This window comes from Eumetopias jubatus, unplaced genomic scaffold, assembly GCF_037043125.1.
Source record: "Eumetopias jubatus isolate StellerSeaLion01/CBP00866 unplaced genomic scaffold, mEumJub1_p1.0 scaffold_15, whole genome shotgun sequence".
Classification (NCBI taxonomy): Eukaryota; Metazoa; Chordata; class Mammalia; order Carnivora; family Otariidae; genus Eumetopias; species Eumetopias jubatus.
Genome location: NW_028274821.1, coordinates 60,132,911 through 60,679,277, shown reverse-complemented (window position 1 = coordinate 60,679,277; position 546,367 = coordinate 60,132,911). Strand labels below are relative to the sequence as shown.

The 546,367-nt window shown below is 41.6% G+C and overlaps 6 protein-coding genes and 3 pseudogenes across 9 annotated transcripts; 5 read left to right on the top strand and 4 right to left on the bottom strand.

The window, feature by feature from the left end:
* Positions 1-24,263: 24,263 nt before the first annotated feature.
* LOC148162436 (uncharacterized) lies at positions 24,264-29,671 on the bottom strand (annotated as a pseudogene).
* Positions 29,672-78,353: 48,682 nt separating this feature from the next.
* On the top strand, positions 78,354-82,595 carry TOMM5 (translocase of outer mitochondrial membrane 5). Its single transcript, XM_028108758.2, has 2 exons — positions 78,354-78,541; positions 82,238-82,595. The coding sequence occupies exons 1-2, from the start codon at positions 78,421-78,423 to the stop codon at positions 82,270-82,272; spliced, it is 156 nt and encodes a 51-aa protein (XP_027964559.2). The 5' UTR covers positions 78,354-78,420; the 3' UTR covers positions 82,273-82,595.
* A 12,110-nt stretch (positions 82,596-94,705) lies between these two features.
* On the top strand, positions 94,706-154,631 carry FBXO10 (F-box protein 10). Of its 3 annotated transcripts, XM_028108753.2 has the most exons (13): positions 94,709-94,783; positions 97,608-97,726; positions 128,127-128,717; positions 131,714-132,550; positions 137,125-137,274; positions 139,507-139,643; positions 144,156-144,226; positions 145,959-146,111; positions 147,094-147,363; positions 149,290-149,603; positions 150,715-150,896; positions 152,995-153,165; positions 153,246-154,631. In XM_028108753.2, the coding sequence occupies exons 2-13, from the start codon at positions 97,652-97,654 to the stop codon at positions 153,250-153,252; spliced, it is 2,958 nt and encodes a 985-aa protein (XP_027964554.1). In that variant the 5' UTR covers positions 94,709-94,783; positions 97,608-97,651; the 3' UTR covers positions 153,253-154,631. The 3 variants fall into 3 exon arrangements, with proteins under 3 accessions (XP_027964556.1, XP_027964554.1, XP_027964555.1); XM_028108755.2 differs by lacking the exon at positions 97,608-97,726 and having other exon boundaries at positions 94,706-94,783; XM_028108754.2 differs by having other exon boundaries at positions 152,995-154,631.
* Positions 114,320-114,657, top strand: LOC114213517 (small ubiquitin-related modifier 2 pseudogene; annotated as a pseudogene).
* A 15,435-nt stretch (positions 154,632-170,066) lies between the features above and the next one.
* Positions 170,067-186,269, bottom strand: POLR1E (RNA polymerase I subunit E). The gene is made up of 12 exons (XM_028108838.2): positions 186,113-186,269; positions 185,463-185,566; positions 184,168-184,244; positions 182,609-182,694; positions 180,030-180,088; positions 179,102-179,246; positions 176,622-176,729; positions 175,917-176,013; positions 173,651-173,784; positions 172,640-172,721; positions 171,747-171,878; positions 170,067-170,551 (listed from the first exon to the last, which is right to left on the bottom strand). The coding sequence occupies exons 1-12, from the start codon at positions 186,186-186,188 to the stop codon at positions 170,392-170,394; spliced, it is 1,260 nt and encodes a 419-aa protein (XP_027964639.1). The 5' UTR covers positions 186,189-186,269; the 3' UTR covers positions 170,067-170,391.
* Positions 186,270-200,860: 14,591 nt separating this feature from the next.
* On the top strand, positions 200,861-214,288 carry ZBTB5 (zinc finger and BTB domain containing 5). The gene is made up of 2 exons (XM_028108819.2): positions 200,861-201,046; positions 209,804-214,288. Exon 2 carries the CDS (start codon positions 209,808-209,810, stop codon positions 211,839-211,841), a length of 2,034 nt encoding a protein of 677 aa, XP_027964620.1. The 5' UTR covers positions 200,861-201,046; positions 209,804-209,807; the 3' UTR covers positions 211,842-214,288.
* An 879-nt stretch (positions 214,289-215,167) lies between these two features.
* Positions 215,168-225,122, bottom strand: GRHPR (glyoxylate and hydroxypyruvate reductase). The gene is made up of 9 exons (XM_028108816.2): positions 224,977-225,122; positions 223,240-223,370; positions 222,200-222,272; positions 221,526-221,642; positions 220,126-220,214; positions 218,905-219,009; positions 218,056-218,191; positions 216,571-216,701; positions 215,168-215,508 (listed from the first exon to the last, which is right to left on the bottom strand). The coding sequence occupies exons 1-9, from the start codon at positions 225,057-225,059 to the stop codon at positions 215,387-215,389; spliced, it is 987 nt and encodes a 328-aa protein (XP_027964617.1). The 5' UTR covers positions 225,060-225,122; the 3' UTR covers positions 215,168-215,386.
* Positions 225,123-287,108: 61,986 nt separating this feature from the next.
* On the bottom strand, positions 287,109-529,489 carry ZCCHC7 (zinc finger CCHC-type containing 7). 2 transcript variants are annotated; one of them, XM_028108674.2, is made up of 9 exons: positions 529,373-529,489; positions 524,041-524,671; positions 341,178-341,221; positions 339,822-339,947; positions 338,491-338,661; positions 316,953-316,988; positions 295,299-295,394; positions 290,294-290,411; positions 287,109-288,438 (listed from the first exon to the last, which is right to left on the bottom strand). In XM_028108674.2, the coding sequence occupies exons 2-9, from the start codon at positions 524,648-524,650 to the stop codon at positions 287,999-288,001; spliced, it is 1,641 nt and encodes a 546-aa protein (XP_027964475.1). In that variant the 5' UTR covers positions 524,651-524,671; positions 529,373-529,489; the 3' UTR covers positions 287,109-287,998. The 2 variants fall into 2 exon arrangements, with proteins under 2 accessions (XP_027964475.1, XP_027964474.1); XM_028108673.2 differs by having other exon boundaries at positions 529,377-529,489.
* LOC148162435 (U2 spliceosomal RNA) lies at positions 356,618-356,789 on the top strand (annotated as a pseudogene).
* Positions 529,490-546,367: the final 16,878 nt, after the last annotated feature.

Genomic DNA, 546,367 nt, shown 5'->3' with positions numbered 1-546,367 from the left:
TCTGAGGGAGGGTGTACGTAGCCTCTTCTTTAGCTCAATACAGACGGCCTCCACATGGCCCTCTGGGAGCTACAGAACAGCCAACACGAATAGGGACCCAGGCTGTGCTTTTCTCTTACAGTGATCAGAGGGCATGGACTCCCAGGCCACTCCACGCAGAAGACCGCAAGCTGGTCACACAAGTTATCCACTTTATCGGATGGAAGTGAGCCCTGGAAAGGATGTGGGAAAGGGTGCTACAGTCCGTACAGTAAGGCTACCTGCAAGGTGTCACCTCACCACGGCTATGCTTAGAGGGGCCCCATAAGCAGCCTCAAAGGTGGATGGCAAATATCATTGCTGGGGAGGCTGTGGCTGCCGAGCCCCTTGTCTCCACCCTAGACAGGAACAGAGCACTGGATAGGGACACAGAAGCCCTGCTACCAGCAGGACATGTGCCCAAGTCATGTCCCTTCCTTCTCTGAGTCCCGATTTTCCTACCCGTAAACTTAAGGACTTAAGTACAGATGAACCTTGAGAACACTGTGCTAAACTGAAAGGAGCCAGTCACCAGAAGCCACAGCTGTAGGATTCCAATCAAAAGAAATCCTTACTAGGCGAATCTACAGCAGCAGACAGTAATTAGTGTTTGCTTAGCCTGGGGGAAGTGGGGAACAGAGACATGTAACAAAATAGACGATACTGACACCCTCATGAAGCTCACATTCCAGCTGAAGCTTTCAGTAGGCAAGAAGCAATAAACCTAACAAAGGAAACTGAGTAAGAATGTTAGAGTGTAAGTGCACCGGAGAAAAAGAGAATCAGATTATCAGTGCCATGGGGCTACAAGTCTGGGGTCAGGCTGAAGTTCATTCACTTGGAGATCTCATTATGGGTTCTCCCACTCCTATCTCCAGAGAGCCACAGAGTTCCCCGCTTTCTTTCCAATTCTCTAGGCTGAATCTCTAGTCAAGCACTTGGCTGTGACACACCTGGACAAATATCTCCACAGCTCTGGCTTCCCTGTCTACCTCTGAGTCCACTCTCACATCCACACCTTCATTCAAGGAACGCTTACTGATCAGCAACATATGCCAGGCACAGGGGCTGAGGGGGACACGGAGGCCAGCAAGCACAGTTCTCGCCTGCATGGGATCTGCAACTCACCAAGGGAATCAGAGCTAGGAACACCCAGTTGTAATTCAGAGCAGAATGGAAGAAGCCATCTGTGAGAGACGAGAGCAAAGGCTGCAAGGCTTTTGCACCATCCTCTACAGTTTCCACAACACTCTCACGGACACGGATGATCTCATTTGGTGGTCACAACCTGATGCTCCTCCTTCCATGCTTTGACAGTGCTGCTGGGCTCAAGGCTCTTCCCCAGTGACCTCTCATGCCAAGAGCATGGGCCCTGAAATGACCTGGGTTCCGATTCCAACTCTCACCAGCCATGGGCTAACCACACATCCTTGGACAAATACCACACCCTCCCTGAACCTGGACTGACATCTGTGAAGTGGGCTGATGTCACCTACCTCCCAGCATATTAGATAATATACATGAAGTACTACCAGCACCATGGCCACAGAAAGTCCTTCATAATGACAGTGATAATAATGTTGTTAATTTCAGGTCATCCTCTTGACTATATTGTTACTTAAGTGTACCATCTGTGTCCTTTATATCTTAACATAAATCCTAGACTGCATTTCTCTCTGACTGCCTTTATTCCTAACTCCTAGGTAATGAATTATTAAATAAATGAATCAATCAGTGGAAATTGGATTATCAGAGAGAGAAAAGGCACAAATAACTCCAGTTTCTGGTTTGGATGCTGGAGATGATAGGCCCTTTCACCAAAGGGGGAAGCACCGAGAAAAGGGCAGTTTTGGGAGGAAAGAGGAGTTTGGTTGGGAGAGGCTGAATTTGAGGTACTCAGAAACATTCATAGATATGTCCAGTAGGTAGTTGAAAATGAAAATAAAAATTGGACAGTCATGGGCGCCTGGGTGGCTCAGTCGGTTAAACATCTGCCTTCAGGTCTGGTCATGATCCCAGGGTCCTGGAATCAAGTCCCGAGTCGGGCTCCCTGCTCAGCAGGGTGCCTCCTTCTCCATCTGTCTCCAGCTCCCCCTGCTTGTGCTCTGTCAAATAAATAAATAAAATCTTTTTAAAAAAATTGCACAGACATCATGTTGAAACCATGAGAATAAATGAATATCCTGAAAGGAGCTGCATATCAAAATCAGGTCCTTTTAATAACACCAATGCCCAGGCTCTACCTGCCCAAAGATGCTAATTTAACTGGTCTGGGAAGGGGCCTGGGCAGGGTTTGTTAAAGGAGCCCCTGGAATTGTAATGTGCAGCTAGAGTTGAGCACCACTAGGATAGAATGAGCAGAGTGGCGCCTGGGGGGCTCAGTCGTTAAGCATCTGTCTTCGGCTCAGGTCATGATCCCAGGGTCCTGGGATCGTGCCCCTCATCGGGTTCACTGCTCCGCGGGAAGCCTGCTTCTCCCTCTCCCACTCCCCCTGCTTCTGTTCCTGCTCTCGCTGTGTCTCTGTCAAATAAATAAATACAATCTTAAATTCAAAAAAAAAAAAAAAAAGAATGAGCAGAGCCAAGGAAGGAGTAAATGAGCCCTGCATGGAACTACCATTTGAGGGACTGAAGACACAATAGAGTCATGATGAAAATTGAGAAGAAATGGTCAAAGAGACCTGAGAGCAACCAGAGGAGCCTGGAGAGAAGGTTCAAAGTGGGGAAGGAGAAGAGTTTGGCAGTTCTTCAATAAGTTAAACATAGAATTGCCATTGGCCCAGCAATTCCACTCCTAGGTATATACACCGAAGAGTTGAAGGCAGATGTTCAAACAATAACTTCTACATAAATGTTCACACAAGAGCCAATAGATGGAAACAACTCAAAGGTTCATCAATGGATGAACAAACTGTGGTACATCCATACAATGGAGTATTGTGCAGTCATAAAAAGGAATGAAATATTGACAACTGCTACATGGATGCGCCTCAAACACTTATGCTAAGTGAAAGAAGCCCCACACAGAGGGCGACATGATGTGTGATTCCATTACATGAAATATCCAGGTAAGTCCACAAAGACAGAACACAGATGACTGGCTGCCAGGGACTCAGGGGAGGACGGAACAGGGTGTTTCTCTTTAATGGGTACAGTTTCCTTTTGGGGGGATGAAAAAGTTCAGTACCTAGATTGTGGAGATGGTGGCACAACATTGTGAATGTACTTCATGCCACTGAATGGTGCATTTTTAAATGGTTTTTCAAAGGTGAAGTTTATGTGTATATATTTAACCAAAAGAATATGTGAGCAACCCCATGCCAGACACAGCCAAAAGATCCACCCCGAAAGGGGCCACGGACTTGGGCACTGGGACTCTGGCGCTAACAAGTCCCCTGCTGTCGCCTGCTGCCCACAGCCACAGAGGATCCGGGGCAGCCTCGAAGCCAAGGAAGGCCTTTCCAGCTCGGACGCCACCAGATCCCACGGTCCTTGGCGTGCCCTTGACATTCAGTATGAAGTTCCTTCCTTCCCCGTAGACTTGTTGGTTTTTGCAAATTCCCTCCTCTGGTTAAGAAAATTCTCTTGACAACCATCTGGACATAATTCACAAAAAAGTGGAACCTAAACTCAAAGCCCAGACTTGTCTTTTACTCTCCACTGAGTCATCAAATGTCCTCACACGCCAACTAACTTTCAGGGGCTTCCGGGCATGTTTGCTAGCACAGGCCCCCAAAACGAAGCCCACAGCAAGTCAGTGAATGCCACCTGGGCTCAGAGGTAGGTCACTGCAACCACAGGACCCAGAAGCCAGAGATGCAGCAGTAAGGAAGCCTTCTGCCTTCTGTCCCTGACCTCACAGGAAAGTGCCTGGTTGGGGAAACCCCTCTCAAAGGACACAAACTGCCCTGGCTGAAATTCTGCCTAAAGGAAGGAGGAAAAGCCTTGGCTACAAGCGCTCAGTGAGGCACCATCTCGAAGGACGAGAAACTAGACAACTGACTACAGAGAATGGGTGAGTTATAGCTCATCCTCTGTGGTGAATCCTCAAAAAAAGCCAAGAAACTGTAGAACATTCCAGGAACAGCAGTTGATTTAATGTAAGGGGTAAACCATAGGCAATAAAGCTGTATCTACGCTCTGGACACAACACTAAAGTGACGCTGGGCAGAGACAGGCAGGAGACGCAAAACAACTTTGATCTGCTGGATGCTGGGTATGGGCAGTAAACTTGACTTTTTTTTTTTTTAAATCCGCATTATTACTGTTAGTGCACAATGACACCTGTCTTAGGATCAGAGCGATTGTCTCTGAGAATCAAAGCCCCGAAGACAGAACGCAGGCTCCCAGGCGAATGGCCCTGGGTGAGCCCCCCGCCGACCAGCAGCCCTGCCCCTTCCCCCTCCACTCCTGCCTGCAGACCTGGAAGGGGCGGGAGGTCTGCACCTCGGACTCCATGCTCCGTCCGGCAGAGAGCTCAAAGGTCTGGTCGGTTCTCCTGGGACAGCCACGAACCAGCCCACCTTGGGGCGCACCTGTGACACCGACATCAGGAGCACCACGAACACCCCACTCCCTGGGCCCGGAACTGGGGCATTGTTGGTCTGAGAGCCTTTGTACCCTCCCTCGGAACCCAACCGCTCTCCAGCCCCTGCTGCTGTGACCCCCACACATCTCCCGCGTTTCCACCTCTTCCACCTCCGCTGCCATCACATACGTCCAAGTTCCTACGTGGGGCTCTTACGTGGGTCACGCAGCACCTGCCCTCCCCACTTCAGTCTTTCTCTTCTGCCAAGCCATCTCCACACCACACCACAATCTCTTTTTCTTCTTTGTAAGATTTATTTATTTTAGAGAGAGAGCACGCACGAACGGGGGGAGTAGCAGAAGGGGGGGGAGAGGGGGAGAGGGAGGGAGGGAGGGAGAGGGAGAGGAAGAGGGAGAGAGAGGGAGGGAGAGAGAGAGAGAGAGAGAGAGAGAGAGAGAATGAATTCTCAGACAGACTCCTCACTGAGCAGGGAGCCAGATACGGGGCTCGATCCCAGGACCCTCAGCTCCCGACTTGAGCTGAAACCAAGAGCCGGCTGCTTAACCAACTGAGCCACCCAGGTGCCCCACAGCAATTTTTCTAAGATGCAAATCTGACCCTGCATCAAACCCTATGATGTCACCCCATAACTTTTAGGAGAATTGATTAGGGTCCGCAGTGCAAACTCTGGAGCCAGTCCTCCTGGGCTCATAAATGGTAGCTACTATTTTCACAGATGTATGCTTCTTATTGACCTTCAAGGCCCCTCCTGTTCAGACCCCACTCAGCTCTCCAGCCTCTTTGCTGTCCTCCATCTACCTGCGCTCCACCTCCCAGGGAGTTCCAGCCCCACGGATCCTCTTCCCTTTTGCTCATGCCACTGTCATTCCTGATACGCTCTTCCCTCTGTGGCTTGTCCGCTTGTCCATAGTTTCCCTCTCTCAAAACTATATTCGACTATTTGTGTATATCCCCTGCTGGAGTAGGAGATCCTTGCGAGCAGGGCCTCGGGGTTCTGAGTCACCATGATTCTTCAGGATTTAATAAATACAGGCTGAATGAAACCAACGGTGCTAGCCAGCCAAAGCCCACGCCCCAGAAATACAGCCCTTCTGAAAATAATCAACAGCAACAGTCTTCTCTATACGACAAATACTAGAAGTCCCGACACATCTGTAACTTCAGGACATTCCAGTTTGCTACAACAATTCCCACGGGAGCCACCCCTGCAAGAAGGCAGATCCTTGTGAAATGAGCGAGGTTCAGGTGCCTTAACAAAGTCAGCCCACCACTGAGAGGAAGAATGGCTTTGGAAGCAGAGGAGGAAGAAGCAAGAAAGAGCTACATTTCAGATGCTTGCTGTTCAGATTTTATGTGACCTGACATTACCAGGTCATTACTGGGTAAAATGAATACAAATTCCTTTTGTTTAAAAGAAAATGTTAGAAAAGAAAAATAAAGAAGGAAGGAAGAAGTTCTGGAAGTTTCCTATGAAGCCCTTCTGTTAAGCAATTTCTATTTTCTTGCAGTTTCCTCATTACGAAATTAGAACTGTGTTCCCCTGGACAATAATCCAGGCCCTGGAAGCTTATTTCAAAATCCAATGACCACCATAAGAAAAGCAATTACCTCATAATTAAACATTAGGATGATGGTTCAATGTATCAACATACTGCTGCAAAACAGTTACAAAATAAAAACAAATCCTCCTCACTTCTCCTTCACCCACTTCAGTCTACCTCATACTCTGATGGCAGATTAGTTTTACTAAAAGCACAGCTCTGCTCATGCCTTGCCCTCATTCAAAACCCTTCAATGGCTCCCCATTGCCTTCAGGATAAAGAACAAACCCCTAAGTGGGTGTTTGAAGATCCTTCTCCTTTTGACACTGACCTACTTGAATAGCCTCATTTCATTCTAATCACCTTCAAATAACCCCTGGTCCCAACAAAAGGCACTGAGAGCCCCTGCCATGCCTTTATCTTCTTCCCACCTCTGCCCAGAGTGTTCTTTACCCACCCCCAAGCTGCCCATGTCAAACCTCTGCCTCCTTGTGAGACTCACTCCAACGCTACCTCCTCCATGAAGTCTTCCATGATGCCCTCCTCCACAACACCCCAGGCTTCCACAACCTTTTACTAGAGATGATTCTCATGTATTTATCCCCAGCTGGCTTGCCTTACAGTTATTTCTGAACATATTCTCTACCTCCTGATAAACTATAAACCCAAATCTATTTTCCCCTCACACTGAACATACGTCATGCAAACAGAAGGTACTAAAAATTCTGAATGACTAAAGTAAAAAATGGCAGAAACAGCACAATATGGTCAGCAGCAGCCGAATTTATCACGGCGCTTAGAGAGGGAGCAAGTCTGGAAACGTACGAACTCTATCCATAGGCTGGGACGTTTGGTCTACAAACCCGTTTCTACTGAAATCCCCTATTTGCTATCATTATCTACCCATAGATCTTTCACTCCTGGGGGATGTGTGTGTGTGTGTGCACATGGGTTGTGCAGGAGGAAGGAAGCAGAGTGAAGGAGGGGGATGATCAGCAAAATCTGGCGGCGGCAGCAACACAGAAGCTCCTTCTTCAGTGAAGACCGCTCAAAATCCACAAGAGCCAAGCAGGTCACTGCTCTAGCGTCAAACACAGGGAGGGTGTGATTTAAGTCCTGCCGGGCAGTGGTTCTGACTTTACCGAGGAGCTGCGGAGCTTGGTACAACACAGGTGGGCCCTGTGCCCAGAGTTTCTCTGTCTGTAGGTTGGGGTGGGGCTCAGATTTTGCATTTCTAACAAGCTCCAGGTAACACTGATAGGGACCACACTTTAAGGATCCTCCTTGTAGACGGGCAAATGAATCAAGGGGTTCAAGGTAGGAGGATCAGCTATAGTCTACAACACAGGCATTCCTTTTTCTTTTTTTTTTTAAGATTTTATTTATTTGCGAGAGACCGCATGACCAGGGGTGGGGCTGGATCCCAGGACCCTGAGATCATGACCTGAGCCAAAGGCAGATGCTTAACCAACTGAGCCACCCAGGTGCCCCTCGACACAGGCATTTCTAAAGCTAGAAAACTCGTTTTTAATCAGATTAAAGCACATGGAAAAACAAAATCATACCGTGACTTTTCCTTCTCCCTTGTAATTCAGACACTAAATCCTATAGGGTAGACTGGAGAGTTACTGACAAAAGAGTCAGGAGACCTGGGTTCGAGTCCTGATTCTGTCACTGGTTCGCTGGGTCACCAAAGAGCCCTCGCTACCCTCTAAGGACATCACTGCCCCATCAGAGCCACAGAGATGCTCAGCCTGAATAATATCCAGGGTCAGGTCTTACATCCTATGATCTCACAAATTTGAAAGCCTGTTGGCAATTTAGTTCTAAAACTAAATATTATCCCACCTCTGTAGAAAATGCTTAAAGATACTGCAGTTGGGAAACTGAAAACATGAGAAAAATTAAGTTAATTTGGAGAAGAACTCATAATAAATAATTGCAATTATAAAGACTGAAAGAACCTTCACTTAAAGAGGTTTCACGAAGAATAAGTGCTCGAGAATATACCATGGAAATAGATTTTAAAATATACAGGAAAAATACAACAATTAGGAATATTACTCGGCAAGAAAATGAAATCTTGCCACTTGCAATGATGTGGTTGGAGCTACAGAGTATAATGCTAAGTGAAATAAATCAGTCAGAGAAAGACAAATACCATATAATTCTACTCACATTTAAGAATTTAAGAAATTAAATAATTTAAGAAACAAATGAGCAAAGGAAAAAAGAGAAACCAAGAAACAGACTCTTAATTACAGACAACAAAATGATGGTTACCAGAGGGTGGGGGATGGGGGAAACAGGTGACGGGCTTAAGGAGAGCACTTATCTTGATGAGCACAGGGCGCTGTAGAGAAGTGCTGAATCACTATATTGTACGCCTGAAACTAATACAACACTGTGCTAACTAACTGGAATCACAAACTTCATTTAAAAAATGCTACAATTTTGAAAACCCAGCTCCCTTTCTGCGAGCCATCTAGAGAAAGCAGGACACGTTCCAGAATGAGAACACAACTCACCAGTGGCGCCGAGCTGAGGGGAGTCGTCCAAGGAGAGCCATCGGCCCCTCTTCCCCACACTGCTCCTGGGCCTCCCAGCTCCCAGCTCTTTTTAAAGAGAAAAGGCCACCTTCCCAAGATCGTGGCCACGAGAAGGAGAGTATCAAATGACCTTCCCATAGCTCGTCAATGAGCCCAAGTAAAGCGGATCGCTGGGCCATGGGGGCCAAGTGGGACGGTCCCCCAGGGGCCTGGCGCCTGCTCTCGGGCGGATCCTGGGCAGCCTCAGCCATGCCCCCGACCCCAGGGGTCTGGCCTCTCTCCCCCTTCAGCAGCACAGGCCCAGAAGCCCTCCAGATGCCACTCTCCTCCCCCGACCTCAGCCACCGGAACCAGCCCCGAGAGGAGACCCTACAGGTTCTCGACGGCAACCCGGCTGCCGCTGGGCCACGGGCAACAGAGAACGTGCTGGCTGGCCTGCTGGGTCTGCCCAGCTGCCTCGGGTTAAAGCGAGCAGCTCGGCATTAAGTCGATAAGCCTCCCGGCCTCCTGGGGAGGTAGGTCACCCTCAAACACATTATCCCCCTCAACAGATGGGGCAACGACACCACGGGAAGATTAAATGACCTGCCCGGCCTCACACAACCGGCCATAGGTGGGGCACACGGCAGTCCGTCCTTGAGCTGGCTCAGGAAGGCAGGCTCTGGATAGAGCCCTCCCGGGAGGAGGAGGCCTTGCACAACAGAGGTCCACAAAGACAGAAGCAGAGAGGTCACCTCCTCAAGACCACTCCATGTCCCTCTTTTCCCCCGTCTCTCCAGAATGCTGGGAGAGAATGACTTTCAACCACAAGGATGGGATGGAACAGGGTGTGGGGGCTGAGAAGACAGAACAGGTCTATCAGTAGCCTGGGGCCTCAGTGATCCGCACCAGAGGGGCAGGCCCAGCGGGGTTCTATCGGTACCCCCTCCCCGCCCCCCCCCCCCCCCCCCGTCCTCTGCACGCCCCCAGGGCTCAGAACAAATGGGTGAATGCTGGCCTGGAATGATGCCAATTTCACTCCTTTATCCGATGAGTACTTGCATATCTAATGGGGGCAAGTCACTGAGACACACACAAAGATGAACCGGACCATCCCTGCAGTCACGAAATGTCAGTGAGCAGTGCACATAAATCACTAAAATACCAAGTAGAGATTAGTAAGGGCCCCAGCAGAGGGGCTGGGAATGTTTGGTGATGGGAGCTCATGTCCAGTTGTGGCTACAGTAGGGGGGTATCAGGGCAGGCTTTGTGGGGCAAGGGACCAGGCCAGGAAGGATAGGAGAGTGACACCTGAAGGGCCGGGTGGGGGGCACAGAAAGTGCACAGAAGGGGAGGCGGCACGAAGCTACCTTGAAGACCACAAAGACGGATGCAGGAGATCAAGAGTTGAGGGACTTAGGGTGGGACCGGCAGGTAGAAGCCCCATCACCAAAGGCCTAAAGCATAGGCCTAAGGAGATAAACTTCACCTCTAGCCACAGTGCTCAGCACTGCACCTTGCTCACATAGACCCTCATTAATGCTATGGAGCAAAATGCAGGAAGGCAAGTTCATGTGTGTGAAATGTACAACAATCGTAGAAGAATATGCCACAAATAATGCCTCAACTCTTTTTATCAGTTGGTATCTGGTCAGAACCACTCCTGAGTTTAGCTCCACTATCTGAAGCATTTGCTACCTTCTGCCCCAAATGGAGACCATAATACTTGCCATCGCTTCTCACCCAAGAACACTGTGAAAATTAGTGATGAGGTAATGTCTGAAATGCTCTGAGCTCTTTGGAGATGTGTGGCAAAAGGCATCACTATTATTAATATTTAAAGAGATTCTACCCAGCTCTGATCTCTTTTTCTGCAGACTAATGTTACGTCCACAGGATAAGGTGATGCCAGATTGGCCTCTACATAAACCTTTCCAACAGACAGCGCCCAGCGCTGTTGGAGACTTCAATCCTAACGATGCCGGGCTTGTTTCTGACTGGTTCTCCGAGGTTGCCAGAGCACAGGGGTGAAATGAACCAGGCAGAAGAGCAAAACAGATTTCAGAAGGTGGTCTTCCTTGGGACCCCATTTTTTAAGCACTAGAGAGAGTCCAGTGGAGACTTCAAGGGGAGTCATTTTAGCAAAACCCACATCCTATGCCAGTTAACATTTTTAGTTTTAATGCAGTGTCCAAGAAAAGAAGAAATAAGAATACCTCCATGGGTTCAATTACAAATGGAGTGGAAAGAATAATTTCAAAAGTTCAAGGGGAAAAAAAATCAATCTATTTCCTTCCCCCAAAGCTTTTACGTCTATAAATACACTCACACAAATGGACCCAAGACCACTCTTCCTTATGAAAACACTACCTGTCTGGCATTTGCAAGATAAACGATGTGCCTATCTTGCTTTCAACACACTGAAGCTCAAACAGTGTTCTCCAGTAGCTTCTCTCTTCTTAAATAACACTCATTCCCCCACCATTATAAAAGTAATACATGTGCCTGGTAGAAAATTTTGAAATTCTTCTTCTTTGGAAAGAAGAAAATAAAAACTATCTGCTACAACCTATAAGTTGCTAGTTACCCTTCCAGCCTCTTTGTGTGAAAATATACATTTTCAACACAATTGGGAACTTTCTGTATATGCTGGTTTATAGCCTGATTTTTTTTTCCTAGAACAATACCCCTTAAACATTTACCTATGTCTTTATGATTGTACATTAGTTTGTATATCCTATTCATAGGAGTGCCATATTTAAAGCTAACCCCCTATTGCTGGACACTTGGTCTGTTTCAGTGATGTCTGCATTACAATGTTGAGATACATCTTTGCATAATACACGGCTAATTACTCCCTTAGGATAAATTCCTAAGTGGCACTGCTGTGTGAAAAACTGCACAAGTTTTTACAGCTTTAGATCTAGCCAAATTGCCCTTCAGAAGGGCTATTGCAGACTCACTCCCTCAGTCAGTGGAAAAGCTACCTCCCCTAATTGCTCACTGACCCCTACCTTGGTAAGTTTATAACGGAGGTGTTGCCCTTATTTGAGTGTTGTCCTCTCTGATTACTCCAGAGGCAGAATTTTTCCCCAAATGCTCTGTCTACAGTGTTTTTTTTTCCCAGAGTTTTGTGGGGTTTTTTTTACTGTGTGCATTCTTTCTACTCATTAGAAAGCCAATATACTATTCCTTCTCCGAAGGGTGTTTTCCCCACCCCACCTCAGTGGTCTTCCGGCTCAGCACCCACCACCCACATTTTTACCTTGGTGCTCTCCACTCCTTTCTCAGCAAACATTTCACAGTTCCAGCAGCTAAGCCAGACACAAAACCTAATAATCAGTTATTCAGTCATCAGTTTATTCACCTGATATCTCTTGGGGTTCTGGAATGCTCCAGGAATCATACAAAGAGAGTATAAACAAAACACTCTGAGAAGCCAGGGGAGGAAGGGTCAATGAGGCCTCAAAGGGTACTTAAATTGAAAGATACCTCAGAGTTTTCCTAGTAGGTGAAGGGAAAGAGCAGGCTAGGCAAAGGCAATGGCATGAGCAAAGGTCCTGAGGTCGGCTGAAGCATCACAAATGAAAGGAATATTTTTATTCTTTTTTTTAAATTCCAGTATAGTTCACATACTAATATAACACATTGGTTTCAGGTATATGATATAGTGATTCAACACTGCTATACATTACCTAGTGCTTATCACAAGTGCACTCCTCAGTCCCCATCACCTATTTCACCCACCCCCCCACCCACCTCCCCTCTGATAACCATTAGTTTGTTCTCTAGTTTACAGTCTGTTTCTTGGTTTGTCTCTATTTTTTTCCTTTGCTCATTTGTTTTGTTTCTCTTTTTTAAGATTTTATTTATTTGCTTGAGAGAGAGAGAGCATGAGTGGGGTGGTGGAGGGGCAGAGGGAGAAGGAACCTCCCAGCTGAGCATGGAGTCCAACTCAGGGCTCAATCCCAGGACCCTGGGATCATGACCTGAACAGAAGGCAGATGCTTAACTAACTGAGCCACCCAGGTGCCCCTATTTTGTTTCTTAAATTCCACATATGAATGAAATTATATGGTATTTGTCTTTCTCCGACCGACCTATTTTGCTTAGCATTATACTCTCTAGCGCCAACCATGTCGTTGCAAATGGCAAGATTTCATTCTTTTTATGGCTGAATAATATTCTCTTGTATATATATACCACATCTTTTATCCATTCATCTACAGATGGACATTTGGGCTGCTTCCATATCTTGGCTATTGTAAATAATGCTACTATAAACATAGGGGTGCATGTGTCCCTTTGAATTAGTGTTTTTGCATTTTGGGGGTAAATATCCCAGGGTGTAATTGCCGGATCACAGGATAGTTCTATTTTTAACTTTTTGAGGGACCTCCATACTGTTTTCTTTTTTTTTAATTTTCTTTTTAGATTTTATTTATTTATTTGAGAGAGAGAGACAGAGATAGTGAGAGAGAGCAAAGTGGAGAGCAGAGGGAGAAGCAGGTTCCTCGCTGAGCAAGGAGCCTGATGCGGGACTCGATCCCAGGACCCTGGGATCATGACCTGAGCCGAAGGCAGACGCTTAACTGACTGAGCCAACCAGGCGCCCTCCATACTGTTTTCAACAGTGGCTGCACCAGTCTGCATTCCCACCAACAGTGCAAGAGGTTCCTCTTTCTCTACATCCTCATCAACATTTGTTGTTTCTTGTGTTTTTTATTTTAACCATGCTGACTGGTGTGAGGTGATATCTCATTGTAGTTTTGATTTGCATTTCCCCGATGATGAGTAATGTTCACATCTTTTCATGTGTCTGTTGGCCATCTGGATGTTATTTCCATTCTTAAGACATGAGAATGAGTTTGAGAATGAAAAGTTGGCTCTTGCTGCATTTACCTGCTAACCTGTTCTTTTCCCTGCACCTTGACTCTGCTTGCAATCCCTGGCCCATCTCCAATGCAGACTCCTCCAAAAACCTTCTTGAGAACCATCCTCACCATCCTTCTTTCCAGACCTCTCTGCCTGGAGTTGAAATCCTGGCACTCACACCAATGCACTCAGCAATCCCCAATGAATAGATGGCTCTGTTTGCTGATTCCCGGGCATAAGTCCTATCAGTCCAGCTAAGAAAGAAACTTCTGGATAGTGATATATCTGTCATACCCATAGCCTTTCAACACTGGGCTTAACTTATAATAGGCAATCAATAAAAGCTTATAGAATCTAACCAAATTAAATGGGGCAGAATAAATACAAGAGAAGGGATGAAGAGTGCCCAGGTTGTATGCTTCTAACTATCATCCAGACAGCTGGGAACATTGAAACTGTCTTTGAAAATCAGCTCCTGAACACAATCATGACAAAAAATAGATTAATTTTCTTTAGGCATGTAATTCTGCATCTGCTTAGACATTTCTCAGTTAGGCACACAAACGGTACTTGTTAAACGACGCTGCATATCCCAAGAGCTTCTGTGCATAAAGGTCAATATATTCTGGAGATTTGGATTTCTTTTCCTTTGCAGGAAAGCAAGAGGAAGAGAGGAAATAAGGCCCCTAATCCATGCCATCTCTACTGGGATTTTCCATCTGATAATTCCAATTCAAAGCGAAAATCCTAATGCCACCCGGGAGAAACCGGTCTCCATCATTAATGCTTTCATGCCAGCAGCAAACATCTAGATAATTCTTCCATGAGGGCAAACGGTCCATACATTCCTCAAGTGACTAGTCTCTCCCTGTTCTGGTCCGGAATCCCCCAGGTCTAGATTCATCCCCTACCATAACTTTTATCACTCAACTTTGTGTGTTTGTCCCCACACAGGGCTATGATGTCTACAAGACTCATGACTTTCTCCATCCTTATGTGCCTAGAACATCCCTGGGGCCTAGAACATTCACCCTTCACATAAGTGGAGGCTCAATCTGTGTTGTGGAATTAAATGCAGTGCTGGGGCTAGCAAGGACCTTAGAATAACCTATCCACAGATAAAAAAAACTGAGGCCCAGACACAGGAAGGACCTCTTCAAATATACACAGAGAGTTGATAATAATTAGCAGGTGGCAGAGAGGAAGAAATCACAAGTGTTAGCAATGCTTGAGGAATTAGGAGGCTGAAGGGCTTGATGGAATTTGGAAAGGATGGGGGAAAACGAAGTTCAGCTTTAGACAGCCTCTAACCCCCAGAAGTTGTCTCTCTTCTCCTTGATAGCCCTTCAGATAACATAAAAAGGAAATGAACCTTTATTGAAGATTTACCATGGATAAATAGAAGACAGTGGTTGTGTCTTCCTCATGTCTTCTGTAAGTGTAACACTCACAAATAATCAACGAAATAAGCAAGTAAATAATGTGCCTCCAGTCACGCAGCTAGCAAGCCCAGGACTGACTGAGTCAAAAGCTCCGGCCCTTTGCCTCTGCCCCACAACCTCTCCGACCCTAGTCCTGGGGCGACATGGTACCAAGGAGGAGCTAGGTAGACCGAGTGACCAAGTTTACAGGTGGCCTTGGCCATGTCCCAGGACCACAGACAGCACCTCCGGAGCCAGAATGTTAGGTCTGCAGCTTCCCTGCCCCCCTGAAAGTGCAGAGAACAGGCAGCACCCCTCGCTAGCACCTGGCTGACAGGCCAGACCCACCGCAGAAGCAGGTATGAGACAGAGAACCCCAGAGGCCTTGCCATAGCCAGGGTGCCACCGGTGACTGGAAAGAGCACCGAGGGCAGCTGGAGCCAGTTGCAAGGCAGGCAGTCATCATAACCTCGTCTCTCATTTAATCAGTCGGCACCATATACCAAGCTTGTGCCCAGGACCGGGCCCTTTTCGGGGCTCTGGACTGAACCAGGCTCAACCCCTGCCTGGTAGAGGCTACAGTCAAGTGGGGCAGGTTACAGGAAACCACCCCTCAGCACCTCAGGTGAGGTGCTCCACCAGTCTGGAAAAGACTTCCTAGACAAAGCAGGGCGTTCTGATGTCGAGATATTTCTAGGCGGCTACCCCAAGCCTTGTCAAATTGGGACATTACTGTTCTTTAAACCCAGCAAGCAAAATAAGAAGCCGAGTGCTCCGAACTCTTCCCCTACCCCTGCCCTGAGGACTCCAGGCAGTGAAGTTGGAATAGCTGCCTTCCTAGCTGATCCTGAAGATCCTTTTCAAACTTAAAATTCTTCCAGGTCAGATCTGGTTGGATGACCCAGGGGGGGCAATCCGGAGTCCTGGGCGGGGGAACATAACTGAGGGTACTTTCCGTATACTGCTCTATGCCAGTCCCTCCTGGAAGCCTTCCTGGATCTCACCCAAGGCATGGCCAGCCCTCGGCAGGGCTCCCATGGGTCCTGCAACACACAGCACCCTGCCCTCCACTGACTCAGTGCCCCCTGCACATAGGGCAGGGCTGTCTGGGTCATCTGTCTCCTCCCTCCTCCCCAACCCCTCCGGCCCCCATCCCTGCACAGGCCTTTCTTAGCAAAGCATACCGAACTGAGGGGAGCAGCAGCGAAGGAGGGTGCCCTGGGCAGGTGTGAGTCCGTAATCCCAGGGCAGCACTGAGGGCCACGAGCAGAGCCTGGAGCTGCTCGGGGCTAGACCCACTCACCGCTGTCCTCCGGCTGCTTCTCCTCAGCTCCACCACCAGCTTCTCCAGGCCCAACACCCCCGCTCGTCCGAGGCCTTTTTGGCACTCTGGCAGGTCGACTGCGAACAAAGTGATGGTCTTTGGAGAAAAGCCTCTTTTACTGACATTGCATTTGGAGAGCCCATCAGCCCACAGTGACTGAAGACTCCAGGTAAAGGGCCATGAACTTCTAAAACAGTCTATCTAAAGGGCAAGAAGATCACGCTCCGACACACTCTGAAAAGCTGCGAAGAAGCATTTCCTGGTTTTTCACAGAAAGAGAGATGTACTTGGGCACTGAGAATGTAAATAATTTGCCTCAAGTTCAATGAGCCAATCTCGGGCTGAGTTAGAGGGAAACTGTAAGGACATTCGCTCTTCCTCTCTGTGTCCCTTCTCTATCCAGAGCACGTTCACTACGGGATCTCCCCTAAGCCTACGACTGGTCATGAATATTTTAATAGCCACAGCTTCTCCTTCCCATTGATAAAAACACCACTGGCCAGCCAGGGCATGCCGGTGAGGACCGAAGGACCAGAAAGACCTGCCACGTCTGCAGGACAGGGCCCCTCAGAGCAGTGGCCGCTATGCTAAAGAAAGGAAGACCTGTGAAACCTGCAGAATGAAGACCTGAGGGGACCCTGGGCACCTGGGTTCAAATACAGGCCAGAGAAGACAGTCACATAAGTAGAGACAGTAGAAAGCCAAAGGCTGAATGGTGGCCCCCTAAGAACTATGTCCACACCCCAATCCCAGAATCCATAAACATTACCTTAATTGGCAAAAGGATCTTTGCAGATGTAATTAAGTGAAGGGTCTTCAGGTGAGGTGCTTAGCCTCGTTTATCCAGGTGGGCCCTAAATGCAATGACAAGTGTCCTTGTAAGAGTGAGGCATAGGGAGATTTAACAGACAGAAGGAGACCATGTGACTAGGGCGGCAGAGGTAGCCGCGACTAGCCCCAAGTCAAGGAAGGCCAGCGGCCAACAGAAGCTGGAAGAGGCAAAGAAAAAATTCTTCCTTAGAGCCTCCAGAGGGGGTGCAGCCCTGCTGACACCTTGATTACAGACTTCGGGGCTCCAGGACTGTGAGAGAATACACGTCTCTTGTTTTCAGCCAAGGCTGCCGTGATTTGTGACTGCAGTCACAGGAGACTGATACAGCACCTGAGAAGTTATCAGACTGATGAAGGACCTGGGTCCCAGAGAGGAGGCTGCCCCACCCAGAGCCACTCCACATCAGCCACTGATCCCACACACTCTCCTCTACAGCCCACCAGCGTGCATGGGGTTCCCCAGCAAACTCAAGGGGGCCCACGGGGAACCTAACCAGGTCTCAGGTTGTGCTCATTGCAAAAAACAGACTTTGAAGTGTCATGGTCTTGCTCCCCCCTCCACGCTGGTCAGACCTCACCTGCATGGCCACTGTGTCCAGTTCTTAGCTCTGTCTTTTTCAGGGGACTGGATAAACGGGGGCATCCTAACTTCTAACTAATTCTAACTAACTAAATCCCTGTCTTTGATTGTCCAAATGGCTTAAATGGCCATCACGGGGAAGAAAAAAATGGATTTTTGTGTGGGGCTTCAAAGGGCAGAATCGAGGCCAATGGAGCAGCCACAGCCTGGAGGGAGACACTAGTTCAGCATAATGAAGAACTTTCTAATAATCAGAGCCAACCGACAATGGAATAGAAAGGCCCCGGGGATTGGCAGGTCCAAGCAGAAAGAGGTTGGGTGCGCTAGGGGAATTCCTGCACCAGAAAAGGCTATAGTTGATCATTTCCGGAGTTGGCAACCCTGTTTGGAGGTCTATGACTGTCAGTTAAAATAGCCTATAAAATATTTTTCATGAGTCTGGGCTTTTGGCATATAGACAAGGAGTGCTCTAACTAAGGAACTTATTGCACAGCCTTTGTAGAAACAAAAAACTAAGTACTGCAACTATCCAGAAATGAGCTCAGGAAAAAAAAAATTCTTCCTGCTCCTGTATACAAATGTCTCTGACACCCAGGAAAGAAGAAAGAGGGAGAGCATATATGTCCAGATGGACATCACCCTTTAACCTGACCAGGAGCCAAAAGCTTATGCCCTGGTACCAAGGGAGCTTTGGGCTTGATGTCTTTCTCCAGGGAAAACAAGAGAGAACAGAGACTCCGTGTTTATTTTAATAACTGCTTTTCCTTTTGCATTCTTCTGAATTCTACATTTGGAACAAAGAAAACAACAAAGCAGTAACTCAGAGGTTTACCTATATTGACACTCAAAACTTAGTTTTGGAGAGGGTTTTTTGGCGGGGAGAAGTATTGTTATCGCTGGTTGTAACAAGTGCTAGCCTACACCCTGCATTCTGGATATTCAGAGAACAGGAAGCACAGTGTTTCTCATCTGCCTGCACATCTGTCTTCTCTTAAGTCAAAATCTCAGAGAACTGAGCACTGTTGCATCCGGGTAAATTCCTCTGAAGCTCTTTCTGTTCAGGATTTTGAAAATTTGCCATGTTACCCTTTTGCTGAAATGGCTGAGCTTCTCAGATCACTCAAGAGAGGTCAAAGGAATAGGCTTTCATATTTTTAGATTTTTTTTTCTAGCTTGTAATTAGTGTCTCCCCCCCCCCTTTTTCTAAAAGAACCAGTGTTAAGCACCTACATCATTTATCAGCCAGCTTGTGAAATGACTGGAAGCCCAAACCATTTTAACCACTGGCAAAAAGTCTCCAAACATCAGGAGGGCCCCTGAAAATACTGTGTCACTTCAATGAAATTAATGGTTACTGCCCTCACATCAGTTGGCCAAGCACCAAATAGGGCTTTCCATTGTCCTTCAGGCAGGTAGTTCATTATTCTTAAAACCCTCACATTTGCAGGGCTGCATAATGTAATCTGTAGTTACCCAAACAAATTTAAGAGAGCATTATTCTTCTATGAATGCATATTAAGTTTGGCACATATCTTAGGCTATAGAAGTATATGGCTACAAGAGCTGTGCATAAATCAAAACTTTATATACTGAATGGTGTTAAGTTCACAGGCATGTTTGGTATTTGAAAGCTTTCCATACCAGATTTTTGGTATGGTGAAAAATCCTTTTATAATGTAAATAATTATTGATAAGTTTATCTAGCTTGGAGGTTCATTTTTTTACATAGTATATCTCTTAAAAACAGGCCATATTGGAAGGTTAAATTCAAAATTCAGACTCCTGTTTGAGGTGACATCAACTCTTCATCAAATGAAAGACCTACATCTCAAGGCATCAGAGTGCCTCAAGTGAGTTCAGCTGGGGACCACAAGCCCTGGAGCACCAGCATCGTGTTTCTGGTGTGACTCAAACCAATTCAGATCTCAGGAAAATCACAGGCTTTTGTCAATCCATTACAGCAAACACATATCAAACCCGCACTAGGGCTAGGCTCTGTGAGAAGGGCTGTGGGGCAGACATCAGAGGGACACTGTGTCTGGCCTCTCAGGGACTTCTCAAGGCCATGGCCTTGGTGCACAAGTGACCGCACACAACATCCTCCACGGTTGATGGGTGACAGCCTCCCTAATGAGCGGTACTAAAGGCAGCGGGAGATCAGGGCAAGATGAGAACCCTGGGATGCGGGGTCCGGAAGACAGCTGCTAGGGCAAACAGGCTCTGAGCTGGGCCCTCAGGCGTGGGCATGACCACCAGGGCTGAGGTACGTGCAGGCAGAGGGGCCAGATGGAGAGGCCAAGGATGGAGGGATTAAGTGTGGAGGACACGGTGAGGGAAGAGGGGGACGGGGAGAATTGATGGAGACAGCCCGTCATATCCGCCGGCCTGAGGACTCTGGACTTCATTATCCATACACAAGGGACCCACTGCAGGTCTCTGGGCCATACATTAGACAAAACAGAAGGCTGATGTTCAGAGAGAGAATGGAAATGTGGGGACATGTTTGAGAGAGATTTTGCAAGTAAAAATGACAGGACTTGGTGAGTGAATGGATTTCAGTAAAGAGGGATCAAGGGAGAGAGTAAGGTCGTAGGTGACTATGTGGTGCCCAGCCCCCCACCCCGTGCCATGGAGTTTCCAGCGTGGGAGCGGGAGGATGCTGGCCAGGGGAGGTGTCGCAGAGGGAGTGGGCAAGGCTGGCTTTGGTGACCCTAAGCATGCTTCCCCTTTGCACATGTGAGCACTCCAGGGCACTACTCTTCAGGGCTTGCAGTGATGGGGGGAAGGGAGAAGGCGGCGAGGGAGGGAGGGACAGGGAGGAAAGGAGGAAGGGGCAGGAGAGGGAGGGTAAGAAAAGGAGAGATGAAGGGAGAGAGGGAAAGAGATCTTGAAGAAGTGGGCGTACAGTGGGGATGTTCCCAAAGTGGGCGGCAGCTCACCACACCACTCGGGAAGAGTGTTGTCACTGGGTGTTGCTCTTCTCAGGACTCCTAAAACAGAGTTTTGTATTGAAGGAGCAGAGAACCTGCTCTGGAGTCTCCCGATAACTCTGGGGGTAATATCCATGCACACAGACTGTCTGGTCCTAGAACACACAAAGCCTTTCGGTCCTCTGGGCCTTTGCATTTGCCCTATCCCTCTTCACTGCCACCCCACTCTCTTAATTTAATTTCCCTTTGGAACTTGCTACATACCTGGCACTTTTTCAAGTACATTACATATATCAATTCATTTAACTCCCAAACAACTCTATCAAGCAGGGTTATTATACACAGTTTACAGAGGAAGAAACTGAAGCCCAGGAGATTAAATAACCTGACAATGGAACATACTTAGTTGTCAGTGGGACCGGTATTCAAATCTAAGCGCTGTGGCCCAGAGTCTGCGTTCTCACACCAAAGCCCCATAGCCTCTTACTGAGCTGGACTGCACCCTGCCCCCACCCCCACCCCCAGCTCTAATCCCGACTGGCTTTTTTTTTTTTTTTTTTTTTTTAGGATTTTATTTATTTGACAGAGAGAGACACAGCGAGAGAGGGAACACAAGCAGGGGGAGTGGGAGAGGGAGAAGCAGGCTTTCCGCAGAGCAGGGAGCCCGATGAGGGGCTGGATCCCAGGACCCTGGGATCATGACCTGAACCGAAGGCAGTCGCTTAACAACTGAGCCACCCAGGCACCCCCTGACTGGTTCCTTCTCTCCTTTAGCTCCCACTGACTCAGGCAGGCCTTCCTCGACCACCCCCATTACTTTCTCTCACTTTACCCTGCTCATTTCCTTCTTGGCTCTTAGCCATCCTGTAATTATTTATGGGTTTACTTGTTTATGATGTTTCTCCAACTAGAATATAAACTCCAGGAAGGCAGGGATCTTCTCTTTGGTTCCAGTGTATTCCTGTGGCATCTAGAATCATGCCCTGGCACAGAGGAGGTGTTTTATGAGTAAGTGTTGCCTGAACAAATGAAGGACAGTATTACAGCTGCCACATGGTGTACGCAGGTTCATAAAGTATTGCAATATCCTTCTTCGCCCTCCTGCCCTATTTTCCCTCCTTGGCTACTACAAATCTCCAGCAACCCACACTAAGGCAGATGGTTCCCAGCATATATGGACAATGCTGACGTATTTATAACTGTGTCTGACTGTCAAATACCCCCACCTGGGTCCTTGAGCACATAGTGATAAGCTTGTGGGAAGCAGGGATTGTGTGTTCTGATTAACCTCCCTGTGGCCTCCCACCACCTAACAGTATTTACAGGGCATTGTCTGGTGTTGATGTCAGTATCGGATCTGAGCACCCCCAAAGAACAAAAAGCCCCTGCCCTTGAATCATGAGGTACCTCGAATGCAAATTACCTTGGCACAGGACCTCCAGTCTGATGGTGAGGTTCCAAGTCAATACCCACGCTAAAACAAAAGGCACTATTCATATACTTCAGTGGTGTCTAGCAACACTTATGGAGCTTGCCCATGAACACTCTAATAAAAGAAATTATCAAATATCTATCATATGCAAACACTGTTACATACTTTATACATGATCTCATTTAACCTTGTGCATTTGGAATTATTATTCCCCTTTTACAAATGCAAAAAGTGAGGTTCAGAGGTCCAATATCCCCAAGCCAGTGTGGATTCAAGCCCAGGTTGGGAGCCTCCTGGGCCTCTCCCCACTGTCCTCTACTCTGAAGTGTTCTGCCTTCTCCTCGCTCCCACCTGACCCTCTTGTTCTCCGTCTGGGCCCTGAGCTTTCCTGACCCTGTGCCTTCGCTCACACCAGTTCCTTGACCTAAAATGGCCTTTCCACTTTCTACCACCTGTTGAAATCCTCTTCTTCCTTCCACCTTCCATGGTGCAGTCTTCCTCATCACCCCCAGTTAGAATTCACCCTCCCCAGGGTCCCCAGGGGTCCCCAGTAATAACTCCCAGAATGGCCTGTAGTATGTTCCTCTTTCTTCCTCACTAGACCCTGAGCTCCTTGAGGGGAGGGCCTACTGGTATTTTTCCTATTTGTTTCTTCCTGAATGAGTGGTGACAAAGTGCTGGTCGAATCACTGAAGAAGGAAGAGGGAAAAGACTGGTGGCATTCTAATGCATCTGAACCATCAAAGGCTCGGGACAAATTAGCTTCAACTACAGAGTATGGCTGGGGAAAGGCAAACATATGTACCACAACTCTGCCGTGTTCCTGCCCCAATCACAAAGCACACCCCTACTAGTTCTCTGATTTCATAAAGCTTGAAACTTAAAACCAGGAAGTCGAGGAAGGAAATAAAATAATAAAATCACTTTCATAAGAACCCTTTCATGGTAATGGATTTCACCCACACACTGGGGAGACGCTAATTGCAGACCAAGGGGCACAGGAGATTGGGCAAAAGAACAAAGCTCACCTTCTAGGACATCAGTTAATTACCTTGTGCTTGTTCTGATGTGGCTGCATCGGAATGCAGTCCTGGAAGATATGGACTTGCCAAAGTGTAGGCCTCTCCAACTATGCCCATGTTGAACACCCACCAAAGAATGCCTGATTTAGAGTGATTTTCTACATCATCTCGATCGGAAAGCATCACTTTAGACTAGAAACAAGTAGATGTTGGCCTCTATGTCAGGACCCCTACAACAGTGACTTATTTTTTCCCCAAACAACCATTTTGAGGTTTTAACAAAAATAACCGACTCACAAACAAAAACACTTCCTGATCTATAAGCCACTCTGAAAACAAATCATTATGCTGTTGAATATTTTATGATGGTCCAAGGCACTGAAGGAGGGAAGGCCAGCATTCACCAATCCTTGCCACGTCTATTTCGGGACTCCCAAAGCACACTGCAAATGCCTCCTTTATTTTCTAAACTCCCGTCAGTAAGTGCTGGGTGAATGTTTAGTGAAAGAGTTCCTCTACCCAAACTAACCCTAAATAGAGAGACCTGGAAGATTCTACTTCTCCAGACTTTACGGCAGAAGGACCGCAACCATCATTTGGTGCACATTCCGCCCTCCCCACTTCGTGGGCGGCAAAACCAGTGCGTGGAGGAGGGACTTGCCCAAGGTCACACAGTCAGTGGATGGCAGAGGGGTCACCAGAAGCCAGGGCCCGGACTCCTAGCTCTGGGAGCATCCTTTATTTCCAGAGACTGGCTCAACAACCCTCCTACAGCTCAGCCAAAACAGCTGCTGGTTAGCGACATGACCCCCTCCCTGGCCCCCGCCCCAGATTGACTTCTGTGGGTTCCACCCCCCAAGGAGCCCTGGAGCTGACACACTCAGGGGTGCCCCTGACTCACAAAATGGCAACACAGGCATGCACTTCAGATGGCCATCCCCGATGAACCCCTCCTGGTCCAAGTGTGGCCGTCGAGAGGGGGCTGGGCTGGCTGGTCCGAGGTCACTGAGAAAGTTGGCGCTGGCCGTGGCCGCACCTGAACCCAGGTCTCCCGCCTCCCGGTTTGCCGCTCTTTGCACTCCACTATGCAGATCTCAAAAACTTAAGCAACACATTGATACTGTGGGAGATTTAACTGTTGCCGGCCCTGAGCGAGCCCGCGGACGCACCTCCCACAGGGATAAGAACACGAGGACTGGAGGCGGGCGCGGGTCACCCGGGGTCGCTGGTGCAAACGGAGCGCACGGCGGAGGAAGCCGAGGGACAGGCAGCCTGCAGCTCCCGGAGGCGCAGGCCCGGGGCGTAGGCACCATCAGTCCCCCAAAAACTTTGCGGCGCCCGGACCTCGCCCTTACCTGCAGAGGAGGCGCCGCCCGCGCGGACGCGGACCGAGAGAGCTGACGCTTTCGGCGAGGGGCGGCCCCGCCCGGCGGCGGGCACGGACGCGGGCAAGGCTCGGGCAGCGGCTCGGCTCGGGCTCGGCTCGGGCTCCGCCTCCCGCGCCGCGGCTGCAGCCGGAGGGGGAGGGGGGGCGCAGGGCCCGGCCGCGCCCGCGCCGTCTGGCCGCGGCAGGTGCTGAGGCTGCAGCTGCGAGGCCGCCAGCTGCCGGCGCCGCGGCCCTCGGCCCGGGGGAGGAGCCCCGCGCGCCGCCTCCGCGGGCCCCGGAGGTCCCGGCCCGCCGCAGTGGGCGGTCCCGCTCCCACCCGGGCCCTGCCTCCGCCGGCCTTCCGCGGCTTCCCACCTGGGCACGCAGCGTCCGCCGAGTACCCACGGGGGAGACTGAGGCCGGGAGAGGAAAGGGGCTCCCCAAGGTCACCCAGCCCGGTGGCGGTGGGGCCAGAGCTGGAACCCAGAGTAGTCCCAAGGAAAGACCTTCTCACCCCACCCTTCCCCTGGCTGTCATACTCCAAGGCCTCTCGAAGAACTCCAGCTATGTGGGACTCCGGTCCTACCACCTCTCTATCCGTCGGACCGAAATGCATGCCTCTGAGAACTCTTCCCCTTGCTGAAGAATCTTCTCCACACCTACTAGATCCCTACCCCGCGTTAGACACTGGAGATACAGCTTCCAATAAAGCACTCTCACTGCCCTCTCGAATGTACTGTCTAATGGGCTGTTAATTCAGCGCACTTCTTCTAACAATAGTGTGATCCCAGGGTGCCAACGGGGGGCACCTGCATTGGCTGAGCGAGGGAAGAAGGCCTCCTGGTGAGCATGCCTTCTATACAGAAACCGGGAAAGTCCAAGGAGGTTAGCCAGTGAAAGGTGGAGTGTGGAGAGAGCTTTCTGGGCAGAGGCTACGGGAACAAAGACCCAAAGATGAGAGGGATCCCAGTGAGGGAAGGATGGGAGCTGAGAGCTGAAGCAGGAGAGGTAGGAGTTTTGAGTAGGGAAGGGCACCATCAGGTTGGTATGTTAGGTTGTTCTGGTGATGGAATGGAGCACAAATATTTATTTATAAGGGTGTCCATCAAAAAACAAAACAAAAACAAAAATAGCGTTGCAGCAGTTGGAGCCTGCCTGGCCCAGGTGAAGAAAGGCACCCAGCCCCTACCTCCCTCTATCTTTCACTTCCAAATCCAGGCTTCTATTCAAAACCTCTCTCCTCAGAGTCTGTCTTTAAAAGGCCTCCTACCTACCCGCAAGATCTCTTTTCTCCCAGTGCCCCAAAGATCTCTCTTCTCTCAATGCCCCAGCCCCTCTGCCACCCAGCTCCATGGGCTGAGTTAGCCCTTCACTCCTTGGGGTCGGCTTCCTGTCTCCTGCTTCCTGTCTCCACTCCAGATACAGTGTCCCAAACTCTGCCTCAGGATCAGCACCATTCAGGGAAGTGGACAAAAAATGGAAAATTCTGAAGCCATGGTGGAAATTAAGCTTCTAAAAAATTAAGTGTTGTACCTGTCCACATTATTTCTTACAACTCCATGCAAATCTACAATTATCTCTAAATAGAGTTTAATTTTTTAAATTATGTGTTGTAGATAAAGATTAATAACCAAATTACTCTCCCTAATGCAGATTATTAAAGACTGAAGAGGGCACTTGTCAGAAAGGAAAACAAAAACTCACCCCTCTTGGCCAGTGAGTACAAATTTCTCCCACAGAATTTTGTCCTGTCCCTCTCAATTTCCTAGCTGCCCCTGCCAGAACTATCTGCCTCTTCAGGAGCCTTAATGTGTAAGCCGTTTCACCTTTGGGCTCCTGCCACTCTCTCTGCCCAGGTTCCCATTCTTTTTTTTTTTTTTTAAGATTTTATTTATTTATTTGATAGAGAGAGACACAGCAAGAGAGGGAACACAAGCAGGGGGAGTGGGAGAGGGAGAAGCAGGCTTCCCGTCGAGCAGGGAGCGGGATGCGGGGCTTTCATGACCTGAGCTGAAGGCAGCCGCTTAACGGCTGAGCCACCCAGGCACCCCCTAGGTTCCCATTCGGATTATTCTTCTCCCTCAGTCTTCCTTGTCTGCCGGCTGGTTAAATGCCAATGTTGCTCATGTCCCCTCTTGGTCTCTTTTGTCTCTCCTCTCTCACTGAGCAGTTCTATCAGATGCATGGCTTCAGCCTAGACCTTCTATGCTCCAAAGACCTAACTGCCAGCTGGACATCTCCTGAATCCTCTTCAGTTGCCCCAGTCTCGAAAGAGCCAAAACCACACTCACAACTTTCCCCTAAATTACCCCTTCTGCATTGCTTCCATAGCTCAAGTGGTAGTAGCACTGAAACCAAAACCAAGGGGGATATTCTAGACTCTTCCCTCTCCCAGGTCCTCATACCCTACTGGTCACTGAGTCCAGTCAACTCTCCATAACACCTCTTATCCATGTCTTCTCTTCATCTTGCTTGCTGCCCAGGCCTTACTTAGTTGGAGCCTTGCCATTTCTTGGTGAAGCCATAGTAAATGCCTCTAGTCTAGCCTATTTGCAATTCATCTTTCTTCATGCTGCCAGGGATCTTTTCAAACCATGAATCTGACAAGTCACTGCTCAAGATACCTCCATTGTTTCTTCTCGACCCTGTGATAAAATCCTAAGTGCTTAGCATGGCATGAAGCCCTCAGTAATCTGACCTGTTACGGCAAGAGCCCCAACGAGACATCACCCTATTACCTCATGCCAAATACCTCATGTTCCTAGGGCACATCATATTTCACAATAGTAAAAATAGCTACAATTTATTAACTTAATACTATGTGCCAGGCCAAACAGCCCTTCCTCAAATCCCAACACAGCCACTTGTTAACCTGTGTTGGTTTGGGCAAGTTCCACAACCCCTCTGTTCTCCGTTTCTTCCTCTGCAAAGGGAGCATAGTAAGAATACCTGAAACCTAGGGATCTTCTGAAAAGAGGGACTAGAGATAAAACAGTGGTCATTCCCTGCTAGCTGGCACTTAGTCATACCTATATACTCAGTGTACGCAGTGAGGACTCCCAGGCTCCTTTTTCACAGAGGGAAACTGAGGCTTCTGCCTGTGAAGCCATTCAGCTAAGACTCCACAGCCCTGCAGTAGCTGAGCGGGGCCTCACCCGGGATTCTAAATCCCCCCCAGCTAAGAGCTTTGCAGAAGCTAATGCCTATCACCCTGGGAGGCTTCCTCCTTTCCTGCTTTTCCTACAACTTGCCAGACAAATTCTTCCCCCTTTAAATCCTGCTCAAAAAATGAGGTCTTCCCTAGCCCCTCCTCTGTGGCTGTGCTGTGCTTGGGCTATTCTTCAAATAAAGCACCAAGCATACCGCATTACAATGATTTATTTACATGTCTGTCTTCTTGAAGCCTCCTTGAGAAAGACAATTATTTATTTTTGTCTTCCTAGGACTCTATAGATATTTGTTGAATGAATAAATAAATCGATGAATAACATATACAAAAGATTCTCAAAACAACTTTACCCTAACAGCTGTCATTTCAATCTAGATCACTTTTAATCTGTTTTTGTCACTCTGAAGCCATTTTTGGTGAGAGAATACCATCCAATGATCCAATATTAACACAGAGCAAGATACAGCAAGATTGCAATTTCTCATATGGCTATTTGATCACGCCTTGTCCCTCTCAGATGTCTCTCCTTTTTTTAGTGACACTGTAATAATCCATAATGAGAAGCTGTGTTGCATCCTAATGAGACTTCCTGACTAAAACATCTGAGGTTTGGATTTATTTCCCATAAGTACCATTTCAGCTAAAAGTTTTGCTTTCTCTACGGCATGAATGTGCCATTTGTTATCTGCTAAGTGCCCATACCTTCTCCTTATCTGAATTAATCTCCTTTGCATTCAAATACTTTTGAGAGCTGACTTAATAGTTAGCTTTTTCTATACAATTTCCTTCTTGGAATGCCTAACTCTTCCTGACTTGGTATCTATTGTTCCCAAAATAGAATCGTTTGCTGCTTCAAATTTCAGCTTTACTGTCTGTAGTGATTTAGGACAAGTTTCTGCTCTTCCTCAGAATGATCAAATTCCATATGGCTAAAAAAAAGAATTGTTTTATACATGTCCCTGTCATTTTGTGTGGAGTAGCGTTTTTAAAGTAGATGTTAGAAACTTTTATTTTGTATACCAGAACACAAGTACATTGGCCATTTTAATACCTTCATATCAAATTAATAAGCAGCAGTGCAGGTGAAAAAATGAACAGTGGTCTGGGAAACAGGAAAAAAAAAGGATTCTAGTACCATTGTGTTACTTGCCCAAGTCCCCTCACTCTTCAGGCTACAGAAGAGAGGAGACCAAATGACCTTCGAGGTTTCTCTTAGATCTCAAATGACACGATTCCTTAATGGGCCTCCACGAAGTCATTCATCCAACATTGTCGACTGCCTACTATGGACTCGTGTCTTTTGACATGTAGCAGTATAACACAAACCCAGACTGGATAGGGAATGGAATGGTTTGGTTATGAGAGTGTTATTATACCACAAAAACTAAGTACATATATTTAATATTCAAGACTTACTGAATCCTGAAATAAAACAAAGACAGTTTCTTTGAGAGTAGGGTGAGCCCAGACTCATGGACTGTTGGAGTACTGTAGGTAGACCATTAAGAATAGCCCTCTATGAGATCCAAGGCTGCACCTACTGTGAGCTGCTTGCAGAAAAGCAGTGCTCTCGAGTTTTAGAACCCAGTTCTGTCCCTACACTGCTGTGTGGATAGGGGTAAGTCACATCACCTCTCTGAGCTACCGTCTCCTTTGCTGGAAAGGGAGAGAATGATACCTTATAGACCGAGGTCTCCTAAGCTCCAAACCAAATGATTCTTCGAGATTAAGGAAGCTAAAGTGTGACCTAGTCAGAAAGAGCGGTTCGGCTGTTCTCTGCAAAAGAAACTGGGTGCTTATCATGAAGATTATATTACTTCTTAAGGACAAGTAAATTGTTGCTTTCCAGAGAGAAACGATGACATAAAAACAACATGTCCTTAATCCCAAGATTCTAGGACACAGAAGCGGACTTTCACTGCTCACTTCTTAAAAATGAACTGTCCAGCTCACTGTAAAATACAACAAACAGGGAGTTAGGGGAGAGAGTCCATTTTCTGTGTATTAGCAAAGAGAGCCCCATCTCCGTAATCTCCAAACTGTGTCTGATCACTTACCACAGTCATGCTCCTGAAGACGACCCATTTTTACTTTTTTTAGGAGGGGTGGGGGATGGGGATGTGGCAAGCATGTCTCCTTTCTGGACTGCTTCCTCAACTCTCCCAATCAGCCTTGTCTGCTTACATTTCTTTCCCTCTCCCTAATCACATTCTCTGCTTCTTGATAAAGTTGCTGTTCTAATCTATTGCTCATGGCAATGGACTTCATGACAGGGTTGGAAACAGAGGGAAAGGATGGGATAGAGCTGGGAATGATTATCACAATTTTTTGAAAATACTTGAGTTCTTTATGCCTCTGCAAGACAAGCTTTTAATCTAATTCCTCAGATGATAAATCTTTCAGTGTTCTGAGGGACAGCTTTGAAAATAAAGGAGTGGCTTCGGCAGCTTTTTCCTTTTTAATTCTTTTTAAAATTCTCTATTTCTCTGTTGGTTCAGCTTTTGGGAGATCAGTTCTGATGGCGTGCCCTTGAGGATGCAGCCAGGGTCTAGCATGGCCCTACTCTGGTCTTGCCACTACATCTGCTCCAATTACCACAGGCTCCATTCTGCTCTGAATCTGCCGCTTTGCTCCCCACAGCCCAAGGGGCAGATGCCACCATCCCTCCATCATCACTTTCTTCAGTTCCTTTACTTTTCATAGCATTTTACCGTTTATAAAACACCAGACAAAGCAATCTCTCAATATTCTCTCAATAGCTCCTTGATTTAGGCAACACAAACATTATTATCCCCATTTTACAGAAGAAGAAACTGAGACAAGCTCAGAGAAGTCAAATGATTTGTATGAGGTCACAGCTGGCAAAGGGGATTCAAATTCCAGTTTATCTGGGTAACAGAGCTCTACCCTTCTGGGGAGGAAGATGACTGCAACAGAATCGTAATATGGAGAAATGTCATAAATCATTTTAGGATGACTATCCCAGAGGAATCCTCTAAAGATGGGGCCCTGCCTCTCATAATTGACTCCCCCATCTCACCCAGCTCCCTACAGAGGTAAGTCATGCCGTGAGACGTACGGGGACTGGAGGGGGTAGAATGTGAGGGCCTGGAGCTGGAACATAACGGAGATGTCACACATACCCAGGGAGACTGAACCAGTGCAGGGCTGGTGAAGGGTGCCGTCTCTGTCACACTGTTTAAAACTGTGGGGAGGACCAATTCCCAGGAGCCTGGGAAGTGCCTGCCTCGCTAGTGAGCTGACAGTGAGGGCTTTGGATTCTGGAGCCACTTGAGAGGCCCAGCTGGCCCCAAAGGAGTGGGAGGGACCCTTTCACAGGTGAGTAGAAACTGCCCCTGCCCACTTCCTGCACAGAACCCTGAGGGAAGATGCCTGATTCTGCTGAGGTCTGTCTCCCTAGAGGGGAATGTCACAGTTGGGCCAAACTATCCCTCCCAGGGCCACTACTGGCCCATACAGTGGATTAGAAAAAAAGCATCCCCTCCTCAGACGCCTTTGTGAAAACAAGAAAATAATGTTCCCTTCCTTCAGGCAGATGTAGCTCCACACCATGGTACACAACTCAGCAAGTAGATTTGAGCTCCTGCTGATTCTCTCAACCAGGTACCCTTGTATAGTAGACAACCTACACAATGGTACACAGCAGCCCAACCCTTCCCTATTCATACGGGGTGTCTGAAGATCCTAGAAGCCTCTCCCACCTCACCTCACCATGGTGGGCCCAGCCGACCAGGCTTGTTCACCACTAGGCTACTGGAGAAGCATCAGCTTCCTTTGCTTTCGTGACTGCTGCACTGTTGCTACCCAAGAGGCCACAGGAGCCTGACAGGCCCAGGTGCCAACATGAGTAGCCAAAGCAGATCAGAGGTCATTTAAGGAGACTCCATAGCTTGAAGGAAGAAGACCAAGCTAAAGAGCTATTGAGATAGATTTAAAAGAAAAAGTAAGTTTTTAAAATAAGAATCTTAAGGAGATTCAAGTAGAGATTGGAAAGACAGAATCAGAATGAAGACACATCGTTTTGGGAAGTTAAAAAGACAATTTCTAAATGTAAACATTTTAACTGTGGAAGTGAAAAATAGAATGAACACTACTGAAAATTGATTTAATGACCTGGAAGATGAAAAAGGAGAACAATCCCACAGTACCAAACCAAAAATACAAAGAAATGGAAATTATGAGTGAAAAGGTTAAAAATGTGGGTGAAATGTACATATAATATATACATAATATTACGCATAATTACACAGATATACACATAATAGAGTAGCAAATGGAGCAAAAGTAAAACGGGGTGAAGCAATCACCAAAGAAGTGATGGGAGAAAATTTTAGGGACTTTAAGGAACTTGAATCTTCAAATAGAAAAGACTCATTGAATGCTCCCCAGCAGTAATTTAAAAACACATACCATGGCAGGGAGCCTGGCTGGCTCAGTCAATGGAGCGTGCAACTCTTGATCTCGGGGTCATGAGTTTAAGCCCCACGTTGGGTGTGGAGATTACTTGAAAAATTAATATAATATAAAATAAAACAAAATAAAATAAAATAATATCACATACCTAGGACTTCCAGTTCTGGACAAGATGGAGGAACCCATTTCTCCCTATTTTTCCTGCTAAATACAGCTAAAACCTCTAGACATAATGTGTAAAACGAACATAAGAAAATTCTGAATGATGGAGAGGAAAGACAGACCAGCTAGGCACCTCGGGACTCAAAGAACGACGTGGCAACAAATTCCCTAGGTTTTCTTTTTTCATCCTATATATCCCAGACCAGGCACTAGAGAAACCCATGACTAGGAAATGCCAACAGGCACAGATTAAAAAAAAAAAAAAAAAAAAAAAAGACCTCAAGAAAAGTCTGATTTCCATAGCCAAAGGAATGGCAAAGGGCAGCCTAATAAGACAGGAGCCTTTGTAACAACAGGTACCCCATTCCAGCCAAACACCAGAGTAAAAAATTACACACAACACTCCTATTCCCACTCTCCCAACCCTGGTCAGTGGAGGCTAAGTAGAGAACTTGGATGCCCACCCCTGCCCTGAGGCCACAAGATGCATCTCCCACTCTGCCCCAGGTGGTGTCAGTAGAGGCTGAGCGGGGACTTGGACTTCCATCCCCACCCAGGGGTCACGAGGCAGGGTTCTCTTTCCCTACTAGTACAGTGTCAGCTGAGGCCTAAACAGAATTAAAATAAGATCCAGAATCTCATAACATCATACCCAAATTGTCCAGGATACAATTTGAAAAAATCACTTATCATACCCAAGAACTAGAAAAATCTCACCTTGAATGAAAGACAATCAACAGACACCAAAATGAAGAAGCTGCAGATGTTGGAATTATCTGACAATGTTTTTAAAGTAGCCATCCTAAAAATGCTTCAACAAACAATCATGAGTTCTCAGATGAAAACATAGGAAATATTGGCAAAGAAATAGATGTTATAAAAAATAACCACATGGATATTACGTAATTGGAAAATACAACAAAAGAAGTTTAAAACTCGCTGGATAAACTCAACAGTAGAGTGGTGGTAGCAAAGGATAAAATCAGTGAATTTAAGGGCAGATTAATGAGAGAAAATAGACTGGGGAAAAAAAGAGAACAAAGTTCAGCTAACACTCGTATTATCAGAGTCCGAGAAGGACAGGGGAGAGAAAGTGGGACTGAAAAATCAGTTGAAGAAATAATTGCTGAAAATTCCCCAAATTTGGCAAAAGATAAAAGTCTAGATCGAAGAAGTTGTGCAAATTCCAGAAGGGAGAAACTCAAAGAAACAAAGAAATTCACATCAAGGCATCATAATTATACTCCTGAAAACTAATGACAAAAAATAAAAAATCTTGATAGCAGAGAGAAATGACAAGTGACTTACAGAGGAACATCAATTCCAATGAGAGCCAAATTCTTATTTGAAATGGGGGTCAGAGGAAGTGGTGCAACATTTTTCAAGTGCGGAGAGAAAATCACCATCAACTTAGAATTCTATATCCATTAAAAATATCCTTCAGAAATGAAAGCGAAAAACTAAGGTGAAGAAAGACTAAGGGAAATTGTGACCAATGAACCTCCCCTGAAAGGATGACTAGAGGGAATTCTTCAAACACAAAAGAATGATAAAAGAAGGAAACTTGGAATATCAGCAATAAAGAAAGAATAACAGAAAGGGTAAAAATATTGGTTAATATAGTAAAATGTCATTTTCCTCTTGAGTTTCCTAATTTATGTTTGGTATGGGAAACAAAAATTATATTATTGGATGTCCTCAGCATATATAATATTTAAGACAATTATATTAAAAAGGAGAGAGGGTAAAGGGACCTAAATGTGCATTTCACTTGAAGTGGTAAAATGTCAGCATCAGTAAACAGTGATAAGTTATGTCTGCATAACTTTATCTTTGACCAAAAAAACCTATAGAGATGCACTCAAAAACATTATAGACAATTCAAATTGGAATTCTAAAAATTGCTCAGTAATCCACAGGGAAACAAGTAAGACAGGAATGGGGAAAGGGGGGGACAAAATAAATAACAAAATGTCAGACTTAACTCCTCATATTCCAATAATTATAGTAGATGTAAGTAGTCTAAATATACCAATTAAAAGATAGAGATTGGGTGGCTCAGTCAGTTAAGCGTCTGCCTTTGGCTCAGGTCATGATCTCAGGGTCTTGGAATTGAGCCCCATGTTGGGCTCCCTGCTCAGCAGGGAACCTGCTTCCCCCTCTCCCTCTGCCACCTCCCACCCCCGGCATGTGCTCTCTCTCAAATAAATAAATAAAATATTTTTAAAAAGAGAGAGAGATTGACAGAACAGACTTTTAAAAGTATGCCCTGGTGAAATTCCTGAACTCCAAGAATAAAGCATAAAGATCCTAAGCTTCCAGGCAATGTGAATAGCTTACTTATGAAGGAAAGAGAGTCTTCCAGAATTATTTTGTGGACCCCACAAACTGCCCTTGTTAAAATTTATTGAGACCTGATATTTATTAGTCACTGTTCCAAGCAGTTCATGTCATCTTATTTTTATAATTCTATGGGTGTATGTTATTAGGACCCCCATTTTATAGATGAGGAGACTTTCCCAAGGTCACTTAATTAGTAAGAATCTAAGACCTTAGATTCAAACCCAGGGAAAGAAATGAAGGAAAGTAGAGTAAGTACAAGTTAGCTCCCTGAATAGGAGAGTGAGAAGAGAGCTCCCAGACAGAGAATGACATGCTGGAAGGTTCTGAGGATGGAAAGGAAAACCTATTACATGCTGGGTGTTTTAAATACACTATTAATTATCACAAAACCCCAACAAGCAGGCATTAGGGTGTCCCTTTTGCAGATGAAGAGACTCAGCAAAGTTAAGTAACTCGCTCAAAATAATCCAGTAGTAGGTGATACAGCCAGAATTAAATCTGGGTCAGCCACCATCCACTATTGGGTCAACAAGCCAGAAAGGCTCTTGGAACATATTTCCCGTGGTGGTTGTCTTTGTCATTCCATAGTTTCCCTGTAGTGTCCCAGCCATTAAAACCTTAGAGAGAAAAGGATCTGTCCTACCTTTCTCGGTGATTTTACTCAAGCCCACTGGGTCTGAGTATCATCTATAAAAGAAAGAGCTGAGCTACATCAATGTTTTTTTCTTTTTTTAATTTAATTTAATTTAATTTATTTTTAAGTAAACTCTAAGCCCAACGTGGGGCTTGAACTCACAACCCTGAGATCAAGAGTCTCGTGCCCCTATGGCACCTTGACTTATTAAATATCTGAAGCTGAAGGAATTTTTTTAAAGATTTTATTTTTAAGTAACCTCTACACCCAACCTGGGGCTCAAACCTACACCTCTAAGATCAAGAGTTGCACAATCTGCCAGCTGAGCCAGCCAGGTGCCCTAGTGTTTTTCTAACTTTGGTGAAGTTAGACCTTTGGAATCCTTTACTCAATTCAAATCCTATTAAATAGAAGCCCAGTATAAAAGACAGGGATAAGCAGAGCAAGCCTAATTGAAGGGAGATCTGGGGGTGGTGCTAGCCTAGACCCTCTTCAGTTAAAACACTCTTTTACAACCCTGAATTTTGGAAATAGTACGGGGAGAGGCTCTGGGCACAGGGGAGCATGTTGGAGGCATTCTCTCCCATCTAGGATAGGGAGAGAGATGGATGACCTAGATTTTGTTAAAAACAAGGCTTTATTCGTGTTTTGTTATGGTGGGCTACGTACGGAGACATTGTGTCGTAGTCTTTTCTTTGAATCAGGGATGTTCTGGGAGGGATCAGGGTGGTAGAGTCAGATGTGGCTTGAATACCAGCTCTTGCCCTGGTTAGCTTTGTGACCTTGGACAACTAATGTAACCTTTCAGTTTTCACACCATAATAAACAGATAATACTGACCTTGGGGAGTGTAGTGAGGATTAAATTAAATAAGGATAAAACACCTAGCAGAGAATCAGGGTATTGTAGACATTTGATAAAAAGCAGCTATTATTACACACTTTGAAACTCCCAGATTTTGGGGCGCCTGGGTGGCTCCATCAACAAAGCTTCTGACTCTTGATTTCGGCTCAGGTCATGATCTCAAGCCCCAAGCGGGCCCAGCACTGGGTGTGGAGCCTGCTTGGCATTCTCTCTCTCCCTCTGCCCCTCCCCCAATCCCACTCTCTCTCTCTCTCTCTCTCTCTCTCTCTGAAAAAAAAAGAAAGAAAAAAGAAACTTTCAGGTCTTAACACTCTAAATCTGCCTTTTCGTTCACAATTTGTGGAACTTGCATCTTCTCTTTTTTTTCTTTTTTCCCTTTTTTTAATTTTTTTTAAAGATTTTATTTATTTGACAGAGAGAGATAGCGAGAGCAGGAACACAAGCAGGGGGAGTGGGAGAGGGAGAAGCAGGCTTCCCGCGGAGCAGGGAGCCCCATGCGTGGCTCGATCCCAGGAACCTGGGATCATGACCTGAGCCTAAGGCAGACGCTTAACGACTGAGCCACCCAGGCGCCCTCTTTTTTCCCTTTTTAAAAAATGTAGATTGATTAATATAAAAAGAGATGATACTTTTTGTGAAGGAATGCTGAAAGTACCATAAATTTAAGGTGTGGCTTAGGAGAAACCACAATGACGCTGAAGAAATGATACATTCTTAAAATCTAGACCCTGATTAATGACTGTTACACATGCTGATTAGCCTGAAGCCAAACAGCAAGTGTTCACAAAATAATGCATTATTAAAACACACATTTTTTTCAAAAATAAAAGATGCTTTTCTGATTCTAGTATTGGCAAGACAAGGATAACCTGATCTTACAGAACTTCTGTCTTAAAATAAGTGATATTTTGTGCATCATCATATAGTTAGGGGCACAGCCTGACCTTCCAGAGCTTATGGTTTACTAGAGGCTAAAGTCATGGAAGATTTCCTATAATGGTCCATGAATTCCTGCCACTTCCCATGAAGCTTAATGGGAGAACATTTTAGAGCATACGGTACTTTGTCAACTGATACTAATGTGTCCATTAGTGTGACTCCAGAGGGAATTTCAGTCCATGCCTAGAGAATGGTTACTTGGGGAACAGAAATAGCTACTTACAGCCCCCACCTCCCAGCAACTCTGTCCTCTGTCCAGCCTCTTCTTTCAGTCCTACCAGTAAAAGATGTATATCTAGGCATGTGCCATTAATGGTATCTGCATTATCCACACTTGAGCCCTAATCCCTTGATGTCCTTCAAGACCTTACGCAGACAATATCTCATTTGACCTTCACAGTACTCCTCTGAGTTAGGTTTTGTTATCCCATTTCACAGATATAGAAAACAGTGCACAACACTTAAACTATTGCTTCGATGTCAGAGGTTAAGTGGCAGAGCTATGCTTAGCCCAATGCAATGGCCCAACACCATGCTGGATGTGTAGAGGCATCTACTTGGACTGACGGGGTTCTATGAATTGCCATACTTTGCTAGCCTGATGTGGCCCAAATTAAATACATCCACATTTATTCAGTCATTAAAATGACATTGACTGGGAAAGTATGCGTAAGACACTGTGCTATAATGGGAGTAGTGCCCGAGAAAGTTCAAGAGCTTTGGAGTCACTCAGTACGCAGATATATGGACATCCTAGTCCTAATAAGTTCTCACCAAGTGCTAGTTATTATTAGTAAGAGATGCTATGATGAGCCCAGGTGAGTCACACATAGTCCTGACCATCAAATGCTCTGAAATTTTTGTTTTTAAGATTTTATTTATTTATTTGAGAGAAAGCAAGAGAGATCACAGAGGGAGAGGAAGAAGGAGAAGCAGACTCCCTGCCGAGTGTGGAGCCTGCCACAGGGCTCGATCCCAGGACCCTGAGACCACTACCTGAGTCACAAGCAGACACCCAACTGACTGAGCCCCGCCCAGGCACCCCTGAAGTTTAAATAAATTATATGATGATCTGAAAAAATAAAACAGTTGAATCCCTATCTTACTTCTTATATCTTACTCTTCATTTTAAAATAAAATCCAAATGAATCCAATATTTTCATGGTGAAACCATAAAAGTACTAGAAGGAAATACAGGCTAATTTATCTTGGAGCAAGGAAGGTCAAAAACATTAAATAGAAGATGAATAGACATTATTACATAAAAATAAAAAATCCTGCATGGAGGAAACCCATATAAACATAGTCAAAAGATAAATGAAAAGTTAGGAAAAATATTTATGATAGGGATGATGAATAAGGGATAATATCATTGTGTATATATATCTATATAAAGTTTTTTTTAAGATTTTTTATTTATTTATTTGACAGAGAGAGACACAGTGAGAGAGGGAACACAAGCAAGGGGGAGTGGGAGAGGGAGGAGCAGGCTTCCCGCGGAGCAGGGAGCCTGATGCGGGGCTCGATCCCTCCATCCTGGGATCATGACCTGAGCCGAAGGCAGACACTTAACAACTGAGCCACCCAGGCGCCCCATAGCAAGACATTTTAAACAACTAAAATGCCCAATATAATTATGGCACATGCATTTAATAAATGCCATCTAACTTTAAAAAAAAAGAAAAAGAAAGCTTTTTGACTACTACTCATTAAGAACCATTTTCATGTTATGTTGTTAGATTTTTCAAAGCAAGGCACAAAATCATGAATACTGTGTGCTACCATTTGTACTTTTAAAAAGGGAAGGAAATCGTTATTCAAGAATATGCGTGAAACTCATAACACTGGTTGACTAAGGGGAAAAGAACCAGAAGGCTGAAGGACAGGAATGAAAGTAAGCCTTTCACATATACCCTTTGTATCTTCTGAATTTTGAACTGCATAATGGTATTAAATGTTTTTAATAAAATTTTAATATCAAAAAGATCTTTTAACCCAGCAATTTCAATTCTAGGAATTAAATCTACAAATGTATTGGCACATGTGTTCCATACCTACAAAGATACTGCAGTGTTTTCTATAATGGCTAGTGACTAGAAGCATCCTAAATGCTAAGAGGAGAGCTTAATAAATTATAATTTAGTCACACAAAGAGTTGCATACATTCATTAAAAAGAAGTTGATAGTACTCTATGGATTAATAGAGAATAATCTTAAACAGTTTTGTTTGTTTGTTTTAAAGATTTTATTTATTTATTTGACAGAGAGAGCGAGAGAGCACAAGCAGGGGGAACAGTAGAGGGAGAGAAAGAGAGAAGCAGGCTTCCTACCGAGCAGGGAGCCCAATGCGGGGCTTGATCCCAGGACCCTGGAATCAGGACCTGAGCCGAAGGCAGACACTTAGCCATCTGAGCCACCCAGGCGCCCCAACAGTTTTGAATAAAAAAAAGATATATATAGAATAGTCTGCATTGTGTGCTTATAGTATGCTTGTATATAGGCCATATAAGACCATAGACTATTTCTGGAAGAATATACAAGAAACTGCCAGTATTGTTGCCCGGTGGTGGGGAGGGTGGGTAGTTTGGCAGGGGGCAGGGGGTGTTGGGACTGACATGTGGCTGAGGAACAGACATGGGAAGACAACTTCCTTTTCACTGTATATCCCTTTGTGGCTTTTGAACGTTTTACCATGTGCAAGTATTACATAATCAACAAAAAAAATTTTAAGCATATTATCTTCAAATATAAGCGTCTGTTTGTATTGAGTCAAAAGTTGCCTCCCTGTGGGTTCTGCCTGTTGATTCAGCTTCTATCCTTAGGGTCACAAGTAAAGGAGGTTTCACCCCTCTTACTCTAGACGCTCTTGAGATATTTGAATACTCTGAGGCCTCACTTCTCCGGCCAAGCTCCCTCAGAGTCCCTAATTGTTCTAGGAAAGGTTCTTCCTCATCCTGGTCCCAGTCTTGGACCCTCCCTGATTCTCAGGATTTCTTGGAGAGAGCTCTACCAAAGCTGAGCACTGCTTTCCATGCAGTGTGGTGGGCTGATCCCCAGGATTTCTTGGAGAGAGCTCTACCAAAGCTGAGCACTGCCTTCCATGCAGTGTGGTGGGCTGATCCCCAGGATTTCTTGGAGAGAGCTCTACCAAAGCTGAGCACTGCTTTCCATGCAGTGTGGTGGGCTGATCCCCAGGATTTCTTGGAGAGAGCTCTACCAAAGCTGAGCACTGCTTTCCATGCAGTGTGGTGGGCTGATCCCCAGGATTTCTTGGAGAGAGCTCTACCAAAGCTGAGCACTGCCTTCCATGCAGTGTGGTGGGCTGATCCCCAGGATTTCTTGGAGAGAGCTCTACCAAAGCTGAGCACTGCTTTCCATGCAGTGTGGTGGGCTGATCCCCAGGATTTCTTGGAGAGAGCTCTACCAAAGCTGAGCACTGCTTTCCATGCAGTGTGGTGGGCTCCTGTCACTTCTCCATTGCTGCTATGACCTGCTCCCTACTGGGGTTGCTGCCTTGGACTGGGAGAGTCAGGCCAGTGGGGAATGGTAGGAACACATTATCCCTGGAGGTGCCCCTGCCTCCAGACCATGGACATGAGGCTAGCCTGATGCTTTTCCTTTCTTCTGGGAGGAGGCTCTGGTCTTCCTGCACCTTGTTACCTCTTTCCTTCACTAGAGTCTGGATTCAGAGGGGCTGAAGGAAGGGGCAGTTTAGAACACAGTGTTCCTGAAACATTCGTGAAACATTGAGGAATGAAAAATGCTAGGGTGGCTCGGTGGCGAGGGACTGCGTTCATGAAAGCAGCCCCAAGTGGTGTTGGGAAAGAGCAAGGTAAATCTGCAACTGGCTAAAGATGTGCTCCTGCGTACTGGACTTCCCATGTCCACTGGGGCTCTGCATCAAAATAAGGAAGTCTCTGAGCTGCTCTGGGAAGGGTAAGTTGGACCTCTATGGCCTCTGCAAGCACTTCTACCCTAGATACCATCATGAATTTACCTTAGCCCTTGGCCTTTCTTTTCTTTTATATAATGCTTGTTTTTCTGATTATAAAAATAATACACATCCATGGTATAGAATTTAGAAAATACAGAAAAGTTTAGAAAAGTTTAGAAAAGAACCAAAAGTTTAGAAAAGAACACCACAAAAGAATCTTACCACATACCATCATCTTTTTCTATTTCTGCTTAGTTTGTTTCTTACAAAATTGACCACCTGGCATACAATTTTGTATTCTACTCTTTTGACTGGATATGATAGCCTAACATTTTCCATGTTTGCTGTTTTCAAAACCATGATTGGTAATGCTTCAAAATGGTCTTTCATGAAGACATACTGCAATTTATTTAATCATTCACCTATTTTTAGATATTTTGTTCCAGTTTTCCCCTAAAGAACGCTATGATTGACACCTTTGTACATAAATCAACATCTGCTTCCTTGATTTTGTTTTGGAGTGAATTTCTAAAAGTAGAATTCTTGGGGCGCCTCGTTGGCGCAGCCAGTTCAGCAACTGACTCTTGATTTTGGCTCAGGTCATGAACTCAGGGTCATGATATCGAGCCCCACAACAAGCCCTGTGTCCGCCTCCCCGCTCCACAAGGAATCTGCTTCTCTTCCTCTGTCTCTGTCCCTTTCCCTGCTCATGTGCACATGCTTTCTCTCTCAAATAAATAAATAAATCTTTAAAAAAAAGATAGACAGACAGATAGATAAATGTAGAATTCTTGAGTCAAAGGGCTCTTCATACATACTGTTCAATTGCATTCCAGAAGGGATGTACGGATTCACTGTGCATATACACGCACCCATTTTGCCTCACTTTTGCCAAACTGAGCATCATGAAAAAAAAAACTTTTTTACTAATTTTAAAGGTAACAAAATGGTAACTCATTACTTTAAAAGTGTATTTGCATTTACTTGATTACAAGTGAAGCTAAAATATGCTTTCATGTGTTTATTGATATTTATTGATAATTGTATCGGTTTAAGTTTGTGGTCTTGGGTCCTCTTTGAATGTTGCTCAAATTTCAGGGGTGTCATATACAAAGCACCTGTCCAATGGCATTGCCATCAGTACTTAAGCTAAACAGGTAACATTTTCATTATTAATATTCAGTTTTTATATAAGCACTTTTACACTTGCCTCTCCCACGGAGCAGCATTGAGAAACAAACAAAAGGTGTCTAAACAACTGCATGTATATTTAAAAATACAGATTGCAACTGCCCTCCATTATCTTCCATGAGGCTAATTGAGCCTAAAAGGATCCTGATATGAAATATCAGCATTACAGAAAATGAATCCTCATGTTTAGTGGTAAGTGCTCTCTGTAGTAATCAGAATAATTGTATTACACAGTTCTGAAAAGACAAGGAAAGATTCTTTCATTGTGTGTGTGTCAGAGGGGAGATGAGGCTAGGAGGCAAGGGGTAAATGCTTGGCCCTGGGCTGGGATCTGGAACGCCTGGATCCTATCCCTAGCTCAAATCTCTGACTCTAGTCTCACTTGTCATGGAATTTGAAACAGGTCTTGGATATTTTGAGGACATACCCCTCATTTTATAGATGACGAAACAGAGTTCTGGGGGGCAGAAGTTTCTTAGCCAAGGTTATGGGTTTCTTTTCCATGGAAACGACTGTTTTGAAAAGGGGAGAGAATGGACTATTGGTCTGTATGACCAGTTAGAGCAGACGGTGTACTGAACAGTGGATATAACTATGCATCATTTGCTCATCCATAGAGGGGCCCACCCAGCTAATCCCTCAGGTTTCTTCCTAGCTCTGCTACTCTGTGAGTCATTGATGGGAAGGTTATCTTTGCATCCTGGACATAGACTGAGTCCTAGTCTGGATAAGATACTTCACAGGCTATAGTCTCTGGAGGAACTAGCCTCTGGAGGGCTGGACACAGCTGCTTGCCATTACCAGAAAAATCAAAGTTTCCACTTGTCTCATGGTGGGCCATCTTCATAGTATATGGTAAGCATTTTTAGTTTCCTCACAAACTGCCCTGCAACTTTAAAAATCTGGATCCAAATCAGCAAAGGCCGTCTGTCCAGCAAACCCGGAAAACTTTGGGGCCTCTCCATCCCTGGGCCTCCAGCCTCCGCGGGGCCGCTGCAACACCGGCACCCTCAGTTCCCGGGGATGTGCTCTAGGACACACGCGAGGCGGCCGTCTCCGGGCCCATGCTCCTAGCAGGTGTGTAACCGGACAGCTTCATAACAGTGGACACTGCAGATGCCCGGTCACTCTGAGGTGAACACCCGCAGATGCGCTCTGTTACAGAAAGGTGTTGTCGATAGTTACAAGTCCCCCATGGGGATTTGGAGTTCTTAGAAGGGGAAAAAATCAGAAATATGAAGAAAGATGATGGTTGTTTTTAATTCTCTGGAGGCCCATGTGGTACAAGACAAATTAGGTGTATTCTGTGGGCCTCACAGTGCAGAGCCACAACCAAGCAGCCTGCAGATGGCTGGGAAGAAGAGCTGGAGGCAACAGAAGGAAGGCTTCAGGAGTAAAGTCAGACGTCTGTGTTAGGCTAGGGTTCCTCCCCTCCTACACTGGCAAGGGTGGTAATGCCTGACTTTACAACCAACGAGAGCAAAACTAGGCCCTATGAAATGTGGTGCTGGTGAACATGACTCAGTATTATCCATAGAGGGGAGCAACTTGGTCTGTAGCCAGCTCTAGTCAAACCTGACTCTCCAAAAATCCCTAACTCCTCTATTTCCTTCCCTTACAAGGAAAATTGGTGACATGTGAGGTTCCTTTGGGCCCTACCGTTCTCGGTTTATAATTCTGCATACTTGCATCTACACCATCCAACATCCCCATCTACACACAGACCACTACTTTGCTCTCATTCAGCTGTGTTTCTGAAATGCTTGAACAACTACTCTAACAATCTTTGTCCAAAGTATTCAAAGAGTCTCTTGCCTCAAAAATGTTTGATGATGAAATAGAGATCATTGTAAGAGGTGGGGAGAGAGGGCATAGGACATTCTGTTTTCCTAAAGCCAGATGGAGAGCTTTGTTCAATTGTGCACTTCTCTATTAGATTTTGACGCCGAATTTTCTTCACAACATAAAAATGTGTTTTAGAAAGGTCAGAAAGTTAACACAGAATTTTCATTAAGGAAAAAAGTTTGCTGATTTGTCATTAAATTACTCAGAAGGCAAAGGTATAAACGTATATTTTTTAAAGATTTTATTTATTTATTTGACAGAGAGAGACACAGCGAGAGAGAGAACACAAGCAGGGGGAGCGGGAGATGGAGAAGCGGGCTTCCCGCGGAGCAGGGAGCCCGACGCGGGGCCAGATCCCAGCAGGATCATGACCTGAGCCGAAGGCAGACACCCAACGACTGAGCCGCCCAGGCGCCCCTATAAACGTATTTTTGACTATGCTTAGAATTCTTAAATTGCCTTAGCTGTTTTCCAGTCTAACTGCCTACTTTTTCAGATGAAGTCCAAAGAAAATAAGTGAGGTAGCAAGTGCACATTGCCTACCCAGTATCCATCCTGCACCTCCTTCTTAGTAACAGAGCCCTGGGTATTGTGCCCAACTGAAACTTCACATTTCATAGCCTGCACTTCAGATAAAGATGCCCATTAGGATTTAAGAAGTTATGGGAAGAGATTCCCAGAAAAGCTCTTTAATTAAGTGCCCTGCCCCCCTTTTGCCCTTTCCCATTTCTCCCTTCCAGCTGTCTGGGTTGTGAATATGATGGCTGGAGCTGGAGCAGCCACGGGGACCATCAAGTGACCTTGAAGATGGAGAACAAAAGGATAAAAGCAGCCCCTGCCGTACGCTCTAGGATAGCCGCGAAAATAATAATAAAAGAATGTATAACTAAGAAGTTCAGAGAGGGGGGAAAGGAATAATAAAAAACAGTTGATTAATCCAAAATAAGGTAAGGAAAACTAGGGAAAAGAATATAAAACAGGTGAGACAAATTGAAAACAAATAGTAAGATGGTGGCTATAAACGCAAACAAATCACAAGCCTAACTAGCTGCTGGAGCCCCAACTCTCATGTCCATACACTGGCCAAAGTGGGAACAATCTGAGCCTCAATAAAGATATAAGAGCACTGGATTAAAACTCACCTAATAGGGGCGCCTGGGTGGCTCAGTCAGTTAAAACTCACCTAATATATTTAGATCCATGAATTCCTAATGATATAAAAATCCTATTTGATCATCTTTGGGAAATGTTAGGGAACCAATTCATTATCTTGAAAGCTGGTAAATAAAGTGTGTTTAACCTGTCTTTCCTATATAAACTGTACCCAGTTGTGTGTTGGTGAGTGTTTAACAACTGACTCTCAGTGGTGGGGGGGGGGAGGGGAGGGCCCTGATTTGCATCATTTGCCAACTTCCATGGTGTAAATTCTCCTACCATGGCCAGTTTCAAGCTACTAATGTGACATCAAGGAACACAGGGTTGGGGAGAGATGTGCACCATTGACTCTCAAGAGCTCTGGGATACTGTTGACAGTATCTCTGAGTAAGAAAATAGTCGATGAAGGGAAACCTGTCTTAATTAAAAGTATTCCAACTTGTAAGTAAAAGAGAAATGATAGAACATCACCATTTTGCAACTGCAGTGAATAATGGATCCTGGCCTTGAGCACCACAGCCGCCAACACCACACCAGGAGATGTGACCGAACATCATGTGCCTCCTGATGAAGGAATGCCACAATGCTTAGGGTCTTGCCAATGGGATCACACCCCACTGTGTAGAGCCTGTGGATCCAGCAGCTTGTTTTGCAGGAAATACAAAGAACAGGGGACTACGTCATACTGTGCCATGATTGTGCACTAAGAATCCAGGCTGTGGGAAACTCCACAGGCCAAATGGTCCAGGTTCTTCAACACATAAATTGTGAGAAAAAGGAACAGAAGAGAGGCTGGTAGATTAAAAGAGATTTAAGTGACATAATCAACCTTAATGGGCAAGATATTTTATGGGCCAGATTAAAATATAGTGTCTAGGGATGCAGAGTTAGGTGATAGAACTATAAACAAACTCAAGGAAATGATCATTCTAAAGTCAGGAGAGTGATCACTTTTTACTGGAATGGAGTTGAGACCTGCAGCAGGCACCTGGAGGACCCTAGGTTGGCTTCAGGGTTCTGTTTCCTGATCTAAGTTATAAGAACTTACTAAACTACATATTTGTAGTTTTCTGTATCTATGTATGAGTTTACTTATCTATTTTTTAAAAAGATTTATTTATTTATTTGAGAGAGAGAGAGAGCTCACAAGCAAGGGGAGGGGTAAGGGAGAGGGAGAGAGAATCTCAAGCAGACTCTGTGCTGAGTGTGGAGCCCAATGCTGGGCTCCATCTCACGACCCATGAGATCATGACCTGGGCTGAAACCAAGAGTCGGATGTTTGACCAACTGAGTCACCCAGGCGCCCCCATGTATGATTTTACAATAAAAGAAGTTAAGACAGAAGTCAGACGAAAATAGTACATACTAATGATTTCATTTAACAAAGTTCAAAACCAGACAAAACTAAGCTGTGTGTATTAGAGGTTAAGATAGTAGTTACCCTTGGGTAGGGCTAGGGTCTGGAAGGAAGCACAAGAGGGCGTCTGAGTAAGTTCTGTTCTTTGGTTGCTGGTCACATGGGTGGGCTCACTTTGTGAAAATGCACGAGAGAAAATTAATCCTTGTTGTGCTAACGCCACTGTTAGTTTAGATTTCCTGTTACTTGCGGCTGACCTTAATCCAAAGTCCCATGATGAGTTAATTGCAGGGTGTCCTCTTTCCACGCTATCACTGTAATGCTGCCTGCCCTGTGGGTCCTTAATGACTGAGCACAGCACCAGTTGCTGGGGTTTGGGTCAGTCTCCTCTCAGGAAGCAGAGGGTCCTGAGCACTGAGCCTCCCACTGCCTCTGAGAGTCACTCAGTCATTCCACCAGACTTACTGAGCCCTGACTTCTAGAGTTACAGAGATGAGTCACACGGTTACCATCGCCATGGAGTCAAGAGTTAGTATGAAGAAATGTGGAATTATTATTTTAAACTGTGCTGTTCAAAGACCCCAATATGAAGGTGCACATTAGAAATTCCTTACAATTTAGCACTAGGGAAATAATTTGTCTCTTTTGACAAACTGACTTGCTTCCTTTTATCACTTAATGAAAGCTATCTAACTCACCACACATTTCTTTTTGTCTGGGCTGCCAAGGAATCAGAGTTACATTTATTGCTAAATGACAACAAATTTTTCTGGCTGATAGTGACAAATCCCACAGCCTCACAGTCTATCCTGCTGATTTCCAAATCTCTGTTTTCTACTCAACACCCTCTCTTAAATTTCTTCAACTCCTTAGTATGACAGAAGAAACCATGTGATCTGATGGCAACCAAACCCTCTTGCCTCATCCCTCACCACTCACAGCACCCTCTTTGCTCATCACTTCCCAAATGGACCTTGCGCTTGAGGCTCGAAGCACTTTCCTTTAAAAAGGTATTAAAAACAACTTCATTGAGGTATAATTTACATACCCCAAAATTCACGCATTTTAAGTGTATCCTGAGTACATTTAGGAATGCTGTTCTTGACTTCCTTTTCCACTTAGCGATCTCCTATTCTTTTTTAAGAGCCAGGCGCTATCACCTCCTCTGTGAAGTCACACCCAACAAACCCACACCGACTCAATTTTTCCCTCCTGTAGAAGTTTCTATTTGCCTCTCTTATGGCATTTAGCCTATTACATTATTATTCCTTGCTGATTTTTATGTTGTGCCCACTACAATGTGAGCTCCTTGATGACAGGTGTGCATCTAAGACGTTTTCCACCACTACACTATCTTGCAGAACATTAATCATTGCCCAAAAGGAGTCAAGCTGCCTAGGGGAAGCTGTTGATCCCCAGCACTGAATAACCTAAAAGACACCACAATGGTGGGAGCTCTACAAATAACCAAGTAATTCTCTTCTGCTGGAGTTTGTCAGAATGCCTAAACCATGGTGTACCCTAGAACTTTCATTCCAGATGCAAGGGTTATACAAGAGTTTTAGATTTCAGGAAAGGATATGGATGAGAGCCTGACATAGAATGGCTTCTGAGGAACATCAACAATGCCAACAATATACCATATTTCATTGGACCTAAGGCACCATCAAGTGTAAGATACATCCCAGTCTCAGAGGTAAAAAGAGGAGCTTCTTAAGGGTGTCTGGGTGGCTCAATCAGTTGAGCATCCAACTCTTGGTTTTGGTTTGGGTTGTGATCTCAGGGTCGTGAGATCAAGCCCCGCCACGAGCTCAGCTCAGAGTCTGTTTGGGATTCTCTTCCTCTCCCTCTGCCCCTCCCCCCTGCTCTCACACACTCTCTCTCTCTCTGTAAAATAAAAGAAATAAAGTCTTTTTTTTTTTTTAAAGAGGAGCTTCTTAAAGTCTATGAGGTATGGTGAATTACTTACTGCATGCCTTAGGGAAAAGCAAGGAGAAAGGCAGAGCCGGACGGAGAATGTTAATACCATAACCTTGCAAAGGTTATATAATGCCCATCATGTCCCCATCCCTGCCCTGAAAATTTCAAAATACATTTTTTTTTTTTTGACAGAGAGAGACACAGCAAGAGAGGGAATACAAGCAGGGGGAGTGGGAGAGGGAGAAGCAGGCTTCCTGCAGAGCAGGGAGCCCGATGTGGGGCTCGATCCCAGGACCCTGGGATCATGACCTGAGCCGAAGGCAGATGCTTAACTGACTGAGCCACCCAGGCACCCCTCAAAATACTTTTTAAAAGCACTAAGCTACAAACTAAATATAAAGAGGTCTAACAACATTCTGATGTTTCCTCTGAGGAATACTTAAATGTTTTTTGGAAAACGTCAAGTATCACATTTTTTCCAAACAAAAATACCATTGGTGGGTGGCCCTGCTTTGCTAGTGTCCTAGACAAGCACTTAGTGTGCCTGCCATGGGCCATCTGGCACTGGAGCAAGGGAAGGATGGGAGCTGTGACTCAGCTTACTCCATGCACAGCGGGTCCACTACTCTCTAGAGCCACGCCGCTGAGTATCGGTGGCCTAGAGCACAGACATCTGCCTCCGTTGCCTCTATCCACTCTGCATGGGCTTCCATGACTTCATTAAGAGAAACACAGAACGACTAGTCCAAAGAGTGTCAAACCTGAGCATGCACCAGAATCACCTGGAGGGATTTTCTGATGCCGTAGGAATTTTGCATTTCTGGCAAGTTCCTACATGATGCTGATGTTGCTGGTTCAGGGACCGTGCATTTAGAACCACTGACCTAGTCTAAACTACTCATTTTACAGAGAAGAAATAGAGCCCTGAGAAGGGAAGGAGCTTGCCAAAGATTACACACTGAGATTATGGTGAAGCTGAACCAGGAGACCTAAGTCCTGTCTCCTCATGATGCTACACCATGTGGCCTCCTCTCGGCTAGCAACAAGAGTTACCAACCCAGAGAGGGGTGATAAATGGCCCCAATGAGTACTTTGTACCTAAAAATTTAAGTTTTATATTTAAATTTTAATGATAGTGGCTAATGATCAAATGAGACTCCTTGGGTCATTAGGTTTCTTGGTGCCACAAACCCACCCAATCCACCTTTCTGTTTGCTTTTTTAAACTGGATTTCTCCTTCCTCACCCTTCCTTTTTCTCTGTCCTTTTTTCTCTCGGTCTACATTCTTCAGAGCAATCTGCAGTAAGATTTCCCCAAAGACTTATATGTTTACAAGTTCTTTTTTGTCTGGAGTCCAAGTGTCTCTTTCACATTTTCCAGGAAGACTCCATCCTGCCACTGCCCCATCCATTATCACAGAAGTAGAAGGAAGACAAGTAGGCCTGGATGTGTTGGTGCACAGAGCCCTACAACATAAAACACTACCAAAAAGAACTTTCTGTGGAAGCCCATATTCACAGCAATTAGGTGAAAAAATATATGTAATCAAAGGCCTGTTAGTCCAGAAATTATTGTCTTCATTTAACAAAGATGTTCTTAAGTATCAGCTATGTGCAAAGGAGCACGTCTCATTAGTAATTGGGGTCTGCCAGGATTGGGTTTTCTTTTTTGTCTGAGCCTCGTCTTGCCATTCTAAATCATGGTCCTATCCCTGAATACCTCATACACATCCTCCTCGGTGTAGAGCTGCTCAGTAAATGTTAGCTGAACTGAGCTGAACTGAAACCTGGTTGGATCCTGCTGATAACTCTTAGGAGCCTCCCATTCTTCCCATTACCTTACAGCCAGAGTAGGCTGGATATTCTCCCAGCCCAAATCTGGCAACTTCACCATAGTGCCTGAGTGTGTACCCTCCTGTACCCAGCATCCCAAAACCAAAGAGATGAGTAACCCACTTTAGAGGAAGGCGGGATGAAATAAAATTGAGTTGCTTAAAATGGAAACCCAACAAAGACCGGAGAGAAAAGGGGAGGACCCACAGAGGACAGTGATGTGGGAAGATGCCAGAGATATAAAGAGGAAGAAATAAAATTTTGTCAGGAGAGTTGTTATTTCAGAAATTAAAGAAAGTAGAGAACAAAACAGAAAAACTTAAAAGAGGGGGAGGAAAAAAAAGTGAAGAGTTCTCTTGGGATTTCACATGGCCCTTGATCCAGGAAAGAGAGAGACCAGGGAAGTTCTAGAACTTGGGGAACTGAGGTAAAGGGATTGGTCTGGAATTCAGAGGAATAGGAAGACTGCTGTTTCAAGCTGGAATTGAAAGAATGAAGAGGGATTCTTTGGGACCATCAGAGCTGACATAAACTACTCTGGGCAAATGTAAGAAAAATTGGATTAGCAAAGGTGGCCTGGAAAACGGAGGAACTGACAGTTGTTCTAGAAGCCCATTCCGTGTGAATCTCTGTTACACTAAGGGGAACGAAGACAAATTTACAGTCACCTCTCTGCATATGATTTTACTCTCAAGATCTGCACCCTCTACAGCAGGGCAATATCTGTACTGAAAACCAGTGCTTCTCAAACTTCAAATCCCCTAGGGGCCTTGCTGAAACCTAGATTTCAGGACCCTGGCCCCCAGAGGTTCTGATTCAGTAGGTCTGCAAGGAGGTGTATAATCTGCCTTTTAGCAGGCTCCCCGGTGTTGCTGACGCTGCTGATGGGCAGACCACACTTTGGGTAGCCCAGCTCACACAACCAACCTAGTAAGGGGGAGCACGCAGGGCACAGAGGGGCAAAGCCGTGGATACAAGGGGCTGTCTTCTTTGGAGGAGACTGCCCCCTCCCTCCCCGAGATGGCTTCAGAGTGAAAACCACACCACGCTCCCCACCCTAGTTATCTCCTCTCCATGCCTTACACCTGCAGTTCCTTCAGCCACTTACGTGTTATATCGACACAGATCTGTGGCCAGTAGATCCCCTAAAACACTGAAGAGCCAATCAAGGTTCAGGAGAGAGAGGCCCTTGGTGAGCCTCATTTGTCCATGCTGTCTGGGACCAAATGAGGAGCCCTCTTGACCATGCAGGAGTCTCCCTAGGCTTGCTGCAACAAGCAAGGCACAGGACTCCTTCAAATGACTTCCCAGCATGGAGCTCTCTGCCTTCATTTCCTCCAACATACTTCAGCAGAATCAGAGATCTGAATGCAAAACCATAAGTATTGGAGATGGAACCAGCCGAAGATCTCATTTAGGGCCGGTCCCTGAGGGCCAGACTAAGAAAACCAATTACAGCACAAGAACCCAGTCTCCTCACCCATGGGATTTCGAGATTTCGTACAGCTTCGAAGGGCTTTTCGTCTTTCAAACTGCCACCTCCTCCAAATCTGTGCATGTAGCAGTCTTTTTTTTTTTTTAAGATTTATTTATTTATTTTGAGAGAGTGAGAATGAGAGAGAGAGAGAGCGCACATGAGAGCGGGGAGGGTTAGAGGGAGAAGCAGGCCCCTCGCCGAGCAGGGAGCCCGATGCGGGACTCGATCCCGGGATTCCAGGATCATGACCTGAGCCGAAGGCAGTTGCTTAACCAACTGAGTCACCCAGGCGCCCCTGTGCATGTAGCAGTCTTAAGCTCTGGAAGGCAACTAGTAAATTCAGGGGACGAATCCCATGCTCAGACCTGGGGTACATGGTCAAAACTCCTAACGATGCCTCACCCTAAGAGCATGTGATGGAACTTTCCCTTGATGAAGTGTACTATTTCCCTGAAGGGTCTTGGTTTTTTCCCCGACAAGTTATATTGGGGCGGGGGGATACACTGAAGAGGTAAAAAAAAAAAACCCATAGGAACGAAGGTGAATGAAAGAGGTCATGCGTGAATCATGGGAGAAAGGGTATGTGGACAGAACTGAAGTTAATTCGATGCCACAGACAGTGACTGAGCAGCCCTCCGGGCCAGAAACTATGCTGGGGCCGTGGGGGGGGCGGGGGGGCAGGGAGCGCCACAAATAGAAAGGAATGATCCCAGACGACAGTAATGATCCTACACACCTTGCTGGTGATTTATGCCAAAAATTAATCTAAAAACACTTTTATAACCCTTATCTCACTTTCTTTTCATAAGTACCTTATACAGTGGGTACAGCAGGAATTAATAGCCTCGTTTTATAGACAAATTGAGATTCAGCAGGGAAATTATGTGCCCAAGCCTGGTCCTCACCTTTCATTATTTAGATTTTTATTACTCATTTTTATTATCAAGTGTGTGATAACTATAAGTTAGAATCAGATCTCATAATGAAACCCCTTGGTTTGAAATCCCTAGGATTTAAGAAGCTCCAAGACATTAAAGATACCTAACATAATGGCACCACTTAGCACTGTATGTTGGTTTTTCTCTATCTGTTCCCCCTTGCCCTCTGTCCTGTATATATTTCTGCCCATGTTTCCCTCTTCTCTGCGTCCTGAAAGGCCCACCCCGTAACTCGTCACCTTTTCAGTAGAGTTTGGCCAATGAGAGGAAGCAGCACCCCGAAGGGCTATGACAGAGAGAGGTAAGGGTATTTCTTTCCTGCTCTCTTGATTGTCCTTTCTAGACCACGGCACCTCCATGACTCCAATTCTCATTGGAAACTGGTGATGCTGTTTTCTCCCCTTGCCCTTCAGAGGTGCTAAGTTTTTTCCCCTCTTGGTAATGTCTGGCTGCCTCACCTCCATTGGTTGGTTTCCTTAATCCCACCCACACCTCTGGGGCAAATTAAAAAAAAAATCCCTTAAAATCTCTTGAACCACCTCAGGTAGATTGTTTCCCTGCTAAGACCCTGAATCATGCACACCTCTCTCCCACATAGCTCTAACCTGTAAAAATAAATCCAATACCCAGAGGAACACAGAGAGCCTAAAACATCCACAGTCACGAACTCACTGATTTTTCCCTTTTAATAATTAATGTATGTTTCTCCAGGGCTTATTTGCCACAATCTTACCTTGGGCCCTTGTTTATCCCTGGCCTGAACTTTTGTGATGGTCTCCTGAGTGGATTCCCATCTCTAACGCCTCCCCCCTCCAATCAATTCTATCCATGGCCTTCTACTGGATTAAATTTCCTGGTGCACAATTTTGATCCTGTCATTCCTGCTATGGCTCCCAAATGGCTACAGCATAAAGCTCATGCTCCTTAGCCAGCACACGGGGCTCTGACCTGCGTGTCCAGCCTTATCTACAACTCCCCTGTGTGCATCTGTGCTCTCTGTTCCCCAACCCCTCGCCAAAGTATAGGATCATAATTTTATTTACACCATTCCCTTAGCCTAGAAAGGCCTTAACTTTGAAACTGTCCACAGGCTTCCAGGTCTAGTCCAAACGTTGCCTCCTGCCTGAAGATTTTCTGTTTCCTTACAGGGAAAAAGAACCACTTTCTCCTAAATTCTCATGGGTCATTTTGCACCTCTTTCTTATGGCACTTAGCAAGTTCAGCTTCTCAGCATACTTAATCTGTGTCCATCCTATCCCACACCCCACTCTAAGCATCCTTCCCAACAGCAGCAGTTTGGTTCATGGTGGTACCCCAAATGATGAGCACAGGGCATAGCACGGAGTAGGTCTCAGCAAGTATCTTTTGGATGAATGGATTCAATATCCCCCTCAGCACCTGACATAGTGTCTACTGCAGTTAGACCTTAAAATCATTTGAATAAGCTGAACGAGCTGGATAATGTATGCTGAATGTCATCTACGAGATGCAGCATATAAACATACCTGCCTACTTGCCTATTTTGTATGACTGTCTTTTTTTTTTAAGATTTTATTTACTTATTTGACAGAGAGAGGCACAGCAAGAGAGGGAACACAAGCAGGGGGAGTGGGAGAGGGAGAAGCAGGCTTCCCGCCGAGCAGGGAGCCCGATGCGGGGCTCGATCCCAGGACCCTGGGATCACGACCTGAGCCGAAGGCAGACGCTTAACGACTGAGCCACCCAGGCAGCCCTGTATGACTGTCTCTTAATATGAATATATACTATTTCATTTTTTAAAAGATCTCTCTTAAAAAAATCTCTCTTTGGGGAAAGTGGTACCACGTACATAGCATCTTAAAAACACAACAACAACGAAAAACAAACTAGAGATGCCAAAGCTGAACAAGGTCCTAGAAGAGGTTTCTGAAGGGCAATTGGATGAGTGCAGCTTTGAAATATTCTACTTCTTTCTCATTTCCTATCAGTCAGCCCCAGCCTTTCCTTGCATCCAATTTTGTTTAATGAGGCTACTGCAATGTATTTATTTTGGGGTGATTGAATTTAGAAAGACATTCATCTAACACACAATTGCTGCCACCAGCTGAATGGCTGAATCATAACAGGGATGATGGCATTAATCCGAGGACAGCTGTTTCTTATCATTTCGAACACACAGAAAAAGCTCAGGCCAGGCGAGAGTTTTTGCTTCAGTTGCAAGATGGGACTGATAGGGTATGAGGCGGAGATGCTTCTGGGCAGGTGGAAGTAGACAAGGGGAAAGAAGAAATGCCCTGTGAGGGGCTAGACCTTTGATTTTTAGCACTTTGTCAGTCTGATGTGTGAGAGTTGCTCCTAGCCTTTTGGGATACTAAAAAAGATTCCAGGAGATTTAAAAAAAAAAAAAAAGGAGATAATTTGCTAAGGACCCAGAGGCCTCTGTGTGGGTAACTAACCTTTTAAGAAGCACTTACAAGTCTGTTGTCAGGAGTTAGAGCTATTAAGAGTAACAATACTGGCTCACATCTGCATGGTACATTATAGTTCACAACACGCTTTCACATTCACTCTCTCAGGCAAGGGAAGCTGGAGTATGGTATACACCTGGGTAGTTGCCCAGGTGCCCAGAGCTCAGGGGCACATCAAGTACGGTTGCCAAGGAGCCGGGATGCCCCTTCCCAAAGAAACCTCCATGGACACTGGTCTGCTGCAGATGCCCAAAATCCACCATAAAGGCATCCCTTCTTTGAGCTCAGGCACTTTTACTGTTAAAGCAAAATTGTCCCTGGAAATAAGCATGTAGCCAATTCTGTAACTCATTTACACCTGAGTCAGAATGCATTCTTAGCACCTTCTCAGCCGAACAGCTGGCCAAGGTATCGAGCAGGTCATGAGAGTACTAAAGGTAAAAGGTTAGGAGCCTAACGAATAGACATGGCTGACACTCTCCTTGCTCCAGCTTTTGAGGTAACAGGAAACAGGCAGAGAGGGATGCATTTTAACATAGGATCTTAATATAGCTAAGAGCTACAGAATAATCTGCCACTCACAGCTGCATATCTTCCAAAGGTAATAAAATGTTACAAGAATTCAAATTTTTAAAGGCCTAAATTTGAAATCACAGTGAAAACACTATTTTTCATCTCCTACTGCCTTTTAAACTTACCAGGAGTGGAATGGGGGAGAGAGATTCCTCTGCCATAGACAGGAACTCCAGCAGGCCCCTGGGCTTGGGCAGTCCCTCCTGAGTAGCCAAAAGTCCTTCCGTCACTTGAAGTCACAATTATAAACACAGTTTCAATTCAGTAAATTAAAATAACCACTCCACATAGTAACAGAGACTTCTAATCTCGTTCAAGGGGCTTTCGGCAGGGAAACTAGGGTATGAATCTTCTCTTCCCTTCTTTACACTCCCATCTTGCTAACTGGGGTGTTGATGCCCCTCCTGGAGAAAGAGAGGAGGAGAGGGAAGGTGGCAGAAAGCGCTTGTTTGATTGGGACCCTGGTACCGTGGTATCACACACTCTCCAGGGCTAGCAGTTGTCTAGGACAGACCTTGTAGGATATTACTGGGAGTCCCTCCAAGCGCTGCTTCCCACCCCAGGTGATCTCTCACTTGAGGATTGTTTCATTCAGCAAAAACAATCCATTCAGGCAGGAGCTCTTGCCCCAGGCCCTAGAAATCAGGCAGTCCTCATCTGGCTTCTCAGCTGGGCTTACCTATGGACTCGGTATTAAACAGGTCTCAGATGCTTCACACCCAGGCCCTCCCCTGCAGGGCCCATATCTGCTCCTGGGAGCATTCTTCGATCTAACAAATTCTGGGAGTGTCGGCCAATCAGGAAGCAGCAGCAACCTCCTTTGCTCTGCTGCCCAAGCAATAGCCAGGCCTTTTCTTTTTTTCTGTCCATTTCCAGGGTGGGATTCAGACCCAGTCCCCTGGGTCTCCAACCGCAGGACACAGCTCAAGCTCTGAGTGGTCCTGTGGAGGCCAGGTGACATAAGGTGGGCATCTACATCCCTTACTCCCTGGGGCCAGGAGTGGCACTTAGCCCATTCACTGCTCCCTCCAAACAAATGCTCTTCAAAAGCCTCAGCAATGGTATCTTTGATCCTTGATGGGAGTGAGAGCCCAGGAGGCATGCAACCATTTTTCTGCTAAATCCTTTGTGCAGGTCTTCTGGGTGGTCTGTCCTACAATTTGGCCACCTGATAGCTATTGTGTTTTGATTCTCTGTGGGAACTTGTAGTCTAACCCTCTGGTACAACTGATTCCAGTATTTGGCCAACAATTATTGAAGGTCTACGTTAGTATAGACTGTTCCTGTTACCTACCTCTTTTCTCTTCCTCATTTTTCCTACTCTTTACCTTCCTGCTATCAAATGTTTTGATGAAAAACCAACTGTTCTCTCTCTCCACAAATTTCCAGCTATCATTGTAGACACATGTGGAAAAAAGTTTTTACTTTTTTTTAAAGATTTTATTTATTTATTTGAGAGAGAGAGAGCATGAGTGGGTCGGGGAGCAGGCAGAGGGAGAAGAAGACTCCCCACTGAGCAGGGAGCCCAATGCGGGTGGGCTCAATCCTGGGAGGATCATGACCTGAGCCGAAGGCAGACACTTAACCAACTAAGCCACTCAGGAGCCCCAGGTTTTCACTTTCTGTACCAAATAGAGAACAAGCAAACTGAGAAAATATAAAATAAAAAGCTACAGTAAATAATGAAAATGTTGGATGTCGAATTATCTTACTAGCATAGTAACTTTTTTAACCCAAAGCATAAAATATTGTCTATTTGGCTTTGGGTTCCTCAAAGTTCAAGTCGCAAAGTTCTTGCAAAGCTACTGCAAACACAAGTCTTTAAGATGTTTTAGTACAGGGGTGCTTTAACATGTGTTCCCAATACACAGGGTCAGGGGTAGTAGGAAACAAGCTGAGGATAAACAGGAGCCACTAAGGAATTTAATTCTTGTTAAAAGAACATACTTCCTATAGCATATAAACACAGGCATATGGACAGGATAAAATAAAAACAGGAGTTGAAAGGAATACCAAGTACTCTAAAACTGCTTTATCAGACAACTGGAACATCTAACAGGATTTCTGAAATATCATATAACAGCTGTCTACTTCAGTAAGTCCTTGAATCCTTACCCTAAATAGTTTTTTTAAATAATCATGATGATCGATAGCTACCATTTACTTAGGTCTTTTTCCATGCTGGGCGCTGGACTAAGTTATTTACGGCATGTGATGTTCCCACAACAGTCCTGTGAAAAAGATGCTATTTATTCCCATTTCATAGATGAGGAAAATGAGCCTCAGTGATTAAGGCACTTATCTTGAGTTGTGCACCTTAAGTGGTGAAAATGTTAGTTATGCTTGGCTCTCAGTCATGCCAGAAGCTCTGCTCCTTCCCCTATGCTTGAAGCTCTGACCCAGAGGCAGACCCTAATCTTGCCTATCTGTGTAGAAGCAAGGGACAAGGAATTTCATCTTCATCTAGAAGCCTTTATTGTTTTTTTTTTAAAGAGCCACCTTAAGTGGCCTTTTGATGGGTCTCTGAGCTTGTGAAATCTCCAGCAATCACAATGGCCCTCTGTTAACAGAATAGGGATGGAGTGCCACTGCCAACTGCCTCCTAATTGTCTTCTATTGAGGGATGTATCAGCACTAATTCCAGGATGGGGGTTGGGGGTGAGGTGGGGGAAGGATCTGGGAATACAAGGGTTTTTCTTATTACTCAGTGTCAGTACCTACGGAAAGCAGTATGTAGCAAGTGAGCACCTTCACTGTATCAAGCTAATCTACCAAGACAATATGGCAGGGGGGCCCCTGGGTGGCTCAGTCGTTAAGCGTCTGCCTTCAGCTCAGGTCATGATCCCGGAGTCCTAGGATCAAGCCCCACATCGGGCTCCCCGCTCGGTGGGGAGCCTGCTTCTCCCTCTCCCACTCCCCCTGCTTGTGTTCCCTCTCTCGCCGTGTCTCTCTCTGTCAAATAAATAAAATCTTAAAAAAAAAAAAAAAACAATATGGCAGGATCCTCACATAGGACCGTACCTCCGGCTTCAGTTCCCTGTAGCCTTCATCCTGTCCCATCTCTACATGAATAAACCTTCCCTTCCCTCCCTTCCACCCTCTTTTTCCTCCCCCTGACAAATATTTGTTGAGCACCTACTAAGTGCCAAGCACTGGATTTGATACAAGGCTATAACAAAGATTAAGGTTTGGTCTCTGCCCTCAAGGATCTCGTAGTCTAGTAAATAAATCAGACAAATTATCATACAATTACAGTACTGGTTGTGAATACCACAGGGGGTGCAGAGCAAGAACAGGAGGGACGGCAGGCCACAGAGGAAGAGAAATCAGGGAAGGTTTACATGGAAAAACAAAACCTTTTCCGGTCTTTCCTGTTTGGATATATTTCATCCCCGTTCCAACCCTAATTCTGTCCCACCTTAGAGCTCTGTCAGAGAACCCTGTGGCATTTTGGCTTCCAGCAGTCACGTTGGGCTGGGTTTATTTCCTCCATTCCATTCAGTATAATTCACCCCACATGAGTACTGTCCTAGCTACACTGTGGGGGAGGAAAATGACAAAGCCAATCCCAAACCCACTTCCTTGGGGAACACGCAGGAGGAAAACTTTGTGACAGGAGAGAAGGTTAAACCAAGTACAATGGGGGGTACCATGGGGATCGATGACATCCCATTAGAGAAGGCCAACATTATGGAATGCTTCAGGAAAGACGTGGCATTGAGGTGAGCTTTGAAAAGTGAGCAAGATCTGTCTAGTCAGAGACAAAAAGGAAGGCACGCTCTGCTTTGGAACAGATTCAGGACTAGCAGGAAAATGGAGAAAGAATGAAGACAGGGTGCTTGAGGGAATTGTAGCAGGCCAGTAAGGCTGTAGGGATCCATGGTGGAGGAGAACTGCATACGTAGAGGAAAACCTCGGAAGACTAAATTGGACCAATCCGTGGGGGCTTTAAGTACTGGTGAGGTATTTGCACTTAGTGTGTAGGCAGTGGGAAGCCACTCTGAGTGGAGAGTACGTGACCAAAGTTGTTTTGTAAGATTGTGGTTGAAGAAAGATAAGAGATAGGGGGACCAGTGAGGGGGTAACTGCAATAGTCCAGGCGGTCGGGGGGCGGGGCATAGGTGCTGGTGAGAAGTGGCAGTGGAGATGGAGAACTGATACCCTCAAGTCAGGGACCGAGTGTCAGCCATTTGTGTCCCTGTAATATTCAGCACTCTTCTCTGCCCTAATTAGGTTTAGTAAATATTTCCTTTCTTTTTTAAAGTTACTTTAACATTTTTTTTAAGGATTTTATTTATTTATTTGAGAGAGAGAGAATGAGAGATAGCGAGCACGAGAGGGAAGAGGGTCAGAGGGAGAAGCAGACTCCCTGCTGAGCAGGGAGCCCGACATGGGACTCGATCCTGGGACTCCAGGATCATGACCTGAGCCGAAGGCAGTCGCTCAACCAACTGAGCCACCCAGGCGCCCAAGTTTTGTAAATATTTCTGAAATTGAACTGCATTAAAGAATATATGAATTTATGTCTTGCAGGGGTTTCGTTCTTTTTGTTTTAATGTTGTCACCTAAGTCACCCAATTCCAAGTCATAGAAGGCTCCTGCCCAAGGCTCTGCTTATCTGGCATTTGGGGGGCACCTTAGAGCAGTGATGCCTGGTTCACGGTCCTTAATTAGCTCATGCACCATTTTAATTGGTCTGCAGTTGTCCGGGTGGACAGACCTGGTTTCTTCTCTGGAGTCAGCTGGGGCTGCCCCACCCTTTCCTGCCAGCTCTGGCATCTGGAACATCACTGGCTAAGAAGATTCAGCAAGCCTGCTGAGCTCCAAAGCATGCAAAGAATGGGTTCTCATGGGGAATGCTTGGACCCACGCTAGGGTAATTCTCCAGTAAACCCACAGTCACGTTAGGCAGGCATTTCTAGGAAAGGGAGGAGGAGGGTACAGCAGTGGCAAACTCTAGGGACCACCCATGGTGTGACCCTTGAATTCTAGATGAGGTCTGATATTTACATCAGTAGGAATCTATAACAATGGCTAAGAGGAGCCACCTAGAAAGTAACACACCTCAAGAGATGGCTTAGAATTATGGAAATAATGAGACTGCAGGATCTCCCAAATTCAATGAAGGGGTCAGATTGGACTGAGACCAGGACCTCAATTTAATCAAAAGACAATGGCTAATTTTATTGAGCATTTACTATGTGCCAAACACTTTTCTAAGCACTATTGTTTTAATGCTCACAATGACTCTATAAAGTGAGTACTATTATTATCCTCATTTTACAAATGAGGAAACAGACATGGAGAGGGTAAGACTTGCCCCAAGTCGCACAGCCGGCAGGTGGTAGAGTCTGAATTTGAACCGAGGCAGTCCGGTGCTAGCACGTACTGAAGGCAACACTTTCTGCTTTTCTCTTGTCTCTTGTTCTCATTACTCTGACCAGCAGGAATGGAGGACGAAAGAGGCCTGAACTGTGACATCTCCTTCTGAGACATGAGTGTACTGAGGGTCAGCATGACACAATGAGAAAAGCTTGAGTTTTGCATCCAAACAGACCTACCTTAGAACCCCATTTCCATCATATGTTAGTGAATGACCCAGGGCAATTTACTTAACCTCTAAGGTTTACAGTTGCTTGGGTGTAGGGTAGAGGCAATAGAATCTTCAAGCTTGTTATGAGCAAAATAATGTACCTAGCCTCCAGCCTGGCACACTGTGGGTGCTGATTAACAGTCATTAGAGAGGTGGGCTCTGTGAAATCTGGGACAGCAGAATAAGAATGTATCCTTGTGGAAATATGGAAAGAATGTTTTGATTCTAGAAAGGCTGAGAGAGGCCATTTATCCTATCTTCCCTGCAGCTTGGTAGCAATATCCCTCAGGGATACCGGCCCTCTCTTTTCCAGCTCTGGACTCACTGATGGCCGTTCCAGTGTGTGATTTGGTCTTTGTTCCTGCTATTCCAACCAGTGCTGCCCACAGGGGTCTATCTAACCCCACTGTTCTGCTTCCTTGAGTTAGGGATGGGATTGGGCATGTCTACTGCTAATCAAGTCCTATTTCTGATACTAAAATCCTCAATCATGGTTTTCATGCTAAGCCCCAACACCTGACTTCTGTGCCTGACCAAGTGAAAAAAACTAAACAATAGTGTTGATTGTTCTTTTCAATGTAGGTGGAATTTAAAAGAAAACTCTCCTCTCTTTCTTGGTGAAGCAGCAGGATATACGCAAAAGTAATCTGGGGTCTGAGTTCTGTCTCTGCCTCTTATTAACTAGGTGACCATGAGCAACTCCAACCCCTGCCCTAGTTACCTTAAGAGTTCTTAGAATGATTGAATAAAATAACAGATGTGAACATGTGTTTTGATTGCAAAGAAACACATGAATGGAATGGCAGGGGCTATTATCACTGAGGTTATATCTAGTTGGTAAAATTCTGACAAAGTTAAATAAGATTTTCTAAGCCATCTGGGGCTTGGGGTGCCCTAGAATCTCAATGCTGGCAAGTGTTGTCGGTATTAAGGGCAACCCTGAGTGATGTTGAAAGAATTAGAAATGAGAGTTGTCCTCTGAGAGTTTAATGAGGACACCAACACATAATTGATTACAGCAGAGATTTGCTAAGTCACCTTAAAGAAACAGAATGGTTCTCAGACCAGGACAATTCAGTCCCTGGCCAACTATCCTGTCTTCAGATAATGCTAGGAACAAATTCACAGATCTTCTTCCTCAGACTCCCCTGTCTTCTAGAAGACAGAAATCAAGGGCTTACTATGCGCCATGCTCTGCATTAGCCTCTGGGTACTGAAATATGTCAAAAATGTGTCCTAATACAGCCCCTTACTCACAACTAGCCCAAAGTTATGCATCAGGTTTGATGCTATTTGAAATAAGAGAACTGTTAGCTGGAGGCTCAAACAGCTTTTTTGTTACACATAGATTTTATCATAGTGGGATTTACTCTGAATCCTCTTAGAACTGATACACTTGAGTCACAAAGAGCCCACTAAAATAAGTATATATATTTAATTTTGTCAATTTCATTGTATTGCAAACACACAAGACATTTTCAGTGACTCCTTTCATCAAACAAAGAATCTCTTCCAAATCATTTTATAATTTGAATAAATCCCTTCTTTAAATTGGATTTTGAAGAGTGAGGCTTCCTCCAAGCAGTGATTCTTAAGCTTTGGGGAGATTTTGAATCCTTCAGGAATCTGGTAACAAGCCACATGGGTTTCCTCCAGAAGAACACACCAATTCACAGATGAACAAAAGATTTCATAAAATTCAGAGTCTGTAAACTAGAGGTAAAGATCAGAAAAGAAGTTGGCCCCTGATGAGACTTGTAAGGTCTTTGATTTCCACTCTGAGTCAGATGGGAAGCTGCTGGAGGGTTTTGAACTTCCATTTTAACAAGAAATCTCTGGCTACAGTGAGGAGAATAGACTCGAAGTGGGCAAGGGCAGAAGGAGGTCACTGCAGTCATCCAGGTGCCAGGGGGCGGTAGTTTGAACCTGGGAAGTTGCAGTGGAGGCATAAAAGTGGCCAGATTCTGATATAGGGTGAAGCTGAAGCTACAGGATTCGCTGACCAGATTGGATGTGATGTGAGAGCAGAAGAGGTGAGTCAAAGCTGACTCCAAGGGTTTTGGCCTGTGCAACCTGAAGTCGGGAGTTGCCATTACCTGGAATGAGGAAGACTGAAAGGGTAGGAGGTTGTTGGAAGCAGGGCAATAGAGGTGGAAAATTAGGAGCCAAGTTTCAGATATTTTAAACTCAAGATGCCTATTAAACATCCAAAGAGAGATGCTGAGTAGACAGTTGGATATCTGGTCTGGAATTCTGGAGGTTGGGCTGTAATAGTATTCACATGTGAAACTGGAATAATAATACAATAATGCCTACATAATGGTACTTACTATAGGGAGGATGAAACAAGACAATGCATGTAAAGTTCTCAATATGTCCTAGATACATTTTAGCCATTCTTTTCATGGAAACTTAAACTCTCTCAGTATTTCTATCATTACTATAAAGTTATAAGTGTGGTTGTTTTTAAGATTGGTCACTGTCCCTGGTGTCATTTCTTGGGTGATTTACAGAAGAAGAGTCTTGAGCAATGGCAGTGCCATTGGAATTGGTCTCTAGCCCCCAGAGTTTAACATTTGGAAGGCTTTTGCATGCACTCAACAGTCTTCCTAGTTAGCTTAATGTCACATTTCTTAAATAATCAGTATGTTACTCCACTGACCCAGAGTTTATTTCAGGTTTCAGAGAGGGTCTGACGTGGAGAATGAAGCAGTTTATCAGGAGAAATTGAATACCGGCCAGGACCCTGCAGGGAAGACATTCCCAACCCATTCACGTGGCCCCTGTGACACAGGAGGTTTAAGTGGAAGGACACATAAGAAATGACCACCTATCGGGTCTTGACTTCAGCGGCTACAGGTGGAATCATTGGCCACAAGTTCATCTGGCTCCTTTTAAAATTGATTCACAAAGGCCACGACTCATGTCTTCCCGAAATAGCAAGCTTCTTAGAAGAAACTTCCTGGAGAAGCACACCCTTGCTATCTTGTGTTAATTTATTCAGTGATCTTTAGCTGTTTTATGTCGAGAAAGTGGAAACAGAGCTAGTGTGGTTTTATTACACACTTCCAGATCTTTGAAGCAATGCGCTCCTGGCATCAAAACCTAAGCAATGTCTGAGATTTCTCATTCCTTTTATATCTCTTTGAATTTTAACTATAAAACCCTTGACCCTGTAATTCTCTTCTACATTGATGACAGAGCTAGTGCTCCATAATTGTCTATTAATAATCTGCCTGATCTCCATCTGTATCCAAAGGAAAAGAGGTGATGAAGCAGTTCAAACAGTCCAAAAATGAGTCTGTAACAAATAGATGACTAAGGTCACATACAATCACAGATCTTATTTGATGGATTTAGCAACAGCAGTACACCACCACAGATGGGTAGATGCGCTGTTGGGGTGCGGGGGAAGGACACAAAAAAAGGCTCTTTCCCTGAATCCTTGTTTTCTTCCATCTGTAAACGAGGCCACATAAACTGAGTTGATTGCTGCTAATGAGCAGGGTAATGCTCAATTAAACTCCATGAAACACCAATTTCATTCCTTCTCCCTCATCCTTTTGCAAGTTTCTAATATTTGCTACATTCATTGTGACCAGGCTTCAAGTGGATCTCCGGGGGTGGCTCCACGTGAGAAAATAACTCTTCTCTCTCCTTTCCCCAGGAGTCAGGAGAGGACACCTCGGGGACTAATACCTCGGGGTCCCATAGCCCAGCAGGACACGGGCATTCCCTACAGGCACCCCACCCCAGCCTCTCTCTGACTGTGTGCCCCAGAACTCTAGGTGCAGGAGAGCTAAAAGATCCAAGAACTGGTGACTCTAACCTGAGCCAGTCAAGTTGATCTGTGGTAAGAACTTAATGAATTTAAGTGTCTGTTAAATTCTATTTTAACATGTGTCTGTTTTTCTATTTTAAAGGAAATATTGTTTGTTTCCTATTAATTTTTTAAATAAATTTGGGTTTTATATTTTTCCAGCCAAGCTGAGGAGGAAAAGGAAAGAGTTTTGTCCATATTTAGGCATGGTGGTGACAGAGGAAAAAGCTTTCTAGGAAGAGGTGTTTATGACCCAACATCTACTGGGCTTAAAATTCAGAACTCAGGCTCACTAAAACAATACAGGAAAAACAACCTTAGCCCCTATGTCCTTGATCCAGAAAGTTCATCCAGGAGACTGAAAATTATATAACCTGTCTCCTGAATTCAAATTGTGGATACTGGGCTGAATATATAAAAAAATCCTACAAAAAGAGACAGGATTTTTTTTTAAAGATTTTATTTACTTATTTGAGAGAGAGAGAATGAGAAATAGAGAGCACGAGAGGGAAGAGGGTCAGAGGGAGAAGCAGACTCCCTCCTGAGCAGGGAGCCCGATGCGGGACTCCATCCCGGGACTCCAGGATCATGACCTGAGCCGAAGGTCATGATCGCTTAACCAACTGAGCCACCCAGGCACCCGAGACAATAGGATTTAGAATTAATTGTGTCTGGCCCTACAAAACAAGACAGGGAGCCTAAGGCAATTTGGAGGGTCCTATCAGACAGAGGCAGCCCTTCTCAGTGTCAACGTGGGGCTCCTCCAGAGCACAGAATGTGCATGACCCAACTCTATATCCACAGTGGCCATTGCCCAGCACAGAGGCTTGTGTAGAGCGAGTTCTCAGACATGCTATGGAATGACCCAGCTGCTTCCTCACACCCCTTAGCCCCAGGCTGCTGAGTGCCCGTGGTTTTCTTCTCCCTTCCTGTGCAGTAAGGGGGAATCCTGCCCATAATCCCACAGCAGCTGTCTGGACTAGGCTTCTGCTGCCAGCCCCCAGGTACTGGCTAGCATTCGGCTTTTCTCAGTACTGTGTTGAGTCAAACAGGGCCTCCCCCAGACTCCAGGTGCCAGGTTTGGGCTCAGGCTGAGTCTCTTTGGTTCCATTCAGTTCAGGAACACTCAACAAAGCCCATTACCTTCTCAGCCTCAGGATGGATGCTGGAGACACAAAATGCGAGTTCCACACAACGTTGACAGGTTGTATATGTACCAGGACATGAGTGGTTAAAGGCAATGACTGCAGGGGAGCTGTCTGGGTTTGTGTTCTGGCTCTACGACTCACCACCTGATTATCCTTGGGTGAATACTTACTCTCTCTGGACCTGAGGTTTTCATTTAGAAAATGGAAATACAAGCCTTCCTCAAAGGGTTGGTGTGAGAATTATGACTACAATTCTGATTATGATCATTAAGATTTAGAATCATGCTTGGTACAGAGCAAATACTCAATAAATTTAACTCTTACTATTTGTGACTTTTGGCTCCTCTTCCCTGGGAGCCTAAAGTTTGGCCCATTTCCCGTTCATCAAATGGGTTTCCTCATCTCTCAGGAGGGGCTTTACTTTGCTCCTGGCCCATCCCAATGCTGAGGGCCAAGAATGACACATCTCCACCCTGACCTTTGGCTGGTGCCTTATCCACTAGGATTCAAATCCAAAGCCTTTTTTTTAAATTTTATTTTATTATGTTATGTTAATCACCATACATCATTAGTTTTTGATGTAGTGTTCCATGATTCATTGTTTGCATATAACACCCAGTGCTCCATTCATTACGTGCCCTCTTTAATACCCATCACCAGGCTAACCCGTCCCCCCACCCCCCTCCCCTCTAGAACTCTCAGTTTGTTTCTCAGAGTCCATAGTCTCTCATGGTTCGTCTCCCCCTCTGATTTCCCCCCCTTTATTTTCCCCTTCATACTATCTTCTTTTTTGGTTAAGTGATCATCTACCTTAAGAAGGAAAGGAAACTCTTGGTCAACACAGAGGAAGGACCAGATTTGAAAGGAGTCACCCGAGCCAGGAGCCTGAGCATACCTTGTGCCCACGTATTTCCAATTCTCTCAGAGCCAAAGGCTGGAGTTTCCACATGCCTCTCAGAAATTCGGATACCAGTGAATGGTTAGCAAAAAAGAATCTTCCCAGGAATTTTTCTGAATCATAATGTTATTTTCTTCTCTACTCATCCTAAGTTCTCCACTGAATACTAGATCTTCTTAACTAGTAACAGTGGGTTAGGATGTATTCGTTCAATTAGGCAAATACATATTATACTTTAACTTGCACTTCCCAAGGAATCTTTAATTATCAAAGCCACTACCACCCACTGAAGACAGATAAACTTCAAAATAAACCGGATTTTATTATTTTTTTACTTGGCTAAGGCAATTCTGAATTTCCATGACTTGATAGCCTCACACTCCAAATAATTTCAATTCACCCACCTAACGGTTCCACTCAAAAAGACGCGTTGCTGTCATGCCTGCCCCAGCCATGTTCCTGGTGGTACTCCTTGCATCACCTCTAACACTTACATTTTAGATAATTTTTTATTTTTTTAATGATTTTATTTACTTATTTGATGCAGAGAGAGGGAGAGAGCACAAGCAGGGGGAGCAGTAGAGGGAGAGGGAGAAGCAGACTCCTTGCTGAACAGGAAGCCCGATGTGGGACTTGATCCCAGGACCCTGGCATCATGACCAGAGCCAAAGGCAGATGCTTAACTGACCACCCAGGCGCCCCGACATTTTGGATAATTTCAGTGCAAAGGAAATAATCAAAACTATTGGCCAATAAACATAAAAACGTTCCCCAAATGTGGTCATTTTATTATTAAGCGAAAATCACCACTGCTCCGCCGCCCACCTTCACCCACTCTAATCTGTGGAATTGCTTCCTTCCCACAGACTTGAGTTAGATACTCAAGACACAATGGTGCACTGTCGTGCCCCCAGGGATCTCTACTTCCAGGATGGTTTAAACAAATCTCTGTCCTAGCTTGGTTTCCTTTTGCTGAAGACTGCTGCTGACCTGGAAGCAAAGGTTCAGTTGCCCTTAATCTCCTAGTACACACTTACCTGCTTCCTTCCACCCGTGTCCACGGCACATACTGATCACAGAATTCCAGAGCACCAATCCTGGAAGGGACTTTGGAGACCAGTTAATCCAAACCTTCATTTTACAAACACAGACACTGGAGCCTACAAAGAGGAAGACACTTGGCCAAGGTCACACAGCTCATTAACGAAAGAGCCGGGACTCGAATTGCCAGACTGGAGATTCATCTACCTGCGGTGTCATTCTTCTTCCAACTGGTTCTTGTGCTCTCTGCCCTAGTTGGCTTTCACGCATTCGCCACACAGTCCGTACCGTCCTGGGATGTGGCAGCAGCCTGGGAGGCTCACCCAGAGTGAACTAACCCAGCTCCGCTGGCCCCGGGCTCTTTACCTACAGAGGAATAAATGTCACGTGACTCTCTTGGAAACATCACACAGTGTGTAGGGACACATGTGATGTTCAGGTGTATCCAGCATGGCATGTCTGCCAAGGTCGTCATGCTGAGAAACAAGCAGAGCCTATGAGTCATTTATAATGCTTTTAAGTCCTTTTTTCTAGGCCTATAATTTCAGATTACCCTACAACAAAAGCTTGGTATTGTTCCCCCCAAAAAACAATTTCTTTAACAACAAAAATTTACTCAGGAGGTACTTTGTGAACATTTCCCATTTGCTAGGCATTATGCTATCAGGAATAAACAAACAGGAAAGCATAATTCCCATTCGTTTTCAGTGGAGGAGACAGAAACATGGACAGTGGCCAAGATATCGTGCTAAGTGCCTTGACTCGAGGGTAGCAGACACAAGTCTTAGAAAGGCAGAAACAGCAGCTAAGCGAGCACAGGGGGGGTAGTGGAGACTTTTTAAAACAGCATTTTTATTTTAGAATAGTTTTAAGATTTACAAAAAAGTTGCAAAGATAATACAGAGGGTTCCCATGTATCCTTCACCCCAGCTTCTCATCATGTAAACATCTTCTGTTACTGTGAAACATTTCTTACAACTGAGGAGCCAACATTGTGCATGACTTTAAACTAGTAGAATTTTTTTTTTTAAAGATTTTATTTATTTATTTGACAGAGAGACACAGAGAGAGAGGGAACACAGCGGGGGTGGGGGTGGGAGAGGGAGAAGCAGGCTTCCCGCTGAGCAGGGAGCCCGATGTGGGGCTCGATCCCAGGACCCTGGGATCATGACCTAAGCCGAAGGCAGACGGTTAACAACTGAGCCACCCAGGCGCCCCTAGTAGAGACTTTTTGAAGGAGGTGACATCTAAGGTGATTTCTGAATGACGCTAGTAGTTAGCCAGATGAAGAAGTAGGAAAGATCATTTTCATCAGAAAGAAAAGCATGTGCAAAGACCCAGAAGTAAGAGTTTGGTGAGTTCAGGGAACAGCCAGTTGGTGGAGGTTGGAAATTGGGAAGAAGAGGCACCAGGAACCAGAAGAGGAGTGGAAAGCGTTGAGGTTAGTGAAGATGGGAACGAGATCAATCAAAGGCCTTCTACACAGGGCCAAAGCATCTGTACTTTTTCCTGAATGCCATGAGGAATGATCACAGTATTTTATCGAGGAGACTGACAGAATAAACATTATATTTGAAAAGCTTAGTTAGACTGCAGGGCAGAAAACACAGTTGCAGGGAGAAGACAGAAGAAAGGAGACCCGTTGGCCAGTGGCCCAAGCAGAAGGAGTGGTTAGAAGGGATAAAAAGAATATAACGAATTTTAGGGGTAATAAGGAGACAGAACTGATAGAACTTGATGGTTAATTAGATATAGAGCCACGGGGAGAAGGAAGGCTCAAGATTGACTCCGAGATTTCTGGCTTTGGAAACTGGAGGGACTGAACGGTGGTATCAGTCATTAGGCAATAGAGCACAGGAGTTAAAGCTGATTAGGAGGAGAAGATGACTGGTTGCACTCTCAACAGTGATGTATGAAGTCCCCATGGGACATCCAAGGGAACGGTGAAGTCAGTAGGTTGGTTGAATATACGGGTCTGTGATTCTGGAGAGCACTATGAGTTAGAGACATAATGTGGTGAATCATTAGCTTAAGAATGGCAATTGAAGCCAGACTAGACTGCCCATGAGAAAGGACGAGAAGAGGGTCCAGAAAAGAACCTTAAAGAAAGTGGCCGGGGCGCCTGGGTGGCTCAGTCATTAAGCGTCTGCCTTCAGCTCAGGTCATGGTCCCAGAGTCCTGGGATCGAGTCCCACGTCATCGGGCTCCCTGTTCGGCGGGAAGCCTGCTTCTCCCTCTGCACCACTTGTACTCTCTCTCACTGTCTCTGTTGCTATCTCTGTCTCTCTCAAATAAGTAAATAAAAATCTTTCTAAAAAAAGAAAGAAAGAAAGGGGACGTTTAGGAGTTGACCTTAGGAAGAGCTGTGGAAGGAGGATGTGGAGCATCTAGAGGAAAACCAGAAGAATGTGGTATCCGTGAAGCTAGGAGGGGAGAGCTTTCCTGAAAGGGTCATGTGGCCAATAGTGTCAAATTCTGCAGGCGGGTAGAGGCCCACAAGGGTCCCCTGGATTTGACAATAAGGACTTCCCTTAAAGAAGGCAGTTTCAGAGAATTGGTGGGGCCAGAAGCCCAATCCGTCCTCGGGCTGCAAAATGAGTAGGAGTTAAGGACAAGAGAACTAGGGGTATGGGTCATAATTTTACAAAGATTTACTGTGAATCAGAGGCCGGAGAGAACTGACATGAAGCTGACAAATGATAGTAGGTACTGTGGCAGTAAAAAATTACTTGTTCCATTTAGAGTGCTGCTGAAGCCATAATTTTCGTCTAGAACTTACAATTAGTAGTAGCTACCATTTAAAGAATGCCCACCATGGACGAGGCACTTTAAGGACATTATTTTATTTAGCTTTTTAAAACAACACTTTGAAGTAGATGTTAGATATCTCTGTCACAGATGAAGAAACAAAAGCCCCAAAGGGTTCTGGCACGAAGTCTCAAAACAATTTTATGGAGAAGAGCTGGAAGTTAACCTTTGCTCCATAGTCCATATTTTTCCTACTGCAACCCCGATACCTCTCCTGAGCACTCCGTATAGCTGGCCTTCATTTTATAGTGCAAATGCCAGGAGCTAAAATGGATGGCCCAGGAATTCCATCCACTGCTGTGAGGGCCCTGAGGGAAGAGACAGATGACCCAGGCACACACTCCTTGTCCAAGGATAATCTCTGAGTAAGGAATAAAGAGCCTCTGGTTTTGAATCCCATAAGTCCTTGCCAGGGACTCAATATGTCCCCTTGGTTGGGGAAATGGGCAGGGAAGCAGTTCATGGGGAGGGTGTGAGGCCAGATAGCTCAGAGTAAATCAGTCCATCATGGCTAACTAGAAAAGTTAAGGTTGTCAATAAGGGAAAACTGGAAAATTCTAAGAATTCTGCAAAAATTATTTTTAGCCTGGAGAAAACAAGCATAAAGGAAGACCCAGGCTGCCTTGACAGAACCATAAGGAAGAATGATCAGACTTGCTGCGGACACTCTGGAAGACATGAGTAAAACCAGGGGGACTATGGCAGAGAGAGACAGATTTTGGCTCTAAGGAAAAGAGCTGCCTATCTGCAGGTGGATGGAACCACCCAGTAAAGTGTAAGCTCCCTGCCACTGCTTATGCTCAAGTAGAAGCAGGGATGTTGGACGTAGGGGCCACACATCAGAGAAGGACTTTGAGAGACCCTCTGGAGAAGATGGGTAGGGTAAGTTTTCACATAATAAGGTCTGGCCTTTATTCTCCCCAACTGAAGTCTAAATATTCCATGATGGGAAGATTGGCATGTTCCTTCATTCACAATTTGTACACTGCATAGCAATTCCACTTTAAGATGCAAGAACAAAATGTATTCCTACCTTTAGCAAGTTCTGTGCTTCTTTCTAAGATGAGAAAATACACTTGTGGGTATCCACTCATTGGCTTTGATCAGGCAGGTCTGTCATCCAGACAATGTCAGGGACAGGGTGTAGGGAATGGATACTGATAGCCTTACCTTGGTTTCCTGTGGAGGCTGGACACAAAGAGCTCACTTCTTGCTTTCTCAAAGGGCTCCTGACATGGGGTGAGAACTCACCTATCAGTGTAGGACTGGACCTGTAATCATTGAATCAATAAAAAATTATTTATTTCCCTTTCTTTCACTTTACAAATATTAATAGAGCACATATTATTAAGAAACAAGCACTTTTTATTGAAAGTCAAGAAACTATACCCAGCTGTATGAACACATTTCCATAGCATATATATGTGTTTTGTGTAATAGGGGTGGGGGGGGAGTAGTGACAAAATCAGCTCTCTAATCTCCACAGGGAGGTGTCTGGTAATTATTATATGTTTTAAATACTGTCAATGCAGGGGCGCGCCTGGGTGGCTCAGTTGTTAGGCATCTGCCTTTGGCTCAGGTCATGATCCCAGGGTCCTGGGATCGAGCTCCGCATCGGGCTCCTTGCTCAGCGGGAAGCCTGCTTCTCCCTCTCCCACTCCCCCTGCTTGTGTTCTCTCTCTCGCTGTGTCTCTCTCTGTCAAATAAATAAATAAAATTTAAAAAAAATTTCCACTGTTTCATTTTACTTTTTATCTTTTTAAAGATTTATTTATCTATTTATTTGACACACAGAGAGAGATAGAGAGAGAGCACAAACAAGGGGAGCAGCAGGCAGAGGGAGAGGGAGAAGCAGGCTCCCTGCTGAGCAGGGAGCCGGATGCGGGACTCCATCCCAGGACCCTGGGATCATGACCTGAGCCGAAGGCAGCCGCTTAACCGACTGAGCCACCCAGGCGCTCCTCATTTTACTTTTTAATGTGGCTACTAAAAAATCTTTAATTACAACTGTGGCTCATTATACTTCTGAGCCACATGTATATAGTTCAGTCTATATTAGTTCAGTAATCTGAAACATACAAGAGACCTGAAACACTTGTAGCAATGTGATCACAAACATTCACAAGAATTTTTTCCTTTGGTACAAATCAGGTTTTGTGATTGATTAAGAAATAACAGTAGCGGGGTGCCTGGGTGGCTCACATGGTTAAGCCTCTGCCTTCAGCTCGGGTCGTGATCCCAGGGTCCTGGGATCTGAGCCCTGCATCGGGCTCCCTGCTCCGCAGGAAGCCTGCTTCTCCCTCTCCCACTCCCCCTGCTTGTGTTCCCTCTCTCACTGTGTCTCTCTCTGTCAAATAAATAAATAAAATCTTTTAAAAAATAAATAAATAAAGTATTTTCTAAATTGTATAAACATGTACTTTTGTGACAAAAGAAGTTATTAAAAGTATAATATGGTTATATTATAATAGATATTATAATTTGCATTATGTTATATGTGTGGTTTCATGTAATAACATGGCTATAAATAAAGCAAGTAAATTTTAAAGTTCTTTACTTTTGCTTATGATACGTAAAAATTATTTAACATTTTAAAATCATTATTTAATGATTTTTATTTAGGCAAACAAAGACAAGTTGTACAAAAACAGGGAAAAATAAATCACTCCATAAAAATATTATGTAGGATTTGGGGGAAATTTCCTTGGAGGACAATTTCCTTTCAACGTGATATAAAAAGCTACCAATTCTTTAATTCTAAAGGTTAGCAGATATGAAGTTCATCCGTTCATCCACTCAGGGGGTACTTTCTGAGTTTTTACCGTTATATGTATAAATATCTATCCTGTTGCTTGGAGGATTAAAGTGTGTGTTTCTTTCTTTTTTTTTTTTTTAACGTGGGAAGTGTTGAGGACGACAGCGAGAGAGGGAACACAAGCAGGGGGAGTGGGAGAGGGAGAAGCAGGCTTCCCGCGGAGCAGGGAGCCCGATGCGGGGCTCCATCCCAGGAAAAGTGTGTGTTTCTTGTACTTGAGGTGCTTCCAGTCTACTATGAAAGATCAAACACTCATGAATCATCCAGACAACAAAGCCCTAAAAATTAGAACAGGGAATAGGGTATTATAGAAAGCAAATGCCAGTGAGGTGAAGGTTATCAAAATTCTACTCATCTTTTAAAGTCCAAAAGGACTTACTCTTGCTGGGCAGTAATTTCTAGAAGTAAGCTATCCCATCTGCTCAGTGAGGACTCTGGTTAACATCTATCACAGACGGCACCTGGGTGGCTCAGCTGGTTAAGCGACTGCCTTTGGCTCAGGTCATGATCCTGGAGTCCCTGGATCGAGTCCTGCATCTGGCTCCCTGCTCAGCAGGGAGTCTGCTTCGCCCTCTGACCCTCCCCCCCTCATGTGCTCTCTCTCTCTCTCTCAAATAAATAAAATCTTTAAAAAAAAAAAAAATCTATCACAGAGCAGTCCTTCCCTTAACCTAACCTTTGTTCCATTCATGGTGGGTCCTGAAGGGACTTCAAAACGAAGCTGATTTTGGGAACACCAGACCATGTTCATCTCCTGAAGAAATGAGGAAGAAGACACGTGGAGTTCTCTAATAACACCGTCCAGATTAACTACTGCTGATGGGGGTGGAAACATGGAAAGAAGGACTGCCGTCAGCGTCTTAATGAGTAGCAGCCACCCTCTATCCCTCCCAAGCTGAGGTCAAACAACACCCCATTCTTCCAATCCTACCTCTGAGGGGAGGATCATCAATGAGAATAATCACAAAGTATTGAAATCTGCAAGATCATGGGGGAAAAGTGCTGGACTAGGAGCCCAGAGACCCACCTTAGTCCCAACCAGCTATACCTCTAGATTCCCTCTGTTCTTCATCTGTCAAGTGAAGGGGTTGAACTGTTCAATACCCAAAGCCTATAGCTCCCAATACATTAGAAACCACAAGGTTCCTGTGATTATAGGTCAGAATTATTCCCCAATCATGAATCATCTGTCAATCTCTGACCCTGTAAGTACAAATTCCTCCCCAATGATGGGATTAAAACACTTAATTCTCTTATGAGTAAATTGTGCACACTGAACGTTTGTGTGCAATACTGTCCGGGAAGTCGAGGCAAAGGAAATAGCTCCTAAATTCCTCCTGGGATCAAAATGGAAAACAAGACAGGCTATGACATCAGCTACCATTTCCTCTATGATCAGACTACAAATATCAATATTAAATTATGTGTGCATACTTTTCATTTTTGCCTTTCATGGCACAACCATAGGGAATCCTTTGCGTTTAGCCTTTTAGCAAAGTGATGAAGGAAGAACAGGAGAGATGAACACATATTTTCAACATTTTTGAGCTGCAAGTGATTTTAAAGATTAGACCCAACCCCTTCATCAGTCCAATGAGGAAAAAAATAGAGAGTCCATGCTGTGGCACAGCTCACTCCAGTGCTAATTTTCTGAAGCGTGTGAGCTCCCTTTGCCTCGCCTAAAGGGAGGGTCAGGGGACAATACCACCAGCTACAGGCCATAAAAGGAGGTGCACCCCAAAAAGACAAAGAAAGAAGCCTAAGCTCTTTTAATGAGTTTCCTCCATTACAGGTGGAGGAGCCATGCAAGGGGAGGACAGAGTTGACCACAATGAGCATTTCTGAAAGAGAAACAGTTCACCCTCCCGGAACCAGTTCCTCACTACCTTCCTGTTTCTCTACAGGTAGGCTGGCAAGCACCACACCTTTCTAAGATAATTGTTATAAGAATAATGTTGCCCTTTAACAGGTCAGTCACTTGCCACCACATCACCTGTCCAGTCAACAGGTGCTGCTTTATACAGCACCGGATGAATAAAATTCAAAGGCTAAAAATTGGATCTTTCTACCAAGATACATGATTTTTTCCCTAATCTCTCCCCTCTTTGGTTCCCTGTGAATCCAGGCAAGTTACTCAAAGCATCTCAGTAAAGAAAATATGGTAGTTCTATATGAGAACTGTTTATCTAAACTCAGTCAGCCTCAGGGATCTTAGTTACTGGAATCACATAAGAACTCATTCCTTGCCAGCTCATTTTGCCTCACTATTCAGACGGATGAGATGTGCCTTATTGTTACATTCTTCCTACTGCTGGCTATACACTGGTTGTTTTGATGTCTGACCACATTTGATCATATTTTGACATCCATACACTCCAGACCAGAATGCCCTAAATGACATGATTAGAATTCAAAATGCTTGGACTGTTAGAATTGAACAGGACTCTCAGGAGCATTTAATCATATCTTCTCCCTTTACAACTAAGGAAATGGAGTTGCATGAAACAGATACATATCCCTGGTCACATGGCTCGATAGTGGCAGTGCTAAATCTGGAGGCCATGTCTCCAGGCTTCCTGTCCAGGTTCTTTCCACAGCCCCTGCTTCTTCCCAGTGTCAGTGCAAGCTTTCTAAACACTCTCAAAGTGTTGGATGGAGGATACTCCTTGGGAGCAGCCCCTTTCATTCCAGAGCTGCCTCTACTATTCCACTGCATGAATTATAGATAGAAGAGGTTACCAAAGCCTGAATACGCAGATGAGTTCTCTTTCTTGCCCCAATGTCCTACATTCTGTCAATCAAGAAGGTGGGCAGCAATGCTTTAGTTATCAGTTATTGCAGTGAATTACTGTTCTAACGTATCCAAAATCCACTGTTGCTAAGCAATGTGCAGTCAAGAAGGCACATTCTGGGTTTTGCTTCTTATTTTTTAGAGAGGGGGAGTGGGGGGAGGGGTAGAGGAGAAGGGAGAGAGAGAGAATCCCAAGCAGGCTCCATGCCCAGCGGGGAGTTCAAGGTGGAGCTCCATCTAACAACCTTGAAATCATGATCTGAGCCAAAATCAACAGTCGGACACTTAACTGACTGAGCCACCCAGATGCCCCAGGCACATTCTGGTTTTGAATATGTGAGCAATTCAGTCATCTGGTTTGTGTCTAAAAATTAAATATGGCTAGTTGGCATGCAAAATTTGGGGCTGCACTATTTTGATGATTTTGTGACAGGAAATCTGATTGCACTAAACCTCCACCTCCTGCCTCCAGTGATGCCCATCCAGGCAGGCACTAACCATTGAAGACTAACAGAGGAGCAGTGGGGTAGAGGGAAAAGAGAGTGCAACTTGGCATTATAATCTGCATTAGAACCCTGCCTCTGCCCATCACTAGCAGAATGACTGTAAGCAGTGCACTTGGTTTCTCAGACCCCCTCCTCACCTGTAAAATGTTGAAAGGAGCTGAACTTGTTTTTATATGCTGTATTACTGGGCCAATCTGTATGGATCAGTTAATAAGAAATGAGAATACTATAATAATATAGAGTTAAAAACTTTTGTCTGGGTCCCACAAATCTAAATACCAAACCCTACTGCAGAGGTACCTGGCTGGCTCAGTCAGTACAGCATGTGACTCTTGATCTCAGGGTCCTGAGTTCAAGCCCCAGGTACCGCATAGAGCTTATTTAAATATATGTATATATAATATACAAATATATTTTATATATAATAAAGGTATATTTTATATATAATAAAATACATTTTTATATTTAAAATAAAATGGGGAAGACAAAAACATTTTTAAAAAAACCTACTGGGAGCCTGGGTGGTTCAGTCGTTGAGCGGCTGCCTTCGGCTCGGGTCATGATCCCGGAGTGCTGGGATCGAGTCCGGCATCAGGCTCCCTGCTCCTCGGGAAGCCTGCTTCTCCCTCTCCCGCTCCCCCTGCTTGTGTTCCCTCTCTCGCTGTGTCTGTCTCTGTCAAATAAATAAATAAAATCTTTAAAAATAATAATAATAAAATAAATAAAATTTTAAAAACCTACTGCATTTCCTAGTTGTGTAATCACAAGCAAGTTTCATCATCTTCATCTTTTTGTTTTAACTTATGAAAATATTCAAACATGCTCAAAATAGAAAGACTAGAATAATTAAAATGATACATTAATCACCAGTTTAAGCAATTTTCAACATTTTGCTAATACCGTTTCATCTCCCTTCCTCAACACTTTTTCCCCCTAAGGTATTTTAAAGTATATTTGGGCAAGTTGTTTTAAAGCTCTCTGTGCTTCAGTTTTCTCATCTAGGAAATGAAGGTTTTAATATCTAATTCATGGCGTAGACCTGTAGCTATTGTTATTTATGGTGGTATCTACGTGCACTGTCCTCTCTGAGGCATAAAAGCATTTTGCAGCGTAGCGCGCCCGGCTCAAGACAGAGCTTCCTCAACAGCCAGGAGGAACCGGAGTCATGCGTGGCTGAGACTACGACGCCCTCTTCAGGCAGCCCCCTGCAGAACCTCTCGGGCCGGATGAGGATTGTCCCTCGCAGCCCCCGTCGCCGCGCGCGAGAACGAGGGGCGGGAACAGGAAATGGGATGGGGCCGAGTTCCGGGCGCCCGGCGGCCTGTGAAGAGAGCAGAGTGTGGCAGCTGGAAGCCGGGGAGGCAAAGCCATGTTCCGAATCGAGGGCCTTGCGCCGAAGCTGGACCCCGAGGAGATGAAACGGAAGATGCGCGAGGATGTAATCTCGTCCATACGGAACTTTCTCATCTATGTGGCCCTGCTGCGAGTCAGTGAGTGTCTTTCCAGGCTGCGGCCATGAGACCCGCGGGGAGCTCGCGGACACCCCCCACCCAACTCTGGTTCTCTGGGGGCCGCGAGCTGAGCTAGCTGAGTGGTCGCGGGGAGGGTGGGACATGTAGGTCGAGATCAGCGGGCGCAGGCGCGGCTTAGGGTCTGCGGGTCGGGGTCAGAAGTACACGCGGTGGCCGGGACTGCGAGGGTGATCATCCCGCCTCGCCCTGCCTTAAGAGCATATGAATGGAAAGAGCCTCGAGGGTTTATTTCCCCTCCCCTCCGCTCCCCTACCGAGCAGCTCCCTTGTTTTGCCGACAGAAACTTAGAGAATAGAGAAATGGCTGACTCAAGGTCACTCAGCGATTCAGTGAATGATTCTTGATCTAGAATCCAGAGCTCTTAATACCAAGTTTCCTTCCTTCGGTGCTGATCTCTAAAATACAAAAAGGTTTGCTTCTTTTGCTTATTTGTACAGAGAGTGAAGTAAAGAATTTTTTTTTTTTGAAGGAATGAGAAGAGAAGAGTAGGAGTCTATAGGATTAATAATAACACCTGAAGGTTTATTTGAATTTACGTTTGGCAGAAGCTTATTTGCGTTAGCTGTCTTGACAGTAGCGCTTTGAGGGAGGCCGGGCTTAACATTCTGTATATCCCTTTTGCAAATGAGAACTCACCTTTCAGAGGGGGTCTTAACACAAAATATCAGAGTTAAAGACACACTGAATGTTAGAGATGGGTGCAGCTTTGTAGATCACCTCTCTAGTTTTACTGATGTGAATCTCAGAAGTGATTTATTTGTACCTCACCCTCCAATTCTCAGTTCAGTACTCTTTTCATTGCACCTTGCTGTGTATTGCTGACAGGTCTGGATGGAGAGGCAGAGATGATTAAAATAAATGAAGGCCATACCAAGGTTATCCTATAGAAGGCTCAAATTGGGCCTAGGCCAGAGCTCACTGAAGCCGGGTACCCCATCACTGACTATGGTATTACCCTGCTTCCCCAGGAGAGGGAGCCCTTCTGAACAGAAACCCAAATCCTGCTCCTTCAACAGCTTTTTGCAACTCCCAACTTATTTTATCCTCTTACCTTTTTTGTTGACTTAGCTGCCAGTAAAATATTTGCTTCTTTTCAGTGTCCTTTGTATCTGATATGAATTGGTTTCCTTAAAAAAACACAGAATACTGTTCCACATTACCACTTTTAAAATGGAGATATAATTCACATAGTATACAGTTCACCCATTTAAAGTATACGGTTCAACCTAAGTGTCTGTTGATAAATGGACAAAGAAGATGTGTGTATATACAATGGAATATTACTTAGACGTAAAACTCTTGGCCATTTGCAACAAAATGGATGGACCTATAGGCTATTAGGCTAAGTGAAATAAGTCAGAGAGAAATTAATACCATACAATTCCACTTATATGTCGAATCTTTAAAAACAAAACAGAAACAGACTGATAAATACAGACAACAAACCGTTGATTGCCAGTGGGGAGTAGAGTAGGGGATAGATGAAATAGGGGAAGGGGCTTAAAAGGTACAGACTTCAGTTACAAAAGAAGTAAGTCATAAGGGTGCAATGTACAACATAGAGAATGTAGACAGTACTGTAATAACTTCATGTGGTAGCTAAACTTACTGTGGGGATCATTTCATGATATATAAAAATACTGAATCACTATGACCATACACCTGAAACTAGTAGGATACTGTATGTCAATTAAACTTTAAGAGTATAAATAATAATATTTATATTATTCCTTTTTATTGCCAAAATATTTTTTTATTGCCAAGTAACATTCCATTGTGTGGATATGCCACATTTTATCCATTCATTTGATGGATGTTACTTATCTTTTTTAAGCTGATAAGAATTAGAAATATCTGGACATACTGCTGACTTTGTCAGCTTTCAACAGATCTCAGTATTTTCAGTTTAATGTTAACAATATGTTCTATTACTTTAGTATGGGTATTGAGAAAGAAGATCCTTCTGGCAGCTTTTTTGCTCACAGCCCCTTTTATTTTCTAATTTTTTAAATTGTGATAAAATACATATAACAATTTATCTTAACTATTTTTTTTAAAGATTTTATTTATTTATTTGAGAGAGAGAGAGAGAGCACATGAGGGGGGGGAGGGTCAGAGGGAGAAGCAGACTCCCCGCTGAGCAGGGAGCCCGATGTGGGACTCGATCCCGGGACTCCAGGATCATGACTTGAGCCAAAGGCAGTCACTCAACCAACTGAGCCACCCAGGCACCCTATCTTAACTATTTTTAACTGTACAGTTTAGTGGTACTAAATACACTCATAATGTTGTACAACCATCACCACCATCCATCTCCAGAACTCTTTATCTTGTAAAACTGGAACTTTCTCTATGATTTTGACATCTCTTAAGGCTCTCATATAAGTGGAATCATACAGTATTTGTCTTTCTGTAACGGGCTTATTTCAGTTTGCATAGGGTCCTAAGGTTCATCCATGTCATAGCATATGTCAGAATCTCCTTCCTTTTTAAGGCTGAGTAATATTCCATTGTATACCACATTTTGCTTATCCATTCATCCATCTTTGGATCTGGATAGCTTCTACATTTTAGCTACTGTGAATAATGCTGCTATAACATGGATATGCAGGCATCTCTATTTTGTATTTTTTGAGGACCCACCATACTGTGATCCGTAGCAGGTGTACCATTTTACATTCCCACCAACAGTACACAAGGGTTCCAATTTTTCCACACCCTTCCCAACAGTTTGGTAGTAGCTATCCTAATGGATGTTAGGTGGTATCTCATTATAGTTTTAATTTGCATTGTCCTAGTGATTAGTGATGTTAAACATCTTCTCATGTGCTTATTTTGACCACAGCACTTTTACACAGGACAGTAGTAACACTTCGTTCGATCCCTGTGACGATATTTTTGTTTTCTAGCCATTTCTATTCGTACTCTCCTACCAGACCCTCATAAGAACTGAAATAGGACTACATTATATGTGATTTGGATTACATAAGTGATATATAGCTAATCAGTGGGAGAACCAAAATCTGCGTCTAGCTCTTCTGCTTCCCCAGTGCAGTGTTGTTTTCTCCCACCCTCTGCCTTTTTTCAAATGTTTTATTTTTTTATTATTTATTTGAGAGACAGCAGGGGGGTGGGGCGCAGAAGGAGAGGGAGAGAGAGAATCCCAAGCAGACTCTGCTGAGCAGGGAGCATAATGCAGGGCTTGATCTTATGACCCTGAGATCATGACCTGAGCTCAAGAGTTGGATGTTCTACCAACTGAGCCACCCAGGTGCCCCTCAAATATGTTTTAAAGGGTGAAAAATGCCAATTTGTTTCTCCTAGCATTTTGTTCCTTTGACAGTTAAATCACCCAAAGTAAAAAGATGGTCTTTTGAAGGAGGATTGAATTTACTCTTATGGTCCTAAGAGAACTACCTGGAGAAAAGATTTTATATGATGTAAGAATGAACCTTGGAATAGTCAGAGCTTCATGACACTGGAAAGACAGTCTCTTGCTAGGTTATGCAGGCAGGGGCTTGGCCATTATTTGGAGTCATTTAAAAAATGTAGTGAACTAAATCTGTAAGATTTTTTCCCCAGTCTTATAAATTCCGTAATGTAACTTGTGGGCTAACAGATCTGAAATTCTGGGTTTGTTTATTTTTCTTTCAGCACCTTTTATCCTAAAGAAATTGGACAGCATATGAAGATGGGCATCACATGTGAATGCATGATATGAGGAACCCAGTTACAATTTCTACTCCTATCTGCAAATGAATAGGCCCGGAAAGATGTAAGAGACTCTTTGATTGAATGGACATAAAAATCCTACTTGTTAAGAACAAGTTTGGCTCTGGTAACTGACCTTCATAGCTAAAATTTAAAACTACTTGGGAAGTAAAGACATCTTGGGTGATAATACACCTATATGCCTGTGATGTTCAGCCTCTGTGAATGTTGATATAATTGTAAGTAATGTCAAACTCCATTTTCTAGCAAGTATTAATTATAAGGGAATTATGTCTACAAAGCACTGTCTTGTTAGTCTTTTCTGTTTACCTTTCACTTCTGTCTGGAGTACATATGTTGAAGAGTTCCTTATGATTAGTTATGTTTTACAGAAGCCAGCACACAGCCACAACAACACTTAAGCACAGGATGTTCAGTCTGTATTTTTAAAGTAGCAACTAAGAAAAAAATTGGGATTTTATTTCTCTTAACCTACTTTTTGCTGCAGATCTCTGTAATATTGTAATTATTACAAACTACATTAAATTGAGTTCCTCTTGTTTTGGACTGAAGGATTTGCTGATGCTGATAAAGTGACATCATTTTATTGTTAAGTAGTCTTTGTGAAAGGCAACATTACTGTTTGATGCTGGGAATCTATAAGTGCTATTTGTTTTCTTTTCCTAGGCTTTGTTTTCTGTAAACTTAACCACTAAATCAGCTAGACTCTTTGCCATATATCTAAATTGATCACAATGTTCAGTTTTACTAGGCATGCAGTTTCATCTTCTAAATAAGTCTTTTCTGGAGCTTTCTGACCTGTCCCAGTCTGGACTGTGGTCTGCTGTGCCTGATACAGGGCTGTATTCTGGGATCTCCCTTCACTGCAATCCTGGGAATTCCTTTTCCTCTTCTCTCATGTTGGATCTCTTTTTTTTACCCCCTGTATCTTGTTTTCTTTATCTCATGACCAGTATGCATTTGAGTCTCTGTATTGAGTATAGTACCTCTGCCCATAACTGCCTAGCATCCCACAATCCAGAGAACCTCTATTTTACCCTTTTCAGAAAATAAACTTACAATTTGGGGAAGGAGCTGGGCAATAGAGGCTGCTTAGCTACGTAGGGTTGCAGAGAGCATTCTGAATACTTAAACCTTCAACCAGTCCTTATTTTAGTGTCTACCCCTTCACTCCTACTTCCAAAGGTAGAGGAAGGCACCAGCTCCTGAACCTTTTAGGGATTCTCTGATGTAAGTTGGGTTGTTTGTTTTGCTTTTCTACTGCTGACTCAGGATTCAGTTTTCTCAGGGCTACCATGTTATTTACTACTTGTCCATCAGCTTTCCAACTTCTAGCTTTTTGCTGCTGTTGTCTCCTCTCTTCTTTTCCCATTCTTTTAGATTTATACCTTAAAATGAAAATCTTTGCTGTCGTTTAGTGGAATTTCAGGAGGCAGTGGAAGTAGCTGCATGTGCTCCATCTACCATCTTTACCCAAAGAGCATGTATTTTTACCCTGTGATGATGTGTTTCATGTTGGTAATTTATATCCATTCCTGACCTACAGAGGTGTGGTATATAGCACCATGGTCATGATCACTGGCTCTGAAGACAAGCAGACTTGATTTTGTGTCCTGGTTCCAACACGTAGAAGATGAATGACTTTAGCAACTGAACCTCTGTATCTCATTTTTTCACCTGTAAAATTAGCGTAGTGGGAGCATCTGTCTACTTCAAAGTGTGTAAGGATAAAGTAAGAGAATGCAAGTGGAGCCACGAGCACAGTGCCTGACATTTTGGTAAATGCTGTTTATTGTTAATGGTTAGTGTTGGGTGTAAGGTGATTAGAAGTGATTTGTGCTAGCAGTCAGTGCATTAGTAGGTTTCATTCATATTTTCAGATATTGTGAGATAGCATGTTTATATTCTAATTGTATACAAACTTCAACATTAGCAAACATTTAAATTCACTGTCTAATAACTTAATTTTACAGATGAGTTTGAGTCTCTGGAAGATCCGGTAGCTAATAAATAGGAGCTGTCCAAGGTTTAGGGGCTTTTAATGTTTATTTACTGTATCCTATCCTTAAGTGCTTTTCTTGGGATGTATGGTTGTTACCCTGGATTCCAGCATATGTTCAGGCTAGAATAAGGGAAAATGTGATGGTGCAGTTTTTATTGCTGACTTCTTAAATTTCAGGCCATAAACTCCAATGCGGGGGGCATCTAATACTTGTAATAAACAGTTTGGGCACAGTACATCAGAAAACCTTTGGCCATGTGTATATATTTGGTTTCAATGTGTAATGTGAAATAGTAAAGAACCATAGCAGACTTGAGTTTTATAAACTTAAAGTGGAGGGGCGCCTGGGTGGCTCAGTCGTTAAGCATCTGCTTTCGGCTCAAGTCATGATCCCAGGGTCCTGGGATCGAGCCCCAATCGGGCTCCCTGCTCAGCAGGAAGCCTGCTTCTCCCTCTCCCTCTCCCACTCCCCCTGCTTGTGTTCCCTCTCTTTCTGTGTCTCTCTCTGTCAAATAAATAAATAAAATCTTAAAAAAAAAAAAAACTTAAAATGGAGCATAGAAAGAAATATGGATAATTGAGAAAATGTTAATCCACAAACAGGTTTTGTAGAGGGATACGATCTTAGAATTTTGCTCCTCAATTAGAGTAGTGTTCTTCCTGCTGCCACTGAGTTTCATTTTTAAACTGCTTAATCATTGCTCTTTAAAGTTCTTCTGAGGAGTAAGTTAGCATTTCAGTTACAGTGTGTTCAGTAGTTTACAGGTGGGTAAACTTGGGGCTAGATTTGGAAGGAAGAACGAGGGTAGGAATGTGAACTTTTAGGGACGCTTGGGTGGCTCAGTTGGTTGGGTGTCTGTCTTCAGCTTGGGTCATGATCCCAGGGTCCTGGGATCGAGCCCTGCATCAGGCTCCTTGGTTGGCAGGGAGCCTGCTTCTCCCTCTTCCTGCTCTGCCTGCCGCTCCCTCTGCTTGTGCTCTCTCTCCCTGACAAATAAATTTAAGAAATCTTAAAAAAAAAAAAAAAAAGGAATGTGAACTCCCCCCCCACTTTGCTTGATCAACTAAGCATATCTCTTTTACCTATAAGATCAGGCATCAGAGAGTGTTGGAGATAGGACAGAAAGGAAATCAGCTAGACCTTTTAACCTTCTGTTAAAGGTCAAAGGGTAAATATTTTAGACTTTGTGAGCTCTGTGTTCTGTCAGCTCTTCTTGCAGTGTGAAGGCAGCCCCAGGCAGTATGTAAACCAGTGCACCTTTGCACTGTTAGCAGCCAAAACTCTTAGCTGCTGGGAGAATGAGGACCTTGGTCCTAAAGTTGAGATCTGGGTCGTTCACCACAACATCCACCATAGTCCTCTTGAATCCTCACCCCTCCCCACTTAACCAAGGCATTTGTCTGCCGTCTTTCATAGTTAAATGCCTCAATAAAATGGTTTATTTTCATTTCCTTTCTCTGGTGATCTCTTGAACCCACTCCAGTTAGGTTCACATCCCCGGTGATCCTCTGAAACTGCTCTTGTCAAGGTTAACACTGACCTGTCCCACCCCATCTGCAGCACTCAACACAGTTTCATTATTGTAACCACCTTGCAGACCTTCCAGAACACTAATTTCCTAATTTTCCTTCTCTCTACCCTTTCTATTCCACTTATCCTCTCTTCTTGAGATTCTTTTGTAGGTCCTCTTTATTCTTTTGTAGGCCCAAGTTTACTTGCAGTCCCCTAGGCTTCAGTCCTCAGACCTCTTTTTTTTTTAGTTACTGGATCTCCTGCTTAAAATTCTCCAATGGCTTCCTGTCTCGCTCAGAGTAAAAGCCACAGTCCTTCTGGTTGCCCACAAGGTTCTATACAGTCTGGTCCTCATTACATCTCTGATCTCATCTTTTATGACTCTTCCCTCCTTCACTGCATTCCAGCTACACTGGCCTCCTTGCTTCCTCAAACAAACTAGACATGTTGCCTCAGGGCCTTTGCACTGTTTCCTCTGGAATGCTCTTCCCTTAGATTTTCAAGTGTCTCACTCCCTCTCCTTCAGGTCTCTGCTTAATGGCAGTTTTTTTAGTGAGACCTTTCCCAGCTCCTTTATAAATTATAGGATGTTCAACTTGTGAAAAGCCAGCAAGTTGTATACTTAAGATACGTGATTTTTTCCATAGTTACATTATATTTCTTTTTTTTTTTAAAGATTTGATTTATTTGAGAGAGAGAGAATGAGAGATAGAGAGCACGAGAGGGAAGAGGGTCAGAGGGAGAAGCAGACTCCCCGCCAAGCAGGGAGCCCGATGCGGGACTCGATCCCGGGACTCCAGGATCATGACCTGAGCCAAAGGCAGTCACTTAACCAACTGAGCCATCCAGGTGCCCCAGTTACATTATATTTCAAAAACATTTTTTAGGGGTGCCTGGGTGGCTCAGTCGTTAAGCGTCAGCCTTCGGCTCAGGTCATGATCCTGGAGTCCCGGGATCGAGTCCCGCATCGGGCTCCCTGCTCAGCGGGAAGCCTGCTTCTCCCTCTCCCACTCCCCCTGCTTGTGTTCCCTCTCTCTGTGTGTCTTTCTCTGTCAAATAAATAAATAAAATCTTAAAAAAAAAACAAAAAAACTTTTTTAAAATTACAACCTCTCCAGCACTCCATAGCCCCCCCCTTTTTTAATGGCACTTAATATATTTTTTCCTTTTTTGTTAATTATGTCTCCCTTCATTTAGTATATGCTTGGTGAGGATAGGGATTTCATCTATTATGTTCACTGTAGTATCTTAGTACCTAGAATACTGCCTGGCACCTCATAGGCACTCAGTGTTCATTATGTTCATTAAATAATAGAATCAGAGTGGAGAAGTTTTTAACTAGTATGGGAAGTGTAATAGCAAGCTAATGAGAAAAAGCTAAACTTGTCAGATGAGATTAGTACCCAATTAAGATAGGGGATCATTGGGGCGCCTGCGTGGCTCAGTAGGTTAAGCGGCTGCCTTCGGCTCAGGTCATGATCCCAGGGTCCTGGGATCGAGCCCCACGTTGGGCTGCCTGCTTCTCCCTCTCCCTCTGCCTGCCTCTGCCTACTTGTGCTCTCTCTCTGTCAAATAAATAAATAAATTCTTTAAAAAAAAGGTAGGGGATTATGAATTTGCAGTGCCTGGATGTGGGCTTTTTGTCTAGCATTGCTCTGCTGTCCACAGGCAAGCTCAGAGAAGGTGGAGAGGTGGGTTCATCCAGGGCTGGGGCTTACGACATGGCTGAGGTGAAATGACAGGGTCAGGGAGGGATTGAAATAATGCATGAGGCATCTAAGTTGGATCAGGAGGAAAAAGCAGGAAGGAGCTGATGGACAGAAGAACATAGAGGGGTCAGTGCTGCTGAGGTCATCTGCAAGAGTGGGAGCAGCAGAGCGGTAGCCCTGAAGACCTCTGTATGCCCCAAGTATCTTGCCTCCACTCTCCATGTAGATAAAAGGTCCTGTTCTACAAAATAGAATCCATTCATTTTGTTTGTTTTCTGAAGACAGAAGTTATCACCAATGTGTGGCCTTTCGGGCTGTTAGCACAAGAGATGTCCTATTAGAGTTTGTTGGTTTCACAGCTAAGTACATATAGCGTGGTCTGACAAGGACCACATCTGACCTACTACCACAACTTACTCTCCTCCAATTTATATGTTCATTTAGGAGGAAAGAAAATCGCTAAGTGCAGATATGTTCATGATACCAGGAGACTGAAGACTAATTTTTATGGGACAGTGCGGAAACATCATGGAGACTACTGCTGCATGTGATACACCAATGGGAGTTTATAAGATGCTTTTCTTCCCAAAATTCAAATTGCATTGCCTCTGATTATTTGAGCTGATGGGAGAGAAGCAATACATAGATAATTTAAAATAATAAAAATGTTGCAAAAAACAGTTTTAAGAAATGTGGTAGATAAGAATTAGAACAAGGAAATGTAGGAAATGATCAAATGAATTGTTCATCTTAATATTAGTAAAATTCAGCTTTAATATAACTTCAGTGTACTTCTGAGTAAAATTTAATAGGCTTATAGTTGCATCTTTACATCAACTAAAATTTTATACTCTTTTCATAATAACCATTGTTTTTCATTGGTCTCAAGCAAATGACAAAGAATCTTTACTGAATGTGAAGGTAAAAGTAGAAATAAGATCTTAAGCCTACAAAATCCAAAAAAATTATTAATAAAATATTGCCACTAGCTTAATGAAACAATGATTGCTATTAAAGTGTTGAGGGGAAAGGCATTGAGTTTAACATCTTATTTTTCCTCTTTAAGCTAACCTTCACTTATGTTGGCAAGCACTCTACTAAAGTTTGTGCTAGATAACACAGATCAAAATATCATTTATTTCCTTCTTCCTGATTCATGTCTAAAAAGATGGTAAAGTAGCATATTTTTAATACTTGTGTGTTGGGACTCTAAGATAAATGTGTCTTCATGTTTATGAGGAACCAATGTTCTGTTCACATACAATTTTAAGAGGAAATGGGTGCCGGATATCAGATACCTAGGAATCAGAGAATGCATACTATTAACGTTCGGAAGGATTTTCATACACAGGTAACTCTTGGTGGTGGGCTCCCTGCCACAGGAGAGGTTCAAGTATAACAGGGGAAAGAACACTGGTAATGAGTATGTTCTATAAGGCAGTGCCAGGCATCATGTACAGAGGTGCTTTCCAAACAAGCTCCATACCAAATCACATGGGAAGTTTTTAAAGAAAAAATCTACTGAATTAGAATTGTTGTGGATGGAGCCCAGGAATCTTATTTTTTAAAAGCATTCAGGTGATTTCATTGGTCCAGGATCTGCTTTGGGTAACCAGTAAATGAGTTTACCTTAAGGTCCCTTCCAGTTCCGAAATTCTGGACTGATTTAGGAATAAGAGTCAAAACTGAAAACGAAAGCAATTTTAGGTTGCATTTGTAAAATGACAACTTAAGGTCTCCAGATCTGACAGAAACTTCAAGAGTTGCCAACTTGGGGCACCTCGGTGGCTCAGTCGTTAAGCATCTGCCTTCGGCTTGGGTCATGATCCCAGGGTTCTGGGAACGAGCCCTGCATCGGGCTCCCTGCTCCGCGGGAAGCCTCCTTCTCCCTCTCCCACCCCCCCACCCCCACCCCCCGCTTGTGTTCCCTCTCTCGCTATGTCTCTTTCTGTCAAATAAAATCTTAAAAAAAAAAAAAGTTGCCAACTTGCCAGAGTTGAGTTGGTAGAGTACTGGAAGTGACTGGAAAGCCTGCTACGAGAGAAATGATTGAAAGAATTAAGAGGTATTTAGCCTTGAGAAGACCTCTAATAGTGGGAGTCCTGAGTGCTGTTCTTAAAAACTGAAAGTGTATTGTCAAAGAATTCTCCAGGCAGACAAATTAGGATAAAGGTTTGGAAGCTAAGAAAGATTCTTTCTTGAACTCACAGCTACTGTGACCAAGGTGGGCTGGGTCACAGACTGGACTCTTCATGGGAAACGAGTAAGAATCTGAACATGGGTACTCTATAGCAGGAATCGCCACTATGGGGAAACAAGATTTCTATCTTTTGTCATTGTCTTTTTCTCTCTTCCTGAAAGACTACTTGAATACAAGTGCTATCTTACACTTTTTTCTGTCCCACCTAGAGTCTTTACTAAAGAAGGGGCTGAATAAACGACTGCTGAATTGGAGGTGGAAAAATTCTTGACTTTCTGGACAATACCTGTTGTATAGGCCTCAGAAAAATAATTCCCATTCTGTGTGGTGGAGGTGTGCACAGTCACAGATATTCAGTGACTACAGAGGAGCAGGCACTGGTAGCTGAGTGATACAGAAGGGAATTCAGGCATGGTACCTATCCTTAAGAGGCTTAAAATCTAGTAGGGGAGGCATTACCTAATTTCATCAATAATTACATATATAAACTGCTGTGGGGTGACGTGCAGGAAGCTGTGAGAACTTGAAATAGGGGAGCCCTGACCTGTTGGGCTGGTCAGGAAGCAGGGAGGGCTCCCTGAGGAAGTGATACATCAAATAAAATTGGAATAGCAATTGGCCAGGTAAAAAGAATGGGGAGACTTCAAAAAAGTGTTAAAGCATATCTGTTTAAGGAAGAAAGAAGGCCAGTGTGACCCAAGTGTGTTGAGCACAGAAGAGCAAGAGAACCTTCAGTCCTTTTCATAAACTCCTCTGTTTATTTTATTCTCACACTTCAGTCTTAAGATCTATCACATCCTGACATTTGCTGGCTAATGTATATTCTGCAGTTGCAAATTACACAAGAACAACCATCATTAACCTATTTTCTTGAAGTCTACAGTAAGAAATTAAAGCACCAGGTCATTTCCCTGCCCTGCATTATGGACATCACATAGGAGACAGAACAGTTGTGACTTACAGGCTGCTTGTTTAAACTCAGTATTACCAATACACATAGGTAGTGCCACTTGCCTACTTCTGTACAAGTTTACAAACACATCGGAATCATGTATATAAAAGTTGAATAGACTTGTTACTGAGATGTAAAAACATTACAAAATCACTTTGTCTTTTAAACACAATATGATGAAATGTTTTATGAAACATTCTCAAACTTCACAAAACAGCTGGCTTTAATACAGTAAGCATTCTAAGGCTGAAGATGTGCTTTAAGCACATCTGATAGTTTTCATCTTTTTCTTAGCCACATTAGTAATAGTATCTTCATTTTCCACTGATGTCTATAAAGAACAAAAATGCAAAAAAACAGTATTACATAAGCAGGTGTACTGACAATGAGACCAAACTTGCACTGGCAGCTGCCTTGCCATGCAGTCGTTTGAAATATTCATTAATCAGCTGACATTAGAAGGATGAACTTGGTGAACAAAGAGCCATCAATATGTAACATAAAAAAAATGGGTTGTTGAAGGGTAAAGATTTATGTGTTAGGAAGGAGCAGTAGCATCAGTAGTTAAAAGTCCTAGGTTAGAGGTTCAGTTCTCTTAATTATGTGACTATATGAGTCATTTTTTTTTTTTACTTGAAACACCCAAATCCAGTTTGGGTAGATTTACAGAGAAAAATAACTCATTGAAAGGATTATAGATGATTTTGTATCCCAGGAGGCCTGGAGAATCAGGCTCAGAGACTATGCATCTGGAACATCACCCTTTGTTACTTGGTCACTCCATACAACCTGGTGCAGTGAAGGGGCGCCTGGGTGGCTCAATTGGTTAAGCGACTGCCTTCGGCTCAGGTCGTGATCCCGGAGTCCTGGGATTGAGCCCCACATCGGGCTCCTGGCTCAGCGGGGAGCCTGCTTCTCCCTCTGACCCTCTCCCCTCTAATGCTGTTTCTCTCTTGCTCGCTCTCTAATAAATAAATAAATAAAATCTTAAAAAAAAAAAAAAAAAACCTGGTGCAGTGAAGATACCATCTCTGCTGAGGATTAGATGCCACCACTTAACCAAAGCCACAGGCCCAGAACCCTGCACTCTGACGACAGCCAGTGTTGCTCTAAGAACTTCATCTTGCTGTGTTTGCCATGGTCACCAAAGAGAATTATGCCAGGTCTCCGCTTTGCTGTCTCTGGCTCCCAATTCATAGTCCAGAGAATATTCATTTTGTAGTGTCAGGGTCATGTGGAGAAGCAGAGAAAATATCTGGGTCTCAGCTTTTATAGTGAAGGGCATGCTCTGATTCCCACCCAACAAGCTCGAAGATGGGGAATTCCCAAATGTAGGAAGGGAGTTCAGATAACGGCCAAAAACAAGGGCATGTGTATTATGTCAACCCTGGACAAATCACAGCCTTACTTCTCTATAAAGTAAGGTAAATAAAGTTCACATGGCTGAGGAGATGGTGTGTTTACTTATTCATTTTACAATAAATACCAACTATACCAGGCTGCAAAAGTGAGCAAGTCCTCCTAGTCTAATGGAGGAGAGAAGTCAGTAGACCAGCAAGTGGTAGGAAAGAGGCATACATGAAAGAGGTACAGGTAGAAAGAAGGGAGAGCCCAACTGCAGTTTACAAATGATGGTCTTTTATTTAAGATCACATTTTTCATGGTACAAGTGAGGCTTGCACCATTAATGGGAAAGACAGCATGCTCTTGTAGAGAGCTGCTGTTGCACTCTTTTGAAGGACTTAGCTGTTCTATAGAAACACCAAAACAATGTTGGCTGGCACAAATCCAGAAAGTCAGGCTTTTGATTGCTTACTGACATATAACTAGACTGCTGGTTTCATACAATGTGACACTTTTCAACGGATTAAACATGCCATAGCTTTGCCAGTCATCAATAAGATCAATCATCCAGCTCATTGTAGTGTGAACCACCCCTATTCTGATCTGACCTAACTCAGAGTGGTCTTTCTACTATATCTGGCTACTGTGTGTACAGCTTTGTGCCTTTGCTTAAAAGAAATTGTTGGTGTTAGGCTTAGGGTGTTTTTTGTTTTGTTTCAATTTATAAAGGAAAGCAGCTGCATGGTAACTTGGACCTCATCCAGAATCTGTAATACCAAATTCATCATGTAATAACAGATGGAATACATTTTTATAGAATACGTTCTATAGAACCAAGACAGAGGTCAATGGAACCACAAGAGTCAGCCATTACAAACCTCGATCCAGTGTAAAAATTTTGTTTTCACAGCATTCTCAAGTTAGAGTTCTGTAGCTGATCTTCTCTTCTAAAATCCAGGAGTCTATGAGGCGCCTGGGTGGCTCAGTCCGTTAAGCGTTTGACTCAATACCCGCTCAGGTCTTGATCTCAGGGTCATCAGTTCAAGGCCTGCATTAAAAAATTAATCAGTTAAAATCCAGGGGTCTATATCCAACTGCCTTTCTGATCACTTCATTTGGGTGACCCAGGTATCTTAAAATTTAACAAGTCCAAAATTGATGATCTCCCACCTCCAAATATGTTCCCTTTACAATAGTTAACCATTTCAATAAATAGCACCTCCATGGGCCCCATCTAGGAATCCCCCTGATGACTCATATCAAACCAGTTTGCCTCTACCTCAAAAAAAGTATCATTTCTCTTTGTCTTCACTACCAATACCCCAGTCCATGTCTTAACCAATCTCCCTGCTTCCACTTTTTTTTTTTTAAAGACTTTATTTATCTGACAGAGACACAGCGAGAGGGGGAACACAAGCAGGGGGAGTGGGAGAGGGAGAGGCAGGCTTCCCGCTGAGCAAGGAGCCCAACACGGGGCTCGATCCCAGGACCCTGGGACCAGGACCTGAGCCGAAGGCAGACGCTTAACGACTGAGCCACCCAGGCGCCCCCACTTACTTTTTTGTCTATTATCCACACAGTAGCTGGCATAGTTTTTACAAAAGGTATCAAACCACCCTCCACCACTTCAATGACCTCCTTTTACATAAAATTTTAAAATCCTTATCATTGCCTACTAAGTGCTGCATGATCTGGCACCTACCTACCTCTCTAACCTCACTTACACTGTTCTCTCTTAACAGTAAGCTTCAGACAAACTGGACATCTTCAATTTACCCAAAGAGCAATCTTCTCTCCTCTGCCCTGCCTTGCCTCACCCACCCCACCCAAAAGCACTGACTCAGGCTTTCCCTGCCTCTCTTCTATCTGGCTCACTCCTTACCTTCCTCTGAGAAGTCTTCCCTGACCGCCCTCACCTTGCCCCGTAATTTAAAATCAGGGTTCCTTCGGTGAACTTACCATGATTTTAAATACATATTTATTTAAATGATATGTGATTAATGACTACCTTATCCACTCAAGAATTAACTTTAGGACAGGAACCATAGAAGTTTTGTTCATTCCTGTGCCTATAATAACACCGGCAGCAACAACTAACACCTCTGCAACACTTACTGTGTGCCAGGCATTGTGTTAAACACTATACATACAATAATTTAATATATACTCCCAATATATTGCCTGGCCCATAGCCAGTGGTCAGTTTGTTGAGTGTGTTCCCACGTGCACACCCGCAAGTTGGTCACCACCTCCTGGAGCATCCCATTACCCTGACAGATAACTCCGGTGATTGGAAGAATCTTCCTGGTATTGACCCCAGCATACCTCCCTGCAATTTCCGCCCACTGATTCTATTTCTGCCCTTCTGGGGCCACGCACTAGAAGCCGAATCGTCCTTCCACAGGCTCGACTTGGCAGCACCCGAAGCGTCTCCCTGGCGTCGCCCTCTCGCTCCCCTCCCCGACCCCTCCCAGCAAAGACTCCGGGTTCCTTTTCCTCTGCGGTGGTCTGGGAGCGTTACCCCGGCCGCCGGCCCGGCTCCCGGCATCCCCCGCCTTGCGCGTCACGTGACGGCGCCCGCCCGCAAGAGCCCGCAGCTGTCCGCCCCCGGGCGGGGCTCGCCGCGCCTCCGCCCGCCCGGTGGCCGCGCTGCAGTCCTCGCGCCTCGGCTCGGCTCGGCTGCGCCTCGGCTCAGGCTCCCGCGGCCCGGACTGCTGTGGGCGAGCGCCCCGGAAAGGCCCCGGAGAGGTAAGAGGCGGCCGGCTAGCGGAGGCTGAGGGCGAAGTTATTCCGCTCGCGGCCCCGGGATGCCCGGGGCCGCGAGCAGGGGGCGGCCCGGGCGCCTGGAGGCTGCCTCTCGGGGACCTGGGGCGCTTCCCGAGGTGACCCGCCGAGGAGGCGCCTCTCGGTCCTGGCGGAGGCTGAGCACCTGGCCCTGGCGGGACCGGGAGGGGGTGCCCTCAGGCCGCCCGCGGCCCGGCGCTCCCGCGCTCTGCTGATACCTGGAGGCTCTGCCGCGCGGGAGGAGAGCTGTGCCTCGTTTTCCCAGCCGGTAAAGCGACCCGGCGGGGAAAGTGGATCTCAGCGGTTGCCTTCAGCCTTGAGGTTTTACGAGTGTGTAATTGAAGTCGAAGAGGAAGAAGCAGATTCCTGGGGTGGGAAGAGCCCTCACCCGGGAAGCGAGGGGCGTCAGGGGCTGGGCACCTACTATTAAGTGTCCTGTGTATTCTGTGCAAAGCACAAGTCTCTCAGAGTCTGTTTCTCCCTCTTTAAAGTAAAGGTGGTAACACCTGCCCTGCCTCCCTCTTAGGACTACCGTGGAGAACAGGTGGGAAAGCCATTTGAAGAGCCGGAACTCTGGAGTCAGACCTGAGTTCAAGTCCTAGTTCTGCCACTTACCAGCTGTGTGCTCTTGAGCCAGACAAAGCCCTCAGCAGTTCAAAGTAGATAATAATAGTACTTAGCTCATGAGGTTGCTGTGAGGGCTTAGCTGTGCAAAGGGCTTAGCACAGTTTCTGGCACCGAAGTGTTCAATCGTTAATATAAATACTGTTCAATTAATTTAGTACACTAGAGAGTGCTTCACATGAGGGGTGTTTAGAATAATCACACTTCAGTTTGTATATATTTAGTCCTAAAAGAGTACTGTTTTGGTTCCCTAAGAAAGAGGCCAAGTGGGATCCTTTCCCCTTTTCTCTTTCTGGGCCCCCTTTGCCTTCCCATTTACAACTGGCATGTGAACCTGTTGTTCCTACCAAATGAGTCAGGCAGGATGGGAACATTCATGTACTGGAGCAGATGGGTATCACATTCCCTTTGAGGGGAAAAAAAAGTGCCAGGCATGTGCTGCCACCAAAAAAAGCACAGTACAGTGATTGACTGTTAGAGTAGGAAGATGCCTGGGAAACTGTCTTAATCCAGCTATCTCCTTTTGTACATGGAGAAACTGGACCCAGAACGAGGACAGGACTTTCATTCTCAGTACCCGACAGAATGTTGGCACTGGGTGGTAGAAAGAACACATACTGTTAACCAGACCCTGTGTTTTCCCCAAGTTCTAAGTCAATTCATTTACTCAACAAGTATTTGTGGAGACCTACTGTGTGCTTGTACACCTACTAGGAGCTAGAGGAGAAATCTATTTATCTCCCTCTGCTGGTTCTCAGTACATTTTATAATAACAATAAGTTCTGTCTCCCAGCGAGCTTTCCTCTTAGCAGCTGGCACCAAGGGACAGCACACAGAGAGGTCTGAATTATTTCATGGTAAGTCACGGCGGTCCCTGAGCCCTCGTTGAAGCCTCTAGAAACTGAAGAAAATGCTGCTTTGTCAGGGCTTTTAGGAAAGGATTTACTTCTGGCCTGGAGCACTTGGAGTTCTTTGTCTTTCTGGTTTCAGGCCTCTTATTGTTTTTAGATTTCTGAAAAGAGCCACCCTCGCCACAGTGCCTTCATTTTGGTTTCCATGGTTATCAGATGAATTGTTTTTATGATAGCACGAGTAGCTGTTAAGTAATACATGGTCAAGCAGTCCCCAGTTCACTGTGGGTTTCGGTTCCTGGTGGTGGTACTCTGGTTTTGTTTTTTTTGTTGTTGTTTTTTTTTTTTTTCAGTGCAGTGCATTCATACTATTCCTTCCTCCCTATTTCCTCCTTCATTCTTTCCTTTAACAAACATGTATTGGTGCCAGGGCCAAGAGGAGTGGGAATAAGTAAAAACAGAGATAAAAATAAAGATAGACCCTGGTTTGGGGAACTCGGAATCTTTGGGGGGGATAGTCTGAGGGTATGACCACATGCAAGGGCAGATCTGGGCCTCTAATAAGGGTGTAGATTAGGAGCCAGGGAGAGCTATCAGAGGTGGGAGGGAGGGTCCTGGGCAACCAAGAAGACCTCAAATAGTAGGGGTGCCTGGGTGGCTCAGTCAGTTAATGTCTGATTCTTGATTTCCCCTCAGGTCTTGATCTCAGGATCATAAGTTCAAACCCCACATTGGGCTCCATGCTGGGCATGGAGGATACTTTTAAAAAAGAGAGAGAGAAGGTATCACATATTAAGATGCTCTTCAAGGAAGATGTAAAAGAAACAAGTTCCTCTTACATGTCTCAGTCACATAATAGTAATAGATGGTACAAGAAACTTGTTCCTTCAGTTTGCCTTAATGAATGAACCTTAAGTTACCATCATGGGCTTTGTTTGAAATGCCTGCTAATTTCTCTCATTACGCTCATTCTGTTAGTTTAGTGATGTATTACCTTCCTACTCATACATATGGTATTGTGTGTATAACGGTAGTTAATAGAGACATTTGATTAAGATTTTGTCTATTTCAGATATTTAACCTGTGTGTCTCATTTCACCAGTTGGGTTCTAATGCAGTCAAAAATTTCTTTACTTTTCCAAGTAATCTCCCAAGTCCTTTAATGCCCTCATTGGTGAGAATTCTGATGTCTCCCACTTCCAAGCTCCCTAGGGGCTTAAACAATCCAAAGAAGTCAGTCTTATTTCCACTCTCCAGAGGAGAGAGAACTCCAGAGTCTGAGCAGTCCACCCACATTGTTATTTCTGACACAGCTATATGATATCACTATTGAAGAGCTGTCCTGCATGCTCCAAGGATGTGTGGTCACTGCTGCTCAACGCCCCTATTGGACCAGGTTCCTGCCGGCTTGATCCCATGCTTGGATTCCAAGGTTAGAGCTTTTTTAGTTTGTGCTCACATGCTTTGCCATTTTTCCCTAAAGCATTGCACTCTGGGCAGTGTGTTGAGCGTGTCATCAGGCTGGTTTCCCCCAGTCATCTAGTGAGTTCTCTTTGGGGGGATATGGGGCCCTTTTGTGCTAGCAGCCTTGGTCAGGGTCACCACAGACCACTCAGGAGATTACCCTATTTTCAAATCTTTTGTCAGGGTTTGGAGGCTCAGGGCCTTCCTAAGCTTATCCCAAGGTATTTTGGCAAATTGGTTCTACTTCCTCTCCAGGATTCTGCCTACCAAGAATTCTCAAATGGCATATAGCTACCCTACGACTTTGGGTGCCTACTCAACTTTTCATGTAGAAAAGGGGTCCTCTGGTCACTCTTGGCAAAGCACATATCTGTTCCCAGGAGACCGTTTCTCCACCTGTAATCCCAAGAAAAGTAGGCATTGTTGCAAATTTAAATGGCATGTACTCTGTTAAGGATTTAGGGGCAAGGTTTTAATTTAAAAATGCAGTTCCCTCAACTTTTCTAAGAATCAGACAATAATCGGTATGTTTATTTTGTTGTCTTTATTTATTTACTTGACTTTATTAGAGAGCGCGAAAGCTCAAGCATGCGCCCCCTCACAAGTGGGGAGAGGGGCAAAGGGAGAAGTATACTCCCCCCTGAGCAGGGAAGCCTGACACAGGGCTGATCCTAGGACCCCAGAATCATGACCTGAGCTGAAGGCAGACGCTAAACCAACTGAGCCACCCAGGCGCCCCTCATTGTCTTTATTTTAAACTTTAAAAATATGAGATATAAAAATGCATGCAAGGAAACCCCACAAATGTATGCATAGTTTAACAGTTTTAAGGGAATTATGGAACCACCACCCATGTCAAGAAGTGGAACATTGCCAATACTCAATAGCACCCCTTCCAAATCATAACCTCCTTCCCAGAAGCCACTACCTTGACTTATGTGATAATCATTTGTTTCTCTTTGTTTTATCATCTATATTTCCATCCCTAAGTAGTATAATTTTACTAGTTTTTTAACTTCATACATAGAATCATACTGTGTGCATTCTGTTTTGGCTTCTTTTGCTTTGTTTGTGTGCTGTGTCCATGAGGTTACCATGCTTATTTTCATTGCTAACAGTGTTTCATGATATATGTCACAATATATTTATTCGTCCTCTAGTTTACAGGTACTTGTGTTGCTCATAGCTTCTGACTACCAAGAACAGTGCAGCGGAGAACATCGTTAGACATTTTCTGTTGTGTTTGTGAAGCTTCTGTAGGTAATGTGTCAGAGTGGAATTGCTTTGCCAGATAATGCCAGGTTTTTTTTGTTTGTTTTGTTTTTTTTCCAAAGATTTTATTTATTTATTTGACAGAGAGAGAGAGCTCAAGTAGGCAGAGTGGCAGGCAGATGGAGAGGGAGAAGCAGGCTCTCCGCTGAGCAGGGAGCTGGAAGTGGGTCTCGATCCCAAGACCCCAGGATCATGACCTGAGCCGAAGGCAGCCACTTAACAGACTGAGCCACCCAGGTGCCCTGATAATGCCAGTTTTCTAAGTGATTGTACCCATTTACTTTCCTACCAGCAGTATGTCAGAGTTCAATTGCTTTACACCCTTGCAAATAGTATTGTCCATTTAAAATTTTTAGACTCTTCTCATGGGTCTATAATAATATCTTTTGTGGTTTTACTTTTCCTTGGTTACTACTATTGTTGAGCACTTTTTAATTAATTAATTGGATAGCCTCTTTCTGAATTGCCTCTTCAAGTTTTTTGCCTGTTTTTCAGTTTTTCTTATTGATTTGTTGGAGTTCTTTATATATTTTGGTTAGTCCCTTGTCGGTTGTATGTTTTAAGAATATCTTCTCCTACTCTGTGACTCTCTTTTCACCCTCCTAAATAGTGATATCTTAGATCCTATTCTGTAGAGGCAGGGCCTGAAATGGGGATTCTTATTCAAGTGGTATATTGGGAAACATGCTCAGGAAAAGGAGAATGAGGGAAGCAGGATGGGGGAGGAGGGGAAGACTGCTATAACCAGGTGAGGTGGCAGTTTTCCAGAGAAGGGACATTTGTGCGTTGTTATTAGCTGACACTCCTATCAGGAGGATGGGTGTACTGACTAGTAGAGACCCTGGTTAGTTTACTAATAGTATTCTCTACACTCCATTGAGATACATTCTTTTTTTTTTTTTTTTAAGATTTTATTTATTTATTTGACACAGAGAGACAGCAAGAGAGGGAACACAAGCAGGGGGAGTGGGAGAGGGAGAAGCAGGCTTCCCGCTGAGCAGGGAGCCCGATGCGGGGCTCGATCCCAGGACCCTGGGATCATGACCTGAGCTGAAGGCAGATGTCTAATGACTGAGCCACCCAGGCGCCCCGAGATACCTTCTTTTCTTTTGTTAAGTTCACTTCACCCAGATACAGCTCTAGGATTCTGGTTGGTTACAATTTCTGGGAACATTTACAAGAGGAAGATTAGTGGAGCATACTACAATCCCTGCTTCCACAGTCAGTGCAAAAATATAAGTAATGCCCGTTACATTCCTCATCTACCATCCATTCTAGTTTCCTCTCCTTTGTTCCTTGAATGCTTGGAGAATTCAGTGACGAAGCCATCTGGTTCTGGAAGTTTGTCTTTTGTTGTGTTATTTTTGACCACAGATTTGGTGTTTTTAATCTAACATTTAAAATTTTTCTTCTTAGTTTTATTAAGTGATATTTTTCCAGGAATTGGTCCCTTTAAAAGTTTCAAATTTATTTATATAAAATTGTTTATAATATTTCCTTGTTATTTTAATGTCTGCAACATCCGTAGAGATGTGCCCCCTTTTGTCCCGGTTTCGTTTTTACGTTTTCTCCCCTTTACTCTTCCTTAGTTTCAGTAGAGTTTCCTTTCAAAGAATCAACTTTTGTCTTCATTGATATTCACCCTAGTAAGTTGGTTTTCTGTTTCATTAAGTTCTGCTCTTTTATTTTTTTCATTCTACTTTCCTTGGAAATATTTTGGGGTGTTTTTTTTTCCCCAAACTTCTTGAGACTGATGCTTAGTTCATTCATTTGTATCCTTTTTTTTTTAGATTTTAATTTATTTACTTGAGAGAGGGTGAGCGAGAGGGAAAGCATGAGCGGGGGAGTGGCAGAGGCAGACAGAGAAGCAGCCCACCCCACCCCCCACTGAGCAGGGAGCCCATTTTGGGGCTCCATCCCAAGACCATGGGATCATGACCTGAGCTGACGGCAGACGCTTAACAGTCAGAACCACCCAGGTGCCCTTCATTTGTATCCTTTTGATTCTTTCCATTTAAGGCCACACATTTTCCTCTAAATATTGCTTAGTAGATACTTGGAAGTTTTGATATGTGGTATTTTAGCCATTTACTTATAAATAGTTTTAAATTTCCATTGTGATTTCCCCTTTGACTCATAGATATCTTAGAAATGTGTTTCTTGGGGCTCCTGGGTGGCTCAGTCGGTTAAGCGGCTGCCTTTGGCTCAGGTCATGATCCCAGAGTCCTGGGATCGAGCCCTGCATCAGGCTTCTTGCTCAGCAGAGAGCCTGCTTCTTCCTCTCCCTCTGTCTGCCTGCCGCTCCCCCTACTTGTGCTCTCTATCTCTCTGTGTCAAATAAATAAAATCTTTAAAAAAAATTTTTTTTTCTTAATTTTCAAACATATGAGTATTTTCTGGTTATCTTTTATTAATTGATTATGGTCCATGAGCTTGTTCTGTATAATTTTACTCCTTTGAAATTTGTTGAAATTTTTTTTGGCGTTCTGTTTATGATCTGTTTTTATAAATGTTACATGTGTGCTTGAAAGTAATGTGGCTTCTGCAGTTACTGGATTCAGTGTTGTGTATTTCATTAGGTCAGTTTTATTCAAATCTTTATCCCTTCTGGTTTGTTTTTGCCTATTCTAGCTATTAAAAAGAGAAATGTGTTAAAATATCCAATGTGATTATGAATTTGCTTATTTCACCTTTTAGGTTTTTGCTATCTTTGAGCTGTATTATCAAGTGTGTACAAATATAAACTATATCTTCCTGGTGAATTAACCTTTTATCATTATAAGGTTGCCCTTTTTATCTCTAGTTAAAGAATGGTGGTTTTTTTGTTTGTTTGGTTGACTTGGGGGTTGGGGGAAGACCTTAAACTCTATTTTATCTGATACCAGTGTAGCTACACCATGTTTTTGGTTAATCTATGCAAGGTATATCTTCTCCCATCCTTTTAGTTTCATTCTTTCTGTGCTGTGTGTTTGAGATATGTCTTTTATAAGTAGCATGTGGGTTTTGTTTTTTTATCACCTGTTTTTGTTTCTTAATTTGAAAATTTAGTCCATATTTAATATGACCACTGATGTCCTGAGGGTTAAGTTTGTCTTAATATTTTATGCATTTAATGTATTTGTGCTGCTAGTACTCCATTTTGTTTTAGCTCTTCCCTCCTCTTGGTATATTTTTAGTCATTTGCTCTTTTTCCTTCTAGTTTGGACATTATGCAGTTGCTCTTCTTTAATGGTTACCCTTGAAATTTTAATTTAACCAAAGTTGATAAATTTGGGGAGGTGATAAATATCCCTACTCTTCTTTTGGACAGTATAGGGACCTTAGACCACTTGATCTCTTATTTATCCCATCCTTCTTCGTGGTAGACTAGTTGTAACAGTGTGTCAGCTTTGATCAGAGTCATTTAAGGACCCACAGACAGAACAAATGTGATGAGGGAGGGAAAAGATGAGAGAGCAAAGAATTTGAGAAGACGATATGATTTTGTCAGGACTCTTTTGGTTGCAACTCTCTGAACTTTGAAAAGAAAATCTGTTCACTACTGCATGGCTGGATCCAGGAGTTCAAAAACCCTTTTTAGGACTATCTCCCTCTCCATCTCTCTCATTTAGCCTTGCGTGTCTTAATTCGGCTTCATTCCTCAAGTGAACTTTTCCAAGTTGTCCCCCTCGCTGGCAGGAGTGATGGGATCTTCTGATTCTATTTTGGGTCAAGTATGAGGTAGAGGGTTGAGGCACTATGAATGACAGCCCCACCTCTAAATGGACTAAATGGAGTGGGAGCAGCGTTCCTCTGAGGAACCAGAAGAGGGGAGGTATGCTGGGCAGACAAAAGTTATAGCTACCACAGTCCACCGTGCCGAGTAGTGACTTGGAAGAGTAACACACAGAAAGGAGAGGGTGTGATTGGAATTAATTCAGTTAATCTGTACAAGAAAAAGGGAGAAGACATCACCTCTTCATGAGCCCATTGACAGGGAAGGAGGAATCTGGTCAAACGGTTCCTTCACCCACCAACCAATGCCAATGGTGGTGTGGGTGGTCCACAGCAGCAGAGATGAGGGAGAGCGAGTATGGGGCTCTCTAGTATGTGGAGATGTATTCAACATGTCAGCTGTGGTGCTTGCTATTCCCATGGCCCTTTCTAAGAGAAATTTCTACATTCACAACTCCTGTTCATGTCAGGAATTCATGTTCAGAACCATGTTCTCTACCATAAAAACTTGCTCTATTCCTACTCCGTAGTCAGAACTTCCTGGGCCAGAGCTGAATGTCAGACCCAAGAACAGCCAATTCATAGACTCACCAAGGACCTGTGATACGACCTACTGGAAAAAAGATTTGTGTTCTTAGAAATTTGAACTGGGGATTATGGAAGATCCCTTAACTACAGAAATTGAAGCTAAAATGGCATGTAGAGAGAAGCCATGAGGTAGAGTCAGGCCTTTGAAGGGTCCTGGCTAGCTGGTATTATGGGGAAGCCAAACACTGAGATAGAGAAAAGTGTGTATGGACTCCAGGTGAAAGGAGAATGGAATCGACCTATGAGGAATGGCTGAGTCATGTGATGAGCCCCCACAGGCTAGCAGCTGAATTTCTGTTACTGCCAGTGACTGCTCTGAAAAGAAATCTCACTGTCCTTGTCACTGGATGGTCAGCAGTTACAAAACTTGTTGGCTCGGTGACAGTAAAGAATACACCCACTGCTTGGCCCTGGGTCCGTGTCTGCATTGTTGGCCAGGGAGCAGGGCATTGGGTTCGGCAGTGAGCTCCACTCGCTCTGTGCTCTCTTTGTTCCCTACCTCACAACAGAAAACCCTTAATTATTGCCTATAATTATTTTTTTTTAAATGTTGGAGGGTTGGTTCAAATGCATTACAATGAAAGAAAGGAATTTAGGGACAGAAAAAGGTCCTAGGGGAGAAGGAATTCATTACCATTTATCATGTGTTTACTATGTGTCAGGCACGATGTTAAGTGATTTCTATCCATTCTCTCATTTCAGCCTCACAACAACTCCCTAAGGTGTTATTATCCCCACTTTTATAGATAAGCTGAGACACAGGATGGTCTGACTCCATTGAATATGTAATTTTGGATGTAAAGTAACAATCACTTGGTGTGGAATTGCCTCAAGCTGAGAGCGATTAAGGAGAAATGTGGGAACCGTGTGGGGTCGCGTGGGAGGCAGGAGGTAGTGAGAAAGGCTCTGATCAGGTGTTCCCTCCATAGACCATGCCTGGGAGGAGACCCAGTACTCTCATGCTCTAATGCATAATAATTGCAGGATTAAATTCATCCTTACTTCATGATCTGTGAGTTTCGTGTCTGTATGGGGAGGTTAGAAGGTCCTCCTCCATCATTTCACAAGTTTAGGAACCCTAGGAGCTCAGGAAGGGAACTAGGAGGCAAGCTGTTGCAGCGGAAAGAGCAGAGGCTCCGGACTCAGTCCAAGTTAGGAACCACAGCTGTCCCACTTACTAACTAAATAAAAAGCAGAGTAACTATTCCTGGAATTGGGGATAAGACCACTGCCTCTCAAGTTGTTGTAATTGCTCATTGAGATGACATATAAAAGTCACTTGGCATTTAGTAAGCCCTCAGCACACCGTTCCTTGCCCCCTCAAGGTCACCCAGTTGATTAGAATCAGGACTAAAACCCAGGTTTTGGGATTCCCAACCCAGTGCACTCTGTAGGTAGACCGCCATGAATGGGCACGGCATTGAAGAAGGGAGAGAGGGCCCTCATTGCTCCTGACCGCACTCAGCGCCAAACGTGCATCAGAACACAGCCTTCTGGTCTATGCCATCAAATTTCAAAGCTAAAATAAGAAACAGCTGGTTATTTTTCAGGCTGAAGAGAGCTGAGGCTTGAGGAAATGGTGAAAAGCCGAGCTGAGATTTTTGTCATCTTCAGTTTTAAATTTTGTCTCATTTCCAATAGTCTGTGTGTAGGTATGTATACAGGGCTCTTTCTTGGTTTACAGTATTTTATTCTGTGTATTTTCAAACTAAAATCCGTAAAACTCTAGAGAAATTTACTTTGATTTAAAGAAAGATCTAAAATTAACCTGTTACAGTTGCTTCGTTAATTCAGTTTGTAGTTATTTACACTGGTGTTTAGTATGCCTCATAACATGGGGGGTTATATGTTTTTTCCCTTCATCGATTCTAGATAGAGTTCTGAACTGTCCTAGAATCTCCCCCACCCCTTTCTTTTATTAAAAACAAAATTCCTACCACTTTGATACTGATATGGCCTCCCCTAGGTAGGAAGTACGTGCATTTTCTTCAGTAAACATGGGAGAACATGGGAGCTCATTGTACAATGTACACAGCAGAGTTGGGAAGTCCCCTGCCCTCAAGATTACCCAGTGAGGGAGAGGCAGAACCCAAACTAAAAGCCTATTGAGTCCCTTTTATCTGAGTCCTCTCATTACGGGGTAGGGCCTTTTATGCTGGGACTTGAGGCAGTTCCTCACTGCCCACAAAATTAACGAGAGCTCTGTGAACTGATTCAGCTGGCCTTTCTTCCTGACCCTTTCAGATTCCTAGAGCTGCTGCCAGACTGAGTTTCTCACTGTGTCCTCAGCCTGGCTAGAGGTTTCTTACCCTGCGGCTTTGCTCACACTTTTCTCTGCCTGCAGTCCCCTTTTCTGGATTCTCTGGATGCCCCAGCCCTACCCATATCTCAGAGTGCGGCTCAGATGCCAGCTCTTCCATGAAGCTTAGCTTAATGGTTAAAAACTTAGTCTTTGGGATCAGACCTGGTTCACAGAGGGATTCTGCTGCTCTCTAGCAGAGTGATTTGGGGGAAGTCATTTGTTACATTAGTTGCTTCCAGACTTAGTTTCTTCATTTGTAAAATGAAGACAGTGATACTTTAGATCAGTGATCCCTGATCCCTGGTGATCTTGTTAAAATGCCAATTCTGATCTAGTAGGTATGGGGTGGTGCCCAAGAGTTGGCGTTTCTAACCAGCTCCTAGGTCCTAGGAACAGCATTCTGAGTTGCAAAGCTTTGGAGGGATTTTGAGAGAATAGAATGAAGTAATGCATGAAAAGTGCTCAATACGGTGTCTTTCAAATATTCCTGCTGGGTAAGTGGTAGCTGTGCTGGTCTTGTTGCCTTTTGTTATTACGGGCTAATTTCCCTACCCGGAGGTCACATTTATATTCTTTAAACAAAAGCTTTCCCTCTTAAGGCACTGAGAGCACTTTTTCACTTATACTGGTTTTGTGGTTTTGGGGGTTTTGGAGGGTAGAGATATCTTTGTCTCCCAGCAGACTTGAAGATAGGGTCTTTATCTTATTCCTGATTCCCTCACAGTGCTTTACCACACAGGCTTATACGTAGTTAAGTGTGGACTACATACTCAGGTTTCATTTACTTCTTTTTTTATTCCACAGGGATCTGTGTCACAGTAGGAATTCAGTGACTAATGGTTTAAATAGTCTCAGCTATTCTAATATACCAGATAATGATGGTGGTGATTTTTCATTCATTTGGTAAATGTTTATTGAGCATCTACCATGGACAAGGCAGAATTCTAGGCATAATACAAAGCAATGATAGGAAGTTTCTGCTTTATGAGACTTGCTCAGGGGAGGTAGACAATGGATAAAGAAAAGCATATTATGTATAAAAAGATAAGCTCCTTGAGGGCAGAGAACGTGTATAATTCATCACAGTGAATTTCCTCATAGTAGGTGTTCAGACACTCTATCATCTAGTCAGTCTACATCTGCATTCTCTGTCTCACTTTTCACATGGGTAGTCCCTCATGTCCCTCCCATCCGCCCAGCAAATCCACTCACACAAACCTAAGTGAACTATATAGATGTCACTAGAGGTTTTAGTCCTGACCCCACCTTGCCTGCCCATCATGATGCTTAGCAAACTGGCCAGCAGACCCATTCTCTCAAAAGCAGTGGGAGTCTGCTAGAGAGCAAAACAAAAGCAAAGCTTCACTTCCAGTGAAGCACCCTCACATTGACCAGGGTCCTGCACAGTTCTCTAAGGGTATTCACTCCCGATTTCTCCTTTGCAGAGTCCTTTTCCAGTTCATGCCCTTTAGATGTTAGCCTGGCGAGGACTTGGTCATCAGACTTCTCTCTCTTTCTCTCTAGTGATCTCATCCCATCCCATGACTTCAAATGTCATTCAGGTCTCTGTTCAAATGTCACTTCCTCAGAGACCTTCCTTGATGACCCTGTCTAAAATGGCACACACACATGCATACCCCTTAGCCTGCTTTATTTTCTCCTCATAGCATTTGTTACTGTTTTTTAAATTTATTGTCTGTCTCTAAAGGTAGGACTTTGTCTTGTTCACTGCCTGTCAGTACTTAGAACAATGCCTAGTGCGAAAGTAAGCAATATATGAATCTTTGTTGAATAAATGATTATTTTTCTTTGGAAATTCTCAAAATCCTCATGAAGTGAGGACAGCCATCATGAGCCTGTTTGTAGATGAGGAAATCTACAGATTAAAGATTAATCTTTAATCTTTAAGAGAGGTTAAAGGATTTGCTCAAGTCACAAGGCTGGGAAGCAGTAGAGCTTGCTTGTTGAGAGCCAACTCTTACGGGGTGCGCATCCCAAGGGGGTGGCCTATGCCACACCCACTGAGGCTGGGGACACCCAGTGGCCCAGAGGGTTAGGTGAGTGCCACACAGAAGCCCTGAGTTCTCACTCTTGGGAACACACGAAGGGAACAGCTTGAGGCCTACCTCAGGACCTGCTCCCTCCCATCCCAAACAAGTTCCCACTGTTGTTTCTCCAGCTCTTTACAGGCTCACACTCCAGGTGCACAAGCCCTAGGGGACATTCGTTACTTTTAATTCCATGGCTCAGAGGCCCCATTGGCAAAAAGGAAGGGCAAAACTTGAATACATTTTTTTTTTTTTTTTTTAGTGTTACCTGGTTATAGAAATCCCTGTTGCTGCATGGATCCCCATGGATTAGTGTAAAGATAAGTAAATAAAGCCAATGGAACAACAGGGAGTGTGACAGCTGAATAAAAGGAAATCCTCTTTAAGTTCAGAGAGGTCCTGAGGGTAGAATTGTCAGCCTCATTCTAGATTCAGCCCGTGGGGTGTTGCTAGAGTCAGGGACGTGGCCAAATTTGGAGGAAGGCAAGTGCTGAAGGGTGGAAAATCCTCTGCTGGCATATCTTCCTTCCCTTGACAGGCCTGCCAGAAGACCCTTAGCTTTCCACTGCGGGGTGGGCTTCTTGGAATCCTAAGAAAACTGAAGCTCCAGTAGTTTCTGTGCCAGGCACCTTTGCCACCAAATCCTCTGGAGGCCCTCACATGATCCTGAGGGAAAGAAACTGTCATTTAATATTTGCTAAGTTGTGAGTTTCTGCTCTCACTGTTCTACCTGACCTACCTCTCGAGGATGGATCTCCTTGAACTAGAGCTCTGATCAGGCCACTCCCCTCCTGAGGAACAGTAGATGGTAGACAGAGTATAAGCTCCCAGGTTTGGCATCCAAGGCCTACACCAACATGCAACATGTATAAGAGAGCAGAACTCCAGTGGCTCCAGGGGAACGGAACTGAGACCAACTGAAGAAGTAACTAAGAGCTAGATTTTGGCTCAGTTTTGGGAAGTACACTAAAGTTGGCTGCAGACAAACCATGGAATGGGCATCTCAGGGTGTCCAGGAGCTTCCTACTAGGGCCCTTTAGAGTTTCACATGCTCTATCAGTCAGGAAGGACTAGGTTATACTGTAGTTAACAGTTCCTAAATTCTTAGTGCCTTAACCCAAAACAAAGGATTATGTTTTATGTATGATATGCATCTGTTTCGGGTTAGCAGGGGCCTCTGCTTGTCCTCCCAGAGTAGCCATGGTCTCATATGTTGCCAGTTGCTATGCCAGAGAAAAACAGAGCTCTGGATGATCTTACATAGGCAGTTAGCTAGTCCAGAAGTAGCACATACCTCTTCTGCTGAAAACTCATTGATTAATACTAACCATTTGGCCTACCCAACCACCAGAGGGGCCAGTGCGATCCTATCAAGTACCCAGGAGGGGAAACTGGGAATAGTTGATAAAAAGCACTAATTCCCAACACACTGTACATTGGATATTTTCATGGTTGCAGAAATCCCCTGGGGTAGTATCAGGGTCTCCAATTTATATATGAGGAAACGAAAGCCCAGGGCGTTATGTGACTTGCTCAAGGTCTCCTACAACATGCTCCAGGTCTTCTAACTTTGAGATGATACAGGGAGGGCCATATCACCGAGAGGGTTGAAAGTTGAGGAGATCCATTTATTGAGGATGCTGCATCAAAGTGGGGAATGGGGGCCCTTTTCATGCAGTCACCAGGGAGCTTGGTGAGCATGTAGATAATTGGTTCCACTCCAGAGAAGTGCTCATTCTGGAGCTCTGAAGTGGAGCTAGGACCAGGCCCTGGGTGATTCTGAGGCAGAGGACCAAGAGCCATGTTTTAAGAACCACTGTTAGGGGAAGTCTCTCTAAGTCTGGTTTAAAAATGTCCTTTCCTCTTGAGGGGCGCCTGGGTGGCTCAGTCGTTAAGCGTCTGCCTTCAGCTCAGGTCATGATCCCAGGGTCCTGGGATCAAGCCCTGCGTCGGGCTCCCTGCTCAGCAGAGAGCCTGCTTCTCCCAGTCCCTCTGACTGCCGCTCTGCCTACTCGTGTTCTCTATCTCTCTGTCAAATAAATAAAAAAAAAAGACCTTTAAAAAATAAAAATAAATAAGAATGTTCTTTCCTCTTGAGCTCTGTAAGCTGCAATAGTGCTCAATTATTGTTATCCCAGGTTGTCCATTTCCTATCAATTTTTTCTCATCCCAGTATCCCCTACACTTCATAAGGGCTGTATTTGCAGAACAAATTAACTGAGGAATAAAAGGGATTTTTATTCTTTATGTTTTGTTCACAGTGGAACTTTAAGAATTTCTACATGGGAATTTCTGTATGGATGCAGGAAACTTGAATGGAGAAGGAAGGTCCTTGAAACTGGGTTTATATAGTAAATTTTTTTTTAAGATTTTATTTTTATTTGAGAGAGAGAACATGCGTGTGTGAGAGAGAAAGAGCATGGGGAGGGGCAGAGGGAGAGGAAGAAGCAGACTTCCCACTGAGCAGGGAGCCCAATGCGGGGCTCGATCACAAGACCCTGGGATCATGACCTGAGCCGAAGGCAGGCACTTAACCTACTGAACCACCCAGGCGCCCTATTATATAGTAAATTTACATAAGTTTGTGAAAATGAATTAACTAAAAAGTGGGGGGTGGTGGCATGATGGAAACTCATCTGTCTATTCATTTACTTAAAAACACTATTATTAAGCATGTACTTTGTGCGGGTATTAAATGGTGTGTCTGGTTCTTGCCATATTCTCTAATTCAGTTGTGGTGGCCCAGTGTATTCCTTATTGATGGACTGCTATGGTAACTGGGAAATTCATCTGGGACAGAAATTTGCAGTGCTGGGTGCTGTGGGATGTCACATGGGGCATACAATAGGTTGACTGGGTTGAACACTGTTACATAGTGAACAAGGTTCAAGTCAGCAGTGAGGCAAGATGCAGTTATCAGGGTTGGTAGTTGTAATTTGGGTAGTTGTGATTCGGGTCTCTTATATCCTCTTGAAAATTAGAATAGTGACCATTAGCAGTAGGTCCCAAAGAAGGCCCTACTGGGCAGACCTACAAAAGGCCACATGGAAGTCTCTCACCTGGAAGGCTGTACAGGTTAGGTCCCCTTAAGGTTACCTGATTCACTCTCAAACAGCTTTCAGAGTTGTCCCTTATAGAAAGAAAGAACGTCATAGATAAGGCATGTCAGAAAGTACACAGATATGGGGCTCCCAGGAAGAGCAGCATACAGTTATAGTCAGAGAAGCTAATAAATGGGAAAGTGGGAGGTAGAGACAAAGAGAACAAGGAGCCTAAGAAATAAGTCAAAGCTCTTAATAATCAAAAGATACTCCTTCCAGATAAAGCAGTTCGTCCTCCTTAAGAGCTTACCCTTTGGGAAGAAGTGCTTTGGTGGTTGATAATTTGTATACTTTCATATAGGAACTTGTTTTGTTTTTTGGGGGGTGGGGGTAGAGGGAGAGAATCTTAAGCAGGCTCCATGGCCAGCGAAGAGCCCCACACAGGGCTCAATCTCACAACCCCGAGATCATGACCTGAGCCAAAATCAAGAGCCAGATGCTTAACCGACTGAGCCACCTAGACACCTCTCATATAGGAACTTGTTAAAATGAGGATAATAATGTTCTTCTGGTGGTTTTAAATTGAAGTGCAAAATAGTAAGGAAAAAAGAAGTGAAGCAAAGACAGCTAGAAAAGTATTATAAATGAGCTCCTTTTAATAGGGAGATGAAAACTTTAGAAAGATACATGTACACCAAATGGGACACGGGATGATCAGCAGGGCCATCATTACATGGGGGGAGGAGGCTGTACCTGAGCTAGTTAGAAGAAAGGGACTGTGTGAAGGGTTGCAGCTAGCTAGAAAAAGCGTGATCTAAAGGGACGCCTGGGTGGCTCAGTCGGTTAAGCGTCTGCCTTTGGCTCAGGTCATGATCCCAGGGTCCTGGGATCGAGTCCCGCATGGGGCTCCCTGCTCTGTGGGGAGCCTGCTTCTCCCTTTGCCTCTACCCCTCTCTCTCTCTGTCTCTCATGAATAAATAAATAAAATCTTAAAAAAAAAAAAAGGCGCCTGGGTGGCTCAGTTGGTTAAGCGACTGCCTTCGGCTCAGGTCAAGATCCTGGAGTCCTAGGATTGAGTCCTGCATCGGGCTCCCTGCTCACCCCCTCTCATGTGCTCTCTCTCTCTCTCACTCTCTCTCTCAAATAAATAAATAAAGTCTTTAAAAAAAAAAAATGATCTATGAAGTCACTAAATTCAGAGAACCATGTACAGGTCACCAAGACCTTATGGAGAAACAGCAAAATAACATTTCTTTTATTATCTTTTAAGTGAGGTGAGCCAAAAAACATAGTTGGAGGAGACTGAACTGCATTTCACCCACTCAGAGTGGCCCCAGCATCAGCGCTCCTTCCTCATGCAAATGACGTCATAATGAGAAGAGCAACATTCACGTTAGGAAAAGAGTAATTAGAGGCAGAGCCACAAAAGGTCTGGGAAGAAGTTTGAGAGGGATGTGGAGTACAAGATAGGAAACTGTGAGAGAAAGAAGTTAGGTGAGAGTTAAATATAGAAGAGTTAATCTTACCAGAAGTACTGCTGACCTGTTTCTTTCCCAGTGACTCTGGTCAAGTTAGTTGTGGATAATAATAAATCATGGAGTTATCTCCCCTGGTTTACTTATTGGCATAATTTCCTGCCAAGCACCCAGAGCCTGGGAAAACCAGAGTCCCACTCTCATTGTATCTGGGAAGAGTGGACCTGGTATTAAGAGTAACCTAGGTGTCCTCTAGCTTAGAATGATTTCCTTGGCTTTTCCATTGCTCTGAATAGTTGGGAGTAGAGAAAGAGGGTCAGCACCAGATAATGAACTTTCCCAGATCAAAGTATCCAGTCCCTATCTCCAATAAACGCCACAATCTAATAGAGGACACAGAAATCCACTGAAAAGCCTTAGAAACAATGACCAAAACTAGTAGAAATAAACCTCGCTAATACACTGGTTGTGGTCTTGAAATATTACTTCCATTAAAAGAAACCAGGACAGGGTGCCTGGGTGGCTCAGTCGGTTAAGCGACTGCCTTCAGCTCAGGTCATGATCCTGGAGTCCCCGGATTGAGTCCCACATCGGGCTTCCTGCTCAGCGGGAGTCCGCTTCTCCCTCTGACCCTTCCCCTGTCTCATGTGCTCTCTCTCTCTCAAATAAATAAATAAATAAAATCTTTAAAAAATATAAATTTATATTAAAAAAACAGGACAAAAATAAGTTCAACTGATTTTTGACAAAAGTCCAAAAGCAATTCAATGGAGAAAGGATAGGCTTTTCTACAAATGGTGCTGGGACAACCATAGGCCCAAAAAAATGAACTTCAAACTAAGCCTTACACCTTAATCAAAAATTAACTCAAAATAGGTCACAGACCTGGATGTAAAATGTAAAATTATAGAACTTTAAGAAAAAACATAGGAGAAAATCTTCAGGATCCAGAACGAGGTAAGGAGTTCTTAGACTTGACACCAGAAGCACAATTCATAAAAGGAAAAGAAGTGTCAGAAATGTAGTGCTCGTGTGGTGCTAGCATAAAGATTAACAAATAGATCCATGAAACAGAATAAATCACCCAGAAATAGACCTACACTACTGTCATTTGATTTTTGACAAAGGCACCAAAGCAACCCAACTGGGGAAAAGAAATTCTTTTCAACAAATGGTTCTGGGATAACTGAATACTCACATAAAAAAATTAATTTCAACCACTGCTTTTTACCATAACAAAAATTAATTCATGATGGATCATAGATCAAAATATAAAAGTTAAAACCACAAAGCTTTTAGAAGAAAATATAGGAGAATATCTTCATGACATGGGAATTAGCAGAGCCTTCTCAGTTAAAAGGGATCAGTCATTTGAAAAAGGTGAGTTAGACTTCATCAAAATTTAAAACTTCTCATCAAAAGACGCCATCAAGAAAACGAAAGATAAAAAAATGAAAAGGTAAGCTACAGAGTAGGAGAAAATATTCACAACATATATCTGGCAAAGGATATATTTTAAAAGTCCTATAATTGAATAATAAAAAGAACCCAATAAAATAAAAAAATAGAAGATGTGAACACACTCCTGAAAGGAGATATATGAATGGCAGCAAGCACGTGAAAAAGTGTTCAACATCATTAGTCATGAGGGAAGTGAAAATTAAAACCCAAATGAGTTGCCATTGCATACCCACCAGAATGATGGAATTAGAAAGACCAACAACAATAAATGGTAACGAAGTTGTAGAGCAACAGTATTTCTTTTTTTTTTTTTTAAGGATTTTATTTATTAGAGAATGAAAGACAGCACGAGAGGGAAGAGGGTCAGAGGGAGAAGCCAACTCCCTGCTGAGCAGGGAGCCCGATGCGGGACTCGATCCTGGGACTCCAGGATCATGACCTAAGCCGAAGGCAGTTGCTTAACCAACTGAGCCACCCAGGCGCCTGAGCAACAGTATTTCTTATACATTTTTAGTGAGAATGTAAGATGGTACAACTTGTTTGGAAAAAAGACCCAGCAATTCCACTTGTACATATTTACTCAAGATTTGTATAAGAATTTTTTGTATAAGAATATCCACAGCAGCGGTGCTGCTTGTGTGCTCATTCGGTGCGGACCTGGTACCTCTTTTGTGAAGCGGCAGCTGAGGAGACTCCGGTGCTCGCTATGGCTGACGAAAAGCCCAAGGAAGGAGTCAAGACTGAGAACAACGATCATATTAATTCGAAGGTGGCGGGGCAGGATGGTTCTGTGCTGCAGTTTAAGATTAAGAGGCATACACCACTTAGTAAACTAATGAAAGCCTATTGTGAACGACAGGGTTTGTCAGTGAGGCAGATCAGATTCCGATTTGATGGGCAGCCAATCAATGAAACAGACACACCTGCACAGCTGGAAATGGGGGATGAAGATACAATTGATGTGTTCCAGCAGCAGACAGGAGGTGTCTACTAAAAAGGGAACCTGCTACTTTGCTCCAGAACTCTGTTCCTCCAGACCAAGAAGACATTCTCAATTAGAAAGCCACAATTCGGTTCCACCACATCCTGACTACTACAGTACAGTTTTCTCTATTCTTTCATTTTCCCCTTCCCCATTCCTTTATTGTACATAAAGTAACTGTGTATGTGCACAAGCATATTGCATTTTGATCGACTTCAAATGGAGATGGGATGGGGGAAAATACTGCTTCTGTGAAAATACACCCTCTCTCCATTAGTGTCATGCTCAGTCAGCTCTTATCTTTATATTCCAGTAAGTTATTTTGCTCTCACTGTTTTTTGGTTTTTTTTTTTAATTTTTTATTGTTATGTTAATCACCATACATTACATCATTAGTTTTTGATGTAGTGTTCCATGATTCATTGTTTGTGCATAACACCCAGTGCTCCACGCAGAACGTGCCCTCTTTAATACCCATCACCAGGCTAACCCATCCCCCCACCCCCCTCCCCTCTAGAAACCTCAGTTTGTTTTTCAGAGTCCATCGTCTCTCATGGTTCGTCTCCTCCTCCGACTTACTCCCCTTCATTCTTCCCCTCCTGCTATCTTCTTTTTTTTTTTCTTAACATATTGCATTATTTGTTTCAGAAGTACAGATCTGTGATTCAACAGTCTTGCACAATTCACAGCGCTCACCATAGCACATACCCTCCCCAATGTCTATCACCCAGCCACCCCATCCCTCCCACCCCCCACCACTCCAGCAACCCTCAGTTTGTTTCCTGAGGTTAAAAATTCCTCATATCAGCAAGGTCATATGATACATGTCTTTCTCTGATTGACTTATTTCATTCAGCATAACACCCTCCAGTTCCATCCATGTCGTTGCAAATGGCAAGATCTCATTCCTTTTTATGGCTGCATAATATTCCATTTTGTATATATACCACCTCTTCTTTATCCATTCATCTGTCGATGGACATCTTGGCTCTTTCCACAGTTTGCTATTGTGGACATTGCTGCTATAAACATTGGGGTGCACGTACCCCTTCGGATCCCTACATTTGTATCTTTGGGGTAAATACCCAGTAGTGCAATTCCTGCATCGTATGGTAGCTCTATTTTCAACTGTTTGAGGAACTTCCATACTGTTTTCCAGAGTGGTTGCACCAGCTTGCATTCCCACCAACAGTGTAGGAGGGTTCCCCTTTCTCCACATCCCCGCCAACATCTGTCGTTTCCTGACTTGTTAATCTTAGCCATTCTGACTGGTGTGAGGTGGTATCTCATTGAGGTTTTGATTTGGATTTCCCTGATGCCGAGTGATGTTGAGCACTTTTTCATGTGTCTGTTGGCCATTTGGATGTCTTCTTTGGAAAAATGTCTGTTCATGTCTTCTGCCCATTTCTTGATTGGATTATTTGTTCTTTGGGTGTTGAGTTTGATAAGTTCTTTATAGATTTTGGATACTAGCCCTTTATCTGATATGTCATTTGCAAATATTTTCTCCCATTCTGTCGGTTGTCTTTTGGTTTTGTGGACTGTTTCTTTTGCTGTGCAAAAGCTTTTTATCTTGATGAAATCCCAATAGTTCATTTTTGCCCTTGCTTCCCTTGCCTTTGGTGATGTTTCTAGGAAGAAGTTGCTGTGGCTGAGGTCAAAGAGGTTGCTACCTGTGTTCTCCTTTAGGATTTTGATGGACTCCTGTCTCACGTTTAGCTCTTTCAACCATTTGGAGTCTATTTTTGTGTGTGGTGTAAGGAAATGGTCCAGTTTCATTCTTCGGCATGTGGCTGTCCAATTTTCCCAACACCATTTGTGGAAGAGACTGTCTTTTTGCCATTGGACATTCTTTCCTGCTTTGTCAAAGATTAGTTGACCATAGAGTTGAGGGTCCATTTCTGGGCCCTCTATTCTGTTCCATTGATCTATGGTGTCTGTTTTTGTGCCAGTACCATACTGTCTTGATGATGACAGCTTTGTAATAGTTGGAAGTCCGGAATTGTGATGCCGCCAGCTTTGCTTTTCTTTTTCAATATTCCTCTGGCTATTCGGGGTCTCTTCTGGTTCCATACAAATTTTAGGATTATTTGTTCCATTTCTTTGAAAAAAGTGAATGGTATTTTGATGGGGATTGCATTGAATGTGTAGATTGCTCTAGGTCGCATTGACATCTTCACAATATTGGTTCTTCCAATCCGTGAGCATGGAACGTTTTTCCATTTCTTTGTGTCTTCTTCAATTTCTTTCATGAGTATTTTATAGTTTTCTGAGTACAGATCCTTTGCCTCTTTGGTTAAATTTATTCCTAGGTATCTTATGGTTTTGGGTGCAATTGTAAATGGGATCGACTCCTTGATTTGTCTCTCTTCTGTCTTGTTGTTGGTGTATAGGAATGCCACTGATTTCTGTGCATTGATTTTATATCCTGCTACTTTATTGAATTCCTGTATGAGTTCTAGCAGTTTTGGGGTGGAGTCTTTTGGGTTTTCCACATACAGTATCGTATCATCTGCAAAGAGTGAGAGTTTGACTTCTTCTTTGCCGATTTGGATGCCTTTGATTTCTTTTTGTTGTCTGATTGCTGTGGCTAGGACTTCTAATACTATGTTGAATAGCAGTGGTGATAGTGGACATCCCTGCCGCGTTCCTGACCTTAGGGGAGAAGCTCTCAGCTTTTCCCCATTGAGAATGATATTTGCTGTAGGTTTTTCATAGATGGCTTTTATGATATTGAGGTCTGTACCCTCTATGCCTATACTCTGAAGAGTTTTGATCAAGAAAGGATGCTGTACTTTGTCAAATGCTTTTTCTGCATCTATTGAGAGGACCATATAATTCTTGTTCTTTCTTTTGTTAATGTATTGTATCACGTTGATTGATTTGCGGATGTTGAACCAACCTTGAAGCCCAGGGATAAATCCCACTTGGTCATGGTGAATAATCCTTTTAATGTACTGTAGGATCCTATTGGCTAGTATTTTGGTGAGAATTTTTGCATCCATGTTCGTCAAGGGTATTGGTCTGTAATTCTCCTTTTTGATGGGGTCTTTGTCTGGTTTTGGGGTCAAGGTAATGGCCTCATAAAATGAGTTTGGAAGTTTTCCTTCCATTTCTATTTTTTGGAACAGTTTCAGGAGAATAGGTATTAATTCTTTAAATGTTTGATAGAATTCCCCTGGGAAGCCATCTGGCCCTGGGCTTTTGTTTGTTGGGAGATTTTTGATGACTGCTTCAATTTCCTTAGTGGTTATAGGTCTGTTCAGGTTTTCTATTTCTTCCTGGTTCAATTTTGGTAGTTGATACATCTCTAGGAATGCACCCATTTCTTCCAGGTTATCTAATTTGCTGGCATAGAGTTGCTCATAATATGTTCTTATAATTGTTTGTATTTCTTTGGTGTTGGTTGTGATCTCTCCTCTTTCATTCATGATTTTGTTGATTTGGGTCATTTCTCTTTTCTTTTTGATAAGTCTGGCCAGGGTTTATCAATCTTGTTAATTCTTTCAAAGAACCAGCTCCTGGTTTCGTTGATCTGTTCTACTGTTCTTTTGGTTTCTATTTCATTGATTTCTGCTCTGATCTTTATTATTTCTCTTCTCCTGCTGGGTTTAGGCTTTATTTGCTGTTCTTTCCCCAGCTCCTTTAGGTGTAGGGTTAGGTTGTGTATTTTGAGACCTTTCTTGTTTCTTGAGAAAGGCTTGTATTGCTATATACTTTCCTCTTAGGACTGCCTTTGCTGTATCCCAAAGATTTTGAACAGTTGTGTTTTCATTTTCATTGGTTTCCATGAATTTTTTTAGTTCTTCTTTAATTTCCTGGTTGACCCATTCATTCTTTAGTAGGATGCTCTTTAGCCTCCATGTATTTGAGTTCTTTCCGACTTTCCTCTTGTGATTGAGTTCTAGTTTCAAAGCATTGTGGTCTGAAAATATGCAGGGAATAATCCCAATCTTTTGGTATCGGTTGAGACCTGATTTGTGACCTAGGATGTGATCAATTCTGGAGAATGTTCCATGGGCACTAGAGAAGAATGTGTATTCCGTTGCTTTAGGATGGAATGTTCTGAATATGTCTGTGAAGTCCATTTGGTCCAGTGTTTCATTTAAAGTCTTTATTTCCTTGTTGATCTTTTGCTTAGATGATCTGTCCATTTCAGTCAGGGGGGTGGTAAAGTCCCCCACTATTACTGTATTGTTTTCAATGTGTTTCTTTGCTTTTGTTATTAATTGCCTTATATAATTGGCTGCTCCCATGTTAGGGGCATAGATATTTACAATTGTTAGATCTTCTTGTTGGATAGACCCTTTAAGTAAGATATAGTGTCCTTCTTCATCTCTTATTACAGTCTTTGTTTTAAAATCTAATTGTCTGATATTAGAATTGCCACCCCAGCTTTCTTTTGGTGTCCATTAGCATGGTAAATGGTTTTCCACCCCCTCACTTTCAAGCTGGGGGTGTCTTTGGGTCTAAAATGAGTCTCTTGCAGACAGCATATGGATGGGTCTTGTTTTTTAATCCAATCTGATAGCCTGTGTCTTTTGATTGGGGCATTTAGCCCATTTACATTCAGGGTAACTATTGAAAGATATGAATTTAGTGCCATTGTATTGCCTGTAAGGTGACTGTGACTGTATATTGTCTGTGCTTCTTTCTGATCTATGCTGCTTTTAGGCTCTCTCTTTGCTTAGAGGACCCCTTTCAATATTTCTTTTAGGGCTGGTTTTGTGTTTGCAAATTCCTTTAGTTTTTGTTTGTCCTGGAAGCTTTTTACCTCTCCTTCTATTTTCAATGACAGCCTAGCTGGATATAGTATTCTTGGCTGCATGTTTTTCTCGTTTAGTGCTCTGAAGATATCATGCCAGTCCTTTCTGGCCTGCCAGCTCTCTGTGGATAGGTGTGTTGCCAATCTAATGTTTCTACCATTGTAGGTTACATATCTCTTCTCCCGAGCTGCTTTCAGGATTTTCTCTTTGTCTCTGAGACTCGTAAGTTTTACTATTAGATGTCAGGGTGTTGACCTATTTTTATTGATTTTGAGAGGGGTTCTCTGTGCCTCCTGGATTTTGATGCCTGTTTCCTCCCCCACATTAGGGAAGTTCTCTGCTATAATTTGCTCCAATATACCTTCTGCCCCTCTCTCTCTTTCTTCTTCTTCTGGGATCCCAATTATTCTAATGTTGTTTCGTCTTATCGTATCGCTTATCTCTCGAATTCTGCCCTCGTGATCCTGTAGTTGTTTCTCTCTCTTTTTCTCAGCCTCTTTATTTTCCATCATTTGGTCTTCTAGATCGCTGATTCTCTCTTCTGCCTCATTTATCCTAGCAGTTAGTGCCCCCATTTTTTATTGCACCTCATTAATAGCCTTTTTGATTTCGACTTGGTTAGATTTTAGTTCTTTTATTTCTCCAGAAAGGGTTTCTCTAATAACTTCCACACTTTTTTCAAGCCCAGCTAGTATCTTTAAAGTCATGATTCTGAACTCTAGGTCCGACATCATACTAAGTCTGTATTGAGTAGGTCCCTGGCAGATGGTACTACCTCTTGTTCTTTTTGCTGAGGTGATTTTTTTCGTCTTGTCATTTTGTCCTTCCAGTAAGTGGTCGCTTCTCTGTTCAGAGAGTTGTTGCTACTCTCTTCTTCGATCTCCTGTTGAGTTCATAAGTGTTCAGAATGGTTTGATCCCTATTCAGCTGAATTCCTGAGACCAGACGAAATCCAGGTCTCCTACTCCTCCGCCATCTTGCTCCGCATTTTGCTCTCACTGTTTAACAAAAAAAGAACAACATAGAAATCGTTGCATACCTTGTTCGATTGGAGAATTTTAATGTTTTTCATTTATCATTGTAAAACCAAGGATAATTTTATAACTTTTTTGTATGTAGCTGTTACATGTAGGGCAATCTGTCTTTAAGTAGGGATAAATTACTCTAAAAGAAATGAATCCTAGATAGTTTTCCCTTCAAGTCAAGCGTCTTGTTGTTTAAATAAACTTCTTGTTTAAAATGAAAAAAAAAAGAATATTCACAGCAGCATTATTCATAATAGCCCCAAATTGGAAACAGTTCAGTTTTCTGTCTATAGGAGAATTGGTTTTTTAAAACTGTGATATATCAGTATATTATACAATGAAATAACTACTCAGCAGGGATGAACTATTCATACATGCAACAAAATGGATGAATCTCAAAAATGTTATACTAAGTGTAAGAAGCCTTAACACAAAAGAATACACACTGCATGTTTCCATTTATATGAAATTCTAGAACAGACAAAACTAATCTATGGTAGAAAAGTCACAACAGTGGTTGCCCCCTTGGAATTTGGGGTAGGAATTGACAGAAAAGTCATGAGGGAATATTCTGGGGTGATGGTAATATTCAATTTTTTATATGGGTTGGAATTACATGTGTGAATGCTTTTGTCAGGATTCTGCAGATGCACACTGTGGCACATCCATACCATGGAATGCTCCTCAGCATTATAAAGGAAAGAATTAGTGATGCACACAACTTGAATGAATCTCCAAGGAATTATGCTGAGTGAAAAAAAAGCCAATCCCAAGAGATTTTATACTATATGATTCCATTTATGTGACATCTTTGACGTGACACTGTTTTAGAAATGGAAGACAGATTAATGGTTGTCAGGGATTAAGAACAGAGAAGAAGCATCAGGATGGTAGGTGTGATTATATAAAAGAGTAACATGAGGGATCTTGTGGTGTCAGAACTTTTCAGTGTCTTTTTTTTTTAAGATTTTATTTATTTATTTGACAGAGACACAGCAAGAGAGGGAACACAAGCGGGAGGAGTGGGAGAGGGAGAAGCAGGCTTCCCGCAGAGCAGGGAGCCCGATGCGGGGCTCGATCCCAGGACCCTGGGATCATGACCTGAGCCGAAGGCAGACGCTTAACGACCGAGCCACCCAGGTGCCCCCTTTTCAGTGTCTTGACTGTGGTAGTGGATACCCGAACCTACACAGGTGATAAAATTGTATAGAATGTAATACAGACACAAAAATGAGTCCAAGTAAAACTGGAGAAATCCAAATAGGGTGGTAGATTGTATCAGTGTCACTATGTTGGTTGTGATTATAGTTTTGCAAATGTTACCACTGGGGGAAACTGAGAAAGTATACAAGAGATTTCTCTGTATCATTTCTTATAACTGCATATGAACAATTACCTCAATAAAAATTTCAATTAAAAATATTTCTTAGAGGGATGCCTCGGTGCCTCAGTCGGTTAAGCATCTGCCTTTGGCTCAGGTCATGATCCCAGGGTCCTGGGATTGAGTCCCACATTGGGCTCCTTGCTCAGTGGGGAGCCTGCTTTTTCCTCTGCCTGCCACTCCCCCTGCTTGTGTGTGTGCGCAGTTTCTCTCTCTCTCTCTCTCAAAAATAAATCTTTAAAAATTTTTCTTTCTTAGATGTCTAATACCATGTCTGGGCAGGAAATGTAAAAACTGAGCTAGGAACATCTTGACATACCACATGGCAAAGAAGCTATCAAAGATTACTGAGGTTGTGTCAAAATGACTGAGGAACCAAATTGAGGCCAAAGATGTCTCAATTTGAGCTTCAGTATGAATAGCAGTTTCAAAGACTTGAAACCTGTAAAATAGGTTTAAATCCCTGAATTCATCATAATAGTTTAAACACACTGGTTAATAGATTGGTTACCTTCAAAGAATAACAGAACCAATTCATTGTCTTGAAACCTGGGAAATGAAAGAGGGCTTTCCTAAGTGTGCAGTGAAGAGAAGCATCTCCTAATATAATTACTTCAACAAAGAAATCAACCAAATGACACAGTTAGAATTATCACCATTTTGTTACTTCCAGGGAATTAATGGATTTAGGCATTGAGCATTAGTGGACACTAACATCAAAGAAGAGACAGCCAGACTTGTGGACATTTGCTGATAAAAATATACAATACCACTTGTAGCCTTGCTAAAGGGATTGTACCTGAGTCTGATCAAGCCTCTGGATGCAGCTGCCAATGTGAAGAAAATACAACAGGACAACAAGTTGAACTCTCACATGAGAAAGCATGCAGTCAGCAAAATTCAGACTGGGAAACTGGTCAGATGGTTGAGATTCTTCAACAGGCAACTTGTAAAAAAAGAAAGGGATGGAAGGGGACCCTGTGGGTGGAATGAGAACCAAACACATATCAAGCTAAAAACCTGAGGACAAAAGTAAAATTCTAGAATCTAAGGATGCATACTTAAGTGATAAAACCACAAAGACCTAAGGAAGTGATTACTACAGAATCAGGAATATGTTCACCTTTGTGGGGAGGATTGGAATGGGGCACATGGGGAGGCTTCTAGAGTAGCTGGCAAAATTCTGTTTTCTGATTTCGGTAGTGGTTAGCAGGATGTTTCCTTTATAAAACAAATCACTACACATTTGCTCTTTAAAAAGGCTGTGATAGAACTATTCTCAGGTAGCTATGAGGGGCCAGAAGAGGCACTTGATGTCTGAGGAGAGAGGATGAAGAAAGGGCCTCTGAGTAAGGTGCTGTTGGGAGAGTGAGGGTAGGTGGGATGAACATCAGTGATGAAGCTAGAGAAATAGACCAGCTCATGAGCTGTCATCTGTACTAGGTTTTATTCTGGAAGCCATGGGGAGCCATTGAGGAATTCTAAGCTGACAAGGGGCATGCCCCATTTACGTTCTAGAAAGCTTCCCTTGATGGCTGTGTGTGAAGTGGATTGGATGGAGGACTGGTTCCAGGGAGACCAGTTGAGAATCTACTGTGGTAATCCAAACTAAAGATGGTGAGGCCAGAAACAACTCCGTGACAGAGATAGGAGAGAGGAAAGGACTAATTTGAGAGTGCTTAAGGAGGTGGAAACACATGACTTGAGAGAATATCTGGGAGAGAGTGAGAGAGAAATCAAGGTTTCCCTAGTTACTGACTGGGGTGGCAAGGTGGAAGATGTTGGTGCCATTAACTGGGACATGTAGAGCAGGCCTGGAGAGATGATAATCTATACTATTTTGTAAATTGAGATAAAGTTTACAATACAATAAAATGCACAGAACAGAAGCATGTAATTCAGTGAGTTTTTTCAGATGTGTGCACGCATGTGACTAACACAGCAGTGAAGATGTAAATGTTTCCTCCACTCCTGAAGTTTCCATGCAACCCCTTTAAGCGCTGTTCTGATTTTTATCACCATAGATTATTTTGTCTGTTTTTGAACTTCACCCATATGGAATCATACAATATGTGGTCTTTTGCGACTAGTTTCTTTTGCCTAACATATTTTTGTGGCTCACCTGTCTATTGTATATATTAGCAGTTCATCCCCTTTTATTGCTGAACAGTATTGCATTGCATGAATACATAATTTGTTTATCTACTCTTCTGGTGATGGACATTTGGGTTGTTTCCAGTTTTCTTGTTTTACTCTTAAGAATAAGGCTTCTGTAAACATTCTCATATAAATCTTTGTGTAGATGTACATTTTCATTTATCTTGGGTAAATGTCTAGGAGTGGAATTCCTGGGTCATAGCCTAGGTGTGTTTGTTTAATTACAGAAGAAACTACCAGACAGTTTTCTAAGGTGATTGTAGTATTTTATGCTCCTCCTACCAGCAATGTATGAGAGTTCTGGTTGCTTCATGTCTCAATGTTTTGATGCTTTTGTTGTTTTTCATTTCACCATTGTAGTGAGAGTGACACACACACATCTATCTCATTATGGTTTTAATACAAAGCAAGTAATGAATACTAATGATGTTGAACCTGTCTTGAACTTTTTGGCTGTTTTTCTTTTGTGAGGTGTCTATTCAAACCTTTGCCTATTTTTTGCTGGATTTTTAAAATTTTAGTTGGATTTTATTTTTTTTTATTATGGATGTCTTGATATATTCTGGATATAAGCCCTTTGTCCTGTATGTACATTGCAAATATTTACTCCCATTCTTTCACTTGTCTTTTAATTTTCTAAATGATGTCTTTTGATGAGCAGAAATTTTTAATTTTGAGAGACCAATTATTTTTGTCTTTTATGATTAGTACCTTTTGTGTTCTCAGAAATCTTTGCCTATCATGAGTTGCATATTTTCTTAGATTTTCTCTTTTTATTAAGATTTATTTATTTTAGAGCGAGAGAGAGAGTGTCTCCTCGGGGAGGGGAAGGGGCAGAGGGAAAGGGAGAATCTCAAGCAAACTTCCTGCTGAGCACAGAGCCTGATGTGGGACTTGATCCCACAACCCCCAGATCATGACCCAAGTGGAAACCAAGAGTTGGACGCTTAACCAACTGAGCCACCCAAGCTTTCTCCTAGAAGCTTTATAGATTTGGTTTTTGTATTGAGGTCTAAAATCAATCTTAAATTTTTGTACATGGTATATGTCAGAAGTTCATTTTTTTCCTATGAATGTTAAGTTTTTCCAGCACCATTTGGTGAAAAGGTTTTTGTTTATCCATTGAATTGCATTGATATTTTGTCAAATTGGTTTGTTTCGAGGCTCTATTTTCCTTATACCCATACCACACTGTCTTGGGGCCGGCATGTTGAGGGAATCTACATTATGTTGTCTTTTTTTTTTTTTTTAAGTGGTAAGTAGTATTCTAACAGACAGTTAATTTACTGGCAGAACCCTTTGATTCTATCAGGCTTGCTTTTATTCTTATAATTTGAATCTGTTCCTGTGGCATATCCTTCCTGAGTCTCAACGTGAACACTTCCTATTCTGGGCTGGACTACCATTATCTCCCAGCTCTGTGTGATCTCTAGTATCACCATTTACCCCATAACAGGCGGTCTCTGCTAAGTCCAATGAAGACATGCCCTGTGCATGTGCAGTCCAGCTTTGAGCCGAGAAAGTGCCCACCCATCCCACCCTGCCTCACAGATTCCAGCCACTTGAGCATCACAGAACTCAGATCTGCCTGCTCATTGTGACCACCACTCTGCTTGGGCGCCATCTCCCTACCCCACAAAGAGAAGGTACCCCCAGATGAAAGCTAGAGCAGTCACATCCTCCCCTGCTATATTTCCCTTCTCTCAAAGATTACCGTCCTATACAGTTCAATTCCTGAAAGCATATTTTCAGTCCACCTTTATAGTTTTCCATGGCAGGAGGGAGATTCTAGTTCCAGTTATTTTGTAACGGCTTGAAGTGGAAGTTGAGGTTCAGTTTTGGATATAATGCTGAGTTTTTAGTATCTGTGGAACATCCCAAGTAGAAGTGCTCAACAGGCAATTGGGTATCTGTACGGAAGGCCTGAGAGAGACTATTGGAGATTCAGATTTTACAGTTGAAGCCAAGGGAATGGATATAATCACCTAGCTATACTTACCTTCTTAGAATAGAGGAATAGAAGAACGGTTTTCTCTTTTTTTTTTTTTTAAAGATTTTATTTATTTATTTGACAGAGAGAGACATAGCAAGAGAGGGAACACAAGCAGGGGGAGTGGGAGAGGGAGAAGCAGGCCCCCCTGCGGAGCAGGGAGCCCGATGTGGGACTCGACCCCAGGACCCCGGGATCATGACCTGAGCCGAAGGCAGACGCTTAATGACTGAGCCACCCAGGCGCCCAGAACGGTTTTCTCTTAAAAAGCCTGAAAAGGTATCGCTAAAGAAGGAGGTGAAGAACAGGAGACATGGATATCACGGAGACCACTGTGAATAAAGCAGTGTTGGTGTGGTGGAGTCACAGCTCCCAGGAGCCCAACCTTTGTTCTGTGATGCTTGCCAGTCCAGAGCCTAACTTTTCTTCAGTGCTGCTAAGGACTTAGTAAAGTCTTACTAGGTGATTGTTATAGAAAAACCTATATACCCAGGTCCTAATACTAATCTGTAGAGTTAAAGCAAGACCTGTTACGATGAAGCTCAGAATTCTTGTAGTCATAGTCACACATTTGTGCTTCTATAGCCTTCCTGGGCCTATATAGCTGACAGGTATGATCATCATGTTCATGAAATGGAGAGGGAAACCAAGGCCTTGAAGAGGTTAACAACTTGATTACAGTGTGTTGTGAAGTCTGCCCTGTTTCCAATTTTAGTTTCTAGTTGTCTAGAGACTTTACAGGGTTTCAGACTTGGAAGTTGCTCTGGGTCGTGTAACACAGTCCCCTTGTGTTTTAGGTGGGGAAATGGACACATAAATGAGAGGGCTTTAGCTAGGTGTAAATAACAGAAATTCAGTGAAGCCAACTTGAGCAAGAAGAATGTATCACAAAAGTACAGAGCTAGCTGATGGAATTCAAAAGGCAAAGATAAAGCTGAGTTTTGAGCATAGGCTGGAGCCATGACCTGGAGTGCTATAGAGAAACTGGGATGCCCCTGGTTTCTGCCCTTTTCTCTGTTTCTGTCTCCTGATTCATTCTTCTCTCAATGTAGACTAACTTCTTCTGCCCCACCCCACCCCCACCCCCTTGCAGAGAAAATGGTCACTAGCAACTTTTTCTGAGTTTTTATCTTAGGAAAGAAGCCATTCATTCTCTTCCATTCAGGAAAGAATTCAACCGATTCTAGAATTGCAACTCCTATTCACCTGGAGATCTCAGTGGCCCAGTTGGAGCCATCCAGAGTCCAGCTGCCAAGGGTCTGGGGTAGTATCATTCTACAGACATGTCTACCAGGGAGCCCTGCATCTCTGAGTATGTGGGGTAAATTGTTGGGGGAGGCAGAGATCAAGGGGGCAGATGGCTGGGCAGCCAGTAGGGTAGGTGCTTAGTAGGACAGTAGGGTTGCATCAGTAACCAGTAGCAGAGCCAGGACCAAAACCCACAGCCTCTGATCCAGCCTCAGTGTTTCCTAAGGCTGCCTTACATGGGAAAACAGTGGTAATTATTTGGTCTGGTAACAGGAAAGGCAGACAGATGGACACACACTGCCTCAGTTCTTATTCCTCTTCGTGTGAAGAACTAGAGGTCCCTTCCCTGGGAGTCTAGGGAATCCAGAGCTCCAGGACTGTAACAGCCAAAGAGGGGTTCCACTGGTCCAAAATCTTAGTGATGAGTCATAGAAACCCAAGTCAAACCAGCTTAAGCAAAAAAGGGTATTTATTAGAAGGTCATTAGGTACCTCATAGAACTGAAGAAAGAACCAAAGATTCCAGGGCAGCTTTCAGGAATCTGGAATCAGTACCACCAGGACTCATACACATGTGATCACTTTTTTTCTTTATCTTTTTCACTTTTCATCTTTCATTTCCTCATTTCTGCTTGGCTCTGGTACCACAAGGTTTTCTCCACAAGTGGGGAACATGGCTGACAGCAGTTCGCAGGTCATATCTGCATAGTGTCTGACCAAGAGAAAAGAGAGTCTTCCCTGCTGACTCCAGGCAGAAAAATCCCAGAGAATTCCAGTTGAGGAGATGGAGTCCTATGATTGGCCAGGCCTTGTTCACTTGCACACCCTTGGGGTCAGGAGAAGGCAGGGAATATTTCAAGAAGGGGGAGCTGTAAGCAGGGTCGGCAAAAACTTCTTTTGTTTTGTGTCTGTCTCCCAGGTGACCATGGAGGCTGGCGGCCTCCCCTTGGAGCTGTGGCGCATGATCTTAGCCTACCTGCACCTGCCCGACCTGGGCCGCTGCAGCCTGGTTTGCAGGGCCTGGTATGAACTGATCCTCAGTCTCGATAGCACTCGCTGGCGACAGCTATGTCTGGGATGCACCGAATGCCGCCACCCCAACTGGCCCAACCAGCCTGATGTGGAGCCTGAGTCTTGGAGGGAGGCCTTCAAGCAGCATTACCTTGCCTCCAAGACGTGGACCAAGAATGCCCTGGACTTGGAGTCCTCTGTCTGCTTTTCTCTATTTCGCCGGAGGAGGGAACGCCGTACCCTGAGTGTTGGGCCAGGTCATGAGTTTGACAGCCTGGGCAGCGCGTTGGCCATGGCAAGCCTGTATGACCGAATTGTGCTATTTCCAGGTGTGTATGAAGAGCAGGGTGAAATCATCCTGAAGGTGCCTGTGGAGATCGTAGGCCATGGGAAGTTGGGTGAGGTGGCCTTACTCGCCAGCATCGATCAGCACTGCTCCACCACACGCCTGTGCAACCTTGTCTTCATGCCGGCCTGGTTCTCACCCTTCATGTTTAAGGTGGGTGCCCACATCCAGATGGGTGGCCTCTCCGGTCCCACGACTTGGGCCTCTTCTCAGTGGGTTTGCAACCCCTTTTTTGTTGGAATTGAGGGTTTTGTCATTGTTCCTATAACATACTCCTCTGAGTTCTGCAGCAGTTGAGAAATGGGTAAGGGATCAGTAACGATCAACATTCTGCTTTATTCCTGGCAAAACTGTATTAAAAAATAAGCCGGGGACTCAAGACCCAAACTGCTTTGTACTTCTTTCCTTCCACACTGGACGAGCTGGCACCATGAGTGGAATAACTAGGTGGAAAATCCAGGTCCAGGAGTATACCACACAGTGACAGGAAGCAGAGAACACTTCATGCCCAGAGACGGCCAAAGCCAGGGGAGGCTATGCAGGACCAATGACCTTTAGCATGTTAGCCCCACCCTGTGGAGGAGGGTCAGGGAAGGTCAGGCTTTTACCAAGAGTGACTGGGGAGAGGGCCAGGAAATACCAGCCCAACATTAACCTTCTAGGAGCACAGAGCACAGGCTGTATTCAAAGCAAAGAATGTATTGACATGTTGGTAGCTCCCAGCAGAAGAGTCTACAGCTTTACATTGCCTAGAAACATAATAATATCTGAACTTCAGACCTAGTCAGTAATAATTATATTGCCACTGTGACTACCAATCACAACACGTTGTCTCTCGGGTTTGTAATGATCATCACACGACCAGTCATTTATAGTACACTTACTATGTGGCTGGCGTATGCTTTCCAGCCATTAGTAAGAGGGGCCATGCCATCTGGTTTTATAGATGAGCAAACTGAGGCTCAGCAAGATTAAGTGACATACCCAGGTCTCAGACTTAGTAAGAAACAGAGCAAGGATCCAAAGCCTATATTCATAATCTAGGTGACTATCCATCTGTGACTTCATTTGATCCCCACAACAAATAGTTGTGGTAGACAGTAGACATGGTATCCCCATTTTGCCGATCAGGGGCACTAATGCTCAGTGATGCTAAGTAAATTTCTCAGGTGGTTAATTAGTGAGGTTAGAACTCAGATTCTAAGTACCTTTGAAATTACATTGTGCTGGATTCCTTGGAAACTTAAAAGCCTGCTTTTTAGGCCTAGAATGTTTCAGGAGGACTGATGAACAACTCCTAGGCTGGTCTGCAGACCCAGAAGAAGAGTTTGATTCAAGACCCTTCACATTTCATATGACATTTACTCTTAGAGTAATATGTTCATTTCGGCCTCTCCTTCTCCCTTGGAAGTGCAGCCTCAGATGCTCAGGGGTTGGGGCCTGGCATATATTAGTGCTCCCGTCCGTGATCGTCTTTTAACTGAAAACAGCACAAGGGGCTAGGATGACCTTGCCTGCAAAATGCAAAGACCAGGGTGATTTCACAGCGGTTTTCAGTGACTTCTGAGGAGAACCCCAGCAATGGCTCTGCATCTTCAGATAGCTGGTGTTCATCTACAGAGAGGACCCAGTAAGAGCAAATAGACTTAAATTGCTGCAAGAAAAAATTAAGTTAGCCATAAGGAAGAGCTTATAGGGGTTAAGGCGAGTAAGTTTTGGGCCAGGCTCTCCAGGGTGCTCACCACTAGAGGATGTAAAAACTGTTCAGGGCTGGATATGTCTGGAGTACTCAGTGGGATCATGAAATCCTCCCTCATTTTCTGGTTCAAATCCATCTGAAGGAATTTAGCATGAAATCTGGAAACAGTTCTTTTTCAGAAATATAGAGTAGCTGTGCTTCTCAGCCAGGCCTGGGAGCTAAGGGGCTCAGGTGAGTGGTGCGTGGGATTCAGCACTTCCCCACCCCAGAGGAGTCTCTGCTCTTTGTGTCCCTGGTGATGGTAGCTAATTTTCAGTGGGTGCCAACTTTGTACCTGGCTCTCTACCTTGTGCTTTGTTAGCTGGCAAGCCCCCTATTGCATACAAAGCCTCAGAGAGATGAAGTCCTATCTAAAATAACACACTTGAAAGAGGCAGAGCTGGGAGTTATTCCTATGCGGTCAGACTCCAGAGCCCATCTTAACTCCTGCTCAGTACTGCTGGGCCATGACAGCTTACCTCCTTGTCCTCCTCTTTAGGGACACAGCCTGCTGTCCTTTGCTGTGCCCCTCCCCCCACACACACACCTGTACCGGTTGCCACACAGGCTGGACTCTTTCCCAGAACTGTGGCTGGGCCTCTACAACTGCCTGCCCAGCCTAGCCCAGGCAGGGTTCAGCTCCTCCTGGCCTGTCTTCTGTCAGCTCTCAGGCTTCTGCCTGGCTCTGTCCTGAGTTCAGATGCCAAGCTGGTGTTCTGTGGGGTGCTGCAGGGCTGAGAGAGGATGGTGAAGGGAAGATGTGCTCGAGGAGTGAGACCTAGTGAGACACCTCACGATCTCACACTTTCTTCATGTAACCAAGACACCAAGCTGGGACTCCCTCGCCCTTCAGGGGTCACAGTAAAGTTGTGTTCAAATCCCAGCCAATTCTTGGTTTATGAAAATCCAAAGCTCTCCCTGTCATTCCTGATCATCCCTAGAGTGATGCTCGCCCTGCTGGTTCACCTCCTGTGTTACCATGTTGACTCCATCTCACCCAGCATCCCTCTGAGCTTCAGCTTCTTCCCTCTTCCCCATCTTCACCCCTCAGAGTTTATATTCTCACTAGACACTAATTGAGTACTGGGAGAATTTACTTGAGATTTGCAGTCTTTAGGAAGGGCCCTGTTGCAGAGTGTGAACTTTTCTGCCTTGATCCATTTCCAGTCCCTTTGGGATTGGAAGGAGGGAAAGGCAGCAACTCCAAATTATCCTTCCTCTGATGCAGAGCAGCTTCCTGTCCCTGTCCCCCTGTGTGGGGGCTGACACATGCCCTTGGGGGGGAGGAGAACAGGATCAGCAGGACAAATGGCCTCTCCAGGTTCCACCCTCCTTAAAGGGCAGTTAGAGTACTGACTAGCAAAACAATTCTTATCCCTGTTTTATCCATTTTCTCTTTTCTATTCCTCAGACAACATCGGGTCATGTTCAGTTTGACAACTGCAACTTTGAGAATGGGCACATCCAGGTCCATGGCCCAGGCACCTGCCAAGTGAAGTTTTGTACCTTCAAAAATACCCATGTTTTCCTGCACAATGTGCCCTTGTGTGTCCTGGAAAACTGTGAATTTGTGGGCAGTGAAAACAACTCTGTGACTGTTGAGGGCCACCCATCTGCAGACAAGAACTGGGCCTACAAGTATCTACTAGGGCTTATCAAGTCTTCACCCAGCATACTCCCCACAGAGGACTCTGACTCTTTAATGTCCCTAGACCTGGAGAGCAGGGACCAGGCTTGGAGCCCAAGGACCTGTGACATTGTCATTGAGGGCAGCCAAAGCCCTACCAGCCCATCTTCTACCTCCCCAAAGCCGGGCTCCAAGGCTGGCTCACAGGAGGCAGAGGTGGGCAGTGATGGGGAAAGGGTGGCCCAGACTCCAGACAGCAGTGACGGAGGCCTGAGTCCTAGTGGTGGTGAGGAGGAGGAGGAGGACCAGCTCACATACAGACTGTCCTACCAAGTGCAGGGCCCACGCCCTGTGTTGGGGGGCTCCTTTCTCGGCCCACCACTTCCAGGAGCATCCATTCAGCTGCCCAGTTGCCTAGTGCTGAACTCACTGCAGCAGGAGCTGCAGAAGGACAAGGAGGCCATGGCACTGGCCAGCTCTGTGCAGGGCTGCCTCATCCGCAAGTGCCTCTTCCGGGACGGGAAGGGAGGTGTCTTCGTTTGCTCCTATGGCCGAGCCAAGATGGAAGGAAACATCTTCCGGAACCTGACTTATGCAGTGCGGTGTATACATAATAGCAAGGTACTGTCGTAAGGTTTACTCTACAGACCCGTGAGGCCTTACTGGGTCACTAGGAACATGATTTTGATTAATGAGAGAAGGTTCCTGTGCCTATACACAGGAAGGCTTTGGTGAGGCTGTTTTGCATTTTTTTAAAATCATCTTTTTTTCAGCTTATAACATACCCTTGCCTTATGTCCGTCATCTGATTTGGACAGAGCAGAAACTGTTCTTCTCATTTTACAGAAGAGGAAACAGGCCCAGAGAGGAAATGTGACTCACTCAGGGTCACACAGCAAGTTAGTGGCAGAACGGGGACTAGAACCCAGGTCTTCCAACTCCTTTCACTATGTCATGCTGCTTCTCAAATATGTCCCCAAGTCCTAGTAGAAGGAACAAGGGCTCTTTAGCCTGGATGAGAAAAAATTGAGGGACACATGATCACTGGCTTTGATCCAAACTGGAGAAGGCTTCCCAGAAGAGGTGTCTAAAGCTGTGTAGGATGAGTAGAGGACAGCCAAGGAGACTGGTGTGCGTGTGGTTGAAAGGGTGCAGAGTGAGGGCGTTCCAGGCAGCTGGAACACTCTATGCTGGGACCTGGGTGTGAGGCTGATTGTAACAGGGTGCTGAGGATGGAGGAGTGGTTGAAAATGAGGCAGGGGAGGTGAGCAGACGCCACCTCACCCCGAGCCTGGAAAGCCCCTTTGAGAGACACTGGGACTTTGTGCTAAGAGCAGTGCGTCCTGCCACTGATGCCATCAGGACCCTGCAGCCTCTTTGGGCACCGCAGGACAGTCCACAGATCCTTCAAACCACCGAGCACACGAAAGGCTTCTGAAAGGAAAGACACAGCCTTTTGGAAGAAAGCATGGCCTAGCTCCTGGGTTTGAGTCTTACCTCTCCACTGACTCACCACGAGCGTTACTGTCCTCTTCTATAAAATGGAAATAAGCATCCCTGCCTTGCCTCTCTCACTGGGTTTTGTAAGGATCCAATGCCATAAAATTGGCAGAGCACCTAGTAAGCTGTAGGGCATTGTACACATGTCACGTGTGAGACTCACAGATCTCTTCAGGCTGCTAGAATGGTTAACAGCAATCACATTTGGATTGCATTTTGTCCAGCCCACTTCCAAAGAGGATTTTAAAGGGTGGTGTTACCCTGAAAGAACATCAGACTACTATATAGAGAATAAAAGATGATGGTCAGATCAAAAGGATGGGTAATAGTTTTGCTCTCAGGTACCACGATGAAAGGATCTGGTCTAAGCCCCCAGGAGGGTCTTCCCTCTTGCATAGTTATTACGAGTGTGGCTTCTGAGTTGAATTCTGCCTCTGCCCCCTAATAGCTATGTGTCCTTTGGACTAACAATACTATCTGCCTCCCAGGTATGGTAAAGATTAACTCAGGTTATATATGTAAAGTTCTTAGCAATATGTCTGGCACAGAACAAGTGCTCAACAGATTTTTTTGTTGTTTATTTTTTAGAAGTGCTATTACAGTCCAGTGTGGGAGGTGCTGTGACAGAGGTGCTGTGGGTGGCATAGGCATCCAGCCTCAGGGAGAGGGTCCCTGGAGGAGCAGTGCCTGGGCTGAGCTGTGTAGGAGCCGGCAACAGGAAGCTGTGAGACGCGGAGGTGTGCTTGAAGGCCAGATGTGAGAAAGGACGCCATACGTTTAGGGAGTCACCAATGACTCAAGCAGCCAGAGCATGAGCTGATGGCTGCGACAGGGGACCAGGGAGTCTGCAGGAGTCAGCTAGCTGAGGCACGGAGGGCTTGCCACAGAGATTGGAGTTTGCTGTGAAGGCAAGGGAAACTCACGGACAGATTTTAAGCAGAGGAGAACTGTGGTCAGATCTGTATTTGGAAAGCTTTCTGGGGAATGGAATGGAGGGGAGCAAGGCTGGAGGCAAGACCAATGAGGGGCAGTGGAAAACTGTGGTCCAGAGATGGAGGGGAAGGGACAGGGCATTCTGGAAAGGTAGAAGGGAGGGCTTTAGGAGGGAGCAGTCAAAGGCATGAGGCCGAGGCTTCTGGCCTGAGTGGCAGAGGCATCAGCAGGAACAGGGGAGTTAGAGTGTGGAGACAGATGCTGAGTTTGGGGCATTTCCGACATCTAGCAGAGATGCCGTCTGGTTACCTGGGTCTGGAGCTTTGGGGAGAAATATGCCCTGCCAGGCAGACTTGGAAGCAGGTGGTAGCTGGGAGTCATCGAAAAGGAGAAGTGAAAAGTTATACAACCTTCCTTGTAGCTCTTTTAAACAATTGCCTCCAGGGGCTTCTGGCAGGAATTGTGCAGTCTATAAATTACTAGTAAGTCTCTAGCAAGGAACCTAAGAAACTGATATTCAGGATTTTTGACTTAAAAAAAAAAAATCCATGAATCTCCTGAGTATCCAGCATCAGGTACAACTATATCCTGAGTGGCATTCATACAAGCAGGGAGATTTGGCCGAGGTGCTGGGCCTGCTGAGCCGGTCCCATGCCTGGGAGCAAAGCCTTGATCCGGTGGCCTGAGGGCAGCCACCCCTCCCTGTCCTCTAGAACATCCCCAGGGGAGTAAGGCTGACAGAAAGAGCCCAGTTGCTTCCGGCTCCACAAAGAAGACTGGTGTTTATCTTGCTGTTTTGTGTATCTTGTATAGAGACTGAGGTCAATTGCATTTATGTGTGGAGATGGGCATACCTCTTCTTTTGCCATACCTTTAGAGGACCAGGTTTTGGGTCAGTCTAGTGAGGACTGAGCTGGTTTGGGTTTTGTTATTATCCTCTGCCTACCATAGGCTTCATGTTCTTTACCTTCTGCTGGTTTGCCAGTAGGCTTTGCTCTGCTCCCTGCCCTCCCAGCAGTAGACCGCTTTCACTCGTGGCTCTGGCTGGTGGTAGGATTTCTCGGGTACGTTTGTTCTTAGTCTTAGGTAGGTGCTGTGTCTGTGGGCTTGGAAGTAGGTCCTGCCTCACCCCCAGCATGAGGGGGGGGACTCTAATGATCAGAGCCCGAGGTGGGGTTTTTTCTTTCCCTTCCTTGAGAGTGACGGGGCTTGCTGCCCTTCCCCCAGCTGCTTCAGGCTTGTTCAGCAGGAAAGTTGGGGAGAAAACTCCAAGAGGGGCTTAGTGCTTTTCCCACAGTGGCCACACTGTCTTTCCCCCATGCCTGTGCCATGAGGGAGGCTGTCCCCAGTCTCTTGTCCGGTCCCCAGTCTTTCCCCATGAACACCTAGCGAGGCGCATGGAAAAGTGAACAGACACACCTACTCCCAGAGTTTCCGCACCCTCAGGCTAGTTCACACTTGGCCTTCAACAGTTCGCTAAAACTTGTAGCTGGATTCTTACCGGTTCGTGGGGCCTGCATCTGCGCAGGCAAGCACGGGCTCACATCTCATCTCCTGGGAGGTGCCTGTTGTCCTTGGATTCCAGGCTCCTTGGTTGTCCTGCCACCTCAGTTCTCTGATGGGTTCAAGAAAGTGTGTGTTGTTGTATATTACCTGATCCTGTTCTTGTAGGTGTGGGAGCAATGGATGCTCTTACCAACTTCCTCCTAAACAGAAGGCTTCTCCTTGAAGCTGTACTTCTACTTTACCACTCCCAGACTTATTTTAGTGTAATATATCGTTTATCCTAATGTATTTTACTATTATACAATTGCTTAAAATAATACAAATATATTCTGAATTTTTAATATGCTTATTAAACAGGGAAAGAAAATGTGAGTGGCAATACATCCCCTTAAATAAGCTGTGTGCTGGGTTGTGGTACCTTGTTTAAAGGAGGCTTCCTGGGCGCCTGGGTGGCTCAGATGGTTGAGCGTCTGCCTTCGGCTCAGGTCATGATCCCAGGGTCCTGGGATCAAGCCCCGCATCGGGCTCCCTGCTCCTTGGGAGCCTGCTTCTCCCTCTGCCTCTCTCTCTCTCTCTCTCTCTCTCTGTCTCTCATGAATAAGTAAATAAAATCTTTAAAAAAAAATTAAAAAAATAAAGGAGGCTTCCTTGTACCAATACTTCTAATTGTCCCGTAGTTTGGAGTACCAGGGGTTTTTCCACCCCTGAGCCATACACCCAAGAAAGATTCAGAATGGACAAGAATAGGACTTTGTCTTACAAAGTAAAAGAGAAGGTAGGAGGTTATTCTCAGGTGCTTTCTCAGGCAGGTGAATTTTAGCAAAGGCACATGTGGGAACCTGATTCCATTCATTGTAGCTGTGCCCTTGGAACCTGGGGAGATCTTCATGTGACCCCAGTCCACATAGAATTTGAAGACCACCAAGTCCCATCTCCTCTGAGGGTCCCTTCCATCCCATCATCCAGTTATTCCACTCTCAAGTTGTGACTACGGGGCATGGGACCAAGCTTCAGTCCGGGTTTTACTAAAAAAAAAAACAAACCACGGTGGTTGGTAAGGAGCCTGTGGGGCAAAGCCAAGCAGGGCACAGAGCTTGCTCCGCTGCTGGGAGTACACAAGGTGGGAAGAGGCGGCCTTGCCTGTGGGCGGAATAGCGTGGAGGGAGCAGACGGTAAGGAGAGGACTCAAGTGTCCCCAAGCGGCTTTATAAAAAACCTGTGATAAGAGAACAAATGGCTTTCTCTTTTCTGCCTAGATTGTCATGCTCAGGAATGACATTCACCGCTGCAGAGCGTCGGGCATCTTTCTTCGCTTGGAGGGCGGAGGCTTGATCGCTGGCAACAACATTTACCACAATGCAGAGGCCGGCGTAGACATCCGGAAAAAGTCCAACCCCCTCATTCTGGTACTTCTGTCTTCATGCTCTTTTAGGTGGCTCTTGGTTCTCAAGCCTTTTCTGGGACTATTTAAGTAAATGCTGCCATCTTGAGTTTATTTATTTTTGAAAAAAAGACTATTTGAGAGCAAGCACAAGAGGGGGGAGGGTCAGAGAGAGACGCAGACTCCCCACTTAGCAGGGAACCGGATGCGGGGCTCGAGATGGGGACCCTGGGATCATGACCTGAGCCGAAGGCAGAGACTTAACTGACTGAGCCACCCAGGCGCCACGCTGTCTTGAATTTATATTGCTTCCTGCCTGCAAGTGGTTCCTTCACTTTTCTCTGTATGTCCTTATGACTCTGTGCCTCCCTCTTTCTTCATGTATTGGGAGTGGCTTTGAATAGATCACCTCCCTCCAGTCTCCTTTTCAGTAAGAAATAGGGCTGGATAGACAGGGAAATTTCACAGAGCACTTCCTCAGCCCTGATAGGCTCTGGTTGGTTTTGAGTTTGATAAAAATAAAGCTGTATCTGCCCTACAATAGACACCTGGATCAAAAATAAAGCACCAAGTTAGATCATTCTTCACAATAAAAAGGACATTTAAGATATTAATTCTGAAGATTGTTTCATGGATATTGTGAAGTCACATGAGTTTGATTTTACACCAATGAGAAAGCCACTTAAGTTGATAGAATATGGGACCAGTGATATGAGAGAACAGCCCCTTTTTCTACTCTGGGCTTCCCCAAGAGACACATTTCCTAGGAAGTAGGAGATGTGTCAGACTTCTTATGGACTTTAAAAAGTAATATCCACCCTTATACATAGTGCTTATTGTATGCCACATACTGTTCTGAGCACTTTGTATATATTTACTTATTTATGGTTTAATCTTTTCACAGCCCTGTGTGGCAGAATTATTGTTTCCCCATTTTACAGATGAGGATACTGAGGCACAAAGAGGCTAAGGATGTTGCCCCAAATCATACAACTCATGACAGAGCTGACAGGCAGTCTGACTCAGGGTTGTTGTTCTTGACCCATTATAGTAGACTGCCCTCACAAAATGCAGATGAAGGGGAGTCCCTAACTGTTTAAAAAGACATGCCTGGCCAGTGTCCTCTCTCACCCCCTCCCCTCACTGCATCTCTACCATGCAGCTGGCATCTGACGCACAGCCTTGGCTGAGGAAGTTATCGCCACTGTTGCCGGAGAGATGAGAGGAGTTTGCCTTCCCAGGGCAGAGGGGACAGGCCAGTTTGGCAGGGGGAGGGGGAGGGGGCGTCATGTTTCTGCCCTGGCTTCATGAAAGGGTGTGGGGGGATGGAAATGCCACTGCTTACGCTTCTCTCGCTGAGCTTTTCAACCTGTGAGTGATTTCTGTTAGGCAGTGGTTGCCCGGGTGAGTCTGCCAAATCCTTCAGGAGAAAATCTGGAAAGTGAGTAAGAATAGGAGAGCTTACAGTGTGGCACATTTTCAAGCAAGCTAGAACTTTGTTTTTGTGAATTCGTTTTGGAAGAGAAACCGCTAACTTCCTGGTTTAAGTACAGGAATGTATTTAGGCTGTAAATTAAACAGTGAAAGAATTTTATTATCACTTATTATGATCTAAAAATGTTGTCACTGTGCAAAAGCAGGTAACTGGGAAACTAAGCTTCAGATCTGGCTCTGCCCCACACTGTGTGACCCTGGGCCTGCTTCCCCATTCGTACAAAGAGATGCTCGAAATAAATCTAAGGGTCTTTGTAGTGCGTACACCTTCTGTGCTCTCGTGCCACATTGGAACAACCAGGCTCCCCAGAGCCGCACCTTTCCACAGGCCCTCCCTGCATGGGAAGTGAGGAATAGGAGCCAGATGGCTCTCCCCCTTCCTTGAAAGTGGCCCGCTTGGGACTACACGTGGCCAACATTGTCATATAGTGGGGGCTGCCCTTCCCGGAGAGGTGGGCTCCCTGGCCCCGGGGTGGTGTGGCCTGGCCAGATGAATGGGGGGTCGGGGGAGCTCGGAGGCTCAGCAGTTTTCAGTGGCCCACTTTGCAGGTGGAGAGCAAGAGGCTGGGTGGCGAAAGCTCCTCTCTCTGGATTCTCCCTTACAGCTCTGCGTGTGTGTGGTGGGGCAGCAGCGCGGTCCATTCATTTTGTCATACGCTAGCTGAAGGTCTTCAGTGGCCCTGCTGTGGGGTGGCAGCTGAGCACTCTGCTTCTTGCTGGCTGGTCTGATCTGTCTTCTGTGCTGTCTCATGTTCCCTTGCAGTGTAACCAGATCCACCATGGCCTTCGTTCTGGCATTGTTGTCCTTGGCAATGGGAAAGGCATCATCCGGAACAATCAAATCTTTTCAAATAAGGAGGCTGGCATTTATATCCTGTACCATGGAAATCCAGTCGTGAGGTACGTATGGTGTACTCGGACCGTCCTCACCCGTGGTCCCTTTGGACCTCTCTGGTCTCTTTCTTCCCTACTCCCTGGCTTTCCTCCATTTGAAAACATTTTTGTTTACTAACACAACTGTATAGCAAAACAAGCAAAGACCAGACTCCACCCTGATCCCACCATAGTAACACAAGCGCTTTGTTTGCAGTCCCTTCCAGTTCACGGTGTAGCCATTCTTCTCAGCAGACATTAGTGAGCACCTCTGATAATGGTGGTAAAGAGGGGCTCCCCCGCCCCGGAGCTTACTCTAGCATGGAGGACACGTGTGACCAGAAATAACTCTAAGATAGAGATGGCATAAAAGTTTCAACTCACCTGACAGATCTGTTCGGTTGAAAGTGGCTATCTAGGATGCTCTTTTAAGATCTGGCTTCAGGGGGCGCCTGGGTGGCTCAGTTGGTTAAGCGGCTGTCTTCAGCGTGGGTCATGATCCCAGGGTCCTGGGATCGAGCCCCACATCGGGCTCCTTGCTCAGTGGGAGGCCTGCTCCCTCTCCCTCTCTCACTCCCCCTGCTTGTGTTCCCTCTCTCGCTGTGTCTGTCTCTGTCAAATAAATAAATAAAATCTTTAAAAAAAAAAAAAAAAGATCTGGCCTCAGCGCAAAAGCATGCCGTGACCGATCAGTGGGGCAAGCTGTAGATTCGGGGGGTAGGAGCACTGTGGGCACCGGGAGCTGTCATCCCAGCTCTCATATGCGGTAGACTGACAGATGCTATCATGGGAATCATTCTATTAAGGGGATGTGGGAAGACCTCATTTCCAAGGGGGTATGAGAGTTGGACTCTGAAATATGGGTAGGAAGTGGGCCGTCAGAGATGGGAAATGGACATTCCTACTAAAGGAAACCACATGAGCAGAGGCAGCAGAGCACCTAATTCAGGGCTTAGCTAACTGTCCGCTGTGGCTTGAGAACACGTCTGACATGAGTTGTTAGGTCTTGCTTTAGGAAAAAAACTGGCAGGGATGTGCAGCAAATATATTCTGAAGTGTTTTTTCCCCTTGATTATTCCATATGCACTCTTCCATGTTTCATGGCCTTTATCAGTTTTGGAAAGCTTCAAAACATTCTGTTGTTTTGATATTCCATTATTTTTTGAACCAGTCCTATTACTGTTAGGCATCTGTTTTTCACTGTTGTTACAGGCAGCTTACTGAAAACAGTTAGTGGTCCCAGAGCTCTTTTTCCATCTTTTGCATTATTGAAGAGTATGTGTTTGTATGTGTGTTTTTCCTTTAACACACATTTGAGTGTTTACTTTCTATGTAAGGGGACAGTGATATAAAAAGTGTGTAAGAACAGTCTTTGCTCCATAGAATTTACAGTCTCATGCTGGAGACAGACACACAAATAACCCTGAGGGAAGACTCACCAAAACGAGTGCTTCTCAATAGGCCTTCGTGTAAGTGTCAAAGGAGCCAGCCACAATTCCAGCTGAGTGAGTCAGGGAAGGGCATCAGGGGAGCTGACATGGAGTTGTGCTTAAAGGGTAAGTAGGATTTTGTGGCCAGGGAGATGGTATTCTGAAATTCAGGGTGTGTCCTGGAAAGATGGTAACAAATGTGTGCCTGTCACGAGATGCCCAGAGGGTTGAGTAAATCGGCCTACAAAGCAGGTTGCGTGCAGTTGGAACACAGAACCTCAGATATCGAGTAGGATATGTAGAATAATGGCTCTCCAAATAGATCCATTTCCTAATCCTTGGAGCCTGTGAACATGTGCTCTTACATGGTAAAAGAGACATTGCAGATGTGTTCGTCAAGAACCTTGAAATGAGGGCGCCTGGGTGGCTCAGTTGGTTAAGCGACTGCCTTCAGCTCAGGTCATGATCCTGGAGTCCTGGGATCGAGTCCCACATCGGGCTCCCTGCTCAGCGGGGAGTCTGCTTCTCCCTCTGACCTGCCCCCCTCTCATGCGCGCTCTCTCTCTCTCTCATTCTCTCTCTCAAATAAATAAATAAAATCTAAAAAAAAAAAAAAAGAACCTTGAAATGGGGAGATTATTGTGGATTATCCAGGTGGGCCCAGTGTAATCCTAAGGATCCTTAGAGGGAAGCCAGAGAATGAGTTGGGGAGGAGGAAATGTGACAACAGAAGCAGAGAGCAGAGTGATGAGGCCAGAGGCCAGGAAATCTGGATGTCCTCTAGAAGCTGGGAAAGATAAGAAATGGATTCCCCTAGACCTTCCAGAAGGAACACACATCTGCTGACACCTTGATTTAGCCCTGTAGGACCCATTTTGGACTTCTGACCTCCTAAACAAGAAGGTAATAAATTTGTGTTGCTTTAAGGCAGTACGTTTGTGGTAATTTGTTATAGTAGCCATACGTCAATCTGGGAAGTTGGACTTGACCTTGTGGGTGCTGGTAATAGTTGAGGAGTTTTGAGCAAGGACTGTTACAGTCAGATTGGTGTCTTGGTTTTTAAAACAATCCTCTTTGAGGGGCGCCTGGCTGGCTCAGTTGGTGGAGTGTGTGACTCTTGATCTCAGGGGTGTGAGTTCCAGACCCACACTGGGTGTAGAGATTACTTAAAAATAAAAGCTTTTTAAAAAAACAGCAACAGAATCTCTTTGAGAGAATACATTGTGCTTTTTTCCTTTATGTTTCTTTGTGATGGAAGATAGGGATCTGGGGGAGGGTACAGAATCAATTTTGAGATCCCTGAAGTGGCTGGATAAGGCAAACCACCACAGTTTTCTTTGCCAGTGAGAGTTTTATAACCTTTTGTGTTTTTCTTTTTGCTTTGGCTGTAAGGAAGCACAGGGCTCAGAAGGGCTCATCCGAAGTATACATCCCACCCTTGGTTTTTGGAACAATCATCCGTCCCCTTTTCCTAAATGTTTTCTGATACCTCTTTTATCTTTATTTTGCCCTTCCTGTGTACAAACACATACATGTTTCTCCAAGTGGCCATGGGTTCTTTCTGGAGGTAAGTGAGGTTATTGAAAACACACCAGCTGTACATTTGCTACTATGGCACAGCTCGCAGAAATATGGACGAGGCGTGCCCTAGCCCAGGGACTGTCTCTGACCATGAATTCTAGAAACCCACAGTAACCATCTGCTGATTGAACTGTAACCAGATCAAAGCACACTCTTCAAATCTAAGGGCAAAAATAGGGATGTTTTTAACAAAGGATTTCACTTGTTCAACCCAAATGCATGGTGTAGGTGCAGTTGACATTTCATTTTCCCCAGCATCAACATAATTTGCTGGGGTTTTTCCTCCAAGGACATAAACCATTTGGACCCTGCCCTAAGAAATGGAAAATTTAGCCAAATCCTACTCAATGAAGTTCTATGGGGTGCCAGGCCCTGTGTTAGGCTCTAAAGAGCCAGATGAATATTTGGACCTAAATCCCTCAGCCACATGATGGGAATTAGGAGGGTGGCCTCCTAAGACAGGAGGCAGGTGCCCTTCCAGGAAGAAAGGAGGTCACAGCATTCCTGTTAGTAAAAATAAACAGCACATGTGTCCTCCAGGGATAACCCAATTGTGCTAATGTCCAGGTGTGACTGGCCTTGTTTTAACAGGCAGGAAACCAAGTTGCAGACTCTGGAAAGCAATGCATGTCCTTCAGCATGCTCAGGTTTTTCATTCGCAAGGCCTTTCCATGGCAGTGACAGCTGTGTGTGTTTCTCTGAGTAGGAGTGTGTTTTCCTGTATCTTCCTTATGTGGCTAACCCAGCCCGTGAGGTTTCATGTTGGTTGCACATTGATATTCTTTTTTTTTCCCCACGTTGTCCAGTATTCTTAACTCCCCCGCTTTTTTTTAAAGATTTCATTTATTTGAGAGAGAGAGAGAGAAACAGCATGAGAGGGGAGAAGGTCAGAGGGAGAAGCAGGCTCCCCGCTGAGCCGGGAGCCCGATGTGGGACTCAATCCCAGGACTCCGGGATCATGACCTGAGCCGAAGGCAGTCGCTCAACCAACTGAGCCACCCAGGCACCCATTAAAACCCCCTTTTTAAAAATCTGCTTTCCTTCTTTTAAGGCATGTCATTTTATGTTGTCATTCAGTGGATAGGTGATTAAGTTAACAGAAAAGGTAGAGTAGCTGTTGGATACAAACAGAAGATAGCAGCCTCATTATAGGCAGAGAATCTGATTCAGGCTTTGGACACAAATCATGCCCAAATAAGCTTACCACAGTCTCCTAGGAATTCTTGGCACTACCAAGACTTGTCACCTGTGCACCACGATGACCTCAAATGGTGTTTGTATGTGAGCGATAGGAGAGGTGACAGAAACATGAATATCATTGTGGTTGTATGGCATAGTTGTAGGTTTAGTTCTGGATCAAGTTGTCTCTGGGATAACTGACAATTTTTAAATGCCTGGCTTCTAGGACTTCAGAAAATGCTTTATGCCTCTGTGGACCTGAGTCATCTGGGGAAGATTACAAAAGAAAATAGCAGGCATTGGATTTGACACATCAGTCTGGTCTCACTCTCTTCTCCTTCCATTTTAGTGGGAACCACATTTTCAAGGGCCGTGCAGCTGGCATAGCAGTGAATGAGAATGGCAAAGGCCTCATCACAGGTAGGAGTGGGAGCCGCCTAGAGCCATGGCCAAGTGAGCAACCAGCTGCCAAGCCAACATCCCTGGCCTTGCCCCCAGCCAGTCCTTCACCTTGACAGACTGGCCTCCTCCTCTGAATAGTAGGCTAACACTCTGGGACTCCAGCCCTGTGCATTGGCCCTGCTTGTCACAAGGAGGGCCTGAGAAGGAGGGAGTGTCTGTCTGCTCTTTGTCAGGCCTACTGCTTACAGGAGCTCCCTGGACAGCTCACATAACACTGTCAGAAACATTTATGGCACATAGACTGAATCCCTCCTCTTCTGTATGGGCTTGCACCTGCTCTGGAAGTCTATCCCCATTTCCCCCCTGCCTGGCCAACTCCTACCCATCCTTCAGGCCTCAGCCTCAATGTTCCTTCCCCTCAGGGAAGCCTGCCCTGACCTCCCGTTGTGCACACAGACACTCAGTGTACCCAGCAGGCATGCTCTGTAGGACATCTTATTTTCTTAGTGATCTGTGTAAGGGCAGTCTCCTCTGCTGTAAGGCAGCAAATTCTCTAAGACCAGAATCAAGTCTACGTGGTACGTGAGTGTCGCCTCAGCACAGAGCATAGCCACGCCTGGGACATAAGAGATTGGCCTGGTGAATCCCTGTGACTGAACCAGGTGTCCTTCGTTCATCAGACATTTATCGAGCACACACTGTGCAGGAGCTGGGGGTACGGCAATGCAAAACAGATATGTGAAACAGCTGCCCTTGGGTTCTTGCTGTCGGGAACGGACATTTTAGGAAGAGAAAGATAAAAGCACACACACACAAAAGAAATGTATCTGGGTGATACGTGCTCTAGAGATTAAATAATTATATATTAACTTTACATAAATATCTATGTAATTGATATATATAAATATATAATATGTAAACTATACATAATTTAATTATATTAAAATAAGGTTATAGAGGGACTGTGTGGGTATTTAAGATTGTGTGGTCAGGGCAGGCCTTTCTGAGGTGACATGTAAGCCAGACCTGAGTGACAGGAGAAAGCCTCGGAAGAGAACCAGAATTCCCTGCAGGGCTGCGTGTGGAACACCGTTGGCATGCCTGGGGAGCAGGGAGATCGCTTGCGTGACTGGGTGTGGTGAAGGGGGGCAAGGGGTGGGATGTGGTCACAGGGGCAGGAAGGAACCAGTCACACAGAGTCCCCTGGGCCACTGCACTTCAGTCCCAAGAGCCTGAGAGTCTGCCTGGCCATGGTGCCGGGGGCGTCAAGGTCCCAGCACAACCCCCCCTGACTTAGGACGCTTCGTCCCATTCCCAGAGAGGGATGGGTGGGGAGAGGAAGGCTGTGGTCAGTCCAGAGCTGAGGCTGACGGACTGGCTCGTGCCTCCCCAGGCGGGTGGGGGAAGTGGCTGCATTCTGCCTCAGCCCTCCCAGAAACAGCCCCCAGGACAGGGGGCCAGGCACTCTAAAGCAGTTCATTCTTAGTTGTTGGTCCTGAAGGCCACTGGATACAATGGATCCTAGTGATAGAAGAGAACACAAGATAGATACAAACCTTGCCCTTGAGGAAAGCCAACAGCACTCAGGTCCCTGAAAAGTCAAAGACCAGGCAAGATTTGGGCCGCCGGCCGCCGGCCGGGTGCAGCCTGGGTGTTCTGGTCCAGAGGGTCCTTTCTCCCAGGTGCCCCCGTCCTCGTGGCCAGTCTGCGTGGCCATTGGGTCTCGACCCTCTCTTCTGCCTCTCCGTAGAAAACGTCATCCGTGAGAACCAGTGGGGAGGTGTAGACATCCGCCGTGGAGGCGTCCCGGTCCTCAGGAGCAACCTTATCTGCTTTGGCTACTCAGACGGTGTGGTCGTGGGGGATGAAGGCAAAGGACTAATAGAAGGAAACACCATCTATGGTGAGGCGCATGTTCCTGGGGGAAGGGGTCTGGGGTCTAGCGCCGCCGGGGAGGCAGGAAGCCCGGGTTCCATCTCTAGCTGGTGGGTCCCGAGAAAGTCACTGCCTGTCCCTGGGCCTCAAAGACGCCCTGAAGAACAGCATCAGTCTCAGGCCACAGACACATGGCCCCTCTCTGAATACAGAATCATCTCCTAAGTCCCCTTGTAACCCACGGGGTCAGCAAAGCAGAGAGCTTCATCCCCATTTAAAATAGCAGAAGGCGGGAGTTGTGTAAGGACAGGGCCATTCAGGCTCTGACACATGGGCACCTAACTCTTACCCTTTCTTCTGATCCAAAGAACTAGAAATCTAATGGGAGAACTAGGGTAGCCCTAGAAAGAAAACTGTTCTCACTCATGCTGTGACTTTGAGCAAAGCCTTACTCTCTGGACTGCGTCTCTAATAATAATAATAGCAGCTACCGTGTGTTCTTTGTAGGTGCTTTATATGCTTTATCACATCCTCATGACTGCCTTCTGAGGTAGATACGGTTATTGACCCCATTTTAAAGATGAGAAAACTGAGACACAGAGAAGTTCAGTAACCCACTCAAGGTCACACAGCTAGGAAGTGGTACGGCTGGGACTCAGACGGAGGCCACTTCCATCTCTGCAGGACGGGGTTGGGCTGGATGAACTCTGAGGACCCCTTAGCGCTGTCCCCCTGGGTTTGTGTGCTTCTGACCTGGAATTGTGACCTTCACAGTTTTCAGAGCACTTTTACACCCTATGGAATGATCCTGGTTGTGAGACTGACTTGACTGGTATCCCTCTTGTATGGAGGAGAAGCCTCCAGCCATAAAGTGACTTGTCCGAGGCCATTAGCATACCAGGGCCTCTGTTTCCCAGGCCAGTGCCATCTTTGCTTCCCCTCCCGGGGAGACACTGGGTGCTGCCTCACCTGCTGCTCAGTGTCCGTGACCGCTCCTTTCCCTGTCCCAGCTAATAAGGGCTGTGGTGTGTGGATGATGTCATCCAGCCTGCCCCACGTCACCAGCAACCACGTCAGCTACAATGGCCTGTACGGAGTGGCAGTGTTTAGCCAGAAGGACGGTTCTGGGGAGTTCCCTGGAGGTCATGGGGCCCAGGAGAACTTCAGCGAGGACGGAGATGCCATCCTTTGGGAGACCGAACTGGAAAAGGACGATGACCCACTGCGCCGGCCCGTCACCATAGCTCTTGTTGAGTCTAACAGTATTAATCACAATGGAGGTGAGTGTCTCCCTGCTCCAGAGCCTTCCGTGCTCACACTGCCTGCCTTGGGAGGCACCCTTCTCGCTTTTTTGGCCACTTCTTTTGGCCACACACCCGATACCCCAGACCTCTGGACATCATCTTCCCTGAACTTAAATCCATTCTGTCCTGCCCCCCCAGCCCCGCCTAGCTCATGCTATTTCTCTTGCCTGAAATTCCCTTTCCCCCATCCACACATCCCAAACAACTTGAAGTTCAGAGCCCACTGTGAATGTGCCCTCCGTCCTTACCTTCTCACCCCACTGGCACTTACAGGGCCTGGGACAGGATCTGTTTCTCTGGCTGTTTCATCAACTCTGATAGGCTATGAACATGAGGCAAGGAGCCAAACCCCACTCCTGTCAGCGCCCCTGCCCCACCAAATCCCACACCTGGCATACACATTTCTTTTTTTTTTTTTCGAAGACTGAGAGGTACAGAGAGAGAGCATGAACAGGGGGAGGTGCAGAGGCAGAGGGAAAAGCAAGCTCTCCGCTGAGGAGGGAGCTAGATGTGGGACTCGATCCCAGGACCCTGGGATCACAACCTCAACGGAAGGCAGAGGCTTAACCATCTGAGCCACCCAGGCGCCTCCTGGCATACACATTTCTAATCCATTCTGAGACACATTGTCCATATTTTAACATCTAAGGACATGCATTTGCAGTTGATGGCATATCATGGTTTAATTGGCAATTTTTCTTATACAGAGAATAAGTGTGTTTTAAATCCACAAGTTATCTTCAACTGGATAAAAACTGATAGACATTCCAGTGTTTATTGAAGGAAAAAAAGAAACGTACAGAGTTGATCTAACTGCAGGGCTCCCAAACCTGGCTGATCATCAGGACCACTGTGGTGGGCTGATGGAGGCAGTCTTGTTAAAAGGTGGTTTCTGGGCACTGGCAAGCTCTTGCCCTGGGAGAGGGAGGGAGAGGCAAAGGGCAGGGAGAGTGGGAGCTGACAGAAAATGAGTTCTGTCCCCTCCCAGTTCAGGGCTTTCTCCATGTGGCCCTGCTGTCTGTAGGACAGGCAAAGCCACATAAATTCACAGATGCTTGATTTATATTTGCTCTTCCCCAGCAGGCCAGGAGAAGCAGCAGGGAGGTGGCACCAAGAGGTTGGAACTTGCAGACTCATGGCTCCCATGTGACCCCATATTGTCCTCCACACCGCCTCCTCCCAGCGCTGCCGATGCCTCTTGCTCTTGGGGTGGGCACATGTCACCACTGGGGAGTCCTTTCTTCACCCCCAGGCCCCCCTGCCCCCCCATCTCTTCCTGACCAAGTCCTGCAGCTCTAAGCCTGCTAAGTTGTACGCTTTTTTTCTAAAAGCATGTAGTGTCTCTAAGCATATACAACCCCAAACACCATTTTCTTTCCAAAATTTCTAACACATTTTAGATATTTAGCTTATAAGTTTTTCTATTCAAAAATTACAGAATTTCCCTTGTGAAGAAAATATCCCAAAATAATAGAGAGGCAGATTCCAGTTCAGTACGGGAAGAGCAACGAAGCAGCTGTCCAGCTGGTAGCTCTGTGTGGAGGTGGAATGGGCGGCCGTAACAGGTGGTGAGCGCCCCGTCACAGGAGGAAGTGCACACAGCAGTGGGATGGCAACACGGGAGGCATGCAAGCACAGGAGGAGAGCCTGGGTCTCATGAGCCACTGGGCCCAAGGAGTCTTGCATCACCTTTCCCTGTTTACCGAGCACTTAAGTTAAGAAGGAACAGTTTCCTTGATGTTCCTGGTTTGTCATCCATTTTGAAAGATGTAACTCCCAGGGGCCAGTTCTGAGTGTGGCTGCCTCTTCCCCACCTCTCTCCCGGGGTGCACAATTCCATGGAGGTTTTTCCTGACTGGTGTTGTCAGGGCTGACGCTGCTCCTCAACCCCTCCACCTGTAGCCTCAGGCCTCTACGTCCAGAGCAATGAGGCGCTGCACGTCCTCACCAATGTGATCCACGCTAATGGGGACAGAGGGATCACCGTGGCCCAGAGCAACCAGCTCACCCGCGTGGCCAACAACAGCATCTCCTGCAACCGCCAGAGTGGGGTCAAGGTCGAGGCTCAGTGCAAGGTGGAGCTCCGGGGCAATGGTATCTATGACAACAGAGGCCATGGCATCATCACCAAGGGCGACAACACCGTCGTCATCGAAAATGACATCATTGGCAACCGGGGCAGCGGGCTGCAGCTCTTGCCCAGGTCCGACACGAAGGTGTGTATGTGTACGTGCATGTGACACGTGGTGCCAGCACCGGGCTCAGCCCTGGGACGGCCCTCGTACTCTCTCCACTGAGAAGCCTGAAGCACTCAGCACCACAAGGGACAGCATTCCTCCTGCCCAAACCCAGCTGGGGAGACACAGGTGGGGCTTCCCATGGGAGGGGGCACATGAACTGAGCCCTGAAGAGGGACAGGAATTACCAGCAGAGAGCCAGGGTGGAGGTGCCACTAGGGGTATCTTTCTGGTTTCCAGGTCAAGCTCAGGGCTCTTTCAGCCCTCCCACTAACAGAGCACTCTCCCACAGGACTTAGTATGCAGTAGGTGCTTAATGAGGGGGGCCTGTGTGCACACTATTCCCTGTATACCCAGCATACCCTTCTCCCCTTTCTGTACCTCTTCAGGAAGCCGCCCCCAACCCCCGAGGCTGTCTGAGGTACCCCTGTTCTGGACATCAGGGGTGCTTATGCCCACCCCTACCTCACAGAGCACTTCCCACAGTGCTTTGCATCTGCTCCTCTGCCTCTTTGTCTCCCCCAGAAGTGAGCTCTCAGCTCCCTTTTGCTGCAAAGCACTGCGCTTGGGTGCTAGGGTTTCAGCGTTGAGCGCAACCGACCCAGTCCCTGCACTTGTGAAATTACCATCCCAAAGCCTTTCTCTGGTTCTCCGGCTTCATGAGTAGTGTGACTTAGGCAAGCAATAAAGAATTCTTTAGCTCTACATCTGAATACTATGGAAGCAGAGGAAGGGGGGCGGGGGGGGGGGGACACGCTGTTGCCTCAGTCGAGTTGCCAATGGTCCTTGCCTCTGGTACAACCTCCCCTTGCTGCCAGGCCTTCGCATGTTGTTCCTTCTTCCTGGAACAGCCGTCCCCTGCTCTGCATCTGGAAAGCTCCTACAGCTTACCCATCATCCCCTTCGGGAAGCCTTCCCTGGTTCTCTCCGCCTGATCTCGAACACCCTTCCCTGAGCTCCCATGGTGCAATGCTGCCCTACCGAGCATGCTCTTACCCCTCCGTTTTATAACAGCTGTGTCCCTTACCTGCCCCCCCCCCACCAGTCTGGGAGTCCCCAAGGTATGACAAGCTCTGACGGTCTCTCCCAGGTAATAAAGAACCGGATCCATTCATTCCGGGCCTATGGCATTGCAGTGCGGGGCCGCGCCAAGGCCCTGGTGCAAGAGAACATCATCTTCCAGGGCAAGACCAGCAAGACCATTTTTCAGCAGATCTCCAACAACCGAGAATGCGTCCTACAAAACAATAAGTTCCTGGTGTTCAAGAAAAAGTAAGTGTCTGTGGTCTGCCTACACCAATCTTCCAGAACCACAGTGAGGTCACCGGAGAAGCCAGGCCCAGTGACTGTGGCTGCCCTTGTTCCCCACGGTCCCGCCAGGTCTCGGCCCTGGTCAGGCCATTCAGGCCAGTGTTGAGGCCCTGCGCCTGCCTCCCTGGGAGGGAACAGGCTTTAAGAGTCCGGGGTGTGTGATTGCAGATCTCAGCTCTGCCAGTCACTGGCTGTGGAACCTTGGGCAAGTTAGTCACCACCTGGAGTTACCGATGCCTGCATTGTAGCACCGATTTGGGATAAAATCAGGTCACGTGACCTAGCAGACTGGTATTCCCAAAATGTTAACTGCTGGTGCTGCGCCTGTCACTTGCTTTTAATACCTCTGCCTCTGTGTGCCACAGTGGCTTAACACACTTCTGCCCCAAACCTCCCTGTCCTTCCCTGTCCCCCATTTCAGTGACCTCACCATCCCTCCACTCTGTTCTGGCAGCAAAACCTCTGCGACCAGCTTCCCCCTAACATCACAGTTCAGTCAGTTACTAGGCCTTCTCGATTCCGACCCCTCCTCTTCCCAGCTGCCATCACCGCTGTTCACGTCTTGGCAGCCCTCACCCCGACCTGTGGCCCTGCTGCCAGGATGCTGGTGCACTTGCCTATGGATGGACTCTGTTCTGCTTGCTTGGTGCTCTGCTCTCTGGTTAGGGAGCTGATGATCATACCGTCATCGCTGTTGGCATCACTCACTCCTGCACCGCGAAGAGCCCTGTCCTGCGGTGGCAGCCTCCTATCTTGTGTCCCTGCCCCACCCCTGCAGGCTGTCCTATGCGTCCTGCCAGATTAATCTGTCTGAATCAGCTCTGGTCCTGTCACGTCTGTGGTCAGAAACCTCTGATGGAGCCCCTGTTTCTCTGTTCCTTTTTTAATTATACACACTCTCAGTAAAAATTTTTGAGAAAACCTCATATACGTATATTTTGTATATTCATAACTTAGAAAGTTTAAAAAGGTTTTTGAGAAAACCTCATATATGCCTGTTTTGTATATTCATAACTTATAAAGCCTAAAATAGAAATATAGAAATTATAATCTTTTCTGTCTACATCCCAGCAATCCTACTGTGGACTCCCTGGGGTCTGCTTCCTCCTGCTCCCCCTGGAGACCTCAGAATACAGGAAGCGCAGACCCATCAGCCTGGCATTATCCACCGTGCACTGTTGGGTCCTGATTTTCCTTTCCAGGCTCACTCTCTGCTGCCAAATTCAAATGCTGGCAGTTCTTTGAACATACCTCCAGGCTTCTCACTCACCTTACAGTAGCCAGCTTCTAACTATCCACACCTTTACAGTCCTACTCGTTGTAACATAATCATCCTAAAAAGGCACAGAAGACATTGTCACTGGCTTAAGCAATTTAGGATTTGGTGTTAAGAGGTGGTTCCTTGTAACTCAGATGACAGAAAGCCCTGAGCGAACCTTTCCCTGACCCTTCATAATCTCCATAAGAACTCAAGGGACTGGAAACTCACCAACTTCTGTCCCCTACAGATTTTGCAGTTTCCTGAATGTCATATAAAAAAAGAAATTATACAGTATGTAGTCTTTCCAGTCTGGCTTTTCTCACTTAGCCTAGTATACCTGAGATTTGCCCATGGGGTCACACGTCATTCATTCTTTTTGTTGCGGAGTGTTCCCTTATATGGATGTACCACACTGTTTATCCGTTCATCAGCTGAAGGGGTAAGTAGTTTCTAGTTTGGGGTGGTTATGAATAAAGCTTCTATACACATGCATGTCATACACCTGAGGGGGGGTGAAAGAGAAGAAAAAGTCACTGATGTTCTCCAGATCCTTATAGAGATTGGGAAATTGAAGCTTCTAGAGGGAACTGGTCCAAGGTTACATGCAAAATTGCAAGTGTAGCTGGAACTAGAATACAGGACTTTTGTCCCTTATGGGTCCCACCTCCTTGAGCTTCCATGGACTTGGAGGCAAAACCTACACCTGGATCCAGTGATCCTGCACCAAAGGAAATTATGCAGGGCATTCAGCAAAAGCTCCAGACTCTCAGTTCATGGACTGTCATTTTGCACCTCCAGATCTGATACGTGGCGCCTGGTGAACCCACCGGCACGGCCTCACCTTGAAAGCTCTCTCCGAGGCCCCTCTGCAGCCCACAGTGGGCAGAAGGTGACAGCCATGGCGACTAGGATCACAGCCCGTGTGGAAGGTGGTTACCACAGCAACCGTAGCGTCTTCTGCACCATTCTGTAAGGATGGGAGCCGCGGGGTGGGGCGGCTGGAGGGCTGTCTACACTCCGGGAGCAGCAACCCTATACCCTGCATTCAGGCTCTGATGGATGTTCGGCCGAGCGAGGAGGTAAAGGCAATGTCAGGATGGAAGCAGCGGCACCTGAGGTCCTCCTACTCACCGTACCCCAGAGAAAACAGGCTTCCAGGCTTCCTAGGGACTGAGAAAAAGAAACAGATTGGTGGGCTTCCTGTCACTCAAGCTCTTATAGAGGTTATGAAGAGTTGGGGAAAATTGATACTAAAGTTTCGGTCAGGTCTTTCTGTGTGAATGACAGGGAAGTGGTATTCTACACACACCAAACCTGGACTCTAGTCAGAGAAGAGCAGATTGACTCCTGAGGGAGGAGGTGATTCTAGTGAGGTAGAAAGAGACAGCCCCAGAATTTTCCCCTTTCCTGGGCCTCTCTCGATCCCTGCAGGGATGCGGCCACACCCTCCCAGCTGTCTGCAGAGGCTGGAGGAGTTGAGTTTGGTTCCCTTCAACTTGAACGTGGACTGTGAGGGGAACAGGGAGCCTCTCTGGACAGGCTGCCCCCTGGGATGACAAGGGACATGCTGAAAACAGAGGCCTCCTTTGAGCAGCCTGGTGCCAGGCTGGGCAAGGCAAGGATGCATGAGACTCCAGTCTGCCCTCAGGGAGTTCCCAAGCTCAGGAGGATGCTGGCTTGGGGCCTGCCGTGCAAGGGTTTGGGTCCTGCACACACCCCCAGCAGCTGCCCCTCCTGGGCACCAGACTGGTAGAGATGGAGGTGCCCAGGTCCCCTCGTCTGTATCCATGTTCTCTCATGGATAACTGCCTGCCCTTACTGACCCTACCATGGTTCCCCACTCTGTGCCTTGGCCCACGCTCTGTCCTCCTCTTGGCATGCTCTTCTCGCCATCTGCACATGTCACATCCCACCTAGTCTTCGAGGTTTAGCTGAGACACTGCCTTCTCCACAGAGCTCCCCTCCCTGCAGTGACCATGCTCTTCCCCCTCTGAGGCTCTGCTGCCCTTTCTCTTCCCCCTCTCAGGTACTGAGCACTTTCTGCCTTGCTTTGGAGTTTTCTAGGTCCATCCCTGTCCCACTCACCTGCCTGTGAGCTCCCGGATGGTAGGACCAGGTCTCCCAGTCTGTCCCCAGTTCCTAGTCCTGGGTTGGGATAGGGTCAGTAGCCTGGGTGAGGGGAAGAAGGCCTCCCAAAGGGCTTTACTGTACCGTACTGTGAATGTGTCAAGGTTCCAGAGCCAGGTGGGCACAGATCCCCCTGCTTGAGGACAGGGGCTGAATGCAGGACTGGCTCAGCCGGAACACTGCCCCTCCCACTCGGCTTTTCATGCGGGGCCTTCACCAGCCTGTTGGGGGCGCTGTTGTGCACCTTCCCAGGCTGGTTCTGCCAGGCCCTCGGTGCTGCTCTCCTGGGCTGGGTGGAGGGGGGTGGCTGGAGGGAGCCAGGAGCACTGGCTTCTCCCCAGGACTGTGGGCACACGAGCACCGGCCCCTCTCGCCCCCAGCACTGTCTTTTGCACTTCTCTGGTGGCCCCAATGTGAGTCGCTGTACAAAATGCTGCCTTTGTTATTTTGTAATGACTCTTCTGTGAACCAAATGCTTATGAAAATCTGTGCAACCAAAATAAAGTTCTATATTTTAAAAGAAGCCCCCTGGGAGGACTTTCTTGGTCTGGGTACATGCTAGAGTTCCTGGGCGGCCGGGTGCAGGCGCCTGCTCGGCCTTCCCGAGGCTGGAGGAGACAGAGGCCCAGACTGTCGTGTCCATTCGGCTCATTCCCACGCTTCTGGGTCCCAGGGTCTGGATGGCCTCGTGCAGCCCCCCCACCCCCTGTGGGCTCTCTGGGGGATGAGCAGTCACAGTACTTGGAGGAGAGGACTTCACGGTGTGCAAAACATTCTGAGATCGTGAACTCGTTTTTCCTGTATCTGCATGCCACCTGAGGAGAAAGCTAGTACTTAATACTTTTCATCAAATCCTCTTTTTAAATTATTTTTTAGAAGGGTGTTAGATTTACAGAACAAGTGAGCAGAGTCCCTGCGTTTCCCGGCTGTACCATCTTACAGTCTGCGTGTGGTGCGTCTGTCAGAATCAACCGATATGAACTCATTATTACCTGAAGTTAAGGTAACTGTTCCCCAATGTCCTTTTCCCATCCAGAATCCTAGCCAAGACATTTAATTTTGCAGAACTAAAAAATGTTTACGTCACTATTAAATACAAAGTGTTTTCTTTTTTTTTTTTTTTTAAGATTTATTTATTTATTTGAGAGAGCGAGAATGAGAGAGAGAGAGTACATGGCGGGGGAGGGTCAGAGGGAGAAGCAGGCTCCTCTCTGAGCAGGGAGCCCGATGCGGGACTCGATCCCGGCACTCCGGGATCAGGGCGCCTGGGTGGCTCAGTTGGTTAAGCGACTACAAAGTGTTTTCTAATACACATCTAAAACAAACTATTAAAATGAAAATATAATGCCACAAGCAAATAAACCTTTGTGGAAACCAGACATTTGGGGGAAAGATGTTAATGCAGTTTATCCTAACCGGCAAAACCTCGTGTATTTTGATACACTGAAATGGTCTTATGTTCCGTCAGCAGTATGCCAAATACTGACTTGGTGAAGTCATTGCCCCGTTTTTTTACAGAAGGAATTGAGGCTCTGAATGGTGATGCTTGTAAAGGCCCAGCAGATGAAAGTTCACTGTCGAATGTTCAGAGCCTGTAGGCAGGAGAGGGTTGGGTAGGGCTGTCAGCTAAAGCTTTGGCAGCAGAAAAAGGAACAGCAGAGAAACACACGGTGCCCATCTCCTGCCAAGTCACTTGGCGGTGGGACACCCATCCTTGCTCTTCGGGGGGTGGGGGGAGCCTGCCCTGCAGCAGCCTGCATGAGTGGGCAGGGCTAGCCGTCCCACACAGCAGACCAGACCTGCATGCCTGCCCGAGAGAACCTGTTCTGATTGTTGTTTTTCCCCCTCAAGTGAGCCAAAATCTATCTCCCTGGCTAAATCCTACCCATACTTCAGGATCTTCATTATCACTTCGTAGACCATCTTTCCTGGTCCCCTCAAATCTCAGTAGTCCCCCTCTGTGTTACCCCATGATAGCACTGAACCCTCTGTATTGCAAAAATGTGTTGATTTGTCTGATCCCCTACCCCATGCCCTGTGAAATCCGGCCCTACTGATCCTCTCTGCCCAACCAGACCAAGATCACTAAGTGGTGGATGCATGGTAGGTGGATGGATGGAGGGAGGGATGGATGAAGAAGTAAACCCACCCCTACTCCTAGCATCCCTGCCTTCTGGAGCCCCTGAAGGACACACTTTCCTGTGTGACAACCCTCCAAGATTTGCAGACAGCAGCCGTTTGCCTGTGGGGGCCGTCCGGCTCCTGGCCGCCTCTCGTACGTGCCACTTTGCAGACCATCTCGCCCCCCTGGTCATTGCTCGAGACCCACTCCGGTGGTTTGTGTCAGCGGGAGCCCGAAGGCGGAGTGGAGGAGTCCTGTCCTGTATCTTAGGAAGGATCTCCCAGCTCCCTGGGTAGCAATTATAGATCTTGGGTCACTGCTTTCGGACTGCGGTAGCTAAGGGTTCCCCCTCCACTGGGTTGTCACAAGGTGAAGGCTTAACCCTGGTACAGCGTGCAACAGGTCTCAGCGGCCCCCCACCCGAACAGCTTAAACTGTGGCCCCCCCTGGCCTTTCCTGCTGGCCAGTCAGGCCCCAAACATTGATGCCTACTGATGCAAGTGTAGAAGCACAACAAAGACCAACACAGCTTCATCCGGGTCCCCACATTCTGTTGCGGCCACTGCCCGGGGGTCCTGAGGAGGTCCTGAGTACAGGGAACGGTGGATATGGTATGGCCAGACACAAGCCAGCATTGTGTCTTAGGAACAGCATATGATCCTACCCCGTCCTCAGCAGCCTGGGGCCCATTCCTTCCAACAACACAAAGAAAGCCTCCTCTCCAAATGGTTCCTCATGGTAGGCTCCCATGGGGACCTGATGGGCTTGTTCCAGCCCTAAGCAGTTTCTCCCGACTTGAACATGCTCATCCCATTAGCTCTTTCTCCCTTGTCCAGAATTTTGCATGGTGCAGTTATGGCCATGGGGCTCCAGAACCAATCTACCATGATTAGCATCCTTTTTAAGTGAAGCCGAGCCTAGCGTGGACCTCCTGATGCAGTCTGAGCAACTCACAACACAGCTGTCAACATCTGCTTGGAACATTGTTCTTGCCTGAGCACTGCTAAAGATCCTGTCTAATCGTCAGGATGGTGTTTCACTTCCTGGTTTTGGCCCATCGTTCATGTCATCTGTTTGGGCTCCTTGGATAAAAGGCTGATTCTAGGGCTAGAGCAGGGAAAGTACAAGATGGCTGGAATATCTTGGGATAGAAAGGAAGCACCCTTAAAATGATGGGGATATAGGAGCTAGTTTGAAGGAACTAAGATTGGCCAAATGTGGTACAATCTGAACATCAAAATAAATAATAGTACCAATGTTCATAGAACAAAATGAGAATCTACAAGTCTATCCTATCACTAAATGAACGAAAACTATTTTTACGGGAGAGAAAAGAGGGCTTCCTCTGTATAAGAAACAACAGGGTTAGAAAATCATTTTGCAACCATCTTGGTAATTGCTTCACCAAGAATCCTCAATTGAGGTTAAAACTCATGGTGACTTCAAGAGGGAGAGAACACAACCTAACCAAGTAGTAAAAGTTAACATCACAAGTATAGGACAAACATCACATTCCTCTACCGTGATGCTCTTAGAACACAGCATCATGTCTGATTTTCCTGAATCTAAACACAAGGAAACCCCAGACAAACCCAACCTGAGGTACACCCCACACGATAACTGACCTTACTCTTCAAAACAACAAAGTCAAGAAAGCAAAGGCCAAGGAACTGTTTCGAGAGGTTAAACAAGACCAGAGAAGTGTGATGGGCAAGATTTGAAGACGAACTGCGGGCTAGACGCTTGTATGGTATCATTGTTCTGTCTCCCGCTATTGATGAAGGTGCCGTGGTCATGGAAGAGAAAGTCCTTGTTCTTAAGACACACACTGCAGTTCTGACAGGGAAAAGGGTAGGATGCTACTCTCAAATTTTCTCAAATGGCTCAAAAATAAATACATAAATGTATAAAGCAAATAATAAATGGGACAACATATCAACAATGGGAAAATCTGGGTAAAAGATAAACAGTTTTTTGTACCATTCTTGCAACTGTTTTCTAATTAGGACATTATGTAAAAATAAAAGTTTTTAAAAGGGGACACTTTGAAGAATTTTGTCTAATTAGCTTTTTCCAGGTCGGGGTCCCCTGTAAGCATATTAAATATAACTTCTCTGACCTCATCACTATTAACAGCGTCCAGTGGGTCAGGGCCACAGGCTGAGACTTCCCTCCAGGGAACAGACTCATTCTGCTAATCAACACCCAGAAGCTGAGACGATCCCACAAACTCCAAATCTTACTAAAGGTACAAGCATCCAGCCCACAGTCTCCCTTTCTTCAGAAAGGACATCAGGAGACATTACGGCAAAAAACGTTGTGGGATCAAGATATCCTCTGTGAATGTATTAGTAAATAAGTGGATTTTTTAGAGCTCGGAAAAAAGCTAGTATGATTCCACTGTTCCACAAGTGTTGACTGCCTGACATCCCGGCCATGGGAAGAAGGTGCAGTTCACGCACTAGGACTCATTCAACAGACACCAACTGTTTATATGGAAAGCACGGGGCTAGGTTCCCTCTCGTAAGACTTATTCAAGTGGATCCGCAAACCCCTTGATGTACAGAAATGTGCTTTTCAGTCACCCCCTGAGAACGCACCCCCTGCATTTGGCAAGGTACACCTGTGGTTGGCCCACACTAGGATTTATTTGCTGTCCTGGACATTTGCCCATCAGTCCCGCACCTCTGTGTGAGAGTCTGAAGACAGGCTGCCGCCCCACCAGCACAGAGGTGGTTCAGAGTCCTGCTCACATGCTGTGATGCGAACATCCCTGGAACTGAAGTCTCACGGTGTCACACCCATCAGAATCTAAAAGTATTCATGGAAACACATTCTATCTACCCTATGAGCCCACCAGCAGCTCTCTTCTCAGAGACAGATCAGGATATTCTCTTTTCCGATGCAGAGTCACATACTTGATTTTCACAGCAGCTTAAAGGAAAGCGAGGTATTTCAAGGTCCTGCTCACACCTCTGTTGGAGGGGGACAGAGGATGTATTGATGCCACTACCCAGGATCAGACACAAATGAGACACACCAGAGCACAGCCTGGAAAACATGCATGGTAGGCAGGACCTCAGCTCGGAAGCAGACTGCTAACTGCATCCCAGAGCGCAAAGAAATACGAGGACGACCTGTCCCAAATGAGTCATCCCAAGACTCATTTCCACCATGTCTTCCTTCGTGGTTGGCCCAGCTGCTGAGTGAACTTCCTCCCGTCACATTTTCAGAAAGAACTGAATTTTATCTTCCCTCCTGCCCTGGGCCTGCCTCCCCAGTGCTGAGGACCACAGACCTCAGCCACTCCCACTGCCTCCAAAGCACCCCAAGATCTTAACTCTGAGCGCTGGCCCCATACCTGTCTCTCCAGGTCTCGTTCCTGCTCTGCACAGCGCCCCTCCAGACACTGACTTCCCTGTTGCCCTGGTGGCAGGTAAGGTTGGGTGATGGTCAGCATCCACTCTCATCTCCTAGGGGGGCCTTCCTGGAACTAGAGGCTGGAGAACAGACACTGATTTCCAGCTTCCCTCGCTGCTAGGGTTCTAGGTGCAAATCAGGTTCCTACATATTGTACAATTGAGCCTTGAACAACCTGGGTTTGAGCTGCACGGGTCCATTCATACATGGTTTTTTCAATAAATACAGTGTGGTATTGTAAATGTACTTTAATATGATTTTCTTGATAACATTTTTTCTCTAGCTTACTTTATTGTAAGAATACACTATATAATACATAGAACATACAAGATATGTGTTAATCAGCTGTTTGGGCTTCAAGTCAACAGTAGGCTATGAGAAGTTTGGGAGGTGTCAGATTCTTGACCACACGGGGGGTGGGCACCCCTAACTCCCTCGTTGTTCAAGGGTCAGGTGTACAGTCACATGCAGAGATGAGCCTCAAACACTTATGCTAAGTGAAAGAAGCCCCACACAGAGGGTGACATGATGTGGGATTCCATTTACATGAAATATCCAGGTAAGTCCCTAGAGACAGAACACAGATGACTGGCTGCCAGGGACTCAGGGGAGGACGGAACAGGGTGTTTCTGTTTAATGCGTACACGTTTTCCTTTTGGGATGAAAAAGTTCAGTACCTAGATCATGGAGATGGTGGCACAACATTGTGCATGTACTTCATGCCACTGAATGGTGCATTTTTAAATGGTTTTTTAAAGGTAAAGATCCACCCTGAAAGGGGCCACGGACTTGGCCACTGGGACTCTGGTGATAACAAGCCCCTGCTGTCACCCGCTGCCCACAGCCACAGAGGATCCAGGGCAGCCTCGAAGCCAAGGAGGGCCTTTCCGACTCAGATGCCACCAGAACCCACGGTCCTTAGCGTGCTCTTGACATTCAGTATGAAGTTCTTTCCTTCCCCGTAGACTTGTTGGTTTTTGCAAATGCCCTCCTCTGGTTAAGAAAATTCTCTTGACAAACACCTGGACGTAATTCACAAAAAAGTGAAACCTAAACTCAAAGCCCAGACTTGTCTTTTATTATCCACTGAGTCATCAAATGTCCTCACACACCAACTAACTTTCAGGGGCTAGCACAGGCCCCCAAAACGAAGCCCACAGCAAGTGCCGTGCCTGGGAAATGCAGACCGAGGCTCCCGCAGCTGCTCCAGGGAAGGCGGGATCCCAAATCCATCAGCCGACACACAGTAACAACAAGTGCAGCCCAGAAACACAACGGCTTCCGGAGCTGGGCCCCACCTGCTCCACAGAGCTCCAGCCTCCGTGACCTGGGATATGAGGCTCTGTCCTGGCCAGACAGGTCTCAAGTCCTCTCTGAAAGTCCTCATCCTCCCATAGAGCCGGCACGGGCGGGCTGGGGGCCCCAGTCTCTGCAGGGTTCAAGTCTAGTCCCTGGGTCTTCAGACTCCAGTCTGAAGAGTCTGCACCATCTCCAGTCAAGGGATGGGGTCCCAAATCAATGCCTTTCCTTTGACTCATCCAGCACCTTTTTCGGCTGAGCCTCGTGCTGGCTGTGGTCAAGGAGACAGGTTCATCAGATAGTCCCCGGGGTGACAGAGCCCAGGGGACCCCTAGATAAGTAACTCCTGGCCAGGACAAGGCAGAGTGTGGGGCACATGAGACAGGGACGTCTAAAATGCTCCGGGGAGCCCATGGGCCAGCTCCTGCCAGCCAGGGGGATGGCATGTGTCCTGCCCGTCGCCACCTGGGGCTTGGGAACGGCTGATGGCTGTCAGACAGCCAAGAGCACCAGGTGCCACCTGCCAATCGGGACCCCATGTGAGGGTTCAAACCGACAGGCCACTCTGGCTGGCATCATTAAGCCCTGATTAAGCATTCTGCCCAGAACCCTATTCTCCCTCCTGTACAATTACCTACTTTGGAGCAAACCACTCAGGGACTTGCATCAGCTGCTGGGGGAAAGGCAGCTGTTGGCAGCGGGGCTGACGACGGTCAGTGATGACACTTGGGCTCAGACATAGGTCACTACAACCACAGGGCCCAGAAGCCAGAGATGCAGCCCTGAGGAAGCCTTCTAAGGGGTAAACCATAGGCGATAAAGCCGTACCTACGCTCTGGATTCAACACTAAAGTGACGCTGGGCAGAGACAGGCAGGAGATGCAAAACAAGTTTGATCTGCTGGATGCTGGGTATGGGCAGTAAACTTGACTTTTTTTTTTTTTTAAATCCGCATTATTACTGTTAGTGCACAATGACACCTGTCTTAGGATCAGAGCGATTGTCTCTGAGAATCAAAGCCCCGAGGACTGAACGCAGGCTCCCAGGCGAATGGCCCTGGGTGAGCCCCCCGCCGACCAGCAGCCCTGCCCCTTCCCCCTCCACTCCTGCCTGCAGACCTGGAAGGGGCGGGAGGTCTGCACCTCGGACTCCATGCTCCGTCCGGCAGAGAGCTCAAAGGTCTGGTCGGTTCTCCTGGGACAGCCACGAACCAGCCCACCTTGGGGCGCACCTGTGACACCGACATCAGGAGCACCACGAACACCCCACTCCCTGGGCCCGGAACTGGGGCATTGTTGGTCTGAGAGCCTTTGTACCCTCCCTCGGAACCCAACCGCTCTCCAGCCCCTGCTGCTGTGACCCCCACACATCTCCCGCGTTTCCACCTCTTCCACCTCCGCTGCCATCACACACGTCCAAGCTCCTACGTGGGGCTCTTACGTGGGTCACGCAGCACCTGCCCTCCCCACTTCAGTCTTTCTCTTCTGCCAAGCCATCTCCACACCACACCACAATTTTTCTTTTTTGTAAGATTTATTTATTTTAGAGAGACAGTGCACGAGCGGGGGGAGTTGCGGGGGGGGGGGGAAGGGGGGAGAGAGAGAGGGGGAGAGAGAGAGAGACAGAGAGAGAGAATCCTCAGACTCCTCACTGAGCAGGGAGCCAGATACGGGGCTCGATCCCAGGACCCTCAGCTCCCGACCTGAGCTGAAACCAAGAGCCGGCTGCTTAACCAACTGAGCCACCCAGGTGCCCCACAGCAATTTTTCTAAGATGCAAATCTGACCCTGCATCAAACCCTATGATGTCACCCCATAACTTTTAGAATTGATTAGGGTCCGCAGTGCAAACTCTGGAGCCAGTCCTCCTGGGCTCATAAATGGTAGCTACTATTTTCACAGATGTATGCTTCTTATTGACCTTCAAGGCCCCTCCTGTTCAGACCCCACTCAGCTCTCCAGCCTCTTTGCTGTCCTCCATCTACCTGCGCTCCACCTCCCAGGGAGTTCCAGCCCCATGGACCCTCTTCCCTTTTGCTCATGCCACTGTCATTCCTGATACGCTCTTCCCTCTGTGGCTTGTCCGCTTGTCCATAGTTTCCCTCTCTCAAAACTATATTCGACTATTTGTGTATATCCCCTGCTGGAGTAGGAGATCCTTGCGAGCAGGGCCTCGGGGTTCTGAGTCACCATGATTCTTCAGGATTTAATAAATACAGGCTGAATGAAACCAACGGTGCTAGCCAGCCAAAGCCCACGCCCCAGAAATACAGCCCTTCTGAAAATAATCAACAGCAACAGTCTTCTCTATACGACAAATACTAGAAGTCCCGACACATCTGTAACTTCAGGACATCCCAGTTTGCTACAATTCCCACGGGAGCCACCCCTGCAAGAAGGCAGATCCTTGTGAAATGAGCGAGGTTCAGGTGCCTTAACAAAGTCAGTCGGGCACTCTGAGGGAGAATGGCTTTGGAGGCAGAGGAGGAAGAAGCAAGAAAGAGCTACATTTCAGGTGCTTGCTGTTCAGATTTTATGTGACCTGACATTACCAGGTCATTACTGGGTAAAATGAATACAAATTCTTTTTGTTTAAAAGAAAACGTTAGAAAAGAAAAAGAAGGAAGGAAGAAGTTCTGGAAGTTTCCTATGAAGCCCTTCTATTAAGCAATTTCTATTTTCTTGCAGTTTCCTCATTACGAAATTAGAACTGTGTTCCTCTGGACAATAATCTAGGCCCTGGAAGCTTATTTCAAAATCCAATGACCACCATAAGAAAAGCAATTACCTCATAATTAAACATTAAGATGGTTCAATGTATCAACATACTGCTGCAAAACAGTTACAAAATAAAAACAGATCCTCCCCACTTCTCCTTCACCCACTTCAGTCTACCTCATACTGATGGCAGATTAGTTTTACTGGAAGCACAGCTCTGCTCATGACTTGCCCTCATTCAAAACCCTTCAATGGCTCCCCATTGCCTTCAGGATAAAGAACAAACCCCTAAGTGGGTGTTTGAAGATCCTTCTCCTTTTGGCACTGACCTACTTGAATAGCCTCACTTCATTCTAATCACCTTCAAATAACCCCTGGTCCCAACAAAAGGCACTGAGAGCCCCTGCCATGCCTTTATCTTCTTCCCACCTCTGCCCAGAGTGTTCTTTACCCACCCCCAAGCTGCCCCTGTCAAACCTCTGCCTCCTTGTGAGACTCACTCCAACGCTACCTCCTCCATGAAGTCTTCCATGATGCCCTCCTCCACAACACCTGCCCACCATCTCCAGGCTTCCACAACTTTTACTAGAGATGATTCTCTTTATTTATCCCCAGCTGGCTTGCCTTACAGTTTTTTTTTTTTAAGATTTTATTTATTTGACAGAGAGACACACAGCGAGAGAGAGAGCACAAGCAGGGGAGTGGGAGAGGGAGAAGCAGGCTTCCCACTGAGCAGGGAGCCCGATGCAGGGCTCGATCCCAAGACCCTGAAATCATGACCTGAGCTGAAGGCAGACACTTAACAACTGAGCCACCCAGGCGCCCCAAAGTTATTTCTGAACATATTCTCTACCTCCTGATAAACTATAAACCCAAATCTATTTTCCCCTCACACTGAGCATACGTCATGCAAACAGAAGGTACTAAAAATTCTGCATGACTAAAGTAACAAATGCCAGAAACAGCACAATATGGTCAGCAGCAGCCGAATTTATCACGGCGCTTAGAGAGGGAGCAAGTCTGGAAACGTACGAACTCTATCCATAGGCTGGGACATTTGGTCTACAAACCCGTTTCTACTGAAATCCCCTATTTGCTATCATTATCTACCCATAGATCTTTCACTCCTGGGGGATGTGTGTGTGTGTGTGCACATGGGTTGTGCAGAAGGAAGGAAGCAGAGTGAAGGAGGGGGATGATCAGCAAAATCTGGCGGTGGCAGCAACACAGAAGCTCCTTCTTCAGTGAAGACCGCTCAAAATCCACAAGAGCCAAGCAGGTCACTGCTCTAGCGTCAAACACAGGGAGGGTGTGATTTAAGTCCTGCCGGGCGGTGGTTCTGACTTTACCGAGGAGCTGCGGAGCTTGGTACAACACAGGTGGGCCCTGTGCCCAGAGTTTCTCTGTCTGTAGGTTGGGGTGGGGCTCAGATTTTGCATTTCTAACAAGCTCCAGGTAACACTGATAGGGACCACACTTTAAGGATCCTCCTTGTAGATGGGCAAATGAATCAAGGGGTTCAAGGTAGGAGGATCAGCTATAGTCTACAACACAGGCATTCCTTTTTCTTTTTTTTTAAGATTTTATTTATTTGCGAGAGACCGCATGACCGGGGGCGGGGCTGGATCCCAGGACCCTGAGATCATGACCTGAGCCAAAGGCAGATGCTTAACCAACTGAGCCACCCAGGTGCCCCTTGACACAGGCATTTCTAAAGCTAGAAAACTCGTTTTTAATCAGATTAAAGCACATGGAAAAACAAAATCATACCGTGACTTTTCCTTCTCCCCTGTAATTCAGACACTAAATCCTATAGGGTAGACTGGAGAGTTACTGACAAAGGAGTCAGGAGACCTGGGTTCGAATCCTGATTCTGTCACTGGTTCGCTGGGTCACCAAAAAGCCCTCGCTACCCTCTAAGGACATCACTGCCCCATCAGAGCCACAGAGATGCTCAGCCTGAATAATATCCAGGGTCAGGTCTTACATCCTATGATCTCACAAATTTGAAAGCCTGTTGGCAATTTAGTTCTAAAACTAAATAATATCCCACCTCTGTAGAAAATGCTTAAAGATACTGCAGTTGGGAAACTGAAAACATGAGAAAAATTAAGTTAATTTGGAGAACTCATAATAAATAATTGCAATTATGAAGACTGAAAAAAACCTTCACTCAAAGAGGTTTCACGAAGAATAAGTGCTCGAGAATATACCACGGAAATAGATTTTAAAATATACAGGAAAAATACTACAATTAGGAATATTACTCGGCCAGAAAAGAAAATGAAATCTTGCCACTTGCAATGATGTGGATGGAACTAGAGTATAATGCTAAGTGAAATAAATCAGTCAGAGAAAGACAAATACCATATAATTCTACTCACATTTAAGAATTTAAGAAATCAAATAATTTAAGAAACAAAACAAATGAGCAAAGGAAAAAAGAGAAACCAAGAAACAGACTCTTAATTACAGACAACAAAATGATGGTTACCAGAGGGTGGGGGATGGGGGAAACAGGTGACGGGCTTAAGGAGAGCACTTATCTTGATGAGCACAGGGCGCTGTAGAGAAGTGCTGAATCACTATATTGTACGCCTGAAACTAATACAACACTGTGCTAACTGGAATCACAAACTTCATTTAAAAAATGGTACAATTTTGAAAACCCAGCTCCCTTTCTGCGAGCCATCTAGAGAAAGCAGGACACGTTCCAGAATGAGAACACAACTCACCAGTGGCGCTGAGCTGAGGGGAGTCGTCCAAGGAGAGCCATCGGCCCCTCTTCCCCACACTGCTCCTGGGCCTCCCAGCTCCCAGCTCTTTTTAAAGAGAAAAGGCCACCTTCCCAAGATCGTGGCCACGAGAAGGAGAGTATCAAATGACCTTCCCATAGCTCGTCAATGAGCCCAAGTAAAGCGGATCGCTGGGCCATGGGGGCCAAGTGGGACGGTCCCCCAGGGGCCCGGCGCCTGCTCTCGGGCGGATCCTGGGCAGCCTCAGCCATGCCCCCGACCCCAGGGGTCTGGCCTCTCTCTCCCTTCAGCAGCACAGGCCCAGAAGCCCTCCAGATGCCACTCTCCTCCCCCGACCTCAGCCACCGGAACCAGCCCCGAGAGGAGACCCTACAGGTTCTCGACGGCAACCCGGCTGCCGCTGGGCCACGGGCAACAGAGAACGTGCTGGCTGGCCTGCTGGGTCTGCCCAGCTGCCTCGGGTTAAAGCGAGCAGCTCGGCATTAAGTCGATAAGCCTCCTGGCCTCCTGGGGAGGTAGGTCACCCTCAAACACATTATCCCCCTCAACAGATGGGGCAACGACGCCACGGGAAGATTAAATGACCTTCCCGGCCTCACACAACCGGCCGTAGGTGGGGGGACAGGATGGAACAGGGTGTGGGTGCTGAGAGGACAGAACAGGCATGTAGGCAGCCAGGGGCAGGCCCAGCGGGGTTCTATCGGTGCTCCAGGTCCCCTGCACGCCCCCAGGACTCTGCACAAACTGGTGAACGCCCGCGTGGAATGATGCGAGTTTCACTCCTTTATCCGATGAGTACTTGCATATCTAACGGGGGCAAGTCACTGAGAGACGCACAAAGATGAACCGGACCATCCCTGCAGTCACGAAATGTCAGTGAGCAGTGTACGTAAGTCACTAAAATACCAAGTAGTGGAGCACCTGGGTGGCTCAGTCATTAAGCGCCTGCCTTCAGCTCAGGTCATGATTTCAGGGTCCTGGGATCGAGCCCATCAGGTTGCCTGCTCAGCGGGGAGTCTGCTTCTCTCTCTCCAGCTCCCCCTGCTTGTGTTCCCTCTCTCATGGTCTCTGATATTAATAATAAATAAATAACCAAGTAGAGATTAGTAAGGGCCTCAGCAGAGGGGCTGGGAATGTTTGGTGATGGGAGCTCACGTCCGGCTGTGGCTACAGTAGGGGGGTATCAGGGCAGGCTTTGTGGGGCAAGGGGACCAGGCCAGGAAGGAAAGTGACACCTGCAGGGCTGCGGGGGGGAGGGCACAGAAAGTGCACAGAAGGGGAGATGGTAGGAGGCTAACTTAAAGACCAGGAATAAGGATGCAGGGACCAAGGCTATGTGAAATAGGTTTGAGGGACTTAGGGTAGGACGTGCATGTAGCCCCATCACCAAAGGCCTAAAGGATAGGCCCAAGGAGATAAACTTCACCTCTAGCCACAGTGCTCAGCACTGCACCTTGCTTACATAGACCCTCATTAATGCCGTGGAGCAAAATGCAGGAAGGCAAGTTCATGAGTGTGAAATATACGACAATCATAGAATATGCCACAAAAATATGCCCCGACTCTTATCAGTTGGTATCTGGTCAGAACCACTCCTGAGTTCAGCTCCACTATCTGAAGCATTTGCTGCCTTCTGCCCCAAATGGAGACCATAATACTTGCCATCGCTTCTCACCCAAGAACACTGTGAAAATTAGTGATGAGGTAATGTCTGAAATGCTCTGAGCTCTTTGGAGATGTGTGGCAAAAGGCATCACTATTATTAATATCTAAAGAGATTCTACCCAGCTCTGATCTTTTTCTGCAGACTAATGTTACGTCCACAGGGTAAGGTGATGCCAGATTGGCCTCTACATAAACCTTTCCAACAGAGAGCGCCCAGCGCAGGTGCCTCACCCTGAACCCCTTACCTGGGGCTGATGGAGCCTTCAATCCCAATGATGCCAGGCTTGTTTCTGACTGGTTCTCCGAGGTTGCCAGAGCACAGGGGTGAAATGAACCAGGCAGAAGAGCAAGAAGATTTCAGAAGGTGGTCTTCCTTGGGACCCCATTTTTTACGCACTTGAGAGTCCAGTGAAGACTTCAAGGGGAGTCATTTTAGCAAAACCCACATCCTATGCCAGTTAACATTTTTAGGTCTAACACAGTGCCCAAGAAAGGAAGAAATAAGAATACCTCCATGGGCTCAATTACAACTGCAATGGAAAGAATAATTTCAAAAGTTCAAGGGGAAAAAAAAAATCAGTCAATTTCCTTCCCCCAAAGCTTTCACATCTATAAATACACTCATGCAAATGGACCCAAGACCACTCTTCCTTATGAAAATACTACCTGTCTGGCATTTGCAAGATAAACCATAGTCAAGTCGCCATCTTGCTTTCAACCTCTGAAGCTCAAACAGTGCTCTCCAGTAGCTTCTCTCTTCTTAAACTAACATTCATTTACCCCTGCGGATTATAAAAGTAATACATGTGCCTGGTAGAAAAACATGTGCCTGGTAGAAAATTATGAAATTACAGTTGACTCTTGAACAACATGGGTTTGAACTGCGTGGGCCCACTGAACATGTGAATTTTTTTTCAATAAATAAAGTACTCTATTTTCCTAACATCTTTTTTTTCTATCTTACTCTATTGTAAGAACATAGTGTGTGATCTGTGTAACATACAAAGTATGTGTGAACTGACTGTTCACCAGCGAGGCTTACAGTTAAGAGCAGGCTATTAGTAAAGCTTGGGGGGAGTCAAAATGACACGGATTTTTGACCGTGTGAGGGGTTGGCGCCCCCCACCCTGGGTTGTTCAAGGGTCAAATGCTCAAAGAAGGAAGCAAGATAGAGGCCAGCATCTTGATCTTTTGGCTGTTTGTGCTGATTGGCAAAGGAGTGGAACTGTGGGTACTGCAAGCAGGGGTGGCCACACTCAGCACTGCGGTGCCGTCACCGGCTGCAGGGACCCAAGCAGCAGTGTCGGGCAGGAGGGGCATCTCCATGCCTGGCCTGAGGAGCAGCCTCCGCTGTGTGCTCTTGAACCTAGCAGTTCCAAGGGCCACCTCCAGATTCCCACACGCGCAGCCCTTTCACAGTTCTACAGCTTTCTGTCCACGTATGAAATCCCCTTTTAAAGAGATCTAGAACAATGTGTTTTCCGTCCTTCACTCTGCTTCCTCTCTCCCAAGAATGAGCTTTCGGAGCTGCCCCCTGCCCTGTGTGTGGCCCGAGCCAGGCAGAGCGACTGGCGGGGCTAAGCACTTCCTTGGATTTGGCTCCACTGTGACGGCAGCCTCAGACTCATGGGCCTCCTCTGGCAGCCCCACAGCACAGGCGACCCATAGCTAGCTACTGAGCAAGCCCGAGGCCTCCTCTTCCAGCCCAGCTGGGCTGTATCCTCACCATGGACTCTGATGGCCCTTCCAGGCTAAGCACGGCACTTCATGTTTCTCTTTATTAACAATTACCCATTAGATCTGCATGGGGTGCAGCCTGTAAGATCTGTAGACTCTGACTTCCCCAGGCCCCACCCTCCCATAGGAATCAGCTGCCACATAATCACAGCAACACCAAAGAGGAGAGGTCAAGTCCAACATGGCCATCACTTTACGTTTCCGCTGAAGACCAGCACAACTTTAGATGCTGCCTTCTGGCTTCATACCCACGCCAGAGCAAGGCTTCTTTTTCCTTCTCACTGTAAAAATAAAAATGGAAATGAAGTAGTGGCTGTGTGTGGCCAAAACGCTCTATGTGGAAAGCACGCTTCTAGGTGATTCTCCTCCGCTTCGACTGGTGTCCCGAGGTCTGGGCTGGAGGCAGCGGGATGGACAGAGTGCCCAGTTTGTGACTCTCTTCCCCACCAGCTGCTAGAGACACCCTTCTTTTAGAGATCTGCAGCCTCAGGGCTTTCGCCATCTCAATCATCCTAAGGAACAAACACAGAACAAATGGGGGAGAGTATTCTCAGTAGGCTTGACATGAGGGAGCAGTACATTCACGCTCCTGGCCACGAAGACAGAACCCCCAACGTGGCCACCAGAGAAAGCAGAGAAGGAAACAAAACTCAGGGCCATCAAAGGAAATTTCAATGTCTTGCCATCAGAAAATATCCATATAAGTAATGGAAAACCAGGCTATCTCGACACTATTAATAACTTTGTTTACTTCTGATAACCAGGACTGGGCACTTGCTAGCATTTTGGTATAGAACCTGTACAGGCTCCAAGTATCTTATCGCTCTTTTATTTTCAAACTCACTGCCTGTGAGAATACCTTCTGTGGACAGCTCTCAGGATAACCCCTCCACGGACTGCTAGAAGAATCCAGACAAGGGTATTCTCACAGGCTCTCTTGGAACACCACCGGGAGCCTTGGATACCAGAGGCCCCAAATCACCAACAAAGGCCAACATATCCCACAGTTCACGATCCTAGAAGTTCTGCTCCCTACTTAGTCTGAATCCCTCCTAGCAATCCTGGAAAGGGCCCAAGACCACAACTCTGCCATCTCTCCCAGGACCCTCCAAGTCTGTCCCTGCTGCTCAGCAGGGCTGCTGGGTCACAGAAGTCCCCATGTAATATCCCTGACAAATGGCAGCCCCACCTTGCTTCCAACACCTCACCTGGCAATCCCTTCCATCTGACTCAAAGAAAGTTCTTTTTGTTAAGCTGAGATTGGGGTCTCTTACAACTTCCAGCCCTGGGCTCCACCCCTCATGACCATACAGACCCCCTCTCCCCAGTGACAGCAATTCCGAGACTGCTTGGTTACAAAGGGACAGAATGCTATGGGAAGGCTCAGGCTTGAAGCCCAACTATTTCCCATCTTGGTTGTGTGAGCCTGGGAAAGTCACTGACTTCTCTGAACCGAGGGTTCTCCTGTTGTTTTGTAGGGAAATCACTGAGATCATCACAGGCTTAAAACTGTGCCTCGAACAGACAAGGCACTCCATGTCTGGCTGCTCATCCCTTTACTCACTCAGGCACTGACAACTGTCCCCCGGTCCCAAGTCTCATCCATACTACATGTCCCCAGTTTCCTTGATGGTGCGTCCTGCTTTCCAGCAGTACTAGAAATACATCAAGCACCCTGCACGGAGCTTGTTATTCTGTGGTGCTCACCTTCTCTCACTGAGCTTCAAGTCTCTCTGTAACACAGTCAGGTCAATCTGGAAGTCGCTTATGTGCAAGGCAAGTATGATTACATATGCAGTGATCTTTGCCTTCATAGAATCCGAAATTAAGTTCCGGAGGCTACAAAAGCAATGGCAGTAAAGGAGAGACAGCATTAAACTCTAAGATGATTATTCCGAAAGCAAAATAAAAACATCCAGGCCTGTTCTCATGCACACTCAATGTCTTCCCATCTTGGGGAGAAGAAAATAAAGTTGAGCACCATTCCTGGTCTTGTCAAGGTGCCCACGCCTTCACACACAGTGGAGCAGTGAGCCAACCTCAGTGTTCCCTCCAAGTGGGTCAGAGAAACCCACACGTATGCTTTCCCCAGGCACAGTTTGAGCCTCGCAAAGACAAGGACCCTCCGAGCCTGTCCCTGCTGCTCAGCAAAGCTGCTGGGAGAACAGTCATCCCAAACCCAGTTGCTGATGATGTTTCCAAGCACACTCAGAGCAGAAAACACAGTCCAAGCAAAGGGCAAGAAAGAGGCCAGATGTGCTGCTGGGGGTCCTCTCCCCAAACCCCTACAATGGCCTGCCCTTTCCTGCTACACTGTCTTCCCACGGAACACTGGCTCTGTAGGCTATGAGGAAGGGTTCCTGGAAAGAAGTCTCCAGGGCAGGACTTCCCAGAGCCTCTAATGGGAGCTTCTCCAAGGGGGACAGAGCATGTAATATATAGGGTTTTCTCAACTGACTTGACCCCAGGCCCCTGCAAAGGGCCGTTGAGTGCTCTCCTCAGTGGTGTCTGCGGACATGGAAGCCAATGCACGCTCTGGTCCCACCCTCCCCGCCCGCTTTCTCCTTTATAAGGCAGAAGCCCGGAGGTCAGTCCCAGACCTGCCGTTGTTGTAGGTCAAGCAGGTGAAGTGCTTCAGCAGTTTGGTGTTGATGATGTGGGGGACTCCAGGCCCCAGGGCACCTGCAACGCAAAGGTGAGTTTGCTCATTTTGTTTCCAAACCCTTGGACCACACATCCTCCGTGAGCTGGGACAAGAAGCCCAACAGCTGTGCCACCGCAAGGAACAGAACCATGTGGTAAGAGAAGCAGGGGCCCGTGAAACAGGAGAGCCACTTCCCGATGCAAACACGCTCGGGGGTGCTTCAGCCTGCAGGCCGCATGCCCCTGACAGACGTCTGTGATGGGGCAGCAGTGAGAAGGAAAAACAGACTCCAGTGAGGCCTAAAGCAGCAGAATTCGTAAGATGCGACAAGACTGTGGTGCAAGCCCAGGGAGACGGAAAGGAGGGGAGACTGGAATGTGAAAATTAGCAGCAAGCAAGTAATGACAACATACAGACTCTCGGGAGCTCAAGCGCCGTAACAAGATGGCACCACCTTGTGCCTAAAACCACAGGTGGGTTTCCAACTCCGCACAGATACGAGTGCAGGGCAACCCCCCTCCCCCCGTGGCCCTTGCTGTAGGTGACACGGGTTACCAGGGGAAATGGACTCTCTTCTTTCTCAGTGGGAAATGAGCTGACACAACATAGCCTTGCCACCAGACTTCCCGAGAGCAAGGCCGATTTTTCTCCACACAAGACTGATGTTTGTCCAACCATCCCTTAAAATTTTCATTTGATTTGACTGGACACTATACTTTGCCCAATGCAGAAGAGAAGTAGTGAATGTTAGCTCTGAACAATTGTACAACCCGGCCTGTCCCCACTTTCAGATGGGGAAAGGGCTGGGCCAATCCTCCCGGCATGTTGGCAGTGCCTATAGGAACCTCACTGTTACACAGAAATAAAGATCTAGACAAGTACATGCATTTTCTTCTCATCAGAGCTTGTCTAAGAGACAAATAACAGGCTGAAAATAACTAGAATAAAATGTCTACCATGGACTTACTTTTCCGCTTAATCACTTTCTGTGCTCGAAATTTCATGAGTGTGTCCAGAAACCATATGCATCGGGCCTGGTGGTCTCGGCTCTCCTCATCTGATGGCAAAGACTTCAACGCTTCTATGACAAAGGAGCAGTGGCTAAAACGGGGGGGGGGGGGGGGCGGGGCCAAGGGAGGAATGTGTAAGACCAAGTCTGTCAGGAGCACTTCACACTCTCACAATGAGAACAGTGGGCATCCCCCACAGCTGACACACGCTCAGCAGTCGAGGAAGGGCCATCCCACTAATGCTCCTCATAACACAGCGAGCACGCTTCAGAGCTCACGCACTAAAGGGCTAGTCAGGAAATATTTCGGGCTTTGTGGCCCATATGGTCTCTGCTGCAGGTACCCAAAGCGGCCAGCGTACTGCGAGAGCAGCATTATAATACACAAACAACCGGCCATGGCTGTGTTCCAATAGAGCTTCATTCACAGGCAGCAGACCGGACCTGGCCCACAGGCCACAGGCTGCCCCATCATGATGCAGTGGTCTGGACCACAGGCTCGTGGGTCAGACTGCCTGGGTCTGAACCCCCTCTCTGCCATTTAGTGGCTTGGACAAGTTTCTGTCTATCTTTATTTATTTTTTTTTTTTTAAAGATTTTATTTATTTATTTGAGAGAGAGAGAATGAGAGATAGAGAGCACGAGAGGGAAGAGGGTCAGAGGGAGAAGCAGACTCCCCGCCGAGCAGGGAGCCTGATGTGGGACTCGATCCCGGGACTCCAGGATCATGACCTGGGCCGAAAGCAGATGCTTAACCAACTGAGCCACCCAGGCTCCCTTCTGTCTATCTTTAAACATCTCTGTACATCATCTTCACTTAAAAATTTAGGTCAAAGATAGTAGCCTCCCCCTGGGGGGTTTTCTCTGTATTAAATGAGCCAATGCAAGGAAAGCGGGTAGAACAGTACTCGGCACATGTAAGAGCTCCATCAGTGTTAGCTGTTGTCCTTACGTACTGTTCCACCACCACGAGGATCCCAGACTCATAGAGATAAGAAGGCTCTTCAAGATCAGCTTACAGCGGCCTCATGTTGCAGATAAGAAAACTGAGGCTCAGAGAAGGGAACATCACACAGTACCTCAGGCCGAGCTCAGGGACTCAGTTCTCGACTCTCAGCCCAGAGCTCATTCCTGCACCTGCTGCAGAGCCACAATTACATTAAGACAACCAAGAACCAAGAATAAGCTTTTCTGGAAACGTATCCTTGAACAACAAAAAAAAGCACTTTCAAAAATCAGGGAACCAACCTAGGGTTGGCAATTTTTTATTTTCTCAAGATGAAATTATTAAAAGAAAAAATTCAAAAGCAAGAAAATTCCCCTATCATCATAAAAGAAAAGCTGCTTTAAGGGCCAAAGGAGATGGGACATAATCTGAGTTCTTTAAAATATACAGTACTTAAACGTGTAAATTTAACTTTTTTTAAAGATTTATTATTTTTTTTAAAGATTTTATTTATTTGACAGAGAGAGAGAGACAGCGAGAGAGGGAACACAAGCAGGGGGAGTGGGAGAGGGAGAAGCAGGTTTCCCGCAGAGCAGGGAGCCCAATGCAGGGCTTGATCCCAGGACCCTGGGATCATGACCCAAGCCGTAGGCAGATGCCCAACTACTGAGCCACTCAGGCGCCCCACATTTATTTATTTGAGAGAGAAAGCACGTGCACGAGCAGAGGGAGGGGCAGAGCGAAGGAAGCAGACTCCTGCTGAGTGTGGAGCCCGAAGCGGGGCTCAACCTCGGGACCCTGAGATCATGACCTGAGCGGAAATCAAGAGTCAGACCCTTAACCAACTGAGACCCCCAGGCGCCCCCATAAATTTAACTTTGTGTATGAAAGCTCACTCAGCGCACCATCACTTCCACTGGCACCTACTCGCAGGCGACCACCTGGGCCCCACCAGGGACAATCACTACCAGCATAACACTGGGGACACGGGCCAGCCCCGGTTCCAAGCTCCAGACCACAAGGCCTCAGTCACAGGCTCCACACAGAGGCCACCTCTCTCTCCCTTGAATGCCACCCACAGCCTGGGGACAAGAGGCCTGAAAGCCCAAAGATTTTCAAGAAAACACTGGCTTGTTCATGTTCAAATGTTGAAAAGACATGTCCTCACCGACGGACACCCCTAAAGGTCCACTTCATGTCTGACTACTGTCATGTTCTGACATCACTGCCCCAGACACTCCATCTACCCAAGGGGTGGGGCCGGTGGGGGGGGTGTACCTGTTCTCTTCAATCATCTTCAGTATTTCCTCCGATGAGACATTCCTGAAAGCTTCCGATGGGCTCTGAAGAGCTTCATACTCTGCGGTGGAGAGAACTAGTGACAGGTCAAGAACATAATCTGGCCAAAATGGAAACATCCAACTAGCTCGCTCGTCTCCGAGTAGCCCCACGGTAGAGATGGGAGAACTGAGGCCCAGATGGGGGAAGATCACACAGAATGCACACACCGGGGCTGAGTGCAGGGACTCGCTTCTCCAGACTCCCAACCCAGAGCCCCTTCCCTGCCAAAGCTTTTCTGCCTGCTCAGCTTATCACAAAGCTACTACAGGCATTTTCCTTCCGACTAGACCCACAAGTAGGGCAATTCTCTGCTCTACTTATTACAAATCAGTCAGCCGAGACTTAGGGCTGACTTAAACGTCTTATTTGACTACTCATAGTGACCCCCCACAGGGCTGCGCCTGAGGGCATGTGGCACTTTGCCGAGGAATGGGCTTGAAGCTCAGGAGCTGAGGGCCACTCCCTCAGTGAGGAAGCCTAGCTGACCTCCCAGCAACAGCGCCGGGGCAAGTGCAAAGGTCTAGATGTAGCTTCTGTGAGCATCATGGGACCAGCAACATCCTCAGAGAGCCTGTCTGCCCACTCGTGTATGCATCTCCCAACTTTTGAACTAAAGCAGTATTTCTACTGCAACAAGGATACGGTCTTCAAATTTATACACGTCTTCAGGCTTGGCTGCATCAGCGTGGCAGGGAGGAAGGTAGAGGGAGTCATCTTGCAGGTCATCATGGATGGCATCATTGACCAGAGCTTTTCAATAAAGGAAGAGACAGTGTCGGTATAATCCTGTTGGGGTTCAGGTTCCCCAATACTCTGCAACTTATGCACTCAAGATTAATTCGTCCAAAAACTCCCAATCTGAATGCTTCAGCCAATGCAGCCTGACCAGGCTGATGGGTCCAGGCCGATGTCCACTCATGACACATACTTAACCAGGCACTCGAGAAGGTGCACACAGCATGGTCCCCTCAAGTAACCCGACAGCAGTTGGGCAGGAGAGTTGTGCTAATAAATATTTACAATACAAGAGAAGCTAAAGTGAGGAAGAGAGCCTTTCATGGCTTAACTTCCAGAAAACTTCTCCACAAATTGTGAGTAAAAACAAAAAACTTGGGGCGCTTGGGTGGCTCAGTCGTTAAGCGTCTGCCTTCGGCTCAGGTCATGGTCCCAGGGTCCTGGGATCGAGCCCCGCGTTGGGCCCCCCGCTCAGCAGGAAGCCTGCTTCTCCCTCTCCCACTCCCCCTGCTTGTGTTCCCTCTCTCACTGTCTGTCAAATAAATAAAACCTTAAAAAAAAAAATCATAATATAAAACTGTGAACAGCCCAACAAGAAAAACAACATAAGAATTAAGAAAGCGTATAGATGAGGACAGAGAGGAGCACAGAACATTCTAACAGTTCATCTGGTAAAATGATGGGAAATGAGGGAATTCTTTTTCTTTTAAGGTTTTTTTTTTTAAGTTTTATTTTATTTATTTGAGAGAGAGAGAGTGAGCGAGCATGGGTGGGGGGAAGGGCAGAGGGCAGAGGGAGTAGCAGACTCCCCGCTGAGCAGGGAGCCCGATGTGGGGCTCGATCCCAGGACCCTGAGATCATAATCTGAGCCTAAATCACGAGTCCGACACTCGACCAACTGAGCCACGCAGGCGCCCCTCTTTCTTTTCTTTTTAAATGTCCTTTGACAGCTGAGAGTAAACTGACCAAAAAAATTCAAAAATTTACTTATGCTTTCAAATAAATGGAGACACATTATTTCTCCGTTCCTGGATAAAAAAACAGTATTGTAAAGATGTTGATTCTCTCCATTTTATTCTCAATGGGATTTTGAGGGAATTTCACAAAATAATTCTTAGGATCACCTGGGAAAAAAAAGGCATGCTACTCTAACCAATGTTTGTGAAAAATAAGGAGGGAAGGAGGAATTTGCCCCAACAGAAAACAAGCTGGAAGATGAGGCTACTGAAATCCAAAGAGCCTGGTGCTGCCACAGGAACAGAAGGGACAACTGAACAGAACACAGAGGAGGGAGGAGGAGGACTTTTTAAATCATCTTCTACAAAAAAAAGGATGGAGCTGGGGACAGCTGGCTAATCCTCTGGAAAATAATTAGTCTGTACCATATGCCAAAAAAATTTTTTTCATTAAGATTTTAATATAAAAAGTAAAATTGTGAAAATACTGAAAGAAAACATAGGAAAATATTAATATAGAGTTTGAAAAGATTTTCTAAAAATTACTAAAATCTCTTTTTTTTAAATTTACTTATTTTTAGGGAGGCTCCACCCCCAGCATGGAGCCTCATGGGCGGTTTGGACTCAGGACCCTGAGATGAAGACCTGAGCTGAGCTGAGATCAAGAGTCGTCCACTTAACCAACTGAGCCACCTAGGCGTCCCTAAAATCCCATTTTAATAGAAAAACTGCTCTTATGTAAACTTTCTCTTATGTTCTTATAATGCATTTTAGCAGTATACACGTTTTTATTTTTTTAAAGATTTTATTTATTTATTTGAGAGAGAGAGAATGAGAGATAGAGAGCACGAGAGGGAAGAGGGTCAGAGGGAGAAGCAGACTCCCTGCTGAGCAGGTAGCCCGATGTGGGACTCGATCCCGGGACTCCAGGATCATGACCTGAGCTGAAGGCAGTCGCTTAACCAACTGAGCCACCCAGGCGCCCAATAAACATGTTTTTAAATAATACAATTAAATGCTCAAGCTACTGCTGAGTTTAAGAACAGAAAAAGGTCCACTGATCCCAAAGTGAAGCACTGTCTCTAGAGGTTCATCATCATCATATCAGGTTTCTTGCCCCAAACCTCCCTGTGACCCCCAGGGACCGAGGGCTTCCCCTCTGCGCCCCACCAGCTGCAACCCTGGCGGCCAGGACCTGGCACACACACACACCTGTCCCCACGCCGGTCTCCTCTACTTGACTGGGGGCTTCCTGAGGGCAGACGTGTCTTACTATTTCCAGACTCTGTTCCCCAAGGAGGCACTCAGTGAGTCAGTTAGGAATCCAGCCCTGATGCCCTTTATTTCCATCTGTGGGGCAGGTAAAAGATCTCAAGAGAAGAGGACGCTGTCTCTATAAGCAGACTCTTATCCCAAGTCCCAGCTGCTTACCAGTTACACCCTTTGCATCAATAATATTCTCTGCAGCTTTAGCTACGGCACAATTCAGAGATTCACTGCCAACTCTGTTCATTCTTCTGGAGTTCAAAGCCCGCTTCTGTTTGGTGGTTCCAAAGGCTTCGATGCAAGAATCCATCTGTGCATAGACAAATTTGGTTTGTCTAGGGACAGGCTGGGTGCTACTCCTAGCTGTGGGACTGTGGGGAAACTCGCAGCCTTTCTGAGCCAGGATTACCTCACCTGTAAACTGGGCTGAATCATACTTCTCTATCTCACAGGCTTGCTGTAGTAACGGATCTGAAGGACTCGCTTTGTAAACTGTCACAGGCTGTTTACAAATCAACCGTGTCCCCGTTTGCACAGTGAAAAGCCTACACTAGAAAGAGGACTGGTAAATCCGGCACACAGCCTACCATTTTCCAGCCCTACACCCGCAGCAGACATCGCTAATCCCTCACTCTCTCCCACTGAGCCTGAAGACAGCCTCTCGCTGTCTCAATACAGTGCCCCAGCCAGTGCTGAAGACTCAATCAATTTGCCATCTGGGGTGAGATGAGCTTTGTAGGAACCGCCTACACTGAAAATCCTGAAGTTTACTTTGTTTTAATGTGAGAGCTTCCAGGCTACAACCAGTATTTTCTGAAACTTGCATTAAATCCAAAACCAACTGTTACACTACACCTATGTCAGCCCAGACAACCGGTTCCAAACACCGGCACAGAGCTGCGTCTAGCTGTCCCAGATGGGAGGAGAGCGCTCTGTGAGGCTGAGAAGCCCCTTGCAGGTAGACTGTCTGGGGAACCACAGACCAAATGAGCTGGGAACAGCCCTGTGTTCAGCCAGCTCATTTTACTGACAGAGAAACACAAAGTCTAAGAAACCTGCTTCAGGTCCCATGTCTCAGTTTGGTCACACTTACCTTTTCTCTAAAAGTTTTGGTCTCACTCTCTTGTGTCGATTCACTCTCAATTGATTCATCTATCAAAACACAAAACAAGCAAAAACAGAGAGGGGGGAACAAAGCAAGCTGTGAGGCCCACAGGTTTTAAGAGTGATTAATATTTATTTCAGGGTTAATCGAAGAAAAACAGATTTCTTTACTGCAGGACTTCCCAGAGTTTAACATCATGGATCCTGTGAACATATAGTCTGTGGCTTTATTATACAGTTAGAGGATACGGAGAATAAATTAAGGAGTCAAATGAAGGGGTCATCTGCCCCAACCTCTTCACTTTACAAATAAGGAAAAAGCCTCCCAAAGAAATGATGTGCCCCAGGTCAGTTCACCAGGCAGTGGCCGAGATACAACTATAAGCCAAGTCCTCAGCTCTTTCCAATAAATAGTTTTGCCTTCCTTATAAAAGACCTAAAGGCAGGCATAAATGTGAGGTATGTGTTACTTACATGAAGCTCTCTAATCTCCCATAAAGTATTCACACAGGGGCAGTACAATCTAGTGGACAGGAATATAAGCTCTAGAGTGACCTGGTCTGAGTTTCACTCCCAGCTCCTATACATATATACGAGACGAGATGAGATATATATAACATAACATAATATAATAATAACTCAGCATAACTTAATGTAAGTTATGTTATTATTACTTATGTAATTATAAATATATTAGTATGTAATTATATATTAATACAAATATCACTTATAATTATGTATTAATATAATTGTATGTTATATATTTTATTATATTATAATATACATACATAACAGCAGCATGTCCCCATCAAAGTCTGTGCCAGTTTTGTCACTGATAAAACCACCAGAGGGTTGTTACATGAAGTAAATGATGTTGTGCATTAAAAGAGCTTAGAACAGTGCCTAGCAGAGTAAGGAATTAATAAATGTTGCATGTGTGTGCATGTATAAATATATATGCTGGCTAGAATAAACCATTACTTACAAATTTTTTACATGTAAAAACAAAAATTTGTTTAATCAACAGATTAATGAACAATTTCATTTGCCTCCTTAGAAGTCAGAAAAGCATTTGGAGGATAATTTTTTTTTTTTAAGATTTTATTTATTTATTTGAGAGAGAAAGCACAAGCAGGGGGAGGGGCAGGGAGAGAAGCAGGCTCCCCGGTGAGCAGGGAGCCCGACATGGGACTCCATCCCAGGACCCTGGATCATGACCTGAGCCGAAGGTAGACACTTAACGACTGAGCCACCCAGGCGCCCCCAAATACAACTACATTTAAGTTATCTTCCAAATGCTGGGCGCCTGGGTGGCTCAGTCAGTTAAGCGTCGGCCTTCAGCTCAGGTCATGATCCCAGGGTCCTGGGATCGAGCCCCGCATGGGCTCTCTGCTAGGCGGGAAGCCTGCTTCTCCCTCTCCAACTCCCCCCTACTTGTGTTCCCTCTTGCTGTCTCTCTCTCTGTCAAATAAATAAATAAAATCTTTAAATGTAGTTGTATTTGTTCGCAAAGCAAGGAATTCTTAACCTATAGACTCTGGACCCCTAGGAAAGTCAAAGATAGGTTTCAGGACTCAAGAGCCCTTTACAATCATATGCAAAATCTCATATATATTCTTGTATATTACGTACATTTCTGGGAAGTAGGTCCAGGTCCTTCAGATTCTTAAAAGGACTGGCACCACTGCTCTGAGGGAATCAAGCTGGACTACTGCCTCGGAAGGTATGAGGCAGATCTACCAAGATCCTAACAATCCTTCCTCATCTGTACCCTCCCCCACGGTGGTTCTCAGTATTTAAGATTTAGGGAACAGGAGCCCCTTAAGTCTGACCCTCTCACCTGTCATTCTGGAAGATCCCACTCTAGCCCTGAGCATTCTAAGATGCCAACACAGAGAAGCAGTACAAGCTCTCCCACTGGATTAGGGAAAAAAATGGATCCCCTCCTAAATTAGAAAAGTGTAGAGACTCCTCCTCAACATGAAAATTACTGTCCAACTCATCAGTAACTCCCATCACCTACTAGAGACCCTAAAACCTCTACTCCAACTAGAACAACGAAGAGTTAAGAAAGGCCTCTGAATGAAAAAAATATCAGACATGCCCTTCAATACTCTGCTCTGATCACTGCTCAAGTGGCTTTAACTAAGACTATTTTTTTTTTTATTCATTAAAATATTTATTGAGCAGCTAGGGAGATACAAAAGTGATTAAAACATCGTCAAAGAGGTGAGGCAAATGCACACATCATAGAAAGCCAAGTGTAAGGGATCACTGAATCACAGCAGTCAAAAGAAAAGTGCTTTAGGAGATCAAGAATGAGAATGCTTCCAGAAGACTATTTTCTGATCTCAAATCTGTAAACACTGTAGGGACAGGACCTATGTCTGGTTTGCTGTACTCCAACCCCTAACTTGTGCCTGGAGCATAGCAGGTCATCAATAAATATTTGCAGGAAGACACCCTTTTAAAAATAACTACAAGATGTGCTTTACAAATCAAAAACTAACTCATCCAACAAGCCTAAAACATTCAGTGTTTTTGTGAGCCTTTATGACAGGGCCCTACCTGAAAACAGGGGCTGCATGTTGAACAACTCAGCATCATACACCTCCATCTGGCCAGAGGTCTTGTTCAGAATTCCCACAAAATGCCTGAATAAAGGAAGAATAATACCAATGACAATAGATTATTCAAAACGTATTGTTTATCCAACTTCCTTTCTCCTGCTTAAAAGTTCTCACTGGTCCTTCTGCCCCAATACACTTGAGGAACACAACATTTGCTGCTGAGTAACAGTAATCCCCGACAGCAGCAATTCTTAACATAAGAGGGAAAGGAGGGAAGGAGGGAGGGAGTTCATGACGTAGTTCTGGAAGGGGAAAAAAAAAAAGCTACCAGGTGATTCTGGTAGCCAATTACATTTGGGCTCACTGCCCTAGTAGTGGGAAACCCTTTGGGGATATAAGAATCTAGAATTACACTAGCATTTATTGCACACACAAATTTTATGGAGGCAAAGACAAGTAAAACTGGGAATTATGGGGAGAAGACCAGTCTGAACTAGAGAACTAGAGAATCTTCGTAAAGGCATGCCACGGTGTTAACAGTTTTAAGCATATAAAATTAATCTGAGGTCCATCAGGGTGGTTCCATGGGGGCTTTGAAAGGGCCTTTTTTGTGGTTCACTGTTGGATACTATCAGAGGGACACTGTCTGCATTCCGCCAGCGCCTGACAGTTACAGGCTGTTCGGGTGGACAATCTTCATTGCACCGAGGGGGAGTCTGGGGGTTAGTGAAGGGCAGAGTTGCCCAAAGCCAGCTGATCAATGGTAGAGCTGTATGGAAACCCCGGAGCTTTTGACACTACCAAATCCTTTCTTGTTAGTTCCAGCAGAAACTTCTGGCAAGCTTTGGCCTATTGATCACACGCTCCAAGTAAGTGGAGAAGGCCACCTTTTGGGAACAAGACAGTTGTTATAAAGAATATTGCAAAGTAACGAAGGTGACCAAAGGTACTTTCAGTTACAAAATAAGCCCTGGGGATGTAATGTGCAGGATGGTGACTGTAGTTAACAATATTGTGTATTTGAAAGTTGCTAAGAGAGTAAATCTTAAAAGTTCTCACCACAAGAAAAAAATTGTAACTCTGTGTGGTAATGGGTGACTGCTTATTGTGGTGACCGTTTTGCAACATATACAAATATCTAATGGTTATGTTGTACACCTGAAACTAATGTCAGGTTATATTATATCTCAACTAAAAATTTTATTATTTCTTTAAGATTTTTTTAAGCAATCTCTATTCCCAACGTGGGGCTCAAACTCACAGCCCCAAGATCAAGAGTCGCATGCTCCACTAACTGAGCCAGCCAGGTGCCCCTAAAAAATTATCTTAAAGAAAATTACAAATGCATGAGGTTTTAGGAAATCCAACAAATGTAACTCATTTTTTCTTTTCAGGCATGTCTGCATGCTGGTGTGAGGGTCCCTGGATCTGGGAACACAGGGACATGGTAAACCTCTCCAGATTCCCCCTACTGCCCCTAAAATAAAGACCAAAAACAGCAGTGCCAGGCTCACCATCACTATCCTCCCCTTCTCGCATCCCTTCCCCGGTCCCTACCTGCACAGAGTGTTGCATTTGAGAGCTCCAGTCCCAAAATTGTTTCCCACGTAGGAAAGTCTGTCTGTTTCAGCTGCCTAAAATGTAAAGGGAAAAAGCACCACTACAACCAATGTTGAAACGTATTAAGCATCTTGACCCCCTTTCCCACATTTGCAAAAGCTTTAGAATCCAACCCGCAGTGGATTAGAACTAGAGAGCCTCTGGGAGATGATCCAGCCCCACTATCCAAGTGAATCCTCGGTGTCCCTGGGAGAAAGACAAGAGGACTTTTGAAAGGGAAGCCCCAGATAGTGCCAGCTTCTAGCTGGTCTGAAAAGTTCTTGTGGGAGCTGCACCGCAGGCCTTGGGAGACAGGTCCTGGGCTCCCAGCACTTAGAGGCATGCAATAAAATGGTTCTGCCAGCAACCTCCTGGGCCCAAAGTTCAAGTCCTTCCTGAACTTCTTCACCCATCTCTCCCATGACTACTCCTTATATGCTGGCAGGACTACGGAAAGGGCTTATTCATTCCTCAATCACAGCCAAGCTTTTCCTGCTTCCCTATGTTTGCCCTTGCTATCCTCTTCACTTGGAATATGAAACCTCAGCTGTCAAACTGTCCTCCATCCTTCAGAGCTCAGCTTGGCCAGCCAGACCCTCCCCCAGGAAGGCCTTCTGGCAAGAAGAGACTTCTCTGACTGAGCTCGCTCTCCCTCCCCCAGGCTCTGAGCTTGTCTGCTTGTATGAGTTACTGAACTCAAAAAACCAGTTCTCACCTCTATAAAGCAGTGGTTCTCAACCTGGCAAATCCCCTTGGGGGACATGTGGGAGTGTCTGACATTCTGGGTGTCACAAAGAGGAGGTGCTACTGATATCTAGTGGTTAGAGACCGGGGAAGCTGCTGAACATCCTACGATGCACCGGTCTGGCCCACAACAAAGAATTGTCTGGGTCAGAATGTCAATAGTGCCGAGGCTGAGAAACCCTGCTCTAGAGTAGGAGCTCCCTCGGCGTGGGGCCAGGTCCGATTTAGCTGTTTCCCTTGCAGCTTACAGCACCGGGCCACAGTGGGTGCTCAGTAAACTCTTGCTGAATGAACAAATCAAGGAAAGGCCGTCACGTCACCAAAAGTACATAACTGAATGGAACCTGTCCCCATACCCCAACCTGCTGGGACTCACAGGAGTTCTTCAAAGGCTCATTTGCTATCTCCCTTTTCTCCTCTCACTCCCTCCCACATCCACCCACACCCAAGGGCCTCTAAGGCCTCCAGAGACCTGCAGAGTGGAGGCAACTGGCCACTGTGGCACTTACTAGGATCCGCTGACTCTTCTTCCTGGGGTTTGTGGAGTCATTACTCTTGTACAAAGTAAAACGCATGTTGCCTGGATTCTGCAGCTTCCCATTGGAGAACTGGACTGTAAGATTGCAGCCCAAGAATGAGATGAAAGTAGAAGGACCCACAGTGTATGGTAGGGAGGGTTGGGAGGGAGTGATTGAAGGAATGGGAATGGTAGGGAAGCCCAGGTCCTGACCTGAAGGAGGTCCTGGTCCAGTTAGGAAGAGGAGATGAGGAAGTTAGGGCAGTGCTGGGGAAGGCTGCGACAGAAGGAAATAACTAAGGGAATAGAGCTGAGGCTTAGCCCAGACCGAGAGAGACAGGGGACTGTCTCTCACTGCCCGGTGGAGAGAAGCGGGGCAGGTGTGAGTGGGTGAGGGGATGACGGTACAGCCCTGGGGGGAAGGGTGCCTGGGACGTCTTCATCCAGCTGGAAAGTGGTGACAGCAAGATGGTGGGATGACAAAGGCACCCTGGCCAAGCCCCAAGTAGTGGAGGAGACTGGTGGGGGTCTGGGCCCAGCTGGGAAAGGGGCCCGAGAGGGGCAGGAGGACCGTAGAGGCATACCAACGGAATGAAGGGGAGGGAGCTATGGAGAACTCTGCTCCGGCTCCGCAGTCTTTACCCAGTACTGCTCTCTGGCTCTCGTCGGGCTCCCCACAGTACAGCCACCTCGCACGCGGCAACACCTCCGCCGCCATCTCGCCAGTCCGGACACCAAGGTTAAGAGTTTGGAGAAACCAGGGCCCAACCGCGAGAGCCGTCCACACGCGGTGGCTGAGCTGCGCGGCGGAAGAGGCGTGGCCTAACCGGCACCGCCTCGCGCGTGCGGAGACGGCGTCGCTCCGCCCCACCTGACACCGCCCCCCTATTCGATCTTCCCCTGAGGGAGGAGGAGCGCCATCCCCGCCCACTCTTCGCCCCGCCCCTCCTCATGGAGAGGCGGGGCTTCCGCCCCCTCGGGACCACAGTCCTCTCCTCCGAGGCGCGACACTCCGCCTGCGCCTGAAGGGTTGTGTGGGACCAGGGCAGATACCACAGCAGAAGGGCCAAAGCAGGACCTTTGGAACCTGGACTCAAAGGAGGGTATTTTTGAAGGACAAGAACTCAAGTCGTCTCATCTCTGTTATCCACATTGCCTTCTTTCAAGACTCAACTAATGACGTCACCAATTGTCCCAATAAAGTTTTTATAGCAGAAAGAACCTGTTCCAAAACACAGGTTGCGTTTAGTTTTCATCACTCTTCAGTTTCCTTCAACCCAGAACAGTTCCTCTATTAGTTTAAAATTTTAAAGATTATAGGCCAGTTGTTTTGTAGAATGTCCCTCGGTCTGGATTTGTCGAACGTTTCCAAGTGATTAGTTTCAGGTTATGGGTCTTTGGCAGGAATATCACAGATATGATGCTCATTGTATCCTAGTAGGTGTACTGGTTATAGTAACTTTGACCACTTACACGCCTTATAGTTTTCTCAGCTGTAAAGTTACTCTTTTCCCTTTGTACCTGCCCCTTATTTTGTGGGCAGGTTTACTTAGAAACTAAGTAAACATTCTGTTCATCACACTAACAATTTATTCATTTATTTATATCAGTCTAGGCTTTTGGTTCCTATTTTATTCAATAGATTAGAATCTGCTACTATCATTTATTTTCAAGTTCAAGTTTTATCAGATTGAGCCAATGGGAACCCCATTAAACTGGTTTCTGGGTTCTTTTAACATGTCCACATTTTTTTGAACATGTCCTTACTTTCAGGCACAAGATATTTCAGCTTGTCTTGGAGTTTCTCTGCCCCAACCCTCGAATCACCCATTTCTCCAAGAAGTTCTAGTTTCTCTTGGTAGAGAATGGTATTTTAAAAAACCAAGATCTGTGTAGTAGGTAGAGACTGCTTTGGGGATGCCATGGATCCCAGGCCTGAATGAACTGAGTTAAGGAATACATGTAAGTAAACACACTTTTACAACTAACAGTGATTTATTTCTAAATCTAGGATTTCTAAATCCATTTATTTCTAAAATTTAGTATTTCTAAATCCACATTGAAATCCATGAGATCATACTGACCTCTAATTCCAATTGAGCACCACAGGGTTTATTCTGATTTTCTTTCCTCCAATATTTGTAACTTCCTTTGCTGACAGTGAGAAACCTGGTTTCCATTAGCCTTAATATACTTATTTGATCAGTCCTCCTGTAAGTAACACATCTCCCATCACTACCACCACCACCACCATCGCCTGACATTCTGTGAGGAACAGAATGTTTACTTAGTTTCTAAGTAAACCTGCCCACAAAATAAAGGGCAGGTACAAAGGGAAATTCAGGCTCTAACACCTTAAACCAAGCCCTGGCCTTTACGTGGATGCTGTATTAGTTTAGAGTTCTCCAGAGAAGCAGAACCAGTAGGAGATCGATTGATTGATCGATCGATCTATCATCTATCTATGATCTATCTATCTATCTTTCTATCATCTATCATCTATCTATATTTAGAGAGAGAGAGATCTGTTATGAGTAATTGGCTCACACAATTATGAAGGCTGAGAAGTTCCACAATTTGCCATGTGTACACTGGCAGGAAAGCTGGTGGTATAAATCCGAAGGCCTGAGAACTAGGGAAGCCAATGGTGTAACTTCAAGCCCAATGACCAGAAGAGATGAGATGTCCCAACTCACAGATGGGGCAGGAAAAAAAATGGGAAAACTCCTTCTTCCTCCACCTTTTGTTCTATTCAGGACCTCAAGGGATTGGCTGATGCTCATCCACATTGGTGAGGGCAGTCTACTTTACTGAGTCCACTAATTAAATTAAAAGCTAATTAAAATGCTAATCTCATCCAGAAATACCCTCATAAACACACACAGAAATAATGTTTAATCTGGCACCTAGAAGCCAGTCAAGTTGACACATGAAATTAACCATCACAGATGCCCTCCTTACTCTGCTCAGACTCTGACAACCCTCACCAGGGTGTCCCCCTACCCAGATGTCCTTCTCACTTTGTTTGGGCTCAGACAGTCTGTACCAGGCCACACTTTTCCACATGGATAACCTGCTCATCCTGCTTGGGCTCCAGCACCTGCTCTTGACCACTGCAGGCTCCCCTATTCCTCCGAGTGGAAAGCTACTTTGCTTGACCCCACTGAATGGCTTTGGGGTTGAGTTGTTCAGGGAGAAAAAAAGGAAAAAAGGGGAGGGGGGGAAAGGAGCTTAATTGCCTAATTATTTACCTGTCTCCCCTATTGGAGACAGACTTACTTAGGTTAACAATAAACAAGGTGGGAGTTAAGCAATAAACAGATTTATGTGGGTTTTTTTAAAAAGATTTATTGATTTATTTGAGAGAAAAAGAGAGAGCATACAAGCAGGAGGGGCAGGAAGAGGGAGCGAGAATCTCAAGTAAATTCTGTTCTGAGCACAGAGCCGGACATGGGGCTTGATCCCACGACCCTGAGATCATGACACTGAGATCATGACCTGAGCCGAAACCAAGAGTCAGATGCCCAACCAACTGTGCCACCCAGGCACTCCAATTTATGGTTTTCTTTACTGCTGTATCTCCAGTTCCTGGAGCACTGCCTGGCACATAAGTAGATCCTCAATAAATGTTGAATGAATGAGTGACAGGGCAAGGAATGAATCTGAATCATCACTAATCCTAGGAACCTCAGGACTGGAGCTCAAAGATGCTTACTAATGGTGCTTAAAATTAACTGGTATTGGGTTTACACAGAGTAGATTCTCTATAAATGTTGATTGGTTGAATGAAAACATCAGCAGTTAAGTCAAAGTTAACGGGTGACAAAGAAGACAGCATGGCTGAAAGAAGTGGATTGTAGTTCTTGAGAGGTGTCCTGGCCCCTCCTGATATAGGGACATGTGTATGTATAGCCTTTCTACTCCAAGTGTGGCTCTCGGGCCAGCAGCATCAATGTTATCTGGGAACTCATTAGCGGTGCAGAATCTCCAGCCCTATCAGATCCTCTGAATCAGTATCTGCACTTGATCAGGTCCCTGGGTGATTAGTGTGCACTTCAAGGTTGGGAAGCACAGTCGTAAAAGATTGTTTCCCTTTTAGGCACATCTTTACCAGTCAGACAGAGTCTGTGAAAGTCCTGAGAATTGGCTGCTTTGGGGCGGGGTGGAAGAATGAAGAAAGCACATATGGACTGAGAGCAAAGACTCCCAGAATTACAGCAGTTAAGAATTCAAAGTGACAGTGCTTCTATTTGAAGAGGCCAAGTGTTAATGGCAGGGTGACTGGGAAGAGGACTGTAGTATGCCCCTATGTTGTTTAATTATTTAACGATGATTCAAAACACATGTACACCATATATGTATAAATGCACGTGTACATAACTGGGATGAGGCAAGACGGAGGGAGCCATCTTCCAGCAGTGACCAAAATGCAAACACCTACAAAGGCCTCTTCTAAATTAGAATCAGGGGTAATCACAGGCTGCATTTATCATAAAATGTTTGTTTATAAGCTTAGTTTGGAAATTCGGAGACTTCTGGAGTTCTCTCAGCTTCATTTTTCAGGAGAGGGAACCAATGTTTAGAGACTAAGAAAGAAGAAGGCTGGGGCGGGGTGTGCTGGCGGCGGGAGGCAGTCCTTTTTTCCTTGGGTGATATCTCCACCTGCTGGCCGTTCAGGATATGGCTAAGGAAGACCTGAAGCGCTTGCAGAGCGTGTACTCTCTCTCCCAAGCCTTTCTTCTGCCTCACCGTTTTTCCTTTTCTTCCACCTCTGCCTCTTTTTCCTTCCTTTCTTTTTCTGTTTGCCTCACTCTCCTGTTCTCCCTTCTGTCTTTCCTTCTCTTCCTTCATATCCCTGATGCAGGCTCCGCTTGTATTCTGTAGACGTGGACAGCTCATTTCTTACGAGGCCGCCTTCAACGTGGACGGGTTTTTCCTTACACGAAGCTGAATCTACCTTCTTTTTTTAAAGATTTTATTTATTTATTTGACAGAGGAGACATAGCGAGAGAAGGAACACAAGCAGAGGGACTGGTAAAGGGAGAAGCAGGCTTCCTACGTAGCAGGGAGCCGGATGTGGGGCTCGATCTTAGGACGCTGGGATTACGACCTGAGCCGAAGGCAGCCGCTTAACGACTGAGCCACCCAGGTGCCCCTGAATCTACCTTCTGTAGCTTCCCCCTGCAATTCCAGTCCTGCTCTCCAGAGCCACACAGAACACGACTTATTTCCTCTGCCCTGAGCCCTCCAAAATCTTGAATACTCTGATCACACTTTGCATTTATCTGCTCCTCTCCTTCTCAGCTGCACCCTCCAGCCCCTCAGCTATGTCACACACCAAAGTTTCTAGGTCTCTCCTCATCCAGGTCACCATGGCTGGACACACGCCAATATATTGGAATCCCTCTACCACTGTGGGACCCTACATGGATCAATACTCCAGTTCCAGGCTGGGTAGCACAGAAAGGATCTATCACTTCCTTTATGGTATCTCCTAGCTGCCTTTCCTAATGAAACCAATAGGTGCGTTTATTCTAAGCATCTTATAATGTTCAGTTAACTTATTTGGAGTTAACAATAAACAAAAATTCTTGATCTTGCTTCTGCTAAATCACAACATACTGAAATTTTTTTAAAAGCAGATTCAGAGTGGGGTGCCTGGGTGGCTCAGTTGGTTAAGTGTCTGCCTTCAGCTCAGGTCTTGATCCCAGGATCCTGGGATCAAGCCCCATATCGGGGTCCTTGCTCAGCAGGGAGCCTGCTTCTCCCTCTCCCTGTCTGCCACTCCCCCTGCTTGTGCTTGCTCTCTGTTAAATAAATAAAAATCTTTAAATTAAAAAAATAAAACCGATTCAGAGCTTTATATGAAGGCTTGTTAAGTGTAATCATGTCAGATTTAGCCTGTTCAGTTATTTAAATTTTTCCCAACACTTTAGATTTTTAAAAATTTATCGAACCAAGACATATTTAATGTACAGTATTTGGGGGGGAGGTGGATACAAAGAATGCAATTATAGTAACTCATGATCCCTTCCCCACCTAAACGCAAACATCGTTAACATTCTACTTTATTTCTTTCTAGATTCTTCTCTGTGCATGTGTATGCTTATATAATTGATATTGTATTCATTTTTTTGATATTGTATTTTTTTGTATCCTCCTTTAAAAATTTTTGAAACATTATCTTGTAAGCATTTTCTCAAATCTCACATGATAATCCACTGAATGTTGCCACAGAGTTTATACATCTAATCCTCTAGTTGAACATTTAAGTTATTCCCAATTTTTTCAGTTACATACATTTCAGTGAACTTCTATTTTTTTTTTTACAATGATGAAGTTTTATTATGGGTTTGCACATAATGAACAAAGAATAAACATTTTCAATTCCCATGGGGTTTAATATTTTCATTTTTAAATTTCTTAAATTGAAGTATAGTTTACATACAATGTTACATTTGCTTCAGGTGCTGAACTTTTTAAGCATAAAATTGTCTCTTTTTTTTTGGATGTCTTTGTATGGAATCCTAGGATTTGAATTAATAGATACAAGAGCATGAATGTTAAAAAAAAAAAAAAAAAGAGATCCTTAATACGCACTGTCAGATTTTGCTCCAAACATTTTTCAGATCTTTTAAAATCTTCATCTGTCTTCAATACTATCCAAGGCACTTTGGGAGATAATAATGAAAATACACGATTCTTGCCCTTAGGATTTAACTACCTAGGAGGAACACAAAAATGGAAAGAAAAGCATACTCAAGGGTGGATACTGTTAAAAGTCTTTGGAACTTTTTTTAGTTCTGTCAGTTTTATTCCCTTTGTTATGAAGGTTTGTTACTAGCATCATACTCATTCAGTCTTGTTCTCTCTTCTTGATGAATTAACCCTTTTATCATTCGAATTGTCCTTCTTTATCTCTTTTATCTTGTCTTAGAGTCCACTTTAGCTGCCATTAATATAGTCATTCCAGCTTTCTTATGAGAGGTGTTTGCAGAATTTCTTTTTTTCTATCCTTTTTACTCTTACCTATTTGCGTCTTTATATTTAAAACAGATTTTTTTTATAGACATGTTCCATGTTTTCTTTTTTTCGTTTTTTTTTTTTTAAGATTTTATTTTTTTTAAAGTAATCTCTACACCCACTGTGGGGCTCGAACCTACAACCCTGAGATCAAGAGATGCATCCTCCACCAACTGAGCCAGCCAGGTGCCCCTAGAGTTTAGTTTTTAAAATATACATTTTTTAAGATTTTATTTATTTGACAGAGAAAGAGAGAGAGACAGTAAAAAAGGGAACACAAACAGGGCAAGTGGGAGAGGGAGAAGCAGGCTTCCTGCTGGCTTCCCGCTGAGCAGGGAAGCCTGATGAGGGGCTCGATCCCAGGACCCTGGGATCATGACCTGGGCCGAAGGCAGATGCTTAATGACTGAGCCACCCAGGCGCCCCTAGTTTTGTTTTGTTTTGTTTTTTAAGATTTTATTTATTTGACAGAGAGACATAGCGAGAGAGGGAACACAAGCAGGGGGAGTGGGAGAGGGAGAAGCAGGCTTCCCGCAGAGAAGGGAGCCCGACGCGGGGCTCGATCCCAGGACCCTGGGATCATGACCCGAGCCGAAGGCTGACGCTTAACGACTGAGCCACCCAGGCGCCCCTAGTTTTTAAAATATTTTAATATTTGATTCATTTGACAATAAATTTGTTGTAAGAAGTCAAATAAATATCCAACGTATTTTTCTAAGACTTTCAGTTTCAGTTTCTTTTAAAAATTCATCTATGTTTCTTCCACTGCTTTGAAATGTCAACTTATTCATACATCAAATTCTTTTCATATTTATGTCTATTCTGGACCTTCTGTTTTGATGCATTGATTTGTCTGTTTATTCATATGCCAGGACCAAATTAGATTTTGTGTGGCAAAATACAACATAAAATTTACCATCATAATCATTTTTTAAAAGATTTTATTTATTTTGAGAGAGAGAGAGCCTGCTTGCGAGAGCAAGTGAGCATGAGTGAGAGGGAGGGGCAAAGGCAGAGGCAGAGGCGGAGGGAGAAACAAGCTCCCAGCTCAGGGGCCCCAATCCCAGGATGCTGGGATCACGACCTGAGCCGAAGGCAGAAGCTCAATGACTGAGCCACCCAGGCGCACCAATCATAATCTTTTTTAAAAGATTTTATTTCTTTATTTGAGAGAGAGAGGGAGCATGAGCTGGGGGAAGGGCAGAGAGAGAGGGAGAAACAGACTCCCCACTGAGCGTGGAGACCGCTATGCGGCTCCATCCCAGGATCCCGAGATCATGACCTGAGCCTAAGTCAGACACTTAACTGACTGAGCCACCCAGGCACCCCCATCACAATCATTTTTAAGTGCACAGTTCAGTGATATTAAACACTCATAACGCTGTGCAACCATCACCACCATCCATCTCCATAGCTTTTTCATCTTGTAAAACTGAAACTCTATATCCATTAAACAGTAATTCTCCAATTGCCCCTCCTCTCACACCCTGGCAAACACCATTCTACTTTTCATCTCTATGATTTTGACCATTCTAATTACCCCATATAAGTAGAATCATACAGTATTTGTCTTCTTGTAACTGTCTTATTTTGTTTAGCATAACGTTCTCCAGGCTTATCCATGTTGTAGCACGTGTCAGAATCTCCTTCCTTTTTAAGGTCGAATAATATTCTATTGCATGTATATACCACATTTTGCTTATCTATTCATCCACTGGGTTGCTCCCATGTTTTAGTGATTATGAATAGTGCTGCTATGAATATGGGTGTACAAATGTCTCTGTAAGACTCTTTTCAATTCTTTGGTGTATATGCCCAGAAGCAGAATTGCTGGATCATATGGTAATTCTATTTTTGATTTTTCAAGAACTGCCATACTGTTTTCCATTTTGGCTGCAACAGTTTACATTGCTACCAATAGGGTACAAGGGTTCCAGTTTCTCCATATCCTTACTTATTATTTTTTATTTTTTGGACAGTAGCCATCAGTTTTATTCCCTTTGTTATGAAGCTTTGTTTGGGTATGAAAGAGTATCTCATTGCAGCTTTGCTTTGCATTTCTCTAACAAGCAGAGATGCTGATCATCTTTTCATGTGTTTATTGCCATTTGTATATTTTCTTTGGAGAAACATCTATTCAAGTCTTTTGCCCACTTTCAAATTATATTTTTGGTTTTATTTTGTTTTGGGGTTGTTGAGTTTTACTTCTCTATATTCTGGACATTAGTCCTTTATCAGATATATGATTTGCAAGTATTTTCTCCCATTCTGTGGGTTGCCTGTTTACTCTGTTGATATTGTATTTGATGCACAACATTTTAAAAATTTTCATCGAGTTCAATTTGTCTATTTTTTCTTTTGTTGTCTGGACCCTTAGTGTTATATCCAAAATTTTGTTGCCAAAATCCAATGTCATGAAGCTTTTGTCCTATTCCTATGTTTTCTACTGGCAGTTTCATAGTTTTAGGTCTTACATTTAGGTCTTAGATCAATTTTGAGTTAGTTTTTTTTTTAAGATTTTATTTATTTATTTATTTGACAGAGAGCGAGCGAGCGAGCAAGCATGAGCGGGGGGGGGGGAGCGGGGGGAGTGACAGGCAGAGGCAGAGGGAGAAGCAGCCTCCCGCCGAGCAGGGAGCCCGATGCGGGACTTGATCCCAGGACCCCGGGATCATGACCTGAGCCGAAGGCAGTCGCTTAACCGACTGAGCCACCCAGGCGCCCTCCTAGTTATAGGTCTACTCAGACTTTTCTATTTCTTTGTGATTTAGTCTTGGTAGGTTTTGCATTTCTAGGAGTTTGTCTGTTTCATCTAGTTTAATCTAATTTGATGGCAAAGAATTGTTCATAGTACTCTCTTATAATCCGTTTCATTTCTGCAGAATTTGTAGTAATGTCCTCATTTTCATTTCTGATTTTAGTAATTTTAGTCTCTTCTTTTTTCTTAGTTCATTTAGCTGAAAGTTTGTCAGTTTTGTTGATCCTTTCAAATAACCAATTTTTGGTTTCATTAATTTTCTCTATTGTTTTTCTATTCTTTATTTCATTTACCTTTATTAGTTTTTTCCTTCTGTAGTTCCAGTTTAGTTTATTCTTTTTTTTTTTTAACTAGGTCTTAAGTTGTAAAGCCTGTTAATTTGAAATCTTTCTTGGTTTTTTATTTTTTATTTTTAGAGAGAGGAGAGGGGCAAAGAGAGAGGGAGAGAATGTTAAGCAGGCTCCACACACAGTGCAGAACCTGACAGAGCTCAATCTCACAACACTGAGATCACGACCTGAGCCAAAATCAAGACTTGGACACTTAACCAACTGAGCCACCCAGGTGCCTCTTAAATCTCTCATTTTTTAATGTAAGCATTTTTAGCTATAAATTTCCCTCTTTAGGACTGTTTCTGCTGTGTCCCAAAGCTTTCGGTCCGTTATGTTTTTATTTTCATTCATCTCTAAGTATTTTTTTAAGATTTTATTTATTTGAGAGCGAGAGAGCACGAGTAGGGGGAGGGGCAGAGGGAGAGAGAGAAGCAGACTCCCCACTCAGCAGGGAGCCTGATGAGGGGTTCAATCCCAGGACCTTGGGATCATGACTTGAGCTGAGGGCAGACACTTAATTAACTGAGCCACCCACGTGCCCCTATTTTTTGTTTTATTTATTTATGAGAGACAGGGTGCATGAGCAGGGGGAAGGGCAGAGGGAGAGGGAGAGAATCCCAAGGAGACTCTCTGCTGAGCCCGATGCAGGACTTGATCCCACAACTCCAAGATCATGACCTGAGCCAAAACCAAGAGTCAAACACTTAACTAACTGAGCCACCCAGGCACCCCATCTCTAAGTATTTTCTAATTTCCACTGGAATTTCTAATTTGATCCATCGGTTATTTAAGAGTATGTTGTTTAATTTCACAAATATTTTACATTGTCCAGTTTTCTTTCTTTTTTTTTTTTTAAAGATTTTATTCATTCATAAGAAACACACAGAGAGAGAGAGAGGCAGAGGGAGAAGCAGGCTCCCCGCCAAGCAGGGAGCCCAACGTGGGACTCGATCCCAGGACCCTGGGATCATGACCTGAGCCGAAGGCAGACGCCCAACCATCTGAGCCACCCAGGCGCCCCCTGTCCAGTTTTATTTCTGTTATTGATTTCTAACATTATCCCCTTATGGTCAGAGGAGTTACTTTGTATAAAATTTATCTTTTAAAATCTACTGAGACTTTATGGGGTGCCTGGGTGGCTCAGTCCATTCAGTGTCTGTCTTTAGCTCAGGTCATGATCTCAGGGTCCTGGGATCAAGCCCCATGTCAGGCTCCCTGCTCAGTGGAGAACATGCTCCTCCCTCTACCTCTGACCACCCCCACCCCCGCTTATGCTCTCTCTCTCTGTCGCTCTTGCTCTATCTTAGATAAATAAAGTCTTAAAAAAAAAAAAAGAAGGAAATCTACTGAGACTTAACTGGTAGCCTAACATATGTTCTATCCTGGAAAATGTCTCAGGTGCACTTGAGAAGAATGTGTGTGCTGTTTTTGTTGGGTAGTGTTCTGGACATGGCTATTAGATGTGGTTGGTTAATTGTGTTCTTTTTTTTTAAAGATTTTATTTATTTGACAGAGAGAGAGACAGTGAGAGAGGGGACACAAGTAGGGGGAGTGGGAGAGGGAGAAGCAGGCTTCCCGCCGAGCAGGGAGCCCGATGCGGGGCTTGATCCCAGGACCCTGGCTGGGATCATGACCTGAGCCGAAGGCAGACGCTTAACGACTGAGCCACCCAGGTGCCCCATGTGTTAATTCTTCTATTTCCTCAACTTCTGTCTGGTCATCCTACCCATTATTGAGAATGGGATACTGTAATCTCCAACTATTACTGTAGAACTGTTTCTCCCTCCAATTCTGTCAATTTTTGCTTCAAATCCCCTGGAAATTGCTCTAGCTAGAGGGGATAAGGCTTGCAACAATGGGGGAGGAGGGTTATGGTGCAACAACAGGCGCCTGTCTCTTCATTTGCACCTCTGTATCAAAAGCAGCAATCAGCAATCCCAAATATTTGGAGGACAGAGTCCTTTTTTGCCCATCTTGGCTCCCACAAGCTGATGCAAAGGGGCTCCAGGAACCAGTGCACAGCTGCCTGCCATGTGGCTGAGGGGTGAAGGATGGGTAGCTTCTACTGTGCTAACAGCTAAAACTGACCAAAATTTACTGCGATTTATCATCCAAGCCTTCCCCTAGAGGTTGCCTTCAATAGACTCCAGAGTTCCAAAATAGTTACATCAGACAGATTCTGCCAGTGCAATTATTATGTGGGTGAGGAGACAGATTCTTGATGCTTCTTTCTCTGCCATCTTCCCGGAATCCTCTCTCCAAGTTTTTTTTTTTTCTTACACAATAAAGCATTATGAAATACATTGGTAACTATTAGGGCTATAGCTGCCTTGTAAATTTTTTCCAGAATTTTCGTGACTAATCTTGCAATATTATCTTCCCTTACGAGTCTTAGAATCAAGTGTCTAGTTTCAAAAAGAATCGGGTATTTTCATGGAAAAATTTATATCTAAATTTAGGAAGAATATTGTCAATGATTTAAAAACCAGAACAACCTAAAATTCCTGGTTTTCATAAATACTATTAAAATAATAAAGATTATTATAAAAATTAAATACAGGGGCGCCTGGTTGGCTCAGTTAAGCATCTGACTCTTGATTTCAGCTCAGGTCTTTATTTCAGGGCTGTGAGTTCAAATCCAGCATGGACCCTACCTAAAAAAAAAAATTAAGGGGCACCTGGGTGGCTCAGTCATTAAGTGTCTGCCTTCGGCTCAGGTCATGATCCCAGGGTCCTGGGATCAAGCCCCACATGGAGCCCCATATTGGGCTCCCTGCTCAGCAGGAAGCCTGCTTCTCCCTCTCCCCCTGCTTGTGTTCCCTCTCTCACTGTGTCTGTCAAATAAATAAATAAAAATCTAAAAAAGAAAAACAATTAAATCAGGGCGCCTGGGTGGCTCAGTCAGTTAAGCGTCTGCCTTTGGCTCAGGTCATCATCCCAGGTCCTGGGATGGAGTCCTGCTCCCTGCTCAGCAGGGAGCCTGCTTCTCCCTCTCCCTCTGCTGCTCCCCTCCTTATGCTTTCTCATTCTCTCTGTGTCAAAATAAATAACTAAATCTTTTTTTAAGATTTTATTTATTTTGACAGAGAGAGAGGGAGACACAGCAAGAGAGGGAACACAGCAGGGGGAGTGGGAGAGGGAGGAGCAGGCTTCCCGCTGAACAGGGAGCCTGACAAAAATTAAATTAATACAGAAGTATATAAGGACTAAAAATTACACTCTTAAACATTTCCTTATCACCTCCCCCTTCACTGAGGTAACTACTGTGAAGAGTTTGATTGTATCCTTTGATACTTAGCCATATCTTTACAAACTTTTATGTGTACCTCCACATGCAGGTTTTTGTTAATTTTGTTTTATATGTATTGGGATCATTAGAGATGAAGGAGCAATAATATGTACATATCAATTTTTTGTAATCCTCTGTAGATGCACATTCAGATTGTTTCCTTTTTTCTCCTAACATCTGTGATCAAAAGCCTCTTGTATATATTTCCACATTTGTGTATTTCAGAATACATTTCTAGAAGGAATTGCTAGTTAAAAGGGAATGAACGCATATTTTAAATTTTGAGAGATACGACCAAGTTATCTTCAAAGAAAGCATAATGATACTCCCACCAACAACATAGCAGGGGCCTTTTCACACTTTCCTAAGTAATAAATATACAGATCTTTTTAACTTTTTCCAGTTTGTAAGGATCATGTATATGAAAGGACCTCTCACATTGCCTAGGTTATTGTCAGAATTTTTATAATTTTACTGCCCAATCTGCTGTAAAACGTGTAAGGGCTCTAAAATGTTAGGCAATCTTTTTTTTTTTTTTTTAAGGTTTTTATTTATTTATTTGTCAGAGAGAGAGAGAGCACAAGCAGGGGGAGCAGTAGAGAGAGAGGGAGAAGCAGGCTCCTCACTGAGCAAGGAGCCCCATGTGGGACTCGATCCCAGCACCCTGGAATCATGACCTGAGCCGAAGGCAGACGCTTAACGACTGAGCCACCCATGCGCCCTAAAATGTTAGGCAATCTTAATGAACAGAATTTACCATCAGACTTCGTTGAGGCCTTAAAGAAATAAATCCAAAGGGCAACTTTTCCAACCTGTAACGTCTGAATGAATGGATCGGCTATAATGATATAAGTTCTGAAGAAGTGGGGTGTTCCGTTTTTAAAAGTCTCCCCCTACCCCCGACCCACCCCACCCCGAAAAGAACCCGCGGCGATCGCCAGCCTGCCTTTGTCTCCCGAGCCACGCACAGCTCTCGGATAGCTCCCGCCGTAAGGCCCCTCACGGGCTTGCTTCTCTCCTCTTCACCGGAGGAAGGAGGGCTTCCTCCCCGCCCAGAGCCCAGCGTCCCCGGGGGGCTGCTCGGGCTCTGCATCCCAGCGTGCACCTGGGAGCTCGGGAGCCGCCCCGGAGCCTGCTCTATTCTGACAGCGTCCGCGAGCCTTCCACGTAGGTTCTGGAGCCGGCAGGCGGATCCGACCCGCAGCACGGAATGCGGAGAGAAAGGCGGGTCGGGGCCGGGACAGCCGCGGGACTCTTTGAGTACCCGCGCTGGGAAACGCCGCCGCCGGGACTGGACGTGCGGCGGTATCGCACCCAAGTGCTATGGGACAGACGGTATTTTTGGTTCAGCGATTTTAGCCTGGATTTTGGCCCAATTCAACTACACAGCGTCTCGGAATTTTCAACCTCCAGCCCGCCGCGGCTGTGGGCTCCGCAAAAGGCACCGCTTCAGAGAGCGAGCGGGCGGTCACGGAACGGCCGGACGCCGCAAGGGTGGGGAAATCCTTCAGGTCCAGCCAATGGTGGGACACACTCCCCGGCGGATTGGCCTGGCCAGGCAGCCGCGACTGCGATTGGCACAATTAGGCGGAAAGGCCGCGTACCTCAACCATAACGGCTATTGATTGGCTGCAGCACACAGTCTCTTTTCTACAGTCCAAACCTAGAGCCGCTTAGCGATAAATCCCGCCTTAAAAGGCGTTTGATAACAGTTTTACGTGTTGTAAGGCAAATGGTGATTGGTCACAGCGCTCACGGATTCGGTCGGTAGTAAACACAGCGAGCTCCTGGGGCCGTCGATTGGTCGGCGTTCCGGGGGGCAGAGTAAATTCCTCCGGATTCCGCGCGCCGGCTGGCTGCCCTTCTGCCCCGGCCCCGCCCCCTCCCCTTCTCATTGGTTGCAGCTCGGCCGGAGGGAGGAGGAATGGAGCGGAGTAGGCTCTCTCGCGGGCGTCACTTCCGTTTACTGTCGGCCGCCGCCGCGGTGTTCTCAGAGTGCGGCGGCGAACGGGCCGAAGAAGCTGGGGGACAAGAGGCGGGGTGGGCGGAAGGGGGAGGAAATCCCATCGCGGAGACGCCGGCCTGGACGTTCCCGCCTTCTCCGACACTGTCAGGCCGGATCGGAGAAGGGTCACCGCCTCCTTCAGCGAGCAGGGGGGCGGAGCCCGGTTCAGGTGAGGCGACCCTGTCAGCACCGGCGGTGGTGGAGCGCGCGGGCGCGCTCACGTGGAGACCGTTGAGCTCCGGGAGAGCTGGGCGGGCGGCGCGAGCCGACTCGCGCCTAAGCGTCGGGGCGCGCGCAGACGCGTACCGGTGACCCCCGCCTACACTGCCGGTCTTTCTGAAGGGGTATTGTTACCCTTCGGAGCCAAGGGGCCAGGCGGGTGGGAGGCGCGTTCTTCTGCGCAGGCGTCCCCCAGGTCCCGACGCCAGAATGTCTGCTGGGTGGGGCGGGGGCTCTTGCCCCCACGGGTCCGCGGGCGGGCGACGTTGGTTCCTGGGATGGCGTGGGAAAGGCCCAGGACCTACAGGCTGGCGGGTTAACAGAGGATCTGCCGCCCTACGGGCTGGGGTCGGGTGGCTTCGTTGCCCTCTTCCTGGCTCTGTGAGCGGGGTTTCCTTTCACCCGAGCAAGGCCGAGGCGGTCTGGAATCGGGGACCGGCGGTTGACCCTGGAGGGGTGGAGCCAGTCTTTTGGAATGCCCCAGCTTGTTATGTGAGGACTAAACTGTTTCTGGGCATTTATTGAATGTCCACTTTTTCCAGGCTTCGTGCTAGGAGCTGTGGGGGTTGCAGTGGTAAGAACAGCCGTTCCCCCTCTTCCCCTTGTTTGGAGGACAGATTTGTACATAAATGTTAACATCAGGCAGTGAATTAAGGGGGGGTGGAAGGTCAGTTTTTAACCTTACCAAAAAAAACAAGAAAAGGTTGTTGTAAAGTCAGTCTGCATTCTGTCCTGGTGGAGGGTGCTGTAAGAAGCTAAGTTCTTTATAGGAGACAAATCCTAAATGTTTATTCGCAGGAAAATTTTTACGGAAAAGAACCGTAAAGTCTTGATTACTAAGTAATACGCTCCGGTTCTGGTAATTTGAATGAATAGAAGTAACCCTTCACCTTCAAGATTTGAAACAGAACTTTTCCCAAAATACATTCATATACTTTTCAGTTGTAGTTAAGTAGAAGATACTGGGATTTTTAGAAGTTGAAGAGAATGTTGTGCCTTAGTCATTGATGATTTGCTATCCTTGTACGGACACTTGTGCCTTAGATAATTAAAAAGGTGTGCTGGCCACCTAGTTATCTTCTGGAGAACTTGCTTTCCATTTGCTAAAGTCTTGGCGATTTCTGAGATGAGGGTGGTTGGCAGCAAGCTAAAAGAGCAGAGGTGGAGAGAAGAAAGAGTTTTAGAGAAGGGCCCCTAAACGAAGGGAAGGCCTGCTGCTAGCTATTGCTTTAACCCCCGCTGGAAATTCCAGCAAACTTGGGAGGATTGGCCTGGCCACCACAGCGAGCTTGGTGACCTGCCAGGTTAAGACTAACTGGTTGGGGACCTGTTCTGGGCCCTTGTGTTTTGCTGAGTAAGTGAACCATTTAGAGTTCTGAAGTCAACTTGTTTTTTGTTCTAAAAATTGTGTCAAAACGTAGTTAGCTGGGGATCCTGGCACGCTGTATTCTGGTTAACTGAGGTATCTCTAGCAAAATTCTAAATGCGGTAAGATTTGGAAGAAAAGCACCTTAGGGTAGGATGTTTTCCTAAATTTAGAGGTCAGTGCTCTCGAAAGAGACTTTGTTGAAAGACTGTCACAAGAAGTTGAAGTCATTTTAAAAAATCGCTTTGATTCAAAATGCATGCAGATGTTTTAATATTTAAAGTACTTAGCATTGGAGCACCTGGGTGGCTCAGTTAAGTGTCCAGCTCTTGATTTCGGCTCAGGTCGTGATCCCAGGGTGGTGAGATTGAGCCCTGGGTGGGGCTGTGTGCTGGGCGTGGAGTCTGCTTAAGATTCTCTCTCTCCCTCTCCCTCTCCCTCACCCCTTCCCTTCCCTAAAAAATAAAATTAAAAATATTTAGAAAAATAAAGTACTTAACATGAATTATATTGAATTGGAATTCTTCGGTAGGAGTAAGACTTAAAAATACCTTATGCGCAGTGAGACAAAGCTTGCTGTAGTGGCAACGCAGAACCTTGAATCTGCCTCAGTTTCTCCTTGGAAAGGGAAAAGAAAAGGTTAAGATATTGCGTCTGTGTTAGCTTTCAACTTACATTTTTTAAATGTAAATTTTTAATGAACAAATACTTTCCCCCTGTGTCAGTTTTAAGCATATATTTCTCTTTTACTGTACTTAACACTTCTCAAATATGGACATTGAATAGTCGGAGCCAAATTTTGTTAGTGTAGCCGGTGGGCTGGAATGTAACACTACACTGCACCTTTTGTCTGAGTATGAAGTGAACTTATCATATGCTAAAGACCAGCTGTTTCTGAGTGAACTGCTGCTCTTATGGTTGTTTTCATCATTTTCATCACTGAATAGTGGCTTTTCATCTCAAGGTTCAGTTTTGGGGGGTGCTTTTCATTTGATTAGTTATACATATATTTGCTAAAAGCTTTGATTTAGCTTTCTGACAGCTCCAACAGATTAGAAATTGTGTTGGAGTACTGATTTTTTGTAATATAACAGGCATATTGTACTGTACCCTGGAAGGAAGTCACTATGCACAGCTCACATCAAGGAGTGGGGAGAGTTATGTTCCATCTCTTTGAGGGTAGAGTATCTACATAATTTACTTGGAATTTTTCTGCACAGAAGATTTGACTCTTCTCTCCATCTATGTGTGTAAGCAATCTATATCAGTACGGATCTGTGGATATTTATTTTATATACTTGGGGTATAATCCAATAGTATTTTTTAAAGAGATTTTATTTATTTATTTGACAGAGACACAGCGAGAGAGGGAACACAAGCAGGGTGAGTGGGAGAGGGAGAAGCAGGCTTCCTGTGGAGCAGGGAGCCCAATGCGGAGCTGGATCCCAGAACCCTGGGATCATGACCTGAGCTGAAGGCAGATGCTTAATGTCTGAGCCACCCAGGCGCCCCCCAATAGTATTTTATTTATCTTTTTGCTCAGATTTTTCCAATTTTGGCCTTTGGGAGCTCCTTCTCCTGTTGGGTCCCATGTCCCTTTCACATATTCCCATTTTCATGTTCGTTTGAAGCATTTCCTTACTTCCTGACACTGTAAGATACTGCAGGCTTATCTTGTATATTTTCAGCCCCAGTCCTAGAATCAGCCATTTCTCCAAAGAGCACTAGTTCCTTTTGTTAGAAAATGGTATTTGAAACCAAGATCTGGGCACCAGGATACTCAGAGTGGTACTGATTTACATTTCTTTGAAAATCTCTTCAATGTCTAGTTTAATAGAAGACAGGTGGATTCTCATACCTGCTTTTGTATTCAATTTGTTGTGCTATAACCTTGACTAAAGTATACCAAGAAAAATCCACCATCATACAAATATGTACTTGGGAAAGGGAAGAGTATTTTAGTAGCTTTTTCAAATAACTTTGGATATTCTTTTCTGATACTGTTAACAGAGCTCAGCAAATGGTATTTTCTTTTTTTTTTTAAGATTTATTTATTTATTTTGAGAGAGAGAGAGAGAGAGAGTACATGAGAGCAGGGAGGGTTAGAGGGAGAAGCAGACTCCCTGCTGAGCAGGGAGCCAGATGCGGGACTCGATCCCGGGACTCCAGGATCATGACCTGAGCTGAAGGCAGTCGCTTAACCAACTGACCCACACAGGCGCCCGCAAATGGTATTTTCTTAAGTGGTTGGTTGCAATGTGTAATCTGAAACCATGTCAACAAACTTTTCATATTCCGTTACATTGAAATACATTGGTATGTATCTTGCACTTTGAATGAATTTTTTAATCCATAACTTATTTTTTAACATCACACTTTATAACATTGGTCATTTGGAACATACTGATTCCCTGGGTTATGCAGATCTTCCAAATGTTAATGCATTTATAATAAAAAAAAATAACATTCCATTAATATCACCAGTCATCTCATTGGGTTTGAGCACGAACTCACAGTGACATGTACAAATTTCCCAAAATTCCAATTTTTACCTGAAAGCTCAAATTTTATCATAGGCAACAAATACTGTAAGTTGTTTTCCTTGAAATGACAAGCTCATTTCATTCATCTTCAAGAGATGTCTGGCAAATACGCAAGTCTGAATAACCATAGTTTGTCATTGTTCTTCCAAGTTATAATGGTGTTCCATGAAAAAGGCAATTAGTTCAGCCTACAACTCAAAAATTGCACAAGAATTTTTCCTTGCATTGCATTTTAGTATGCAGCACAATTACTTCAAGTGTACTTTCCATTTCATCTCACATAATATTAAAAAAGACATGTATTCAAGAATTGAAACTAACAATAATGAAGGGAACAGCATTCTTGTAGAAGTGGCTGTGTCCAGCACACAGACAGCAAGCATTCTGGCCAGATTGTCAAGCTCAGGTGTCCAGTCTTCCCATCAGTTCTTTCAGCAGCTTCTGTGCTTAGGTTAACTAGAAACAGTTTCTGTTGCTGCAACCGAGAACCCTGACTGATACTGTGCTCAAGCTTTAAAAAATGGAATTAGGGGCACCTGGGGGGCCTCAGTTGGTTAGCGTCTGCCTTTGGCTCAGGTCATGATCCCAGAGTCCTGGGATCGAGTCCCGCATTGGGCTCCTTGCTCCACGGGGAGCCTGCTTCTCCCTCTGCCTGCTCTGCCTGCCACTCCCCCTGCTTGTGCGTGCGCTCTCTGACAAAAAGTGGAATTAAAATATTTTTTTACAAAAGTTATGTGAAAAGTGATGATAGTCTTTAGATGAAAATTATATGCCTCTTTGTTAATTTTTCTCACGATGCGTGGTGATCATTATCAGTTAAGAGCATTTGCTCTCCAATACCTGCCTTTCTAGCCTTACCTGCTCTCCAGCCAGAAGAGATACACTGCCTCCCGCACCTCAGACCTCTCCCCACTTTTACCTCTGCGTGGAATGTATTTTACGTCTCATTTTATCCAAGTGCAAACTTGTACCCAGCTCTGTCGTCAGGGCCACCAAGAAGCTGGAAATAACGTTTGCCTTCTCTGACCCTTTGAGCACACTTCATCTCTTAGGTGGCACTTAATGCTCTCCACTTGGTCATTATTTGTATATGTCGTGTTTCCGCTAAGCACCCGTGACAGTTAGGACCATGCCATCATGCCATATCAATCTCTGTTCCATAGCACTTAACCTTGAAAGAAGCAAGCACTTCCAAACATTGGATGAATGAATTTGTGTACCAAATACACAAGCGCCTTCATGGGATGTTGCAGCCTCTGGGTTGTATGGCCCTCCAGTACCTGGCTCCCACGTTGCTGGGCCTCTTTTCTCCCTTAGTGGATCAGCTGTCTTTATTTATTTATTTATTTATTTATTTATTTATGCAGCTGTCACTGTGCAGCCACCTCTTGCCCTCATTCTAGAATTGGTGTTGCTCATCTTCAGTCAGGAAACTAGAAAAACTTGAATTTTGTTTGTTTAAAACAAAAGATTATGTGAGCGCTTGAGGACTTTCCTGTGAGGAAATCTTTCAGATGTAGGCTTTGATCTTTATTTTGGATATTCTGAGACTTTCTGGGTTTTGGCTGATTTTAGAGATAGTTGGGACTCTCAGGAAAATGACTGTTGGGTAATATGCTGTTGTAGTTCATCTGTACACAGTCAGTGCTCATTCAACAAATAATTTACTGAGCTGTATATCAGGCACTTAGGGAGGGAGAAAGAAAATGCCCTGCCCTCAAAAACTGTTTTAGTAGAAACAGCATTTTGAGTTTGCACTAGGAATATAACTAGGGCACTAATACCTTTTCTTATTCAAATGGAATCATGAAGTTCTAGGTCAGCCAATCCGTAGGAATTTTGAGCTGGAAAACAAGGTGGCAGAGCAGGGAGAGTTGGAGGGTAGGGGGAGATGGTAAGGGATCTGGCTCTAGCTTGAGTTCCCCAGTCATGCTCACTTTTTAGTCATTGATAGAGTCCCTTTCTACTAGACCTGATCTGTCCAGTTTCTGAGCCAGCCCTGACAGAGCAGAAACAGGAAGGTTATAAAATAGTAAACACTGACGGATCGAGTTCTGGGGTTGACGCTGGGCACCTCTGTGCCCACCTAGTCTTAGCCGTTCCCTACTTCCACTTAGTCAAATCAGAGCAATGGGCGAATGGTCTTAGCCGTTCCCTACTTCCACTTAGTCAAATCAGAGCAATGGGCGAACGTTCTAGGACTTCAGGACTTGGAGTCCTTCAGAATCCTAGACTGCTTCTCTGGGACCTTGCCTAGTTTTGTTCGCTTACACTTATTTTTGTCTGTATCATCTCTAAAAATGGAGAAAAAATTCTGTTTGGTTATTTTTTCTGCTAGGATCTTAACTAGATTAAGGATAGTGAATGTTAAGAATTCCTTAGACTGTTAAGACACTTCCTGCAGGTGGCAACTTTGCAGGTCCTGTCTGGCACACAGGCAGCAAATCATTCCATACGGTGTTAGATGGTATTTGAATATGGGTGTGCTTTTCCTTATGAAGTCAGTTATTGAAAAGCATGTGGGTAGGTCAATATATAAGTCAAATAGTTTAAAATGTGCTATTAATTGGTTTGTTCTCCTAGAACACAAATGAACTTTTTTATTAGTCTAAGTAAAGCATTATTAGGAAAGTAAATCTATTGAGAAAACAGCTCTTGATTATTCATGTTAATATAATGAGCAGTGGTATAAATGTATTTTCTTAATTATATTTAGTTTGGAAATTACTAAAAATCTGTTCCTGCAGATAAAAATACTGTAGTACACACTTGCTGTGAGTCAGAGAGTTACAAATTGGTAGATTACTTGCTGTATCTCCTCCCAACTATTTAGATTCATATTGTCACATTTTGAAATCTTTTAAAGAAACCTGAAGTTTTTTTCCTTGGTTTGAAGGCTTTAGACGTAAGCTTTTGGTAAAACACTTACCTCTTTGGCATGAGCTCTTTCTATCGCTTTTACATTGGACTTCCAAGTTTGCCGCAGTTGCTTGGGAGTTTTGAATAACCATGATCTTGATTCATGATTCTCTTCCATCAGAGCTGAGAGTAGCAAATTTTATATCTCCTAAACTAACTGGTTTTTTTTTAAATACCCCTTCTAGATCCACAAAGGTTTTAGGATAGCCATGTTATTTGGGTTTTTCTGAAATTATGTTTTAAACTTTATGTTTGACTGTGTGACAGATCCAACATAAACCAGTTTAAGATAAAAGAGGAATTCATTGGCTCATGAAGTAGGAAATCCTAGGGTGATGCCACCTGTAGTCATGACTGGATCCCAGGGTCTTGCTGTCATCAGCACATTTTGGGGGGGGGGGTACTGCTTTCTTTTGTGTTGGCTTCCTTCTCAGACAGGCAGAAATGGCCAGCATCACTGATAGACTTAATCTACCTTATAACTTGCAAGCTAGGTGAAGAGAATCCCAGGACAGACTCTTAATTGGCATGGTGTGGGTCACATACCCATCTCTGAAACAATCACTGGAGTCATGGGGCCAGATCTCCCTGGATTATTTGTCCACTCCTGGAACTCAGAGGTTTAGGGCAGTCTGATCTGCAGCACAAGCACTAAGAATGGGTGAAAAGTGATTTCCCCCAAAGACTTAGTAGGCAGAGACCCCCCCCAAAAAAAGTGTCCCTTGGAGATAATATTTGAATGTTGATTTGTGAGGAAATGTTAACAAGTTTCACATTGTTCCAATTATTTGTTGCTATGTAACATCACTTGCAAACTTAATGGCTTGAAACAACAAAAATCATTTTATTATTACCTCTAATAGTTCTAGGGGTTGACTGGGCTCAGCTAGATGATTCTCTCTCAGGGTCTGTCATGGGGCTGAAGTCACCTTGAAGTCATACTCATGCCTGGGAGTGAGTGCTGACTGTCAGCTAGACTTCAGCTAGGCTTCCTCATGGCATGGTGGCTGGGTTCCAAGAGCAAGCCAGAAAAAGCAGGCAAAAGCTCTGTTGCTTTTTATGACCCAGCTCCCAGATCAGTGGGAGTGGAAGAAAAACTGTAATTTCTGCCATAGTCATAGATTTGCCTGGCTTCAAGGGGAATGAACATGGACCCCACCTCTTGATGAGAGGGGGTGTCAGTGTCACATTGTAAGAAAGTGTGCAGGATGGGCGATCTTAATGATGCCAGCCATCTTGGAAAATATAATCTGCTTTATACATTGCCTTATTTCAAGTGACTAGTTTTTATAAAGAACATGAAATATAAATTAGATGTGGGTTGTCCTTATATTGACCAGATCACTTTGTTGCCTAGTGTATCACGTGGTATCACTGGCTCTCTGGCTGTCTTTCTCCTTTTCTAATAGCGCTCTGATTTCCTGTTTGTGAATTATCTTAACCCACTTTCTGTACTGATCTGCCCCCTCTCACTCTTAAGGTTGCTAAAAGACTGGAATTCCATGGGGCTTCTTCACTGTCCTTAGGGAATGCAGAATTCTAATTCACTCCTACGGGATAGCTATTCCACCACTTACATGTTGGTCTTTTCTAACATGGGTCCCTAAGTGTTAAAAGTGAGTCCTATGAAGAGTGAAGGGGAGCCCGTAAAGAGCCAGTAGCTGATGCCACATGTGTACATGCTTCCAGGATTGTTAGCTGAATTCGCATTTGTTTCTTATTTGACAGGTTTTTAGTCTTGTGTGCCCATCATGAGAAATATCAACAGCTTTGAAAGGGCCAAGCTTGGCTGTCCACATCTCTTTTCATCGCACCCTCTGTGCTCTGACTTTGACTTCAGCTTTTCTAAGTCTTAACACTTTCTTTGTTTTTTCTATAGGATCATGGATTTTCCTGGACACTTTGAACAGATCTTCCAGCAGCTGAACTACCAGAGACTTCACGGGCAGCTCTGTGATTGTGTCATTGTCGTGGGGAACAGACATTTTAAAGCCCACCGCTCGGTACTGGCAGCATGCAGCACGCATTTCCGAGCCCTGTTCTCAGTGGCAGAGGGAGATCAGACCATGAACATGATCCAGCTGGATAGCGAGGTAGTGACAGCGGAGGCCTTTGCCGCACTGATTGACATGATGTACACCTCCACTCTCATGCTGGGGGAGAGCAATGTTATGGATGTCTTATTGGCAGCCTCTCACCTGCATCTGAACTCTGTTGTTAAGGCGTGTAAACATTACTTAACGACAAGGACGCTGCCCATGTCTCCCCCCAGTGAGCGCGTCCAGGAGCAGAGCGCCCGCATGCAGCGCTCCTTTATGCTGCAGCAGCTGGGGCTGAGCATCGTGAGCTCAGCCCTCAATTCCAGCCAGAGTGGCGAGGAGCAGCCAGCGCCCATGAGCTCCGCGATGCGCAGTAACCTGGACCAGCGGACACCCTTCCCCATGAGACGCCTTCATAAGCGCAAGCAGTCTGCAGAGGAGCGGGCCAGACAGCGCCTCCGGCCCGCCATGGACGAGTCTGCCATTGCTGATGTTACACCGGAGAACGGGCCATCAGGGGTTCATTCTCGGGAGGAGTTCTTCTCACCTGATTCCCTGAAAATCGTGGATAACCCTAAGGCTGACGGGATGGCCGACAACCAGGAAGACAGTGCCATCATGTTTGACCAGTCTTTTGGTGCTCAAGAAGACGCCCAGGTGCCCAGCCAGTCAGACAATACTGCCGGCAGCATGGCCCAGTTGTCTATGGCCTCCCGTGCAACTCAAGTTGAGACGAGTTTTGAGCAGGAAGCTACAGCCGAGAAAAGTGGTTTTCAGTGTGAAAATCCCGAGGTTGGCCTTGGAGAGAAGGAACACATGAGAGTGGTGGTTAAGTCTGAGCCCCTGAGCTCTCCTGAGCCTCAGGATGAAGTGAGCGATGTGACTTCCCAAGCAGAAGGCAGTGAATCCGTGGAAGTGGAAGGGGTTGTGGTCAGTGCCGAGAAGATAGACCTCAGCCCTGAAAGCAGTGATCGGAGTTTTTCAGATCCCCAGTCTAGCACTGATAGGGTAGGTGACATCCATATTTTGGAAGTCACAAATAACCTAGAACATAAATCCACTTTCAGCATTTCAAATTTTCTTAACAAGGGCAGAGGGAGTAACTTTAGTGCAAATCAGAACAATGATGATAATATCCCAAACACTACTAGTGACTGTAGGCTGGAGGGGGAGGCCCCTTATTTGTTGAGTCCAGAGGCTGGGCCTGCGGGCGGGCCCTCCTCGGCCCCTGGCTCTCATGCGGAGAACCCGTTCAGTGAGCCTGCAGACTCCCATTTCGTCAGGCCTATGCAAGAGGTGATGGGCCTGCCATGCGTGCAGACCTCAGGCTACCAAGGAGGAGAACAGTTTGGGATGGACTTCTCCAGGTCTGGTTTGGGCCTCCACTCCTCCTTCTCCAGGGTCATGATGGGTTCCCCGAGAGGAGGAGCCAGTAACTTTCCATACTACCGACGCATAGCTCCCAAAATGCCAGTTGTAACTTCTGTCAGGAGCTCACAGATCCCAGAAAACTCTGCCAGTTCCCAGCTAATGATGAATGCAGCCACGTCCTCATTTGAAAACGGCCATCCTTCGCAGCCCGGTCCTCCGCAGTTGACCAGGGCATCTGCTGATGTGCTGTCCAAGTGCAAGAAGGCGTTATCAGAGCACAACGTCTTGGTTGTAGAGGGGGCTCGCAAGTATGCCTGCAAAATCTGCTGCAAGACTTTTCTGACCTTGACAGATTGCAAGAAGCACATCCGAGTTCACACAGGTGAAAAACCGTACGCCTGCCTCAAGTGCGGCAAGAGGTTCAGTCAGTCCAGCCACCTGTATAAACATTCAAAGACTACCTGCCTGCGCTGGCAGGGCAGCAATCTTCCCAGCACTTTGCTCTAACCCTCACCGCTTGGCAGCAGGCCGACGCCAGTCTTCGGACTGAAGCGGACGGCTCTTCCGGTTGGTGGTAGAGGCCACTGGGCTGGAGGCCTCAGGCCCCCCTGATGGCTGGTGCAAATGCCGGTGACTAGCAGGTGGAGAGTACACGGGCGGGGCCCTTGGGCTGCTGCCGCATCTGAGTGAGATGCACACTTCCGGAGGGGGACGCGATCCCTGAAACCAAGTTCTTCCTTAGGGTTGAGTAATGCGGTCAGAAAGTAGTTTGTAATTGATGGCGTTAAAAGTGGCACATTTAAAAATTAAAAATTGAAGTGCAAAAAAATTTTTTTAGCAATTTTTGTAAAACTCTGTGAAGCATTTAAGTAAATTTCCTCTATCCTCTGAAGGGAATGTTACATACCTGTACAGCGCTGCGCACTGTACTTACGTGTAGCCAGTGGCGATCTTGTGCCTGTCTGAGAGGAAGGCCCTTGGGGACGTGCCTGTCTGCCACAAATGCTTTAAAGTGTATCGTGAGCTAGTCCGAGGCCTCAGCAAGTACTGTATTTTTAATTTTTGTCTCAACTGCAGTCACAGACACTGCACTTTGATGGTGCTGACACTGGGTCCAGAGCGAGCATTCTCCGGACTGTTAGGTGAAAATACTTTTGAAAACATCACTGCTGGATAGATGTTTTAACAATTTTTCCTGGTTTTAAAAACACAGTTGTAAATGGAGTATGTACCGTAGGGAGTGGCAAGTAAGGTGTTGTTTCTGTACGTGCTGTTTTAGCAGTATTTTACCCAACCTGTATTACATATGTTACAGTTCCATGTTTGGAAGTCAGAAAAGAGCTAGTGTTTGTCTTTGTTAAATGATGTGGAGTCCTGTTTTGTGGGATCTTTCATGATGCATCACCCTTTGCTCCATCCAGGCTTTGGGGGCCTGTCCAGTGTGACACATCTCACCAGTGACAGGTCCGCTCTCTGCTTTGCTTCTCCGCACTCTCCTGCCCCGCGTAGCATCTTGTCCAGGCCTGCATTACTGTTTTTGTTGCAGACTAACCAAAAATGATGCTAACCCGTCTCCACCGTGGGTTGATCACTTTTATATACTCTAGTTTTAAAGTCTAGACCCTGAGCTTTTAGTGTTGTTGCCCCAACCCAAGACTGAATGTCTCAAATTTTTTAAAATCCAAACATAGTAGCGGTGTTCCGCTACTATGATAAGTATTTTCCAGACTTTGTAAGAGTTGGGCAGCCCGGAGCACAGAAGTCACCGAGTAGCACCGGAGACTGCTGGAGGACACAGTTGGGCCACTGCCCGGGGCCTCCGTGGGCCCCCCTGCCTCGCGTCGCCAACCCCACCTGCGCCGTCTGGGCTGTCGGCGGCACCTGTTCAAGGCCGAGCCCGGGCTCGTGTGCATCCAGGGCGACAGGTCTCTGGAGAGCTCATGAAGTCAGTTTAATTCATGCATGAACATGAGTTCATTTTTTATACAGCTCTTTCAGAGACACCAAACCATTGTGCGTAATCTAAAGAAATCCTTCGGTTCTTATTTAGAACTGTTTAGAAAGCTAAGTACATGTAGCCTAAAACAATCAGCATGTGTTTTCTCCCCTTACTCTAGTGTGTGCAGTTACACATCTGTCTGTGGATAAACTCACATTGTTCATAGTCAGGCTTAGCATCTCCTATGAACTGATTCCCAGGGAGGAAAGCCAAAAAGGAAACTTCTGTGATTCCTCTCCTTTCCAGCAGACGTGGGAGAGACCGTTGGAGGATATGGGATCACGTGTGAAATGCAGTTGTGCGTGCGGCTGTTGCTGGAGTCGTGTTGTGACTGGATGTGAGGGGGCTCTTCATCTACCCCTCTACTTGATGTGGGGACCAGTGTCTTGTGGGGAGATTAACCTTGGGAGGCAGGTGGGTCAAGGCGGAGCACAAGAGAGGCCCTGCCTGGGCCGGGGGAGAGGAGCCAGCAGCAAGGGGAAGAGCAGGGGTAGCTCTCTTCCCTTCCATCTTGAGGGGGAGGGGCCGGGAGGCTGTGCCTCACTTCAGCTCAGCCTTAAGCGGACTTCGCTTTAGGGCCTGTCTCTGATACAGAGCCTGGAGCCTTGCCTCTCCACTGCTAGATGGAATCTGGAATCTCTCATCTACCTCTTAGTTTCTACATGTGAGAAGCAAGCTTTTGGGCCAGTGTCCTCATACGTGCTATAGAACTTAAAAATAATTCAGAGGTTCCCTGCAAAACCAGTCTCAGGGTTCCTGTGATCCGTAGTTTCTACCTGAATTAGAACTGGTGTTGGGTACCTGAATTTTGATTGGTTAGCCTTAATTATAGCCTGGCATAATCATTTCTGGTGATCAAATCATAAAGTTCTATCAGGGCACCTACGTCAGTGGTGCTATGCTGGTCAAAATTTGAGATTTTGAAATAAAAAATTTGTCACATTCATGCCTCTAATTAAGTATGTGTTCTTTTTTCTTCGCTTAGGTTATTAAGGTTGAAAGAAAAAAGGGAAGTAGTATGGCTTTCTCTTCTAACCCTGCTTTGACCAGTACTTTTTTAAAAAACCCAAATCTCCTCCAAAATACTCTTAATGCTGTCAATCACAGTTATTGTCATTGCCCTCAATTCAGTTCCTCCACTCTCCCTGCATTCTTTCTGTCTTTGAGGTGAAGACGTGTGTGAGGTTCTGTTCTCAGCACACCCAGGCCTCTGACAGCCCGCTTCAGCCTGCGCTTTCGGCTGCTCCCTCACCTGCGTGCCCAGGTGAAAGCTCCATCTGCCGGCTGAGCTTGGCTGTGGGGAAGAGCCGGAACCGGATTCCCTCGGCAGGAGCGGGGCTTTGGCAATGCGGGAGGCCTGGCCTCGGGAGGAGTAAGCGAGGTGGTGATCAGAGCAAGGGCATCCACCTGGGGGGTGCGGGTGGCGGAGGGGGTGGACAAAGGAGCAAAGCGGGAGGGTGCTGAAACGGATTTTAAAATAAAGATTAAGAAACTCACCTACCTCCAATTATTCTTGACCAAAACAATAAGCGTATTGTGACCTTACCTGGTTCTCTTTGCCATGTATATTTAATTAGATGGTCTAGGTAGCAGATTTAAGTGCCATGGTCACCCCTGGGCCATGGTCGTCCCATCCCCAGTGAGGGACAAGTGAAGGAGTTGAGGAGGAGATGAGGGGTAAGGTGGTTTGGACAGGTTCTAATAGTTCACATGCTGGGGGTGGGGTGGGGGAGGGCTGGCAGAGAGCAGAACCCACAGGTCACCCCATGCCCTGATTTTAGAAAGGTAAGCAGATGCCCTTGTTAGCTTCTCCCAGTTACAGGCCCACACAGTCTCTCAGAGAATTATTTAATAAGATCACATACTTTTGGCTCAGATGTTTCTAACCACAAAAGCGGCAAGCCCGTGTATCAACACCAGTCCTCCTCCTGCAGGATCAGAACAGATGAGACTTTTCCTTGGCTCCCGTCCTGTGGGTCCAAGTCCAGCCTGCGCTCACTGACAGACTCCAGGGGCACAGTGGGCCTCCTGACCCTCAGCACCTCCTGTCTGGCTACAGCTTGAGTTCACTGGGCATCGGCTCCCCTCGCAGGCCAGCCAGCAAGTTGTCAGCTGCCAACAAGGACATGGTGTTTCGGGTTCCATAGGTGGCGCTGCCAATGTGGGGCAGGATCACTGGAAAGGGGAGGAGGAGAGGGAGGTAAGGGTGTTTCAAGAGCCTTAAAGTGGGTCCTGTTTTCCTGACTAGGGATTGCAGTGAGAAGAATAAAGAGAACCTGCCTTAGTATTCTTTGATTCACCTTCCTATCATTCGTCTTTGATCTGCCTACTGTCCTTACGCGCTCCACTCCTGTGGGGCTGAGGGTTAGGGGAACGGTATAGGGACTCGGGGCTACTGCAGCCTAGATGCAAGGGTGGCAAGAGATACGATCCTAAATACAAGGATGTCGAGCCCAGAAGGGGTCTTGGAGCCTGTCTAGACACAGCCCTTCAGATATCAGACGGTGAAACCAGGTGCCAGTTCAGCTTAGAAGTTTCAGCACTGGTCGTCCACACCACACCCATGCCCCTGAAAGTGGTGCCACAGGGCTTCTGATCTACACAAATAACTACAAGATGAAAAGGCGGACAGACCAGCTCCCTCTGGCCCCACTGCAGAGCAAGTAAGGTCTCCAGTCCCCAAAGAATGCCTTTTGAAAGCAGTATCCAGGGCACTGAGCTGAACTGCCAGGCCTGTGGGGATGGGACCGTTCTCCCAGCTGCTGGCAACAGCCCAGGCGGGACAGCCAACGTTCCTCCGTTCAGCCTGGTGCGGACGGTGAGGACAGTGGGGGCCTTCCCTGTGGGGTTCCATCCCAGAACGTACATAAAGGACAGGGACTGGCTCAGCCCCCACAGTTATGTAAGAGTCTGGAGACAGAAAGCACACCAGCTACCTGGACAGACAGAACTTAATATAAAAAGCTGTTAACCAGGCACAAAGTAACTGGGGAGGCTAAGAAGCAACCACTGAGGCAGCACTTCTCCAAGTGCGGCCCTCGGCCCCGCAGCATCGGTGCTCAGGACGCCCCTCCCCTGCGGCGCAGTGTGCCAGGTCACCAACAGCCTCAACAAGCACAGACCCAGGTGTGTCCCACTGTGCTCGGTACTGCTCAGGGTAGCTCGCACCCAGCACCTCCAGACCACCTCTAACTCCCGCGGGCCCAGGTGACTCTGCATCGGAAAGTCAGTTCTCACCACAGTTCTTCAGGGTCAGGAGAGGGTGGTCTGTAGGCAGCGGTTCCGGGGTCGTCACATCCAGTCCAGCAGCTGCAATCTGCCCGCTAGTCAAGGCCTGGTACAGGTCGTCCTGGTTCACCACGTCTCCCCTGGGAAGGACAGTGGTGCCGCAGATGCCCCCACGCTCCCTCCACCCAGGCCTCCTCTACAGCAGAACAACCCACGGAATGGACTTCCCCGCGCACCAGGCACACTTGGCACTGACTTTTAAAGCAGTAAGGCTGATAAGCTACTTCTTTACAGTAGTCTGTGCAGTAACACCGGGAACCCCAGCCCCACCACTCCATAGCTGTGTGACCTTGGGCAGGTGTGTCACCTTCCTCTGCAAGACGGGGAGAATACACCCCACTCCCAGGCGTGCTTACCGACCCACTAGTGCAGGAGCAGGGCCCACGATCTGCATCTGTGTGGGGCCCCATCCAGGTGTGTCTGCCCGAGAACGTGCTGAGAACCACGGCGTCATGCTGTGGGGCGCGGGCCCAACACAAGGATACGCCTAACCACATCCACCCGAGTGAGCAGCCCTCCCTCCTGTGACTGAGCCACTGAAGGAAAGAAAGGACTGGCTCGAGACTTCATCCTGCACCCGAAGTAATACTCGTTGCGGCAGGTACCAATGCGCAGCACCCGGCCCAGTCCTGGGTCCGTGCGGGGGGCTCTGTACACCAAGGCGGAGCCACCGTCGCCCGTCAGCGCCAGCCCTGTGCTCCCGCCCGATTCACTTCCCCTCCAGGGCACCTCCTTTGTGGCTAAACATTAATAATTACAGGGGCCTCTGGAGTGGAGAGACCTGAGGCAGATCCCATGGAATCCCTTCCTTTGCCTTTACTTGCCTCCAAACTGGTTTAAGCAGGTTCAAAGGGCACCATCCAGGCAGGGATTAGAGTGGCAGAGAGGGAGGGTCTGCCCCCATAATATGCCCAGTGGCCTGAAGGCACCCTGGGGACACTGTGATAAACCGAGATAAGTTGGGTTGGGACCTATCTTTCCAGAGGCATCACGGTTCAAGCTGTCACTAACTCAGACAGATAGACCCAGGCTCAGTGTTATGGAAGGTCAGCCTCTGAAGGGCTGTTAAGATCGTTACACCCAACTCTTTGCAGCAGAGAAGAACATGGGCTGCCCAAGGTTACCTGGTAACTTGCTGCTATCATGCCTCCACTCCCCAAGCCAACTCTGCCACGTGCCCAGCCCTGAGCATGGCTCAGGAAACTGCTGGGAACCAGAAAGGCCAGGCCTGCTCTGACAGCTCCTCCTCCCAGCCTGAGGCACTCTCTTGTGGCCTTTACTGTACTTCGGAGCTGGGGCTGCCTGGTGGTTGGTTAAGGGAGCGGTAGGCTCTGCCCAAGGCCTCAGGGACAAGCCTTGGGGATCCCGGCAGCAGGGACAGCCCCTCTCTGGACGTTCTCAGTGCCCCAGGGAGCTTGGGCGGCCCCAGTGTACCTGCTGATGTTGACAAACACAGCCGTGTTTTTCATCTGCTGGAAGAAGTCCTTGTTGCAGAGCCCCTTGGTTGCAGGGGTTAAGGAGCAGGCCACGATGATGAAATCAGACTCAGCAGCCAGCTTGGGGGTGGACACTGGGGGAGGGCAGGATTCCATGAGATGCTGAGTCCCAGGCTGGAGACAGCAAAGGGATGGGAGACCAAACCCTTGCCTCCTCCTGCCAAACTGGAAACTCCCAAGATGCTTCCTGAAGGCCGCGTGTCCACCCAAACACCTCTGATAACTGACAGCTACTGGTGGGGTCCTGGTGTACTACATCGTTTATCCAGCCCCCTGGTCTCACAGATGGGGAAACTAAGGCCAGAGAGGGACAGGAGCTTGGTTCAAGGTCACCACCTTCAGGGCCCAATGTGCCAAGGGCGTGAGGAATGGCTAAGATCCAGGTGCCCTGTGCTCACGACACTGCACACCCTGCCAGGGGGCTGGATCCACTGGACACAAGGCTGGGGGACAGTGCTCACCAGTTTATTAGGGAAACTGGGTGTCCAAGTTCCCAGCAATTCCTTACGTCTGTCACCATCCCTGCTGCTCTGCCCAGGCACAGAGGGCGGTGACAAGGAACTCTGAGAGACAGGAAGCCTGGAGAGTTCTCGGGCACGAAGGGAACCCACTGTGCGGCCTGGGTACGTCCCTGTGCTCTCCGACTGGGCCCCGGTGGGTTAGCTAGTACCTGAGGGACGCCACAGGCCCCAGACGCACCTGTCTGAAATGCTGCCACTACAGAAATACAGAGGACCCTCTAACCAGGTACAGATGGGGCTCCTATGGAAATCAAGGTTTTACTTACCAAACTCTGCCTGGAATTCTGCAGCTTCCTGAGGCCTAGGCTGGCGCCCTGTGTACAGAAATCTCTGGACGCCGAATGGCTTCAGACGCTGAGCAATGGCCTGGCCTGGAGGCAAAGAGAGTCCTGGCTTGTCTCCAACACCTCAGAGGGCAGAAGCAGCACCCAGCGGCTCCAGGGACAGGGAGCCCCGGGGGGTGGGGGTGGGAAGCATACCTCTGACTTTAACTGGTCCTGCCCCAGTAGAACCAGCCCCCCACAGGCCCACACCGCCCTTAGGGGGCCATGTGACAGCCCTTCAGAGACCCAGAGGCAGCACCACCGCTCCTCGGCAGTGGTGACTGGCTTCTGCTGTCCTCACACATCCTGGGCACCTTGAGGGCCACGTGCTAACCATCCCTGAGAACTGCGTCTGGCATACCAGGACCAAGCAGTACCCTCCCTCCTTCTGGACCCTCTGCTTTTATTGACGCAGCCCAAGACCTCTTAGGACTTTTCAGTGGCGTGGCCAAACTGCCAACTCGCCCCAAATCTTTCAAGACATTTTCCATGTGCTGCTCAGGAGACAGGCTTGGGTCGCTGGATTTCCAGAATCAGAATGTGCCCCAAAGCTGGTGGGTTCCTCCAAGCAACTCTCCGGTGTGAGGCACTGCTGGCCGGCCACACTGTCCATACTCTCCCGCCTCCCCTCACCTCTGGACCGGGCCGATGCCGGAGAGCCACGGACAGCTGTGTGGCCAGACTTCTCCAAGCCGGGGCCCCTGGGAGAAAACTAGCTCTGCCCGGTCGGCAGAATCACAGGTAAGCTCTGCTCCCTGGACCCGCTGGTTCCTGAGTTAAAGCTTTACATTCTGGCAGGCCGGGGGGAGCACGGGCTGTCCCACAGGAAGCCCCTCCTCAAGGCCCCAACCCAGCCATCGCCACTTTCATCTGTTCTGTATGGAGCTCTAACCACAAAGAATCCCGACTCATCAACTTGCTTCTGTCACCTAGCAAGTTCTTAAGGAACTCCTATTTTCATTTCTTTTATTTTTTGTTTCTGCCAGTGTTTTATGAAGCTGGGTCTGTCCATTAGATGTCCCTACTGCATGCAAAGTGCACTGGGAACTTGGCCAGTGGTGACCACTCTTTCCAAAGGATGGCCAACACCCAGACACCGGGCACCAGAGATTCAGATGAAGCCAAGGTTGCTGGGGCAGGCCAGAGGGAAGGTGGGGGCCTCACCTATGCGCCCCAGCCCGATGATACCCACGGTGCTCCGTGTGAGTCCATAGCCACACATCCACAGGGGTTTCCACGAGGTCCAGCCACCGCTGTGGAGAGGGGTGGGGTGGGTAAGAGCCCCAGCCTCGGGCAAAGATGAGGGCTCTCAGTGAACACACAGACCCAGGACCCGCAGGCAGGGGCTGTGGTCTAAGGGGTAGAAGACCCTGCTCTCCAGCTCACAGGACAGCCTGTAGCATGAGTTACACCATAGCCACTGAGCGCTATGGATGAGCAGCTAGAATGACTCTTCCTTTAAAGCCACTGGACGACACAGACTCCGAGGGCTGGGAGGGGCCTTAGAAGTTCTCATCCCATTTTGCAGATGGGGAAACTGAGACCAGAAAGGGTGCCCTGCCTGAGGTCACATCCAGCCAGGGCAGAGGTGGGAGCAGCAGGTTGCAAACTCGGGATTTGGAATTCCAAAACCAGTATTCCCAGTGCCCCAGGGAAGCAACACAAAGTAAAGCCACAGGCCCACCCATTGCCCTGGGTGGACAGGGGGATGGAGGCTGCCTTGAGCCACCTCCGAGAAGGGTGCCGACTCCCTGGGCAGGAGGGTGAGCGGGACATGCGGCACTGTGTCTCCTCAGCCCAGTGCTGCTCTCGGTGTCTGCCTCGGCCCCAGGCCCACCCCGGGGCCCCAGCTCCTTGTCCACAAACCCCGAGGGCCTGCACAGGCCTGTCTGCCGGCCTCCCTGCAGCTGCAGTGCCTTCCCGAACCCTCTATAACACACAGACCCAAATCCCTGATCCGAAACCCTTGGGCCAGGGTTTTCAATTTTCAGATTTTAGAAAGGTTGGTGCATATTCTCTAGTCTATATAACACCCTCAGCAGTGTCTAGGGTGGTACCTGTTGTCAAACACACCAGTTATCTGCAGCAAAACATGAATATTCAGAGTGAGAAAAATAAAGATCATAAATAGCCTCCTGTCATTTCTAGTCAGGTTTTGCCACCAAAAGATTTATGAAACCACCTTCAGTTTTCTGAGCTTCTGGGATTTCTGCATCATGAGCAAGGATGGAGGACCTATCTCCTCTATGCGCTCAAGAGGATGCCCACCTGCTACTTCTCGTGGGAAGCCTCTGATCCATACTCCTGCCCCTACTTCCTCGCCAACCGGGCAGGACTGATCTGTCCCTCCCTATCCTCCTCTCTCACGATTTCCCCTCAAAGCCACGATTCCCCCACACTTCTCTTCAGCTCTGCCCTGTCCCTCAGTAGTCTGGCTGAGTCTGTCCCTGCTCGCTAGATGAGGCACCCCCGGTGACAGGGATCACATCCGGGCCAGGGGGACGCTGGGGGCTCAGGAACCAGCTGCCGAGCACAGCCAACTTTCCTGTCAGGGGTTCACTCACTTCTTCACCTCCTCGATGGCTTCTGGCAAGCGGCGACAGGTGGTGAGCAACAGGGACATGGCGAGTTCTGCCGTGGCGTCTGTCAGGACATCCGGGGTGTAGCCCACACGGATGCCGCTACGAAGCAAAGATGTGGTAGTCACCCAGGCCTCAGGCACCTTCACCAATTTCTAGCTCTGGGACATCTCCAAGCTGCTGCTCTGCTCCCTCTTTGCACTGCCCACTGGGAAGCTCTGAGTTGTAAAGGAGCAACTCAGGGACGGTCAGCCTCCTTCCTGGTTCGCTTCTCTCCCGCGTGGCGAAGGACGCGAAGATGAAAGATCACGGCCCCAAGTCTGGGGCAAATAACTACTCGACCTTTCTGAATCTCCTCATCTAACGAGGGAAGTAATACTACTACCAGCCCCTCCTACTTCAAGGGGTTGTGGTGAGGGTCAACAACCAGGCTGAACAGGAAAGGGCGCCACCGGGCAGATGTAGTTACCCACAGCTCCTGACGGTTCGGGGCCTGTCGCACCCGCCCTGTGCTCATGCGGATGGCCTGCACGCTCAGCCCCCTCACAGTCTCACTGAAGGGCGGAGGGGGGTATGAGCAAATAAAGACCCAGCTCTCTTTCCCGCTCTGGGGGCCAGCCCTCACCCCAGGCCCCTTCCAGAGTGCAAGCTGCTTTTACCGCTTCTTGATTTCCTCCAAAGCCAAGTGGTCAACGCCCACAGACATGGTGCTGATGACTTTGAGATTGGCTCCTGTTGTGCAGAAAAAGCACTGTTTGTATTTTTCCTTGTGGGGTTGCAACCCACACCACTGGGGATACCATGGGGCCATCTGCTTGTTATTTTCTGAGAGTAAGAGGAAAGGCCGACATCTCTGTTTCTCGCTAGAATCCTGAACAACCCTACCTGACAGACTCGACCATCCGACTTGACTCCTCCATGTGCAGACGCTGTGGCTCAGGGAGGTGAAGTGGCCGGCCCCAGTCACAAGCTGCTGAGTGGCAGAGCTAGGCTTTGCCCTGGGGCCTCTGACACCAAGGCCTACACTCCTACCCATGGGAATGTTCCCTCAACAAAGCCTCCAGTCTCCTTTGACTGCACCTGGGGCCCTGCTGTGGACACACTGAGGTGTCCACTGGGAAGTGGCCAGGGTGCGACCGCCTCACACCCTCTCTACGGGGCAGGGCACCAGAAAGCTCCAGGGCCAAGGCTGAAGCATGGATTGGCTCATGAGGGTTCTCCCCATCCGGCAGCCTCTAAGTCTGAATCTTTCCTCAAAACAACTTTCTAGGGTGACATTTACCCTGGCCCAGGGCTGGGCCCCGTGGCTGGGGCTGACACACCCCGGGTACCTACTGGTGCTGGCACTGAGATGGGCCCTCCTACGGGAGACAAATGAGCCCAGAAGGGACAGGGCCTTTCTCGAGGTCATAAAGCAAGGCTGTGGCAGGGCTGGATAAGGGCCCAGGGACTCGGGTGCTCCCTCCACGCCACCTTTTGCCCTGCTAGCTCCCTGCAGGGATTCGCAGCCAGGAGAGGAGCAATGCCCGTGACAGGGAGCTGCACACAATTGCTCCCTCTGGCCCTAGTATAGCAGTGAATGCCTTCAGAACTCGGAGAGGTCACTGCGGCCCGTGGGGAGCCAGCCACAGCAGACTGATGTGCCCTACGGGGCCAAGACACCCTTGGAATCCTCCCCAGCCCTGCCCAGTGCACACACCTGCAGCATCCAGGAGCCTCTTGTCTACTCGGTCAGAGAGGAGGCAAAGTAGGCCGTGGGCCCCCACCACACCTCGCTCCAGCTCCTTGGCAGGGATTGGCTCATCTGAATCCCAGTGCTCCACCTCACAGCTAAAGACCAAAGAAAAACCACTCAGAAGCAGGGGAGCGCCACAGATGCCCCCCAGGATCCCAAAGGTCCCTGGGACTGCACCTCCCTCTCAAAGTGAGAAACACTGCCTTCTGCTTGCTCCAGCCTCAGGCTGCCTGGGGCTGGCTGAGGAGTCAGGGTCAGGTATGGGCGGCCTCAGAACTGTCCTGAGAGGGTGGCTGAGGGTAAAGGGTTGTCACAGAGTGGAGGTCACCAAGGCCTGACAAGAGCCTAGTCTAAAAGGAGAAAGTCATGGGGACAGCTCTCAGCTCAAAGCAAGGAAGAACTTTATCACCCTCACAGGAGGCCTCAAGGCCAGTGGGGGGCGGTGGCTTGAGGTGGGCAGTCCCCGGACCAGTTGAGGCTTGACTGTACTGTCCTGGGAATCCATGCCACGGGAAAGTCTCCTACTTGCACTCTGATAAGTTCAAAGCAATGCACCGTGGAGGAGTCCGAGGGCACACCTCCACAACAGCTCGTGAGCAGTGGAGGCGTTCCCAGGGGTGCTGCCCAGCCTCCCAGTCCTTGCCATTTAATTCAGTGCCCCCATCACATATAGCAAGACACAGGGCGGCGGCCGGCACCTCCCAGGACACCCTGTTGCAGCACCTGGCCGACCAAGTGTCTGGCACAGGCCACCCTGCACCCTCCTTTCCACAGGCACGGCACTCAGAGCTAGAGCTGCTCGAGCCCCGGCCACGACTGCCCCCACCCCGCCCCCAGTGCTTGCAACCTGGCAGGTCCTTGGCAAAGGTTTTGTTGCACTGAACAAAACAAACAAATCTCATTTTTGCATGGCCCTGGTTTCTGAGCCTGGGTTCCACCTTCTCCCTGCCAGACATTGGCTCCCCAGACCTGGATAACAGTGTTCCCGCTGCAGTCAGACACGCTGAGGTCAAATCCCAGCTCTGCCACACTGCAGCTGTGACTTTGGGCAAGGCACTTAACCTCTCCCAGTTTGCTCATCTGTAAAATGGGAATTAGAATACCAACTTCAGAGTGTTGCAAGGATTAAGCATTAATGTCTGTGAAAACCTGGAAAACTGGCATGTTAAGGGTCATGAGAGGCCCCTGCCCACTGTCCAAAGGGACCAGGCCAGTGACTGCGAAAGTCCGGGACCCTGCCAAAAGTGACCTCAAGGGTAAAGGATTAACAGCCTGGATCTTGCGTCACCGGCCGCCTCCCGTCTCCCCAGGCCTTTCCCTTCACCCGCATTGCACATGCCAGGGGAGCTGCGGGTCCCGACGTCACTGCAACAGGCTTGGACAAGACTAGGCCGCAGAGAACTTTCTTTAAGCCTCCCAAAACTCCATGACCGTCCAAGGCCGGGCACAGGTTGGCAAGGCCGGCCAAGACGCAAGCACAGGATCCCGGCTCCCTCTGGGCCCTCCCCACCAAAAATAAGTGGGGTTCAGGGGGCCGCCCCCAGTCCGCCCCGGCCCGCCTGGAGACGCTGAGTCACCCAGGGTGCGGGGTGCCGGAGATCCAGGGGAGGACCCGGGCTCCGCAGCCCCTTCCCCGACACCACCCCCAGCCCCAGCCCCGGCCCGGGGACTCGGCGTGCGGCGGGGGCGCGGCGCGCTTACTCTGCGGCCCGGGCGAGCGCGGCCCAGCCCTCGGGGGGGATCCTGCGGGTGACAAACACCTTCATGAGTCTCACTGGCCTCATCCACCTCGCAGCTGCGGGACGCTGACCCGGACCTCCAGACGGAAGCGGGTCGCGACAGGAGGCGGGGCGGGGCCTCGGAAGGGGCGGGGCCGGAGCTGGGCGGGCAGGGGCGGGGAGGGAGCAGGGTGGGGGGAGGAGGGTAGAGAGGAGGAAAGATTGGGGGTGAGTGGAGGTGGGGGAGAGGGAGGCTGTGGGCCTCGAGGAGCGCGAACTGTGTGTGTTCAGGGAGTGGCAGTGACAGTGTGACTCTTTGTGCGGTGTAACTGTGGCGCCTCTAGGTGTGTGTCTCGTGAAGCTGTGTTCGTGATCAAGCCCTCATGGAACTGGGACTTGTTCTGGGGGCCTTGGCCCTTGGCTCCCAGGGTCCCCCTCAGGGACTGGCAGGTGTGTCTGGAGTTGGAGTTGGGGTGGGTAAAGGGGTGTCCAGGAGAGTCCTGTGTGAGTAAGTGTGCACGTCTGTCAGGATGCCTATAGCTATGGAAGTGTGTCTGTGTCTGGAGAACGGAAATGCAGCCAGGGACCATCCTAACTCCCAGGGCCTGAGCACCCTAGTGGTCCTTGCTAGGTCTGTTCCATTATGGTCACACTGTTCCCGGCAGGGGCCTTTAGTCACAGACTGGGCTCTGAGCCAGGCCTCTGCCTTATATACTCAGGAGGCTGGACTGGGGCAGTCTGAACCCAGGCATGGCCCCTTTAGTATCTGGTGCAATTCCCCCATATGAAACCCACAGCCGTGGGGGGCAGTTTAATTGGTTGTGGGCCACTTGGCATGCTGGACAGCTGCTGGCCGGCTGGAGGCAGGTCATGCAGAGGGCCGGGGCCAGGGTGCTGGATAGGGCCCTGTGGAGTCACAGGCAGACCTGGGCTTTGCAATCCGATGTACCTGGGTCTGAATCTCAGCTCTGCCACTTACAAGCTATGTCCTCTTGGTCAGTTCACATCATCTCTCTAAGCCTCAGTTTTTAGCTACAAAATGGGGTAAGGAGCACTTACCTTTCAGGGTTATTGTGATGATTAAACCAGCAATGTTTGCACAGGCCCTGGGCCATGGTAGGTGCTCATCAAGCTCAGGTTCTGGAGCCATTGTGCACGGGCTCAAATCCCAGCTCTGTCACCCACTGACCAGAAGTCAGTAAACTTCTGTGTGCCTCAGTTTCCTCACCTGTGAAATGGGAATAATAGTAACACCTGCATCATGGTTTGTTGAAATGATGAACTATGTATCGTCCTGTGTGTTACCACAGCATATAACACATGGAGTGCGTGCCCGACAAAGGGTGACACAGCCAAGGAGACCCACACCCTGGTGCCCTGAGGCTGGCAGTTGGTCAGAAATCGAGATGCCAAAGTCCAACTGAGGATAACTGGGAGGGTCCCAGGCCCAGGAACACCCAGAGGACAAAAGCCCTGCCTGGCAGTCTCCTCCCCTTCAGTCTTAACAGAGGCCATTTCTGCCCCCTCGGGGCCCAGAAAGGAACCAGAGACAGGCACGGGGAGGTAACGCGTCCAGTTTGGGTTCACACAGCAAGTCACTGGAAAGGCCAGAGCCAGTGCTCCGGGTCGTCTGCACCCCTGGCAAGTGCTGCACTCTGCTGTCTCCCCAAGTCACACATTAATAAATGCCTAACCCACAGATGGTGATCTGCACTGCAGGGCCATCTCAGGGACAATTTCTGAAATACTTCAAACATTGACACAACGAGGTGTTTTTCTGTCTCCAGCAAGGCCCTTGGGGAGATGACACAGCTGGGTGGCTCCAAACTCTGTTACTCAATGGTGAGACCTGAGCGCAACTCCTCCCACACGCCAGGACAGGCGAGGACACGGGATAAACCTGTCCACCGGGGGCGGGAGGGGGCATGATACATTAATGGGCCCCCTCCCCTAAGGCAGAGTGCTCAATAGGCACTAACTGGACAGGAGGTGTGAGCCAGAACAGAGAGCCAGCTAAAGGTCCCTGAGGAGGGAAACTGTGAAGTGGTAGGGAGAGAGGATCTGAGCTGGAGAGGGGTTCACTGAGTACAACTAACCATGGAACGAGTCACTAATATTGATGGAGCTCTTACTAAGTTCCAGGCACTGAACATGGGAACTCACGAATTTAAACATCCCAACCCCTTGAGAGTTGTGCTGTTATTCTGCCCATTTCACAGATGAGGAAACTGAAGGCAAGCATGGTGAAGTTTGGAGAGCCTGGCTGGCTGGATCAGTGGAGCGTGACTCTTGGTTTTGGTGTTGTGGGTTCGAGCCCTATGTTGGGTGTAGAGATTACTTAAAAATAAAATCTGAAAAAAAAAAGAGAGAGTGCTGAAGTTATTTGTTTAAGGTCATACAGCTACTAGGAGGCAGAGGTTGGATTCAAGTCCCAGCACCCCAACTCCAGACCCAGCACCCTGACTCCAGACCCAGGCTCTTAACCACTGTGCAAGTCTATGGGAGTGGACAGGATATGTTAGTCCGTTAGGGCTGCTATAACAAAATGTTATATATTGGATGGCTTTTTTTTAAAGATTTGTTTCGTTTTGTTTTAAAGATTTTATTTATTTGAGAGAGAGAATGAGAGAGAGAGAGCACATGAGGGGGGTTCAGAGGGCGAAGCCAACTCCCTGCTGAGCAGGAGCCCAAGACTCGATCCTGGGACTCCAGGATCATGATGTGAGCTGAAGGCAGTCGCTTAACCAACTGAGACACCCAGGCGCCCGTGTTTTGTTTTTTTGACAGAGAGAGAGAGAGCACGAGCAGGGGGAGCAGCAGAGGGAGAGGGAGAAGCAGGCTTCCTGCAGAGCAGGGAGCCCGATGTGAGGCTCCGTCCCAGGACCCCGGGATCATGACCTTAGCCGAAGGCAGACGCCCAACCAACTGAGCCACCCAGGCGCCCCTATTGGGTGGCTTAAACAACAAACATTCATTTAACACAGTTCTAGAGGCTGGAAGCTCAAGGTCAAGGCACAGGCAGATTTGCTGTCCAGTGAGGGCTTCCTAATTCATAGATGGCTGTCTTCTTGCTGTGTCCTCAGAGGGTAGAAGAGGCAAGGGAGCTCTCTGGGGTCTTTCTTAAAAGGACACTAATCCCACTGGTGAGGGCTCCACTCTCATGGCCTCACCTCCTTTTTTTTTTTTTTTAAAGATTTTATTTATTTATTTGACAGAGAGAGACACAGCGAGAGAGGGAACACAAGCAGAGGGAGTGGGAGAGGGAGAAGCAGGCTTCCCACCGAGCAGGGAGCCCCATGTGGGGCTCGATCCTAGGACCCTGGGATCATGACCTGAGCCGAAGGCAGATACTTAATGACTGAGCCACCCAGGTGCCCATTGGCCTCACCTCTTAAAATGCCATCACCCTGGGCATGAGGATTTCAAAATATGAATGGGGTGGGGGGACACAAACATTCGGTCAATAACAGAAGTAAAAGGGGCAAGTGAGGAACTACATCTAAGGTATTGCCTTAGGAGGACTCTTGGAGCTGGCTGTCACTTTGTCACTTGGATGGATATCCAGGAGGAGGTGCAGGGTTTGGGGAGGCTGAGTTCAGCTTGGCAAGGAATGAGTTCAGGATGCCTGCGAGATGTTCTGAGTTTCTGGTGGAAAAGCCCAGGAGGGAGGTAGGGTCTGAAGGTCAGGGACAGGTCGGGGCTGGACATAGTTCCAGAGTCAGCAATATGCCTAGGAGACACCTGGGCAACTGAGAGCCAGGGCCCTAGTTCTGGCAGGGAGATCACGACTCAGAGCACACAGAAGTTCAAAATGACAGTATGAAAAGGAGTTTTTGTAGGGCTTTTCTAATTTCACTTTTGTGTATAATTTCACATCTCTATTGAATCCCTTTGGAACACCGTGTGTGTATGGTTTGAGGAGGTGCTTGCCTGAATGTTCTCAGATGCCTATCCAGTTATTCAAGTACTATTTTTAAATGAATGTTTTCTTTAATTTGGGAATAATTCATAAATGCACAAGATGCAAATTCCCAAAGGCACACAAGGGTATAAGGTGGAATTGTTTCTCTTCTCCCCGGTCCCCCCACTCAGATCCTCTCCCCAGAAACAGTGGCATCTTGCCAGAGGGGCTTAATATTTACAAGAATATGCGCACACTTTCACAGAAATGGTAGCATGTACACACACGTTGCATCACCCGGTTCTTTACTGAACGGTGTATCTTGGTGGCCACTCTACATCAGTACACATGATTCTTTTTATTGATGCAGAGTATTGCACTGTAGGAGTGAACCATAAACAATTCCCTACTAAGGAACATTTAGATTGTTTCCCCATCTTTTACTATGACGGTGCCCCAGTGAAGAACCTTTGGCAGATGTCATTGTGCACAGGTGTAAATGCAGCTGTAGGATAAATTCCTAGAAACGAAATTGCTGGGTCAGAAAATACATGCACTAGAAATTTTGACAGATTCTGATAAAATGTTTCTCACAGTTGTTCTATATTCTCTTACGGGTAATGTATGAAAGCACCTATTTTTCTATAAACTCTCCATTCGTACGCTTTGCCTGTGCAGACAATCTGGGCATCTTTGTCTTAGTGATTTGCAGGCATTATTTGTACAATAAGGAAATTAGCCCTCTGTCTGTAATATGAGTTGCAAATATGGTCTTTCCCCCAGTTTGTGTTAGTCTTGTGATTTTGTTAACTTTTTTTTTTTTAAGATTTTATTTATTTGACCGAGAGAGACACAGCGAGAGAGGGAACACAAGCAGGGTGAGTGGGAGAGGGAGAAGCAGGCCTCCGCGGAGCAGGGAGCCCGATGCGGGGCTCGATCCCAGGACCCTGGGACCACGACCCGAGCCGAAGGCAGATGCTCAACGACTGAGCCACCCACGCGCCGCAATTTTGTTAACTATTTTTAATGCAGACATTTTTGAATCTTTATAACTTCTACATTTTGTCACACATAGTGCATCAGGTGTCTGTTGCTGTGTAACGAATTATTTCAAAACAATGCCTTAAAGCAATGGCAATCATTTCACTATCATCTCTTATGGTTCTGGACATTGGCTGGCTCAGCTAGAGCTTCTTTTCAGGCTCTTGCATGTAGTCAGAGGCTGGTTGGGCTGGAGTCATTCCTATGTCTGCTCATTAGTGCTGGCTGTCAACTGGGCCCTCGGCTAGGCTGTTGGTCTGGACATCTATACAGGACCTCTGCCTGTGGCCTGGACTTCCTCCCAGCCTGGAGCCTGGACTTCCTCCCAGCCTGGAGCCTGGGCTTCCTCCCAGCCTGGAGCCTGGGCTCCAAGCGTAGGCCATTCCAAGAAAACAGAAAGGGGGAAGCTCTCAGCCTCTTAAGGTCTGAGCCTGGAACTAGTACTACATCTCTTCTGCTGTATTCCATTGGTCATGCAGTCACGGAGTCTTTTTCTCTTCTTTCTTTCTTTTTTTAAGATTTTATTTATTTGTTTGAGAGAGAGAGGGAGGGAAAGGGGCAACAGGGGAAAGGGGCAGAGGAAGAGAGAGAAGCAGGCTCCCCCCTGAGCAGGGAGCCTGATGTGGGGCTCAATCCCAGGACCCCGGGATCATGACCTGAGCCAAAGGCAGATGCTTAATGACTGAGCCACCCAGGCACCCCCTTTCTAGCTAGTCTTACGTGACTGGTCATATGTGAGGTAGTAAAGGGCTGTGTTTTGTGGTTATTTGTTATGCAGCAGTACACTAATATAGGTAAGGACACATCTCAGGGCCCCTCAGGGCCCCTCAGGGCCCCTTTACGAGCAGAGTTAGGTGCTTGTGGCCTGTTTCATTTCCGAGGCTTTGTGAGAACAGGGCTGGCTCAGAATATCTGCCTCAACCACAAACTAGCCAGATGGCATCAGGCAAAGCATTTCTGATGGATCCTTGGTTTCCAAACCACAGAATGGGGGACCAATCATTGGATATTACGGTGGTCATTATGCACTGAGCCCAGAGCCAGAGCCTGGGGAGTATACAGGAAATGTTGACTGAATGGGATTGACTTTGATCCTCACCTCTTTGGTCAGGGGAAGATAATGGGTCCAAGTCACGCCCATGTCCATGTCAGGCACTCCCTGCCTCCCTGGCTTCATGCCCACTGCTATGGCACTTGCCCCCTACAATCCCTTCCCCTGCTCTAGGCTCTGGACCCCTCCTGCCCTTGGTCAGAGGGTATAGAAGACTCAGGGCTCTCGGCCCTTGGGATCTTTCCTAGCCATCTGGCTTCTACTCCATCTCTAAGATTTGTCCCCATTCCAACTTCTGGAATCTTGAACCTTGAACCTGAGCCAACCCAGTAACCCTCCTGAGCCCCGACCAGCTGTCCTGGGGGCCTGCTTGACTCTCTGCTCCTCTGTTGCTCCCAGCCCTGGCTAGAATCCAGCCTTGGTCCCCTAGGTTGGGGGCCCCACGGCAGCACCCCAGGGCTGACCTTGCAACCTAGCCCTCTCCCCCCACCCACTCAGGCATTGAGTGACTCAGCGTGGGCATGCATCCCAGACACACCTGAAGGTGGAACTGCTGTGAAGTAGCTGCAGGCTGGGAGGCAGGGAGTATGGCTGCCTCCTAGGCCATGGTGAAGGGCTGCAAGGGGCAACATATAGAAAAGTGCCCACAAGTAGGGGGCACAATGCAGGTGCCCATAAATGCTGGTCAGATCTCTGATTCAGAGTTATGTGCTGCCCAGCTGTTCATGTAGAAAATGATTGGTCATATTATTCCAACATGTTATTAGAGCTAACACTGTGTGCCAATGGTGTCTGTGGCTGTCCTTCATGTCATCGCATGTTGTCTTCCCAGCAACTCTCTGCGCTGGGCGCCCTTAGTATTCCCATTTTGCAGATGAGGAAACTGAGGCCCGGACAGGTTAAGAAACTTGTCCAAGGTCTCACAGCTGGTAAGTGGCTAAGCTGATACTTAAACCTAAGTATTGAGATTACTCTCGAGCCTGAGGATGGTGGCCATCACAGATGGGGCCGGGCTGGGGGAGCCGCTCTGAGCTGCATCCCCAGCCACAGCCCAGGCCTGGACCTCTGTGCTCTCTGCCACCCCCTCTCAGTGCTTGCACGCCTGCCAGCACCAAGACCCCCAAACTCATAATGGAGATGGCAGGGAAGTACTTGGTGACTTGAGATAGGTGCTAAACTGCCGGCCCAGCTCAAAGCCTCAGAGCACTCCACAGGGTCCAGGAAACCCTCACTTTGTGGGTGGGCTAGGGGCAGGAAAGACTCCTTCCTGTTTCCTGCACTGACCCCCCTGAAACCCCTCTCCTCCCTTCAGGAGCTCAGGAGCCCCACTTTCTCAGGAAAAAAGCCTAGTACCAGTCATGCACACTCTAGTAAAAGGAATCTGGTTCTCCTTTGGGTACCCTCATCTCATTCTAGACTCCAAACTGGCTTCTTTTGACATGGAAATCTCATTGAAATGTCTTGAGTATATCATAAATCTTAGACAAGAAACTTTTCAACAAGGCTATCACTCCAAACACAGAGAAGGTGAAGGTAGTTCAACTGCCCAAACCGGAGGCTCTGCAAACAGGGCCTTGAGTGGCATATGGAAATGTGAGCAGGGCTCCTATAAGACCTCCACAAGATCCTCTTCTCTCTAAGCCCCAGTTTCTCATCTGAGGAGGATGCACTAGGCCAGGGATCAGGAAACTTTTTCTGCAAAGAGCCCAGTAGAGCTGGACTGGAGAAGAGCTTCTCACTTTCACATGCACACAAATTACCTGGGGATCTTGTTAAAATGCAGATTCTAATTCAGTAGACTTGGGTGAGACCTGAGACTTTGCATTTCCTATAAGCTCCCACCTGAAGCTGCTGCTGATCCACGGAGAGCACTTTGAGTGACAAGAGGCTAGGGAAACCTCCAGCTCAGCCGCTCTCCGAGATCCTAAGTGACACTCTGATGACAGATCCTGCTGTTCACTGAAGAAATGCTCACTCGGGTCTGAAGGCAAGTGGGCCCCAGCATCTTCTGTGCAACCTTCGCCTCTGTCCCATGGTTATCTTGCTTGCTTTCTGTATTTGCTGCGTTTTTTCTCTTACCTCCTGCCATTAGAGCATAAGCTTCTTGAGAGCAGGGCCTTTGTTGCTTTGTTTGCCACTGTCGACCTGCAGTCTTGCTCATGCCAGGTGCTCAGAAAACATTTGTGGAGGGAATGAATAAATGATGCGGGTGGGCGGCGCTTGAGTGGCCTACCTCCTGGCTCATCCCCGCGGGGCCATCGTCGTTTTGTCACCACCTAGTGGGCACTCCTGTGTACTGCGGGGTGGGCGAGAAAAAGGCTCCGCGTGTTTGATTCTGACCCAGGCAGAAGGTAGAGGCCACTGTGGGCAGCGAGTTGCCCCTCCTGTTGCCCATATTATCTGTGTTCTTGTCTGCAGGCACAGGAGGAGAGTCTTCCTGGGGGCGATGGCATTTGAGCTGAACAGTGAAGGCGATAAGATGTGGGAATGAGAGAGGGAACGATGGCATTCCCGGCAGAACAGACACCATGACCCGATGCCCCGAGGCTCGAAAGCATGGACATCTGGCAAAGGGAAGAGAAGCAGAAGCCGCTGAGATAAGCAGTGGAAGATGAGACAGGTGATGATATAGGAGGAGGGGAAGCGCACCCAAGGAAATGGAGCTTCCCGTTAGTGAGTGTTGGATCCGTGCCAGGTGCTTCCTGCACACAAGTTCACTTAATCCCTGCGAGGGCCAATGAAGCAGATTTTAGGACCCCCATTTTACAGATGAGGCAACTGAGGCAGAGATCAGCAAAGTGACTTGCCCAAGGTCACACAGCTGGTAAGGGGCAGAACTAGGTTTGAATTTAGATCATCTGCTTATCTCCTCCCTGATGGAGTGCCTTCCCCTGGCTTGTGCTTGGAGGGGGGTGTATGTTGATGGGGCACATGCAGGAAGCCAAGGGGCTGGGGTTCAAGACACCCAGAGATGTTTGCTCCTCTTCATGGGCTCAGGGCCTGACAGCACATCACCCAGAAGTCTCCCTCTGCCCACCTGCGTGGTCCTAGACCTCCTGGCCTGGGTGGCAGGACCTGGATTCTAGTCTGTGCTCCCCTCACCTCTCTGGCCACAGAGGACAATAGTTATAATGACTTGGAAGAGGACCTCAGGGAACTCTTGCTCACCCATTATACAGATATGAAAACTGAGGCCCAGAGAAGAAAAAGAACTTCCCTGGTGATGTGTACCAAGCTAGACTTAAGACAGCTTTCATCCTGGCCCCTGCCTGGGCTCCCATCTGGTGGCTGGAAACTGATGCTACCATACAAAGGGCCTGAACCCTGGCCACAGAGGGTGACAGAGAGTCCAGCAGGGCCTCCTTGGCCAGCCCGGGCCTCTTGGGAAATGTGTTTGAATTTCATTTCCCAGCGAGGCATGTCCCCAGGGAGAGGGTAAGTGTGTGGCGCTGCTGGCTGGGGGGCTAAGGCCTCTTTGAGGAAGGAAGGGAGGCTTAGCAGGACTTGTCCCACAGGCTTTCAGGAGACCCACGAGGGCAGAGGCAAGAAGGAGGGGTCATCCATTTCTCGAAGCAGACCTGGATCCCCCTTGGACTTTCAGCTCTGCTGCAGCCCTACATCTGTCTCAGGAAGTCACCTGCCCCTTTCTCAGCCCCTGGGCCAGCTCTTCCAGAAAGCAGAGGACCCTGGCCTGGGGGACTTGTGCACAGGGGAGCCATCTCCACCCAGGACTGAGCCCAGCTCTGTCAGGCTTCAAACTATGGGATCTTCACCATCACACAGGCCTGACAATGGGCACTGTTACTATTCCTCAAAAAAACTGAGAGACAGAGAGACAGAGAGACAGAAGGACTTGCCCAAGTTCACCAAGTTTGGTGCAGGCTTCAAGCCCAGGATACAGCATTTGACCGCAACACCCATGACTGCCCTGACCCAAGCCCCCAGCCAGCCCCAGTGGCTCCTTCTGTCACCTCCCCAGGGATTAATTCATCCATGGCCTCAGGGCATCTCTTGGAGCTTCTGCTTCTGCCCAGAGCCCTGCCCTACAGCCTGGGATGCCGGCTGTAAGCCTCTGGCTTTGTGTCAGTGACCCCCACCATACACAGCCCAATCCTCTGACACTCACCACTTACCTGGTCCTCTTCCTTGAGAACCAGGAGCTCCGCCGGTGCCGGTACCCAGTGTCCAGGCTGTGGTGGACAGCAGTGCCCAGCTGGGGTGGACAGTCCGCAAACGTGTTCTCTGTGAGGGGGCCCCTGCAAGGGTGGACACCCCCATTCTTCAAATGGGAAAACAGAGTGTTAGCAGGGGACAGTGACCTGCCTGGGTCATCAGCAGGCTCCAGGCAGAGCAGTGACCTGCCCAGGCCTCTTGATGTCCAGACTCAGGTTCCCTCCATGGGACGATTTGGCTTAACAAAGCTCCCCCAGCCGCTGTGCTGCCCGAAGTCTCCACGTGGATGCAAACGTTGGCATCTGGGCCACTGTTCTGCCTGCCGGGCAGAGGCCTGTCACCCAGATGCTGGCCGCCCCAGCTGGTGCACAGACGCCAGGAATGTGCTTCACTGGGAACAGAACAGGAAAAGTTGCTGAAGATTACCGTAGTAGATTTCTAGGACTCCCTGCGGTGGGAATGACTATTTCTGCTGGGGATTTTTTTTTTTCCCCAGAGTTGTTTCCTTAATCCTTTTCAGGGCATGGCTGGGACTTAGTAACAAGCTGTAACAGCTGGAGTATTTGGTTCTGGGAGCAGGGAAGGACGGTTCATTCTTAAATGAGCTTTCTTGATGGCTGAACTCAGCTATGGCAAAGGGGTTGGGGGTGGGGAGCAGGGATCCAGGGCCTGAACAACAACAGTGCTCGCATAGGACCAGAGGCCAGCACCCCCATTAAACAGATGGAGCCCCGGAAGCCTGGGAAGGCTGTGGAGTAGGGGGAGTGGCACAATTCTATGTGCCGACTGGACTGTGGGTTCAACGGGGTGGAGCCAAGGAGAGGGAGCCATCTCCCCGGAGCCTGGGTTGGCCATCAGGCACCTCAGGACCTTGGGGCAGGGCCATCCCGCTGGAAGGTTCCCTGCAGGAGGAGAGGTTGTGTGGGACCTGGCAGGCATCCGTCTACTTTGTAAGGAAGCTGCCGAGGGTGATGATCTAAGAGAAGGAAATAGCAGGAGGAAAAGCATGGAAGCTTTTTCAGTCAGTTTTCCAGAAGCAGGCTGTTAGCTGAGGACTGGATCTTGTGCAAGTGATTTATCCAGCAAGTGTTCCCAGAATGAGCCTGGGAAGGAGACGGACACAGAAGGGACGGGAGGAAGGTAAACGGTGCCATTTCTGGCCTAGTCCCGCCCAGGGCTTGGGGGGGTGGTTTGTTTCTGGAGTGTAAGTTACATCTCAGGGTTGTTGAAATCCCAGGCCAGGGAACTGGTATTCCATACTCTCTGCACACCCTCAGTCAGCACCATCCAAGGAGATCTCGGCTGAGGATAGCTTCCTGGAGGAGGCGAGGAGAAGGCCTTGCCATGTGATGGGCAGCAGGACAAGCGGGTTCTACTGAGGGCAAGGGTTTGAGCAGGACCTGAAGGAGGAGCTCAGGTCCACTGCTGGAAGGCCAAGGTTGCCATGATCTATGTGGGTGAGCACCCAGGCCCCATCCCTGATATAAGACAGGCCAAGGGGGAGCATGGAGCTCGGAGGGATGAGTCAGTCCTATAGGCTGTGCGTGAAGATCACTCAACTGTTTCAGCAAAAGTCCCACAAACCACCTCTGGAAGTCCCTCTCTCATCTGCCACTGTTTGGGCTGCAAACCCTGATCTGGGACGAGGAGAGACAAATGGCTCAGGAGAAGTGGAACCACGGTATACTGGCCTGACTTGCGCCCCAAGAGCCGGCAGGCTGCACGCAGAGAGGAGCCCGGGGCCAGACTGGCATCAGGTCTGGGCCCAAAGGGCAGAGCCACAGTTGACTAGGGGCAGCCCAGGGGGTGGGTGTATTAGTGGCAACTCCTACCCCTCGAGCTGACCCCCCCTTCCCTTCCTTCCTCCCCTCCTTCAAGGCCCCATCTGGACCTCCTGGCCTCCAGTCTCGCCTCCTCCAATCAAATTTCCTAAATTTGCCAAAGGGTCTCCTCTGGAAAGCAAATCTGGCCCTGTCCCTTCCCTGTCTGCCGCCTTCCGTGGCTCCCTATTGCCCTCAGGAGAAAGACCAAAGCCCCAGTGTTCTCCCATGTTCTCCCTGGTGATGAAGATGCTTACCCCTGCAGGGGCTGAGAGCATAACCCTCAGCCAGAAACCAGGTGTCCCAGCGGCACCCAGCCCGCAGGCAGGCATCCAGCTGTCCCAGAATAGGGATGAGCTGCCCCAGGACCTCCCTCCTGGCTTCGCCTCTGTGATTAATTTACGGAAAGCATCTAAACTGGAGTCAACCCAGTCCTGCAAATCTCATCTATAATCCTGCCTCCGTTGGAGGGAGCAGGGCCCTGGGGGTGGAGCTTCTCTTCCAGTGATTGCATTTAGTTTTATTGACGGGGGCGGGGGACCCAAAGTTAAGCATTTAAAATCTCATTTCTGCAATCACCTGAGGAGTGAGGAGACTCCCAGGTGGCACTTGGTGAGGCCACAGGGAAAGCAGCCGTCCTGCAGCCCCAACAGGGGCTTGGAGGGCAGAGTCTGGCTCAGCAAAAACTTCTCTTGGCTCTACCTTTATGCACACCTAGTTCCCCCTTCCGCTGCCTGCAGCCTGGTCCAAACGCCACCATCTCTGCAGTAGCCTCCGGACAGGCTCTGCTTCTGCCTGGCCCCACGGGGGGCCTCTTCCAGGCAGCTAGAGCCTGGTGGTGCTCCTGTGAGCAACCTTCCAGGGCTTTTCTCTCCCTGGGGCGAACGCCGGAGCCCCACCGCGGCGCACACAGCCCGCACTCCCTCTCTTCTCCCACTCCCCTGGGGTCCTCGCTGTCTTAGACTCTGTCAGGTCTCAGGGCTCCTGCTTGCGCTGGACCCCGGCCTGGAACTCCCTTCCCTACAGATCTCACTCTCCAGTCAGCCCTTCACAGACTTCCCTGATGACACCCCACCATCCATTCTCTACGCCCCCAGCCTGCCTTATTTATCCCCTTAGCACTCACCACTAATCTGATATATCCTAGTTTTTGTTTATTGTCCAGGTTCCCTCTATTCTCCACCAGAATGTAAGCTCTGCGTGCAGGGGATTTGCTTGTTCACGGATGCATCGCCAGCACGAAGAGCAATGCCAGCATGTAGCAGATGCTCAATACATATTTATCAAATGAACGAGTGACGTGCCTCTGCCCTTGGGCAGAAAGGGCGGGCAGAGCTCCCTAAGACATGCTGGGCGCGTGGAGTCGCTGCACTGCTGGTCTCCCGGCTGGCTTCTCAGTGGAAGTTCTGGCTGCAGACAGCAGCTCGGGTCACTCAGTAGAAGTGGCGCCAACTCTGGCTCTGCCAGTGGCCTCCCAGCGCCCTCCACAGCCCTCAGGGCAAGCTTGCCCTGGCCCCTCCCAGCCGGACACCTTTGGCGTGTCTGGGTGTGGGTGTGAGGCCCAGCTCCCCAGCGCACCTGAGTCAGAGCCAGAGAGCACCTGCAGCCCCTCTCGTGGCGCCTCAGTCCCACCCTCTCCTAATTTAAGCCTCACAGCAACGCGCTCAGCTAGTCATCATCATCCCCATTTTACAGATGAGGGAATTGTGGTCAGAGGTCAGAGGTCAGAGGCCGCAGAGGTGACTTACCCAAGCCCAGGTCCGTGTCACGAGGCCAAGAGCAGCACCTCCAGAGTTCAGTTCATGCTCAAAAAGTGTTCAGAGAATGAAGAAAAGGGCATATTTGAATTCCAGGGCTCCTAAGTGAGTGATGAAGACCCTGTAAACAGCGCATGTGTCAACCCATTGCTAGCTGATCAGGGTGGCCCATCCGTGCTTGGCTGAGCCCCGAGAACGTGACTGCCCCCGGGTTCTGTGCGGAGAAAGAAAAGGCAGTATCTGTCCTCCCAAGGGTCCAAGGAGGAACCCGAATGACGGTGCCCGTCCTTGGCCTTTGGCTTCTCCCTGGGCAGAGACAAGGTCCAGAAAGACTGAATGATAAGCTAGAGGCAGGCATAGAGCTGAGAGCAAGGCTCCTGCCTCTGGACACCAGTCCCATCTTTGTTCTCTAAGCCTACCCGCTATGTCCATAGTGACTATATCCCCAGGACCTGCGCCTCTGTTTCCTTATAAGTAAAGCGAGGCGGTTGTACCAATCTAATAGAATCAATGATGAAATGAAATAACACAAGAAAGTGCCTGGCAGAAAGCAGATTCTAGTAAGTGAAGCATATGACTATGAGCTGGATCCAAGAGAGGCTCAGACATCACACTGCCTCCTCCCCTGCGTTACAGATGGGTCTCACAGGCCTGGAGCTGCAGACTTGATAGTTAGAACAACACTTACTTGTTTAAGGGGGAAAAAAACCAAAAGTGCCCGAATGGTAGAGATGATGGGGCAAAATTAGCCCAGCATGGGAGCATTTCATAAGCATTTTAAATGCACAAGGTAAATACTTTATGAAATGTTAAATATTAATAAAGGCTCATTTTGTCTGAATTCTCCCACCTTTAAAAATGTTTGTCAAGAAACAAACAATTTCAGGGCACCTGGGTGGCTCAGTTGGTTAAGCGACTGTCTTTGGCTCAGGTCATGATCCTGGAGTCCCGGGATCGAGTCCCGCATCGGGCTCCCCGCTCAGCGAGAAGCCTGCTTCTCCCTCTAACCCTACCCCCTCTCATGTACTCTCTCTCTCTCTCTTTCATTCTCACTCTCTCAAAATAAATAAATAAATCTTTAAAAAAAAAAAGAAACAAACAATTTCAAAGCTGTCCAGTTAAGTAAGCTGTAAACTGGATTTACAATATTGCCAAGTAGGGTATTTTTCAAACTGGCAAACAAATATAAATGTTTCTTCTCATCTTTTGTCAGGATTAGCCTTGAGTTTGGTGCATTTTGAATTACGCCACGGCAGGAGGGACCCTTCTTGGCATAAGACTCCGTGGTCTATACATACCTCTAGGTCCCCAGGGCCCCCCACTTGGGAAACAGCACTTTGACAAAACCTATCAAGAACTGTAAGGACCATTTATACACTTTGACTAGTTATTTCCTCTGGAATTTATCCTAATGAAATAATTCCAAAAAAGCAAAGCAAAACTTGAAGCACATAAGGATGTTAATTACAGGGTTGTTTATAGTGCAGGAAAATGGTAAACACACTCAACTTAGAACAATAGAGGGATGAGTTAGTAAATACCCTTGAGTCCTTAATGATTCTTCAGCCAATAGATTATTTTTTTAAAAAGATCTTATTTATTTATTTGATAGAGACAGACACAGTGAGAGAGGGAACACAAGCAGGGGGAGTGGGAGAGGGAGAGCAGGCTTCCTGCTGAGCAGGGAGCCCGATGTGGGACTCGATCCCAGGACCCTGAGATTATGACCTGAACCGAAGGCAGCCGCTTAACGACGGAGCCACCCAGGCGCCCTAAAGTGATTATTTTGAAGACTATGCAACATCAGGATGATGTTTATGTCCCAAGGTTTCATATCAAAGGAGAAAATGTGAAACTGCATTGATACTCTAGTTTCTGACTCAGGGCAGTTTTCTTTGCTTGATATTTGATCCTCACATCAGCCCTGAGGGAAACAAAACAGGGCCTTTTATTCTCCCATTATCCTGGGGAGGAGAGGAGACTGAGCAGGGAGAAGCCACAGGGACCCAGATTCGGAGCTGGGACCACTCCTGGGTTTCCTAACACAGAACCCAGTGGTGCCTCTGAGCAGCATCCCTGACAGGGTCACCCTGCAGCAAGTCTCCAGTCTCGGAGGAGAGGAAGTGAGTACCCCTTTTGCTGGGGCAGTCCCCAACTCCCAGGTGAGGACAGTGCAAGACGATGCCCCGTTCTCACGAACCCTGCCCCCTCTCATCCAGGAGCTGTGGCCCCTGGGCTGCCCCTTCCTCTGTCTCTGGCTGGGGTTTCCCCCAGGCAGATCTGGAAGAACCCCCACTCCCAGGTCCCACCCTGTTCTGAGCTGGCTTGTAGGAAGCCCCTTCTGCATTCTTGACCCATGAGATCATGTGGGAAAACCCTTAAAAACTCTAAGACCCATTGCAGGTGCTTGTTGTTCCTATAACTAAAAAAAGTTGAAAGGTGAATTTTTTTCCATCATGCAAAAATTGTCAATCATCATATAACAAACACTCCTGTCTCTGTTGCCCAGCTTAGAAGATAAAACCTTACAGGGACACTTGAAGTTTCCTGGCATCCCTTCCTGATCCAATGCCCTACCTTGGTCACAAGGGTAAACTGAACCAGAACTGAGTGTTTATCCACAAATGTTAAGTAGAATTGTTTTGCATGCTTTTCAACTTTCAGTATGTGGTTTCCTACCATCTAGTATTCACTCAGCAAATTCACTTAACAAATATTTATTGAGTGCCTGCTGTATGTTAGGTACCATTCGAAGCCCTGGGAATGTCAGTGAACAAAACAGACAAGATCACTGTTCTCATAGTAGGTACATTCCTGTGGGGTAAACCAAACAGTAAACAAAATTTATGAATTATAGATAAAATTTGTTTTTTGATAAATTATATGATATGTTAGAATGCGAAAGGTGCAAAGGAGAAAAATAAAGTCGGGGGGGTAGAATGTTGCAATTTTAAGTAGAATCCTATCCTTCTATATCTTGCTTATTTACTCAGTATTTTTCCTTTTTCTGAATGCACCAACTTTATTCATTCTCTTGTCAATAAACACTTAAGATTTCTTTGTCATTATAGGGACACCTGGGTGGCTCAGTCGGTTAAGTGTCTGCCTTCGACTCAGGTCATGATCCCAGGATCCTGGGATCGAGCCCCGCATCGGGCTCCTTGTCCAGTAGGGAGCCTGCTTCTCCCTCTGCCTGTCACTCCCCCTGCTTGTGCTCTCTCTCTCTCTCAGACAAATAAATAAAATCTTCAAAAAAACCCAAAAGATTTATCATTATAAACAATATTGCCATAAGCATTCTTATAAATGTTTCTTTGTACACACTCAGAAGATTTTCTGGAGCATGTACCTTGGCAGAATTGCTGGATCCAGGGCATCTTAGACTGACCTTAGCTAGATGGTACCAACAGATTCCCAAGGTGGTTGCACTAGTGACTCTCATCAGTGGTGTATGAGCTTTCTGCTTACTTCACCTCTTCTGCAATATTGGGTAGTACCAGATTTTTAAAAAATACTTGCTAATCTGGTAAGTATAAAAGGCTATATTTTTGTTTAAAACTGAATTTCCCAGGTGAATACGAAGGTTGAACATATTTTCCTAAGTTTATTTACCATCTGTGTTTCTCCTTTAATGACTAAGAATTTCATTGACTTTTGCCTATTGATTTTATATCCAGTGATGTTGCTAACTACTAATTGGTCTATAGATTCCCTTGGGTTTTCTAGATAGACAATTATATCATTTTCAAATTATGAGAGTTTATCTCTTTCTTTTTAAATGTATACCATTTATTGGGGCGTCTAGGTGGCTCAGTCAGTTAAGCATCCACCTTCTGCTCAGGTCATGATCCCAGGGTCCTAGAATGAGTCCCGAGTTGGGCTCCTTGCTCAGCAGGGAGCGTGCTTCTCCCTCTCCCTCCACTGCTCCCCCTGCTTGTGCTCTCTCTGACAAATAAATACAATCTTTGAAAAAAATATGTATACCATGTATTTGTTTTTTTAAGTTTTATTGATTTATTTAAAAACTTTTTTAAAAAAGAAAATGTATTATCTTTTCCCTCCAGCTGCTTTTTTTTTTTAAGATTTTATTTATTTATTTGAACAAAAGAGAGCAAAGCTAGAGAGAGAGACAGCATGAGCAGGGGTAAAGGGCAGAGGGAGAGGGAGAAGCAGGCTCTCTGCTGAGCAAGGAGCCCGATGTGGGGCTCCATCCCAGGACCCTGAGATCATGACCTGAGCCGAAGGCAGACGCTTAACCAACTGAGCCAACCAGGCACCTCGATAAAGTATTTTTAAATTAAGTTATATACATTGGGTTTTTTATAGATGTAATACTATTGCACACTTAATAGACTGCAGTGTAGTGTAAACACAACTTTTATATGCACTGGGAAACAAAATAATTAATTCAAGGGCGCCTGGGTGGCTCAGTTGGTTAAGCGACTGCCTTCGGCTCAGGTCATGATCCTGGAGTCCCGGGATCGAGTCCCACATCTGGCTCCCTGCTCAGTGGGGGGTCTGCTTCTCCCTCTGACCCTCTTCCCTCTCATGCTCTCTATCTCTCATTCTCTCTCTCTCAAATAAATAAATAAAATCTTTAAAAAAAGAGTCTGTTTAAAAAAAAATTCGACTCATTTTATTGTGATATTTACTTTATTATGGTGGTCTGCAACCAAACCCACAATATCTCCCAAGTATATCTGTATATACTTTTGTCAAATGCCTTTCTGCATCTACTTAGGTGATCATATGGTTTTTCTTCTTTAATCTATTAATATGGTATAATGGTAAATTACCATTATAGATGTTTTTTTAAAAGATTTTATTTATTTGTGAGAGAGAGAGAGAGAGCACAAGCAGGGGGAGCGGCAGAGGGAGAGGGAGAAGCAGGCTCCCCACTGAGCAAGGAGCCCGATGTGGGGATCGATCCCAGGACCCTGGGATCATGACCTGAGTTGAAGGCAGACGCTTAACTCACTGAGCCACCTAGGCATCCCTACATGTTCTAATATTAACCCATCTTTGTATTCCTGGTATAAATTCAACTTGGTTATGGTAGGTTATCTTTTTCATACACCACTGGATTATTTTAATAATGTTATTTAGGATTATTATGTCTATATTCATGAGTTAAATGGGCCAGCAATTTTCTTTTCTCATGCTTTAGTTGTCTAATTTTGGTATTAAGATCATACTGACCTCAAAGAATGAATTTGGAGTATTCTTATTTTTCTATTTCCTGAAAGAATTCATATACAATTGGGATTATCTATTCCTGGAAATACTGGTAGAATTCACCTATAAAACCATCTGGGCTTTGAGTTTTCTTTGTGGAAAGTTTTCAATTATCACTTCAATTTCTTTCATAGTTTTAGGATTATTGAGAATATTTTTTCCCAGTTTTGGCAGGAATTTGTCTATTTCTACTAAGACTTCAAATTTGTTGGCATGAAGTGGTTGAGAACATTCTCTTATCTTTTTAATTTTAATAATAATCTTATTTGCAAATACAGCTACATGCAAAAGCAAAAGCAAAATCTTCAGATATTTGGCTGTCTTGATCTTATTTTTAAACCTCCGTTTTAACTGTAGTTGTGTTATTCTTTTCATTTATGATGTTACTTACTGTAGCTTTCTTTTCCTTGATTAGTCTTCCCCAAGATGTGTCTGCTTTGTCTATTGAGAGAATCAGCTCTTGGCTTTGTTGGTCTCCACTGCATTTTTGTTTTATTTTGTTGATTTTGTTTTGTATCATCTCCTTCCTTATATTGTTTTGAGGTTTATTGTATTTTTAAAAAACTTCTTAGGTTGGACACTTTAGTCATTAATGTGCTCTGAGGGTATTTGCCTCCCAGCTGAACTCCAGCTGGTTTTGAAAGAACTCTGGGATGGGGACCCCCCTCTGCCCCAACCCCAAAGCAGGACTCCAAAGACCTAACTTTGGTGCAATTTTGCTTTCTCCCCAAACTATAGTAGCATGATTTAAAAAGAAAAAAATAAAAAAAAACCACAAAGAGGAAGAGAACAATAGAGGAATCATCAGCCACGGCACTTTGCAAATTGGAAAGTTGATGGATTTAACAGGCCCAAGAAAGCCAAATCCCAAACTTGAAAAAGAAGCTGATGTATAGCATAGAATCATGAAGAGGCCCCAGAAGCAGGCACGCCAATTATCTCAGAGCTGGGAATGGGCCTTGATAAGGCCTTAATAGGGCCTTAATTGGGGGGACAGAGGAAAGATCCTACAGGTTTGCAGAGAAAAAGTAGATTTGACACAAAGGATTTTGGCTTAAAATGCAATGGATATTTCCAATTGCATCAGTGGAAGCCAGAACACGATGGAATAGTAATATGTTCAACATTTTCATTGGAAAAGTTTGTGATTAAATTGGTGATAAATATTAGCAAACTAAGTCAATGACAAGTATAAGTTAACTATTAACTCGAGGGAAAACAAAATGTTATACGGATGGAGAAAGGTAGTATCCTATACGGCTCATTTGACAACAGATTTATAGTCATAAGAAGGTGAATAATGAATATTAATCTAATCAGAATTACAAATAATTGCATTGGGAGGCTGATGATGGAGGCGAGGAGAGGTATGTGCATGTTCTGTGGGGTGTATGTGTAAAAGCAGGGGGTTGGAGAGAGACAAAATCCTCCCTTTCCATGATGGGAAATCATTACATAATGCCAAAACCTGAAAAATCACAAAGTAGCAAATAAACATGTTATTTAGAGAAAACACAGTAAATACCAAAAGACTGAAGGCAGCATCTCTGGGACTGAGAAAGAGGGGGAATGGGGTGGGGCAAGGTGGAGTGGGGCAAGTAGGGTGGGGGAGGGGCTTCAAGGATTGCTAATTTTCCTAATAAACCATGTAGAATTTTTCAACTCTGAAAATTATATGCATGTATAACTTTGATAAAAACTAAATTTTAAAAACCCCTGTGATTAGCAGCCTCATATGTATATCTTTAAGATATCTTCATTTTTTCCCCTGAGATAGATTCCAGAAGTGAGGCTGCTGGGTCAACGGGCATGCATGGACTTAAGATCTTATCCACAGCGCTGAAGAGCGCACCAGTCTCATCCCTGTCAGAAGGGTAATGGTCTCTATTTTCCAGGCTTTGCAAACACCGTTATCAATTTTCAGATCTCTGTCCATTTGGTGGTTAAAAAAAAAAAAGTATCATACTGGAATTTCAATTTGCATTTCTTTGACTACCAAATAGTTTTATATTTAACATATTTAACCATTTTTAGTTCTTCTTTAATTTCCTGTTACAGTTCTTTGTCCATTTTTATCTTGGAGTGTTCATCTTTTTCACTATTGATTTGTAAGGGCTCTTAAAATAGTGAGCCTACTAATTCTTTATCACACATATTACAAATATCCGCTCCCCCCTCTGTCGGTCCTTCTGCTTTTAATTTTCTTTTTTGATGTGAGGGAGTTTTCATTTTTATGTAATTAAGTCTCTCTTTTATGCTTTTTGCCTTTGGGATCACGGCTGGACGGTCCTTGCTCATCCTTGGGCTATGACAAATACAGCATTTCGTATAAGTTCATCTAGTACTCATATATAATATTTCATTGCCTCTAAGTTTTTCACATTTTAAATCTCTGAAATTGGGACATCTTTATACTCACTGGTGCTCAGGGGCGGTCACTGCCTGCCAGCCACCCATCAGAATGTGCAGAGAGTATCAGTGACTTGTGTAACAGTCCTGGAGACAAGAGGAGAGGCCTCTTAGCTGTATTATCATCTCTTTTCTTTTCCTGCTGGGCACAGAACTACACTGTACCTCCCAGGCCCCCTCGCAGTTAGGTGTGGTCTGTGACTGGGTTCTAGCCATTGGATTGGGGGTGAAAGTGATGTATTGGGCTTCCCTGCTGGGCCCATAAAATTTCCAATGGGATTCTTTCCTCTTTCTAATGTCTGCGCAAAGAGGATGTAGCAGGGGTTCTAGGCAACGGCAGATCCAGAAGGCAGAGAAGAGTTTCGATTACCGAAAGGCAACATGGGAGGTGCCCGCTGACCAGGAATCCTCATCCTTCTTCTTGTGAATAAGTAATAAACTGTTATTTTGGCAAGCCTTTGAGATTTGGGTGTCTGTTATAGCAACTAGCATTGCTGATATCTAACTGACAACCCTTGTCTTAATTTTGACTCGAATCCAAATCCCTCCAGACTAGAGCTTTGTCCTTTCATTGAGTATGAGTATGATGTTGGCTCTTGATTTTATTTTATTTTATTTATTTTTTTAAATATTTTATTTATTTATTTATTTGAGAAAGAGAGAATGAGAGACAGAGAGCACGAGAGGGAAGAGGGTCAGAGGGAGAAGCAGACTCCCCGCTGAGCAGGGAGCCCGATGCGGGACTAGATCCCGGGACTCCAGGATCATGACCTGAGCTGAAGGCAGTCGCTCAACCAGCTGAGCCACCCAGGCACCCTGGCTCTTGATTTTAGATAAATGCACTTTATCTCATGTTCTTCTTCTTCTTCTTTTTATTTTTATTTATTTATTTATTTATTTATTTAAAGATTTATTTATTTATTTTTTAACAGAGAGAGAGACAGCAAGAGAGGGAACACAGGCAGGGGCAGTGGTAGAGGGAGAAGCAGGCTTCCTGCTGAGCAGGGAGCCCAATGTGGGACTTGATCCCAGGACCCTGGGATCATGACCTGAGCCGAAGGTAGACGCTTAACAACTGAGCCACCCAGGCACCCTCTTCTTCTTTTTTTAAATCAAGCCTTGGTATTGGAGTTATTCTAAGTGTGTAAAATTAACTGGAAAAATTTTAATTTTTTCTGAGCTCTGGAAAAGCATGGGCACTAATTGTTACATGAAACTCTGACAAGATTCATCCTGAGAACTGCCTGCAAGAGAAATGCTTTAATAAGTTTTACTTTCATTTCTTTTTCAAATTAATTTTTTAAGACTTCATGATTTTTTTTAACAGTTTTAGGTTTACAACAAAATTGAGAGGAAGATAGAGAGTTCCCATATACCTCTTGCCCCCACACATACAAGCCTCCCTCGTTATCAACATCACTCACTAGTATGGCTTACTCTCAACCAAGGGTGGACCTGTGCTGACACATCATTATCCCCCAGAGTCCATAGTGTACATCAGGGTTCACTCTTGGTGTTGCACATTCTCTGGGTTTGGACAAATGTATAATGACATGCATCTACCATTACAGCTCATACAGAGTATCTTCATTGCCTTGAAAGTCCTCTGTGCTCTGCCTATTCATCCCTCCCTGCCCCCCACCCCCACAACCGCTCATCTTTCTACTGTCTCCATAGTTTTGCCTTTACCAGAATGTCATGTTGTTGGAATCGTACAGTATGTAGCCTTTCAGACTGGCTTCTTTCACTTACTGATATGCATTCAAGTTTCCTCCATGTCTTTTCATGGCTTGATAGCTCATTTCTTTTCAGTGCTGAATAACATTCCATTGTCTGGATGTGCCACAGCTTACTTATCCATTCATCTCCCCGAGGACCTCCGGGTTGCTTTCAAATTTGAGCAATTATGAATAAAGCTGCTACAAACATCCGTGTGCAGCTGTTTTGTGTGGACGTAAGTTTCAACTCCTTTGGGTTAATACCAAGGAGCTCAAATGCAGGATCGTATGGTAAGGGTATGTTTGGTTTTGTAAGAAACTGCCAAACCGTCTTCCAAAGTGGCTGCACCATTTTGCACTCCCACCAGCAGTGTGTGAGGGTTCCTGCTGCACCACATCCTCATCAGCTTTTGTTGTTGTCAGTGTTGCAGATTTTGGCCATTTTAATAGGTGCGTAGTGGTACCTTATTGTTGTTCGAACTTGCATTTCCCTGATGACATATGGTATGGAGCATCTTTTCATGTGCTCATTTGCCATCTGTGTATCTTCTTTGGTGAGGTGTCTGTTAAGGTCTTTGGGCCGTTTTTTCATTGGGTTGTTTGTTTTCTTATTGCTGAGTTTCAAGAGTGGTTTGGGTATTTTGGATACAAGTCCTTTATTATCAGATGTGTCTTTTGCAAATAGTTTCTCCTAGTCAGTGCTTCTCCTCTCTCTTGATATTATCTTCCCTAGAGCAGAAGTTCTTAATTTTAATAAAGACCAGCTTGTCAATTCTTTCTTTCATGGATTGTGTTTTTGGTGTTGTATCTAAAAAGGTATCACAATATCCAAGGTCATCTAGGTTTTCTCTTCCAATTATTGTTTTTCCCTTAGTGGTAAAATATAAATAATGGGAAAAAAAAGTCATACATAATTCTACTTCCTAGGGATGAAAATTGATAGAATTTTGGTGTATATCCTTTCAAATACGTACTCACATTCCCACATTTACTTACATAAATGGGGCCATTGTCCCCATTTTACCAGTTTGCAATCTGCTTTTTATACTTAAAAATATGTCATACATATTTTCCATAATAATATATTTATTTAGTGTTTATATATTTGTTTTTCAGGTTCCAAAAGTAAATATGTTCATTATATAGTTCAAATATTACAGGAATATACAATGCAGAAAATGAAAGTTTTCCAATTTCTTTAATGGCATCTTTATGCCTTCCACCTCTTTTCGAGTCGATCTTGTAAATATTTATTTTCATAGGAAATTATCCCTTTTGTAAACCTTTCAAATCTATTAACTTAATCTCAAAATCTATTAACTTAGTCTTTTTTTTTAAAGATTTATTTATTTATTTGAGAAAGAGAGCCTGAGAGTGGGGAGGGTCAGAGGGAGAAGCAGACTCCCTGCTGAGCAGGGAGCCCAATGAGGGACTCTCGATCCCGGGACTCCAGGATTATGACCTGAGCTGAAGGCAGTCGTCCAACTGACTGAGCCACTCAGGCGTCCTCTATTAACTTAGTCTTAAACATAAATTTCTACCGTACTTAAAATTTATCACCTTTCTTTGGGTCCATTTGAGGAATTCTTCACACAGTTCTCTCCACCTTCTCCATCTTCCAACATCAACATTTTCTTCAAGGTCCTGCTAAAACATGGTCTCCAGTTTCCTTGGATAGACTAAGTCTCCCCCATCTCTGCCCGACACACCCCTTCCTACAGCGGGAAGTTCGCTCCTCTCATGAATGCCCCTCAGCACACAGAGGCAGAGGCAGGGAGTAGAAAGAATGCGGCCAGAGCTGGGCTTGAGTCTGAGTCTTGCCACTTTCCCGCTGGGAACCTTAGGCCCTTATTTCACCTGAGCTTCAAGGCTCTCACCTATAAAATGGGAAGATGATCATACCTACCTCCCAGGGTGAAGGTAAGAATTAAATGACACACTCATGAAAGGTCCCTGGCACTCATTATTCTATGTGATGTGCGAATATAGCCCTTGTCAGCTCCCAAGGGCAGAGTCCAGAGCCTGGGTCTCAGGAGCCCCAGGAAACACTGACTTGAAATCCACAATGGAAACCCTGAGAGGCCAGGTACAGAACCTGGCAGGTGGGTGGAAACTGCCGCACAGCTGGTTTTCCCTTCTGTTGGACAAGCCCTAAGGTGCCCGGCGGGCCCAGGTTACTGGGTGAGGGTTGTTTTCCCAAACTGTCCTGTGCTCCCTGGCTTGGCCTCCAGCCTGAGGAGTGGCAGAAGACCCAAAAAAGTTGAAAGCAGAGACTTGAAGAGATATTTCTATTCATAGCAGCAGTATTCACAATAGCCAGAATATGGAATTAACCCAAGCGTCCTCCATGGATGAATGGATAAATGAAGTGTGGTATATACATACGATGGAATATTATTCAGCCTTAAAAAGGTAGGGAATTCTGATACGCACTCTAAGTTGGATGAACCTTGAGAACATTATGCTAAGTAAAATAAGTCAGTCACAAAAATACAAATACTATATAATTCCACTTATATGAAGTACCTAGAGTAGTTAAATTCATAAAGACAGAAAGTAGGATGGTGGTTGCTGGGGTTTGAAAGGAGGGTTACTTGGGAAGTATTGCTTAATGGGTATAGAATTTCAGTTTTGCAAGATGGAAAGAGTTCTGGAGATGAATGGTGGTGATGGTTTCACAATAATGTGAAAGTACTTAATGCCACCGAACTATACACCTAAAAATAGTTAAAATGGTAAATTTTCTGTTATATGTATTTTACCACAATTTAAAAAAATGTTTTGGGGGCCTTCTAGTTGCCCAAGCTGGGGATTTCCAAGCCACCACCTAGAAAACCATGTCCAGTGGGCACCAAGGGCACAGAGGTCTGATGACTGAATCCTGAGCCTGCTCCCTACTACCTTCTCCACATCGCAAAAGCCAAGGAGATAGGAGCCTGTGATGTCCCAGCTTCCTCCCAGCTCTGATGAACTAAGATGAGAACTAGAGAGAATGGAAATGTGGGCTTTGAAAAAGTAGATAGAGAATTAAAAATACAATTGAAAATCATGCTCGCTATTCCAAGATTAAAAACATTCTTTAGAAACTGGGCTTTATTAGCCGACATGCTTCCTGCATTGTGTGGGAGGGAGGGGGCTGGGTCACTGGTGCTCTCTGTAGGGGGCAAGCAGGTGAAATGATTATGAAATATGTCAAATAAATGGTCCTTTTTTCTCCCCAGGAGATAAGGAAAGGTAATTTGGTCTGTCAGTCTCGCACACAGAAGACGTCATGGTCAACTGCATTAATACTGAATACTTTGTCCAGAGTCACAGAGCTAAAAGAAATTACAGAATCTTTCTCCTGTGAATTCTGGCATGACTCTCAGCGACCTTTCCCCACCTGAATTCACAAAAGAGATGAATAATAAAAGGCAGGGCCTACAGTGGGACCTAGAGCCTGCTGCTGGCTGTCTGCTCGCTGTCTGGGCATGGTAGCCAGAGCCAAGGGCTTTCCTCTGCATCTGAGACCCTGCCTCTCAGCCGGCCCCTCCAGCCTCCCGGGTCACCACACCCTTCCTGGGTCCTGTTTCAGTCAGACCAAACCCCAGCCATTTCCTGCGGATCGCCAGTCAGGTCTCGGCCCTGTTCCCCCCTTATCTGCACTGTGAAAGCCCATCGTCCCAGCCAATCCCAGAGCACCCCCCCTCTCCTCTGACACCACTTTCCGCCTGCAAATGCTCACTTCTTTCTGCAGTTGTTAGGGGGATGTTGTGTCCAGATTTCCTTTCCCTAAATATGCCTCCTGGAGGAGAGACAGCCAGGCAGCCTCCCCTCCCTTTCTAGCCCAGGGTCTGGCACTTCCCAGTAGAAGGGATGAGTTCATGAGGTCTCTGCAAGTTTTCTCTTTTATAATATAACAAAAGTATGTATAGGGTGGGTTTTTCCTTTTCTTTCTTTCTTTCTTTCTTTCTTTCTTTCTTTCTTTCTTTCTTTCTTTCTTTCTTTCTTTCAAATTGGTGGTAGTGAAGGGGTGTGCTGGCCAGGCTGGGGTGGACACTGGGAGGTTCTCTAAATCCATTGTCAAGTTGCCCTGCAGCAGTGGGGTCAGGGAGCCCAACCCCAGACCCTTACCCAGCGGCTGGACAAAGTCCCTGCCCTTTCTGCTTTTGCAGACTTGTCAGTCTGGGGAACAGGGAAATCTCTTTTGACACAGTTATATTCCCTCATGTAATAAGGTACCACATTATTTTTAGAATGTTTTACCTAATTAGTTTTATTATCAGTTAATTATGTATTAACATTTTAAGAAAATGAATATTTGCCCAGCTACTTAAGCTAAATCATTAAATATGTATTTATTCCTTTTTTTTTAAATGCACATCTGTCATCTTCTGCAGATGTAGAAGACATGTTTGGAGCCATCTGGGCCTCTGAAACAGGCCCTGTGCAAAGGTGCCTTCTTGGCTGCAAGAGGAGGGTTGTGGGGGGCTGGGAAAGACCTGGAACGTGAGGCCCATAGCATGTAGCAGAGACCAGGGCCTCACTGGTGAGTGGGGAGGGCCACCATCACACTGTCGCAGCTTGGTAGAATTTGGGATGAGGGGAGGTGGGTACAGCTGAGAGTCACATGTGTGAGGGTACGTGAATGTGAAACCAGCACTTGGAGGGTTATGGCTTTAAGAAATAAAACTCAACAGGGTGCCTGGGTGGCTCAGTGGGTTAAGCATCCAATTCTTGATCTCAGCTCCAGGTCTTGATCTCAGCATCGTGAGTTCAAGGCCTGTGTTGGGCTCCAAGCTGGGCATGAAGCCTCCTTAGGAAGGAAGGAAGGAAGGAAGGAAGGAAGGAAGGAAGGAAGGAAGGAAGGAAGGAAGGAAACCTCCTCTTGCCACACCTGGGTGGTTTGGTGAAGCCTCCCAGAGGACAGTAAAACTAGCCCCATGGGACCCAGACAGACTCACCAAGGTGTTTGTCCTTGGACCAGTTGGCAGGCTTAAGCGGATCAGTTCCCTGGGTTTATAGTAAGTTTATCAGTTCCCTGGTGCTGTGGTCACCCAAGGCCCTTCCGGCCCTGCCCTGGCCCTCACTGCAGCCTGTGAATCACACAGAGGTTGCCCCAAGTCTCCAACCCACATAGTGAGGGGAGGTGAGAGCCATTCCAGCTCCAGGACACACAGTCAGGGGAGAGATGCCAACTCCCTCCCAGCATTCCCTGCAGATGGAGATGCCCAGTAACCGTCTATACCAGGAATCAGCAATCTCAGGCCTGTGGGCTAAATCCCATCAGGCACTTATTTTTATATGGTCTGAGGGCTAAGAATGAGTTTTACATTTTGAATGGTTGGAAATAATAAAAAAAGAATAATATTTTGTGGCACATGAATATTATATAACATTACAGTATCTATAAATAAAATTTTATTGGAACACATTCAAGTTCATTCATTTACACATTGTCTGTGGCACTTTTGTGCTACAATGGCAGAGTAGTTGTGATAGAGACTACATGGCCTTAAAGGCTAAAATATTTACTCTCTGGCTCTTTACAGAAAAAGTTTGTCAGCTCCTTCCTGATCTACAGTACTTTTCTGTGGAAGTTACAAGGGAAATCTTCTTTTTCTTTTTTAAAAGATTTTATTTATTTATTTGAAAGAGAGTGTGAGTGAGAGAGAGAGCATGAGCAGGGGGAGAGAGAGAAGCAGACTCCCCGGCTGAGCAGGGAGCCCAACGTGGGGCTCCATCCCAGGACCCTGGGATCGTGACCTGAGCGGAAGGCAGATGCTTGACTGACTGAGCCACTCAGGCGCCCCAAGGGGAATTTTTTCTTAACAGACTAGATAGGATTTCCCAGTTGTTTGTTGTAGTGAGATTTGGATATAAATCACTTAATAAACACCTAAGCGCTTTCTTGGTTGCATCACTAAGTAAACAGATAAATCAGATCTAGTCCCTACCCTGAAGACAGGCAGGTGTGTATGTATGTAAACTGCAGTATAGAGGGATTAGCTCCACAGTGTGTATTTTTTACAAGATACTTGGAAGCATAAAGGAAGGAGTGACTAACTCTGCCTGGGGAAATCAAGGAGGGCTTCTGAGAGGCAGTGATGAGTGAGCATCATTACTGCATTTAGCTGAACAGACTGTGTATTATGTAAGTCAAGGGCACCCCCTACACAGTATAAACCTGAGTGGGTCTTGAAGGACTCTTGATTGAGAGATATTTAACTCACTCAAGCCTATCAAGGGATTCAGTGGTAATTCCTTTCTACCTGAAAGGTAGAAGTCTGGGTACAACCAGGAAAGACTTGATGTGGGGGTTCAGGCACTGCTGTAGGGCCCAATCTCCCAATCTCTTGGAGGAATCCCCCTTTGTCCCAGGGACTATAGAACAATCCCAGAAAAGGATACTGATTGGCTGCTTGAGGTCACATGCCCACTCCTGAACCGATCACTGCACTGAGGAGGCAGGGCAGAGTGATCCTTGAGACCATCTACCTCAAAGGGCCAGAGTTGGAGGATGGAGCCATCACGATTGACAGTCTCATGGAGTTGGGGAGGAGTGGTTCTCTCAAGGAAACTTGCAAACAAAATCACACATCCAGCACAAAGAGTCAGAAAGACCTCTTCCAGAAGACTGGACAGGAAAAGTCTGTAACCAGGACATTGCCAGTTCTTGCCAGTTCTATCCCCAGGGCCTCTGCAATGCATGAGACCATCACCAGCAGTGGCACTTGAGATGTACCATGGACAGCCCTGCCCGTTCCAGCTCATGACAACTGGTGACCTCTGAACACAGTGGAGGAAGAGAAAGCAGGCACTCCTTTCCCCACATTCTCTGGGCTGTTAGAGCTCAAAGGGTGCATGGAGTCCACTTATTTGATCCATGGAGCACTTTATTTTTATTTATTTATTTATTTATAATTTTATTTCATTATTAGAGAGAGAGTACACATGAGAGGGGGGAGGGGTAGAGGGAGAAGCAGGCTCCCACTGAGCCCAGGACCCTGAGATCATGACCTGAGCCAAAGACAGATGCTTTTTTAATTTTTTTTTTTTAGATTTTATTTATTTGAGAGAGAGAATGAGATAGAGAGAGCATGAGAGGGGGGAGGGTCAGAGGGAGAAGCAGACTCCCCGCTGAGCAGGGAGCCCAATGTGGGACTCGATCCCGGGACTCCAGGATCATGACCTGAGCCAAAGGCAGTTGCCCAACCAACTGAGCCACCCAGGCGCCCCAAAGACAAATGCTTAACTGACTAAGCCACCCAGGTGTCCCCAGGGAGCACTTTAAAATGACAAAACCAGCCACTGACTAGGAGAAACTATTTGCAAAAGACACATCTAATAATAAAGGACTTGTATCCAAAATACCCAAACCACTCTTGAAACTCAGCAATAAGAAAACAAACAACCCAATGAGAAAACGGCCCAAAGACCTTAACAGACACCTCACCAAAGAAGATACACAGATGGCAAATGAGCACATGAAAAGATGCTCCATACCATATGTCATCAGGGAAATGCAAGTTCAAACAACAATAAGGTACCACTACGCACCTATTAAAATGGCCAAAATCTGCAGCACTGACAACAACAAAAGTTGATGAGGATGTGGTGCAGCAGGAACCCTCACACACTGCTGGTGGGAGTGCAAAATGGTGCAGCCACTTTGGAAGACGGTTTGGCAGTTTCTTACAAAACCAAACATACCCTTACCATACGATCCTGCATTTGAGCTCCTTGGTATTAACCCAAAGGAGTTGAAACTTACGTCCACACAAAACAGCTGCACACGGATGTTTGTAGCAGCTTTATTCATAATTGCTCAAATTTGAAAGCAACCCGGAGGTCCTCGGGGAGATGAATGGATAAGTAAACTGTGGCACATCCAGACAATGGAATGTTATTCAGCACTGAAAAGAAATGAGCTATCAAGCCATGAAAAGACATGGAGGAAACTTGAATGCATATCAGTAAGTGAAAGAAGCCAGTCTGAAAGGCTACATACTGTACGATTCCAACAACATGACATTCTGGTAAAGGCAAAACTATGGAGACAGTAGAAAGATGAGCGGTTGTGGGGGTGGGGGGCAGGGAGGGATGAATAGGCAGAGCACAGAGGACTTTCAAGGCAATGAAGATACTCTGTATGAGCTGTAATGGTAGATGCATGTCATTATACATTTGTCCAAACCCAGAGAATGTGCAACACCAAGAGTGAACCCTGATGTACACTATGGACTCTGGGGGATCATGATGTGTCAGCGCATGTCCACCCTTGGTTGAGAGTGAACCATTCTGGTGCAGGGTGTTGATAATGAGGGGGGCTGTGCGTTTGTTGGAAAGAGGGTATATGGGAACTCTCTGTACCTTTCTCTCAATTTTGCTAAGTTGAATCTAAAGCTGAAATGATCTAAAACTGCCCTAAGAAAATAAAGTCTTTAAAAATTATAACAAGAGCTCATGAGCTAGAATGCATACTGCTTTCTTTTAAAAGCTTCTCTGCTCAGCCGCAAACCACAGGAATTAAATTTTATAGTGCATTTTACAGACAATGAACATGGAGCAAGGTCACAAATACATGTTGAGATTACAAGACAAGACACTGAACAGAGACCAGCAATCATCAGCAGCCCTGTGATGGCCACATGGCCTGGAAACGCACATCTAACATCACCCTCACCGCCCCCAGCCAGCACCTCTCTTGCTGCCCCCTCTGCTCTGCACACACCATTTCTTAAAGGTGGGTCACTGCAGGGCAGGGAGAAGGATGCAGGTGTGCTTTGTGTGTTTCTTGTGCATTTAAAGGTACACTTAAGAAGGATGTCACAGATACCTCTTTGGCTTTTTGACCTGAGTAACATTTTTGGCCAAACACAGTTTTTGTCCAACCCCCCAACCATTCAGTCCAACCCTCTAGTTTTATAGATGGGAAAGCAAGGCCCAGTGATGGAAAGGGACTCTTTTTTTTTTTTTTTAAAGATTTTATTTATTTATTTGAGACAGAGAGAATGAGAGAGAGAGAGCACACGAGAGGGGGGAGGGTCAGAGGGAGAAGCAGACTCCCCGCTGAGCGGGGAGCCCGATGGGGGACTCGATCCAGGGACTCCAGGATCATGACCTGAGCCGAAGGCAGTCGCTTAACCAACTGAGCCACCCAGGCGCCCTGGAAAGGGACTCTTGCAAATGGTTTCAACAGCTAGTACTTGTTCTGAGAATAGACACATTTGAATTCAGTTGGATGAAGAACATAGGAAGGTCTGCAGATGGTGTTGCTTGTATAGGGCCTGGGGAAGACTTTGGCTCCATCTTCTCATTTAATCTTGGGGTTTTTAAAACATTTTTTTTTAGTAATCTCTATACCCAACGTGGGGCTCGAATTCACAAGCTTGTGATCAAGAGTCACATGCTCTTCCAACTGAGCCAGCCAGGCACCCCATAACCTTGGGTTTTTTTTTTTATTAAGGGTGGGAAATATTGCTTTTCTTGACCTCAAAGATGAAGGCTGTAACACATGGATCGCTTAGGTGTAATTAGAGAAGACATTAAACAAATTAAATGTGGTACATCCCCGTGTAATGATACATCCATGAAAAGTGGTACATCTATGAAAAACTCTACTGCTGTCAAACCTGGCAGCTATGAAAATGAGGACAGTGATAGCTTAATGGCAATCATTGATGCTACAGTTACTGGCATCCTTATATCCATGTCCTTGACCTTAAAATTTGTAGTTCCTCTCACTCTGACTTTGGACGCTCACAAGACCTGCTTTGACCAACAGAATGTGATGGCAGGTAAGATCTAGAGTGTGGTCACCCTTGCTGCCCAGGCAGGGGCTGGTCAGCCATTAGACATGTGAGTGAGGCTATCTTAGACCAATCAGCTGAGCCACCAGCTGGGCACAGGTGCATCAACAACCCCAGTCAAGACTAACTAAGCCTGGGGGGTGCCTGGGTGGCTCAGTCGTTAAGCGTCGGCCTTTGGCTCAGGTCATGATCCCAGGGTCCTGGGATCGAGCCCCACATCGGGCTCCCTGCTCCGCGGGAAGCCTGCTTCTCCCTCTCCCACTCCCCCTGCTTGTGTTCCCTCTCTCGCTGTCTCTCTCTCTCTGTCAAAAAAAAAAAAAAAAAAAAAGACTAAGCCTGTTCAGACCAGCAGAATGGCCCATTTGAGGGCGCCTGGGTGGCTCAATTGGTTAAGCGACTGCCTTCGGCTCAGGTCATGATCCTGGAGTCCTGGGATGGAGTCCCACATCGGGCTCCCTGCTCAGCGGGGAGTCTGCTTCTCCCTCTGACCCTCTTCCTTCTCGTGCTCTCTATCTCTCATTCTCTCTCTCTCTCAAATAAATAAATAAAATCTTAAAAAAAAAAAGAATGGCCCATTCGATCCACAGACTCAAGAGCAATAATAAATCTTGTTTTAACCATGAATTTTGAGTTGGGTTGTTATTCAGCAATAGCTGATGGGTACAGAGGTATTACTAAGAGGACACAGGGAAGTACCTGGAAAAAGCTGGATAAAATTGTGCATGAAATACGATCTCTACCATGTGATATGCAGATAAGATACACAACAGTAGCCCATGCCCACCCACACTTACGGAAAATTCTAAATGGAAACACACCCAGTATCTCAGGGGTGGTATTAAGGGATGTATGGGGGTAATTTTATTTTTCCCCTTTTCTCCTTTCCAAATTTCCTGTGATGGTCTTACCTTACTTTTCTAAAAATGCCTTTTCATAAAATAAAGTGCAGGCTGGTCCCACTCAAGGCTCTCATGTTGGAGGTGGCAATGGGCCCATCAACTTCTTTTTTGGAGGATTCGACCCAAACATTCATGCCACCATCAGAACAAGCCCCTATTGTGGCCAAAGACCGCTATTGACATGAAGCAAAAAAATCCTTTCTTCACACTTTGATGCCACAAATGAGCAAAGCCCAAACAACTGTCTTCCCCGCTCCAGACTACTGGGGCACCAATGAACTTCATTTGTTTTCTCCTTTGTGTTTCCCCCTGAACCATTTGCTGCCCTGGCTGAGGGATGCTGAGTCTCCCACCCCATCCTCCCCTGCAGTCATTCTCCTCCTTTCTGTCTCAGCATATGCGTATCCTCCAAAGATTACAGGCTCAGCTCTAGTCCTGCCTCCTCTAGGGAGCAGCTCCCGTCTCCTCAGCTGCAGAAGACCCTCCATTCTGAGCTTCCGGAACACTTCCTTGGACCACACAAGTCTCCTTCCCACCACGTAGTATTCATACCCACATTCACCTCTTTATCCAAACTTTGAGCTCAGTGAGGACAGGGTCACCGTATGACCCTGTGGATTTTGGCTTCCCCTACTCCAGGGGCTGCAAGGCCAGGAATAAAGGAAAAATCGTACACAGAAAGAAATTTGGAAATGATCATTCTAACGCTCTTGGTTTATAAATGCAGAAAGTGAGGGTAAGAGTCAAGGTGTGCCTCACCCACACACCCACACACGGTGGCAAAGACAGACCTGGAACTCACATCTATTGAGCTGTGTCCAGTATCCTTCCTACTGGGCGCTCAGCCGCCAGCAAGGTGGTGGACCAGGGCCGGGGACATTCAGGGGCCAGAGATGAAGGAGGCACTCCCTCCCAGGGCAGAGTCTGCATTCCCCCAGCCAGGAGAGAGCGTTCCCCACTTGCCCTACCCTGGGCCCCAGACTCCTATGGGCTGAATGCCTGAATGAACGTTTGGCAACAGCCCTGCTGCTCTTTTGGTCCACAGCCCTGGCCCTGGACTGGCTTCACTATTTGGCAGTAGAAAGACCATCACAGCACCCTGCTCACGGGCACAGCAGGTGAGAATACACATGGGTTTGACATTTAGGGCAGCTGTCTTGAGAGCTACCATTGCAGGAGCTGAGGTCACCACCTCGTCACCACTGAAGTATTCTTTTGTTTCATTCTATTTGATTTGTGACTGTTGCTCTCAATGATGCTATAACTCCTCCCACCACACACGCACTATCCCCCTGGGGTGGCCTTAATAAGGTGAAAATGTGTCAAGGACAGTGAAATCAGGAACCTTCGGGAATGATGAAGAGATAGGCTTAGTCCCTTCAAAAACTGAAGTTAGGTATTTTAAAGATTTTTGAGTATTGGAGGAACTTTCAGTCTCATCTAGGAAAGTGATAGAGCAGAATAAAATTTAAATTTTAAATTTACGTTACCTCTTCAGGGTCCCTGGCTGGCTCAGTCAGAAGAGCATGTGACTCTTGACCTCCGGGTAGTGAGTTCAAGCCCCACACTGGGTGTAGGGATTACTAAAACAAACAAACAAACAAACAAACAAACAAACTTAAGTCTCTGTTGGGGCACCTGGGTGGCTCAGTCGTTAAGCGTCGGCCTTTGGCTCAGGTCATGATCCCAGGGTCCTGGGATGGAGCCCCGCATCAGGTTCCCTGCTCAGCAGGAAGCCTGCTTCTCCCTCTCCCACTCCCCCTGCTTGTGTTCCCTCTCTTGCTGTGTCTCTCTGTCAAATAAATAAATAAAATCTTTAAAAAAAAAACACTTAAATCTCTGTTACCTCTTCAAACTGGTAAAATGTCTTCAGAATCTTTTAGGATACATTTGTACCTCTGTTCACAGATCATTTTCTTTCTTAGCTGGGGTGATGCACTTAGGAGACTCAGAAAAGCAGGGAGAGAGGTCAGGGGTAATTCGGTCAAGGTCATGCCCTAGAGCAGAGGGGACTAAGTCCCCAAGGGGAGGGGCCCTGTCCGGGACCACACCCAGGACTCAGACTCCCAGGCCAGGAGCAGAGAGCAGGGCCTGTGGGCGGGCAGACACTGGTTCCTGGCATTATCCATTCCTTCCACAGCTGCCTTTGGGTATCTCCCCTGTGCCAGGCACCATTCCAGGCACCAGGATGCAGCCGTGAATGAGCCGGGGCCTGGCCTGGTGGACTTATGTGCTGGAGGACAGTGGTGAGCTCGGTGAAGGAAGTCGAGCAGGGTGAGGTGACAGGGTCCGGGTGGAGGCCCATCTTTCCAGGAGGTCAGCGAAGGTCTCCCTGAGAAGGTGATGTCTGAGCAGGGACCTGGGTGGTAGGAATGAGGCAGGCTCTGCACTGGGAGGAGGGCAGACAGAGGCTGGTGTGGCCGGAGGGGAGTGAGGGAGAGGAAGTCGGGAGGTGAGAGGGAGAGAAGGAGCTGGAAGGTGGGGTGGGCTAAGTTGGGACTGAATTTCATTCCAAGTGCTATGGCCAGCTCACTCCCAACGCTGAGACTGCTTCTCCCCTCAACAGGGTGGCCTGGAGTTTCCCAAATGGGGGTGCTTCTCAAGAGAAAATGTGCTTCTGTGCAGGGGTCAGTTAGAGGGAGGCCCTGGGAGGATGTGTGTGGGGAGAGCGGACCCTGGGGGTATGGGAACTGGAGGAGACCTGCCCAGAGCAGAGAGAGCCCAGGGGGGAACAACCAGGGCACAACGGGCAGATGAAGGACATGTGACCCTGGCGGCAAAGCCAGAGCCATTGCAGGAAGTCACAGGGAGGCAGAGTCAAGCACAACCTGAAAGAATTTTCTCGTGGTCGGAGCCGTTCAACAAAGATGGGGCCACTGCAGTGGGAAAGAGTGTGTGGGGAATTCCCGCGTGACCCGGCAGCCCCACGGCCGGGTATATAACCCAAAGAATCCAAAGCAGGAACTCCAAGAGATATTGCCCATTCCTGGCAGCATTATTCACAATGGCTAAAAGGTGGATGTGACCCAACTGTCTATCCACAAAGGAATGGATAAACCAAATGTGCTATGCACGGATAATGGAATATCATCCAGCCTTCAGAAGGAAGGAAATTCCAGCATACGCTCTGTCATTGAAAACATTATGAAAACCTTGAAAACATTATGTTAATTAAAACGAGCCAGTCACCAAAGGACAAATACGGTATGATTGTATGTATATGAAGTCTCTAGAGTAGCCAAATTAATGAAGACAGAAAGTCAGTGGTGGTTGCCAGGGGCTGGAGAGGAGAAATGGAATGGAGGGTCAGCTTGGGAAGATAAAAATGTTCTGGAGATGGATAGTGGTAAGAGTTGCACAACTGTATGAATGTGATTAATGCTACTAAACTGTACACTTATGGATGGTTAAAATGGTATGTTTTATGTTGTGTACACTCACCACAATAAAGACAAAAAAGTTGTTGCACAGGGACTTGGGCTGACTTGGGAAGTAGCGGTCTGTCCTTTCGTGGAGATGTGCGAGAGAGGCTGGGCAGCTTCTGGATGCTGGGGAGCAGGGGCAAGGCTGAGGGAGCGGAGTGGTGAGGACATCCTGTGCTTTGGGTCAGGGTGGAAATAACACAGGGGCTGACATGTTTTGAGCCCTTACCATGTGCCAGCCCTGAGCTTAGGCTTTCCGTATATTTTCTCATTCTCCCCTGGGGCCTTGAGGCAAGGTCAGTATTGCTGCCTGCCCGATCCCCTGCATGCTGGGCACGTGTTCTGCCCTTCAGGATGTCTCCACCGCACAGACTCACCCAGCCCAAGGCCACACCCCTTCTCAGGGCAGCCCACATCTGGGGACCCACCTTTGTGAGGTGCCAAAGGCCTGGCCAACTCAGCTCCCTGAAACTGGGGACACCTTGACAGTCCGTTTTAGCCTCAGGGGCCCCCAACTTGTTAAGCCTGCCTTGCAGCTCGGCTTTCCCTCTGTCCACGCCAGCTTCCTCCCCTCCCTTCCTCAGCTGTTAATCCTCGGGACCCCCTGTTTGCTGCACTCCAGTCAAGGTCTGTGCTAAGAACCCCACCTGCAGGGTTTGTCAAGGTCATTCAGCTGGATGACAGGGGGCTGGGGCCTGTTCAGAGTGGGACAGAAGAAAGCTTACCAACTCTCAGGAGGACACATCAGAGCAACTTGGATGTCCCCCCACCCAGGTCCTCAGCACCCAGCCTGCCTGAGGACACAGGCTTTAGAGAGGGGTCCTCGAGACAGCTTGGCCTACTGTGCCTCACACCTCCCAGGCCCCTGGCCTCATAGCAGAACCACAGCACAAATGACACAAGCTAAATTCTAATAGCCAGCCTGGCCTGTTAATGGCCTCTTATACATTTAAATTGGGCGTGATTCCCTTTGGGAACTGTAATTTTATTCATGGAGATTGTGCCATCTCATTTGAATACAGAAAACTGTACTTAAGAGATAGGGTGGCTCCGGCGGTTTCTTCTTTCCGTCGTCCGCCAGCCTGGCTTTGCCGCCCTGGGCCTGGCCCAGGGCAAACGCTATGGCACTGCCAACTCAGCTCTTTTTGTCCCCACCGAGAAAGAGAACAGAATGGGGGTGCTGAAGGCAGTGGAAGCTGACAGAAATCAGACCACAGTCTGAATTCCACTCAGTGCGACTCTGAGCTGTGGTTTCCTCATCTGTAAGTGAGGAGAACACTTAGTTCTAGGGTTGTAGGAGAGCTACGCACTAGCGAGTACACAAAACACCCTGCACGGAGCTTTGCTGCCCTGCTTCCACATCCTGGGCCATCCAGCAGCAGGTCTGACAGAGCTCTGAGGAGCCCCAGCCATGGCTGGAAAGGCAGGGGGCAGCTGGGCCCCCTATTGGACAGACTGGGGGCCTTTGGCTCTCCGGCTCAGCCTCTGAGGCTGTCTGAGGTGGGAGGGGTTTGCTCAAACACTCCATGCAGGCAATCTCAACCTGCTGCTTCTGCCACCACCCCAGCCAGGGAGCAGGGCTTCTCTGCTCTCAGAAGCCCCAGCTCTTAGGGCTATTGGGCTCCCGCCTTCAGGCCAAGCCAGGGCTGAGGGGCTGAGGGGCCAGGGACGAGGCCCGTTCTCAGAAGCCCCACCAGCCTCCTGCTTCCCCTCCATTCCTCTTCTTTCTCTAGCCTGGAGGAAATTTACAAGTCTTAGGAGCTGGGGGAAGGTGGAGAAAAGCTGGCTCTTTCCGAGCAGAAGCCTTCAGATCTAGTGCTGATGGCAGAACTGAGGCCTGGAGGCCTCCAGAGTTTCAGGCTTTTTGGGTGGGTGGCGAATTGCACACACTAAGAGCTTTGGGTTTCGAATCCTAAAATACAATGTTGTTGGTTTTTTGTTTGGTTTTGGTTTGGTTGTTAAGTTTCTTGTATCACCTGCTCCTGAAGCATCAAATATTTGAAGTACTGGGAACAAAAATTCACATCAGTATTTTGTTTGGACCACTTCGATCCTCATTTTTTTAAACTAAGTAACAAGAGGAAGATGGGCAGGAAGGTACTTTTTCTTTTTTTCCCCCAAGAATGGGATTATATACATTGTGATTTTAATTTTCACTTAGCAACATATACTCAAACATCTTTCCATGTAAATAAATATTACCGAATAAATCATTCACATCAGTTGCTACTACATCAAAAATATTATCCACCCCTCTCTCATGCAAACACTGATCTTCTTCTTCGGGGCTGAGTGTTGTGTAAAAACAGTCAGCCCCACACATGCTGATATGGTGTCTTTGTCTTTTTCCCAAATTGTTCCCCAGGCCTCCTGGAGGTCCCCTGAGGAAGACGCTGGGGGACAGGAGACCAGCGGGAGCCAAGGGGGCTGCTGTTGCCTGCCCAGAGCTGGAGCCCTGTGGTGGACGCAGCTGACCCACCTTAGCTCGGGGAAGAGGTTCCTGGGCTGTGTGTTTTGTTGTTGTTTTTTGGTAAATCTAATCAAGTTCACATATGATTACCAGTGTATGGATTTAAAGGAGTGTGTCTTCACGAAGCTTTCTCAACACACTGGTATAAATGCACCCTCCTTTAGACTTGTAATGAAAATGGAGCATCAGGGAGATGGAAAAGGCATTGGTGGGAGATGTCCCCAGCAGCTCCATCTGTGGGTAGAGGGTTTAACCAGATGAGTTTGAAATGCTGGGTATCGGGAGATATGGGGGAGGAGTGGGAACCGGTCCAGCTGGGCTGTGCTGCCTGGCTCCTTTAAACTTGATTTGAATGACTGGGCAGTGGTTGAGGTCAGCAGTAGACACCCCTCAGGAGGACCCAAGGCGCATCTGTCCTGAGGAGACAGGGAACTTCCTACAAGGGCTGATGTGGCAAAGGGGCTGTGGGCAAGGGAGTGAGTACTCTGGCTGCAGGCGGGGGAGCATTTGCTCAATGACAACACCTTGGGATGTTTCTCATCTCTGTGGTCTTTTAAGATTCAGTGCTCTAGGGGCACCTTTGTGGCTCAGTCGGTTTAGCGGCTGCCTTCGGCTCAGGTCATGATCCCAGGGTCCTGGGATCAAACCCCACGTCGGGCTCCCTGCTCAGTGGAGAGCCTGCTTCTCCCTCTCCCTCTGCCTGCCTCTCTGCCTACTTGTGCTCTCTCTCTCTATCTCTCTGTCAAATAAATAAATAAAATCTTAAAAAAAAAAAAAAAAGATTCAGTGCTCCAGCTCCAGAAAGCCCCTGGCTGGGAGTTATCTGCTCCTAAACACATGAGCAGGCTTACACAAGCTGCTCCTGAATGAGGCTTCAGAACTCAGCCCGAGCTTCTTCTGATGGGGGTAAACCTCCACCTCAGCAGCACACAGAGCTCCCAGAAAGAGGGGGTTGGCTGCTGGACCAGTTCCCCTATAAAAACCTGGCTTTAGAGCTAGGTAGCTCTGGATGACTGTAACAGAGTCACAAAACAGCCTCTGAGCTGAAACAGTCCTATACACCTAACCTCACTGCTCCCTGTACAGAGAGGGGTCCGAAGGCCCAGAGCAGGCGTGACTTGCCCAGGGACACACAGCCAGATCAGAACTCGAGTCTCCTGATTCTGGCCTGGGCCCTTCTCTGTACCAGCTGCCTTTTCTAGCACCTGGCAGCTCTTAGGAGGTACCTCCTTGTTAGTTCAAAGTGGAAAAGAGGAGATGCAGGACAAGGTGGGTAGAGGCCAGAACAGGCCACTGGTCTCACTTGGCTCTCAGGTCAGAGGCGACCCATGAGGGGTTTGGCTGGGGCATCCCTCCACCCACATGGGGAGCACACCAACAGGCTTCCTCCTGTCACTGCCTCCTCGTTTCTTGGATGGGATAAACTGTTTGGCCTTTGGACAAGATTATTTTTGCATGAAACAGGATTGTTATCACTTAATTGAAAATAATTATCCAATGCAAATTGAGTTCAATTTGTCTAGTTGGAAATAAAGAAGTGAATATTTTGGGCAGTTTCACTGCTGCGAAGCAAGTATTTTAAGTAAATGAAAGTAATGAGAATAGACTTCTGCCTTTGCAGGAAGCCCTGGGAAGTCAGCAGGGTCTTTCTTGAGTGGCCTCCATGGCCGGGAAGTCTGGTTCAACACCCTGTCCAAATCAGGGCTTGTCCTGATGGGTCTGTAATGGAGGGGATGTTCTCGCAGTGCCAGAGGCCATGGGGGCGCTGAGGATGGCAGGGATACGTGTCATCCTGCTCAGTAGTTCAGCCCCACCGGGGCTCATCCTGACAGACACAGGCCCTGGTCTCCTTGGGAAACAAGGAGAAAGAGGAAGTCAGAGGAAAGGAGAGAGCCAGGTATAAGTCTAATGTAGGAGGTCACTTCCTGTCCTTCTCTTCTTCCTGTGCTTTCCATCCCAGGCCTGGCACCTTCAACCCCGAGTCCTCTGACATTCCATCAGTCACCCTCAGTCACAGTCAGTTACACCCAGGTGACCACCAACTCCACCTGCTTTCCTAACTACTTCTTGGCCTTGCTTACTTCTTTCCATCGCCACTGTGTCAGCTCCTCATTGCTGCAGCAGTGCTGCCTAACGAGCAATCACAAGATCTCAGCGGCCTGCAATAGCAGGCAGTCCCTTCATATGGCCTTGCCGCTCTACTGACCTCGGCTGGGCTCACTTGTGGGGCTGCAAGTGGTTGGGGCGGCTCAGCTCCACAGGTCTCTCATCCTCCAGGATCAGCAGGCTAGCTGGACACATCCTTCTCCTGGTGATGGCAGATGCATAAGAGGGCAAGTGGAACATGGGAGGCCTCTTAAGGTCAAGGCTCAGAAGTGGTATCTGGTCACTTCTGCCCTGTTCCATGGACCAAAGTAAGTCACAAGACCAAGTCCAAAGTCCAGGGCTTGGAGAGTACGTTCCTCCCACAAGGAGGTGTGGATGCGGGAGGACAGAGGATGCTGCTCTAGTCTTAAACTTCCCACTAGACTCCTCAATTTTGGTCTCATCCGCTGTAATCTATTCTCCATGGAGTAGTTTGTTCCTTCTAACATGCAAACAGGACCATGTCCCTTTTCAGCTTAGACTCCTCCGAATCCTTCCTTTGCTTGATGGTCTTATTCCTCTTTTTTGAGTTATGAGAATAATTGAAATTCACTCATAAAAGTTCTGCATTTAACAATATCCTAAGGGTCCTATGAGATATGTCCCCAGTACGATTGTTATCATGGTCCCTGATAATTGAGTTGCCCTGTTCTCCTCCCTTCTAGGGGCAGCCCTGGCTGTTCATGCTTGTATATGGCGGGGCACAGGAGATCTATAACCTGCATACACCCGTGCACCCTGGCAGAACACAAAGCAAATGCTCAGAAGCACAGGAGCAGCGGTGAGATAGGGCGTCCTTTGTACATTGTTGCAAGGGGAGGCCTTGGCCCAGCACCACGCTCATGGGAGGGACTGTTTTTCTCTTCTGAAACCTAACCTTGCCAATTCACCAAGATGTAAACTTGTCCACAATAAACAATGTATGCTTTCTTTTTCATAGCAAGACTTTCTCAATGCAGAAGGCAATGTGCTTGCTTTACTCTCTAGTACAAGCTCCTTATCTTGTGCAGACTGGTAAGTAAGTTTACCGCCCAGCTAAGAGATTTGAGATTTGAGATTGTTCATCTCTCCTCTGCTTCTGGGGACACAGACCGGTGGTGCTCGAGAATCTCTGAACGGTACCCCAGAGTAAAATTATGAAGACAGTGGGCAAAAGCTAGTAAATAAAAAAATTAATACAGTGTTATAATATAAAAAGGACATTAGCTCAATATAATAACAGATGATTGGCTAAATAAATTATATATGTCCTCTTAATGGAGTTGATTCCACTCATAAAATAATAGTTTGGGGACTTTATAATGGGATTTAAAAAAGTCTTAGAGTACACCAGTAAAAAAAAAAAAAAAAAAAAAATGAATGCAAAATTTTGTGAGCAGTCCACTACGTAAAATGTAGATATGATAGATGGGCACACGGGGAGCCTGGGTGACTGTCGGTTAAGTGTCCGACTCTTGATTTCGTCTCAGGTCATGATCTCAAAGTCATGAGAATGAGCCCTGCGTGGGGCTCTGCGCTCAGCACAGAGTCTGCTTGAGATTCTCTCTCCCTCTCCCCTGACCCTCCCCTACTCCTGCACATTCTTTCTCTCCCTAAAATAAATAAATATTAAAAAAAGAAAGAATAGATAGATGGTCACACACTGACATACCCTGAAGGAACTGCAGAAAAATACATAGTGGTTGTATTAGGGTGGCGTGATAATACCTTTTTCTTCTTTTATCTATTTTTCAAACTTCTGAAATACAGTTCTGCTACTTTATAATGAAAAAAAAATTAAGCCTAGAATAACACATTTCTAAGTCCTGTTCAGTTGGTACCCTCTAATGCAGGGTCTCCTTAGATTCCTAATGTTAATACATTAAAAAAAAACATTAATTCAGACCCACAAATTCAGAAGCTGTGATCATTCAGACCGGGCATTCATTCATTCATTCATTCAACAAACATTTAGTGAGAACCCCCGAGTGCCCTTCCAGGCCCTGTGATGCAACAGTGAACAGCATCACTGCCTCATGGAGGGCTGGCCAGGGCTGGCCCTTTTACCCTGTGGGATTCACCTAAAATGCTTGCCCACTTCATGCTGTGCCTGGACTGGGGGACAGAGGTAGGTCCAGCCAGGAAGAAGACAAATGCAAACCCAGGAAATTTCTCTTTGTCAGAAACATCAGCTAAAAGCTTAAAAGCATAATACATGCTCATAATACATTCAAACAATACTTGATATGACAGCAGACCCACTTCCCAGAGGTAAGCAAGAGGAATGGTTTGATATGTATCCTTCAATTTTTTTTATGAATCTACAAAAAGACATATTCCTCTGTGTATATACACATTCCCAAATATCCACATGCATATCTATATAAACGGTAGTTCTATTTTCATTAAAAAAAAATGGATCTTAGAATGCATTTAGTTCTGCAACTTCAATGCTTACTGTTCTGAGGCCAAGCATACAAATGTGCAAGGTGCTGGGGGACCGCAGAGGCCGCATGGCTGGTGCAAGAATGAGATGGGCCTGGTGGTGGCTGGGACTGTGGAATTTTTGCAGCAATCCTGAGAGGTCTATGCTGCCCACTCACCTGGCCATGGCATGACTGAGCTCGCTGCTGAGCATGGTAGGATTCTGCTGCATAAGGAGGTGGGAGGGAGTGGCAGAGGTCAAGGTCTAGAGGTGGAAGACCAGGGTGTCTGCTCTGTGGGGCGTCCCTCCAGGCTGGAGACCCTGACCAAACGATGGCCGAGCGGCTGAATAGATTCATGTCTTGATTCATGGCACATCTTTGTTCCCTGTCTTCCTTCCAAAGCCCCCGCCCCCACCCCAGTGGTCTCAAACTTGCCTGTCCAGTCCCTTCAGCATCAGGAACCAGGCTGTGGCTCTGCTAGAGAAGAAGGCTGGTTATTGGGGTCCCAGGTCATCATGGAAGCAGATGTACTTACACATGAAAGAGAGAGCTGCATTTACAAAGCCCCTGTTGTTTGCACAGTAAGGAGGAATTAATTCATGGGAAGGTGGAGGGTGGAGTTTGGGGGGACTCTGGCTGGTTTCTGCCCATTAAGCACCCCAGCAAGTGGGCAAGCCTGACATTGGCCCACTTCCACTTTGACAGCTGCTCTTATTAAGTGGGAGCTCTTTAAACACGGGAATCTGGGCACCTGGGTGGCTCAGATGGTTAAGCGTCTGCCTTCGGCTCAGGTCATGATCCCAGGGTCCTGGGATCGAGTCCCGCATCGGGCTCCCTGCTCCTTGGGAGCCTGCTTCTCCCTCTGCTTCTCTCTCTCTCTCTCTCCCCCTCTGTCTCTCATGAATAAATAAATAAAATCTTTAAAAAAAAATAAACACGGGAATCCACCGAACACTAATCTGGATAATTGAAAAAAAAAAAACAACCAAAAACCCAACCAAAATACCCCACAGAAATTCAGCAGGAACTGCTGCTGATCACTGTAAATATACCAGGCGTTTCTGGGTTTTACCCTGGTCACACTCCTGCAATGACTGGCTCAGGGGCTTCTCAGGGTGGCAAGGTGCCTTCTGAGGGCCTCCCGGTCCAGGCTGCTCTGAAGTGAGCCCGAGGGGGTCTGCTGGCCCCACGCCAAGCTTTGGACCCCTGACAGACCCCTTCCATGCTTGGTTCACATCACTTAACCCTCCCACATTCCCCTTCCTCTTCAGCTCTCTTCCCTTCTCTGGACCTCAGTGTTTTCCTCTGTAAATTGGGGTGAGGGTGGGGGGGGGGGACAATGAAAGGTCATTATGAAACAAAATAAAGCAAATGGAGGAGGGGAATCTCTGAGTCCTTCCCAGTCCGATCTTATGAAAACAAAGGGAAAACAGATCAGCTAAGAACCTCTGAGCTGGCCTGGGTTTAAGGCCACAAACCAAGACCTTGTCCGGAAATCCCCTCGCCCCACCCCAGGACACTGTGTCTACCTTCGTTAGTTCCCAAAGTTTAAGCTCCCTATTAGTGCTCACCTTCCCCCGCAGCCCCCGACAGTGCAGTAGTCTAGACTGTGCCTGGCCCATCCATCTGTACCCCAAAGTACAGAGACTTGGGACCTCCTGTTTCATGTGAACTCGAGAGCCACCCCCAACCCCCTTGCTCTCCCCGGCACCCCACAGCTGGCAAGGCCACCTGACCTTTCTCTGAGATCAGGGACAACACAGGCCACACTTGACCTGCTGTGCTAGGATCCTTAATGAAATCATTACAACTCCATCTGTAGCCCGGTGGCCCCATCCCATCCCTTGTGTTGTCCTACCACACTCTACATCCCAGTCCGGGACAGTGCCCTCCACTTCCTCCTCCTGGATGCATCCTCCTCTGGCCTGCCTCTGAGCCTTTGAATGAGCATGTCTGAGATGTTCTTTCTCCACCATTCATTCTGCCTTCACCTTTGAGCCTTAGTTCAAGAGCCATCTCTCAGGGAAAGCCTTCCCTGATTCCATGCTTCCAACTCAAATCAGAACCAAGCCTCCTGCCCAGCCCCTCCCAGCTCCACAAACCATGTCCCAGTTGCCTGTGTATGTGTCATATTAACTTCCAGCCTTCCTACACCACATTTCAAGATACTTCAAGAAACTGATGTATAACTTACATACAGTGAAGTGCAGCTACAGCCCATCATATATTTCCATATTTATACATCTGTGTATGAGTCTGGGATACAGATGGGTAGGTTGAGGCATAAACTGGGAAGCTAGAAGACTCTTTGTGGGTCTGTGTGTGTTGGGGAGGGGCTGGTTACCTGTGGGTAACTTGGGATTTGGAGATCAGAGAAAATAGACACATGCCTTGAATCCTCGGGTGGTGTTAGGAGATCTCGGGATGAGGTCCTTGGATCAAGATCAGTGCATTTTTGCACAGGTGTGAGGTCATGCTGAATGTGCAACTTTAGAAATCTTGATAATGTAATGGCTTCTTCATGCTCAGCTGAATTGATTGCCATCATTTACTTCTCCAGGGTTCCACGGCTGACGATCTCCAATATCCACAGTTATAAAGAATGTTCTATGGACATCTTAGCAGATAATTCTTTAAGGGCATTTCTGGTTCATTTTAGGGCAGAGTCCTAGAAGTGGAAATACTGGGTCAGAGGAGTGAAGCTTGTGAGACTTTTTACATATGGCCAAAGAGCTGAAATGGAACTTGTATGAGTTTGCTAGGGCTGCCATAACACGATACCACAGACTGGGGGGCTTAAACAACAGAAATGCATTTTCTCAGAGTTCTGGAGGCTGGAAGTGCAAGATCGAGGCGCTGGCAGGATTTCTCGGAGGTCTCTCTCCTTGGCTTGTGGATGGTTGCCCTCTGGGTGCCTCTTTGCAGGGTTGTCCCTCTGTGTATGTGCCCTCTGGGGTCTCTTGGTCCCATTTCCTTTTTTTTTTTTTTTAATAAGGACACCAAATTGGATTAAGCCCATCCCAATGGCCTCGTTTTACTGTAATTATCTCTTAAAAGACCCTGTCCCCAAATAGTCACCTTCTGAGGTACTGGTGCAGGGGGTTTAAGACTTCACCATATGACTTTTGGAGAACAGTTGAGTTCATAACAGAACTCTTCCTTAGGGGTTGGAAATGTCCCTTGGTGTCACCTGGCTTGGTTGCTGGCCCCCTTGGTTCCTCCCAAAGCTAACTTCTGATATGAAGACCTCTCTGTCTCTCAGCTTCATCCTTGTTTCCCTCTCTTCCCGTCCCTCATGCCATCACTGTCAACAGCTGTCAATCCATCTAAAGTAGAGATTCTCAGCCTCCGATGCACCTCCGATTGGAGTCACCTGAGAGCTTAGAAAACTATCCTGGTGTCTGGTTCCCAGCCCAGCAGATTCTAATGTCCTTGCAGCCTGGGCATGGGAACATTAAAGCTCTTCAGGTGGCTCCAGGGGTTGGCCAAGGCCTCCCTTTCTTGCCTTTGCAAAGCATGAGACGGGACACAGGGGCTGTTTCACTACCATTTTCCAAAGTTAATTAAAGCTCCATATTCTAAAGCCTGTTTTTAAGTCCCTTAAACAAGTTCATTTTAAAGCGTGATGGTAATTTGGCTCCTTTGTTAAAATTAAGTCCTTAAAGTAGAAATTAAAAGACGAAATGAAAAACCACTGGGCATAGAAAATCCACCCTGGGTTTAATAGAGTCTCTTAAATCGGGGACTGGAGTGAGACCCTTGCTGCTCAATGTGGATGGGGGGCCCACTATACGTTGTAGTCCTTGAGGCTTATGTTGTGTGTAAGCTTTTGAAGGAAGAGGATCAAAGCTAATTTTCACGAGAGCTCTGCTTCTGCAGTGGGGCGATTAGGAAACCGTTGTGTTAAGTTTGGGCTCTTCCAAGTTTAGTACCCCAACTCTCGATGTTTGAAACAAAGCTTGACAAGATTCTACCCCTGGGTGAATCTCACAGACAGGTTGAGCTAAAGAAGCCAGAGGCAAAAAGAGCTCCTCCTGGATGATTCCATTCAGATGAAGTTCAAGTACAGGTGAAACTACAGTGACTGCAATCAGAACCTGGGTGCCTCTGAGTGTGTTTGTGGGAGACTCCGATCCTGAATAAATGGAGAGGGGCACATAGCTCAGCTGGTTTGGGAGCAGATGTCTGTGATACGGCTCCCCTTCAAACTGTGGCCTTCATAAGTGGTCCGGGGGCCCCCTCGTCGGCAGGAGGGAGTCACGGCCCAGCCCCTGGGCCCTGGCTCAGGCTGGCCTCTGCTCGCTCTCTCCATGCTGCTTCTCCACCCACAGCCCTACACCCAGCGCTAGCGCCACCCGGGCTCCCTCCCTCCTCCGCCCTTGCCCGTTCTATGCCTCCTGCTGAGATGACCTCCCCAGTCTTGTTCGCCTGGCATTTGGTCATCCTTCCTATCATGGCCGGGAAGTTGTTCCTTTGCCTCCAGGGATGGCATTAATCACATCCTTCACTCCTCACTTTATGTGTCTGCTTTCACCATTAGGCTGGGTGTAATTTTGGGGGCAGTGCCGTCTCTGTATCTGCATTGCCTGGCACAGTGCCCAGGCACTGAGTAGGGACCTAAAAACGGTGTTTGTCATTGAACTGTGTTAGTTTAGGATGGGAAATGGAGAGCTGTAGACAATTGTCCTTTGTCACAGCCATCCATTTATGTATAACAATATTGGAAACATGATGGAGAAACATGTCATTTGAATGGCTCTTGGGGAGACTATTTGGTGAGTTGAGATCTGCAGGGATGGGTGTAGACTGTCTCCAGCTCCAGAGCAGGTGGCAGGAAGGCTGTACAAGACAAAAATTTGACACTGGGGTGGGGCAGTGCTGGAGGAACGGAGGGAAGAGATGGAGAGGAGATGAGAGAGTGGGTAGAGGGAAACATAAGGACAGTCAGAAGATATGCTCTGTGTAATGGAGCATCTCCCTTTGGCCCCCAAATCTTCACTGAGTTTCCAGAAACTCACAAAATATTTAATGGGAATCTATTTATTTGTGTGTGTAACTGTGTGCATAGGTGAGTGGGTGTGTAAATTTGTACATGTGTGAGCACATGTGGGTGTGTATATGTACATATGAGTGTGTGAGCATGTGTAGTGCAAGTGTGTACACATGTGCGAGCATACGTGTGTTTGTGGGTGAATATGTACATGTGTGCGCGCATGAGGACTGAGAAAGTTTCTGCATTCCTGGCCTGTATTGTTTCGGGAGTGAGGCCAAGGCAGCATGAGGGCAGCATGAGAAAGTCGGCTTTGACATCTCTCAGCAGTAATGGAAAGCACAGACCAGGGGTTGGAGCCAAGTCTCTGAGGGGCTAGTAGCCCCTAGCTGAGATCTGAGCCACATATGTATTGCCCCATCGCAGGGATGGTCACCAGTCTTGTCAAGAGAGCCCATCTTGGTTGCACAGGCAGGGCCTGTGTCGATGAGAGAAGCCTTCTGAGATGCCAAGGGGAAGGTAATTGTGATTGATTAGCAATGTCTGCCCTGGGCTCTGACTGGGTTGGTGGTGGTAGGCATGCCAGATGTTTGCCATCACTGGTCTCAATGGGGCCAAGCAAAGGGCTTGGCTTTTGGGATACAAAGATGAACCCGACACAGTACTCACTCTTTTTTTTTTAAATTTTTTTTTAAAGATTTTATTTATTTGACAGAGAGAGATAGCGAGAGAGGGAACACAGGCAGGGGGAGGGGGAGAGGGAGAAGCAGGCTTCCCGCGGAGCAGGGACCCCGACGCGGGGCTCGATCCCAGGACCCCGGGATCATGACCTGAGCCGAAGGTAGATGCTTAATGACTGAGCCACCCAGGCGCCCCACAGTACGCACTCTTGAGGTGCTCTCAGGATGAGCAAATTCTCACAGGAGTGAAAGGTTTCTGGGTGTGAGGGATGAGGACGAGGGAGGGAGTGAAGGAGAGGAGCAGGGCAGTGAATCTGGAGCTGACTGCGGACAACCCGGAGGGCTGCCCCTAGGGGGATGGTCCCTGGCAGGGTCATCTCAGCCAGGTGCAAAGGACAACTGCTGTCAGCTCAGCAGACCCTACAGGTGGAGCTTAGGCATCACAGCACATCTCGGCACATCCTGGCACATCCCTCCCAGAGCCGGGGAGGCCTCCCTGCTCCTGTTCTCTGGAGCGCAGACCGTGGGAACTCAAGCCCCATCTGATCACTGTGTTGTGTATGTTGTGAGCTGTGCAGGTGCAGGACTGAAGGCCACAGGTCATTTGCATGGAATGGAGACCACATTTCAGTTTCCCCTCACAAACGGCAGATTTCACTTTCATAGTCCTCCTTTCCCCATCACGGCCACACCAGTTTCTCCACTGCACCTCAGGAGTCTGGTGTTAGACACCCCAGCTTTCCTCTGTGGTGTTTGTGCCTTGCCAGACTCTAGGGCTCCAAAAGGCTCAACACTCTACCATGCTTCATGCTTCCTCCAAACCCTGCCCCCCTGCCCCATTCCTGGCTCATGGGGAGTCCCACAGTGGGAGGGAGGCACCTGTCCTGGCTATGCCCCTAACTTGCTATGGGATTTGAAGCTGTTGGGGCTTCAGTTTTCCCATATGTACCATGGAGGGTTCTAGACTTGATACTTTCTGAATGTCCTCTAAGTTGTAGAATGGTGACTCTCTGATCTTGAGTTTTTTCATTGTGGGAACCCTGAAACAATATTTTATAGCAAGTGTTGGGACTTGTGTTGGCCTCTGAGGGTCCAGGAACTTGAGGGCTTGCAGGTGTCTCCTCCCATTCCCTGGATCTGCTACTGCTCCCCACATCCTTCCCAATTTTCTCCCTGTCCTCAGGTTTGGTTCCTGTATCTTTGTATTCATTTGCTCCCTGGCTCCCCGTGGTGACTCCGTGGGGGATGTGTTACTTTTGAGGTACCCAGTCCACCTGCCATAGAGCACCTGGCCGGGAGGGATGTCTCTTCTCCCTCCGGCCCTCTGGCTCCCAGGCCACAGCCCAGCTCATGGCTATGCCCAGAGCTTCCTGTAAACAGCTGCCCTCTGAGCAGAGGGTGCCTGGAGGGAACAAGGCTGTCAAGACTCAATTTTTGAACACTGAGCACATTTTCCACTCACTCCTAACTTGAAGTTTGCAGAGAAGCTGTTTTTTGTTGACAAAGTGTAGCAGAGGGAGATAGAGGGCACGGAGGGAGAGGGCCCCAAAGTTTAGGCCTGGCTCTTTCTCCAACTTGAGATATGCGCATGGGTAAACCTATTCCTTGTTCGGGGCTTAGTGTAAAAAGAGTGAAGTAGGGTGGGCCAGAGTGTGCTAGACTATCTTTTAGGCCATTTGTGGCTCTGAGACCCACCAGAACGTCACAATACCTTCCACAGCTAGTCTCCCCATCCCTTGCAGGATGGTGCTGTGTGCATAAACCTGGCTTGCTGATGGGAAGGGGAGGCTCGTGAAGAGACAAGGACCCCCTTGGAGCACAGACAGGCAGGTTTCAGAGGCTAGGTCTGCGGTGGGGTGGCAGGGGAATCCAGAGTGGCCCAGGAGACCGAGGTTAATTGAGGCAATGAAGCCAGAAAACTCCCCTGAGCAGCCAAGTGCAGGAGGGTTGCCATGCAAATCACCAGGAAGAGATGATTAGTGGGTGTAGGCACAGAAGAGAGGTGGCTGTTGACCCATGACTTGTCCAGGCCGATGGTGGATCCCCTGGGACCCCGAGGCTCTGCTTGGGGTGGGTGTGGAGGAGGAGATGGAGTGTGAACAGAGGCTGAGACAGAGGCGGGTCTGACAAGCTCCCCTCCCAGAAAGGTTACCCAGGCAAGGCTGGCCGGGCAGAAGGGGTTGGTGGAGGAAGGGTGAGAAAGGCACGCAGATGGTTTCCATTTCAGGGTTCTGTGTTCTGCCCCAACCTCTGATGCCTCACTGGGGGGTGGCGGAGGGGTGTGGAGAGGTGGAAGAAGCAGGGACCATTCTGAAGGCACTGCTCATTGTCAGCAGCATTTCTAATATGTAGGGTGATCAGAACGCAGAGACCCTGTGGGCCGCTTCCTCCTGGTCCTTGGCCCCACTCTCAGCAGGCACCTGCATTTCTTCTAAGCTGTAGTCACTCACCTGCAGGAACCGCAAGCCTGCTGCATCCCCGGTGGCCTGTCCCATTGGAAACTTCAGTCAGGAAGGGCTTCTTGGTACCAAGCCAAAGTCTGCATCGCCAGCTTCATCGGTGTTTGGTGCAATATGCCCCAGGGATGTTCAGCTTGGTTTTGCTCTGTGGGGAATTTTATGTAGGAAGCAGGAATAAAATAAAATTACCAAGGTTCCAAACTTACTTGGCAGGCCTGGTGCCGTATTTTAGGGATTAGGATTTAATAAAATTTCTGCCTCAGTTTGCCATTCTCTGCCCCAGTTTTCATATTTGATAAAGACCACTATGATGGTTAATCTTATGTGTCAACTAGGCTAGGCCATGGTGCCCCACTGTTTAATCAAGCACCAGCCTAGATGCTGCTAAGAAGGTGTTTTGTGGATGTCATTAACACCTACAACAAATTGGGGCACCTGGGTGGCTCAGTCATTAAGCATCTGCCTTCGGCTCAGGTCATGATCCTGGACCCAGGGTCCTGGGATCAAGCCCTGCGTTAGGCTCTCTGTTCGGCGGGGAGCCTGCTTCTCCCTCTCCCTCTGCCTGCCGCTTTCCCTGCTTGTGCTCTGTCAAATAAATAAAATCTTAAAAAAAGAAAAAACAAACAAAAACATCTACAACAAATTGACTTTTAGTCAAGGAGATTACCCTCTAAATGTGGGTGGGCCTCATCCAAATAGCTGAAAGCTTTAAGGGCAAGGATTGAAGTTTCCTGAAGAAGGATTCTGTGTCAAAACTATAAGATAGAGGGACGCCTGGATGGCTCAGTCGGTTAAGTGTCTGCCTTCGGCTCAGGTCATGATCCCAGGGTCCTGGGATCCCCTGCTCAGTGGGGAGCCTGCTTCTCCCCCTCCCTCTGCCTGCCGCTCCCCCTGCTTGTGCTATCTCTGTGTTAAGTGAATAAATAAAATATTTAAAACAAACAAAAAAACCCCTATAAGATAGAAATACGGTCTGCTGATCTGCCTTATGGATTTTGGACTTGCCAGCGTCCACAACTGTGAGCTTACATATCTCTCTCTCTCTATGCATATTCTATTGGTTTTGTTTCTTTGGAGAACCCTGACTGACACAACTGCTTACCACCTCTCTGTGCAAAGGCAGATAAAGGACACTCAATCCTTAGGAGAAAAGCAATGTATAAGAGGACTCACATAAAAGTGCTAATTGGTGCAGTGCTGTGTGAATCTAAAACCCATCCCCAAGAGTGCCATCCATCTCCTACTCAAAATCCATGATTGTTCCCTATTGCTACCACTGCCATGGTATCAGCTGCTCTTTGAGTTGTTTCTATGAGTGTCAGACACTCTGCAAGTAATATATAGATTTCATATATATATTTGAGGCTTTAATTCCTACAGGAGAGAGGATATGGTCTCCACTTTATAGAGGAGGAAAATGAAACACAGAGGACCACACTCCTCAGCCTGGAATTCAGAGCCTCCAGTAATCCTGCTCCAGTTAATCTCCTTCCACACTTCATGTCATCCATCGTGAAGGCCAATGGACTAGGCTCTCTTACTTAAGTGTGCCCTAGATTTTCCTACAGTCAGTCTGTTGCCCATCCCTGGCTTTCTCCTGAAATGCATTTCCTCTTATCCTGTATCTCAAGGTCTTCCCTATGCTCCACGGGCATATTCTGATGCCACCTCCTCTGTGAAGTTCCCCTGGGTTCCCACCATCACTAACACTGGAAGTGACCTCTTCCCACACAGCCCCACATTCGGGCCTCTAACTTGAGTTACTGCCATCCATTTCAAGGCTTCTCTCTCCCATTTAACATGGAAGCTCTCTGAGGGCAGAAACATGTATAGTAAGTTATGACAGATGACAGTACTAAAACCCATAGGCTTTCTCTCTAAAGCGCTGAACTTTGATTAGAAAAAAAATTATAGTCTTCCTGGACTAAACTTCTCTAAGGAAGTACACATGTGGCTGTTTTCTGAAAGATGAGGGTTGTTTCTGCTCCAGCATTGTTAGTGGACTTCCATTTTCTTTGCTCTTATCTTCCATTTGAATGACAGACCTCACACTGATAATTTAGAAAGTTTAGTTGTGTTTTGTCTTTCTGAAGCTTGATGGAGCAACACCAGCAAGCTCTGTAATGCCAAAGCCTACAATGTGAGTCATGTTCACCCTCTCCAGCCTTGAAGCCACCTTCCTGACAGAGCCACCATGGACCTTTCCGTTTAGAAGTGAAACCTTCCAGTCCAGTGAACTGAAGCTTTAGTCATCTCTGCTTTGGTAATACCATGTACAGAATGGGGTTGGGGACTAGTGAATTAAATTCATTGACTGAGGTCTAACTGTAGCAGTTGCCATGCTGGGTCCTGTGAGAAAAGATCAAGATGAGATGGCCTTTATCTCTTGATTTTATCAACAGGTCATGTGAGCCCCTCCTCCACACCAGGAACCGTGCTCACTGTAGCACTCAATCACTTGCACAGCGTCCGTTTTCTCTGTGGGCTATGAGTCCCACGAGGGCATGCATCATATCTGTCTGGACCATCACTGTATCTTGGCTTCAGTGCAGTGCCTGGCACATAACAGCTATCCTATAAATATTCGTTGTAGAACTGAGTTGGGTGTGCATCTGTCTCACCCACTAGAGAAAGAGCTCCTGAAGGGGAGGGAGCCCCCAATGTCTGCACAGAACCTGGCTCAGGTGAGATGCTCAAGAAGTGTTTACTGAGTTGGGTGGTCCTAGTTCAGTGGAGGTCCAGTGGGCCACACTTGACCAGGGCATGGGTTGGGGTGTAAATTCTGGGCTCTTTATGGGTTCCCATCTGCCTCTGCTGTGGGAAATGTGGCTCCTGTTTTCTTACATGACGTCTTGTCCTTACTTGTGACTTTGGGGATTGAACTATTAGTCGCGGGTAAGCTAAAAACAAAAGAACTGCCTCCACAAGCTGCTACAGAACAGACAGTTCTAAGCACTTAAGGCCAGCTATGTGCTCAAAAAGGTGCTGTGAAGGGTATGAATCATGCTGAAACTGGGTTTCCCATTGAAGCAGTATCTACTGGAGGGATTACGTTCCTTATCAAGGGATTAGGATACCAAACTTTTCCTAAAAATGATCACAAGTGTGACATTTCACCAACAATCACGGCACACTTACATAAAGTCCCCAGGCTCTGTACCAGCCACATCTAAGGGACTGCTGGGTGAGGCAGGAATGAAGGAGTGGCTTGTGGGGCCAGGAGGAATCAGTCAGAAGACTCCTGAGAGAGCAGCCAGAAAGATGGACAGAGAAGGGGAATGTGCAGCGCAAGAAGGTCCACAGAGGCTGGGTCATGGAAGACAGGGTGATGCTTATTGCAAGGGCCACGAGTTGCTAATCCGGCGGGCAGAGTCGGGCAGGCTGGGGACTTGTGTTGCTCTTAAACCAAGGGATGTCCATAGGGAGGGAGCGCTGCACACTGGTCATCAAGAGTGATTCTGATTTGGTGAAGCCAAGGGCTACTAATGACCATCAGACCACAGAATACCAGAGCAGGGAGTACTGAGAACTCATCCAGGCTGATCACATTGCTTCCAATTCTGTAAAAAGGAAACTGAGGCCCAGAGAGGTCACACGTTATCAGAGGTCAAAATTTCACATTTCCTTGTGATAGCATCTGACCAGCAGTGTGTTTACACTGGTTTGTCATGGGTAGGAGGCTGAATTATTTGGTAGCCATATGGGCAGGGGGGCATATGTGGAAATGTAAAAGGACTACTCACTACTGTATATACAGGACTGAACTCTTTGATATTAAAAGTGAAGTAGATAACTCAGAAAGAAGGAAGTGACAGTCTGATTTTTCCACAGGAAATCCTTCGAGTGTGTACCCACCTCCTCCCTTCACTTGGGCAGCCACAGGGCATTTCTAGAGAGAACCATTCCTCATGTGAATACAAGACTCCTGGTCTCCGAACTGCCCTGAGTCCCCAGCACCATTGCAGTGACCCCCAGACACCTCCCCATTTCCCCTTCCCTTTGCCGGTCCTTTCATACCTTCCCGCTCCCTTCTCCTCTAGTCCCTTATTCTCTGTCAAAAGGGAGACATGAGGATACCATTTCCTCACCTTGTTCCTCTGCATACCTGCTTCCAGCTCCTTTTGCTCAGCCCTCTGGATCCATCCCTTCTCTCCTCGAGGGCCATCAATTTGAGTTTTCTTCAGTTCTCCAACATCCCCTTCTCTTTCAGCACCTTATGTCAATGGCAACCTGACTGCAGCCAGAATCCTCTATCCTGTTAACTTTTCCTAGTCAAGGATTTAAAAAGAGGCATACATTCTCTCCTCTTCCTGGCTGCTCATTCCGTGCATTCCAAGGAGCCACATGCCCCCAAATCTGATAGATGCTTTTCAGTTCATGCTTATTTGCCCATATTTCACAAAGGAATTGAGGTATAAGGACATATGGAAGATGAGAGATTATGAATAATTAAAAAGTCTTAGGGAAAGTATAAATCAGAATGAAAAACTAGAAAAATAACAGATGAAATACTGTATCCCCTAATGAAATCTCAGGGGGAAAAAAGGTACAACTTGGTAGAAACAATTTTTCTTACAGTTCTTGGTGTGTGTAATGGGTTGGATAGTGTTCCCCAAAGATATATCCAAGTCTTTACCCTGGTACCTGTGAATGCAAACTTACTCGGAGATGAAATCTTTGCAGACATAATTAAGGATCTTGGGATGATATCATCTTGGACTTAGGGTGAGCCCTAAAGCTGACACAGAGACTGAGAAGGTGGAGGCAGAGACTGGAGTTATAGGTCTATAAGCCAAGGAATGCCAAGGGCCGTCAACTGCCACCAGGATGTAAGAGAGAGGCATGGAATGGATTATCTCCCAGAACATTAAGAAGGAACCAACCCCGGGCGCCTGAGTGGCTCAGTTGGTTAAGCAACTGCCTTTGGCTCAGGCCATGATCCTGGAGTCCTGGGATCGAGTCCCACATCGGGCTCCCTGCTCAGCAGGGAGTCTGCTTCTCCCTCTGACCCTCTTCCCTCTTGTGCTCTCTCTCATTCTCTCAAATAAAATCTTAAAAAAAAAAAAAAAAAGGAACCAACCCCAGGGTGCCTGGGTGGCTCAGTCAGTAAGTGCCTGCCTTCAGCTCAGGTCATGATCCTGGAGTCCTGGGATCGAGTCCCGCATCAGGCTCCCTGCTCAGCGGGGAGTCTGCTTCTCCCTCTCCCGCCCACCTGCTTGTGCTCTCTAATAAATAAATAAAATCTTAAAAAAAAAAAAAAAAGGAACCAACCCTACTGCTATCTTGATTTTGGACTTCTGGTTTCCAGAAGTGTGAGAGAACAAATTTTTATGGCTTTAAGCCATCTAGTTTGTGGTGATTTGTTACCATAGCCCCAAGAAATAGGGGGTGCATCCTTGCTGTTTCAGAGCTCCATGCTTTTACCGACATGATTCCTTTTCCTGGAAGGGCTCTTCCAACCCTTTTGTTAACCAGAAAATTTTTATTCTGCTATGAAGACTCTTTGGAGGTCCTGGGCAGAAGAGATGAGCCCAGACCCCCTGGACTCTTCCTAGAACGCCAATCTATATCCATCCCTCTACTCACCTGTATGACAGTCTTCGTTTTCGTGTTTGTCTCTTTAATTGCTTGTCAGCTCGAGGCTTGGGATTTCTATCAAGTCAACCTCAAGTAAGAATACTACCAGGAACAGAAAAGGTCGACAGCAAACATTTGTTGAATAATAATTTGGGAGGCAATAGGAATACCAAAGAGAGGAGGATTAATGTTGTCTGGGGTGGTCATAAAAGTGGAATGGGATATTCTATGCAGAATTAACAAAATAGGTAAAGTATGACCTGTCCAGGGCCAGGTCATCCATCTAATGGGACCGAAGGGTGAAGGGAACAGAGGAGAAAGAAAAGGAGTGAAGTCTGCCGAAGATGAGGCTGGAAAGGCTTTGAATGTTAGGCCAGGAAGTTAGACTTGAGCCCGTGGGCCATGGTTCCTAAAGCTAGTGTAACTACCACCTTCCCCCAGGCCTTTATGGTTGGACACTTGCCTTGTGATCAGTCTTCTTCTTAGCCCTCCAGGAGCAAAGCAGGAAACAAAACAAGATGGTCTGTGGACTAGAGATCGTTGACCTTGCCCAGTTATTTCAGAATATTTCTAATTCCGTGAAAAATTACTAAAATATTCCCAGATTATGAAACTAGTTCTTGCTTTGACATATGTACACACTTATGAAACTGTCGCCACAATCAAGATAATGAACACACTCACCACCCCCGAGTTTCCTTGTGCCCCTTTGTGATCTTTACTTCCCACCCCTCCCAAGTATCCCCCCCCACGCCACCAGGGATCTGGGGTCACTAGATTAATTTGCATTCTTCACAGTATTCCACCATGAATTTTAAATTATTGAGTACTATAGATTCTTGTATTCCTTTAAATATTCTTGAGCTTTATTCTTGGAATTGGTTGTTATTGGAAACAGTCTGATTCTTGCTTTTAAGTGAGTTAGGCACAACCAGAAGTTTAGACCAGGGCGAATTTTCCCCATCACCAAGGCAAAGACCCTTCTCAGTACAGTAGTCAGTGCCACACCAACCATGAGATTTTCCACTCTTGACTGGTGAGAACAGAAACGCCCTAAATAAAATCTTTTAAAAAATTATTTTGGTGAATACTGGTAGGTATCTTTTTGTGGGAAGGACTGTTCTGAGGTTACGGTTATAGCAGATGACATTGGTGTTTTGTTCTTATCCCTGTGTCTCTGACAGGGGCTGCCTACTAGTTGCCAAGCCCACTTTGCCTGGGTGCATAGAGAGCTAGGGTCACTATAGATTAAGAGAAAGGCTCCTCAGGGCAGCTCTTAACAATGACTGATTTTAAAACAAAGCGAAAATCACACATGCACGCGCGCGTTCTTTTGCCCTTGATCAGGGCAGCTTGAGGTGTGGCCTACGCTGTCTCTAGTGCTCCCTTTGGATTTGAATGCTCCTGGGTGGGACTTGATAAGGGCTCGACTTAGATTCCTTCTTTTCCCTGCCTTACTTCCCCATCCCCACTCCCTTACTGGCTTTAACTAAGTGATTTATTTCACACCTGTTAGGATGGGTAGGTACCATGTCCATAGTATATATTACATACGCATGAAATGCACCAGCAACTTAAGTTGTTCTCCCTGGAAAGGGCAACAGTGAAATGGCTTCCTCACGTGAAGTGATTCTTTGCATGGCATGCATAACAGATTGTGCCTTCCAACGGATACTTCTCTGAATGTTAACCCCAAGAGTAAAACCTAAGGGCCTATGCTGGGCCGGGGTCCTAGTGATGAGTCCTACAACCTGACATTCTTGACCAACTGAATGTCCCACTAGATAATCTCCAACTCTTTCCTTCCCCACCAGCTGACTCCCTTAGTTCTCACACCATGATTATTTATCTTGATGGAGATTATACCCTTCCTGGTGCCCTAGTGCTTCTGCTTCCCAGTTAGACCAGTAATTCCCCTCAGCCAGCTAAGTCTCCAGGGGCCCTGTCCTTCCACAAAGTGGTCCAGGAGTTCTGTAGACCTTCATGCCATGGAGCTGGTGTCCTTATTTTAGATGAACAGGACATGCACCAAACTCTGAAATATCAGCACAGTCTGATGATAGAGTAAGCCTTGTAAGGGAAAGATACATTCAGCTCTTATTTTCAGATGTAGCAGGACACCGGAGCTCCCCTTCTCGTTGGCAGAATTACTTCTGAGATGAGACATCTGGGGCTGGGTATTTCTTTGTTGTGGGGAGCTGTCCTGTGTAATGTAGGATGCTTAGCAGCACCCCTGGCCTCTAGTCACAAGATGCAGTAGTACCTTCTAAATTGTGAAAACCAAAAATGGTACTAACAGGGGATCAAGACAGCTATGAAGGAATGAAAGTCTCTTATTTTGTATGTAATCTTTTGTTGGCAGAAGACTTTTTGGTTGTTTCCTATGAGAAGCTTCTCTCCATACCTTTTATCAACAGATTGATATATAGTTAATCCTGCCTCTTTACACAAACACAGCACACATTACTCTTTTCACTGTAGCACTAACAAATAGTGTTTCACTGCCCATCAGAGAGGCCAAAGAAAAAGGAATGACAATATCCCATTACTGTGGGAGTGGGGAGACGAACTCTCTCACACACTACCAGGAATGTATAAATGACTGGGGAGGAATAGGACTTTTTGGGAATGGAATTTGGCAATATATACTAAAAGATGCATGAAATATATGCATATTTTTTTAGACCCACAAATTCTACTTTATCACAATAATCAGAGGAGATACGATGTGCACAGAATTTTTAAGATGATGAAAATTAGAAACAACCAAAATGTTCAACAACAGGAAGCTGATTAAGTAAGTTATGGTATAGCCATATAACAGCATGTCATGGAGACATTAAAAACAATGATGTAGACACATAATGGATTAGAAAAAAGATTTTTACAACGCATTAAGTGAAAAAACAGGTTACAAAACAATGTATATATGTATAGAAAAAAAGTCAGGAAGGATCGACACTAAGAATTTTAACTGTATCTTTGGGTGTAAGAATCAGGCTGCCTGTAATCAAAGTGGGGCCAGAGGCAAAAGATGTTTGTTTAGCCTTCTCAAACTTAGCAACTAAACAGATTCTTATTGTTTGGGACATCTGCTTTTTTTCTCAATTGTATTTATCCATTTAAAGTATTATTTGCTTAACTGTGGAATCTCTAATATATTTTAAACTCCCCATTTTTGTATGGAAAATTAGTGTGTGAGTCCCTGATGGACTGACTTTAACTGAACATTTGTGAAAGACTCAGGTGCCAGGCAACAAAGAGGAAATGGAGCAAAAGCTCCTCTGTGTTTCTGCTCTTTCCTAACCACCCTAATGCCCACAAGTAAAGTAGCTCAGCTGCTTTCCTAGCTGCATATAAATGCATGGACCTGAAGGGTAAATTATAACCCAGAACAAAATGCTTGTCTAATAAAAAAAAAAAAAAAAAAAATGGGGGGGGCAATAGGATAATGTGCAGAAGCAAATTAAAAAAAAAAAAAAAAAAAGAGCCTCTTTTCTTCCTTTCTCCAAACAATCTGCTATGTATGAAAGACCCTAAGGAATTTGCTTTGCCCTGAAAGGAGATGCCCTTGCATCGGAAGCAATGCTAGTCATACCACACCAATAATAAGCCATGCTTGTCCCACGTCTTAATGAGGAATAACACCAATTATTTCAGGACTTACCACTCTGTGAAGCCATTTCTCATGGTTGTCACTTTTAGCAGGGCTTTCAAAGACTCTGGCTACTTACCTTAGGGTCAAAACAAGCCCAGCTGAGGTTAGGAAGCCATGAAGCAACACACAAAGAACACTTAACTTAGCTGAGAGCAGGACAACCACAGGGAGGGAGGGCAGTGGACTAAAGACTTCAGTTGACGCTGAAGCTGTTTTAGGGGGAGAGACTCTCCCTTTCCCCCCAGAAGGTAAAAGAGCTGATCCTACCAGATACACAGCAGTTCATGTACTTCACAAAGAGTAAAACACAAATGTAAGAAGCTAACATTATAAAACTGCCCTAATTAACTGACTCCATCTCATTCTCTGCTGGCATAGAGCTAGTTCTTGGCCAACAAGGGCCTTGTGAGCCCAGTTCGTGGAGATTTTACAACTTTAGTCACTTGTCCAACCCAACCATGCCCTTTGCCACCCAAACTCTCATTGCCTTGTTACATAATTGACAAGCTTATTTACTCTATTTCAGGCATTTTATTTTTCTAACATTAGGCTTCAATAAGTACAAAAAACTCACAGGTACAAAAATTTCTGTATAGCCTTGTGGTAGTTAAAAAACCCGTGAAAACAAAACAATGTTTTAAGTTGGGCAGTATCCAGCTCTATACATCTGAGTGACAGTCTCCTTGAAGTGTGGCTGTAAAAATGGTGAGAACTATTGCATTGTGATGATGTTACAATTTTTTATGACTCTTTTTCACTTGTCCCAGGAAATCTATCTCATGCCATCTGCACTGGGTGGGTTCCTTACTTCTCTTTTGCTATAGACCAATTCTCCGCCTCCTTGGGCTTCAATGATGACACCTTCATCTTTCAGCCTCACGTTCTGACCGTTGGAAGATTCTGACACCAGCCTCAACAGCAAGAACAGCTGGATTGAGATTTATAGCTATTACCCTTCCCGATGTTAAAAAAGAAAAAAGCAATGCTGAAAAAGATTGATGAATTTTTCATATTAGCATTAATTTCTCTTCCTGCAAGGATTTAATTTTCATACTCCCACTGCAGATGAATTATATTCGATGAGCTTTTATTTTTTCAGAGTATCTAAAAAAATTTTTTCTTGAAAAGATTGCTTCTTCTTATCCCTAGGATTCTGAGTAAAAATGACGTATGGGAAGAGGGGAAGTCTGAGTATATCTGTTTTTTTTCCCCCTACATCTAATAACCTGTTGGACACAGAGACTGGAGATCTCCATGGTCTTTGTTCAGCAGCTCCAGGTATGGCTGAGATGACAGACAAAACCAAAAAATTCACTTTATTTAATCAAAGATAATAAAGATCTTGCCGGGATGTTCTAGGCATGAAGACCAGACAAACACCAGAAAGCTGAATCAGAAGCTGTCTCACAGCTTAGACTTTTTTTTCCTCTGCTTAATAAGAAATAAATTATCATTGCCATCGGCCTCCAAGTAGCTCTCCTTTTTCTTATGCTTGCTCCGCTTGCCCTCTCTGGGCAGCTTATCTTCTCTTGGCTTGTGGGAATGTGATGAGTGGTGGAAGGACTTGGGAGCCTTTTGGGTTTTGAAAGGGCCAGGAGAAGAGTGGAGTTTTGGGCCCCTGGGGAAGTCGTCATCCACTTCATGACACCTGTCAGCTTTCCTGTGTTTCTCACGCTCTTTATTGCTCCTGCTTGCTTCTTTTTGGGTTTCCTTCTTTTCTTGAGGCCACCTGTTGTTTCTACAGGAGGCATGGCTCTTCCTCCTGTTATGGTGGGGCCTCTTATCTGCTGCTTCCATGTGAGGTCTCTTGAACTGCCTTGGAAAATCACCATTTTTCTGGAGTTCTGGAAAATAGAAAAGTATTTCTGCATATTCAGCAGCCAGATAGTCCATGCACAGCTCTCAAAGTTCTGTAAATAACTCAGCAGAGAGGGAAACCAGATAATGCAATGTGTTAATGATATGACATTCTAAATAGCTGTCACTAAGGTAAAAATCACTCACTAAAAATTGCATGGTTATCATTCTGTATCTGATTGCTAAAAATGGAACATATCCAGAAATCCAATGGTATTTATTCTCTTCAAGCCAGCTGAATTAGGCTGAACAATGGCGATGAAGACTAGTGAAAGCTGTAATCATCTTAGCTTTGTGAAGAAAACTCATGTCTGACCAATTCAAGTTCTTGCAGTGATAAAGAAGCAGCCCTTGACCATAAGGGAAACAAGATGTACAAAATGGTCTTTTGACAGGCTCATATGACATTTCAATTACCCTCTCAAGATAAAGTCTGGCCACAGGACTTAGAGGTAGATGCCAAACTGGACAGGAGATTATTCCTCCAGAGCAGACATCACTGGTTTGGAGAGTACACACACATGTGTATTTTAGAGGTTTTGGTGCCAGATTTAATGTTCAATTTTGCCAGGACTTGGAACCCTTACTCTAAGTGTTTGATGGTCGTGATTCGGATGGGGTAAGTCAGAGATGAGGTTCCAGTAAAGGATGAAAATGAACATGCCAACAAGGCCTTGAAAGATTGAAGAGGTGGACAATAAAAAAACAGGATGAAATGCAAGGTAATATATTTAGGGGACCAAAAAAAAAAAAAAAAAGAATTCTAGGATACAGAGCAAAGGTAATTACTTACAGAGTTAGCATAAAATAAAAATTCCAATGGATGATAGACAACCTCAAAGTAGCCACAGAGTTGTCAATCTAACTAGTTAAAAGAGAAAACAAATGTTTTTTTCTAGCATTATAAAAATTATAAAGACTCATTACAGAAAACCTGGGAAATACAGAAAATTACTAAAAAAAATAAAACTGTAGCCATAATCTTTTAATTCAGATGTGACATTTTGGTGCATTTCTTTTTAATTTTTTAATTTAGTTGCCTAAGCAATATCTTCCCATACTATAATTTCTCTCTCTATAGTTGAGATAGAGTTCATATGAAATGTCATATGTAAATTATGCTGGAGTTGAGAAGTAATTCCTTTCGAAGAAGACCCGAACTCAGAGAGAGTCAGGAAAAGAATAACAAAAAGGTGAAAAGAGTTGACAATGTATAGGTCAACTTGAAAAATATAGAACTGTTTTGTGCTGAAAGCAACAAAAGTAACTTGGTAAACCATCGTGAAGTATATGGCAAGAAAGAAGTTGGAAGAGTAGGCTTAAATTAGAAAACAGGAGAACTTTAAGTTAGCAACAGTAAATAAAGAAACCCCTGAGGGTGGCTGGCCATGGACTGAAAGCTCTGCCGTAATCATGGCCGGTAAGAACAGACTTCCTTGGGGAAGCTCCAGGAATCACCAGGAATTGCCTAGCAGGGAAGGCCTTTCTTTCCATGAAAAATACTAGGGATATATAATGGGAAAAAATAATTACTTGCCAAACAGAAAAATCTCAAAGGGACCCTTTACAAACTCTGCATACCTACATGGACAGAAGTATTTTCTGGACATTTTCTAAACTGGTCATTATATGAAAAAAATGTTTGTTGTAAATAGAACATAACAGTTTCTGAGGTGGGTGATTGATTTCTGGAGATCAAGAAAGTTCTATTTTTTTTCCTGACAATTATTTAAAACCATTTTCTGTGCTAACCAATGACCCTCAAAGCAGGGAATGACAGTGCAAAAGAAGGTATTTAGGAACTATTGCAAAGGTGGATCTCACAAGAAGTCAATAACATACCTTTCACTTTTCGTTTTATTCTCTGTTCTCTCTCCCGAATTTCGTATTTGTCATCATAGTAGTAGATGAACGGAGATGTTGGAAAGGTCTGGTTAAACATTCGTCTTTCTGTACATTCCTGCAAGTTGTTTGAAATTATTGTTTCAAATTACCAAATTTGAAATTGTGATGTTACAAGGGCACTGCTCAGACCACCTTTCTGCAAGATTTTGGACCACTGTAGTTAGAGACAAGCCCCACACCAAGGACACCCCATGCTGTGGCTCAGGATGCGGTCTTGCTCAGACGCTGGGAAGATAACACCCAATCACACCCAACCACACCCAACTGTGCTTACCTGCTTCTTTCAGGCTTGGGTTTTCTTTCCTTCTTACCTTTTTGCAATCTCCCCTGCCAAACCCTGCCCCCAGCCCAAGTTAACAGCAATGGGCTGAATCTCCACTGTACTTGCCTTGTTCCTCTCTTAGTGGGTTTATTTTATTTGACCTTATGTTGCTTTAGACCTCTGCTTGTCTGTCTCTTCCAAACTGCCTTCCATCAAGTGCTTCTCCTTTCACATTTACACCCTAAATGTGGGTGTAAATTCTTAGCCTTTTGCTCTTTTCCCTTCACACAAATGGTGTGCTGGCTTATTCTAACCCAACACCCATGGCTAACAAGGGCAGTGATTCTTATGGTGAGGAGCAGGATGGTGGTGGTGGGTTATGTCTAGCTTGAAGTTGCTCCTAGGTAATTCTGAAATACCCTAAAGGAATCTTCTCTTCTCTTTGCTCCCCCCACTTAAGATGAGATCACTCCTCTCGCTCATTACCCTGGTTCTGCTTCCCACTCACATGACTCTGACTTTCCCACTGCTGCTATTTTCCAAGTCCACATCCTTGGCCTGAGCCACATCTAATATAATAGGCTTTATTTATCACGATCTGTTGACATATATTCATTATGTCTGGAACCAAATGTTCTTTTCTTTGAAAGAAGCTTCCCTTTGGAACTTCTCCATTTCTGTCCTCTGCCACCTTGCTTAAAATGTATTTTATAAATGTTTACTTCTTCTTAGTTAGGTATTGAAGAAAATTAGAATACCCCTTAGGAAGAAAGTATGTGAAACAGCCACATAAAATTTAGTTAACTTATCCTAACTCTGGCATAATATATTTGACTTGTAATTCTAAGGTATCTGACCAAGCTGGGAGCCACACACTTAGGAACATAATTTGCAGAGTTTAAAAAATTATGAATCATTCTAAATATACACTGAAGTATAAAGTAATGGAAATCTGTACCTACTATTAGGCTTTATCAAATCATAACATTTTACCTTAACTTACTTCAGTTTTTGTCCCAAGGCGTGAAGCATTAATAATACAACTGAAATCCTCTTTCCCATGCCTCATTCGTCTCCTTCCCTTTCCAGAAATTGCCACTGTCTTAAAGTTGGTGCCTGCCATTCTTATGCTTTCCTCTTACTACTACTAAACAATAGTCTAAGTTTGAAGTGTTCAGACTTCATAAAAACAGCATCATTCTATAAATGTTTTGAAGGGGCTTTAGGTTATAATAGCTTTACAGAATAAATTGGGTGATGGTTCTCTTGGATTATCTGTTTCTGAATAAAGGTTTGGTAAAACTTGACTGTAAAACTCTCTGGGTCTGATATATTTCAGAATCCTGATAACTAATTTTATTTTTTTAGTGGTACTGGTTCATGTAAGTTTGTTCTTCAGTCATTTTGGTTAATTAATATTTTTCTGGAGAATATTTTATCTGTATTTTCAGACTTAATTTTGAACTTTATAAAGTTTGTATAGTATTCTAATTAAAAAATTTTAAGCTATTTATACTTTTTATTCACTATTTGTACCTTTTCTTTGAGTAGTTTTTCCAGAAGTCTTTTTACTTTTGAAAAGAAAATACTGGGGCACCTGGGTGGCTCAGTCAGTTAAGCGTCTGCCTTCAGCTCAGGTCATGATCCCAGGGTCCTGGGATCGAGTCCCATGTCCGGTTCCCTGCTCAGCAGGGAGTCTGCTTCTCTCTCTCTCCCCTTCTACCCCTGCTTGTTCTCTCTCCCTCTCTCTCAAACAAATAAATAAAATCTTTAAAAAAAAAATGTTTTCAAAGAACCAGCTTTTGGTTTTGTTGATGCTATTAAGTTTTCTATTTTAGTTTTTGGATCTTATCTTTATTATCTCCTTCTTCCAACTATCTTTAGCTATACTGTATTGACTTTCTGGATCTTTTGGGGCTTTTTCGGATCCTGCAAGTTATAAGGCAAACCTGCATGGTAACATAAAGAATTACTTTTATAAATCACTATCCATGGTGGTTCCAAGTTTCCAGAAGAAAGGACACCCATGAAAGATTTGGGTCTAAGATTGTTATAGTCTGAATGTTTGTGCCCATCCCCTCACCCCCAACCAAAATTAACCTCCAAAGTGATGGTATTAGGAGGTGGAACCTTTGGGCAGTGATTTAGGTCATGAAGGTGGAGCTCTGATGAATGGGATTAATGTTCTCATAAAAGAGATCCCTACAGAGCTCCCTAGCCCCTTCTGCCTTGTGAGGACACAGCAAGAAAGTGTCATCTAAGAGGAAGGAGGGCCTTACCCGACAATTCTGCTGGTGCCATATCTTGGACTTCCCAGCCTCCAGAACTCTAAGACATAAATTTCTATTGTTTATAAACCACCCAGTCTATAGTAGTTTGTTTATAACAGCCTAAATGGATTGAGAGTTTAACCATAAAATATTAAGAGCAAGTTACAATTACAAAAAGGTACTAAAGATCTTGATGCATTCCCAGCGCCCACTCATACTTTCACAGCCTCCTGGAGTAGGCTCTCTGCACAGTGACCTGCTGTTTCCTATGGTAGTCTGCCTGATGCGGAGCTGCTTATGACGGTCCCTGCCTCCCCAACTACACAGTGAGTGGAGTTAGGGAAGGGTGGTGCCACATTCACCTCAGAATATCTTCCACATGAAGAGGCTGTTCAGTAACATCAGTAGAGCTGTATTTCTGAAACTGAAGGGGAGGGGTCCTCAGACACCTTTAATCATCTGCACAGTCTCCTATTTGGATCCTGTATGGTCTAGACTGTGTGACTATATGGAGCTATACAGTCCCGTAAATATTTTCCAAAGCTAAATGTAAATTATATTTTGATTATCCACATCGCTGGTCCCCTCCATTAGCACAGACAATTGATAGTTGGCTATATAATTTATCTACTATTCTGGATTAGCCACACCACTGATCTTCTTCATTAGTGTGCATAATCTAGAGTTCTTCATCTATGGCAGCGATGAGGCTGCCAAATTTGCTTTATTGTAAATTAAAAACTATCTAAATCTAGATTTCAGGGATAAATTCCAAATGTTTTTAATGTATTTCCTATCTACATTAACAGGAGTGACTAGTAAGCAGTATGTGTCCAACTGTAATTGTTTTTCTTTAATTGAACAAACATAAATGCTAAAATCACACCCCTTTGCTTTAAAGAGGTCAGCAAGCATAAATTGTACATCTATGTGATCTGTGTGGCAGTGGAATATTTACGTGGATAGGTTTCCTAAACAGTGTTGGCAACATCTGAATTTTGGCAACAAGGAGGAATGCACAAAGCCGGAAAAGATCTAGAGATGATAATTTTGTAAGAAAAAGTACTCTCTAACAAGGTTTCAGTGTGGGTTCTACGGAAATGAAGGAGTATACCGCAGGGCCTCTCCAACCCTATCACCCTACCATGGATTTGTTCACCCTGGAAACAGCATCCCCATGTCAGCACTGAGAAACCTCCCTGTACAACTTCTTTGCTTTGTAGATAAAGAAACTGAAAACCAGAGAGAAAATGCCAGTTGTTCAAGTCACACGGTTAAGTCAATAGCAGAGCAAAAACTAGAACTGAGGGTCAGAACTTCATCCTACTTTCACATTCTATCCCTTCACTCCCTAGTCCTGCGGCCCCAACGTGGAAGAAAAACTTCAACTGCTGGAGAACTGTGCCCCAGCCTTTTCTTCTCCCAGCCACTCTGTCTCTCCCTAGGCTGTCGAGCTCCAGCCCCACGGTCGGCCTGGTTGGAATTCAAGTCACAAAGGGCAGTCCCCTCCCATCCTACCGCTCACAGCCCTACCCATTTTGAGGACGCTCTACCCACTGAACGCTTTCCACCTCGTGTCATCAGATCGGATATTTTAGTTTATTTTGGTTTCTAGGCTGCGAGAAGCCCACGTGGAAACTGGGAATGTATTTCTCCATACAGATTTTCTACTTTTTGTGCCACCACCTTTGTTCCTCTGGTGCAGGATTCCCAGAATGCAGGAGAGCTCTAGTCGATTCTTACTGCAGCCTGTCTCTGGAACGAGCTGCTGCTGTTTCATACTTAGTGAGACAACTGGCTAGGAGACTCCCTCCCATCCCATAACAACCAGTTTCTTCTGCTCTGACACCCCGGCACCTGAAACACACACAGTTTGGCCCTTTCGGTTGGGGTTGGGAACACGCAGTCTGCATAGGGAATTTGGACGTTTGTGGGGCGAGCAGGCTAGTCAATGATGCAGCCCCTCTGTCTTTCTACTAGCGTCGGGGTTTACACGTGAATGATGAAGATTTAAGGGAACACAATACCAGGGAAAACTGGAGATACTGGAGAACTACACAGAAAATCTAAAATCATGATTTGGCTGTGTCAAAATCATAGCAAACATAAGAACTCAGGAGAACTGTAACCATTCTGTTGACTACTTTTATTTGATTGATTTTATGAGCTTTGTGTTTGTTTTAGCCTAATATATTCCTGCATATTTAAGACAATTAGAAGAATGTGCTTTGACAGATCCCTTACTCTGGCAGAGAAGGGAGAAGTCAATTGCGTGAAAATATATAAGGTCTTATTTTAGGATATTAGTTTATTAAAAAACTAAGCATTCAGAATTACATTCTTTTCGAGCTCATCTTTCAGCAACCACTCCCAGAACAGAATGCTATGCCCCAATGCTACTCAAACTTACGTGTCCATAATGGCCTTCTTGCCCACAGTTGTAGCAATACACTAAGGCTGATTGTCCAGAAGGGGTCTTCGGCTTTTTGGGTGGTCCAGGTTTGGTCTGCAACATGAGTATTTGTGAGGGTTTATTAAATGTTTGAAGAAAATTGAAACCTAATTCTTTCCCAAAGAGCTCTTTTTTGGTAAGAGACTCCTTAGAGATACTGCCTCCTAGAGTTTAGTATGAGGACCTCATATCCAGATGGTTCTCTGTGTTAAAGTGCGTAACATGACAATTGTCTTATACTTCACATGGATGTGTTCTTTCCTCTCCTTCGTGCCTCATTCCATTTGGCACTGTGCCCAGTACTGTGCTAGGTATTAGGTCTCTCAGAGAAGCACAATAGGCTAGTAGAACATGACAGACATAGAAATAAATAATGACAGAACGATGTAATAAGCACAGTGACAGAAACATGTACAAGGTATGAATGGAGTGGCAAGGGGGACCCACCATTGGATGGGATGGAAGAAGTCAGGGAAAGCTTCCTTGGAAGTATACAACTTAAATTTACTCTCAAAGGATTAGGTGTAAGTCAAATGGAAAGTCCTAGGTAGAGGGGGGTGCATGAACAATGGCATGAAACTAAGAAAGAGCATACCTGCTGACAAGGTACAGCACACACAGCCAGGTGTACTGACAGATGAGGCTGGAGAAGGCAGGGCGCAAGAAGGGAGGGCCTTATAAATCATCTTAAGGAGCTTTGGGTTTATCTGGGCTTTTACATTTTAAGTGTAGTTTTTTGTTTTTTTTTAAAGATTTTATTTATTTATGTATTTGACAGAGAGAGAGAGAGAGAGAGACAGAGACAGCAAGAGAGGGAACACAAGCAGGGGGAATGGGAGAGGGAGAAGCAGGCTTCCCGCGGAGCAGGGAGCCGGATGCGGGGCTCGATTCCCAGGACCGTGGGATCATGACCTGAGCCGAAGGCAGACGCTTAGCGACTGAGCCACCCAGGCGCCCCTAAAGTGTAGTTTTAAATGAAGGAGCAGAACAGTTAGACTTTTATTTTGGAAAACCATTTTGGCTTGTAGTTGTGTGTGTGTGTGGGGTGGTGAACACGAGCAGGAGAAGGTTAGATACAGTGAGAAAGGTGGCTGTGAGGAAAGCCAGTGAGGTGAGGAGGGCCTAAAGTCACAAGAGTAAAGTACAAGATAGGAAAAAGGGAACAGATCTGGCAAATACATGAGGTGATAAAACTGGTATCTGTTGAACACTGAAAGATACAGGGAACGAAAGAAAGGAGAAATTGAGATGCTCTTCCGGTTTCAAAGTTGGGCGAACGAATGAGTGCCAACAATTTGGTAGCAGTGCCAACACCTGCTTCAGAAAAGATAGGAAAAAAAAGAAGAGCCAAATTAGAGGGAAAGATGGTGAAGACTAACTTCGATGTTGTATATTTTGGAGATGTCCATGTGAGATTAAAGCTTAGGGAACAAGTGTAAGCCAAAGATTAGGTCTGAAAGAAATCTGTATAACAGTGGAGGCTAAGATGACCCGAGTGAACATCATAGCCACACCCAGTGTGAGCAGCAGTGACGCAGGATGGAACCCTTGGAGCAACAACACTTAAGGGGCAGACAGAGGAGACTGAGAAAGGGAAAGAGAAGGAAAGGTTGAAGGATGCAGAACCACAGGAGAATACAGACCAAAGACCTTAGAGAGTGGCTTCAAAAAGGATGAAATGATCTACAGTGTCAAACACAGGAGAGGCTTAGTGAGATTAGAACTGAGAAACATCTGTTAGATTTGGCAACTGTTCATGGATAACCTTAGTGTGAGAATCTTGGAATTAGTGGAAAGGTAAAAAAAGAATAGTAGGCAATAGGCTGAAGAGTGAATTGGTGAATAAAAAGGTGATGAAACCAAAAAGAGGAACAAGAAATGAATGCCCACAGAAGCCAGGATGGTGGTTACTCCCAGCGGGGAGAAAACAACTCACAAAGGCTTTTGGGGTAGCCGGAACTTTCTATTTCTTGAACACAGTGGTGTTCTAGAACTTGAGTGTGTGTTATGTAATGCATTTACTAAGTTGTATATGTTTTATGCACTTTTCAATATGTACATTATATTTAACAATAGGAAATATTTTTTAAGAGTTTTTTTTTATTTATTAGAGAGAGAGAGAGAGAACACAAGCAGGGGGAGCGGCAGGCAGAGGGAGAAGCAGACTCTCTACTGAGCAAGGATCCCGATGTGGGACTTGATCCCAGGACCCTGGGATCATGACCTGAGCCAAAGGCAGACATTTAACCGACTGAACCACCCAGGCATCCCCAATAGGAAATATTTTTAAAAATTGAATGGAAGTTGGGAGAAGGAAACAGTAGGCATACATTACTTTGAGAAGCATGAATAACAAGGGGCAGAAGATTGAGCAAGACCTAGGAAAGGGGTTTGGTGGAGTTTGCTATTAGAATGAGATATAGAGCTGAACAAGTGAGAAAGCTAGTAGAGATGGAGGAGTTGGAAACAGGAGAGAAGGGAGAAGACAGAGCAAAACCCCTGAGGTGGCAGGGCTTTAAACAGAGAAAAAACCCTAATTGCCCTCCTATTCCATTCTTTTTGGAGATTGGAAGAAAGGTAAGGATGGGGTATAAACTTGGTAAAGTTTCTTTCTTTCTTTCTTCCTTTTCTTTTTTTTTTTTTTAAAGTAAACTGTACACCCAACACCAGGCTCGAACTCACGACCCCGAGATCAAGAACCGCAGGCTCCCCGGAATGAGCCAGTCAGGCGCACTTATGTTCTTTAATGGGATGCAATAACAAAGAGTGCTGGTCTCTAACTAATTTTGTTATTGTTGTTTAAGGTGGCAAACGGGTGGTCTGTGGAGGTTTTATTTTCTTGACACTGGAAAATAATCTATAGGTTATAAAAACTGTTTTCAAACAACTTTACTTTCAGATTCTGTTTCCTAAAATGGAAAACTTGAGGATAACAGTAACCTAGAAGCTCTTTTCTACTGAAATGACTACAAAGGTTACACAAAATGGAATTTACTACCTCAGCTCTTATCAATTGGGATACAAACAAGAACATAACAAAATGTCTTATATTCTCCAATAAAAACATGTGGTTCACAAATGAAGACAAGCTGAAAGGTGTCAAGCACAGTTTTGATAGGGATGCACATAAGCAATGTACCACTCACTCACTGCAGTGGTTCACAAATTTGTTCAGGTATAGAGTGCCAGGAAGACATGAAATTATTAAGCAGAAATTATTTTTCCATCTTTGTGTTACCTGATGTGACACAAAATTGCAACTATGAGCATAGATGTATGTGGTTTAAGAGAAAGAAATCAGACCCAGAGATAAGTCATCGATGTGAAGGCAGAACACAATGTTTCAAGGAAGAAGCTGTCCAAACCTACTGGTGGGTTAAATAAGATGAAGACTACAAAATCCACTGGATTAGCAATCGGGAAGTTGCTGGCAATTGGAAACTGTTGTGAACAGTTTATTTGAGGGGTAGAGATGCAAACCAGATTGTAATGGGTTTATTATAAGTAGAAAGAACTGAAGAACAGTATACTGATGACTTTCAAGAGACTAGGTTGGGTATGGTGCAAAGGAAGGGAACAAGCAGAACAGAACAAGTTCAAAGATGCCTCCATCAGTGATGTTTACCAGAGCGCGGGGCACATGGCATGAGCATATACATGCATTCTTTCACTGATTTATTAAAAAAATAATTACTGAGTGCCTAATACATGCCAGATATCTTAGAACAGATTAGGTAATCAAGAAGTGAGACCAAAATAATCACTGCTCACATCTCCTGTAGTGGAAGACAGATAAACCAAGAAAACACATACACACACAGACAATATCAGATAGTAATAAATGGTACGCAATTAAAATACAGTTGTAGGACTGAGAGTCACCGGTGGTGACTTAAGATTGAATTTTAGGGTGCCTGGGTGGCTCAGTTGGTTAAGCGACTGCCTTCGGCTCAGGTCATGATCCTGGAGTCCCGGGATCGAGTCCCGCATCGGGCTTCCTGCTCAGCAGGGAGTTGTCTTCTCCCTCTGACCCTCTTCCCTCTCATGCTTTCTATCTTTCATTCTCTCTCTCTCTCAAATAAATAAATAAAATTTTTTAAAAAAAAAGATCGAATTTTAGAGAAAATCTCACTGGGAGGATCGTTTTTTGTGACAAATCCCCCCACCCCCCAAGTATGCAATGAGTGGGGAACAGCATTCTAGGCCTCAGGCATGGGGGACAGGGAATGCAAACCCCTGAGGTAGGCATAAGTTTGCCAAACTTGAGTATCTGAAAAATATCTGTAAATTTCAAGTGTGGCAGGTGAAGGAAGAGTGGGAGAAGAGGAGGTTCCAGAGATGGAGAGGGACTAGATCACTTAGGGCTTTAACAATCAGAGTGGAAGGGACTAGATTTTGAGTGGCATGAAAATTTAGTCTAAGGCTAACGGCAGGTGCTCAGTAACTAGTTGGCAACTGTTAGCAGAGACTATCACTGATGATAAACAGAATTATCCACCCCCCAAATAATGAATCTTCTCTGAAAAACTTATGTTTATAAATTTTTCTGTTTTGTGTGTCTGTGTGCAAATATATGGCAATTTACCCCTGAGACAAGATTTCTAGATTCACTGATGAGAAGGAAAATATGCTCACTATGTTTATTCCACTGGAATAGGAAACTCCATTGGCTCAAATCCTATGCAAAAGGACAAGATGAAATCAGGCAGTAATGACAAGGGGGGCCAATAAGGACCAAATTAAGAGGGCCATCCAGACACTGGAACTTTGCCTTGATTGGTATGGATGCAAACAGAGATCTCCTCACAGGAGAGCCAATGGTATCCCCCTGGCACTGCTGACTTCTCCTTAAGAATACAGAACACAGGAAAGCCACACTACTATACAACTCTCCAGTGGTTCGTTCCCATCACATACTCTCAGAATAAAGGCCACAGTGCTCCTGATCCTCCTTTCCCTACTTCACCTTCTCATGTACTAAACTGATTATCTGTCACATTTATTATCTGTCTCCCCATTGCTAGAATGTAAGGTATATGAGGTAAGATATCTTTGTTTAGTACACTATGTATCCTTATGCCGAGAATCTAGAGTAAGTGTTGGCCGATAGGCCAAATCCAGCCTGCTGCCTGTTTTTGTATAGCCCACAGGCAAGAATGGCTTTTACATTTAAATGGTTTAAAAAAAAAAAGGGTATTGGGCGCCTGGGTGGCTCAGTTGGTTAAGCGACTGCCTTCAGCTCAGGTCATGGTCCTGGAGTCCCGGGATCGAGTCCCACATCGGGCTCCCTGCTCGGCGGGGAGTCTGCTTCTTCCTCTGACCCTCTTCCGTCTCATGCTTCCTATCTCTCATTCTCTCTCTCTCTCAAATAAATAAAAGCTTTAAAAAAAAAAAAGGGTATTTTGCAACACATGAAAATTCTATGAAATTCAAAATTCAGTGTCTGAAAATAAAGTTTTATTGGAACACTGGGAGGCACACCTGTTTACAGATTATCTAAGGCTACTTTTCTTATATTATTTTAATTCTAGTATAGTCAACAGTGTTATATTAGTTTCAGGTGTACAATATAGTGATTCAACAATTCCATGTATCACCCAGTGCTTATCAGACATTTCTCCAAAGAAGACATCCAGATGGCCAACAGACACAGGAAAAGATGCTCAACATCACTCATCATCAGGGAAATGCAAATCAAAACCACAATGAGATATCACCTCACACCTGTCAGAGTGGCTAGAATCAAAAACACAAGAAACAAGTGATGGCGAGGATGCAGTGAAAAGGGCACCCTCTTGCACTGCTGGTGGGAATGCAAACTGCTGCAGCCATTGTGGAAAACAGTATGGAGTTTCCTCAAAAAGTTTAAAATAGAACTACCTACAATCCATTTATCTATGGCAACTTTTCATGCTACAAGAGCAGAGTTATGACAGAGACCATATGGCCTGCCAAACTAAACTATTTGCTATCTGGCTCTCTACAGAAGTCTGCCAATGTCTAAGCTAGAACATATAAAGTGCTCAATAAATAGGTGGTGAATGAGTAGATGTTAAAGACTCCAAAATTTGGGGCGCCTGGGTGGCTCAGTCATTAAGCGTCTGCCTTCAGCTCAGGTTATGATCCCAGGGTCCTGGGATCGAGCCCCGCATCGGGCTCCTGCTTGGCGGGAAGCCTGCTTCTCCCTCTCCCACTCCCTCTACTTGTGTTCCCTCTCTCGCTGTGTCTCTGTCAAATAAATAAATAAAATCTTAAAAAAAAAAAGACTCCAAAATTTAATAGAGTAGAAATGGGTTATGTGGGCAATAAATGTGTTTAAAGTAAATTTGAATACTGAAAATCTCTGCTATGGATTAGGATGCAGAGCAAAAGTTTTATGGAATTTCCCTGAATTATTTTATTGCCTAAGTTTGAGGAAATTACAGGTAGTCTAATGTTGCTCCATCTGCCTGTGTCACTCTTTGCCCAGAAAAACATGGTGCACTTCCTCACCTCCTTCAAGTCTTGGCTCAAAGGTCATATTAGTAAGGCATTCCTGATCACTTTTTTCAAGACTGACAGCTCCATCCAACTGGTGTTCCCTACCCTGCTTCGCTGCTTAAAAACAAAACAAAACTCCATGTCACTTATCACATCTCACATACTATATATTTTGCTTGTTTGTTTTGTCTGTCCCTCCACTTGCACGCCCAGCCAAGCTCTGTGAGGGCAGGGATTTCTGTCTGGTTTTTGTTCACTGCTATACCCCAGACCCCACACAGGGCCAGGCATAGAGTAAGAGTTCACAAAATATTAATAAATTAATAATGAGGTAATGCACATATAAAGCACATGGCCTACAGTAAGCATCTAATACATTTTAGTAAGTGTTAATAACTTGGATACTTTGGGAAACAATATCAATTTTTTTATATCATTAAAGGACAACCTATAGAATTATGCTTTGATATATCAAAAAGTCTGCATAAATTAATATAGTTTCCTAAGTGTCTCCCCTACTTCACACTGAGAGTGTGGTATATACTCTGGAAAATCAGGAAGAAATTAGTTATACAAAGAGAATAGGAATTCAGTTTTACAGTACCAGGGATAAAGAGATCCTTCTTAATCAAGATTTTGAAAGCATGCTTCATGGGGACCCTTATTTTATTTTGAAAGTAATTTCATTCAAAGAGCCTCAAATTTAGCCCCACTGTTCATTTATGCCCCTCGATGAACTGCAAACATTTGGATGTTCATTCATCTGAATAATGTCACCAGTTAAAAACTTCCATTATTACTAATAAAAATAGCAACAGTATTTATATTGTGCTATGAAATTCTAAACTGTTTCACAATAATTAATTAGTAAATGACATGACAAACGCTATCTACATACTTTCATTTTAATAAACCACCATGTACTAGGACTTAATAGGAATGAAATCAGCCTAGATCTTACCTAATTAGAGAACATTTCTGTATTAGAATACAGTACTGAAAACTCAATAATGATTTCCAGTGGACAAGTTTTCATACTATGATCTAACAAAAATCTCACAGCTATTTAAAGTGTAAGAAATATAAACTTGTGACTCAATACTTCTGCCTTGGAGCATGCCTTTATTTTTAATTAACAGTAAAGGTCCAATTTAAAGCAGAATATGTCAACTGATTAGCTCTAAGTTCAGGGTTCTGTCATACAGTCTGTGCTGTGGACAAAAAGTTAAATATAAGGGAATCAATGTAGTCTTTTAGAACTTTTTTTTTTTAAGTTAAAAATTCATTTAGAGACTTTGACCCAATGGGTTACCAAGTGAACTATTTATGAAAACAGCTTTTTTTTTTTTTTTTGGTTACAGACATTTAAATAATCTATATTTGTAGGGTGATATCTTGGAGATTACTTTACTATCAATATATAGAAGTAATAACCTGGTAGATAGCATTACCTATGAAAGGTCCATCCCATCTGCTATTCTTGCTGAAAGCTTTTCATGCACCAGTAAACTCAGTAAATATCAGAAGATAAAGCATAAGCCTACCACGCCACGGATTTACTCCTAATGTCTCCTCAAAGTGCGGCCCGATGCAACGATTACAAATGATTTTCTTCTAATGTCATTTTACATAACCCTTTTTTCTGCATGAGTAGTTAGTGCGGAATGAATGAATGAATGCCATTAAAACAGTTAATCATTATCTGGGACACTGGCCTTACTCCCTTCACAACTAGGAATCTCCATGACAAAGGCCAAGAGATCAAAACGCCAGAGCTGCCTCAGTGTCCTATTTCTAACAGTAATTTTTTATGCAAATGAACCTGCTGGGCATCTCCCTCTGTGACCTTGAGCTGCCCTTATCTAAACTGACTTTGATCCAATGAGGGTCTGCATCTAGTTGAAGCTCATTACTATATAGGATAAGCAATCAATTTCACTAATTAAAGGGAATTTTCTACTCTTGTGAATGCAAAATGGGACTTATTTTTATAATCACACATATGCTTGAAGACTAGACTATATGTTTTTATTAATCTAATTTGTTATATGAACATATATTAAAAGGCAAATATATTAAGTACTTGAGGTAAATGTATTCATGACCAAATGTAACATTTAGTACTGAGCTTAGTGCCAGTCTTTCTGAACAAGTCACATTTGTTCATACACCTCTTAAATCGGTATGCTTTTCATGCTTGAGAATGACCTTATTCTTTCAAAATATTTCCAAATCAATTTATTCTTTCAATAAGCTCACTAATAGCACAAACCTCCCCCCAACATTCACATATTTAAAAATTCCAACCCAAGTATCAAATAGGATTCTCAAGAAAATGTTAACCCAAACCAAAAGCTTGTCATCATGGTCAAAGTCCATTGGTTTAAATGACAAACGGCATGAATTTGACATTGGAACAGAAAAAAGTTTCAATTTAAAATACATATTAAAATAAGTAAAATACATATTTTTTCCTCTTCAAAGATATTATTTTTACTGCCTCCTCTAGAGATCAGATAGGGCCTTTAAGTATTTTATTTAGTTTTATAAAGAGTACACAGGGAAAAAGGAATGAATGCCCTCCCTTTCCTTTAGTATTGTTTACAATATAAATGCCAACAAAATGTAACAGGTCTATATGTAAGAAAAATCAAATCTGGGGCCTAAAGGAAAGAAAGGAAGAAGTTTAAAAGTTAGGCAAACAGTTCTGCAGTGAACTGACCTAAAGCTGAGTCTATGACAAGGCAAAAATGATGATTCCAAGATACCAAGATATGACCAAAGATCCAACGGCCATAGTCCTGTCCTCCCTTGCCAGGGTTTTTCTGTGGCGGGTACTCACACCTGTGGACCTGGACGCCAGGTCTGTTCAAACCATGGTTTTGGACAGTCTTCCATTTGCACAGCATTCTGGCAAATGGTCACGGTATTATTTCTTTTGAGGAATACTGGGAGGAATTTTCTCTCCAAACTAAAGGCTCTGAAATTATTTTAAAACAAAGATTCCTTCATTAAGTTTTTTAAGCTTTCATTTTTTTTCAGTGGAAAAAAAAAAGAATTCAATCATATTCCAGAGGACAGTGCTACTAATTCCCCCCTACATTCTAAAAATGTCATTGAAAGCACCATATATAATGATATACCTATATCTTTTATGTGTTAAAAAAACTATGTCATGTACCCAACAGATTCCCAATCCATTGGGTAATTCCTTAATTAGGCAGATTTTTGAAACATGTATTATGTACACAACAGACCGGAACGTCTCCTTTGGAGCATTTTCTAGTCTATCGGGTGATTACATCATTAAGCCACACATGCTACGTAGAAAAAAATCCTTATGAAAATTCATGAAAAAATGTACAGCACATCATTAGCATGCAGCAGACGTGTACGCTTTTGATATTTTCCCTGGTTAAAAAAAAAAAAAAACTACATGAAATAATTAGTCCAGGTCATGAAAACATGAGAAAGGTACTAGACACTGGTGAAAATGAAAATTGCAAAAAATTGCATCTCTCATGGTTTAGCTGAGGAGTAATTTGCTTTATTGGAAAATGGATTCTAAAAAGTGTTCACTTGAACTATAGCAGAATAAAGAGTGTTGCCTTATTGATTTGATATTTCCTATACACATCTAACTTCCTCCCTACTCCTCTTTTGGATACTCGTAAGTTTTACAAACCAATGGGTTGAAGGTTGCAAATGACCAGTGTTAAGACCATTAATTATTCACGGTCTTTCGGAACTGTGTGTTTGTATATCTTCATTTTATGTAACCAAGAGTATTATAGGGATTGCATGGGAGTGTATCTTTTTTATTAAGTTGAGATTACATTAAAGTAATATGAAGAGAGGTAAACTGTTGGTGTAACTCCCAACAGTGAGAAGATGATATATTCACAACATCAAGCATTAGGCAAAAATCTCAAAGATGATATATTTGAAGACTAAAATAAATGAAGCACAGGTTTTATTTAAAGAAGCTATTAAACTTATTAATTTATGACTTTTCTTTTTGTAAATGAGATCCCACCCTACATCCCTGCCCACCCCCCAAAAAAACCCAACAACAAAAAAAGAAAACCTCAGTAAGCACAGAACAATGAACATATGCAAGACAGTAAGAATCATAGTAATTCACTCCCTGAATGCTCCAAATCTTCATGGCTTAAAAAGCATCCCAATTTTCTCCAAAGGTAGTGGCATTTATTCACTGGGCCATAGCTAATTTTACATGGAATGCAAAAATGTTAGTTTAAGTTTAATTTACCACCCTATTTAAATATTTCCAATGTAGCTCTCAAACTGCAGAGCTATCCCTCCGTCTATTTTAATTTTAAAGTAAGTTAGCAAAGGCTTCCTTCTTAATCCCCAGAGACTACCTACATAGTGACACAAACGCACAAATTTATGACAGCAACATAAATGCTCTTCTGAAGTAATGTGCAACATTAAGTGAAAATCGTTTCCTGGAAAGATATTATAGGTATCTATATTTTATTTGCCATCTTAAACATATCTGGGTCTTTATGGCCTTATTTTAAAAATGTATTTCCTTTTTATATTTCCTGGTGCAAATGGACTGCATAAATAAGCAATGTGCTATGAGGCTTCAGACCAGCCGATAAAACCTTTCAATTTTCATGCCAGCTTCTTCTTTTGTAATTCAAATCCGCCTGGAAACTGGCAGCTCTGAAAACTGAAACAAGCACTGCCACAAATACCTTGTAATGCTATCGACCTTGTCTGCCCATGCAGTGAGAAAGGGGGATGCGTATGTGTCTGCAGCCATCCAGATAACACAACTCATTTTTTTTGGGGGGGGGTTGGGGTGGGGATAACAGAAGCCAGCCCCAGACGGTGCACCAAGTGCAGTCATTACCAGGCGTGCTGGAGAATAAGTCTCTTCAAAATACACAGTGCATTTAAAAACCACATATGAGGCTGAGCCACTGCTGTCATTACCAATTTTAATTTAGCTCCTTCAGTTTGCCAGCCAGATAAACTCTTTAGTGCTGTTTTTTAATCTATTTGCCACATTTTATGTTTAAGATTATAGTAATATGGACAGGAGAAGGAATCACTTTTAGGGGAAATAAAGAAATAGATCCGCTTATCAGCGCCCATCAGAAAGTTCATTAATCAGCCAGGCTTTGTGCCCTCTAAATTGAAAGGTTAAATAATCCTCTCAGGAATATTTCTCGGCCCCTCCGCCAATTGTCCGGAGAGGAGCTGCCATTCATAGCACGCGGGATCGGTGACAGGGTATCTTACCACTGTTTGGACCCCAAACAATGATGGACAAATGGCCTGGTTTACAAAGAACCTTTTAGTACATGGATGGAAAAGGACCACAAGCTTTGAAGCAGGGTGGAGGGATAAGGAAGGAGTGAAGACAGGATGTGGGGGGGAGGGACAGAAAAGAATACATCCATGTGTGAATCCATGGATATTTTATCTGAATGTTTATTAGGGTGGACTATAAAACATAGAAACTACATTAATATACATCTTCCAACTGTGTGAAGTACTTAACATATTCAAATTTGCTTGAATATTTTGCATACAACTGTATAGAAACCATCATTGAAAAATTGTAGAATAACAGAGCTGTGGCCACATTATATTTATTAGCTAAAACACAGAGGGTTCAAAAAAACAACATGATTTTCATTTTTACCATAACTCCACATGACTTAAAACAGAAAGCACTCCCCCTCCCCATGCAATCATGCTTATTCGCCTGAAATGGTCTTAACCAACAGTCACAAAGGCAGGGAATTCCACAGCTGTAAGGGCCTGTCTAAAGAGGGAAGAGTAAGGCTTTTTCGCTTTTAAAATATGCCTTATCTTAGCTCCTGCTTGTCTTAAAATAAAGAACAAACATGGAATAGGAATGCTCTTTGAAAGAATACAAATCACACGCACTGAGAAAATGCTTAATTTTGTGTTGCCTTTTTGGCTGGACCTATAAGAGAATACAACTGGAAGTCTGTAAGAGTGATCAAGCTCTTACACCTCAGCATCTTGCTGTGAAATCAGGCTGGTTTCTGGCCTCAGTCATGTAAAGGCATGAAGCAGTTTCATCTGAAGTACAAAAAAACTGATATGCTATTTTGTTTCCTTCCTCATTTGATTAACATAAACCCTCTAACCCTAGCAGAAAGTATTACAATTGATATGTGTGTGTGTGTGAGAGAGAGAACCGTTCAATTTCATATTATTCTCAAGATTTATGTAATTTCATTGCTTATGATAACTATATTCAGATGACACTGAAGTTACCATTTAAGAACTGAATGTTTATATTAATTACATTATATATATTTTTCAAAATGGTATCATTGTATCTTTATATGGTACATATGTTATATAGTCATTTTCATTAGAAGAAGTAGCCTAAATATTTTTGTGATCTACTTCTTAAATGTCTTTATAATGATTTTTAGGCAAATCAAATTTAGAAAATAATTTAAGTTTGCTGTATTTAACAGTTACCTACATTTCTAGAAAAGACACAGATAAGTAATAAGAAAATGAAAAGTGAGCTAAATACTTCTGTTAACAAAAGACATTGCTTGTGAATATTTTAATTTCAGTAACTATAAGAAGGAAACATTTTTAGGAGACAGAAAACAAAGAGGTCATTATGAATCTCCTCATCTTAAGCAAGTAACAGTCTTTTCAAAAGACATTACAATAATCTGATAACCTGAGTTTGGGCTATTAGTCCAGAGGCCATCTCTACAGGTGTGAGGCATGAATGGGCTTGCTTTACTGGAGCTCACACAGTGTTGAATACAAGCTATGTGGTAGATATTGTGCCAAGTACTTTATATTTATTTATTTATTATCTCACTGCATACTTAAAACAAGAAATCACTATCCCCATTTTTCAGATGAAGAAACCAAGGATCTTAGAAGCCAAATATTTTAACTAGGTTTGGCCATCTAAGTAAATTAAAGAGCCAGAATATGAGACAATGTCTGATCCCAAAGCTGGCATTCTTTTTTCTATTTTGATAAAAAAAAAAAAAAAACATTCCCTAGTAATTCCTCAGAAATAAGTCTTCCACTCCAAATCAATTTTATAGCATTTTTTTTAAGGACTTCAGTAAAATGAGGAGGGAATATGATATAACTATAAATAAAGGAAACAGGAGAGATCCAAGAGAGACAAATTGAGATTTTATTGTATAAACAAAGCTAATGAACAATCCAAAATTCAGTTCCCCTAACTGAAAAGAAATGTGGGAGTAATCCACAAATACATGTAAAGAACAATATTTATGTAAAATTGGTATTTATAGACATGGATACATTATTAAGTTATAAAGATGACTTTGTAATTTACCTAATAGATTTGGCTTCTTATGACTTTTGAAAAAAGGAATGAAAATAATGTGGTACCTTTATTACCAACTGATTCATACACATGAATCATTTTACAAAGCTGATATGGATTTCTGAACATTCCCATGGAAAAACTCTTGTTTTGAAATATGATCTACCAGAGTATTGGTATACCAATTAAGACAAAGGTCTATTTTAATTCCAAAGATAGTAAAAAAAATTTTTTTGGTCAAATGGTCTCTAAATATGTAGCATTTTTCTTCATATAATATATTTTTTAAAGATTTTATTTATTTATTTGAGAGAGAGAATGAGATAGAGAGAGAGACCATGAGAGGGGGGAGGGTCCGAGGGAGAAGCAGACTCACTGCTGAGCAGGGAGCCCGATGCGGGACTCGATCCCGGGACTCCAGGATCATGACCTGAGCCGAAGGCAGTTGCTTAACCAACTGAGCCACCCAGGCGCCCCATATAATATTTTTGATATTTCAAAAAAACCCAAGGATATTAGTTTTGGATGACTATTACTGAGTTCAAAATAGCTGAAAGAAAATAATTTCAGGGCTCCTGGGTGGCTCAGTGGTTAAGCAACTGCTTTTGGCTTGGGTCATGATCCCAGAGTCCCAGGATCGAGTCCCACATCAGGCTCCCTGCTTGGCGGGGAGTCTGCTTCTCCCTCTGACCCTCTCCCCGCTCATGCTCTCTCTCTCTCAAATAAATAAAATCTTAAAAAAAAAAGAAAATAATTTCAAATGTACAAAAACATAACTCTCATGACTTTGTTGTATGTGGGATCAAATGGCAAATGAATTTCAAGTCTAAAATTTGATTGATTTTATCAATAATTCATTAACTTTTAGTCATTTAAGAGATTTTGCTTTTAAAATCTTAAACTTAATTCAATTTAAGATTACTAATAGAGTTTATATCGTAACAGAAAATGTAACACTAGTTCAGAGAGTTTGTTCATGTCAACAAATCAAGGGGTTCTTTCAGGAGTCTTTCCCTGAAGATTATTCAAATGATTGACCAAAACCCTTAAAGGTTATGGTTGATCATGACAGTGAGTAACTAAGTGATTCCTAAATACTTAAGAACTGTTAGGAATTACTGTAATCTACCATGTCATTTACATGCATGACTACTAAAAGGAATGTTTAATACAAATATCATTGGTCCTGTATACTTTATCTACTTTTATTCTTGCACTGAAATGTCCAGAGAAGATTATGACAAGCTCAATCAGTTGGAGTATATTTAAGGAATGGCATGAATCACCTGTTCAAAATACATATGAAAAATAATCACTTAAATATGCTAAAATTATTCTATGTAATACTTCTATTCTCTTTATACATGGTTAACATGACAAATAATAGGCATCATTCAACATTTCAGATTTTTAAACTACAATTTATTATATAATTTATTATATAGCACTGTGGACAGTGTTAAACTGGATTTTGAACATTCTCAGGCTACCTGTTTATATTCATTTTTGTTATAACAGGAGCCCTAATTCAAAGTGTAGAGTTGTAAGTAAAAAAACAATGTAGTTTTATTTGTGATTATATGAATAATGTATGTGTTTCTTAAGGAGAAGAAAAGACTTTAAAAATGTTATATATTAAAATTATAAATACTTAGAAATAGAATTTAATTACCACAGAATGTAAGTATTAAGAAGAAATTGCCCCTATAATGACTAACTATAATTCCTTTGTAAGCAAAGATGAACATACTTAGGGAACAGGAAAGGGCAGTAAAAAGCTCAAATGTAATTTGCATCCTTTTATCATCCTCAGGAGAAACCTTTGCCAACAGAAAAGAAAAAGTCCATAACAAGTACTCCCTTAAATTTTTAAAACAGAAGTAAAATCTGAAGCCCATATAGTAAATATGTAAGTCCTACATGTAATGGTGTTTGCCCGCAGCTACTAAGGGGCAGACAAAAAGGCACAGGGACTTTTTTTGTCAAATAAAAAAAGTTAGCTGTTTGTAGGAGAGCTTCAGGTTCAATTAGTTTATTACTGAACAACATGTGCTATCTAAAAAATGACATGATGATGGGTGAGTAGGACATATCTTCAGATATTTAGAAGATGGCAAACACAGCTGCATCCAGGTCAAAACATTTATAATGAATCTTTTATAAATCGTGTGAATGCTGCATACTTTTCATTGCTTATCTGAAACACTTAAATTTATAAGAGAATTAATGTCATAATGTACTTGGTATTATTTAAATACCTTAACACAAGAAAAGAATCTACTCAAAATATGCCATATTGATTTCTCATTTAAAACAAATTAATTTCTGCATTAAAATGCTGAAAGTCAAATAATTTGGAAATTCTCTCTGAAGGGGATGACACCTCAGTATTTCTTAGAAAAGAAGAACACATGAAGGCTCTCCTATGTGTGTCAATAAATAAATTATATACAAATCTAAATTTTCTTTTACTCCCATTCATTAATAAGTTTGTGTACATACAATGTCTAAATTTCTGAGGAAACACTGTGAGAGGAAAAATAACATGTGCATTTATAATTCACAATGTTCACTTTTTTTCCTCTTCCTTTCACAGAAGCTTTAGAAAATTGCTTTTTGATGATTTGGCAAATTGTATTTATTTTTAAATGAATCTCATTTATTGAGATTGATAATTCCAGGTTTCATTTGCTCTGAAATTGCATTTTCCAATTGCTTCCAATGATAAGTTCTAGAAAAATGTGGTCCAACATGCCAGTGAAATAAAGATTCAAAAAAAAAAGAAAAAAAAACCCACCTCAGTTGACCTACTCTGTAAATGTAGTAATTACATTTTATACAAAATTCTAAACATGGTAAGATTGAAGTAAAAAAACTGCTAGCAAAATGTTGACACTATAAATACTTTAAGAACAAGGTGAGTATTTAAATAAATATAAAAGTATTCACATAAATTTTCCAACTGAAAAATATTTTAAAATTTTAGTCACTATCCAAATGTCTTTTCTATCTCTATTACATATGGAGTATTAGAAAATAGTCATCAGTGCTTATTCAGAAATTCTTTTTGTTCAGACACCAAGTAACTTGAAACATAAAGCATTCTGATTTATTTTGTAGTACTACAATGGGAAGACAGCCTTGAGGTACTACAAAATAGTTGTGTGCCTTCTGAATCATCAGAGCATGATTACACTCACTTCAGTAGTATTTCAGTATTAAGGGCATTTTTAATGAAAACTAAATCTCTGAAAATTTGACAGAGATGTAATATCTCAATAGCAACATTTAACCAACCACAACACTGAAATAGCAATACCAGATCTTGAGGGGGGGAAAAACCCCAACAGTTGAAACAAGAGTATTCCTGGTTCTTGAGAAGTCTGCAAAGTGAACTGAACTACCAAAATAAGAGCTTACAAGATGAATTTTAAAGTGTTAGTTTATGATCATCTGTATGCCAGGCCTCAAGATATGGTATCAAAAAAAAAGTTGATTTAAATTTTCCAAAATAGAGTGAGGCCTAGTTCTCACTCTATTCTGGAGTTAACACTTTAAAATACAGTATGTAACCAGTTCTATTTTCTTAAACACACACATGGAAAAGGACATATCACTTGATATCTACTGTGGATGGGGTTCTTGTGGGTTTTGCAGTTCTGCTTATGTAGCCAAAGAGCTCTCAGAAAAAGACTGAGGATTCCCAATATATATTTAATTAAGAGAGAAAGAGGTATTCTCTCCCCCCCCCCCCACCAAAGAAAAGATTCTAGCTTGGGCTAACTCCTGGAAACTTTTAATTTTTCATTTTAAGTTATTTTTAAAAATGCTTCCGTGTTAGGCAGTTAGAAAATTGTTACTCATCCTATCTTACAACACAATTCCAGGATAAAGACTTTTGGATACCTTTATCCTTACAATCAAATTCCCTTTGTTATTCCTCCCTTTTGGACTACAAAGCATAGCTCTAGAGTTAAATTTAAGTCTGTTCACATTTAGGGTTACCTCCTGTGTGGCATGGCGTAGAGTAACACCCTCGTTTAGTGTAAAACCCTCATTTCCATACTGTGAAAACCCAGAAAACACATTTCTAAATTGATGTTTCCAGTAAGGAGAGAAAACTGAGGAGCAAAACGAAACAAAATTGTTAATTATGGTCCATAAGATATACTCTGGCATTCAAGTAGTTCAGGTAAGATTATTGATTACTACTAAATTCTTGTCACCAGCTTTTTCCTAGGCTACACAGGAAGGCAAAGAAATCCTACTCCTCCCCATTTCCCTGACAGCAAGTATTTTACTTTTTGAAGTGTGAATTCTATATATATAGAGAATCATTTAGAAGGTAATTCTTCCAAAAAGATTACATTTGCTTCCTATTTAAACTTTTAGTTAAAAAGGTAGTAGGTTGTGACATATTTTAACAATGTACACAAAGAAATCTGGGCGCAAAATTAAACATAAAAGATGTATTGTCCTTTTTGATTCTTAACACACACACAGCCCCCAAATAGCAAACTCCTAGTTACTTTTTTAAAGTAAGTAGATTAAAGAACAAGATTAACAAAATGTCCAAAGCATGTCAAATTATAGCCTCTACTAGTTAAAAATTCTGTTGGTTGTAAAACTCTGTTGGTGGCCATTTTGGCCTAGGATTTTTAATATAAATGAGACTAGAAATGACAGGGGATGGGGGAAGGGACTTTCCTTCTTGAGAGGGAGAATTTTATCTAGAATGAGTTATCTGAAAGATGAAAAAGAATATTCAAAGTCAGACTTTACCAAAATCTGAAAATATAACAGAAATTAAAATACAAGAACAGTGCTATAGCATTGAAGATTTAAAAAACTTTACAAACACTTCTGAAGGAGTAAATACATAAACTATTTGGGGAAATTATTTAATTCTAAATAAAAATAATATATATATTTTTTTCCTATGCAGGGCTCCAAAGTGGTCATCTAAAGTCATCAAATTATATGACATAAGTTTAGAGTCATTAAAATATACCAAGAAAAATGACATAGCTAAATTAGTTGTTATAACATGCATACATAATATATATATATATCTATGTAGATATATATGTAGTATCTTTTTATCAGAGTTTTATTGGCATGTACCCTTTAAAATGATGGTCTTAGTTATTTTTAATGTAGTGAAGTCCAGTCAAGTTTAGTTAAAAAGCTGTTCTATTTTATGTTCTATTCAGATACAAGTTGTTAAGGAGGCTTTATTTTTATCTCATTTAACTGCTGAAAACAGTGAACATTTCCCTTCTTTAATTTTCTTCTTACTTTAGAATGTGTTTTAAGAAAGTTTTGATTTGGAACATTTTGCAAGTCTACTTATACCCATCAACTTCACCATGTTTCTTGTGTATCTGAGAAATAATCCTCTATTTAACCTACAGATTTTTTTTTTAAAGAAAGAAAGCAATTCCTAAATAGACCTTAAATCATAGTTGCTAAACTTTAGGCTGTGCAAATGTCCTTCTAGTCTTATTGATAAAAAGTAGATAAAAGCAACTGAAAAGTTCTCAAATGTAAACATTTCCAAACTGGATATACTAATCAACTTATTCCCCCAAAAGCACAGTTGATTTTGGGTAAGAAATGGATACTTTTTGGGTTAAAAAAAGAAACTAATCAAGGATTAAATGCAGAAATTTCCAGAGTTTTAAGAAGACTGGTTTAAAGGAATATACAGTGGCAATTCTAACCTAGGCTTCATTACTTGGTCACTGCTGAGTGATGCCACATTCACATGTGAGGGCTACTGTAAGTCAATAGATGGCAGTCCATCGCCTATAAAAGGGCTGAAGATGATGAAACTCACCATGCATCTTGCTTTTATTCAAGATTAAATATTGCTTAATTATACACATTTGGATTTGCTTATATACATAATTATTTACCTATTTTATTTTAGATGGATTGATACATATATACACGTTTATAAATGTACTAGTTTACAATTTATATTTGCATAGTAAACTAATTCTAAATTACTAGGTATTAATTTAAACTTGACAATTAGAAATTGTGATAGTTACCTGCAATATTATTTTGAAAAATTAATCAGAACTCCAGATTGAGAACAATGGATTTTTCAAAATGATTTTGTTATACTTATAAATAGAATATATTGTAACTCCCCCAAAGGGAAATTCACTGTTTTCATTTGTTTTTCCCAAACTACTCTTTTTACAATGTTTTTCAAAAGCTATACTATCAAACAAACCTTCAAATATTTCTGTTATACTAAACACCAATTTCTATCCTTCTATGACAGTTATATAAAAGAATATAGGTGCAAGTAATGAAAAGAGTGGCTTTAGAGTAGTACCTCCCATACTTCAAGTTTTCAAGGCTGGAATTCTCTAACTTAGGGGAAAAGGGAAAAGAAATACAATTGTCAAATCCATTAGGCTATTACTTAATAAAAATACTGATGAAGAAAACTGCCATATAGTTACAAAAAGTGACTATGATCTTGAAAAATATATGATTGGGTGTTGATCAAATTTAGGCTATAAGGATTTCCCCATAGTATGTTAGGACAAAAAAAATTGCTACATAAGTATAAACATAATATATCCATATGAGTTACATCTGTAACATATGTGTGTTAACATACATAGGGGGGGTGTGTGTGTGTATTTTGGTATAACACTAAATATTTTAATAAAACCCAATTTGGGACTGAAGGATAGTTGAGGAATTATAGCTTTCTACTGAGAATCTTACATAAATTAAACAGTGATAACAATACGAAAACGTATTCCTCATGAAAACATATATTATTCCTTGTGTCTTGGGCCTGTGATAGATATATTGGTAGTTTGAGTCACTTGGTTTACTTTTTATTTCTACAAGAGGAGAGCAATAAGAGTACATGTTTTTGTAAAACTTTGTCCTTTCTATTTTTCTACCTGTCTTCCTATAACCAAAACCTTTTTGATGTTAACCTTAAGGAAAAGCTTTTATAACATTGTTATAACTGTATAACTATAAGAATAATTTTTATTATTGTGTCTTGCTCAGTGTAGCACATTTAATATATTAAAAAATGACTACTAGGGCTATTGTGAATTATTGAAATTATTTAAGGTGAATATTAAAAACTAACTTCATAATATTGAGCACTAGCCAAATGATTCCATAGTAAATTACGTTTTCCACTTCTACTTAGCCTAAATTCACAATAAAAGGAAACCAGATAATTGAATAACTTGAATGGTATTAAGCAGATGTTTATACACTTTGAATAAGTCAAGAGGAGCTTAAGGATATGACATTTGAATTGTTCTCTATGAAAGATACACTGAGCTTTTCTTAGTTTCATTAAAAAATATGTGCAAAAATTTCAATAAAGCCAGAAAAATGATTATGGAAGATATTACGGACTGTATGCTTATGGACTGTAGATAATATAACACTTTAAAGACACTGGATTGCTATTATTTTTTATGGCTCCTGGCATACTTTTCCCCTTTAATTTAATGAATGTAGTCTAGGAAGACTGAGATACCATGATGTAATCATTAAATGATGTGAGTAATAAAAAAACAATCAAAATCTTTTCAGAACAGGAAGATAGAGAATAGACTGGTGGGCAGGGGAGAAGAGAAAAAGTATATTATTGCTTTCTCAGTGCGAAAACTCTTCAGATGTTTATTATCTTCCAGAAGAAGATGCTTGTCTATATTTTATGGTCAGCAGTTCAGAGAAGGATAAATAGGCTAGGTCTTGGGGAAAATAAAAAAGGTGTTTCTACTCACTGTTAGGTGATACTGCCTCCAGATTTCTGGGCAAGCCTGGAAAATAAAAATATTGATCAGCTGGGAGCATGAAACAAGGTACTTTACAGCCTGTTGGTTTTGGCATAACCCAGCATCCACCGGTGTCGGTCACAGGAAAATAAGAAGCTTAACAGAAAGGGTCTGCATTTCAGCTTCAAAAACCTGGCTAGACAGTTTAATTGAATTTTACACTGGTTTAACACACTCCCTGCCATTGTCAGAAAGCCAGTAACAAAGTTTTCTCTCTCTTTTTTTCTTTTCAGGTTAGAAGTTTTGGGGCACTAAGATGTGATTAAGAGCCATAACTCAGTTAAACTGATAAATGAACAGCAGTGGTCAAAAATCAATAAGACTCACTAAGTACACCTTTTAAAAGAACATTTTGAACCTTGGTAGTATGATAAAAAAAAAAAAAACCAATTTAATAGCAACTGCTTTGAAGAAGACTTCACTGTGGTTATATATTTCTGATGTCTGTTGCCATCCTTTAGTCACTTGCTGCTAACCTTCATGTGTAATAGAGTAAAAAAGAGAATTAAAACAAAACAAAACAAAAACAACCTCGAGAATCTGAACTTCATGTCTTTTCCCTTAAAAGTTGTCTTCTCTATCTGTACATTTATAAGCAATTAACTTAAAAAAACAATAAAACCTCAGTAATTTTGTAAAAGATGAACTTATTGAAGCTAGAATAGGTAACAAACACAAGCAACAAACAGCAGCAGCAACAACAAGAAAACAGGAGATACTTCCTTATGGATACAAATACAAATCTTCTTTCCTTACACTTAAATTAGGACTCTGTTAGGGAAACACTTTCTAATCAAGTTCTTATGTTTTACTGGTCTGTCATCTTCTGAGAAAAAGAACAGTTGATGTCAAAAAGTATTTTTTATAATTATATTATAGCAATAATTAAAATATATTAAACCAAGCTAAGTAAATGGCAGTTCTTAAAGTAAATGTGAATGTATAGCTTTTGTTTAAAAATGTGTGTATACACACATACGTATATATATATACACACATATACGCATGCCTAAAATTTGAATGAGTTGAGTCTTTTTTAAACCTTTATTATCTTTCACATACACTTTGAAACAATTCTTTACCTGATTTGTCATTCCTCTTTCATTTATTTTTCAGGGTAGTGATGATAAAACTAACGAATATAATTCATACAATCTAAAGATATTATGGGTATGGTAATAATTCAGAAAATAAGTTTTGAATGGCAAAACCTCTACTGGTTATATCATCATAACTGATTAGACAAAAAAAGAGTAGATAGTTCTAACTATGCAGAAAATTTTATCCATTATGTATTTTAAGCTTACCTATCCTATGTCATTTTCTAAAGAAAGGTGTGTAAATTAAGACTATTTTTAGTGGTCAGCTTTCCAATTTAAATGTCATATTCATGCAAACTAAAGTGTCTGACTAAAAAAAGCCACTTGTATACAGTGATTTCTGGATGAACAACACTGATCAAAAAGAAACTATTTTTAAGAAGTAAAAAGTAGCTTCAGAAGGCAAAGATTACGTTAGGTACCCAATAACAGCCACAGACTTGTAGGTTACAAAGCTTCTCAATAAAGCATATACATATTTGTTTTAATAAACATATTTACACACAAAGATCTAATGTACAATATACCTTTAAATATTCATTTCCTACCTTCTATCATAAGCTTTTTGCTGTGTATATATAATTTGAGTTGGATTACTGTAGAGATAAGCAAGCAGTTATTTATACATTAGTTATGGATAGTTCTTGATTACCACAATGCCCTCAGAATAATACGGTTGAAAAATCGCAATCACTGAGTTGTCATACCCTGGCAGAATGCCACTCTACCATGTGACCTTTTCTTGTGTTGCAGCAATTTAGTAATAAAAGAAAGAATTACTTGGTTTTTGAACAATCATCTGATTGCTCTGTACATGAAGATGATGCCTGATATAGAAAATTAATAGGGAGAGACATGAAACTTCTTTTCTCTTGTTAGACAATAGTATTACAATTTAAAAAAAATTCTATCTTATCTCATATAAGTACTTTTACTCAACGTTCCCATGCATAGTTTCACTTTACTATTTTCTGACTAATATATGTCTATGTAAGGTTAAAAGGAAGAAATTTTTTCACCTCAAAACAGGTGCCAATAGAAAGTACACAACTTTAATTCTAAGTATATGGCATACAATACTTAGGATTATTATTAATAAACTTCTTAAGTGTTAATTTTTTTTTGCTTGTTGTGGCTTCTACTTCTCACCATTCCTTGGTCACTGCACATATTTTTCTTTTTATCAAACAGAATGTCATAGTATCCATATTTATGCATCTACTGCACAGAAAATTTAGACAAAATACAGTAATTTCTAAAGTAAGAGGCTTACTACTGCAACGGGCACTTTTGAAAAAAATTTAAAGTATTTGAAATGAATGACTAGCCTGCTGTGGACCTCATCTAAGATGAAAATGTAACAAACTATTAAAATATAACTGTATTTATTGGTTGTCCTGGTGATCTCACCTTACTGGCACTTAGAAGGACAGCAACCCAAAGAGCCTCCTCAAGTCTCACAACTGAAAACACACAAAGTGTACTTGTACATCTGTTTTAGCAATGTGCTACACTGTTTGCGAACTTTTACCCAACTAGTTTTCCCCTCTATTGTATTTTGTATAATAAACCATACATGAATAACTGAGTGTTATTATTCATAAAATTCAAAGATGAATCAACACACAGTTTGCCACACCAGATGAACTGAGTTTATATTGTGCATTTCAACCCATATTGAATTTTATCAGGTGCTAATTATTGTTTTACGAGAACAACGGCTTAGTGCATCTGTTGTTTAATTCCCACTTCCCTATTCTCAAATGTGAACATCAAAGAAAATAAAACACTCAATCTTAAACAGCCCCTGACAGCAGACCAAGACTCAAGTGCTCAACAGACAAGGCCCTTGCCACCAGTTCTCATATTTCCACAACAATGAACAAACACAAAAACAGCACTAAGCGGCCTTTCCTCCTCCTCAGCTCCCCTTGGCCAGTTGTCTGCCTTGTACTAGAGAGAGCCCTTGAACGCAGCCCTGCTGGGAACACAGCACAGGAGAAAGGATTAGCCTTACTAACATGCTAGCATTTGCAAAAGGGAAGAAAAAAACCCCCAGTACTGTATTTGGTATATGAATAACCAAAATGTATGAGCTGACAAGAGACCAGGACAGGCCTGTGGCTCCCCGGGAGAAAATGTAGCTGTGATGAGTGACAGGGCTTTCAGGAAATATGTTCACAATCACAGACAGTGAAGGCCATGACCTAGATCGTTTAAGAGCTTGTCTTGTCAAATTATCAAAAGCTTCTTCCTCTCTGAATAAAGAGTGACATAAGTGAGTGTCAGAAAGCTGCAGGCTGACAAGCCAAGCATACAATAACAGAATGCACGTCACATACATGCTGAACACCGCCACTGCTAGCGGCAAATCTTAATGAGAGCGCGGCCAGCCCAGGAGACTTGGGTCCCTGCTGGCACAGCTACTCATCTCACAAAAATCCTTCAGCTCCAAGTCAGTTAGGCTCTGACACGACAACTACAATTACGAAACACAACTTTTTAACAGAATCCTCTGGTGCTTTGTCAAAGCCTCTGTTGTTAGGAGCTGGCCCCCTCAAGTCAGTGCAGCAAAACAAAAGATTTAATAAAACAAGCAATATTCATTGATGGTGAACAACATAAATAAAAGAAGATAAAGAGAAAATTCAGTTTAAAATTTGTTGAATGAAAAGATATGGGAAAAGCATTCCAGTCTCTGGACTCAACCACCATCTTGACTTTTCCATATGCACATTAATGTCATTTTTAGAAGGTGCCTTCATTAAAAAGAATGTCCCTACTCTGAAACCTCGTCAGCAGGCTCCTCAAATAATTATATCAAGTCATTTGATTTTCCAGATACTTTAGTAGTCATGATGTATATACACTATTCAGACACACAAAATACTTACTTATCTTATTATACATATACTCTGAATAAATGTGATAAAATTTCTCCTTTAAGGAGTATTTTGAAGAGAACATCCTGGACATAGCCTTCAATCAAAATTCCATAAAGACCACTCTAAGATCTGAAATTACAGAAATCTTCAATTGAAATTCAAGATAAGTTACTGTTTTAATAGTGCTTGTTATAGTTCTATTGTGTAAGAATTTGTCATTCATAATAAAGAGGAGCTGTAAACATATAACAGATATATGTGGCAGTGTGTGGAGAATCTACATAAATTTTTTTTCACCTATTGGTATGGAAAGCCATGCATTGGTCTCTATCTCTAAGCTGACAATATGAACCAGAATTCATAAAATCATCTTTCCATCCAAGGTCAAATTTTAATCAATCCCTATATTCTTAATCTTCTGTAATCAGGAAAACTGACAAGCCTAATTTTTTGCTCAAAGATACTTCTCTTTGATATTCTCCAGCTTAAGTGCGGTTATGAAGGCATAACGTTCGTCCATAATAGATTACATTTCAGTTTTACTGGAAAATATGACAGTTCTTATTTATAGGAAATTATATCAAAATAATCAGCTAAAAAATAAATCATAAGACAATACACTGGTTTACCTCAAGCACCCATATTTCCATTAAAATTTTTTTTTCACATCAGAGAATCACAAATCTTTCTGTAGATATCTTGATTGTGATTCTGGACTACTGTAACATAAGTTAATTTTACAAATAGTTGATAATGTTTGTAGTATGCCTGCTGGTTGTTAGCTAAAGGTAAACAATACGATAGCCAGTAAAATGAAGCACGATAACGCAGCGGCTAAAATCAGTGACTCTAGAGCCAAAATGGCTGGATTCAAATCCTGACTCCACTATTTACTATCTTGGGCAAGTTATACATCTCTGTGTCTCTTTTCTCACTAATAAAATGGGGATAACCATACCCCTTCAAAGGGCTGTTATGATGGTTAAAGAGTTGGTTAAGTATAAAGTCCTTAGAACAATGCCTGCTATGTAGCAAACACTCAACTATATTAATTACTGTTATGACGATGACAATTTGGCACTCTCCATTCTTCTGATGCAAAACTGATCATGGGGAAATGGCATCAATGAGGTAGCTGAAATAAAGGAAATCTATTGCAAAACAGTCAACTCTCAGATGTGACCAAACTTAAGAGAATGCAAAAACTCACCATTTAAGTGAGCTGTTGATATAGATAATGACAGTGAGAAAAAAAGATCCAAAAGAAAAGGACAAATGAAAAATACAGATTTTGTCAGGATATAGCTGCTTGTAGCTACCTTCTTTATAGAAAGAAGGAATTCAGAAACATTGATTAGCAACTACTGCACCATGTGCAATGTACCTATTTTTCATTTAACTGAGGTGCACTCATTCAGTAATGCTTAGTTGTTCAAAAATATGCAGCAAAGAATATGTGATCAGATAAATCTGATTTCAGATATAATAATTAAATTTTGAAATAAAAAAACCCAAAATATCTTGATCACTGGTGAAAACAAAAGTATCCCATGCCACTCTCAAAGTTTATATCTTTCTTCAGTTTACTCAAGCTTACTTCCTTTTTACCACAAGGTTTAAATAATAACAACAATCTCAGTGTCCTTACTAGTTCTTCTCTCTTGCCTTTCTTATAATAGCTAGACAGCTACCACCTATTGGCTGAGAAAGTGACTATCAGGAAAGAGAAACTTGGGAGGGATAGAGCCCTATAATTTGGGGAATAAATCTAGCCACTTTAGTAGTGAATACATAATCCATGCACACAAGTGAAGAAGTCTTATTTCCTGCTCTCTAGCATCTTAATTCTCTCTTTTGATAGCTTTTGGCACACTCAGATCTCTCCCTGTTTCTAAAAAAATCCCAAACTTCTTCTGAACAACAATTAAAACTCCAGCTGATTTCATTGTTGCTTTGGTATTCGTGCTGACATTCCGAGATAACTGGGAACTAGTTCTCATACCTTCTATACCAGACTGCTTCCCTAAGCCCACTAGCAGGTACCAGAAGTTCTAAATTAGATTCAGAAGAGATAAAGGTAAAATAATTTTAAAATGGGAGTTCAGAACTTTTATTTATAAACCAATTATACAAAGTCCATCATAAATAACAAATATGTAGAACAAATCATTTAAAAACTACTGAAAGTAATCCTGATTCATCTTAACCAACTACATTAAACTCCTTTTATTTATCATTATTCCCTGATATCCAGTTCTACTTCTCTAATTCTCATGGGATTCTCCTGGGGAAATTTCCTTTTCATCTTCTCTCAAGAATCTTCTCCAAGATATGTCAGGGATACAACTAGTCACCTTTAGGACCAAAGTTGTGTTGATACTATAGTAACTTCAGTCTAAAAACTTGTCTTTTTTTTTTTTAAAAGAATAACATTAAATATTATAAAAGTAATGCATATTCATTATAAAGACAGAAAATACAGATAAACAAAAAATAAGTCACCTATAATACTACCACCTGAAATAACTATTGCAAACATTTCAGAATATTTTATTCCAAATTTTCTTTTATATACAAACAAAAAACAATTGAAAAACAAAATTTAAAAAACAATACCATCTGCTACAGTTCCAAGAAAAATGAAGTACTTAGGTATAAATCTAAGTATGTAGAGAATGTATACACTGATTACAAAACTCTGGTAAGAGAAACTAAAGACCTAAGTAAATGGAGACACATACTATGTTCATGGATTGAAGACTCAAAATATTAGAGTCAATTCTCTCCATAGTGATCAACAGACTGAACAAAATACCAACTGAAGTCCCATCAAGATTTTTTTGTAGGTACATGAGACTTATTCTAAAACTTAGATGGAAAAAGAAAGGAACGAGAACAGCTAAAGTCATTTTATAAAATAATAACAAAGTTTAAGAAATCACACTATCTGGTTTTAATACTTACTACAAAGCCGTAATATTGTAAAACAGTGTGATATTGACGAGGGGAACAGATACTTAAATCAATGCAACAGAACAGACTCCAGAAATGAATCCACAGATGTGGCCATTTAATCTTTGACAAAGAAGTAAAAGAAGTAAAAGCAACTCACTGCAAAGATAGTCTTTTCAACAAATGGTGATGAACAACTAACTCATCATCCATGTGTAAAGAAAATGAACCAACCTCATACTTTATACAAAGATGAACTCAAAATGGATCACAGGTCTGAATATAAAACATAAAACAATAAACATTTTGGGATAATACACAGGAGAAATCCTTGTTAACTGCAGTTGGATAAAGAGTTCTTAGTACATCAAAAGCACAATCCATAAAAGAAAAAACATTGATAAACTGGATTTCACCAAATTTAAAAACTACTGCTCTGCCAAAGACTATCAAGAGAATAAAAAGATAAGCTATAGATTGGGAGAAAATGTATGGCCATCACATATCTAAAAAACCCCTTATCCAAAATACAGAAAAAGCTCTCAAAACACAATCAGAAAATAAACACAATGACTAAAAACTAAGAAAGGATTTGGACACTTCACCACAAAGGATTAAAGGATAGCAAATAAGCGCATGAAAGGATATTCAACGTTTTTAGCCATTAGGCAAATGCAAACTGAAACAAGACAGATACTACAGAACTATTAGAATGGCTAAAATAAAAAATACTGACAATATCAAAGGCTGATGAGGATACAGAGCAATTGGACTTCTCACTTTGCTAGTAGGAACACAAAATGGTTCAGCCACTCTGGAAAACAGTATGGCCGTTTCTTTCTTTTTTTTTTTTTAATTTTATTACGTTATGTTAGTTCCCATACAATAAATCATTAGTTTTTAATATGGCAGTTTCTTAGAAAGTTAAACATACACAGGACCAGCAATCTCCAACCTGGAAATTGACCCCAAAGGAATGAAAAATATGTTCACACAAAAGACTATAAACAAATATCCATAGCACCCTTATTTGTAATAGTCAGAAACTATAAACAACCCAAATGTTCCTCAATGGATAAATGCATAAACAAACTATAATACATCCATACAATGGAATACTACAAAGGAAATAAACCATTGACACATGGAACAACTCAGATGAATCTCCAAGATACTATGTAAGTGAAAGAAGCTAGTCTCAAAACTTTACAATCGTGTGACTCTATTTATACAACACTCTTGAAAAAACAAAACTATAGTAATGGAGAACAAATTAATGGCCAGAAGTTATGGATGAGGGGAGGGTGTGACTACACAGAGATAGCAAGAAGGAGTTTTTTTGGGGGTGATGAAACTGTTCTGTATCCAGACTGTGGTGGAGTTTACATGAATCCATACATATTCATATAACTGACCACCAAAAGAAAAAAAAGTCAATTTTACTATTAAAAAAAGAAGAATGGGATGCCTGGCTGGCTGTCAGTATGTGACTCTTGATCTCGGGGTTATAAATTTGAGCCCCATGCTGTGTGTGGAGATTACTTAAAAATATAATCTTAAAAAAAAAAAAAGAATGAACATACGCTAGATTGGTTACTGATGATACTATTCCTAAAATGTTTTAGAGGCAGTAATAGAGTATTGTACATTACGTATCATGGTAAAAAATTATAAAATGAATATATATTCACTATAAAAATATAAAGAATAGTGGGGTACCTGGGTGGCACAGATGGTTGAGCATCCAACTCTTGGTTTTGGCTCAGGTCATGATCTCAGGGTCAAGAGACTAAGCCCTTGAGGCCCCTCCGCTCAGGGAAGAATCTGCTTGGAACTCCCTCTCCCTCTGCCCCTCCCCACTACGCTCTCTCACTCTCTTTCTCTAAAATAAATAAATAAAAATCTTTATATATATATATAGAATAGAAATAAAAAAACTCTTCTATGATTCTTGACATAACCATAGTAAACATTTTGGAATACTTCATTCCAAATTATTTTCCATGCAAATCTATATACATATAAAAATGTTTATTTGTATGGAAACAGGATTATATTTCATATACTGTTTTGTAATTTGTGCTTTTCACTTAATGTACTGGTAACTTTATATTCCAATATTCATTTTTATGTTTTAAATTTTTAAAAAAGATTTATTATTTATTTGGGGGGGCAGAAGGAGAGTCTCAAGCAGACTCTGCACCAAGTGTGGAGCTGGATGTGGGGTGCGATATAATGACCCTGAGATCATGACCTGAGCCAAAATCAAGAGTCCGATGCTTAACCAACTGCGTCACCCAGGCGCCTGTTTTATCATTTTTTATTTATTTTTACATCATTTTTTGAATAGCTGAAGAGTATTCCATTATATGGGATGTACTGTAAGTTACTTAAATGAGCTAAAATGTTAAATTTTTGAGTTGCTTCTAATTTTCATTATTGTAAACAATTCTGAGATGAACATTCTTGTAGATGTATCTGTGCAAACATCCATCACTGAATTCCAGAAAGGTTATCCAAATGTACTTCTGTATCCAGCACAACTTCTCTAACATTATTACTATTATGGAGACATTTTTCTTTCTTCCTATTAAGTTTTAAGAGATTTTTTTATATTATAGAAATCATACATTTTATAAAAATCTTTCCCAAGTTGTGGTCTGTCATTTAATTTTATTAATGGTCTCTTTGGATGGACATTTTTTTAAAGTTAAATCTATTCTCCCTTTTCCTTCATGGTTTCTGAAATTGGTGTCTTTGTTTTCTAATAAGACCATTTAATCCATTTATTTATTGTGATAACTGATAGGTCTGGTTCTATTTTTATCCTCATACTTGTATTTTTTATGCATTCTTGCTGTTTCCATTTTTTCCTATCACTTGTTATATTAAGTTTCTTCTGCCTCATTTTTAATTAGTAATCTAAAATTTATATGGCTTATTTTTCTTCTTGTAGTTAAAACAAACTTCATTTTATTGGAATTATCTATGATTCACCTTGTAGTTTTCAAATTACATTTTTTAAAGAATTTTTTCTAAAATTAAGTTTAAAAAACAGATCAATAGGAAGTATTCATACACGTACCTTACACCTTCCTGGTTTCAGTGTTGATTGCTGCTAATTTTATTCTGACTTTTCCAATAAATTCACAAATGAACAACAGCTTGGCCATGTCATCTATTTTTCTCAGGATGTTCTACCCTCTAGGGATTTCTCTATTGCCTTCTGGCATTTAGTATTGCACAGGAGAAGTTTGATGCAAGCCTGATGTTGTGTGTATGTGTGTGTACATGTAATGTGTTTTTTTTTTTTTCCTGTCTGGATATCTGTGTGATTTTCATTTGTTTGACATTCAGACAGTTCACTAGCATATGTCTAGATATGGGACTTTTTTCTCTCTCCTATTGGGTGCATGCTCTCTTAATCAGAATTTTTGTTCATTTTGTTTTGGACCACTTCTCCTCTATTCACAACATGAAAAATGAATTGTGATTTTCTCTATTTTCCTCCTATTTCTTATAATGAATTTATTTCATTTGGGGTCATCTTTGATTCCTTTTTAAATCTACCAGTTCTTCATATTTGCCTTCTATGAGCCCATCCTAAAAAAAAAATTTTTTTTTAAAGACTTATGTCAATCCGGCTACTATTAGGAACTGAGGTGGTATCTGCCAAGGACTGTATAGGTCTCTAACAAACTTCACAGAAAAATTTAGTTTTCTCAGAGGTCTGGTTTGTGAGGAACAGAGTTTTAATTATAAAGATCTGCAAAGTACAGATGGTTTATCTCACCGAAAATTGTTATCTACTTCATTAAAAGACCATTACTGTTGTCCCAGATTCTTATAAATGTATCAAGGTAAAGGTTATGTATAAGCATCCCCGCAACAGGTGAAGTAGTGGTAGGTACTGGTGTTGATGAGGTGGGTAAGAAAGAAGGGTTTAGAAGTGAGACACTATAGTTTACTTCATTACTGATTCCTATGTAAAAGATCACTGGCTAAGGAAAAAATAAAAATTTAGAATAACACTTCATGAGGTAATTAATTTAAAAGTTGAGTCTTGTCTTCTTATATATCTTAAACTCCCCCAATACAATGATTAGTGTTCTCAGGGTGTATAATTTCCCTTTAGTATCTATGACTACAGAGAGAATTATTATTATTTTTGAAGATTTTATTTATTCCCACAGAGCGGGAAGGCCGATGTGGGGCTTGATCCCAGGACCCTGGGACCATGACCTGAGCCGAAGGCAGACACTTAACGACTGAGCCACCCAGGTGCCCCAGAGAGAATTATTTTAACATTATATAACTAAAAGTTCAATTAGCTCATAATACTTTATTACAGAATTTTCTTGAGTTCCTGAAATTCTTAGCTTATTATTATTTTATTAAAGCAATAATCATTAGAAGGCTGTACAACATGGCAAAATCACACTTGTTATTGGACTGAAATCTTGTAGAAATCATTATCTTTCTGTTTGTAAACAAAGGAAACAATACAATAAAAAGACAAAGGCAAAGCTAATCATGTCTCCTAGCCCTCTACCAATCTATTATCAGTCATCTGAGGAAATCCAATGTTAGCAGCCTACTACCTTGGTATGCATTCTTCTACCCCATTTATTTTTGTTCATAAAGAGATACACACACACACACACACACACACACACACACAAGCACGAAAACAGATTATAATAGAGCTCATTTTAAAAAACTTTTTTTTTTTTTTAAATAATCTCTACACTCAACATGGGGCTTAAACTCATAGTCCTGAGGTCAAGAGTCACATGCTCCACCAACTGAGCCAGCCAGGCACCCCTCATTTTGTTTTTACTGAAACAGAATCATTCTATAGACATCTGTAAATTTTCAAGAGGAAATGTGTGTACCTCTTAAATGGAATACCTAAGTAATTTAATTAGTATATAATTGAAGAAAACAGTGTTGTCTTTAAGATGAGTAAACTGGCAAGGATAGATGTCCATAATTAAGTCTGAATACTTTCACAGGTTTAAAATCATTCTCTGTTGCTGTATTTTCCTTCACTATGGACAATTTGAGGGAGAATATTAGAACTCAGACAGAAAACTGTATGAGGGGCACCTGGGTGACTTGAGTTGGTTAAGCGTCTGACTTTGACTCAGGTTGTAATCCTGGGGTCCTGGTATTGAGCCCCATGTCAGGTTCCATGCTCAGAGGGGAGCTCAGAGGGGTCTGCTTCTTCCTCTCCCCACCCACCCCCAGCTCATGTGTGCTCTCCCTCTCAAATAAAACCTTAAAAAAAAGAAAAAGAAAACTATGAGATTTATAAAGTCCAGGGGAGTTGACCTTAGTCTGTAATGCCTAGTAAATAAAATTTTTAGCCTTCCAGGTGTTAATGAGAATCTGATTTCCTTAATGTCACTCCCCAAACTCATAGCTTAGATAACTATGTCCCCGAATTTGCTCTTATTGGGACGCCTGGGTGGCTCAGTAGTTAAACGTCTGCCTTGGGCTCAAGTCATGATCCCAGGGTCCTGGGATCGAGCCCCACATTGGGCTCCCTGCTCAGTGGGAAGCCTGCTTCTCCCTCTCCCACTCCCCTTGCTTGTGTTTCCCCTCTTTCGCTGTCTCTCTGTGTCTGTCAAATAAATAAAATCTTAAAAAAAAAAAAAAAAGGATTTGCCCTTATTATTGGATCTAACAGTCAAATTCAAGTCCAAGTCTACATGGGTTTTTATACTTGAACTGAAAATTAAAAAGAAAAGGTGAGGGGTATAATGAGTTTGAAATTTAAAAAAATTCCCAGTGGTCTGTTGCTGTATTTCTCAAAAGACTCAGGTCTTCCCAATGTGACTGCACTGAAAAGTTCATACCTAAGTCCCATAAAATTCTCAATGAAAATCTAAAGTTTATTTATCTCTTTATTTTTTAGGGCTGTTAATTTTGGTAAATAGACTGTAAGGGGACAATCCTTCCCCTCTTTTGGTGGAAGTTAGGTGTCTGGAGAAAAGGGAACTGTCTCTATCATCTACAAACTTATTCTTACAACTTCAATAAAGAAAATGTAAACCTGCTCTCAATCTGCTAGGTCTACTGAAAGTGACTAGTGCTACAGGGAGAGTTGAGGAGACTAGGGGAAATAGTCAGGTTAGTCACAGATGACTAGAAAGAATAGTATTTAGTACAATTTCAAAATAAGGACTGGTTTCTCCTTCAAATTGTAACCATGCTAAATTACATACCTTCAGTTAAAACTGTCTACCCTCTAAGGTTATTTCCATAAGCTTTTATTTACATACATATATATATATATATATATATATATATATATAAAACCATGAAAAGTTTCAGATATTCATTTATTAGGTGGTTTGGGAACAGTTCCAATGAATTATTAATTACTAATTCTGGGATTTGCTCCCTGAACAATGAACACATATGAATTTTCACTAACATTATCATGAGTTTTGCATATACCAATCAAGAGGATAAGAGACCTCCAAGCACAGAATCTACTTAACTTCCTTGGGGGGTATTCTGGTCTCTCAGGTAGATAAGCATTTTATAAACCTATTCAACTTTTTTTTTTAAGATTTTATTTATTTATTTGAGAGAGAGAGAATGAGAGATAGAGAGCACGAGAGGGAAGAGGGTCAGAGGGAGAAGCAGACTCCCCGCTGAGCAGGGAGCCCGATGTGGGACTCGATCCCGGGACTCCAGGATCATGATCTGAGCCGAAGGCAGTCGCCCAACCGAGCCACCCAGGCGCCCTCAACTTATTTTTTATTAAGCAAATCAATCAATCCTAGTCATGACCCTTGCTCTAATATTATGTTTAAATGACATGAAAATGCAGTAAAAAGCAAGAGAAAGTATTCTAGCCCAAGTCATAACTTCTTTTCTTTATTCTAAAAAGTGAAAGAAATAAAGTATTCTAACCCAAGTCATATTTTCTTTTCTTTATTCTCAAAAGTTGTAATGTTTAGGTGTCAGCAGACTACATATTTATGTGAACATACCTATCAATCTATTACAATGATACACTTGTTATCTTGACTTCAATTAAGTTCAGCAGGAAAATTAGTTTATGATTATTTGAATTGTAAAAGGTTATCAGAATGTTAGTTTTATTTTTCCTTTCCTCAAATTTATCTTTTCAAGGTACTGAAAAAGATGATACAGTATATTCCATCACAAACTTACAGATTTTTCCATATGAAAGCTGATGGTTGACAAACCAAAAACACAGGACTGCATCAATACCTATAATACTGGTTCAAAATGGAGATATTAAAGAAAATCACTAAAGAAAATACTAAAGAAGTAGAACTGGCTACTTGAGGTAGTGAGGGGGAAACAAGAAAAAGGATTTCCTTTGCCTTAGATGTTTCATTTTATTTTATGCATATTATAGGTATTATAGGTTTTGGAAAACCTGTTGAAACTTGATTTTAAATATTATTGAGAGATGCCTACCTCTTAATGAGTCAAGCTAAGAATTTCCAAGCCTGTATATCAATGTGTAGGATCTGGCAACTTTCACAAGCATGACTGGATGGTAGGTAAGTGGGGTCTGTTGCCCCTAATTCACTAATTTGCTTATTAATCCTACAGGTGAGGTACTCCACTAGAAGCTGGAGATACAGCACTGAACATGTCTGAAAACAGACATGGAGCTTACATTCTAATTAGGGGAGACAGAAAAATATACAGATTGTCCGATATAACTGTTATGGAGGAAAACAAAGCAGGGAAGAAGGGCAGGGAATGTTGGAGGTGCTGTTTTTTAATTATGGTGGTCAGGGAAGGCCTCTCTAAAAAGGAGATATACATGAGTAAAGGCATGAAGGAGATGAATCATTGTGGATACCCCGATACCCAGTAGAGAGAACAGCAGGCAGAGGCAAGAAAATGTTTGGTCTTTTAAGGAACAAACAGCAAGGAGACCAGGTGGAGTAAGCAAGGGATTACTGTAGGAGATGTGGTCGAGAAGCCAGATCACATATGGCCTTGCTGGTGAGTCTAAGGACTGTAGCTTTTACTCTGGGGGAGATGCAAAGTCGTATTTGAGGATTTGGGATAGAGGACTGATATAATCTGAGTTATGTTTAAAAAGGATTACTCTGGGGCTGGCCAAGTCAGTAGAGAGCATGCAACTCTTGACTTTGGGGTTGTAAATTCAAGCCCCACACTGGGTCTAGAGATTACCTCAAAATAAAATCCTTAGGGGTCCCTAGGAGGCTCAGTCAGTTGAGCATCTGACTCCTGGTTTTGGCTCAGGTCATGATCTAAGGGTTGTGAGATTGAGCCCCAGGTCGGGCTCCGTGCTGGGCATGGAGTCTGCTTAAGATTCTCTCTCTCTCTCCCTTTGTTCCCCCCCCCCCAAAAAATAAAATAAAATAAAAATCTTTATAAATAAATAAATAAATAGGATTACTCTAGCCAGCTACTGAAAACTGAACATAAAGGGGAAAGGAAGCAGGGAACCAGTTCAGGAAGCTATTAGAATAATCCAGGCAGGGGCGCCTGGGTGGCTCAGTCAGTTGAGTGGCTGCCTTCAGCTCAGGTCACGATCTCGGGGTCCTGGGGAACGAGTCCCGCGTTGGGCTCCTTGCTCAGTGGGGAGTCTGCTTCTCCCTCTCCCTCAGCCTCTCCCTGCCCTGCTCATGCTCTCTCTCTCATGCTCTCTCTCTCAATAAATAAATAAAATCTTTTTTTTAAAGATTTTATTTATTTGACAAAGAGAGACATAGACAGAGAATAGAAGCAGGGGGAGTAGGGGAGGGAGAAGCAGGTTCTCCACGGAGCAGGGAGCCTGATGCAGGGCTGGATCCCAGGACCCTGGGATCATGACCTGAGCCAAAGGCAGACACTTAACCGACTGAGCCACCCAGGCGCTCCTAAATAAAATCTCAAAAAAAGAGAATAATCCAGACAGTAGATGCTCGCTTATGCTTATGTTAGGGGGATAGTGATAGAAATGATGAGAAGTGGTCAGATTCTGGATTATGCTGTGAATCATTCTTTCCAGGGTTAAAGCAATGCATTAAATTATGATACAATAGAAAACTGGCTCTCCATGTGTGGAAGAGATACGGAATCAGAAAGGAGAAATAGTCCAGGAATGGCTATATATTTCCTTCCTCAATCTGCACTGTCTTTGAATGTAAGAGCAGGAAGGCAAGCAAACAAGTGCTCAGAAAATACTGACCCTTGTGTATGTTTCAAGCCATATGATTACAGGAAAACTCACTTACCCTGGATCATGAGCTCCTATGGCATTACTTTACAGCTGATATTTCTAGAGACAGGTGACATGTTATTACAGGCATAGCTTCTTGGCTCCCTCCTATGGTCTAATTTTTTATACTTTCCAGATATCTGTTACTTGCAAGTCACCAAGCTTAGTCTTCTGATATTCTCTCATTTAATTTTCACCACCCTGGTGTACCTTCCATCACATCACTTTCTTTTTTAAGACTTTATTTATTTTGTCAGAGAGAGAAAGAGAGAGCGCACAAGCAGGGGGAGCTGCATGTAGAGGCAGAAGGAGAAGCAGGCTCCCCACTAAGCAAGGAGCCTGATGTGGGACTTGATTCCAGGACTCTCGATCTATGACCTGAGCCGAAGGCAGAGACTCAACCAACTGAGCCACCTAGTCATGCCCATCACCTCACTTTTACAGTGTTCTTTCCCATGTCTGCCTTTCTTATACTCTGAGCTACTCAAAGGCAGGGACCATCTCTCACTCATCTTTATTTCTTTAGTACTTGGAATATTGCCTGGCATATAGTAGGCAATCAGCAAATTTTTGATAAACAAATATAAAAAGTGTATTTGGGCGATTCAACAGTGGCGATATTTTTGAATAAAAGTAGAACTAATCACTATTATACAAAACAAAATATCTGAATTAAGGAAGTCTTTAATTTCAAAACTTGGTTCAATTATTGAGCTCAATAATTGTGTTTCAGCCAGTCTTATTTCTGGCCAGTAGTATCTCAATAAGACTAGGGAAAGGGTAAGAGGCAAAAGGCGTATGAATACCATTCTGTGTTCCTTGGAGTTGATAAAAATAAATGCCCTTTTCTTAAATAATTACCTGGACAAAAACAATATTCAATAACTGTTCACTCTTTATATGAAGAGCATGAAGTGATAACTATAAGATCTTAAATCTTAAAAAAAAAAAATCACATTAGGGCATCTGGGTGGCTTAGTTCGTTGGGTGGCTGGCTCTTGATTTTGGCTCAAGTCATGATCTTGGGGTTGTGGGTTCAAGCCGGACACAAGGCTCGATATCACGATCTGAGCTGAAACCATGAGTGGGACGTTTAACTAACTGTGCCACCCAGGCGCCCCTCAGTTTTCTTCTTTGTAAAATTGGAACATTAAACAGTATCTATCATATGGTAGTTGTGAGGATTACATAAATGACACAATCACAAATATCTACAGAACACCCATTATGTGCTGAGGATACAGCAGTGAACAAAGCACTCCCCCTTCCTAGTTAGTAATGCATTTAGCACAGTGCTTGAAACACTGTAAGTAATTAACTATAGCTATTATTATCTTGGAAATGTCAGATATACCTTACAGAATAGGATTATGTGTACAAGATGTGCTCACACAGTTTAAAATTTTCTGTATATTTAAGGGGTACCTGGGTGGTTCAGTTGGTTGACTCCTGATTTTGGCTCCAGTCATGATCTCAGGGGTTGTGAGTGAGATCGAGCCTGCGTTCAGCTCTATGCTCAGTGGGAAGTCTGCTTCTCTCCTCCCTCCCACGTGTACTCTCTCTCTCTCTGAAATATTTTTAAAAAATAAAAAATAAAATTTTCTATTTAAAAAATTGTTGACAAGAGGAGAGAATCTATGGCAGACTCAGAATTGGAATTCTTTCCAAACTGCAGATTCTTTTCCTTTGGAAGGTATCGATGATACAGGTTTTCTATCCTTTACATTGTAAAACTCTGGAATTTGAAACAAATTACTTTTATGCAGTAGTTAACGTATGAGGCTTTTTCCCAAGCAGAGTTCAGGAAAAGTCTTTCATTACAGCAAGAATATGAATATGACTCGTCAGTTTTCATTACAGATTCTCTTTGCACAATAACTGGTACTCTGGCATGACAGAGATCAGTGCTGTGGCTACAGGGATGTATAAAGTAAATGGAAGTTTCTTAATCTCTTTAACTGACAAGAAGGTAGGGCATTTATAATTACCCAGGTCTTCGGTAATCCTTTGTGAACGAGTAACAAGTCCAGCAGGTGGGAAGATGAAAATGACAAAGAAGGGAGAACAGTACTGTCAGAGGTATGGCCCTTAAATAAGCCGAAAGTATCTACATAAAGAGGGAGGAGTAATGACTTAGAAGCAGCCACAGTGAGTGAGAAAGAGTTTAATCCTACTCAACCTAATTCAGATATGTGAGTCAAGAAAGAATGAGCAGCAAGCATTTGAGAGGGTTGCAGGGGAAACACTGTTTTCTCTGGAGGGCCAGGTTTCAAGACAAATTTAAAGCATGTATGGGACTGGATGAATAGTTCCAGCAACCTAAGGCCAGAATGACTCTGCTTCCAGGTGAATCCTCATGAAGCGCTTCTGGGATGGTGGAAGGACTATAAGTTTCTTCAGATGGAGTCAGTGAACTCCAGGTTTGTTTGGGCTCCAGGGGAATCTTATACAAGGTGGGCAGTCTAGAAAAAGATCAGTGTCCAGAACCTTCACCATGTAATTACAAAAAACCCCAACAGTTAGATCTTGGCAGATTTAGGGGAAAGGGTGCTGCCTTCTCTGAAGTCAGCCATAGCCTAACCCTATCTTAAAAACGTAACATTCACTGGGGTTATTAACCCTCAAGGCCATTTTAGATAAAGAGTTTAACATACATTCGAGGCCAAAATTAAGCAGTTAAGCAGAATGGACTACAGATTTAATTCATAGCTGATTATATAACCTTTTACAAATCATTCTTAACTGTTCTGTACTACATTTTCTTATTAAAAAAAAACTGCTCATGATAATGTCTGAGATCCTTCTGTTATCACAGGCAAATAAGACCATATTTGTAAGAGCTTTTCAGAAGAAAGGAGTAAAGAAATATGCTATTAAATGTAACTGCCAAACTAGAAAATCTGCCAAAAAAAAATTATAATTGACAACGTAATGCAGAGAACAGTAGTATAAAATTAAGCCAAGTTAGGATTTTTACTTTTAAGACAGTAAATATTAAAAAGTAAGTTTAAGCTACTTTAAAAAAAAAGATTTTATTTATTTATTTGGGAGAGAGTAAGAGAGAGATGGAGCGAGCGTGGGGGCGGGGGCAGAGGCAGAGAATCTCAAGCAGACTCTGTGCTGAGCCCAGAGCCCAACGTGAGGCTTGATTTCACATTTGACCTGAGCCAAAATGAAGAGTTGGATGCTTAACCGACTGAGGCACCCAGACGCCCCAAAAAACTACATTTTTTTTTAAAGATTTTATTTTTTTGAGTAATCTATACACCCAATATGGGGCTTGAACACACAACCCCAAGATCAAGAGTCACATGTTCTACCAACTGAGCCAGCCAGGTGCCCCAGTTTAAGCTACTTTGGAAAGAAATAACAACTTCTATCTCCACACCTAGTCTTGAGAATCACATTCAATGTCACTAGTGGCCTAAGAAATACAAATAAAGGGGCCCCTGGGTGGCTCAGTCGTTAGGCGTCTGCCTTTGGCTCAGGTCATGATCCCAGGGACCTGGGATCGAAACCCGCATCGGGTTCCCTGCTATGCAGGAGGCCTGCTTCTCCCTCTCCCACTCCCCCTGCTTGTGTTCCCTCTCTTGCTGTGTCTCTCTCTGTCAAATAAATAAATAAAATCTTAAAAAAAAAAAAGAAATACAAATAAAAACAGTAAGATATCATTTTCTCCTTATCTGATTGGCCAAAATTTTAAAAGACTGATTATAGTGTTTAGAGCACTCTTTTTTTTGGGGGGGGGGGGGAAGATTTTATTTATGTATTTGAGAGAGTGTGCTCCAGAGGGAGCACAAGCAGAGGGAGAGAGAGAGAAGCAGACTCCCTGCTGAGCAGGGAGCCCTACAGGGCTTAATCCTAGGACCCTGAGACTATGACCTGAGCCAAAGGCAGATGCATAACCAACTAAGCCACTCAGGTGTCCCTGTTGAGAGCACTCTTAAACACATTTGGCAGGTGGATATATTGGTACTATTTATTTATTTAAAGTTTTATTTTTAAGTAATCTCTACACCCAACGTGGGGCTTTAACTTACAACCCCCGAGATCAAAAGTTGCCATGCTCTACTGATTGAGCCAGTCAGGTGCCCCCACTGGTACCACCTTTTAGAAGAGCAACTGGACAATATTTATCCAGATATAAATGTATATATCCTTTTATTACACAATCCCACTTAGAATCTGACTTACTGAAATGATCTTACACACACACGCACACACACACACAAAGATATTTATTGTAGCACTGTTTGCTTTAAAAAATGGGCTGTAACTATAAATATAGATATATCGGTAAAGAAATTGCTGGGTAAACTGGTAAATCTATACAGTGGAGTAAAAGTTAGCCTTTGACAGGTAGATATGAGCTAATGCAGAGATATGCATTCATAAGGAATTAAGGAGAAAAAAGTCAAATTGTAGAACAATGTATAGACAGTGACCTTATCTTTTATTTGTTTAAAAAGACACTTTAAAAATTATAATCAGTAGTTGATATATTTACATGAGAGACATATATACCAAACATTCATATTCTAGTAATGTTTTAATCTGAAATTCATCTCAGTAGAAAGCCATATCACTCTTTTAGGCAAAAGGTTATAGGTATACTCCAATATAAATAAAATTAGAAAAATGTTTGTGCTTTGTAGCATGTCTTTGTGAAGTATAAATTAAAAAGAAAAGATTCTTACTTTAAAAAAAAAAAACAACTTCTACAGCCCTTCTGGTCTTTGAAATTTTGACTAAAACTCCATATGATGCAAAATGATGTCCAAAATAATGCGCTAAAATTTAATGTGCTATAGGTAACTGAATGTCTTCTAAATTATTTTTTTTTTAAATCTAAAAAGTGAACTAAGATAAGCAGATCTAAAGTATTGGTGGTTTTGTCCTTCTTGCTTAAGGCTATTATATCAGCAAGAGTCATCAATAAGCAGCATCAAGCCAGGCTTCATATAGACCTTTGTATACAACTGCTAAGTAGGTATATATTTTCATCTAACTATGAATGAATAGGTACATAAATTTTACATGTTATTAATTACATACCTCTTTTATTTCAAACCTTTACTTGGCAAGCATATTAAGCAAAGGAGGCAAGCATAGGTTTACAATATTTCTTGATGCTGCCTCCTGATGAACCATTCAGTAGGATCCCTATTAGAACATTGCTTTAGATGATCAGTAGCCAAAGGGACATGGCTATCATCATATATGGTATAGAATAAACATTCTTTTAGGTAGGCTGACTGATAGTTACAAATTGGCACACTGCCCCCAAAGTCCGACAAATCAGTTATACGCAGGATACTCACATCAGCATAGTGGCCTATCATATCACATCGGTCACATCGTTTTCTCCAGGAAGGCCTTTCAAGACATCTGTGAGTGGAAGACATAGGCAAAGAACAGCCTAAGCAAAAGCGGGCCGGGCAGGCATATTGGAGGTGTCCTCTCTCAGAACAGAGACAGCAGGGGCGGACTTTCTAGGTGGCAAACAGAAAACCTCTTTAGCAAAATAGTTTGGTCTCAAATAGAAGATTTTCTTTTTCTGTATAATTCCATAAAATTTATTTCCATTTTGAGACCCCAATGAAGGTCAAATCTTGAGTGTAACTGTAATATCAAATAAAATGTCTGAAATCAGAGCTTTAACACAAGCTATCTGTATCCTGCGGTTGCTAAAAAGGCTCATTGCGCATGTACTATTAACTGGCATCTACTTCTTATGCCTCATCTTGTAGGAACACTGACAAAGTGGATTGTGCCTGGGGAAAGTTGAGGATCTGAAAGCTAAGTCTTAGGAGGAACAGATACTGAAAGAGGCTGCTTTGCCTGGAGGACCAAAGACAAAGAGGAAACCTAAGAGCTGTCTCAAACATCTGAAAGACAATCATTTGGAAGAAGGAGTAGGTAAATGGAAGGAATGTTTCTTGAGGGCTTACTATGTGTCAGGGAACATCTAAGAACTTGAGTTCTGTGTTGTTCCAAAGGTTGATGTATCTGTTTAACGTAATTTACACAATAAACATAGATAAATGCTTAAAATGATAACTTTCTAACAATGAAAATTACCCCACAATGAAAAAGCTGTCTCGGGGCACCTGGGTGGCTCAGTCATTAAGTGTCTGCCTTCGGCTCAGGTCATGATCCCCGGGTCCTGGGACTGAGCCCCGCATCAGGCTACCTGCTCAGCGGGAAGCCTGTTTCTCCTTCTCCTTCTCCCAATCCCCATGCTTATGTTTCCTCTCTCACTGTGTCTCTCTCTGTCAAATAAATAAATAAAATCTTAAAAAAAAAAGAGAGAAAGCTGTCTCATAAAGTAGGTTTGGAAGTGAGAGGGGTCTCAGGAATCATTCGATTTAATTTCCTCATTCTATAGACAAGAAAACAGAGGCATAGAGGGTGAAATGATTTGCCTAAGGTTATGCAACTACCAATGGACAGCTAAATTGATTCTAGGTTTTTCTGACTCTAAACTTCATTGTTCCTTCTCTGCTACTATTCTAGGCTGTGACCCACATGAAAATGTAATGTGAAATCTACACACATATTATGCAAGATTTGAATTCTAAGGTTATAGGGGTTCACTCTTAAGATTTTGATTTTTAACAAAGAGGAAAGAAACATTATGTATTTCACATACTTGTGGAAAGGGGCAGTTTTTCGATAAATGGCCACATTTGTCACAATTTCTACAGGTAACATTTTTGTTGGCTGAATAGTATCGGTGGGTCCATCTTCCAGATGATCTATTATTAACTATCTGGGCCTAAGGGGGAAAAAAATCAATAATTAAAAAAAATATTTCACTCTGTTCAAAAGAATTAACAGCTATAGTCTATTTAATCTATAGAACCCAGCAACAGGGAACTTTTGTGTTCTTAAAAGAAGTTAGAAAAACTTAAAAGGGGTTGCCATGAAGACAACTCTACTTCTTGTCTGTCCCCCCACCCCATTCTTTTACACCTCTCCATATGGTTCCATTTCTTTTGTATCTTCCTCTACTTACAGTTGAGGTCCAGTAGGGGTACTGATAGGCATCATTTAGACATTCTGGTGACATTCAGAGCCAAAGATATTGCTGATTTCTATATATGAATGTATATCATATTTTTCTGAATGAGAAACTTGCTTAAATTTTTACCTAAGGGATTTTTTAAAATGTTTTTTTGTCTTTAAAGTTATAAAACCCATGTAATGACCAAACCCATTCTCTCTTTTGAACAGCCCAGGGTTACTGCCTATAAACTGGATTATAATTTCTAAGAGACAATGAGATAACTTCCTTCCAATAGAGTACTTTTAAGATCTATTCTGCCTACAGTAACCCAATTCTAGTTCTCCCATATTCTAGCCAAAATCTAGTGTCTTGCAAAAGAGTATTAGCAAAACATATCATATGGAATACCTAAAGGGGAATATGTAAATGCCAACCATGCTTTTACCCTGTTGGGTAGAATTTCATCTTTGAAAAAGCTTTTCATCTTTTACTTGTTATTCTGCTGGATTAACCAGGTAGGCCCAATGTAGACACAATCTAATTATCTCTTAAAACTTTTTTACTAAGTTGTAAAATTATTCTCTTTTCTAACCATCTGTCACAATTAAGGCTAATAATTGACAAAGACAAACACCTGCCACATCCTAAATATAGACTAACCATTTCCTTACACTGAAGAAGCAGTTATTTCCGGTGTTGATCTTTAGTGGTACCAGGCAATATGGGCTGAGAGGACTCACCATGGCAGAGAAGAAACAGAAGGGAAAGGGGACTAAATCATTATGGCAATTAACAGACTGACAAAAATCAAGGCTGAACCACACTTCTGACAAATTCAATCACCATATACTGAAATCAAACTTTTTCTTACAACATACTTGGACCACTCCTGTCTCTAAAAAGTTTATTAAGTTATCATACTGAAGTTCAGGAAGGAAACTTCAAATCAAAGGAATTTATTAATCTACTATTCATAACTTCAAAAAACAATTTTTTTACCTCCGCGTCTTTGTCACTGATGAACCAACTTACATCATCTTCTCCTACAAAACAAATAAAATGTTACTGAAATCTTGACACCTTAAAGCACTTATAGATTGACATTATTCAATTTGTCAGTACTGAAACTGGACCCCAAAGGTGTGGTGAGATATGTGAATAACCTCTTATCTTGGCTCTGTATTACTTGTGTGGCTCTGAACAAATACTTAATCTCTCTTAATCTCAATTTTCTTACCTGTAAGATTCATGGGAATAATATTTGTCCCTTCTACCTAAAAAATACTCTGAGACTCAAATGAGATACGTGAAAATGCTTTGAAAATAATGAAGCCATAAACAAATTAAAAAAAAAATCAGTGAAGAAACAAAAAACCCAGTAGCAGATGCAGAAAAAAATCTTATCTAAACTTCCTTTATCTGATTAAAGCAGAGGTTTATGAAAGTCAGCTGCAGGACACCCCCCCCACCCCCCACCCAGGGTCTCCAGTCAGGGAAGTGACTGACTTTGGCTTCTAGAACATTCTGAAAACACCAAGATGTATAAACCAGCATCATCAAAAACGTTCCATCCTTCGAAACCCTAAATTCTTTTTTTTTTTAAAGATTTTATTTATTTATTTGAGAGAGAGCACATGAGAGGGGGGAGGGTCAGAGGGAGAAGTAGACTCCCTGCCGAGCAGGGAGCCCGATGCGGGACTCAAACCAGTGACTCCAGGATCATGACCTGAACCGAAGGCAGTCGCTTAACCAACTGAGCCACCCAGGCGCCCTGAAGCCCTAAATTCTTATGTTAGGTTGGTAAACAAACCTTTACCTCTGGCAACTGAGTTGAGTTGCTTATTACTGCGCGCTCCCACACTTTGTCTTTCCTCCTGTTAATCTCTGTATCACTCACTAGTTAGTTCACAGGCCTCCACCACCCAGACCCAAGGCAGAGGAAAGGTTTTGCCTTCCAATATCAGTATTAACTATGTCTACTAGCTTCCCATTGTAGTTGACTTTCATTGTAACATTTTTAAAAACTGGACTTTGAATACAATCTCACAATTGGGGGCTAGAAATTTAACACTGTATTTTATAACAAACACAGTGAAATAAAACAACAAATAAGGAGATCAAATACCCAGAAACCAATGACTGATCTAAAAATACAAATGTAAAAACCTAGGGGGCTTGGGAGCCCTACATTCCTCTTTATCAGCTGTTTTCTTCTCTTTGCCCTTTGCAAATGGCTGTTATTCCTCTGGTCCACTCATGACCAAGGAGGAAGGAACATATGACTAATGCAGAAGCTATGGTATCCACAAAGGATTGAAGATTTCTTCAAAGGATTTCTCTCCTTGAAGCAAAGTTAAGATTTCTTCCTTCCTCCTATTTATTCCTCTTCTTTATCTTGAAAACGCAAATCGAGCTTGACTCTTTTCTTTGAAAGGAATTTTATGGAGACATGAAGTAATCTACATTTCCCCAGGCCTACCAGGAGTAAGTGTCTAGAGATATATTTAAAATAAAATAGTTTTACTAAGAAAACCAAAAGGCTGCTTTACAAAAAGACCAATCCATAGGAGAACAGAGATGCTGTGCAGATGATTATGTCCTTTGTAAAGTTTGGAGCCTGCATCCATACACGGAGCATGGAGAATACATTAAATAGCTGTGCATCATCACCATCCACAACGGGATTCTTTTATTCAAAAGATCCAGCTAAGGAGCATGCTCTGCTGTAAGTTTCAAAGCTGCCTTTTGTACCTCAGTGTCCTTCATCTTTAAAATTCAAAATGACCATTAAAAATCACTTTAATTAAAAAAACTGCATTAATATTGTCCTTAAAAAAAATAAAACCTAAAAACCAGTGAAATGCAAAATAGCAATTACCACCCCCAATTCCAAATAAATTTACAGTTGAACAGAGAACAGTGAGAAAAGGGAAGGTCTGAGAGAAAGATCCGACTCCATTTAGATTGTTTCAACATTCCTGTGGGATTCAACAATATTCCAGGTTGTATATTAACTCCTCAACAAGCTACAGTATATTCTTACTGCAGAAAATTTATCAACGGGTACACAAAACAGGTTTCGATTACAGATGAAATCAGACTTCTCAATGGTAAACTGAACAAAGACTCACCAGAAACACATGAGCCAACTCCTGGTGCTACCCAATGATTCCAGTTTTGGTTCGATCCCGGTAATAACAGTTGACTCCTGCCCTTTCTCTTTTATCTATCCTGTCTTCTTCTTAACTCCAAATCCCAAACTAATGGAAGCTTTGTCTAAGGGCAACTCATTAGAACTTCTACATGCAGCCAATACTCCACTTTCTTAAATTCCTGGTATGGGACTTAGCCAGTCTTAACCCTCTCTCTTATTTGCTGTGTGGCCCTGGGCAGGTTACTGACCTTCACTGGACCTGTATAATAATGGGTTGGATTAAATGGCATCCATGGTACCATCTAGCACTAAGTTTCTTTGATTCTTTTGCATTTTCATTCATTATTAAAATCAAATCCATTGTCCTGCATGCCTCTGCAACTAGCACAGGGTATCTTCCCTTAAAGACAACTTCCCACAGGGCCCAGAAGTACTCATCTTCCATGTGTTCACCACCCATTGCCATAGAATATAATACGGGATTGCCCTAAAGTGTAACATTAGAATTGCCTTAAAGATGCCTAATATTAACTCTTAGCTGCCTTAGAGCCTTGTCTAGCTAATATCTGGGGCTGTAATTTTTTTCAAACATCAGAATTGTAATCAAAGCAATAACTGGTAACTCCTTTGCATCAAATCAACTCAGTGCAACAAACATACTGAAAGGTTACAATGAGCAAGGTGCTATGCGGTAAAAAAAGACGAAAAAGCTTATAATTTAGTAAAGAAGACAAATGAAAGAAGAAGAAAGGAGTAAGAGAAGATCAAACAAAATTCTACAGTAAATTTAGAGGAAGAATAGACAATGTCTGAATTTAGGGGAAAAGGGGGAAAAAAGTCCCAGAAGACTGTGCTATAAAGAAAACTTTATTAAAGTATAATTTACATATTATAAAATATACCCATGTAAAAAATATAGTATGATGTATTTTGACAAATGTACACACCTGCGTAACCACCACAACAATCAAATATAGCACATTTCCACCATCCCAAAATGTTACCTTGTGCATATTTGCAGTTGATCCTCCACCTCAGGGCAACCACTGATTTGCTTTCTGTCACCATAGATTTGCTTTGCCTGTTCTAGGACTGTATATAAATAACATCATATATTATGTACCATTTTGTGTTTGGCTTCTTTCACTCTGATTATTTCTTTTTAATTGACGTAAGTTTTTCATCTGCCTTGGGAAAATACCTAGGAGTAGAATTACTGGATATGGTTAAGTGTATCTTTACCTTTATATGAAACTGGCAAATTTTTCCAAAGTGGTTCTGTCATTTCACATTCCCATCAGCAATGTATGAGAATTCCATAGTTTCATAATCTCACCAAACTTGAAACTGTCTTTTCAATTTTAGTCTTTGAATGCATATGCAGTAATGCATTAAGATTTTAATGGGCGTTACTCTGATAACTAATGATGCTAAGCATTTTTTCATGTATTTATTTGCCATTCATATATCTTCTTTCAAAAACTATTTGAATTTTTAGCATTGATTGATTGATTGATTGTAGGCTACACGCCCAGTGTGGAGCCCAATACCGGGCCCGAACTCACCACCCTGAGATCAAGACCTAAGCTGAGATCAAGAGTCAGACACTTAACTGACTGAGCCACTCAGGCACCTGTTAGCTTGTTTTTAAATTGAGTGGTTTTTTTATTTTTATTTTTTGAGGGGAGTGAAGGAGGTTGTCTTTCTTTGATCGAATTAGAGGAGTCCTTTATATATTCTAGATAGCAGTCTTTTATCAGACATGCGTTTGCAAATATTTTCTCCCAGTGTGGCTTGCTTTTTTCATTTTTTTAACAGTTTTCAGAAAAGCAAAACTAATAAATCTGACAACTTTTCCCTTTACGGTTTTCTATGTCCAGAGAAATCTCTCTATGCAAGGTTACAAAAGCAAGCGCTTTTTATGTTTTCTTCTAAAATTCTATAGTTTTAGCTTTTTATACTTAGTTATTACCCATTTCTCCCCATACGAATATCCTGTTGTTTCAGCATTTGTTGAAAAAATACCCTTTCTTCATTGAGTTACCTTACCGACTTTGTTGAAAATCAACTGACCATATACATGCGGGTCAATTTCTAGAAGTTCTAGTATGTTACACTGAGCTACAGGTCTAACATTATACCATATTGCAACTTTACTTTAAAAACCTAAAATCATGGGCGCCTGGGTGACTCAGATGATTAAGCGTCTGCCTTCGGCTCAGGTCATGATCCCAGGGTCCTGGGATCGAGTCCCGCATCGGGCTCCCTGCTCCTTGGGAGCCTGCTTCTCCCTCTGCTTCTCTCTCCCTCTGTCTCTCTCATGAATAAATGAATAAAATCTTTAAAAAAAACAAAACAAAAAAACCCCCTAAAATCATGTAGAATAAGTTTTCCAACTTTTGTGTTCTTTTTCAAGATTGCTCTGGCTATCCTTTGATATCCGCATAAATTTAAACTTGCATTTTTTTCTCTTTTAAAGTAAGCTCTACAGCCAATGTGAGGCTTAACTCATGACCGACCCCAAGATTAAGAGTCACAAGAGTACTAACTGAGCCAGCCAGGGGCCCTTGATTTCTGTATAAATTTTAGAATATAATTTCTACAAAAAAAGCTTGATGGGATTTTGATTGGTATTGTGCTACATCTATAGATCAGCCTGGAAAGTTAAACAATATCAAGTCTTCTAAAACATGAATATGGTGTATCTCTTCACTGGTCTTCTTTTTCTCAGCAATGTTTTATGGGTTTCTGTGGACAGGTCTTCCATATATTTTACTAAATTTATCCCTCAGTAGTTCATGTTTCTTCCTGTTACTGAAAAAAAATTTTTAAATAACATTTAAATTAATTTTAAATAACATTTAAATTAATTTTAAATTATTTTTTTAATTTCATTTTTCAATTTCTGATTACAAGTTTATAGAAATATAGTTGGTTTTTGTTTATTCACCTTGCATCCTGAAAATCTGCTAAATTTACTTAGTGCTAGAAGCTTTTTGTAGATTCCTCCCAGTTTTCTATATACACTATCATTTCACCTGTGAATAAAGACAGTTTTATCACCTCCTTTCTAATCTGTATGCCTTTTATTGCTTTTTCTTACCTCAATGCATTATAAAGGACTTCCAGGTGTAATAGTATTTTAAGTGGTAACAGAAGATAATCTTTGTTTTGTTCCAAAAGGGTGAAAAATTCAGTCTTTCTGAATTAAGCAAACTGCTGTAGATTTTTCATAACAGGTTGAGGAAATTCAAAAGAATTTCCTACTTTTCCTACTCTCCTGAGTTTTTAATATGATTGTATTTTAAATTTTATCATATGCCTTTTCTGCATCAACTGAGATGGCCCCATGGTTTTTCCTCTGTTAATATGGTGAATGACAGGGATTCATTTTCAAATAAACTGGCCTTGTATTCTGGGATTAACACCATTTGGTTAGGATGTATTGTGCTTTACAATATACTGTATAATTCGTTAGTATTTTATTAAGAATATTTACATCTGTGTTCATGAAGGATACTGATTTATACTTTCCTTACAATGTTTTTGTCTGGTTTTGATATTGGGGTAAAACTGGCCTCATAAGAGTTGGGAAGTGTTGGGGAGAGTTTGTGCAGAACTGGTGTTATTTCTTCCTTAAATATCTGATAGAATTCACCAGTGAAGTCATCTAGGCTGGAGTTTTCCTTGTTGTGAGCCAGGAATTTTACTTGCAGGGAGGTTCTAAAAATAGTAATAGAAAAAGTAATTCTACTTCTTTAGTAGGTGTGGAGCTATTCACATCTTTTAGTTCTGCTTGGGCCAGTTTTGGTAATCTGTGACTTTCAAAGAATTTGTCTATTACTTCTAAATTGTTGAAATTATCAGCATAAATGTCCATAACAGACTCTTACTCTTTCCCTTTGATTTAGCTAATTTGTACTTAAGCTCATCCAGTACATTTTTTATCTCAAATACTGTATATTTCAGTTCTAAAAGATCATTTGGTTCTTTTTTCAGATCTTCCATTTCTCTTATTATATTTCTTTTTCTTTAAACCTCAGTGTATATTTCTAATAGCTGCTTTAAAGTTGTTTCCGGTAATTTCATCATCTCTGTAATTTCTAGGTTTCTTTTATTTAACTGATTTTTCTCCTGGTTATGAGTGACATTGTCCTTTGTATGCCTAGTAACTTTTTTTCTTGGATGTTAGTTACTGTAAATGGTACTGTTGAATGTCTCAATTTTGTTTTCTTACTTTGAAGTGTTAGACTCTGTTCTGACAAGCAGTTAAGTAAATTTCAGATTAGCTTGACTCTTTTGAGACCTTTATAGCTTTGTTAGGGTAGGTCCACAGTAGAGCTAATTTACTCTAAAGCTAATTTAGCCCTACTTAACTAATTTGTACCTTCTGGGGTTTCTATTAAATGTTGCAGGTTTTCCACACTTTCTCTTCACTTTGGCTCAGCTTGTAGACAGTAGGCTTTTGTCCAAGTCTAGTGGAGTTGGACCTACCTGTGCACAGGTAGGAACGCAGTATCCTTGGTGTTCATGGGCAACCCTATGCAGATTTCTGGAGTTCTTTCCCTCCGCAGCTCCTTCCCTCCAGTACTCTGCCCCACAAAGTATAGCTTCCTTAGCCTCCCTCAACTCTTCTCTCTGCTTCCCATCTTAGTGAGGCTCTAGTCCTGTGCCTGGGTTCCCTCTCTTGGCACCATCATGCAGTGTCTAGGTAGAAATTTAGGTTGACTGTAGGATACATCTTGTTTGCTTCCATATTCTCATGAATCATGGCCCAGTACTGCCGGTCGTCTATATTCCCTTTAAACCTCTGTGTATATTGATAATATATAAACAACTATTGATAATAGTTGTTTTAAAGTCCTTTTCTGCTAATTTCATCATTTCTTGTTAGGCGGGCAAGTCTGGTATAAGTTTACACAATATACCTGGAAGGGAAAGTCCTATACAGGATTTTAATAGATGGAGATGAGAGAGAACGCCAGTAAAAAGGAAAGGTACACACAACAGAATGGAAGAGGTAAAAGGATACAGCAAACAATACAGTTTAATTGGAAGAGGTAACGGTAATTTCTTTATTAAGAAATGTCATAGATCTTTTTATATATATATGAGAATAGTAAGCATTAAATATTATTACTTATAAGACATCTTTTACCTCAAACACATATGAATACTTAATATTAAATCTATTCTTCCAACTAAGAAAATTTCCATGTCCTCTTCTGGTTTAACTTTAAATACCTGTACTTATGATTGTGTGAGCTCTCCACAAGGAACAGCACAGCAGGCCTCTTTCTACCAGACTACTAATATTGATGGCAGAGATAATAAAACAGTATTACAGTGTTCTCTGTAACATTCAGCAACATCCAATATACTTCATCTCTTCTGAAATAACTTTCAAAACAAAAAAGTAAGCCCATAACCTTACAGTATTTTACACATTTTCTATTTCTGGAATTATTCTGCTATCTTAATTACACACACACACACACTTTCTCTATTACTGCATGGTAATAAATGTAAACATCTTTCATATTTATATGGTGATCCAGAGTCTATAAATTGTTTTAAATATACATTTTATCCCCAGTACCCTATATGTTATGATCACACAAATATTCACTTTTTTATGTGTAGTACTTTCTACAAGAAATGGCAATTAGTGCTTTCTGTAAAAGGTAGTGCTAAGGTAGCTATTTACCCGTAATACTGCATTCAGTTTTCAAAGGATGTAAGGGTTTGGACTAGAATTCTTAGGAGCAAAGCCAGTTCCCGCTCTGCCTCAGTTACATTAGCCTACATTCTGGTGGGTGGGAACAGCTGAAGATCATTCCTTTGCTGAGAGCAGCCACAGACAATTATAGAGCTGGTTCTATCTTCTGGAGTAATATGACAGAAAACAGGAGTTAATAAAATGTATTCCAAAGATCGCCAAAGATTACAGAAGGACTCAGTTGGTTATTTGCAGCGCAGGTGCCAGGGTCTAAGAAGAATCTTTTCCTGAGCCCAATACCCCTGTAGCTCCTTCTTATAAGGAAGCCAGAGATGCCTTATATTTTCTAGATATCCTAATTTCTAACACCTAAAAATTATAAATCTCATTAGATTTCAGTAAAAAGTATGTATGTATGATTTTCTTATTCAAGCATAAAATGGGTTTGAATATTCAGCAAATCAGATATTAAAAACTTATTTTCCCTATTGATTATTTAAGAGTGTGAATGTGAGGCACCTGGCTGGCTCAGTCAGTAGAGCATGGGGCTCTTGATCTCAGGGTTGTGAGTTCAAGCCCCACACTGGGTGTGGAGCCTACCTAAAAAAAAAGAAAGAATGTAACGCGACTTTCCTCAATGTGTAAAATGTTTTCATTTAATGTAGCGTTGAGTTAATTTTCAACAAATATTTACTGAATATTTCTCATTGTAAAAGACAGTATAGGAGACAGAAAGATGACTAAGGCATATTGCCTGCCCTCAAGGAACTTACTACAGAGTAGTATGTGCATCTTTGGGTGAAACAACCTTAAAAGCACTACTGTGCTAAAGTAAATAACCATGATAATTTCATTTTTTAAAACAGAAAGATGAGGGGCTCAGTCGGTTAAGTGGCTCAGTTGGTTTTAAGTGTCTGCCTTGGGCTCAGGTCATGATCGCAAGGTCCTGGGATCAAGCCCCACATTGGGCTCCCCACTCAGTGGGGAGTCTGCTTCTCCCTCTGAGCCTCCCCCTGAGTGCACGCACTCTCTCTCAAATGAGTAAAATCTTTAAAAAAATAAAATAGAAAGATGATTAATCAAGTTTTAAAGATTAAAAAGTCCACCATTATTTAGGGAATGAGTTATTTAACACGGAAATACTGAATTCTACTAATGAGCAATTAACTTAGGATGCCTGTATCACCAAAATGGTCTTCTTTATAATTCTAAGTTTGTAAGACCTTTAGCAAGTGTTTTCTCCCCAAATAATCTGTGAGTCTATAGACAGCTCACAACTGGGGACTAGGGCAAAAAAGACAATGGTTGTTATAGACCTGCAATTCCTAAGGAATCAAGATTTTGGGCCTTCTCGGTATCCTCTCACTTGCAGGGTACAGACAAAACTCTGACTTGCACGAGATGGCATTTTTTCACTCCTCTAAAACACAGTGAAATGGTCAGGAAAAGAAAGAAAAGTGGAGAAGGTTGTGAATAATGCTCTCACCAGATAACTTGAGGCTAAATAATTTGGCAGTTATAGCACTGAAGGCATATTAATAATACAATTCTGAATTTATTGCCCAGACTCCCTTTTCTCATACCTAATAAACTAAAAGGTCCTACTGTTTGTAAAGTAACACTCCCAGTGCTTTGCCCTTTCTGTACTTTTGCTCATTTTACCCCCTTGATCTCCAACATTGTCTCCCTCTTTGCCCAATTTTCCACTTAACCCAGTCCAATTTCCATGACTACAAATTCTAAATGTCCTTTGAAGGCTGAGCTCCTCATAGCTAATGCATGTGGGAAATATTCAGTACTTCTCTCTCATTTGACCTCTGTGAGCAGTTACAGTTCTCATGGTTGATATAACAAAATACTTTCCCAGTTCTTACCCCCTTCAGTTTCCTCTTCCTTCACTGGTTACTTGGTACGCTCCACTCTTTCTCTCCTCCTTCTAGATTCGTAATCCCAGCTCATGTCAGACATGTCCGTGGAGAGAAGTCCCTAATCTGTCTCTCTAGACCAGATCTTTTCCTGAGTTCCTGATCTATTGGACATATAGATTAAGACATCTTGCAGGTAACACAAACTCATAATCAATAAAAATGAATTCATTTTCTCTCCATTCTCTGCATTTCTTGCTCTTAAAAACAGACAAAAGCTTCCATCTTCTTCCTGTGTCTTCTATCTCAATAAGCTGTCTCAATGTATTTTCCATATAAAAAACCTCAACTCTTGGGCGCCTGGGTGGCTCAGATGGTTGGGCATCTGCCTTCGGCTCAGGTCATGATCCCAGGCTCCTGGGATTGAGTCCCGCATTGGGGTCCCTACTCCTTGGGAGCCTGCTTCTTCCTCTGCCTCTCTCTCTCTTCTCTCTCATGAATAAATAAATAAAATCTTTAAAAAAAAAAAAAAAACCTCAACTCTTCCCTCTCACCTTTCATATAATTACTTACCAAATCCTGTAAATTCTCTCTCCATCACAGCCTCAATACCATTACATTGGCCCACTGATACTTAGTTTCTTAGCTAGATGATTAATAACTTCTGACTATCTCTAACACCACAACTCATTTTCCATTCCACTGCTACTGGAATGCTTTTATTTTTTACAACTTTAGTATCAGGTGTATAACATAATGATTTGATATCTGTATACACTACGAATGGAATTTCTAAAATGGAAATATGAATACATTCTGTCCTGAATGGTCCCTCGATGCCTACAGGATAAACTTAAAACTTCCTTTGTATGCCACATAATGCCTTCCATGATTTGGTCCTTATCTGTTTCTCTGGCTTCATCTTCCTGATCTCAGTGCTCCAACTAAGCTTAATAATTTCCTCAATGTGTCCTGTTGTTCTCTGCAACTATGCCAATGCATGTATTCCCTGGAACACAAGCCGCCCCCAACTTCACAACATGGAATTAGGACTTGGTCTTCAAGTGCTACCTCCTCCATTGAAGTCTTCCCTGATAACCCTTCAAAAGCAAAGACAATCACTCTCAACTTTGTAACATCCTAGACTTTGACCATGTCATTTCTATCTTTGTATCTTCCAAAGCAGGACTGTTTAGTTATCACAGGTACTCAGGTTTACTGAATTACTTAAGTAACATTTCCTCTTGATTTCACTCTGGTAGAAGTATTTTCTCCCTCCCTAAAAACACCTTATTTATCTCTTAGACGATTAGGCACTTCCAACCTTGTGTTTACAGCTATATTAATAAATATTTTACTTCCCTCATTACATTGTTAAGTTCTCTACATACCTCTATGGACCATCTGTTTTTATCCATCTATCCAGTTATAAGCATGACATCTTGCATACTCTGAATTACATTAGAAAAAATGATTTAAAAGAAAAAGAAAAAAAGGAAACATTAATATGCACACTTGTCTGAGTAAACACTGTTTTGAACTGGGGGTAAATAAGCCAACAGCCAATTTCACGGGTTGTCACTGTACATACACATGTTCATTAAGACAATTCTTGGGGCACCTGGCTGGCTGGGTTGTTAGAGCACGAGACTCTTGATCTCAGTGTTGTGAGTTCGAGCCCCATGATGGGTGTAGAGATTATAAATAAATAAAAACTTAAAAAAAAATGATTCTCTATGACTAAAAAAAACTAAAAGACTTGGAATTTCTGTAGTAAAAAATTCTAAGAACTATAAAATACTTTAAAAATCACTGCTATTGAATAAAATCACTTGGTAGACACAGGATCCACATGAAATATAAGATAATTGGACATTTATAAATAATCATACCTATACCTAGCCAACGTTTATGGAATAAAGATCACAAAGATGAAGTTGCCAGATATTTATGTCATATCTTTTCCTGAGCCTAATTCCACTACACCAGATATCCCCCTGGGATCTTCTCACTTCGGATAAGCAACTGAATCAGCCACAAATGAAGTTACTATTCCCAACTTCATCAGCAGCATCTGTTACTTCAACGGAAACTTTTGAAATACATACAATGCCACATGCAAATCCCCTGAGGGTTGAGCCACTTTATTCACTTACATTCTTCTCAAACTGCTCTTTATTTCTGTCTCTTATTTATATCTTTCCATTTCACATTGGTCACAAAACCATTTTAAGTCATTAAAATTTTGCAGTGTTTAACTACCATTAGTTTAAATAAAACAAATTTTATTAGAACAATTTGCAAGTTAGGCATCAAATTGTTCCTCTTATTTTAAATCATATTAAATTTACCAGAAACAATCTATATTTTTAAATGTGTATAAACGATAAATGGGGATTTAGCTCTTCTTTTTTTAGAGGTAGAGGAGGAAGAAGAAAGAGGAAATAAATACAGGTGCTTAGTACAGGGTTATACAGAGCTCTTGCAAAGTTATGTCACATAAAGGCTTTTGTATTATCTCCAAGAGACACACAGAGTTCTCTCTCATCTCCCAGTCCCTCCTAAAGATTTGTCAATGAAATTAACTGGTTAAGAAATATTTATTTAGAAATAAAAAAAACCCCTCATATTAAACTGACAAGAATAGAAAGGGAAAAATTATCAACAGAAACAGTTAATACTATACAATTATGGGAGCTGTTTTTTCTTCTTGTAAAGGTAACTACTGGGGAGCCTGGGTGGCTCAGTCGTTAAGCATCTGCCTTCGGCTCAGGTCATGATCCCGGGGTCCTGGGATTGAGCCCCGCATCGGGCTCCCTGCTCAGCAGGGAGTCTGCTTCTCCCTCTGCCCTTCATCCCACTGGTGCTCTCTCTTGCACTTTCCCTCTCAAATAAATACATAAAATCTTAAAAAAAAAGGAAGACTTAAAGGCTATATAAATTTGGTATCTATGTCTTTCAGTAATCCTTCTAATTCTGTTTTATACTTCCTAGTCTCCTTCCTAAATCTTTTTTTGTTTTCTTTACCTATCATTAACTTTGTGTGTAAGCACATGCATTTTCTTCAACATCTGGTTCTTGGTTCACTCCCTCCTTGGTAAAACAAGTCACTCCACAACAATTCATTTTTATTATTGTGGGGGGGTCATATTTTCTTCAAATCTTTCCCCACATCTTAAGACCAAACATGTCCAGGCTTACGTTTATAACTGCTTACAGGATATAACATAAATGATTATAGTAGTCACTACAAACATAACACATCTGAAGAAAAACTCACCTTCACAACCACAAGTGAAAATGGCTCAAATACTTTCTTCCCTGTTGTTATTAATGGCTCAAAATGCAGATTTATTTTCATCCTAACCCAATGTTTCACTCTCATTATCCAAACGGGCCAGGTCTTAACAATTCTATAGTATCTCCCTTTAAAATGTCTGTCTAAGCTAATATTCTGGCTTCCCTCCAGTCATCATTGCTCCTCACCTCAAATCTAGGAGGTGTTCCTGTGCCTTCAACTTCATTTGATACATACCAGCCAGATTTTCTCTTTAAAGGGATAATTTCATATTTTATTATTAATTTTTATCAAAGTAACACATGCATATGGTTTTCAAAACTCTAATACTAAAAAAGCATGTAAGAAAAAAACAGCAGTTCTCTCTCCCCTATTCCAGCCCGCACTCCTCCACAGGCAAAAACTTTCAAGTCTTTAGCTATTTCTTTTGGTACTCATCTAGATACTTCTAAATAATGTTCCTTCTGCTCCTTATGGATTTATCTATTTTTTAAATTTATTTTTATTTAGGTCACCTGGGTGGCTCAGTTGGTTAAGCATCTGCTTTCAGCTCAGGTCATGATCCCTGCATCGGGCTCCCAGCTCAGTGGGGAGCCTGCTTCTCCCCCTCCTCTTCGATCTTGCTCTCTCTCACTATCTGTCTCTCTCTCAAATAAACAAAATCTTCAAAAGATTTTTATTTTTATTTGAGAGAGAAAGAGCAAGCAAGCTGGGAGAGGGGCAGAGGAAGAGGAAAAGAATCTCAAGCGGACTCCCCACTGAGCCCTAAGAAGGGCTCAATCCCAGGACCCTGAGATCATTACCTGAGCCTAAATCAAGAGTCAGATGCTTAACCAACTGAGCCACACAGGTGCTCCTGATTTATCCATTTTAAACATTAGTATCTAAATTCCTAATAAAGTAAAAGAGGATTTACTTTTCTTATAACATTCTATCTGAATTTCTTCTCCCTCCATCCCCTTTCTCAGGTTAAGATAATATTCATCTTATGACCATGTAGTAGTATACTGTTTCCTTTCTTACACAATGCTTTAATTTTCCTGTGTTTAATACCAGCCTAGTTGTTTCATTTACTTGGCCTGAAAGTCGACTTATTACCATGCTAGCCACTAGCACCTTGTCTCTCTAAAAGGTCCTCCTGATATCTCCAGGATTAGGGAAGTGCCTGTTCATTATGTGTCTGTTGCATTATAAAAGTCATCACCATCATAAGTGTCTAATGGACCCATTTAATAATTTATCTCACAAATAATTTACAGAGATTAAAGAGATAATGAATAACAATTTTATTAGAAATCCTAATAATTTAAACATGGCAAACCAAAACTTTTACTTCATATAGTCCTGTTTTTGAAGCTAAATATAGAAATGGGCAACTTCTTGAAATACAACCAACTATTCATTGACTATCATCTATGAACTTGAAACATATCCATTTTGTAAATACTACACCAGATCTCAAATACATCTCTTCTTTGCTCCATAGTTGCAAAACACTTTCACTTTTCAACTTACAAACACAAATTAAAATGATTAATCCGTTAGTTTTTTTTCACTTCTGTATCATTTATTCCCTTCTAGTCACCTCTGCATACACATCTACCTTCAGTGATTGTCCACTTGATACAAACTATATCAAGGAAATTTTGGTACACAAACACCATAAAATATGAAAGAAGACAGTCATATATCTTTTTATCAAAGCAGGATGGTACAGATTCTCATCATAAAATATTGTGTGGTAAAGAACTTCCTGCTGAATGACTAAGTAGATGAGAATACCCTATTTCCTTTTTTTGTCTTTAGCAATACATTCATTTGTCAATTCTTAAGTTTGAGAAAATTCATCTATAATAGTCTCTGAAAAAATCAGAGTCTGAGACTTTACTTAAAAGACCAAGTTCATCACATCATTAAAGTCTAGGTACTACCATCTGTCTCCTTGCATTTATGTTCTGATTGATCTAATAATTGTGAAATGTCTTCCTCTGTCAATTTTCTTCTACTTGCCATTTTGAGCAGAAAATGTAAAATTCTGAATTCTCAACTTTGTTCAATGAAAGCTAAAAAGGATGGTGTTTCCAGACTTCTTTTATACATTCTTGAAAGATAATGTAATACTTAGGGCAACATAGTAACAAGGATGATGAAGACTTACTTCACTATTGTATCATCCTTCTAGACAATTCCATCATCTGTTTTCTTATTATTTTAGTGTTTTTTTTAGCATAGTTGGGAATAATTGATGAGTAATGATAAAACTATTCTTAGGATGATGAAATAATAAAATGTTTCAAAGTACAGCAAAATAAGATCACTAGGATCCCATGATGTAACTTGGATATATATAGAAGGATCCAATGGACTCATATAGTAAATCTGAGATAGAGTTTTATTCTATTAATCACTTCTCGGCCTTTTGGCTAAGATCAAGTGGAGTTTTATTCTATTAAGAAAAGTAAATTTTCTCTCTGTTCTTTGGAAGACTACTAAGAAAGAATAAAAGTTCCTCAAGGTCCTCAGGATATATCAATGAACAAAACAGAGATTGCTGCCTTTGTAGAACTTATATTCTACTGGGGGGGGACAATAAACAAAACATAATAAATAAGTAAATGATGTATGCTAGCAGTAATTAAGTGCTTTGGAAAAAAGAAAAGTAGAGCAGGATAATGGGAATTGGTAGTGCTGGGTAGAAGTTACAACTTTACATACGGTAGATAGAGTCCACCTCACTGATACTTAAGCAAAAACTTAAAGATCAGGGAATTAGCCATGCATTTCTGCGGTAAGAGCATCCCAGGTGGTAGGAAAAGCAAAAGCAAAGTCTTTAAGGTGGAAATATTTGTGATATGTTTGAGAAATAGCAGGGGGGGCCAGTGTGGCTAGAGCAGAGTAAATAAGGGCAAGGTGAGGTCAAAGAAGTACAGGATACTAGATTCTGAAGGGCCCTGTAGGCCTTATAAGAATTCTTGCTTTTATTCTGAGTGAAATGGAAAGTCAATGGAGGGCTTTGAAGCAGGGAGAGCAGTTAGGTGCAAGAATTCTGTCAACAAATGATAATACCCCTGACCAGGATGGTAGCTAGGAAGTGGAAGAATCCTGAATATATTCTGAAGGTAGAGCCAACAAGATTTCCTAATGAATTAGATATGAATGTAAGAGAGAAAAACCAAGTCAGAGGATGACTCCTAGGTTTCTGACCTGAGCAACTAAAAGGATAGAGTTAATGCAACTGAAACCTGCAACCGAACATGTTATAGGGGAAAGAGGAATTCAATTTTGGACAGATTGGATTTGCAATATCAGACATCTAAATGATGTTGAGGAAGCTATTAGTCTTGTGTTAAGAAGACAGATGTGGGGCGCCTGGGTGGCTCAGTTGGTTAAGCGTCTGCCTTCAGCTCAGGTCATGATCCCAGAATCCTAGGATCGAGCCCCATTTTAGGCTCCTTGCTCAGCAGGGAGCCTGCTTCTCCTCTCTCTGCCCCTCCCCCCTCGTGCTCGCATGCTCTTTCAAATAAATAAAATCTTAAAAAAAAAAAACCACTGTTTTTTACGCTCGTATCACAGATGAAAAAAGATGAGATTTATGTGAATTTTTCATTTTTTTTTTCCAAGTAGGCTCCACGAGGTCTGAACTCATGACCCTGAGATCAAGACCTGAGCTAATATCAAGAGTCAGATACTTAACTGGCTAAGTCACCCAGCTGCCCCAAGGTTTATGTGAATTTTTTAAATTATTTGTTTAATGTCACAAAGCTGGCTGACTGGAGGCTCACTTCCAAACCATGCTCTTAATCAATATGGTATTGTCAATTCTACATTATTTTTATCAACAGTCTCCCCTCTGTCCATAATAAAGTTTTATGGAAAATCTCACAATATTATTTTTTATGTAGCACATGGCAACTACTCATGAAACAACTTGCTGAATTTCAAATTGCACTTTCCCACTTTTAACATAGGATTATATTCTGATATGAATAATTGGATTATCTGAAGAGCAAAGTTAGTCTTCTATTTAGAGAGAATCTTGACTGAGGTTTCATAAAAATAATGTCCCAGCTTTCAAATTGTTTAACTCGAGTCTAAAATAGGGGTCAGGAACTATTTTCTTCTTACTCTCCAGTATATCTCTATCACCTTGCATGGTGTCTGGCACATAGTAGAAGCTCAATTAATATTATTTAACGAATGAAATTGGAAGAATTAAGTGATTTCCTAAAAAAGATGTCAGTTGGGGGTGCCTGGGTGGCTTAGCCAGTTAAGCCTCTGACTCTTGATTTCTGCTCAGGTCATGATCTCAGGGTCATGAGATGAAGCCCTGCAGCAGCGGGGAAGTCGGCTTGAGATTCTCTCCTCTCCCTCTGCCCCCTCCCCCTACTCACGCACATGCACACGCACACACACCCCCTCTCTCAAATAAGATAAAAATCTTTTTTAAAAAAAGATGTCAGTTGTTTTTACTGATCTTTAAAAATCAATTAGTATCTATCTACTTCATTGGTTAGCTCTTCTATTTATGTAAGCATCAACTAACGAGTATTTGATTGATTCACAGCTTACTTAACTAGCACTGTAAATACAATTCTGATTTTTAAAAAATAACATCCAAGAAGAAGGTAGCCCTTTACAGACCATATGGAATATCTGATCAGCTCTACTCCTCCAAATCCTGCTCTTAACTTACAATGCTATAACCTATTTGTAGTAGGACCAATACTGAAAAATAAGAGAGGAATGAGAAAAGACAAGGAACAGACAGGAATAAAAGAGACAATAAAAAGTCAGGAAATAGAACAAGAAAAAGAGAAAGAGAGAAATGATATTTTCCCCCAGCTTTACTGAGGTGTAATTGACAAATAAGAGAGAAATGATTTTTAAAGTACCATCTCAGAATAAAAGAGAGGCAGTTTATTCTATAAGTAAACACTAGATAGGAATTGAGACGTAGGTTCTTCCAAAACGTACTGAATAATGTTGTACTAATCATTTTCTCTCTCTAGATTTCAATTTCTCATTTGTGAGCATGAATCTAGACCCTACATGATCTTTAAGATAAATTGCTACCCCCCACCTCCAGGAACCAACTCAAATGGTACCTGCTCTGTCCAAGTCCCTAGACAGAACCATATCACCACATTATTTTCTCTCTGAATTCTGAAGCTCCTATCCACACTACAGAGAAAGATACACTTAAGAAACTATTGATAACAAAAGTCTGAAATAACAAAGGAAGGGTTTTTTAAAAAATTAAATCCTAAATTTGTAAACAGAAATATAAATTAGCAATATATGTGAAATATTTGTTAGATACGTAAATACTTCATGCCCCCTGGGAATACACATTGCCCTCCACCTCAGAAAAAGACTATGACTATTTATAATCCCTATGCAGTATGCACTATTGAGGCCTACTAGGCAGGGTTAAAGCTGGATTTTCAACAAGGCTCACAAGTCCTGAGGTTAAATACACATGAATTAAGGATGTTTAATCCAACTCAAGATACCATCTTTTCATATTTAAAGCAGCTTCCCTTAAACAGGAAAAATACAAAATACATGAGCTGCCCCCTGACAGTAAAGCTCCTGCAGAGGTAATATAAAGGTCCATTTTTTTTTAACCATTTAAACTCATACTGTGTTTACTCTTACTTCCAATACATACAACAGGTCCTGCGAAAACCAGAATACTTTATGGCACAAAAAAGCTGTAAAAAAAAAAAAAATTAACAAATTTAAAAATGTAACAAACATCATTGCTTAAATATAATTAGGACCAGCTACATAAAATGAGAGAAAGGTATAGGTTTCTTTGGGCATGTGCATAAACACACATAAATCTGTATACACACAGAGAAATAAAACAGTTAAACAGTTTCTACCTGTTTTTGTGTACTCCCTTTCAGACACTGTTCCCCTAGAGTCTTGGCCTCTGTTGCTGTCTAACTTGAATTCACAAAACTCAATGGCTCGTGGTTTTCAAAGCTTAGGGCTACGTTTGCAGAACAAAGTCGCTTTCTCTCTCTCTCTCTTTTTTGGTGGGTACAAGTATGGGGACCACAGGAACAGTTAAATTCATGGCATGGCTGGTCTACCACACAGTTGGGGGAATTCTTTAAATAGAGCCTGTCACTCTCTTGGCCCATCAATGGGATTTCCTTCTCAAACTGCTGATTCGTTCAGGTACACAACAGAGGAAATTTCAGTTAACCTTTGTTTCACCCCAGGGAAAAATCTGTCTGAAAGTATAAAATGAATAGATTAAAAAAAAAAAAAATAAGCAGCTCAGCCACAGGGCCATTCTCCCAGTGTTCACTGCAGCTTAAGTTAAACAGTAAAAAGGGACAGTGGAATGTTTCATTCCCAGCGGAAAATTCAAGCACAATCTGTAACTTGGGAATCCAGCAGGTCACAGTTTATTCTGATGACTAAACCAATCCAATTGTCCCTTCTGTTTAACAAACCTCAAAATTCCCCTTCTGATATTTTTATATGAGTCAGAATTATTTTCCTCTTCTATCTCCATTACCACGATAATCTGATTGAGGGGTCTATAACACAACTGCATTCTCAAATTTCTAAATAACAAAAAAAGTAACTCTCAGGAATATTTTCAAATAAAATTAGTAACGGGGACAGGGGAAAAGTAGGGACAGAATAAATCAGAGAGCCCTGGTAAATTCTGTTATTCATTTCAAAATAAAAATTGAGGTGGGAAGGGACAACAAAAAGGAGCCCACTTTTCCATCATAAAGTTCTCTGTTTTTAAACAATGGGAGTATTTGGAGACTCTATAATTAGACTGAGTCATGTGAAATCTTGGAATGGGGAGTAAAAATTTGTTTTCCCTTGAAATCAAGGTAATTTATGTACATTTTTTTTGGAGAAATACAAATTTTAGAATATGGTAGATAAACATTGGCTACCTAGTCTTTATTTCTCCCAAATGATTTCTGAACCCCATGGAACAGAAAAATCATTGTACTATCCATACTTTTTATACATATTATATTACAATTCATATATACTGACTGCAAGGAGCTAGGGCAGCTTTTATAAAACAGCAAGATACATTTTGCCTCTGGGACCACTGTCATTTTCATAAGAAAAAAAATAATTCAAGGCCTTCTTGCTTAAATTTTCTTACCAACTTTTATTTTGTGGTAAAATATACACAACCTAGTATTTATCACCTTAACCATATTTAAATGTACAATTCAGTGGCATTAAATACATTCATATTGTTGTGCAACCATCACCACCATCCATCTCCAGAAATTTTTTCATCTTGCAAAACTGAAACTCTATACTCATCAAACAATATTTTACCAACTTCTGATGCAGAACTTAAAGATACGTTCTTGATTCACTGACAAGGTCTCAAAGTCCTGAAAGTGGAGCTAATACTGGCACTATCACATTTTATATTCTGAAGAGATTGAAAGATACTTATCACACAAGCTTGCTCAAAAGGCTTAAGACAGAGAGGAGAGGTTTGCAAGTTGGAAAGAGGTTGGAACTCTGTGACCTTAAGAGTCATACACTGGAGTAGGGACAAAGTGCACGTCTTTATTAAAATACAAGATCTTAAATGAAAATTACTAAAGAATATTTATATTTGCCTATTTTAATAAACAAAGAAGGTCATAATTCAGCTCTTTTGTGACAGAGTCCTCTGGGCATCCTTAGCCTAGGAAACAGAACCTGCCAGGTAAGTACTTTGGTTACCAGGATCTGAGGGAAAACCATTATTAAATGTATACCTGCTGAAGTTAATGTTTATATTCAAGCTTAAATATTTCCTTCCCTTAGTAAATTCTAGTCCTCAAAAACATTTCTATACTGTAAAACTCCGTAACAAACAGTATAAAATTAAGTATGCCTTTCAAAATGAGACTAATTATGGGGCACCTGGGTGGCTCAGTCATTGAGCGTCTGCCTTCGGCTCAGGTCATGATGGGATCGAGCCCCGCATCGGGCTCCCTGCTTGGCGGGAAGCCTGCTTCTCCCTCTCCCACTCCCCCTGCTTGTGTTCCTGCTCTGTCTCTCTCTCTGTCAAATAAATAAATAAAATAAAATAAAAACGAGACTAATGACAATTATATGTAGTAAAAGATGTATTTAAGGACCTAAGTAATATTTTGTAGCTCTCTCCCTAAAAATCTGTTTTTCTGTACCAGCTTGAAACCATACACAAATAGAACAGCCCGTTCCCCTCTATATTTAACTGACTCTAGTTACGGTCTTCTACAGAAACAAAAATGCAAGTCTGCTCTGTTCCTTGTTTTTAGGACAGGATTTCGAATAGGAAATCCTCTAAAATAAACCCATGAAAACACTGAAAACAAAGATAAAATAAGATAAAATAATTATTTTAAGAAATACCAAGATTAAAAGTATGCGGGTTAAAACTGGCAGGAATGTTCAGAAAAGAGTTACAACGAGCGAAGATTCCAAATCATCCATAGAGAAGAATGAATGAACAACAACGATACACAGAAGTAACAATACTTTCAACAGTCTAGGTCATAAAATCCAAATAAACAGGTGATAAAAATTCGAGAGAACTCAATGTAGATTCTTGAGCTAGGCTGAGATGGGACTGAAGGCAGATGAGATGAGGCAGTTGGTGGAGATGGTAGTATAGAGAAAGAGCCCAGCAAAAGAAGAACCTGAAAGCCTTTTTAGATGTTCCATGTAGGCTGGAAAAGAATGCATATTCTACAATTATTGGTTTTGTGGTCTATAAATGTCAATTAGGTCAAGGTGGGTGACTGTTATCCTGATCTCCTATGTCCTTATTGACTTTTTTTAAATCTAGTGTTTCTGTAAGTTACTGAGAAAGGAGTAGGTATTAAAGTCTCTAATTATGATTGTGGACTTAACTACTTTCTTCCTTTAATCCTGTCCAATTTGTCTATTTTGAAGGTTGATTTGATTCTTACGCCTTTCCTGATGACTTGATCCTTTAATCTTTCTGAAATGTCCTTGTTTATCTCTGGTACTACTCTGTCTCAAAGTCTACTTACCTGATAGTAACATATCATACTAACTGGACTACTCCAGTTTTTACATGCCTATTACTCTTTGCATGTTTTATCTTTTCCATCCTTAAAATTGTTCTCATCTTTGGTTTTCATCAATTTGACTATGAGTCTCTTGAGTATGTACAATTTTATCTTTCACCAACTTGAGGAGCTCTCTTCCATTATCTCTTTAAATATATTATCCCCATTTTTCTCTCCTTCTGGAACTCCAATGTTATGTATTATGTCTTATAATATTGTTCAGTGGGTCACTGAAGCACTGCTCTTTTATATTTATTTTTTGAATATATTTTCCTTCTGTTTCTCAGTCTTTTTTGGTCTTCAAGTTCACTGACATTTTCAATCTGCTATTAAGCTCATTCAGTTAACTTTTATTTCAGATAAAGTATTTTTCATCAATTCTAGAATTTCTATTGTTCCCTTTTATAGTTTCATTTCTGAGATTTCATGCCTGTTATTTCCTTATATGCATATTTTATACCCTTGAACACAGTCAAAATACTTTTAAAAATCTTCATCTGCTAATTCTAACCTCTGGGTCATCCCAGAGTCAGTGTCTACCGACTGCTTTTTCTTAAACATGAATCAAATTTTCCAGTTTCTTCATAGTTCTGGCAATTTGGGGCTGCATCCTAGACTTTGTAAATGATGCTTTGTAAACTATGGATTCTGTTATGTTCCTCTAAAGACAGTTGATATTTGTTCAAGGATCAAAAATTTGTCAAATGCTTATATGCATAATTTGGGTTTCTCCCTCTGTAAATTCCCTTTCACTTTCCAGCTGCTGTAGGAGCCTCCCTTTTCTGATTCCCAAGGCCTGAATTTCTTTCTGAGTTCTAACCACTCCCATGTTATACCAATTAGCTACTGCTCTCAGGTAAAAAGCCATAAAAACAGAAAAACCATCTAAGGCCGTTTCTTTATTCCAAGTGTTGACTGCTTGCTTTTGGTTTCCAGTACCTTCAGATATTTTATGCTTTTAAGTATTAAAGTATGCTAACAGTGATATGTGTGTATGTAAATTTGTATTTTATGTATAACAGTTACAGTATAATATTTTGTCCAGAGTATATAATTATCTTTGCGAAGGCTGGTCCATTATGAACAATTCTGCCATTACCAGAACTCTGGGATTGCTTTTTTAGTATACAGTGTATAACCTTAAAAAAAAAAAATCTTCCACTCTTCTCTTCAGCTCCCTTCAGGCAACTATTGAGTCTATACTTCTCAGTGCTCTGTCCCTATCATCTAGCATAGGGTTTGATATATAAGAGGTGCTCTATAAATATTTATTGAAGGAATGGAATGATGAATAGGGCAAAATGAAAATCATCAATATGCGTCAGAAAGGTCCTAGGAGGGGGAAAGTACTTTGGGCTGGAGTGATTAGCAATTTCTCGTCATTGAAGAAACCTTGTTTTCTTCTTGGAGGCAAAGAGATCTACCCTTAGTTTTAAAATATGACACATTATGTATAGGTTTTAGATAGTTTTTAACTATAGCTTCTCATTTTCTGGATAAGATGCTCCAATCATGAGCTTTATTATTAAGGGTCCCATACTGAGTATAAGTGCTTTTCATCAGAGAAAATGTTACATTTTAGTTCTCTGGGCAAATTAATTATGATTTACTATTTTAGGCCACCTTCTAAATTCCTGGGATAATTATGTGAGATTCTAATTTTCAAAACATTCATTTGCAAATAGCTCATTAATACTACCCAATTTCCCAAAAGACAGTATGAAAATGAGCACCCTAAATGATGGGGAAGGTAATTAACATCTATTGAGGGACTGCTAGGTGAAAAGCTCTATAATAAGTGCTTTATCTCATTTAATCTTCTCAATTACCCTATGACATGGATATTATTACCAACTATTTACAGATAAGTACACTAAAGCTCAAAGCTGGCCAAGGTCATACAGTAGGTAAGTGGTAGAGCATAAATTCAAATTTGAACTTTTGACTACAATGAAATCAAGCACTTCTGTTCATCAAAAAACAAAACAAAATATTGTATTAAGAGAGTGAAAAGGCAAGCCATGGAGTGGGAGGAGACATCCACTCAACATATAAAGGTTTCACATCCAGAAGATAGAATAAACCCCTACAAGTTATTAAGACAAATAAACAGAAAGACTAGAAAAAGACTTAAAATAGGTCATTCACAAAAGAGGATATCTAAATGACTAATAAACATGAAACATGAGAGGTTTGACTTCATTTAGTTATCAGGTATAATACATATTGAAGCCACAATAAAATACCTCTACTCATCTACCAAAATAGAATTTAGAACATGAACAACATCAAGCATTGGCAAGAATACAGACAATGGGAATTTTCATACACTGTTGGTTAAAATGCAAATTGGTACAACAACTTTGGAAAAACAATTTGTCGTTATCTACTAAAGTGGAGGATAAGCATATCATAGGACTAAGCAATTCCAGTCCTAGGTATATACATGAAAGAAACACAAAACACAAGTCAAAAGCAACACTTTTAGCAACAGCCAAAATATCCATTTATAGTGAATGGATAAACTCTGGTATAGTCATACAATGAAATGATCTGCATCAACTAAAAAACAAAGTAACAAAATGAACCACAGCTACATGTTATACAAAAGAAGGCAAACACATACAAAATTATGTATCTTCATGAGTCCATGAATATAAACTTCAAAAACAGTTATTTATTTATTTGACACAGAGAGAGACGGGGGGCGGGGGGGGGAGTAGCAGACAGAAGGAGAGGGAGAAGCAGCCCAATGTGGGGCTCAATCCCAGGACCGAGATCATGACCTGAGCCAAAGGCAGACACTTAACTGACTGAGCCACCAAGGCAACCCAGAAATCAAGGAAAGTATTATCAGAAAGTCAAGCTACCTTTTGAAAGAAGGCAAAGGTTATGACCAGGGAAGGGCATACTGAGGGCTTCATTGTGCTGGTAATATCCTATATTTTGACTAGGTGATGATTACGTGAGTTATCTGCTATATAACCATTAATCAGAGTAGATGCTAAATTTGAAAAGAATATGCTGGCAAAGACTAGCCCAGCCAGATGTCAATAATTAGCATAAAGCTCTCATATTTAAGACAGCATGGTCCAGGCATATGAACAGACACATAGCCCAAGGAAAGACTTGCTTTCATAAACTTGGTGTATGATATAAGTGTTGTTCCATAGGGAACAGGTGATTTATTCAATAAATCGTGCTGAGACAATGGGGAAAAACAAACTGGAATTCATCTCTCGCCATATACAAAAAACAATTCCTAAGTGGATTAAAGTTCTAAATATGGAAAGCAAAAATTTTTTTAATTGTATAAGGATATATAAAATACATATCTTTTAGGGACACCTCGGTGGCTCAGTCAGTTGAGTGGCTGTGTCTTCGGCTCAGGTCATGATCCCAGGGTCCCGGGATCGAGTCTTGCATCGGGCTCCTTGCTCAGTGAGGAGCCTGCTTCTCCCTCTGCCTGCCATTCCCTCTGCTTGTGCGTGCGCGCACTCTCTCTCTCTCTCACTCTCTCTGACAAATAAATAAATAAATCTTTAGGAAAGAAATACATATATTTTAAAATCTCAGAGATTTAAAGAACAGACTATTAAGAAAAAGACTAATAAAATGATTACATTAAAATACAAAACTTTAAAACATCAAATGACATCATTAAGAAACTAATATAGTCGGTCGTTCAGATAAAATTATATCAACATAAGTTTATGAAGTTGACAGCTGTATTATGGTTATATAAGATAATATCTCTATTCTTAGTAAATATACACCAAAGCATTTAGGGGAAAAAAAGACAGACATGATGTATGTAGCTTACCCTTAAATGGTTCAGAATTGTGTGTGTTTATGCATATACACATACATACGCATATACATATACATACATATATACATAGAAAGGGTGTAAGCAAGCACACAAATGATTCATAAGGCAAATGGAGTAAAATGTAAACAATAAGTAAATATGGATAATGGGTATACAGGTATTCTTTGTACTATATTTATTTTTGCAACTTTTTGTAAATTTGGAATTATTTCCAAGTAAAAAGTGTTTCTTTTTAAAGACATCATTAATAAAAATTAAAAGACAAGCCACAGACTGGGAGGAAGTTATCAGTCATGCATATAATGAATAAAGGGCTCATATCTAGAAGATACAAAAAATTCCCACAAACTATTAAGGGAAAAAAAACAACATAGGAAAAATGAGCAAAAAAAATGAACAGGCAATTAACAGAAAAAGATGGAAGAATGATGTAAGATCCAATAAACGTATGAAATAATCTCCAGCCTCACTAGTAATCAGAGAATCAGCAATGTAAACAATGAGATATAACTGCAAAACAAAATCGTGACAATACTAAATACTGGTAGGTAAACAAGAATTCATATAATTATGCCTACAGGATACTTTGCAAAATCTAATAAAGATGAAGACTACCATATGACCAGGTAGTTCTATTCCTAGCTGCACTTTCTAAAATAAGGGGTCAAAGAACGTTCTTTTTTCTTTTTTAAGATTTTACTTATTTACCTGAGAGAGAGGGAGAGAGTGCACAAGCAGGGGGAACAGCAGGCAGAAGGAGAGGGAGAAACACGCTCCCTACAGAGCAGGGAGCCTGACATGGGGCTCCATCCCAAGACCCTTGGACCATGACCTGAGCCTAAGGCAGACACTCAACCAACTGAGCCACCCAGGTGCCCCAAAGAACTTTTTCTTAAAAGGCCAGATGATAAATATTTCAGGCTTGTGGGTCATTAAGGTCTCTCAACTTCTCAACTCTGGCACTGTAGGCCAAAAGAAGTCATTGACAATAACATACACAAATGGGCATGGATGTTTCATTACAGCTATTATTTACAAAAACAGGCAGTTGTCCTGTGGGCCATAGTTTACCAACTTCTGCTCTAGAGAAACCCTCATATATGTACATCAAGAGATATGTGTAAAAACATATCCAGTAGCTTTATTTGGAACTACAAAAATTTCCAACAATCTAATTGTCCATCAATAAGAGAATGGAATACATTAGTGGTACATTTATACAACAAAATACTATATAGCAGTTAAAAATGAATGAAATAGAGGTACATATATCAAAATGAATGAATCTTACAAATGTAATGTTGACTGAAGAGTTCAGAAGTGTACTTATAAGATAGTGCTAATTATATAAAGTTTGAAAACATCCAAAGTAGTATTATCCATACATAAATATACAGTAAAAATATGAAGACTGCATGGGGCAAAGATAAACTATATTGTTAAGAAAGGTTACAAACCAAAGAGCAAGGAAGTGATTACTATAAATGTCAAAGTAATGGATACATGGGGGAAGGGAGATATGAAGTGTGGTTGAGAAGGGACGTGCTTCATGGGTTGGTCAATGTCCTATTTCCTAACCTGGGTGATGGTTACACAGATGTTTACATAAATATTCACTTGATAATTTTCCTTACATATTTTATGTATGCATTTAATAACTTTCAAAAAGCCCTCTTACTCCACCCCCAAATTAATAGGAATTATAAACACTGAATTCAACATCATTTGCAGGGTAAAAGTGATTGAGGGAGGATTGTAAAGTCAATTTGTTGGCTATATAAATCCTGTTTACTAGTCAAATCACCAGACCCAGCAGATACTTAGGAAAGTAAATGGTAAATCATGGAGTTAAACTTTAAAATTTTCACTTCTGCCCTAGAACTTTTGATACAACAAAGTATAACAGATAAAATCTGCATGAATGACATTTTTCCCCTGCATAAAATATTTCTTGTATAATTCTTTTGTGCGCTCTTTTAGAAAATTCCCAATATACAAAAGTTGAGAAGATAGTATTTAAAACCCCCATAGATCCAGCTTCAACAATTATAAACGCATACCCAATCCTATTTCATCTATATCCTTAACTACTTCTCCTGGTCCCTTACTAAATTACTGTTAAGCAAATCTCAGACATCATATATTTCATCTGTAAAAAATTCAGCATACTCTCTCTAAAAGATAAGGTCCCCTTTAAAGTTAACTGTAATACCAATATCATACTTTAAAAAAACCAACAATTAAATATTCGTAAGTGTTCAAATTTCCATAATTATCTCATATATGTTATAAAATTCCCCAAAATGACCATTGTAATAAATTAATATCTTTTAGCTCTCTCTGAACCTATAGGTTCTCCCTCCCATATTTCCTCTATTCATTCCACCTCTCCCCTTCTTGAAATTATTTATTTAAAAAAATAAAGTAATTTATATGGCCAAGTTTCCCACATTCTGGATTTTGCTGATTGTACTGTATCTTCATGGTATCATATTCTTCCTATTTCCTACAAACAGGTAGTTAGGTCTAGAAGCTGATCACATTCAGACTTTATTTATTTCGAGGAAATGATACTTCTAGGAAAGCACAGTGTTCTTCCCTGAGGAGGCAAATAAAATTTGGTTGTCTCTTTTTGTCAAACTACAGTCACTGATAATTCTTTAAATTCACTATTTCATTAGGAGTTGCACAAGTGTGGTACTCAAAACTATTCCCTTATTTGTTAGTGTCAATACTTCTTTGAAGGGAAAATTCCCCTTTGATGTAACCAAACATCCTCTCTTTGGGTACACCAAGGTACAGTTCGTGTGTCTGACACTACATGTTAAGTGTTTCTTTAAAATTAAAGTCATACAGAAAGAGTCATCTCTGTTTCTTCAGAATCAAATAGAAATAAAATCAATGGTGCTTCTTCCCCCTTTTTTGGTTATTAGAAATAACTTTTAGTGACAGCTTCTTTAGAAAGGTGGTGGGGAGAAAAAAATTACTATATTTTGAAGCATTAAAAATTCCGCAGGAGGGCTTTTCAGCCCTGTGATTTTATGTGTATGCAGTGCATCTTAATTTTTTCTAATGACAATGTCAAGAACCTGACCATTCTAATAATTCAGAGACATTAAATGTTGGAATACCTCAAGTCCCAATCTTAAACCTACTTTCTATGCCACTGTTGTCCAACAGAAACATAATGCAAGTCACAGATGTGAGATAAGTAATTTTAAATTTTCTAGAACGTACATTAAATACAGGTTAAATTAATTTTTAATAATATATTTTAGCCCAAAATATCTAAAAGACAATTAGCAACACATAATCAATATGGAAAATTAATGATATGCTTTGCAATCTTTTTTCACACTGTCTTTAGACTATAGTACATCTCAGTTCAGATCAATCACATTCCAAGCAGTTAAAACCACATGTAGCTAGTGGCTACTATAGCTCTATACTATCCTTTGATAGCAGAAAAGTCTAAATGAGACTGTTTACAAATCACTGACAAATCTCCCTTGATCTGACCACTGCTATAAATACAATTGCCTAGGTAACTCAAGGTCAACATGTTCTAGCCAAACTCATCCTCCTAAAACTGGTCACCTCTCAGTGTTTCCTATTTTTGTATATGGTGCATCCATTAATCAGAAACCCTCATTTTAGGAGGTCATTCATGATTTTAGAAGTTTACTTCTCCCTGTTTCTCTACAAATAAACAATTGGTAGGTCTGAAACTTTTATGTACCTTACCTTATTGACCAGGTAGAGATATATGGTTCATCAGTAAACTCTTATTATAATAGTAGCCTACTTGTTTTGTAAGAACTTCTGAGATACCAAAGGTTTTCAAAAAACATTCACAAAAAGTTTGCTACATACTAGATTCTGTGCTAAGCACTGTGGAGAACAAAAAGTCTACAACACAGCTCTTGCTCTGAGGAACTTACAATCAAGTTAAGGCACAAAGTAACATACACAAAAGGATAAAGACAAAACCAGTACAGGAGAAGTAAACAGTACTACCTTACAGGATATGCTAATAAGGTTCAGAGAAGTAAAGACTTAGGTTGATGTGACCAAAGAGGAAATCTGCATCTTCAAGAAGATGCCATTTGGTGACTAGGAATCATAAAGGCAAAAAAGGATAAAAGCACTTCTAGCAAGAGGAAATGCTATAAAAAAACAAGGAGCAGAAAATGAAAGAGCAAGGTTTATTCTAGGTCCGAGTACATGTTTGGCTAGTAACAATGACAACAGTAAGCTAGGTTAGATTCATCTCACTTTATTTATTTATTTAAAGTTCATTTATTTTGGGGCGCCTGGGTGGCTCAGTTGTTACGCATCTGCCTTCGGCTCAGGTCATGATCCCGGGGTCCTGGAATTGAGCCCCGCCATCCATCGGGCTCCCTGCTCTGCGGGAAGCCTGCTTCTCCCTCTCCCACCACCCCCCCGCTTGTGTTCCCTCTCTCGCTGTGTCTCTCACTGTCAAATAAGTAAAATCTTTTAAAAAAATATATAGTTCATTTATTTTTTTAATAATCTCTACATCCAATGTGGTGCTTGGTCGAACTCACAACCCTGAGACTAAGAGCTGCATGCTCTTCCAAACTGAGCCAGTCAGGCGCCGCTCATCTCACTTTAATCATAGCTCTGTCTCACAGTATCAAAATAGGTCATCAAAATAGAGGGCCACATTCTTCTTTGATGTTACTCTAATTATCTTAGCCAAGAACTATTGATGATTAATGAACTTTATGACCTATTTCCCAAAGCCTTTCCAAACTCTGAACGAATGAATGAATGAAATGTACAAGCATAGCCCCATGGAATGCGTTCTGGATAGAACATCTCTCTCTCTCAATATAATGCTTTTTGACCAATATTTATGTAGAAAATTTTCTATTTATTTCCCCCAAATTCAGTACGTATGTGAAAAGTCTTGGGTTACCCTCAAAATATAACTGGTAGAACATCTAGAACATCATAAAGAGATTCACAAATGTAACAACAGGAGTGTAGAGCTCCATTTTTGTAATTTTTACCCTAAAGCACTAATTACCTCCTCCAGTAATTTACCAAACCCTTCCTGCTCAGAAGACTACAGTTGTACATTAGCTCATCTGGGTTTCAGTTTGTCTGAAATCGTTTTCTCCTTCTTTGCCCATTCTAGCCATTCCACCATTTCTTTTCTCTTCTTTTTTTAAGATTTATTTTAGGGAAAGAGAGACTGTGAGCGGGGGGTGGGAGGGTGTAGGGCCAGAAGGGGGGGGAGAGAGAGAGAGAGAAATCTACACAGGGTTCGATCCCATGACCCTGAGATCATGACCTGAGTTGAAACCAAGAGTCCACCACTTTACTGTGCCACCTAGGCACCCCATCCCACCATCTCTTAGAACAAGTAAAAATGGCTAATTCAACTCTCCTTTTTTCAAGCTCTACCTCACTTGAGCGACAAACAGAAAATTGCCTTTTTTTCCCACAGTAAACTTTAAATGCATTTTAAAAAAAAGATTTTATTTATTTGACAGAGAGAGACACAGTGAGAGAGGGAACACAAGCAGGGGGAGTGGGAGAGGGAGAAGCAGGCTTCCCGCCAAGCAGAGAGCCCGATGCGGGGCTCGATCCCAGGACCCTGGGATCATGACCTAAGCCGAAGGCAGACGCTTAATGACTGAGCCACCCAGGCGCCCCAAATGCATTACTTTCTAACAAATTTATTTATTGCTGTATGTTGTTTGATGTGCACATTGTAAAGATAATGTCTTTGTCTTTGTATAGTATGGCATACAAATTGTACATACTACGACATAAAAAACAACCATTTGTTAACAAGTATATTACTTGCTTTATGATCAGGATGCTTATTTTTACATTTACTTTCCAACATGATAATGTGTTTCATAGATACAGGCCTTTCACTATATTTTAGGAAACTGAATGAGGGTTAACATATTAAAGTTTTTCCCATTTAAAATAATAGGAAACAGGCTCTTAACGTAATCTTCAAGCAGAATATCTGATTTTTCAAGAAGGATGAGAAATGCTTATATTTACAGGAGAGACTAGGAAAACTAAAGATTAAAATCCTTGGCCAAAGAAATTAGTAGAAATAGGGTGTTTTTCTTGGAATGTGCTTTAATTCCTTTTCTAAATCTGATGTGACCTGAGAATTAAAATATGCTGTCTACCCCTCTTCCATGATAGGGTAAAGTAACAAATGAATAGTCATTTTCTGAAGACAGAATAATTATTCTCTCTCTCTCTTTTTTTAACCAGATACTTCTAGGGGAACTATCAATAATCAATCTGCCTGTCATACAGTTTCAAAGTCAATGAAACCATTTGTTTTTAAATGAGATGAGCTCCCTTTCCTATCAAGGTTTTACTTTTTATTTTCTGGGTAGAATAATATCTTCTGGGCAACAAATGGGAAAATTCCCATTACCTTTGCTACAGAAAACAAAATGGTAGATGACTTTTTCATGAACATAAAGCAGTAAAATCAAATATACTTCCTGTATCATAATTTGATCTCTCAGAAACATAATTATATATTCCTAGAATTTGCAAGATACATTGTTAAACTACTTAAGGCTTATTGATATTTAAGCTTTCCATTTCTCAATATTAAAGTTTTTCTGTAATTAGACTATAAATATCCCATTTATTTGTATATGCCTCCAAGAAGGATAGAACAACTCCCATGGCATTTCTGCCAAAATAGCATAGCTGGAATTTAATCATGAGGAAACATAAGACAAACCCAAACTGAAAGACATTCTATAAAATAACTGGCTAGTACTCTTAAAAAGTGTCAAGGTTATTAAAGACAAAGACTAAGTAGCTATCCCAGATCAAAAGAGACTATAAAGTTATAAGCACTAAATGTAATGTATGATCCTAGATCAATCTGGGTCCAGAAAAAGAATGCAATTGACTTGAGGAAATCTGAATAAATTCTGGTAGATTAGTTAACAGGATTATATCATTGTTAATTTCCTGATTATGACAACTGTACTATGGAAGTAAGATGTTAACAATTGGAGGAACTGGGTAAAAGATAATATAAAGATTTCTTCTAAGTCTTACATTACTTTTTTGAGTTTGAAATTATTTCAAAATAAAAAGTTAAAAATAAAGAAAAATACAGCCCACAAAATAAGAAAATGTTGGGCTGGATGTTTAGAAGTGGAATGTAAGCACATTAAGTGAGAAAGGTGGCCATGGAATCCCAATTTACCAATGTCAAATTGCTGCTGTAAGGTTTCTGAGGGAGGGTTTTCTCCTCTGTACTGAGAGTTGTAAACATGTGCCCTCTGCAGAATACACTTGTGCCAGTGATTCTTTTACTCCAGTTTGAGATTTTGTTACAATGTCAGGAAAATTCAATGGTTCCTATGACTGGTGGTATCACTGAAAATGGTATGTGCAGATGCTTGGAGATTTTGAAGTTTGCCTAAGGTCCAGACTGTATTTCTTCCCAATTAGAAAAGCCTCCCAAATTAAAGAACCCATAAGTCTTTATTAGTTCTCTCTAATCTGAGCTGAAAGATTGTCCTGTCTGAACAGCTCTATGGATATTTACATTAACTACAAGGTAACAGTCCCTCTTAGAGTTGTGCAATAGTACAGCATTATTTAGCTCTCAATTTTGCTTTGGGTGCAAGCTATTGGTATTAACCTTTTTTATTATGAGTCCTAAGCAGTATAGTAGGCAGAATCTGCCTTTAGAAACATGCATACATTGGTTAGCAGTTTTATTTCATGCCATATAATAGGAAAGATATTCTACCCATATCATACTCAAAGTTTTCTAACTCTCTTATTTGGAATCTACAAAGTCTCTTTTATAAGATGGTGAATTTAACTTGCTCAAGGTTAATCATAATTTGGTTTCTAATATATGTTTTATCTAAAAATTATTAATCCATGGTTTTGTAGTTTTTCTATCAACCTATAATTACATCATATGAAAACATTCTGATTTTCCTTCATTATAATAAAGCTATTCTGAAATGCCTTCCGGTAAAAAAAAAAAAAGTCTTAAACATGGCGGTGAAACTTTACATATTAAGCATTTGCATTTGGATAGGTTATTCCTATTTTCTTGGGTGAACTATAGGTTAAACCTTTTTAGCTTAAAAACGGAATTAAGTATATTTTTCACCATACTTCTATAGAAAGTACAGTTCCAAAGTCTGACTTTAAAGAACTACAAGTGGCATTATGGCAAGATCTTGAGGAAAAGGTAAAATTTCAACATGCACGGATTTGGCAATGGGATAAAGGAAGAGAAAGATAGGCACCCAAGAAAGACTGATTTTAGGATGGACACATGAGCAGCGAAATATGGAATAATCATTCAGTTTGGCTCATGGGAAAGAGTGCTATGGTGTAAAGACTGGAAAAATAGCTAAAGGCCAGATCACTGAGGGACTTTAATTCTTGGATGAACAAGCTATGCATAATTTTATAGGCAATGGGGAGCCACTGACCACTGAAGGTCTTTGTAAAAGGGAAAGTCATGATGAGATCTCTATTTTAAGAAGATCAGTCCAAGAGCAATGTGGAAAGAAGAGAAGGAAAGAGGGAGAGGCAACAAAGTGAGAGAGGCAACAAAGTGACAGATTATTATTACAAAGCCTAAGGTAAAAAGATAAGGATTTCAACCACAGCAGTAGCACAGGGAAGGAAAAAGATGTAGGGCATTACCTAAGTAGAATAGACAGGATTTGGCTTTTTCCAGAGAAACATAGCAAGAGTTGGATAACACCAATCAAAACAACTCAAAACCAGAAAATGGTAAAATAAATACACATCTAGAAATGACTAGGATGGTCTGGATTGGGGGCAGGAGGACAGAGAAACTTTCTTTTACAATCTTTGACAATGCCTCCTATTCACTGATCCTAAGAAGTAAAAATTTTAGTCCTGTAAGGTAGTCATGTGATTCAACTTAACTTTCCACCTACCTTTTTTAAACTGAAGGCATTAAAGAAGAGGGCAAATGTAAGAAGATTCAGTCCCATATCGTAAGAAAATGAATCGTGTGCTTCTTGATCCTGACTGCTGAAAGACTTTCTCAATGGTATTATCTAGGGAAGAGATTCATAATTGCTAAATAGATAACTGCAGTTCTTTACTAGGAGGAAGAACATCTGTTTTCTCTCCTGATGGGATACAGGTTTCCTAGACTACCAAATTTATCCTATACTTTACACTGTGACACACATACACAAATTCAGAAATACAAACTCAAATGCAGGAATACACATATCAAAGCTTGTTTTGTTACAAGTTAATTTCTAAACATTACAAGAGCCTGGTCTTATGCCTCAAACATATGGCTTTAACATTCCTTTTCATGGGCAATTTCTTCTCTGCTGAGAGTTCAAGTCTAACTGCCATGGAGAGATCTACAGAAAACAGCATATTTCTGAAGGGTTCCTAAGCAATAAAAAGTGAGGCAAGGATCTAGGTCCTGCTTGAAATTTATGGTGTTAGCTCTGTACTTATGAGGAAACAGTTACATCCAAAAACCATCAATTCAATGTCAGGTAAGAAAACTGATAAAGACTAATATAAGTAATGTCTATTTTTCTAGTCCTTTGTACTCTGGAGGTAAGATTAATGAAAAAAATTTTGATATTTATACCCTGTTTTGGTCTACAGGCAGTATACAGTAGAAAATGTAATGTATAAAAGTTATATAATTCACTACCCTCCATAAAAAAAGACAAAAATCTTTATCAGTACACAAGTTTGACACAGAAATGTAGTTAGGTGTTTATGAGAAGAAAAATTAAGTCTTCCATTAAGTCTAGTTTAGCAAAGGCTAACCTTTTCTTTCTTTTGGTAATGTCACTGATTAAAAAAAATTTTAAGTGCATTTTTATTTTACAAGTAATACCAGTTTACACTTGTATGCCATTTAACAGTTTACAAAATGCTTTTAATATTCTTTTTTTTTAAGTAAGCTCTACACCCAATGTGGGGCATGAACTCACGACCCTGAAATCAAGAGCTGCATGCTCTACTAACTGAGCCACCCAGGCGCCCCCCTGGGAATTAATATTTCCATTTCATAAAGGAGGAAACTGGACAGGTTTGTTACAACTTGTAAGTGACATACCTGGGACTCAAAATCAGGTGTTAAAATGTTTAAATATGTTCATCATCAATGATAAGTAGAGAGATTTTGTAAGTTTTAAGATTTTATAAGTGTAAGGCATATATCAAATTAAAGAATCCTGGGCTCTCATTCATCCATGGTCACCAAGCTCAGGTCAAGTCTTAGCTATCTGTAAATCTTTACAAGAGAAAACGGACTGGTTGGGGGATGGAGCAGCACATGATCTGTTCCTGTTGTGACTAATTACTTCCCACAATTCTGACTTTATTTTCTAAATTTAGAAGTTACTCTTCGATATTTTGCTTCATAAATAATTTTTAAGTTATTACTTAGGGTCTTAGAATCTCTCAGATCTGAACTTACTGGCTGTCTTCTTTGTTCTTACTTGAAAATGGAAATAGGGGCACCTGGGTGGCTCAGTTGTTAAGCGCCTGCCTTCGGCTCAGGTCATGATCCTAGGGTCCTGGGATAGAGCCCCACATCGGGCTCTCTGCTCAGCGGGAAGCCTGCTTCTCCCTCTCCCAATCCCCATACTTGTGTAGACTGCTTCTCCCTCTCCCACTCCCCCTGCTTGTGGTGTTCCCTCTCTTGCTGTGTCTCTTTCTGTCATATAAATAAATAAAATCTTGGGAAGGAAGGGAAGGAAGGGAAGGAAGGGAAGGGAAGGGAAGGAGGGAGGGAGGGAGGGAGGGAAGGAAGGAAGGAAGGAAGGAAGGAAGGAAGGAAGGAAGGAAGGAAGGAAAGAAAGAAAGAAAGAAAGAAAGAAAGAAAGAAAAAGAAAAAAAGAAAGAGAAAGAAAGAAAGAAGAGAAAGAAAGAAAGGAAAGAAAGAAAAATGGAAATAAATTCTAGCTAATTCCAGAAGGAATCTTCAAATATCTGTATTCGTTTTTTTATCTATAGCTTTCTCCACATGCATATTTATAATACGCAATGAAATTGGTCAAGTAAAAAATAATTACATAAAACTGTCTGAAAGGTAAAATGACTAACAAATGAAAAGGTTTAAACACTTTTACCCCTAGTCTTTTGATTTCAACCACAGGATTTTTAGGAGGAGATATGATATTAGTATATTTCTTTAATAAAGAATGAGATACACCGAGTTATTAAAATGTGTATAAATTTTAGAAATGACATATCATAAAAAGTCTCATATGAATTTTTTTTTTAAGATTTTATTTATTTGACAGAGAGACACAGCAAGCGAGGGAACACAAGCAGGGGGAGTGGGAGAGGGAGAAGCAGGCTTCTCGCGGAGCAGGGAGCCCGATGCGGGGCTCGATCCCAGGACCCTGGGATCATGACCTGAGCCGAAGGCAGACGCTTAACGACTGAGCCAACCAGGCGCCCCAAGTCTTATATGAATTCTTAATAGAAATATCAACAAGTAGCAAGCTACAGATTTAACTGAGAAATACAATAAAAATCAGAGGATCTTTTTTCCTTTCCATTTTGAAAAATATCAAATACAAGAGTATATAGAGAGATTCCCTGGTAAATCAAGAAAAAAAGGCAGGGATAAACTGCTACTTTTCAACAAGGAAGTGAAATTCTAAAATGTATTCATTTAAATAAGCTTGTATTAGAATTCTGGTAAGAACCAAAGTTAATGCTAATCCCAAAGGCCCACAAGGCCAGAGTGTAAAATAAGTAAGGATGGGCTTATAAAAAATATCACATGAAGAATCTAGAACTAAAAACTAAAAGCAGAAGCACTGGTTTTAATGAAAAATCATTAGTGAACTTATCTCCAACCTGAAATTATTAAATGGAGTTGGGAAAATTTGATGCCCATCTTTAAGAATATACATATAAGAAATATCTTCCATGGAGGCGCCTGGGTGGCTCAGTCATTAAGTGTCTGCCTTTGGCTCAGGTCATGATCCCAGGGTCCTAGGATCGAGCCCCACATCGGGCTCCCTGCTCCGCAGGGAAGCCTACTTCTCCCTCTCCTACTCCCCTTGCTTGTGTTCCTTCTCTCACTATGTCTCTGTCAAATAAATAAATAAAATCTTTACAAAAAAAAAAAAGAAAGAAATATCTTCCATGAAAAGAGCATCTTAGTTAATCCACTTATTTAAGGTAGTTTTGAAAATCTTTTTTCCCAGGAACAGATGTATATACTAAGGAACATCTTCAAAGCAAATCTTAAAAGATTAGTAAACAAAGGAAGAGCGTAAGTTCTGTCCATTAACATTGAAGTAATGGGCAAAAATCTCGGGTAGGAAGAATGCCTATAAGAACATGCAGGAGGAGAAAGATGGCCCCATCTTTTCTGTCAACAATGTCTTTTTCTACGACATGAAAAGTAAGGAGCTACAGTAGAGCTTTACATTGCAGAATCACAAAACAGAATAATGTTGGTATGAAAGAATTAAAACATTTATTTGGTAAAAAGTGATTTTCCTGATCCATTGGGAGTTCTAGATGGCGCAGATGACCAGGAGAGGGCAGCTCACCACTGCAGCTGTGAGTAAAGATGTGAATTACTTCATTTGCCATCAAGGGGATAGTCTACCTTACTTATACTTTCCACATTCAAATAATAAAGAAGTAAATACTGCCATTAAAAGTTCTAAGCAGATAGAGTATAACAGCGTAAGTCACTAAAACAAGTAGCTAGTAAGAAATACTTTTGATAAGCAAATTGCAACTCATAAAATAAGATGAGGCTAAAGTTCCTGCCCCTCTCTGATAAACAGAATATACAGATCTGGCAATTATAGTCATTATGACTACTAATGGTAGATTTGCTCTCTTTTTATACTCCAATGCAATTTTTGTAAATGACTACTTACAATTTATCTAAATTTTCACACATCCAAATATTTTACTAAAATAAATTCACAAAAACATAATGAATGCAATTAAATGTACTATCTCATACATCAAAAGATTTGAAGGGAAAAAAAGTTTCTTCTTTTACTAACCTATTTCAAAACCCAGTACTTCCCCTTGGATTACATACATCTTTGAAATGTTTTGTTTATAATCTGTGTTTTGCTAGGGTAAATATGAAGACTTCTATTGTCAGAATAAGGACCACAATGATCAAATAAGCCTGCCTTGTTTTCATCAAAAGTATGATAAAGAGTTGAAACTTTTCTAATATTAGGAAACTGAATAGACTGGTGCAATTTCTTCCTTTTGGGCTGAAATCTTCCACTCAAGGAGTGTGGAAGTAAAACAATCTAATCACCTAGAGATTGGTATTTTATCTTTTAAGAGTTATAGACCTTATTTACTAAAAATATTCTGGCTTCTAGTAACACAATAATTGGAAGAAAAGTAATTAGACTATAAGTCTCTTAATGTTTGTTGTTTTCATCAGTGTATTACCTGCTTTAGATGTATACTTTAAATAAAATGAGAAAACACTGAAAAAGAACAAAGACAACAGTAATTGCATAAATGGTTAAAAAGCAATTGTTTAAATATGGAATTTCATTTCTTTGTGAGTTTTAATTTGAGGTTTAAGGGCAGTACTTCCAAGTCTTTTTCATGTCATGGTTTCCAAAGAAAATGATGTTTATACAGCACATTAGAGTAAGCACAGGAGGACATTTTCAGTCAGAGACAATCTGCCCCGAAGTTCTGAATGTTCCAGGTCCTGCCAGGCCACCCTGTGGACAGAGGGAATCAATATCTTGTTCACCTGTAACTTATTCCTGTCACAGCAATGGCTGTGGCACATCAGGAAGTTCTGATACAAGTATCTTTGGCCAAGTGTAAGGGGTTAAGAGGAGGATGAAGTAGTAGCCACAATTCTAGTTCACTGAAGAAGCCATTTTACAAAACAAAGTAAACAATGGGAAGCCAAGAAGCAACAGAGTGTAAATTGGGATCTGTGTGTTGACTCTGACTTCTTTACTTTTCATATACACAGTTTCAACCCCTGTCCATCTCTAAAAGGACAAAAGGCATTTAGAGAAACTTCCTCCAAAACATCTGCTGTAGTTTTAAAGAAAATAACAAACAAGGCTATAGGAGATCCTCTTGACTTTCCCCTTTAAAAATCTCTGTCACATAGGTATAAGATTAAGGGGGGAAAATTATGGTATCAGCAAGCGCCCAAATTCTGCTTACTAGGTACTGAGGACCAGCAGGCTATGTATGAATACACAATTAAGTTACCAGGAGTCAGAACTAAATAATAACCCATAGTCCTTTCTCTTTAACCAAAAGAGAAAGCAAAAATAACAAAATTCAAATGATAATTAAAAGAAAGATAAACAATAAAACACAGCAAACTAAATCAACAGAGTAATTTGAACTCCACTGCAAAGGCCAGTCTCTTAAAACCCCAGCCTGATTCAACAGTTAACAGTTCTTGCTACTAGGGAATTCAGCTTCCCTAAGGCCCCTAGTGGAGCAACAAGTCTCCACTAAGAATGTGTTAAGTTTTTAAAACAAACTCGGTGAACACCTGCATGAAAATCACCACCTCTCTGTTCCTAATCATTGTAGAGGCCCCATTAAGGTCAAATAGCTCATCTCAGGGAAATACTGACAGCTCAACTTAAAGGTAGTTTGGCAGCAAACCCTTTAGTAAAACCGGACACGGAAAGTTTGCTGTGTGTGCAACTTGACAGCCATTCACGGGCTTATGCTTGGTTTAATGCTGTTTTTGCCACCTTGAAATTCTTTTTTTTTTTCCTAAAGATTTTATTTATTTATTTGAGAGAGAGAGAATTAGAGATAGCACGAGAGGAAAGAGGGTCAGAGGGAGAAGCAGACTTCCTGCTGAGCAGGGAGCCCGATGTGGGACTCGATCCCAGGACTCCAGGATCATGACCTGAGCCGAAAGCAGTCGCTTAACCAACTGAGCCACCCAGGCGCCCCTGCCACCTTGAAATTCTTAATAATTTTATCTTTGAACTTGTGGTTTCTAAGTGAAGACCAAGAGGATAATGGAACACCAGCAGAGGAAATGTACCAAGTGTCAGCATATGCACCAAGCAGTTGGCCTTGGCTGCCCAGCCCTGATGTGCACACCTGTAGCAGTCAGGGTCAGCCAGGACTAGAAGTGGCAAAATGGTGGGAGCAGCCCCAAGAAAGCGGAAGGGCTCTATCAGGGGAATTTGCAGTGGAAAGTCAGCTTACCCATCTGTTCCTGGAACCTGTCCCAGTGGCATATGCACAAATATGAACTCTCCAGCCTGAGTTATCAGGACAGGATATGCCAGTGCTCAGAAAGTAAACTTTGTCAGTCAATTATTGCAAAGGAAAAGCATAGCATATACATGGACCTTAGCATGTTGGAAGTTATTAGAATTCTTCAAAGAATTTAGAATCTCTAGTTTTTAAAACTGTTGCAAACATCACAAAGCAAATATCCACAGGCTTAGAGAAATTAAAATTAAAGATTGTCACATTTGATGGAAAAGAACACTTTTCATATGAAGCTTTGAATGAACCAATTATTAGGGGGAAAGACAATTTTAAAATTAATTTTTCCTTATAATTGAAGATACAGTGATAGAATGAATAACCAGAAATTTTGAATTATATACAGGTCATGAAGCCACTTTTAGTTTCTTGTACAACCTCCGTAAGTTTTAAGAAATGACAGAGGAAATATTTAAATACTATTGTATAAATTTGCATTTTGAATTAAAGTCACACAAAATTGATTCATATAAATTAAATATTTTTAGAAAAAGTGTTCTATAAAAATCATCAGCTCTAGATGTTCTAAAATTTAAACTTTGAAATAATGTATCAGATATTTATGTTGTCAAAGCTTATAAAATGCTGGGATGCCTGGCTGGCTCACAGTTAGAAGAGCATGCGCAACTCTTGATCTCAGGGTCGTAAGTTCAAGCCCCATGTTGGGTGTTGAGATTACTTAAATAAATAAATTTTTTAAAAAGCTTATAAAGTGTTAACAGTTCCATTAATAATAGTGTCAGTGGAAAGACACCTCTCAAAATTAAAAATTATCAAAAATTACTTGCAATCTAACATTTGCCAAAAGTGACATTACTTTCAATTATATCAATTAAAAAATTAAGTTGCCAGGGCACCTGCGTGGCTCAGCTGGCTTCCACTCTGGTCATGAACTCAGGGTTATGGCATAGAGAGCCCTGGCAATGGGCTCTGCATTCAGTGGAGAGTCTGTTTCCCCTCTCCCCCTCCCTCTGCCCCCCCTTATACACTCATTTTCTCCCTAAAATAAAGAAAGAAATTAAGTTGCTAAAAGTATAAATTCTGACAACCTAAGAAATGAATTTGCAGAGAAGTGAGCCAGAAAAATATATCATCAATCAAGATATCACACTGATAAAGTATTACTATTTATTATATAAAATCATAATAATTTATAACATCATGTTGTTACTCATGCATTTCTATAACCTCTTTATGTTTTATAGATAAGGATATATATATATTTTTTTAAGATTTATTTTAGAGAGAGAGAGCATGCGCGAGCTGGGGAGAGGGGCAGAGAGAGGGGGAGAGAAGCAGACTTCCCAATGAGTTGGGAGCCCGATGTGGGGCTCAATCCCAGGACCCTGAGATCATGACCTGAGCTGAATGAAATCCAGAGTTGGAGGCTTAACTGAGTGAGCCACCCAAGCGCCCTGGTAAGAATATATTTCTAAAGGAAAAGGTGTTTAAATGTTAGTACCTTTAATGGCACTTTCCCCCTGCATTTTGAACAAGGTCCTGCATTTTCATTTTGCACTAAGTCTTACAAATTATGTAACCAGCTCTGCCCCTGCAAAGATAATCCAATAGTTACTTCTCAATACCTGGCTGTTGTCTTGCAAAACTCCTCTGCTTCTGGAGGGCCAACCTGAAATAGACACCCATGCCCTCCCTACCTGTTTTGTCCAGACTGTATCTCTGGCCACCTTCCTCTACCCTAACTTCTGTGCTGTGATTCCCAATCCTGTAATCCTGATCTAGAAGGCCCAGATTTTTAAACACTCATTTTGTGCTCTTCTCACCAATCCCTCCAATTTGTTTACTCAGAAAAATCTTGAACTAATTTGTCTTTAGTCCCTAAATTCAACCAGTCATTAAGTCTTACTGGATCTCCTTTGATACGCCTCCTGAATCTTTGACTTAACCCTATACTATACTCATTTTGATCTTCCGAAACACAGTCCTTATAACCTACTGGCAAAAAGAAACCTTACCTCACACATTATCTTTGTATTGTGTCATCTGATCCTCATAAAACCCCTGCAAGACAGGTAGAGCAGTTCTGATGTAAAAATCATCCTATTTTACAAGTGAAAAAACTGAGGAACAGAGAAGTAAATGATACTGTGCAAAATCATGATGAAAGCAAATTGCTCAGAGTTATGGAGATGGGGGTCTGACCCTCCATGACATTATAACTGTCTGGTCTCTTGAGTACTCCAACTTGCAATAAAACTTTCATCAAATCAATTTCCCATCCAAGACTTCCTATACCTAACTACTACCTAGAACATAAATAAGTTTCCTAAATTTAAAATATTAGGAACAGCAAACCAACCCTACCTCAGACCCGGTTTTAATCTGTATTTTACAACTGTATCTTCTATTACTCCTATTCTACCCTACACTTCAGGCTCCTTCTTCTTTGCTAACCTAACAAATCCCTGTCTGTCCCCAAAGGCCCAACTCAAACGATATCTCCCTCAAAATCCTCTCTTTTATCCATCAAGAACAGTCTTCTATTCCGGGGCGCCTGGCTGGCTCAGTCGTTAAGCGTCTGCCTTCAGCTCAGGTCACGATCCCAGGGTCCTGGGATCGAGCCCCACATCGGGCTCCCTGCTCGGCGGGAAGCCTGCTTCTCCCTCTCCCACTCTCCCTGCTCGTGTTCCGCTGTTTCTCTCACTGTCAAATAAATAAATAAAATCTTAAAAAAAAAAAAAAAAGAACAGTCTTCTATTCCTTTGAATTTCTATTTAAGTTCATATATAGTTATGGTCTTACAGTATATGCCACATCCTTACCTTGAAAGAAAGTTCCATGAGGATTCATTTTTATAGCACCACAAGACTTAGCAATGAATCAATATCTCATTTAGTTTTCAGGACATTGCTAGTCCTACCATTCATTGAAATATTTATTATCTACCATGTGCTGGTACCATACTAAATGTTGTGGAGATAGAGATATGAAGCCTAGGGACTCCAGATAAAGATGTAGGACTAACACATGCACATATACTGCTCCTTCTCCAAACCCCACTTAAATGACAGAAAAGGAGTTTAAAGAGTCAAATACTCTCCAAATTCCTCTCCCCACTCCACGGGATGACTGTCTTTTTTCCACCTAAGCATATAATTGGAGGTTTATTTTCTCGATATAATTAAGTAAAAAACAAGGTCTCTGGATTGGGGGCAGCAATAGCAAACTGAAACATAAAGATTAAATGGAAATATACATAATGGATTCTGAGACTCCCAGCCTTCTCTCATTTGGCTAGCAAAACACAACCAGGCCTTTACTCTCCAGGTAGATGATCCAAACACTTTTTCTTTTTTCTAAGAACTCTAACTAGCCTAGAACATCCTAAATATGTTCACATATGGGGTTTCTCCAGAAAAATGACTCAGTTAAATTTCCCTAGATGAAGGTTTTCCTGACAAGCATGCAATACAAGCTCTGGGCATTCAATCAGTTGTTAAGTTCCCCACTTTCAATCATGAACAAACAACTAAGGATTATCAAGTATCTGATAAATGCCTAAAATGAAAGCTAAGACCAACAGACACAAAAACCAGGCTAGGCAACATGGAAGAAACAGGCTGCTCAGAAATTTAAAAAATTAAAATCATAAATATTTCCCAAGATATAAAATATTAGATCCATAATAAATTTTTAGGGTTATTTTTTATTTTAATTCCAGTTAGTTAACATACAGTGTTATATTAGTTTCAGGTGTACAATATAGTGATTCAACAATTCCACACATCACCCAGTGCTCATCACAAGTGCATTCTTTAATCCCCATCACCTATTTCACCCATCCCCCCTCACTCACCTCCCCTCTGGTAACCATCAGTGTGTTCTCTATAATTAAGAGTCTGTTTCTTGGTTTCTCTCTCCTGCTCTTTTATTTCACTTGGAATTATACTCTCTAGCTCCATCCATGTTGTTGTAAATGGTAAAATTTCATTCTTTTTTATGGCTGAGTAGTATTCTATTGTATATATACTATACCCATAATAGGTTTTAAGTTCCACCAAATTGTTTTTTTAACTTAGTTTCCTATATACGTATCACTAAATCAACCCCAAATCTTTTCCATTATCTAAATTTTCCCTTGCCACACAGACAGACACAGACAGATATACAGATACACTCACACACACATTTTAAACAAACATTCAAATAATAGACAAGCAGACACACAAACCTTGTAAAATAAAATAATCATTCTTGGAAAATAAAAACACAGTAACAAAAACAAGAAACTCAACAGATGTTCGGGAACATAAAGTTGAGGAAATTTCCCACAAAGTAGAGCAAGAATACAGAGATGGACAGTAGGACAAACAAGAAAGAAAATGAGAAGACCAATTCAGGGGTCCAATATATGAAAAACAGATGTTCCAGAAAGAGAGAACAAAGAAAAAAGAGGGAGGAAATTATCAAAGAAATAATTAAAGACTATTTCTTAGAAAAGAAGGACATGCACTTCAAGATTGAAAGCATCTACCAAGCACTCTGCATAGCAGATGAAAAGAAACCTAAATGAAGGCACAAAGAGAACAGTATATACTTCTAGAGATTAAAAACAAAAACAAGTCACATTCAACAGATCAGAAATCAGAGAACCTTTAGACATCTCAACAATACTGGAGATTAGCAAGCAATGGAGAACGCCATCAAAATTCTGAAGGAAAATCATTTTCAACTTAAGAGTTCTACCTCTATGCATCCTTTCTTAGGACATTATTGGAGATGAACTCTTTCAAAATGAGTAAGTAAACCAAGGAAGAACATGAAATGGAATGTAGGAAATAGAAGCTCCATTAAAGGCAAAAAGCAAAAGGAATTCCTAGGATAGAGAAGGGTGATCCCAGAAGGATACTCTGCACCAGTTAGTATTCAAGGCAATTAGATCAGGATGAAGCAGTCGGAATTTCTCCAAAAAGATGAAACCCCAAAGTGTCTGAGCATATTGGGAGGAGATTTAAATAATTTACGAACTGAGTTTAGTGATAAGTACACGGAAGACTAAGTAAACAACAAAATAAGACAATAATGTGGGGTGGGGAAGGTAGGAATAGTATAGAAAAGGAAAATTCGTGATTTTATTTATGTGATTCAGGTATTCAATAACATTTATATAGTCATAGTAGTGGAAACACTATTTATCTAACCGAAAGGACAATGATCTAGAGAGGATGGCAAGAGTGCATGGAGAGCTGAGGGATATAAGAAAGATAAATCTTACCTTCTATAATGAAAAGTCTATAAAAAATTCTAAAACTGAAAAATCAAGAGGTAACAATATAAGAATATAACTAAGAGAAACAGATGTAAACAACAAAAGAATCAGCTAAAACAACTGATCATACTGACTTTGGGGAAGGGTGAAATGGTGGTGGGGGGGATGATGAATGCTGTTTTTCTTAATAAAACTTGGAAACTACTGACTCTTTAAAGGTATGTGCAAATATAACTTGATAAACATTAAAAAATAATTAAGCTATCGAGGGCTTCCACAATAGTGGGAGAGATACACATAAATTGATAATTATAACACAGGGTGGTGAGTGCTGTGACAGTAATTTATCTGTGTATCTACAGTGTTACTTGTTATCTGCTTTGTATTCTGGTCATTTGTGTACAGGTTATTTTCTGTCCTATGCAATGAACTATAAGGACATCTACCCTGTCTCATTCACCTATAACAGATCTTGACACAGCAAGTACAATATAACACAGCAGTTATTAGTTATTAAGTAGTACTTGTTAAGTAAATACTTCCTAAATCAACAGAGATGGAATTTCCTTTGTAAGTAAATGTAATTTCCTTTGTAAGTAAATATAAGTTTTTTGCAGTTTTTCTGTTTGTGTTTAAACCGCCTAGAAACTGAACCTCCTTTCTATGCTTGGGAAAACTCTTATCTTATGAGGTATAGCTGGCTTCCCCTTCGAGAAGGTGAAAATGTCAGCTATTTGCTTTCTTCCTTTGCATATTTCCACCATTAAGGTATATATTATATTTTTGAATGGGAGCTGTCAAGAAGACACAGCAAAGACCCCATGGAATCCCTTTTGTGGTGATGGGACCAGCAGCTACATCCATTTCCAGGTTCCAGTGGCAGCCTCAGGTAGCCAGCATCGGTGGTATTGGTCATGTCAGCAGGGCAAGTCACTGCTTTTGGGATTAACCACAGCAGTATCGTCACTGGACCAGCTCTGCAATGTGATTTGCATGAGTCTTGGAGAAGGAGTCTCCAAACCTGTTTATCCAACCCTATCAAAAATTCTACAGAAGATCCAATTACTGTAACTGTAAACTTGTCTGTATAGTCCACTCTGCTGGCAGCTTATACCCAGCCCATTTTACCTGTCACTGTTTGCACCTTGCAAACCCTCTAGTCATTACAATTTTATGATCCTTTCCCAACAAATGTTCATGTAATCTCAGAAATATTAAAATAATTGTCATTGATCTCAACATCTCTTTACTAAATTTGCGAACAGAAACACTAGCTTACTGGCAAGAAGTAGAAAAGGTATTCAGAATTCCTTATTTGTATTTTGCTGTGATTAGTTGGTTAAATAACATTACTGTAGATTAGTAGTTCTCAAATTTTTTAGGTGCCAGGATCCCTATTCATTCTAAAAATTGTTAAGAACCCCAAAGAGTCTTTGTTTGTGTGGGTTACATCTCCTACTCCCTACCATAAACTGAAAAAAATTTTAAATCGTTCTCAATTCATTTAAAAATAATAAACCCAGTCAGGGTCATGTGGGTGGCTTAGTGGGTAAGTGTCCAACTCTTGATTTCAGTTCAGCTCATGATCTCAGAGTCACGAAATCCAGCCTGGTCTCAGCTCTGAGCTGGGTGTGGAGGCTTAAGATTCTCTCTCTCTCACCTCTACCCCTCCCCCTGCTTATGCTTGCGCTCTCTCTCTCTCTCTCTCTCACACACACACACACACACACACACACGCAAAAAATTAATTAATTAAAAATAAAATAAAAACAAGTTAAATAATAAAATAAAATGAATAAACTCATTCAATATAAGTAACACATTTATGAAAAACTATTGTATTTTCTTTTTTTTATCTAAAGATTTTATTCTTTAAGTACTCTCTACACCCAACGCGGGGCTCGAACTCACAACCCTGAGATGTTCTACTGACTGAGCCAGCCAGATGCCCCAAACGTATTTTCTAAAATAAAAAGAAACAAGAAGGGGCACCTGGGTGGCTCAGTCATTAAGCGTCTGCCTTCGGCTCAGGTCATGGTCCCAGGGTCCTGGCATCGAGCCTTACATCCGGCTCCCTGCTTTGGCGGGAAGCCTGCTTCTCCCTCTCCCACTCCCCTTGCTTGTGTTCCCTCTTTTGCTATGTTTCTCTCTGTCAAATAAATAAATAAAATCTTAAAAAAAAATAAAAAAAGAAACAAGAAGAGTGGCACTGTTTTGTCTTTTTGAAATAAAAACAATGCCACTGGTTTATGCCAAACAATATCTGGTTTAATAGAACATAGCTGGATTCTCATATCTACTTCTTCTGTGTTCAATCTGTTGTGATAATGTTGTTTTGGTTGAAGTAAATGAAGATAATCTGGCCTCACACTGATAGGCAGTTGGGAAAAAAAATTGTATTTCAGTAGTCTTTTAAGATAACTACAGATATTGTTCACTAACACTATAGGAAATTCAACAAGTGGTAGTTTCCTAAAGGTTAGTTACAATGTGAAATCCGAAATTGGTCTATCTTGCACTTCAAACGGATTTTTCATCCATGTATGATCTTTAACATCATATATTGGTCATGTGGAAAATACTGGTTCACTGAATTATACTTTGTGTGCACTTTGCACTTCATCATACAGAATATTAAAAAGACATGTACTGAAGCATTCAGATTTAATAAAATTTCCTCTTTTTATTGATTCACCAAGAACATTTTGAAGTGAAACTAGCCTTTAAAAATTTGTTTAAACTCTGTGTAGAAATGAACAATATAATGACATTACGGTTTGGTGCAATTGCCTTGATTTGTGATAAGGAGCCAGCAGTTTTACTCATCATTGTTTTTGCACCATCAGTATAAATGTCAACATAGTAAAAAAGGCAAATAACTTCTCTGTATTATTATGAAAATAGATTTGACCCTCTGAAAGGGACTCAGGGACTCCCAGATGTCCACAGACCACACTTGGAGAACCACTGCTGTAGGCCATTGCTAATATAAAGAAAGAGTATATAAAGCCAATAGGCACTTGGTGTTTTGACAATTTGGGAAGAAACACAAAGATCTATGACCTATAATAATTTGTAAGTTCTGCTAACTAATGAATCTGAATGGCATGTTTGACAAGTTTGCTGTTTGGAAGCTAGTGAATAAACTTAGTAAGTGCTAGCATCTTACCATGGTTTTATCATGTAAATGATAAAAATATTGTTTCTTTCTGAAAAACATATCCTTATTAAAAAAAGTCACCTGCTAGAGCTGATCTGAGCAGGTCAATTAAAAATATTGTTTTGGAAGGAAATATGTGTTGTAAGTGTTGTTTATTAATTTAGGATTTCACAAAGATCTCAGGATTTTTCACTCATCAGTGTTAAAAATATCTGGCTGGGCAAAGAAGCTCACACATTTAGCCTTCCATTACTTGCATTACAGAACCTACCATGAATCATCTAGCCCCATTTTGATGAAATGAATCAAGACAAAAAGCCAAATAAGCATGATATATAACAATATAGATTCCCAAAGAGCTAAACATAGCACCACCATGTTCACCTATTAATATCTTTTAATATCACCTATTAAAATAGATATTACTTATCATCTTTTTTCCTGAAGTAGCTGGATTCAAATGCCTAATGTTGGCAAAATATCAAAATAAAAACACACCAGCTGGCTGTTCTGACACTAGCTATGTGGCAGCAGCACTAGTAACAATGTAAGTAGTAGTGGTGGTTATTAAAACATCTTTTGCATATCACTCTTTACAGTTTTAGAAGCACTTTCAAGTCTTTTATCTAATTTCAAGTATATAATTTTTTTAAAAGATTTTATTTATTTATTTGAGAGAGAGAGAGAGAGACAGCGAGAGAGGGAACACAAGCAGGGGGAGTGGGAGAGGGAGAAGCAGGCTTCCCGCCGAGCAGGGAGCCCGATGTGGGGCTCGATCCCAGGACCCTGGGATCATGACCTGAGCTGAAGGCAGACGCCCAACGACTGAGCCATCCAGGTGCCCTCAAGTATGTAATTCTTAAAGTAGGTAGAGATATTATCATCTTTCATGGATAACTAATAAACTGCATATTAGTGGACTTAAACCCAAACCTCTGACTCCTTTTAGTGCTCTTTCCTAGATTCTATAATTTGACACTCTCCAGGTATGATCATCCCCACACTCTCCCCCCTTTTTAAAAAATAACTGATAATCATAATAATGAACTTAGGATCCTCAAAATTTCAAAAAGCCTTCTGATTTTTCGCAGATAACATTAAAACTAAAGATAAAAGCCTAAAGGCATTTTAAAATTTCACAGTTCTTTGTAACTGGACAACAAAAGAAGTAATTTTCCATTAAAGATAACCCTTTTTTCTCAACTATGTTAGTCAAGTTTCAAAATTATTATCTTAAACTAAACTTATTTATTCAGCAAGCATTTGAATACCTACTATGTATGGTAGCTGGTATGAATACTATTCAGACTAAAGAAACCTACCAGTTTTTGACACAATGGCATTCACTATAATGAATAAGCTATAATTATTCCAGTTCTACTTTCTCCTCATAATCCCATACATCTAAAGATTAGGGACAGGCCTTCTACTGACACCAACATTATTAACAGATTCTGCTATACATGCCAATCACTAATGTTCCAATAACTCTCATATATTACTATTACTAACATAATAGGGGAATCAAAGAAGAGAGACTTTGATTCACACTTTAAGCAAAATTTAAACAATCAGCAAAATCTAAGTTACTTTTCTGCCTCCTGATTTCCAGTCTGAAGTTACAAGTGGACATACAATAACTCAATTTATATTTTAAAAAATATATGTTGGTTAGGATGGTTTAACTTCATAAACAGTCTGCCTTTAAAAACTCAACTTTTAGCTTTATCAAGGAAGTAAGATATTTATATCTATACCTGTCAATCCTAATACCAATTTTGTTTTTAACCTTTACTGAGATGATTACCAATAGTTATTTTATATTTCCTTTCATATTCATGTGACCTGCAGTGATTAAAAGGCCAAAGTGATAAGAAACTTCTGGTGGAGTCTAGTATAAATCTTTGATGTCAATCCCCCTGATCCCACTATATATATAGATGCTGATATCACATGGTCCCTTTAAATGAAAATATATGGAAATTTGTTCTTTTACTTTTCAAGCTCGTTCAGTTTACCATGAGTTCAGACAAATCTATAGCATGTACATAGATAAAGGAGAAGAAAAACTAGATCAACAGAATAAAAATTATGAAGGGCCATAAACAGCAATAACATTAATGTCTCTGACTCACCAAGATTCATTAAAGCAATATTAATTAATATTTGCTTCGACACTGCTATCTTTATCCATAAATTCTAGAAAGCCAACCTCCACTATAAATGATACAAACTAACAAATGTTTTCATTAGACTTATAAATAGTCATACTATCATTCTTTTAAAAAAGAACTATGATAATAAAAGGACAGCACAGTTACCAAGTTACCATTCTTCTTTGATTTTTCAAGAAATAAGGAGAAATCACATTCTCTGTTGATTTTTAGTAACATAAAAGTTGAATTTTCCAATGAACTGCTTAGTCACCACAGACCTCCTGGAATTCTGCACCTTATGATTGTAGACATCAGCATGCTTGTTCTAAATTTCATTAGTCACTCCTTTTTTTGTGACAAATGCTTTTACTTACAGAAGTGACTGTTTTTAAAATAAAAAAGGAAACAAGTAGCTCACTTCATATTAATTTGAGGTTTTTCTGTAATAGCCTGAAATTAATTTAGAGTTTGATCTTTTAAATAGGAGTTTAACAGACTGTGATAAAGCCTGACTCCAGTTGTAATATACTAATAAAAACAATGTTACCTTTCATACAAAATAATTCTATTGGTGATTGTTATTAGCTCTCAAACACTAATGGCTGTACTACAAAATGGTATTAGTTTATTCTTTACTCAATGTTATACCAACAGGTGGGTAAGAGGTATTAAGCCAAAATCAGCTCTGGCTAGCATAAAGCTAACTTAAATTGGGTTAACTAGTAACCCAAGTTAAAACAATTATTTGCAAGGCTGTTATCACTTCATCTTGAAATTTTAGTTACACTTCAAATCTCACTTTTAACACTAAGTAGAAATCTATGCATTTTCCTCTAGTGAGTGCAGAAGACTTTTATGTTTATATTTTATATGTGACTATATGTAATTTCTTTAAAATATCCAGATGACAAGAAAGGCTGAAATTAAAGAATTCCAAAATTGGCTATTAAAATCATATTCAGAGTATATTAAATTAAGACCAATGATTGTTACGCTACTTGGCTCTGGTTCATTTGGGATGCATATTTTTACTTTTGCCTTTGGCAAAAAATTAAAGATAGATTTCATAAGTATTTGGGAGCTCTTGGTCACATCACTTTTCACTCAATCTACTGTTTTCAGAAAAATACCTCAATATATTCTTTTGTAAGTTACTTAAAACCATGTAGAGAAAAAAACTTATCCATCTTGGATATACCAGAGTAGTTTCAGGGCAAAGGAAAATCAACTCCAAGCTCTTCAAATGAGAAATATAAGATTCTATTTCCATAAATCCAACTTACTTGCAAAAATTTAAACTATTTGGTATATAGTTTATACCAAACTATAAGACATATTATTAAGGAACTATATGCTTTTAGGAGATTTTTTAAAATTACAAATATAAACAAATCTATGTTTTACGTATTAAAATGGGCAAGAGAAGAAGAAAGATGGAAAACAAAAAAATTAAATTAAAAACAGTAATGTAAGCTAATACTGCTTACATATGAACATCAAGATGCCAAGGGACCCAATACAATCCTCAGTCTAACATTTTCAATGGCACAGACTAGTGATCACACGATACTGGTGATACTCTCTAGTTACCCCTGGCAACCTTTCTCAACTGTAACGATGCTACCCTACAATAGCTTTCACTGGGCAGCTTTCTCTTCACTTAGCTGAATGCTCTGGGACCATCTGCGTCGGCAAGCATAAAAGGCCAGCCTGCCTGTGGGCCCGTCACTCTGAACACCACCTCTCTGACCCTGATTAAATACAACTTTCAATCCTTTTTGTCCTCCCTGTTGACTTCTCCTATTAAGGGAGCCCTTTGACAAAGAAAGCGGAAGAGTGGACTAACTGCCCCCAAGAAAGGTGATGTCTGATACTGCTCAACACAAGGATTAGCAAGCCAATACATAACAAAAGCAAGTTTGGGGGGGAGGGGAGAGGTAAAGAAAAAAAATGGTTTTAGCTAGAGCTTTGACTAATTCAGTAGGTACACAATTCAACAAATAGCTATACAAGAGGCCTTCTTTCAAAGAAATAACTATAGCAGAACAATAATTTGGAGAGATACCTTTCAACATCTTGACATAAGGCCATGACATTGATAAAAACACCAGATATTTGTTTTCTATTTGATTAATTAAAAAAGAAAACTTAAGAGTAGAAGATAGGAAAGACAGAACAAAAATGAGAAACAGAGAAAATATAAAGAAATCGTATTTGTAATTTATTGTCTAACTAGAAAACCAGGTAGCTTTGTTAACGCATTAAATTGGCATTAGAATACTAACTCAAATATTTAAGTAAGTACTTAAATAAAGGTGGAAAAATTGCAACATTCTACAAAGAACCATTTTGTAACTTATATCTGGACTGAGAAAACTCCAATTTAAAAGGGCTGGTTTCATGAGACGAAGTATTTAATATAAAGAACTCATTCTAAACTTTTTAGGCCAATGGAAGTTTGTGAATATGATCTACAGTTCCTTAAGGTAGTCAGAACTCACCAATAAGGCAGCAGATCAAAATCACCACTTTCAATTATGTTAGCACTTTACCAAGTAACTCATAAGCCTCCCTGTCCCCAGACAGATCAGGCCAACCAGTGAATGAAGGGTCTGGTTGGCTCAGTCAACAAGGTAACTGTATAATACCACCTCATATCATGCCTTGAAAAAAACAAACAAACAATACATTCACATATACATACAATCTAAAGAACTTTATTTAGGTCTACCTAAAAGTCTAACCTATAAAATAAAACTTGACAACACTTATTCAAAGATGGCCAATAAGAAAAGCCCAATGAGAGGGAAGGAGGGTGGGGGAGAGAAGGGAAAGGGAGGAGGAGAAGGTTCCTAGGTCACATGGGGCTTTCAACGCTAAGCCTGGGAAGGAAAGCCCTGGACAAACCTGAACATCAAACTAGGGAAGGAAGCCACATACAGTGAGAAACTATTAGTACTAAACACTGTGCCAAATTCTTTCAGAGAACTTAACTCACTTAATCTTCATAATAACATTTTTTAGATTTTTATTTATTTTGGAGAGAAAAGAGAGAGAGAATGCATGTGCGAGTGGGCAGAGGAGCAGAGGGAGGACAAGCAGACTTCCTCACTGAGAGTGGAGCCTAAACATGGGGCTCAATCCCAGGACCTGTGATCACGACCCGAACTGAAACCAAGAGTCGGAAGCTCAACTGACTGAGCCACCCAGGTACCCTGAAGGAAATAATGTTTAAAATGAAGAAGTCTAGCTAACTATGAGGATAAGTACTCTCAAAAGGCTGCATTGTTAGAAGAAGAGGAATTTGAATCAGTCTGCTTGTCTCCAAAGCCCATTATTTTTCTGTAATACCATCTTGTCTCCCCAGAAGTCAAGTAGAAAGAGGAGTGGAACCATCATTTTCCTTCAGAGGGCACAGCACTTGGTAAACCCCAGCAAGCCCCAATCCTACACATACCTGACTGGACTGCTGTCCAAGAGGACTACAGAAAAACAAAGCAATGTTTGATTAATCATATGAATAAAGGGTAACACTTTGAGAAAATTTACAGACAAAAACATTCCTACTTTGCTGGGAATAATTCCTTATTGCTAGATATTCTAGTTTACTGGGGCTAGGGATTGGGTCCTATAGACAACAAGGTAAATTTTACGTTTGGTAAAGAAGGTAGGGTCAGGGACAGAGAATGAGAAGAAATGTGCTCCAGAGCAGGATTCAGATACAATACTGGAAGGAGGGTACCATTTTTCCTTTCTAGGGGTTCTCTGATGTTTCCAACAGCTCCCACTACCAAGATACCCAACATACTGTCACTACAGTCAGTGGGATCACAGCACCAACTTGGCTGAAAGGTCCATGATTGCTCTCCTAACAGGCCATCCTATTAGTCAAATATGGCAGGGTAGTTTTCTGGTAAAAAATAGAAGTATTCAATTCCAATATCTGGGCCAAATTACATGATCCTCCTCCTCTTTATTGCTATTAGTTCTTAATGAGCAGATGCATTCTATGTGCCATGGAACAGGCCCTGATAGTAGAGTAAAACATGGTTCTATCGTTGAAGCTTTATACTACAGAGGTAGCAACAGGTTTCAGAAAAATAAAAAAAATCACAAACAATAGAGAAAGGCACATACTATGATGTAACAAATATTACATGAGCTCAAAGCACTGAAAAATCAGGAGTGGGGGTAGGGGACCCAACAGCACTTGAAAGAAGGCTAGAACTCAGAAAACCAGAGAATGAACGGGAAGAACAATCTAGATATGTAGAAGACAAACTAGCGAGTAATCCAACTAGAGCACAAGGAAATACTGAGGGATTAAACAAATCAGAGTTAAAATTTATTCTTTAGGCAATAGTGAGCCACTGACAGTTTTTAGAGTAGGGGAAAATGTATTCAGGCAGTGTTTTAAAAGGTTAACTTGGCTGTGACAAATAAAAAAACAGAATAGTAATACAGACAACAGACTACAGACTCACAAAGTTATTTCTTAAAAATCTTTAACATAAATCTCAAAACTCTTCAATATAAATTTCTTTTCGAATCTCTCTCATATTCTACCGTAAATACTCATGAAATTACTGCAGGTAAACAATGAAGGTAAGACGGCCCCACTGTTTGTTAGCTACAGGATCTCAGAAAGTAGTTTGTCTAAACTCAAATAGTAAGAGCCATAATTCCAATCTATGAGTCTAGACCAAAAACAAAACAAAACAAAGAGGCCACATCATGGAAGACTCACATTAACAAAAGCTCACAAGAAGCAGAAATTTTGTTGGTGTAGAAATCTTTCTGCCTCTCTGAACCCACCTCAAAAAAGTAGATGTATAGGAGATTGGGGTAGATACTTAGGTGGAAGGAAATACTCATAGGTAGAGTCTGTTCTATAACAGAGAAACCAAAGAAGGTAATATATATATAAATAACATAGTTAGAGGTGACATCTGCACTAAGAATATTACATACTAGGGCACCTGGATGGCTCAGTCCATAGAGCATTCGACTCTTCATCTTAGGGTCCTGAGTTCAAGCCCCACAGTGAGTGTTGAGATTACTTAACAGAAGTTTAAAAAAAAGAAAGAATACTACATACTCCTCTAAAAATTTAGATCATTACTAGTTGATAGAGAAAACTTTACACAGAAAGTATCAGTTGCAGTGGTTTTGAAGGCCAGCTGAATTGAATCCCTGTAATTGAAACGAGATGAGACAATGCATTCCGGGTAGAGAAATAGTAGTAAAAGCCAAAGCAGTAAAATTTGGAAGTATTCAGTACATGGCTATCATCGGGCATGCATTATAGCAAGCCTTTACTTGAATTATGACATGCCTGTATCCATCATGGTGTTTTGGTGTAGTCACATAAAGGCACCTGACAGCTAGCTATATGCAGCAGGCACCCAATAAAGGGTCGTTTCCTTCCTTTCATGGAACATTCTCTCCAGGAGGCATCTAAGCTCTTAGAAGAGTTCTGCCAACCAGAGATTCCTGGCTCCTCCACATTATTGGGTAGGAAATACAGATTAACTAGAGTTGCAAAGTCTAAAAGAATATAAAGATCATTTGGTTTAATTTCCCAAACAATATAGGAATCTCTACCAAAACACCCCAGGTAGGAAAATAAGAAAGCTGCAGTAATATTATTTAAATTTGTAAATAGATTACACATCTAGAGGCAGTGTGGTACAATTGGAAAAGCGTTAGATCTGAAACATCACCTTTTAGAACCTATTTCCTCAAACATAAAACTGTGTTAATTACCTGTTCTGACTACCTCCTCTGAAGCCTGTCAGGATTATGTGAGAAAACACGTTAAAGTACTTAAATCTTAAAGCACTGTACAAATATTTTCTGCTATTGTTCATGTTGGTTTATGTACCTCATAACACTAAAAATTAATTTTCAATAGATTTATGCCTATAGAGAAGAGTTGGAAAAAAGTTTTTGTTTTCCCATAAAAATGTAGTATTCCTCAGGCTTGTGACTTCTTGTCAAGTGAAGTGATGAAGAAAATACAAAATATCTTCTGCTTCCAATTTTACTGTTTTATCAAAATTGGGCCAATGGCTTTGAAATCTCAATGCCCTTAACTACTACCTTGGAAATCATTTTCTGCAACAAACCAATATACTGGTACACATATTACTGCACCTAGAATAGAGTCAGGCACATAACAGGCAGTCAAGTTTCTCATAAACTGAAAAAATTAAAAATGATTTAAATCCCATCTAAATACACTTAAATGTAGATATGTCACCCATCTTTAACTCAAAAATTTTCTTCTGCTCGTTTCTCTCTACCCTGGTCCCTTTTCAAAGTCTTAATTTGACACTTACTACTAAGCAATGAGACTTTGGGAAAGTTAACTTGACATCACTAGTTTTCTTAATTGGAAAAGAGCAATAATAATACCTATACAAGGTTATGAGGTGAGGTGTGAGGGATTAAGTGAGCTTAAGTGAAGATATCATACATAAAGTACATACAAAACACACAGGAGAAAGATAGTGAGACAGATCTCTTTCCTTATTCTTAAATTACTAAAAAGAGTTAGGTCAGATTTTATTATAAAAAATACCATTACAGCAAAAGGTTCACTGCAACAAATTATTTCCCTGTCCCAAATGATGGTCCATCCAGGTGCAGTTTAGAACACCAGTTTTACAGCACTATGGCAATGTATTTAGTGTATGTACTCTCCATTATGTTACACAATATCCTATATTGGTATAGTACATAAATATTTCATAATATATTCACACCTGTCTTCTACATGGCCACAGAAACACAATGAATTGGGCAAAAACACTATCATATGTAGATGCCAAAGACGAAGAAACTCGAGAGAGAAAATGATTTGTCTAAGGCTATCATCTGGCTCATCAGTGATAAGAGTCACAGTAACATTTATATCTCCTGATTCTCTATGAAGCACAATTCCTACCACCGTAGTTTCATTCTTCCCTTTCTCAAACTTGATCCTCCTTTAGTACTATCTAGAAAAATGGTCCATTACCTCTCACTTACTTCCAAAAGCAACCAGTCTCTTTATACCTGACGTCACTCTCAACTATCTAACCCTCTGCAATTCTCCACTCTCCTGCCAAACTGACTTTCCTAAATTGCAAATCTGATCATGTCACTATCTTACTAAAAATCTCTTCCAGAAATCCTTGAATTTTCTGACCATTCTTATAAGGCCCTTCACAACCTGGTCCTAATTTACCACTCTAGACCAATTTCTATTTTCCATCACCTTTATAACCTATGTTTCAGCCATATAAATCTTTGAACAAAACATCAGTTGGGCTACGTACTTGCTATTCCCTGAACCTGCAATGCTCTCTCCCCTCTCCATTTAGCTTATTTTTATTTATCCTCTGGTCTTGCTATAGTTTTCCATCCAGGAAGTCTTATTTCATTTCCCAAAACTGAATTAGGAATTCTTCCTATGTGCTTCCACAATGGCCTGTATTTACATGTATCAAGGCACTTATCTCTTTGTTCTATGAGTACCCATTTTTGTGTCTAACTCCTTGCCAACCTATGAGCTAGCTACTTGAATGCTATCACAGCTTAGCAATGTCCACCACACTGACAGGTATTCAACAATAATTTGAAATGAATTAGGTTTACTGTTATATGTCTTCCAAAAAATTATTTGCTTATTTAATAATTTACTACTATATTTTTAAATTATATTTCAACTATTTACACATCAAATTCTCTTTTGCTTACTCCAACTTGCTAATTTCTAAGAATACTTCTCCAAAATATTAGAAGGCAGAATATTGAACATTAAAGAAAAGCTATGTATTCTCCTGGAGCATTTCAAGGAAAATGACAATCTGAAAAACCACTAAGTTACTTAGTTGTGCTGCTTATACTTGTATTTAGGTTATGGTGCCAAATACCAAACTTCCCCACTTTGCATTTATAACTCTAGTATTCTGTCTGAAAATGATTCCTTTCTTCTAAAAAGCTATCTTAAATTTGATTTTGTCTTAAAAACCAGTTTTCTAGAATAATGCATCTCCAATTTTATACTGTAAAATAATTGAGAAAATAGGGTTTGATATACCTATCCTATCTGAAATATCAAATAGAATGTGATTCATCTTAGAGACAACTTTTTTCCTAAGTGAGATATATCTATCATGTTTTGGTGAATTCTTACAGGGAAATTAGCTATTAAAAATTATTCAATGGAACGAACGCTTTCTGCCATTCCTCACTACTCGCTAAAAGAAAAACAGAAAAAGCCAACACTGGATTCTAGTCCACAGTGAACATTTATGAAAAAAAATAGTGGCCCTCAGTGATCAATCATGGGAGAACCTTCAGGGCACAGTTACAGCTAACAAGCAGAGCAAAACAACCACCATGCCTATTTTTAAAAAAAGAAAGAAAAAAGTGAAAATTATAAAGATTAGTTAGGTTTTAGAGAAAAAATCTTGGTGAAAATAATTCAACTATCTTGCATTACTCTTAATATATGAAGATTAAAGCCTCTCACTTTTCAGGAAGTTTATTATAAATGAAATCGTGTTTAAACACATTAAGAATTGTCTTTTAAAGAACTCTACTGGATAAGCTATTTAAAAAGTAATCTTTTTAAACATAAATATTCTTTATAAATTGAGCTATTTTTTTTAAAAGCCACTCTGCCTAAAATAATATACAACTGTTATTATACCATGTTGTATTCTGCATAAAGTCCAGGTTGTTCTAAATAAGAAATGTATCTACCGAAAAATTATGGGCTGGGGTAGCCTTTTTTTTACGAAGACATGCCAGCACAATGGAAGTTTACTTCCTTATAGTTCACTCCACAAGTACTTGACCTGTACCACAAAGAAGCTCAGGCTATCTTTGCAAAATAGATAGTTACAAGAAGTAAAAAGACTAAGATTGTAAGTCAAGCTGAGCAGCAACCATATGGCAGTACAAAGCACCACTGAGAGACAATAGGCATACCTAAAAATGTTTAATTTAAGGTAAATCCTTATTGGTTTATGGACTGCAAAATGAATACAATGACAGTCAAGATATGCAGGATGGGAAATTTAGAGACAAAGCAGATAAATGGTATAGTCATGTCATCATATCTCACAATATTATGGCAAACTTCATACTGTGCAATAATCCAGTCTATTGTATGATTCTCTGTAAATTAACGAATGAACTCACTGGAAACCGAGCTAGACTATTTAATGTTCCCATCTGAACTTTGATCAACATTTTGCTGATACAGTTGTACAGCAAAGACTGAAAAGCATTTCAGTAGCCACTCTGGACAATTTTTGTTGTTTTCCAATCAACCATGTCTGCAGAAAAAGCACGCTAACTCCTCTAGCATAGTCCACAGTGCAGTCTGAATAGTTGTTCCATGGCTTTATAAGTATGTAGTATGTGTGCATATAAACTCAGTTTTAACCCTGAAAGCATGGATCTTGAACACTGCACAGTCCTTTCTGTGGCACTTACAATTTACTAATGAACCACAAAATGGTAGTTTTAAAAATTGAGGAGAGGAGGAAGCAATGTTGATATCCCCTCTAAAATAAGCTCTTTTAAAAAAGCAAGTAATATTTTGCCAAAAAAAAAAAAAACCTGGATTAAAGGCTTTCCAAAGCAATTATAGCCAGCAGCACAAAATGCTGAAATAATTTTACAGGGTGAGACTGGCCAGATGACCTGCCAATTTTACACAAAGGTTTAGAATTTTCCAAGGAAGGCCTTGCTAAAAATCTTAAAATCTGTTTGCCTAATATGCTTAAATTTTATAAGGTAGACCTATGACATCAAGATAAAAACAAATACATATAAATTTCAAACGGATAACTCACCAATTCCTTTATAAGCTGTATTATTTGTATGTAGTGAACTTCACTCAGAAATAATTCTAAATTTCCCAGCATAATTCTTCCCTATGTTTTGGGAAATAATAAATGTTAATCATAATATTTTGAGCACTTAGGTTCTCTAAAAAATAAAAAGGAATATGCTTTTTACATAATAGATAAATATACATGTATGACTCCCATGATTGCTTTTCTTTCATGGTATTTTCAAGTGTGAGGGCCAAACTTGTCATTGAATCTGGCTTTCCTTAATGCAAAACCATTTAGTGTGCTGATACAATGAATTGGTTTCTGGAGTTCAAATCTCATTTCATGCTTTTGTTTAAGCATATGTAAATCTTTTAATTTGAAAGCAATTCTTAATAGATAAAATTAATATGTAAATGTAAACTGTAAATATAAAATACACAATTTGAAATAACTTGAGGCAGCAAGCTCTAGATTTCCATTAATATCTCTGCAACAATTAGAACATGTTTTTAATAAGAGCTTCACTATGTCATCCTGTCATCTTGGCTTTATTGCATTAATACAAGAGAATGTGCTATCAGGAAGAAGTTTAAAAGCACTATCTACATAGAATACACAATTTGGTATAAGTATTTTGTATCACATAGCATTAACAGTCCAAATAGCAAGAAAATACATATTGTGTCCAGGATTGCATAAGCATACATTTGCTCCTTTGAGAGTGCTGTCAAGTACCGTGGGAAGCAAGGAAGTGCCCCCATAGATACAGCACAGAAATTATATACCTGAAACACAATGGATCTATTTATAACTCTCTAATCAAAGCAAAACATCACATATAAATTTCCATGTACCATAGACACTAAAGAAAAACTCAAATCATTTGGCAGAAAACCAACCAATACATAATTTGACCTTTTTTGGAAATTTTAATGGATTGTATGTAGGTAACACCAGAACATATTTTAAATTCCTACTCATTTTGTTTAATACCAACTTAAACAAATGAGCTCTTTATACTTTCCTTATTTTGGCAGCCAAATATTTGGAATGCTGTTGGGATACCCTATGCACTTACCCTATAACAAAAGCAAGTTCATTATTAATTATTCAGATTTTAAGCATATCTTGATACATGACAGAAAAAAATACTAATGGAAAAAACCTGAGAAAATATCAGAATCAGTAAGATAACAACAAACCACCTATTTTAAAAGGACAAAAAATAAAATAAAATAACAGTACAATGTTTCAAGAACGAGAATTATGATCCTAAGCTGATGAGCCACTGGCTTAAGGGAGAGCTCTATTGATATTAGCCACCTTCATTAGGTAGTCAGCACCTTATTTATCTAACCCTGGGGTTAAACATTTTATTGCAGTAGTCAATTTGGAAGTTATAAAATTCTTCTGTTGGGGGTTGTTATTTGGGGGGTGGGGGGAGGAATGCAGCTAAGAAAATCAGTGAAATCTCCAGAATGAACAGCCTGGCACTTTAGTATCTCACTGGGCACTCAGGAAAGCAATACTATAGAAAGCAGGTTACCGTTTATGATAGTTGTATTTTCTGTGTTATCTAGAGAAAAACAGGTTCATCCATGCAAAATGGACTGTTTTAGAAGATATTGCTGCTAAAATGAAAGACTTTTCAAAAGGAAAAAGTGATTATTCCAGATGAAATGAGAAGCTCCAATGTCAACCTTACTTCCTGAATCAGCAAAAATCAAAGCTTTACTCAGAACAGGAAATTGGAGATTTTCTTTTAATTTACATATCTTTTTTGCTGAGTATGTTTTAGCTGAAATATGAGAGAACTTCTAAGAGACAGCACTTCTCATTTCCAATCATGCTTTTTGCTATGGCATTATAAAATACCACTACTTGTAACTAAGAATACAACAATTTTACTAGCACTAATATAGAAGAATCAAGAGTTTAAGTCAGAAATAGCTTTCCATACCGCATTTAGTTATACACTCATTAGCCAGGCCAATACCATACCAAACACCCAGTTATAAAGTAAAAATTTTAGCTATCACCAGGACATATCTAAATCACTAAAGGTTTGGCATCTTAGAAGCAAAATTCCTAAATGAGCCTTAAAATCAAAAACAAGTATCTTTAATCCAGATACCTTATTGTCATGTATATACAATTATTATGTGTATGAATCCTTTAACAAAATGAATGAGAAGTCCAAGTGTGTTAAGAAGCTTGGATAAAATTTGGAAATTATTCTGTTAAATGAATTAGTTGTTTTTAAAACATAAAATTTTATTCAACACTTTATAACTCTGCAGTATTTCTGTAATGGTATCAATAATAAAGTCTGAACATGTATCTAAGTTGTTGACAAATATATATCTCTTGGCTATTTTTTTTGCCACCAACAATTTTATTTTATATTAAAAGTGTTTACTCCTAGTTGGATTGCTTTATTAAGAGTAATAATACCCAAAAAATGGTGGTTTGTTAGATAGAAGAACAAATTTTATTCAATTCCACCTATTTTGGAAGAAATTATGTTGTCTGCCCATCCTATCCCTTCCTTTGCTACTCCTACAGCTTCTTTTCCTTTATTTTATTCTAGGAGTTGTAAAGTATAGAATATGTTTTTTCTCCCCTACATAAAGACTGTTTTATATGAATTTATTTGGCAAATGTAAACAAATTATTTGTTTTATTCTTAAGTGACATGAAAACATTTTAAAGATTCCTTATTCATAAACCTTTCAAACATCAGTATTTTATTTTCTCTGGCCTTTATATAACACTACAAAAATTTTGCCTTTTGCCATAATTAGTAGGTATAAGGGAAATTTTATTTATCTGCCTTCTACACAAGAACATAAAAATCAGGTTAACATAGTTAGAATTTGGGTAATTACCCATTTTTAACCTGTGTAAGACAAATTTTCTAACAATATGTAAATGGCACATAAACCTTTACAAATGTAAATTTCATATTCTTGGAAACTAGATTAAATTTGTAACAATCTCAAGCAAAAAATATACTGAATTATTTTACTATGGGAAAGGCCAATACCATACCAAACACCCAGTTATAAAGAAAAAATTTTAGCTATTCCTAGCCTTCAAAACACAAACCCCCAACATGAAAAAAGGTAGGTAAGAAGAGTTTTTAAAGATTTTTCTACATTTTGTTCTCTTCATATAAGTCACAAGTAACATTCACAGAAGCCCATGTGTCCTGCAAGACATATTAATGATTTTTAGGCCCCCAAACCTCACCAGCAACTCATTGTCTTCAAATGATGTGGAAATTAACACTTAAGGCTAATGTTGACTATTATCCTAATAACTGGCTTTTAATATAGCATTTTGCCTCAGAAATAGCCGGACAGCTTATGTTTTAAAGCAATTAGTAGTTTAAATCTGCTAGTTCCTGCAATCTTAAAATAGAACTGAAAAACTAACTACTGCCATTCCATAGTGCTGGTGACATACTTAAATATGGTGTATGCCCTTTTTCTACTTTGATACCCAAGGAAACTCAAATGTTTTCCGTTTTATTTTAATGTCTACTGACCATATCTTAATGGTTCCCATACATTTTCCTTTAATATTGATATTAAAAGAAAAAAAACAGTAAAAAGTCTTTGTTTAAAAGCTTTGTAAATAAATCTCATCCTAAACTAAATGTACAGATGAAGCACAATGCAGTTAAAAGGCAGACTGCCTCCATTATGGATATATGATGTAGAACACCAACTTCCCCCAACTTTAAAAGGTTTAAACAGACCAATTTTATCAAACCTTTTTGTGATAAAATATAACTTTTTCAACAGTGTACAGAGGCTAAGGGCTGGCCAATAATAAAAATGACAGTGTACTGGGCTAGCCTTATAGAAGCTGGTTTTCATAGACCGAGCTGAAATATATTTGCTGTTTTCTATGGCAGTATCCCATGCTTAAAACCCTTCCTTTCTGCCTTTGTTCAGCTCTTTTGCTGGCAACCAAGTGCTTTCTTTTGGTTCAGCCTAGTAAAAAGCCAAAGGACTAGAACATGAGGGTCATCAAGGTCTACAAGGTAGATGAACAAACCAACAAAGCAACATCACAGGGCAAAGAGCAAAGGCATTACAATAAGAATCTAATCACAACAAAAAGAAAAGTCTATATAAAATAGTCATAATTACAAAAAATAGTAAATTGCCAGAATGGTTGCTTTCCTTTTATATTAGATGATGCTCTTTTTAATAAGAATTGAAATCCAGGATATTAAATCATTATTTTCAAATTCAAGTGAAGTAAGTCCTGCAGTGCATGCAATAACACAATGATCTATTAACTAGGAAACATTATACCTAAATCTGTGTGTGAGAGTGTGCTACGAGTCCTTTGGCATTTTCTAATTAATAATGAATTCTTTTAGGTCTATGTAGAATACTGACTTCTCCAATTTGTTGTATTGTTCCTAAAGTTTAAAAGCAGAATTAACCACAACTATAAGAATTCTAAGCCACAGGGTAGAAACAATCAACATAGAAAATAACTACAGAATTTGCTTACTTTTCAATCCTATGAGGGAAGAATGAAAATAATTTCATAATTATTTATAAAAGGCAGCTTTTCCTGCTTTTGTTTTTCCAACCACTATTTCTTACTGATATAACTGTGGGCAAAAAAAAATTGCTAGATATTAATGAAGCTGCTATTTCCTTTTTAAGTCTTCATTGCGATCATAATGTTAATTGCTGCCATCACATTCATTCTTATGCCACCCCTGCAGTGGGGCAAATGGGATTTTGATGATTTGAAGCACAGAGTGAAATAGTTGGAATGATCAATCAGGTGAGACACACAGGCTTCTGAATAATAGCAAAAGAATGAAATCTGATTTTGGCAAAATCAAAACCAAATTTTGCCTTTAATAGAGGCTATTTTAAAAGCAGGTGGATAGAAAAAGTTTATGAAGCAGTTTTCTGATAACACACACAAAAACTTATTATTACTACATTGAGCTAAGGTTTCTTCTTCCATTTTCCCTTCTCCTCAAGGAATATTCAAACACAAAGAAAGAAGGAGCCAAACAGATAGAATACACTACTATATAAGGAGAGAAAAATTACTTAGCAAAATATAGCACATCTCAACACTGTTATACTTTATCTTAGGTATATTGTCCAGAAACACCTCACAGAAACATATGAACAGCTATGAGATACACAGAAAATTTAAGAATACTTCAAACTAATGGGCAAAAGTTCGTTTCATTTTCTTTAGTGGTTAAAAAAAAAGTAATGTTATAATAGTATTGCAAGATGGTTACTGACAAATCTGGTCAAGCAGGATAGGGTCAGTACTGACTTTTTGAGAACAGATGCTAAAAATAAGAAATCTCTCCCTTTTTTCTAGAGTGCTTATCTCAAAGACAAAAGATGATAGAAGTCAAGATTGATAATACTGTTTTCTGACCACCAATCAGAAAACAAAATAAACTCTGAAAGCTAAATGGGTTTATATACCCACAAAAATATCTCATAGGCTTTTAAAGCACCAGTAAGAAATAAACATAAAAGAGCTTTGCCAACCACCAAGAATTATACACATGAGGGGTTATGATCACTTTACCTTTAAATGTCTCTTCTATAATGTAATTCAGCAAACAGATGATTCAATGAAAATATCCCAACAATCTGGTGCTGACTCAAATACCAACTCCTTCATGAAGCCTGCCCTGATTTCCTGAGAAGAAACTGATTGTTCACTCCTTAATGATAGATCTTTTATGTTAAACTTAAATGCATATCGCATCTCTTCTATGATGTTAAAATCTCCTTGAAGGCAGGAACCATGTTTTATTTATTTATCTTTGTCTGCCATGACACCTAACTGCGAAAAATTTATGGGTTATTTTACTAAGTACCATATTCCCAGATAATCTTTACCTGATCTTTGTATGAAAATACAAAAGACAGGTCATAGAGTTCATGACTCTGAGAGGTTTACAGACGGTTAAGGAGAGGGAACTTTTTTTTTTTTAAGATTTATTTATTTGAAAGCGTGTGTGCGTGCAGGTGTTGGGGGGGTGGGGGGAAGGCAGAGGGAGAGAGAGAATCCATAAGCAGACTCCCCACTGAGTGTGAAGCTCTATGCGGGGCTCATCCCAGGAACCTGAGATCAGACGTGAGCCGAAATCAAGAGCCAACTGCGCAGCCATCTGAGCCACTCAGGCGCCCCAAGGAAATGGAACATTTAAATAAGAAACAATACAACAATAATTTTAAAGAACAGCTTTTTAAGAGATACAGTCAAGGTGAGGGAAGTTGAGGGAAAGGAAGGAGAGTATAGCAGGAAAACAGAACGCTAAACATGTGGATAGGATCACTACCTATTCAAGAAAACTTAAATCTTGCTAGAAAAGCAGCAGAGAGTAATCACAATTAGAGTTGTGAATTTGAAAGGAATATGGCTAACGACACATTTCTTAGAGAATTATTATCATGTAAAGCCAAAGTATAATCTCATTCCAGTGGGACACATTCATTCAAAGCATGAAAGCAAGGGCATTAGAAGTTCATTTTGAAGGGCACAGGGGTATCTTAGGCCTTGTTACTGGGTTTCATTGTTGTCTTCTTTTTAAGGCACTCCAGGGTGGGTGCCCAATCTTCAAAAAGCTGCTATACAGCTTGACGAGTACTGATTTCCTATTAGAAATGCTTTTGGTGAGAGAACTTCCTTCAACAAGCTAGGTGGGAGGAGCTGGAATAACAGCTGTAAAATGGCCCCTGGAGGCAACTCCTGGGAGATAGGCACCCCTCTCGAAGAAGTTCAAATTGAAGGCGTTTGAGTGAAAGCATGTCTATGAAACAACCTCAAAGGCAAGAGATTATGAGACTCAGGAGATGAAGGATGTTTCTGAAGCAAAAATGTAACAACTGAAGTGGAACTGATAAATGATTTTTCAACTTAGCCTTTCATCCTTCCAAGGTAGATAAATTGAGTAGCTAGCTGCACTGTGCTATGCATGGGTCTTCCAGATGAGGCTTACTATATGCTTTGCGTAGGCATTACAAATCCCATAGCACTTTAGATAAATAAAAGGTAAGGAGATAGCTTGTGAGCCTTGGTTAAAATACGTTTTAAAATATAACTTGGTGTTCCTTGGCTTGCATAAATCCTTCAGCCTGATTAGTTGGCATACGGAGATAAAATATGAAAAAAAATCACTTTAAAATTGTCTTGAAACCTAGTTGTATACATAAGAGTTATTTTTAAAATTATATGGAACCTGTGAAAAGAGTAAGTAATACTGCAGGTAAAACAGTGTAGCAGACATTCAATAAATAATTGTTTAAAGAATGGCTAATTTATTTCCATCTAGTTACCCTGAGAAACTTAAATGTCAAATACAAGAGCCCTGAATCTCTTGTTTTCAAAAAGACTATTTAAGCATATTTCATTAAAAAAATTACTGAGTGTACAATGTGTACAGGATTCTGCATCAGATGTTACTCACTGAACAGGTAACTATTTCACCTCTTCAGTATCCATTCCTTCTCTTTGGTATCAGGACAGTGTTTTTTTATTGGAAAATCATTCTATTTGGTTTGGATGGTGATGAGTGATGATCACTCCTCCCCACCTCACTCCTCTTCACATCCCCATTATAGGGGTCAGTACACAATTCAAACCTGACCAATCCAGCATCAGGTCCCACTGATTAGATCAGGAATAACCCAAGCTGAGCCAATGAAAGAACTTCCCAGAGCTTTTTACCAGAATTATCAAAGAGGCACTATCTCTGAGACGTAGGTGTTAATGACCATGGAAGTAGTAAGTCTGAAGCTGCTGAAAGCCATTTTTCTCCAACTAGAGCCAGCCTAATAATGAAGCCGGCACAGAAGAAAGTGGAACTGAAATGGGGAGAGAGTAGTGTTAATGCTTGAATCTCTGAAACAGATCTAGAATGATCAGGTATGCTAAAGCCAGATAAATGCCTAGATATATCTTCCTCCCACCCCTTCCTTTTTTTCCCCTTTCCTTTGGATCAGATTTCTGTTATTTGCAACCAAAAGCCCAGATTATTAAAAGCCTCTACACCACCTATTCTTAATCCTATCAATTACCTGTCAGTCCTTTATCCAGTGTCACTCTCTGCTACTCCCAGTAATTCCCTGCCTCCACCACAGCACTAAAAGATGGTGGATGAATGCCTGAGCTGGGGATGTTTCTGTCTACTTTGTTACTTGACCTGGTTACTAAATTAGGTAGGTAATATAGGACTTATAGACAAAGACTACAGAATCAGTTCTTAAGGTATCCTAATCTCCAAAAGTTGAGTTATTTCACACGTAACTTTTATCTACAATGAAGAAAAAATAACATTTGCAGAAAGTCCCCTCAGTAAAAAGCCTAACCATAACTAATAAAAAAAAGCAATCTTTATAAACATCTGATATCACTGAATCCAACAGAAGTCCAAAAGCCAAAAAACAGAAAGTCCTGGTAGTCTATATTTATCCCAGATCATTTGCTTGAAATTTGCTGAGGAAAATGATGCATATGGAATTATTTTAATCCCTATCCTTAGAAATTAGAGTAAAATGGAACAATCCATACACAAACTTAAAGAGCGTATTGGGTTGCATTAGGGGAAATTTAACATTTGGAATATGTAACATACATTAAGTGTAATCACATACGTCCTTATAAGAGGAGGCAAGGAGAGATTTGAAACACAAAAGAGAAGGCAATTTGACATAGATTTGACAATGCTGTGCTTAAAAACTGGAGTGATGTGAACACAAGCCAAGGAATACTGGCAGCCACCAGAGCCGGAAGAGGCACAGAACAGATTATCCCCTAAAGTCTCCAGGAGTGCAGCTTTGCTAATGCCTTGATTTTTGCTCAGTGATACTGATTTTGGACTTCTGGCCTCCAGAACAATGATAGAATAAAATCTATCATTTTAAGGAAGGAAGTTTGTGGTCATTTCTCAAAGCAGTAAAAGGAAACTAATACAAATACTATGTTGTAGATAGTCTTAATTTTAAAAATATTGGTTAAGTGATATTTACACATGAATACAGTATTTTTTAATTTTTAGTTGAGGTATAGTTGACATGTAATATTATGTTAGTTTCAGGTGTACAACTTAAATGATTTGACAATTATATACATTACAGAATACCACAATAAGTGTAGTTACCCTGTTACCATACAAAGTTATTTCAATATTATTGACTTTATTCCCTATGCTATAGTTTTCAAACCCATGATTTATTTTATAACTAGAAGTTTGTACTTCTTAATCTCTGCCTAAAGTACTTTTATTTTTTTTAAGATTTTATTTATTATTTATTTGACAGAGACACAGCAGAGAGAGGGAACACAAGCAGGGGGAGTGGGAGAGGGAGAACCAGACTCCCCGTGAAGCAGGGAGCCGGATGTGGGGCTTGATCCCAGGGCCCTAGGACCATGACCCAAGCCAAAGGCAGATGCTTAATGACTGAGCCACCCAGGTGCCCCTGCCTAAAGTATTTTTAAAAAGAAGTCCTTAGGAATTGTGCGTGCAGGCGCACCTGGGTGGCTCAGTCGGTCAGGCATCTGCCTTCATTCAGCTCAGGTCATGATGCCAGGGTCCTTCTTCCTCTCTTTCTGCCCCTATGCCCCCGCCCTGTTCATGCTCTCTCTCAAATAAATAAATAAAATCTTAAAAAAAAAAAAAGAATTGTGCACGCAAAATTTGGTGAATTAAACCACAACAGCATTAACTAATTCAGGCAAGACTCATCAATGGGTGCTAAAACCACCGGGTTACAGTTGGTTGGAAAACAGGATGTTTACACCATTTCAAAGTATCTCCCCATAGACTGTTTACAAAATGTTATAAAATTACCTTTACTGGGAAGAAATCTAGTGAAATCATCTTAAATCAGTGATCCAAGTTAACACCCATTACAGGACAAGGTGAAACATGAACCTCCTAATGTGATGCACTAAGAACATGTAATCACTTACATCGTATTCCTGCCAAAAAATGAATTTAAACGTGACAAGCCCAAGTTAAAGGATATTCTACAAAACAACTCACCAATACTCTTTAAAAATATCAATAACATGAAAAACTGACAAACTATTCATGAGTAAAGAAGACTCATGAGACAGAAAGTTAATACTAGATCCTGCACTGGACCATGGTTTGAGGGGAGGCAGAAGGCTGGGAATAGATTATTATGAAAGGGATGATTTAAAACAATTGGTAAAATTTTAATTTGGACTCTACATTAGATAAGAAAAATTTACCAATTTTAAATTTCTTGAATTTCCTAACTATACTATGGCTATATAAGACAGTGTAAGATATTTAGGATATACATTCTGAAGTATTTACAGGTAAAAAAAGCATGATGCCTGCAAGTTATTCTCAACTAATTAATCCCCAAAATGTAATAAAAATAGTGTGTGCACACACGTGTGTGTGTGTGTGTTGTGTGAGTATAGGAGTGGAAGGAAGGAGAAAGGAGAAAAAAAGAGAGAGCAATTATGGCAAAAATGTTAACACTTATTAAATATCTAAGTGAAGGGTGTATTTGGGTTCATTATGTTATCTCTATTAAGTTTCTACAGGTTTGAAATATTTCGAAATAAAACATTAGAAAAACCCAACTTAGGGGCGCCTGGGTGGCTCAGTTGTTAAGCGTCTGCCTTGGGCTCAGATCATGATCCCAGGGTTCTGGGATCAAGCCCTGTGTCGGGCTCCCTGCAAGGCGGGAAGCCTGCTTCTCCCTCTCCCACTCCCCCTGCTTGTGTTCCTGCTCTGGCTATCTCTCTCTTTGTCAAATAAATAAAACCTTAAAAAAAAAAAAAACCCAACTTGGTGGATTGGATATTTGATTTCATGTGGAACCAAGATATAGAACAGTCTACTTTAAGATCTAATAAGAAGTGTTGTATGCCATTAACACTACATATTCAGTAATGATTAAAAACAAAAACAGAAACAAAAATCAACATGAGAAAATGCCACTTCAAAACGCTGCTTAGATGATCTATAACAGGTAAAAAAATAATTATTTTTATGTGCTTTTTTTGCAACTTGGCAACATAAATATATGTTGATGTTTTTTTCCTTTTACTTTTAAGTTGGCTCTACACTGAACATGGGGCTTGAATCACAACCCAAGAGTTGCATGCTCTACTGACTCAACCAGCCAGGCACCCCACATGTTGATATTTTAATAGTAAAAATGAGTTTGTTTTAAAATTGTCACTTCTCAAAACATGAAATGTATTAATTACATAAAATATGTCATAGAATAAATTTGACCAAATCAGTGATCTAGTTTACTATTCAAGTTATAAAAATATCAATTTAATATAATTTTTTAAATCCCACTTTTTCTGTAATATAAATCTGAATAGACTAATATTAAACTTAATTACTTGGACTGAATTCTTTCACAGAAGTAATTTACCTTGAATAGGTAAACATTATTCTCAAAAGGTTTTTTTTCTCACTTTATTACACAACAAAACAAGACAAAAGCAGCAAAATGAAATAAAACAAGGACCGCAAATATATCATAGTCTACATATATCTAAAAATTGTATAAACTTATTTCTGAATGATTCACACATATATTCTAAACAAGAGGATGCAATGATAAATGCCTTCACAGATTTAACAAAATACAGTAAAAGGAATATTTTAAAAGATGGCTTTTATTTAAATAATGAAACTTGAAAAAACTTGATTTGTTAGTCTTTTTAAAAACTTGATTTGCTAGTGTTTGTTTCCCCGATAAGAATGTTGAATCACTTGTAATTATGATTTATGACTCAACAAAATGTTATAAAATTATGAGCAATATATTTGTGTATACACCTAAATCAATTCCTTCTCAAGTACCATGAGGTCAAGACAGTCTCTGCAGACCAGCTGGACTGAATCAAAATATACTTCCTGATCAGTCCAATTCTGTCCAGATCTCATAACCAGGAATAAAATATAGTCAAGGGAACCTTGCAGGATGGACCACAATGGCATCATTAGTAAACTGTAAAGCTCTCAGAAAAAGGCGGACTTTGTAGATGAGTTTTAGATCTCCCTCTACATTTGCAGAAAACCTGTGTACACAGTGGGAGCTTCACAGCCTAACTTAATAATAGACAGTAGGCCTGGTGACAGAAGTCAAGCTCTTCTTCCAAGAATAATGTTTTAGGAAATAACAAAAACAAAAATACCCTTCAAATTTAAAATAATTCGCATATGAATGTACTTGAACATCTGTGATCACATTACTTTGAAAGGCAGGTTATTTCCTTGAGAGAGCTTATCTACAGTAATCCACATACATTTAATTTGGAAATGGAACAGGAATGGAGATGTGCTTTAAACCCCTAAACCGGTATCATCAAGTTGGGAATACTGTCTTATATGAATTAATATTGGTCAGTATAAAACATGAAATACAAACCAGTAGTACCTCACACTATCAACAAATGATTACTGAATCTGACCTAGCAATTCTCTTCAATCTTAACAGTTAAAGCAATAAAAAGATGATTTATCCTTTTATCAAAAGAATATATGAAAAGTGATGAAATGACTTGAAACTGGAGATGACTGAGCCCAGAGGTTTTTATTTCTCTTTATCTGTAAGTTTATGCTCTTTTGTTTGCTAGAAAATACAGTTACATTAGAAAGAACAGTTTAAATACGTCTATGGAGAGGTCTCTCAAGTATTTGACACATCAACAACAATTTATCATGAGGCTTTGGTCTCAATAAAACCTTGTTTATGAGACCGCCTGGGTGGTTCAGTCGTTAAGCATCTGCCTTCGGCTCAGGTCATGATCCCAGGGTCCTGGAATCGAGCCCCGCATCGGGCTCCCTGCTCAGCAGGAAGCCTGCTTCTCCCTCTCCCATTTCCCCCGCCTGTGTTCCCTCTCTCAGTGTCTCTGTCAAATAAATAAATAAAATCTTAAAAAAAAAAACAACCTTGTTTATGGACTCTAAAATTTTAATTTCTTGTAATTTTCATGTGTCATGAACTATCCTTCGTTTGATTTTCTTTTTAGCCACTGAAAACTGTTAAAACCATTCTTAGCTACTAGGCAGTACAAAAACTGAGGGGTTAGATGTGGCCTGTCGGCTCTAGTTTGCTGACTCCTGTTCTTATTTTTTTTTTTAAGATTTTATCTATTCATCTGAGAGAGAGAGAGCATGAGTAGGGTGAGGGGCAGAGGAAGACGCAGACTCCCCACTGAGCAGGGAGCCCATTGTGGGGCTTGATTCCAGGACTCCGGGATCATGACCTGAGTTGAAGGCAGACATTTAACCGACTAAGCCACTCAGGCGCCCCTGCTGACTCCTGTTCTTAACCAAGGCTGCCCATTAGAATCACCTGCGAGCTGAAATAAAGTTCTATTTTTCTGCCATACCAACATGCCTAGGCTCTACCTCTAAGAGTGTGAGGTAAGGAAAAATATGATGAAAATATATTTAAAAATTTTTCCAGATAATTCGAATGCATAGCCAAGGTTGAAGAGTGCAGAACTTAAAAATCAAATGGACACACTCCATAGCTTCTTATATCTTGGCGAGACACCCATTCTTTCAGATTTTTTTTCTTTTTTTAAAGATTTTTTATTTATTTATTTGACAGAGAGAGACATGGCGAGAGAAGGAACACAAGCAGGGGGAGTGAGAGAGGGAGAATCAGGCTTCCCGCCGAGCAGGGAGCCCGATGTGGGGCTAGATCCCAGGACCCTGGGACCATGACCTGAGCCGAAGGCAGAGGCTTAATGGCTAAGCCACCCAGGCGCCCCTATTCTTTCAGATTCTTGGTCTCTACACCATGCATTGTTCAGAATTGGCACATAGTAAGTGCTCAGTGTTCTCTCTCCCTTTCCATGTTGTGCTATACACACTAATTGCTCAGTACAGATCTCATTAACAGACTTTTACACAAACATATTCCTATTCTTAAAAGAACTTACAATTTGAGAATAAGGCACGAACACAAGCAAGAACACTTATAAACTGAATGATAGAAATATGTATAACAAAATAACTATTAACACAATATACTGCTTTTTTTCAAAATGTGCCTACCAAAAACAAAAAGGATTATATTCTGAGAATTAAATTCTAGGTAACAGAATGAGAAGTAACAGTGGCAAGATGCTAAGTATAAATTAATACCTGTTTGATATAAGGCCCATAACACTGAGATCATCTCCCTCATCTATTAATTATGGCTTAATAATCACTTGCTGACAAAGACCACAGTATTGATTCTTCAAGCTTCTCCAGAACTCCTGCTGAATCCCTTGGGGTAGGTGAAATGCCCCCAAATGTATTACTATACAGCATATTTAAACTCAGGGTCTGTTCAGTTTAAATAAATAATGAATACTTGACATTATTTCAGGAAGCTCTAAACAATTAGGGTGAGAAAATGGAGAAAGACAACTACCTTCTCAACCACAGAAATTATGTATTTTTTAAAGCCATAAAAAATTTTGGTCTTCATTAATCATTTTAATTTTGAATTATAATTCTTTAAAATAGGATGTATAATTTTTAGTAAGGTGTTTGATAAAAGATAACTATGAGCAACTTAGAGGCTTACGATATAGTATATATTAGAGAAAAAAAGCACAAAGGAAACTAGATCCCAAAAACAATACCAACAAAATTAAAACATCTGGAAATATACCTAATAAGTAATACGCCAACTTACATTAAGAAAACCATAAAGCTTACTGAAGGACATGAAAGAATATCTAAATAACTCATTTTATCATCCTAAATGTTCTAAACTCCTCACTGAAAAATGCCAATTTGCCACCAAATCAATTTATATTACTAGTGAAATTCCAATTAAAATCCCAGTAGGATTTTATTAATGTGACAAGGAAAAGCCTAGAATAATTTGAATATGAGCAACAAAGAGGACATGTCCTACCAAATCACAAAACACAGCATAAAAAGCTACAGTAATCACAGCTACACAATTAAAACAAAATAAATAAATAAATAAAACAAAAACAAAGGACAAATCAATTAAAAAAAAAAATCCAGGCTGAGGCCCAAGTAGCTATAAAAGTTTAAGTGAATTCATTCACTCATTCAATAAATATCTATGGAACATTGTGCTAGGCTCTATGGATACCCGGCAACGGGGGGGTGGGGGGGGGCGGGAGAGGGGAGAAGACATGATGCTTACATTCTAATGGAGAGAAACAAAAAAAATTAAGTAGAAAATTCAGAACCAGGGCGCCTACGTGGCTCAGTCGTTAAGCGTCTGTTTTCGGCTCAGGTCATGATCCCAGGGTCCTGGGATCGAGCCCCACATCGGGCTCCCTGCTCTGCAGGAAGGCTGCTTCTCCCTCTTCCACTCCCCCTGCTTGTGTCTCTCTCGGTCAAATAAATAAATAAAATCTTAAAAAAAAAAATTCAGAACATTTTTCTTAAATAGAGAGAAGAAAAGTCATTACCACCCTCACACTCAGAAATAACTATTGTTGATAGATGATGTATTTTCTTTCTGCACATTAATAATGCCCTCCTTCGTTTTTCAAAAGAAAATTGAGATTCTGCTGTATGTCCTTTTTTCCCCATTCAATATATTCAGGACATTTTCCCATTTTATTGAGCATTCTACTCGACCTTGATCTTTAATTACTGAATTTTATTGTTTGGATGTACCTTACTTAATTAACTATAGTCCTATTGTTGATTATTTAGGCTATTTACATAAAGGAGTTTTGAGCCATTAATCACTATAGTATTCAATTACAAGTTCCCACTTTTTCACTTATAATTGGACTATCAGGAAAGTGGGTTTAAATATGCACAAGTATAAAAGAAATATTTTCTAATGAATATATTTCCTTCTTTTTTGAAATGAGTTTTATAATTTATACAAAATAAAACTCACAACTTACAACTCAAAAAGTTTTTAAAAAATAAAATATAAAGTCCTGTAATATCCACAATTAAGATATAGAACATTTTCATGCTTACAAAAAAATCCCCTCACACCTCACAAGTCCCTTCCATTTACACCCTGGCAACCACTGGTCTGATTTCTGTCACTAGTTTTGCCTTTTACAGAATGTCATAGAACAGATTTATATAATATACTGCCCACTGCATCTGACTTCTATGACTTAGCATAAAGCTTTAGAGACTCTCCCAAGTTGTGTAATGTATTGGTAATATGTTCCTTTGAATGGATACACTACAATTTTTTTTTTTAAGATTTTATTTATTTATTTGACAGAGAGAGACACGGCGAAAGAGGGAACACAAGCAGGGGGAGTGGGAGAGGGAGAAGCAGGCTTCCCGCCGAGCAGGGAGCCCGATGGAGGATGCAGGGCTCCCGATGGAGGATGCAGGGCTCCATCCCAGGACCCTGGGATCATGACCTGAGCTGAAGGCAGACGCTTAACAACTGAGCCACCCAGGCACCCCGGATACACTACAATTTGCTAATCAATCATCAGGTGACGGACTTATTTCAAGTTTTTGTCTATTAAGAAGACAGCTGTTAGGAATGTTTAAATACAAGTCATTTTGCGGACATATGTTTTCATTTCTCTTGGGTAAAGACCTGGGAATAAAACTGCTGGGTCAGATTGTATGGTATATATTTAACTTATCAAGACTCTTCCAAACAAGGCTGTACGATTTTACTTTCTAACCAGCAATGTATGTGAGTTCTTGTTACTTCACATCCTCCATGTATTTAGAATTGTCAATCTTTTCAATTATAGCGTATTCTAGCAGATGGTAGTATTATCTCATTACGGCTGTAAGCTTCATTTTCCTAATGACTAATGATTCTGATCTTTTAACGAGCATATTTTCCCATTTGTATATCTTCATCAGTAAATACATCTATAAATCTTTCGACCATTTTTACTTGGGTTGTCCATCTTCTTATTATTACATTTTAAGAGTTTATTACATATTCTGGACACATGTCCTTGCAAATATTTTCTTAAGGTCTGTGACCTGCATTTTCAGTTCTTTACAGTATCTTTCATGAGTAAATACCATAAATTTTTATAAAGTTCCATTTTTTTATTTTAAAAAAATTGTGCTTTTTGCTTATTTTTAAGGTATCCAATTAACCCAAGGTTATTCAGATTGCCTCCTGTTTTCTTTTAGACCTTCGATAGTTCTTACATTTAAATCTATATGTTACATGTTACCCATCATGTGTCATGTGATATAAGAATTATGGTTCATTTTTGGCATATGGAAATCCAGTTGGTGCATTAATTTGTTAAAAAGGTGAAATTTTTGGCACCTTTATGTGAGTTTATATATATCTGTATATATATATGTTTTTACAACAATATCATACTATTTTGACCACTGTATTCTAGATCCTTTGCATTTCTAAATGCATTTTATAATTAATTTAGAAAATCTCACCTAAAAGGCTATTGGGATTTTGAGTGGTATTTCACTGAATCTATAGATAAGCCTGGAAAAGAACTGACACTTCAAAAAAAACCTGAATTTTCTGATCCACGAACATGGTGTAGCTCTCCATTTATTTAGATCTTTTTCTCTGAATCATTTTATAGCTTTCAGTATTAAGATCTTACACATTTTTGTTAGAACTGTTACTATGTATTTCACATTTTTGATAATATGGTAAACAGCCTTTAAAAAATGTCAGGTTTCAGACATTTTGTTTGTTGCTAATATATAGAAACACAATTGTTTCCTGCAACTTTGCTAAGCTTATTAGTTCCAGTAACTGTTTTCTAATCTCTTATGATTTTCTAAGTAAATTCTCATGTCAGCTGCAATCAAAGACAATTTTGCATCTTTCTTTCCAACTTATATGCCTTTTATTTTTCTTGCCTTACGGCCTTCCAGTAAAACAGTGAACAGAACTGCTGAGAAGGGACAGTCTTGCCTAGTTCCCAATTGTAGAGTGAAAGTATTCAAGTCTTTAGTTGTAATTTTTTTTTTTTAAAGTAGGCTCCATGCCCAGAGTGGAGCCCAACATACGGCTTGAACTCACAACCCTGAGACCAAGAGTCAGACACTTAACCAACTGAGGCACCCAAGTTGTAGGCCCTGTGTGGAGTTGAGAAAAACTCCCCTCTTATTCCTAGTTTAACAAGTTGTTGTTGTTTTTTAAATCTGTCATGAATGGGTATTAAATTTTATAACATGCTTTATCTGCATTTACTGATATGATCATATGTTTTTTTTCCACTAGCCTGCTAATACACTGAATGACACTCATTTTCACAGGTTAAACCAACCTTATGTTCCTAGAATAAATCTTACTTGGTCATGACATATTAAGCTTTTTTTACATTACAGGATTCATTTCTATTATTTCATTAAGGACCTTTGTGTCTATGTTCAGGAAAAATATTATGTCTCGTCTAGCTTTTGTGTCATGGTAACACAAACCTTATAAAATTAGTTAGGAAGCATTACCTCATCTTTATATTCTGAAGGAGTTTGTATAGAATTGGTATTATTTTTTAAAGTTTGGTATGATCTGCCATCTGAAGACCATCTGAACCTGACGGTTTCTCTGTGGGAAGGTTTTTAACTTGGTTGTTAAAAATTCAACTTCTTGTAATAGGGCTATTCACGTTATCTATTTTTTCTTAACTAAACTTTGCCTGTGTCTTTCAAGAAATTTGTCCTTTTCATCTACGTTATTGAATTTATTGACTTAAGACTCTTCAAAATAATCTCCTTAGCCTTTTAACATTCTGTAGGATCTGTGTGATGTCCCTTCTTTCCTTACTGATAATGGTAATTTATGTATTTATGTCTTTTCTTGTTTTTTTATTTTTTTCCTAATCAGTATGGCTAGACATATTTCAGTTTTACTGACATTTTGCAAAGGACTAGGTTTTTATTTCACTCATTTTCTTTATGGCTTTTGTTTTCTTCTTTTTTAAATGGCTTTTCTGTTTTCTAAGTCCTTAATTTTGGTTTCTTATTTCCTTCCAGGTTGTTTACTTTAGGTTTAATTTCCTTTTTTTTTCATGTTTCTTAAGGTAGAAGCTTAGATCACTGATTTGTGATATTTCTTTCTACAATTAGTATATAATGCTATAAAGTTTCCTCTTAAGATTACAAATGATGATGTCAGCAAATGGTGGAATAGGAAATTCCAAAAGTCCATCCCTCTACAAAAGAAACAAAGAAGCTGAGAAAACTGTCAGAACCAACTTTTTCAAAACTATGGAATCAAGTCAAAAGCGTAGAACCACCAGGGGAAAGCTTAATGAAGAAAAAACAGCTGAAATTCGGCAAGAGAGATTTGTGTCATTTTAACTTACTGAGATACCATTCCCCACTCCCAGCTCAGTTGACAGCCTTGAAAGACAACAGCCCACATTCATGATATGGGTTACAAGTACCAGAGGGAGCAATATGAACATTTTCTCAAAGAACTGTAGTTTGTTTTTTCTGACCTGTCTGGTGGCTAGACCTTATTTCATCTAACTCAGAAACTTTCCCCTGTCTGAACTGGTGACGAGTGTGTGTGGGTGGTGTGTTTGTGTTTAGGAGTGAGTGGTGTTGGTGGTGTCTGCTGAAAATATTTAAAGATAAACGTATGAGCTGCTGCCACAGTTGGGGCAAATCGAAATAGCTTGGAAGGAAAGGCTAGGGAAGGAAATGCTTTGGGGAATCTTTGAATGCTTGGAAAATCCCTGCATATTCCAGGGAATTTAGAAGGCCACACACATCAAGTGCTAAGCACATGCCCAAAAAGATCTGAGAAGGTCCTGAGTTCTCACCTCTGGCTGACCTTCATGCTCCATCTAAGGTAGGAAGCAAAGGCTAAAGAAGAGTAGCTGTAAATTGTCTGGCTGAATGTTAAAGGTATATTCAACATGCACACACAGCCTACCTGTAAAGATTGGGAAAGGTGGTAGTGGTGGTGGCATTCCAGGCATTGACAGAGGTATCTGTCAAATCACTAGCTGAACACACACAACAAAAAATTCAGACTTAGAAAACAGTTCAAAAAAGTCACTAAACAAACAAGCAACAACAAACCCTAGCAAGGAGGAAGAATCAGATTTCCATAGTTGCCATACTGTAATATCCAAAATGTCCAATTTTTCAATGAAAAATCATGAGGCATGCAAAGAAACAAAAGTATGGTCCATATACAGGAAAAAGAAATGAACAGAACCAGACCATTCAGAAATATTAGCTGGAAATGCTTCAATACTCCACTTTCAAAACAGAATAACTAGATACAAGATCAGCAAGAATATAAAGGCCATGAATAATCCTGTAAACCAACTAGAGCTCACAGACATGTATATAGGACATTCTATTGAATGAGAGCAGAACACACAAATCTTCTCAAGTACACATGAGAACATTCTCTTTGGGATAGACCCATAGCCTATAGTTAGGCCACAAAACATGTTTCAATACATTTTAAAAGACTGAATCATACAAAATTTCTCTTTGACCACAATGGAAAAATACCAAATCAATGATAAAAGGAAATATGAAAAATATAATAATCAGTGGAAATAAAGCACTTTTTTTTTAAGATTTTTTTTTTTTTTTTTTTAGTGTGAGAGAGAGAGAGTGGCATGGGAGGAGGGACAAGCTGACTCTGCACCGAGTGCAGAGCCCAAGCCAACAACCCATGAGATCACAACCTGAGGCGAAACCAAGACCGGAGGCTTAACCAACTGAGCCACCCAGGCACCCCTAAACAAACTACCCTTAAACAACCAATGGACCAAAGAAGAAATCGCTAAAGAAGTTTAGAAAATACTTTGAGAAGAAGGAAAACAAAAACACAACATACCAAGACTTGTAAGATGCAGTGGAAGCAATGCTGAGACGGAAATTTATAGCTCTAAATGCTTTGCATGACCTTCAAGTTGGTCCTTCTCCAGCCTCAGGTAATTTCCTACCAACATATGCATACATCAGTAGTTAGCCAAAAATTCTTTCTTCTGTAAATCTCCAGAGTTCTCTCTCTTGGTGCAGCTCCCTTCCCTCCAGTATTTTTATTCACAAATTCAAGACTCCTCAGCCTCCCCATATTTCAAACTCTCTTTTAATGTAGTGTGGTGACGCCCAAGATCTGAATGGGTGCCTCCTTTCTGTACTGGGGCCTGGAAACTCCAGGCAATAAGCTGGGCAGTTATAGAGTTCATTTCATTTGTTTCCTTCTCTCTAGGATCAGTCCTATACTACTTATTGCCAGGGGTCTGTAAATAGTTATTTCATATTTATAGACTAGTTTTCTTGTTGTTTATAGCAGGAGTATAAATTCAGTCTTTGGTATTCTATCATGGCTAGAACTGGAAGTCTGCCCTACTCCTCTTCACTTCTTTGAAAAAAACAACAAACAAACCTAGAACTTAAGTTTTACATGTTCACGGTATGAACTCAAGCAACAATAATTAATCCTATCACCCAATGATAACGATTCTAGTTTTTTTCAGTCATTTCTTCCCCATGTATAAATGTTTTGTAGAAATAAAAAGTGGGGGGCACCTGGCTGCTCAGTGGTAGAGCACATAACTCCTGATCTCAGGGCTGTAAGTTCGAGTTCCATGGTGGGGTATAAAGATTACTTAAAAATAAAATCTTAAAAAAAGAGAGAAAGAAATGAAAAATAGGTGCATGCTATCTTACTACCTGTATTTTCACTTAATACGGCAAAATACTTTCTATTACAACTAATCATTGTCAGTGGCTATAGAATATATCATGGTAAAGAATCCCTTTTATTAAAATACCTAGATTGTTTCACTCTTTAGCAAAACCCTGACACACATTCATTATTTATTACTTTAGAACAAATTCTAAGTCAAATGACATTCACACTTAATACTTTTTTTATTGTGGTAAAATATATATAACATAGAATTTGCCATTTTAACCATCTTTAAGTGCACAATTCAGGGGCATTAATTACACTCACAATGTTGTTAAACCATTACCACTATCTATTTCCAAGGACTTTTCATCATCCAAAGCAGAAACTATGTACCTGTTAAGCAAAAACTCCCCATTTCCCACTCCCCCCAACCACTGGTAACTTTTTTTTTCTTATCATTGATCATGAGAGAGTGTGCAGGTGAGCATTGGGGAGGTGGGGTTGGGGGGAGAAGCAGAGGGAATGGGAGAGAATCTTAAGCAGGCTCCATGCCCAGTGAAGAACCCGTCAAGGGGCTCAACTCACAGCCCTGAGATCATGACCTGAGCCGAAATCAAGAGTCGGACACTTAGCAGACTGAGCCACCCAGGTGCCCCTATTCTTTCCCTTTCTATTCTCACTACCACTGTCCTTTCTCAGGTCCTTAATTCTCTAGTACTATAATCATTTCCTTTTCTCAAGTTTCCCCCACTCTAGCCTTCAAATCAATGGGCTAACTACATTGCCAACATTTCAGTAGACCCACCCAAAAACTTCTAACAGCTCTGTAAAGCTTAGAATGGTATTTTCCAAACTGTGTTCCACAGAGCAAAAAGGGTTTCAATGATGCACCCTGTGGCTACTTTGCTAGGACTTGGGGAGGCTCCATGTTCTTCTGTTCCTAAGTCAATCAAGGCAACTCTACTTTAATCTCTTTTACATATTGAGGTTATTAGCAACCTTCTGCTTGAAGAGATGGTTCTACTACTTATCCAGCGGGAAAAGCTTGAAAAAGTTTCAGAGGAAAAAAAAATCCAACTTGTTCAATTTGTATCCAGTCTTCACAAAACCATGCCCCAGAGTTCCCTATTTTACCAACCTTATCACTCCATTATATACTCAATTTCAACTTCAGACTTCTGTCTTCACTGTTCTTCATGCAAAACTGAGTATTTTACCTCCACATCTCTGTTCACTTTCTTTTCCCTGCCAACAATATCCTATATGAATCCTACCTACCTAAGTCCTCCTTACCCTTCAAGACCCAGCACAAATGCTAGCCCTACAAAAAACTTTTCAGGGGGCGCTGCCTTTGGCTCAGGTCATGATCCCAGGGTCCTGGGATCAAGCCCCACATTGGGCTCTCTCCTCAGCAGGGAGCCTGCTTCTCCCTCTCCCTCTGCCCGCCACTCCCCCTGCTTGTGCTTGCTTTCTCTAATAAATATTGAAAAAAAACAACACAACTTTTCAGGACTGTAATTTCTCCTTCCTTCAAACTCCTACAGTACTATCAATCATTCACATTAGACACTATCATATGATACCCTTATATTTTATGATCATCATCTTAACAGTCAGTCTATCTAGAACATAAGCTCCTTGAATATATGCTTATCAAGAACTTCAAATCAGGGGCGCCTGGGTGGCTCAGTTGTTAAGCATCTGCCTTCAGCTCGGGTCATGATGCCAGGGTGCTAGGATGGAGCCCTGCATCGGGCTCCCTGCTCCGTGGGAAGCCTGCTTCTCCCTCTCCCACTCCCCCTGCTTATGTCTCTCTCTGACAAATAAATAAATGGAATCTTTGGGTAAAAAAAAAACCTTCAAATTGGGGGCACCTAGGTGACTCAGTCAGTTAAGCATCTGCCTTCGGCTCAGGTCATCATCCCAGAGCCCTGGGATGGAGCCCTGCATTGGCCTCCCTGCTCAACAGTGAGTCGGCTTCTTCCTCTAACCCTCCCCCATCTTGTGCTCTCTCTCAAATAAATAAAATCTTTAAAATATAATTTAAAAAAAAGACTTGTCTTTAATACTGCTTTAAAAAAAAAGGAATTAGCTAAGAATTAGTATGCAATCTGGGAAGCACTGCAAATAGCAGAAATTAAGCCATTCCTAAGAACTCATTTACAGATGTAAGATTGGTGAGTACCTACTCCTGCAGTCAGCAAACTTTTTTGTAAAATGCCAGATAACAAATATTTTGAGCTTTGCATGCTCTATAGTCTCTGTCATAATCACTCACCCATGCCACAAAGGCAGCCATAGGACAATATGTAAAAGAATAAGTGTGACTGTTCCAAAAAAACTTGCTTTACCAAAAAAAAGGTGTTGAGATGAATTTGGACAATGGGCCACAGTTCACCAATCTCTGACCTAGGCTAGAAGAGGTTTTAAAACTTTCTTTTCTGTTTTTGTTTTGTTTTTAAAGATTTTTATTTATTTATTTGACAGAGAAAGACACAGTGAGAGAGGGAACACAAGCAGAGGGAGAGGGAGAAGCAGACTCCCCGCTGAGCAGGAAGCCCGATGTGGGGCTTGATCCCAGGACCCTGGAATCATGACCTGAGCCAAAGGCAGACGCTTAACAACTGAGCCACCTAGGCACCCCTTTGGTTTTGTTTTTAAAGAAGTGTCTTTTTCTTTCTTTCTTTTTTTAAGATTTTATTTATTTGACAGAGAGAGAGACAGCCAGAGAGGGAATACAAGCAGGGAAAGCGGGAGAGGGAGAAGCAAGCTCCCAGTCGAGCACGGAGCCCGACGCTGGGCTCGATCCCAGCACCCTGGGATCATGACCTGAGCCGAAGGCGACGCTTAACGACTGAGCCACCCAGGCGCCTCAAGAAGTGTCTTTTTCTTAAGTAAACCTTAAGCAGAGTCCCAATCTTAAAAAACAAACAAAAAACTGAGTTGCTGTGGTTGAGCAGAAAAGGGGAAAGAAGGACACAGAGTAGAGAGGGGTCACTACACCTTCCCTTCTCATCGCCCTCTAAATCTCTGCACAATACAGACTAGACTCCTCATTTATACAGGTAAGAAAACAGATTCAGAGAGGGGTAAGGAATTTCTGTACTACCACAAAGAAAACCAGAACTGGTGAGAAAATTAAAATCTAGATCTCAATTCCTGATTATATGCCCTGTTAAACTGGGGAGTCATTAAACTGGGCAGTCGGTCAGGAATAAAGTGAGAAGGTAAAGTACTTTATTATGCTTTGTGACTTCTGATAGGACTTTAATATTCTTACTGGATTTGAGGGTTTAAATCCACAGTGATTTCTTTTTTGCCCCGTCAAGAATCTTTGTACTTAGATCCATCTGTTAACTATCACAAAGAGATCCAAACAAAATTCCAGAGTTTTAAAAGAGACATAACAGTAACCAGCATTTGAACCTTGCCATGAAACCATGATTACCAATTCAATGGCTCCCAATTTGTCCCTTTTCCATATAATTTTTTTTAAAGATTTTATTTATTTATTTGACAGAGAGAGACATAGCGAGAGAGGGAACATAAGCAGGGGGAGTGGGAGAAGGAGAAGCAGGCTTCCCGCCAAGCAGGGAGCCCGATGCGGGGCTCGATCCCAGGACCCGGGGATCATGACCTGAGCCGAAGGCAGATGCTTAACAACTGAGTCACCCAGGCGCCCCTCCATATAATTTTTATAGGTCACTGCTAAACTGTAATAAAATCCATCAGAAAAAAAATAGAAAAGGGTTAAGTCTAAAGGATCAACGACTTGCTTTAAAACGGAATTTGTGGGGCACCTGGGTGGCTCAGATGGTTAGGCATCTGCCTTCGGCTCAGGTCACGATCCCAGGGTCCTGGGATCGAGCCCCGCATCTGGCTCCTTGCTCAGGGGGAAGCCTGCTTCTCCCTCTCCCACTCCCTCGGCTTGTGTTCCTGCTCTTGCTATCTCTCTGTCAAATAAATAAATAAAATCTTTAGGGGCGCCTGGGTGGCTCAGTCGTTAGGCATCTGCCTTCGGCTCAGGTCATGATCCCAGGGTCCTGTGATTGAGCCCCACATCGGGCTCCCTGCTCTGCGGGGAGGCCTGCTTTTCCCTCTCCTACTCCCCCTGCTTGTGTTCCCTCTCTCGTTATGTCTCCCTCTGTCAAATAAATAAAAAACATCTTAAAAATAAATAAGTAAATAAAATTTTTAAAAATAAAAAATAAGAAAACCCATAATTTTCAAGTATACATCAAAGCAATACTACTGAAAGCCCATAATCACTGATTTTCCAAATAGAATATTTATTCAAGACCATCATCATTGGAAGGAAAAACTTGTATATTAAGAAAAATGACATTTTCATAACCATAGTAAGATTATCACTGACTCTAAACTATAACACTGACAATTCTTTACATTGTCTCTGCCTTAGTTGCATGAATGTCTTTAAAATGAATTCAGCTTTACTGAAGAAAATGACATAGGAGGTAATGTTAGAAATTTTTTTAATGCCCCTTGGGGCACCTGGGTGTCTCGGTCAGTGACGTGTCCAACTCTTCATTTCGGTTCAGGTCATGATCTCACTGTTGTGAGACTGAGACCCACAATGGGTTCCAGACAGCTTAAGCGTCTCTCTCTCGGGGCACCTGGGTGGCTTAGCTGGTTGGGCATCCAACTCTTGATTTCAGCTCAGGTCATGATCTCAGGGTCATGGGATCGAGCCCCTTGACAGGCTCTGTGCTCAGCACAGAGTCGGCTTGTCCCTCTCCCTCTGCTCCTCTCCTTGCTCTCTCTCTTTCTCTCTCCCTCAAGTAAATAAAATCTTAAAAAAGATTCTCTCTCTCCCTCTCCCCTTGCATGCTTTCTCTCCCTCAAAAAAAAATTTTTTTTAAATAATAATAATTGAGAAAAATGAGATAGGAGCATGGACACAGTATTATTAATGCTCTAGAATAGTTCAATGTATATTATTCTAATAGTAATTAAGATTACAAAATAACTTTTCGATTAAATGATAAGAACTAAAGAGAGAACATGTATAACATACACTCTAAGTATCCATTTTAAACAATTAAATTTATTTTTAAAAAGTTTTATAATGTCCTATGTAATGTAGTTTATATTACCGTAATGTATAGTTATATGCTTAAAGGTTGCTAGAATTCCTAAAAATTTGTATAACTTTTTAAATGGCTGACATAGAGTAAATCAGAAAACCTCCAAATAATTATGAAATAACATATAAGTGTACATCATATTGCTTGCCACACAAAATAGTTTTAGAGAATACAAATGATAAATTACTGAAATTCCTCTTATACGCAAGAAACATTTATTTTCACATTTACAAGTGTTGTTTTTAAGAATCAGAAATAAGATCTTTACACAAGAAAATTATTTTGATATTTAAGAAAAATACCATTTATATTGGTTTCCACAGTAGGATTATCTGTCTATAAAAAATAACCTTCAAAATTCTTATCAGTTTGTCTCCCTAAGTCACTGTAAGATGGATACACTTATAGCAAATAAAGAATAAAGAAAGCCTGCTAGGGATATTATTGGAAATTTAAAATAGGCAGCAATAATTAAGTACTAATATTAAGAACAGCAAGATAGAGGATTTGACACAAAGTACATTTTTTAGTACTTTACCTCAGCTCTTAGTCAATACAATTAAATTGATTTCAGATGCAGCAATTTAAACTGTACTACAGAGTCAAAACTACTTAAACAAGAACACTAAAAGAGGCTTTCATAAGTTTACATAAAATCAAATGTATACTACAATTATAATTACGAAGAATTCCTTTATTGACCTAAGAAATGTCTTAACCAGAAAATATCATGTCAAAATGATGCTGCAGGCAATCAGTACATTATTGTCCCTGTGACACAAAAACATCCTATCTAACTATTCAGAACAAGTAAGACTGGAAAGGTAAAGTAGTATCTCACAATAATATACTGAAATTTCTCTCAAGTGCAAGAAACACACTGATTTCCTTTCAGGGTCATAAACATTCTTCTGTGGCTAAGAAATATGATCAATATATAGGCAAATCATGTATTATCTAAGAGACAAGAATGAAAATTGCAGAAAATACTCTATGCCCTTTTTAGTGAAGAAATAATAGTTACATTACCTAGAGCAAAACAGTTTAGGATGTCAAGAACAGTTTAAACAGTTTAAAGCCTCTATGATCAAGTAATATTCTCTGACTCACTACTTTGTTACTTGTGTGGGAGTACAGCAAAAGGATTATTGCTAATCCTTTAACTGTGAATAATAATGATTTATTGAACAATTCCTACATAAATTCTGTGACCAGAAAATCACACCCTCACAGGCCAAGATACTTTCCTCTCACTTAGATAACAAAATTAAAATGTTTACAAATATACATATGTGTACACACACACACAAACATGTATGCAGTTAAATCAGATAAATTGATTTATATGTATTTAGCAAAGGCTTTGAGCATTTACAGATTTCATTTTTATTTTAAAAAACAAGTCCAAGTGTGGTCTTCCCACTTAGGTATCAATTAAGAGTGGTAACAAATTTCAAAATACTTTCTCAAGTAGTTGAGTTTCATTCAAAGAAATAAAAAACCAAGATATTAGAATGAGGTTAAGTGCATCTTTTGTCAGTAACGTATGTTGCTCCCTCTGGCCTCATAAACAAGCTGCTCCTTTTTGAATACAGCAGACCTTCAATTTAAATTTATGGAAAGACTAAAGCAGGAGAGCCTGCACTCAAACAATTTTAATAACCTATTAAGTTGCGACTTCAGATTCATTTTATAACCATGCTCCTCAGGGAGCTATGCTATCTGGATAAAGATAAAATTTTTTTCCTTTAAAGATAAATAGCATCATTAATCTGCAACATTTCTTTTCTATTATCTTTCGAAATGAGGAGTTATTTTGTTCTGATCTTGAGGTAATTAGCCTTCATTCACTAGCCTGAAAATGTCTGTGTTCTGAAAATTAAAAATGTGTCATTAAGTGGAATTTACCATAATGTCATTTATCTTTATATAGTTCATCAGTGACAGCAATGGGCCTGGGAATCCATCAGCTTTTACCAAGGAAGCATTAAAACAAATTGAAAAACAGAATAATCCCAGGCAGTCTTTAACACAGTCAAAGCCATTTGGGTAATTAAATAGTGGTATTTAAAGTTTTAATTTAGATTTTCCCCTCTGTTCATCAGTAGTCAAATGAGATGTTCATATTCATAACTGTTTGTAATAAAAGGTTTCATAAAGCAAGCAGAATATCAATGTTATTAAAATATAATATAGAGAGAGCTTTAATGTACAAAATAAGTTTCTATTTTCCTGCACCCTAATTTCTGATATTATATCAGAAATAAACTCTTCAACTCTTTAGATTGCAATATTAGCTTTAGAAAGACTCTGATGATTCAAATTCCCAAATAACATAAGAGAGCATATGACATGAAATTCAACTTCATTATTACTAATATTGGAGAATATCTTCACCACCTTAAATGTTTTCAACCACAGCCCCCCCAGCAATTACTGCACAGAATTATCAGATGCAATTACGAAAATGAATATTGGCTTAATAAACTAATTCTTGTTCTTAAAACAAGAATCTTGGGGTGGTAGGGGAGGACACAGGCATTGATATCAAATAACTAATTCCATTCATATACTGGTCACAGAAATAGCACAAGATTAGAAACATCTCAAAAATTATATTCTCTTAGTTAAGACATTAAAAATACTTGGAATAAACACAAAAGATACAACATAATGAGGTCAGTTGAAAAGGCTAACCTATTATAAAAAGGCCTCATAAGTATAGCAGTTTCAAACTATGCAGCTAGTATTCACCATTTCCTTTTCTGTATATTCCAAAACAATACAATGTTTAAAAAAGGTACTCTTAACATAAGAACGATTATACTCAAATGTATTAGTAAGTGTTTCCATTTGATTTCATATTAAACTACTGGATAATTTAAGTTTAGAAGTTTGACACTTGAGATGCAAAAAGGGGTTCAAATGTCTTTTGGGGGACACCAATGGGAATAAATGATTCCTCATAAAATGTCTAGATATAATTTTCTTGACTGATGAATTCTCTCTCACACACATGCACACACATACCACTACTGAACAAATTTCATACCAAACATCGCTTAAGGACCTAAGGACTTCAAAATACTTTTATGTTGGGGGGCCTGAATGTCTCAGTCAGTTGAGCGTCTTGACTCTTAGTTTCGGCTCAGGTCTTATCTCAGGGTCCTGGGATCGAGCCCCATGTCGGGCTCCCGGCTCGGTGGGAGTCTGCTTATCTCCTTCTCTCTCTGCCCCTCCTCCTGCTAGTGCTCTCTTGCTCTCTAAAATAAATAAATAAATCAAAAAAAAAAAAAAAAAGGTACTTTCATGTAAAAGTGTCTATCATCTCCAGGGGCCACCTGACTGCTCAATGCTCATTTACTCTTCACTGAGTGAGAATAATGTAAGTCTAAAGACAGAGGGTTGTTATGTAACTGTATTATTATGTCACAGATTTCTTTTTTTTTTTAAGATTTTATTTTTAAGTAATCTCTACACCCAATGTGGGGCTCAAACTTACAACCCCGAGATTGAGTCACATGTTCCACCAAATGAGCCAGCCAGGTGTTCTGTGTCAATATTTAATATGCAAGATAATAAATCAGAAGATTTAGAACCAAAAAATTTTGGAAACAATCAAGTTTAGGGAAAGGAAAGGAAAGATCCCAGAGGTGAAAACTTGGCATATTTGTACAACTGGTCAACAAGAGCTAAAAATCATGTATCCAGCCTATTTTTATACCATTCAGTCTTGCAGATCAGTGATCTAAAAGATATTTACTCAGCATCTACAAAGGTACAGTCATCAGATAAACATATTTCCAACAATAAAAACCACATTCCTTGTTCAAAGTTTCCAGACAGTATTATGACCCTTTTATCAAAAAAGCAATTAACAAGATGTTTTTCTTTTTTTGAACAATCTGCTTCAGAAATTTTAACTAGTATTTCTTAAAAAAACATACATACCCAAATAATTTCTAAGCATTTCTTTCCATAGCCCCTGGACCTACACGGGCTGTATTTTTTTGTTTTAACTAAATGAGTTGCTTGCCTCCCTTAAACAAGAAAAAGGCATTGGTCAGGCCAGTCTGAGCAATAATGACATTTATCTTCAAAATGGCATGGAGTCAGGATCTTTTGTGGTTATTTGCACTGCACGGTTTGAAACTAAATGTTGGTCAAATACATTCCCCCCAAAAAAGTTCAAAGTCAAATAAACAATTTGTGATTATCCTCATTATTCCTTCTCTGGACTAAACCAGTTTCAGTTTTAGAAAAAAATTCAGAACAGAAGTACATATGTACTTGGATAATTGTTTAGTGTGTAAAAAAAAACCCAAACCTGAAAACTGAATATCCAAGAGAATAGTTCAATAAACTCTGAAATACCCACTCTATATATTTTAGAGAATATCATACAGCTATTAAAAAGTCAAGCTCTCTCTCTATCAATTAAACAAGGAATATTACATAGTAAAAGTGAAAAGAGTATGTCTCAGAAAAGTTGTGTAAAAACAATAACCCAAACTACCGTGGGTGTGTTTAGAAGTTCTTTATATGAGCATGGAGAAAGATATGGAAGAATATAGAAGGTGTAGGGGCGCCTGGATGGCTCAGTTGTTAAGCGTCTGCCTTCGGCTCAGGTCATGATCCCGGGTTCCTGGGATCGAGCCCCGCATCGGGCTCCCTGCTCCGTGGGAAGCCTGCTTCTCCCTCTCCCACTCCCCTTGCTTGTGTTCCCTCTCTCGCTGTGTCTCTCTCTGTCAAATAAATAAATAAAATCTTAAAAAAAAAAGAATATAGAAGGTGTTAACACTGCTATAGGGCTAATGTAGATATAGAAACTGTTACCACTGTGTGTTTGAGGGACAAGCTGGTGAGGGGAGAAGGGAAATCAGTAACATTTTCTATATTATTATCTAGCATAAGGCAATTCTTCCAAGAAAGTGACCTGATCTATTTTGTTAGATGGAGAACATAAAATAAGGCTGAACTGTCTCAAACTAACAGCAAGGCCTGTTGGCAGGGCTTGATTCCAGGACCCTGGGATGATGATCTGAGCCGAAGGCAGATGCTTAACTGACTGAGCCACCCAGGTACCCAAGATCTACATGTACTAAACACTTTTAAGGTATTATGAAGATAATGACTAAATCTGTGTGCCTGTACAGCAAGAGAGAAATAAAAATACTTCTCTTAAAAGTAAAATAAACATTTCTAAGGTAAGGAAGACTGATACTTATTTTTAGCGCAGGGTTTCTCAATCTTGGTAACTACTGCATTTTGGGCCAGAAAATTCTTTGTTGTAGGGGGCTGTGGATTTTAGGATGTTTAGCAGCATGCCTGGATGCCAAGAGTGTCTTTCCTCAGTTGTGACAACAAAAACTGTCTCCAGGTATTACCAAAATGAGCCCTGGGAGCAAAAGCACTCCTATGGGAGTGCTTTTGGCTATCTGTATCGTTGGGATATAGATACTTTTGAGAATCACTGCCTTCGTTACAGGTTTTCTGACAGAAATGATTTTGAATGCTTTACACTGGCAACAACTATCCATTATAACCTGCTAGGTAACAATTATACATTAACACTCTACAGTGGAAAATGTTAAATATGAACAATTAACATCCTATTTATTTCCAAGACATAAAAACTGAAGCTTTAAAAGTATGTAGAAATGAAAGAACTCCCATTATGCAATATAATTTTTTCCTGCTAGGTAAATGCAAAGAAAATACCTCTAGTGTAAATCAAAGCACCTTGAGAGAACTCAGTATTTTATACCTACAATGAAAGGCAAATAATATGTATTTTTAAAAACTATTATAATACCAAAAGTTGTCAGTAATTGTTAAGAAAAGGAAATTCTAAGTCACCATTTCATTAAAGAGCTAAGAAGGAAGGCCTGGAATTGCAAAAACGCACTTGGATTAAAGTAATAGTTGGCACTATATGTCAACTATACCTAAATATTAAAAAAAATTTTTTTTTACCTGCTCTGTAAAATTGTAAAGTAATAACACTAGAAAAAAAATTCAAAGATAAAATGTAATCTGTCTTGGCTTCATATACAGCATGCATTACTAAAACAACAACAACAACAAACTTACAGGTGAAACAACCAAATGTAGGCCAAAATCATTCCTCTATGAAACTTCATCAATACTTTGAAAGCACATAGCCATTGAAAAAACTTTAGCCTGAGGCACCTGGCTGGCTCAGTCAGTAAAGCATGTGACTCTTGATCTTGGGGTTGTGAGTTCAAGCCCCATGTTGGGTATAGAGATTACTATCTATCAATTAATCAGTAAATAAAAAGGGAAAAAAGAAAAAGAAAAAACTTTAGCTCAAACTCAAGATTTAATATTTCTAATATTTAGAAGAAGTATCTCTTTGTCTTTGTCCATGAAGCAAACAATGTCATAAGTTAACAAAATATATATTAATCCTTAAGGATTCTGATCATATGAATAGTTAAATCCCAGTTCACTGGAAGTTCTTTAGAACTAAAATGTATAAAAGGGTCATAGTTTCCCAAGTATTAGCAAAGCACACCATATAAATGATCAACTGGCAGCATTAGTATTCCAGGCAGAGGAAACTACAGGAAAAAAGGAAAGCCACAAGGTGTGTGGCTGTGAGCAAGTGTGTGTACGCATCTGTCTGAAAGAAAGACAGACAGAGAGACAAACTTGTACACAGGCTAATCATATGATCAGACAAATGGAGTGACTTTCAAACACTCTTTTAGTTACAGATCCCTATTTTAAGGAGAGCCGAATGTGCAAGAGAGATGAAACCCTAAAGGCTCCAGTCAAAGGAAGAGAGATAGAATCCTGACAACTTAACTCCCACCTCTCCAAGGGGATCCCAGGAGCTGTGAAAACTCTTTAAAAGCCAGTGGACTAGAGTATAGGGAATTTGAGAGGGAGCTGAGAAATAAAAAGAGTGGGTTAGGAAGTATATTATGAATCACCTTAAACACTACTTTCAAGAGTTATTTTGGTGGGTATTAGGAAGTCACTGCAGGTGTCAAAAACAGAGGAGTGAGATAAAGTGATATACAGAAGAAATGAAGTATTACACCTACTTAATTATTAGACACCAGTCTTCAAAAATCTTGGTGTTTTCTATTTTCTCATATGTACCCTATGAAAAAGATCTATGATGTAATAAGACAGCATGGATACTATGAGGGAGAAATATGTTCATAGAAAGCACACATTTTAATAACATAAATACTAAATGTTCACCAATATGGTTATTTCTACTTGATAAAATACAATCTCTTACACTGAGTCTCTTGAAGGCCCATGGCTGCGAATGCAGACTTTTAAAGGTGCCATTCTCCATGTCAAGTGGCAACCAGTAGTCACCCTCTCTGTCAGTTTGACAAGTACTCTCTCAGCATTCAGGGATAAAGTGCACATATACAACGCCCTCCCTGACAAAAAAGAAACCAGGGAGATGAGGGCCAGCCACTAGAGGGAAGACAATCAAGCTGGCAGAAAAGGACTAGAAATTGGCCATGACAAGAAACCAGAGAGCCAGGGAAAGGGTGTGGGGGGGAGCTTGTTCATGCTGAGTTAAAAGAAAAAGAAAAAAAGATCTACTTATACAGCATGGTCAAATGAGCAAAAAGAACAAACTTGTCTTTTGTGGATAAATCAGAAAGCCTTCTGATTTCACATTTTACTATCTGCACAAGTAATCAGCCTACCAAACAATTATCAGCACTAACATATTCACTCTAATACTTTCTCTCCAAAGGACATTCCTACAAACACTCTACCCCTCTAGAGAGTTCTAAATGCTGTTCTATGCCCATTGGTTTCTTTTATAAACACAACTGTTTATTATCCATCCCATCCAATTTATTGAATCATGTAATCAAGAAATATTTTTTGAGTGTCTAGCCAGGTATCTAGGCCCTGGGGATACAGAAACAAACCAAAAGTTTTCTGCTTTAGGGGCGCCTGGGTGGCTCCAGTGGTTGGGTGTCTGCCTTCGGCTCAGATCATGATCCCAAGGTCCTGGGATCGAGCTCCATACATCAGGCTCCCTGCTTAGCAGGGAGTCTGCTTCTCCCTCTGCCTCTGCCCCGCTCATGCTCTCTCGCTCACTTTCTCTCAAATAAATAAATAAAATCTTAAAAAAAAAAAAAGTTTCTGCTTTAGCAGGTCAGGTAAAACCATTAAAAAAATACACACATTATATACATAAACACATTCATACATATGCATATAAAATATATAAATAGTACATTCCATCAGGAAAAAGAAAATAGTGAAAGGGGGACAGAGAATGATGGGGAGTAGATGCTATTTTATAAAGGACAGAGAAATCCTTCCTGATGACATTTGAGCAGAGATCTGAAAAAAAGGGAGATAGCTAAGCAAATACTGAGAAGAGAGCATAGCCAGGAAAGGGCATAGTCAAGTGCAAAAGCCCTAAGGCAAGAATGGACTCCGGGCTTTCAAGAAACCAGCGTCAGGACTTTGCTAAAGCACAGTTAAAATGGGTGATAGAGACAGCAGATAATATCAGAGAGCTAACAGAGAACCAGATCATACATAGCCTTTCACACCATGGAATGGACACTGGATATTATTCTAAGTGAAATGCGGAGGCACTGAAGAGTTTTGTGCAAAAGAATGACATCACTTAACTTATGTTTGAAAGGATCACTCTAGCTGCTGGGTGTAGAAACATAGAAGAGGAAAAACAACTTAGGAAACAATGCAATGGTCCAGGCTATGATAATTGTGGCTTAGACCATGGGGGTAAGTAACAGTTGGATAGTAAGAAGTGATCCGACTCTGTCTCGGTATATTTCAAAGGACAAACATGACAGGATTTGCTGATAATGTGGATGTGGGATGTTAAGTGCCAGACAGAAGTTCAGGATGACTAGGATATTTTCAACCCTTATTCATCAATCAATATTATCAGTTTCACATTCACTTACTCCTCTACTTTTCCTCCTTTAATTTCACTGTCTCATTCCATGCTGCCACTTTTATTCTTGCTCTAACCCTTCTTGTCTCCTAAGTAGCACTCATGCTTACTAAAGCTGGAAGTAAGAAAGGGTTGGTGAAGGAACCTAGCAAACCATATTTAAGAAGCTAAAAAAGAAACACTTTGAAGGTGAAAAAGAAAGTAAACTGGAGAAACCAGCAGCAGCAAATTGTCCATTAAAAACAGTGACGTGAACAACATCGACACAGAAAGGCTGGCCAGGAGTACCAACGCCTAAGTTTATTTAAGAAATTTAAAACTATTCATTAAATCTCAACCACAGAAAAAGACAGAATGATGGATATACAAAAATAGGAAAATGTGATTAAAAATAAAATTATATTCAAGATATGCTATTCACATTCTTTGTATTAAAAATAAACAGGGTAGGGTGCCTGGGTGGCTCAGTTGGTTAAGCAACTGCCTTCGGCTCAGGTCATGATCCTGGAGTCCCCGGATCGAGTCCCACATTGGGCTCCCTGCTCAGCGGGGAGTCTGCTTCTCCCTCTGACCCTCCCCCATCTCATGTACTCTCTCTCTCTCCCTCATTCTCTTAAATAAATAAATAAATAAATCTTTTAAAAAAATAAATAAATAAACAGGGTATTCCTTACAATGTTAAAATTTTACATCTTTTGAGAAAAAAATTATCCTACTTAATGAAAATTCTAACAAGAAGATTTTTTTTTCATCATGCTGGCATCATCTACTTCAATGAATTACTTTAGTTTGGGGAGAAAAGACACTATTATGCTTTCTAATAAAATAAGGCTTTTAAAAATAAAAATTCTGTACTGAATTCTACCTCTGAAACTAGTAATACACTATATGTTAATTAACTGAATTTAAATTAAAAAAATAAAAATAAAAATTCTGTCTCTTAACTTCATCTAAAATGCAATAGAAGTCTGCAAAGGCAGACACTAGCGCTCTCAAAGTCATGTATTCAATGTACATTTTTGTATCAGATGTTACCTCAACAAATTTAGTTATGGAGTCTCTCTGCAGACAGCAGAAGCAAATAAGAAAGTAAAACTTACAGAAGAATATATGATAGCCAGAAAAAGAAATATAATTGATTGTCAAAGGGAACAAAACTTCTAACAGTAGAAACAAAAAATTAGAAAAAGCTTCTCCTTGAGAAACACTTAACAAAGGATCCAAAAGCCAAAAATACTTCATTTGTTTCAAAGGTACCATCAGATCTAACAACTGAGAGTCTCCAAAACTATGATGCCCAGTTATCAAGAACAGATATAATTTGCTCAGTATACTCAACTTATAATGGTAGAGTTATGTTAAAATACCAATTTTATAAAGTTACATAATTGTTACTAATTCTATAGCAATTAACCAGCTTCCTTGCACAGTTCTTTTTTTAAATTTTTTTTAAAGATTTATTTGAAAAAAAAAGATTTATTTTTTTGAGAGAGAGAGAGGGCACGCAGGGGGTAGGGGCAAAGGGACAGGGGGAGAGAAAATCCTCAAGCAGACTGAGCGCAGAGAGTGAGGCAGGGCTCAATCTCAGTCTCCATTGCAGGACTCTGACATCATGACCTGAGCCAAAATCAAGAGCCTGCCGCTCAACCGACTGAGCCACCTAGGTGCCCCTCCATGCATTAAGTGCTTCACATATATTATTCCCCGGAATCCTATACTATGCAATTTTATTACTCCTATTTCACAGATCTAGAAACTGAGACTGAGATATGTTAAACAACTTGCCTGAAATCAGAAAAATATCAATATACACACAAACACGCACGAATCATATTGTACAGATGAAAGAATGGAATTTCAGATACCAAAATGTTAATTGTGGTTATCTTTATATGGTGGCGGCAATAATGACCTTTATCTTCTTTGTGCTTTTTTTTTTTATATATTTATAGAACATTCTCCAAGTTTTAAAAAATGAAAGAAAGGGGAGTGGAGTTCTGCTTCTGATAATGATTGAATAAGCTCATGTCAGACCAGTCACCTTGTAGAAAACAATTACAAACTCTACAAAATACAGAAAACAATTACACTCTAGTCTAGTTATTCACACCAGTTATATACTATAATGCTGCCACAATGAATTAGCAAATACTGAAGCACTGCTCCTAGGGGAAACACATACACACACATACACCACGCACCTCCCACAGATTATAATCTTGTATCCTAAAAACAACTCCTCCTGGTAGATTCCATTTTCAGAGGTTCAGAGGTGTTAAGTGACATGCCTGAGGCTGCCTCACTAACACGTACCACTAACACGTACCAGAACTGTCCAACTGGCTCCGGAGCTGCAGCTTTCCACACTACACTACACTGCCCCCTACCATTTCTATCCTCTGGTCACTACCATAGGAAAGCTTAAATAAGAAGGCTGAGTATTAGGGCCCCCCGGGGTGGCACAGCTGGTTGAATGTCTGACTCTTGGTTTCAGCTTGGGTCGTGATTTTGGGGTCGTGATCTCAGGGTTGTGAGACTGTGCCCAGTGTCAGGCCTTGTACTAGGTGCAGAGTCTGTTTGAGATTCTCTCTCCCTCTGCTCCTTCGGCTTGTACATGCATGCACGCTTTCTCTCTCAAATAAATAAATCTTTAAAAAAATTAAAAAAAAAAGGTTGACGCCTGTTTGTTTATAACTAGGACCATGGGCATCAGACTATAATTTCTGCTGCTCTGCACATGTCTGAGTGCAGTACTGATTTCGGAGTTAAAAACAAAATGTAGTGAGTAGGTCAAATCCCAAATATGGAATCATGAATAAAAGGACTATATATGAAGGCATTAGAGAACAATCAAAAGCAGACACAAAACGGAGCAATACTGACACGTGGAAGGAAAGAACAGCACTACAGCTCTTCACCTGAAGCTACTCTCAACCAATAGTGGGGCAGTGTGGATGGAAGAGAAAGAACAGGTAAGATTTTGAGAGACAGCTGTATTCTTACTGGATAAAGAATCAGAGGTCTGAGATTGGCACTCCCACAGTAGCTGTAAAGTATGAGGGTAAACCTGGACACTAGAGTCAGAGAGGGGTAGCCCCAAAATTCTGTAAATAAAGTCTGCCCAAATATATGACTGACCACTGAACTACGCATACATGGAATACAGTCCAACAGCCCAGCTAAGGCAAAAAGGGCTGATGAGATGCTACCTGTGGTCAACAGTAAGAAAAAATAAAGTATAAAGTTTAAATACAGTCAAGATGGCTATCAGCTCTGAGAAACTGAGGAGAGGACAAAAACATTCTTCAGAGAAACATAACAGAATCCGAAGTCTCTATAATGTATCATTCACAATGTTTAACAAAACAGCCCCAAATTACTAGATGTATGAAGAAACAGAAAATGTTATCTAGTATCAAGAGAAAGGGCAATCATCAATGGAGACTGCTGCCAGATAACCAAGATGCTGGAATTAGCAGATAAGGATTTTAAAGTAGCTATTACCACTACACTGAAGGTAAACCAAAATATGCTTGCAGACTTCACGATCCAGCAAGTAAGGAGCTTAAAAGTCATCACTCCATTCTCAAAACAAGTAAAAAGCTTCTTAGATCCATTAAAGAAGTGAAGGACAAAGCACTGCCCCAGAAATTGTAAAGACAGATAGGCCAATACAGAAAATCAAAACTTACTGGTGCAGAATCCTCTGCAGAACCAATAACAGGGTAGGAAAACCTAAACTGTAAGTGATGAAATGTTAGAGACTCAGTTGAGGTAAGTCTGAGAATTAAAAAGTCCAGTGCACAAAGTCACAAGGTGGGGGCGGGGGGAAGGCGGCAACATATTTTTGTGAGTTCTACCTCCAGATGTTCTACCAGGTCCTCACAGGAAATATCAGAGAAAAATTCCCATATTTCTGGCAGGGAGAGGGAGGAAAAATTTTTTTGAAATATGTCACAGTGTTCTGTTTTTTAAATTCCAGGAAAAAATACCAGAGAGGAAGGGGGTACACAGAGAGTAAACTCCACATCCCTGAAGAGTGGTTTCATCAAGTTTCTGGCTAAATACTAATCTGCTCATGTGTGTGGAAAAATTACCCAAAGCCAGAGAAAGAACCTAATCATGTGCTATCTATAAGAAAAACACTTTGAAGACATATATATGGGTTAAAAATAAAAAGACTGGGGCACCTGGGTGGCTCAGTCGGTTAAGCGTCTGCCTTTGGCTCGGGTCATGATCCCAGGGTCCTGGGATCGAGCCCCGCATCGGGCTCCATCCCAGGGTCCTGGGATCGAGCCCCGCATCGGGCTCCATCCCAGGGTCCTGGGATCGAGCCCCGCGTCGGGCTCCCTACTCAGCAGGAAGCCTGCTTCTTCTCGCACTCCCCCTGCCTGTGTTCCCTCTCTCACTGTGTCAAATAAATAGTCTTTAAAAACATAAAAATAAAAAAAAATAAAAAGACTGTAAAAAAAGATGGCATGTAAATACTAATCAAACAAAAGCTGAAGTGGCTGGCTATATTAATTTCAGAAAAAGATTTCAGAACAAAGAACATCGCCAGGAACAAAGAGTGACATTTAATAATGACAAATGGGTCAATTCAATAAAACCTAATAATCATAAGAACAGGGCTTCAAAATACATGAATTAATGATTGATAATACGGAAAACAACAATAACTAATTAAAAAGTAGATTTATAAAATCAGTAAAGATTCAGAAGATTTGAAAAACACTATTAAGCAATTTTATTTTTTCAAAAAAAATTTTTTTAAGATTTTATTATTTTCCAGAGAGAGTGAGAGACAGAGACAGAGCATGAGTATGACAAAGAAGGCAGAGGGAGAGGGAAAAGCGGACTCTCCACTGAGCAGGGAGCCCGATGTAGGGCTCGATCCCAGGACCCCGGGATCACGACTCGGGCCAAAGGCAGCCACTTACCTAAATGAGCCACCCAGGCACCCTATTAAGCAACATCTTATATTGACTTTTATGATGTACTCTGCTCAGCAAAAGCAGAGTCCTTTAATAAGGACTTGATAAGAATGTACATAATTAATAGGTCATTAAGACAGACTTTTCTTCTGGACCAAAGCAAGTCCCAATAAATTTTAAAAGAATTCAAATCATACAAAGGTTGTCTCCACCACAGTGAAATTAAATCCCCAAATATCTGAAGATTAAACAATTCTTCTATATAACTCATTGGCTAAAAACAAAAAATACAAGAGAAATGAGAATATATTTTGAAGTGAATAAAAATGAAAAGATAACCTCTGAAAACTAGGGTGATGACGTTAAAGCAGTTCTTAGAGGAAAATCTAAAGTATTGAATATTAATAGTAAAAAAACTAAAAAGGCTTCGAATCAATGATAACTTCCATCTTAAGAAATTAAGAAAAGGACAAATTAAAAGTTGCTTCTTTGGAAAAAAAAAATCAGTAAAATGAGAAATATCTAAACTAACCAATCAGGAAAAGAAGACTGAAGGTGCAAATTACCATTGTCAGCAATGACAGAGAAGACATCACTACAGGTCTTACACACATTAAAAGCTTAATAAGGAGAGGGGGGGCGCCTGGGTGGCTCAGTTGGTTAAGTGCCTGCCTTGGTTCAGGTCATGATCCCAGGGTCCTGGGATGGAGGCCCACACTGGGCTCCCTGCTCAGCGGGGAGTCTGCTTCTCCCTCTCTACTCCCCCTGCTTGTGTTCTCTCTCTGTCAAATAAATAAATAAAATCTTAAAAAAAAAAAAAAAGCTTAATAACGGGCTACTATAAACACATTTCCAGAAAATAGAAGAGGTGGGATCACATCCTAATTCATTGTAGAAGGCCATCATTACCCTGATCCAAAATCAGACACACACATTAGATGAACAGAATATTATAGCCAATATCCCTCATCTACTTGGCAGGGAAAAAAAAAAAAACTTTTTAAAATTTAAATAAGTTGATTCCAGAAATAAAGTAGATAATTTATCATGAACAAGTAAAGTTTATCTTACAGAAATTCAAGGAGGGTTTAAACAATGAATTTCATCATTTTATTTTATTTATTTTTAAGATTTTATTTATTTGAGAGAGAGAATGAGATAGAGAAGAGAGCATGAGAGGCGGGAGGGTCAGAGGGAGAAGCAGATTCCCCGCTGAGCAGGGAGCCCAATGCGGGAATCGATCCCAGGACTCCAGGATCATGACCTAAGCCGAAGGCAATCGCTCAACCAACTGAGCCACCCAGGCGCCCCTGCATTTTGTCATTTTAACCATAACCTTAATCGTGTCTAGAAAAACTATGTGATCACTATACACAGAAAAAGCATGTAAAAAATCCAGTGACCATTCCTAATAAAAAATCCTCACAAACTAAGAATAGACAGGAACTTCCTCAATTTAACAGAGGGCATCTACAAAAACTCTATAGTAATCCCCATAAATATGGTAAAAGAGAACCCTTTCATTTTGAGATCAGGAAAAAAAAACAAAAATGTAAGCTCTCATCACTTCTATTCAATTTTTTCTAGAGGTCCTAACCAGTACAATAAAACAAAAAAAGAAATGACAGATTGAAAAAGATTAAAAATGTATTTGCATATGGACTGATGGTTTCTGTAGAAAATTCTAAAGAAACTGCAGAAAAGCTATGAGAACTGTGTTTAGCAAGATTGCAAGGTAAGAGGCAATTAAACAAAATGCCATTTTAAGTCTATAAACTATCAAATAAAAATTATAAATTAGATCAAAAAGTACCACTTACAACAGTATCAAAAAACAAATACTTAAAAAGATAAGTGTACCAATAAATAGTTGTTTAAGACATGTAGACTGAAAACCTCAAAAGAATGATGAGAAAAATTAAAGAAAACCTAAATAAAAGGAAAAATCATGTCCATGGATCAGAAGACTATCACTAAGATATCAATTCTTCCCCAAATTAATGTGGAGATTCAACAAAAATCAAATTAAAATCCCGGCAGGTTTCCTTTTTTAATTAACTAGATGATTCAGAAATAGAAATGGAAAGACAAAGCAATACAGTATAAAAAATTTTTTAAAAAAGTAGAATTATCCTCCACAATTTCAAGACTTAGTAAAGTTTTAATAATCAAGACAATATGAAACTGGTTTATACAAAGACATGTAGATCAGTTTCACACAGTAGAAAGTATAGAATCAGACCCCAACTTATGTGGTAAATAGATTTTCAACAAAAGTGCCAAGGTAAATCAATGGACAATGGACTATCTTTTCAAAAAATGGTCTTGAAACAAATGGACAAAGACATGCAAATAAATAAACTTCAACTTTTTTCTCTTAGTATATACAAAAATAACTTGACTCATAAATGCAAATATAAAAGCAAATACTATAAAACTTCTGGAGGAAATCCTTTATGATCTTAAGTCAGGCTATATATATATATATATATATAATTTTTTTTTAACATGGGACACAAAAAAAAGCATGGAAAGGAAAAGGAAAAACTGAGAAGTTACCAAAATCTAAAACTTTTCCCCTTTGAAAGATACTGTTACAAAAATGAAAAGATAAGCCATAGGTTGGGAGAAAATAAATGAAAAATAATTTGGTAAGTACTTTATCCAAATCTGTAAAGAGTATTTACAGTTCAGTAATATAACAAGGCAATTTAAAAATGAATAAAAGATATGAAGAGACAATTCACCAAAGAATATATATGTATGTCAAATACATTAAAAGTTCAATATCAATAGTCATTGGCAAAATCCAAATTACAATCACAATAATATACCACTACACACCTACAACTGTGGCTAAAATTTTAAAATATGACAACAGCAAGTACTGTCAACCAAGGCTGTGGGGCAATTGCAACTCTCGATTGCTCTGGAAATGCATAATGGTAGTGCCAATTTGGAAAAGTGTGGCATTTTTTTTTATAAAGTTAGATATATACTTACCAAGTGTTTATACTCGAGAGAAATAAAAACACATGTCATTTAAAGACCTATGCACAAATGATTAAGGCAGCTTTATGCATAATAGCCAAGAACTATAAACAATCCAAATGTCCATCAACTGGTGAATGGAATACTACTCAGCAATAACATCAAACAACACGGCTGAATCTCCAAAGCACTAGGCTAACTAAAACAGACACAGAAGGCTACATACCGCCTAATTTTCTGCATGAGATTCTGCAAAAAAAAACTATCAGGACAGAAATCAGATTAACAGCTACCAGCAGACAGGGTACAGGCAGAGGACTTACTATAAAGGGGCAAGAGGGTATGTTTTGGGGTAACAAATTTTCTTCATCTTGATTGTAGTGGTGGCTATAAAACTATACGTTTGTCTAAGCTCATCAAACTACCTAAAAAAGTGAATTTTAAAGTATGTAAAGTATGTCTCAAAAAACACATATCAAAAAATGGATTAAGGCAAGATAAAGGCCTTTTCTGATAAATGAAAACTTAAGAGAATTCATCTCTAGCAGATCTGCACTTCAAGAATGATAACAGAAGTTCTCTGGGCAAAAAGGAAATGATACCAGGTAGATACTTCAGATTTTCAGGAAGCAATGAAGAGCACTAGATATAGTCAATAAATAGGTAAATTAGAAATACATATTTTCCATCTAAGTTTTAAAAAATATACATGACTATTTCAAGTAAAAACTGCAACATTTTATTGTGGGCTTTTTTTTTTTTTAAGATTTTATTTATTTGACAGAGAGAGAGAGAGCATTAGCACAAACAGGGGGAGTGGCAGGCAGAGGGAGAAGCAGACTCCCTACTGAGCAAGGAGCCCGATGTGGGACTCAATCCTAGGACCCTGGGATCATGACCTGAGCCGAAGGCAGACGCTTAACCAACTGAGCCACGCAGGCGTCCCTATTGTGGGCTTTGTAGTGAAAACACTTGTATTATCTATGCCAGCATAAAGGACTGAGGAGAAGGAAGAAACAAACAGAACTACATGGCTGCACAAACTGTTCAGCTCGTATTATTTTCTCTAAACAAGAAACTGTTGAGTAGCTACCTAGATTACTTCATTTAATCAACCCAAAATCCCTCTGAGAAAAGTATTAATAGCCTATTTTACAAACGAGGAAACTAAAGCTCAGTGAGGTTACACAGCTTGTCCAAGGTCACAGAGCCCAAAGCAGTACATCTGGGACTAGAACTGGGTCCATCTGACTCTGAAGCTGATGACCTGTTGAAAATACCACCCTGCCTTCTCAGTTACCCCTTGTGTTTTAGGAGGGTTCAGTAAAAGCAAGAGCTAAACAAAGAACTGTTTTGCATCTTTTATAAAACCTTGGCTGAAATAGTTGTAATTTATATTATTCAGTGTTTCTTTCATAAGAATTCAAATGACAAGTTTTCTCTTAGATTTCAGTGCCAAAAGACACTACTTTCTTCAAAAGAAATCACATTCAACCACTTGTTCACTCATGTCTTGAGTAGAAACAAGGATCCACATGGTCCCTACTCCACAGCAGTTTATAGACATAATACAATATGTACATAAATAACCATCAAATAAGATAAGAATGATGTGCTTCCCTTAGTTAAACAAAAAAACATATAACTCATTATATTTCCCTTTGTTTTGGCTGCCAAAATTGAGAGCTAAACTTAATGTTGAAGTATAGTAATCATTTCACCCCAGGTTCCTAGAAGAGGGAAATTTATCTTTTATTCTATGACTTTATATTTAACTGTCCTGGTGTATATGCATCCCATCCCAAATCCTTTTGTGGAAGCAGGCAGAATATATAATATAAACAAATAGGTGGAGAAGTTATAGATTAATAATACAAACTGAATCCAATGAACATAAACCTTTCTTTATCTTTACACAGTACACTGGAAAACATTCTGGGTTGGTGGGATCCCAGGTCAAATGAGACAGTCTGTTAAAAGTACTCTGAAAACTGGAATTCTTGAAACACTTGTGAATGGAAGTCCTATTTCTACTATCTATTTTTCAAAGACATTATATGAGCTCTTAAAACCCACCCTGGATTTATATTTAGAATGAACAAGATGGGAAAAAAACAAATGAAAATTTGGTATGGCTGGGTAAATGGTGTTTTCAAGGGCCAATGCAATGCAAATAATGTGAGTTTTGTATAGCTTCTTTGTTTCTATAGCTTTGGGGGGAGGTGGTGAAGAGCACTAGACTAACAAAAGTGGTGGTTTAGAAGCACTACCATTACCCCTGCCCTTTTCACATCCTGTGCATGGTAATTTGCTAGTGCCTCTGCAATGATATCTGCCAAATCTTTAAGTGCCCTACGATGCATGTCATTGGGACCTGCTGATTTAAACACATTCAACTTTTTCAAGTAATGCTGGACCACTTGAATTTCCAGTCAGTTTTGGCTTTCCTCCCACTCATTCAGAATTTCTAGACAGAATCTCTTGTTATCTCAGAAGTTACGTTTTTCACGAACATAAATAAAATAGCAGAGAAAGACTTTTAAATATACCTATTAGTTTTCTTCTTTAATAAGGTTCTAGTATTTTTGTTTGCTTTCTTTGGCAACACAACAGACCCTTAGTCATTCAAGTGGGATCTCTTCTCCAAGTTTGGAAATCCAGATTATAATATTGTGATAATAGAGGGAGTAATAAAGGAGGAGGTGGTAGGGCACATATACATATTACCTTTGTCCCTTTTTCTCTTTGATCTTGGTTCCTCCCACTTCAAGTCAAGGAATGGCTAGGAATCCACCGTAGCACAAAAATAATACAATACTATAAAAGAGAACAACGAATAAAATTGTCCCTTTTCCATCACCAAGAAGCTAAACGACCTAAAAAAGTCAACTTTCTGTGGACTGTTTTTTTCACCTATAAAATAAAAAAATTAAGCTAGAGCATCATGAATACGTCTGTCAGTTAAAAAATGCAATGAATTTAAAACAAAGGTATAGAAGAATGCAATGATATTCCTGTCCCCCACAGTCCCTTCCACAACCCATCAGAGCTTGCCCTCCTTCCACTGCCCTTCCCACAAACTCAAATAAAATTAAAATTCCTATTCACAATCTGATTAAGAGTTAATTCACACAAGGTCTAAATGAGACTTAATATCATAGGAAATTTGCATTTTTAGAAAGACCAGTTAAACCACATGCATTTCTAATGAACAGAACTTGGTGGTAGGTGCAGTCAGAGGGGGAGGTTAGAAAATATACGTTATCTGAGCAGAGAGCCTCCCAACAGTCCACGCTTGGTCTACTTATCCTTTCTTTTGCCTCAAATTATACTTCCAACTCCATTTTCCACAAAGCATAATTTACAAAAACAGCTATAAACACCCTCCAATTTTTTGTATGACTCTTTATTCTCTCTTTTGATTTAGCTCCTTCTTCTAATCCTCACCACTAAGGCTTCTTAAGAGGTAAAATAACCACTGTAGCTGTACATTAGCCATGCACCTTCCTCATCTTAGGGTGTCCTACAGACACGCACGTGCACACACACAACCACTGGAAGACTAACAGAAAGAGGAAAAGAGAAAGCACACGGAGTAGAGACGGAAAATCATGGAGAACAGCCAGGATTATTGCTCTGTAGGATTTATTATGGGGAAGGAATAAGGGAAAAAGAACAAAAAGTAATGAATGAAGGGGAAAGCATGGAGTCAGCTCTAATTAAAGCAATAGGGAATATGGAAATGAAGTACAAAATGAGGCCTGGATACAGCTGGGGAGTTACATGTTTTGAGGTTTTGTTTGTTTAACTTTTAAAGAGTGATATAGTCAAGAATGGAAAAAGAATTAGAACTGAGGATAACAAAGGCTGAAGTGGAAATGAAGAAGAAAACAAAAAAGATGAATAGAAATGGAATCAGAAAAACAGAAAACAGAAAAAAGAGAGGATTAAGAAAGGGAAGCAAGAATAAGAGAATGCAAGATCTAGTCAGAGAGGAATAGGAAGGATTTTATAATGGTGATACACAAATAGAGCAGAAATGGGAACAGAGTGAAATAAGAAAAAGAAACAGAGTAGAAACCAAGACAGAGACAGAACAGCAAAGACAAGAATAAGAGAAATCAGAGCCAGCTGGGTTACAAACCAGCAGCATGTGTCTTTTTGTTTTGCTTTTTGTTTGTTCTTTTAAATAGGAACACAAAGTGGCAAGAGATCATGATAAAGAACAGCACCATCTGGGGCATGTTTTCATTGGCCTTTTAATGTACTACAGGAAGCAGAACCCCAAAAAGAGAATGTGGGTGGGGTGGGGAGGGGGGAGTGAGGCCAATGTGACAGCAACAGGAAGCAATAGAAAATGAGCTCAGTGGGTAGACAGAGAAAGGGTACAGGTGGTAAGCAGGCAGTTTCAGACTACTCTAGCATGCTGTAGGCAAAAGAATTTCATAAAGCAAAGAAAATATGACAAACACACAAAGGGTCAATCATCAATTAATTCAATGTAAAGAGCTTTAACATGGGTCTTTTAATGCCTCTTCCTTCACCTTATTTATTACCTGTCCTACCTAATAACACAAGCTCAGGTTTTACGAAGTTATTTCTCACTAGTCTTTCAAATTCATTTCCTTTCTCCCTCCTCCTTGAGATACTGTGCTGGACACTGCACAGTATGGGAAGTATGAGGGAACTGGCTCTATGACCATGAGATCCCAACTGAACAGAGGACACAGATAAAAACAAATTACTTGAAATATGCCTTTTGTGAATACCCCAATTGAAAATAATCTCTCCGGGAAATGAATGCTTTCTCTCTTATGGCACCTAACACTTTCTACCTTATATAATAGTCAACCTTTTTTAAACTATAAACTCTTTAAGAATCAGGATTTTTTCTTTTCTGACTAGTTTTTATACTCAGCCAAATCTAGCACAACATCTATACATACATGTTTAATAGTACTGTGACTGAAGACTTGGAATGTGGGGGCCTAATGGAGAAGAAAACATTTAGCAAGATCCTTTAAAAAAAAAATGAGAAAGACTAAAATAGACAGACATGGGGGCACTCCATTGCAAAGGAGCATGCAGTAGGCTCAAGAAAAGAAATAACAGCAAGTCATTCTTGTCACAGTGCAGTTAAGTAGCCAAGAGGAAAGAGAAGATGAGACTGGCTAAGACATGGACCAAAAAGAGGAAGACAGCGACTACTAGGCTGATACACTGGGTTGGATATGAAATGCAATTACAGTTAAAACTTTTTTGAGACCATCAAACTTGTATTTTAGAAAGATTACTCTTGCTGTTGTAACATTTTGGGAGGAAAAAAAATGAAATGCTTCAATCTGTGGAAGACTCACTGAAGAAGTGATATTTGAGCTGGGTCTCCTAAAAGAACTACAAGCTCCTTTGAGAAAGGGCCCTTAAGGAAGACGAAATTAAATGAGAAATCTCATGATAACATAAAAGGATACAGTAGATTCTGGAGCTAGTGATAGGTCCAAAGTGGCTGCAGAATACTTTATCTAGAGGAAAGAGATATAAGACTTGAAAGGCTAACGTTATTTTATGAAGAACACTGCAGTTTCTCATTTGATTACAAATTTTCATTTTGGGGGAGAAAAAGCCTCCACACTACCTACACAGAGTCATATCATTAAGTGATTCAACAATTATTCAGGATGACAGTATCAACATCCCTGTTCACATATTCAATGAGACCCTGCCTAGAAGAGATAAAGTCTCTACAACCCCACTTCAGAACATGTGGCTGCTACGCTAAAGAAACAGCCATTTCTAGTTGTCATGGACCCAGATCTCACAGATCAGATTCCTGGAAAATTTTTAAACAAAACAGTAAATCTAGAATAGTAGAACTGGTATTTTGACTTTCCATACAAAGAGGACTAATGGGTGGAAAATAAAAGCCTGAACATTCATTTATAGGACAAACCATTTTAAATTGTTAGAGCAAATCACACAGCAATGAATTATTCGGGGTACTGAACACTTAATGACAACTGTACATCTCTGAATTCACGATATTGGAAGGAGTGGCATTTTGTTTCATGAAAATGTTCACTGTGTCTTTTCTCCCAAACCACACTCATCACAAGTTAGCATCAAGTGCTTTAAATAACACTTTCAATAATGTGAAGTCTGTTCTTGTTATACTTTACTATAACTTCCTGTGTCTTTGACATATTCAAGAAGTGAAACTCATGCATAGCATGTTTATATTATTCCCTCCTTAGCAAAAGCTCACAGACAATGTCAGGTCTGGAGAGATAAGAGCTGCTTCCAGGACATGAATTCTCATGAGGATTAGGCAACCACCATCTGGGGCTCTAGAGTTTTATCTGTAGCAGCTGCCTTCAAAGTATCACACTAGAAGGGTGGGAAAAAAGTCTAATTCTAAAGTGTTTAAAACTTGCTCTACCTTGGCTTTGATTATTTTTCTGGATTGCTTTTTTCCCCTTACTTATAAGAATAAAATACAACAGAGTGACCTCTTCTTAAAACACAACCCATTTAAAATAGTGCAATGTATTAAAGGAACAAACACATCATGCACTCAAATTTTAACATGTCACAATACATAACAATATGAATTTTAAGAATTACCCAGTCATTTTAATAATTACCTAACAATTACCTAACATCATTAACAAAAGCTTAATCTTAATCTTTAAAAAAAAAGTGAATACTACAAATTTTTAAATTTCTACATAGACAAAAAGCCTACAGATTTTGTCTTAACCATTTAACAATATCACAGATTAGTTGGGGAAGATTTTTACTGTTTTTAAATGACATTCAAATAATCATAACACTAAATTTTATTAAACAGAAAGCAAATATTTACCATATTTATAAATCAAATATCATATAAAAGAACAGAAAGTTCAAAAATGAATTCAGTAGGGGGAAAATTAATTTTAAATACTCAGTTTTAAGTAATAACCTACTGAAAGTGATTAATATATTTAACTTTTACAGTGTTAAATTGGTCATAATGAAACAAAGAGCGAGATATTTAGAAAAAAAACAAAAGAAATTGTGAAACAAAATATTTTCTTTAAGGTATGAATTCTACTGAAATAAGTCTCAAAATCAAAAAATGTCTAGTTCTTAAAATCAGGTCTCCTTTCAATCAAATATTCTTTTACCGGCTACAGAATCTTAAGTTACATTTGCTCATTTCAATATCCTTTGGCAAAAGCCTTATTAGTCCTATCCGGAGATGTGGCAAAGTGGCTGCATCTATAGATAAAATCCCACTCTAATAAAACAGCTTTGTAAAGAAGAATGGTTCACTCTTTCACTGTTCATTCAAAATAAGTAACAAACCTATTTCTGTAGTGGACAGTGTGACCCGGAGACACAAAAGGCAGAAGGTTTGGGTGTGCCAAATCATAAGATTTTTTGGACATGGAAGATGTCCAAAAATCTACATATATTTATATCTCCAGGCCTGATACAAACATTCTAGTCCTATTTCTTGAAGTACCTTCATAATTTCTTTATCTTTCTTCTCAACTGGCTCTTTCTCCCAACTTCCCTATTTCTATCAGTGGCAGAATCATTTTTAAAAATCACCCAACACCAAAACAAATGATGTAATATATGGTGATCAACATAACAATAAAAAATTTAAAAAAATCACCCAAACCTGCAATCTCAAATCTTTTTTTTTTTTTTAAGATTTTATTTATTTCAGAGAGAGAGAGACAGAGTTTTAGTGAGAGAGAGCATGAGCAGGGAGGAGACGGAGAGGCAGGCTCTCCAATGAGCAGGGAGCCAGACCTGGGGCTTGATCCCAGGAGCCTGAGATCACGACCTGAGCTGAAGACAGATGCTTTACCCACCAAGCCACCCAGGCACTCCTCTTTTACTCCTCTCTTCATCAACTCTTTTATCGAGTCATCAAGCCCTCTTGGCTCATTTCAAAATCATTTTGGCAATATTTTACTTACTTTCAATACTATCATTACCAACCTAGTATAAGTTATCTCTCTCAAACTTTGGACTAAATGAACAGTTTTGTAGGTTAGTCTCTCCTACCTAATTCACAGTACACATCACCACCACTTCTGGTTTAAAATGCCATTCCCTTTCCTCCACACAGTCAGTCTCTCTAGACCAGATTCTCCAGGATTCAAAGTCTGTTGTTTCTTTTTCCACTAAACATTCCATATTTACCCTAGTCACCTTCCCCACTTGCTGAACTGCTAAATTAGGCACAAAACACACTGGTTTGTCTGATCACAAATCTTCTTAGCGGTATTTTTCATATATCTGAAGGAGATGGGAAGAGAATAAACAAACAAAAACACTACAATGCATTTTTCTGCCATTCCTATACTGGGTTATAAAATAACAGATATTTGTTGACTGTTTCAACAAAATCAATTACGCATTTAGGTGTGCAATGTGGTGTGCTTTTTTTTTTAAGGGCTTAGCCTTATAAAAGATACCAGAATCCAAGAAATCTGAGTTCTAGTTCTGCAACATCTGAGTAGGCAGTGACAATGATCCAACAACATACAAAGATAGTCTTTGAATATGGAATCAGTACATATAGTAACTGCTTGTAATATAATAGGTATTCTTTTGTAAGTGGGATTTTTCTCTTAAATTCCTTGTATTTGTTAGAGATTCAATTTGTTACTCAAGCTGTGGATTTATAGGATTTACATCCTTAAAACCAATTCCAGCATAATTTCACACAGAAGCCTTCCTGAAGTTAACCAGGACAACACCCAAAATAAATCTTCCCTTTGAGAAGAATAAATGTTCCATGAAAATAATGAATACATCATTTAAACTTAGAGCATGATGTCTGTGCAAACCCAAGCTCCACCCCACTCCTCCAAATGCATCTAGAGTCTATAGTATCTCCTTTGTGAAATCGATAATTATTTTTGACTTAATCTTTAGCACTTGACACTAATGTGTTATACCCATACACATTGGATACAATGGAGTATTATTCAGCCATAAAAAGGCATTAAGTTCTGACACATGATATAACATGGATAAACCTTGAAAACATTTTTAAGTGAAAGAAGGCAGACACAAAGAACCACATATTGTAGATTCTACTACTATGTGAAATGTCCAAACTAGGCAAATCTATGAGACAGAAATAATTAGTGATTGCCCTGGGCTGAGAGTTTTGGGGGTAACAGGGGAGTGATGAAAATGTTTCAGTATTAATTACAGTGACACTTGCACAACTCAGTGAATAAGCTAAAACCCACTGAATCATACACTTTAAATGGGTGGATTATATGGTACGTAATTTATATCTCAATAAAGCTGTTATTAAAAAAAAAACTACTGCAGAGTGTATAAGGTTCAGCAGTATTCCCACACACACATACACTCACATACAAAGAGGTAATTCTTTGAGGGAAGCTTATAAAGAGGTTTGGAGGTAAGCTAAATAGCCTTAACTTCCTCCTTTGAAGGTCTGAGCTGAAACCAGAACTTGTTTCTTCTTAATACATGTCCATCCATCTCAGTACAATTCAACTCTATACCAGGCATATATTAGGCATATAGTACAGTTCAAGTCTATACTAGGCATAAAGACTGCTCAGTAAATATTTGTTAAGTGGTAGTACATACAAAATATTATATGAAGCACAGGAAAAATCCAACATCATAAAGAGGCTACCATAAGCACAAAGTAAAAAAAAAAAGAAGTTACTAGATTTTTCTTTAGGCTACAGGTCTTGGCAGACTAGAGTACAGCTGTCTATATGCTTGTATCAGCTAGGAAATTCCTTCTCAGCCCATCATTTAAACTAATGATTTTTTTAATGCTTTACATAACGTATGGGATAATTACTCTTCTAAGATGGAAAATGACTTTCCCAACACCCTGTTTTTGGCCTGTTAGTAACCAAAATGCAGTAAATTTTCCTATTTTAAGAGAATAATTATAGTTATCAAAGTAATTTTATTATAATGCCTGAATGACACAGTACAAAAGTATAATAACCATCAGAAATTTTTGAACTTACAAGTCCTTTCTGAAGCCACCCAATTATTATCTATTAAACCACTTTCTTTGTTAGAATATATTTTTCTGACTTAAAGATCCTATTTCTTTTCTTTTTTTTTTGTTTTTGATTTGGGCGATACAAAGATACAGCTTTCAGTTCACAGTTAAACGTAAAATAAAAACTGTGAATTGAAAAACAATTTTACTTTCATTGAAATCAGTTCAATGGCTCATTATCCAAAAGTACATGTTCCTCAATACAAATAAACTTTCGCTTCTAAAAAGTTTCTATTTGAGGCTAAAATCCTAAAATAGCCCTAAGTTGCACCACAATTCAGCTGCTAAGGAAAAGCTAAGTAATGTTTCCCATGACTAAATGGATTAATTCTTTAGCCCAAACACAATTACTGTTCTCCACACTGTTCCATTTAACATCTAAATAAGCATCCCAAAGCTTATTTAATTCAAAGAAAAGATCCAGACCAAAGAATAATCCCAATGTATGAAGTTTACATTTTGTGTAAAGTTTTTTTTAAAAGGGAAAAATCTATAAGTGGTAATCAGGAAAAGAAATGAGTCATTTTAGACAGGTGTAGGGGATGACATCTATTGACTAATAGATATCTTTGTTGAAGGAGTGCTGTGCAGATTCCAGTAGATGTCTTTTTCTCAAATCAACTAATTTTTCTTACTTAGCTCCTGAATCTACATTTTCCCAAAGCTGACACACACATTAGCAGTGAAAAAACTAATTCTTTGAGAAATGGCCTGTTACATGGAAAAATATCTACATTTCATCTGATTGTTCCTTTAGTTGCTTTAAAAATTTTCAACTTCAACCATGTATGAAGAGTGCTCTCCTACAGCCATGCTTAGGAAACATTTTATTCTCCAATATATTTTTAAATTTAAAAAAGTACATTACCTGATCTAGTGGCAGGGTCAGGGGATGTGGAGTGGAGAAAAAAGCGAACATGCAGCTATATTCAAATAATACTCTATGACTCAGGTGGTAAAAGGAAAATGAACAAATAGTAATTTCAGATCAGGATTCTCTGACAATGACAAGTCATCTGATTACAGGACCTTTTAATACTTGCTGTTACTGAGATGTTTACACAGAGACTAGGTGACAGTGTCCACTGTGTTGCAGAAAGAACACCTACATGAGGGAATCTGAACTAAACCTGTAGGGTTTCTTCTTCCTCTTTTTTCTTCTTTTTTTGGTAGGGTTTCTTCTGACTCTTAAGATTGGTCAATTTCGACTTGTTTTTATCTGAAATTGCAAAATTATAGCTGTTTTTCCACCAGCTTAATACTCCTTGGGAGATCTCTATTGTCAAATTACTGTTGAAATGTGAGTTGCTAAGAAGAGAGTTTTTACCTCTTTGTAAGTAACACTTTTGCATTTAACTAAAGAATTATTTACTGTTACATGGTTTTCTACAGCTCTGACCCAATGGGCTTTCACAAAGTGTAAATGTTATTTTTACAAGATCATGCTAGTTAGCTTTGGTCTTCTAATGAAGGCTTAATTAATGGCAGGGCGTCCTTGCGCTGTTGGAAACTAGACTACTGCAAGTGGGCAGGTGGAATGGTCTGTACAAACTTTGTGTCACCTAGTTTGCAGATTTTCTTCCTTAGGACAGAAATGAAATAAAATCCTGAATTCCTACCCAGTTTTGACCGGTGTTGGGTTTGTCAACAGGGGGTTAAACAGCCTGAATCTCACCTTTAGCAACTGCAGGTATAATCCGATTTAAATGGTTATTAATGCCCTTTGGAATTCTAATTAGCCAAGGAGACAGCTTGGGGGAGGAGGGATAATGGGTTATTTTCCTAGTCAGAATTTAAACTCTCCAGAGATCACCCCTATATAATTCCTATCCATCTATTTTAGCAAGACTAGGGGAGAAGGGAGGGAGAAGCCTAAATAAATATAGTAATGAAAACACAAAAAGGACAGAAAAGGAAAGAAAGATAAGAAGAAACATAAGAAATAATGAAAAGAGAAAGATATATGAAAGAAAAATTGTCAGTAAACTTTCCCAAAAATGCACCAGTGATAAAAAAAAAAAAAGTGAAGCCCAATGCATTTCTAGTAAGTACAACAAATGAAAACAAAACTTGCTAGAAAATAGTTGTTAGATATTTGGACTGGAATCTTACTTGTGACAAATAAGAAAGATATAAAAATAAGATAAAATTACTTTTCATATAGGAAAAGATTTACATACCATGTTTATTTCAGAAAGCAAAAATCCCAACGGCTTCCAGTGCCCAAAATGTTTTTATATATTTGAACATTTAATACCCATAAACAGGCTAGTTTCCTCATGTATATTTTTTTTTTAAAGATTTTATTTATTTATTTGATACAGAGAGACCACAAGCAGGGGGAGCAGCGGGCAGAGGGAGAGGGAGAAACAGGCTCACCTCTAAGCAGGGAGCCCAACTCAAGGCTTGATCCCAGGACTATGGGATCATGACGTGAGCCGCAAGGCAGATGCTTAACCAACTGAGCCACCCAGGCACCTCAAAGCAGCTCTTTAAGGAATCTGAAAAGTAAACATTAGCAGGCGGACTGGGGAAGATCAGAATTTGAATCAGCAGCAAACTGATGGTGAACTTACCATTTTCCCCTCTTTGGTCTCCTCTGGCCTAGACTCAACAGGGGAAACCTGCAAGTGGGCACTCTGGCAAAAGGAGGGAACTTTAGGCCAAGCCCCGCAGTTGCAGCTTGAGGAGCAGAAAAGGAATCTCCTACCATTCAGAGTAGAGAAAATTCCCTGGGTTTGTGTTCTTTTCAGCATTCCCTTGTACCCTAGCCCCCAGGCAATCCGGTGAGGGTGGTGAAGGCAGTAACAGGTGCAGCAATGGAGTCCAGAGTCTAAACTCTGAGGAGGGAAGACTTCTTCAAGAAAATGGTATGAACTCCCGCTGCTCACTTTTTTCTGTCTTCTTGCTACCTGGCCCCATAAGTAGATACAGTTGCAGGAAGTATGCACTAGAAAGGGGTAACTAAAGCTCTTACTCTATGGCTAGAGGACCAAAAGGAGAGGGGGCCAGGTAACCAAAAGTACCAAGGAGATTATAAAAAGGGAGAAGCTCAGGAAAGCAACCCCATGAGGTTGTTGAACTTCTGGGCTCACCCTTAACCTGTGAGGAGCTGAGGCTAAAATAGCATACCACAAACAGTGAGAACTGAACTACAGGGCAGACAACCAACCAGTTTCATATTGGCCACTGTTTGGCCCACATGCAAGACACATTCATGGTAGGGCAAAGGTTTTGTAAAAGGAACTAATATTAGAACCATGACCCACAGGAGGCTGGCAGAACTTGCAGTCCAAGCCTAACCAGACTGATCACCAACTAAAACAAAAATATCAACATTCATTGTAGGATTTAAACAAGACACAGTCTTACAGTGTAATACTCAGATTGTCCAGAATATAATGCAAAAAAAAAAAATTGACACATGAAGAACTAGGAAAACTTCAATTTATGAGGAAAGACAAATAGCAGATGTCAACACTGATGGAGTTATCTGACAAAGACTTTAAAAAGAAGCTACTATAAAAATGTTCTGAAATGTAAAAAGCAAAGACTCTTAGAATGAACAGAAAGATGGGAAATCTCTTCAAAGAAATAAAAGATATAAAGAACAGAAAGAAAAATTTAGAAACTGAAAAATATAATAACCAAAATGAAAATTCCATTGGACAGGCTCAACAGCCACATGAATATGACAACAGAGGAAATAGCCAGTGACCCTCAAAGATAGATTAACAGAAAATACCCATTTCTGAAAAGAGAGAAAAAATATTTAAAAACAAAACAAAAACCTCAAGGACTTGTGGACAATACCAAGAGATCTAATATTCATTTCACTGGAGTCCAAGAAGAAAAAGAGAGTGTGGTGCAGAAAGAAAAAAGTATTTGAGGAAATAGCAACTTGAAGACTCAAAATTTTCAGCTTTACTTGCTTACTTACAGGGGAACAAAACTGGAATGATGGAGAATTTCTCATCAGAAACCAGAGGCTGGAAGGAAGTAGAACAACATTTTTAAGCACTGACAGAAAAGAATTGTTAACCCAGAATTCCACATTCAGGGAAAATATCCTTCGGGAATGAGGGTAAAACAAAAATATTCTCAGATAAAGGAAAACCAAGAGAATTCACTGCCAAGAGATCTGCTCCAAAAGAAATGCTAAAGGAAGTTAGTTCTTCAGAGAGAAGAAATATGACACCAGAATAAAACTTGAACTTAGGAATGAAAGATGAATAACAGATATAGTAGTAGTCCATCTTTTGAGATCTTTAAAATACACTTGAAAACAGAAAGCAAAAGGTGTACAGTGTCTGATGGCATTTTCAATGTATGTAGATAAAATACATAAGACAAAAATATATCAAACAACCCCCAACTCAAAATAGGGCAAAAAGACTGTCAAACTACCACTTGCATTTTTAAAAAAGGGCAACTATGTGAAAAATGTGATTTCCATAGATCTCAAAATTCTGTTTTTTTCCACTGATCCTCTCTTCTCCCAGAGAGGAAACAATGACATCAAAGAGCTTATAAGTACCTACTTGTGCATGATACTGTCAAGACCATTAGCTGAAAAGATAAATTCTTTGCCCTTTATGAAGCTTACAGTCTAAACTATTCAAATCCAACATAAAAGAAATGATAAACAATGGAATTAAAACAAACAAAAAGCAATGGTTTAAAGACTCAAATAATATACACGTTTTATATCAATGTATTTGTGGTACAAAAAGAAAAAAAGCACTGGGGAAGGTTCGTTGGGCCATTGTTTTTTGTTGTCTTATTTTAAAATGGTAAGCTCTTCCTGAGAAAAATACACTTACCTTTTGTAAGTCAGAGCTCCTTTTGAGTGCCAAATTGGAGAAAAGAGATTGTTCCATTTTATAAATCCCAGTTAGGTTACAGAGGAGGTGCAAATTCAGATACACAAACAAATACTTTGAAGAAATGCCAAGATCATCCCCCATGTATTAATTAAGGCCTAACCTTAGAAATAAATCATTTCATCTTTAATTCATCTGGCTAGTTCTTAAAGATTTTATTCTTGGCCTGCAGAAAAAAATGTCTTTGAATCTATAAATATTTTAGGAGTATAAATTTTGTTTATTTTAAAGTATAACTCATGATATCCTGTAATACTAATACATTCTTAAAATGCAGGCAAACTTCAGTTACTGCCAACTGTCCTTGATGTGTTTGTAACACCCTAAAGATTAAACAGTATAATGTCATAAATCCTATTACAGTATATAATCTCTAAATTACATTCAAGGGGATAAAAATATACAGCATATTAATGAACTTTACATTTTCATAACACCCTTTATACTGAATGTGTGAATCTAGTTACTTTGGATAAAAGTTTATGAAAATCTCTCTCTCATTACTATTAAATAAAATATATTCTGCTCATCCTTGGAATCAGTTATTTTAAATGATGTCAGCCTTAGAAGTGGATTAATGTTTCCCACTTCTCCTGCCCCGAACTTCAAGATTTATTTATATGCTATCCTTATGAGGTATGATAGAGAAAGAAAATTTAAAAAGTAAAAATAAATAAGCATTAAATTAAATATATATGTATGTTCAGAAGACATTTTTAATATCCTGAAAGAAACAACAGCAAGTGCATTTAACAAAAAAGATTCTTCCTCACCCAGAATCCTACCATGAAAAGGCAAGAGCTCATTTTTCTAAGTAATGGGGATGAGGTGGGGCAGGGAAATATAACCTCCAAATTATCATGCACGTGTCAATAAAAACAGGCAACAGATTTACTGCATGAGATGTTAAGCAAACTGAAATTTTAATAAAAATGAGATACATGAATCAACATGTATTCCCTGCAGTGCACTGAATAGTGTCCCCACCCCAAAAAAGAGATGTCCGAATCCTAACCTCTAGTATCTGTAAATATGACTTTATTTGGAAATACGGTCTTTCCAGATATAATCAAGTTAAAGATCTTGAGAGAAGATTATCATGGATTTGGGGAGGGGGAGCCTTTAGTCAATGACTAGTGACCTCAGAGGAGAAAGGAAAGGGAAATTCAAGACTGTAAATAGGTATAAGAAAGCCATGTGAAGACAGAGACTGGACTGATACATCTACAAGCCCAGGAACACCAAGGATTTAGAAGAGAAGCATGAATGGGACTCCCTCAAGCCTCTAGAAGCAACTCGGATTTCAGATTCCTGGCCTCTAAAACTGTGAGAGAACAGATTGCTATTTTAAGCCAACAACTTTATGGCCCATCCTAGCAGTCCTAGGAAACTAATACAGTCTTTAAGGAAAGTAGAAAAAAGACTTGTATTTATATACAAAACAGTAAATCAATTTACTTATTTAAAGGCTCCAAACTATAACCTGATATTCAAATTATTACACCATTTACACCAAATCAAATTAAATACCTGGAATGGTAGACATCTGCCAAATGAGTTTCCAAATGAGCGTGGATGCCCACAAATGATGGTACATGATCAAACACTTGAACATGCAATAGTAAAAGATCTTTTTAGGACTTGAAGATATACAAAAGGACCTTGACTGACTACCTGTAGATGTCTCCTGTGACCTGTAGAAACGGCCAGCCTAGACTCTGCCAGTTGCCTCCTGAAGTACAGGCAAAGTTTGTGCCAACTTTTATTGGGGGATCAATGATATACACAGAGAAAGCAACTTATTAGGTATTCTGAAATTTAAGGTGTACTAAGAGATCTAGAAACTTGCAGAAAAATCTAAAGGATCCAATCCAACGTAGAGGGGTTCTAAGGAACTATGCCATAAAATTGACTTGGCTACACTTAAAGAGATTCTGGTTCCCCCTCTATTGGAATATGCTATGTAACCTAAACAACCCAAGGTATCTATGCCTTCTTTTTTACCAAGCTATGTCCAGTCACTCATTTACTCATCAAAGAAATAATTTACTGAGTACTATACTAGGCATTATACTGTGTTAAGGATAGAAAAGAATAAAAAAACACCACCACACTTCTAGAAGGTAGAAGACCATGGGGGGGGAGTAAGGGGAAGGAAAAGTAGAGTCATCAGATATACATGTCTGGTGGTAGAAAATACTGAGAAAAAAATAATAAAGTAATGTAAAGAGATGAAGAGGATGACACTAGTATTTAAAATAGAGTAGTCATAGGGGCACTTGAGTGGCTCAGTCGTTAAGCGTCTGCCTTCAGCTCAGGTCATGATCCCAGGGTCCTGGGATCAAGCCCTGCAACGGGCTCCCTGCTCAGCAGGAAGCCTGCTTCTCCCACTCTCATTCCCCCTGCTTGTGTTCCCTCTCTCGCTGTGTCTCTCTCTGTCAAATAAATAAATAAAATCTTTAAAAAAAATAAAATAAAATAGACTGGTGATGGAAGAATTATCTGATAGAGTGATATTCAAGAGACCTGAAATAAGAGAGGGAGCTAGGCATGCAGAGATATTAGAAGATATTAGAAGAAGACATTTATGTGTGAGTGCCTGTGTGTTTTTTTGAGCATGTGTTTCTGTGTTTCTCTTTGTTTTTCCACTTACTACATGAAGCACACTAACTTGACTAAGCGACTTGCTGTTTGTTTCTTGAGAGCAGCATCCACGAAGGAGTCCAAGGTGCCTTAGGTCCTGCTGTACACTGTGTATTCTTTACTGTATCCTTGGTTCCAGGTGCACTAGGAAAAGGCAGCCATGTGTATCAAAAGGTCAAATCCTTTTTGGATCTAGTCAAATATCCCTGGGAGATGGTTAGCATGTGCCTTTGAGATGTATCCACAGAGACAGGCACACTCTGAATACACAGTAACTTCATTATAAAGAATTATCTCATAAATTATAATGTGAAATAACCTGGGCATTCCACAATAAAATATTAACTCTGGAGAAAAAAAAAATTCACCCTCTGAAGCTGAAGAATGCATAGTACATCCTGGAAAGAGGAAGGAGACTAGTCTGGCCAGTGCTGAATAAAGCAGAAAAACAATGGGAGGTTAAGACAGATAAAACAGCTGGGATGGGGGTGCCCCTGGACTTGTGGGCAAGTCATAAAAGGCCTTGTAGTTCAAGGTAAGGATTCTAAATTTCACTGTGTGAGGCAAGAATCCACTGGAAGGTTTTGAGCAAAGAAGTCGTATAACCTGACCAAAAGGGTTGCTGTGACTGCATTATGGAGATCAGAACATAGGAAGATAAAAATATCTGCAGAAAGAACAGTTGGAAGGCCATTGCAACAATCCATCAAAAGATGATACCCACCCAGGTTGGTTACTGGAGGATCAGATTCTAGATATATTCTAAAACTAACTGTTCTTATGAATGGACTGAATCTCCAGTGTGAGAAAAAGAAGAGAGATGACTAATGTTTTTTGGCAACTGGAAAAACGGAGTTTCCTTTTGCTAAAATAAAAAGTCTAAGGACAGAGGAGGGAAGAGGAAAGCCAAATCAAGACCTCAGATGTGATTTATTTCTTAAGTAACTCTATACCCAGTGTGGGGTGCTCAAACTTATAACCTCAAGATCAAGAGTCATATGCTCCACTGACTAAGCCAGTCAGGCACCCCCACATGTGATTTCTTAAGATGTCTATTAAACATACAAGATTGTCAATTATACCTCAATAAAGCTGAAAAAAAGCAAAAGGAAATAGTCTGGCCTTCAGAGGAAAGCCACAGAAATTTAAAAATCCTGTAGGAAGTAATATTTGAGAAGAGAAAAGGCCTGAAGATTAACACCTAAGGCCAACAATGTTTAAAGGTCAGAACAATAATAGTAATAGCTAACACTTATACTATGCACCAAATACTAGTCTAAAAGCTTTACTATGTATATTAAGCTCTTTAATCTTCATAATAAGCCTCCATTTTACAGATCAGGAAATCAAAGCACAAGAAGGTGAATGATTTGCCCAAGGTCACATAATAAGCAGCGGAACCAAGATTTATAAAAAGAAACTAGCTTTATTAGTCCTACTCTCAAGCATTACCCACACTGTATGACCTCTACAGAACGGATAATCTGACCAAAGAATCCTTGCTATGGCCAGCAAGGTAGGAAAACCAAGATAGGAGGTATCCTCAAGGCCAAAGGGAAAAAAAAATGTCAGTGGATGATGAATAATTAGGAAAGAGGATTGAGCCAGGACCACAGCATCTGACAAGGTGGAGCTCACTGGAAAACAATCAATATCTCCAGGACCATAAACTGATATTCTTTTATATTGCTATTTCTAAATGTGATGATGAAGTATTTATAAAACAATACCTAAGTTAAAGAATACACTCATTTACTCAACCAGTTTAAAACCTTTTATGCATAGGTCACTTTAACCTCAACCTTCATCAGTTTATCCCCTTCTATTACTTTTTCTCTTATGGACTTCATAATGGAAATTTTGTGTAAGTTGTACTTATTCATAATTTATTTTTCTAGCTTTTAAATCAAAGATTTATTTAGCCATATGTAGAAAAACATGTAACAGCAACAGTAAACAATAAAACTTTTATATAAGATGGCTGCTTCCTTAGGTTCTGGCACACCAAAAATAACATAAGAACTAATCTAACCATTACTACATTAATGGTCTCTATTATCAAACTACCGATAATCTAACACTGGACAGTTTTTATATGCTAAAAAATTAGTACAAGAGCAATTCAATAAAGTATCATTTCATTCTCAAACTCAGAAATTGTTCAACTTGGGACGCCTAGGTGGCTCAGTCAGTAAAGCGGCTGCCTTCAGCCCGGGTCATGATCCCAGGGTCCTGGGATCAAGTCCCACATAGGGCTCCTTGCTCAGGAGGGAGCCTGCTTCTCCCTCTCTCTCCCTCTGTCAAATAAATAAAATCTTTAAAAAAAAAATTGTTCAACTTGGCCTTAGCTTTCCCATTTTAAAATGAACCCTTCAGTTTTAGTTTATTTCCTCAAGGCAAAATTTCCGGCTGCTTGGGCCCAAGAATTCTACTCCACGGTCATTACATTTAATGTTAAGAAACCCACAAAACAACCCAGATATGTATCTGTCCAAGAATCTGATATGTGTAAATGCACTTTGTACAAACTGCCCCATTAGCAAACCAGATTCATACACCACTGCAATAGACTATATCGTTTTTAAGCAAGTGTGGATATACATGGTGATTTGAAAAAAATGTTAAATCAAACTGCCTTCTTTAGGGTATTAATACTATTTCCCTTCTAATACCAAACACAGTAAAGAAATCCACAAAGAGAGAGAACAGGGGATTCAGGATGAGTAAGAGACTAGGCCCTAGGAATAAAAAAATAGAATACCTCTTGCTCTCCCAGCTCTGGCATGTTTTTTGAATGCTTTTTCCCTTGATGGGAGCTGATAATGGGAACCTGGAAAACTGCCATTACAAACTGAATAAAACAGGAAACAACTTACATTACCAGTGATCCAAATCTTCAGATGACACAGACTAAGTTGATTCCTACATTTATCTGAATCTTCAGATCACACAGACTAAGTTGATTCCTACATTTATCAATTCAGCTAACAACATTATTACACATATTAAGTTGCTACATAATAAGATCTGACACAAAAGCATTCAAGTGTTAGCATAGAAGGCTTCTGCAATTTACAAAATAACATCTGCAAGTGTAAACATCAGTATAGTAAATTCTGCTGAAAGACTCCTTAAGTGTCTATTACTATAGTTACAAAACACATCTGGAATGACACAATTATAAAACAAATACAATGCAATAAAAGTCCTACACCTAATTAACACTGGGTAGGGAAAGAAGAAGGGCTCAAGGCAAGAGAAAGAATTAGGTTTGATTTACAAAACTACCAGAGGGTGAAAAGGGGGCTAGGTCAGGAGTAGAAGGCAACATAACACTGTGGGTAAACTGTGGGCTCTGGAGCAAGACTGCTTGGGTTGAAATCCTGAGCCTCCCATTTACTTTGGGACGTTACCTCCTCAGACCTATTTCTTCATCCAAAAATGAGATGGTAATAGTACCACTTCACTGGGTTGTTGTGAGGATAAAATGAGTTAATACACGTAAGGCGTAAAGAAAAGTAGAATGAATAAATAGTTACTATTAGTACAGAAATTGTACTCCTACGCCTAGCAATCTGAAGCAAATGACTATTTGGTTGACCCATATAAATTCTGCTGTTTCTGTAAGTCAAAACACTTCAGATATCAATTTTTTGGTTTCAGCTGAATATAAACGCAAGAGCTGTGAAAGCAAGTTGCTAAGAATGCCTATGGGACCCAAGGCCTAAAAAGCTAGAGTAAATCTGGCAATGTACTCACATAGCAGCTCCAAAATATAACTGAAGGGAAAGGATTTCTGCAGCACGTTGAAAACAAATTTCAGGCTGCTTGGGCCCAAGAATTCTACTCCATGGTCATTCCATTTAATGTAAGAAACCCACAATAAATAATACAGCATACAATTCAGAATGACTGACCTCTAAGGCAACCAATATTTTACAGTGGATTGATTTTGAAAGCTGAACTGATACTTTATATTCAAATATCTATTCTCTCTCCTCACATTACAAAATGAATGTTCTCACAATTTCAAAAAGGTACACATTGTACTGTTACTCATTAAATTTTAGAAATGCCTAATTTTGGTCACACGAACGTCTTACAAACCTAATGGTGAGCTGTAACATTTTTAATGCAAAAAGTACAAAGAAAAGTTTTTAATCAACATAACAGTATATATTTCATAAATATCTACACTGATTTTAATATAAAATTATGCTTATTTTCCTAAATATTTCCAGCAGGATAAGTTTCTACAACTTAACATAGTAGCTACAATTTACCTGAAAGGTTGTCCATCTCTCAAACTGAAATGAGTACACTAAAACCTCACAAATAATAGCACAATTTCAAGATAGCCTGATTTTCCATAAAGCTATGTTCATCTTTTGTTTCTACACCTAAGTTTTACAAATCTTTAAATGATACATAAAAATATGTAAGTAAAAATACAAATTAAAATTCTATTAAGGTTTTATAAGACTGATAACTGCAATCTTATAATTAAAAAAAAAAAACTGCCAAGAAGGCCAGCCTCAACCTGCCAGCCCATTTTCCTATCAACAGGTTCAGTTCTCTCAGTTCCTGAATGAGGTTTTACATATCAAGGAAAAATGAATACTGACAAGCTCTTCTGGTAATAATCTCTCTATAAACCAGCAATTTATATATTTCGCCCCCCTTTTTTAAACTGAGATATAAGTCACATACTGTAAAAGCTACCCTTTTAAATTCAGTGGTTTGTAATATATTGAAACAGCTTTGCGTGACCATGACCCCTATCAAATTCCAGAACATCTTCATAAACCTCAGGCAACCACTCATCTACTTTCGGTCTCTATGGATTTGCCTATTTTAGACATTTCACATAAATGAAGTCACAGAATATGTAGTCTTTCATGCCTGTCTTCTTGCACATAGCCTAATGTTTTTGGGGTTTATGCATGTTGTAGCATGTATCAATACTTCATGCCTTTTTATAGCTGAATAATATTCTACTATACAAATATACTATTTACTTATTTACCTATTCATCAACTGATGGACATTTGGGTTAGTTCCATGTCTTAACTATTATGAATAATGCTGCTGTAAACACCTGTTGTCATTTCACCCCCTTTTAAGATTCGTGACAAAGTTTTAACATTTTAAAGCAAATCACAAAGGCTCTAGAAGTCTCTGAAAACCCATGACTGATTTCAAGTAGCAGCCTCTTCTTCTCTACATGTAGACCCTGCTCTTCAAAGTTCATTCTTTCCCATTAAATATCATCTGAACAACTGAAACAAGGAAAAAAAAAAAACCTCATCATGAATAAACAGGAAGGAGAAGATAACAAAGAAAGCTGTAACATAAAATACTCTTAAGTTTCTTGTTAGCCTTATCCAATTTTTAAAAAACCTACACATCCACATTTAACTTAAATATTTAAGTAAGATTAAAGTAATCTGTTACAATGTTGTAATATGTGTGCTAGATTTAAGTATCTGTACATTTTCAGTTTGAGCTATTCTAAAGCGCCAGGGGAAAAATTTCGGCTAAATACCCAGGATTAACCTAACAGATTTGAAAAGATTCAAATTCAACCCCCAAATATTTACTCTTTGTAAATTAAACAACCAAATGATCTAAAATGTCCAAATCAGCAAAATGGATTAGAGGTTCAAATGTACCCTTTATGTTTGGGAGAAAAGACATTGATTTTCTTGATTACTTGATTAAAAGTATTTTGATACACATCTCCTTAAATAGCTGCCTGAAAAATATATAAAATTTTTACTTAAATTATATATAATGGCCTAGAACCAATAAATTTTGCAATTGAAATAAGAGTTTCCAATATATCAATTCCATAACTTTCACACCAATAATATTTTTGTTTGCTTTATGTCAAAGGACAAAAAAGTGTTATCAAAATAATGTAAAATTATTCCTCTATAAATAAGTGAAATGTTCAGAATAAGGTACCAAAATAAATACAGCATTCAAAAAAAGAAGACAGTATTTTTTGAAATTGGGAAACTATACCAGTTTTTAAAAAACAAATACTGTTTTACACTATGTACTGAATATGTTAAAACCAACAGAATTGTACTGCTGTTTTCCTAGTGTTAGAATTTTTTTTACATCTTTTTTTAACTCAATTTTACTTATCAGTAAAACAATGAACAATGTCTTTCTTTTTTCTAGAGTGTTTATAGGAGAATTCTGCATTTAAAAATGTACTTCTAATAAATTCCTAAAGGGAAGTTTTCATTAAAAAAAGAGAGAAGGACAAACTCTTATCCTATAATTTCTTTCTGCTATAATTTTAAACTACTTAGCCAATTAAATCTAGTTGTTACATTTATAGAATATCAAATATACCCTGGGTTTGATATTTAATTCAAATTCAATAAATATTTATCGAGTGGTCTACTACACGCCTAACACTATGCTAAGCATTGAGAAAAAAACAACCATTTTGGTTTTTCCTATCTTTTTCCCTCCTTGTCCTCACAGCCTACACATATAATCACTTGATGAAAGATGCCAGTAGGAGAATACTATCTACCCTAATTTACTACACACTTGACTTAAATTTATACTCATGGACTCTAAACTCAGAATTCAAATAAATACCAACTATGAAAAAGAATTCACAAAAATCTGTTTTTCTGTAGGGCACTCATCACTGAGGGGTAAAATTTTTCTCGTATGCATCATGAAGGAAGATCCTTTTTCCATGTTGTTGGCAAAACTGTCAATCATCTTGATGAGCAGCAAATAAATGAATGCCCAATGATGGGATTCTGTATTATCCTTAAAAAAGAAATCCATCAACTAAACATCAACAGGTAAATGTTTATACTCGACAGCCATCAATTTCAACTATCCATGCAAAGAGACAGGTGAGCTGGACTGGTAAACCTCGAAATTAGAGAAGTATTAATCGTCTGCTTCCAGCCAATATAAACAGATGTTATTTTTAAACAGGCAAAATCATCTCTTCCACTGAAATTTATTTGCAGCAGATAATGTTCTGTTACATTTTTAATCAAGCAGATGAAGTTACATTTAAATTGAAAATCTGCTTCACTCAACTAATCAGGCAAGTAAAATTCAGAGATGATTGAATAGCATTACATAGCACACTATTACGGCAGGTAAATTGGGAAATTTACCTGTCACACCACACAGCGTATTGTTCAGCCACTGCATCTGCAACTTAGAAGCAAAGCGCTAAGACAAAAAGGGAAAGGCATGTTAAACAGATTTATAAATCCATCATATTTTATGAAAACATTATTAAAGCTGCCAGCAAAAAAATAAATAAATAAATATTTTTTAAAAAGAAAAAGGAAAAAAAACACACCACCTCTCAGAGAATCAATGAAGATTTACATGTATATGCTTATCTGTTTCATGTAAACAGCATGCCTGGTTATTTTGAAGATCAAGATACATCCCAGGCTATGGAAAAAAATAAACATTACATCACAGCAAACGGCAAAGAAACAAGGACCATATAATATCAATAACATGATGGTCAAACACAAGAAAGGCAAATAAAACACCTTATCAAGAAATGGCAGATAAAACAAAAAATATACACTCCTTTGCAAAATAAAACAACTTCAATCATTGGTACAAATCATTAATTTCATACACAACAAAAACATTACATATAAAAAATTGGTAACTCACCCTATTTATAAAAAGCCTAGTCCATTTTTTAACCACTTGTAGTTCCCTACACAACAATGTTAACATTTCTAACATGCCTTCAACATTTATTTTCACAGACATCCAAAAAAAATCTTATGGCTATGTCAGTTGTTTCTTTCCATTGAAATCTAAAATTTACTTTCACTGCTTAATATCTGTCAACTCAAATACTTTTGCTGCAACAGCTAAACTTAATGATTACTGCTTATAACATTGTTAATTATTCCAATTACTACAGCTTATAACATTGTTAATTATTCCAATATCATGTACCAAGTTACATCTTTTACATCTTATTTAGAATGCAGTTTCATCTTTACAAACTTTGAAATACATAGGCATGTGTGCCAACCACTGTGTCTCTTTCCTTTCTTCCTACTTTTCTTCTTGCCTTCCTTCCTTCTTTCAGTTTTACCTTCCCTCTTTCCTTCCCTTTCCCTCTTCTTCTTTTCTTGGGGGGGTGGTGGTGGCAAAAACAGTATACAACACTGGAATGTACTCTAAATTATAAAGATATAATATTACTCTTCCATGGTGTGAATCTATGCTGCTTTTCCATTAGGAATGATGGATTTGGACAGACATATCCATACACTGTCATGGGGCTAGTTAATACAGCTAGCTAGAAATCATACACTCATCAACACAGTGTCTTAACTATCAAGGCATCATTCAGTAAATTACTGGTGAGGGTGAGAACAGTTGAGGTTCACAGAAAAATTGTGAAGATAGGAGAGAATTCCTATGTGCCCCACATCAGTTCCCCCTAATAAGCTGTATCTTACATTAGTATGGTACATTTGTCAAAATTAATGAACCAATATTGAGTCCTTACTATTATCTAAAATATATATTTTTTATTTAGATTTATTTTTTACTTATTCTTTTTCTGTTCTAGGATCCCATCCAGGACAGCACATTACTCCTTAGGCTCCTTCTCGGTTATGAGTTTCTGAGACTTTCCTTGTTTTTGACGACCTTGCCAGCTTTGAGTATTGACTAGGTATTTTGCAAACATCCCATAATTGGGATTTGTCTCTTTTTCTCATGGTTAGGCTGGGGTTATGGGTTTTTGGGAGGAAGACCACAGAGATAACGTTGACATTCTAATATATCTTACCAAGTATAAAGGCCATCAACATGACTTCTCACTGCTGCTGCTGATAGTCTTGATCATCTTTTTTTTTTAAGATTTTATTTACTTATTTGACAGAGAGAAAGACAATGTGCTCAAGAAGGGGGAGCAGCACAGAGGGACAGGAAGAAGCAGGCTCCCCACTGAGCAGGGAGCCTGACGTGGGGCTCAATCCCAGGACCCTGGGATCATGACCCGAGCCAACGGCAGACGCTTAACCGACTGAGCCACCCAGGTGCCCCTTGATCACCTGTCTTATCACTGTGTTTTAATTTAGCCTCAGCCTTCACAAAAACTGCATTTATACTTTTCTAAACTCCATAATGATATACTGCTATTCCTGTTGAAAATGACTATTTTAACAGCTACTCCCTTTAGCTGTGACTTACAGGGAAAAAAATAATAAAAAACGCAGGTATATTTCCCATACTGCACCAATATTAGCCTTTGAGTCGTTACAGTGAGTTTTCTAAGTCTGTAGATATTTTTGACCTGACGTTTTGCTTTCAAAACTGGTCCAAAACAGAGGCTCTCTACTTGAGGTTACCGTGAGAATCACATGCAGGCGCTTTTAAAAAAGCTTAAAACAGAGGCGCCTGGGTGGCTCAGCTGTTAAGCGGCTGCCTTCGGCTCAGGTCGTGGTCCCAGGGTCCTGGGATGGAGCCCCGCATCGGGCTCCCTGCTCAGCGGGAAGCCTGCTTCTCCCTCTCCCACTCCCCCTGCTTGTGTTCCCTCTCTCGCTGTGTCTCTGTCAAATAAATAAATAAAATCTTTAAAAAAAAAAAAGCTTAAAACAAAAGAAAACAAAAACCTGGTGCCCAGGCCCCAATTTAATCAGAATTCCTGGACATCAGTTTTTTAAAACTCTCCCGGTTATCCTAACATAGAGCCAACGTGGAGAGATCCACTAGCCCAAGGGCTTAGCCCTGTACTGACTGTGGCAGCAGTACAAGGTGGAGTGTTCTCCTGTTTCAGCACTCCTAGCTATGCTACACTGTTTGGGGTTTACATTTCTTATGTCTCATCAGTTCTTCCCATAAATGGCTTTGGCTTAAAAGAACACTAGAACTCAGGGACACTGCAATGCTATTTAAACACTGATAGACTAAACAGAAAGGAAGAAGGCAGTGACTAGATCCTTAGAAGCATTACTGATGAAAAATGTGCATATTCAAAGGTGAAGACTACAAAAGGCTAGAATCCAAACCATCAACATAAAAATGTTGTATATTCCCCAAAACACACTGACAGACTGTTGTTTAAGACCTAGTGCTCATTTTTGCACTGAGGCAACAATCTATGGGGTGGGTGGCTGAGTTCTCAGGCTAATGTAATAAGGGTATTTAACCCATAAGGCTAAAGAAATATTCATCTGAAGAATATGAAATTGCCATATTCATCCATTACATCAGTTTCACATGATTCAACCTAATACTTTACATTTTCAATAAAAGACAGAAAAATAGTGATTACAATAGTTTTTAAACAAAAGTAAGAAATTACTTTTTAAAATTTATCTAATATTAAATAACTGGCATCTACTGGAAAGGCTGGCCAGATGAAATGGTTTGCAAGACAGACAATTCTATTTACCCATAATGGAAAACACAAAATAGTTTTGTGAGATGGGGTCACAGGCTAAAAAATGGGGAGAAGAACTTCCAGGAGAAGGGCTGAACTACCAGAAGCAGAAAGGGTACTGAAAATCACAGGAAATGAAAGCCAGAGCTGTTGAACAGAAAAATAAGCAAGAGTCCTTAATTCAGAGATGTGGTTCCAAGTCAGTTATGGTTTATACATATGTTTTTACATATTTAAGGAGAAAAGAACTTTAAACAGTGAGGACACATATATTCCTATGGTGTAACGATAAGAAAAATAGATTGGATCAGGTACCCTGATTATCACAGCAAACCACAGGTTCAGGCATTTTTAAGGCTTTTATATTGATTTTAATGAATAATTTTTCCTCAGCAGTAAGTACCCCAAGCTCTTCGATAGTGGCACTTGAGGTAACAGTATTTAAAACCTGCTTTTTTACTTAAGATAACCATTTTCTAATATTAACAAAAAAATAATAAAATTTCTAATGACCCACAAAATAGTCTATAATATAGATGGATAATCAATACTTAATTATTCCTTTTTGTGGATGTTTATGTTACTTTGTTATTTTCAGAAATAACAAATACATCCTTTGTACTTCCAAGTACTGGTGGAAATGTAAATGGTGTAGCCACTATGGAAAAGTCTGGTAGTTTCTTAAAAAAATTAAACATACAAGGATGCCTGGGTGGCTCAGTCCATCAAGCGTCTGCCTTCAGCTCAGGTCATGATCTCAGGGTCCTGGGATCGAGTCCCACATCGGGCTCCTTGCTCAGAAGAGAGCCTGCTTCTCCCTCTGCCTACCACTCCCCCTGCTTGTGCTCTCCAGCGCATTTATTCCAGGAAAATGAAAACTGACGTTCACACAAACCTATACATGAATGTTCACAGCAGCTTTATTCAGAATAGCCCAAAACTGGAAACAATCCAGCTGTCCTTCAACAGGTGAATGATTAAACAAACTGTGTGCATCCGTATCAGGGGATACAACTCAGCAATAAAAAGGAACAAACTAATAATACACACAACTTGGATGAATCTGAGGGATTGGGAAAAAGCGAATCCTAAGAGGTCACACACAGTCTTATTCCATTTAAATATTCTTGAAATTACAAAAATATATAAATGGAGAACATATTAATGGTTGCCAGGGGTCAGGGATAGCAGAGGAAAGGAGGACTACAAAAGGCCAACAAGATGAGGGATCCTTGTGTGACAAAATTTTTCTCTATCTTGACTGTATCGATATCCTGGATGTGATATTACATTATAGTTTTAGAAGATGTTACTGCTGGGGAAACTGAGTAAATGGCACATAAGATCTCTCTGTGTTATTTCTTTAAACTGCATGTGAACCTACAATTAAATCAAAATAAAAAGATATCTAAAGACAAACGCTTTATATATAAAGATTTTTCTCTATTTCAGATAATATCCTTAGATTGCTGCATCAAAAGAATCCTTTTTTTTATTGTGTTAATCACCATACATTACATCATTAATTTTTGATGTAGTGTTCCATGATTCATTGATGGTGCATAACACCCAGTGCTCCACGCAGAACGTGCCCTCTTTAATACCCACCACCAGGCTAACCCATCCCCCCACCTTCTCCCCTCTAGAACCCTCAGTTTGTTTTTCAGAGTCCATCGTCTCTCATGGTTCGTCTCCCCCTCCGATTTACTCCCCTTCATTTTTCCCCTCCTGCTATCTTCTTTTTTTTTTAACATATATTGCATTGTTTCATTGTGAGAATCCATCATTCTTTAAAGCTTTATATATTGCCGAATTATTTCCTGAAAAAGTCATGCCTCTGAACATTTCTCCCAAGCTGACATTACAATTATGTGGTCCTTATAAATGTACCTCAAGCTTCCCTTCCCTTCCTCCCTGCACTGCATCCTAAGAAAGGTGCCTCCCTCTCTATGGGAGCATTAACCCCAGAGCTTAGTAATCAGTTGCACAGGGTTTTACTTGTCTCTACCCAACGTGATTATAAATTCCTTGACAGAACAAACACCTTCTTCATCTATGTACCTCCAGTTCCTTGCATATAGATGTTCAAGAAATGTTTACTGAATTAATGAATAGATGAACAAATACTATTAAAACATAAAAAAAAAGATAGTAGGAAGGGAAAAATGAAGGGGGGAAATTGGAGGGGAGACAAACCATGAGAGACTATGGACTCTGAGAAACAAACTGAGGGTTCTAGAGGGGAGCAGGTGGGGGGATGGGTTAGCCCAGGGATGGGTATTAAGGAAGGCACATATTGAATGGAGCACTGGGTGTTATACGCAAACAATGAATCATGGAACACTACATCAAAAACTAATGATGTAATGTATGGTGATTAACGTAACATAGTAAAATTAAATTTAAAAATTCTCATAAATGTGTATTATAATTTATGATTTTCCTGAGTGATTAGGGTAATGATGGTACTGCTGACACAAGCAGGACGATGTACTATAAGAACAGTTTAAAAGAAAAGACAGTGAAGCCTGAGCTGCATTTTTGATAACTATAAGACATCCAAATGGGGAAATCCCAAAGGAACAAGTGGAGGGTCATAACTGTAACTCAGATTTTGGAATTATCTGCAGAGATGATAGTTGAAACAGTGAGAATAGGAAAGAAAAAAAAATCAGTGAAAACAACAGGTACACAGTATCTTGTTCTTTATGTATTTTACATCTAATCTTTTGTTTTTAAACTATTTGATACAGAAAGTACAGTAGAACTTTAAGAGACATAAGGCTGATAAAACATAAGTATCAGGGTGTCTGGGTGGCTCAGTCAGTTAAGCATCTGACTTTTGATTTCAGCTCAGGTCATGATCTCAGGGTCATGAGACTGAGCCCCACATCAGGCTCTGTGCTCAGTGGGGAGTCTACTGGAGATTCTCTCTCTCTCCCTCTCCCTCTGCCCCTCCCACTGCTCGCTGGCTCTCTCTCTGAAAATAAATCAATCTTAAAAATAAAAAAAAGAAGTATCACTTACCATTAAACATTAAAGTGTACATGTGTCTTTGATTTAATGAATTTGGTAATCAACCAGGTCAACATCACCCACAAACAGAGTAAATGATAACTTATTGATATGATTTAAGAGATAATGGGAGGGACGCCTGCATGGCTCCGTCGGTTGGGCATCTGCCTTCGGCTCAGGTCATGATCCTGGTGTCCTGGGATTGAGTCACGCATCAGGCTCCTTGCTCAGCGGGAAGCCTGCTTCTCCCTCTGCCTGCCACTCTCCCTGCTTGTGCTCTCTCTCTCTCCCTCTGACAAATAAATAAAATCTTTTTTTTTTAAAAAAAGACAGAGATAATGGGAACATATCTACCCTAAAATAACTTTTTTCCACCTGAAAAAATTCATTCCTGTGAATCAAATATAAATAATATTGAAAAGGGTAACCTCTGAAGCCAGCATAAGCTAAAACACTGGGAAAGCTTATTAATTACTATCTGTAGAACTCAAGGTCCTCTGGTTGAGGCTGAATATCATATTACAGAAAAACAGAGTCCCCAAAGAAGAGGTCTCTCAAGAGGATGCCAAATAGAGATTTGTATTAACTTCACCATTTTGTCTACTACTAAAATCCACATGACTTAAACACAGCATTTACAACTATGCTAACAACTCAGCAGCAGTAAAAAATGTGAGAGCTAGAATTCTGCCCCCGATTCTCTCTACTACCAACAATCTACTTCAACTCCATAAGGACTACACACAAAGTATTTTAGCGTACGTCTCTTAATAATGACTATTTCCTAAATAATCATAGCATTTATATCATTTACTTTTAGTATCATCAAGTAATATGATATAATTTCTAAGCTTTTTTAATCTATGATTCTATAATCTCAAAAATTCATTTTTAATAAACATCTAACTCCACAAAAACGTCAGACCTACATGACAGTGGTTAACATTGATATTCTTAAATCTTAGAATTAAGTATTTCCTCCTCCTCCCAGTGTGTTTTTGTTTTTATTTTTGCTTGAGGAAAAAAAGTGGTAGGCACTTATTAGCTTTAATTTTTTAAGGTATGCACACCTCTATCAAAGACATATTTATAAAACAACTGGTGAGGGGTGCCTGGGTGGCACAGCTGGTTAAGCATCCAACTCCTGGTTTCAGTTCAGGTGTGATCTCAGGGTCTAGAGATCGAGTCCCGCATCGGGCTCTGCGCTCAGCACAGAGTCTGCTTAAAAGACTCTCTCTCCCTCTGCACCCCCCACCACCCTGAACTCTCTAATAAATAAATCGTTTTAAAAAATTAAAAACAAAAAACCAAAAACAAACAACTGGTGGAAATAAATGCTTCATTCTTTGCAAAGGTAAATGGCCAGATTAAACCTCTTACTTCAGGCAAAAAGAGACCCTAACCAAAAAGAACTAGCAAAGCTAGAGGCATGTGTAATATAATTTGAAATGGACAATTCTATTAGAAATATTAAATTTGCAGACTTTTTTATTTGGCTAATAAACACACTAAAATAAATCTTAAATTTTTTTTGAGTATATTTGACATAAATTTATTCTTAATTTACCAAATGTTCAAAATTACAAATTTACATACTAGGCTGACATAGAAATATCAGAGAAACTACCACCACCAAAAAGCTCATTAAACTTGGCAAGAAAGGTAAAATTAACAGGGTGCCAGGAAGGCAGAACAAGACAAACTGATAGATCAGGGGCCACAGAGATTTCTGCTCCATACTCCACTGCCTTAAAATTTTTCAAAAAGAACACAGCAGTAATTAAAAATAATGAAAAGTAGGACTCAGAATTTAGAAATTTTCTTTATCATCTATTTTATATACAAAGTAATGTTTATACATACACACAATAAAAATAGTCTTCAGAAACAATAACCTATTGTTACAAAAGTCATTAGACAATGATAAAGAAAATAACATGTTAAAGAATTTCTGAAGACAAATTACAAAACCAGCAATGTTGGATTACAGGTGAATTAGTGTTAAAATCAAGCTTCCATAGTGAAATTCACACTGAAGTTCCAACTAGGTCAGAGGAACTGGCAAAACAGGTAAGGCTCTCACAAGTCCTCTAAGCATCTCTCAGGATGACAACTCAACCCCACTAGGTAGGTCTCCCTCGTGACATAATTACTCCGACACTTGCAACAAAATATTTGTGTTTTTAGAAAGAGCTTATGCCAACATCAGAATTTGTCAACAAATAAATGCCTTCCTGACATCAATGGGATGGTTCCCCTGAGTTGTATCAAATTCAAAAAATAATATAAAAAAGATTATGTGCTAGTAGACCCAGACATTTTTAAATCTACTACCAGCAGGATCTTTATATTTTGTCTCCTGATGAACAGAGGAACTTATAGTTACATCTTCCAGTTTATTTACCATGAAGACCAAATTATTGCTTAACACAGCAATATAACAGGAACTCAAATCTTTCAACAGTTGAAAGAATTGCTATAAAAATTGCACAGGATTAGAATGATGTCTCAGGATATAGGAAGGGTCTAGCCCTTTAAAAATTAACTTATTAACTTACTGAATCCACAAATACATACTGAACAGTTTATGTAATTAATTTTACTAGGCATTATGGAAGACATATTGAGTATGCCAAAATATAAGGAGATCCCAAATGTAAAGTGAATCTCTATTTTCCCAATAAGCAGATTTAAAACTAAGCGTTTTGGCATCTAAACACATAAACCTTGAGGGATACAGATAACAATTGTCTAATGTGCTCTGTAGCGTAAAGTCAAACCTCAAGAAATTATTACACACAAGTCAAGAGTGACTACCAGACTTCTACTTCCAACTAAATAAATAGGGGTCTGATCTGATTTACCAGCCCACCTGAAACCAACAAAAAGAAGGAAAGAAAGAAAGAAAAGCGAACAGACAAAACATATCCAGCCACAGTGTTTAAGACACTGAATATCAGGTAATAAAGGACAATAAAATCCCTGAGAGACAGGTAGGTGAGTCCTACCACTGCCCTAGCTTATTGCCTTGAGAGTTTTCAAGCCACAGTACAGGAAATAGGAACCCAGGCAGATGCTAACAAATACCAAGAGTTTAAAAGAAAGAGCTGAGAGCCCAGGGAGACCAAGGCAAGTTCAAAAGATACAGCAATGAAGGGTAGAGAAATAATCACACAGATCTCCAAGGGGTATTTAGCAGAGTATTCAGCACACGTGTAAGAAAACGATCTGAAGGTGGGGAAAGAATCACCCAAAAGAATGAGATAGAATAGCACTAGGCACTCACATAGGGAGGGAATAATGCCTGTTTCCACCGGTCGGGCTGCAAATTCTCATAATTCATGTGGTGCCAGGTAGAGCACTCAAAAGAACCTTGCCTCAGTAGTGGAGAATAATTAGCCTTAGGCTAAACAATCCCCTGTTCCCACCTAACAAATCTTAAAAGCAAGACTCAAAAGGATCACACACTGCAAAGTAATTTAATTTTGTCCCAGCAGAAAGATCAAGAATATTTATAGGAACATAAAAATAATCAGCACCAAGTAAGTTAAAATTAGTGTCTAGCACCTTATCAAAGATTGGAAGGCATGCAAAGCGGCAGGAAAATATGACTCGTAACGAGGAGAAAAATCAATCAATTGAAACCAACCCAGACTTGACACAGATGTGAAAATCAGGAGGCAAGAATATTAAAACAGTTACAATCATTGTATTCCTTACATACAAAAAATTAAGTATAGACATGGAAGATATAAAATAGATCCAAATCAAACTTGTAGAGATGAAAGCTACAATATCTCAGATTAAAAACACACTGGAAGAGCACGTGACTGGCTCAACTGGTAGAGCATGCAACTCTTGATTGTGGGGTCATGAGTTTGAGTCCCAGTCTGGGCATAAAGATTACTTAAGAAACAAGACAACACAAAACATACACACTGGATGGAATTAGTGGTAGGTCAGATTTGTAGAAGAAAAGATTAGTGTACTTGAAAACATTAGCAATAAAAACAATCTAAAATAAAACATTAAAAAAAGAATTAAAAATAATAGTGAAAACAGCATCAGTGAGCTGCTGGATAACACCAAGCAACTTAACACCATGTACAACTGGAGTACACAAAGGGGTTAGAGATAGTTTTAAAAATCTGAAAAATGGCTAAAGTTTTTCCAAATTTGACCTAAACAGCCTTATTTTTGAGAACACTTATCAAGAAAGACCATGTTCTGGGCCATAAAACAGGTTTCCATAAAATAAAAGGATTCAAGTCTTACAAAGTATGTTATTTGAACACACTGTATTAAATTAGAAACCAACAACAGAGAGCTCTCTAGAGAATACCAAAACATGGAAATTAACACACTTCAAAAAAGAAATCACAAAGGAAATGAGAATATATTTTAAAAAGAGAGAAACTGAAGGGCGCCTGGGTGGCTCAGTTGGTTAAGCGACTGCCTTCGGCTCAGGTCATGATCCTGGAGTCCCGGGATCGAGCCCCACATCGGGCTCCCTGCTCAGCGGGGGGTCTGCTTCTCCCTCTGACCCTCTTCCCTCTCATGCTCTCTGTCTCTCATTCTCTCTCTCTCAAATAAATAAATCTTTAAAAAAAAAGAGAGAGAGAGAGAGAGAAACTGAAGATACAACATACCAAATTTGTGGGATGCTGCTAAAACAGTACTTAGGGGGAAATTTACAGGACTAAAAGAACAGTCTCAAATCAACCTTAGCTTCCACCTTAAGAAACTAGAAAATTGACAGCAAATAATATCCCCTGTAAACAGAACAAAGAAAATAATAAAGATTGCAGCACCTGGCTGGCTCAGTTGGTAAAGCATGCAACTCTTGATCTCGGGGTTATGGGTGAGACCCATCTTGGGTGTAGAGATTGCTTGAAAATAAAATATTAAAAAGAAAGGAAGGAAGGAAGAAAATAAAGATCAAAGCTAAAGACAAAAAATTAGAAAAATAAAAAAAAATTTAAAAATCAAAAAAAGAAATCAAAAGCAGGTTTTCTGAAAAGATCCATAATATTAACTCATCTCAAGCTAGAAAGATCAGGGAGAAAAAAAGAAATGAGAGGTGATGTCACTAGAGACTCTACACATATTATAAACATAATAAAGGAATATTATGAACAGCTCCATGCCAATAAACTCAGCAATATATTTTTTAAAAATCCCTGAAAAACATAAACCACTAAAACTTTAATTAAAGAACAAACCAATAACCTCAGTAGTTCTGTGTCTATTAAAAGAGACTGAACTTGGAGGCACCTGGGTGGCTCAGTCAGTTAAGCATCTGCCTCTTGGCACAGGTCACGATCCCAGGGTCCTGGTACTGCGCCTCACATCGGACTCCCTGCTGAGCAGAGGAGTTTCCTTCTCCCTATTCCTCTGCCCCTGCTCATATTCTCTCTCTCAAATACATAAATAAAATCCTTAAAAAAGAGAGACACTGAATCTGTAATTTAAAGACTTCCCACGATTAAAACTAAAGGCCCAGATGGCTTCACTGGTTAATTCTACCAAATACTTAAGAAAAGTGCTATCAATCCTTCATAAACTCTTTCAGAAAGTAGAAGAGAGGGAATATTTCCCAACTCATTCTACGAGGTCAGCATTACTTAGATAGCAAAACCAGATAAAGACATTGCAAGAAAACTACGGACAAATATCCCTCATTAATGTATATGCGAAAATTCTAAACATTACTCTAGCAGACTGAATTCACCAATATATAAAAAAAAGTAATGTATCATGAACAATTGTGGTTTAATCCAGGAATAAAGGTTACTTAAAATTTTTTAAAGATCAGTTAGACGTCCATTCTCACCACTTTTATTCAACATAATACCGGAAGTCCTAGCCACAGCAATCAAGACAAAAGAAAGAGATTTAAAATATCGAAATCGGTAAGGAAGAAGTAAAATTTTCACTATTTGCAGATGACATGATACTGTATCTAGAAAACCCTAAAGACTGCACCAAAAAACTACTAGAACTGATAAATAAATTCAGTAAAGCAGGATACAAAATCAACGTTCAAAAATCTGTTGCATTTCTATATACTAATAATGAAGTAGCAGAAAGAAAAATTAAGAAAACAATCCCATTTATAAGTGCACCAAAAGCAATAAAATACCTAGGAATAAACTTAACCAAGGAGGTGAAAGACCTATACTCTGAAAACTATAAAAAAACCGATGAAAGAAACTGAAGATGACACAAACAAATGGAAAGATATCCCATGCTCAAGGACTGGAAGAACAAATATTGTTAAAAATGTCCATACTACCTAAAGCAATCTGCAGATTTAATACAATCTCTATCAAAATACCAAGAGCATTTTTCACAGAACCAGAATAATAATCCTAAAATCTGTATGGAACCACAAAAGACCCTGAAATGTCAAAGCAATTCTGAACACGAAGAACAAAACTGGAAGCATCGCAATCTCAGATTTCAAGATACACTACAAAGCCGTAATAATCAGAACAGTATGGTATGGCACAAAAATAGCCACACAGATCCACAGAACATAATAGAGAGCCCAAAAATAAACCTATGATTATATGATCAATTAATCTATGACAAAGGAGGCAAGAATATGCAATGGGGAAGAGTCTCTTCAACAAATGGTGTTGGGAAAACTGGACAGCAACATACAAAAGAATGAAACTGGACCACTTTCTTACAGTGTACAGAAAAATAAACTCAAAATGGATTAAAGACCTAAATGTTAGATGTGAAGCCATAAGAATCCTAGAAGAGAACAGAGGCAGTAATTTCTGGCATTGGTCATAGCAACATTTTTCAATATTTTCCTGAGGCAAGGGAAACAAAAGCAAAAACAAACCATTGGGACTACATCAAAATAAAACACGTGTTCACAGCAAAGGAAACAATCAACGAAACAAAAAGTCAACCTACTATATGAAGAAGGTATTTACCAATGACATATCTGATAGAGTTAGTATCCAAAATATATAAAAAACTTACACAACTTGGGGCGCCCGGGTGGCTCAGATCGTTAAGCGTCTGCCTTTGGCTCAGGTCACGATCCCAGGGTCCTGGGATCGAGCCCCACATCAGGCTCCTGGCTCAGCGAGGAGCCTGCTTCTCCCTCTCCCTCTGCCTCTCTCCCTGCTCATGCTTTCTCTCTCTCTCTCTGTATCTGAGTCTCAAATGAATAAATAAAATCTTAAAAGAAAAAAAAAACTTACACAACTCAACACCAAAAAAACCCTAAATAATTCAATTAAAAATGGGCAGAAGACATGAACAGACATCTCTCCAAAGAAGACATCCAGATGGCTGACACATAAAAAGATGCTCAACATTACTCATCATCAGGGAAATGCAAATCAAAACCACAATGAGATAACCTTACACCTGTTAGAATGACTAAAATAAAAAACACAACAAACAGCAAGTGTTGACGAGGATGTGGAGAAAAAGGAACACTTGTACACTGTTGGTGGGAATGTGAGCTGGCACAGCCACTGTGGAAAACAGTATGAGGGCTCCTCAAAAAATTAAAAATAGAACTACCCTATGATCCAGTATTTCCACTACTGGGTATTTACCCAAAGAATATGAAAACACTAATTGGAAAAGATATATGCACCCCATTGCAGCATTATTTACAATAGCTAAAATATAGAAGCAACTCAGTGTCCACTGACAGACAAATGGGTAAAGAAGACATGATACAGGGTGCCTGGGTGGCTCAGTGGGTTAAGCACCCGACTCTTGATTTCGACTCAGGTCATGATCTCGGGGTCATGTGAGATCAAGCTCCATGTTAGGTTCTGCACTCTGTCCATAGTTTGCTTGTCCCTCTCCCTCCTCCTCTGCCCCTCCCCTTGCTCTCTCTAAAAATGAAAAAAATCGGGGTGCCTGGGTGGCTCAGTCCGTTAGGCGTCTGACTTCAGCTCAGGTCATGTTCCCAGGGTCTTGGGATCGAGCCCCGCATCAGGCTCCCTGCTCAGTGGGAAGTCCGCTTCTGCTTCTGCTTCTCCCTCTCCCTCTGCCTGCCACTCCGCCTACTTGTGCTCTACCAAATAAATAAATAAAAACGAAAAAATCTTTAAAAAAAAAAGATGTGATACACACACACACACACACACACACACACACACACACACACACACAGGAATATTACTCAGCCATAAAAAGGTTGCAAAAACATGGATGAATTTAGAGGATATAATGCTAAGTGAGATAAGTCAGTCAGGGAAAGACAAATACCACACACTTTCATTCATGCGGAATTTAAGAAACAAAACAAACATGAGACAAACAAAAACTAGACTCTTAAATATAGAGGACTGGTGGTTACCAGAGGGGAGATGGGTGGGGGATGGGTGAAACAGGTGAAAGGGATGCACTTACCATGATGAGCACTGAATAACGTACAGAATTGTCAAATTGGGGGTGCCTGGGTGGCTCAGTCGGTTAAGCATCTGCCTTCATTTTAGGTCATGGTCTCAGGGTCCTGGGATGGAGCTCCAAGTTGGGCTCCCTGCTCAGGGGAGAGTCTGTTCTCCATCTGCCCTACCCTCTCCCCCTGCTCCTGCACACCACATGCACACTCTTTCTCTCCCAAATAAATAAAATATAAAAAAAAAAAGAATTGTCAAATCACTATACTGTACACCTGCTATAACACTGTACATTATACTGGAATTAATAAATTAATGTAATACACTATATCAACAAAAACCACATGATCATGTCAATAAAAGCACCTGACAAAAGCACTTAATACATAAAAGCACTTAACACGGGGTGCCTGGGTGGCTCAGTCGTTAAGCCTCTGCTTTGGGCTCAGGTCATGATCCCGGGGTCCTGGGATAGAGCCTCCCATAGGGCTCCCTGCTTGGCGGGAAGTCGGCTTCTCCCCTCCCCCACCCCCCCTTTGTGTTCCTGCTCTCACTCTCTCTCTCTCTCTAATGACTAGAATCTTAAAGAAAAAAAAAGCACTTAACACATAAAAGCACTTAACAAAATCTAATATCCATTCCTGATAAAAGTGCTTAAGAGCAAACAATAGAAGGAAACTTCCTCAAGCCATTAAAAGGTGTCTACAAAAAAACCTGTATCTAACACTGTATGTAATGATTAATGACTACACTTTCTCCTTAATAACAGGAACAAGACAAGGAGGTCCACTCCCACCACAACTACTCAACATTGTACTGGAGGTTCTACTCAGACAATAAGGTAATAAATAAATAAATAAATAAAAAATAAATCATCCAGATTGGAAAGAAAGAAGGCAAAATGTATTTGCAGATGACATGTTCAACAACATAGAAAATCCAACAGAATCTACTCTAAAACTTATAGAACTATTAAGTAATTTTTACAGAAATTGAAGATATAGGAACCAAAATCAATACACACACCCATATGATTCAGTCATTTCACTTCCAGGTATTTACTCAAGATGAAAGCATATGTCCACTTACAGGCTTTCACAATGTTCTTAGCAGCTTTATTTCTAACAGACAAAAACTGGTAACAATTCAAATGTCCATCAACAGGTGAATGGATAAACTGTGGTATATCCATACAGTGGATATAAAGCAATACTAAGGAATAACTATTGATACCTGCTATATTATGGTTGAATCTGAAAATAATTATGCTGACTGAAATAAGCTAGCCCTCTTCCCCCCAACAAAGAGTTCCTACCATATGATTCCATTTACATAAAATTTTAGAAAATGCAAAACTAATTCACCGTTAACAGGAAGCAGTGATTCTCTGGAGGTGAAGTAAGGTATGGTGAGGCAAGAGACAAGGATTACAAAGGGTATGAGGAAACAACTAGAGGTTTTAGGTATGTTCACTACTTTGATTATGGTAATGGCTTCCTGTATGTATACATATATCAGAATTTATCAAATTGTACATTTTAAATGTGTACAGTATGTCAATTATACCTTAACAGAGTTGTTTTGACCTTTTTTTTCTAAAGTACCACTTTGATAACAGTCTATATGATACTTCACTCGCAGGTTTTTTTTCAGAACTAGTTTCTAAAGACATCTCAACAATATCCCAAAGTATCTGTTCTCATTCATAGGATATTAATGTGAAGGAGGAGATTCTTGGATCATTCTCCTGCCAAGGATTCAATGTCTGATTGCTATAGCAAAAGAAATGTCTGCCATGACAATGTCTTGAAAGGTCATATGCAGAATTGCTAGCTCTAAAGAGGCATTTGAGCATGGTCCACCAACTAAAGGAGTTCTGTAGCTATCATGATTTGACCTCAAAATACTCTGTAAATTGTAGCTGCCATGCAGAGAAAAGGACCAAACTGAATACAGATTGACATGTCACTTATCTCCTCTGAGCCTGAGATTTTTCATCTAGAAAATGAGAGCACTGGCCTTGAAGCAGTGATTTCCATTCTGTGCCAGCCTAACACTGGGGGACTTGTTAAAATACAGAATCCTGGGTCTCACCCACATAGATTCTAATTCAATAGGTCTGGGATAGAGCCTGGGGACATATTGTTAAATCCTGGCATAAAACAAGATTTGGGAAATTCTGGCCCAGATATTTTAGGTCCTTCCAGCCACAACATTCTTCAAGCATTATTTCCAAAGGTTGCAATGAGACATTTCAAGTGGGGTATATGAAAGCCATAAGGGTCAAAGCGAGGTAAAACAGCAGTAGCCTATATAAGGTGTACCACAAGAAGGCCCTAATGCTTAATGTTTAAGGGAACCTCTTTAAATTTTACTGATTTGGAAGAAATAAGTTTAAATTTTTTTAAGATTAGTTTCAAGCATGTTATAAATAGGTTATTTCTAGTTAATCACTGCATTATTTATATTTACTCCTCTTCATACTTGCCAGAGACCCTAAGGACTGATTAGGTCTCCTGGGGTCTTTCTGCTTATTCTAAAGCAATTTTCTCCCCCCTTATTCTTGGGTCATTTTAGAGCAGAGTGGAAATCAGAGATTCTATAGAGCCAAAGATGTAGTCCCATTCTCTTTGTAGCTTCAAAACAGAATAGCAAAGCTTAAAGCAACAGAAAGTTAAAGATATCTGCAAGACCTTCAGAGCTTGAAAGTGAAAAAATTAATTTCTCCCAAATCTCATAAAATTATATACCAAATTCCACTCCAACAAAGTCAAAAGGTTCTCATATTGTCACCTCATCTCTGCTTCTACCACTTTGATACAAAATATCATTTTTAGAAATATTAAAGTTCAAATGAAATAATTTCTTCCTCTACCAAACTGGTTTCTTATATTACTTGATATAATAGATTACTAAATCATTCAAAAAATTTAAGTATTATATAATTCACCTGTTGGATAACCACATATTTTTAATATTTGTTTAAATATTCTAAATATAGATTAAAATTTTTCATAGCCAATAGCATCAAGTTATTGCAGGTGAATCCTGAATTTAGTCTTTATCCTAAAATTTTATTAAAATTCGACACCTCTGGACATAACTGCAATTGAAAATCTGTTTCCAAAAGGATTACATGAATCAGACAGAAATAGAAAAATATACCTGTTAAAGTTGTATATGAATAAATGTGAACAGCATGCAAATCAACTTTTATATCTAAACTTTATTTCTGATTGTGCCCCAAACAGACAAGCCAATGAATGATTTAATACCTTCGGTATATTTAGTGCCACTAGGCAAAGTTAACTTAATTCTCTTAATTCCTGGAATTGGCTGCTGTTCCAAAACTAGAGGATTGCATTGAAAGTGGATGTGGCATACTATAATACAATTAATACGCTGCAGAAAGAAAAGTAAGCTTAATTTTATTCAGCAGATAAACTAATATATTTTGTTGCCATTTGCAAACCAAGTTGTAAACAACTGTAAGCTGCCCCATATTCCTTGATCTTTCACACATTCTGTACAAAATCACTCTTCTAATGATGATCCTAAGGAAAATTTTAAGATGGGAAGGCTATCACGGTAATTTTATAATTTATATATCCTTGTAATAAACAAGTTAGTCAATCCACTCCAGACAGAGAAAACAATTGTTTCCATATTAGCTAAATATATGCACCTATTATGCACATTAATATAAAATTCATGATAAAAAGTACAAGTGTCAAGGGGGAAATGTCATATAAATAACTTTCAAACTTGTTAGACACATTTACTCTTTTGCATACTGCCCCCAGACACTCCTTACACATTTCTCTCACATCCTTTTTTCCTTAATTGCTGACATCTACAAGCAAAATATTTTGGGGACATTGTTTCTCTCCTTTTGCTTCATTCATCAAATCTGACCTGCCCACAAATTCTCACTCAATGTGGAGCTAAACATGCCTAAAACCAAACAACTGCCTTGGGACTCTAGCACCCCTGAACATATGGGACATAGAAAGGGGGGGAAATGGCATATATTTATTCGTTCCTTTGATCATTTTAATTAAGTGTCTGTCCAAGAACATTGCTTAGACTCAAAATGTTACAATAAATGCTCTCAACAAATCTTTACTTAACCCACTAACTAAAATGACCCAATTCTCAATTTGTTTTGTAAAATATATTGATGCTATAGAATACTAATTGATAGCCACTCTCAAGCCCACCACTGCTTCTGCCTCAACCAGCTTAAGTATATGCTGTTTATTCCAAAGCTAGTTTTGCCAGTCCTACTTATTATGATATTCACTATAAATGTTAAGTAAACCAATGAAATGATTAAAAAAAAAAGGGCTGTGACTTAATGGAGTTGCTAAAAGTTACTGTCCAATTAGGGGTAGGCAAGCCAACTATATTATATAAGACTAACACCAGTGGGGAGGTGGGGGAGAGGAGTCTGCAACACTGGCTTATGAAACAAATATGATGAAAAACTTTAATCAGCAGAGTGAAAGTGATACTCAAGAAAAGGTCTGGGGATGCCTGGGTGGCTCAGTCGGTTGAGCGTCTGCAGCTCAGGTCATGATCCCAGGGTCCTGGGATCGAGTCCCACATCGGGCTCCCTGCTCCGCGGGGAGCCTGCTTCTCCCTCTGCCTCTACCTCTCTCTCTCTGTCTCTCATGAATAAATAAATAAAATCTTTAAAAAAAAAAGAAAAGTTCTGACCTTCTACCAAAAGATTGGCAAATGAATCTATATATTAACTTAAAACATGTCTTAAAGATTTGTTTTATGTTCATATATACTATTTTTCATTCTTCTCGATTTTATTCATGTATATGACTATAGTTCCTGATAGTACCAGACAAAAAGGGGTTTCTACTCTAGTCAAAAAAAAAAAAAAAAAAAGGAAGGGTCCATGTTTACCTAGTGAATCCGAGTATCACATTCAATTTCTAGCAGCACAACCCTCAAAAGGGATTTACTATACATAAAACATTGAGGAACCTGAATGGACTCCCTAAATAATCACTTTAAGAGAAAAAAATCTCAAGCTTATAGTGCTAAGGGAAAAGAAAAAAGCCTGACACACACACATATACATGCCTATATATACACATACATACATATCACACATACATATCAAGGTTTGTTGTTGATAAGAATGTTATTTTTCCCCCCTGGGAATATTACTGAAATAAATGTAAAATAGATTACTACTCCAACTTTTATGTTAAGAAAAAGGACAAGAAAACATCCCATCGAATATATAGATAAGCATGTTGATCTATTCTAATTCTATAAGGAAAGAACACAAAACAAGAAAAATGTAAAAGGGGGGGTGATGCAGAGAATCAAACAAAGGCACAAAAAGCAAGTCAGGTACCAAAGCCAAATAGAAAGAAATATACAACCAGAACAAAAAAGGAGGGTAGCAGGAAAAACTGAAGGACAAAGAACATAAATATACAAAGGAACAGATAAATACATAGAAATGTTCATAAAACTCAATCATGAGATTCTCTTTAGGATAAAAACAATGTCTATGTTACATATTTGCAACTACAGATTCAAATAGAAACATTAGCTGTTTGCATTAAGCCAAAGTTTCCCAAGCTTGATACGCATGGAGAAATGATAGGCTATTTTAAAAAAATTACAAATAAGTCTGACTCTCTGAAAATGGTCAGTCCTCATTCTCTACAAATCAATTTGCTAATTCACAGTGATGAAAGTAATGCTCTATTAAGATCATATAGACACCTACATCTGTACCTAGGTATCTAAATCTATACGGCTACTTTTTTTTTAATAAAAGAACAGCATTCATTCATTCAATTCTCTCTACTTAAATTTCCTCCTCTCCATCTCTCCTGTCCCTATCTCCAGAAAGACTACCCATTCTCCTTCAAGACCTAGTTTAATACATACTTCTTTAGGGCACTTGGGTGGCTCAGTGGGTTAAGCAGCACTTTTGATATCAGCTCAGGTTAGTGAGTTCAAGCCCTGCACTGGGCTCCACTCCACGCTGGGTGTGCAGCCTACTTTAAAACAAAACAAAACAAGGGGCTCCTGGGTGGCTCAGATGGTTAAGTGTCTGCCTTCGGCTCAGGTCCTGATCCCAGGGTCCTGGGATCAAGCCCCGCATTGGGCTCCCTACTTCGCAGGGTGTCTGCTTCTCCCACTCCTTCCTGTTCGAGCTCTATCTGTCTCTCTCAAATAAACAAAATATTAAAAAATAATAATAATAAAGTAAAACAAAACATACGTACTTCCTTCATGAAGTTTTCGTGGTTTTCTGTCAGCAAAGGATAAACTGCCTCTCTCCTCTGAGTATGAGAATTTTATATCATTCACAATTATTATCATATTCAAATACCCTTTCTGCAGATGTAGTTTCATTCATTCATTTTCAAAAAAGTGTCTGCAAAATACCCAATTACGAATATCTGTTGCTTGTCAATTATTCTTTGAGGTAAAAATGCAGAAGGAGACCAGTTCTTTTTCAAAAGTGAAAAAGTGTTTTTCCTTGAGACAACAATCATATTTCAGGACACAAATACTCCCCATTTCATCATATACAATATTGGGTAAAAGTGATTACATGGGGGCGCCTGGGTGGCTCAGTCGTTAAGCGTCTGCCTTTGGCTCAGGTCATGATCCCAGAGTCCTGGGATCGAGCCTCACATCTGGCTCCCTGCTCGGCGGGAAGCCTGCTTCTCCCTCTCCCCCTGCTTGTGTTCCCTCTCTCTCTCTGTCTCTCTCTCTCTCTCTGTCAAAATAAATAAATAAAATCTTAAAAAAAAAAAGTGATTACATAGGTAGAAATTCAATAAGTTTACTAATTTTTTCTACTTCATCAAGAACACTGAGTGAAATTAGCTCTTTTCTTTGAGTTTGTGGTGGTGAGGAATGCAGTGATCCCTAGTACAGTTTGGTGCCATACCACAGATTCACACTGAGGAACCATCAGTTTTACCCACCACTGCTTCTGTGCTACCAGAGCAAGTATCAGCACAATGAAAAAAGGAAAAGAGCATCTTATTATGATGAAAATAGTTATGACCTTGCAGGAAAGTACAGGTCCACTGCCCACATTTTGAGAACCTTTTTGCTAAAATTATAAACTCTTTGGGCCAAGAAATTCATTTACTTATAACAATGCCTTGACACAATAAAGCTGTTAATACAAGAAGGAAGGTTTTAATGAAAAAAACACTGGTAACATGGGTAAATAAATATAAACTAATTTGGAGGCTACAGAGAGTGATTGTATTACCATCTTAAGAAATGCTGAGAAAAAAGATGACAATGAAGGCCTATCTAACCATTTCATTAACCAACTAAAAAAACTCAACATTCTTTCACTTACCACAGACAGAGCTTGGCTTATAGTATTAACTACGGTCATCTTTTTAACAATGATTTTATAAGAATTTTAATAGCTTAAGCAAAAATTAAAAGTGTTTATACAAGGGCGCCTGGGTGGCTCAGTCGTTAAGCATCTGCCTTCGGCTCAGGTCGCGATCCCAGGGTCCTGGGATTGAGTCCCACATCGGGCTCCCTGCTCAGCGGGAAGCCTGCTTCTCCCTCTCCCACTCCCCCTGCTTGTGTTCCTGCTCTTGCTGTGTCTCTGTCAAATAAATAAATAAAATCTTTTAAAAAAAAAGTGTTTATACAAGATATTTTTAACCTCTTTTATGGTCATTGGATTATCCATTCTATAAAAAAGAACGTCAAAAAATTTTTACTCCATTTAGAGAATCCATTCAACAAATATTTATTTATTTATTATTTATTTACTTACTTACTTATTTATTTATAAAGATTTTATTTGGGGGGGAGAACACGACGGGAGAAAGGAAGAGGGAGAAGCAGACTCCCCACTGAGCAGGGAGCCTGACATGGTGGGATCCCAGGACCCACCTGAGATCACAAGGACCCTGTGATCCCAGGACCCTGAGATCACAAGACCTGAGCTGAAGGCAGACAAATAACCGATTGAGCCACCCAGGCGCCCCAACAACAAATATTTATTGAAGGCCTGGCATAAACAAGGCACTCTATTATATGTTTTGGGCTTACAGGGAGGAATAAAATGTGGTCTCTTCCTTCAGGAATTAACACAGGTCAGGAGAGAAATGGCTGAGAAAGACAGGTCAAGAAAAGCTAAAATAGCCTTTTTTTTTTTTTAAGATTTTATTTATTTATTTATTTGAGAGAGAGAGAATGAGAGATAGAGAGCACGAGAGGGAAGAGGGTCAGAGGGAGAAGCAGACTCCCTGCTGAGCAGGGAGCCCGATGTGGGACTCGATCCTGGGACTCCAGGATCATAACCTGAGCCGAAGGCAGTCGCTTAACCAACTGAGCCACCCAGGCGCCCTAAAATAGCCTTTTTATAGCCAAAATATACTGAACCTTGGGGCACCTGGGTGGCTCAGTCATTAAGCATCTGCCTTCGGCTCAGGTCACAATCCCAGGGTCCTGGGATCGAGCCCCGCATCGGGCTCCCTGCTCGGCAGGAAGCCTGTTTCTCCCTCTCCCACTCCCCCCGCTTGTATTCCCTCTCTGTCTCTCTCTCTCTGTCAAAAAAATAAATAAAATCTTTAAAAAAAAAAAAAATATATATATATATATACTTTTATGGTCACTTAATGGCCACTTAAAAATAAGTGAATTAATGATAATGTATGGATTTAGAGAAAATTCATGAAAATGGCTTTCATCAGGGTGCCTAGGTGGCTCAGTCAGTTAAGTGTCTGCCTTTGGCTCAGGTCATGATCTCAGGGTCCTGGCACTGAGCCCCACATAGGACTCCCTACTCAGCAGGGAGTCTGCTTGTCCCTCTTCCTCTGCCCCTCCCCCTGCACTCACTTGCATGCTCTCCCTCTTCTAATAAATAAAATCTAAAAAAAAAGAAAACATCAGAAGAAAAAGAAAATCTAATTCACATAAATATTCAAAAAATTTTAGCTTTACTAAAGACAGAAAAAAAGAAAGGCAAATCATAGCTTTAAGCAAAGAAATCCATCAAGAACTCTGATAAAGCTTACCTGATCCATGTTTAACTTAACGAAGACTTTTATCATGTCTCCCACCAAAATAAAAACAAAAGCTAATACACTAACTAACATGTCCAAACTGCCAGTAAAGAAAGCCTAAAAACAGGGGCGCCTGGGTGGCTCAGTTGGTTAAGCGACTGCCTTTGGCTCAGGTCATGATCCTAGAGTCCCGGGATTGAGTCCTGTGTCCAGCTCCCCGCTCAGTGGGGAGTCTGCTTCTCCCTCTCATGTGCTCTCTCTCTCTCATTCTCCCTCTCTCAAATAAATAAATAAAATCTTTAAAAAAAAAAAAAAAGAACCTTATTTATAAAAAGAAAAAGAAAGCCTAAAAACAGTAAAGTTGGGGTCACTTTGCTACAGATGGAAGGTAGACTAGACAGGTCAGAACTCTAGTGTTATTCACCTGTAGCGCTTAACAAAGAAAGCAGTCAATAAATAAGTGTAAACTGATGGGTCATCTACACTGCATGACAGGCAGTGCCAGAATGGAATATTCTTTGTACTCACATTTTTTTTTAAGACTTTATTTATTTATTTGACAGAGAGAACACAAGTAGGCAGAGAGGCAGGCGGGGGGGGGGGGAAGCTGGCTCCCTGCTGAGCAGAGAGCCCGATGTGGGGCTCGATTCCAGGACCCTGAGATCATGACCTGAGCCGAAGGCAGACGCTTAACTGACTGAGCTATCCAGGTGCCCCTGTACTCACATTCTTAACCATTACCAGGTGATGATGAGGTTATGTGGAAGAACTTAAAGAGAACCAAGACCATATATTTTAGGTAGTTAGATAAGACTCTGGATTTGATGAAGTTTATTGGATTGCTCTCTGAGAATATAAAATAAAGCACTCTTTAATATCCAACTTCTCAGAACATCAATGGCTAACTTACAAAAACTGAATGTCCTCAATTGATAACATGAGACATCCAATCACTGAACTTGAATTTATAGTAAGTATTTATATGAAAAAATCATTTTAGAGGAAAAATTAGAATTCAAACTACTACTGAATTAGAATTCAAACATTATATATATTATTATAATATACAAATAAAATCAATTTGGTTGACTTAGTTATTGCTAAGTTATTTAAATGTCATCTTAATGGCCATCTTTTATTTAGCTTCCAATATCCAAGTGTAATTAGAACACTCACAAATGTGGATCCATAGAATATTAAATTCTACCTGTTTATGTCCAAAATTACTGAATTTCATTTTTTTCAAAAGCCAATCAAATGTATTACATTAATTTTTCATTTTATTTATTTTTAAAGATTCTATTTATTTATTTGACTGAGAGAGACACAGCGAGAGAGGGAACACAAGCAGGGGGAGTGGGAGAGGGAGAAGTAGGCTTCCCGCTGAGCAGGGAGCCCGATGTGGAGCTCAATCCCAGGACCCTGGGATCATGACCTGAGCCCAAGGCAGACACCCAACGACTGAGCCACCCAGGCGCCCTACATTAATTTTTTAATTCTACATTCCCTATACTTTTAATAAAACAGAACTCAGAACCCATTAACTCATTACTTTACAAAATGTTATCATTTCTCTTAACTTTTAAAAACATGAATTTGAAATCAAGAGTCACTAGTTAACTGTAACACACCATGCAATTAAAGATATACAACTCTAGCAACCTTATATCCTTGCCGATGTAAAACACTGCCATTTCAAACAGCTCGTCTCTCAAAGTAAGTTAGTGATATGGTTGGTCAATAGTTATTAACATGTATTTAGCTCTTACACTGTTCCAAGGATTGTGTTTAAGTGTTCCACATGTATTACTGAATTTAAGCCCAAAAGGTGGGCACAATTATCTTCGTTAGAGATGAAAAAAGGAGACTCGGAAAATTTAAAGAATTTGCCCCAAATTAGATGGCAAGTAGTAAGTGGCAAAATCCAATTACAAAGCCTGAGCTCTTACCCCCTACATATTCACTATCTCCCAAACAGGGCTGCCATTGTGGTTGGCTGAGGAAGGGAAGAGGAAGAGAAAGAGAAGTTCTATCTAGTCACAAAATAAAAAAATGTTGGAGGCACCTGGTTGGCTCCAGTTGGTAGAGCATGCAACTCTTGATCTTAAGGTCGTGAGTTCAAGCCCCACATTTGGGCATAGAGCTTACTTTAAAAAAAAAAAAAGAGTAGTAGATACTCAAATATGTCTGACTTGATTCAATCCATTACAGTTATGTTAAAAGTAAAGACAAACACTGCTCAAATCTTGGTTTTTAATATCATTCTCCACTATAAGGAACAAGGTTGAATAGCTGATTTAAGGTCTGGCGTTATAGGTTCAAGCACCACACTGGGTGTAGGGATTAATTTAAAAAAAAAAAAAAATCTCTTGGGGTGCCTGGGTGGCTCAGTCGGTTAAGTCAGTTAAGTGGCCAGCTTTTGATTTTGGCTCAGGTCCTGATCTCAGGATCCTGGGATTGAGCCCTGCAGTGGGTTCTGCATTCAGGGAGGAGTATGCTTAAGATTGTCTCTCTCCCTCGCTCTCTGCCCCTCCCCCACTCACACCTCTCTCTCTCTCTCTCTCTCTCTCTCTCTAGAATAAATAAATCTTTAAAAAAAATCTTTTTAAAAAATGACAGGATTATGTCAAGAGACACAGGAACCAACTGAAAGAGCTCCCAAAGGCCAAAGCTAGAACAATTTAAACAAAATTTAGTACTGATTATAACTCGACGTATAAAATATCCTAAGTCCACATGGACAGAAATAAATAAATAAATGGGAAGAACAGACAAATCTCCCACAGAGAAGAATTCCAAATAATGTATGTATATACTCCACCCTCAAGGAGGTAGAACATTAATTTCCTACTCCTTAAATATAGGCATATGCCTATGACTTCCTTCCAATAAGTACAGTACGATAAAGAGGGAACAAGAGTAACTCTACAGTGGAGAAACCAGACAAACACTATCTTGGCCAGGAGATAAAGGCTAACATCATCAGTAATAAGTCATCTATAAATCATTTACACATTATGAGAATGACCCTTTACCTGCGGTCTTCCTCCCAAAAACCCATAAACAACCCTAACCATGAGAAAAATATCAGACAAATCCCAATTGTGGGATAGTCTACAAAATAACTGATCAAGTACTTCTCAAAGCTGACCAGGTCATCAAAAACAAGGAAAAATCTGAGGGGGTGCCTGGGTGGTTCAGTTGGTTAAGCATCTGACTCTTGCCGACTCTTGGTTTCGGCTCAGGTCATGATCTCATGGTCATTGGGCTCTGTGCTCAGTGTGGAGTCGGCTTCAGATTCTGTCTCCCTCTCCCTCCCCCCTGCCCCTCCAGGCTCACGTGCTCTCATGCTCTCTAATAAATAAATAAAATCTTAAAAAAAAAGGAAAATCTGAGAAATTGTCACAGCCAAAAGGAGCCTAAAGGAGACATGACAACTAAATGTAATGTCCTATCCTAGAAATACGGGACAGAAAAAGAACATTAAGTAAAAACTAAAGAAATATGAATAAAGAATGGACTTTAGTTAATAATAAATCAATGTTGGCTCATTAATTTTGACAAATGCACCATACTAAGGTAAGATGTTACTAACAGAGGAAACTGCGTGTGGGGCATATGAGAATTCTCTGTACCATCTTCGTGATTTTTCTGTAAACCTAAAACTGTTCTAAAGTAAAACATTTGTGGGATGCCTAGGTGGCTCAGTCATTGGGTGTCTGCCTTTGGCTCAGGTCATGATCCCGGGGTCCTGGGATTGAGCCCCACACATCGGGCTCCCTGCTCCACAGGAAGCCTGCTTCTCCCTCTCCCACTCCCCTCTGCTTGTGTTCCCTCTCTCACTGTGTCTCTGTCAAATAAATAAATAAAATCTTTAAAAAAAAAAATAAAAAAAGTAAAGTAAAACATTTGGAAAAGGGGGGGAGGGGCACCTGGCTGGTTCAGTAGGAAGAACATGCAACTCTCAATCTCGGGGTTGTGAGTTTAAGCCCCACACTGGGTATAGAGATTACTTAAAATCTTAAAAAATAAATTAAATTAAAAAAATAAAAATCCATGAGTCCATACTCATAGACTCAGAAATTCTCAAATCCTTCCTAGTATATGCTACCATCACTGTCAGTTTGCTCCAATTTAAGCCTATGTTCCCAGAAGAGATTGGAATACTGTTGGTCTCAATTCTTCATTTAAAAAAAGGGAGTTCAAGAGTTTGTATACTGTTCAAGGATATATACTGCCAAAATGAAGAATTGCTAATGTAGCACTGATCTACCAGGAAGCCTATCAAGAAACAACCCACAGGAGCTAAGCGTACAAAAAAAAGAGCTCTGACATCACTAGAATCAAAGGAAAAAGAATTTTTTAAAGATTTAAGATATGAAGATCATTTTATAATTTTTCATTCAATGTCAGCTTTAAAATCAAAAAGTCCCAAGTAAAATGAAGGGTAGAAGGATCATTTTAGGTAGAAAAAAGGTTTACTCTCACCAAGAAACAGGCTTGAGGTATTCTATAAATTTATTTCTGATTTCAGCTGAAAAAAGTGAAGAAACAAATAATCATGTCTTTATAAATTCCAATGCTACAGTGATTCACAGGAAAGAAAAAAACCTACTATGTTGAGACTTATTAAACAGGAAAGATAACTTATCAAGCCCTGTGTGCACACCGGAATGTTACAAAAATCATAAAACAAACTCATAGATGTTAAATGTTATGCATTAAGTATAAAGTTTATAGTGTCTGTTATTGTTAAGAAACCTAAGGGGATATTATGGTTGTATGTTGTATAATAACTCCTCTTTCCACTCTCTACTCCACTAAAAAGATCTGTATACATGTGATGCAATGCCTTCTGGATGTTATTCTAATGTCTGATGCAAAAATATGCTTTTCTGTTCCTGTACTGAAACAGCTGTTTCTGGCACATATTTAGTATTTGCCCTCTTTTGGGATACAATCTGATTGACCTACAGAATGTACCAAGGGCAATTACTGTCACCACATAAAAGAACAACGGGTTAAAACAATATTCTTAGAGTGGAAGTGGAATTATAATTTAAATGAAATTTCAGATTTAATACATCCAAACACTTTAAGTTAAATGCAAAAACGAATTATGTGCTTACAAATATAAAGTTAGGGCTAATTTTGTTTATTGCCTCAAAATATTCAGAATTTGGTTTACCTTTCTATGTTAGACCCTAAAATTCAACATTTAAAGAGATCAATGAGAAAGTGAACTGTTCTGTTGTACAGGTGTCCCAAAGCTCTTGCCTATTCCCATTCCCTTCCTCTCCATCCCCCTTCTCCAACCTGATTAAAAACGTAAAAAGAGGCCAACTGAGAATCCCACGGCCACATACTGGGCATCATTGTAGTCCTAGTGATCCTCCTTTCCTCAGGAGCATTCATTTCTAAAACCTTAATGACACTCTGTCACATTCTCGTGAAAAGGAGAGGAAAAACTGCCATTAAAGGCTGTGTTCATTATAATCAGTGACTTCTTAAAAATGTTTGCAGTCAAGCAGTGATCTATCCTTGGGACTTCTTTCAGAGCTTGAGTCTTTTAGTAGCTTCTTAATGTTTCAGGAAATTTCTGTGCACAGGAAATTATGAGAAATGCTTAAAATTGCCTAGGGATTTTTAAAAAAAATAAGAAAAAGCAAAAACAAAAGAACATGGCAATGTTAAATTTATGTGTTTCCCATATCTGTCAAAGCAACTTAAATATATTTTTATATAAAGGCAAACTGACACATGAACTATTAAGAACCTCAAATGGTAACAGAAAATCCTCAAAGTAGCATATTACATGCAAAACACTATAAAGAAAATAAGCTACAGAATACCCAAAATATTTCTATGTATGATGTGAGCACATAGTCTTTTCCTCAGGTAATAATAGTATTCCTGGGAATTCCCCAATCTAAAAGCCTGGATAGATTTCAGAAAAATATAAGGAACTGAAAACCATCACCTAATTCTTACTTTTGTCAGTTTTATTTGTTTCGGAGTGGTGGAACACAGCTATTTTTATCCCTAAAAAAAAAAAAAATTAAAGAGGGAAAGAAGGGGAAAATAAAGGGAAATATTCTTTAGTACTGTTTCTCAAAAATTTTGCAATGTTTGATAGATATTCTTAAATATGCCATGTTCAATCTACCCAATGTAAGACCCAAATTTCTTTAGACAACAAACTATATGAAGTACTTGTTTATTCCTTATGCATTTCTCTCCAATTTATAAAACAAAATCCTACATACTCTACAAAATAATATAGGTTTAATTAATTTTAATGAAATTAAACTGTTAATTTATTGCAAAATTAGAAGCAGAAAATAAAATCAGACTCCAAAAGTAATCAATTACACAAAGGCTTTGGCTACCGTATAGGATGCTCTTTAGAGCTAGAATAGGAAGGCTTACAACAGAAACCATTCTAACAGGTCTAGTTTATCTTTAGACTGTATTTAGGAATTTTACCCTCCATTTAATAAATTCAGAGTCCATTATTATTTAAAATCACACAAGCTGTGCCCATTCATCAGCACTGCCACCAATTTAAATCCTAAATCGTAGTGACTTACAAAAAGCGCAAATAATTTTGCAACTTACAGTGAACTCTTTCTGAATCGCCTTGTCTCCAGAAAAAAACTGAATCCCCAAATGGATCCCCTTGCTATTCACATACTTGCGGGCCATCTATTTCTTGCCACCAATTTGAATGTGGCCCAAAGAGTACAAAATATTAGCCTAAGCCTTTGTTTCTCCAACTTTTTAAGAAATGCATAAGCCACTTTAGAAAAGTTCTATTGAACTTCAAATCGGTCCACAAATCCCAAATTTAGAACCACTGACTTAAGAAACTGAAGTCTCATTCTACAACAAATGACTTTCAGTTGTGAATTATCACTGCAAAGTGTTATCTTTATAACTGCTATAATACCTTTTTTTAAAAATCAACATAACCATACAAATTTTAACAGTTCTTAAGGAATTCAAAGACTATCCCCTCAAAAATGGACCCTAGGAGTTTGAGGAACCTAGTCTGAGAAACACTGCTTTATTCAAAATTGAAATAAGAGGCTGCTGTTCCCCTAATCATATTACAGTTTATCTTCCCTACATATCCCTACCCAAATGAAAGCAGTTATCTTTCATTTTCTGCACCCCCAACAGCTCTCTTATACCACTCATTTTTTGTCTCTTCTCTTAAACTACCAGATTTTTGAGATCAGGGTCTATACCTGGTTCATCTCTATATGAGATGGATCAGCACACCTTACAAGGTGACTCCCAAAAGGCCCTGATTATTTGTTGGCTGAATTAATGAATGTGGAATATATTCCTTTGGCTACTATTTGCTCTCAGATTATTTAGGTCTTTGTTCCCAATCACTTAAATAATCAAAAGTTTACAGACTTTTCAATTCCTACAACATGCTTATCCAGTTAAAAAAAACAACAGAAGAATTCTCTGTATGAAAAAAACAATCACTGATAGTTTAAGATACCAGAAAAAGTCAGTAAAAGATACAAATATAAACATCACTACCATCAGTTCTCTTATAGAGCATCTTTCCAGAAGAGGCAAAAATTCCATTATAATCAAACTCTGATATGTTACAATGTATTAAAAATTCACTGATAAATGGTGTGATTTTAAAACCTAAATGTTTTTAAGTGGTCAATGGGTCTGACTGAACCAAAAAAATCATAGTATATAAATGACTATTCTGTGAATAAGGATCTATAGTACCTTTCATGCAAAATGAAATAAAACTCATCAAATACAGTAAGATAAAATAAAGCTTTCTTTTCCTTTCAAAAGCCACAAAGGTTGGTCTATATTAAAAAGCCATAAAAAAATTATCAATTCTAAGTTACTATACAGTAACTCAAATAGGGATAGTTCCTTAGATGCTAATAAAAAGTACTATATGAGCTATTACTTTTAATCCTACCATGATTGTCATGCCTTTTACAAAATAAACTCATCTGCATTGAAGGAAATGTAAAAGCCCAAAAGGTTAAAGCTTTGAATATAAAATTTAGCTAGCAGACTCAAATACTAAATTTCTATATCCTATTCGCTCTTCACTCAACTTCCATTTATTTTTTGGCGATTTAGATATTTGGGAAGGTTTTTTTTTTTTCTAACTCTGTGTTTTAATTTTGTGGAATAAGTAAAGTAACACACCCATCTCTCTCTGTTAGACAGTATTAGAAACTTTCAACAAAGTGCTTTTTGTGGGTTTTTTTCTGCTATATTTGTTAGGCCTCACCTGGTTAGACAGAAAATATATGAAATAAAAGTAGTTTTTATGGGACAAAACGTTTTTCACCTACATTACAGTGTCCATTATCCCTAGAACTTTATAAAGAAAGACTGTTCTATAGTTATTTAAGATGAAATACTATTACTTTAAATTCCCAAACTTCCACTGGACTGTTTTTAAAATAACATAATTTAAAGGTGTTTGGGGGATGCCTGGGTGGCTCAGTCGGTTAAGCGTCTGCCTTCAGCTCAGGTCATGATCCCAGGGTCCTGGGATCGAGCCCCAAACCCAGCTCCCTGCTCAGTGGGGAGCCTTCTTCTCCCTACCCCTCTGCCTGCCGCTCCCCCTGCTTGTTCTCTCCCTCTCTCTGTCAAATAAATAAATAAAATCTTTAAAAAAAAAAAGGTGCTTGGGTAGCAATTATAAGGAATGGGGCTAAATATTATTAATGGTTACTCACTAAATCGATATATTACAACATGTAATTATTACATTAAAAGACAATAAAGAAACAGAAGTCCTAAAGAATGATCTTTAGAATAGCCTATCCCTCACCTCACCTTGTACTTCCTACAGTTATTTGAATGTTAAATTCTGGACCTATTCTATTAGGTACTTAAAGTTAATTCAACCTTAAAAGAGAAGTTGCAAATAGTTGATGTTATTAGCTAGGTTTTTTAAATATTTAAAAATTTAAATAAGTCAATCAATACAGGTACTAATTTTAAATTATATGACCATCAGAGCACTTGATACTGAGTAAGATTTTCAACTTAACATACAAACTTCTTCTGACTTCCTCTGAAATACAAACTAATAAAAGAAATTTTTATTTTAAATCTGCACTTTTCCATATTACAAGGCTATTAATACTAAAGACTTCTCTCTTATCTTCCAAAGATCTTGTGGGAATGTTGAGCAAAAAATGCGTTTCTCGATCAAAAGAAACTAGTTTCATATTTGATGAACAACAAATCACCAGAGGAAATTAGTATTTATTTATTTCCTGTTAATTAAGAATCTTCAAGTAACTTAATACAGCTACCACACTTTTTTAGTTTTAAAAACAAGGGTGGGGAAAGTAAAGGAAGATTGATTGGTAGGAAATAATAAAGCAGGTGTAATTTGGTAATATGGTCATATGGTCAGAAATAAGGTTTTTCAATTGGAGGATCTAAATCTTTTCCAAATCACAATTAAAGAGAAAAATAAGAAAAATAGCATACATACTGACTTAAATGCATTTCTCAGAAAACTGGATACACAAATACTAAAAAGGGCTATAAATTCACTGTCTGAAATCGATCTGAGAAAAAAAACCCATATATCAGAATCTATATGCTTCATAATTATTTGGATCATAAAATCTCCTACGACCAACTCCCATAATAAAATAATCTAGGTACCAAAAAACTTTGGCAGTAACAGAGGACTTAGTACAAAGGTACAGTATCTGTATATAGCACATCAAACAAGATGAGATAAATCAAGCTAAAAGAATATCTTAAAATAGTGAGATATTTACACTTGTTTTAACTAGTATTTATCTTAAGGTATATATGGCCGTTAAGGGCTGATATTCAAAAAGATTTCCCCAGAAAGTGGTAGGTTTGGGCCACACATTCTGAGCTACATAAGAACACACACAAAGATAAATGTTCAAGATATTGCAGTATTTTTTATGTTGCCCTCCCCACAAAATAGGGGAAAGGTCAAATAAATTATGATGTGTTTATGTAGTATAATGTTATACAGTTATTAAAACGTATTTTCTGAGACTGTTGTAATGATAATATACTTAGTGTTAAGAAAAGTACAGGATATAGAACTGTATTAAAGACTCCATTTATACATATATGAATACTTCCATGAGGGAAAATTGGATATACACAAAGATGTTACTAGTGGGTCTATGTGATAGGATGGACTGTGTCTATCTTTATGTTCTTCATACTTTTCTGTATTTTTTATATTTTTATTGGCATCTTATTTTCATAAAAAATAAAAATCTCATTTTTAAATGTAACTTTAATAAAATATAAATAAATAAATTAGTATCTATCATTTTTAATGTATAAAAAAAACCTCGATGTCAAGCCTGAATGAGCCTTTTTTATTTAAAAGTGAATGCTGGTAAAAATGTATATTGTACACTTCAACAGGATCTAAGACCTACTGTCCCAGATAATTTCCTACTAACAAAATAATTATCTCATTTTAATTGTGGGTTATATTCCTTACTTCTAATTGAAATCAGCATCTAGAATCCAATTTATAAGAATAATTTTTATCCAAAACTGTACTGAAATATCTCAATATTTTAAACGAGGAATGTTACTCAAGGAAACACTTATTTTAATAAGAATTTTTTTAAGTGAAGCATCTAAAAAAACCTACCAATTTTAATAAGCAATTAAAAGTTAAGCATGCGTCTCTTCTCTGAATTCCTATAACTTTATATTTTTATTTATTTACAACAGCCATGAAGAATCAACTTTCAGGCTGCTTCGCTTTAAATTAAGGCATGTTTCACCTGACAAATATCTTTATTCTAGAATTCTTATATTGTTTTTAATAGCTCAATCTGTTTCTAATCTACAAATTGGAAGAGTTTTTAATTTTGGAGTGTTTTGGTGTGTGTGCCTCCCAAAATAACTTACATATTCACAGCAAACTGAAGATAATTTTTAAAAAGATGTTTAAGAAGATCAAGCAGACTTCTAAAAAAATATGAAAGTATTATTAATATAATAAAGATAGACTATTTTTAAGACTCAAGAAAAATACAACAGGAAAAGGAAAATTTTAAACAATTTCGTGAACTTCACATTCTTCCATACCAATTTTCAATGTGGCCCATTTTTCAATCAAGGTCTACATATCTGAAAAATTGACTTATTAAAATTCTCAATGAATTTAAAAGCAGTGCTATTAAACTTTTCTTTAGTCCATTCAGCCCCTTAACTAATCAAACAATGAAACAAATATTACAAGACGAAGGCTGACAAAAAATCATAATGAACCTCTCAGATGAGAAACTAATTGGTACTAAGTACACAATGGCTTACATTTAATCCTGTTAATAACCACACAAAAAAAGAAATAAAAGACTCACTTTTCAGTCATCTCTCTGGACCACTGGGCTAAAATAACAGCATGACTAAATCTGACATTGACCCCGTGGCCCTGCTAGGAGTTAAAAGAATTCCTTTGAGTCTTCTGAGGCCTGTTTTCAACTGCTCCAGAAGGGGTGGGCTAGTCATACACACTTGTTAGCCTTCTTTACAGTAACAGGTCAAATTAGAAATGGTCAAACACACTGTAACATACCCTAGCTCTTACTTTAGACTTGAAGTCTGTACCTTAAAACAGCAATACAAAAAGAACAATAAAATAGTAATAGCTGGCTGATAAAATGTCATAGATGGATAAAATGTACCTGGAAGAGTAAGAATATATCCAAGCAATAAAATTACTGGAAATACATCTTTGAAATAATATTATGTCTAAATTAACAAGACTGAAGTTGAGACAAACCACCAAGATGAATCACTGATAAAAAAGAAAAATACCTTATGTAAATCTTTCTAGATATATCACAAAACAATTTTCAGCAAGCCTACTGAATTAAAATACACCTAATTCCTTCGCGAAGTTCTGCAGATTTTTGTGACATGAATCCACGAATAACAAGCAATGTCAAAATGGTATAAGTATGTCTGAAAGCAGTTCACTTTTTCCCTCATTTTTTTCAAAACACTTTGACTTCCAACAAAGAATATATTAGCATCTCATTCATTCCTCTCTAACTAGTGATTTAAAATAATTATGGATATGGATTTACTATACTTAACAAGATTTCTCTAGATCTAATATTAGTACTTTTAAATTAAGTATATTTTCTTCATTAAAATAAAATTCCATGCCTTTCTCTTACTTCACATCTAACCACTGCAAATCTAACAAATTAACTACTAGCATATTTTGTATATTTGCCCAAGTTTTCACAATTTAAAAAAAGTACAACTCCAGTTAATTTACATCAATATTTAAAATTAAAAGGTCTACATTTTCTGTATACTAAAAGCCAATAGATGTCCTTATAGCACAAAGAAATAAAATTATTACACACCAAGGCATACTTTGTCTCTATGGCAAAATATCAAAATTAATTTACATAATTCAGTTTCTGTACTCTTATAATTTCAGCTTATTGTATTAATAAAATCAAACAAATACCATAGTCAAAGAACTATTAACTGAACACGATGACTTCATTGAACATTAGCAATTAGCCTCAAGGCATTGTTTTATTAATTTTGTAAAGGCTTAATTTAGAATAAAGATCAGATGCTTATCACAATCAAATTTTGTAAATATGTCAAAGTTTAAGTGAACTCTTAGAAAAAGAGAGTTCCAGCCCTCTATGTTTTAAAAATCTATCAGGGCATATAAATCTCTACCTGTCAGGTGACAGCACTTTGGGAAAGTTTTCTTTCTCTCTAGTTCTTGTTCTGTTCTCATTCTGTCTTCTCTCTTTCAGAGTACATGATTTTTCAGAAAATACCAACAATCAACTAGAAGAGTGAAATACAAAAAAACTTCAAACTTACCAAGCAATAAGAGAACTACATATTTCACAAACAACCCCTATTTAAAGTTCTAATCAGAGTTTACTTTTCTAAACAAAAAACTAACGCTAAAGTTTCCACACCAAACAATGTAATTTTACCCTAACTGGCTTACCTTCACAACATTTTCTGGCCTAAAAAAATATCAGGAATAAAAGTATTTCCATTATGCTTGAATAGTTACTATACATGTTGAGCCATTCAGTTTTAAAACAATCTTCCACCCACTACCAAAAGAAAAAGAGAAAGGGAGAAAAAAGAAATCCTACAAAATGAGAGTTTCAAATAAAGACTGGAAAAGGCATCAAGCAATGATGACCTTAAAAAAAAAAAGTTGTCTGATGATTGTGAAGTTTTTTAATAGCATGAAAGCATTTCACCAGTTTGTTCTTTCCTTAATAAATTTCAAGTTTGGCTCTACAGTGCTCTCCTACTAAAGCTACACACAGTAAAATCTGTGCCATGAGCTTTAAGAACTAAAAACATTTTACACAAACATTTATAAAACTAGTAAAATGTGCTAACAGAAAGATTCCTTGTTATTTTTAAAGCTGCATATTTTCACAGTTGGATCACTTTCCATATCACAGACTATACCCTGATTCAATATGAATACTAAAATTATTCCTATTTAAATATAAGTATATTTTATATTATAACAAATAAAAAATAAATCTGTTTTATAAGAAATAAATACACTTTAGAGGTTATTTATGTTTCTCAATAATTACATATGAACACCAAGAATAAACTTATAAAATACCTTTCAAAATACTAATCAGAATTAGGGAGAATAATTTTACAAACTTAAGAAGCCTCTGTAACTATGATAAAAAAGTAGAAATTCAAAAGAATAATTGCCATGGAAAAACACAGCTATTAGACTTAGGATACATTTTCTTCATAGTTTGAAACTCTAATTTTAAAAGAAATTGCTTCTTGAGAAGTCAAATGTGAAATATAACTAACTAGAAAATAATAGTTACGTAAAACAAAAATTCAATAATGTTATTTGTTTCTTGGTAATAACAAATTCTATAAATCAGCTTCATATTCTAGGAACACTAAAATCCACACGAAAACACTATAATTAGCAGACACAGAAAGAAGGCTTGACCTTACCCTAATTCCCAAAGTACTTAACAGACATCCAGAAAGAGAATTTTAGATACCTCACTGCCACGGTATATAATCAATTAAACAAACAAAAAACCCTAAAATATGCATACCAAAATTAATTCTTTTTTGATCCTATTTATCAACATTAGAAAGTTCTTTTAGCCTATTAGTTAATAGTATAATACAACACCATTTTTCATGGTATATTGGGAAATTACTGCAATTTTTTAAAATGCTAAAATGAACCTCTTTATTTTTATAGTAATTTAATGAATATAAAATTCAGTTAAATAATGCCACTGTATGATGCACCCTTACAAAACAAATGTAAAATAGAAGTAACTTTGACCACATTAATTTGCTGTTTTAGAATCTTCAGATATTAACAAAAAAATCTTTTGGGGAGAGGTTAGGCCTAGAGACCTCTACTTTTCCTTTACAGCAGTAATAAATTACTCAATATTTAATTGCCACAGCATTCTCCAAGGACTTAACAATCAGCAGCATAAAGTTATTTTATAAAGCAAATTTCTTCGCATTTGAAAAACAGAATGTTTTGAAGGAATAAGCACTTTTAAAATCTGGTCAAGTTAAAAATGTATGTTCCCAAGCAATGTACATTAATATATCCATTTGAATATATCCATACCATGGACAACAAAAATTCAATGTAAGAGAAATCACATTTCAGATTATAACTGATTTCCTATGAATATCTTTTCAATATACAGTAATATTTAAATTTGTAACAGCTACTTACAGCTAATTAGTATTTCTAGTTATTTACTTAGTTCAGCTATAACATTTTTATTCCAACAGTGGAGCGACTATAAGTAGAAAATTTGGGGATTAATAATTTTCTATCAATTTCATGCATAAAGCTAACATATCTTTTGAGCTCCTAAATGTCTCAAAAATTAAATTGCTACTGTTATTAAGAAAACAAAACCAAGAACAAAATTAGTTTTTCCCTGCTAGTCCCCATGGACCTAAGACCACACAATAATTCTTCCCAATCTGCAAAACAAAATAAAACAAAACACAAATAGATGGGCTAAGGAAGGAAGATCAAAACAAAGAAACAAGTTAAAAAAAAAAAAAAACTCTTTCCCTTTAGCAATCAACAAAATAACAGAAAAGAAAAAGTGGAAAAGTCACCCAGAATATATGACCATGTAAGCATGGGCACTCTTGCAGAAAACCAAGTCTGCAACCCAAAGCCATGGGAAATTTAAATTAGAGCAAACGGCCACAATAGGCAGGGAAATCTGTAGAGATAAAAAGGAACTGCTGAGGTTGCAGGTATACTACTAAAGATCTTTTGAGATTTCAAAACAAACTTTATTAGTTTTATTAATTTTTAAAAATATATATAACTATATCCACATTATTTCATTCTGAAGATTAAGTTTTTTCCCCCACTTAAAACAAAACATACATATGAATGTGATATATCTAAAGGAAGAGAAAGGATTCTCATTGCTTAATATTGAGAATCAGCAAATCAAATTTGCTTCACAACTCTATCTCCTTCCTATTTAAATAATGTTAAAGCAATTTAAAAATTTAACAAAAGGAAGAAAGTCAGAGATAAGACCCTTTGCTGCTGATGGTAACCTAAGTGGTGGCACAATCACACAGCTGAACACAACTCCTCTTTGCCCTGCAAAAAACTATATGCCAAAGTTAGTTTAACCAATACAGTTTGAAAATTAGATGATCTGTGATACAACCATCACGATTCATCGGTTAAATCCAAAAGTAAAAAATATTTCCCCAACTACAACATCTCAAACAGAAGAATTAAGGGACTTCTACAACAACCAAGATAGTCATGATATTAAGAACCAATACAAGTATTCCACAACTTAGGACCTGATGGATTTTAACCAGTAACTCACCTATCCAGAAACATTTAGACTGAATACTATAAACCTTTCTGGGGAAGTATTTCTTAACACATAAAAGACAATCATCCTAGATTAAAATAACACATTTATAGCAATATTTAAGTCACATTTATTCTCCCAAACCAAAAGAGCTACAGTAGACATAACTTACGGAATGAAGAGCAAAATACTGATAATATGGGAGTGAGGTAATTTTTCAAGTACTTACTAGAACAATGAAATTTTTTTGGCAATTAAAATCCTCCTTAAAAGTGGAAAATAATGCTATTTCTAAATAAAACCATTGACAAAAGTTCATTGTTGTTTAAATCAGATCATTTAACACTAATTGATGACTAATACAATATAAAGGAGTAACTTACAGGATCACTGTGTTGCACATTTTTTTCTTTAAACCTCCTTCATTCAGTTAAATTTGTATGCCATTTTCCTCCACATCCTGAATTCCTCTCACCTGACTTTTCTAAGCAGAATTTTTCAATTACTTTAACAAATTTATTTATTAGCCATAACCAGTCTATTTCCTACATCTTTAGAATTTCTCATTAACTACAAATGTGGAAAGAGTATTAAAAAGTTTTCTAGAAATTTGGGCTTTCCCTCCCTACAGTAGATAATTCTGTTACAGGCACTATTGAGTCACAAAGCAAAACCAAATGTGACCTACGTACTTCAAGGGAACTGCCAATAAAAACACTTTCCCTCAATAAATAGCTCTAAACAGCCATTCTTTCATCTTGAGGTAATTACAAATTAACTATATATTTAGGCTAAATGGAGAGTACAAATTATTTTCTCATTATAGAATTATGCTGCCTTCCTTTAAAATGTATTTGCAAAAGATGAGGATAACAGTAGATGCTCTCAAGTCCATGGTTAACTAATTTTCAAAACTATGTCAAAAGCTGAAATTCTAAGGTAAAAATGTCATAAAAAGAAAATTACACATTTAGCAGGCAAGATCCACTTTTAAATAATCTATTATTACACTGCATTTATATCTGGATCCAAATCTATATTACAAAAATAATTTTTATCCCCAGAATTACATCCCTATAGAGAGCTAATGCTATCAGATCAAGATTCAAACACTAAAAAAACAAGTAAAATCTATTCCTTTACATATTCTTAAGTACATCTGTATAATTTAAAAAGAAAATAATTATACATAGTGGATTAAATTAAATTATTAATTTAATTAAAGTATTTCTTTACTATCATAAGAATCAACAACAATTTGACAAGTAACTCAAAATGCCAAAAACTTAACCATAACATAATGTATAACAACAAAGACAAACAATGATAGAGAAAGTAAAAATTTTTGGCTGAAAAACTTCCATTAACTCAATACTTTTACTTCATTAAGTGTTAACAACCAACAGAGTGTTAGCAAGAGATTCGTAAATTACTTTGAAATTAAATATAAATTTAGCAAAGTTTTAAAAACAGGATCTCCTACATAGGGACATTAATGGTCTTTATTCTTACAAGGGAAAAAAGAGTAAATGCTCTCCATTCTGTACTTTTGAAAAATGTTTTACAGTCTAATCATATGCAGTTAACAACAAATTTACTTTCTGACCATAAAAATAAACTGTCTACAAATTACACTCACTTCTTACACAAGTGATCACTATATGCAATAGATTATTTTTACAGCAAACAGCTATATGAAATTACATTTCAACACTCTTTACCCAGACATCAGGATTCAAGTTCCTATCCTAGATAAAATTGAAAATGTTGCCTGCCCATCTAATTTTATGCTTCTCCATCCCCCCAAAAATGTAAAACTGTAGCTGATAAATAATATTTGAATGGTAACTAAAATAGGTTGTTAGTTCAATAAATACATGTTATTTTCATATTAAGCAGTTTCCAATAAATTTAATATACCTTACATGAAAATCACATCGGTTTTTAAAAGAAATGTCAAAAAAAGGGTAAAATTTAATTCTCTTCCTAAGTACTTATCACTGTTGAAAAGCTACTGTAAATGAATTTAGATTAAAAGTCATAAACTGACTTTGGAAGAATGCATACCTAAATTGCTGATCAAAAACGAAATCACAGAAATTAGCAACATAGAGTATCAACATTCCAAAATGTTATTAAAATCCAACCCAAAGCTGCCTTTGCATTTCTGGAATTTCTAATGAGATTTTCAGTCTGCTGAACAATGGCCATAAAAGGCTTTCAAACTTCACTCCATTCACAAGTAAAGTTGAAATTGAACATTTTTATTTCTTCTCTCCCTATGACAACTTCACCATGGAGCAGTGAATAACACAGCTCAAGTCATTATGCTAATTAGAAATTAAATAAAAAGATGCCCTTACAATAGTTAAGTGTAAGGTGACATGCTACAACTAGAGACACAGTTCAAAAGCAGCTTTATGAATTGTGTAGTACAGGCTTACAAAAGCTGAAAACATCAGGGAGGGAGCTCCTTGATGCTCTCGGTCACTGGAACTCTAGCATGTGGCCATTTTTCAATTATAAGGCAGAAATTAAACTATACACCAATGAGAAATATGTCAAATGGCAACCAACCCTTATGACATAAAAGGCCATAAGATCTTCAATAAACTGTATTTATTGAAATTAAGCTGATTTGTTACCTGATGAATGCAGAAAGGGGGGGGGGAAACACCACCTTAAAGATTTGAAGAGTACTGAAAGCTAAGTTTAATTTATTAATGTTCCCACACTAACAGAATGTGTTCCTTTCCTATGTTAAAAGATGGTAAAGAACACAAGCTATGAGGAGCCAAAGTTTTATTTTAAGCCATGCTCTACTTTTATCATTCCTGCATGAAATACATACTGGTCATGTCCATTGACTAACTTTATCACCTGGCCCATTTGAGAGAATTTTTCTATCTGCCATAAAATTGTATAAAATATCCAATTTTTTTAAAGGAAAAGGAAAAATACAAGCAAGAAACAGGTGGAAAACACTGGAGCAAAATAATGACCAAAAAAATCTTCCAATAGCATTCTGAACACATACAAAAAAACACATATGAAATATAAATACCCTCTCTCATTTAGGCTGAGGCAGTTTCTAAAAAGACATGCTATTCAAATATTTAATCATACCCAGACACATATTAAACTATTAATTTAGCATTAGTGGTACCATACAGTCTTAAGTTCTATTAGGGTTTTCAGCTTCTACTTCCTTGCACTTATCCTGAACTGAAAATTCTATGCATTCTTCAAGACCCAGCTCAAAAGGCTACTGTCCAATTCAGTCTTGTACTTTGCCTATCCATGTAATGTTTTTTTTTAAGTCTATTACATTCATCTGGAAATGATTTTATAATGTGCTGAAGCATCTCTTATATTTGCAGAAATGTATTTAACTCTGGTGTTACAGTGAACTTTCCACACTGTCAGGCATTTTACGGCTTCTAAAGGCAGGGACTACATATCAATTCTTGAATCCCAACACCTAAACGGTATAGTAACTTGTACATTTCATGTATCCAATAAGTAACTATTGGACAGATTTTAAGATTTTAGATTTAGTTTAACTAAAATGTCACCAAATCAAATAAAATTTATTTGAGGAAAGTGCCATACTAGAGACATGTTCAAAAGCAACTTGGGTTCACAAAAAAAGCCGAGAACTTTCAATTCAAAATACCAAGTGGAAACTATACGCCCATGTTTGCCATAGTCATTCTGTAGTTAGAAGAATTTAGTCATTTTTCTATTACATTAACTTAGTCTATCCATTGTCTCACTTTACAACTTTAATAAAATTATTATTTTACCAATAATAAGATTAAGTTACCCACACCGCTAGTCAACTGGAGGAACTATAAGACATAATAACTACCACTAGTTAAGAGCCTGTAGGTTACCTCATTCAGAATTAAACTTTAAACTGAGACACAAAGGATGAGTAGGTATCATCAGTCAGGCAAGGTAGAAAGTGATCCCGGAAGAAAAAAGCATTTGTAAAGACCCAGATCAAATAAAATATGACCGATCTGAAAAACGGAAATTCAAATACATAACCCACTCTACTCAAATTTTAATTAGTTATCAAGTCTTGGTTGAGTGCTTAATAAACGCCAAGGATTCAGTAATTACCTCTAGATGAGTTCTTCATCCTCTGAAATTGTATCCTAAACTTTTATGTGCATATTTTGGAGGAGTAAAGGGACTTGACACAAAGACAACTACAACATTGGGGTGCCTGGCTGGCTCAGTCAGTAGAGCATGCAACTCTTGATCTCGGGGTCATGAATTCGAACCCCACGTTGGGGGTAGAATTTACTTAAAATATATGTATGTATATAAAAGACGTACTGCACTAAGTCACTGAAAGCTATTATTTTACTTCAATTTCAAAAGCCATGATTTTACTTTAATCAAGCCATAGTTTCACTTCAACTTCATGTAGCAGTACTATGTAAAGAGCACTACTCTATATAGTGTATAGGTAGAACTTCAATTAAATTCACCTAAGATTTACTAGATTATCCACTATGTGCCAAATGCTGATAAACTAAAGCAATGTGTCAAATTGTACATACTGAATGAGCTCTACATTAATGTAAAATTCTATACCGTAACAGTTATGTACCAGGAACTAATACAGCTTCTTCAACATGCTATATTCTTCATTATTCTAAAGTTATTTCTTTTTAAAATCTGAATCTAATTTTTTGTTAAATCTGAATCTTTCAAAATCACTAAATGAGAAGCAAACATTAAGACCAGGAATAAGTATAAAAACATGCTTGTGAAAGTGCAATTAGACTATTATACATGTGTTGGAAATACATTTTAAGACTGTAAAAGTATTTTATTCATCAAATATTTTAAATTACTATTCATTCACCTCTAAAACATATTTGTTACATGCCTAATATCTCCAGCTCAGAGTAGTGCAGACAACCCAAAAATAGTCCACAGTCCTAGAAATGAGGACTATCTTTCCATACTACTATGGACTGATCTCCATGCTATATACTGTTACAGAAAAAAAAGAAAAGGTAGAGCAAAGTGTGGTTAGTATACTTCTGTTTAAGAAAGGGGAGAAAGAGTACAAAGATATATACATATATGCTTTTATTTTTTTAGTATGAGAACAAATCATCAATTTTCTCTGAACAGTTATCCATAAGAGGAATGGCAAAATAGGGTGAAGACTGGACAGAAGGTAGAATTCTCTGAATATATTTTACCTTGTCTTGTTGACTTAAATTTGGGATCTTATAAACATTTTGCATAATTAGAGAACAAATTAAATTTTTAAAAGGCAATATTGAAAAATAAACATATCCAAAGCAAAATGAAACAAATGAACCTATCCATGTATCTAGTTTATCACATAATCACAGGGAAAGAAACCTGAATTTAATCAAGCTTCTAGATCTAACTACCAAGTCACATGAAACACAGGGGGCAGGGGATTATGTTAAACAATACCACAAAATTCAGACTACAGAAAATTCTACAGGACAACCAATCCAGTTAATACAACAAATAAATTATAAGAAAGAAAAAAATAAGAGAACAAAAAAAAATAAAGATGGAACCTATAGATTAAAGGACACTTAAGTTATCAATTACAATAAATGGATCTGATTCAAATAAACTGTAAGAAAAAAAATTAAGAGCCAGAACGGGAAATCTGAATGCTGACTGGGTTGTTTTTTTCATTTGGGGTTCTTTTTTTTTTTTTTTATGTAGGCTCCACACCCAGCATGGAGCCCAGTGCAGGCCTTGAATTCACAACCCTGAGCTCAGATCAAGAGTGAGACACTTAACTGACTGGCCAACCACACACCCCTGACTGGGTATTTAATAATAAAAGAAATATTGGTAATCTGTTTAGGTATGATAAGGATATGATTGTTTCTCAAGAATTTTTACCTTTCAGAAATATACACTGAAATATACATATATATATGAATGAATGAAATGATGACTGTGATGTGCTTCAAAAAATACAGGGGTATGCAATTATAATTGAGAAAAGACTAGTCATAAGTTGGTTTATGGAACACCGAGTCCAATACAACATTCTATTTTTATATACATTTTAAATTTTCCATAATAAAAAACTAAAAAAAGTTAATAATTACTCCTAGAGCTATTAATATCCCTTCCCTACACAGGAAAATAAGTGGCTGATTATTCCTCTCTAATTCCTAAAGCACTTATTGTCTTTCCCCATTACTTGGCAATCATATATAATAACACTTCCCAGGGCTCCTGGGTGGCTCAGTTGGTTAAGTTACTGCCTTCGGCTCAGGTCATGATCCTTGAGTCCCAGGATCGGGTCCCGCATCGGGTTCTCTGCTCAGCAGGGAGTTGGCTTCTCCCTCTGACCCTCTTCCCTCTCGTGCTCTCTCTCATTCTCTCTCTCTCAAATAAATAAAATCTTTAAAAAAAAAAAAATAATGCTCCCCAAACTTGAGATCCTCCTCACAAATTAAGAAACGTGCTGATTTCCTTTGGTGCATCTTTTTCTTCAGATCTTTCTGATACATGAGAATTACAAGTCACTTGTACTGGAGATAATAAAAGAAATTAAAGGGTGAGAATTTCAAAAAGGAAAACAAATGACAGTGCAGCCATTGTTATATAAAGGAAAGAGTAAAGAAAGGGAAGGAAATGAAGCCTAGAACTTAGAAATAAATTCCTACATCCCTCAGTAGAGAGAGCTGAAAGCCAGATAAAACAGGAACTAAGGGCCTATGTCTGGCATGAATTTATTATAAGCAAAGTCCTCATCATAATACTGCATGTACTGAGGAAAGCTAGGCTAAGCAAGTTATGTGTTACATCCACAAGTCATCAATGGAAGCTAATCAAGAACTTCAAATCAGGGGTGCCTGGTGGCTCAGTCGGTTAAGTGTCTTGCCTTCAGTTCACGTCATGATCCCAAGGTCCTGGAATAGAGCCCCACGTCAGGCCCCTTGCTCAGTGGGGAGCCTGTTTCTCCCTCTCCCTCTGCCTGCCGCTCCCCCCGCTTATGTTCTATCTCTCTCTGTCAAATAAATAAAATCTTAAAAAAAAAAAAAACTTCAGTGGCACCTGTGTGGCTCCGTCCTTAAGTGTCTGCCCTCGGCTCAGGTCATGATCCCAGTGTCCTGGGATCAAGCCCCAAAACAGGCTCCCTGCTCAGCGGGAAGCCTGCTTCTCCCTCTCCCCCTACTTGTGTTCCCTCTCTCGCTGTGTCTCTCTCTGTCAAATAAATAAATAAAATATTTAAAATTTAAAAAAAAGTAACTTTAAATCAGGGGCACCTGGCTGGCACAGACAATAAAGAATGTGACTCTTGATCTTGGAGTTGTGAGTTTGAGCCCCACGCTGGGTTTAGAAATTACTTAAAAAATAAAATCTTAAAAAAAAAAATAAAAAGAATGTCAAATCATATAATCAGAAAAGTATCAAACATTTATTTTTTTTAAGATTTATTTATTTATTTATTTATTTGAGAGAGAGAATGAGATAGAGAGAACATGAGAGGGGGGAGGGTCAGAGGGAGAAGCAGACTCCCTGCTGAGCAGGGAGCCCGATGCGGGACTCGATCCCGGGACTCCAGGATCATGACCTGAGCCGAAGGCAGTCGCTTAACCAACTGAGCCACCCAGGCGCCCAGTATCAAACATTTAAAGGAAGAACAGTAAGGGAAAAAAATGCCTACAAGTAATGTACTATCTGCCTGATTGTTTATTAAAGGAAAATAAATGTGTAAGCATCTCACTGCAACTGAAGTAATGGGGGATGGTCTGAAGTTTCCACAGAGCAAGAATGGTGCTGCACTCATTACTACAAATTTAACGATAGTAAATGGGAAATATGTATGTACTTACATAGTCCTTCATTCGTTCATTATTACCTCAAATTCACTAATCCTGTTTATAGTGTTAAGTTTTCAACTACATCTATCATCAGGATCTTAAGACACTTAACTCCCATGGTTAAGGCAAGACTTCCATAAATTACTTAGCTTCTTCTTAGTATTAGCTTCTTTTTAGTGTGTGTATATATACACACACACACACTATTACAGGAGCACTCGGGGGCTCAGTGGGTTAAGCATCAGACTCCTGGTTTCTGCTCAGGTCGTGATCTCTTCAGTCTTGGGATCAAGCCCTGCATAGTGGCAGGCTGCCTGATCAGTGGAGAGTCTGCTTGAAAGATTCTCTCCCTCTGCCCCATCCCCCCCCCACAAAGTGCTCTAAAATAAATAAATAAATCTTTAAATAATAATATAAACATTACATAAATTTTGTCTCTTCAATGAAACACAAAGCCACTTAAGGCTAAAACTATGTCTTTTATCATTTAAATCCTCTATGTATTCTACAGAGTAGATGCTCAATATATGATCATTTAGCAATTAATACAGAACTAATACATGTCAAAGAATTACTCTAAATATCATAGGAAGACTTCTGAGTATGGAAAAGACCTTCCCTCAAAGAGTTTGTAATCTCTTCTATCATACTGATAATTCAAATATGCCATACTTTGGGGGCTTAGTGGCAAGGAGGAGGAGTATACCAAATAGCTACTGCTGCGGTTTAACAATCATCATTTCAAAAGGATGTCAGAATTTCTACAAATTGCCATCAACATGAAAAAATCTTCTCTCTAAAGACTATTATATAAACTGAACTCAGATCTATTTATGAACAGGATAATAATGGTTAAAGAGTAACAGCACACTCAGATAAACATCAGTACAGAATATATTACTCATTAACTGCAAAGAAATAGGATTATGGCATTAGCAGATCAAGGAAATAAAACAGGAGATATATATTTGAATATCTGTCAGAGTCAATCAAATTAATTTGCAAAACTGCACAATTTGTTTAAATTTGGCTGGTACAGAAAAACAAATCCTAGGAGCAGAGGAATAAATTTTCATATGTGTAAGAGGAATATACACTGAAGGTAAGGAATCAAAAATTACTAGGAATTAGTTAGGTCTTGCATCTAATTACTAATGTTACTAATGTTGCAGAAAAGGTGTTATAAATTTATATACATATACACTCTAAAGTTTAAGAGAATACATACTTGTAAGAATCATTTTCTTTACAAACTCTGAAGTGGATGAAAAGACACAAGGAAAATTTGATGCAAAAAAAGCCATACTAGAGGGGAAACTGGGTGGCTCAGTCAGTTGAGTGTCCAACTCTTGATTTCAGGTCTGGTCGTGATTTCAGGGTCATGGGGTCGAGCCCCACGTCCTGCTCGACGCTGGGTGTGGAGCCTGCTTGGGATTCTCTCTCCCTCTACCCCTCCCTACCTGCTCTCTCTCTCTCTCAAGAAAAATAAAATAAAAGCCATACTAGAAAAACATAAGCCAACATAAGCAATAAGTATAAAAATACTAAGAGAAAAAACTTTAAGAAATAACAAAGAGCATACCAGCACATCAAAATAGAATATGCAACATCACAAGTCATTGTTAAAAACAATGCAGTTAAGTGGAACCCTCATAAATTACTGTGGGAACATATAATGGTGTAGCCACTGTGGAAAACACTTTGGTGGTTCCTCAGAATGAGAAACATAGAAATCCCAGCTACACTAGGGACGCCTGGGTGGCTTGGTCAGTTGAGCGACCGACTCTTGACTTCAGCTCAGGTCATGATCTCAGGATTGTGGGATTGAGCCCTGGGTCAGGCTCCAAGCTCAGGGGAAGTCTACCTCTCTCTCTCTCCCCTCACCCCCCCCCCAACTCATGTTCTCACTAAAATAAATAAATCTTCAAGAAGGAAGGAAGGGAGGGAGGGAGGGAGGGACGGAGGGACGGAGGGACGGAGGGAGGGAGGGAGGGAGGAAAGGAGGAAAGAAAGAAACAAAGAAACAAAGAAACAAAGAGAAAAGAAAGAAAGAAAGAAAGAAAGAAAGAAAGAAAGAAAGAAAGAAAGAAAGAAAGAAAGAAAGAAAGAAAGAAAGAAAGAAAGAAAGAAAGAAAGAAAGAAAGAAAGAAAGAGAAAAAAACAGAAGAGAAGAAAAGAGAAAGATCAATCCCAGCTATTCTATTCTTAGGTATATATCCAAAATAATACCTATACGTGAATGTTCACAGTAGCACAATTCATAATAGCCAATAGGTGGAAACAACCCAAGTGCCCATCTATAGATGAATATCTATAAAAATGTGGTATAACAATACAATGGAATATGATACAGCCCTGAAAAGGAACGAAGTACTGACACATGCTACAATATGTATAAACCTCAAAAACATTATCCTAAGTGAAAGAAGTCACACAAAGGTCACATATATGATTCTATTTACATGAAATATCCAGAATAGGTAAATCCATAGAGACAGAAAGCAGATTAGTGGTTGCCAAGGTCTAGGAGAAGAAGGAATAAAGAATTCCATGGGTGCAGGGTTTCCTTTGGATGTGCTAAAAATGTTTTAGAACCATATAGACATGATGGTTCCTTAACATTGTAAATGTACTAAACACCACTAAATTGAACACTTTAAAAAGGTTAATTTGGGGGGCGCCTGGGTGGCTCAGTTGGTTGGGCAACTGCCTTCGGCTCAGGTCGTGATCCTGAAGTCCTGGGATCGAGTCCCGTGTCAGGCTCCCTGCTGTCAGCAGGGAGTCTGCTTCTCCCTCTGACCCTCCCCCCTCTCATGCTCTCTCTCTCCATCTCATTCTCTCTCTTAGGTAGATAAATAAAATCTTTAAAAAAAAAAATAAAAAAAATAAAAAAATAAAAAGGTTAATTTTGTGTTATGCTAATTTCACCTCAATGAAAATAAACACAAATATCCCCTTCTCCAAAAATGCAGTTCAAGAACAATCATGCTTCTTATTGTCTACTTATAACATGAAACACTAAAATTGTTTGCCAGAGATTTTATATACCTAATTACCAACCTTCTTTTCCTCACTCCTATAAAACATACCTGAGTACCATTCCCTTTCTTCTAGAATCCTCATTTCCATATGGCTCAGCTACCCTTTACCCCATCTCACTACCCCTCATCAATCTCTTTCATTTTGCCCTGAGAAACCCTAGTTCTACTGTTAATCACTTCTCAGTTAACCTGCTCCTCTTTCTGTGGAAAAATAACCTTTTATTTCAATTTATCAAACCTTTTAGTATGTTAAATCTGAAATGACAATAAGACATCCAAATGGAAAGATCAATAAGGTGGACATGGGAAACTTGATTTCAAGAAAAGTGGCCCATCATCATGAATACATTAGTGTTTGATGAAACTAGGTGTGATGTCAGGAGAAGGCAATTTAGAGAAAGACCGGGCTAAATGCTTTTGACCTTCTGGACCTTCTATAATGGTATGCCTAACCCTGAATCATTTGGTTTCCATAATCTTGCTCCAGACTGCCAACTATTACTGGAAAATGTTATGAAATCCTTCAAAATGAGTTTATTACAAGCTCATATTGTTTCAATTTTCACTGAATACTACTTCTAAGTAATCCTATTATTGATGTGTTGGCACAGTGATTTCCCAACTATGAGCTTCAGGCTCCTGGGGAGCTGCATGATTAGTGACCACAATGGGTGCCCAGAGGCTTGCATTATATAAAGACATATACGTATACATGTATTAATATTTTTCAAATGTACAGACATTGTGGTTAAAAAAACACCATCATGTAAGAGAATACTAAAATAGTAGCTAATATGCATTTTCTCAATTAACAAATACTAGAAATATAACTACAGTCATGTGGAGGCCCACAAATTGTTGTGAAGTTAAAAAGGTTGCCATCTTCAAAATACTGGGAATCACTATCTAAAAGTATTCCCCATTGCACTTAAGCAAGATCTCCACACTCTAAGCTTCTAAGTACCCCTGCCCACTTCCACTCCCAATTGTTTTCATTTTCCTAAGAAAATCAAAATATCATATATCCTCATATATTCCCTCATCCACAACCCATCTGAATTTATTCTTTCTTCTCTACCTCTATAGATCTCTGATAATTTAGAAGTTAATGGTGTGTCTCTTCCCTTTTAAGACTAATTCAGACATATACACCTGATCCCACCTCTTAGTTGGCCCCCACCATCCCAATCCATCAAACAGGTTTAATCTCTCCTTCAAAAGTTTTTCCCCCCATCTACCTAAGAACATTATCAGACCTACCTTATTCTGATAAAACTTCATTTGATTCCACTCTGTGTCCTAGCTACTTCTCTATTTTTCTCCCTTTTGCTGTCAACTTCTCAGGATTGTCCTATGACAGACTGAGCCAGCCACCTGTTTTTGTAAATAAGATTTTGTTGGAATAGCTACCCCATTTCTTTAGGTATTGTGGCTGCTTTCCCACAAGGGCAAAGTTAAGTAGTTAGGAAATCCTATGGCCTGGAAACCTAAAGTTTGTATCCTTAAAAAAAAAGTCTGTCAATCACTGAGGCTCCAAAGCATGACCTACATTCAATATCATCATTTCCTCTGAGAACAAGTAGGTACTATTAAAGGTTCTGGAGCACAGTTAAGTACCATGAGTAAAAGGGCGTTTCAAGACTACTAGTTTAACCATAGTGTGCAGGGAAGATGTAAAAGATCATTTAGGAAACTACTGCAAGAGACCAGGCATTAGGCATACAGGGAGAAAAACTAAAGGGAGTTTTTAAAGGAATAAGCATCAAGACTATGAGACAGAGAAGACAAAGCTCACACCAAAATTTCAATCCTTGAATAATGTGGTTCTAAGAATTTGCATTTCCTCCAACAGTTTACTATAGACTTACAGCTCTTCAGAGCCTCCTATCTTAGTGACTGTGGAGTTCCTAAAATCTCAATACTAATTCCATATCCTCAGTATATCAAGCATTTCCCATGCTTCCTACCTGGCTAACTCTTGGCTAAGCAAATCACTTAGGAAGAAGCAGTCCCAACAGAGTTGGCCAAATGAGAGCACAGGACCAGTGTCAGAGATGGATGGAGTACTCACCTGTGATACCAAGCAGAGAGAGAGGGGACTAAGATTTCACGTCCAGAACTGGCTCTGGCCAAACAGGAAGAAGCAGCTATGAATTTGCTTACAGTAGAAGCAGAGTGTCTTTGATATTCTGACATACTCTTTCTGATGTTCAGACAGACCACCATTAGAGTAGCCACTGGTAAGAGTCCCATGAGAAACAAGCCAAAAAACAAGACCAAAGATGAGGAATTAAATGGAGCAGACCCTATTGGTCTTTTGTCTAGGAAAAGCAGTCTTCCTTATTAAAGATGGTACTACTTTTCAAAATGGCCAATTTGATACTAACCTTCATTTATAGAGTTTTCACATCCCACAAGATTGAGAAGGATATCATCATCTTTATCATCAACTTCACATCCCAGCAGCATCCAGTTTTCCACGTTATCACTTTCTGAAATGGTGCTCTCTTCCTCTTCACTTGAACTAACCTCTATAATCATGACCTCTCGGATTGTACCTGGTATCTCTTCAGGTTTAGGCTTCTCAATATTCCCCTTGTGTTTCTTATCAGTCAACTTATTAGAATGAAGAGATGCAGGAGGACCTCGGGTCTTTTCTTTTGCTTGGACTCTAAAATTCTTTCTTTTGCATCTGTAAATACTATCTTCATCAGACAAAGTGATGACCTCTGACCCATCTGATAGCTGGATGACCTCACTATCTGAAAGGATAATTAAGTTCTTCTGATTTGGTTTACTACTGCTTGATTCAGAATTCCCAGAGTTCTTCTCTTCATGTTCTTCTTTTCTAATGATATTATCAAGATCTTGGGCATAATGAACTTGGCTGTAGAGCTGAAATTCCACCTCACTATCAACACTCAATTCACTAGATGACTCTTCACGATAAAGCTCATCTTCATATGCTTCGATGGTCTCATAACCACCAAACATCATGGAAAGTCAGTAACCTTGATGCTGTAAAAGAGGAAATCATACAAAGAATTTATTTTAAAAGCTCAGAACATGCCTGTTTAGTGCATAATGATATCACCTTAGAGCTAACTTCTGTGAAGGCCATCACTGTTCTCAATGACATATTAAAGTACCTTTTTCTCTTAAGGGTACCTTTTTTTCAAGGATTTCTAAATCCTGTTATGACCTGCTCTAATAATGCCCACCCCTCCCAAATGAAAATTACTACCAACAAATTTAGTTACAGTTATTAATGGAAATACCATATTTTGCAGGTATGCTAGAAAGGAAAGACAGGTTGATCCACTGCTTCAGACACCAATTTTTTCTCTAAAATGTTAAAAATCACAAGAATAGTTCAAGTCATTCTCATTATTCCATCATCTCTTCCCTGGTTCTGGTTCTGCATCTCATCTTTCCAGGTAGGCATTCTCACATACGAATATTACTTCAACTTTGACTAAAATCCACTACAGGAAACAATCATCATAATTACTGTTTTAGTGCAGATTTTTATTCTCAATTAAAAAATTAATTTCATGGCCTTTTTATCCTTGACTAAAGAATACACAAAAATATCTGATAAACTTTGGTTTACTTTTGTAATAGCAATAAAGATATGTATGAAAAACATACTAAGGACCTAAAACTGAGGCAAAACTTCTAGCTATAGGAGCACTTTACTTTCTACTGTGGGCATATTAAATCTTGCTCATCCTTCAACTCAGCTTAAACATCCCTTTTCTTGCTTCCCTTGACCCACCAAACTAAATTGTGTTCCTTTTATAGTACTTTACATTTCAAAACACTACAGTTCTAATTACTAATTCAATGTAAATGTCTCACGAAAACAGATCACAAACCCCAGGAGAGCAGAAACTATATGCACTTTGTTAAACGATAGATTCCCAAAGCCAAGCAGAGTAACTGGTATTTAACAGGACTTCCCTAAATGTCTGTTGAATTAATGAATAAATAAATAAATGAACAATATCATCTGGCGTTTGCTCTTCAGCCCTAATAAATCTAGTATGTGCCTAAAATATGGAAATTATGGTGGGATGAATTTCACAGTTGTTTCCAACTATTCCAACTATTCTCATATCATCAACCAAAAATCTACACAGAAGATGTTTCAATTAGGTACTGATATAATATTGATCAAAATGAGAGCTCTGGAAAAATAACTCATGTTTGTTCAAAAATCAGGGATGGCCTATAGAACAATCAACAATGACAATTTACTCTTTCCACTTCCTTTTTAGCTATACAAATATAATTTAGAAAGACTAGCTGTTCTTAGTTTACCAATTCTCTGCCCAAAATGTCAGGGTGTTCTGATGGTAGTTTTGGTAATACAACCAGCTGACTCCAAGAACCAAATGAACAAGAGCCAAAAATGCACTACCATTATGCTGGAGTTTTTTGTTGCTGTTTACAGAAATAAAGAAAACCACCTTTTGTCACACACCTTAAACTTACAAAGTGTTCTATGTCAATTACACCTCAATAAAGCTGGGAGTAAAAATAATAATTATGTTCTGAGTTAATACTGTATTGTATACTTGAAATCTGCTAAGAGAGTGGGGGTTAAAAAGGAAGAAGAGGAAGAAAACAGGTGAGGTGATGGATGTTAACTGATCTAAATGTGGTAGTCATTTCATATTTCAAATCATGATGATGTACACCTTAAACTTACACAGTGGTATTTGTCAATTGTATCTCAATAAAGGTGGGGGGAAAAGAAACCAACTTTTAATGCCCTTTTCTTCTAAAAGCTACAATACACCTTTTCCATTCTTACACTGTCCTTCAGGTTGCTATGTTGTTGTCGTCACACAACTTAAATGTGGCTGTCTGAATAATAATGCCATAGCATTTATCAGTTTATATTGAAATGTTAGCCTCAGGAATTCAAATAAAAGATGAATTCTTTCCTTTTTATTTAACAGGTAAATTAATTCTAAAAGAAGTCAAAGGAATTATACTTCCTTCAAAATCCTCCCTGGATCCATACTGATAAAACACAAATAACCTAATTCCAGTGCAGCCCAGAAAAAATAAAAAGAGCTAAATTACAGAGTTACAAATTTGTACTACTCTTGGAGCCATCCCAAAGGAAAGGGATTAAGAATAGAGCCATGGGCACACCTGTGAATGTATGCCAAAAATAAACTACAGAAATATAATAAAAACTGACTTCCTTGGGTCTAGGGGTTTATCTCTTTCCTTGAAATGTAGAAAATGAATTTAACAATTAAGCCCCTATGGCCTTTAAGAGGATTTTGTACCTTCTGTACTTGAAAATTGTGCTCAGCATAACTTGCTCTTCTCTTTATGTAGCTTATGTATGCCAGGGTTAAGGTTTGCCTGAGGCTATTTTGGTTTATGCTTATGTTACTACTTTAATTACATTCAAATGCATTTAAATTTTTTTAAGTGTATACTTGCAGGGCAAATATGAAATAAATATATATGTCTCGAACCAGAAGACTTCCTCAGCTTTTTAATCATTATACACAATTCTCAAGCATACTTAACTGGATAACATGAGGTCCCTATGAGAGCCACAAAATTTTAGTCTCAAAGAGGCCTTTCTGATTATCTCACACTACCTCCTCAATTTTCACATAAGGAAATTAAGGTCCAAAGAGGTAAGGAAGCCTATCCAAGGTTATGCAGCTGATTAAGAACATAGGCAGGACAGATTCAAATTTTGCAGGCTCTCAGCCAAGTGTTCACTAAGATTTTTTTTTTCAATTTTTCAAAATACTTTCAAATAAAAATTTAAAAAACTGCCTTCAAAGCTATATTTGTGTTGGCTCTAACACCTAAATTTACCTCAAAAATATCCATTTCACTTCCCAGTGAAGTGTAAAAACTATGAAAGAAGCATTTTAATTGAAAGAAAAAGCATACATCTGAAATTTGTCAGTTTCCTATCCAAGAACCTTGCAAGTTGATACTCAAGAGTATAGCAATCCCATGACCAAAAAAAGATGATTCTTATATATGAACCTACACCAGCTCGAGAATGAAATTTATCTTTTAAGATTAAAGTGGCTTAACAAATATAAAACAGCTATAGAGAATAACTGCAAAGGCTTTCACCATTCAAAAGTGGGAGTTTTTTTTTTCATTCACTAAAAATTTAAACTATACAACTTAAGGCTTATTTAAGCTTTCAGATTTTACCACACTATTTTTAAAGCCAATACTTCTGCTCTAACATTCTACCAACTGGTCATTCCACACCTTTTGCTCTTATTTCCCTTCAAAGAACTTTTAGCCTAAATGTTTCTTCTTGATGACACAGGTACCCATCTCAAGATTTAAATCAAATTTACAGCTTGATTTTAAGTCCAATGCTCACTGGAAACTGATTAATAGTTGATTTTCAACTTAAAATTTCTGACATATTCTTAGTGAGCTATCCTGACAGTGACAGATTTGGAACACTATAGAGTCTAGTATTAAAATTTCTGTCCATTCTTCAAATATAATTTTCACTTTGAAGCAAATCTGACTGTGGTTGGGAATCCAAATGTGTGAAACAACACTCACAAAAAAAAAAAAAAGGAAGACAGAATATAAGATATTGGTGGGAGAAAATTATGCTAAATTTATTCAGACAAGTCCAGCTGTTCTTAGCATAGTCTCTTTAAGATAACAAATCCTATCTCAAAACACTTTCTTCACCTTTCTCAGCCCCCTCTTCCTTTAACTACACAGTATCCCAGGCTTGTGGCTATTTTATAATCCTCATTTCACTCCCTACCCCCAGATTCTGAAAAACAGGAATTCTGAACTGTCCCCAAAGCCTAATGCTGTCTAAAATATACACACAGCCCACTTCAAAGCCTTTGGATGTTGACAGCCGAAGTATTCAAGACACGAAGTCAAGAGCTTTGGAAGGGACCCGAAAGAGTCACTAAATTGCACGCTCTCCTAGAGAAACAGGCTCTGAGAAGCTTATTTATTCACTGAACCTAAAGATCTCCTGTGATCTGAAACAGAGGTACATTCAACCTAAACATGAAATTTCTAAAGTCACCAGCGAGTCAGAGGTGGAGCCACGACTAGAGCCGAGGCCTGCTGATTCCGAGCCAGTATTCCCACAGCACCCGCAGTTCTTAAAGTTGGAAGTTAACTGCGGGCTCACAGGATGTGAGCGATAAAGCAAATCTTAGTGAACACAGTCCAAGTCTCCCTGTTTTACATGGGGGAAGGGGCACAACTCCCTAAATTTTTCTGGTCCCACAGCTGTAGCTGTTGCTTCTGACAGCAGAGGCTGGAGTTGGGACTGTCCGGTCCTCACAGGCCGGGCTCCCTCAGGGCGGCAGGACCTATGCGTCTAACGCGCTGACCGTCTTCCCCCCAAAAAAACAGGGCAATTGGGGGAGGGGCGGTAAAAAACAGGCAGAAATGCCGCCCCCACCGAGGCCATGGGCGCACAGAGTTTTTTGAATCACGACCTCGCCTTTGGCCAGGTAGGGAGAAGCGAACACCCTAGCCGGTCAGCCGAGCCGCGTGAGGCAGAACACGACTGAGGGGCCACGAGCTGCACCCTGCCCTGAGCTGGGGCAAGACGAGGGACACGGAGGCCGGCGAGGGGACACGCGCTAGTTCCACAGCCCAGCGGGAGAGACAGAGGGCGGACAGGGGTCCCCCGGCCGCTAGCGGCTGGGGGTTCGCCACACATACTCACTGCCGCGGCTGCGACCAGGAAGCACCAACCAGGAACCAAAACGCGTAGAGGGATGGGGAGGGGCGAGAACAAATGAGGTAAGGAAACCGCGTCCGCGCGGACCCGGGAGGAGGGAAGGCACTTCCGGGGAAAACACAGCTCCCGGGAGTAGTCTTCCGTCCCCGCCCACCCTGCGGGCCCTCTATGCGCGTGCGTAACAACTGTTAACCCTTTCTCTTTCCCGCTAACAATATTTTGGTTTGCCTTCTTTGCTTTGTCCCTTCCCCTTCATGGCTTCCTTCAAAGATACCTAGGCTGCATCTATAATGGGGAACACTTAGTTTGAATGACTTGCACGCAGGAGACGCTACTCAGTAGGTAAAACCAGGGGAGAGCGCGCACCCTTTCTGTGTCCACGAGGAAAACTACATTTCCCAAGATGCCCCTGAGCGGGTTTCCGGATGGGCTCCGCCTCCTCCTCCTCGCTTGACCTCTGGGGCACCCTTTTTGTGCCACGTGGCGGGGGATGCGAACTCAGACCAAGGTAGGGTAGGAGTGCAGGGTCTGGAGGCGCCTTGCCCAGCCCACAGGGGCACATCAACCAATTAGAAACCTCTTTGACGGAGCCTGGCATCTAGCGCTAGGTGACCTTAGGCAGATACTTCCACCTCTAGTTTGAACTTGCATTTAATTCGCACTGGGGCGATTCTGGCTTTTTCCTAGAATTCGAAGCAATAGATTTAACTCTTTGTGAACTTTGAAGAGAGGCACTCTTTTTTTTTCTTTTAAATAATCTCTAGTCTCAACCTGGGTCTTGAGCTGGGTTTTGAGCTCACTGGGAGATGACTCACTTGCTCTACCAACCCAGCCAACTAGGTATCCATGAAGAGCTGCACACTTGCTAAAGATAGAAGTTAATACTTGTTCTTTGGAAGCCTCCAGAGGCTACAAGATTGTGTTGCAAGCCTCTGGCTTCTGTTCTCTTCTCAAACCTTATTTCAATACTTAGTAATAATAAATCCATCCGTGGGGCGCCTGGATGGCTCAGTCGTTAAGCATCTGCCTTCAGCTCAGGTCATGATCCCAGGGTCCTGGGATCGAGTCCCGCATAGGGCTCCCTGCTCCGCTGGAAGCCTGCTTCTCCCTCTCCTACTCCCCCTGCCTGTGTTCCCTCTCTCGCTGTGTCTCTCGCTGTCAGATAAATAAATAAATAAAATCTTAAAAAAAAATCCATCTGTATTACTTTACATAATGACGAAGCACTTTATCAGTTCATTGATCCTTGGCAACAGCCCTGAAAGATAAGCTTGACATTGGTTCTTCTTGCCAACATGTTATGAGCGTCTGTCAAGGGGTAGTTTTAGCAACTGTGGATACAGTGGTAAATTTTTTAGTCTCTGGTCTCCTAGGCCTGAGTCTAGCTGGAAAAACAAAATACAATTTGGATATAGCCTAAAAGTATGGCCCAGAAAATAATTAGAAATTTTAATCAACACCATGGTAAGTGTTAACAATGTTACAGGTTACAATGAAAAGGTAAAATTGGAGGAACCATTTTGCAGAAGAGGAAACAGGCTTAGAAATGGGTCACAGAGGGGCGCCTGCATGGCAGTCAGTTGAGCTTCTGACTCTTGGTTTCAGGTCAGGTCCTGATCTCAGGGTCCCTGTTGTTGAGCTCCGCGTGGGGCTCCGAGCTCAGCAGGAGTCTGCTTGACATTCTCCCTCTCCTTCTGCCACTCCCTCCCCTGCCCGTGTGCTCACTCTCTCAAATTAATAAATAAAATCTTAAAAAAAAAAAAGAAATGGGTCACAGAAATTCCTAAATTGTTTAGGTAATGTGTATGGTGTAGAACAAAAATTATCTCTAAAAAAATAACGTGGTAAGCTTTTATCAAGTGCCAGTCTTACTCAATAAGTGTATTATATATAAACCTTTTAACTTTTAACCTTTGGAGGTTGATTTTTATTATTTATTTATTTATTTACAAGTAATCTGTAAACCCAACATGGTGCTCGAACTCAAAACCCCAAGATCAAGAGTCACACACTCTTATCTACTGAGCCAGCCAGGTGACCCTTGAGGTTGATTTTTAAATTCTCATTTCACAAAACAAGAAACAGATTCAAAGGTTAAGTAACTTGCCCCAGGCCACAAGGTTAGGAAATGCTCCTAATTACTGTACCCAATCCTCCTATTACTCATGCATTCAACAAAGATTTACTACTTTACCATGCTCAAAATGCTTTAGTTACCCCCTTTAGGTTATGTCATAAGTCCTCTATAGTCCTTTGGATGGCATAAAGGGCACTTCATGAGCTGACTTCTTCCTCCCTATACACCACCATGCTGAATCCTGGGCAGTTGTCAAAAGACACTATGTTCTCCTACATCTGTGCCTTTGCAGAAGGCATTCCCACTGCCTCCCACTTCCCTTCTCTCTGTCTTTCTAATATGCCCCAAATTACCCTACTGTGCTCAAGCTCTGGGTCTTCAGGAAGACCTTCCAAGTCAGCCAGAAAGAACAGGTATTCCTTGCCCTGGGCTATCCTACACTTTGGACAAATCTCCGTCAAGGCAATTGTATTGTGTCTGCCTTACAGTTGTCTCCCAGCTGGATTGTGGACTCCCTGAAGGCAGAAGCCTTGACATTTTTATTTGTATCTTTACCAGCTAACATAGTAATTGGCAGATAGCAAGCACTCACTAAAGGTCTTAAAGAAATGAAGGCAAACTAACTCCCCATAGGCTCTAGGAAACCAAGAACTATGTGTGGATCCACCAGCTGTCAGATCAGTGGAGAAACCATGTCATGACCTCAGACAAGTGGCAGACTTAATGCAGTGTTGTGTTCCATGACATTAAGACCAGGTATAGGGGCGCCTGGGTGGCTCAGTCGGTTAAGCGTCTGCCTTGGGCTCAGATCATAATCTCAGGGTCCTGGAATGGAGCCCCACATCAGGATCCCTGCTCAGCGGGGAGTCTGCTTCTTCTCCCTCTGCGTCTCGTCCCCCCCAACAAGTTCATGCGCTTGCACTCTCTCTCAAATAAATAAATAAATCTTTTTTTTAAAAAGGGATCATGACCTGAGCCGAAGGCAGATGCTTAACTGACTGAGCCACCCAGGCATCCCTAAATAAATAAAATCTTAAGGAAAAAAAAAAAAGGAGAGAGAGATGGGTACAGAGATTTGTGACTAAGGAGAGTAGTGTATATACACACACCTTTTGCCTTTACAAGGTGAGTTCTCATTTAGATAGCTTTTAGAAATCATGAGATACAGTCTCCTTTTGCAGTAATGGGGAAACTGAAGCCAAGAAAGGAAGGGAAATGCCAAGAGTCACATACCAGAGGCAGAGCTATATCTATAATCCAAGTCTCTGAGTCCCAAGGCACACAAACACATAGTAGCTCTGTTTCCACCACCCACAGTCTCTAGTCCACACTTCTTGAGATCAGGGGTAGCAGTATGCAAAGTACCCTGAAGCCTTTCTTACAGAGAATGTTCTGAAGAGCCCATTCATTTGAGGAAGGAAGCACCTGTTTTCCCCCAAGACGGTGGGCAGTACTACATCAACAGTGGGCAGCTGAATTGAGGTGAGGGTCCAAGACAAAGCAGAAGTCTGCTGCAGAGGGCAGACAAGATGGGGACATACTGTAGCAGGGTCTGGGGGACTGTCACATATTACTCATCTTTACCCCCTCCCCGCCCCATTGCAGAGGGAGGAGCTACCTCCTTTCTTTTATTCAGGTTTATAGGTAATACCTAGTACCTCTGAGAACTAACTAATCATTTTGACCTCTTAACAGTTGCCTTTAAATGAGTATTCATTCACTAAGATCCTACTATGTAAGAGGCCCTTGCTTGCCCCATCAGATACACTGTCCTCTGTCCCATCCTCACTTTGTAAGGGAGATGTTAACACATTTTACTACTATGGAAATTGCAACTTGGTAAGGTCATGTGACTTGCTCTAAATCACACAGCTGGGACTCAAACCCAAGTCTTGTCTGAATCCAAAACCCATGCTCTTTTCTATGCCCAAAGCTGCCTCTCAAAACTAAACTGTTCGAAGGTGGAGACTATGATGACCTACTGCTACCTCTACACACAGCACCTAGCCCAAGGACGTGCACACAGCAGGCTCACAAAGAAAACTTGTGGAATGAGTGGATTTGTATGGAATGCCTGCTTAATGAAGACCTGGGTGCCGTATGAACAATGTTGTGGGACAACAGTGGAAGGAGCAGCTGGATACCTAGAAGTGGAGAAAGCCTCCCTCTGCAAAGGGGAAGGCCAAATAAGTAGTCAGTTAAAAAAAAACAAACAACCAGCAATTCAGCATTCTAACAGCAAAGAACACTAACAGGCAATTCACAAAAGAAATCTGAACAGCCATGAACTATGATAAGAGGTGTTCAACATCGCTAATAATCAGAAAAATGCAAACAATCTCATACACAGTAGATCGGAGTACAAATTGGAAAAGCCTTCGAGGGGAGCTATTTGAAGTATCAATATTATAAATTAGCTATGTCTTTAAATGTATATACAAAGATTGTTTGTGATAGAAAAAATGGAAACAACATAAATATTCATCAGTAGGGAATAAAATATTTTTGGCTTCTGCTCAGAGGAGGCAAAGGTGCAACTGTCTTCGGTCTTCCCAAATTTGGGTTCATCCAACACCAGCCACCTCCACCATGCCATAAGTTCGACCCCAAAGGGATCAAAGTCAAATACCTGAGGTAACTGGTGGGGAAGATAGTGTCACATCTGCCCTGGCTCTGAAGATCTCCCCAAGGCTGTCTCCAAAAAAGGTTGGTGATGTCATCATCAAGGCAGCTAGTGATGGGAAGGGCCTGAGGATTACAGTGAAACTGACCATTCAGAACAGATAGGCCTAAGTTGAAGTGGTAGCTTCTGCCTCTGCCCTCATTATCAAAACCCTCAAGGAACCGCCAGGAGACAGAAGGTAGCAGAAAACCATTAAGCACAGTGGAAATATCACTTTTGATGAGATTGTCAACATTGCCCGACAGATGCAGCGCCAATCTTTAGCCAGAGAACTCTCTGGAACCATTAAAGAGATCCTGGGGCCTGCCCAGGCTGTGGGCTGCAATGTTGATGGCCACCACCCTCATGACATCATAGATGACATCAACAGTGGTTACAGTGGAATGCCCAGCTAGTTAAAAACTACCAAGGAAAGTATTTCAATAAAGGATAATTTGATGACAAAAAAAAAAAAGAATAGGGAATAAATAAACAAGGATACATCTATACTGTTTTTTAAGAAGCTTTGCTGCTTTTGGAGGCACCTGGGCTGCTTAGTCTGTTTAAGTGTCTGCCTTCAGCTCAGATGGTGATCCCAGAGTGCCCTGAGCCAGGCTCCCCGCTCAGAGGGCTGCTTCTTCCTCCACTCTCCCCCTCTCCCAATGCCCCGTGCTCTCTCTCTCTTTCTCTCACTTCCTCTCTCTCAAATAAATAAATAAAATCTTACAAAAAAAAAAGCTATGCTGCTTTTGAAGGAATGAACATCTGTATATACTGACATAGAGAGATCTCCAAGACATATGGTTAAGTGAAAAAAATGCAAATTGCAGAGCAATATGTGTATTATGTACTCATTTTTGTTATATTTTTAAAGGATATACACGTGTCTGTGTATAGATATGTGTGTATGTAAATGCATAGAGAAAATACTGGATGTATACCAATCAATAACAGTGGTTATTGACCTCTGAAGGGGAGTAGGGATGGGGGTGATGAAGAAATACTTTCACTTAAAAAAAAAAGTGACATGTGATTCATTGAGAACAGCACATCACTTCAGTGGTATTCTTACCATATTTCTTTTTTTAAAAGATTTTATTTATTTGAGAGAGAGAGCAGAAGCGGGGGGAGAGGCAGAGAGAGAGAGAGAGAAGCAGACTCCCCGCTGAGCAGGAAGCCCAATGCGGTGCTCCATCCCAGGACCCTGGGATCATGACCTGAGCCGAAGGCGGACGCTTAACAGACTGAGCCACCCAGGCACCCCCTTACCAAATCACTTCCAAAAAATTACATACCTGAATATACTCATGAGGAAACTCTCAAACAAACACAAAGTGAGGGACATTCTACAAAATACATACTCCACTCTTGAAAAATGTCAACATCATAAAACACAAAGACGAAGAACTACTCCATGCTAAAAGAGAGTAAAAGAGACGTGGTACTTAATAATGCAATGCATGACCATTTCTTTTCCTGTAAAAGATGTTACTGAGATAATTGGCAAAAATCCAAATAGGTGTAGATGTGATGACAGTGCTGTATCAAAGTTATTTTCCTGGTTTTTATATTTATATTACAGTTATGTAAGAGACTGTCCTTGTTTATTTTTATGCTACACACAGTGAAGTACTTGGAGTAAAAAGGCATTGTGTCTTGGGGCGCCTGTGTGGCTCAGTCGGGTTAAGCGTCTGCCTTCGGCTCAGGTCATGATCCTGGAGTCCTGGGATCAAGTCCTGCGTCAGGCTCCCTGCTCAGTGGGGAGTCTGCTTCTCCCTCTCCCTCTGTCCCTCCCCCATGCTCATACTCTCTCTCTCTCAAATAAATAAATAAAATCTTTAAAAAATATATTTTCGGGTGCCTGGGTGGCTCAGTTGGTTAAGCGACTGCCTTCGGCTCAGGTCACGATCCTGGAGTCCCGGGATCGAGTCCCACATCGGGCTCCCCGCTCATAGGGGAGTCTGCTTCTCCCTCTGACCCTCTTCCCTCTCGTGCTTTCTATCTCTCATTCTCTCTCTCTCTCTGAAACAAATAAAATCTTTAAAAAAAAACTTATAAAAAAAATACTTTCTCTCTCCCTCTGCCTCCCCCCCTCTATAAAAAAGGGGCATCCTGTCTGAAACTCATTCTCAAGGAGTCCAGAAAAAAATTGTGTTGGGAAGGGAGAAGGAGAGAGAAAGAGGAGAATGATCACACAAATGTGGTAAAAAGTTAACATTTTGAGAATCTGGGAAAAGGTAGATGAGAATTCTTTGTACTAACTTGGCAATTTTTCCCTAAATCTGAAATTATGTCAAAATATAAAATTAAAAGGAAAAATAAAAAGAATCAGTCAAAATTTGCCAGACAGGTTCGCCTGGGTGGATCAGTCATCAAGCGTCTGCCTTTGGCTCAGGTCATGATCCCAGGGTCCTGGGATCGAGCCCCGCATCGGGCTCCCTGCTCAGCGGGAAGCCTGCTTCTCCCTCTCCCACTCCCCCTGCTTGTGTTCCCTCTCTCGCTGTGTCTCTCTCTGTCAAATAAATAAATAAATCTTAAAAAAAAAAAAAAGAATTTGCCAGACAGAGAGGGCAGAGGAATCTTCTAGCAAAGGAACAAGATAAGCAGAGGAAACTAATAAATGTGGGTCTCCTGCACTGAGAAACCACCAGTGGCTCTGAGTGTCCAGGACATAGCATGGTGTGGGGAGAAAGGGAGACAAAGGAGAGTAGGTTGCTGAGCAGCCGGACCTACAAACGGATACGCTTCACTGCTACCTAATATTGGAAATGAAGATTGTTAAGCCTTCTTTATACCCAGCCTCCAGCCCTGCAAAAAATAACTTGGGTTCTTTGGCTGCTTGGTCATCTCATTGCTGATTTCTCTTCATACCCTAGGAAAAAACCCTAGAATAATGACTGAAGGGGACATCTAGTACGATGCCCTCATTTTGCAGAAGGAAAAACTAAGGCCCAAAAATGCGAAGAAACTTCCACGTTCCCAGCAAAAGTTAGCGTTAACATTGGCTTCCGGTTCACAATCCATCATTCCTTCTGTTGCCCCAAAGTCTGAAAGGTTGAGGCAGAAATAGAGTCTGGTAAGTGAAATGAGTGAATGTTGCCCTTTAAAGTTTGGGTGTTTTTCATTTGCCACAAATACACACTTAATGTCTGTACAATTTTAAAATGTAATTATAGAAACTGTTGTCTGATATTCTGTAAGTGATACTCAATTCAGGCTCCTAGTCTGAAGCAGCAATCAAGGTGATTCTCAGGAATTCTCAATGACATTGGTACCCATCTGGATTTGTTGAAAAGTTTAACATCCTTTTTTATTATTCATGATTTTGCAGTTCTTCAAATTGCAAGGTGATGGAGAGAGCACGCAATTTTCATCCAGGCTATGAAATCATTCTTGAAAATTTGGACATTCATATAAATGGCTTTTAATTTTTCTTAGAGAGACTGCTTTTCCTTATAAAATCATGAAATTTAAAAATATATATACTATAAATTAAACTACATAAATGATAATAGTCACATTACAATAAAATCCTAGGATACAGAGCTAGTATTTCAAGAACTCTATTCCCATTTGTTATTATTCCTAGTTTGAATTGTATTCCTAAAGGCTTAGATCTAAGTGAGTATGTAAGGACCTTTGACTAGCAAAACCATTGAGATTCTAATTTATTTAAGAATCATTAGATTCCTGGGGCGCCTGGGCGGCTCAGTTGGTTAAGCGACTGCCTTCGGCTCAGGTCATGATCCTGGAGTCCCTGGATCGGGTCCGCATCTGTCTCCCTGTTCAGCAGGGAGTCTGCTTCTCCCTCTGCCCCTCCCCCCTCTCATGTGCTCTCTCTCTCTTTCTCTCTCTCAAATAAATAAAATCTTTTTTAAAAAAAAAGAATCATTAGATTCCTTACAAGAAATCTCAAAGCATGTCATCAGTAATGTGTTGAGAAGCTGCACACCCCAAAAAGCATATCTTTATTTTAAATGTCGATGAGCCCTGAACCCACAGATTCTAATGCATGAAGGGACACACATACTCAGATAGGGACAGACCTTATTTTGGTGTCATTCTATAAGGAATCAGCTTTCTTCACCTGCCTGCCCCAGACTCCAGAATCATGCCTGCAATTTTCAGTCCAGACATGTCTTTGTAATGACATTAGCATGAATTATTTTATCAGGACTTTAGATTGACAACAGAAAAAAAATAGAGAATAATCAAGATCACACTATCAAATGAGTTATATACAGTTGACAACAGTCAATTTAAGCACAATCATATAAAATAAATTATAGGTCTTATGCTTTGTGTCTCAACTATTAGTATCCATTGTTTCTTACGAAATTGGTGAAACCATTCACAAAGTGGGTCTTAAAAGGACTGTCACTCTTCTGATAGAGTCTATATCTTCTTCTTTTACCTTTGTTCTGGATCTGATATGCTTCTAAGACTGATTCCAGTGTGCATTTGTGCCATGAGTTTCTTGTACCAGACCTATGAATCGCAGAAGAGGCTGTCTCCCGGGGTCCCGGGTAGCTCAGTTGTTAAGTGTCTGCCTTCGGCTCAGGTCATGATCCCAGGGTCCTGGGATCGAGCCCCGCATCGGGCTCCCTGCTCAGCGGGAAGCCTGCTTCTCCCTCTCCCACTCCCCCTGCTTGTGTTACCTCTCTCGCTGTGTCTCTCTCTGTCAAATAGATAAATAAAATCTTTAAAAAAAAAAGAAGAAGAAGAAGAAGAGGCTGTCTCCCCATCTGCAATACCTCAAATTTCAACACTTTCTGTACAGTCTTCAACAACTAGATTTGCCCAGCCCTAGCAATCCCTGTTCTTGCTTTGCTACCAGACAGAGCTATTACAATCCTGGAACCACTGCACATTTTCATCAGAATGTTCAATGCTTCTCTCCGTCTCTTTCTCAAACAGCTTCTTTCCCTTGCTGTGCCATTGCTCTGGGAACTTACTCTCTAACCTTCTCTCTTCTGTGCCTGTGCTCAGCTGACGGGGGACAGGGAGAATTTTTTTGTTTGCCTCAGTTTCTTGGCACAGAGAGGAGACTATCTACCTGACCAAACGTTACCCCCAAAAAGCCACAGGCTGCTTAGTAGACACAAACTCTGGTCCTGCTCAGGTAGTATGTTATCAAAGGCTCTAGTTTCCTGTCTTCAAAGACCAGCTTGGGCAAACCTTGACCAGATTAGACCAGGATAGAACTGTATGAAGAAAATAAAACCATACGAAAAAAAAAAAAAAAAAAGAACTGTATGAAGTGGGATAGGGAAGCAGTGGGCAGAGATTACTAGGAGCTATACTAGGCAACAGAGGGTAGAAGGTACATCTCTCTAAAAATAAAAAAATAGGTGTGGCCTGCAAGGGGTACTGCCATCAGGTGAGGGCAAACAGGGTAAACACAGACTCTCAGGACTAAAATGGATCTCATGTGGTACTGGAGCAGGAAGAAGCATCAAAAGTCAGTGTGTATTTTGGTGTGTGATAAAGATAGCACTTCAGATCAGTGGTGAATATATGGGGTATTTGGGGGCACCTGGGTGGCTCAGTGGTTAAGCGTCTGCCTTTGGCTCAGGTCCTGGGATCAAACCCCAAATCTGGCTACCTACTCGGCAGGGAGCCCGCTTCTCCCTCTCCCTCTGCCTGCTGCTCCCCCTGCTTGTACTCTCTCTCTCTCTTGCTCTGTCAAATGAATAAATAAAATCTTAAAAAAAAAAAGAAAATATGGAATGTTTGATAAATGGTGCTGAAAAACCTGCAAACATGAAGTTAGAGCCTATCTCAACCCATTCAAAAAATAAATTACTGACAAATTAACATATGAATTAGAAAAAATATTTTAAGTGTAATACTTTAAGGAGAAAGAAAACATTTACAAATTCAGACAGACCACAGAGTGGAAGAAAAGATTTCTCCCACATATACTAAATGATATTATCCACAACATATAAAGAATTCTCACAAGTCAGTTAGGAAACTAAATGCCACCATAGGAAAAGAGCCAAGGATTTGAACAGGTAGTTGTAGACAGAGAACTAAAAAGAACTGATTAACATGAGATGATTGATTTTCATAATAATCAGATAAATGGAAACTAAAACAGAATACAATTTTTTATAAATCAGATTGACAAATTTTAAAAGATTGATAATAACCTTCATTGTTTCATTCATTCAAATATATATTTATTGAGGGTCTACTATGTGTCATGCATGGAAAAATAATAAGAAAAAGAGACCCAATCCCTGCTTTATGCCTTTGGGTCAAAAATGAGTCTATACTACTCTTATAAGTGGTGTATAGTTGGATCATATTTTTTTATCCATTCTGCCAATCTCTGTCTTTCAATTGGTGCATTTAGTCCATTTACATTTAAAGTGATTGTTGACAATGCAGGTCTTACTTTTGTCATTTTGTTATTTGTTTTCTATATGTCTGATATCTTTTTTGTTCCTGAATTCCTCCAATACTGTCTTCTTTTGTTTTTCATTTAATCTAGTGTGCCATTTTGATTCCCTGTTCATTTTCTTTTCTGTAAATTTTTAAGATTTTTTTCAGTGATTACTTTTGAGGATTACAGATAACACCTAAATTTATACCAATCTAGTTTCAACTGATACCAACTTAGCTTCAATAGTATACTTAATCTTGCTCCTATCCAGTTCTCTCTGACAGCTCTAGGAGAGTATCCTTCCTTGCCTCTTCCTAGCTTCTGAGGTTCTCAGCAATGCTTGGCATTCCATGACCTATAGATACATCATTTCAAACTTAGCCTCTGTCATCACATGGCCGTGTTCTCCCTTTGTGTCTCTCTCCTCCTCTTATAAGGCCACCAGTCACACTAGATTGGAATAGGGGCCCACCCTACTCCACTATGACCATATCTATATAACTAATTATACCTTCAATGACTCTATTTCCAAATAAGGTCACATTCTGAGATACTGGGGGTTAGGACTTCAACATATCTTTTTGGGAGACACAATTCAACCTATAACAATATGTCTTCATCATTTTGAAGGACTCACCTTTACCTCACTGATTCATTGCAGTCCTAGAAGTCCTATATGTGCGTGCGTGTGTGTGTGTGTGTGTTTCCATATATATATATATGTATGACTTTCTCTTCTAAGACTGCAATGAATATATATATATATATATATATATATTCATACATCAGAACATTTTGTTGAAAGAAAGCAATAGGTGAGCAGAAAATAAAGAATCCTGAACTGGAAGTAAAAAACAGGGATGTGGTCCCAGGTGTGACATGGTTTTACTGTGTGAACTTTATCTCTATGTACTTTAATTTCCTCATCTATAAAATGAGGAGCCAGACTTAATGATTGCCAAGGTAGGTCACTTTGAATTCCCAGATTCTAAGATCTTCAGCATATGCGTTCAGTGTTAACAGAGTGTTCACAAGTGTTACCGTGGGCTTTAAATTGTTAAACTGATTCCTCAGACTCCTTAGGTCTCTCTGGGCTCGTTTCCAATTACCCTCCCATTGTCCATGAGATAGTTCAGTTTATTTTGAAAACACCTGGAGGATTCACTAGCCTTCATTCCAAGCGTCAAATATGAAGACCCCATTTAAAGCTCCATAATTAGAGCCGATGTTTCTTCTAACGCAATTAAATGCTCTCATTTAATCTTGGTGCCAGGAATGGTGTGGGGTTTCGTCTCAGAGAGATGCAGATAGAAGCATGTCAGAAGGGAGTGGGAAGATTGAGCGTTGTGCCGTATGATCTCCTTCATCATCCCACCCATGAGCTTCCATACATCCCTGCCCCGCTTTATCTGCAGCAAGTACTCCTCCAGGGCAGGTACTCTGTCTTATTCACCTCTGACTCCCCACACACATGTATGAGCCCCCAAACCAGGAACTGGCCCAGAATCAGTGTTGGAGGGAGGAAGGAAGGGAAGGAAATCAGTCATAAGACAAGTTTTATCACTGCTCTATTTCCATCCCACTCCCTCCTCTGGCCCCCTAAACTCAGATCTAGGGACTCTCTTTCAGCTTTTTTTAAACTTTTTAAATTTATTTTTTTAAAGATTTTCTTTATTTATTTGAGAGAGAGACAAGGAGAGCACAACCAGGGGAAGGGGCAGAGGGAGAAGGACAAGCAGGCTCCCCACTGAGCACGGAGCCCCGGTCCCAGGACCCCAGGATCATGACCTGAAATCAGACCCTTAACTGACTGAGCCACCGAGGCGTGCCTAGGAACTCTCTTTAAACAAAAAATGTGGTAAATATACATAACATAAAAAACATACTATTTAGCCATTTTGAAGTGTATAGTTCGGTAGCGTTAAATATATTAACATTGTTGTGCTACCATCAACACCATCCATTTCCAGAATATTTTCATCTTTCCAAACAAAAACTCTGTATCCATTAAACGCTACCTTCCTATTTCCCCCTCCCCTCCCCCAGCTCCTGGCAGCCACCACTCTACTTTCTGCCTCTGTGAATGAATTTGACTATTCTAAATGGCCTCATATAAGTGGAATCATATAGTATTTGTCTTTTTGTAACTGGCTTAGCATCATGTCTCACTTAGCATAATGTCAAGGTTAATCCACGTTGCAGCATGTGTCAGAATTAGGAACTAACACTTCCCAAGAGCTGCAGAGCCCTTAAACTCTCTTCCAGCTCTGAGATCTTCAATCTCTGTAGGAAGACACAGATGTTTTGGTTAAACATGAGTAAAGACTAGACTAATCCAGCCTTCCAATCTTTATCATCCCATCTTTCCAACCAGGTTTTTGGTTTGCTTGGCCCTCATTCATTTACTCACTTAACAGACAAGTTACTTGAGCTCCCGCTAGGTCCTATCTTTGCTCCCAGCTTCTAACATAGAAGTATTATGGAGTTCATGAAGACAAAGAGTGGAGGATTCATATGTAACTAAAATAATGAGAAAAGCCTCCAGAAGTGACTCCATAAATCTTGTAAGAGGAGTAAGTGGTAAAACCACTTGTGGAAAAACCAGGACAGAGGAGGAGCGGGGTGGGCAGGAGGCTCTGCCAGAGCAGAGGCCCAGAGGCAAGACCTAGCTTCATGTGTTGGTGAAATTGTACATGAGCTGTCTGACTGGAGCACAGCCTGTTGGAGGATGTAGGGAGAAGGGGAAAGCACCATGAAAGAATGGCCTGGGAAGCTACAAAGGAAGGCAGAAGCCAGAACTCAAAGACCATGTATGCTACATAGGGAATTTGGCTTTATTCTCAGGAAAAGCAAGACCCATGGAAGGTTTTAAGAAGGGTAACATGGTCAAATGCATACTGTATTCAATCTGTCTGACAATAGTGTGAGACTAGGGGTAAGACACCAGTTAGGAGAGTGTTATCTTAGACTGGGTGAGGAGTAACACAGTCATGGTGAGATGGGACAGTAACGTGCTTGAGCTGGTTCATAGCAGTCCGAGAGAGCCAGTTGTCAAATTTTCAGGAATTTTGCAAGCCGGTTGTTAAACACAGTCATTGTTAAAAATTAAATTATGTAACCTTACAATTAAATAAATTATATATTTAAAATAGAAATAAATACTCAAAATTCACTACTTGCTAGTTAATACAACATTATCTTTGCTGTTACAGCAGTTTACATCTAGATCTGTACAGTAGAAACACTAGGTAATGTATGCTACTGCTTTTCTCTTCCCAGCAAAGCTTTCAGTGACATCACATTGGTAACTTGAAATTGGCCATCGAGGGAATATTTATACCATGGGAATTAGTAGCTGCTTTAAATCAGGACTTTTTTTTACCCCCTAAGAGCCAATTATTAAACATTTACCAGGGCACCTGGCTGGCTCACTCAGTAGAGCATGCAACTCTTGATCTCGGGGTTGTGAGTTCGAGCCCCACCTTGGGTATGGAGATCACTTAAAAATAAAATCTTTAAAAGAAAAAAACAACTATACACAGTGATTGGTTGAGTCATTGGGTAGCTGGTGGAATCATTTATTGAGACAGAGAAACCAGAGGAAGAACAGATTTTTTTTAAGGGAACCACTTTTAGACTGGTTGATATTGAGTGCCTTTGGACACCCAGGTGGTGAAGTCTGGTAAGCAATTGGATGTAGAGGAAAGGCGCTCAAAAGGGAGAGACCAGCATATACATGTGTTGTATATTTGGGAATTTACAGCCAACAGATGACAACTGAAACACTGGATGGAAATGAGCTTATTCAGGGATGATGTGGAGAGTGAGAAGAGATGAGGACACAACCGTGGAGGTTGGACCTCAAGTTTAAGAGGCCAGCCAGCCTCTTAAAGGCTGACCTTAAGAAGGTCAGCCAGCAGCAAAGGATCAAGGGGGAAAGATCAGATACCAAGATAACATGGTAAGAGAAGTAGGAGAAAACTGGAAGGCAGTGGTGACTTCCAGAAGAGACTTTGAAAGACAGGATCGATTGTGGGGTCAGATAACACCAAGTGAAAACTGAAGAGTCCACCGAATGCAGCAGTAAGAGGTGCCCAGACTCTATCTTCAGAGCAGTCCAGTTGAAGAGGTGGGAACAGAAGCCAGAGTGCTCAGATTTGAGAGGAAGTGGGAGATGAGCTTACAGACAGACATGTGGCAAGTCTTCGAAGGCCACACTAGAGAGGAAGCAACATGAAGATTTGAGGAGGGGCACCTGGCTGGCTCAATCGGAAAAGTATGCAATCTTTTTTTTTTTTTTAAAGATTTCATTTATTTATTTGACAGAGAGAGACAGCGAGAGAGGGAACACAAGCAGGGAGAGTGGGAGAGGGAGAAGGAGGCTTCCTGCAGAGCAGGGAACCCGATGCGGGGCTCAATCCCAGGACGCTGGGATCATGACCTAAGCCGAAGGCAGATGCTTAACAACTGAGCCACCCAGGTGCCCCAACATGCAACTCCTGATCTCAGAGTCTTGAGTTCAAGCCCCACATTGGGTGTAGAGCTTACTTAAAAAAAAACCAAACAAACAGGTGGGGCGCCTGGGTGGCTCAGTCAGTTAAGTGGCTAACTTCAGCTCAGGTCATGATCTCAGGGTCCTGGGATTGAGCCCCGCATCGGGCTCTGCACTTGGCTGGGAGTCTGCTTGGGGTTCTCTCTCCCTCTCCCTCTGCCCCTCCCCCTTTTTGCCCACGCGCACTCTCTCTCTAAAATAAATAAATAAATCTTTAAAAAAAGAAATGAAAAGAAACAGGAGAGACGTGAGCACATTTATGGCTGTGGGAAAGAGAAGAAGAGGTCAGGAAGGCAGGAAAGACTGGGAATGACCGATGAAGTGACCTTCCAAGATAGACAGAAGGAATTGGAATTGGCAGTTTCTTGTATAATGTGCACATGAATCACTTATGGATCTTGTTAAGATTCATTTCTGATTCAGCAGGTCTGAGATGGGGCTTGAGATTTTCCATTTCTAACATTCTCCTGCTGAAGCCAGTGCTGCTGGTCTGTGAACCACACTTTGGGTAGCAGGGGGTCTAGAGTTCTGAATTGTAATTGTGTGTTCTTTTGTCTGTCTCCCTCCATGGACCCTGGAGCAGAATCCTTCCAGATAATCCCTATTGTCTATCACAGTCCCTGTCATATAAAAGTTTGTTGAGTGTATTGAATATGTGAAGATTTGTATTTGGCATTATCTACAATTATGAAAAAGTAGGGAAGAATACTAAAAGTCCAATAACACAAGAAGGCACAAGTAAATTATAGTACGAGGATACTTGGAAATATTCTTTTTTTTTTTAAGATTTTATTTATTTGTTTGAGAGACAGAGGGAGTGGGGATGGGGGGAGGGCAGAGGGAGAGAGAGAGAAGCAGACTCCCCACTGAGCACAGGGCCCTACTCCGGCCTTAATCCCAGGACCCCGAGATCATGACCTGAGCCAAAATCAAGAGTCAGATGCCTAACCGACTGAGCCACTCAGACACCCTGACTTTGGGACATCCTTAAGTAATTAAAGTGATCATTGTGAAATCCATATGATAATATAGGAATTCCTATGATAAAACTTTAGAAAGTAGGTGAGTTTTTACTTACATTTTGATTGCCACTGTGTGACATTATGCATTTGGACAAGAACAAGAATGGCACAGAAAAGGCAAGTTAGATATATTGGAGCAACAGGATCATGAATGAATTTTTACATTTATATTTCTTTTTTTTTTTAAAGATTTTATTTATTTATCTGACAGAGAAAGACAGAGTGAGAGAGGGAACACAAGCAGGGGGAGTGGGAGAGGGAGAAGCAGGCTT

Excerpts from the sequence above, each read along its gene's own strand:
- FBXO10 (XM_028108753.2), top strand. The coding sequence starts at position 97,652 with ATGTGTGGTCACTGCTGCTCAACGCCCCTATTGGACCAGGTTCCTGCC. Across the intron at positions 139,644-144,155 it reads CATGGAAATCCAGTCGTGAG|TGGGAACCACATTTTCAAGG; the intron begins GTACGTATGGTG and ends CTTCCATTTTAG. Across the intron at positions 147,364-149,289 it reads CAGTATTAATCACAATGGAG|CCTCAGGCCTCTACGTCCAG; the intron begins GTGAGTGTCTCC and ends CTCCACCTGTAG.
- ZCCHC7 (XM_028108674.2), bottom strand. The coding sequence starts at position 524,650 with ATGATGTTTGGTGGTTATGAGACCATCGAAGCATATGAAGATGAGCTT. Across the intron at positions 341,222-524,040 it reads TGAAAACTCTATAAATGAAG|GAGAAGATGATGTAAGTTGG; the intron begins GTTAGTATCAAA and ends TTTGTTTTGTAG. Across the intron at positions 295,395-316,952 it reads GGAGGCAGTATCACCTAACA|ACCAAACCTGGACCACCCAA; the intron begins GTGAGTAGAAAC and ends CTCATGTTGCAG.
- TOMM5 (XM_028108758.2), top strand. The coding sequence starts at position 78,421 with ATGTTCCGAATCGAGGGCCTTGCGCCGAAGCTGGACCCCGAGGAGATG. Across the intron at positions 78,542-82,237 it reads TGTGGCCCTGCTGCGAGTCA|CACCTTTTATCCTAAAGAAA; the intron begins GTGAGTGTCTTT and ends TTTTTCTTTCAG.
- POLR1E (XM_028108838.2), bottom strand. The coding sequence starts at position 186,188 with ATGGCGGCGGAGGTGTTGCCGCGTGCGAGGTGGCTGTACTGTGGGGAG. Across the intron at positions 182,695-184,167 it reads AAATGCAACACTCTGTGCAG|GCATTTTGTGGGAATTCTGA; the intron begins GTAGGGACCGGG and ends TCCTTTATTCAG. Across the intron at positions 173,785-175,916 it reads AAGATGATTGAAGAGAACAG|CCACTGCTCCTTTGTCATAG; the intron begins GTACACCCCCCC and ends CCCCCGTTTTAG.
- ZBTB5 (XM_028108819.2), top strand. The coding sequence starts at position 209,808 with ATGGATTTTCCTGGACACTTTGAACAGATCTTCCAGCAGCTGAACTAC.
- GRHPR (XM_028108816.2), bottom strand. The coding sequence starts at position 225,059 with ATGAGGCCAGTGAGACTCATGAAGGTGTTTGTCACCCGCAGGATCCCC. Across the intron at positions 220,215-221,525 it reads GCCATCGAGGAGGTGAAGAA|CGGTGGCTGGACCTCGTGGA; the intron begins GTGAGTGAACCC and ends CCCTCTCCACAG. Across the intron at positions 219,010-220,125 it reads CATCGGGCTGGGGCGCATAG|GCCAGGCCATTGCTCAGCGT; the intron begins GTGAGGCCCCCA and ends CTTTGCCTCCAG.